The 520081-nt window shown below is 42.6% G+C and overlaps 9 protein-coding genes and 1 long non-coding RNA gene across 13 annotated transcripts; 4 read left to right on the top strand and 6 right to left on the bottom strand.

Annotated features, from left to right (window-relative positions):
* The first annotated feature begins 99881 nt into the window (after positions 1-99881).
* Positions 99882-105848, top strand: LOC106497007 (ferritin light chain-like). The gene is made up of 3 exons (XM_067295512.1): positions 99882-100055; positions 102316-102462; positions 103444-105848. Exons 1-3 carry the CDS (start codon positions 99888-99890, stop codon positions 103945-103947), a joined length of 819 nt encoding a protein of 272 aa, XP_067151613.1. The 5' UTR covers positions 99882-99887; the 3' UTR covers positions 103948-105848.
* Positions 105849-109927: 4079 nt separating this feature from the next.
* MYOD1 (myogenic differentiation 1) lies at positions 109928-112838 on the top strand. Its single transcript, XM_067295511.1, has 3 exons — positions 109928-110488; positions 111883-111961; positions 112567-112838. The coding sequence occupies exons 1-3, from the start codon at positions 109928-109930 to the stop codon at positions 112836-112838; spliced, it is 912 nt and encodes a 303-aa protein (XP_067151612.1).
* Positions 112839-122962: 10124 nt separating this feature from the next.
* Positions 122963-129282, bottom strand: LOC136991980 (uncharacterized). The gene is made up of 3 exons (XR_010884005.1): positions 129177-129282; positions 123969-124127; positions 122963-123064 (listed from the first exon to the last, which is right to left on the bottom strand). It is a non-coding gene; the product is annotated as an uncharacterized lncRNA (long non-coding RNA).
* A 635-nt stretch (positions 129283-129917) lies between these two features.
* On the top strand, positions 129918-253367 carry KCNC1 (potassium voltage-gated channel subfamily C member 1). The gene is given in 4 exon segments (XM_067296051.1): positions 129918-130487; positions 217246-218179; positions 233183-233371; positions 253333-253367. Coding segments are annotated over 4 exon segments (1728 nt in total).
* On the bottom strand, positions 244208-404069 carry SERGEF (secretion regulating guanine nucleotide exchange factor). Its single transcript, XM_067296053.1, is given in 12 exon segments — positions 244208-246819; positions 246822-246971; positions 309467-309503; positions 363169-363329; positions 393533-393691; positions 397276-397338; positions 397682-397795; positions 399206-399266; positions 401595-401689; positions 402055-402210; positions 402917-403055; positions 403997-404069. Coding segments are annotated over 12 exon segments (1278 nt in total). The 5' UTR covers positions 404021-404069; the 3' UTR covers positions 244208-246700.
* Positions 404070-406429: 2360 nt separating this feature from the next.
* TPH1 (tryptophan hydroxylase 1) lies at positions 406430-415909 on the bottom strand. Its single transcript, XM_067295510.1, has 11 exons — positions 415793-415909; positions 414184-414367; positions 413650-413652; positions 412592-412692; positions 411880-411947; positions 410233-410429; positions 409617-409752; positions 408985-409111; positions 407724-407819; positions 407015-407148; positions 406430-406708 (listed from the first exon to the last, which is right to left on the bottom strand). Exons 1-11 carry the CDS (start codon positions 415907-415909, stop codon positions 406534-406536), a joined length of 1338 nt encoding a protein of 445 aa, XP_067151611.1. The 3' UTR covers positions 406430-406533.
* Positions 415910-437146: 21237 nt separating this feature from the next.
* SAAL1 (serum amyloid A like 1) lies at positions 437147-446763 on the bottom strand. Of its 2 annotated transcripts, none has more exons than XM_067296049.1 (12): positions 446614-446763; positions 446370-446483; positions 445008-445091; positions 443474-443553; positions 442887-442946; positions 442552-442667; positions 441265-441448; positions 440899-440981; positions 440562-440750; positions 439603-439799; positions 438979-439071; positions 437147-438433 (listed from the first exon to the last, which is right to left on the bottom strand). In XM_067296049.1, the coding sequence occupies exons 1-12, from the start codon at positions 446728-446730 to the stop codon at positions 438341-438343; spliced, it is 1410 nt and encodes a 469-aa protein (XP_067152150.1). In that variant the 5' UTR covers positions 446731-446763; the 3' UTR covers positions 437147-438340. The 2 variants fall into 2 exon arrangements, with proteins under 2 accessions (XP_067152150.1, XP_067152151.1); XM_067296050.1 differs by having other exon boundaries at positions 440562-440699.
* A 192-nt stretch (positions 446764-446955) lies between these two features.
* LOC106497002 (serum amyloid A protein-like) lies at positions 446956-450251 on the bottom strand. Of its 2 annotated transcripts, XM_067296048.1 has the most exons (4): positions 449311-450251; positions 448364-449216; positions 447573-447711; positions 446956-447132 (listed from the first exon to the last, which is right to left on the bottom strand). In XM_067296048.1, exons 2-4 carry the CDS (start codon positions 448521-448523, stop codon positions 446991-446993), a joined length of 441 nt encoding a protein of 146 aa, XP_067152149.1. In that variant the 5' UTR covers positions 448524-449216; positions 449311-450251; the 3' UTR covers positions 446956-446990. The 2 variants fall into 2 exon arrangements, with proteins under 2 accessions (XP_067152149.1, XP_013813234.2); XM_013957780.2 differs by having other exon boundaries at positions 448364-450251.
* Positions 450252-451568: 1317 nt separating this feature from the next.
* Positions 451569-475026, bottom strand: HPS5 (HPS5 biogenesis of lysosomal organelles complex 2 subunit 2). Its single transcript, XM_067296047.1, has 23 exons — positions 474955-475026; positions 472989-473159; positions 472471-472581; positions 471560-471624; positions 471239-471431; positions 469270-469407; positions 468281-468492; positions 467861-467932; positions 467523-467611; positions 466338-466516; positions 465945-466103; positions 464649-464808; positions 462846-462969; positions 460936-461082; positions 460075-460149; positions 458979-459586; positions 457472-457595; positions 456979-457134; positions 456350-456469; positions 455915-456028; positions 455429-455535; positions 454431-454716; positions 451569-453690 (listed from the first exon to the last, which is right to left on the bottom strand). The coding sequence occupies exons 2-23, from the start codon at positions 473094-473096 to the stop codon at positions 453630-453632; spliced, it is 3408 nt and encodes a 1135-aa protein (XP_067152148.1). The 5' UTR covers positions 473097-473159; positions 474955-475026; the 3' UTR covers positions 451569-453629.
* Positions 475027-475497: 471 nt separating this feature from the next.
* GTF2H1 (general transcription factor IIH subunit 1) lies at positions 475498-499175 on the top strand. 2 transcript variants are annotated; one of them, XM_067296046.1, is made up of 16 exons: positions 475498-475509; positions 478794-478962; positions 480813-481005; positions 483527-483689; positions 485410-485503; positions 486215-486364; positions 487516-487595; positions 488928-489058; positions 490076-490163; positions 491327-491415; positions 492270-492387; positions 493275-493365; positions 494633-494748; positions 495690-495782; positions 496410-496513; positions 498109-499175. In XM_067296046.1, exons 2-15 carry the CDS (start codon positions 478809-478811, stop codon positions 496494-496496), a joined length of 1647 nt encoding a protein of 548 aa, XP_067152147.1. In that variant the 5' UTR covers positions 475498-475509; positions 478794-478808; the 3' UTR covers positions 496497-496513; positions 498109-499175. The 2 variants fall into 2 exon arrangements, with proteins under 2 accessions (XP_067152147.1, XP_067152145.1); XM_067296044.1 differs by having other exon boundaries at positions 496410-499175.
* The last annotated feature ends 20906 nt before the right edge of the window (positions 499176-520081 follow it).

Here is a 520081-nt window from a genome sequence, read left to right as displayed (position 1 = left end):
AATAGATCACAGAATAACTTGTTAAAAAGCTGCTTCTCTGCAGTTAATCCAAAGAAAAATGTGTTGTTAAACTCATGTGAACACTTTTGGTATTAATTTTATATACTGTACATTTCATTCTTACAATATCTAATAAAGAACAGGAAGTCTTATTTTGTTACAACTAAATTTGCTATCAGTGTTAAAGCAGCTTGCTATCAAGTGATTCAACACATAGTGTTTACTAATTTCTTTTTCAGCAGTGCATATTGTAATTTTAGGTTTTTCTGATATCAGTAGTACTAGTGATCTAATATTACATCAAAGAAGGCCTGCAGATGTGTTTTTTAAAAATATTCTCATGTGAATGGTTTCACTGTTCTGATCCCATCACAATTCACTTTCATCCTCAAAAATGCAAAATTCAGCTGTCATTTTATTAAAAATAAAAATTGGAAATCCTTTGCTTGTAGAAGTGTAACAGCATATTTCTGACACTGAGCAAAAAAATATATATATGGATCACTTCCTCAGCATTTCCTTTTCACAGCTTTTCCCTAAACTGTCACTTAGGATTGAGTGCAATGAGTAGACTGTGTTTTGAATAAGTGTAAGAATTTTGTTATAGCATAGTTGTTGTGTAATGATATTTACCTTGCAGTACTCAGGGCTGGATAAGTTATTTTAGATCTCACTATAATATGTGCTGTCTCTGTCCATTTAGAAAGAGATATTCCTTGTTCAAACTCATCTTCTAAACAGTGCAATGAAGACAGAGTTTGGGAGGAGTGCATCCTTCCCCAAACCAGGAACTGAGCAGCAGGAAAAATAAGTACTATGAGCTGAGCTAAGTCTTCAACCCAGCTGCCTAAAATTCAGGCTTTTGCTGTTGTAACTGCCTCCTGTAATACCAGCTGGCAGATGTCATCCTAGAGGGTAGCAGTTATCAAACAGAGCTTTTTCTTTTGCTCTCAAGCAAGAAGGTACTAGATGTGGAGTGCCAACCACCAAAATGAAGAAAAGAATTAAAACAGGAATTCAGTCAGTCTCTGTATTTTTCTCGAATAAGGCAATGTTTCCTCCTGTTGCCACTGAAGTTGCTGGCAAAATTCTCATTGCTTCCAGCAGCATAAGGCAGTGATTTTGGAAACCATTTGAGATCCAAAGTTTCAGCTGTTGCTTGAAGAGCAGGTTAACATTGGTCTGTCAAGGCCTGACAGTAGCAAGCAGAGTATGCTGTACCCATTAGCCATAACCAAGCACTCTGCTGCTGCTTCCACTTCAGAAGTAAAACAATAAACATTGTGTTAAGACCCTACTTCTGATTTTGTAAACACTAGGCTTATGCTGAGAAAAACTAGAGGAAAGATCCCTACTGCTTATGGCTGGGCAACAGAAGCTATTTTTACCCCTTCATCGGTGCTAAATCCCTTCACAGATGCTCAGCCTGTCTGCCTTTGGGCAGTTCAAAGCAATCCCAGCCCTTATAGTGCGTTTACCTTACTCTGTGTTTGTACAAAGCAACTCAGTTGGGAGAAAAGTCTGGCCTTATTTATACTTTCAAGTCTTTGGAAACCAAAAAGATCTCACTAGCTTTGGATTTTATCTGACCCTTTCCTACAAGAGGCACTTGGACTGTAACAAAATCTGAGTCCAAAAACAACTTTAATTTTTTTTATGCTAAGAAACTGTTTTGCTTGGTTATGTAGGTGAAATATGCAGGGTATAGAGCACTAAAAATACTCTTTAGAATTCAGATGCAAGTATGGGCCTCTTACCATCACAACGTTATGCATGGCTTTATTACTCCAGATGCATATACACACTTGGAGCTAATAAAATAATTCAAGCCTTTACATAAGTTCTCACAATGGCAAAAGTTAAATCTTTCATTCAGCATATTAAATGAGTCCCTGGAAGGAAGCATGCTTTCTTCAAGTATTGCAACAAGGACACTGTGATTTTCTATTACAGCAGAGCACCAAGCACTCTCCAAAGACAAAACCATAACTCCAGTGAGTTTCACAAAAATTTGTTGCGATGTTTTGCAGAAGAGCCATGTTTCCTAGGAATCTAAAAGAAAAAAAAAAAAGGCAAAGCTGGTTTTCAGCAGGTACGGGGTGCTGCTCTCCTGCAGGCTTTTCTGGGGCACCTCTTTCCATGGCTGCAGTGAGGGTGAAGCTGCCCCAGTCGCAGGCCGCTGCTGTGGCGGGAGGGAAGCAGCCAAGGCTTATTCTGCGTTGTGCCCCAGTGGTTCTCCAGAGAGGGCACAGGACCCCGAGAGGCAAAAAAAAAAAAAAAAAAAAAGGTGCCTGTCCAGGAAACGTTGCCTGTGCACAGCTTTCTACCGAGTGGCCTTTTGGAGATAGGCTTTGGTTGGGTGAGCACCAGGGTGGCAGCTCCAGGGACGAAGGCTGGAAGGGAGCAAGCCGCTGCAGACACGCAGGCTTCTTCCTCTTGCAAACAGCAGGATCAGACAGGAGAAAACATTTACGCGTCCATGAAGTGCTCGCTGCCTTCCAGGGAGGAGAGGTGGGGGCTCCTGGCCGTGGGGCAGGAAGGGTTAATGAAAGGCCTGGGCACCTGCGTGGCCAAAGAGCCCATTTGCAGCAGCTGAAGCCCATTTGTGTTGGGTGAAAGGGTGGAGGTGGTGGCTGTGTGGGGCAGGTGCCTGGGGAAGAGGAAGCAGGGGGAGCCTGGTGCAAGTGGTGAGTGGCTTTTCTCTTGAACTAACCTCTGTTTTAAAAGTGAGGAAAGAGCTTTCAGTGTGGGGTCTGGGGGGTGTAAACTAGGGGAGAGAATGAATTTGGCCTCAGGGCTCTGGCAGGGTTCTTTGCTTCAGCCCTATCCTGGTTTGGCTTTGAGAAAGATTTGAAAAGGTAATTTTTTATTCTATAAAAGCTGCCTTCAAGTAGTGAAAGCAACAAACCAGCAAATAAAAATGCTGCTGGTGTTGGCAGGCTTTGTGGCTTTATAACTCTGCTGTATTCTACTGGCTTGCTGCTGTGGCTGATCAGGTGCTTTACACGTGTTAAGAGGTTTAGTTGTCAGTAGGGGAACATTTCTGTTTCCTTTCTGTAAATTGAAAACTGTGAAAATGGCGATGGGAAAACCCAAAACTGCCAGCTCTGGACATCTTGTTGCCTTTCATTGGCTTTAAGGATGTCTGCAGGAATAGGCAGCCTGCTGCTGGCTTCTAGAGTCAGACTTGTCCAGATTTAGCTCAGAAATGGTGCTCAGATGCTTCCTCAAAATACATGGATGCTGTCAGTGCTTTCTTGGTAGGTGTTTCACTGCTACTGTGCTGTAGTGCTACCTGCATTGTAAAGCTGCTTATCCCAAACGCAACAAGGCAGCTCGAAGCTTTTAAAATACTCTTCAGAAGGTAGGCAATAGACTGAGTACTTCTGAACAAAAATCTGAAAGGATGCGTGTATGAGAAGCGGGCAGGAGTTTTTTCTTTTCTCCTTGGTCTTTAATGTCACAATAAAGATTTTTTTTAGTAAAAATAGATTCTGTAGGAGAGAAATCCAGCCCCTCTTGAAACTGCTGAGGCTTGTGCTATTTTCTTTGCAAGTCTCAAAATATTTCTCCAGCACTGCAAACCGAGGGCCCTCTTCTTCTACAGGCCTTTGTAGATGTGGAGTTTCTCTGCAAATATGACTTCTACTTGTAGCTATAGAAACATCCTAGGCTTGTATCGTGTTAAAATTAGGACCCACATGATCTTTGTGATGCTGAGTTGTTTTCCATCTTGGAATAACATATTTTGTGAGTGGTTTGAGTATGGAAACATTGCTTGTTCTTTATGGTACTGATTGCTCATCTCTACTTCCTTTAAAAAACACATTACTTGGATTACTTCAAGCAAGCTTACCCAGCCATGATTCATAGGGCAACGTAAGTGGTCGGACAGCTGGAACCTTAAGCATGATGGATAACTGGCCATTAAGAATAGCCTTTAAAAAGAAATATAATGATACCAACTGATATCAATTGTGCCATCTAAACTTTTGCCGTTGGGGTTATTAGCATATGATCTGGTCTCAGAGTAACAGCCTTGTTCAATAACGCTTTCCCTAATTAGTAATAGTGCTGCCTGGTGATTTGGTGAGGTGATTAAAATATTGGCATCTGTTGGTCTACAGTTTAATGTGAATTATTAGTCACAAGATGAATAACTCACCTCTCCTCAGAGGGCCTCTAAGGCATGCAGCCCGTGAAGTCAGACACATAATATCCAAAAAATTCCTTCCTCGCTCTTATCTTAGCCCCCACCAGTATCGTCCCCTCCTGTGCAAGTGGCTAGCCAGGAATAATTAAAATGAGGTAACAGCTGCTATGCAGATGGTGATTTGGGGGAAAAAAATCCCCTCTCAGTGTGATGAAGACATCCAACATTTTTAGGAGCAGTACCTGACTGTCAACTCTTCAGGTCTGTTTTCTGTATTGATTTTTTTGACCGATGCTTTGATCGTGTTGGTGATTTTAGCTGTTTAAAAGCTAGATATCTGAATGGACTCGGCCATCCAGGCTCCCTCCACGACGGAAGGGAGAGAGGTGCCGTGGGGAGCGACTCATCCTGGGCTAGCCCAGGCGTCCCAGACAGCTGTGGCGAGTTGCCCTCTGGGTGCACCAGCTCCCCTGCTCCCCACGGAGGGAGCGTGGGCAGCAAGGTCGGGCCCGGCACCTCGTTTGGGGGTTGTTAACACGAGGTAGAATGAAATTGGCCCCTCGCGGTCAAGGATGGCTCAGCAGCCAGCCTCCTACTCTGGTAGGAGGTATTGCATGTTTTATCTAACCTCCTCCTCTCAGGTGATGGATGGTAATACTTGAGTTGCATGCAGCTGAAGGGGACATAAGTTGCCTTGTGTAGTTTTTCCTGTATGTCTTAAAGCAGGCTCATTTTCTGCAATAGCTATACCTAAACTTTCCCTGTATCTCTAGAACGGAAGAAAGATATCGTCGGCCAAATCCTCAAAATGGGAAAATGCAGCTAGCTGTAGTCATTGCCTGCCCAGCTAAATCTGAGAAGACACAATGTATTTATCGCCACAACAAAGTGTTGTGTTAGCTTGAAGAGATCTCTAAGGTGAGTGAACTTTGAAGTATTTCTGTTTTATACACCTTTAATTTTTTAGGTATTGACTCGAGTCTTGAGAAGTGATCAGTGATCTTGCATTCCCAGCTTTTGGATTTCCTGGATCTTTAAAGTAATGTGATTTATCAGGAAGTTATGAAACCCACCTTCAAAATATTGAGCTCTTTAGTGTATCTGCAGCTGAGTTCTAGGTAGTGCAGAAGCTTTGCAATGCACAAGCCTTTACTGACTTTTTTTTTTTTTTTAAATATAGTTACCCAGGAGCAAATCGCAACCTCAGTTACACACTTGTAATGAGCATAGCTTCAGTGTTTGGTATTTCTCAAGGCTGATGTTAGTTCATAAACTAAATATGAGATTTGTCCAATATATGCATTGCATATTTAGAAGATGGGAAAGATGGAAATTTGCTTTAAAAAAAAAAAAAGCACCTAGGTAGGCACTTGAATAAAATTTCCCTTTGATTAATAATACAGAAGTTTGATCTTAAGCATGAAATATCAAAGGCAGACTAGCTGGAGTAATGCTTGATGTCAAGAGCGTGCCCGCTCTTGATCTCTTGCTCTTCATCCCCCAACTGTGTTTGTTGAACCATCTTCCCTGTTGAGCCACACGCTGACTTTTGATTTTGCTAAGTAGGGAGAAAAAGCAGACGAGGCCCTCCTTCCTGAGAGGCGGGTGTCGAGGTGCCTCATCGGCCTGATCTCTAGGGGCTGCGCGCGGGGTGAGGCCCTCCGGGAGCTGAACTTCCCCGAAGCTTTCCTGAGGTGCAACCCGACACCATCTCCGCGGTCTGTTCCGCTGTTTAGAAGCGCCGACCCGTTTTTAGCTCTTCAGCTGGAATTTTTGGCATTCCTTCGTGGGGAATGTCTTCTCCCGCCTCTCCTCCAAAGCAGCCGGGAAGAGCACGGGGTTGGGACTGGCTGGCCTGGAGGAGCTCTGCAGCTTCCCTCCGTGTCCCTCCAGCACTGCGCCTTCGTCCCTGCCCTTGCTTTCCTGGAGTATGTCCTGATACCGGAGCACCGAGGGGAGCAGGGATTTTGGATAGATTAACCTGCTCCCGTGGCTGTGAACCACCAGCATCGCTGGTAGCGTGCTCCCGTGTTCCCTGTGTCCAGGCAAGGGCGGCCGTGGCGCTCCGAGCCGTCCCTCGGCTGGGAAATGCCCCCCGCAAAGCAAAGGCGTCCCGGGGCAGTGAAAGGCAGCGCTCCGCCAAGGGGCGGCGAGCGCGGCGCCTGCGCCCTGTGCCCTGCCCAAGCGGCCGGAGGTCGGCGGAGCCGGAGGCGCGGTGTTTTGCACCGCATTCGCAGCGTCCCCTTCCCGGCCCGTTGCCTTTTGGAACGTGACTTTAGCCCTCGGCTGCGTTTAGTTGGCGGTCTCGCTTCCCTAGCTTTTCGGTGTGTTTTGGGGGGTCTCTGGGTTACCCGCGGTTGAGGAGGCACGAAAGGAAGCCAAGGCATTGCTACGGCTCACGCGCTGCAGATGCTGTGCTTGAGCCGGTTTCGGGAACGGGAGCCCCGCGTTTGCCGCTCCGCCCCTCGCGGGGGCGGCGGGGGGAGAGGGAGGCCATGCTTTTGGGCGCTCGCTTTGGCCGTGCTGTAGCACTCCCAAATCTTCTGTCAACGCTGGCATGGCGTTGCATTCGTTTTTAAAAAAAAAAAAAAAAAAAAAAAAAAAAGACCTTTTCGAGATCCATCTGTTATATAAATAAAAATAATGCAGCCCTATATTTTTACGGTATGCTAATCCTGCGTGGCCGTGCTGTAATTATCAAATGATTTCATGCTAGCCTGGTGGCGGGCCGTGCCCAGACCGCTCCGCACTTGCGATGGATCTCTTATTAAATCCCCCTTGCACAGTTTCATTCATAAATTTACCATGGCTTTTAAAACGAAATAGTTTGATGCTTATACAGCAATATCAAATCGGCGCAGTATGTTTCCAGGACGCAGCAACATTTTTGAGACACTCTGCTTCACGCATGGCTGAACAACGGGTGGCAAACTCCGTTTTTGCCTCTTCTGGCTCGACCTGGAGGCCGCCTGTACGGCTGGGACGGGGTGCCCTGGCTGCAGCCCAGCCGCCCCTCCGCCGCGGCAGCATCTTCGCCTGGCTACACCTGCCTCCCTTTTCCAGCTGGATCCGTTTCCCTTTGACTTAAGGCTTCCTTATTGTTCGAGTTGGGAAACTGATGCAGAATTAGGGCAAAATCCAGTCTGAATTGTTCAAGTGTGAAGTGCCTGGGCATAGGATAGGCAGGGAAACGGTGCCGGGTCTCGGGGCCGGGTTTGAGCCGGCTTCCAGGTCTCTTGCTGGGAGATGGAGGTATCTATTTCACAGCAGGCCAAACAAATGACTGTTTGAGCTGGAAACTGCAGCAGCACTGATAGCAAATCCAGACAGGCAGATGTCCGTTACAGAAAGCTACAATTTTGACAAGGAAACAATTCACACTGAAAACTTCCAAAAGCAGGGTTTTGCAAAGTTCTGGGCAGAGGAAGCTGATTTTCTGATTGCACTTGGAATACATACATACATATTTTTATTTACATACACACACACACTCATTATAACAAAAGTGTGATACCAGTTGGTAACAAATAGCATGCCGTGGTCACAGTTGTGTTCAGTTTGTACCTCTCGAATATCCCATTAAAACACCTTTCAGTTTATACATGTGTATGCTTAAATAAGCAGATAAGATCAGCTAATATTACTGTATAATACATGTAATAACACAGTTTTATATTCAAAGGACTGGTTGCTAATAAGATTTTCAGTTCCCTGACCTTATAACATCTCTGCTGTTTTTAGAGATGTTAAGAATATTTTCCAAATGGTCAAATCTCGTGTTTAAAATTCTGATGTATTTTACATAACATAAGAGGTTTTTAGCACCAGAAAAATTCCATTTTCCTCAGTCCAGTTTCAGGTTCCTAACCTGATTTTCTGGGCTTAATCCTCTTCCTGTTGAAATCAATAAGTACATTGTAATATAATGATTCACATTCAAGGTTCAACCATAGAAAATTAAGGCTACATGCTGATTTCACTGCCATTGTTGAAAGATGATCTCGTAAAATGTGTAAAAGCACAATAAACCCTTTAACTCTTCCAGCCGATTCTTTTTTTTTCTCCCCCGCCACCCCCTTAGACAGTCTAAACGCTTAAAAGGGGTCTGTGTTTTACGCCTGGCGAGATGCGGTTGGGACAGGAGCATCTTCTCGGGCTTTGGGTGCCTTGTTATCCTTGTTAAGGTGTTGCCGTGCCCCGGGTTGGGCTCCCGGCTCGCGGGGAGGCTGCGGCTGCTCCCTGCCCTTCGGTAGCGCTAGGGGAGCTCGGGCGGACGGGGGCGCCCGGCGGGTGTCGCTGCCCTCGCCCCGGGTTTGGGGACCCCGGGAGCTGGCGGGGACGCGCATGTGCATGTGCCTTGCCTGAGACGCGTTTTCCCCCCCCCCCCCCTTTTTCTTTAGCACCTGGGCTTTGGGGAAATTAGACTGGCTAATGCGTGTTTCCAGCCCTTGTGCAACCGAGGCTTTTTGTAAGCGTAGCGTTTGGAAAAGGTTATAATCCGAAAAGTCACGGTAAGGGGGCTGTGCTTGGGAGTTCCTGTTAATTTCTGTTCAAATGTAGCCCCTATAGTATAAAATGTATATATTTTCTAATTGTCGGTCCCACTACGGCAGGCCTGTCAGGTTGTCCAACCCTCCCAGCGCTGGCCTGTAACAAATCAGTCAGGATTAGATTTTTTTGAAGAAAAGATGGAGGGGGAAAAATGGCTTATCCATATTCTACTGATGACGCGCCATTGAGGAGAAAAAGGCTTAAAAAGGTGAAAGCCAGCGGAGGCCTCGGCGTGCCGCCCTGCAAGTGCTTCCTCCCAGGGTTTCCTATGATATTTGGCAAACGGGTCCCGCTTTGTTGGGTAGCAGCAGAAGGCGACTGTTTGAAGGAGCCCGTGGGGCCGCTTTGCTGCCTGAACCAGAGCAAATTGTCTTATTTTTAGGCTGGTCTTGATGTGGCTGTGCGGGGCGGTTGATACATGTTAGGAATTTCTCTTGCATAGTTTTCCCAGCAATATCTAACCCTCGACTTCTAAAAGTGTAATACAAGATACGTCCTAGATCAAAGACTCGCAGTGATAATGCTATTTGGATTCGGAGTGGAAGTTTTAAAATGTTTCTTAGAAGGATGCTACAGCGTGTACTTGCAAAAGCTTTGGGGCATTAACATGTAGTGAGATCCTTCTGGTGTTTGTTGGATAAGAAGACCTTGAAACTACATGATTATAATATATATGTAAATAGTTTGAAGTTGTTGCCACCAAAATATTGTGATTGGAAGGGTGGCATAAGAATAAAAAAATGAGATTATTTGGATCTGGGTAGTGTTTGGCTCTAGGCACAGAGACAGTGCATTGCAAGCTCACGTGGTGCCATCGAACGTGGTGGCTCCTAGTGCCTCATTGGGGCAGCTCGTGGTGCTGAAAACCATGATTAAAGGGCTTATTCTGTTGCTGAGAAGCTGTGTATCTTAGAAGAATGACTGTGCAGAGATTAATTTTCACCCTGACTGCTGGGGTCTAATTTCCAGGTTTGTGGAGGATATTGCAGGGGTTTTTTTTGTGCATCTAAAAGAAATGCGTCTCTCTGAATATATTGTGTATCTGACTCCCTGTTGGACCGAAGCGTGAGATCCTGGCTGTCTGAAAAGTCAGATTCGTACAGATACGCACACGAGGAGGGTGCCACAGATAGGAAGTTACTTCCAACTCTTGCATCTTGTAGACGCTTTGAAAAACCCTAATTTTGGCTCAAGCTGAGATGCTGACAGCCTCCCCCGAGAAGGCTCGGGGGGTGGTGGGGTGCGCGGTGCCGCCCGCGTGACGCCAGGTTGCAGGTTCGGCGCCTGCAGCCACAGGGAGAGGCAGCTGATGGCTCTGCTTAGCGAAGCACTAGCTCATTAGAGTTAATTTGAGAAAACGGGAATTGGTCACAGTGTTTTTTCTTTCTTTTTTTTTTTTAACTTGCACATTTTTTCTGAAGGTTCAGTTTTTTAAATGATATGCATTTCCAGCTTCCTAGCTGGCACCAGTTACACGTGAAGAGTTGACGTACTTATAAAATTTCCACTTGATGAGTCCCACTGGAAATTAGGTCGAAGGCACATTTTTATTTGCACAAATGTTCGCGCCACTGATATTAAGACAGAGAACTCCACGTGAGTGGTCCCATCAAGCTCCATTCCTGGTTTTTCTTCTTCATTCTTGTCTTAGCTTCATTACTTGCAGATAGCCATTTGGTAAATCAGACGTGTGTTTGCGCGTTAAATATGTGAAACTGCTGTCTACTGTGAAGCCCTAAACGGAGAGCGGGAGCTTGAGCCGGCAGGTCGACGAGCCGAGGACGAAAGGGGTCTGGAGCAGCCGGGCTGTTGCTTCTTCGTGAAGGTCCACGCGCGGCTCGGGTTTCGTGACTGTCGGACCTGCGAGCGCGGGGCGGCCCCATCGCCGTGGCTCCGTTTGGGGCAGGTTTCCGACGCGGCGGCCGCGCTCAGCCTTGCCGCTGGAGCGCTGCTGGAGCGCTGCTTCTGCGGTGGGAGGCGGAAGGCGCAGCCCCGCGGCCCGTCCCCGAGCCGCTGCCGGGCAGAAGCGCCCGGGGGCGCCCAGGCTGCCCCCGCCGCCGAGCTTCGCCGCGCTCCCGGCGCGTAGGAGGTTAACAACCCGTCCGCAGTACGGAGGGACCCCTGCCCCGGGCTACACGCTGCCCGGTGCCCAGCTAATCCCCGGAGCAGGGGGGTTAGGGCGGCTCGCGGCGCAGCTGTCCCCCGCCGGGACGCGGGCCAGGTCCCCCGCGCCGCCGTCAGCTGCCGCAGCAAATGCGCGCGGCAGATGGAAAAACAAGGCGCCGGGCCGCGTGTCGCCGGGTGCCGAGGGCTAAGCGGCGGCGGCCGCCCGGCCCCCTCGAGGGGCCGCGTCGCCTTCGGCCACGGGCCCGGTCCCGGCCCCGGTCCCGCGCGCTCCCGCCCCGGCGGCTGCCGGGAATCGGGCGTACAGATGAACCGCGAAGGCCGTCGGAGGAAAGGGATGGGGTTACAGGGCGAGGCGGCCCCGCTCGGGGCTTTGGGCGCGCTCCGCGCAGCTTTGTGGCTTCCGACGGGAGTTTTTACTCGCTGTGCCCAGCTTCGTCAACCAAAGCAAACGGGCAAAAATCGATAACAAGGGAATTAAATGAGAGTGAAAAACCCTTGCTGACTGAAATGCCCCCCCCCCCCAAAGTCCTGGCTTTCGCACCCAAAGTTGCCCCGTGGGCTCTCGCTAGAAAAAGCCATGCGAACGGGGGGCCATTTCCGTGGCCGGGGCAGGCGATGGGTCTCACTCCTGATGATCAACCCGTCCAAGCACAAGGAGACTTTGGGCACGTATTAACTGACTGCATTGCTATTATTTTTAAACTCCTCCCCACACGTCAGCCCGCCTTGCAGTGACGGGGGAAAGGCAAAGTTTTCAGCGTGATACCGGGGATTCGAGAATCATTACGGCTCGACAGCTGTACTTTGATTCTCAATTTTGCTAAGACCAGATTAATTAAATTATCCAAAAGTACCCTATACTGCCAAAATAAAGCTCTTTGGCTTTTCTTATTGTGGGTAAATTAAATTAAGGATAATACAGATTTGATTGCTGGAAAATTAATGCTTAACTAATGTTTAATATCCTTTCTTAACTTTTCGTTAATACACAACAGTCAATATCCTAAGGATTAACATCAGCGGAAGAACAAATCTGATTCTTTATACTGCACGAGTTAGGGGAGCAGCTAGAGGTGCGCTGTGCTCAGTAAAGCTGCCCCTTTCCTGTCCGATCCTGATTTACTCAAGTGATAAATGGAAAAATAACGATGCTGTAAGGCCTGTCAGCTCAGGCAGTGCTGTACCGAGGGCGCTGTCGACTCAGCCTGGTCTGCTCCAGCTTTGGGGGGATTTGTGTGTTTTTCCCCTCTGTGGGGGCCTGCACTTCCACGTTACTGGGAATAGGACGCCTACGTACCAGAAGTAAAACTGAACCGCTGTTGTGAGTCACTGGTGTTCACGCGAGATGTAGCAACGCTCTCATTCTGTATTTATGAAAGGATATATGATTTTGTTGTAATACCGTGCAGGAGCAAATACTGAGAAGTAATGGTTTTGCTTCGTAATTGAATTCCTTCTCTGTTTTCTTTCATACTGACCAGAAAGTGCAGAAGCGACCTAGTCGCTGGCGCCTCAAGCACTGTGACTCCGGGGGATGCTGGTTACGGGATCGTATCCAGCCGTCGCCTCTCGCCGGGATCTGGGTCGGGCAGTTCGGGTGTTTAACCTGCGGTGGGGACGGCAGAGCCCAGGGACTTTTTCGGCCCGGAAACGCCGGCTTAAGCTCTGCGAGGGAGGGTTATCTGCCAGGGCGTGGGGCGCCCGCCGGCTCTGCGGCCGCGACGGCTTGAGCGAGCGCAGGTTTCCTCTGGGTGGGACCCGGCGTGAGTCTCCTCTGAGGTCCCACCTCACCGCGCGGAGGTGACCTGGGATTTGTGCCGGGCTCTTCTCCTCAACAGCGGTTTCAGCCTAAGGAAGCACTAATATCCCAGGCTTTCATAGTAGTTTTTCTTGCTTCTGCTGGGAAATTGTTCCAGTTAATCAATGAAAAGCTTCATTTAAAAATGTCCAGCTAAGTTGAAACTAACTTGGGTTAGTTTCAGCTAAAACTCAAGGTTTTACACCTTTACGCGTACATGAAAGCCAGTGTTGTTGAGGTCTCTCTTCCCTTGAGACTAAAGCTGAATCTTTCCCCAGAAGTCATAACAAAATAGTGGCACCTATTAAAATCAAGGGTGTTCATTTTAGAAATCTGAGGTTTCTTTCCTTGACTGATTATGCATAAATATGCCTGTGCTCTTTTTAACCCAAAAACTAAGAAGGGGCACAGGGGCGTGTTGGCACCATATCCCGCTAACTGCTGGGCTGTGGCCTTGGCGGGTTTTCTCCCAACTTAACTAAAAGGATCCTGGGTATGAAAAGTTGTCCGTAAAAGGTTACAGTATGCAAACAGATTGGCGTGTGGGACTCCATTGCGTTCAAGAGTAAGGCTGAAGCTTTTTCAGCTTTTTTGATATTCACCTATTTGGTCTTTGCTCCCTTTATATGTGTTAGTTTGCAGGAGCTGGAATTGTGGGTCTTTGCTCTCAAATAGAAATATCAAGTTTGCGAAGGCAAGAAAGAGCTGCATGACGGCTCGTGGTCTGCAAGCCGGGTGTCTAAAATAAAAGCTGCCCGCGCATTCAGCTCTTAGGGAGCTTTCCCTGGTAAACAGTGAGAGTTTAAAAAATACTATGTGAAAAGAGGTAGCTTTTATTTGTTGACACGTGTATAGAAAGGGAAGTGCAAAAATGCTAAGTCCATTGCTATTTCTATTTGCATGTCCGTTTAGGTAATCTGTGCATGCGCTTGGGTACAGGATTTGCTATCTTTGCAGCTACTCTGAGGAGAGAACACCTTTTTAAAAAATATATATATATATATATTAAATTTTGTACTTCTCTTAGAGCTACTTTAGATGCTCTCTGGTCTGAAGTGACTCTCCTTCCAAATGTCACCTAACATGTGGCCTCCAGGACTTTGCTAAAAAATCTGTGTCAAACTATAATTTTTGGAAACGGGGGGATGGAAAAAAGCCTCCAAAGTTTGCATTAAAACTTCTAATCCTGTCTATTCATTTTGCAAATGTCTGCTAAATGCTATGGATTTTGTTCCTGTTTAAAAATAAGTAACTTCTCCATATGAAAAAAAAGCACCGGTTTTAGTTCTAGGCCGCCTTCTACCTTGTGCAAAGAATTTATACCTAGAATATTTATATACAGGTGTTGTGCTAAATTAGGGTCGTGTGAGCGCTAATTCAGAGCATAGCTATTTCTCGGCTTTTGCTTTGCTCCGGTGGAAACGGCAACGCGGAGCGACGAGAGCTGGCGTCAGCGCAGGGGAAGGGGCTGGCCCGTGCGGTTCCGGTTTCGGGAAGGCGCTTGCTGCCGGGAGGATTTGCTCGAGTTCGCGAGGCGGTCCTGGAGCGCGGGGGCGACCGCCGCGGCCGGCTGGGGGAGCCGCGTGGCCCGGCAGGCCCCGGGCGCCCCCCTGCATTCGGGGATCGCGTGGGGGCCGGGTCGCGGCAAAGCCGTGAGCCTGCTGGACCTACGGGGTGTCGTGGACCCGGCGCGAAATGCCGGCGAGAGGTGGCCGCAGCCGAGGGTTTATCTTCAGTTCACCCTGCGGGCCTGGGAAAACCTCACGGTCTCGTGTTACCCATTAGTATGCAAAAGGAACCTCATTTATTTTCGTTTCCTGTCTTTTAGAACTGTTTTTCATGATCCTTCAGACATTGTAAAGCAATATTTCGATTAATAATAAAAAAAATCCGTTAGATTTGCTTACGGCACCAGACAGTGAAATACCTAAGGTCTTTCCTGTAACGGGAAAAGGAAGGTAAGGTGCACCTGAGAGTCCTGCAGGCAGCGTACGTGTGGCGGTGGCAGTTTTGCCCCGTGGCCGCTCCCTCCGAGCGAGCGCGCGCAGCTCAGACCCTGGCAGCGCGCTCCGAAACGGCGCAAGCTGCCCTTGCGCGCGGCGTGAGGGCCGAAGCGGGGCAGTCCTCCTCGGGTCCCCCTGCGGCCTGCTCCCGGAGCTCACCTTCAGCTGGAGGGAGGGAAACAGTGAGGTTTCGTTCTCCCTCTTTTTTTTTTTTCCCCCCTAAAAACTCAGACCGACTAAGGCGATGAACTTCTTTTGTGAAAGTGATCCCAGCTAGGGACCTGGGAACTAGGCTGCTTCAGATAAATCACTGCGAGGGATGTTTCTTCAAATAGAAGCTAGTTTTTATATCTATATCTATCTATCTATCTATATTTTTTTTCCTTTGCATGAAGGAGTAGGCAAGACCGAGAGACCAGCTGACACACAACATGGCAATGACGCCTTATTTTATTTTATTTATTTTATTTTTAATTATTTTTCTCTGCAACTAGCAGCATTTGCGCGTAGGGCCGAGGTGCGGTGCCAGCCCCAGCGAAGCCCCCATGGCCATGCCCGCTGCCGGCACCACCGAGCCCTCGGCCCCTCCGCGCCGCCTCCTGCGGCTCGGGGCAGGAGGTCCGCCGTGTCCCGGCGGGCCCGAAAGCCCTCCCCGAAAATACCTCCCCCAAGCGAGAAGAGGATCGGATGGCGGCTCTTGGCAAAAACATGACGGAGTTAATTTTGCAAACGGGTGAAGCGTTATTCATCTGAATCTGGCTAATTTCTTGCTGCAGAACACCATCAAAACTTTCTTTTCCTTTTTTTTCTTTCTTTTTTTTTTTTTTTTGACCCCCTGGCAGAGAACTGACCAGCAGCAGAGAGTTTCTAAAATGTGTTTTTTCCCGACATTTCCTGGTTCCTTAGGGCTTGACCTGGTGGTGCTCACAGTAACCAGCCTCTAGAGGGTTTCGTGTTGCAGAGCTGGTGTATTAAATTATTCCTAGGTAGGATCCAGTGGCGAAAGCGTCATGAGAGGGGGCGCGAGCAGAGAGCTGGGGGCCGCCTTCGGAGAGGAGAGGGAACGGTTTAGCAACGAGCCTCTCACCGGACATCGCTAGTCGCTTCCTCCGCATTTTTGCAAACCAGAAGTTGTTAAAAAAAAAAAAAAAAAAAAAAAAAAACAACAAAAAACCCCCCTGAAGTGTGAGTGCAAAACGCAGCGCAGCCGCCGGTGGCTCCCGCGGAAGCCGGTCGCTCCCCGGAGCAGCGGGGCGCAGTGCTGGGCCGCGCTGGCCCTCGCGCCGTCGCCTCCCTGCCGCTGATGCCACCAGCACCCTTATCTATACCGTTATTCACTGCGTGGCGCGGCAAAGCGGCTCGCTCCGACGGGCACCGGATAGACGGGGCCTAGTTTTACACCCTGATGTTTCGGTGGAAAGTAACCAAAGACGACTTGCATTAGTTACGGTGTAAGCGGTTTGCGGGGGGGGGGGGGACACAAAAAACCCCCTTCTTTTCCCTGTTTCGCCACTTGTTTAAGCCCCGCGTTTCTGCGGGTCGGGTTATGGCTCCTCTCCGCGCGGAGACGCCGCGTAGCTTCGGGAGAGGCCGGCGTGCGGCCTCGCAGCTGCTCCTGCTTTTTTCAACAGGGCTCCTTCGTTCGCAGGCAAAGCGAGGGAAACGTGTCCGCGCGGCGCCGGGCGAAGCGGCCCCGCGCCCCCGCCGCAGAGTGAGGCGCAGCACCCGGGCAGCGAAACAACCGCTCACCGCTGTGCTAAACAGCCCTCTTGGGAGCTGCACAGGGCTTGGTTCGTTTTATTCGATTTTATTTTATTAGGGTTTTTTTACTTTATTTTTGGCAGTGTTTTTGCACCTGCCTTTGGCTGACACACCCCAGGGCTGCCGTGGCAAACGCCCTGGCTCCTTGCGCTAATATATTAAAAAAACAAAAAAACAAAAAACAAAAAAACAAAAAAACCCCACTCCCAGTATTTCTGCCTCTCTTTATTATATCCAGGAAGACTGCAGGGCTTAAACGGAGATATTTCGGGTCTCGGTCAGAACGACTGCGTGTACCTTCGTCTCGGCCCGTGGCCGCCTTGGGGCCGCGGGGTTACGGCAGAGCTTTGGGGACGGGACGGGGCAGGACGGGACAGGGCGGCCGGCCGGCCTGCCTGCCTGCCTGCCTCCGTGCCGCTCCTCGCCCCGTCTGAGGCGGCCGTGCGGTTTTCGGGGCTGTTCTCGCGCTCGCCGGCCGCTGCGGTGGCCCGCGGGAGGGAAACCCACCCCGATGGGATGGGATGGGATGGGATGGGACGGGATGGGACGGGACGGGCGTCCTGCTCCCCGCGCACGCGCAACTTCCCGGCCCGCCGTCGCTTCGCTTGTGTTTCGGCAGCTTAGCTCAAGTAAACGAGAAACGACGCTGTCGGGCGCGTGTTGAGGAGGTCCTCGGCCGGGCCGGCGCAGGAAGGTCGCGTCCAGCGCCGCGCGGGGGCTGCGCGCGCCGGTAACCCGCGGTGCGTGGAGCGGGGAAGGGTGACGCGAGAGCTGCCGACAGGCGCCAGGAGCCAAAAGGAGCTCCGGTGTGGCGCCCGCCGGGGCTCGGGGCGGCCGCGTCGAGGTCAGCTGCTAAGCTGCTGGGAGGCTCTCAGTAATGCTTTTTATTATTTTTTTGGGAGGAGTTCTAGGCACTTCAGCTGTGGCAGGACTGGATTTCATGCCTCTCTCGTATCAGACACTATTACTTAAAATAGCCGGGCCCGCTGGGGCCGGAACTGGTGTCTCCTGCGCTCCAGCGACGGCGGCTCGCCGGAAGAGGGAGAGGGGAGCGCGGGCACCCGGGATCGCTCCCGAGCGCGCCTCAGCGGTGCCGCCGAAACGGCACCGCGCTCGTTCGGGTAGGAGGCGCCTGCGGGTGGGAGCTGGGGTGGCTGATCAGCAGCACCAGCAGGTTGTTTCCTTGGCCTTCTTCCTTAAAGGGGGGGTCCCCAACGGCTCAAACTATTTGGTGACGTTCACCCCTCGCCCAAGCGAGTTCGCTTAGGGGAGTCCCGAGCTGGATCCTAAAGCCTCGGAGCCGAGCAGCCCCCGACATTGGATTCAAGCCCTGTGTAGGTAATTGGTAAGAAAACTGGTTTTATCCAGCTTGAAGGGGACTAAAATATCTCAAATCTCTCTTACGCAGCTTCTTGCTAAAGAAAATATTTGCCCAGACTGTGCAACTGCCACAAAATCACCTGCCTTGAAAGCGGCCGTTTCCGCTGTGTAAACGGCTGCCTACAAGCCGAAACACAGCAAAGCGCCGAAGCGCGGTCGGTAACTTTTCGGAGCGTTTGCGCGTTGGACGAAGGGGTCGGTTGCTGCTCCCTGCAGCGCAGGCGGTAGCTGGTCTGGCCCGTAACGCGTGCGAGGTGTTGCGGTAGTGATCAAGGCGGGTTCTCAAAGAGCCGGGGAGCTGCAAAAGAGCAGTAACTTGGTTCACCGGTAAAACCACAGCGCTGGCAGCGTGCAGAGGCTGGTCACGGTCACAGCCGTGAGAATTGCTCTCGCGCGGTGGTTGTAAAGGAGAGGAGGTTTCAGAGCATACCCGTATTTATAAAATTGCCTTTTGCAATCAGCCCGGCAGGCAAATGCACGTGCCGAACTCGGCGAGGCGGCTGGGCAGCATGGGAAAAGGCAAATTAAGCTGTTTGGTCTTAAAAGAAAATGAGGAGCCCCAGTCCAAGTTCACATTTGGACATGGGAATTGATGCCTTGCAGAAGGTTTTGGAACATTAGAGCATACGAAAGTGAAAAGTGTTTCTTAAGTAGGCTCAGGCCTAACTCCAAAGAGTTTATTTTTTATGAAAGTCGGATAGAGGCAGATCTGCTGCATTTGGCAAACGTTATCCATGCCCAGCATGGGACACGGCAAGCAGTTGGAAAGGATCCAACTGTTTTCTTTCCCCCCAAGACAGACCCAGCCCAGTCCTATCTTCTAGTAAAGACTGACAAGGACGGTAAGCGCGGCCTCACAGTTAATGCATTTAAGGCTTATTTCAGGAGAGCGGCCTGGGGCTGGGAGAGCATCTGGGGCCGCCGCTTGGCACGGCGTGGGCCGTACGGGTGATTCCTGGCTCCCGCCCCGGCTGCGGCGAGCGGTGATGGAAACACCTTGAGGTGCTTCAGAGGGGACAGGCCAAGCTGCCGAAGCAGAGCCCGCGGGAAAACACGAGCTTTAAAAGAAAATGCAATGCCTCTAGAAAGCTACAGTGTAAAGGAATCGCTGTAAACAGATTATACCTGATTTAATTACACATACTGTCCTGGCTGGAAAAAAGCAATTAAAAAAGATGTTAACCCAAGTAAAGTTCAGAGCCACACTACAAATACGAATACCCTGATGAATATTGCAGAAAGCCACATGATGGCTGATGGTTTATAACAACTGAGAAATTGAGGGAAAGAATGATTATTTTTTTTAAATTATTATTATTTTTTTTATTTTCCCTCGGATTTGGCTTCAAGTCTCTGCTCCATGGCAGGCTTGCTGTGTAATATCAGACATTTGTCGTAGACTTTTCTCCCAAATTTGAGGGGTTTTGCACATGTGTTCAGTAGGGTATGAGGACTCTGGGTACTGCAATAACAGGTGCTAAAGGAACTGTTTTGGGAGTACTTAAATTCTAGTAGAATTAAAATAAGGCTTCTGTGGAGAAAGGCTTTCAGCCTCTGAAACGCAGCGCGCCTTGCGTTGAGAAGACCAGCTGGGGCAGTACTTCTGTCGCACGTTTTGTGCGATGTTTCCGACCTGGTGTCAGAAATCCCTTCTCCTGGATTGATCCGTCTATGAAAATGGGAAAACAAAGCGTCGTTGTGGCGGCGGCTGTGCACAACCAAGCAGAGCAGTGTTTTCTGGCTGGCTGAACGAAGACCGTGCAGCTATAAAATCCTCAAGCAGCGTTTGCTGCTGTGGTTGGTGACATTATCAGGTTTCCCAGTGCAAATACCTTTCAGCGGAGCAAGCCTTCGGTTTTTCTTCTTAGGATCATTTAATGAGTCATTATTTACTTGTGTCACACAGCAACATAGGGGGCGATTTCTGGGAATAAAAAATAATTGTGCCAAGGTTGCTGTTGAACAGGGGTGACATAGTTCCCATAACAAAGTTTCAGCTCATCGCATGCGACGTTTCCAGATATAACTTTCATTCTGTTTTCATATTTTCCACTATATTCCTCATGGGCGGCCGCCTCCATTTGGATACAGTCTGCTTAGTCACGAGCTTAAAAAGTGCTTTTTGCCTGGAAAAGGGAAACCCATTAACAATGCAGAAGTACAAGAATAAATTAGGCAGTAAAGTCAAGAACAACTAATTTTTGGCCATGACAGCAGGACTTCGAGGGTGACGCGATACCTCACGCGGGGGTGAGCCGGGACGCTGGGGTCGCTGCCATCCCATCCCTGGCTGGGATGTGGGGCGCTGCCGGGTCAAGGTCTCATGTTTAGGTGTTTCTACGACCCCTAAAGATGAGCAGTTTCAAGATTTTTGTGTTTTCAAGTAGTTTTGAGGGTTTGCCGCTGCCCCGATGAGACTCGGGGAGAGATGGGGGAAGAAACTTGGGCTTGTCTGCTCTCCACTTTGCCGGGCTGTTGTTCCCACGCAGGGTGAGTTTTGCTCATTTGTAAGCCCAAGCACAAAGCAAATAAGCTAAGCAAGTAGTTTCTAGTCTTCATTTGAGCATAAAAATTGCTCTGGAAGGTGTCCAGCGAGATGGCAGGCTGTCGGAGAAGGTGGAGAGGAGGAGCAATGCGTTTCCCCCGGGTTAGCGACTGACTGCAGCAGCTTCGCGCAAGCAGCGGGCGGCTTTGCACGGGGCGACAGCGTGCTGCGTTCGCCTCGGATACGCGTCTCGGCCGCGAGCTGCGTTAACTGCGGGTGCGCGGACCGGCTCTTCTGATTTCTGTGCAATCAAGCGCCGGGTCCTGCTCTGCTGTAAATAGAGCCTGACTTCAGCAGAGCTGCTCTGGTTTGTGCCAACCGGGATGTGGCCCAAGACGTTGGGCTAAAACATTTATAGGAACTCAAATTTCTGTTTTCAAAGACTCTTAACAGCTCTGGATACATGTAGGGCTTTTTTTTGTTATTATTGTTACCTTCTTTTCTTTTCTTTTCTTTTCTTTTCTTTTCTTTTCTTTTCTTTTCTTTTCTTTTTCTGTCAGCTTTGGATTGCATTAGTTTAAAGCAAAGGAGATTTTGGTCTTTAACTTTGTTTTCCTTTTGAGCGTCAACTCTGGTGGAAACGTAAAGGGTTTTGGCTCAGCTCATGAGGCATGATCTGATAGTGGCCCATTCCTAGGATGACTTTCTCCTAACCAAAATCTGTAATAGACGTTTTGCAACACTAGACTACAAGAAACGTATTTCAGCTTTCTGTAAAACAGGTCCAGATAAGCGAGCAGGAGGTAGTCTTAGACATAGGTTGCGAGCCACCAGGCACCTGCAGCGTCAGCTCCCACGGGGGTTACTACGGGGGCTGCTGAAAGCGTCACATTAAAAATGTGGAAGAAGAATCTCCTTTCATAAGCACTATGAAGCCGAATATTGCTCCCCAAGAAAGGCTGCTAGAATTTGCAGGCAGAAAAGGAAAGAGAAAAGGTGAACTCGGCTTGTGGCTGTGCGTACAGGGATGCTCTGCAGCAGAAGGTCGGTCTGCGATTCACAAGCGTCACTGTGAAATCTTGACTGTTTGCCCAAATCTGATTATCATTGGGGAAGTTCGTGATGAGTAGGTTTAAGCTCTAATCATGCGACGCATGGGCAAGTATGTGAGAATACCCACCTTTCACGGCATGGCATTTGCTGGCAGCGCTGCCTTGGTTGTAGCAGGCAAGATTAAAGGATTAGGGAGTAAGCCAGATAGCAAACTGCTGCTGCTAAACTTGTAATTTGCCAGAATATTGATTACAGTAGATCTGTTTTTTTAAGCCTTCAAAACAGCATCCTGTATCCTTATTTCTCTGTTAGCTTGTAACCATATATCCGGAATAAAACGGAGACCATATTTCATAAGAAACGTCAGGTGTCCTGCTGCTGATGTGTAACCCAGTGGATTGCTTTCTGTAGCTGTCTGTGTGAATTCAGTTCATTTGTTTTTCTATAATGTATGTTGTGACAGATGAATAGTGCCTCTATTTAAACCATGGAGGAATTCAGCATTTTTTAAAAAATTAGCAATGTGAATATAAGGAATTGAATGTTAAACTCCTGACTTTGCTTTTCATGCAAGGTTACGCTCCGTAGGAAGCCTTCCCGACGGTGTCTCGGGCTAGAATTGTGGTTTTTGTTTTGTTTTACTCGAACCAAGGGAGGAAGCTGGTGCGGAAACGCCTCGGACCTGCCGAGGCAGCGCCCAGGTGGGCTGAGGGGTGCCGAGGCGGGAGGAAATCCAGGGAAACTGCTCCATCCAGTGTCGAAAGGTAAAAGCGGCACTGAAGCAAGGCACTTCGCCAGCGTCTCCGACCATCGCAGGGGAAACCTGCAAAATCGTTATCAGTATTCGCAGGGGCAGATCGCGCTCGGAGCTGTGTAGCGCTGTACGGGATTGCCTTCGTTTTAGTTTGGTGTTCGCTCTCTTAGACAACCTGCTGGAGGAATTAAACTAATGCTGCGGTGATTCTTCCAATGGGAAGTGCTTTCAGTTACATAAAAATGCATGTCTATATTCAACGCTCTTCAAGCTTATTGCAGTCTCTTGCTGAGCCTGGTTTAGGGTTTAGCTGTTTTAAGCTTAGCGGAGATGCGCAACAGCCGCTTGCAGAGCAGGTATCGCTACGCAGGGGCCAGAGCAAGGCTGACTTTCTCCAGCGGGTTTAATAAAAGCAGAGATTTTGCATGTGCGCAAATCTCATTCAGCCAAATGAATTAAAGATTTATTTGCTTTCCTTTAAAATTCCCCAATAAGAGCTGTAAGATTTGTAGGGAGAGAAAAAGAAGCAGCCATTTCACCTTGAATTTTATTATTTTAAGAGTGAATTCAAGTATTTTGTCTGGTCTATGCGTACAAGCATCCCTGGAATAATTTATATGCTTAGTCTTGCAGGCTTGGTAGCTTTCTTCCACCATGAAAATCAGAACTCTCCCGATGTGAACCAAAATTTCATTTAGGTCATTTAGGATATTTGTATTGCCCACTCTCTGGCAGAAGCTCAGCATCCTCGTGGAGCCCTCGATGCTCAAAATGAGTCAGCTCTCAAGCAGCTACTTAAATCAAGTGAAGCGGGTGTTTTTCAAATGTTCTCGTCTTCTAGTGCTTTCTGTTGAGGAAAATATGCTTAAAAGTTTCTAAAACTTTGTTTTTAAGAGAACAAAACATAAAAAAAAAAATCTTACTTGAAAAAGCCAATCAGAAAACATACTTTGTTTTTCATTGCTATGAACTGATTTTCATGAAAACACAGTGCTGCCAGTAATTGCATTAAAAAAATAGATCTCATTAGAGAAGAGCTCTTAAAAACGCTGGGGCCCCTCTTTGGCCCTCGAGCCCCCACGATACAGTGATTTCCTAGTGAAGAAGTCCCATTGGCTTCAATGCGCTTTGGATCAAGCCCTGAGCAAAACGCGCGCCCAGGTAAACGCGCTAGGATGGGCTAATTTCTGATTTTCAGCAGAAAAGCTTTTGCCTACTTCTGCTGGCCTCCTGGGACCGGTTTTGTGGGTATCTGTGTACAGATAAAGCGATGATCGTTTTCCAGCAAAACACGTAGCCTGGGTGCTATTTACCTGCCCGGGACCTCCTGCCTCCGGCGGGCGCCGCGACGGGCTCACACGCCTCCCCAGACGGCGGGGCGAGTGCGCGACTCGTGCACGGCTCGTGGGCACCCGGCGGCAGAAAGCAAGAAAAGCCAAGGAGGCTGAGTCGCGGGGCCGAGGGTGATACTGTTTTGCGTCCGAAATCCAGAAAACCCCCTTCCACTACTGCGCCGAGTGACAGGTGTAGCCGCGGGCTTGCCCCGCTCCTCCCCCAGCCCAAACTCATTTTGGTTTCTAAGCCTATGGATTGGATACAGCGCGGCAGAGCCAAATCTGATGGAAAAATATCCGTGCTAATATAGACTGTAAAATAAATGCAAGCAGAAGCTAAAGGAAAACAGCTTGAATTCACATGAAAAAATAAACCTGTTAGCTCTGATAATCAATTAAAATATTGTACAATCAGGCAATCGCAGATGTAGGAGCTTATCTTCCTTAAAGTCATTATAAATCACATCCTTTCCTAAATCTCTCTATTCCCTCTTATTGCTTATATTATAATCCCTGCCCGGGTATCATTTTCATTGCTAAACATACTGTTTGCCAGTCAGTTTATTAAGGTTTGTCTTGACAGTGCCAAAACAAATGCTCTTGTTCAAAGATAAAAGGAAGCCTAATATTAAAATAATAATTTCACTTCTTTACTGGTGAAGCCTAATTATTGAAGAAATTGGCACATAAAATCTCCGAGGTGATATGGAATCAATCTGTCAACAGGAGTCTGCTTTGAAGTTGACCTGTACTGTTCTTGGCTGTGTCAGGCGTCCCGGGTCTTTGGGGTTATAATTTGGGGGAAAGAAAACCTTGGAAAAAACCTGTTCTTTGAAACGGCCTTGCCTTTTACTATTTGCCACATGAAGAGATGGAAAGACAGTTACTGCGTTAGCTATATGGGCTTTGGTTAAAAGTAAAATGTGATTTGGACTGAATGTTCTTGAAAGTTTTTAAGCGATGTGAACTTCTCCCGTTCCTCAGTTGCATCAATTACAAAGCTGACACTGATTTCCTGGAAAGACGACTTTCAAAATGAAAAAGCAGAGCGATGCAGTTGGTAACAAGTCTCTGGGAATTTTGTCACTACTCCAGTTCTGAAGGCTGGAGGCTGAAAAGGAAATTTCTTATTCAGTAATATCATCAGTGCAAGCTGTCAAGGTCCCCCCCCCCCCCCATTTCTACCACCTTTTCTGCTTTTAATTAAAAGCTTTCGTAATAGTAGATAAGTGGTACCTAAAAAGGTAAAGGCAGACAGATGAACCCTAAACCTGAGCCTGATAAGAATAGCAAAGGGGCTTTAAGGGCCCTGGGACAACTAAAGAAAATGGGAAGCTATTTGTTGTGTTCGGTAGCTGTCTTTGGGGATGTCAGGCTTGCAGCACTACTAGCAATAAAGCGATCCTGAGTGCTCCGAGTGCGGCGGGGTTAAAGAGCGTCGGGGGATATACCGAGGAGTGTTGTAAGTCCTGGCTGCAAAAGCAAACGACTGCAGCAAGTCTGAGCTCTCACCAGTTGGCGCGAAGAGCTGTTCTGCATGAGAAGTGGCCTAAAACCGAGCCCGGGAGCAGACGAGGTGCAAATGAAAGGTGTTTATTTTCCTGTGGTTTAGCTCACTTGCCGAGGTGGCGGAGCAGCCCGGCGCCGAGGACGGGGGCCGAGGAGCTGCTGGCCGCCGGGAAGGCTCCTAGAGCCTGAACGCCCCAGTCTGAGACCCCTCTCGCATGCAGGCTTGATGAAATAGGGTCTGAATAACATGGCACCAGAATATGGGCTGCGTGCTGCGGCTGGTTGCACGGGGTCGAACTCGGGAGGGACTGTGTGGGGCCGGAGGTGCTGGAAATATTGGGAAAATCCCCCTGGGATCCAGCGGGCTGTGCTTCAGGCTTCGTGAGCGTGGAAAAGGCTGCGAACTAAAGGATGTTGTCAAAACTGAGTTTTTACTGAGAATATAAACCCAAAGAAAATCACAGTGCTGTGTCATAGTTCATAGCAGGTAAAGTAATCCGTATAAACCCATGCAGCTCTTCCCAATATGGTAGACTCATTTAGCTGCATTTTGGTAAAACAGCGTGTATATATTCTCTGCTTGGGTTAGTCTATATTATTATTATGTGTAACAATACAGATGATGGATCATTATGCTAGGAGCTGTATGGACATCAGAAATGTTGGTCTGCTCTCACACGGGCTAGGAATTACAGTGTGCAGGATAAATAGGTTGAAATGAGGTAGAATAGGTGAAATGTACATTAAAAAAAAAAAAAGTGGTCAATTAAGAGCAGTCAAGTATCCTCCTATGGGGCTGCATTTCAAAACTCTGCTCCTTCATGTTCACAGCTTCCCTTAAATATCAAGCAAGCAATAAATAATTGATTGGTTCATGGTTTTGGTCCTGGAGTTGTATAGGTGACCTCGGTGGATTCATGTCAATTTATAGCATTGGCAGGCCGGACAATAGTACGGCTCCCCATTTCTCCATGAACACCTGCGGTGCGTGAGCTCGGGGAAGGCAAACGTTGCAAGTGAAGTGAAGACTCGACTGTGGCCGCATTGCTTTGGGTTTTCCCTAATAACAGCTACAACGATTTCAGTGTAGGTCCTTCTGATTTGTGTTTCACAAATTGAATGTGTCTCGGGATTTATCGGTGGGGAACTACCTATGCAGCTGAAGGAGGGAAGTCTCTATTTTAAAATACTTTCTTTCTGTGACTGAAGATGTAACGTAAGGCTTCTCGTTAGATTCGCTTTGATTTGTGTTACTGAATTCCAAGCAGCACGTGTGATATGTGGGACACCCGCCCTCGTGTCCGAGGGCTTTTGGACCCCTTTGGGAGTGTCACCCGGAGGAGATGGCATATCCAGTGAACTCGGCATGTGGGGCTAACGTTCCTCGTCTCTCTGAATCCTCACCAGAGTCCAATAGTTGCCCTGCAGTCTAATTTAAAGAAACGCGAATGTCAGGCAGTAAGCTCTCTTTGTTTTGTTTTTGGATTAATGGTTGGAGAGCCGGGGCGGAGTTTTATTTTTCTGAGTGCTACTAAGTTGAGTCTAGTCCAGCCCTCCTCTGGGCTACAGTTGTTTGCTTCTGGTAGTTGTCTTACTAAAACCTTGGTTTTATTAAATTGCTCTTCTTTTCTTGAAAGCACTGATGATGCATTTATTTAGGTGAATTTCTAGAGCAATTAGAAATAACTTAAAATGTTAATGTTCCTTTGACCACAGAAGACAATGTGTATTAAGACTGATCAAAAGTTTGGGTTACTTTCTAAAGTGTGTTTGGACTTTGGTGAAGCTGTACTCTTTTGCACGTGCATCATGTAAAGCTTTCCATCCGTCGCCTCCCTGTAGCGGGGAAGGAGGAAGACTTCTCCCGGGGGATTGATAGCCGGGTTTCGGGGACGCTGGCGGAGCGGAGGAACTGGTCCGGGGAGGGGCCGTGCGTGCTGAACCTCGGAAATGCTGCTCTGAGCCTTTCCTGGCGTGCGTGCTCTGGGCATGAAGATATTTGGACGTGTCTAACGTAATACGAAAGCATATGGATATCCTCCTGTGAAATACAATGAACTTATGTGCTTTATGTCACTCTGCTTTGAGACAGCTGGAAGTGAAGACGGGCTATAACTATAAACACCATTAGTCCTTTTTTTCTGCCTGCGTGGAGCACAGCCATCCTTCCTCCTGCGCTTTCAGACCTAGGAAGCAAGCAGTCTACCTGCCCTGCCTGCGTGTGACAGGGGAATCGAAAGGTGCCGCACAGACTCGGACGCTGGCGGCTAGATGTTTCTGTACATAAGGCTGTGTTAATATTTTCTGGCTGTGCAAATGTTGCCTGAAACTGAATGTTAATCAACACTTACCCATAGGGTTTGTGTGTCAAGGCCACCAGAGCATTCAGGTCATTCAAAAAAGGGGAAAAAAGTAATACTTCGCTAGCGGATATTATTGCCTTACTTGTTTTGGGTGCCGTGCCTGACGCGCGTGTTCTGGGGAGGGTCCTCACCATGCCCGCGGGAGCGCCGTGGTGGGGCTGAGACAGCAGGGCAAGGGGCTCGTGGGAGAAGTCACCGGTGGCCAGAGAGGAGGCAACCGCAGTGCCGACCTCTAATGGCCACGGGGCGCTTTCTCCTCTTGGACTTGTTCTTCCGGTGGCCTTGAGAGCAACGGGAGAGCCCCGGGCACGAGGCGCCACGCGGCCACGTGCGACGGCCGGCAGGTTGCTCGCGAGCCGCGTGGCTGCCTCCCGAGAGCTGCAGCGAGAACCGACGGTGGGAGGGCGCTCGGCACGCGCGCGCCGGCTCCGGAGGAGCCCCCCTCGGCGGCTCCTTGAAAGCACTGCCCCGGGGTGCTGCGAAGGCCGGGAGGAGCTCCCGCGGCCGGGCTCCCCTCGGGGCGCGCAGCGAGAGCCTCTTTCGGCAGTTAGCGCCGTCCCTCGCTTTGCGAGCCGCTCGCGGCGTCCCGGGGCCGCGCTCCGATTTCAAAGCCGGCCCTCCGGACCAGCTGCATCTGCAGAAATCGAGCAATTTTTCTGAAGATGTAATGGCGAGCCTTTTGAAATGGAAGCTGAGGCAGGCCTAGCGGAGATTAACGTAGGAAAAATGCTGCTGGCTTGATAAGCCCCAGATGTCTGCGAGGTTTGCCGGGGCCGCTGACAGCTCGTGACGGCTCGCGGCTTGCAGCTGCCCGCGCGCGCGGCAAGGCGGCTCGCGGGAGCCGTGGGCCGGGCCTGGCTGCACACCGCTGCTCTGCGCGTGCGCGTGCGCGTGGCGTAAATTTAGCCTTCTACCCTGATCTTGGGGGAGCTGGAAAGATGACTGGTGTCAGCGGAGCTGTACCGACAGGACAGCTAGAGGTCATACTTCCGCCAGCTCTGCGCTCGTAACTAAAACCATGCAACGTCCTTTTTTTTTTTTTTTTTGGAGAAGACCTTCACTGAGCTCTCTGAGCTAGTACCAGCAAGACTAATAAATTAGCAGCAACTTGCATATCTTTTTTCCTTTTTAACTTTAAGAGCCTCCTCTCACCAAACATTGTCACGTATCTGTGCAAAGTGCGGAGGAAGGTCTCACCGGGCGGGTTAGGAAACAGTATTCCCAAACAGGCCTTGAATTCCTATTAGGAAAAGAAAAATTAAGTTTATATGTGGATCTTGGAGCATAGCTGTTCAAATACTTTTTTTTTCATTGGCCTTCTGATCTGCTGAACAAAGAAGCTGACTTCACTGTTGCAAGTTAAATAAAACTAGGGTAAAGGTATAGTTCAAGCAGATAAACTGGATTAAATAAGACTTATCACCCCATCATTTAGGATAGCAAGGTATTGTTTTTTGTGCTTTTTTGAGTGAAAACTTTTGAAAATTCTCTTTTGCCAGCTCACGTTTGTATTAGCTGTAACTTCCTAAAAATGGTGACTGTTTATATATATAAATAAAAAGAAATCCATACTTTCACGATGTTTTCAACACCTGTAGACCATGTTCTTTGGGAGCTGCTGCAAGTTAGATCATTTCTGAATAAAGTTGAGCTGTCTTCACAATATCATGGCCAAGTATTTCCCGACTCTTGGAAACAGTGTGCACGTGAAGTTATACTTTGCACGCTGTCAGTGAACTTCCTCGCAGAAATCCCATGGGTATTTCATCCTCTGTTTCGATTAAGGTTCCTCCTAGCCTGCGTTCTTGAATGCCCAGATATTTTATGTTCAGATTCATTTTAGACAAACAGTGAATATAATTAAATTTGCTGTCAGTTTTAATTTTAAAGTGATGCTTTTTTTCATCACCTTAAAATACCTTCACGCATACTAGTGTTTATGTGCAACTTTTTGGTCCCCATTTTTTTCTAAATCTAGGCTACAGTTAGGAATTGGTACAACTCCAGTGTCTACCAAGTCTCGGACAAATGCAGAAAGCTGCTTTGCAGATAGACTTTGGTTCTCTCAAGAATGTCAAAGTTTTCTATAAAATTGCTAATTTACTTACAAATGCATGTACTACTTCATATTAAAGATAAATTTGCTTTTAAATCACTATATCCATTTCAAGATAATCCGAATATACTTTCTTCTCTCATGTTTATTGCAAAGATTCAAACCTTCCCTGTCCTCTTTGCAATGCCATCGTTTTTTCCTAATGGCAATCTCTATCTCATACCCAGGCTGGCAGTTTGCCTCGTGTTTAATCAGACTTTGGTTGGAGGCAATTGATTTTTACCGTGCCCATTTTTATGGGTAAATACATTGGTAACATACATAAGTTTGGTAGAAGTAGTTGAAAATTTTCCATCAAAAGATGGGAAAACTCTTATTCCCCACACCCTTGAAAGTAGCAATCATTTTAGGGGAATTCTTAGAGAAAACACTATAAAAATTTTCAACAACATTGTCGTTTTCATTGCTTAGAATGTATTCAATGAAGAAAATCTGAAAATTGTTGTATTTCAATTTCTCCATTAGAAAAATAAGCTACAGCATTTTTGGAGGGAGGTAAGAAGGATGGAGGCTGGCAATATTGCACAAAATCAGCTTAGTCTCACAGATCTTTCCAATGTTCTGTATTCACGAGCAAAAGAAGTATTTTATATGTAGTTCTTATTTGATTCTGCTCCTTGTTCATGAGCACCTGAGAGGCTGGCATGGCAATAATAAACTAAATATGGGGCGCCATCCAGTACCCTCTTGGGCGTTATCAAAGGAAATGCTGTTATCTGCATTTACAGATGGGGAGCTGATGCACAGCTTAAGTGAGCCCCAGGTATGATTTGTTTTTTTTTTTAATTCTTATTTTTTGGTCACGTATCATCTCTGGGCCCCCAGTGCAAAGAGCCTGCGGTTCTCGCTGGGTTGGCAGCCAGCCCCCAGCCCTTGTGTGCTTACAGTTAAGCTCCTAGATGTTACTCTCTCAAAATTCTGTATCCTTTGGTGGTACGCAGAGCTCGGGTATTGCAGGACATTCGCTCCTCTGCGTAAGGCAAAAAGTTGTCTTGTCCACGAGCTTGGCTTGTCCATGGGCTTGGCTGCACGCCGCCGGTGGAGACAGCTAGGCTTCTGTTTGGTGGCTCTCGGCTGTCGTGCCAAACCAAGCTGCAGCGATGGTGTCGGGGCGTTTATGGTTTTATTGCGTGACGCCGCAGGGCTGTGCAAGGCACAGTCAAATAAGCTCTGAGGAAAAGAGCATTTAAAAAGTTAAGAGTAATTATGGGGTCGCTTTGTTTTTGACAGAAACCTGTGCTGTAGCTAAACTACAGCTTCCAAGTGGTTCTTAGTGCCATGCATCTTACATTCATGATTTTTATGGTTATATGTTATTTAAATCCATTATTTGTGGGGGGGGGGGGGCAGGGGGATGGTCTGAGGTATCTGAATAAAATTGCTTGTGGAGTTTTCTTTGTGGAAATTAAAAATATAGTACTTGCCTTATAAAACATCAGAAGTGATAGTGCTACGTGAGACCACTGCAGGACTGTTTTTTAAAAGAATAAGGCAAAATGTAATTTATGCCTAGGTAATTAGTGGTGTTTTAACACTGAAATGTACACCACTGGAAGAAATAGTCACTGGAGCCTTTCACACCTGCAAGGGGGATGAAATTCCAAACAATTAAAACAATTAATATGGCCTTCTGAAAAGAAGACGTCTATTGTAGTTAGTAAAAAGCGTATTGCAGGAGAGAGAACAAAGGTGGTAAAGCAGAATGTGAAATAAAGAGAGAATATACTGTCCAAGGAGAAGAATTTCTGACACACCTTCTCTTTCCAGAAATTAGATGTGGAATAATTTTGTGGACAACTGTCATTCACAAGGCTGAATTTACTTTAATATTCATTGTGAAAAGCTCTTGCTTCTAAAGAATGGTAATGAGGTGTTGTGTTTCTGCTTGTTAAAATAAAAGTTGGCCTCTTGGTTAAAAGCCCTATACAAGCAGTATGGGGTTAAAAGTCACCTTAAAAATGAATAACTTGTCTATACTTCTAATTATCTTCATTATCCAGAAGGAGAAATTCCACCCAAGTTTTTATATTAAATGTGCAGGTCACTTTGTCCTGCGCGTGGTGTTTAGGTGTTTGCGCCCTTATTTCTCTGAAGGGGGAAAGGACTGTTGTGAATCTGCCACTTCATTTTTGTACTTCCACAGATGTCATTAATTTCTAGTTGTTAGATTAAAAAAATAAGTTTACATTTACCTTGAGAAAATGAAAAAATAGAGAGGCCTTGTGGAAGGACATGAGAATGATTCCTGTAGAAGAGAGAGAGAGGCGTTTGACTGAAAAAACATTTGACTCTCACTAGCTTGTGTTCTCGTGGTTGCCTTTGCAAAGGGTAAAAAAGCATTCCAAAAAATGGAAACTGAAATTCTTCTTTGCATTTCGTGTGCAGAGCAGGGGCTGCGAGCCCACGCTCTGCAGCATCCAAAGGCCCCGGTGCCCTCCCTCCCCCAGGTCCTATTTTTGGAAGAAGCTGTAGAAGGTCAGTGGAAAATATCAACTGCGGTTCCTAAGGCAAAAGCAGCCTGGATTATCATTCACAAGAAACTGAAGACGGATTGCTCGTATATAGCAAATAGTAACTCCTATTTGTATTTGCTAGATGAATGCAAGCAGCTTAAATTTCAGTTGTTCAAAATTAGGTGCTGAACAAAAAAAAGTTTAGTTTTTTTTTTTCCTTGGTCAGTCATTCATTGTTTCTATCTGACATTTGAAACCTAAGCATTGTTGCTAAGAAAATATTTTAGGAGAATATCCAGACAAGGCCTTTTAATATAACTTTTTGAGAGCATAGTTATGTATCAATTTGATAAAAAGAATAAATCATATCTTTTTGTTCTGTTTTGATGTACTGTTGGTGCACTTGCACAAAGCCTAGTGTTGAGTGCAATAAATATCTATATTGATTTGATACCTTATGCATTTTATTAGAAATAGCCATTCAAAGCAAAACATGTAAGCAGGTCACAAGAGTCATTTGGAAATTTGGTGAACGTGGTCCTCTTGTTTTCCTACCCATTTCCCGGACAGTTGTCTATACGGAGACCTCTCGGCTCCCGTGTCCCTGGTCTGTGCTGGGCGTGCGGCTGGGCAGGTGGTTCCCCCCTTGGGCTTCTACCTTCAAGTTTGGGACCTGCCTTGGAGGAGATCAGACAGGGACGAGGGAAAAATGTCATTTAAAATAAAAATTTAAAAAAAGCGGGGGGGGGGGGGGGGGCTTGCCCTGGAAGGGGTGAGCATGATGTGGGGCGGGAGCATCGTCTGTATGGGTGGGCGGGAAGCTGTCTGTGCCTGTCGTCTTCGAATGACTCCCGACCAGGAGAGAGCTCTGGAGAACTTTGTGCTGGGGGGAGAGAAATTTTCTCTCCTCTGTCCTGAGATATGAGATGGGGAATTTGCCTTAGGTTTTTGGTCCTGGCAGGTCTGTGCCCCGTCCTGCTCATCAGCTCCGGCTCCCCGGAGGAGCGCGGCCCCGGGCCGTGGAGCTCGCCTTCGCAGGCTGCACCCCAGCCCCACGTCGGACCACGCGGGGCCCTGTCGGGCCAGCCCCAAATCAGCGTTTTTTCTGTAGTGGTTGGGGCTCCGGTCCCCAGTGCGTCTCTGGTCGGGGCTACACTGGGAATTGAGGCTATCTGCAGCTCTTTTAAGGAAATTTCAGTGCGTTCTCCAGTAAGAGTTGGATTTTGTTCTCTTTTAAAAATATTTAACATTGACTTAATAAAATTTTAAAGCATTTTTAAAAGTTGTATTTTAAAAATCTAGTCTTTCAAAAGGGGAGAAAACACCAATTTCATCATTCAACACAGTGCAAATTGATTTACAACTTTTTTGCCACTTGGTTATGTGGCGGAGGCAAAGGAGCAGCTGGTAATGCAACCGGTAAAAGTTAAAGCGAAGGGAAGGCTATGTATCAGAATCGAAGGGATATAATTAGCTCCTGTGCTCTGCTAGGGAAGGTTTGGGGAATGAGAGAAGCTCTTTAGGAGGCCAAGAAAATCTCCAAAAGGCGGCACTGTGTAAGGCCGTACCGTTAAAGTACGGACATGCCGGACAAAGTTTGGGGTTTGTATCCGTGCTCCTGTTCTCACGAGATGCGAAGTTAGTAACGTACAGGAAAACTGGATTCCCTCCGTCACAGCGCGCGTGGTGCAGCCCCTCTCCTAAACTTCCCGCGCTCTTTCCTAGCAGCAGCTGAATCTTTGCTCCCATTTCCCACAATGAGAGGTTTGGCTGCTCTGATGGCATAACCCTCTCGTCACGCTCCTCCTCCATCCTCCTCTTATTTGGCTGCCCGCTTCCTAACGGGAGCCGTCGACCGCGGGAACTCGGCGCGCTGACGGTGAGCGTGAGAGGCTGAAATGATCCGCTCAGATTCAAATTCCTGGAAGGAGTGAAAAGGCAAGTTTAGGGAGAGAGGAGTTTTGATCATTGGAAGATGTACATGTGGTATCAGATGAGGCCGGGTCTGGCTCGGTAGGGTTTTTGCAACCCTTCTCTGCACATTTTCCAGACTAAATTCCTCTTTGTGAAATACCAGCAGAGGTGAACCATACCCAGTATGCCAACTGAGGTATCGTTAACCCTTGCGCAGTGGCACAAGTACTTCCCTGTGTCTGCCGGGGCCGCTTTTCGTGATCCGTTCCAAGATCGTCTTCACTGTTTTTGTAAGTGCATCACATTGATGCTGATGGTGCAGGATCAGCTTGGACAAACAACTCCTTTGCGAGGGTTTGCAGCTTGATGAGCCACCAAATTGTAAGATAGACCCTTGCAATTAGTCTCATACACACACTATTACATTTTACACTATGGAAAAGTCATCCTCTTCGTATTATTTTATTTCTCAAGCTTATCCAGTTCCTTCTATACAGTAGCTGCAAATTCCCCTATGTTGGCAATGCTTTTCAACTTCGATAAATTTTGTATTTTTGTCTCAAGATGATGAATGAAAATATTTAGAAGATCTGTCCCATAGCTGTTGACAATTTCTGCTAGTAGTCTTTCTCTAGCTGGATACTTTGCCTTTCAAAAACACTCATTTCCATCTTGTCTTGGCTCAGCTTCTCATCTAACTTACAATTTCTCTGCTATTTTTAATCTTCTGAGTAATAGTTTCTTTCGTATTACCATGTCAAGTGGTTTATTAATGCCCAGATATATGAGATCTGTTAAATTAGTTTTCTTTAATACAATTTTCCTAGAAGAAGTAGTCACTTAATTGGGCATGGACAATATTTGATAAGTTTGTCTACATTGTAACCTCACTTTCCCCTTTGTCTTCAAGTTTCTGACTCTCTCCTTCAAGACTTTTCCTAAAGCATTAAATGCTTAAGTTTGTAATTGTTTGGAGTAATTTCTCTGAACTCTATTTTTAAATATTGGCACTGCATTCCTGCCCTCTGATCATCTGGGACCATCTGGGACCTGAAAGGTTCATTATAAATACTTGCCGTAGCTTCTTCTGCCCTTCTTTCATTTCTGTTTCCTCCAACCTGGATGTACTGAATTCCCTGAGGTTTTGCTTCCATCATGGTTGCGATCCTTCTGTATCCTAACTGCCATTATTTACATCATCTTCTGCCATATTGCATTTAAAGCCGTATGTAGATGGTCCTCAGTCTGTGTCCGATCTGTATTGTATAGGGAGCTTTCTGTTCACTCCTTGTTCTCTGCTTATTTGTATGCAACAAAGTCCTGTTACTGTTCTGAGATACAACTTTCACATTTGAAAAACTGCATTGGCTCAAACTGTATTCAAAATGGAACAATTCTTTTCTTATGGACAGTGTGGTTTCTTTCATGTACCTTACAGAGGCTTCTTCTCCTAAAATCGTTTTGCGTGTCTTAAAATCAAGCATATATTTGTGTCGTCTTAGAAAGTGAGGCATGTTTTATAAAAATGTTAAAAAGGAAAAGCAACAATTCCCACACTGCAGATTGAAAATTAGTTTGTCCTTAGCAAGTGAGAGGGTTTTGGCAGCAATCATGCTAAACAGGGATTTTCCAAGCTTGGCTGCTAACACGAGATTCCTTGTTTGGGATCGCATTGCTTGTAGATTACAGAATTGGCCACAGAATAGACACACTGCTCAAATGACAGATTTGTCCAACCTGTGCTGTGTTACAGGAAACGGGGCCATGTTTTGTAAACCAGAGCTAATATTTTCCATCTGTAACCAAGTACAAGACTGATGAAGGACATAAAGAATATTCTGCAATGGGGAATGACTGAAAGAGAAATCTTGAGTCTCAAGAAATTGCGTTTCATTTGTTTGTTTCTCTCACTATCACTTGTGGTGCCCTGAAAATTAATACATCATTCTTTTCTAGAAACATGCAATTTAAAACAGTCTAAAATAGCTGTGGGCAAATAGATTCTCCAGAGAGACTTTCATAACTGCTGTACTCTAAAAAAGCATTTCTAGTTAGTAGTTGACTTTGCAGCATTCCCATGAAAATGCATTGTGTATGTTATTGGGCAAAATGTCAAAGAGAGATCAGTTACGATGTGCTTCTTGCCTTGCTGCTTCCCAAGGAACTGAACAGGCTCTGCCAAATTTGATTTCTTTTCTAGTATGCCCAAATATATATATGTTTGATAAGAAATCTAAGACTCCCCCTTTGCCCAGAAATCCCCACTGAACATGACAAATCTAGAAATGAAGTGCCAGAATTCAACCATAAAATCTTCCCCTTTCTCACGGGGAGTCTGAACAAAATCAAATCTTTTAGGTGCGTCTCCCTCCACAAACACTTTGCTGTCCAGGAATAGTCAGCTTTTGATAACTGTTATTAGATATTTAGATTGAAAAAGTGATGCCGAGCGTCTCGCCACCTGTGCACGTAACACATAAATAAGCGTCCCCAAGGGAAGTGTGCTTGGCCCCATGTCATGGACAGGGATGTGAGGCGCGGGAAGCTGGTGACACGCTCCTCTGCACTGCAAGCCTATGTCTCTTTGGGCCCTAATATGTGGTGAGATCATTAGCCCTTGCGTAAAAGCCCTGCATCCCTGTACGATGTGCAGAAGAGTCCAGAAACGGACTAAAGGTAGACGACCTTGTGCCTGTGCAGAGATGCTGCATGGCATGCCATCCAGTTTTGTTCACTCCCCCCAAACAAAAAGCACATCGTGTCGGGTTGTTCAGTCTCCTGGGTTTTTTAGACCCAGCTAGAGAAGAGCTCCCTATGCGATACTGTTGCATCTTTCAAAATTCATTTCAAGTGAAGGCAGGCTTTGGCTGAGGTGGTGGCAGAGCAGTCTTCTGGGAAGAGCCCGTACCAAACTCATCGCGCATGAATGAGACATGTGCGAACAGGAGTTCGTATTTGCGAGACTGGAACCATGTTTTGGCAGATAAGGCCAGGAGGTCCCGGTGTGGATGTGTGAGCCATGCAAAGGAAACTGGAGGTTAAAAAGATTGTAATAGCCCATAACAGCTCGTAGCAGGTTGCACAAAGAGAAAGGTTTGCCAGGCTGGGCCTTCCAAGGAGCCGGGGCGATGTATCTAGCAGGTTATGCTGTTTTTGTGCTGAACAGGCGGCCACAAAAATTGCATACTTATGCAAGGGGATTTCTAAAGGGCAGAACTGGGCTTTAAGTATTTCTTCTATGTTGTGGCACCTGCAGCCGTCATGGGGCTGTGTTTTACCTGCAGTGTGAAAAATGCTCTGTGCTTAAAGTAAGCGGTCCTCTGCCCAGCTGTATTTGGTAGCAAATGTTTGCACAAAGCCAGCGAGTGGCTATTTTTGTTTTTTAGAAAGATTATCATTCATGTAAACCACTGCACGGGCTTCTACCCTAATTTGCATCTGCACAGAGTAACACCTGGCTAATCTAGGGCTGTCATGGAGTTTTATAAACATTTTAAAGTGCTTCTAAAAAGTAGTTTTTATGTTTAAAGATTAGAAAATCACTGGTGGAAAAACTCCGTTATGTGTTTCAAGAGATATAATGTAGCATAGGTGATTTTCTTTTGCTAGACAATGGATTAGTTGGCTGTAAAACTTCAGTTAGAAATCATGTATTTCCGAAACATACAGAGACAACTTACTTATTTAATTCTCTATGCTTATAAAGTGCCAAAGTTTTCAAGCAAAATATAGTATCAAATAAAATGGCTTTCTAATACTGACTAACAAACATTTCCAGTGGAAATGTTGGTAATGTACTGGACAGGAACAGTACCAGGGACTGTTACGATAAAGAAGCTGTCATCCTACCTCAGGTAATGAGTGTATTAAAATACCGCTGAAAAAAATCAGAGCTCAGTCTTGAAAAAACAAACCCAACCCCCTTGCTGGTTGACACTACGCGAGCATGTGTGTAGAGGTGGGTGTAAGAGTTTTGTTGCTGTTGCTAAAAATGAAATCTGTAGCTGTAGTCTAATCGGCTTGTACCTGCTGAATCTCCCTCTGCAGTCCCTGCGCTTGGCACCTCGTGCTTTGAGCAATAAGACTTGTAAAGGGAAGTTTGTCGGCTTGATATTTTAGCATTTTCTGAATCCTGAAAAAACGGTCAGTAAGAATGGAAATACACAAGTAAATTATTTGTATGCTGCTAGATACGGGTGTGGGTGAATCATGAAAGACCACAAGATGAAGGAGTTATGGGGACGTGGTGGCTTTGAGCCTTATTTCTGCTAGTACCCTACAACAGAGCTGGGATGAGTATGATAACCTTATTGCGAGATCCTGCTGTGACAGGAAGGATGTTTAGTACAATAGTTTGTGATTCTGAGCGTTGTGAAGTTGTGAGCGTTTTGGCAAAAATACTTCCCTTCATTTAATAGTTGTTAATAAACGTCTTTCATTATTGTCATGTGTATATTTGTCTCATATGTTGTCCTGAAGAATATGTATACAAACACCTGTATATTCAGCATATTAACTCACTAATACTCTCAGTGAAAGCTTGGGTTTTGGGGTAGTGTTGAAGTGAGATTAGGGCTGGAGAAATATTTCTGGGAAGTTCAGTTCTGAGTCTATCCTCTGAATACTACCACCCAAAATACAAAAGGCAGCAAACACTCCTACTGCTCTCAGGTCATTTCTGATTTCTCCAGGACTGAGAAAAGCCCAAAAGTATCAGTCTGTGTTCTCCCACCTTTCTGTACACCAAGGAAGCGGGGGGGTCAGGCCAGCTTCCTTCTACTTCTGGAAAGGACAAAGCTTCCCAAATGCAACCTTAAGTCTGGCCTAAGACGAGGGGTTTGATTCAGAGACCTTGTTCTGGCAAAACAAACTTGCAGCTTCGCGCTACTCTCCCGATGGCAACCTGCTGAAAACTGTGAAGGCAAATGGCCCTGCCGTTCCCAGCTCTCTGCCGGAGCAACACAAATCATTGATTGTATGGCCTCCTCCACTTTCCTCTTTTATTAACTTATCCCTAGTGCTATTCCTACCCATACCTCTCACCATAGCTTCTCCAAATAATGGAGAAAATATACAGGGGTTATTTGATAGTCCTAGTCACTTTTTGGAAGAGACCTTACGAAAAGGAGTTATTACTTTGATAAAATGTGATCCTTGATCCCCAGACTTGGCCTCATGCCAAAACCATCATTGACTCAAATGCGAGTGGTCCGATCCCAGTCTGGTAAAAGCTCTGACAAGTGAACAGGACTTTGCTGCCCTCAAACCTCACCCTCTCTCTTCTGGAAAACACAGCTTAGAAATACTTTAGGCTCACTCATCCCTCTGTTTAGCAACCCTCACATGTACTCTAGTCCTAGACCTGGTCGTACTCACCACAGCTTGTCCCTGGAGCTCATCCAAAGAAGGGATTCAGCTTTGCCAATCCTGGTTGGCTTCCTGAAAGATCTGGAAAAGAAACTTGTTATTTTAGCAAAACAAAATTTCTGGTCTCTAACCTCGTGCCAAAACCAGCACTGTCACTAACTCCGATCTCGGGGATGAAAATGAAGTTGGCAGACCCTGCCGCTGCCTGTGCCCTTCCTCCCGTCTCACCTGGAACAGGTGAATTGGCAGTAGCTGAGGCTTATCCCTTCTCTGTTTCACAGCTGTAAACTGAACTCTAACCCATGCCACATTCATCTCAGAGTTCATCCAAATACCAAGAAGGGAGTTGACTTTACAAAACATCGTCCACTTTCTGGAAGTGCAGAATTTACCAAATGCACCCCATCTGCCATCAAAAAGGATTTGAATCTGAAGCTCTAGCCCCTCACCAAAACCACTGCAGGCCCCAGCAGTCACTCTCTGACCCTAGTCTGCTGAAAACAGTGATGAGAGATTCGCCTCTGTTGCCTTCAGGCCTCACCTGCTCTCCTGGGTGCACCACAGATCAATGAGCAGGGAGGGTCATGCCTCATCCCCTCTCCCACCCAACCCTGAACCCTGCTCTGGCCCTTGGCCATCACCAAACGTTCCTCCAGAAGCCACCCCAGCCCTGAGATGCGGTCCAGCAGTGTCCCTGATTTGCTTTCCAGGGGAGAAATGCTTACTGCGCACTGCTGTTCCCTCAGCAACAGATGGTCCCTGATCCCAAACCCTTGTCTTAATTTTCATTCTCTGCTAACTCCCCAAAATGATGAAGTCACAGGCACCTTCTGACCCCAGCCTTCACCTTACCTGTCTGAGAAGAACATGAATCAGTAACAATTCAGGTTCACCTACCTCTCTATTATATGAGCCTACCCTGGCCCGAACCCAACCCTACCTGCCTTTGCCACCTGGTGTCCTTCAGCATGTGCACAAAAACTAAGCTGGGGTTCAGCTGCACCGAGCTTGGTCTGTTTTATGAAAGAGCAAGGCTTAGCAATGGCAGCTGTCATACTGGCAAAACAAGATCTCAAAACTGAAACTCCATCTCCTGCCAAAACTGGCAGTGACTCTTAACGCTAGTTGTCTGACTCTAATTTGCTGAAGAAAGGAACAAGCTATATGTGGCTTTTGTCTTCAGCCCTCACCCTCTTTCTCTTGAACAAGAATCAGTAATAGTGGAGTCTTAAACACCCCTCTCTTTCCTGAAACTAATCCTAACCTTGAACCATAACTTTCACCGCATCCATCACCACACATTGCCCATTGAAATTCAGCCAACGAATGGATTCGGCCATACCAACCTCATTCAGCTTTCCTGAAGAGTAAAATGCCACCAGTTGTTTCAACAGCTGATCACTGATTTGGAAACTTATCTTCATGCCTAACTCAACACTGGCACCCACACTAGTCATCCAACTCCTAGCTGCTAAAAAGTATGAAAAAAGCATCTGTCCCAGCTATCTTCAGCCCTCGCCCTGTCTTTCGTGGCACAATGCACATCAGTAGTAACTGAGGCTTACTCAGCCTTGCTGTGCAAGGCTAGCCCTAAATAAATCCTCCCTTGATCTGTGTTTATTACAAAGGTTCCCTGGAGTTCTCGCAAATACTAAATAGAGATTAATCTCTAAAAACCTGCTCCACTTTCTGGAAGTGCAAGGTTTGCTTCTGTATGAGTACTAGCACATATGCCCTTGCTCACATTTAGGTAGGCAGTACTTTTCTTATTCAGTAGACTTCATACAGCTGAATCAGAGCTTCTACCGATGCTGTTTTTCTTTGGTAAACAGAATATGTGTATAACTGCTGTTTAAGAGCAATTGGTAGCTATTTTTCAGTATTCTCCAGGGGGTGGTGAACAGCAAGATGCAGAGGATACAAAAGGTTTAATACCACGTTAGGTTTGGATTTGGAGACCATGGTGGACCAAGTAATTCATGCCTTTGGTACTACAGGATTTTACATAATCAGAGCTGGTGCTAGTGCCAGTGACTACATCAGGAGAATTGTAATCTCCTACTGGGGTCGCTCAAGGCTGAACACAGCCATGGTTAGGGTCCAGACTGACAGATGGAGATGTTGTGCAACCCATACGCGTACTAATCTGTGCCTGAATCAGAGCACCAAGGCGTTGGGCCCTGGGGGGCCAAGCAAATGCAGATTTTGATAGCATTTGCTGTTAGAAACTGAGAACCAGTGCTGGTGGTAATGGCCAGACTAGAAGAGATCTGTGTTAGTACCCAAGAGGTAGGATGAAGGCTGGAGGAAGCCATTCCTGTGAGCCCACTTGTGCGTACTCATCTGGGAATGGTCCATGGGGGACCGACAGCTGTCGTAGTTTTAGATTTGCTTTAGTTTTTGGTGGGTTAGCGGCAATGCTGGTGTCAGTTTGGCTGGATATGTCCTGAGATACCCTTTTCCTTGGTGGGATGCTTTGGGTGGACCGTGGCTTGTCAGAGGTTTAGGATTAGGAAACAGAGAAGTGATGGGGACCATATCAGTAGTGACAGGTGTTAGTCTGAGGGCTGGGAAAAAGGAGGGAGGCAGCTGTGCACTCTGTCCTATTCGCGAGCACTCAGCACAGAGAGGTCCACGTAATAGCTGCTAGAGGAGCCTAGGGCTGGGTATGAACCCTGGGTGTGGATTTGGAGTCTGCGTTCTCCTCAGAGGGTGCGTTTGGTGGCTGGGTGTGTTTTGTTTTTCTCCACAGACCTATTGAATAGTAAGAGCAAATAGGAACACAGGTCTGATGTTGTTTCAGTGTTTGAATTCTCAGATTGTCCTCAACAGTGGGACCGGGGCCAACATTATGAATGCAGCTAATAAGTCTTTCTCTTTTACAATTTTGTCTGTGGCTACTATGGTATAATATCTCTTAGTCCTTATGTTGTAAACCCCATATAGAATTTTAAAGTTTGTAGATGAAGAAGTGAAGACCAAAATATTTCTGATTTGCGTTACTACCATGCAGATAGCATGAGAGCTATGGCAAGAGGTGTTGGTAATGACATTTTAGCTGGTCAAGTCAGAACTGTGATGGGGATTGTGGTAGGTTGGCATTTGGGTCAGTGTTAGTGATCAGAAAGTGGTTCATCTGGAGCAATGACTATCCCCTAAGAGGGTTGCTCTTGCAGAGCGAATATCTGTGCTAGCCTTACTGAAAACTAAGATTTTGAGCAACAGTCTGGGGTACAGTGTGTCATACTTATGATTACAGTTCCAGTTAGGGTTGAGATAGAGACCTGGAGGATTCTAAATGTTAATAATTCAGTTTGGACTTAAAGAGATGGATTGAGGTGTCTAGGAATCAAGGGAGTGGTGGCTTTTTTCTGTATTTTTGCCCCGTAAGGGTAAGAAAGCTAGTTCTAAGATAAGTGTTTGAGTTTGGCTTTAGATTAGAGATTCAGATCAAAGACCTTTTGGGGCCAAAAAGTAGGTGTATTTGGTGATACTAAGTCTTCCACAATGAGTGCTGGTATTGTTGTAATTTAATACCCTCTTCACCTTATGAAACAATAATCATTGATCCTTGGTGTTGATTTTGGTAAGGTTAAGTCTGGGGTTTACGCTTTGCTTAGGTCTGATGTGTGAAACAGAGAGGTAGAGAAGCCCTGACTATTAACCGTTCATGTTAATCATAGAATGATATACCAGATGGTAACTGGGGGCACCAAAGCTGAGGAGCATTTCCTGCATTTTCAGCAAGGAGGAATTGAAAGAGCAGTGCTTTGGCTGTTGTTTTTTGGGGATTAGGTTAGGCTTGGAATTGGAGAGCTCGTTTGACCTAAATAACAGGGACACTTCAGAAAGCTAATTCTTCCACAACGAGAGCTGGTGTTGGAATAGTTAAATTCCTTCTTAGTATTTCATACGCTAGTTCGGGACAATTGGCTGTCTCTGCTGATAGGGTTTGAGTGTAGTTAGGGTTATGTTTTCCTAGACAGGTAGGATGAAAGCTGGTCGAAAGTCTGCTGCCTTATGCCAGTTTAGTTTAAGGGCAGATGTTAGCTGTCGCATGAACTGCCTGGTAGGTTGTAGTTGATTTTAAGACTAGTAGCAAAGTTGTGAAATAGGGCTGTTCCAGAAAAATAGAGGTAGCTGAGTCTACGTAAGTAGTGACTGTCTTAATGTTTGCAGCTACAGGATGAAGCTCAGCTTTGGGATGTATTTTTGTTTAGCATTCATCAGAAACGCCCAAGGCAACTGTGATGAGGTCTAACATTAAGACTGGGGCTAGGACTGAGGAATGCAGAGGATCGTTTTAAGCCTGTTCATGAAGGTCCTCCTGACTGTGGTTGAGTTTATGAGCGGAAGTAGAGGCAGGGCTATGCCTGGGCAGCATGAAGGATTTAGAGCCACATTTACTGTGGGAACACCATCCTGTGTAGATAGGATGATCGCTGGCACTTGCAGGACCCTGCTCTGCTTTGGGGTCAGTTTGCATAAGGCTGATGTTAGCAATGAGATGGAGGCTCCTTCAGGAAAGCCAAGGCTGTTGGATCCTTAACATTTGTCAAACTAGGATGAGGAAAAGGAGGATACTTTATTACTTACAGTGTTGGTCAGGGATACATCTACCCTAAAAAGTAAGAGAGCCAGGGAATGGATTAAAGCATTGAACCCCACGTTTGCTATACTGTTGAATTGTTAACTCACTCCCTGAATCTGTTTTGGACCAGCTGTCTCTCTGTGATAAGTCTGGACATAGTTTCTCCCAATGACTGTTCCCAAAAGACAGTATCAATAAGACTATCCTGGTTTTAGCTGCCTTTGCCCCAGACAGGAGCCAGCACAATCCCAGTGGATTTTGCATACTCAGATGCACCACATGTCCCCATAGCAAATGCAGGGTAAAAACCACATATCCTGAATTTCATGCTTCAGAAATACCTTTCTGGTTTGCCATGACACAAATTTCACATTATCTCAGTCATTTTTAACAAAAAAGCAAGCAAAATAATCATAATGTTTATAAAGGTACTACATGGAGCCCAGAAGAGACCCAGAGACTAGCACTGGGTAGGTGGGGGTAGGTAGCACGTTTGGTTTAGCAAGGGCTGTATTTTGGAGACTTAGGGTGAAGGCACATTTGGAAGACTTCAAAGGGAGACTGGCCACAAGGCCTGAGGTGGAGAGGTCTGCGGAACCAAGGAGTTTCTCCAGGGGTGCTCCTGAGAGGTTCTCCCAGGAAAGACATCAAAAGGAAACTCTTTCATATACCCAAGTTATCTGACTTAGGCTCTCAGACAGGCTCTACCAAATAGATGCAGCCTGAGGTATAAAGTAATCACAAAGACTGTCTTACCAGTTAGGTAAGGGAGAGACCTTTCAAATGCAACCCTACTATCAGTCGATTAAATATCATTTTCTTTGCTTTCATCATATACCTCTTTTGTAAGCATTTGTAACAGTGTTTGCTGGTTTGGATGCTTTGAAAAACTGATCTTTATTTGGATTCTTCCTTAACTTGCCTTGAGTTAGAGGTGATTTTAGGGTAACTAGATCCACAAAGCACTCCAAGGCCACCATGGGAAGTATAAACCAAAGCCTCTTAACAAGGCCCCTACCGCCTCACTACATCCTCCGCCGTTTTTAAAGGGTAATAGAGTAGGTCTCCATTTCATCTGCACAGGCCAGTCAGAGAGCTTCCTCACAGAGGTCACAGGAGGGAATATCACATAGTGACTGTTAGTAGTCAAGAAACCTCTCTGGCATGCAGTAAAAGCTACGGGTGCTCCCTTGAACCTGTGTCACAGGGAGCACAGTATATTACGCAGCCAAGTTTATTGCTGGATTGTATGAGTCCTCAGGAGATTGCCTGAGGGACAGATCTAGAAAGGTTGATGCCTCCTAGTTACTTTAAAGTGAGGTAGAGCTTGGTAAGAGTATTGGTTAGGCTTGGGTTGGGTTAGGCTCTTAAATTATGGTTAACCTTCACTTAACGTTAGGTTTGGGATAGCACAGGGTTAACACTGGAGTTCAGAAAACCAGAGACGGACACAAAGCGGGATATTATATCAGTACCTTGCGCCTTTTCAGAAAACGAAAGCTTTAAGAGGCAAGCCAATTGCTGGATCATGCTGGACTTGGAGAGAGAAGCTGATGGTTTGAGCTAGCAAAGGATTGGGCTTCCTGGTTACATTTTGGGTGGGTAGGGTCTAGCTGACAGATTAGTGTTAGGGGGAATCGAGAGACTAGGTTTTGGATGCCAGAAAGTAGAACCTGAACAGCAAGTTTATTTCTTGATCTTTCAAGTTTTGAAGAGGTAGGATAGGAATTTGTGAAGGTAGAGGAAGTGGGTTTCCGACTGTTTGCTTCAGCATTGCTAGCGAACCCTGGTTTCTGTTTATGGCAAGAGCAAAAGTTGATGAAATTAGCTGATGGACAGTCTAATTTTGTATTAAATCATTAAATTCTAGTCTAGTATAGTCAAAATTTTTATGAACAGAGCCAAGTCTTCGTGACAAAGCTAAAAGCAGTGATGGTTATGATTCAAGTTAGATTTATTGCTGGCCTTCTAGTTCCCAATACTGGGATCTCAGCAACTATAACTGGTTTGCTAGTTTTGATTCAAGAATGAATTACTGAGCAATAACTAAAGCTACAGCTAAGGATGGAGATTAGTAGTGGGACTGCAGACTCACCTCTGTTCTTTGCCGCGTCTTTCCAGTTGGGGCTGAAGGCTGGCTCTGGATGTGCAATCGTCCAGTCGTTCGTTCAAGGACAGGAGTTAAAGGTGGCATTAACAGTGGGACTAAGTAAAGTTATGGGGCCAGAAGGAATTAAACACTCTATTTGCTCAATTGTTCCCATTATTTCCCATTTGGGGAAATTTACTTTTCAGTCTGTGTCCAGCTTGCTCAGAAATTCCTTTTGTGGGTGATACATGAATCTCTGAGAGCAGCTCTGACCCTTTGCATTTCTTTTCAATGGTAAATTGTTATTTATAGTAAGGATTCTGACAGAGCCTGTGGAATTACTGGCCGTATGTTTAATAAAGCAAGCCAAATGGGGAACAAAAATAATTCAGATTCAAGTTCCTCTAAACCCAGGCTCTGCATTAGCTCTACTACTGTTCATGGGATCCCTAAAAATCCTCATTAAAGCCTTTCAGATTTGTTCAGTTCTTGCATTATCTTGCAGGAGGAGTTGGGCATTTGGTCTAATTAAACTGTGGGAAGAATAAGAATTTGGTGTAGCCAGAAATTTTGGGGAAACAAATTATAAAGCTAAACTCTACTTCTGTGAGAAAGGTTCATTGTATGTTTTGCTGGTTTCCTCTCTAGACGTAAGAGGAGGGTACGTAGGTTCCTGGGTCTAAATAGTGGAGAAGTGGGAGGTTTGGGGAAGCTAGGACCTTTCAATCCCAGAAAGTGAAAACCCTGAAGAAGTAAAATGCCTCATACAACAGAAGGGCACATGCCACTGCAGGTGTAGTTAGCAGGCGTGGAAGAAGAGAAACACTTTAAGTGCTGTCACTTGGGGACACTGGCAGGAAGAATATATGGAGCCAAAGGCAATTGCGCTGTTACCATTTGGTGGAAGCTGTTGCTTTTTGCAGTGCGTTTCTCCCGGACGGGGAATGAGCCGGGACACCCTGGAGACATACCTGGGCACCGAGTCAGAGTCATGTGCAAACTCATGCTTGGCCTCGACCGTTCGCTTCTCCGTTTGCACAGCGAACGGGTCGGTCACCACGCGGACTAGTTAATGGGTTGCCATCGTCCTGTGGCGTGAGCGTGTGAGCAGCAGGGAGCGAGAGCGCTCCTCGGGTCTTCTCTGAAGTGGCACGGGGGTGGTCAGACAGGTTGTAGCTGGAGGGGTTTGTAAGCTGCTTGGAGGACAGTAGGAAAGGACAGGGAAAAACGGTTTTAATATCTGTAAATATCATTATCATTGTCAAACTGCGTGTGGCCTGACGTTGTGAAAAGCTTTGGCAGTATTTTACAAAGGACTAAGTTAGCGATGAAAAGGGAGTGAATGAGGACCGAAAGCGACTGTGCTAGACATTTGTGCGTTTTTAGTGTTTCAAATATTCATCTGGGCCGTTTTTGGTGTTCACGCAAGGCTCGCGATGCACCTGTTGCTATTCTGGTTGTCTGCTTCCTGGGGAGTGTTTTCCCCTTCCTTCTCCAGCCTGGAGGAAGCCTCTCATAAAGTACCGGCTTCCTTCTCCTCATCACTTGTGCTAATACCCAGAAAGATGCGAGTTAAAAGTCCTGGCAAACAGGCCAGTGGAGGAGCGAAACTGTGTCCTGCTTGTCTGATACTCCCTGAGACTGTCTGAGTAGAAATGGAAGTTTTGGTGCTGCTAAAAGGTGAGAGAAATCAGTAATTGCTTTCCTTTTTTTAAAAAAGCCCAAACTTGCTCACCAGGGGTTAAATTCAGCCAGGCGCATTAGGGTGGACTATTTAATTTCCTTCTGTTGGTCCTTTGCTAGCCATTCCCTTCTCCTGTCCTTCAACGGATTTGGTCTGTGTTTATACCGGCCTGACTGCATTTATCGAACCAGAACTGACTCAGGGCCGCTTCCTTCCAACCTCCCAGCAGTGCATTTCATTCACACTTTCCTCACCACGAGGAACACCCCTAACGTCTGATATTTCATATCACCGCTTTGCCACAAACCTCCGTGACGAGGAGAAAATTTCAGTCGTTTGCCTCATTTGCTTGCAAACCTTTATAAATACCGCAACTAATAGCCCGGGTAAGTGGAAGATTAATTTCGATACCACCTGGCGGCAAGCTGTGGATTAGGCCCTTGTCCCTCTTGCGGGTTTATGTTCTCCGAGCGGAGCCCTCAAGTACCCAGACAATTGGCCTCTTGTTTAAACAATGAGCTTATAGGTCTTGTTAGCCAGCGCTCTTAAATTTTCATTTTATTCTGGTATGCAGGCTTGTGTGATGTGGAGAATTGCTTCAGCGCAGAAAGACTGTAAACCTGTTCAATTAAAGGAAATGCTCAGATCCAGCTGTTAGAGCCCCATGCATGCCAGTGGGTCTAGCAAAGTAAATAGGACAGACGCACTCTGCCCTTGGAACAGATATGAAGATTTGTGCCTTAATTCTCCTGAAAAAAGAGTGTCTTTGTTTGGAAAGGGCCGTTAGTAAAAATAGGAGGAATGCAAAGCCTGATGCATAAAATACCCAGTTAGACAAAGTCTTCTGCAGATAACAGTGAGGTCTCTATAGTAGGATTGTAGTAAAAAGGCACTGTAAATATCACGTACAGGACAAGATCCTGTTACAGTTACAGAATTTTCTTGTAAATTTTGAATGCCTTCCTCTTATGAAAAAACATATGTTGCAGATTAACTTATCCTATACTTTCACTTCCAAGAAAGAGCCTAACAACCATAGCCATGGTGTGCACACACTCGCAGCGTCTGTAAGTGCATGCCTCGCACGGTTTGCCTGGATGTTAGAAGAGCTCTTTTTGTGCCTTTTCCTCCTCTAGCTTTCCAGTTGCCTGGGTTTCGGTGACATGTTGCTCTACTAATTTGCGGGCAGACGGAGTTGTTTGGGCTATGTTTGGGCGGTCATTTGGTTATGCCAGATGTTTTTCTACAGGTCAGAATATCCATAAGGTGTTTAACAGGTTTCCCTGGTTGAGAAAGAGCTGTAGCACTTTCAACAGATGCTGAAGATGTTTCAATTTGGTTCAAGCCTAGCAGCTTACCTGAGGTCTGACTGTTTCATATGGAAGCTAAACAGCTGAGACTGTATGGGGAAAGGAAAGATGTAATGCCGGGATGGGACAAGGCGTGGGAAGAAATGATAGGCCTTGGTCCAGGCTTCCGCTTGGTGGCACAAGCCCCATGTTTGTCGCAGATTTGCAGTCTTGCTTCAGCCCTGGGCTGGTAGCAGTGATGCTCCAGGTGGGTTTTCAGTCCTTCCCCCCTTGCTGCCCTGTGGGCTCTGCAGAGGAGAGCCCGGCTGCAAACAGTTTGTGTCTGCTTGTGACTGCGGTACTGAAACACCCTGCCAGTAAGCAACCCTGCAGGGCCGTGCACGCGCTGCGGCTGGTACCAAAAAGCAGTTGCTTGTTTCTGTTGTGTACCAAGTCTGCGATTATTTGCGTTGCTTCTGCACCACAGACCCTAGCTGAGACAAGAGCTCAGGGCTGAGCAAATGCACTGGGGAAGTCAGAGCTGCCCCAGAGAGCTGGTGGTCAAAAGAGACAGGTCAGAGAAAAAAAAAACAAGGGAAGGTTGTATTTAGCAGGTGGCACTCTGGGGCATAGGAGGATGCTGTCTTTTTGAGGATGCCTGTGACTGACCAGCGAGCTGAAGCCAGGTCTCCTAAGTCAGGTGCCTTCACACACAGCCCCTGCTGCCAACTAGTCACCCTAGCTTCAGCTCTTGAGGTGGAAACAGGTCTCCAGATGACTCGGTCCCTGAGTCACCTGCTGCTGCCCCGTAGCGTGAACACTGGTGCTATTTGTCATATGGTTCAAAACAGAAAAGATTGCATTTTTATTTACTGGCTGGGTGCGGAGGCACAGAGGGTTGCAGCCATCCCAGGAAGCCCAGTACTGAACTGGAAACTGGAGCTGTGTCTCTTGTTAATCGGCTTCTCCAAGTGTCTTTTTACAGCCCAGCATATATCTAGCTTTATCAGGGGGTGTGTGTATATGTGTGTGTGTGTATATGTGTGTGTGTATATATATATATATATATATACACACACACCTGGACTCTGCGTTTCAGCTGGCAGCTAAGCAGCCGAGCCACCAGCCTCTGCGCCAGGGTTTTCCCCAAGGCCTCCCCTCTGCAGCGGCGCAGCAGCCCACATCAGCCTTGCAGCAGCAGCTTCCTTGGTGAAGCAGGAAGCACTGACAGCCCTCGGAGGGACCGAAAGGGAGGTAAGGAATCCGCTACTGCCGTTCATCTTGTTATTAAAGTGACGGGTGAATAACAGCAACATAGTTGTCTTTGGTTTTAGATTTACCGTGTGCATTTAGAAGTTGTATGTTACTAGCCGCAAGTTGGAAGGGCTGCTTCATAAATCCCAAAGTAGGTATTTTGCTAGTAGTTTTCTTTCATCTAAGTTAAAATGGAAAATATAAAGAAAATTTGCATCCCAGTTGGTAAAGCGGTATGAATCAGAGTTGTTGTACTGAGGTGAGTGGACTGAGACCACTTAATACTTCCCAAAGGTGGGAAAGAGAGCTTTTTGGTGGACCGTTATTATCAGTTTAAGAACACAATGTCAACACTGGAGCTGAAGCCTTGTAGAGTTTTTGGCTCCTGAATAGTTTAGATGTTTTCAGGACTTCTCCCTCAAACGGCTAACTTTCTATGCCCCTTTTAAAAAATATTTACAAATCCAGATTAAATTCTGTCCCTTATTCTTAAAATGTAATATTGTTATTTCTAGTTTAAATACAAATGGAGTAAGAATGACAGTTATTTGACACAGCCGGGTCCCAAAATCTTTCCTAACTGCTCTGACTGGAGAGACGTAGTCCAGCTGCGCTCCAGCGGGATGGCTCCGTCCAAATGGCACAAGCCAGATTATTACTGCAATGTTGGCCTCTGCTTCAGCTGTTGATCTCAGTTGTGTAAACTGCAAATGATGGTAGTTGTTTCAGTGCTGAAAGTCACTAGCCCCTGACCTTGTTTGAGATTTAGGCTTTGGCAGACGTGTTGCCCTACGGGCACTCTGGAAGGGACAAATCGGGCCCGAGAGCTACCTTAGCTTGGCTACGGATACCGTCCCGGGCTTCGACGTTTCCCTACGGGCCCGGCCGAGCTCCTGCAGCTCACTCCAGTTTCAGCCAAACACGGTGAGACCGACGGGCTGCATGGGAGCCGTCTGCCTCACCGTCACCTCCGTTTTGGGATCACGGTGGGCAGCACAGGTCATCCTGTAGTGAGCAAGGCGGTGATACGGCAGGGTGAGGTTCTGGCGGCACACAGAGAGCTTTTCAGAGAGCGTGTTACAGTACAGTATGATGAAGGGAAAACAAGCCCCAACCTCCCCCCGCGCTTCCAGGCTCCTAAAGAGCCACTGGGGATGTTGGCAGTCTCTGGTTGCACAGCAGTCAGACTGGCTGGCACCCCAAAAGGGGCTTCTTCATCCCCTGGACAGCTGCAGCAAGGCCGTGACGACACCGCTCACCAGGCTGGAAAGAGCTGGATGAAATCTGTCACAGCACGCCCGGCACAGCCAAATGCCAGCGCCAGGAGGCCAGCTGCTTGGGGACAGTAAACACCATTCCTGGAGTGCAGGGGTCAGGGAAGAAATAACCTTCCGGAGCAGTCCTTCTGCGGATGCATGCAGCTAAGTGCTAAAAAATCAGGTTCACAACAGTCAGAGCTAAGGAATGTTGCTGTTCTGCAATGACAAATGTGACATTGTGACAAAAAGACACTGCATCACAATGTGATGCATCGAGAAGCCTTGTGCCTTGCGCCTTTTGTGCCTTGCGCCTTTTGTGCCTTGCGCCTTTTGTGCCTTGCGCCCCTATTCATTTTCAAAGATGGGATTCAGTGCCTACCGTTCCCTGTTGTGTCCATGTAGATCCAGCTGTAGATTATAGAGTTTACTTGCTCACATACCCAATAGTATACATACCTGTGTATTCCATACATGTGTAAGAAATGTAGAGAAGACATTCAAGATTATCTACTCTTTTTTCCCCCACCATCTTTAGTCATTATCATGATTTTCAGAACTTTTTCTTAACAGCTGTAGTTCACTTCTACAGATAACAACCTTTTGCACTCTAATGTTTTTGTACAGCAAGTCACATTTGCTTCAGCCTAAACATTCAGACCAAACTGCAGTCACATTTTTTTAGTCAGCACATCGTTTTATTTGTTTAACCCACATACTTTTAGTCTGAATAAAAGCATTTCATCGTTGTTAAGGAACACTTAAACACCTTCATGTTCAGAGATCATTGCATATGAAATTTAGTACATTTTGAGTGAGTATGATATTCATAGGACTCAGCGCACTGCTTTGAAGCAACTCATCCTCTGCTTTTCCTGTTTAACAGCAGATGCTCAGCCATCAGAAATACACAAAACTTTGATATCAAACTTTACTCCTCCTTGATGTAGCCTGACTTTTTCAGCTGTGAATCCATCGTAACAGCCAGGAGCTCCAGTATTCAAGATTCTTGCTAAGAATAGCTTTGATTGAGAGTCTGCTCACATAAGACCTAACTGCTCCCTGTGGCACATGTGCATAGCAGGGGGAGGTCCTGGATGCCCAGCTTCCTTGCTTCTTAAGCTGCAACAGTGGTATCAACAACCGAAGTTTTGGGGGACACGCCTTATTTTCAGTGAGCCAGGATAGACACAATACTTGAGTTCTTGGTGCACATGCTTTTTTTTTTTTTAAATACTTTTCTTAAGGCTTGAAAAGCAAGTTTCCATTTGCCAACCCTATCACTTGAGGCTTCAATGATTACATAATCTACGAGACCAATACCAAATGATACCAGTTAAGTGCAACACAATCATTCTAGTCCATAAAAACTTACATTATTACAGCTAAGCAGTTTTCAGATGAGCTACTTATTTGGTTAGCTACACATTTAGTAGGATCCTTCATCTCATTTATTGGGGTACTCACCTTTCTTTACAAGTGCATGTCCAGTCTTGGGGGGTTTTTTCCTCCCTTGAGGCACTATGAAGTTGACTGCAGGCTTCTTCACATCTGGAGGCCTCTGGCAGCTCTGAGCTGCTCTGTTCACTTTTTGTTTTCCACCAGCAGCTGTTTACTGTGAGCTTGAGGCCACCACCACTATGCATCAGTGGAGCTACACTAAGAGATAGGTGAAGAGTTTAGTTCTTGACTTGCAGGTTAATGAAGCTGCCCACATGCACCTGCTGATAACTGGTTATGAGTATAGACTACAGGTCTCTCATGCCTGAGACTTGACCTCCAATTCTGCCACTTCAGCCCTGTTACAAATTCAGGGAATGCTAGCAGCGAAGTGGTACAAGGTAGGCTCCCACTCCCATGCTGGGTAGAAGGGCAGGGGGGAAGATACCTTTGCTAATTTGTGTTACACCTGGGGAAAAAATTATATATAGAGATATATATATTTATCAGTATTATGTTACCAAGGTTCCAGCTACTGTTTAAGAAGGGATTTTTGTTATTATCATCTACTGCGCAATAAAAACCATGTTACTGGCAGGGGAACGTGCGTCAAACAGCATTCCTTTATGCTTTCATGTTGAAATGTCATATTATCAAAATCCACAGACAGCAGAACATTCCGTGGTGACTTCTCACTTCCTAGGACTCAGGCAGACCCACTGCAACCTCTAGCCCACCACTATGGAGTCACAGAAGTAAGTAAGTAAGTGCTGCATATGTACCTTTCCCTACCAATGAGGCAAGGGCAGGGAAAAAAAAAACAAACAAAAAAACCCCACCACACACACACACACACACCCCCTCTCAAAAAATCAAAACCAGTTAGAATTACAACCCAAATGATAGATGTTGCCTTACATAGATATTTCTACAAGTGCAGGAAAGAAATTAGTACAACTATTGCAGTTAAAGTGATGAAACCTTTGCACCCTTATTCAACATTTCTTTTTCCAAGGTAGAATAGACACTACAGGGGTGGATTAGGGCACAGATGAAATGAAGTGTCCCCTCCCCTCCAGCCATTACAATACACAGGACTTGGCAAGTTGCACTCAATTTTAATTGAAATATTTACAATAAACAAGGCAAAACAGACTCCAACAAATTCTTTGCAGACACAGTACAAGTTCTCTGAAGTTCACCTTAGAGCCTTAAACTATGGTCAGACATTGCATACTAGCTCAGATCAGCCTTTGTCACAGTTACAGTACAGCAATTTTATCTTAGAGTCACACTCTGTTACCACCAAGTCAAAGTGCCTGCTGAGGTAACACCACCATACTTTAGTTTCCATAAGGTACAAACAGTTTCAATCTAAACTGCATCTAAAGTTGAGCTATTCAGTGCACTAGAAAAATTTCTGTGTTCAAATTAAAACTACATGATTATATGCATGCTAAGTAGTAGCATACCTGTCCCAATCACTTCAGTCCTATCTGCCCAGCCTCCTCTCTGTGCTAAGTATCACTTAACATTTCACATGCACAGAGCCACTAAGCTATGGAAACTGAGGGAAAAAGCATCAGATGTCAGAATCACTTCTATCCCTATGCTACATCTAGAATAAGCATACTTGAACCATGCTGGCCAGGTATGTAATGTGTTCGTGAAATCTCTGATGTGTTCTGTAGTTAACAATGCTGGAGCATCTGACTCCTAGAGGTATTTGTTATGGTGAAGTTTTGTTTTTTTTTTTCCCCCCCTCCTTTTCTCTAGGCAGCTACATTTTGTGTTTCAACCACCTCTAGTTGAGATCAGACAGGTAGTTTCTTTTGTGTTTTCCCTCATGTATCATGTTTTCTAGATGCAGTCATTGTGGCATTAACTAACTGCCACGTTCCAGAGGAAGGAACCGCCTCCTTCATCTTAGCTTAATGGCCAGGACAGTCAAGCAGCAAGTCGACTTGGAGCCAGTGTTTATCCTGTGACCTGGAAGACATCATCCAAAGCACAACATGGATGGTTTTTTTTCTTTAGCAAGACATGTTGTATGCCAATATGCAACTGCTGGAGGCAGTGTCTGTAGAAAGGCTTCCTGTTTATCAAGAGCTCCTGCTGTGCACAACGAGAACTTTTTACCTATACAAAGGTCCTGGGTACAACAGCCCTGTTATACTGATCATGCCCCAACTGTGAGTGTGCTGGGGTACAGGACTTACCTGTGAGCATCTTTAATGATGAAGCCAGACATCAGGTAAAGCCTCTTAAGGTGCACGCAGACGACAAGAATATTTACTTGTACTTGTATTTACTTGTATTTACTTACAAGTTAGTAATTAGTTATGGTTTTCTTAGAAGCCAGAAGATTTTTCTAGCGCTTGAAGTGCATGTGATATTTTGGTTGTTCACTTTTATCTACAATCTAGGCTGGTTGTCTTGCTCTAACTCTCTAGATTAGCATAGAGTCATTCTCACCTTCATCTAGCAAAGTGATCATTTGTCCTCAACCTCAAAAACTGAGAGGACCAAAAGAAATTAAGTGATTCACAGGCCCCATTGCCAGGTCAGTCACCCTCAAGCAATGACACTTGTATATCCTGGCTTACACTGCACACGTGCAGCCTGACTTCAGAGTTTAACGTGCACCTTTTAGTTTTCTAGGATTTTACCGATTCTTTGTCAACTCATGGAAGTAGCATTTACTTGGGTCCACTGTCTGGGAGACTATTTTGTAATTAAGTCCAGTACTCTGCACTGGATAGTTGTATCTAATAAAAGTAAGCTTTTTAACCTCGAAATAGCTTTGGACCAGCTGCTTTTAAAAAAATACCAGAGGGACCTATTTTGTCCTCCTCCTCCTCCCTAGTGGTGTGTGTCTGTGTGCGCGTGTGTATATTCTGGAGACTTTGAATACTTGGAACAAGAGATAGTCATTTGACTTTATGGGCTGCATCAAATGGAGGATTTAAAACAGTTGGAAGTGTACAGAGTATGGGTAGGAATGAGGAAACTTGGTTTGCTTCCTTGGTAACAGAATCTACAGCACAGCAGGAGAACAGAGCATGATAATTAGGGAATTACAGCTGTTAGTCACAGAAAATATGCTGCAGTTGCAGGTCAGGGACCTGAGGTCATGGCACAGGAAGCAAAACTGTAATTTAGAGTCTGTGAGGAACTCCCTGCATGCGTTGGACTTCTTGCTACTTATAGCATCTCTACACCTGTTTTTTCAGGGCAGAAATCAAACAGACAGAAACATGAACCAAAAAAACAAGCACAGAAGAAGTAGAGTTTGTATGGCATTCTTATGACTTAAGAGAAGCAAAGAACTACTTTTTAGAAGAACAGTTTTTATGCATATTCTATAAGCTTCTGTTTAGTCCCCCTCCTCTTCTGTAGGACACTTAGCATGAACTTTTAAGATGGAGAAGACAAAACTTGATCCACCGAGTTCTGTGAGGTAGCAGCTCCTTTAAGAAGCACCAGTTGTTAGACTAGAGATGTAGGACGCAAGTCTCACTGCAACAGGGCTTTGGTTAGAGACCTCTGCGTATGATGCCCAAGCCTTGCATTATTTCTGTGCAAGTGATAACTGTTCGTGAAGAGAATTAGAAAATATGAATGGAAATATAATTCCTCAGAGAGGAAAAACAGTACCATTTTACTTTCACAGCCTTGAGCTTAGAAGAATGGTGGCAACCCTCTAATCAAAGATACCTGACTGAACCCAAAAGCATCTGCAGCATCATTAAAGCTGCTCTAATCAGAACTTGCCCAAAAGCTGTTTAAAGGAGAGGGCCTGTTGACATTGCTTATGACTAAGGTATTTGGCAGGCTAATCTATTCAAGTCAAGGGTGCTTTACTGCAGCCTTTGATCCCACCAAGTGCTTTGTATGGTTCCTTATTGCCATTCCACTAGAGGGAGTATTTTGTTTTTTTAAGTGACTTCATGTCTCCTCCACCCTAGGTCCCACAAGGATTATGTTTGGTTTTAGCTTTCTATTTAGATAATCCAGTTCTTCATTAAGGAATTTTAGAGTGCAAGAAGGCACCAGTTTCAGGACAGATATAGAAGCAAGACCAAGTGGCTTCAGAGCCCGAGAGCTGTCTCTTATAGGTGAGAATTGGAGCATAAGAGACCTTGAGAGAAGCTAAGCTTGCTGAGGAATAGAAACACGCACCACCCCTTGAGCCTGGCAGCCTCCACTCTTCAGGCCTCTGGCCATGTACACCTGCCCAGTAGGACCGCATGCTCAGAGTCAAGTCCCAGCACCAAGAGACTTCGGGTCCCAAGGCTTGAAATAAGCTTTGAAGCCCTCCACAGGGCATAACTTGCTCATTCAAATGTTAATAACCAAAGTCATCCAGCATTTGTTTGTTTGTACCAGCTAGCACCATCACATCACACACCTAAGCCAAACTCATTCTTTCCACAAGAGAACAGATATTAATATAACTTCCTAGCACACCAGCACCTGGCACAGCAGGCAGGCTTCCCCTGTTCTCCTTGAAGGCTGACAGCATGCCATACAAGTCAACCAATTCCAACTGTCTTGGGCAGGAGGATATTTCAGCATCCTAGACCCTCAGCCTGCCCTATATCTCTATCAGCCTCCACTTCAAGAGGCTATTGCATGAATTCACTTGCTGACCCTGCCAGGTCTGCAGGGTGTCACAGCAAGAGCTCACAGGGGTGAGCAAACACCTGGGCTTTGGGGTAAAACCCACCCTGCCACATGCCACCAGTGGTCTGGCTGCCACACATTTCCAGACCTTGTGACTTCCAGGGACACATGGTGAGCACATACCCTCAACTGAAGGAGCAAGCATGCATATATATATATATATATATATATATATATATATATATATATATATTTTTCACCCTCAGAGAGCTTCTACAGTGTAGGAGCTGGGCCTCATTCCGAGTTATCTATCAATCAACTAAACAGTTTACTCAGAGCAGGGGGCAGTCACGTCAAATACTTGACTGAAACTTCCTTCCTGCTCTATTTCTAGTTATTACACTGGCAAAGGCAAATTGGCTCCTAATCGCTACCCATACACTCAGTTTTACTGAGCTATGGCAACCTATCAAGAGAAGGCACTGATGCAACTTGGGACAGATTTTTTTTTTTTTTTTAAACATTAAGAACAAATATTGGCCGAGATGCACCTCAGTCTTGTTTCCTTTTCACTAGAGCCACTTAAGCTTGATAATGACATTTGATTTTAAAGCCTTCTAGAGGAAGATAATTTGCACCTTAGAGCCTTGTGCAGCAACTTGCCCAGGGAGAATCTACACCCACTGGCTTTCTTGTTGGTACCTGTGCGGTCCTTTCGCTGGGGCAGATGAGGATTTGCCAGGTTGTAGTACAATGCAGCCAATACTTCTCAGTAAAGCTCCAAGCCAATCCTGATAGTGCCAAGTGCCTGATACTGTTTTAGCAAACAGAATAAGTAAGTATTTAAGGCTGTCTATCCTTCTCCAAATAGTTCCTAGAGGGGAACAGCAGCTGGTTCTTTGGGACCATTTTGCCAGCACTACAAGTGCTCCGTATGAAAGCAAAAAAGATGCTAGTTCTGACCAACAAGTAAGTGTGTGTCACATGACACCACTGCTATATATACACCTGGTGACTATTAGCACAATTGTTTTACATCCAGTCTGGTTTCCCTCTTTGGTACAGGCAGCTGAAGCATCTTAAATGAAACTGCCCCAAGATGCATCTTCTAGTTTAATTACTGAGCAGGGATGGGACAGGGAGCAGGGGAGACAAAACTTTTTTAGTATTTCATAGGAAACTAATGCAAAAAGAGCTGCTGGGATATTCATAATGTACTGAACTAATAAGATGCAGTCAAAGCTGTAAAGAGTCCTACAACATTACAGCAGCTGCTACTGCAAAGTAAGAGATTGTAGCATTAGCCTGTGTACTTACACCTGTAATCTGAAAGCTCTGGGCACTAATTCCAATCAAAAGACCCACCAACACAAACACATTAAAAGCAGACACAGAAAGCCCCTGTAAACCCATTAAGCACGACAGCTAGAGTTGAGACCCCCCCCCCCAAAAAAAAAAAAAGCACAAGTCTGGTTTTACTATAAACCCTATAAAAAAAGGGGGAGAGACTTCAACAGACGATACATGTGTGGTACCTGTCACACTGGGGCAGTTAAGGAAAAGCTGCAACTGCAGTAGTAGAGTAAGTAAGTAAAAGTGCTGTTATTGCCCTAGAAGCACTAACATTCTGGTCATGGACTAGGATCCTATTATGGAATAGGTAAATACATAGTATTCATACATTATGGATGTATGAATAGATGAATATGGCCTCTATCCTGGAAGACTGCAATTGAAGACAATAGATGCAAACAGGAGCAATATTATCTCCTTGGACTCCTCTGCAAGGTAAGTAAGTAGTGGCTCTAAAATGCCTAAAGCCATTGCTAGAATTAAAAATTCCAGCAAGAGCGCGCGCGCGCTCTCTCTCTCTACTCACTAAGCAGCAGCTTATGCTAGATAGCAAGATATTGGGAGAGTAGTAAATGCTATTCTGCTAAGAAAACTTTAGAGATCAGTCACGGTCTTCAAGACTTATTTATTTTCTTAAGCTTTAGTCACTGGAAGAGTTGGTGGGGGGGGGAAGGGAGGGGGGGAAAAGAGTTTGGTTACTTAACTGTTATTATGAAAATTATCTAATGGAAGAGAATTAACTTGAAGGGAACATTGCAGCCTATAGTAAAATTCCACTACACTTTTCATTAGGTGTGTCCAATTACTTCCAGCATAAGTTAACTAAACAGTTCAAAGCAGGTTTGCAGAAAATGAATTCAGCAGTATGGCCAAGTGAGAGAGGGAAGATCCGTTTCCCATGAAGCAATCAATATGATTCAGAAGCTACTTTGGGGAGTTCTCAGACCCTGCAAGACCTTTCAGGCTTCCCACGTGCTACACTGATAAGATCCAGGCCCTCAGGGATAGTGCTTGATGTTAAGTTTGTAGAACATTAAGTTTGTATTTTATTCCCAGAACCACTAGGACTGTCCTCAAAGTACACTTTGGAGCTGCACAGCAACTGCAGGTGCAGGAAGATGTCATGAGCCACCCAGTAGCCAGTGCTTTACTACCACCTCACTGCTACAAACTGTCACAAATAGAGCCAAGCAGGTAGCGTTACACACCTCCCGCAGCCTACGACAGGTTCAGTAGGGGTTAGTGTTGCAAACTAGAACAGGTCAGCTTCAGCTCCTTTAGGCCAGATGGCAGAAGTGGGAGATTGATACCACGCAGCTCTATCACTGGTAGAGATTTTTGGCTGATTTAGGTTCAGTTCAACAAAAACACCCCCCGAGTTGAGAGTTTAGGCAATCCTGTAGACTAAGCCACAAGCTTTTCCTTCTAGAAAAACCTGACAGCACAAAACTGCCAAGAAACAATCATCTATTGCACCAACATGCAGAACGTGGAGAGCCTCATCCTGTTTGCAGTACCTGATGCCAACAGGAGCAGAATATGCATCTTGTTCAAAAGGAGCGGTAACCATTTGACATGCAACAAACCTTCAAGGGCCTGTTTGCTTTACCTCCGCTTCAAGTACAGGCAGACTGGTTTATGGGATAACCTGAGGAGAGGGAGCTTGGAAAAGCCTTGCCCTTGCAGTAACCTGCAGGACTGCTTCTGCGCAGATGCCCTGAGGCATTTTGAGGTTTTGCTCTCCATGTAGAGCTGCCTTTTCCTGAGGCACTGAAACAGGAGTCCACAGCACACCTACCAGTAGTTCTTCTGTTGTTGCCTGCATCTTCCCCCTGCCTTTTTTTTTTTTTTTGGGGGGGGGGGGAAGCAGATCAGTTTGGATAAATTTAAGTATCTGGAACAGTGCAGTGAGCCCACACGTGGCCTTGCTGCAGTTGGGTGGAACTGGGCTGGGTGTACAGCATTCCTGTGCAAGCCATGAATGCCTGACAGAGATGCAAGGAGACACTGATAAACCCCCCAGGGTTTCTCAGACCATCCTGTCATTTAGTATAAGAATCAGAGAAAAATAGCTCCACCTTACCCGAGCTGTGCATTGAGAACAGAATCAGTCAAGCTCCTCAACATTTTAATTTAAGCAAAAGTTAAAGTACAGAAATAGGCCAGGTGGGTTTTTTTGTTTTGTTTTGGTTTTGTTTTTTTTAGCAGCAGCACCAGGTTTCACCAGAAATGCTAGCAAGACCAATAAAAATAAAAAAACTGAGGAGACAGTTGCATGTTTTATATACAACTAGGCTAAGCGACTCATCTAGTTTCATTTAAAGATGAATATAATGGCAAAATTCTCCTTATTCAAGGCAGACTTTCAACCACAATAAGAGGCCCCAAAGACAGAGGTTTTTGTGGCAGAAAACCTTCAAAGCAACATTTGTGGCCAGTTAGTTACAATAGTAGTTAATATCGTCTGAGCCATTACTACAGAACACTTTAATACAAAGTCAAAGGTTTTAATACCTCAAGATGCTCATAGCTCCTTTATCTGATGTAGTAGTCTGAATATATCATCAGAAACATGAATGCTTCCAAGAAGACTTGCACTAGGATACCTGCATTGAACTTCATGCAAAATGGTTGTCACTAATGCTATCCTGGATGAGCAGAAGCCAGGGCATCGTAGATAATGTTCTCCTGAACATTAAGATTTCATAGACCTTTAGAGAAAGTATTTTCCCCCGCTTGGGGAAGAGAGAGAAAAGAAACCCCTACACCCACACACACCCCCCACACACCCCCCACACACCCCCCACACACCCCCCACACACCCCCCACACACCCCCCACACACCCCCCACACCGTCACCACCAGGTGCTGCTGCAGCATACCAGCAAGCTCATCCATCCTAACTGTCAAAAGGAACAAAGTTTCTGGTGTTGCTCCTCATAACTGCCACAGTCAACACCATGGTGGGAAGCCTTATGCTCACTTTGATGCAGCAAGGACACTGGAAATGAAAATCCTTTCCCACAGGCTGCTACAGTGCATCCTCCTCATTCACGCAGCTTTGACTCAACTGGAGTTCAATCTTGTAGTTTTGAGCTGTGAACGTTTGCTTTACTAATCAAATCAGTATTACTCTAATACAATGGCCTTCATCCACAGGCATGTTTCAACATGGATCAAATGTGTAAGTTTTCCCCTGTCCTATGTCTGGACCAGCCACTGCATGACTACCAGAGTCTGATCAGAGAATGTCTTAACTGACATTCAGTTAATGATTCATGTCAGCCCAAACTTAACTGAAACAGGCGTTGAAAGCACAAGTAAAAGCCAGCAAAAACAATGTTCATGTGGAAATGGGCAGAATGACCAGGCAGGAAGAACAGTGACAAGCAGGTCACAGAAGTGATAGGTGCAGAGTCATCTCTAGTATTGGGACTTAACCTACAAACTCTGACATCAATGGGAATTTTGACCCTAGTTCATCGGATGCAGGATGTGCCCACTCTATGGACAGGTCAGACACCAGAAGCATTTACATCTATTTCATTCTAAGCACACAAGTATCAATTCTCTTCCACAGGCATGGTCCCATGGCAGGGAAATGCAGTCAGCACCACAAGACTTGCCAACTGTACAGCAGTGTCAAACAGGCCCTTCCATTTTCTCTACTGAATCCACCTGCCTGGTTTGGGGGGCGGTTTTGGTTTCCCACCAGTCAGCAGGGGACTTCCAAGCTGTCACAACAGCCCTAACCCAGTGGAAATCCTAAGCCAGCAGAGTGAAAGCTGCATGACAGATGGCATTGTGCATGGAAAGAGTTTTAGGAGTAGCAGATTTGAGCATTAGATTTACATTCACACAAGAAACATCAGCTGAGAGACAAAGGCGAGATTAAGATGAAGTTTACCATTAGATCCTCCTAGATCTGAGTCTCTTGACCATACTCGACAAAGAGGCAAAGAGCAGTCATTAGGGTCTGGAAAGAACCCTTACAGGCTTTGTGTTCTCTCCATAACCACAGATCTACCCTAACAGTGTAAAGTACTTTTAGTTTTGCACTTAAGACTTGCAGGCTACACAATTCCCAGAGTATGCACCATGAAGAGAGTTCCAGCAAAGATGAAGGGAGTACATGAAGGCAGTAAACGTTCCCAAGTTGCTGCAGAGCCAGCTGACTATATTCGGATCCTAGAAGTCCCTCACTGTGGCCATTGGCAGTTCAGTGTCCAACTCTAACCCTTGGTTTTACTATCCCATATGTTACCCCTTCCCCTTGAGCACACCTGGATGGGCATGACATGGATGGGTTCTGTGCATGACTTCAGAGCCCATGAATTTTGGAAGATTCAACAACAACAGCCACCTATAGAAGAGTAGGCAGCAGTCTACTACAACTAAATCTCAAGCACCACAGAAAAGCCAAAGGTCTCTTGGCCTTCTGAATAGGCTTCAAAATGTGTGCATACAGTCAGTCTGTGGAAGCGTACCAGACCTCCCTTCCCTATCATTCAGTGACAATTAGCAACGAGAAGCAGTTGCAAGACAGATGTGATGGGGCTCCATAAGCTTCATTTCTAAAGCCTGTCAGTGAGGTAGCTGCAGGCCTTGGGATTGTGCCTGGATTGCCAGAGTTAAGGTCAGGTTTCAGGCACAGCCCCCTATTTCCACTCCCCAATAATTTTGCTCAAAACACTGATGTTTTTACACCCTTCCTTGGGGCTGGCATGACTAGCAGTTTTTTGTAGGACCTCAATCCAACAAGAGATGGGTGTTGGTAGGGGGAAAAGCACAATTTGTGCATGAGCTCAGTACTCAGAGGAATCAATCCTCTGCTTCTGACCGAGTGCCCACCCTTGGGCAGTTGCCTGGCTGCTGGCAGCAACAGGCTCGCTGCACAATGAAACAGGTGGTCAGACAGTCACTCCCTTTCCTCGAGTCCACAGATCCTCCCAGCTAAGCAGGACTCACGCAGCAAGAATTTATCACTTATTTTCTTTCCACGTTTCTGCCAGCAAGGGAGAAGTGAGGAGACAGAGTGACTGGTTGCTCGGTATTTTTGCTCACTGCTTCCATGATGCATTACATCTCAAACAATACCAACAAAGCTCCACCAGATTTTTAGGAGTCTTAAGTCAACAGGCCTCACAACACCCCCATGTGGCTAAGAAAAGGATATTGGCTCATGCCACCCACCACTGAAACGGACACCTCTAGGCTGGAACAAAGCAGCTGCATGGCACCACACAGCAACACTTCACAGCAGTTTAGGGTAGAAAGTGATTAACCTTTGGCTGAATCCCCTTAGCTTCAACATGCGGAAAAAGGAGAGGAAAACAAAACAAAAAAAAAACAGAACAAAAAAAACCCCTAACCCTTTGCCACCCGGTACCTCCTCCCCCATCCGCACAATTCTGGTGTTCTCATTAACTCACTGCCCTTGCTGTGTCCTGGATTCTGACACTGAGACAGTAGCTCCCAAGCTAATGGAAGACAGTGTTTCTGGGCTATTTATTCAAATATTCCTTTCGGCTCTTGCCTCTAATCCAGAGTAGTGGCAGCCGGTTCAGATAAAATTGCTACGAAGGCAAGGCTGTAGCACACTGCATCTGCTCACTAGACAGTGAATGCACTAGTGTTTAGGTCTACTTGAGCTATGGTTGTATTTTAAGGCGAGTTAGGGCAAGCTCCTCTCTACACAGGTCTAACCAGAGTGAATACTTCAGGTCAAGAAAGACACCTTTCTGTTTATTGCTGCATCTTTCTAGGTTTGATTGAAGCTTGACACAATTTTGTGCTTACACAGAACCTTCATCTCTGGGTCCTGACCTAGGACAGAGTGTCCCAGGATTTAATCCCCCAGCTGCGTAGCAAAAACCTGGAACTCCCAGCAGTCAGGTGTCCCTTAAATTTTAGGCCCTGAATGAGCATCTTGGAATGACTCCAAAGTTACAAAGCAGATGAGAGAGAACCAGGAATACAATCCTGGTCTGACTCATTAGGTGGGATTTATCCCACCTCACCCCAGACATGTACTTCCAAGCTCATCTGCCTTGTAGCCAGAGAATGGGCTCATCTCAACCCAAGACTACCATCTAAAACCAGCCTGGTGAAGCCTGCCCTTGAAGGACCAGTTTCTTCTGTTTAGGCTTACTCTAGTCAGCTAGCTAGCTCAGAGACATCTGAGCTCATGTAAACTGTCCCTGTGGCCATCATTGCAGTGTGGCCATCTGCACAATCTGCTGCTCCGTGTCCTTCCCCATGGCTCTCAACTTCTGCAGACACAAATTGTCTTTTAGGACAACCCAGAAAACAGAGCAAGTCAAGCTCACAGCTGTAATGCAAGCCTTGAATTTAAAGCAGATCCCAGTCCACATCAAGGAGAGATACAACATCAAATGTCTTGAGTTCACACAAGAGTACATAAGCAGTGCCTGAAACCTAGGAAGGTGAGAGCAGGCAGCTCACCACTATAATCACTATATTGTCTTCTACACTCTTCCATAAAGCATGGTCATAAAACAAATATCATTTGTAACTGCATCATTTGCAGCAGTTAAGGAGGGCGCTTCAACACCTTTGTTTCCGTGTGCATGTATGTAGCAGCAAGCTTCCCCAGAGCATGCTCCAGAGCCCTCAAAGAGAAAAGTGACCTCAGCCTCCCCAGCCATAGCTAGCAGCAGGGTTCAGCAAGCACAAACAAGCAAAACAGCAGCTTTTGTAGTAGCTTATAAAAGCAAGGGTAAGCAAAAGCCTGCCTGATGCAGGGATGGTAGTGGAAAAAAGTATGCTTCTCAGTTTGGAGCTTTTGGAGGCAAACAGTGATCTTCCCTGTAATCCTCAAGCATAGCTCAGGCCTGCGCAGTCACAGGCTCAGCAAGCCTTTTGCCCCTCAAAGTCAGGGAGGGGAACCCACAGCAAACTCAGCCCTAGTCCAAAAGCCATTTTGCTACCTTTTGTTTCCACCACCTGTACTGAGCAAGACCTTTCACCAGTCTCTCCCTAGTTAGGGTTCCCAGCCACAGAGCTGAACCACATTAGAGATGCATAAAGCTATCTGGGCTCAACACCATCTCCTGTCGTGTCTTCAGACAGTGACTCAAGTGAGTCTGGTCACTCCCAGAACCCTTTTGCCAGAGTTCCCTCTGCCCTGGTCAGAGGCAGCGAGGGTCCCCAGGCCGCCACACATCCCCAGGGCTACGAGGCACCGCAGGCTGATCATATGCGGCAGCACATGCAACACTCATCTAGGTCAGCAGCACCACCACCACTCAACTGGGGATGGCAGGCAGCATTTAGAGGTGCTGCAACAGGGGATTCTGAGTATAACCCAACACCCTCCAACTCCTGTCATGGGTTTGGTGTCTTACTGAGACTTCACTCAGTTACATTCATCTTTTCCAATACCTGAAGTCCCTTTTGCCTTAGCTGTCTACAGAAGAAACTTCATCTGTCTCCAAAAGGAGCATTCAAACAAAGTCAGAAAACTAAAGTCAAAAGAATTAAGAGGTGAAACCAGAAGTACTACCTTCCTTTCTTAAAGGTCAGCCTTGCAAGAATGATGTAGGCAGGAAGAAATAAGCCTGCATTAGCTGATAATATGCTACTAGTGGCCTTAAGGGAGAAGGAATCCATAAAACCTCTAGACATTCCTTGAGACTGGGTACCCTAGATAGTTTTCACAGTTTAGGAAACAGTTTCATCTCAACCCCCACAAACTGACCTTGGCAGAACACGGAAAAATTTGCACATAACAGCCATGTTTCTGCTGTGAGTAATCCAGTACTCTAACTTAACGCTCCATTTTGTTGGTGGAACAAAACATCTTATGTTAATAATACATTAAAAACAAAGAACTAAAGCACATTAAAATGATATTGATGAGAACTTTCTCAGTCCATTTAATATGATCCTTCTACCCATGGAAATTCATCCTTTTGTGCATCTTCATGTCTTTCCCACATAATTGTCAATTATACACATTATCACATTTTCCAATACACCAGAAGCAAAGTATGTATTCTCAGGCTGAAATAACAACGTACTGGGGAAAGGGGGAATATTTTCATGGGAAACAACCTAGCATGGATCTTTTGCAATCACTCATGGTTCAGTAAAGAGAAAATGAGTGGCCCTACATTTACAGGCAACATATCTAGCCTTACAGTACTACCTTCCTTTCTTTTACTTAGGAAAGAGAGGGGCTCTCTTCTGTCACGCCCGCTGCATCCCCTTGGAGCAAGTCTCACAGAAATCAGTAGCTGAAGTTAGGGATTGCTGCACACCTGAACATGACAGAAAACCAGTGCTGCCCATTGGCCAGGGAGGGAAGACATCCAGTACTCCTAGTCAGTGTGCTGTTATGTACAGAAAGCACTTGTCAACTCTTTGGAAAAGACCATGCTAAAAACAGAGCCTGGAAAACAGCCAGAAATGGGAAGTACTGTTTACACACCCGCAATCTTAACTAAACAGTTTGGTTAAAGAATAGAACACTGAGTTTACAGAGGTTTGTTAGCAAAGTTGGTTATTTGTTTGACTGTCTTCCAACTCAGTTATAGCAACTCACCAGAAGCCTTAGCAAATATGGACTTAAGCAACTGAAGAGAAAGATGCAGGAGTCTCATCTCTGGCCTACAGATGCTACAAGATTGTACACCATTACTCAGCAAGGCTTTCATTCATCTCTTAGAAAAGACAGTAACTTCAGCAAGTTACCTGTGCTAGCTACATGAAAATTAGATGAGGTACCTTACCTACATTATAATCATCTTAATTATAACTAACAAATCAGTTTCTTGCAATAAGGAGGGTATCTGTCTAGAACTAATGGATTTGGCCATGTAAACCATAACTTCAGGGGAAGGGAGAGTGAAATACCTTACAAGATCAATAAAGGGCTCTAGAGTGTAGTGGAAAGAAGATGCTCACTTTTCTAATGAAATGAAATACCTGTTTCTAGCCTAGCAGGACTGGGTATTATGAATTGCAATAGTTTGCCTAATTTAAAAGCCTGTCACTGGCTCTGGATTCAGTCTTGCTTTGCCACAGCAAGATACAAGATAAAAGTGGGAACACTGAAGACAAGTTTAAGTTACAGTATGTCTTTGAAGCTCTTCAGTCACATGGTGTTAGAAGGATCCACGGACAAAAGGAGAAATACAGTGAGAAGTACGTGGTATCCAAGTTCATACAGCACATGGCTCTGCAAATTCGTACAGAATTAGCACATTCACATGCATTTAAGTGTAGGTATATAAATAGACCACATCTTCAGCTGCATTAATACTATGCTTATTAGTACTGATAGTATTCACAGGCAATCCTTTCCTCCAGTCTTTTCCAAACAAACATTGCGATTTTAATAGCATTCATTATACTAAATAGCTTATGAGTAGAAGCTTCCAACAGAATAGCTGAAGTTTTTCCCCTTCAAAAAAAAGCTCACTACACTCAGTAAGCCAGCATCCTACTCCCAGTTTCTATCACTCGGCTAGGGGAGCTGTTTGTTGTCTTACTGGATATACAGCTCCTTACAAACTGTCGCCTCAGATAACTGGACGGTATACTGGAGAATCCTTCAGTGTCAGCCTGGCTTTGAGTCAGCACACTACTGCCCTGACATTTGAGCCCATTGCCCAATGCAGCATGTACGTTGGCCAGTGTTGCTGGCCGGTTCCCATGCTCTGCTCAGTTGTAGAAGAACTCCATCCACAGCCTCAACTAATCAGGCAGTTTTGAGGAGGAGACAGACAGGAATCTCAATTAAAAAAAAAAAAAAAAAAAAAAAAAAAAAAGAGTCCTTTAGACCTACGCAGAACCACATGCAGGGAACAGAAAAAGGCAAACAAGATGCCAAGGTGCTAAGATAGCTCAGTGCACTGATTTCAGAAGCACAGGACTGCCTTGCTAAGGACTAGCACTCAACCTCCTAAATAATTTTAGAGTTAAGATGGGAACTGACATGCTGATGAGAAAGTTACAGCTGATGAATGGCTTCTCATTATCCAAAACACACCAGTTAAAGACAGATTGCCACAGTCCTTTGGCATCAGACAAGGCATAAAACTCTAGGACAGTTTATGACTGACACATATAGATGTGCAGGCTGGGCACTCAGAGGTGAGCAGTTGCATGGGACAGATTTCACCACTGGTCAAGGATGCATTTGCCAGACAGAGGTTCTGCAACTTCTAGGCTGATATCACGGACTGCAGCTTTTCAGTACAGGATGACTTCCTATGGTTATTCACTCATATCTCCATGGTCCGAGCCATCACAAGGTAAAGACGAAACATCCCCTCTCCTAGTTGGTCCTATTTAAAGGGTGAACCTAGGCATGGAGCAGGCTAGATCCACTGCTGAAAGCCAGTGGCTAAAGCAGTCTGTCAGGACTCTCTACATACCCCCAAAGATAAGCAGCTCCACAAGGTCTGATGAGCAATTAACTCTTCTGGAGCAGGAAGCAAAGGTATAACTCAGACATGCCTGGGACAGTTTTCCCAAAGACTGCTCCCAAAACAGTGAAGCTGATGCTACCCCTGCCTATGCACACACACTGAAGCCTTGAAGCAGCTTTCCCCAAGACAAGGGTGACGCCGTGCACTCCCCAGCTCCTATGCCTGTGCTCAGAGCACTCCTCATACTTCCAGCAACCACGCAGCCAGGCACACGGGCTTCCCCAGCTTGCTCGCTGCATGCTGGCATCTACAATCCTCCTGCCGTTGCAAAATGAAAGAGGAAGCAAACCAAGAATGGACACATTCAGGCTGGTGTTATTTGACAAGGCTGCAAACAAGCATCAAGAAGCTAGAGCAAGACTTGTATGTAATAACTTTGAAAGGCTCCTGGAAGATCTACAGAGTGTTCTTTCATTCCTGCCTCCTCTTACATGGGCAGGTGCAGGCAGTAAGGCAGGAGTGTAGAAAGAAACTCTTAACCCTCCAGACAGTATAGTCTCCAAAGCTGATATTGTGGTCAAATAGCACAATCAATATACCAGCCCTTTTTTGTCTGTCATCATTCTTGCCTTATTGTCCCGGGCTTTGTTTTGTTCGTTGTGAGCGGGCATGCTCCATTTCCCAGCCACATGCCAGCAAGCATGCTGGCATGCTGCCCACCTTAAGTACCGTGTAGGCAGGATGGCGCCTCCAATACTTAAAACAATATTTAATGTTTTACATCATTGTGTGCCTGCAGATTATTTTCTAAATCCATGAAGTAACAGTGGATCAGCGTGTGGTTTACTAATGCTAAACCAGGAAATAATGCATGGGGAGAGATTAGTGTGGAGCACATGAAGTAACAGCTACCATTAGCTACAGAATAACGTATAGCATGCAATAACCTGCTCATCCCAGGCTCCACAATGCACCTAAAAATGCACTTGGAAAAGAAAAAGTGCATATGGAAGCAGTAGACAGTTCTACCCTCTCAAAAGAGATCCTTGAAGAAAAGCTTTTTTGGAACTGCTTGGAGGAATTAAATTGCTAAAATATCACTAGAATCATTGTTTTCAGAAGAGAGGCACAATTATATGTTTAAAAGTCAACTACAAGTCTGCCTCTCACTCACAAGCAGAATACAACAAGATAGGCTGGAAATGATGCACTCAGGTTGATGCTGACATACGTACCACAGACCTTCCTGGCAACCTCAAGTTTGTGCCTGCAAAATATCTGCAGGCTTGATCCTCCTGTCACTAAAGTGAGAAACAACCTTAACAAGACCTGAGTCAGTATCATGGCACTGAAGCTAAAGAGGACTCTGGTACCAAAAATAAGTAAATAAATGCGTGAAAGTCCAAGAACAGTATCATAAGTGGAAAAAAAAAAGGTAGTATTTAAGAGCAGAAAGTGCCTCAAACCACATAATTTACCCTGTTGTGTGAATTAACATTGTTAACTTGATTAATCAAGTTAACAATTTTGCAAGATTAGAGTCAGAGGTTCCTTTTGGCTGCCTTGTATATTTGTTACTGGTGAAGATGGCAGCATGAACTAGAGCTGTGTTTCCAGAACAGAAGTTTGATGACTACAGAGTCTGAGATGGACAGTCAGGCCTACAAACCTCAAGGACAAGTGATAACTAAGTCTCAAAAAGTAGAATTAAAGAAATTATGCTCTGGATTATAAACGAGAGAGGTTAAGTCCTGATCTTTCATAAGCTTGCATCGCAGCTCCTCATTTGTTGCTTAAAACATGAACTAATGGACTAGACGCTGCAGGTACCTAGACTGGCTTTTCCTGGAGCGTGCTAAGACGACAGAGAAAGGTATCAGCCATTTCACCACAAGTCATGCAAGGCAACTTGAACAAGATGCTGAAGATCTAGCCCCAGTTATATGACCACAGTCATCAACCTGAAACTGCTAGGAGCCACAGACACCAAAACCATGACTTGTATAGCAGGGACCCCTTCCTTTCCTGGCATGCTGATGCCTACTGAAAAGCACCTTACACTACTGTTTCAGTAGTGAGAGAAACTTGGTCTAGGCCTCAAAGAAAGGGAATGTGCAAGCATGCTCAGACATACTTCAATTACATAGGTCAATATTTAAGTCTTATTGCATAATTAAATAAGAACTCCAGTCAAAAAACAACAACAACAACAACCACCCTTTGAACATTTGATTCAGAGTTTTGCCTATTTTCACTAAACCTTAGTGCTTTTGTTTCAAGGAACTAAAACAGTTATCTGACCTCACCTAAACTCAGATAGCTTCAGGCAAAGTTTAAATAGAAGACCCTTACTATCTTGTCTGGTGGTTGTTTTGTTTCAGCACTGCAGAAAAACTTCTGTATTTTGAAACTACATCTGTATGGGAGTTCAGGTACTGCTCATTAAAGTCATTCTTACTAGCTTTTCACTCCCACTTTCTACTTTATAGCCTTCATTTAGCAGTTAGAACTCTATTTTTGGATATTGAAACATGAATTCAGATCTGTTCTCTGTTCCATCAGGCTCACAGGGCTGGCATCAGTACCCTCCTAAAACAAATCACCCCACCAACCACATATGCAGAGGTAAACACCACCACACTCCCTTCTTCAGGCTTCTGTGAGCTGCACGGGGCTGCTGAACTTTACCCTGCAGAATCAGATTCCTTGTTTTTGTTTAGAAAGAGATAAAAATTTGAAAAAAATCCCCAAAAATGAAGCAAAGCTTTTTTTGGAATGTATTGATGCTTCCTTCAAAAGCTTGCCTGACCCAAAATTAATTTTTCCTGCCTGTTCAGGCACCAAACTGGGAAAAAAAAGTTATTCACACAGCTCTAGTTTTCAGCAGAAGCCTGTTCAAAGGAAGTTCCACCACATAGTTCTCAGTGATAATGTTTTCCTCAGTACTGCAAGAACATCCCCCAACACACTCTTTCATTTATACTTTTCTCTTTAAGACGACTGACTACCTAAGTCACCTAAAGGTGACTTATCTGTATTACAAATAAGCAGAGAAGATTTTCAAAAAACATTCTATTGCAGTATCATAGCAAGCGTTACTACCTCAAGTGCTGTGCAACTGTCTTTTTGCACTGAACTACTCTCCATTTAATGTTATTTTTATATTATCTTTGCCTGTAGAGGCTTCCAACTGTTGCTGAACGTAGAATACACGTAAAGCAACATTTGTGCTTAAAAGAGACATACTCCTACCTTACGATTCCAAGATTGTTTCCTCTAAAATTTGATAGGGAGACGTATGTTACTTTGTAGTACGATCCATTTCAACTGTGTTCCAGCAAGGTAGGTAATCCTATACTGTCCCAGTTTCATAAGAATCCAGGCAATTTGAATTAATAGCATAAAAGTATAGCACTTGCCATAAACACTGAACAGTTGCTTTATTGCACTTGTCAAGTGCATTCCTCTCTTTGGTCACAGTTATGGTCAGACAAAGAATTTAACAAAAAATTAACAAGCAATTCACAATAAAAAAGGAACTCAAGTCACAAAACCAGAGAGTTTGGAGAATGCATCACATACCCTCATATATTTGATTTCTTATGTTTTTCCAGCATGTTTTCATTCTTAGTTCAGTAAGTTTCTTATAACCCCCCAGCCCTTGTTCAACATATCTTCCACTGGGGAATTTACACCAGAGATACTCTTCCCTTCCAGTTACTCCCCTCCATTTAAATACATACAAATATTTAAGCAACCGAACAAGCACTTCTGGTTGCATTTATCAAGCTTATTTTAGCAGTTTTTCCAGCTATAGCTACACCGCCACACCAACTAGCTCTGAGGAAGTCTAGCCATCTTGTTTGCTCACTGAAACGAGCTTGTGACCCACTTGAAGGTGGGCACTGCTCCCTGGGGGGAGTTGCAGTGCTCCCCACATTCACAGCACCCCCCAGCTCCTGACATAGCCTCCAGCCATCCCATCCACCCTACAGTGGTGGGAGGGGAACTTCAGAACTATCCCCCACATGTTCCTCACAGGGTCAAGTCAGACTTGCAGGCAGTTAGGGCTCATTTTGAGCAAAGGCTGCTTACAAAGAACAGCATAGGATCCAGATAGCAGCTTGGGAAAATGGTCCCAAAATTCACATGCTCCCGAGACTGCTCCAACAGGTACCCTTTGGACAAGCCCTTCAAGGTCGAGAGGCCACACTTACCCAGCACCATCATTTCTTCAGCTCTAAGTCAGGAAAGCTTTTGCTCTCCCTCAGAGTCCTGCTGTTGTCAGGAACAGCGGGTGCTATCAGACACACTACAGAGCTTCACCCCTGTCAATCATCCACCATCACCTTCTTTATTTCTGCATTTCATGGCACCTCTTACTCACCCACAAAGTTCCCCACACACACTACAGAAACTAGTCCTCAAGAAACAGGGCAGAGAGGCTACTAAAAAACACAAACTATTACTCACAGGAGTAGAGACTGCTTAATGGCCATTTAAAGGAAGTGTAATCAAAGACAGTAACATATGTGGGATATCGAATAAAGTATTAATATAGGCCACCTTGTTTAACTGTTCTGCACCCTGACACAGAACACTACCTTCAATCAAAAAGTAGCATCACCCAGTTTCTCCAGGGCTATCTACTTTGGAGGAAAGCATCTGAGCTTTGCAGTTCATGTCGTTTGGAAGAGATGGTTACACTTACACAGCTACCTTGAAGAGCATTGGTTACAGCACTGGGGCAAAGGATTAGCAAAGGGTAGACTGGGAACAGAAACAAAGGAATTCCACTGGGGGGGGGGGGGAAAGGGAAAGGACACTACACAGAGGACAAAAGCCTGTCCTATTTGTAAAATGAAGGTAGAAAGGGGGAAGGGAGGATAAAAAAAAGCAGTAGCTATGCACAGTTAGTGACTGACAACATCATTGTCCAGGTTATTGCCCAAGATGACTTAGCATGAGTAGAACCATCTGTCCGGGGTTTAGTCTCAAGCCCCAGCTCTGCGGGACAGGCTGGGGGCTGCCGTGCCCATGCAGAGAGCAGCTGAAGTGGACAGGCCCTGCAGCATTGCCAACCCCACGCCCTCCCCAGGCTGCCAAACCTCAGTACTCGTCTGCCTCACTCTAGTCTGGCTGCAGGACAAACACCATGAAGTCAAAAAAAGTTCCATTTTTTCAGCAGCAGTAAAAGAACAAGGTGGATAGAGAGAAATATCTTTAGAGGTTTTTTTTTTTAAATGAACCTTTGATGTTTAAAAAACTACAACTGATCTGAAAGAATCTCATGTCTACTATAGTAGGCACAAACAGCCTGACAGGCCCTCTATAAAACAAACAGCTTACCATTTTTGATGTGGCAAGGTGGTAGAAAGCATAATTTTATCTGCTTTTACTGCACTGACCTCTGAACCTTAGCATTATAATTTGAGAACCAGCTGTGTATTTAGACTCCTGACACCACAGCAAGCTCCTCTGTCTGTCAGGCGAGCATGGAGTGTCATTCCTCTTGGTGATTAGCACAGCCATCAAGGAGGTTGTGGAGGTGGTGGTGGGGGGAAAATCTATTGCCCCCCTGCCTGAAACAGGTGCACACTACTGTCACATCCCCAACAGGTGTCCTTTGGGCTGCTCAAAACAGTATTATCAAGTTATTTATCAGTAAGTGCAACATTAACCTACAGGAGACTGCCACCAGTTTGATTTAACATCCTAACTGTTTCTGTCAAAGGCTTATTTTCTTCCAGAAGGATAACGGAAGGTTTTAAATAGTGCACTAGGATCAGAGTAGAAGATACTGTAGGAAGATTTTTGTTCTTAAATGGAAAATAAAATATCCTATGAAACAAAACTAGTTTGAAGTCACCAAATACAATAGAATTTCTTCCTTTAAGCTTGCCAAGGGCCTAGCCAAGAATTACTCCAGTATGCAAAGTGTAAGAGTCATAATATAGAAAAAGCTCATGAAGTTTATTAAAATGAGCAGTTTAAGTATGTTTTAAGATGTGCAATACTTGTCAGTCATGGATGTATTTTGATAATCCTGCAGGCCCAGAGGTCCATACAAAACAGCCCTGAACACTGCCTGTTACTTGAGAAAGAAAGGGAACCTCCAGCATATTAGCATTTTGGCCCTGATCCAAGAAAGCACTTAAGCACACGCTTAACTTTAAGCACATGAGTGCTCCCACCCACATAAAAGGTCCACTTATGCACTGAAAATTAAGCATCTGCAAAAATACTTTACTGTATCAGCTTCTTTGCTCAGCATCTTACAGGATCACATCCTATCAAGTGACTGTTTGGAAAAAATACCACCTAAACAGAAGTTGACTTTAGGCAGGATTGTTGGTTTCCAAAAGCCGCCTGAGCACACGTGTCACTCCCCTATGGAGGGGGAAGTCCTCCCTAGCTCCCACAACAGCTGCACAACAGCCAGGAGTCTCTTGAGGGCAGCACATGTTTAGGGCTGCCATTTCAGCTTCATTCTGCTAATCTAAAAAAACATTCAGAAACTATTTAATCCAACCAAAGGTTTGCCTGCTTCACTAAAAACTGGGATGCAAAAAAAACCCCCCACAAATCCATCACAAGGCACTACATTGCATTTTTCTTAAGGTGTTGCTCCCAGTTAACATCAAGGTGTTCACCAAGGTTTTACACCATTAAAATAGCAGCCTATTCCAGACTGGTTGCTTTGGATCAAACCCTGAAGGCCTTGCCTAGATTATATACAGAAGGGGAGTGGGGTAAGAGCAGCAACATTACTGCCTAATCCTCTGCCTGAATAGGCTAAAGGCTAGTTATGAACAGGTAGCACAAAAAGATTGAGCTATGCATCCCACACTCAGTTTTAGAAGCTCATCATAGTCACTAGTATCAACTATGGTTCATGCTTCCACAGCAGAGCAAAACTTACTATCCTCATTCCTCCAGGTATAGACACATTTGGAAAAAAGTGGAAATTGCTCCCAAACCCAATTTAGATGCCCCTAAGACAAGCACACTTCCCTGCTGTTAGCTCAGAGTACATGCTGAAACACTCTGGTGCCTTTTGAGATGAAGCCTGGTCAGGGCTTCCTGTCACATGCTGCATTTCCTTCCTTAGGAAGGACATCTGGGTGCTGGAGCAAGGATCCCAGCACAAGCTAGGGGGGAAACAAAGCCTCAAGCACTCCACAAAACACACCCATTTTACACTGCTCATTAACACCTTAAGGCTATGCCTAACCTGTATCACCACTGTTACAATGGTATAGAAATAGTTTTACTAGTAGCAGTAAACTGTTACTCTAACAAGCTACTAGTAGTAACAAGCTACTTCTATCAGTTTGATAATGGCAGAAGCTTAAAGATGTATATATTTAAGAGAAAAGTGCTGGCAGAAACGGCAAGATAGCAGCTTATAGTTTATATGGAAAGGCTAGTGGGCCTCCAAGATGAGTCTGCAGCACACTGAGCAGCCCTGCGAGGAACCAAATGCTTTGGCAGCCAGAATAAACCCCCACTTCGCGATGCGGCTCCATGGCGCTGCCAATCCATTCCCAAGTCAGAGTGCAAACGGCAGTCAACCCACTTTACAGGGAGGCAAGTCTTACTTCAGTACCGCACCAGGCCATAGGTTGCTCTCAAGCGGGAAAATTGGAGGTATTTGTAATGAAGCAGCAGCCTGGCCACCCACCACGCAGGTTTCCTACCTGCTGCTCTGTAGGCTAGCCACCTCCATGCCAACACGGCACGCCCCACGCGCTGGACACCAGCGCAGGCGCCTGTCAGCCCTGGTGATTTGTGACACATGAAAGGGCCGGCGGGAGCTGCTGTCCGCAGCCTGGTGTCGCTCCGGGCTGTGTGTGTTCCAGCTGCTGCTGTTGCGAGCGCTCTCCTTACCGACTCGGATCAAGGACTGCACCAACACAAACGCACGAGTTTCACAAGTCAATCAGCCGTGCAGTACAATGAGGGTGTACCCGAGACGCCCTTTACCAAGCCTAAGTTGTTTGACATCTTATACAATGATTAAGACTAGATTGGAATTGTAGTCTCAGTGCCAGCAGAGGATGAGGTGACTGCCAAAGTAAGACTTGATAAGTAGTTCTGAATATGCATATAGGACCAGACCATAGTTCTTATTCAGTTTTCCGCAGCAAACTGAATGCAAAACAGCTTTTATTACTAATCAGATGTACAGACTACTTCACAATCTAAATACACAAACTCATGGCACCTGACAGAGGGCTTCAAATTGTCCTGTAAAGAAAACCTTCCTGTTTCTCAACTGGACTATTTTAAAATTAAAGAAAATTATTTTTGCACAAAGATTCAACATGCAAGTCTGTTAGGCTAGAAATAGCAATGCATCATTAGAGGGATTAAAGTTGTTAACCAGACCAAAGTGAATATAACAGAAGTCCATTTCTGCACTGTTCTTTGGCTGGTGACTTCCAATTTCAAGGTTTTGCAAGGAATAAGACAGCTACTTCTCTCTGTATTTAACTATTTCAGGTTGAAAGAAATGTAACCTAGGATTAGCTGTTTTCTTTCCACTTTTATCTGCTAGAGATATATTTATCATCAAGAGAATCCCCACCACCACCACATACACCCTTAACAGCCCTGAATTTGTGTGGCCTCTCTATGCCAGTATAGTGCTTGTGCTTTTTGTAAGACCCTACTTGGAAGTATGACATGTTTACATAAGAGGCATTGATGGCTAACACAGGCTTCGGCTCAGTAGGACACGCAGGACGGTGTCACAGAGGAATGCTTTCCCCTGATTTATGGCCATGTTATAGTTATTCAGGTGGAGTGGCAAGACCTGGCAGTAAGGGCCGTCATACATACCAAAGGTGTCTTAAGTTCATAGATCAGGCTGAAGCACTGCCAACTGCCACAGCATTACTGCAGTGGAAACTTAGCACTATTTTTAAAATGAAAAGCAGTCTCTGAAGACAAGGAGCTGCCCTCTTCCATAAGCCTTACAAACCAAGAACCTGTACTGTTCTTATGAACCCCACTCTGCAATTTCATGATGGCAGGTGTGCTGATGCAAGAAGACAGAGATGCTTATGCTAGCCTACAAGTTTGACTATTACGTCATTCTTTGATACAAGAAAAGATCAATTAACTTCACTGCTCCCAGATATTTCCTTGAATTGCGTTGAAGTACTTACCTCCCCGCTCCCCTTTCATTCCATTATATTTATAATGGCAGACCCATAAAGACAAAAATCTTATCTAATTCAGCCCTCATACTGGCATACTGCATACTGCCATATCATGTACCAAGTTAAATAAGTACATGTGCATTCTTGGCTCAGAAATATAAGTCTATCCAAGAGCAAGTGTAACAAGTCTCATTTTTCAGGAATCCAGTAGTGTCTTTGAAGAGTCACTGGTTCTTCTATAATGAGCACAGGAATAAACTGTTGCAAGGAGGTGTTCGAGAAAGTTGAACTAGGCATGATTTGTATTAGAGGCAAACAACAGTCACTTTATGAGTACAAGAGGAAGCGATGTTTCTTAACAGTCATTTAACTGAAGTTTTGCTGTTGACAAAGCTTATTCATTTATCTGCTGTGCCCCTCTTATGGGGAGGAACTTTGAGTGTCATCTGCTTCCCCCACAGCCCATTCTTGGTTGGATCCTTTCTTCAAGGACAGCATTTCACCGAGAGCTGAAGGCACTAAGTAATCAAGCTCCCCTTATAGCATGAAGGGATTGGCAGCTTGTTCATATCTAAGTTTGCACCTTTTTAATGAAAGTGTTTGGCTTCATTTTCTTCCTATGCTGTTATACCTTTCTCCAATATTATTAGTTTGCCACTACAACACTAATCTTATTCTCATCCAAAAGCCTGTACTGAATTAACAAATCTTCTATGAATTAACAGGGAATAAGTCCTTCCTAGTTTGGTGACGGAAGGAGGGAAAGGGGGTGGGAGGAAGCCACAGGAAAATGAGTTCTCCCCAGCATTTCTCATGCTAAAGCACCCAGAGTCCTTTTTGTTTAACTTGAGCAAAATAATTTCAGATACTCCCTACTTTTAGGAAGTTGGGAATAAGTACAGTCACTATACCTCAAGTCTGCTTGATTATTAAGCCAGGTTTATGCTACTGTTGTCACAGAGCTAGTGAAGAAGATGCTTTGGGAAACATGATTTCAGATTAAGAGTTACTCATCTCTACAGTGAGCGCATCAGCAACATACCACACAATTCTGTCAAGACAGCAAAAGCCTCTAACATCTTCATTGGAAGTCCCAGTCTTTTTCTATTAAGGCAGAAGCCTCCCGCGCTAATGTCAATAGAGCAACTCATGATTTAGCTTAAAAACAAGAAAGCCAACCAGAGATAGCTTGCTATATCAGTCCTGTGCATAGTAGTTACAGCTCAGTAGACTGAAGCACATGACTGCAGTCATTCCACCAAGGTTTCCAGACAAGTGATTCATATTTACACAATACAGGATAATTAGCTCCTGCACAGATAGCATCCTGGCATTAGAAGGACAAACCAGCATGAGCAAAATGAGAGAGAGAGGCCAAACACTTTAACTGATCCATAAGACTAGACTCAGGAGAAGGCTCAAAGTTTTAATGCACTGAAACACATCTAACTGCTTTTCTGTAGTATCTTTAAGTATTATAAATTAGATTTTGGAAGTTATTTTTAGTTTCTCTTTCACCAGCTACAATTCCAGAAGAATAAGTCAAGACTAAAGAGTTAGTTACAGGCATTGCCAGCATATGAAAAAAAAAAAAAAAAAAAAAACCATCAAGATCTATTACCACATTTCCTTACACTCAAAGTTAAAGGCCATACTACCATTTTATCCTTGAAGAACCACCTAATACTCCTCAGTTATCATTTTAAGATAAAAGTACCTTTTAGAAGCAAACGTCCCATCCACACAAAATTCTGTAGCACCTTCAGCCATTCTCCCTCTAAAAGGCCCTCAGCATCCACTACTGCTCTTCCCAGAAGGCTACTGCACCAGCCCTGCTTCAGCACCCGCCTTTTACCTTGGCTGCAGCCATCCCAGCTGGCAGCTGCCACCTGCAGCCAGCTCTGCCAGGGGGATGCTTGGGCTGCGCTCAAGTGTGGCATTGGGGCACAGCACTGCCAACTCTTTAAGCAGCTCTGAGCTCTCTGCAAAGAGCACTGAAGCTAATTTCTGTTCCCTGATCTGTCTGTCCTCCTCTACTGTTATAATCCCAGATGGAAAATTAATTGATACATGAAACACTAAGTTTGAGGATTGCCTCAGACTCTAGTTTCCCAAGCAGGGAAAGTTCAGGTGAATCTTATTTGTGGGACATTTAGGAGAGGAGAATAAAGGGAGTCACTTGCACCTGAGCTAATTGCAAAAGACATCCCCTACCATGAGCTTTCAGAGAGAGACCATTTGTGTTTTCTTTGCTCGATGCACAATGACCATCCACAAAGAAAAAGCCTGACTAGACAAATATGAATCTGCATGAAGTTGCTCTCTTTTGAAGCAATGAGCTCAGGGCTAATGATCCTCCAGCTTTGCTATTAGTGCCCTTTGAACTCTGTCTGCATTTTCACACTAGTACCAGCCATTACAGCAGCAGTTATTATAATAAGTTAGAAAAAGGTAAATGCAGTAAAATGCAAGTTTGATGATTACCCCAAAATGTTTGACTGGAAACAAGAGATTGACTGTTTAAAGCCCAAACCCTCCTCCCCACACACAATGAAAAAGGCCAGGAGAGGCAAAAGCTAGAAATATATCAGGTTGCAGGGGCTTCCCCACACTGAAATGTGCTATGCTGGTTATCCTAGGAAGAGTGTAAGGCTTCCCTAGGCCCATTCTGATTTTTCTGTTTGTTCCCAGAGATTGAAATGCAAATGTAAAGTTGGGTTTGCATCTTTGCAATTGAAATCTTCCAAATATTACTTATGAACAGAGTAAGAGAGTTGTCAAAGATCAGAATTCAATGAGTGAAAGTCTATTTTCTTGAAGAAATACAGAATTCCAATGTTATTTTCACTCTGAAGATCTTTGACAGGGTCATGTTGGAGTTACACAGCTTTTTCTTTACAAATTTTTATAATATTTATAACAGAACCTTTGGATATTGGAGAGAGCAACGAGTTATTTTAATTAGCTAGCTTCAAAATGATTCCTAGAAAAACCCTTAAAACTTGACAAACATTTTAATTGCAGTTATGGCACTGAAAAGTTACTAAGGAAGACACTTACAAATAGTAGCTGAGATAGGCTTTAAAAATAAAAACAAAAAAACTACCTGTAGTTGCATTATTGGCTTTATTATTGTTGTTTCTTGCCAACATAAACCAAAATCTACTCTATGCCAGATAAATTGTTTATTTACAAAGCAAGCTGCATTAGAACAGTCCCTACTTACATGGAATTCAAGGCATTATGAATTACATAGGAAAAAAAAAACTCTGCAAATTGTTCCATTTCTCATTTTATTTTCAAAGTATTATCACAGAATTATAGACAAATGCTGGTTGGAAGGCACTCCAGTGGTCTCTGGTCCAGCCCTCTGGTCAGAGTACGGTCAGCAGAGACAAGGTTGCTCAGGACTTGTCAAGTTCTGAACATTGCCGAGGATGGAGATGCCACCTCCTCCCCGCTCCAAAGCACACCTCCGCTCTGGGCCTTGGCACACCCTTGGGAAAAATTCTTCCTGGCATCTAGTCAATGTTTCCCTTGGTCCAACTTTGGTCCACTGCCTCTTCTCCTGTCCTGTCCGAGTCTGACTCCATCTTCTACACACCCTCCCAGGAGGCAGTTGCAGTCAGTGACAAGACCTCCCCACTCCTTCTCTTCTCCAGGTGGAACAAGCCCAGCTTTCACGTATCATGTTCTCCAGCCCCTCGCTGCCATGGTGGCCCTTTTCAGTATGACAATGTCTTTCTTGTACTGGGGAGACCAAACCTGGACACGACACTTCAAATGCAGTCTCTCAGGTGCTGCACATAGGGGAATAATCACTCGCCTTGGCCTGCTGGCTACACTCCTGCTAATTCAGCCCAGTATGCGCTTGGCTTTCTTTGCCACAAGGGTGCACGGCTAACTCGTGTTCAACTTGTCTTGAAGCTGCTTGCCCCCAGCCCACACTGTTGCACAGGGTTCTCCATCACAGGTGCAGGAGTCTGCGTTTGCCTTTGCTGGACCTCCTTTCCCCCCCCCTCCCCCCCGCCATGTATTTCTCAAGCCTGTCAAGGTTTCTCTAAATAGAAGCCCTCCTCTCCAGTGCATCAAACACTCCCTAGTTTGGTATCCCCTGTGAACTTGAGGCGGTTGCCCTTCATCCCATGGTCCAGGTTGTCAGAAAAGACATTAAACTGGATATGCCCTAGGACTGACCCTTGTGGGTGCCACTAGTAACCAGCTGCCACTTTGACTTTGTACTGCTGAGAGAATGGCAGTCCTGCCAATTTTCCACCCACCTTTTAGTCCATCTATCCTGTTTATATCTTGCCAATTTGGCTGTTGTACTAAAGATTAGGCAACTGACTGAAAACTACTTGTATGGGGAATTCTATCTATAAAACAGCCAGAGAAAATGTCCATACAAATTACTGTGTTTGGCTATTAAGCTACATAACTGGAAAGTACAAGTGGAATATTATATGGACTTTTCAATTTATTTCCATATTGTATGTGCAAAATTAAAGGGTTTTAAAATAAAATTGTCCCTAAACTAAAGGGTTGTGCAGTCAAACACCCACCTTCCCTAATAGAAAGCATCCAGTAGTAATCATATACTAATTTTTCTTATTACCAAAAAGAATAAAATAGTCTATGTGGCATGTCAGACTAGTTATCATCAAAACAATGCCACAGTCCTTGGACCATCAGGCATTTCATTGCTCAATAATCTCAGTATATTATTCACATTTTAATTTTAGACATTTTTTCTGTAAGGAATTTAATTGCAATCTTTCTCATGCTGCTAAAACACAGCTGATAATACACACACACACACACAAATATCTAACAAAAACCATAACGCAGAATCTAGTTTGGCTGGATTTTAGAGAGGTTTAATAAAATTATCTAGACCAGAATCCACATAACCAAGGGACTGTTTTCAGGTTGAATATAGAATAACTTAGGTTGAGATGTCACTTAGTCCAGCCTCTTTCTCAAAGCATGGCTAGAGTCAAAGTTAAAACCAGGGGTTCCCACCGGAGGACCACTTTTCAAAGAGCCACAATCTTTTCAGTGTAGCTGTTTCAATTCTAGCACCATCAATTCTTTTATAGCTCATCTATAGCCAAATGAAATACCTATTTCTTTTGAGGTATAAATCAGGAGTAATGCAGTTGACATATATCAGTTCACCATGTAAAGCAACTGATTCTTTTTTTAAAAAATGACACCATCATGTAAACCACTCCTCCAAAGAGCTCATGCTTTAAGCTAGCACTGCAAGGTGCAGAGGAAAAATACATTGCTTTTAATGTTTGTGGTGACAAATCCATTCTACAGAAAAATATGTAGCAGCAGCAAAAAAGCCACCGGCATCTATTAGATGGTGTCAGCCAGAACTTTTCCCACTCCTAACATACATCACCATTTAAAAAGATCTAGAACCTAAATTATTTGGAGAGGTCTTATAAGCCCATTCCTCCCCAGTGCCACAACAGTTCTCAACATGTCCCATTTGAACTCACCACAGGGTGCTCGCAAGGTACAATGCTGGACTACGTAAACCTGGCTGGGCGATCTCATTTTTGTTGCAGGCTGTGGGAAAGGAAACAGAATCCCATTTTTTCACCAATTGAAATGCTTTTAACTCCTTTCAAATTTGTCATAACAACAATACACTTAACGTATAATCCAATGCTGGCTTAAATCTGCGTTCAATACAGACTGCTAAAAATGCCTTTCTCAATTTGATATGCTACACTGATGTATGGCACCTTTATGTATCTGTTTCATTCCCTTATGGAGGATGTAATTCAAACATATTATGCAAAGTAATAGTTAGCCCCAAGTGGGGCACCTAAACCTACAAATCTGGATGTATAATGAGTATCATGTAGTCAAAGCTAATTAATTGCTCCATGTTCATCATCGTTCTGCCATTACAGAGTTGATTCCCCTTTCTCTCAAGGGCTTTCTCCTTCTCTCTGTGCCATTTCTGATTTCCTTCCACTGGTGTCCAAAGCTCTGAAGCTCTCTGTGTGAACACAGGCTTGCTCCCCAAGCCTACTAACATCATTTCCAGGCAAGTTTGTCTGAATTTCCTGCCCCGTTTCCTTCCAAAGGTTACATACTGTGACTTTAGTCCTGAAGATCTGAATTGAACAAAACTCCTCGGTGCCATCAGGACATGGCTCTGCAGACATTTGTTGCTGGCCACCCTCCTGCTCCACTCACGGAGGCCCGTTCTGAAGTCAGCTTATACAGGCTCAAAGTGCTGTGACTACCTTCTTGCAGTATCTCCTCTTGTTTTAGTGGAACAGCAGTCAGGTAGCGAGCAGACTACGATGCGCCTAATGCACCCAGAGTCTCTTCTGCCTTTCTAAGCAGAGGCCTAGGCCCACCAGTAGAGAGGTACCACACTGACAGCTGGCACTGTCTATCTCCCAGCAACAGGACATTAATAACCATCAACGAAACGCTATAGAGTTCCAACATGATGTCAGTGGTATTAACCTCTGTCAGTCCTGTATCAGCACTGGAGAATGACTATTTTTAGTTTTTTTCTTTAAAATATACCTCTGAAATACTCCATAATGTTAAACACAACAGTGGCTACTTAGGATAGTTCTTGTTTGTCCAGTTTTGAAAATGAATTGCCAGTAATCAGTATTGACTTTATGTCAAGCAATAGCTGGATTTATCTCATTTACAACTTTTCACTGAGCTTTAAAAAAAACAAAACAAAGAAATACTTTCAGACTCTACAGACTTGTGAGCAGCTTTTGAGAGGTACTGAGGATATGCCACCTTTTAGAGGAAATAGGTGCAAGAGATTTGGGGGATTTGGGGGGACTGATAGTTCATGTGCAAATTACTCTGAACTGGTATATAGCAAATTTGCTTCTACTTTTAGGAGTATGAAATACAGGTATCTTTTTTCAGTTCAAATTAGTAACCAGAACACAAGCTATTTTTAAAAATGGTGTACCTGCAAAGCCCCTTTTACAATCTTACAGTGTCTATTATCTATGTATTGCTTCCCAGCCCAATGAAAATAGATAATGCAAAGAATATAAACAAATGAGAGAAGGTCTGCAGGGAGAGGTAATTAATATCATTTATTAGAGTAACAAAGATAACTTAAAAGAAATAGTTTTCCATGTATACAACCACTCTATATTCTTTGATCATCACAAACAGGAACACCCCTGTTGAACTTCATTGTGATGTTTCAGAGTCAGTATGCCTTAAGATGATTGAAAGGTGGCTACATTTTCATGTCTGTCCTTTTTTTACTTACAGATTGAGAAGGTCATATTTCCATTCATCATGTACTTTGTTATTTATGAGCAAAGACCAAGATGTCTAAAGAATCTAAGACGTGCCCAATTGTAATTCAGGTTCAGTACCGTCACATCTCCCCATCTCCTAGAATGCTTTAAGCTGTCAACTTTAACAGAGTGAAATCTTCAACTCTACAAAACAGAATGGGGCCGTCAGACAAATGCTTGTACGGCAAACTAGTCCATGCGTTCATGTCTAATAGCTATCGCATTTAATATGCACAGGAAGCAGAAGTGCAAAGACCAGATAGAATGGGAATGCTCTGCATCCCCATCAGTGTATCAGTCACACTGTGCAGTTGTGTTTCCTACTTGGGCTTACCCTGCTTTTCAAAAAAATAGCTTTACCCCTCTAAAAAACGAAGAAGTTGATGTGTTATAGTCCTTCAACTGAAAACTGAAAGCGAATGTAGAGGATGTGCCACCCTCCCAGCTGGTCCTAGTGGCATACAAGATGACAGTAAACCCATCTTTTCCATCTCGGTGAACAGCAAGGCGACAAGGGATACAGCCACAAAATGCAAAGTTGGGTTTGTACGAGCTCTGCACAAACCTCCACCATAAGGAGTGTTGCCAGGTGAGCTGAGACCTAGCACAGGCAGGGCAAGGCTGGGGGAGAAGATGACGGAAGGGAAAAAATGCAACATTTGCAATTCCTCAGCCCTGCTGTGGACCTCCCAGGAAAGGGTACACTTTGGGTTAAATCAGCTCTTAGGGATACACTCTAGCAGAGGGTGAACCTGCCAGCAGCACCTGAATGTGGGAGGCAAACGCCACAGCTTCTGCATCCCTGTAGAAATGGCAGAAGACTGATGTTTTTGGTCCCATGTCCTTTCTAATAAAAGGTAATAAGTGCCCCTATGGTACAGGTGCAAAATTCCTACCAACATACCAGAGCTTTATTCCTTCTTTGGCAGAGAAAAGGAGTAGACCCTACATGTCCACCCCCTCCCCAGATCATAGAAGTCAGCTGAAGCAGGGGGGAGAATGGATTTTCTGCAAAGCCTGTTCCTTTGAGGCAGCAGAAGGGCAGAGCTCAGCTTTATCACTCTTGGCCCCAACACAATTTACCATTTAGAAACTAATCCTCCTCCATCCAAGAGCACAAGGCCTGCTAAAGCTCTCATGTCCACTTCTCTGATTCTTCATTGTCCACACTGACAGAGAGAAGCTGAAGACCTAATCAGTGTGTAATTCAATCGCGGTCCAGGCTGTGTCCCAGCACAATGCTCTGCTTGTAGTGCCACGGGTTAAGTCAGCCAGCTACTGTTATGCACCACAGCAGGTGTGAAGAATGTCACTCGGTGTAACTGTATGTTACCACCCTGTCAAGGTCCATTTCTGACGCCACTTTCACTCACCACTTAATGATTGTTTTTCCTACTGGCAGCAAGCTAATATTCGGCTGTACAGTAAAGCAGCACTTTCAGTATTTTTGATCTTGAATTGGAAATCCCACACAGCATAACAAGAGCCTCAAACAAAGTAAATCCCTCTGTTCTCTAGATCCCCAAAACATGAATGGCTGCTACAAAGCTCTTTATTTCTTTAACCTCAGTGCAGTCATTAGTAAGTTATGACTTACTACAGCCAAAGTGCTTCACTCTATTGTTCCTCACCACATAGCACAGTAGACATTGCCACACACCTTTTGGTCATGTATAAAATCTGAAAAGGTCCTTGGTACCTAATTCCATTCAACCAAGTGACAGACAGGCTCTTCAAAAAATCTTACCCACATATAGGTGGTTAAAAACCTCTGGAAACCTAGATTGAATTACTGACACAATTGCTGATACAGGTCTCAGGCACCTCTGAAGACTGCATTTGACTTTTTACTTTTACTACACCAACGGAAGTAGAAAGTTGCATTTTCAGTTTTCTTGATTCATACCACAGTGCAAGGAAGCTGAGGAAGAGGAGTGCAGAGGACAAAGGCAGAGGAGCGCAGAGCAACACACTTGCCATTTCATCCCTGGTGAAGCAGCTAGAGTGCATGCGCAGCCCCCAGTCACACTACTGGCGAGATAAGGAGACAGTGGGGAACTACTGCTGATAAACCCACAGCAGAACAAATGAACTGTAAATTACTGAAAGTGGAGAAGAAAAAGGGATAGTAAATAAGAACAGACCAAAGGACACCTTCCTTTCACACAGATGTGTATCACACACTTTTACTAGTCCTAAGTGATGTTTCTTTCCCTGTGTAATAGTGACGTGACCAAGACCTGTGAGCAAAGAAATGGGAGCCAAGAACTGCTGATATCTAATGCATCTATTTCCTTAACAGCCTTGAGTATTTTATTCATACAGAGTCTCTGATGCTGCTTCTCTATTCTTTAACTGTAATGTAGAAGTAATACAAACAGGAAGAATACCTAGTGGAGGAGATACACTGGGACAGAAGTTGTAACACCCTGTAACAGAGGAGCAGTTTTAGTCCCAAAGAACTGAAAACTGAAGTCAGCTGGTTAACCTGACTAATCCAGCAGGTAGATGAACCAAAATTGAAATAATTTCACTGCCCCCACATATGTTATCTTGGATCTATATATTTTTCAGTCCAGAGTTTTTCTATGTCATTCTATATGAGAATTATAGCTACCAATCTTACCTAATCCCGTAAAGGGAAGAAATACTTCATTACAACATTTTTAAATCCTGGGAGGGCAGTGAGAGGACGAAGAAAGACCATCCAGCTTCTTAGCACTTGCTACAGAAAATGCCAAAATATTCATTATTCAAAATATGAATCAGACCATCTGTACTTAAGATGTTTAACAAGTCTTGCTTAGTGCTGAAGCCAAGCTGCTAATTTCATCCATGCTTGTCTACTGTCATCACTGACGGCTGATTTCCAAACATGGCCAGACACTGATTTACATGGCAGAGGTCATGAGACATTCTTGCATCCTGATTCAGGATTTAGCAATGCCGTGCCAAGCCTTAGAAGCATGCAGAGCATTTGCAACTGAGCACCTGCGGAAATCCCATTTCCTGACAAAGAGAGCCCTCCAATATTCGTGTTCTTCTCCTGGGCTAAGGCTATGGTGTAATGAAATATGGCCTAAATAATCCTTTTATAGCTACACAGGGAAATGTTCTTGCTCAGCATTTACCCCTCCTAATGAGGGGTTAGTGGGAACTTGGTGGAGCAGTAGACAGAGATGTACCAAGTGAAAAGCCTGGCTGATGGAATATGGCAGAAGCCGTGCACAGGGCAGGGACACAAAATGAATGCGCAGGTTATCAACTAGAGCAGCAGGAAGGACTCTGGTAACATTAGTGAAGACAGATCAGGGGACAGGAACCTAAAGAGTCGCATTAAATTTGGCATGTGTTAATGGCGACATAGGGAGGCATAGCAAAAAGAGGGAGCAGTCATGAAAAAAGGTAGAGAAAAGGTAGTAAGGGAATCTGTGAGAGAGAAAACCACATGGAAAAATGGTAAAGCTATTGGCATAGACACTCCTCAAGAGAGCAGGAGGAACACAGCATGGATGATAGGCAGAGCACTCGAACGCACACTCACAGAAAGGGAGGCCAGAGGAGGGCTGTAGCTGACACACAAGAAGTGGTTAGAGAGCGCAGGACAGCACACAGGTCTCCCCCGGGACAGCGGGAACAGCTCTGGGGGGACAAAGCAGAAGACGAGCTGCAAGAGACGATGATGGGGCTGGTTGTGAGACCAGCAATGGGAGAAACATCTCTGAATGGGGTATAGTGTAAGGCTCCCTGCTCTATGAGACATTCCCAGAGCACCTCTTGCTGTAGCTCTGGGTTGTCCTTACTCTAAGCCACCTTCTTCCCTTTGAACACCTTGATTCCTTTACTCCAAGCAATTTGCATCTTTGCCCCTCTGCTCTAACCCTAGGCAGCTGCCACCTCTCCTTTGACACGGTCTTCCTGTGCCCCACTCCTCAAACTCCAGGTATTGTACCTCAGCCTTCCTCTAAATGCCCCCAAATTTGCCTCCTCACCCTCCAGTTCCCTGCCACCATCCCCTGCTTTCATAACCCCAGCTTCATAACCCCAGACTCTCTCTGCTCTGTCGTCTTCCCTTGCTGGCTTTGGCAGCGCTAGTGTGAAGCCCATGCTATCACATCTAGCAGAGACTATTAGCCTGTACACTGTTCTGCACCTAATCTCACCTCTGCCAAGCAGCTCAGTTGAGCTTTTAAGCAACGGTTCCTAACATTGAACACTGCCAGTTCTCAAAATTTCTCATACACTACCATGTACACATGACATATCTTCAGCTGACAAGTTGGGCTTGGCAGCCTGGAGATCCATCATTTATCATGGCCCTGCTGGTCTCAGCCTCATTTTGGGAACCACCACCCTTCACCATGCTGTGCAGGCTCAGTGCATGCAGAATGACAGCCACTATTTCGCATTTCCACCAGGAGATCCTGGAGCGATTCTTCTCTGCTAAATGCTGGGTATACAAATCTGAGCTGTGTTGCACACTCCTTCTTCCCTTCTGCTGACCAGCTATTCCTATGGGTCCTGCCAGGGGACCTACCCCTCCTATTGGCCATGACAGTGTACACTCAAACAGCTGCTAGGGCTGGATGAAACACCTGCTCTGGGCAACAGCAGCTGGAGTTCATTTTGGGTCCAAAGGGCTGGGGCCAAGCAGGCTGACCGCATGTGCACTAATCCAGTATCATCACCACCTCCACCAACAACAGGTGCTCTTTGAAGAGGGAGGGGAAAACTATTTGGGGAGGAATCAGAGCTTTATAAAGGACATTATAGGCCAGGTCCTCAGCTGGTACACAGTACATGCTCAGTTAAAGCATATATTCTTGTGAAGTTATATGAATAATGCTCATACACATTAATAAAAGATTTGTCCCACTCTTAGTGCTGCTTCTCTTTTCTTTTGGATTTTCCTAAGGATTTTTCCCATCCTCTTTGCTCTGCACTGATCTTCCTTTAAAAAAGAAAGCAAGCATGCCTGTCTCTTGCTTTAGAGCAAACAGCTAAAAGTGACAAGCTGTATATACCAGACTGCCATATCCTCCTCTACACAGAAAACATGCTTTTACTGTTGCTTAATGATGTGTCCCTCAGTCCTGCTTGCCTCCCAGAGTCCAGATCACGAGCGTGCATTAATGGGAACAAGGGAGTTCTCACTCTGTAACACGTCAGAAGCAAGCACAGTCAAGGTCCCTTAAGAGAAGTTGTTCATCCTAGGCATCATAAGAATGGTTCAGGCCAGGGGTCCACATAGCCCAGTGCATTATTTCAATCTGTGGCCACTACCAAATGATCTGGGAAGAGTTCAAGAAACTGTCACAGGCCAACAGGCTTACGCCGCAGGCCTAAGCTCAGCTGGCTTCAAGGAAAATTTTCTCTCTTTTAGCTAGAAGTTGGTTTATGATCCAAAGCATACAAATCTCTTCTTTAAGTCTTTCCTAGTATACTACTGATAAATGTTTGTATTAATAAAAGCCTCTAGGGTTTTTTTCTTACTACAGGCTGCTCAATGAATTGGTCCCAGCCTTCATAACTTTGAATTCCAAAAGCTATTCTCCTGAGCTGTACATCTTTTCCTTCATGGTTTTATGAGATTTAGATTAGTTGAAGTCACTTCTCTCTTCCATTCCTCTAGCATATTTCCACTAGGTTATAAGTAGATTCAGAAAATCCCCTCTCCATTTTAGGGCAAACACAGGCAGGGTCCCCATGGATGGGGCAGGGGACTGCAGCCCCTTTCTGTGACACGGTCTGGGGTCACAGTGGCACATCCCCTATCACAGTGACGGCTCCCTCTCCCCACGCTTGCCTGCAATGCCTGGCCAGTCCCAGTTGCTAGCTGGTGCTCCTGCCACCACTCTTCTCTTGAGCTGTTTCGCAGCAAGAAGGATACGGCAAAGGAAGGCAGTGGGATAGCGCTGGAAGGCTGTTTGGTGAAGTGCAGAGGAGGAAAAGGAAGAGGAGAGTGGAGAGAAGGAGCTTCACCCTCACACTGGAAGAGTCAACCTAGTGCGAGGGCTGACCCATTATGAAAGGCCAGGGGCTTTGCATCTTGCCAGCACTGCAAAATCTCAGCCTGAAGGGTAAGGTCTGCAGGATCTGTTTCATGAGGGTTGTCATAGAGAATATTAACTACAGAAAGAGCTATGGAAACCCTGAGGCAGGGGTGGTGGGATGGCTGGAGAGGACTGACGGCTGCAACGAGAGCCCTGACTGAGTGTCCCTTAAGGCTCAGGGGAATTTGGTAGGCAGGACTGCTGGGTACTGTTCCCAGCTCTGCCCCTGCCTTCCTGGGGATCCACTGGGCAGAAGCCTCTGGCACCAAGGGTTAACACTTGCCTGAGGCAAAGAAGAGATGGTTGAACTAGGAACGCTGGTGACTAAAACAGCACAGGCAGAAAAAATAATATCCAATCCATAATAACTATTGACTGCTCATCCGCAAGTACATGCAAGTGTAAATTGTACTGTGCTGGCTTGCCCATCCAAGTAAACCCGAGATAATTTACCTTGACAAACACTGAGGTATAGGCTAGATGAAGCCGCTTCCTTATCAGCGAAGAGACATTTGCAGAACCACACAGGAGCGTCCAAGGCTAGAAAGATATTCTCAGCTGCTGCAGTCTCACGGATTCCCTTTGAGGCTTTAACCAGAATTCCAAAGTTGGAAAGTATTAAAGCATGTGCAAACATATAAAGAAAGCAGTACTGTCCAGTTAAACACCTGTTTTGTCCACATATATGCATATATGCCTAAGGCAATTAAGTAACAATCACCACTTTGCATACTTAATTATCATACAGAGCAATATAGATACCTACCTATGTGTTACAGTCCTTCAGAGCAAAAGGGAGCCGTGGGGAAAGTCTTGAGCTGCCAGGGAGCCCTGGCTCACAGTGCCTGAAGAGGCCACTCCTGAGGCACTGAAGTCAATTACTATTTAACATTTCTACTGCAATAGCATATGCAGATTGGACCCTACTATGGGAGCTACTATACAAGAATTTTTTTAAATTATATTATCTTTGCCTAGAAAAGTGCTCTTTTCACAACAGTATACTCTCTGGTGCAGTCTATGAAATGCATTGTTCAGATCTGAAAAAAATACAAATGAGTAGAAAAAACCCGTAGCATCTGACAGGCACATAGTTCATCCAAACCCTCAGAATCCTCTCTACAGCTTGCAGTCACTGCACATTTCATGCAGACCAGCTGCACAGGATTTATTTGAGCAGTTTCGGAGTATCAAAGCTAACTTTTTTTTCTCTTTGCCCTGGGCAGGCGGTTGGTAGGCAGGATTTAAACCAGAGAACAAACCATTCTGTGAAATTTGTAAATATTCAGCACAGTCTGAATTATATAAAAGACAGCAACTGCAGCTAGTGGTTTAAAACTCAAAAAGTAAAACATTTCACAGCAGGACCTAGGGTAACACCAGTGTCCTAAAGACCAGAATAGGTAACCTCTCAGCACTATCAACTAATGTTACTGGCTGCCTTAAGTGACATGGGCCAAATCCACCCTAAGTTACACCTCATAATTCCAGTGAAATCAGGTGAATGTCCAAAAAAACAGTTCCTCTGCATTAAGACATTGAGATCAAAAATGTTTTGTTCAATACCTGCAGACTCGCTTAGAAGACTTTGCCTGAGACCTACTGCCATAAACAGATTGCACTCTAACATCTATTATTATAAGATTTTTATAACGTATTTAAAGCCATTAAAATGGAAATAGCCAGAAAACGATAGGGAAAGGAATACCCTCGGGAATCACAATACCTACAGTATAAAGGCCAATATGTAGATGGTATACAAGCAATGTTTTGAGCAGAGAGCAGCCATAAAGGGCCATTTGGTGTCCAGAGGTAGAAGATGGATTTCTCATTGGAAGTTACCATAGTCTTTAAAGTATATGACGTTTGAGTGGAATTATCCACTTCTGCTTTTTCTGATTCACCTCTACTGATTCCAAATTAACACACAATTTAAAACAAACATTTAGCATGAGAATATTCATATTAAAATTCCAAAGCAAAGACCTTTAATGAGTTTTTGCTCAAAACTCAGCTTCATTTTATCTTTGAGAGGGTTCTTTTTCAAATGAAAACTGGGAAAAGGGCTCATTCGTAATTTTTTGGTGAATGGAAAAGCTAAAACATTTTGAATAATTTCATTTTCACCTGCAAATATTTTGCACACTGCTCACCACTGGGGCATCTGTGGTTTCAATTTCTTCTTTATTAAGCCAAGTAGCAAATGGTGTCAATACAACTATTTAACTCCCAGGAGAGTCTATATGTCAGAAGTGCTCTGGGTACCTGCAGGGACTCTAAGAACATTGATTATCATTAACATACAGAAGCAAGACAACAAATGGTTTATAGGCTTTTATCCCTTGACTATAGTGTAGTTCCATTAGGCCCCAAAAAACTCTGAATATGTGCAGAGTGTATCTGCTCATGCTGACCCTGAAGAGCTCTTTCAAGGGCCATAAGGAGCACAGAGTGCATCTACCAAGGCTTACACAGCCTGGAAGTCATTACTTGCAGTCACCAATTTCAGACTACATAAAAAAGGCACTGCCTTTCTCAACATGTCAAGTCTTATTTTCCTATTTGCCAGAAAACGGATAGAGATTCTTATCCTCAGCTTTGGAAAGGAAAGCAAAACATGAGGGCAAGGGATACAAACTATGAGAGATTTCAGGCAGTTTGGGATTGCACAACCCCCTCACGCAACACATTGCCTTCAGACACTCCACAGGATCCCCTTAAAAACCTGCTCCAGTGCTGAGACTCAGTGGCTTCAACATGCAATAAGGGACTGGCCTTACAATATGCCATGCAAGGATTGCAAGGATGAGCCTTAAATTTGCTGGCCTAAACTCATTTAAATTTAGCTTGAAATAACAATTGCAAATCTTAGAGGCAGAAAAACGCTGTCAATTTTTTTCTCACTTGCTCCTAAAAGCAGCCTCTTTAAAAATCAAATGGGTAGTGTCAGCCAGTAGCCACTTGAAATTAATAGTCCACTTGCAGCATAAGTGTGTTTGTAAGAGAAGAAACGGAGACTGAAAGGCCAAGTACCACACTGCTGACTATTTTGAAGTGTGCTGTTCCATCGTTGCTCAGACTGACTGCGAGCCCTCTGCAGCCACCAGGCAGGCACACAGGCAGGGTGCACAGACAGCTCGCAGCGCTCCAGCTCCCCGAGCAGCCTCTCTCCTCAAGCCTAACCGCTGGCTTCCTGAGGGCTGGCAGTGGCAGGGCTCTTAAAGACACAGATGATGAGAAAGGACTAGGCAGCACACCTAACAACTTTGTAAATGCAAGGAGAAAAGACTATGGGAGAACAACTCAGCGCAGGTGAATTGACAACATTTGGTACCGCTATTGCAAAGAGTGGTATGTGCTTAAGAGAAAATAAAGAGAGATACGCCTCCTAGACACAAGTTTGTTAGTAGTGGCTACAGTGCAGTTTTACCTGAAGCCCCAGCATTAAGAACCTACACACATGCACACAGTCACACACGCTCAAACACAGCCCTATGCAGCTTGGTTTGAGATGCAACAGATGGCTGATGGTCTCAAACACAAGACAAAAAACAGGCTGAGGAAGGACAATAGTCACAGCAAGGAGTCTGCCTGTTCACTTAGTTGAGTTGTAGTTACCTTTTTTAGGTTTGACTGAGGAACACCTCCCTCCCCAAACCTGCTGACGGGATGTAGCTGTCTCAGCAGGACCGCATAAGGAAGGGCAGGAGGGACTTCCGAGAGGACGAGCACACTGGCGCGCTGGGGGTCTGCAGTTGCGGCAGCAGCTGGAGAGAGAGGGGAGGAGGAAGGGGTGCCTGAGGGCAGGCAGGAGGGAGGGGGCAGGTGCTAGGCAGGACGCGGCCGGCCACCACACGTCACACCACAGCTCTGTGCGCCAGCCACCCCAGCCGCGGAGGCTATCCCTCTGCGCCGCACGGTACTGGGCCTCCCTGGGCCCCAGCAGGCTCCTGCTGAGAACGAGCAGAGACTGCCTCTCCTCCCCACTGTATAACCCAAAGCAAACTCTCTGCTACTAGAAGAGTCCCATGGTAAAAGTCAGCATTAATTACAGGTAATCTAATTTGAACACTACAGAGAGGAAAACAGCATGAATTAGGAAATCCTGCTGGGTCTATGACACAAGATTAAAGACAACCTTTGTTTGCATTTCAGAAACTCTTATGAGCTTGTCTTCTACATTTGTGTTTTAGACAGCACAGACATGCCAATGTGCTATGGGCATATTCTGTTTGAAGTAAAGGACAGATTTCAATAGGTTAAGTTTCAAAGATTTCTATATATAACACAATGGTTAGTATTATCCAGCATTTGGAAAGTTCCTTACATAAGAACTTCATTGCAAAAAAAGAAAGAGAAATCGGCCAACTCCTCCGTGTCTGTACTATGCAGACTTGTGTCCAAGAAGTCTATGGAACTAAACTACTGGAGATACAAGTTACATCAGTGGTGCAATGTCGTACCGTTATCAGGCTACTGATGCAAAATGGAAAATCTGAATGATGGAAAAAAGGCATTACTGTTTCCAGGACAACTGAAGAATATCCTGATACATCTCAACTAGTATTAAACACTACAGTAATGCATGTTTTCCATATTCAAAAATAGCAATGACAGAAGAAAATCTAGAACTGTCTAGAAAAGGAAAAGTGGACAATACAAAACTAAGCTTTGGAGTATTTGAGGCAAGTGCCAGGAAAAGACACTTTGTAAGTGACTTCCAGAACCGAAATAAATCCAAGTATTTTGCATATAGGATTTTATTGTGATACTTCACTTGAGTAAATGGAATGTATATGTGTGTGCAGATAGGGCAGTGTGCAGTCACACAGTCACTGACTTCAGAGGGATTAAACTCTAAATTTTACTATTGAGAATTCTTCCCTTACGTTGCTAAAACATGCTGATTTCACAGCACTACAACAAAGTGGAAATTCCCCAAACTTTTTCACATATGCTCAATGACATAGAGACAAAAAGTATTTCCTAGTAAGTCCACCTCACAGCTTAGTCACAGTGCTTTTGTCATCCCAGGGCCATCTCATGTTTTGTGGATGGTTACTTTTACTGCAACACAGTTGAAAAAAGTTATTTTTCTATGTTTACTTAAGCCGTAACCTCCCAAATTTCAGGCTGCTTTTTTTTACTTTATGAGTCATACAGTGCAAAAAGACAAACAGCTCAGAAGTCCTGCCGGCTTTTCCTCCAGGGAAAAAGGATAGCAGAAAGAGTGGGATCAGAGTAAAATAGTGAAATGATGCACCTGTTGAGAATGGCAAAGCATACGGATAAATGGTTTAAGTGACTTCAAGTCCAGTACTAGTGACTGTGAATTCATGGGTGCTCGTATCAATCACTTTCCATTTCCTGCCAGAGAGCTTAGGTTTCCCTCAATTACAAAATAAAATCATGAATGGAAAAGGAGGCTGATTTACAGGAATATGCATCATATATTTATTTATTTATTGCTTTTTCCTCACACAGCCCTCAGTTTTCATCACAGCTATTGATGGGCGCTGAATGATCACTTAAGGAAAAAGTCTGGCAGCCTTAGATATACTATTTGCAAAGCACACGAAAAATCTGCCACAGCTAGAAAGAAGCTAACAGATGGTGGCTGGACAGAAGCAACAGCCACAACTCTTGCTACCTGCGGTTGAAGGAAAGAAAAGATCAACTCCAGGTTGCAAAGAGCAGCTTAAAGAGCCCAGCTTTAAATGACAAAGAATCCAGATAGAAAATGGTCTTATTAAATTAAATGTTTGCAAAGTGGCCTTAGCAGAAAGTATGTTTTCAGATGATTGCTAAAGCCCAGTCCTCCCTGCTGAACTCTGCCAAAGAGTAAAAACAAGGTGTGTGGGTGTGGGGTGGGGTGCGTGTGTGTGTGTGTGTTTGGCTGTGCAAGAAAGGTTCTTTCACTGGGATTATAATTGCAGCTCTGTACACCATGTGTGGTTGTTTGGCTTCCTGCTCTGCTACACCACTTGAGATACTCTTTATAATGTTTTATATCAAAATCATCCTAAATAATAAAAATGAATTAAGACCCCTTTCACCAAGGCATGTGCCTAACATTATGCATTTAAATACTTCTGGATTATGGGAATGGGCAGGGCCAGTCCTGTCCCCATCCTATTTACAGCCCCTTTGCTTGCAATGAGTTCGTATGGAACTGACCACAGGGGCTTTAGGGGCTTGCGCTCAGCTTCGGCTCTTGCTTCCCTCATTCAAGAATCTGCTGCTTTCAGCCCCCTTCAGCACAACAATAGCTTTTCGTGTAGGAAATCTGTACAATACTGTCATACTCCAAGATTTAGCGAGAATAAGGATCTAATCCAGATTCACTGGCTGCATAAAAGCCATATACAGATATTGTTACCTCAAGTGGGTCATAACTTTTCCAAAGCATATTGTTTGGGAGAGACACCTAAGACTTCTCCTTCAGACGGAGGCAGGTGGGAAACAATTCATCTCTTATCTTAAAAGCCCGCCACCCCTCAGAGAGCAGCTGCACTTATTCCATGCCAAGTGGAAATGCCGTAACAAGCTAAGAAACTGAACAAAGCACCCATCTCCCAGGATACAGCACTACTTGAAAACCAAGACTTAAGATCATAAGTTTTTGGAAGAGAGCTGCAAATTATACTTTTTCAGTCCAGATACAAACAGCACATGACACCTCTTACCCTATGCAGCAAGAATCTCTAGATTATTTTGTAATGGTATTTTTCCATAAGAAATTTGATTACAGTACAAATTACTTGAATTTCTTTTAGTTCTATGATTCACAAAGCAAAACAAATTGAATGGTGTTCTCATAAAAAGACAGTTTTAAGGAATGTACTGAGATTAAGGAAATTTGGAGTCAAGTTTTCAGATCAGCCATAAACTTCATAGGTGGCCTTAAAACATGTCTCCAAGTCTCAGTTCTCCATCACTGGAAAGGGATAACTTAGATATTGATTCCTGAAGGACTCCATGTGATTGGAAGTCCATTAACACATACATGTGCATGTACGCACTAATATACTCAGAAATTACTGCAGTGAACATGAAGATGAATCTAACAAATAAAACTGAGCTGTAAACTTTTCTACAGAGACACTGGCTAACTTGCTTTCAGCTGTGATTTCACACTTCCCATTCTCTGGACTATATACCGAATGGAGGTCATTGAGTATTCCATTTATACCAGGATGACAATGACACATACGCATACACCATACTTGCTCATCTTCTTCTGAGGCACACAAAGAATCATCCTGTTGTAGCTAAACACTAATAACTATTTTACTGTCTACAATCAAGATAGTTGGAATGGAGGGAACTAAAAGATAACTGTTAGAAATGCATCTTTCCAGCAGAAGTGTCTAGTGCCGTTACTAAAAAGAACTTCAGAACAAAGTCATATGCACAGCTGAACTGTCTAGCAAATATATTACAGTTTATGAATTTAGGTACTTACTTTAGCCCTGCAAACACTTACACACATACTTAACTTTACTTGTGTGCAGTTTTATTTACGATGGTTAATTTTTTTTTAAGTGGGAACTTCACACACTGCTTCAGATTTGCTGAAACTCTTCATTTAACTTAACTACAACGTGAAGAATCAGAGGCAAGTGAAAATGGAAAATTAGACAAAGAGAGCTGAATACCATAAAAGATGAAGGCATTAAACTAGAAATATTTAACGTGAGCAATTTTCTCACATTTTATGTGACTATTCTCAGATTGTGCGTGCTTTGCTCTAAGGCAGTCAAATCCAATAACAATTAGAACGTGCAACTGAATAAAGATTAGGAATGGGTTTGTGGGGGAGTGGGGTGATTTGCTAGCAAAATATTCCATAGAACAACATGTAGCAGTAAGCGTACTGAACAGAAAGTCACTGAACAGAAAATTATCAAATTTGAAAGGTGCTGAGCTTAGTCACGCTTCCACTTCACTGGCTAGACTTTGTCAAAGGCAATGATGATGGAGCCGCAGCTACCACCGCACAGGATAAAGCGGCTGAAAAAGCCGGGAATGGGTGTTTTTCAGTCCCCGGCGCCCGCACCCGCAGGTCGCGGCCGTTAACGGCCCGGGGGCAGGCACGAAATGGCGGCGGCGCCCGCCCGTCCGCCCGCGCGCGCGGCGGGAGGGGGAACGGGGGCACGGGGGCGGCGCGGCCCTAGGCCCGCGGCAAGGTGCGTCCCAGGTGCCCGCCGCTATATGAGGCGCCGCCCGCGCCGCTCCAGCGGCCGCCGCCATGGCCGAGCCGCGCTCCAAGCGGCCCCGCGGCACGCTGCCCGCCTGCGCGGCGCACCGCCCGCTGCCCGGCAGCCGCGTGAGGCAGGGCTTCCCGCCCGCCGTGGAGGAAGGCCTCTGCGGCGTCACCGGCGCCCTGCTCGAGCTCTCCTACGGCCTCCAGGCGCTGGTAAGCGGCCGCCCGGCGCGGCGCGGCGCGGCGCTCCGGCGTTGGGGCACCTCGCGTACCCACGCGTGGGGGGGCCGGGGCGGGGGCAGGGGCTTCCCACGGCTCTGGGGCACAACGCCTGGCTGCCTGTTTCCTTCTTTTTTACCCCCGCAAGCTCTGTACATAAAATAGCCTTGTGCGGTTAACTGGTGGGAAGAGTTTGCGGGAGCGGCTTCCCGTGAACATCGCTGTTTGCTTGGGGGTTTTTGATCAGCAGGTAGGAACGTCCTGCGGATTTAAAAAGACAGTATGTAACATAATGTGAAATCTGTTGCATTTGGCTGCTTATCAAAAACTTAAGGCAGCATATATTTTAGCAAAGACATTAAAACTGAGAAGCAGGATTATTGGTGCCATCCCTTTTGCTGCTGAGCATCTGTTGAGAGGCAAGGCAAACTATATTCACGTGAATCACCCAGATGCTCTGATCAAGCTTAGTGTATGGTATTAGTCCAATAAAAACTAAGCATGCAGCGAAACCTCAACCTGTTAAGCATGTGGATTAAAATACTACTACTGACTGGTAGTTGGGCTGGATAGAAAAAATTCCACTAGAAATGGACTGTGGCTGTCTTAAAAGTAGTTAATGACTTTTATATAAGATTTACCTTAACAGTTATGCAGGTGTGGTGACTTGGGTTCTAGTAGTCCTGCAGCACACTCACACTGAGGAACTGATCACAAAACATTCAGTCTTGATTATTCTGTCAACAGAAATATGAATTAATGACTTCAGGAAAAAGATTATGCAAATATTATATTAATATTCTCAAAGGAACATTGCGGTATATATTTTTCTCTTGAATGACATGGTCACGTGTGTATGTCACAGGTTTGGGGTATCCCAGGTGGTCATCAAAACATAAGAGAAAAACATAAACACATCATGCTGTGTATACAATTTTTTCTCATTTTTTAACAGATGAGCAACATAGATAAAACACAAGTATTTTGTATTTGTTCACAATAAGTGAAAGAGGGGAGGACAGCCAGAAGTAGAAAAATTTATGAAATGCACATACTTGTTCTTTACCCCTACTGGACAGGCTACAAGCCAACCGTTTAATATGCAGTACTCCAGAGTGTGCCTAAGAGGCAAGGGCTGGGCTGTATTGCCTATGTGTGTTTAGGGAACCAGTGTATTGATATATTGTAGCTCTGTCAATTCTACTCTTGGCATATTCCCAGCTGCTGCCTCTCACTGTCTTTGATATCAAAGTTGTGCAGAGCCAATGCTGAACCTCTGTGCAACCTGGGGGCCTTCCACTGCTATCTGTCTCTCTAGTATGTTCTCTTTATTCTGTTTTCCATAGTGCAGGCAGGGAACTAGGGATCAGCCTGCCACACCATGCATAAAATTCATCCAACAGAAGAGCTGACAGATCTGTTAGCATAGTTAATCTTGCACTGATGAAAGTTGTTACTTTCCCATATAGAAAAACAGAACAAGGCCTACAGTTGGTTTAGGATTTTAATACTTCTGAAGTCTTTTTAGGCATGAGCTACATACTGCTACTGAGCTATACTGTGTACACCTTTAATGTTCTTTCTACTGGAATAGCATTATGCATAAAGAAGCTGATAAACTGATGCAAAATTGTTCTCGTTCTCCTTTGGTATTTGCTTCATCTTTCTCAAACCTTTAAAAGCCAACTTTTCACTGGAATGCTGACCTGAAGGGATAAATCCTATGTTCTCCATGCTTCTGGCTCAACTGGCAAGAAGCTGGACTATGCTTATTTAATTAAAAATAAATAACAGGATCGGGCCCTTACCAGTTCCAATGCCTAGAAGGGGATAATGTTGCAGATTTTGATGCCTTTGATTATAGTGGTGGAGGATCTGGATATGTGCCTCTATAGTTAATTTTTCTTTCCTAAATGCAAATCTCATAAGCAGTACCTTGCTAGAATATGACTGCTAATGAGAGAGAACATCAGTAATACAGTCACCTGTCCAGTCTTAAAAGGCATAAAGTGTTCTAGTAGGAGTATAGTGTTTTTTGCCTTTTTTTTTTTTTGGGGGGGGGGGAACAGGATGGGATGGGACAATAATGACTTCATTTATTGCAGAAGTTTGAAGGAATATCTTCAAAATGATTAAGCTGGTAGAACAAGTTCCATTGGAAATGTCTCCTGAGTTCTGATAAAGCTGTGTTCTGCTGCAAGTGAATCCCATCTTCAGCAAGCTTTAACACTTTGGTTGAATTTTGTTTGCCTAGGGTGAATTTTTTGATCAGTCACACGTGGCCCTACCAAATGTTTCAAAGTTCTTTCTGAATCAAGCTACAGAGGAGAGAAAAGCTGCAGAAGCTTTGATGAAGTATCAGCAAGAAAGAGGAGGCCACTACTGTTCTAAAACCATCCAGGTGTGTAGCAAACAACTTCTGGTTTCTTGCAATCAGCAGTAATTACTCTAAACTCCTGCATTATATTGTTGGTACCCTGGATCTCTGCTTTCATCCACTATTAGATTTCCAGATATAATTTCCCTATTATATTAGTATACATGCTTTTGTTCTTGATTATGATGCCTAGAAACTCTGTATCAGACATGCAGTCCTAACTCTATATGATTGCAGTTCTTGCCAAAAAGGATATTAACAATGGTCCCTTTTTCTTCCACTCAGCTGGAGACTGCTGTTTCCAGTGTGCTGTAATGGATTATGTGAGTCTTCTTAAAATTGTTTCAGTGCTAAACCAGCCAACTTGTCTGCCTTCCCACTGAAACAAAATAGAAGTCATTGGCATCTGAGAAAGGGGTAAGGAAGGAGGTGGGAGAAACATCCAGCTGGGAGCAGTAGCTCATCTGTTAGAACATAGCCAAAGACAAATTTGAATTAGAGATTTGAGTTGGGCTTGCACAGGTATGAAGGAGTAACTCAGTTATCAGCAAAAAACCTTACTTGTAGAAGATTACGGGACTGATTCTCCTCTGGCAAACTAGTATTATGTAAATAGTTGAATATGTCAGCTTGCCGTTTCTTGGCCTATCGTAGCATTTGTTGAGCTGGAAAAGTTAAAAATTAAAAATCCATCTTGGATAACTTTTTTAAATATTCAGTTTGCATCTATATGGATAGGTTTTCCTGGTTTAAGAATGTTTATCAGGCATAGCTGCTGCTATCTAAATCTTGTTTCTTGAAACAAAGATTTGTGGGTTTTGGCACTTCTGTATGTTTACAGCCATCTAACATGGCAAAAAGTAACAGACGCTCCAAACTAGAAGGAGCTGTTGCAAAATACTAGCACGTTTTGTTTAGGAGACAAGTTAAGTTACAGGAGAACAGCAATGAATATGGCAAGATGAGCTGCTGCTCTTAATAAATTATCTTTCTCTTTGTTTCTAGAAACCAAACTGTGAGTACGCAGTCAGTCTGATGAAAGCCCTGGAAGTAGCAATGCTCCAGTGGAAAACTATAACACGGTATTTTGAAGAGCTTTATGCCTTGAGCCTTGAAAATGCAGACCCTCACAGTGCAAGCACTATCAAGAAACAATTCATTGAACCCAAAATCCGGAAGATCAAGCTGATGGGAGATCTTCTGACCAATGCTCGCAGGCTTGACTGTTTCCAAGATGGCAGAAACAGTCTTGGGGATTACTTCATGGACCGGTTCCAGAAAGAGTTAAGAACAGGCGTAGATCCAGAACCTAGGCAGCGCGGTAGCCCCTGCCCACCTCTCCAGCAATGCACAGGTGCTGCAGAGGCTCTGAAGCGTCCCCAGAGAGAATCCTCCCAGCAGAGGAATGGCATAGGGCCAATATACGCAACCATATATTGCACTGCTGCAGTGCCCCAGTGCAACGACGGGACAGGAGCAAAAGCGAAGCAAGGCAGGGAGGGGCTGTAACACCACAGCTGTTAAAGCTATGGAGCAGCTCCTAAGGCACATCTTTATGGAGAGTGGCTTTGAGACCAGCACTTGGGAGACACGATGGGTTACTTCTGTATCACTCTCCCTTCTTTACACCCTGTCCCTCATCCTCTGATGAGCCACAGCTCAAAGTCTAGCCCATGCAATTGTTTAAATCATAGTGGGATTGCTAGTTACCCAGATTGTTCGCATCAATCACATTTTTTCTATGCAATTCTTACCATAAAAGATGCCTCAGTGTAGAAACCAAAAGCTTTTAGGCCTCTCTCCTGGCTTAAATGATTGTTAGTATTAGTTAATGCCAATTATTTTTAACAGTGTCTAAAACTTTTATAAAAAATGCTTTAGTACAAGGTAACTTCTATGTGGGAGAAAATCCACAGATTAAGTTTTATATTTAATATTTTGCATTAGTATGGTAACATTATGAATTTTTTAAAAGACTTGTTTTAAAACAAGATGGATTTCTTGTCTTCTTTCTATCATAGTAGCAACTTAAATGAGTTAATTCATTTAGCTATAAACAAGCTTTTTTGTATACTCCTTCAATATGAAGGATACTAACTTTTTCTCAATGTGGGAACAAGACAAAGTGCTGTTTTTTCACTGCAGTTACTTGCCTTGTTGCCTTTTCTAATCATCAAAAAGAGGATGAGATATAAATTAGGGGTTCTCATTAGATGTGCTCTTCACAGGTTCTATTTTAAGTGTCCCTAAAGGCCCTAGCTCTAGGGCTTTGTCCAGGCATAGCCTAGGACAGTTATCTTAATTACCATGCACATCCCTGTTCCAGCTAGATACGGTATGGTATTACTGTGGTACTACTGCCAGTTCTCTGTATTCCTTATCTTGGCCCCAGGTAGATGAATAACATCCTAGTGAAAGTGCAGCACACATGGCTAAAATTGCACTACAAAAAGTGGCCTCCCATTAATTTTGCATTTCAATTAGGGGGGCATTCACACTATCAAACTTACAGCTGTTGCTTTAGCCAGCTGGGTTAAAGTTCAGAGGAGTCTAAATTCCTTCCAGTCAGCCCCTGCAGGAGTGCCTCTCTCTGCACTGACTAACAAGGTCATCTAGGAAGAGCAACTGGCTAAATCAGCTGCCTGGAACTAGGTTCTTCAGTCAGGATACACCACAGCTTTTAGGCAATTGGGGTTTGCTCCATTGAAAGATTAACACATAAACTTTTATGTAATACTGTAATCAATATTCTTATTGTTAAGTTTGAAAATAAATTCAGTTCAACATAAATATAATGTAGATGCAAATTTTTTAGTTTTCCATACATGCATGCTAATATTGTTCTCCAAGAGATTTTGCATATGTATAAAACTGCACCAGTGCCTATCTGCTACCACGAAAGTTGCACAAGATAGAAATATAGACCGCAAAATGAAAATAAACATGGCAGAAAACTGCATTAAGGTAAAAACACTGCACAATGAAACACTTGAATTTAATTCTGAATTCTATACACAGCTGCATTTAAGTACCCATTTCTGTAAAACTGCATTAGCCCACCTACTTTGGTGGTTTTGTAACGCAGGACAGACAACTACAATTCAGATGCTTTCCCAATCTCTTTCTGTTAATGATTCAGCTTTATGATGGTGGGTGTGGAGGGAGGAAATGGCATCAAAACTTCCGCTATATTCTCCTAAAAAAAAATACTGCAGTGTGCCACAGGAATGGTTTGAAGCACTTCTAGCAACATACTGCATTTGCCTATGTTTGGGATGACTGCAATAGTTTAAAAGATATTTCTATCTGGGCCAGATTCCAACACCCATCCTCATGCTGACCATACCTTATTCAACAATTAGTTCCACTGACTCTAACTCAGTGTGAGTAAGAGCAATGGAATCCATCCTTCTCAGTATTAAAATATAGCTCATTAGGTATGAATGGAGCAAAAATACTTGTTGAATAATAAACTAATGCCATATAAAAATCCTTCATTTGCTACTACTGTTTCTACAACAATCCTCTACTTTGACAGTTCTTAACCTTCTGAAATGTAGGTATAGCCTCTTTCACAGTTTCCAGCACTTAGACTGTCTCTCTCTTTACCTTAACAGAAGTCCAACACAACAGAGTCCAACATTTAAACTTTACAGTGCAAGACTTACTTGTCATTTCTTTCTCCCTGAACTATTGCCATGTGTCTTTCTCGGAGACCCACTCCTCTCATCTTCATGGCAAAATGCACCAGCACATTCTCAGAATTTTAAGTTCTTTATTTCTCATGTTTCCAAAACACATTCTGGGCCCTCTGCCTGGAGAAATAATTCTGTTAATTTCAGGTAAAGAAACTCACAGCTATTTTCCCAATCTGTATCCTCTGAAAAGGAGAATTGAATCAGTTACTATAGCTAACTGAAGTTCTTCTCGTCCATATGCTGCTACTGCTGAGGGTGTGCACATGCCCATGAATATGATCTCTGAGACTTTGTTAATACCTGTATGTCATGTATAGGATGAGTGTCCCTCTATGCTCCTCAGCATATGAAGTACAATCCGCTCCCCCCTTCTCAGCTTCCTTTCAACCACACCCTGAAAAAAGGAGATGAAGGGTGAAATGTGTAATAGGTATATAGCACCATTTAACATAACTAAGAATTTGCTTCCTCTGCTGACTGCTGCTCATACACACACCCCTGCATGTGTAATTCCAAAGCAATGCCCAATCCATCCAGACCCAGAATCTGGGAGGCTTAGAAGAGCCATAGTAACATCAGTGCTGAAATACAGCATCCAATTTGAAAGATCTGGAGAGACCTAATTTCTACGAAATGATGAGTAATAGCCAGGGTGGCTTCTAGACAGACACTAACAGCGGCATATTTCTAAATGCTGCCATAAGCACTACCTAAGGTTGCAAAGAAGGTGCCATTGCTGCTGCCTAGTCTCAAAATGAGGCATTCATTAAAATATTCAGGTGAAGATGGTGCTGTCCTGCATCCTCTCCACTATGGCCACCCAAAGTTGAGAAGAACATCTGAGGATTTTGTTCTTTGCAAAGACTCTCTCAGACTCACAACACAATGCAACATTTTTCTGGACAAACCCATTTTTGAGAAGAACATTGGAAAGTGAATGTTAGTTTTGGTGGCAACAGTGGGGGATGAGTCATCCAAGGCACCTTCAGTGGGAGAACACTCCATGCAAACTTTACCATCTGGTCACGGCGCTCTCCTGACTTTTTCACCTAGGTGACAAACTGAGATACTGCTTTTACTAACTCATGTCTTGGACACGTATGTGCTGCCACAGGTTGAAAGAAGAGACTCCCTAGAGCATGCAAGCAGTAGACTGCATTGCACTGGCAATTGCTTGAAGCCTTCTTGTATCACTTGTCCAAGTCCCAGCGTTTGTTATTGCTTTGCCCAAGGTAACCACTATTTGCACAAGTCCCAGAATGCCTTTTTCTAGGGTCAAATACAACCTAGAAACACACTTAAAGTGGCAGAATATGCTACAATACTGTGTAAACATCATGTAGAATTACCTTTTCCACAAATGAAACAACTAAGCTACAGAGAGATTAAATGTCTTGAGCCAAGTAACATGGCCAGCACCAAAACAAAGCCTTGATACCCCTAATTTACACGTTTAGCTGTTATAGCACACAACTATTTCTCCTTTATACTTAATGTGCATTATTGTATTATTTTCAATACAAATTGTTTTTAACGTTGTTTTAGCTGTTCAGTGGAGATTTTTCAAAACAGAAAAGTCTGTTCATTTCTTCTGGATCAAAGAACCTCTGTAATAACAGTGGAGTATTTCCACAAGGTTACTACTTTGCCTCTCAGCAACAGCTGGGAGATGCACTTCTAAATGTGTTAGGGTGGTCAATAGCTGTTCTCCTTGGGACATATCACTTTTCAGCACTGGATACAGTGAAAGAACAAAGTTGTACACAGTCCAAAATACCTACTTTCTTTTTTAAATAAAAATTTGATCTTTTGGGGGTAATGACAGAATGTGACTAATAGTTCTTATCTTTGTCTGTATTTGAAGACATGTAAGTAAGTAGAAAATGGGGATTGCAAATTAGGAACTCTTGCAAAAACCCATTCATATAACTACCAAAGAATCCACCATTACAATAACCCATCTGAAAAGTCACAGGCACAGGAACTGAAGACTAGATCATCAACTGATATTTTACCTTTACAGATTCTCTCAATCTGCTCTTGACCCCACTGAAGACAGAGCTTTGCCTTTGATTTTAAATCAGTCTAATTTTTACCAGCATTTATAACTGCAGAGTGGAGATTAATTTTAGCCCATGGTAGATAAAAATACCTGTAAGTATTTTAATCATTAAGTTAATGAAATCACACAGCGGAATTGCTGAAGTGCTTCCATATCACAAAAAGAGCTAAATTTCTCAGCTCAAATGATATTCCAAAAACAGAGTAAATAGCAAACTTGAGAGCATTACCAAAAAAAAAAAAAAGTCCAAACCCTGCCACTGCTGGTTACCTGAAATAACAAATCCTTATTGCACAAGCAATCCAATTACAATGGCATTACAAGCTCAGCAAAACACTGCTTCATGAGGTGAGTTCAATCTCTTCCAAGGCTTCAGGATAAATGTAATCAGAGGCTTGAGTTTAAAGAGGACCCTGCAATGCAAATTTATACAGCACAGGTCACGAAAACAGAGGCACTCACTGAAGCGATAGCTGTAAGCAGCTCAGGCCTCAGCTCTCCCGGGGCACTTCGTGACTACCCCATTACCGCACTGCCCTATTTGGGGAATCAAACGCTCCCTGTAGAAACCTGGCTGGGCATCGCCGCCGCTCCACAGCTCGGCCTCCCTGCCGCACGGCTTCCTTCTGCTCCCAGGTGAGGCGGTTTCGGTGACTCTGCTCGAGTCTTCCCCAACACTCTCCTGCCTCCACGTGGGCCGCGGGCCGCAGCCAGGCCCGGGGGAGCAGGCACAACGCGGAGGCCTGAGGGAAGGCCCCCCACGCACCTCCGCTTTGACTATAGTAACGGCCCTCCTGGACGGGCAGCCTCAGGCTGTGCCCCGATGTAAGGAAAACCAGCCTCCCCCGGCCAAGCCGCACCGGCGCGCGGGCGAGCAAAACACAGCCGCGCCACGAAACCGACGGGCTCGGCGCGGGGCAGCGAGGCCGCCGGCAGCGGAGGGGCCGCAGCGCCAGCGAGCGGCTCCGTCTCCGCCCGCGGCCGCAGCCGTTGCCCCGCCGCCGTTGCCCCGCCGCGGCCCCGCGCTCCCCGCCGCGCGGGGCGCAGCGCCCCCCAGCGGCCGCCATCTTGAGCGCGCCGGTCGCCCCGGCCCGACCGCCGCCCCGCGCCCCGCGCGGCTGCTCGCCGCCGCCCGCCGCCGCAGCAGTTACCCTCTCGCCGCAGAGCGGCGCGGCCGCGCCGGGCCGCGCAGGTGCCCCCGGCGGGGACGGGCGGGGAGGGCGCAGCGCGCCCCGCGCCGCCGGCTTTGCTTGCCGAGAGAGCCGGGCGGGGGGGAGCCGCGGGGCGGGCAGCCGCGGGGCGCCTCGCGTGCCCCGGGGCACCGAGCGGGGCGAACAGAAAAGCACAGGCACACTCACACCGGGACGGCGGCAGAGCGCCGTCCCGTCCCGTCCGGCGCCGCCAACGCCCCGCGCCGCGGCACGCGCCCGACACCGCCGGGCGGGGGCGACTGGCCGCGGCCCCCTCCCCTCCCCGCCCGGCCCCGCCCCGTCGCGCCGCGCCGGGGGGCTCCGGCATAAATACGGCCCCGAGCGGCGCTCCCGGACCGGCGCGGCTGCGGAGGGGCCGGGGCAGCGGCGGCAGCAGCGCTGGTGGCCTCGCCCGGGACAGGGGGCGCGAGGGCTCCGCTCCGCGCGCGCCGCTAACGGCCGCCAACGACCGCCGACGGTCCGAGCCCGCTTTCCCGCCCGCGGCGCCGCGCGGTGCCGGTGCTCCCGCCGCCGCCCCCATGGACTTACTGGGCCACATGGAGATGACGGAAGGCTCCCTCTGCTCCTTCTCGGCCGCCGACGACTTCTACGACGACCCCTGCTTCAACACGTCGGACATGCACTTCTTTGAGGACCTGGACCCACGGCTGGTGCACGTCGGGGGCCTGCTGAAGCCCGAGGAGCACCCGCACCACCACGGGCACCACCATGCGCACCCGCACGAGGAGGAGCACGTGCGGGCGCCCAGCGGGCACCACCAGGCCGGCCGCTGCCTGCTCTGGGCCTGCAAGGCCTGCAAGAGGAAGACCACCAACGCCGACCGCCGCAAGGCAGCCACCATGAGGGAGCGGCGGCGGCTCAGCAAGGTCAACGAGGCCTTCGAGACCCTCAAGCGCTGCACCTCCACCAACCCCAACCAGCGCCTGCCCAAGGTGGAGATCCTCCGCAATGCCATCCGCTACATCGAGAGCCTGCAGGCGCTGCTGCGGGAGCAGGAGGATGCCTACTACCCGGTGCTGGAGCACTACAGTGGCGAGTCAGATGCCTCCAGCCCCCGCTCCAACTGCTCCGATGGCATGGTGAGTGCCCCCGCGAGTGGATCAAGTCCCCTCTGCGCCTCTACCTCCAGCGGCAAAGGGTGGTGGGGTCCCCCTGCGCCGGCGTCCCTGGAAGAGAAGGGAAAAGTCTCACACGCTTCTCCTGGGGATGAGAAGTTGGCATGTTTGCCCGTGTCCAGGGTGGACCGCTCTGGGAAGGGTGCCTGGGAGCGCCGAGAGGTCTGAGTCCGGCCCGTGCTCCTGGGGCATCTCATTTTCACATCCTGTGTCCTTAGCCCTGCATCCTCTAAGGACAGCCATGAGGGAGGTCCCCTCTGCCATGATAATTGCAGGGGAAAACTCACAGGGGAACCGGTAAGTCTGGGTTTGGTTTTCTGACATTAGTCCTGGTAACAGGAGCACGGTCTCAGCAACAGGAGTCCTTTTTCTTGATCTTTATGAAAAAGGCTCTCCATTTCTCCTCCCAGTTCATCTCCGCCTCAAAACACTTACCAGCAACAGAAGGGAGACCCCAGGCTTTTGCTCCTGTTTGTGCGTTACAGGGAGAGGGGAAGAAAGGGGAAGGAAAGGGGAGAAGAAGGATGAGTGCCACAGAGGGTGTCTCATCACCTCATCTCTTTGCTGGGACTAGAGTATTGGACTCTGTGGCCTGACCTGGGGATGGCGGGATGTGGTGACTGGAGTAGAGAGTAGCAGAGGTGGGAGTCACAAAAGCACTTTTAAGACTTGAGTTTGTTATATTCTCTGGTGGGGATAATCACTACTGAGTTGAATATCGGGGATTATGAGATGGCAGGTTGCAAAGATGATTTACACAACTGATCCCTCCTCAAAATATAGCCTTTTTTCCTTTCTCGGTAAGAGCTATTTCGCTGTGGGTGAAAGTACCAGAAGCAAATATACTGGTCAGAATGTTTGCTTGGGTTTTTTTTTCCTATACAAAATAGTAGTGGGAAGAGAAACCAAAGGAAATAAAAAGACACAAAGGTGGGCTAGTGGGTTTTTGAAAGGAATTCATGCTTGGAAGAGTCTTCAGAAATTATATCAAAAAAGACTTTTTTCCCCTCTTGGTCTCCCTATTGCAATTTGCAGGTGTACATGTAGGGCAATCTCTGATTAGAATGCTGGAAGACTTCATTTCATTTGTAAAAGCTACAGCATTATTACATTAGTTACAACAATGGTAATTTTCCTTTAAAATAACTATGCCACATAATACATTCTGGGGAGAATTTCTTCCTAGCAAAGTTAAGTTCTGCCTCATTCAAAGAAACTAAAACTTGATGGCATTTCAGCCAGGATGGGAGCTGTGGCACAGACTAGGGACTGACATATGAAGTTAAATGGTTACTGGGGATTTGAGAAAAATGCTGCCCCCCAACCAGTGATCTCACACAGATTTCTCTCCTTTCCAGATGGAATACAGTGGGCCTCCCTGCAACTCTCGCAGAAGAAACAGCTACGACAACAGCTACTACACAGAATCACCAAATGGTGAGTATTTGCCATTATGGCAATGTGAAACAGGGGTAGAGACAGTCCGTGCAGCAGACTTGCCTGTGCCTTCTCTGTCCCCAGTTGTTTAGCAGACTCCAGTTGGGCTTTTCAGTCAGCAAGCTGTCAATGCTAATACAAGTGTAGCATTTCCCTCTAGATGTAGTTGCAAATATGGGGATATATTATAGCTGCATTTCCTACTTTGCAAACTAGGGTCTGGATAAAAATATTTTGGAATATATTCCAATAACTTTCAGAGTTTAACTACATTTTGCATAAAGATTGTTCCAATCACTGATTGAAAATTTGGAGAAATTGCTGATTGAATTCAAATCTTCCATTCCCTTTCTATGGACTGAAGTGAAGCCCTGGATCCACCCTCCTGAAAAGTATCGAACTTCAGTTGGTTCTTTTTTCCATTCTGCAAATTACAGTCTCAGTTTTCAGATAACTGATGTCTTTCACCAATATTCTTTTCCTCAATCTTAATATACTCACAGATATGCCCTGTCAGCCACTGGTTGGGGTTCTCTAAAAAACTACATCCTACTGACATTAAATACCCACTGGATAAATTGATTGCCTTTTCTGTCTGTCTTTAGATCCAAAGCATGGGAAGAGTTCTGTTGTCTCTAGCCTTGATTGCCTCTCAAGCATTGTGGAGAGGATTTCCACAGATAACTCCACATGTCCAGTCCTGCCTCCAGTGGAAAGTGTTGCTGAAGGGAGTCCCTGTTCTCCCCCAGAAGGAGCCAGCCTGAATGAGAGTGGAGTCCAAATTCCTTCCCCCACCAACTGCACCCCACTTCCCCAGGATAACAACAACAGCGGTGGCAGCAGCAGCAGTAACAACCCTATCTACCAAGTGCTATAAAGGCAGGTCCAGCTGGACTGCAGTGAAAACAAACTGTTACATTTAGCAAAGCTCCGAGACCTGCCTCTTAAGACTGAAAAGACTACTCAAGACTTTTTTCCAATCCTAAAAATCTCTCAAAATTCCTTCAAATATATAACTTTTCAAACCTGTATTCCTTCAAAATACATCTAGTTATTTATTGGTTGTTAAACTAAAGTTATTTAATGTGTCTAGAGATAAAACTGTATACCATAAAATGGCCAATGTTTAATCTAGGCTTTTGGGGAATAGGAACCTGGCTGTTGAAAGCAGGGGAGTAAAGAAATTTGCAAGTCTCTAGAGTAATGGCATGACACATCCTTTCTATTACCCCTGTTCTGGCCAAAATAAGGTTGTGGACCACTTTTTATAAAAACTTTTTGTGTAATTGTAAATAAGAGTTGCTTTGCAAAAAAAAAAAAAAGTAAAAAAGAAAAACAAAATATTTAATGTTGCTTGGTTTGTTGTGCAAAACTTTAACTTTATATATTTATACAATGTGGTTGCTAAGAATGTTTTCAACAGTATTCTAAATAAAGACCCTTATTTATAAAATCTGTGGAGTTATCTTGACTTTCATTAGAGCTTCTAGAATTACTAGCGCATTTAGTAGTGGTGCTAAGATAGCTGCCTTGGCAGGAAGAAGATACAGGCTCTGATTCAGCAAAGAATCAAGCCCATGCTTCAGTTGTGCTACTTTCAACTACTTTGTATAAGTACCTTGCTGCAAAGGGGTCTACTTCCTTCATATTGTATTTTGGTATGCTTTCTAAACTGAACGTTAAATATTTGAGGGCATTATTACATAGATCTTCATGGTAAATAAGCAGGTTGTTCTTACCCCCCCCCCCCCAAGTTTACAATTACATTGTAAGACTTGATCTCTTAAGACTGTATAAGAATAAGAAATTATAGTAAACTAGACTCTCCAAACTCCTTGCAGCTACCATGAGTCAAAGCTATACAACACTATCTCACAAGATTGGGTACTGCACTCTTACATGTATGTTCAGCTTTTCCATTCAAGTTCTAATTTTCAAGTGGATGTACCATGTTCATGTATCCTCAGGTAACTGAAAATAGTTAAATGGGATTTTGTGCCATAAAGTCCAAGTTATAGATCTCCGTTTTCCTAAAGTTCAGGTTGGAACTTGGGCCAAAGATAGGAAGCTTTAATTTGGATTTGAACTTTCCCCATCTCTGGCACCATTACTCCAGGGATTTGCTTCTTGTTTGGAGCCTTTCTAAAAATAACTGCTAGGCTATGTTTCATTCAGTATATATATGTGAAACCTTGCAAGCTTGCCATGAAACTGAAAAATGTTAAGCCCTGAAGAGATTGTCATTGATAAGTAACCATCAGGGCATATCTATACATTTGGACAAGAGTAACCAGCAGCTACAGCCTGGTATGAAACAACCCCTTGCTTTCACACCTCTGTGATTTATGGCTTTTGTTTAAAAATCACAGTAAAAAAAAAAGATATCATCATCAGCTCTAAATACTTTGGTGACAGATCAGTCATCATATTCCCTCCTAGGTGATTATTAAAGAGGGCACTTGTGCAGCTCTTACCTCTCAAGCAGGAAAAAAAGAGGGAACAGCTAATTCTACGGGATTGTCTTCCACTCCTTCAGGCTTGGGTCAGCGCTCCCCGGAGAGGCGCGAGCGGCCTCGTGTTGGACAGAGCAACGCCGTTGCTTCTCCGCAGCCCAGCGGTAACGGCATGCCCAGAGCTTGCTGCTTTCCCCGAGGTCGGAGCGGCAGGAAGGCGGCACCCGGGGGCATTCCTCCCTCGTCGCAGGCGTTTGGGACTGCTGCTGACACCAAATCTGTGCAGAGGCGCGGGCCAGCGCCCACGCATCAGAGGGGTTTCTGGGGCAGGGGCTGCCCTGCAGCGCCTTCATCGAAGTCAGGCGCTGTAAAGAGATTCTCTTAGGGGCCTCCCGTAGATTTCACTGTGGGCAAAACACAGTCCAGACAATACAGATTGAGTTACCCCTTTAATTTTGCAGTTAAAAGTAAAAATTGAATGAACTCAAGAGTGTGCCAAATTATTCTAGCATGAATCAGGAGCATTTCTACTAAGGTCAGAAAAATGCCCCACATTACTTTGAGTCAAATTACTAACTTATAAAGACTAATTACACACCATTAGGGCCTCACGTGTCAACGCCCTCACAAATTTTCACCGACTCCAACAAAAACTCAATCAGGCCCTGACGCAAAAGATGCTTTTGTGAAATACCGTACACTTTTCTCTCTGCGTATACGCTGGCAGCACAAAGCTTGCGCCTGCCTCACTAGAGCACCCCACTTGCGCAGGACACAGCAAAGTCCCTTGCCGTAAAGCTGGCACAGCACCGTGGGCACTCGGGGCGTCTGCACTCAACAATGTACATGCAGTTCCTCGTGAAGTCATGTATATTGCATTTCACCGATTTATTTTAGCAACCCAAGTTTCCACATACTGATGTTAATGTTACAACAGAGAACAAGCATTTAGCACATCCCAAAATAGATGGATGGATAAAGAAGAAGAAAATATTCATACATTTACTATGCAGAACCCATCTTTTCCCCATTGAGGTCAGTGAGGAAAGTCCACTGGAGCAAGGCCAAAGGGCATCAGTGCCGATAAATACACGTTTAGATTACAGCTACACTTATTTTTAAACCTAAATAAGGAAAATGTGTGCCCTGCCTGTGCAATTTCTTCCTGTCTATTTCTAAGGTAATCTATTAAAAATAAATGCCTGAAGCTACTACACTCCTCTGTGCACCATGAGGACAGCATGTTACTGACAGAAGGACACCCCAGTCCGTCTGGATTGCAAACGCTTCAAAGCCAGAGACATTTGGATTCAGAGCTGCAGTTCAGACAGTACCAAGGGAGCATAGGCAGAGCTGAGGAACAGATACAAGAGCGGCCCAATGTTTACAAACTCAGCTCTTAAAACAGGCTCCTAAAGCTGTATTTAGGCATTCAGGGCTGATCCTGCGAGACAAAGAGCAGTCTAGCTTGGTCTAGCAAAACCCTCCAGCTTGCGCTCCACGCACCGACAGTTTGAAATCACCAAATCCCACCACACAGCCTCAGGTTCAATACTCAAATATTTAGCAGGATGGGGCACCTAAAGAAACACTCACTTAAAAAATCTGAATCCCACACATTGCACCGACAGGCAGAGCTCGGGCGAAGCCATGGACCACGGCAAATCAGCCCGCTCTCTGCCCCAAGGTACTGCTTAGGTAAGGCAGGAAAGAGCCTCCCACTCAATGTATGTTTGAGGCTTTTTACAAAGGATTTTAAAACTGCCTGATACTTCCTTTGGACTGTTACTTCCATACAGAAAGTCATGTAACTACGAATAATTAGAGGGAAGTAGCTGTCTTTGAACATAAAGATAAATGTGTAGCTTAGCAATGTTTGATTTGATTCGGTAATTTAAGAGAGCCACATAGAAGCTGCATGACAAAGCCAGTATTATCAATTTACCTTATCCAAACTGTTGCTACAGATAAAGTGAAACTGAATAAATCTTTATTTCATTTATATATGTTAAGTCCTTTGATTTTGAAGTTTTGTCAGGTCATTTACAAATACAAATGAGACTGAAAAGGATTTTTTTTCTATTTGCAATATTTTACAACAAATAAAAGTGCAATAAAATTGTTTTTTGAAAGTAACAAAGTTGTACACCAGCAACATTACCATTATCATTTCTGACATCATTATTGAAGCTGCTACAGAAATTTTTCACATACTGAAAATTAGATTTTAGGTAAAAGAAAAAAGCAAACTATACCTAGTATATTTTTTCTTTTTAAAATATTTTATCACCCGTGTCCAGACATATTAAAGAAATACTAACTTGGCAGCTGCTTTGTACCAGACGCTGCTCTTCTAAATTCACTTGTCATTTTAAACACAAGTTAAAGACCTTAAAAAAGCTGCTGAAGGTGGAAGCAAAAACAGAATCAGTGCTATTTCTAAAAGGAGAAAATAAGAAGCACACTGCATTTTGCAAAGAGGGTCAAATAGTGCAAATGGCAAAACTTGCTCATTTTACTCATAGAAGTGGTACTATCACCTCCAGAAGAACTACATGCACAAGTAAACAGGCAAACACTAATAACTAATGCTTCTCAGCTAGTCCTCCCCAAATCTCTCAAATGACTTAGTTTTCAATAAATCTGTTGAAAATCATGACTTTCTTTCCTAGATCTGTGCAGCACCCTCCCTTCTCGAAGGAGCACAGCTGGGAATGTCACTGAGGAGACCAGTGGGTGTCCTTCCAATGTTTGAGATTTCGGGGCTGGCGAGGGAGCGAGCAGTCCCCAGTGTAACACAGGAGAGCCTCCAGGTAGTCCTGCCTCACCCCGGTCCCACCAGGAATTAGGACTGGCTCTGGACACCTAGAAATTGCCCTACGGGGCAAGACGCAGGGGCCAGGCACCTACCTTTGCCTGCACAGACACCTCTAATAAATGTCTTAATGCTGGAACCTTGATAATGAGAACTGACCTGCCCCCTAACCACAGCATCACTCAGGGTTTTCCCAGTAACAAAGTCAGTATGGCACTTAGCTTGCATTTTCTTCCTAAAAGGTCAATAACATTTTTATTTTCTATATTGGAGCCTTAATCATATCAACAAGCGTGCTATTTTATATCAGACTCAATGAACAATCCCAGCGTTGCTGAAATACAGCATCAACAGGGAGGCAAATCCTCTGTCTGGAGTGAGGCTTGCTACTATTTATTAAAAATGTATTAAAAACTCTAGCAGTCAATAACTCACTTCATCAGAAAAATGGTGTTTCTTTTTTTTGGGGGGGAGTCCGATTCATTCATAGTCCTGGGTCTCGGCAGCCTCATCTAATGTCACAAGGGCATAGCTGTAAAACAGCTCTTCTCATTTCAAAAAGCAGGGCACTGCATCTGGAGATGCGGGATAAATGCTTGGTCCAATTGAAGTTGCGCAAAACAGATTTCACAGATTTTACACTGTCTTTTGCTGCTCCTTTGGATACTTGTTTGAGCACTTTTAGAATGATAAAACCATTGGTTAACCCAAAACCCCACAGTCTGTCCCTAAACCCCTCCTGCATGCCCCCAGCAGCACCCCGGAGAAGTGGGGGCTGTTTAAACCCCCAAAACCCGAGTCCTCCCCAGCCTCTGAGTCGACCTTGAGCAGCTTTTGGTCCAACAGCCACATCTGCTGGACAACACGGAAATTGCGTTTCTTTCTGAAATCCCTTTGGGGGAATTCAAAGTTCTGTTTTCTCACCTCGCCGTAATGGAAAATCAGTTGGTGGGGAGAGAGCAAAAATATGTCCGTGTGCCAGCCACAGGAGGAAAAAACATGCTGGAAAACCCAAGCATTTCCATCCCAAAGAGGCTTCTAAAGTAGCAGAGAGAAAAACTGAAGGGATTAGCATGTTGCTTTACTACTTCAGAAATTTGTAGCAAGTGGTTTATCTGTCTTTGGCAAAAAAAAAGACAAAAGGAGAGAGAAAAGCAAAGCGCTTTAAGATATCATGGGGCCTGAGCTGTGAGTGCTGGGGGAGAGAGGTTGCCCGCCCCACTGACACCAAGGTAGCCAAGCATGCCTGGGGACTGGAGGTGACAGCAGGTTTCCTGAGTCTGGAGCATAGGCGATCCACGTGCCTGTAATACTAAGAGATATATTTATTGCTATTTGCTGCAAAATAAGTAGAAATTGCATTATTGTAACCAACAGGCAACATGCACGATTTTTTTCAGACCACTGGAGGGCAGCATTTCTATGAAAAAGAGGATTTAGATGCACTCTCTTTAGTGCATGTATATTTTTTTTTCCCTAAACTTTTATACATCTCTCTTCATCGGTTCAGGTACGGAATATCATTTCACACCAAGACAACTGGAATTAGTGAGCCAAATTCCTGTCTAACATAACCTCATCACTCTTACTGGCAGCTGACTCAGTATTGGCACCCTTATCTGTAGGAATTATTATATCCTATATATATTATATATAGGATAAAGACGATCTTAGAGCTAAGCATTTATAAAACAACCTATAGATGGAGTCCTGTGTTTCAAATGGGGCACCTAAACACTCCTGTTACAAGTACAATGCTATAGAAATACCCCCATGTAAATGGAGGAACATTTGGCACACAGGTCACTTCATTCGCTTGAGGAAGGCAGCAGGGTATGTCTGGAGCCCAGATGCTCAAACCGCTCCAAGGCCCTCCTCTAGAGAGCTACAGCCTTGAAATAGCTTGTAGTTTAGAGCCAGCTGCACAAAATGTAGGCCCAAACACGCCTCTCAAAAGCTGCACAAATGCCAATTACATTAAACGATATGAAAAAAAGCAACAAAGTAATGTGCCTAATTAACAAAGCTAGAGATGGAGCCAGCCATTTGGTTTGAACTACTTCCAAGAGAGACGTTAAATCCAATGGCCAGGGCAACTCTGGAAGAAATAAATTAACATGCTGGGTTAATATTTCAAGCTCCATGGGAGAGAAGGGAGTGTGTGGTGAGGGGAAGCAAAGGTAAAAATAGCACACGGGTGCTATTCTGTTTGTTTGTTTGCCAAGGACACTTTAGCTTTTGCCATTTATTACTCTTCATGGCACGCTAGAAAACATGCAAGAAAGTATAAAAGTATCAGTATTGTTGTCACAGGATTATAGAGCTTTCCTAAATTTATTTTTTCCCCATCTATTAAACCTTAGCCTAAGGTCAAGAGAAACCATCATTTTGAGTGAATGAATCATGGGATAGGCACATTCATGAAAGATACATTAGCAGTTTTATCTTTAGTCCTATGAGCAAACACAGCTTAAAGAATCACCTCACCACAGGGACTTCTCTGAGGAATAAGCTCTGATAGCTTACTCCTGTCCAGGCAAAAAACCCACTCACAAGCGTTACGTGCCTCAGCCCTTGGCAGTGGGCTTTGATTTCAGCATGGGCCTGGAAGAGGGAAGCTCTGTTCTGCCGTCGGTCCTGCTTGGTACAAAATGTGGATAAATGGTGTATGAGCTCAATTCTTCATGTCTCGCTTGGTATCTTCTACTGCATGAAAGACATATGGCTTAAAAACCCCTCAAGCTCCTGCTAGTTAAATGCAACCTATTGCCTACGTGGAGGTGGAACTCAGGCCCTATGGACCCAGCAGGTCGGATCTCTCCTGTCTGCGGGCACAGAGGATCCTGTTTTTTCACTTGAAGGTGGATACATTTGTTCTACAGCTCTAAGGCTAGAGACGTACCTTCCTTTCTTACGTGGTAATTACACAGATATTGGGGAATACTCTGTACGTCTTTTGTTTTGCAAGTTTTTCACATCTAAGAGCTGACTGATAGCTGTCTGCTGCCAAATTTTAGATACCTGACACCGCGGGTGAGCTCAGGCCATCACAAACTCCCAAGTTCCCGTAAGCACCGTGGCTTCGATCCTCTCCAGGACTCATCTGTCAGCAGCTGTTGCCACCTGCCCTGCCCCGTCCCATCCCGGGGGAGCGCAGGGAGGTTGTCACGTGCCCACAGGGCTTGGAGCGAGCCACTCGAACCTGCCCTCTCGCCGCCTCTGCTCTCTGGCCGCTTCCTGCGACAAGGACTCCGAGTGCTGCCACGTATCAAAGAAGAGAAAAAGCTGTTCCTCAGATGTGGATGACAAAACGTTATTCCCTCTTTTAAGAACAAATAATTATTAAAAAGAGAGACAGAAAAGATTGATTAGATTGTTTAATCACCACACCTGCTAAGCTCGTAGTGATTTCTGCATGTACGTTTTGTAGCTGAAATGACATATCTTCTATGTGGCTTTGCTTTGTGGTGAGTGAAGGAGTCCACCCTTCAAGTAGCTCATGACTATCGCCATTAGCCATGCCTTTTTTATATTGTAATAAATCACACAATACAGAAAGAGAAGAAAAATCAAAAATAACCTCTGCTTCTGTCTCTTCTGTTTTGGACTCCAGTGGTTACATTTCCAGACATATCTAAACTTTACTGCTGAACCTGCAGCAACTTCAGCTGCCTGTGCAGGGGTCTGTGCACGTTAGGCTCTTCTATTAATTTGTCCCATTACTATGTATATATTCACTAACTTGCTGTCTGCAGGCTAATATTAGTTGGCCAGAATGATTTGAAAGGCTTTACGTTTTTAACCAAGGTAATTAGTTTTATATTTTCACCTCTGAAAGTTTTGATTCGAATTTTGATATACCATCTTAGGCTGATTTTCAATTGGACTTAAGGCATCTTTGAACTTCTTGGGCCTTCAAACAGGTGTGGCTGAAAAAGCAAGCCTTTGTGCATAAGCAGCATTTTGTCTTCCAAAGTAGCTCAAAGAACATCATTTAATACAAATCGCATTCTGCAGCTCCTACTCAGTCTTAGCTCAGGGGGGGAAAAACATCAATAAGACAAGCAATATTACATAATGTGGAAACAAAGCTGAAGAAGAATCCATTACTTTCCAAACAAAACTACAAGAGAAAGAGCTAACCAAGTGCAATTATCTGGGTTTTGACCCAGCCACAATTCTATAGATATGTGTGTGAACATATATAAAATATATATATGTATAAAAATTCACCATTTAAACTTTGGCATCTAGACAGGCAAAAGCACCTGACAAGGTCCATGTAAACATACATACATACATTTCAGAAAAGGGACAAAAAGTCTCCTGAATTGCCACATCATGTTTTCTGCGATGCACTGCTCTTTTGCTTGGACACGTCTCTGCTTGGATTATGCAGTGGCAGAAGCGGGCTAGAGAAGCACAGTACCATTGCAGTACTTCTGCATGGAGATCCAAGGACTCTTAAGGAGTTTAGTGTGATAAAGCAAATAAGAAGCTAAAATACTTCTAAATCTATGCACAGAATGCAATCTTCTCCACTTTTTAACTACAGACAACTAAAAAAATCTAGAGAAATATATTTTATTTTTAACTACTGTAAAAAAATTCCACAGATGGAAGGTCCTAATTATGGATTTGAGAACTGGGCACACCTTTCCTCTCATCCCCTCATGGAAAAGTGAATAAGCATGTCATTATGGGCTCTCTGACAGGGCAGGAATCTGTCAGGGAAGTGCAGAAGGGTGAGGTTTCAGGTGAGAGTGGAGTTAACCTGAAGGAAGATGCACTTCCAGAGCCCTGCTGACAAACTCGGGGAGTCTTGTGCCGCTGTAATCCTTCTCCCCTCGCTGGTTACCCTCAAGCCCTTCCACTTCTGCAGTACCTAGAGGCAAGGAGCACACCTACAAAAGCTGGCAGGAGCCAGAGATGAATCAGACTGAATCAGTAAATAATGACTAAATGCACGGTGTCTTAGGAACGAGCACATCGCTGTGCTTGTTAAGCCAAGCTGTTTAAATACAAACCTGCTGCAAGCCTGCACGTTAGGAGGAATCTCAGCCACAGGTGGCAGGGTCAGCACAAACCCTCTGCCCCATGACTCCTACGCAAGGCTTCCCCAGGTCGTGGAAACAGCGGGCAGAGCATCCTCCTCTTCCCTAGGGGGCACAGACAAGTACAGTAAAACCGGCACCTCCTCACAAGGCTGAGGACAAGCTAACAGCGGTGCCATCCTTTCACTATTTACCCTGATCTAGCTCTCAGCACCTCCTTTAATCGGTACAAAAGGCTGCTGTTAAGGCTGAGCCGTAGGCTAAAGCACAAGCCAAAACCAGGAAATTTGCATTCCCAGCAGCTGGCCCAAGTGCTGTGACAGAAGGTGGATTTTACTTTCCATTCACTCATATTTACAGCGTATAAATCCTGGTTATTTGCAGAAGAAAGGCAGCAGATTTCATCCTTAGTGCCAATTATTTAACTAGCATCGCTGGAACTATTATATCTCTTCATATGCAGCATACAAAGAATTACTTCAACAGGATTAAATATTGTCATATTTCATGGGACTGGCTGGGTAAATATTTACAAATCTTGAGAACAGCAAAGAAATCTCAGAGTTATTGATTTATGTCAAATACTTAGAAGCTGGGTTAATCAAGGGATTTAAGCAATGCTTTAAACATTTGTGCCAGCATTGTGGAGATTTATCTGAAATGCTCTTACCTTTCAACATCCAAAGTTTTCCATACAGCTTACAACAACAACGATTTACAGGTCGTTTTCCTGTCTGCTTGTCTGAGAACATCTCAGTCACTACTGCAACTTCAGGGTAGGCTGGTGAAGTAATAACAGTTGTGGGAAGTGAATCATTCAACAAAAACTACAGCTCTGTCTTCAGTTAAACACAACAGGGAAAGAAACGTTCTAACCATTTGGATGCATTGGAGAACTAGTCAGCTGACAGGCAAGCATACACACTGCCTAAAATGCAGCCTCTTCCATCACAAAGACAGACCCTAAATTTGTTTGTGGTTAAATGAAAAAGAAATACTTGAGGCACTGAGAGCGGCGCGCCTTGTTCAAGAAAAGACTAATGCCTCCTGTTCTGTATTCTGTATACAGGATGCGTAAACTATGTGTGTCTCTATCTATGCATCTCTGTCTAGTGATAAGTTTGTACAGCTGCAAATTGGCTGAGACTTTAAAAAAGTTACCGCAGCAATAGCAGAGTTTTGCTTTCAGTAAGTGCTGAGCAGGCCAATCTCAGGAAGTCAAGGACCTCCAAGGTCTCTCAAAAACAGACCGTCTATAAAATAAAGAACAATTAGTAGTAATTTTTGAAACTCCAGCTATAATACATGGTGGGAGCTAAATAGTTCAGTTAAATGAGCACCCCAGCTTGCTCTTTTAAAGATGTAGATTTAGAGCCTTCGGGATTACTGCACTCTGCTCCCAGTAACACATATTTAGCAGCTTCCATAAGCACATTTTTGTGACACACTGACATGAATCCTCCAATTTTAATTTTTCCTGTCACCAGGTGCTTGTTTTGCTGGATCAGGCCTGGATCAGCAAGAAGATGACAGAGACAAATCTACACCATTCCCATGATGATACTCCATAATAAAGTCAAGCATTAGCCAAGCTGTGTGCCCTATTTTGGTTACTTAAAGTAGGTTTTGCTGTAATTTAGCTACATGATTTCTCAAGGAAAAATCATTTCTGTTTTGGGGAATACCTTATCAAAGATGAATCCTGACATTTTTACTAAGGCCTTGACTACAATATCTAGAAGATCGTATAGTTTTGGACCAATCCAGCATACAGATGTGCTCCAAGAGAAGGTCGGTGCCTGGCCCGGCGCAGCCACGTGCTGGATTCAGGCAGGTGCTGGGTGCTGGAGAGAAGACAGACGAGTCATTTGCAAGGCTTAATGTCCCGCTCCCCAGTAAGAAAGGAGCAATCCTCCCCTCCCCTGCGCTCACGGTCTGGAAACGTTTGCAGCTCTTCAGCGGGAAGCAGATCACTCCCTCTGCCTTGCCTTGCTCGGAGGCACAAACCTGGTCTGCGCGTTTACCCGGTTCCAGCTCCCCAAAATCCTCAGTGAAACTGAGCCGATTCGGACGGGAGTTTCCCTGAGTTAACGGAGTGACTGAAAACCAATGAACTCACTATAGTGCCTTGTAATAAACACACATTTGCTTTTCCTTTGCTGTTTAAGCATCTTTTCCTATGACTTGTATTTGCCCAACTGAGTTATGATGACATCTAACATAATACAACATTACCTTCATTTTTTTCAGGGCAACTTTGGTTTATCTCACAGTTTGATATATAACTTTGCAACACTAACATGTCCACACCAGCACTCTTTCAAAGGCTCCTAAAGGAATCTGCAGACCCAGAAGGACCTTCCCTCACAATCAAAGGCTGCTCCCTATGAATGGACCGGGGACAAAATGCAACCCGGTAGGTCGACCATAGCACGTGCTTCTCAGCACGCAAAAAAGCCATGCACATGTTCAAGAACATGAATGAAAATGAAGTACATATTCAGTCAAAACTTCAGTAATTAAGAAGAAAAACCTAGCTAGATAAGCGTAGAGGAACTAGAATTCTGCCACAATTTCTACTCCTGTGACTATTCTTGTTAAAAACAGCAGGACTTCTTGTAATTGGGCTTTGTGCTTCACAGCTCTTCAGACACATGGCACCTCTACAGCTCCTTCAGTCAACATCAAGCACCAAACAAGGGCTTTCTCCTTCTTTCTCATTCTTGCCATAGAGGGCTTTCATCCAACTATCGACAGTCTGCAGAGGTACATCTAACCTTTCGGAAAAGTAATATCATCTATACAAGTGCAGCTTTGTTTGGTTTTAAATGAGTTTCAAGGACAGAGCGAGTACATTACATGCTGAAGTGCATTGCAGCTTTCCATTTGAAGACCTTAAACCAAATGATTTACAAGGATCAATATGAACAGACAGAGCAATTCACAGCATGATGTAATCTACAACTGATAAAGAACTGTGCTGAAATACTGTTGTGTTGTCATGAATTTAATACAAGAGAGCACAGACTGAATTATAGCACACATGCATTTGCAGAACTGGTGTTCCAGCCCTGGCTGCCTTTTGTTTTGAGATTACAACTCTTACAAATAAATCTCTCCCTCCTTCTGAACTTCCTCCAGGTCTAAAATATTTTCAACGTGCTCTCCACTCGTATTCATGGTTAGCTTGCACATAAAGTCACAGGGTTTTTTTTTCCAGTGTCTCTTTTCCCTCTTTACGTTGTTGCTGTTGTTAGAATGGGTCAAAAAGTTTTCATACCAAAGCTTTCCTTGAACATAACCTGGCTGCTGAACTTGGACTATGTAGCCTTAAAGTTAAGGAGTGGGTGCTTCGTTAGCTGTCCCCATCGTTGGTATCCTTGCTGGGTATCTCAGTGAGCGCAGAGACTAAACAGGCTTGCCGAATGAGCTAATCTTGTTCCGCTGATAAAGCACGGAGGCATAAAGCAAAGCCCCTCTGTGTGCTTTCTGTGCCTCTGCAACGCTCTTATGATTTTTGATCTATCAGTCCAGCATCTTCCATAAGTGGTAAAATGACTTCATACAAACACAAAAAGAAAAAAAAAAAGCTAGAACTTAGCTCCAAAGTTATTACTCATCAAGCTTAGGATTATTAGGGAATATATACTAAATCATCCCCCACATTGAGAGGAAAACTGACTTGGAGTTAAGAGTAGAAATCACTGAAGTTCTCAGCGAAAATATTAAACGGATAGCAGGGGGCTTAACAAACGAACAACATGCAAACCCACAAGGTAATGTTATCTTTGTAGACCAAATTCAGACTTCTCTCTGAAAGACAACTTATCTCTCATTGTATATTATTATCCTAGTGATGCTGAAGCGTAGGGCAGCAAAGGTGATCCCAGGACACCAGATACGGAGGGGAAAGACGGGCTTATTCTTCCTGCATCATCACAACAGAGGAGACATGGGCGACCTAACCCAAGTGTTATGATTAGAAAGATGACTGACTCTCTTTTCTGCTATATAGTAGTTTAAAAGCTAAAATAGATCTATGTCTTAAAACTATGCTTCTACTACCACTGTTAAAAGTGTTGATTTAGAGGAGCAGCTAATGTTGTAAGAAGTCCCAATGACTTTACCAGGACGGCTCAGCATGCATATTTACTCCTCTGGGTAGTAGCTACGTAACTCGGGCCTCCCAGCAGGCTCCCACATTGAAAAGGTTTTCTAAACCCTACAGACTGTCTTACCCACCTGCCCCAGACTTCACCTGGTCCCAGCTCAAAACAGGAGATTATCAAAATCCCTCACCAGTTGCAAGAATCAGCTCAGGGAAACAAAACGTAGCTCCAAGGCTAATGTCTTTTAACTTATTTTGAGAATTTCTGAGAGCATTACCTGCTGCTGTGCCAGAACCCTTTTCCCAGCAGCCTGCGATCTATTTGAACAACATACCAACTCTGTGCTTCCCTCAGGTGTGTCCCAGCACTCTTAAAGTTATTTTAACTCTTTCTAACAAGTAAAATTTAGGAATTACTAATTTAACTTAGTAAAAATGACAAAAACTACCACAGAAATAGTAGATAATTCTCAGACATGCACATCTACCTTCACATTAAGTGCTCCCTGACTATCTTCTCTTTCCAGTATAGTGAAGGCAACCAACAGGGAAGGATATAGTGGACTGCTCTCAGCTCACTCATGCAGGACCTAAACTTTCACTCAATCACTTCATTTGTTCTTTAACTCTACTGAAATCAGTGGAGCGATACGGTCACCAAATGCATAATCTTGTTTCTGCAAATTATTATGTTGTCTACGATGCAAGTCTGAAGGCACAGAGGAGACACACAGCTAATCTGAAATCCAAAAGACTGAATGAGGGTATGTCTGACTGCAAAAAATTCATTCATATTTTCAGCTTGTGTACACAGTGGATTAGAGAAATCCATTAGAGTCTTGAAAGTCTTTGTAGAGTAAGGGGAGATACTTAGGGATCATCGCAGCTCAAGATGGAGACTTGTAGTTTGAGACATCAGTCCAGTAAAGGTATTCTGAGGCCAGGAAGAATCTTTAGAAAGGTCTGATACAAACCAAAATAAGACACAGGTATAACATTGTTATTTTTCAGTGGAGGAGGGGACGGAAGTGCACTGTACAATTTAGGATTAACCAAACTTCTGCGGAAAACTATCATTTTTTGTCCAGAAGTTAGAAAATCCTGAAAATAATTTGGTTTGTTTTATTCCCATTTGTGTAAAATATTTTTTTTTCAGAAATGCATAATCAGTTTTATACACCGATAGAGCAGAACTTTGTTGATACACAGCACCTGCTGAACTGACTCAAAACATTTGTTGTGTGTAATCAACAGCTACCTACCTGACAGTAGCAACTATCATTACTTAAATAAGCTCAAGCCATGCCATGATCTACAGTGCAATGCAAAGTCTTTGTATCTTAGTACACAGTTATTTTGTGCCACGCTTCTTGTTTAATAAAGAACTTCACTTCTCGCCTCTCACACTTCAACGTAAGCTTCAAACGCAACAATACCTTTTACTTCCCACAGCAAAATAATGTGTAAACATGAACTTGACCATTTTTGAGTTTATATTTTTCCCGAGAGCTCCCGTTTGATCCACTCTCTTGCTCCAGATTGCAGTGCACCCTTTACCCATGCATTGCTGATTGGAAACCCTCTCGTGCCTCTTCTGAAACAGCAAACTTTTCCATAGCTACCAACCTTCCTTCATCAGTTACAGCCTGATGATCTTCAAAGAAATCTCTCAGGTCACTTAAGTGTGGCCTCCCCTGCCAGGGTACATGAAGACTATCTTTAAACAAATTACCTGTTTTTCAACATGGCTTTTCAGATTGCTGCTAAGGTCCTGTGTCACCCTCCTGCAGAAGCCCAGGCAAGAAGGAAAAATGAAGTTGCAGAAGCTGCAAAACATCCCTTTCATCCCTACAGTCACCTTGGGGCTCAGCACTGAAATTCCCAACGAGGAATCACTAATGCAGGATAAAGTAATGCTTAAACGGCAAGGACCAAAGAGCTAGGAAAGTCTACAGTAGCGGAGGCATCTCAAAGGACCAGCTGGCCTGGGATTCACAGATCCTTAAACTCCTTTCCTGGGTCACCCACCTTCCTCCAGCTCCATAACTCTTCCAGATTCTGCTCTACGTTACCTTCCTGTTGATACCTGGATCTATTATTATTAAAAGTAGTAACTTACTAGGATTATAAAATAATAATCACTTATATTATTTCTTTCAATGAGCCATCATTCCCTTTCCCTTTCTCAGTTCCAGGATTGGGTTCACAGGCCTGCCCTCTTCTCACTTCGTTCCCTCTTTCTGGCAGTGCTCCGGGATTTTAGATGGCATCTCCACGCTAAGGGTTCTCAGATGCCTCCCTCTGTCATCAACCTTTCTCCCTCTACCCAGTCCCAATGCTCAGATGACTCCCTGGCATCTCTTGCTGGAGATTTTGTCGTTGGCTTGGGCTAGCCGGAGCGCAAAGCTGCTGAGGCTCCTTCCTTGGATCGGCCTCCCTTTTCCCTCCCGTTGCCGACAGCAGTGACACACTGCCCGTCGCTGCCTCTGCCTTCGCTTTCCCCGTGCGCCCCACGCGCAAACGGCGCCCAGCTCCTGCGCCTTCCTCCTCCCCCGCGCCCCCAGATCAACCGTTCTCATTTCTGCAGACCAGCCCGCCGCCCCCGCTCGCTCCCTGCAGCCGCTCCGCTCACGACCCCGAGCCGCCGCCCCCCGAGGCTCAGCCTAACCGCCCCCCCGACCCTCCCGCCGCCCCGCGCCGCGCCGCCCCAAAGCCCCCGCGCTCCAGCAGCGCTCCTCAGCCCCGCGCCCCACCCCGTGCCACGACGCGACCCCCCGCAACCCACCCGCGGGCTCTCGGCTGCTCGGCTGCTCCCACAAGCTCGCTCCTCCTGAGCCGCTGGCAGCAACTACAGCAAGAGACAAAACACGCGTCCGTGGAAGCGGCGCCGCGAGCCGTTGGCGTCCGAGCAGCGCCCAACGGCCGCGCCGCGGGGGAGAAGGCAGCGGGCGGCGCTAGGACCGGGCGGCGCGGGCGGGCGGCGCCTGCGCGGCGGGCGGGGCGGGGCGGCGCGGGGGGAGCCGCGCGGCGGCGGCGGCGGCGGCAGGAGCAGCGGCAGCGGCGGCGCCGCCGGGTCCCGGCCGCCGGCAGCGGCAGCGCGGGGGAGCCGGAGCGCCGAGCCGAGCGGAGCCGCGCCGAGCCGAGCCGAGCGGAGCCGAGGCGGCCGCGCTGTCCCTTCAGCACCGCCGGGGCCCCCGCGGGTCCGGGCCGGCCCCGCCGCGGAGGGCAGCGCCGCGGGGCGCCGGCTCCTGGGGGCGCCGCCGCCGGAGCGCGCGGGGGCTTCCCCTTTTTTTTCAAATTTTTTTCCTTTTTTAATTTTTTTTCCCTGATTTCTTGAATTGCCTGCTCCTCGCCGCCAGCATGCCGCCCGCCACGGCGCCGTAGCGCGGGGCGGCCCCGCGGCCGGCTTCAGCCCCCGGCGCCCCCGCGCCGCCCCGGGCCCGCCCGTGGGGCCGGGCGGCCCCCGCGCCGCGCCGCCGCGCCGCCGCTCCCGCATGCAGCCGCGACATGCCCGATAAGCGACGCGATGGGCCAGGGCGACGAGAGCGACCGCATCGTGATCAACGTGGGAGGCACCCGGCACCAGACGTACCGCAGCACCCTGCGCACGCTGCCCGGCACGCGCCTCGCCTGGATCGCCGAGCCCGACGCCCACAGCCACTTCGACTACGACCCCCGCACCGACGAGTTCTTCTTCGACCGCCACCCCGGCGTCTTCGCCCACATCCTCAACTACTACCGCACGGGCAAGCTGCACTGCCCCGCGGACGTGTGCGGCCCCCTCTACGAGGAGGAGCTGGCCTTCTGGGGCATCGACGAGACCGATGTGGAGCCCTGCTGCTGGATGACCTACCGGCAGCACCGCGACGCCGAGGAGGCGCTCGACAGCTTCGGCGGGGCGCCCCTGGATAGCAGCGCCGAGGACGGAGACGTGGACGGCACCGGAGACTCCGGCGACGGCGAGGAGGAGCTGGAGATGACAAAACGCCTGGCGCTCAGCGACTCCCCGGACGGACGGTCCGGCGGCTTCTGGAGACGGTGGCAGCCCCGCATCTGGGCGCTCTTTGAGGATCCCTACTCCTCCAGATACGCAAGGGTAAGCCGTGCAGCCCCGCTTCCTCCGGCCTCGCGGCCTCGCCTCCGCGCCCGCGCTCGAGCAGGTATCCGTGTGTGCGGCCACGCAGGGCCTGGAGGGGCCCTGGAGCAGGGGGTCGCGCTCCGGAGCAGGCCCCGCGCGCTCCTACGTGGGCTTCCCGGGACCCTTCCTCTCCTAGCGGGGTGCCACGCGTGGGCTCCTAAAAACCCACGTACAGCGCAGGGCAGGGTCCCGTTCCCAGACCAGGCGCTTCCATGGCAGACGGGGACCTCCGCAGAGCGGGGAGTTCACGGAGGAAGGAGGACCACCTCCCTGTCCCTCTGAGCACCGATTTTCAGTCGGTTGCACCCTAGCGAGGAGAGCAGTTTCCCCAGCCCTCTTATGGTCTAACCGCTCTCTGCCCTTTACGAGGGGGGAAAATAATCCCTGGAGCAGGCAGTCCCTGCGGGAGCAGCATATCTGAAGAGTTTCTTTGCTGGGACTGGACGGGGAGTCTGTCCCTCTCGCTTTCCTCATACGTGCCATGTTAAACACTTATGATGGTGCTTCTCTGCGAACGGGTAATTCGGTGGCTTTCACTTACCTCCCCAGCCCTCCTTTTCGCCTGTGGGAAAGACAAGTATTAATCAGAGGAGAGGGTTCATTCATGCAGAAGGGACACCGTGTTTGACAGGCGACTTGCCTGGTTACTGAAGGACAACTCCTCCCTCCCGGCGTCTGCAGTCATTTCGGGAAGGGAACGGGCGCCGGTGCCGCTCACAGCATAGCTGTGTACCAGCACGGTCTTAAACAGGCACCGGCTCTAAGTAGGCACCTTTGATGCTATCACATATGAGGATAATTACAGCTGCTTGTGTTAATTTAGGGCCTGATTCTGCTTTTCAAGTCAAAAGTAAACATTTGCTTCAGGCGCTGCAGCAGGATTAACCCCGCGAGGTATCTGTTTTGATAAGCAGGAAAACTAGATGAAGGATAGTGCCTTCACAAAGCAATTGCTTGGGATAAGTGTTATTCCTCTCCCAGATGTACCTTTGTTAAGGCGTAATTGCTGCCAGCCCTCAGCAGGGATGAGTGGTACTCGGCTGTGGGAGGATGATCCGTGTTGCTGATGAGGATCAAAGGAGCCAGATCAGATTAAGGAGCAAATTGGACGGATGGAGGGAAGCGAAGGGGAAATGGAGGGAGCGAGGGCCGGCGGAGCGGGTCCGTGCGCGAACGGGCGGTGGACTGGTGGCACCAGGAGGCTTTCAGGCTGAGCAGAGGTCTCCAGCAGGCAGCTGCCAGGGCTGCAAGCTGAATGAATGAGGAAAGCTGGAGCAGAGCCTGGAGTCATTTCTTGGTGCATTTCTAAAGATGCGCGTTTGCCTACCCTTTGGAGATTTCCTCCTTGAACAAAGAAGTTAATATTTTAAATGAATTCCTTTAAACAGCATGGAGGATAAAGGAATAATAAAATATTTACCTTAACATGAAAGGATGATGCTGTTGAACTGCAGCTTTCAAAAGCCTGATTTCTGCCAAGGGAACATGGAAATGGAGAGGGAAGGCTGGAGGGTATCCTTCAAAAGGCTTAGTTAGCTTCCTTTAATCAAGCCCAACGTTAACAGGCGTCGATTTGAATAGCAGATCTCTCTGGTGGCCAGGAATCTGTTGGTAAAACACATCAAGTCAAAGCAGTGTGCTTGCCCAAGATTTTGTGGAAGGGTCCTAAAGCCAAATGGATAATGCTGCCCCAGTGAAAAGGATAAAAACAGACAAGAGGCTAAAACACCCTTTTTCCTGGAAGAGTCCCTGTGTTTTAGGTTGGAGGACAAAACAAATAGCCAGTAGTAAGAATCTTTGTGATGTACAAGCTGGAATTCTAGCAGGATATAAATTTAATTTTCCCCTTCTGTATGGGCATTTCCATTTAGGAATAGGCATTTTGTAAAGTGATTTGTTTATTCCGGTGTTGTTATCCAGTTTATTCACCATTATACGTGCATACCTGGTGCAATTAAACCTCTGACTTACTTCTAACTTGCTCTTTCCTTAAAGGATTGTTAAACTAGAGAAATATGAATTCTAGGCAAAGCTGAAGTGTATACTGAATATTTCATGGGTTAAAATATCATTCTTTAACTTGTATCTATGGAGACGTAGGCCATACGCATTAATATTTTGCATGAAGGAAGATGGCTTTCATCACCAACACATGCACACACACTGTCCATTAAGAAGACATTAAGACAGTTAACATTTTCTAATAAAAGCCATATGTTATGGTTATGGATGTAAAAAAGATGGGAGTTTGATTTATGTTTCTGTAACCTAATGACAGACATTGCAAAAAGACCTCAAACTCACAATAGCTAATTTGAAGCAGAATAATTGATAGCATCATTAACAAGGGGATGGTATATTAAAGCAATCATTAGGAAAGTACAGTCAGGCAACAAATGCACTGTTATCTTGTTTCTTATCATGTGCACAGCTTTCAATTACTTTCTCCATTTCAGTCATGCAAAAATTTAAATTCACATTGCTATTTGTCAAAAAAAATTACATCACAAAAATTTGTCATCCCAATTGGATCTGAGACGTCTGCTAACTGTGATTATTATATACATGTTTGGTGTTTACATATGGCACCAACATGTATGTCAAAGTAATGTCTTAGTAGAAGCACTGATTTACATAATCATTATACTGTTATACTTGGGCAAGTAAAAAAAAAACCACCCCATATATGAATATAAAGATGAAATGAAAATCTGTATAGTTAAATAAAGCAAGATTTCTCTGGACTATATCTGGTACAATAATTCAGTGAACATTTAGGAACTATCTATGGAAAGATCAGCATTTTTTCAAATCTACTCTTTTTTGGAACATTTTAACAAATACTGTTTACAAATACATGTACATTTGACTATCTTATTTCAGCAGCATCTCACTTCAAGATTTTCGTAGCTTGGGAACTGACTGTAATCCCTATGTTTTGAGAAACTCGGTATTTGTATCAACATTTGATATCAGCACCTAATCCATACTAAATTATATGTGATCTCATTGTAGATGGCCAAGGGAGAATGGGAAGACATTGATGTACTGCAGGCAAAACTCTGCAAGTTTTGCCTGTTTCTTAACTTACTTTGGTAAAGCATAAGCTCCCAGTCATTAATAGTTTGTGTTTAATATATTCAGCAGTTTCTTGCTAAAAAAAGGCGGAGTTTAATTAAATTCTGTTTTTCTAAATATCGTTTTCTTAGATCAAACATTTTAAAAAATTGCATGGTTTTCTAAATCTGTATGAAGAAAAGATAGCTTACTATGTTTGAAATCACAGATTACATTAGACACCTACCTTCGTAAGATAAATGGGTGCTGCACTTCTCCATAACTTTAGGAAGCCACGCTTGGGTAACAGAGGCAAAGCCTGGTACCTGGAGGCCTGAACAGAGTAGTAGATAAGGTGATGAAAAAGATCACATTTACAGAGATACTGTTTGCATATGTAGACAGACAGACAGATAGACAGACGTCCAGGTGGATTTTCAAAAGCATCTGATCAGGCAGTTAAATATCACCAGATATCAATGAGTATTATGCACCTAAATCAGGGAGACATTTCTCTAAAGCTTATTAGAAGTCTTTTTTTGCATCTTTAGGCAGCTTTGTAAATTTGTTTTTCATAAGTAGATGTGAAGGGAAAAGAGAGTTACACAGTTATTCAGACATACTAAAGCAGCATATCTGAGAATCGCGTTGTAATAGTTAATATGAAGCTCCTGCCTTCTGCACTCATTAGGCATCACAGGCCGTTCAAAAGACAACCATGTGAGGAAACCTTTTCTTAGCCTCCTGTCTCCTTTAGTTCTCTAACATGTCTGACCCTGCTATTCTTACCCAAGCAAAATTCCCAGCGACGTCCTGGGGTGGCCGGCCGGCAGGTACCCAACATCCTTGCCCCCCTCCTTCTCTGCCTCTCCGGTGGTGTGTGGTTTAGTTCTCTGCTGCTGGCTTGGGCAGCGATCGGGAACCTGGAGCTTTCACCCCAGATTCTGTGCGAGTGCTCCCGCTCAAACTGGACAGTTCGTCTTCATTAATGAACCCTAAAGAAAGCTTCTGCAGTCCTTCCAAATAAACATTTACTACAGCTTTTAAATAAAAGCTGGTTGGGATCCTATGGCAAGTTCTCAACAGCTTGACTTCCCGGGCTGGCAGCTGCTATCCAGCTCCGATCTGGGAGAGGAAAGGCTTGCGGCAAAGCTCACGCTCGCCCTTCCCGCCTCTTCATCCCTCTCATCCTGCCCAAGGATCTGCTTTCCACAGTGGGTGATTTTTGGAAGATAAGTTTCCTACACTAAGAAGACAGTAAAAAGAATAGCGCAAAAGACATGAGAGAGAGTTATTCTCCCATGATTTCTTCCTTTCTTTGTACATTCAAGAGCATTTCAACCTTGCTGTATTCATTTAAGCTAATTTTTCTCTATATAAACGGCATGCCATGGTTATGAAAAGGCCTATGGGATCACGGTTCCTCAATAACCACACTGTCTCAGGGCTTGGAGGCTGGGGTGACTTCTGTTCACCTTTTAGCCCGGCCCAGTACAGCTAAGCTCAAGGACCAGGGAAGGTGCAGGGGAGCGGGAATAGATGCGCGTTACCTGCACGCACAAAGCTGCTTCTGCAGGAGCGCGCCCTACCCACCAGTTTCCGAAGGCTGCCCCAGTGCGTGGCGGGCGGGCAGAGGAGGAGCGACACGAAGGGCTTCGGGAGGACAGCTGCCCCACTCTCCCCACACAGAGCCCGTTGAGGGGCCTCACTGAGCTGTTCTGCCCCCAGCCCTTTCTGCACGGCCTCCCCTGCAGAGGCATGTCTAATCCTCCCCGGAGCGTGTTGCAGCAATTCTTGCCATATACTTCGACTACACAGTCAAATTAACTATGCTGCATTACAGCTTTGGAAAAATGGGAACCCTTCCACATTAAAAGAAGTTTCCCTTGTCCTTGTAGTATAATGGAATTACAATGGAAATGGCGGCGAGGTCTTTATTAATGACCACCATTCTGTCCTTTGTTCTTCATATAGTCCCTAAAATCCCATCTTATTCCTACTTTCTCCCATCGAGGGGTATGTTACTGCAAATCTTTATATAACCCATCAGTAAGCACGTTATGGTCTCTGCATCCTGCCCAGGGTCCTTTCCAGCCACAGCTAGAAAGCTTTGGCCGCTCAGATGAAGTCCCACGTTCAGTCCCTGTTGAGCTAGCCAACACGGCACAGGCACACTCACAAATAACTCGTGGGACTTGTCCCACTGACTTCAAAACAATTAATCTGAAGAAAGCAAAACAAAACCAATCATAGCAGCCATGCAGAATCACGACTTCATTGGTATGGATAGTTCAAAAAATTATATGAAGACATGATGTCTGCCCAGAAAATCTCACAAATCTATTAAAGTCACAACCTTGCAAGGGGTTGGATGGATGGGTGTTATCCACACTGATGAATCAGTGCGGTTAGCTAGTACAGAGTCAGCAGTTCCAATTCAAGGAAGGGTTTTTTTTTTTAATCCATTTGCCTATTTCCAATTTTATTTCTATTATTCTAAAACCTTAAAAAAGAACAGCATCTGTTGCCATTTTCATATATCTTATATCTTACTTAATTTTAATGTTTCTAGGTTACAAAATTTACTTGATTTAGCCAAGGCTGTGATCGTATGGATCATGCAATCATATGCATACACATATATATGCCTTCCTATCACCACCACCTCCTACAGTGCTGAGTGGGATTTCCATATGAGGAAGGACTTCAAAATTAAGCCGTCCCAAAATACTCCTAAAAATGTAACCTTGGCGCCACTGATACCAATACGAATTTGACGACTGGTTTCAGTGTGATATTTGGTCTCTGCTCTTTTTAATCCATCCTTATGTGCCGTCAGTTATTCTCTTTGTCCTTCTCCTGACATTTGCTATTTTGGTTTTGGTTAAGGAAAAAAAAAGGCAACAAAATACTGGTATTCTGTGTTGCTGTATCATGAGACAAAGGATAAAAAGATCCATGGATCAATTATAATATTTCTATTTTAGAACTACTCACAAAAATGTGACATATTAGACTACAGCTAGGAAAATTATTTTTCCATCTTGTTTTTCCTTCCTTTGTGCAGTCTGATATTCAAGGGTGTTCATTCTTAATTTTATAAATACATTACCAAGCTGTGTATATTTATGGTACTACTTTAGTGACAAAGCCTATACAGATTGCCTTTCTTTTAGCATAAGGAGAGATGGTAGCAAATCAGCAACAGAGGGCCTTACTGTTATTGAAATTCAGTGCCAAAATTATCATCAACTTCAAGGAGAAATGAATTTTCCTGCAGAATGGCTCAGGACAACAGATTATTTGCCGTCTATTGCTTTTTGAATAGACACATTGTCTATCTCCATTCCAAAGCACTGATGTGTAATAGATCTTAGCCAGTTATTAGGAACATATTCAAATATATATTTTCATAATCACTGAAAGACATTAGAAGCTTTAGCACATCGCATCAAAACACAGAGCTCTAATACTGACAAAGCTCTTCCTGATCTTAATGGCATTTTTCACTGCAAAGGACTACAGAATACATCCCCCTTCGGGCCACGTGGCTTCCATTAATGTTCAACCAAATCATATCCAAGCGCTGCATTTCAAAAATAAAAAGGGCAAGCAGGGGCATTCAGACTGAAAAAAAGGGCCCTAATTGACAAGCGAGCAAGTAATCCTTTCTCATGCAAATACAAATGTCAAGCTGAGCCCCTCTTTTGTATAGGCTTGATTTTATGAAATTTGTGTGCATTCTTGAGGGACAGCAATAGCGGAGCAGCCATTTTGAGATCTTTGCAACTGTATGAGAATTAGCTTCTCAGTTACTGTATGCTGGATTTGTTCTGAGGGAAGAACAGTATTAGAAGGCTGACTTGGCTTTCCCTCTTGAATATTGGATTATATAAATATATGATTCACTCCAAGTGGTACCCAGGAGGCAGAGTGTTGGGATCGGATGAAATCAGAGAAATCTGTGAATCTGTGGAGAACCTCCCCCTCCCCCCCGAATATAAATTGAATGCTGTCATTTCTAGAATAATTTTTACATCTCTCATCTGTGCTCAGCAAGGACCCAGATTTTGCTGTCTTCACTCCTACTCTTGTAGTGATAGCTTACTCCAGGAATATCCCTGTTCCCATCCATCTGAGAGCAAGGTACTATCTGCCATGGGTAAAGGTGAAAGGGCCAGGTCCTAATTGATTTTCCTTTCCTTCAGATATGATTTATAAGATATAACGGGGGCTCTAATAAATCACGCTATAAAAATTAAGAATAAATCTCAGTCCAAGGCTTTTTACAGTGATGGCTTATGATGTAAGACCCTTTAATGACAGTAAGTTAAAATTGCATTGTAATGGCCCTTTGCAAATGCAATAAATCTCCGGTTTCAGTGCACTGCGGACAGGCAGCCGTGTGTGTGCTGCACCCGCTCGCCGAGCGCAGGCACACGCTTATGTAATTATGTTGATACTTCAGGAGCAGCAGTAAATCTCAGTGCCGTTAAATTTACGCTGAGAAGATGTTCAGTCAAGACCATCGTGGTATTGTGACAGCATGAAATGGTTTAAAATATCCTGCTGGACTTTTATTTGAGAAACTGGGAAAGAATGTCCCTTTTAAAAACCAGGAAGCTGGATTATGCTGAGTCTTGTCATTTGCCAGAGACAAACAGGAGTTAGACCAGGCATTTTGGTCTGTACAACCAAACAAAACACATCTTCTTTACTTAATTTCCTGGATCAGCCACTCAGCATTCGCAAAAAAACTGAAAATGCGCACAGAAATACCCCAATAGAATAACAGCTCCTTGTTTCAGCTGCAGCAGAATCTCTGTTCCTGCCCTCGATCTCCCCCACTTTTGTCCTCCAAAAACCACATTTAAAACATTACCTGCATTCCTCTATTTAAATACAGAAAGACCTGGTCAGTTCAGGTTGCTTATCATTTAACAGGCATCGGATATTCAGCTGCAGATTTTGCTTTGAAAATTAATTCCATTAACCCTATTCTATTTTTCACTTTGGATTCTTGCACTTTGTTACACCAGATCAATTGACACGCAGAGATGGTGGAGGCCAGTTTTGCGATTTACGCTTTTATAAATTAAGAGAAAAGCTTCAGTCAGAATGCTTCCGATTTGATAACAGGCTTCAGGAAAACATATAGGGACAAACCCTGAAAAACGCTGAACACCTTCAACCTCCAGTGGAGGTCATGTCTTACAGTGCAAAAGGACACGGGCAAGGGGTTAAGAGACCTTGAGTAAAATCCTACCCCACCTGAAGCCATTGCCACAACTACCACCGATTTTAATGGCATCTAGCCAGAGACCCCTGCAGACCCATTTCGGGCAAAATTTTTTCAGGACAAGGCCAATTGTGTAATTCCCACACCACTAAATGCATGCAGGCATGTCTTCACAGAGCCTCTGATCTCTGCTCTGAAAACAAAACAACAGAATATCAGCCACTTTGTGCTATTCCTGTTTCTTTTTTTAACGCGGATCTCCCCATTGCTTATAGCATGCAGTTTTGCATGAAAACTAGTGACAGTGCATCTTAGCACTTCTTGGGAATGTGTCCTGAACAGAGCAAAACAGATTTTAACTTGAGCTTTTTAGGTAAAGCACTTGTAAGGACAAACCAAGAACAGCCTAACTACGCTATGATAACTCAACCAGTACCGTACTGTTTTAATTGATGGTTTTAAAATTTTTTTTAGTAAATAACTTCTATCTGAATTTTGTTTAAGCAATATTGATATTCATTGTTCAGCTGATTAAACTTCAGTGTTTATTCCACCAAAAAGTCCCAAAGGTGCTAGTGATTTTATTAAAAGACCTAATGTAAATTTTAAACCTGTATAGATTACTTGAAATGTTAGTTATGTCTAAGCAGCAGGAAATCAATACTGCCAAAGTGCATACCCTGTTCTAGAGAAAACATCATTTGGAAAATCTGCTCCACTAAAAAGAGAAGCTCATTCTACCTGCAAGTGTCAGTGGCATGGACTAAAGCCTTCAACTCCAAAGCATAAATTCATCTTCACACATACTATCGTCAGCTAGAGCAATGCCTAAGACAGCACATTTAGTGTCCTCAGAGGATATTGTGGCTAGGACAACAGGGAAAACTTTTGTTCTTATTAGGTTTAGCATTCATGCACGACTATCCAGACATGGGGCTTTAAGGCTGTCACTTAAAACACAAATATGCGCAGGCCTACACAGTGCGAATTTCCTTGAAAGCAAAAAAAAAAAAAAAAAAAAAAAAAAAAAAAAAAAGCTGCCGTTTGGACAGATGATTGCAAGCAACTGAATTAATGCAGCTTAGCAAGTGAGCATTTATTAGCAGGTCTGACGAAAGTAATTATTTGCATGCCCTACTTGCTTGCAAATGTTAGCTCTAAAGCATCCTCTCAGTGGTTTCAGCTAGCATCTAGAGTGCACCAGCAGTACGAAGGAAGGCCCTATTAGTATAGCTCAGCAAACGAACATTTGCAGTGGGGTATAAATCCACAAATAGTATATTACATTAATTCATTAAGCCACATCATTTGGCTGTGCCTCAGCCCTTCTTATTTCTTTTGTGAATTTTACACTGTGTGGAATCATACAAGACATTTTATCTTAGTACCGCATTTTTAAAACGGGGAAATAACTTTTCTCAGTTTACTTGCTCTGCATTCTTTGGCTCTCTCTTGCTATGTGTTTGTTGCAGTAATTATCCCAATAGGGTTATAATCTGTCGAGACCTCTAGATGCTATTGGCATGAAACAGTGAGTTAGCAGTAAGCAGCTGTGGGAAGAATTTACCCTATACTTAGCTACAGTGTTTCCCAAGCCGACCTGGACTGGCGGAGGAGACCACCCAAAGCTATGCTTCTTTGAAAGGTGCAAGGCGAGCACGAGCTCTGCCCGGGAACCACCACCTCTCCATTGCTCCCCGTGGCACGGGAACTTGGCATTCAGTTCCTTAAACAAATCTCTTAAAGCCAGATTCATGAAAGTATGCAGCCATGTGAGTTCAAACTTACAATTCCCAAATGCTAACTCTGCAGATGCCATTTGAAAAATGTTTTTATGTTCTATCACTCACTAGTTCAAAGCAAGTACCTGTTGGGAAATGGTCAAATGTCCTTATCATCTGGTTGACCCCAGGGTGAGCCATGTGCAGCGATTTAGCGATCTCTGTACTGCCCCTAGGGAGAAGGAGTGTACAATACTCACAAAAAGCATCATCTTAGCGGAAGGAGAAAGACCTTTCTCATCCCTAGGACGTGAATGGTTCTGTCAGCCTGGACAGTGAGCTCCCAGGTCAGCATAAGGACACATCTCGTCATTTGTTCTGGAAGGACCTGTGTTTCCCAGGGCCAGCATCAGTCTGTCACTTTTCAGACGCACCGTGACACACATACAGGCATTCTTAAAATCTTTGAGGGCTGCCTTTCCATCAGTATTTTAATATAAACATTCTTTTCACTTAAATGGTAATTGATCACTTGCATTTTATTACTTTTTAATATTACAAACTACATTATTGCTATTAAAGGAAAGCGATCTCAGTTAAACTATTGCCAGGCTAATTTAGCTTGGAAAAGCACTAGAACAAGTCCTTGTAAAAGTAGGGCCAGTTACACCACGTATATGCTTTAGTTCAGCGTAAACAAACAACACAGAAGTGATCAATACACATTCTAGCTATTGCATTTGCTGCCTTCATGTTACACATAATACTAGTTCAAAATCTTACTTAGTGAAACTATACAGTATAGAGTATATTGTTAAATATCGCTCTACTGTAATTTACCTTCTATAGGAGCCTTGCCGGGGGCTCTAATGAAGCAGAGGCAGTTTTACCATCTGTTATCAAATCTACTCCTGCTATAACAGAAATACAACTGTATTAGAATTTAGAAGCAACAAATACTGAAAAAATGTTTTCCTTCATTGTTTAAATAGCTTTGCTGTATATTCTAAGGCAGGTAACATCTGGACAATAAATAAAACATTTTAAAGATTAATGTAATTGAAAAAACAAGATATAGCAAAAGAATAAATGTAATGATAGAGATGTTCTCCATAAATACAACACAACAAAAATGTATCAATAAGAAATCATGTTATATTCCACAGCCTTCAGATCTGGATAAAGAACAAGAGATTTTAATTCAGGGTAACGTGTCTTATTTTTATATGCTGCAAGAGGAAGAAAAAAAAACTTTGAAATATGAACATCATTAAACTTTTAGAAATGCCACTTCTATCCTGTCTAACGTAGGACCACAGGGCAGCATTGCAGAGTACTCAGGAACTCCGTACCTCTATCCCTCCTTCCACTGGGAGGCCTGAGTAAGGACCTGGAGGGTAAAAGCTCCAAAGAACACTACAGCTTAGCCTCACTTATGTGCAGTGGACTAAAAATGAATACTTAATATTTATATGAATCATTGTCAGTGTCAAGAAAGATGAAGTTTATAAAAATAGAACCAAACTGGGGAATGAGTTTTAGGACTCACTGGGTAAATGCCTCTTTACGTACGGTATTATTTATAGAACTTTTTCTAACCCGTTCTGTCATCCTGTCTCTTAAAATTATTAGAGAGGGAGAAGGAAGGAACTACGGCAAATGTAGATGCCAGAGAAATCTTGCTGAGAACTGTGGCATCTCGTTTGTAGCTCAGAGAAGGAAAGTGAGAAAAAGCCTGGGAGTTCGGAGCTGTGTTGCTAGGCCCTTTACTTATTCCCCTTATCTCTTACAAGGAAACCATTTCAGCCTATTTTAAAATTAAATATGTATTTTTTTAACTCCTCTCTCACAAGTGGAATGGTGTTTTCAAGACTCAGTGGTTGGTATCCGAAAGGCACACTACCACATCTGAGAGCACTCTGAATGCAAGCTAATCACAAGCAGCTTTAAGACATTAGGCTAGCTCCTAAGTCAGTGGTTCACTAAGCCCTTGGAGGTCTTGCAGTAGTGAAATTCCCCTTTGCTTAAATGCTGATCTCACAAAGAAGGTCACAACAGTAGTTTCAGCACCAGATCCATATTTTCATAACTCTCCTTGAAGTCAGTGACAGCTATAGATGGTGTCTTCAAGATGTCCCCAAAGGATCTTAAACTAGGGATTGAAAACTTTTGGAAATGTCAGTTTTGATAACTTTGTGCATCTATTGACTATCATCTGAGAATGAGATGGCCGCTGCTGACACCTCCCTGCATCACAAACAGCCTGTGAGTCCCAACCATTTGTGAAAGTACTTTAAAAACCATCCACAAAAAGGACAAAATATAAACAATACATTATTAGAATTTGAACTGTTATTCAATAATAAGTCCAAAATCCTCAAGACAATGAAGATAAAATTCACCTTGGCAGAAAATTCAAAGGTAGAGGGGGCAGCCCCAAAGCTTGTGCTAGGTTCTTGCAAACAGGAGACAGTAACTTTGCACATGTAAGAATTTGGGGAGATCAAAAAGCGCAGTGCTTACTTTCATCCTGCTAGGAGGTAGAGCATTTTGTCATGAGCAAATACAGGCATTTGTTCCGTTATGCAGTGACTAACATTACACAACCCGTAGCAGACGACTTCAAAACTGGGTAAAGCAGGCGTCTACTCTGTCCCCTGTGTCTACACAATTATGGAATAGTGCACAGGGGAAATATGAATCCACAGGCTTTTATTTTAATCATTTGAGCACCATTTTTTCTACTCACCAATGTGAAGTGTGTTTCATCCTTCCTTCTTTCACGGAGGATTTCCTAGCAGCTGTACGTCTGTTTAGAACAACACAACAACCAAACCTCTTAGCCACTATGAGATTACTTGCAAATACAAGCCTCTCAGCTCTCGACTTTAGCAACAGAGCAGCAAGGAATTTCATCTAATCTCTCTTTATCACAACCGTTCTAAACCCACTTTAGAAGTAAAATACAGGTGTTTGCACGTGTGAGAATTCTGATAAATTTAAGGAGAGATCCTAGACAGGCTCGTTAGGAACGACTCTTTTTTCGCTATAGGAGACGTGATCATGCTGTTCACACTAATAGCCATGGAGAGTTTTTTTATTTTAAGCTGTGTCAGTCTAGCAGATGTGCTTTCCACTTGTGGTAGCTGTGGACAGATCATGACTTCTCGGAACTGCAAAGCTACAGCAAAAATAAATCTCTTTCTGCGACATCCCTTGCTCCGGACTCTGACGACTTCCGCGGAAGAGCAAACCCGAGGCCTCCTGCGAGCCTGCAGGCTTGCCCACATTCAGCAGAACTTTGGTCTAAAGATCCCTCTGCAAGAGCCGTAACGTACGCAGCTGGCAAAGGGCCCAGGGAGACATTCAGAAAAGCAGAGTAGCCACAATTTATGTCCGACAAGATGGAAACTACGTTCTCAAGCCCTGTACCACTTTTACTCAGAGACCCAAAGCTGTGCTTTGAGGCATATCAATAAAGATTTGGATACAGACGGAAAACAGGAGCTTCTCATTCACTGCCTGCCGTGCACACAATGATAGCTCTAACGAAGAAAATTTTCAAGGTGGTGTGAAGCTACCAAGCTGTGTGATTCCTGCGAGGGCTCACCGCAAGTACTCACTGCGGTCCTGCTATTAAAATGCCCGCAGGCCACAGAGAGACGCTCTTAAGCCAACTCACTAGCTAAAATTATGAATTCTTCTAATTAACAGAACTCCCCAGTGGCTTGCAGGTTAGGGTACATGCATTCTTCTGAAAAAACACCTACCTTCAGCAAAATGTTTAAAAAAAAAAAGTCTTTTTGTATCTCCTATTATGCTGAGGCACTGATTGATTTTTAAACACACACATAGAAACAGGCAACCCAAAAGTAAAGTCTCCTGATGGGTGTCACAGGCAGTAACTTCTCACAAACCACTGGCCCCTCTTCAAAGTTTGTTCCCAAGCCTTATTTGCCCGTGAAATACAGCCCTTTGGGAGGGCTGCAGGGGAGGGAAAAGATTGATGAAATTTTGTTTTCGTGTTTTTGGAAACTTTGCAGATGATGTTTAAGGAGCCCTCTCACAATACACAGACTTTTTGGCTAAGAAACAGGTTTTGGAGTATCAGTAGTAACATTGCATGTATTCTGCTTTTTCAGATCTAGAGCTGGTCAAATACTTGTAAATATATTCTTTTTTTGGCATATTCAAAGTTTTTCCCTTTTCTCCATGAACCTCAGAAAAAAAAAACAACAATATTTTTTCAGTATTAGTTTCTTTTCTTCTCGTACTTATTTAAGAAACAAAAAATGAGAAAGTAAAATGGTACGCAAAGAACGAACAAGACAGTGAAGTCTAAGAGAAAGTAACAGAAGGATAAAAAGAATTTTCTGCACAAAATTTTACTAAAATCTTTGAAAAAGGAAAAGGCCTTGTCAGTTTGAAATCTACAGGACCAATAAGACAACATTTATTTAATGTTTTCAAGGAAAAAAGGATTCCTTTTTCCAAGTTGCTTTTATATGTTCCTCTGCGTTATTTCCAAATAACGTTACACATCTCTTGCTTCTAGTCCTTTAGCTTGCAGCTTGCTTGAGGTTTTTTTGTTTTGTTGGTTGGTTTTGATTTTTTTTTTAATGAGGTGAGAATAAAAACAAGTTTTCACGTAGATGGGGAAGATACGGCTCGCTTATGAATCTTTCTTCACACAAGTCTCAGCCTGACACTGTGTCACTGTAGCACTTTCTGGACACCAAACACCTCTTCCTCTTTGAAGGATCAGCATCTCCTTGTCCTTCAGATTGCTCCCCTTTCAGTGAGAGGCTGCGGCACTAATTTTGTGTTTTAAGCAACAACAGCCATTTCAACCGTAGTTTGAGATCTGACCTCCTCCTCACAGAGCACAGGACACTGTGCAGTGGAGGAACCGCAATCACCACCAGAAGGACGCTCTTGAAGCAGAACTAGGGAAATTAGTGATTCCACTGTAAAGAGGGAAAATGATTCCACTGTAAACAATGAGAAAGAAAACAACTGGAGCAGGATTTAGCAATAATAAATAGGAAAACGGAGAAGGCTTCAGAATTAGAAGAAGCAAATCACTGCTGGGCAAGGGAAGTTCAACACAGTGTCCACTACAGCAGAACAGGGGTGGGATCCAGGGAAGGGAATGCCTTTCCTGGGTAAATCTTCTACCGAGCAGTAGAGAAACAAGGCTGTCAAGAGCTGGAAATCTCAAACTGTGCCAGCTTAGAGCAAATCCCTCCTATTCCAGCAAGGTGAGAATGGCCTAACTGGAATAATTCAAATGAGTTAGCAATATGCCAGTATACTCTGAGTATGCTGCAAGCAGGAAAGCAGTCTTCACCAGAGCCCAGGAAGACGGAATTAGCAGTATTAGATTTTGTGGTCAAAAGGGCACATTTTGCTGTTGCAAGGTTGCTAGTGAATAAAAAAAGGGTTAGGCTCCAAAGTGAAAAGCCTCACATATTACCGCCAATGCTTGCACTGCAGAAGCTCTAAGGGCATTTGAGGATTTTGGGCAGCATGTTCTGATGCACTCAGTTTTTCCTGTGGCCTGTGAAGGTCAAACACTGATGGTTGGTACAAGAAAAAAAAGGGGGGGGGGGCAACTTCATCTCTTTAAGAGCTCTAGGACAGAAACTTCACCGTTTCAACCTAGCCAGAACTGCTTTTCTTCTCTGGAATCCTGAACAAGAATTATGGCTTTCACCACACACCAAAACTCATTTCAGCTGTGATTGAAGACTAAATGGGATATCAGGAGAAAAAGTCTGACCTAATAAATATATATAAGAAGTGAGAGGGTGCCACATGCTCTTCCTCTGCCTGATAGAGGGAAGGATGGCACAGAAATGTCAGCCTCAGTCCCCATAGGTATTATTCCAGGGGTGATTCTCATTGCATGCTAAATCCAGGGACAATTAGCACCCTTTGGCCCTTGTTTGATCATATCACTTAAAAAGGAAGTCTAGAATAAATAGGTAATCTTTGATTGAGGATATATGCTGTCTAATGAAATGATGCAGTTTGTTTGTAGTCTGTAGATTGTTAATGTATTCTGTTCACTGAGGACTCTAATAGGAATATATTTTTATGATTCCATGGCAGATATATTGATTGATCTGAAGTAACAGGGAAGAGGTAAGGTAGCAGACAGAAAGGCAGTACGATCTAACATAGGAAGCACAGGAATGCAACAATTCTTGATCTGACTTCAAATGTGACCTCTGGCAAGTCACAACCTCTTGATATCGATTTTTCAATCTGTATTATCATGATAATAGAACATTATTTATCTACCTCTTCTGGGTATTGTGGGGACTAATTAGTTAATGTTCACACTGTACTTTGGAGACAATGTTCTGTGAATTATTAAGTAAAACATTTATTTCCCGTATTGTGCTGCTTTAAGCAGGTGAAGCAAGGACATCTTTTTGACAGCAGAAAGAACTAAACTTCTGCTCAAAATCAACCAGAGGGATCAGAAGGCAATCTTATCTTTGCTTCATTCTGATTATTCAGCATTCTTCATTAAGATTGACAGGAAATGAGAAAGCAAAGCTTCATGATTCAGGTAGGTAAAACTTAGGAACATTTAAGATTTTATCAACAAAACCTTTCCAAACAATAGCTAACAGTTCAGAAGATTCTTTTTGCTCTTTTAGATGAAAAGCTAAAGCAAGACACAACCATTTCAGTAGAATGTGCATAACAGATTATTGACAGATTGACTAAATAATATTTGATTGAGTAAGGAGAGATAAAGTTAAGAAATGGAATACATATAATCCCAAGTAAAAAAGAGAGGGATATTTTACCACAAAGCATACAAAATAAAAGCACAAGCAGAGTTGCACATCCTTTACATTTAAACTGGCCCCAGTTTCCATGAACCTCATAAAGCTAGAAAATATTTTGAGTTAACCCATCATCTCCATAACCTATGCAACCTCAACAGAGATTTCAAATTTAAAGAACAAATTATAAAAAGCCCTGACACGGCACTAGAATGAGTCCTTGATTATTATCTTGGCTGCTGTCAGAAAACACGCTATCTTCCCAGGGCAGGGGAACTAAGTGCGATCTGAGAACTACATCTAGCAAAGCAGGTTTCTTCTGAGAAGACCAACACACTGCAGGTTAAGCTGCCAGCGTAGATGACCTGTATGCTGAAGCTGACATACACCGAAGCTTCCTGAGCAATCACAGAAAGGCACAGCGTCCTGGGATCAGTCACCTGTTTCTCAGCTGGGGTGGCTCTATCTCCAGGAGCATCATTATATTATGAGACTTCAGACACAACAGCACCCAACCAATATGTAAAATAAGCGTATAGCTTCCCGTGGAAACATTCAGGCAGAAGTGGCAGAGTGACTATTATAAATCAGCATGAAAGGCGAAGAAGTCAGGACAGACATAGAGGAATGACATACAGACCTCTTCTGTCACTTGCAGTGTGTAGGGGCAGGGAGTAACCTCGTTATGCCCCCTGAGACTCAAGGAGCAAGGCAGGCAGTACAAGAGTTGCCCACCTGCTTTGGAAATAAGAACATCTCACAAAATACCCTCTGACTAGGATGTGGAGCACAGAGTGCGTTGGAGGTACATGAACAGCACAAGAACCACTCGCAGGTGCCTCCTCCACCATAATAGTCTGGTAATTTTCGTCATAGGCAAGCAGAAAATGGCTAGGTGCTTTTGATAACTCTCAGACGGCACTGTGTTCCTCAAAAAAACATACTGGCTTTAAAGAATTAATTCTAACTCATATCTACCATAGTGTTATTTCCTTATGGCACACAGAGATAGCCTGAAATTGCTTGTACTCCATTCAAGGGATCAGAAGAGTCAAACACAACCTCCCCACTCTTTCCTGGACCATCTCTTGAAGGTACCAGGAATTACTCATCTCTTAAATGGAAGATGGAGGAAAAGCTGCTACAAGTTTAACAAAAAGAAAAACCTTTTCTCCTCAGTGTTCACTGATTAAAATTAATGTGAAGTTAATCAAAACTCAAAACACAACAAAAAAAAAGGTCAGATAGAAATTATATTAGAAATATGTTCCCCAGTCAATTGTGTGCTTTTCAGGCTTTTGTAATGTCATAATTTCAATACTTATGCAACCATCTTAGAATTTTCTAGGTCTGAATTTCACTTAGAAAGCACCCATAAGCAGAAGGTCCTCACTAATCAACTCCTCTGTGTTCCAGCCTAGGAACTTTTTTCTCGTAAGAAAAAAATTTAAAGGAAAAAGCTTCCTTTTAAATCTCCTTCACATTTTAAGCTGCCTCAGATGCCACCAGTGCATCACAGAAGAAACTCCCAGCCATCATCCTCCCTGCTCGCTGCAGATCAAGTCAAGGGCACTTTGAACCACCCAGGGGACACTGCCTCACAGCACACAGCCCGCAGGGAAAGAAAATCCTCCTGGGCCATCAGTTTATAGCAGACTTTGCATTGTGCTAGGTTAACAACATGTGTATCCTTGTCCTTTTAGCACCGACTGGAAAAACTGGTATTTGCTAAGGGTACATAGCCAAAAAGCATATTTTAAAAATACACACTGTAATCAAATGTCTGTTTGTAACATTTATGACTTGGCAGATTAACTTGCACATCAGGCACACGTCTTGATGGCTAATTTTGAGCCCTAATGCAGCAGAGCAATCTTCTATCTGGCTGGTGTCTATCCTTTTCAAAAGGCAAATGAGTGCATAAATTATGTTTAAAAAGAGGTAGGCATTTTCTACCCACAGTGTAGAGTCACTGTAGGTGGATTATTATCCAGGAATACTGAAGAGGTAGGAAGTCTGCGATTTAACCCATTCTTTGTAGTCTCTCCTTGCCTGCTATTGTTTTCATTGCCAACAGCCTGAAATTATCCGTATGACAGGATTTTTCAGGTAGCTCAACAGCACGGTGGCTGCATTGCAGACAGTCAGCAGCAGCTAAGCCTGAGGAAAAGATTTTATTCCCAGTAGCACCAGGTGAGCCCCGCAGGAGCAGTCACCTCTGCTGATGTTAGCAACTAAGTTGTACAGTCTACTCCTGTTAATATTTCCTTCACCAAACTCTACACTGCAATTGCCATGTATTAGTAGAACAGGATGGACTCTAAACCATTTTACAGGTATCAGCAGGATTTTGAAGCCTACTTCTTCTGCAGTATCTTTACTGCTAGGAAAACAGAAAGCAATATGTTTCACTTGACAAACATATTTTTAAGTCAGAGGTATGGGCATGCCCTGTAGCCAATACAAATAGGCACAAAGACGTTCAGCTGAACAGAGCTACCTGCATTTACTCCAGTTGAGAATTTGGTCTTCTATGCGGAGCTCAAAGAAAATATTCTGTATAAAGTGGTATTTCGAAGAAAAAAATCCAGCTTCAGGGCTGAACATCCCTAAACCCAAGTGATTTGCCTGTAAGTTGCCAACAGTGAGCATCTTCAGAAATAGGCCCTATAAGAATGGCCAAAAAGGGAGGGCTTGTAAATGTTTAAGATGACTTTTAGATTATCTTAGGTACTACTGTTCAACTTTAACTCTTAGTGCATCACAGAAAAATAATAACATTTTGCTCATCTATAGTGTCTCTTTCTCCAGAAATTCAAAATACCTCGTAAAAATGACTTAATCCTTTCAGCATCTCTAGTGAGATATGCAGGAATCCTTCAATTTTCTCACAAAACATGCAAACGGGGGCACAGAAAGATCACACCATTTCCTTGGGCAACTCCAAAGAAATCACTAGCAGAGATGAGAAAGGAGACCTACCTTCCAGTGCTTAAATAAACACAGATTGCACCAGACTGTCTGCTGTATATAGGTCTAAACGGGTCAAAAGCAGCAATACCAAATCCAAGAGCACCTGAGCAGTGTTTGATTCCCATGGAGGATGCTCCGAAACCCAAGTTGCTGCTTCTGCCTGGAAGCATCAGCAAAGGCCCAATCCGTCCCAGGCTGACCAGCGCCTGCTGCAGCACCTTGCTCCTCGTCCCTGAACGCTGGTCCTCGTCCTCTAGAAAGGAAACAGGAGGTGAAGTGGGGAAAGCCTGGTAAAACTGCTCCCGGCTGCTGAGGACATTGCAGAAAGGGGACTCACTCCCTGGCGGCTGCTGTGCTCTGAACCTCAGCTGAAATTCTGACCTGCTGAGAGCACTTGGGATTCCCAACGATCTTGTTAGGACTGAAAATCTTATTTTGCAACTATTTCCACTTTCCACCCAAGATAGAAAAAAAAAAAAAGAAAAAAAAAAGAAAGAAAAACAGATATTTAATTTTCCCAATCTTTTATAAAACAAAAATTACAGGATTGATTTTAAGATGACATATGAATTAAGGGCACCATCAGCATAAAGTTAGTTAATCTAAGTTCTCTTTCAAAACTGCCAAATGCTATTGCTCAGGAATAGATATAGATATTTCCAAAAATAATTTTTCTACCCATGAAAAATTCACACAATCTCCCCACAAAAAGAAACAAATTTAAATAGCATACTATGTCCTTTATTACTTTAGTCTCCTTAAAGTTATTTAGTATTTGCTCAGAGTAATACCAAGAGGCTCCAGTAAAGAACAAGGCCATGCTATGCTATTTCATTTAAATAGGGAGGCTGATTTAATAGGGAGGTTGTTTTCAATAGTAATTAATATGAGCAAAAGAGCCTTAATTTATATACCTAGAGAGAGAGAGAGAGAGAGAGAGAGAGAGAGGGATAAATATATCTGTTTAAACTCTGAGACACATTTCCTACTTTTTCCATAAATGTGGAATTCTTCCACCCTAACTTTACACTAGCTGGAGACTGGAAGAGACATCTTTCTAAAGAAAATAGAGCAGAGATCCTCTGCTTTCTACTATGTCCGAGCATTAACTTCTGGGACCTTAAAGTCATTTCACTTCTAAATATAGACAATTTACTGGGATTTTTAAGATGCTTTCATACTTCTCTTAAGCCCTGGAAAGATGAACTGATACTAGCAAGCTACTCGTTTTTATAGGTATATCCTTTTATTAATAATTACGTAATCCCTACACATTTTTGAGTATTTCTAAAACATTCCTGAAATATTTGTATAATATACACCACAAATGCAGAGCCATCTGAGGTAAGGCAATTGACCTCCTGTACCACAGTCCACCTATTATTCCAGTTTTCCCTTTGCATACTCCCAAGCCTGTACCCCTGCTGCCTGTTTCCAAAGGATAAGAACAGTGGGAACAGGCATTTACATGATATTCCTCCCTACCTGTAGCTATAATTTTTTTTATCACCTATATACAGTGCTTCTTTCTCAGCAGAATGTTTTTCCCATCAATGTAAGACAGAAACTAAGACGGTACTTCAATGCATATGTATCCAATTTTAAATCCAGTACTACTCTATCAAATTCAAACTAATTTTTCCAGGGAGAAGGATATTTTCCTGAAAGATGGCTATCATCTTAGTCCTTGTCAGCTTTCTGCTGTCAGATCTCTTAGCTGACCAGTTTTTACTGACACTTTGATTATTATTTTTTTAAATCATCTTTTGGTAAGGACCATCCTGAGGAAAACTAGACTGAGAAGCTACTGGTTTAAGCAACTGAAAACAGAGGGTTAGAGTGCAGCTTAGTTCTTGCTAAAGCATCTGATAAAAAGGATAAATCAAAGTGGATAGCATAATATGCTACAGTATTACTGTAAAAGAATAAGACACCACATTGCTTGTACAATACATATAGCTACTGTAAGCTTCTCAGGATCCTGACTTCACTCACCTCTAGTTTGCCTCCGCTGTTGAGGGCAAAAATGCAGAAGTGCAGCTTTGGATTTATCTGCCTGAAGCAGGGTGCGTTGGCAACGACAATATCAGGAGCTCGCAGATCCAGCGTAGCATCCTGGATGTTATCCATCTAATTTCTGTATCTAATCTCTCTAGACACTTATAATATGCCACTCACTGGGGTGCTCCATCTTAGCTGATAGTGAAATCATTTAATAGAAGTGGGTAGTGAGGTAAGTGACAGGCTGATTGATAGCATCATCTTCATTGAAAGCTGTGCACCACCACCAGGCCAAGGTCTAGAGCAGCTCAGGAGTACAGTTCTGCCTACATTTGTTGGTATCCGTGCAAGCGTGGCATATACACTCTACTAAAACATTTTCCTAAAAAGAAGTTGAGCTACCTCAAAGCCATTTCTTAAACCAAAGAGTGACGGCATCACACAGGATAATTAGCGGCGAGACTGTGGTGAGAATAGTCACTTCTCTCTGCTGACAGCGGGAATCTTCTTTCCTGCTACCTTCGGGTAACAGGAAGGAGTACTAGCCTTTCAAACTATCTGCATTTGAACTACAATCTCTGACACCTCAGCAGCAAAACTGGTGCTGTCAGCAAACAGCCACATGCGCACACCAGCACTTCTTGGTGGCTACCCTTGCTCAGGGTCAAGACTCTGTCCTCTGTGTCACACGAATGGGAATCACACAGAGCCTTTGAGGCAAACTCTGTGCCCCTCGTTTGCTAGAAGTAGATGAGGGAAGCCCCTAAGCACCAGCAGCACAAACGGGAATACCGATGGGCTCCTGCAGAGAGTGGCTCCTGCACACTAATGCTCGTGATGAGCGCCCTGGAAAGCTTTTGCTTCTGGCTCTGCCCAGTGCTCCTGCTTGGAGATCGCAGGCGGACTGGCCAGATGCTGCATGCAGCGTTGTAAAAAGTCCAGTCTCACTTGATGTGCTTTCAGTCAAAGCCCAAAGACAGGGTTTCATAAAAAGGAAAAGGGGATGTATGGAGTTAGGGAGTTGGGATGTCCTTATTCTTCTCCCCACTCTTGAGTGCCTTGAGCAAGTCGGGTTAACCTCTCTTGCCCACTTGCTTCTCCAGTCTTTAAGCACAACTGGTGCTAGGGAGAGTGATGGTAGGGAAGCCCCTGGCCACTCTTGTCTTGCCGTGGGGACACAGGCGGACTACAACCTCTGCATCCACAAATACCCTGGATTCAGTGGATTTTTAGTCCATAGACAACCTGTTACTCTGCTTTAAGTGAAAGGGTAAGGACGAATTAAGTCCTTTTCACCTCTACCAATACTCCCATGGAAACTCTGAGTCCAAACAGTTTCAAACCCTCTGTTTAGCAATGACCTGCACAAGGACAACAGCTTCTGAATGCATGTTATTTAGCTCTTGTGAAAAAAGCAGAACAAATTCTCCTTAATTCATAGAAGAATATTTGGAGGTGGCAGCTAATTCTGTCCCAATTCTTCCATGCTCCATTCAAGCTCTATATTGTGGGTCTGTTTTCAGTCCAACAGTGGCACAAAGAGGACATTTTGGTAAAACCTGCATTATCCAACATGTTCAGATGGGTATAACTAAAAGTATTTCCCTACTGAAGGCTGAATTAATGAATTCACAAGAAGACGGTGACATACCAGCATTTTACACCCTTCAAACAGTGATAAGATGGAGAGAATTTGTATGCTAGGGATTGTCTTTCTTAATGAAGGAGCTTTATCTCTCCCAGTGCCATGTGTTGTTGCTGTTTCTGTGGTAACGACTCTGGCTGCACAGAGAAAGAAGTGGGGGCATAGAAATCAGTGTAAATTGCTAGCATGTAAACAAAGGCTACCTTTGGATCTTTTTTATATACATACTTTTTTGACTCAGCTTACATTCTTTTTCTAGAAGATAATTTTTAATGTCTGCAATATTTATTACTTGCATTTTGGTAACCACTGAGTAAATGTCCTATATGACGTACTTTATATGCCATATTTTGCCAATACGTAAATGCAACTTCTAATTTAGGACAAAAATCAAACAGGTTTTACCCACATAGGGAAAATTCATTTAGTCCAACCTAGAAAAATCACAGAGAAAAGTACAGTTCGTTTACTGATTGCTTTATCTGTTGTATAAAACGTTACCTATACATATTAGCAAACCAAGACATATAGAAAATGATATGAAATGAAAGATAAGAGCTGGTAAAAAAAATGTATATGCTGTTTTCATGGAAGAAGTCAGTGTGTGTTAATCTCAGGGAGCAAACTCAGGACAGGACACCAAAGAAGTATAAGCACTTCAAGTGACTGAAACGAAGAGATGAAAAGGACCAGGCTTAATATCCTTCATTAAAAAGACAGTTCATATTCAGAGTTAAGATTTCAGTAACCATAAGCAAAACCTTTAAAATAACTCAGGAAATGCCTTCAAAAATCAAGGCTGCCATGGCCAAGAAAATGCCTTTTCTTTCGCTACCCACATTTACTCACACCCTACTTCTCTAGAAACACGTTCTCAAAATGGAAGCATCTTCTTGAGCACCAAGCCTTGTTTCTGGTTTACTGAATCCCTGCCGAGTACTGAAGTTTCATTGAGTAGAAACTAAGGCATCGAATCAATTTGTTTAGTCATGAAAATAACAGAAGAATGGAAGACAAACAAGTTGCAAGAATGGAAACTCCTGAACTAGTTTCCTACCAGCTTCTCACAGTCCACATATGTTTTATGAAATGTGTTTGTGTTGGCTAGGAGACAGGACTAGCTGCTTAAAAATGGGGCACCGTCATTCATTTCTCTCCTTAACACAGTGGTTCCAGGCTGCCATAGTCACAGCACTCTTTAAATTATTTTCTTACCTGAAGGGTAATAAGCAATACCAAACCTCCAACAGAAATATGTTCACGTCATGTACACTAACCACCTTGCAGCCCAAATCCTACTGGAGTCAACAATAGATTTGTTGCAGTAGAAACAAATTTGAGCTATTTATGGACGTGCCTTGCTGCAATGGTTACACGGCCTGAAACAAAGAGCCCCAGCACAAAACCCAGGGATTTTGTGCTTGAAAATCCCAGTTGTTCTGCTGTTAGATGTGACCACGGCCGAGTTGGCTTTGCTCGGCTGGCTGCTGCAGCGCCGGTGAGCCTGGGCACCATGATGGAGGTTTCCAGCTCCTCCTGCAGCGCTCGGGCTAAGAAGCGCTGCCGCTGCCTTTCTAGAAAGTACAGCACAGTCTTTTATATCATATTACTTCAATTTTAGAGTGGAAGTGGACCTCAGAATGCTTTCACAGGGGAGTCTTATCAGGCAGTGCTGCTCTTTGGCTTTTAGCATTTCTGTTCACAACAGGCAAGCGCTGTTGCTGTCACCTTCTGGCTGTTTGTCATTGCTCTTGGGGACGTCAGCCTGTTCCTGGCAGGGCTGCTGCAGAGCTGCAAGCACATCGCAGCCAGCGCTGCCCTGCGAGGAGCGATGTGCCCCTCGAAAGGCAACGGCTCCTCCGCTGGGGACAGCCTGCACTCAGCCAGGGCAACTCTCGCACTGTCTGAGCAGGGCCAGCGGGCTGCCCAGGGCCAGAGAGGGCAAGAATGAGGAAAAAAGCCAAGTCCCAAAGGCCACGCTTAAGATGTCCGCTATGGATCAGCTTCCTTTTAAACAATTAAAATTACACAGCTGCCATGCGTCAACAGAGTCTTCACTTCTCCTCGCTGTAGCTTCTCCTTTGTCTCTCAATACTATCATATAATTTCCATTCATTAAGGCACCTGATGGTTACTCAGTGGGATTTTCAAAACATCCTAGAAGTACCAGGTGCTTGAGTTTCCCAGATTTAAATAATAAGGAATAAATTCAAGGGATTTGGTGCCTAAACTAATTAGCAAATTCCATTATGGATTTGTCCTTTTGAGAAATGTTCCTCTGTTTAAGTTTTTTCCAACTGTAGAACAACTTCACTAGCAGACATTTTCCCAAACAAAGGAGAGAGAGGATGAATATCCATGCTTTTATGAATTGTTAATTCTAATTTTACTGAACTTAACACAACTTTTTCAAATAGAAATGTTTTGCAGGTTAACTAATTATTCGGCCAGTGTTTCACTATAGCAAGAGAAACACACTCCTGTGTTTATCCAGTTACAAGGGAAATATATATCTCATTGCTTGAGTACCTAAACCATCACCTACCCATTGGTTTACGAGCTAATTGTTTTTAACTTGTGATTGGTTAATATTTATCTTAGAATTAGCACAGTAATAATGTCTATACCATACCTCAGATTTAACAAACCAGACCATTACCCCAATGCAGGCAGAAAGGAGAAGCAAGGTATGAGTGAAAAGAAAATAATAATCAGGTGTTTCAAGATACTAATAAATATTTCAAGACACCGTGGGTTTAAACATTTCCCCAGATATGAATTACCCTACCCCATTGAGATCAGTAAGCATTTCATTATCGACTGCAGCGGGAACAGCACCTCACCTGTTTGTGTTCTCCAGACTTGACCAAGCAATTCATCTGGTATTGGCAGATGTCTGGGACAGCAGCAGACTTTTATGCTGCACTGATACTAAATACAGACATTGGCAGCACTCTGGCCAAGGGAATTTGGGCCATCAGAGATAGCATTTCTGTAACTGCTCCTGACAGGAAGAATGATTTTCTTGAGTATTTTGCCTAAGATTTTCAAGATGTGCAAGAATTTGCACGCTCCTAAGCTGAAGGACAAGTTGACTCTAATGTTTTCTTACGGTCCTGCTCAGGACCACCTAGCTTCAGAACAGCCTACCCTTTCCTTAAAACGTAGATGTTCACCACAGTTTCCTGTGATTTATGAAGACGACAACATGTCGACAGCCAAAAATCCTCAAAGTCTGTCAGGACAATGTCCCTGTCCTCACTTCTTATTATCTGAGCCCTCTAAGGAGGGAAGGTCTGCAGACCAATGGCAGCTGGGAGCAGGTTGCTGCCACAGCTACTGTAATTTGTCTGGCTGACAGCTCCTCCTTCATGTGCTCTGAAGTCGCCCTCAGGAAAGGAGGTTGCTGTCAGCCGCCCTCCTTCCTGGAGCCGGGCTAGGGCACACGGGACACCCCTGTGCTTGCCTGGGCAGGGCAGTAAGAGCAGTGATAAAAGGAAGAGCATGCAGCCTTACCTGCCACGGACAAAAGCAGTGTGCTTCACTGAGCGAACCGGGCGGCTTTGGCAATGCTTCCCCAGTGATCAGAGAGGTGCAGTACGATGCCGCATTAATGACCAGGCCCTTCACTGTCCCGTTTAGCTGTGAGGGTTCCTAGCTTGAGGCTAGGATCAAGCCTTGGATGCCAGGAGGTCTATAATAAAGAACATAGTCTTAGTGGTAGATCCAAGGACATGTGATGTAAAACAAAAACATATGAACAAGGACAACAAAAATCTAGATATACCCAGTAGAAGTTTTCTAGGACTTCATACTCAGTTGATTTATGATCAAACCAAGAAGCCTTGTCCTTCTGGGCCAAGTACTTGAGGAGATTTCCACCGCAAAGGAAGAACAATGAGTGAGAACACAAAGTACTACAAAACCATCAGTTATTTAAGGCAGAATTGATAAAAACAAACTGGAAAGTTTCCAAAGGATGCCTTTTTTGCCTTATTATTTATAATGGCAACTGCTTTGTACAAACTACCTTACACAATTGCTTTTGCCTTCACCCTGATTTATCTTACTTTCCTTGACAGATTCTGCCAGAACTGTTTAAATAATAATTTGAGGTGCTGCATGCAGATTTTCCTCCGTCTGCCCTCCTCCCTCACACACACACACAACAACCCAGCAGTCTTCCTGCAAATTGCACAGGCATCCACAGTGCCGTTTTTCTACATAAAAGATGCCACTCTGCTTTCAGACAGAAGAGGTTTGACTTTCTTGAGCGCCATCCAGACACACACTAAATTAAGGGAAAAAAAGAAGACATTACCACTATGACACTTAAAGGATGAGTGTCTCCTCAGGGATACAGCACACTCTCCATTCGTATTCTCCGCTTCATCCGCATGCAGAACTTTCCCTGACACTACAAGAAGAGCCAGAGAGGGAGAACAGACGAAGAAACACAAAGTGGCCTGGTTAACAGAGTAGAGAATTTTGCATTTTGAGCACATTGCCCAGTTGAAAAGAGAAATCAATTTATCTTGTGCAGACTCTTTAATTGATGTTTTGTGCTTTGTAGTGTCTGGTAAAAAAAAAAAAAAGTTAAAAAGCACAAGATTGAGAAGTAATACAAGGAGGTATAACCCAAACAAAATTACTAGTTCAAATTCAATCTGAAATCAAAGGTCAGTAAAGTAAACACATGGACGAGGATCCACATGACAGGAGCTGCAGGAGCTAATTGCAATTAATGATGTGGAACAGCAGAGAGTTAAGTCTGTTTTAGGACAACCGGAATGGGCATAGACACAGACCAAATTTGCTGGGCAGGTTGGAGTAAGACATGAGACAATTTGCAACCGGCAGAATATCAGAAAAGCACATAACTGAATTTGTTTATAAAGGTAATTTTCCTGCAGTTAGCAGTAATAAGAAACCATGAGCCTGCTCTTTCAAGCAGGGTGGGCACTGAAGTACATGCTGAGTTGTTACGTGCAGTTATTTCAGTTGTCTGTTCAAATCACTCGTGTGTACACCCCCAATAACTGAAGGCATTTGCTTGGACACTGTTTTGATTTGCCCACAGAATAATGTGCAGACTAGATAGGTGATTTTACATACATTTTTTTAGACACTGAATTATCATTTCCTAGGATGGAAGGAAATGAAACAGGTAGATACCAGAACTCAATATGTAAAATCAACTGCAGTTAGAGAACAGTGGTGTTTTGATATACACAACCTATTAGCTTAAATCTCTCAAACTTATGGTTAGGTTAAAACTTAGCAACTAGACTGTTAACTTCTAGGTGGGGCTGTACAACAGAAAACTAAGCCGTGACTTACCCATATCTGTTCAGTTCATTCAACCATTTTAAGTATACTTGAGACCACAGCACATTTGAGGGTCATTTTTTAATCGAATGGAAAGCAATTAATTTTTAATGGAAAAACAAGTCAATATGTCTAGGGGTTTTTTTTGACATGCCACAGCTTTATGAACTGCTGGAAGAAAATGAGGTAGCCTGCAGGGTAGCAGGAAACCTTTTATTTACTTGTGAAGAGAATCCTAAATACAGGTCTCTCTTGCATTGTGATATTTAAGGTAAAACACAGCCAAATACTAAGGCAACATTCAAGAGCACATAGCTCAAACATTTTTCTCTCACACAGCCTGTTTTCCTTCTTCCCAAATGTTTACAATGAGAGTTCATTTTCCCTCCTGCCTACCCATATCCCAAACAAAAGTAATGTTAGCCAAATACAACGCACACAACCAAAACAAAGAACAGCTAACAAATATAATATAGTTGGAACGAACCAGGCTAGTTTAATTTCATTCTGATTTAATGAGGGTGTTTTTTTTAAACAATTATGCAGCTTCCTTAGAAAAAAACGAAAAACAGAGAGAAATAGCACAAGCACTCTGCTTTTAAGAACCGATTCAATGACAGAAGTCTCCCCTGAATAACATGAGGAGGATGGAAGACTCGTCATCTCTCTGCTGCTAAGATATCCCATTCTAGGTCAGGCGGTTTCCGAGGGACCACTGATAGTCGCACGCGATACAGCCACAAACTCCTCCTGCCTTAGGGCTTGCCCTTGTGTGCGAAGTCATCAGCGCCCCCAGACGCAAAGGCTCCCCAGAAAGACCACATTTGTATCAGTTTCATTTCAGATAGCCCTGGGACTGAGGCTGGGGGACAGGGAGGGAAGGAGGGAAAGGAGAAGTCCTTAAGCACACTGGGACATCACAGCATCCATCAGGGATGTAAGGAGACACCAGCAGCTCAGGGACCGTGTAATGAAGAGATCAGCCAGGATGGTGCCCTGATCGCCCAGAGCAAGCCCTGTTCATGGTGGCCATCCCAGTCTCATGGACGAGGCTCACCACCCAACGGCTCCTGACTCACCCCAGCACAAAAACCAAGGACCCTGGTTGTATGCCATCGGCAAGGCAGAAAACTAAGAGGGCTTCTGAGCTAGTAAGAATAAAATTATTAGCTGTAACTAAAGAAAATCAGTGTTTTCCTTCCAATCCAGCTTTCCTAGCATCTGTGGCACTTTTAAAACGTCTGTCTCCACAGAACAACAATATTGCCGGGACAGGATGGAAAAACATGACACTGTATTTTCCAGCAACAGGAATAAACTGAGTCCTAAACTCAGATTAATTCTTACTAGGGTCATCTAACAAAAAATAGCAACAACAAAGCAGTATCTTAGACCGTCTGTGTGGGCTGGTGCTCCAGAAGTAAGGGAACATCTAAATCAGGGGTTGTGCAACAGCTGGGGCAAGGGCAGGTCCCCCACCTTCAGGTACTTGGCCATCAGACCACGCGGCAGTGGCAGTGGGCTCAGTGCTAACCGTTTTGCCATACAGATCACAGAGCAGATTTTTTCAGAGCTTGGTTTGTGCAGGAGTGAAATCCCCAAAATACATTAGCGATGGTACAAAAGGAGAAGAAATGAATGAGAGGGGGACTTTTCTTAGTTTGAGCCTAACAAACAGGGAGCAATGGTTTGGGGATAAAGTGGAAAGGAGTGTCACCGGCACCAGGATACCATATTTACCCTGCAGTTGTCACTCTGCAGCGCTGCATGAATCCTTTGCGTATTCTGGGCAGACGGCAAGCCAGGTAGGCAGAGAGGCACGGAGGGGTGAGCACTGACGGTGGCGGCTGGACCGCGGGGCAGGAACTACAACTGAGAAGGCAACAAAGCATTTCACAGCGTTTTGGGAATGCACTACAGTCTCGGCCTTCCCGTAGTGACTGGAATTAGGAGCTAATGGATCTGAGTATGTTCTCACACCACCATTACCACTGTCACCGCATTAATTTTAGATTATTTCCTTCCTGATTTAGAGGGAGTCCCAAGAGATCAAAACCAAACCACTGATCTCCTCGCTCCTTCCCTTCTCATATCTTACTGCCAGAGAATCCATAACAGAGCTGGCCAGATTTAGCCCTAGCATACATCTACTAATTTCAACCCGAACGCTCTCCTGTAATGTGAAATTTGGTCTTATTTACTGTACTTACAGTTCTAAAGAGATTATTCTAAGCTTAGTATAAATCACTGTGAAACAAAGCCTGCACACAAGAGTGGGGATTTACAGGTGCCTTAATGTCTTATCTGCAGTCTCCATTTCATTCTAATGAAATAACTGGAGCCCTCTGACTCTGTGAAACATCTTCAGTACCAAAGAATCATTATTAAAGATACAAAACTGAAATGTTACCAAAAAAAAAAAACAAACCCAAACCCCCACAGCATTCTGTGTCCGTTGCCCTGTGGTACTAAAACTAACTTCAATGTATTCCTTAAGCATGACAAAGTATTGAAAGCCTGCCAATGACCACAGGAAGATTAGTGCTAATTGGTGCTGATCTTTGAAGAGAAATCAGTTTGGGGATGTTAAAAGGGAAATATAAAATGGCGACTTACCACTAAGTCACAGGAAATATCTTTGCTAAGCAGTTGCGCTAATTAGAGGGGCAAAAAGAAGAAGAAAAGAAAAAGATTAGGACCCCAATCTAGCAGAGAACTCAAATAACTTAAAGCATATGAACGGGGCATCAAAGGTTTCACTCTTTAGAGTTAAACGTGTATTTCTTGCTTAGCTGGACCAGCGCCTAGAAATAGGAGACATAATGCATCTCTCCCTTGCATTTTGGAAACTGCTTTGATTATAAGTTGGTGAGCGGAGTAAGGATGAAGCCGTCCATCTCGACCCTTCTGAGAGCTGAGATAGCTTCAAGCCATCAGATCACCCCCCACCGCCCCTGGGAGCCGAGCAAGACCCAGAAGTCTTGCAGCCCCCCTGCGGCAGGAGCCCAGCTCACCTGCCCGAGGGGCGGCCGCCCTTCCTGCCCAGCACCGGGACCGTCCCTCCGCAGGGAGCGCCGCGCGCCAGGACGGTGGGTCCTGCTCTCCCAACTCTCCTCCAGACCATCTGCCTTGACAGTGTCACGGGAACCAAACCCACTGCCTGAACCTCTGCTCTTTCAAAACTAAGCTCTTCTGTAGCTGTTCTCCTCAGGTACCATAACTTTAGTTAAAGAGCCCGGGGTTGGGCCCATCTCCCCAGTGAAGAACCAGTGGTAGGTATTTAAAAGTTATCTGATTTTCTGACCCCAATAAGATAGGAAAATACTCAGCAGTTTGCAAAAAACAGTCCATTTTTAGCCAGATAAGCAGCTTGTTTCCCTAAGAGCCCTAAAAGCCAAATTATAGGGAAAGTTCCCTGAAGTGGATCCCATTCGGCACTCTTGACCTTAAAGACAGGTCTCCAGGACCCTGTGCTTCACTCTATTCCTTTGTCATTTGGCAAGAGAGGACCTGTCACACTGTCTTCATCTTATCATCTATTTCTCCCCTGTCAAAAAGCCTACAGTGAAGTCAAGGACGAACCGTCAGTGATTTGAAGGTGGACCAGAATTTCACGTCTTGTCTTGAGACTAATTTCTAAACATGCGTAAGGACCGCATGGTAGCACGGCTCCTTTCAGAGCCTAAGACAATCCAAGGCTAGAGTTAGGCCCAAAAGTCTGGCTGTGCCCTGGCCAATTTTTTTCAGACAAAATGTCTGAATGCAGATTTCATTCTCATCTTTAGCACAGAAGTACGGCAACTATGTGCTTATTCTTAGGCACGGAAATATCAGTGCTGTTGGCTGCACTTTTGAGATGATTTCAATATATTATCACACAGTAAATTTCACTCAAATGCAATAACAATGTTGCACGCTTACTGCTTTTAACCATCTATAAAAAATAAAATGTAAGCATTGCTTCCCTCTGTTGGTTTTGGGAGAATGCCAGCCCTCACTCCACAAAGTGTTATTTGCAAAACGTTCTTACCTTGCCAAACCATTAGACGTAAACCTTTTTAAACAGTGCACAGGATATCATAAACCCTAGATAGGCTCTGAATGACTGTACATCTCCATCCTTTCCCTTTGGAGCCATACCAGTGCTATTTAAGCACGATACGTGCTTTGATACACCATCATTACTTCATATCTTTGTTCAATTACTTCCCAAGCACAACCAGCATGATCCTTTTTGTTTAGCGTTAATGACCGAGACAAGGCTGTTAAGGAGGAGGCAGAGCTGCCTTAGGGAGAGCCTGAGATGTACTGGATATGCGCAGAGGAGGAACGAGGGTGAGCAAGGGGGTCTACAAGTCAAGTTATCCACTTTAAATGCACAACGTTACATGAACTGGATTAGCTCTAGCAATGTCGTTTTTTCCTTATGAATTATTTTTACTTTATCAGTTTAATCAAAAAAAGAAAGAAAGAATAGAAACTCAAATCCAAATCATTTCATTTTTAAAGAAGTTTCAAATTTATTTCCAAATTAAAATCCATAGCCAACACCAGTTTTGCTTTCAGGTTCCACACCTAAAGCTGCAAGGTCATATCTGCTTTTACTGAAGAGTCTTAAGAGATTTAGGCTTGCTTATGCAGAGCCCCAACACACACAAAATATAGCAGGCAGGATTTTAATTTCCGTCAAACTCAATTTGCAAAAGGTTCTGTCAGCCTGATCTAGCATCAGTACTGAGACCTGCTTTGAACCCAGAACATAACAGCAGCGTCTGGCAGGAAACTTGAAAACCTGCCATTCAAAAGTTAAGAAAAAAAGCCACTCTTAATTCCAAAAAGATTAGAAGAAAATATCCTACCAATAATATTTACTTGGCTTTCAGAGAGAATGCTGTTCCTACTTGAAATCCATTCACTTGGCAGACCAGGACTGCCTAGATGAAATTCTCTACTGAATAAACTTTACATTTTTAGTCTTTTTTTTAATTACTTTGATTTAGACAAAATGAAGCCACTTAAGACCTGGCAGAAAAGCAGTGAATTAATATTTCCCTTCTCATCAACTCTGAAGATTAATTACTCATTCTAATAAAGGCTTAAGGCCTTGTTTTTAACAGCTGCTGACCATTTTCATTTTAAACCAACAAAGCCTTTAAACACATGCTTAATTTGATTGCCTAAATAGTCCTTTTAGAGTAAATGGTTCTACTGATATGCATAAAAAGTCAAGCAGGTGAGAGGACCAGAACCTGGGAGCTTAGGACCTGGTAGAGAAGAACTTTTTTAAAAAAATAGAAAATTACTTAGTTAGAAAAATTTAATAAAACAGACAATAGCTCCTCTTTCTCATGGCTAAATACATTATAATACTTGCATCCCCAAGTCTAATTATCCTCTCCAGTAAAATCTCCCTATCTTTTTGTATTCCCAATCTATAAAGGAGAGAAAGGTATAGAAAAAAATGTTGGAGTAAAAAGACTGAAATATACCTGTTTGTTCTAAAGTCTCTGGAAAAAAAAAAAATTTTTTTTTTCACAGTTTTTCCGCAATGAGACATCTAGATATTGTGGATCTCATCTCACAGTCCCTTTCACAAGAAAAACTGACACTGGCACTACTGAGAATTTCACGTGATCAAATGCCCCACGTAAAGAATGAAGACATATTATTATCTTGTCCCTAAAACAAAAAACTATTTTTGAAAGTCTAGCATCTCTGCAGTTCTGAAACCAAATTACTGCCAAAGGAATTCTATATAGGAACTAGAAACTCAGGTGCAAAGAAAGTGTTTCTAAATCCCATTTAAAGTACAAATATATTTATTCTGAGTCCAGTACAAAACACAAAATCAGCAAATTAACACACTTGGTGTTGCTACTGAGTATAAAATAAAGCAGCTAGAAATTGGAATAACCACTGACCAATCAACACCAGCAAGTATATTCCCAAGGATACAAGCTTTGCAGAAAGCTTGGCTAGGTTAAAATATATGAAGTCTCCAATTATTAAACAGCAGTGGAGCTAGACTAACACAAACTTTACATTAATCTTAATGGCAGCTACTTGTCAGCCTTAAGAGCGTATAGGTGGTCTTCCTCCTGCTCTCACCAGAGGAAGCAGCATGAGCAGATCATGTTCTGCTTCTGCTCAGCCCAGCCACGGATTCAGGGATTGTATTCCAAGTCCAAAGATTAAGTAATCTTTTATACATTTTTAGCAAAGAAAAACTGATAATGCTTAAAAAAAAAAAAGAAAAAAAAAAGCCCAAAGCGAAAGAGAAAACCAAGCCCTTGGCCATTACAGTTGTCGATAGCTGTTGGTAGGTAGGGAGCAGCTGTAATCCCACCGGTGCCAGCCTTCAGCTCGCCTCAGCAGCTCACTTTGCTAAGCAGAAGGAGAAATACAGGCCACGCTTTCATTCCTCTCCTTGATTTCCCTGCTGCAAAATGGGAATAACTTCCATGTTATTAGGTAAGCTAAGGTTTTTAAGCATGTTAAAGATGAGAAGTTTTCCATAAACGTAGGCGATGACAGGGTCCGTTGAAACAGGGCTGAAACCAGCCTGGACGTCAGGATTTCGGCAGGGCAGCGCGTGGCATCCGCAGCCGCGTGCAAGGAGGTGGCTGCTGCGCAGCCCTGCGGGGAAGGCCACAGAAAGACAGGCGAGCTCTGCTCCGGGCCCTGATAACGGCACCCTCTCTTGGAAACCCCTGGGTGGTTTTAGGGAAGAAGGGAAGCAGAAGCAAGATTACTGGGCTCGTGATTTCACTGAGGGGACGGTCTCATTTACCTGCATGCTGGAAGTGATCCGAAGCTGGCTGAAGTCAGGGCAGCCCTCGAGCCGAGCTCTATCAGAGCGCTGCTGGATGTGTGCGTGTGCATTAATGGCAGCTGTTTGCCAGAACTCTGCACCTCTTTTTTGGTGACGATACCTGAACGAGGTCTGCTGGTGGAAAACATGGCCCAGTGAATGCTCGAAAAAACCCAGACTAGAATCCTCAGCTTTTATTTTTCACTTTTCATGGTGAGAAATAATTGATTATCACTTTGGGAGAAAGGTCTCAGTATGAGCACAGGATTTTTTTAATAACTGCTCATTACAAGCTCCAGTACAGCTAAGAATACCCTGATAAAAGCAGAGACAACAAAGTGACATGAAATCTTATTTCAAAACCCTGTCAATGTAATCAAATAAAACCATTATTCAAGAAATATTTTGCAGATTCTTGATTCAGCCTCACACTTTCAGTGTTTGTATAGCGTTTCTTTTTAATTAGGAAAAAATAGCTTTTCCCCCCCTCACACATTGTACTATCTCATTGAAGTTCAACATCGCATGGATTTATAAGGCTCTTAGTTTATTCCCTGGTATTTCTATTTTGTATGAAGCTGCTATGGTCAGGTCATTCCTTGCTTCTGCTGTGTTCACAGGATGCAGCCTGAATGGGAAACAGCAGGAGCCTGAGACACAATAACAGAAGTCCATGTAGGCATGGAAAGGGAAAAGTGTTCTGCACCAGCATTGTCCGGGTGCCCTTTAAGAAACCTAAAAATTTTAAGAACCAGTTTGTTTTATGCTAAGATAGTATATTGTCCACTGCACTTAGGAATAGCCAAAGATCTGTTATATTTCTTCAGGAGGGCATTGCTGGAGGTGAGCTTCTATCAGAAAGCTCAGTTCCAGTTTTGAATTTCTGAACTTCATTAGTGTTCAAAGCTGAAGTTTTAGCCTAAGACCCATGCAAAAGGCAGGCCCAGGTCACAACATCCAAATCCCCTTTTCTCAAGGATCTAAACAGAAAGAATGACAAATCAGATCTGGTGTCTTCACACCCGTCTCTAACTGCTTTGAAGAAGCTTTCACATCAATAAAATTATTCTGTCGCATGACTGGATGTGATTTAAACTACTTTCCTGGGTTACAGAAAATAAAATATGTGCAGGAAAAGAAATTCATCTGAATTCACAGCAGTGACTGTCTGAGCCTGGGCTGAGATCCAGACTCATTAAAATCAGAAAATCATGGACCAGTCCAATATGCTGGCACAGACACATGAGCAATAGCAAAGTTCCTCCCTGAAGCCTGCTTTCCTCATCTTGACATTCACGGACGCAGAGGACAAGGATGGGTGCCGGGTATCTCCCCATGTATAAACATAGTGAGAAGGACAGGAGAAATGAGCTGGCACAAGGATTTGTAATTGATGGTCAGAAAAGGTGGCTGGTAGCTCTTCTGCGCAGATCACCGTAGTGAAAAGGTGGCTTTGGCTCAACAGTTTGCTGTTCTGGAGATGTACTCTGTCTTAGCCACATACCCAAGTTCAGCCTTTTAGAAACCTAAAGTAAAATTTTTTAGTTCAGACCACCCAGAGGTAGTGGAGAACACGGACAGAGTCTGACTTTGTGGAAAACACGAGTTTCTAAGGTGCAGTTTCTTTCTTGGCTCTGCTCGGAGTGATACAGCTGCCTAGTGGTCCACACTCAGGCCTGTTGGCAAAGACTAATATAATCCCTAGATAGTAATATAGAGAACATTTTTATCCATTTATGCAGGATAATAAATGAGCTGAAAATTAATATAATGAAAAGATCAATAGCTACTTTCCCACTACAAATACCATTGATCAATGACTTTACTAATACCATTGATCTTTAAGAAAACAAGTGCTTTTCCTGTGCCCTGCACTGAAAGCTATGCTTCGTGCTGTTCTGACATCGCTGCTCCTCTCTGAGTGAAGATCCCTGTTGAATTAGAGCTAGCCATGTTATTTCTGATAGACCGATGACACGGCAGCTAGACTGGCTGTGAAGTTGCTATGGAATGTCACAGCTTCAGAGAATCTAATACAATTACTATTACTATCCTAATTCACTTTCTTATGACGCAGATTTCTAATGGAGAAGAGCTTTTGATGATTGATCCTTAACTAATGTGAAGAAAGGGGAGGGAGGGCTGATTTGTCCTTCAGGCAGCTCCTCCTTTCATCTAACATTCAGAGCCATTCTCCAGCTGGAGACAGTTCTTTAAAAAAAACATTAAAATGTCACTCTCTAGGTTTCTGATACAAGGGAAAAGATCCTTTGAAAGACAATCATTACACATGTACTCTGCGTAGAGCACTTGTCATTAATAACATCATAAACTTCAAGCTGAAATTAGGAGCAGTTTTAAAATGCAGAGAAGAATCCACAGATCAAACACCCCAAAGGGCGAGACCATACTGTAAGCTTCAAACAGCAGCAGCAGGAACTGACGGGAGAAAAGTCAGCTTGGGCTGGAAATGCCATGCAAGGAGAACAAAGATCAGGGCATGCAACTCCATCTTTTTGTTAACTAACTTGACTGAGCCGTGTTTAAGTGATTCTCTTATTTAGATACTTGAACTGCAGTTTTCCTGTCCTTTAAAGATGCTACTACTGTAAAAAGGGAGAGAGGGAGAGAAAGAGGTGGGGGGGAAGTACTGACTGTGTGAACACAATCTGGGATAATACTCAATTTATGTAAAATTATTCAGCTGAAATTCTTAAATTGTTTTCAAACATTTAAATTAGTGATTAGAGCCTATGAGACTAATAAGAGATATTAGACCAATTTCCCTAAAGGAAGCATGCTACTTGGTTGAAACTTCATGGTCGAGTAATGGTAGAGGAGAGACTAGAGAAAGAGCTTCTCTTTGGAACAGGGGAGCCAGTAAAAATTACTGGTTTGTCAATGACATTTGGCTTTAATCTTCCTTTGGGGTGGAAGAAATGTCTGAGAGCTACTGTCATTCTGCTTTTCAAACTGGCTGAGATCAGATCATTTTCTAAGTCATGCTGCAATTTTTAGCTTTAAGCTCTGGGGAAGAATATCCCCAATTCTCATTTTCTCCAGTAATGAGATGTCCCTTGTAAGAATTACAAGTGTTGGGCCTAAAAGTTCAAAAAAGTTCTTTTCGTTTTGGAGTGGAAGTTTAACCATGTTCACAAGACCCTTTTCCCCCTCTGAAATTACACAACCTGTGTGCTGTCAGGATTTGCTTTTGACTAACATGCTGCTGTTACAATCAAGAAAAGGCTTTTTATCGGTCGCAGGGTATAGTCCCATCTAGGTGCCATGTGCAAAACAAGGAGGGGGGCAAAGGCATCAAGGGAAGGTGAAGTCGGTAAGGTGAAAATACATTATACACATATCAAAGGAAAAAAAGGCACACATTTCTAGGGAAATGACATGTTTCCTATTGCTGTGAAATGGTTTGACTCCTCAATTTGTAGGGATACTTCTTCTGCAGCTTAGCTCCTTACTGTAATGCTGAAACAGCTAGATTGGAGGACAGTAACGGAGCTTCTAACCCCATAACACGCAGCTATTTCTGAGGATACTGGAAGACACCGTTACTAGGAAGCTGTGTGATATCTCACATGCTGTTGATGTTCAACTTTGGGTTTAACTGAATTTTCTTGATGCCAGCTGAGTGGGTCAAATTCATTCTCATTGCCTTGCGCAAAACACACTTTATGGTTTAAGCTGAACAGAAACAGAGCCAAACATAGCAAAGGGCAAAAAACCACACAAAGTAAATAACGGCCAACTGCAATTTGAAAGTAACATTAAAAATGCTACAGAAATAATTCTAGTGATCTTTTTAATAAAACTTACTAGCTGCCCATTTCTCTAAAGTTTTCAGCGGCACCTTTTCTCAGAACAGCTGTGCACGGTCTCCGTGTCTCCAGCTCTCTGCAGGCCGGCTGCTGGCTGCGTGCTAATGCGTGCCGACAGCCCCGTCTGCCCCGTGCCAGCAGCTGCCGCTCGCGGGCTGCCACGACCAGTCCCTCTGCTGCCGCCACCAGCGAACCTGCTGGTGCCAGGACAAGGGGCACCGTTGTACAGTAAGGTACAAAAGGGTTGTTAGGGCTGAATGAAAAGCGAGAGGAAGGAAATAACCGTTGCAGAAAAGCGCTCCTGCTCTTGGTGCTGCTTTCTGCTTCCTCCTTTCCGTCAGCATTCAGCTCTCCGCCCACTGCAAAGGGGCTCCGGGCCAAACGGCGGTAGGAACGAACGCAGCGCCACGCGAGGCAAACCAAGCAGAAAGGAGCGCGCAGGTCACGTCTGCTCCCTCCCTGCGAGGGGCAGGCAAGTCTCAGCCCTCTTCCAAAGCCCTAAGTGACGGTACACACTGAGAAACGCGGGAGAATTTGAGGCATCTTCTCCTCCTCTCCCAGCAAGCGGAGAGCAGTTGGGTACAGCTGGAACGTAGCATTTTTTTCTCTGCCCCAAATTGAGAGCGAGCACTGATATCGATTACATCAGCCCATGGCGTAGCTTGGTTCTGCATCATGGGAAATACAGCGTGAACTCTAACTAGACTGTAAAAGCAAGCGAGAGCCAAAGGAAGGCACAGGACAACCCCCACCAAGCACTGACCTTCTACCACATAAAATCAAACCACCTCCGAACTTAGCTGTTTGATTTCAGCTTGATAAAGCTGAGCCCTTTCTAATTCATTTCAAACGGATCAGAAGGGCGATACTTCAATTGCCGTCTCTCTGAGAGAAGATCAAAACACTTCAACCAAATTGAACCTTTCTCAGGGTAATAGGAAGGGGAGTAAAAATCAGATTTTCCTGAACATGCAAATTTATTTAACTGAAATCTATTTCAGTGGAAAATTCCTGAGCATTACCACCCAGTCTGCAAGGACAGCCACAAACCCTCCACCACGGCCCCTATCCAGCTCATGACAGCTAAACTTTTGTAACGCTCTGCCCTCCCCTCGCCTGGGGCTGTTCCTGAGCCTCGGAGGCAGCCAAACCTTTCTCCCCCTCACCCATGCCGTACCTCAGGACAGGGCTGCAGAACAAAAAATGAAAAGAAACAAATGGCTAACTCTCAACTGACAGGCCTGAGTAGAAGCAAATCCCTACTTCTGAGAGGGCTGATCCATACTATCCCTACAAAAAAAAATACATTGTTTTTATTCTTCCATTAGTAGGAATAATGTGAGTCAACAGCCAAGTGCATTCCTTTTCACGAAAGCCATGACGAATGTTTTAATTTCACCCTTATGTGGCAGGTTCCCACACTCTGAGAAACTGGTTTTAGTTCGTTTTAAGCTAACTAAAATGAAACATCGACATTCCCTTTAGAAACCATGCCTCACTTGCCATTACTGGAGGGGGGCAAATAGGGGTTGAGATATGTTTTTAAACTTCACAAATCACTTCTGTACCTGATGGTTAAGATATCTAGGGCTGAGGTCAATACAGCACAGTCAGGTGAAAATTCAGAGAGAACAGCTATGAAACCATGAAACCATGCCAATTTATACTGTTTAAGGATCTGACCCATTGGTTCCAACTCTTCTTTTACTCACATTAATGGAAAACCAGAGGTCTTATGAAAGCAACAAAGATGTGTACACACAACTGAAGAAATGGACTTCTAGTTTTGGTAAATACTGATCCAATCTTCTTTACGTGCATTGGTTGAAGTACTGTAAGCTGGCAGCCAGGAAATCAGTTATTTTTGCAGTTACAAATTAATAGGTTCAGTGCTGGGGATAAATTGGCCTTGATCAAACTTAAAAAAAAATTTCTTGCTAAGTGATCCCAAGACTCTCCATAAAACAGTTAAAAGGAAGATGCTGACTTGCACTCAGTGGGTTCAGAAATTTGAAAATGATTAATTTTTGTTTTAAATCATCTGGACCCATTCGTGCAACAGACAGCAAGCAGAGAAATTCTGTTCTTTTGGAGAAACTTCCTGTTTGGAAGATTAAGAGATGGAATTGACGGTACATTACAATGAAATTCTAATTATCCCAAGTTTGGCACAGGAGTAGGTTTCCCTGGGTTGCTTTGCCAGTGCACTCTGTCTTCCTGAGACTCTGCTTCACACCCAACATTGAGCTCCAGCTCATCAGCCTGGAGCTTGCTTCTCTGCAAGGAGCTCTTTTTTGGAACTGCTGAAGGAGCAGTCGTTTGCCACTGATAAAGACCACTGTAGCTTTTTTTACAGTAGTTGTGTCGGGCCTCCTGCAGTCATGGGGAAAGCGGGTTCTGCCTCGCTGATTTTGAGGGACAGTCAATCTCAGAAACGGCTCTGCAGAGCAAAGCAAGAGCTCCGGCATGCTCACACAACGCTGACAGAGGACTTCATTGCATGTAAAAAGCTTCAATGGCTCTGGGTCAGCAAAGTACTCCTTTTTCCCAGGTAAATTCCCAATGGACATTAGCACCCAGTTACCTGAGTTGTGTCCGTACTGACGCCAGATTCCTACAGGGCTAGTCACGGTCGCTTTGCCTATTTGGGAGAAAGCTCTCCCCAGGGACCTCACCCGACGTCATGCTTTACCGGTTTTGCAATTTTCCTCTCAGGTACGAGCTGGAGAGACAAAGCCAAGGGCTGCAGTAGGAGTGGGGCCGAAAAGGGACAGACCAAGGAAGGGGCAGGCTGCCAAAACAGTTGTCCCTTGAGAGGTTTTTCCTCTGGGCCGTGGCGGGGGGTCCTAGGCTCAGCCTAAGCCAAGGTTTAGGGTTAGGATTAATATGTGGGTTGAGAGAGGACAAAGCCTAGAATGGCAGTTGGAGTGGGGCTGGAAAGGGGCTGCCAACCCTGCTATTAAACTTTGGTTTGGGTTAAGATAACTTGAATGAGAGGGTAAGAAATACGTACTCCCTCTTAGGACTTCTCAGGAGGAACAAATCTGGAGAGAGGACCTTGAGAAGGTTTAATTTGGAAGGAAGGCACAGCTTTCCACACTTAGGCAGAGCTGAGGAAGTTCTTCCTGGACTGCTGGGAGTGAAGAAAAATAGCCCATTATGTTAATAAGGAAAAGCAAGTCACCGGAGGGACTGACTTACAGAATCACACCTACTCGCCTACAAGGAAGGACAATTTTACATATAAAGCAGGAACTAAATACAATTGTTGTTGACCTCCATAAGAGCTGGAAATAGAATAAGTCAAGTGGATCTGATTATAGCTTCTCAATCTATTTAAAGAGAAGCCAATTTTTTTCTGAATAACATGCTTATATTTAGGATCCTAAATCTGTATTTGGAAACCTAAGGAACTGACCTGATTTTCTGAAGTGTTGCACACCCAGTGAATGAGTGGAACCATTTTAAGAGGCTTCTGTGGGAACTGCTAGATTCAAGAGCTTTGGAGGAGGAGAGGGAAATCAAAGTTTAACCGCATTTCCTACCTTTGGACTTGCAAATCTAAGTCGAGACTTGCACTTTCGGAATTCATCATCCTAGAGTAATGTCTCAGTTCTCCCTTTAAATATTGTGCTGCTAGAATTACACAGTGTGTGTATTTTTATAAAGCTTTCAGACTCTATTGCTGCCATTAAATAAGGATATTTAACACAGCGTAAACAGACCCACTTTGCCGCAGTGCTAGTTAGAAACCTGGATAAAATAAGCCAGTCTCCGCATAGCACAGCCATATGAAAGGCAGCAGTAAATCACATTTGGGAATATCCACATTCCATAAAAGGTAAAGCTATAATATCTCAGGTAAGGGAAAAAGAAGAGTTCTGCCGATCAGGTAAATTCTGGAGGTCTCTATTTCCCCCCAAATGGCCTTACCTCAGCAGATTCTCATCTTTTTTTGGAACAGCTCTGCTCGCTGTCTCGGAAGGGCACCAATAGCCGTCTCTCTTCCTTTCAGAATCTTCCTGTTATTCTCACAAGTCCACAAGACTCTATAAACCTATTTGGGAAAAAAAGACTGTATAAACCTATGGCCTAACCAACTCATAACAAAACATACAGGTACATCATGAATTACTGCTTTACTACTTCCACTAAAGGCATGATTGTATGAAAACCTCAGAGTTCATTCCACACAACATTTGCAAATGCAAACAATTTTTAAGCGTCACTGCCTTTCTTCAGAAGTGCTGAAGCTTGGAAGAGAAAAAGGCATATTTTTATTGCATTCTTATTTTTGTTTCACAGTGAATATTTCACAAAGTTTTAGTATTAATTATAATTCAATTAATATTCAGATGGAATTGCACCATGAAAATCTAAATATAGTCCCCTCCGCAAGCCCTTCATGGAAGCATTGGGGTCTGCAAATCTCATAGACCTGCCTCATAAAGGATTTGTACATTGAATCCACTTTTTAGAAAGCAAACACTCTAAAAATCAGGCACCTTTCTGCAAAGGTAATTTTTGCAGGGTACTCTTCTTTTCATAATATGAAATACTCATATACACAGGGCACCACTATCAGCAGTCATGAAGCAAAGCTCATTAAAAAAAGACAGTATGAGTCTTACTTTTCTTAATGCAGAAATGCAGCTACCCAGAACAAAGGAAATGTCAAGACTATTATTTCTGGCGTAGAAACGCCTAGAGGCCCCAAACAACGTTGGCAGGCTGTTCTGCCAGGCACTGAGCAAACAACAGCGAGAGGTGGGCATTACCAGAAGTCCTTAAAAGTAAAGTTTGTAAATTGACAGACAAAAGACAAAAAGGGAGCAGGGAACAGAGGTGAGCCATCACATCAGACCAGTGAGGGACTAAACAGACCTCCTAAGACACCCCTCCTGCAACACCAGCACCTTTTACTGGCCCCAATTTAGCCACCAAACATAGGACTGTGTCCATTCTGTATTGTCTGAAATTGAAAAGAAAAAACGGCAAAAAAAAAAAAGCCCCTTTCTTTCAACACTAACTGTAACAAAAACAAAGAAACAAAACTCATTTTTCCACATCAAAGCCTGCTTTTGAAGTCTTATCACCTGTTTCCAAATTCCCTATTGACAGAGGACTGCCACTATACCCAAGCAACCAATTTTCCACACTCTTCGATAATTCAGTGGCATATGGGTGTGAATTAAAGTTCTCTGAAAGAAGCTTTTATATCACTCTGGGGCAGAATTTCAGGCAAGATTTTCAAAGCACTGCAAGGAATATAATCACTTGCACCATTTTCAATGGAAGGCACAGGACCCAAGGCCCCTGCAACCCCTCCAAGAGCTTAGGCCAGCGTTTCGTTCTAATCCCGGGCCAATTCTGAATTGTACAATGAGTATTTAGAATAATAACAAAATTGCCAAACCTGAGCCTATATTAGATTTACTGCTCATAAAACATGCATAAAACACAGATGACTTTCAAAAACAATTTCTTAATTAAGAATCTTCCACTTTAGCCAACATTTTCCCCTTAAAATAGCACAAGAAGAAGTACATAGTCCTGATATTTAAGGACCAGTTCGTTTATAAAATCAGTTGTTCAGTGACCATGGAGAGCTAGAACAAAAACATAGACTCTAGGGCAGATGATCTATCCAGTCACACACACTGGGCGGAGAGCACCATTCTCTTGCATTCGTCTAGCCATTCAGAGGGTGATATTTTCAGTGCTATAGCTTTCAGGCAACATAAAGCGGTGATTTAGTAGAAAAACTGGCTGTTAACAAACCCAGTGAAATAATAGCAGTCTAGGTTTTCGAGTGCCAGTGGCCCATAGTTGTCCTTCATATTACAACTCAACTGTTTCCAAATGGACTTCTGAGCTTGAGCTCATCACAAATCTCAGTACAGAAAGAGGATCAGCATGATTTATAGATAAAAAGCTATCACTTCTCCACAGCTGATGACAAGCCACAGAGCTTAACACTTTCTAGATTAGCACTAGGAAGGGGTAGTTTATGGTGCTCAAAATGATTTACTAAGTCACAGTGTTTTAGACTGAATCTGCAAATTAAAAATTTGCCCCTCTAGGCAAAACTACCAGAGGATTAAGGGCTATGCGACTGAAGTGACAGTCTTCCTTCCTTACATTGGTGGTGCAGAATTGTCAGTGTAAAAAGAACAGGAATACATGAAAAGAGTGATTTCCTCCTAAAGGTACTTCAAAACCATGAAAGAGGAGTTGAGAAATATGCAGCTGAGTTTTGTTTTCTGTCGGGGTATGTCTGCTCAGCCAGTTCTTTAGGGTGCAAATATGATTGGCAAAGTGTATGGAGAATCAGCTGACAACAAGACATTAGTCAGGGGACTGAGCAGATGTTACAAACACCTACGCTTCATTCCAAAATTAACTTTTCTATTAGCAAACATTTGACAGTCTCAGTTCTGCCTTAGAAAACATGAGCAACAGTCTGCTCATGAATGCTTATAGGGAAAAATGTTACCTATTAGTTCAGGTAATTTCATCTTAAAAGATACATGTATAGTATGTTAAATTGAACCAATAGGTAGAGGAGAAAAGAAGGTGCTATTTAACCATATACTCAGCACCTAATTACTTTCTCCCTAGTCTACTACTGCTGACTACAGTCATTTATTGTACGCTGTGATGTGTCCAGGACAGTTCAAAGGCATAACTGCGGTGAGAAAGTCGATTTTGATGAAGTTCTGAAGGCAGCTCTGCTGCCAGAGTCAGCATCCACTTATGGTCCCAGGGTCCAGGTCCTCTTATACTCATCTTCCATATGAATTGCAACGTCTTCTGGGACATTCGGTCAGACCCTCGTCTGATGTAAACGAACCTGGCAGCACTGCAGGGAAGAGAATGATTTCCATTTCCACCAGCTGAGTGTCTGGCACATACTTTCTCCTAATTAGTATTCATCTTTGGGTCTGTTGAATTTGTGGGAGGGAGTTAGCTGTCCATGGAAGTCCTAATTGTTTAGCTTGGACAATTTCCCTTGCAGCCTGTACCCCTTGCTGTGAATGCCTTAATTATTTTCAGAAATAAGACTATTATATCAGTTGTCCTCAGTAAATGGACACCATGCAAACTAACATAGATCTAAACATATCTGTGCTGCCCTTCACCCTCTCACCCCACACAATTTAACAGCTGAGCAAAAATAATTATATGCTGTAAAGGAAAGACCTTGACAACATATTCAAATGGAGGTATATTTAAGGTACCTGAACCAAAATAGCTCGAGTAGCAGAGGATCCACACATTTTTCACTCCTATTGATTTCAGGTAGAGTCATGGATCATCGGTGTTTCCTAAAAACAATGGTTATGCAAGCATCTCTCTTCAGACATCAATAATCTTAAAATGTTGGTGGTAACTATAGAACCTTCTGCCTGAATGGATCCCTTGTCATGTAGTGGTTTAAGGAAAATGTACGACAAGTTTAACTGTTGTCAGGAAGTCAAACAGAACTTTTTCAGAAGCATATTCTGAATACAAGGTTAATGGGAATAACCAAGGCCCATGGCCTTGAGAGTGCAATTACATGAATCAAATACAATGGGTCAAAACTCACATGAAAGGAAAGAGTGGAATACAAACCTCCAGGAAAATAAAAATCTAGATAGTTTATGGCTTTAGATAATCCTCTACATATACCAAGTTATGACCTACTGCTCAAAGGAGTTCCTCAAGCTAGAAGTATCACATAAAACCAAAAATTTAAAATCAAAGATCATGAATGCAGGAGAGGGAAAGAAATGGTTAAAGATATCACTGAGGTACTTCTTAATTAAGCTCTCACACTCCGGAAGTCTCAATGGAGCTAATTGCCAAGGCAGTAATTGAGTGGATAGAAAACCACTCAATGCCTGCTGCCCAGGATCATTTCTCGATGAAAACAAAAACATCCAAACAAAACATACCTTCCACATCACCAAGTCATTTCCAGATCCTAGAAAATGCCACACATATATAAAACCTTTATCTCATTTCCTTAAAGAAATTTGTGGGAAATTATGGCAATTTGGTAAACAGATAGAAAAGCAGATAGTTCTACAAAGATTTAGAACCTGTTTTCCAGAAGCATATTCAATAATGGAAGAGTCAAAGTCCAAATATCAAAAAGTGACAGACATCTAATCCCACAGACAGTCAGAGAAATATAGCCTAAGTCTTGCTGAAATTGCTCTTGGTCTCCTAAGTCACTTGGGCACATGTACTATTTCAACATTTTATACATACACACACATGCAAAATATTCCAGATTTTCAAAAATCACAGGGGAAAACATTCATGAATTGAGAAGAATTTTAGAAACACATGAATTTTATCTGCTCTGTCCCACCTCCTATCAGCATTATCATGTAGTATATTTGCTGTTCATCTAATCTACAAAAATATTTTGCATTCTTTAGACCACAGGCAACTTATTTTCTTCCCAAAGAAATACCTGTTCCAACTACTCATTTTTTAAGTCATCATTTCTTCCTGCCTTCTCTTCTTTTCCATTTTCCCCTCTTTTTCCTTTCTCTCCTTGTAGCTACTATGAAAAGAAAAAGACTTTCAAAGCTGAGGGACAAAGTCAGACCATGTATAGCACAGGTGATTTGCTAGGGATGCTAGGATACAGATGCTAGGGGCAAGCACTGAACTCAGCAATCAGTCAGAGTCAACACAGCTGGAAATGCTACTATCTTCTTGAGGCTTGGTTCTTGATTTTAGACACTCAGCTGTGAAGTGTTTAGCTTCTTTCTCTTCCCTCTGCCTTTCCCAACATTTCATCTACTGTAAAATTTAGGTGAGATCTTTAATACCTACAGTCACAATGGATTTGAAAGAGGGCCACTGAAGCAAAATATAGGATACAGATTTTAGAAGAAAGTGCCACCTACTGAGTTGCCAACACAATTTCCAGCAATATTCAAGGCACTGCTACAGATAGCACAAGGATCCTTCACATTATACAAGTGGTTTAGAAGGTGACCAGCAAACATTAGTGTATCCCGAGCTAACATAAAATTTGATTGCTAAAAGAGTTACTATCATAGTAGAGCTATATGACGACTCCAGAGATTTATTTTTGATCATTTTTCAATAGGGATGTTCCTGGTCTTTCAAAATGACAGATCCGGAGCTCGATGTGAATGAATGCGTTGGATACCACCGCAACACAGCATTTATTTGCAAACTCTTTGAACAGATTTCATTCCCTGGCGGTGGAAGAGCTCAAGACATATGCAACACAAATACCAGTCTCATGAAACATCTCAGAACTTGATGCTTCTTTAACCCAGCATACAGTAACACAGAGAGCATCAACTATAAGAGATGCTTTTAAACAAAAAGTGCACATTCGTTGTTAGCAAATAAAAAGCATGAGAGAAAAAGTTACCAGGTAGTAGCTTCCATCAGGGATTACCTTCATAAAACTAAAGCTGTTTCATACAGGAAAATTACAGTGACTTGTGTGAAATTTTCTTCTGTGAATGAGAACTCAAGTCTACTGTGTACTTTTCTGGGAGAAATAATTGCTGTACCATATAGTTTGGACTGATTTAGGGATTTTGACTCTGCAAATTTCTGAATGGAGGCCTGTGTGTTTTAAATTAGAAAATAAATAAGTGCAGTGCTTTCATGAACATAGTCCCAAGCATGGCAAAGCTCCAGACCTGGTACAGGATGGTAATTAATTGCTACTTCATTGATAATTGCCCATTTGCCTTAAATTTTACAATCAATATTTCTTTTAGTAAAAAAAAAATTTAACACTTAATTATGCTAAATGCTTAATGAATAAGAATTTCCTTTGGTCTCTCTGACCAAACTTGCACTTCGGGAGTCAGTGTGGCATAGCATATGTAGAAATGCTCAGAAAAAGGCTGCAGAGGAGGAGTGTGGAGATTTGAGTGCAAAGAAGTGATACAAAATTGTCTTTTTCTTTTTAAAGTAAATCTCTGTGCTAATCTTAGCAGCTATCTTATTTTTTGACCATCTCCAGGTCATCCTGTTTCCTCTCCCACGCATTGTCTCAATTCTTAATTTTGACTGAAACTTTTTGAGGGTGGGGATTACATCCGAATACAGCACTTGGATGGTTCCTAGCAAAACAAGGCTCCAGGCTCGAAGATACAGGGAGATTTTCCCTCGGCACAGAATGAGCTGGTCAGAGAAGGAATTCAAAGCTTCCTTGGTCAGGACCTACCAAACTGGTTTGCGTCTTTGAACACCCCAGGGACAGACTGGGGCGTTTCACTTTTTACATGAGACATTCCCCAACACAACATACACATTTCTCAGTTTCTCCAGCAAAACTAGTTAAAAGACCCATCTGAACCAGCTAGACATTTAATTCTACATGACAGCAGACTGTTTCCTCTGAATGATCTATATGTAGCCTATACTACTCCAGGGAGGAGCAAACAAGTAAGATGTTGTCAGACTAAGGGCTCCTACCATCTTCTAACCATACATGAATCCTTACAGTTCTCCAGAAAAGAGTTCATTCAAAGCACCCCATAAGAAATAGCTATGTTTGGAACCTGTTTGTTTTCCCCCACCAACACGCTTAGACGAGAACTCTTCAGCAAAAGACATATGCAATTTGTTAAATGTGCGTTTTGGATACTTGCAATTAAAGTATGAGGATATATTTTTTTCATCAAAGAAAAATTATTTTAATAGCCATAATCAACACAATCAAATATAATCAATCTGTCAAGTTAATCATAATTTAGAATCACTTACAATAATTTTGTACCTTGCAAGCTCACATCTATATGGAAAAAATCTGCAGCTCTGAAGTTTCTACCTCTATTTCAATAACTGTGCTGTGTTATGTATTTTGATTTTTGCTCCTTCTGTATCCTCATTCTCCCCTCTCCCACTCTGTTTAAATGTGTAGAGTTTTATTCTTGGCCTTTTTCTCCCCTCTCTGCACTCTCCTCTGTTCTGTGCATATCTGTACCTTTAGGCAGATGATTATGATAATCAGCGCATATTTTCCAAGAATCTTAAGCAGCATAAACCTCAGCAAAAATCAACAGAGCAAACCCATCAGGCATTTTGGAAATGCTCCCCATATCTGTGTACCAGCATTCTCCATCTATCCAGTACTACCTCTCCAGCCATGCCCGAGACAAGTATCTTGTTATGCGTTTGCTGACTTCTCCATCCCCATTTTATTCCAAATACCATATTTTATTTTCCCTCTGCTGCTCCTGCTCTGAATGTGCCCCAAGATGGATACCAGCTCGTCTCTCCTACCCTCCACCTCCTCAGTCTCCCACTAAACTCTCTTCCTCTCTGTTGCTGTCACTTCCACTGTACTCTTCAATTCTTTATTCTTATCCCTTTCTCCTTCTCCAACACACAAAAAACATCATCACCAGCAGTCCTCTCTTACTGCTTCAATCCTTTTTTCTTATCCCTTTCTCCTTCTCCAACACACAAAAAACATCATCACCAGCAGTCCTCTCTTACTGCTTCAATCCTTTTACTTCTGCCCTACTCCTTTGTTTTGCACTAGCAACTATCAGTACTAACTTCAAGCTGCTCACCTTTATGTCCAAAGCCCCTGATCCCCTGATCATGACCCTGCTCTTAAGCCTGCTCACACTCAACAGACGCTTCCCAAACTTTGGCTCAGATCTTTGCCTGTCCTCAGTTTCTCCCAAGATCCTCATCTCCCTCTTGACTTCCCCTTTTTTTCTCTAATTCTGCTTTCCTCCTCTCCTTTTCAACTAGAATATCTTCTATTTCCTTAGCCAAGAAGTACATTTTTTTCTTCAAAACTTTTCTTTAAAATCCTCTCAGGAGCCCTTCCCGAGCTTTCCTCCAGAAATCCTACCCGTTTTGAATTTAATAAAGCCACAATCTCTTTGGAAGGAGCTGATTTCCCAAGAAATCTGAGCACAGACATTTCCAAAAGATGTGTCACACTCCAGCAAATAGACTCCTTTGTGTATAAATACCAGATAGACCTCATGTCTCTCTGCAGTGGGTCATCTCAACATAAGATGTAGCTATGCACATTATTATTAATACAATTGCAGCTTTGACCTCCTGTGTTTTGAATGTTTTTTAGAGGCAAAATATTCCAAGGAGGTGCAATTTCTTACTGCCTCCTATTCATAGGGCAGGTGTCACTTTCCAGACTCAGAAAAGTTTCCATGGACAGATGGCTTTTCTAAGCAGGAAGACTGAACTCATAGCTTAAGTCAGCAGTTTGCAGGAACTCGTCGACATCAGGACAGCCTCTTGGTTGTTATTGTTCACAAAATCTACATTCATATGCCTTTCATTAATTAAATTGATAGTTTATGATTATCTTTTCAACAGTTTCCTAGCATAGCTTGTAAAATCATGATTTAATTAGGAGCAAAGGATTATCTGTGTACAATAATGGGGGGAAAAAGACTAAGACTGTACAATATGCAGGATACATTTCCCCCTCCTTGAAATCATTAGATTTACTTCAAGAAACAAATAAGGAACTTAGTCTTCAGGTCAGCAGCATTTCTGGGTGCTCAACAGCAATCATGACTGAGAACTAAAGAGAAAAAGCTACTTACCCCAGTTTAAGTTTTTATGACTCTACTGAAGAGAGAGTTAGGTTGATTTGTAACATGTGGAAAGCTGCTGTTCTCTTGTCTTTACTGCAGTCTATAGATATTCAACAAAAATTGCACCCGTTTGTCTTGTCTTCTGAAGAAAACACAACTTCTGTTTGAAACTGTATGATATAGACACATGGTAGGGCACAGTTTCACACTGAGATCACCAGCACAATAGAAAAGAGAAAGGACAGGAAGAAAGCAAGAGTCCACAAAACCTATACTGAAGAACAATGTCTCTGCTCTTCAAGAGAACAATCACCCCTTTGTGGCTGTATTTGTTGGATCTTCTTCTCAATAACATATGAATAATTTCACAGAAATAGGAGCTACACTGATGGAAAACCACAGGGGGCTGGTGGACCCATGGTATGCTGGCTTTTTTATACGGAACTCCTAGAAGCAGCACAAGAAGTATGGGCAGTTTTATGGTGATGTGTGTTATTCTTTATTATAAGAGCCTTCTTCCCTAGTCATTCCACATGCAAAAAACCCTAAGATGCTTGCAAATACTAACACATATTGATTATTATTGATTCTCCCCTACAGTGAACGGGAAGGAAGCCACACTCCAGAGAGTATCATAGAAACTGTCTGGATATAAAAGCTGATGACAGCATATTTGCAAGTCTTGGCTATGGCTCCCCTTTTGCTAGAAGGAGTGCTTGAGTTCTTTTCTTAATCCTGTTGCCAAGAGCAGACCCAAGCTTTTCTCTTCAACTGGTTTTAATTTGCTGGAACATATGTCCTAAAAGCTCAAAGCACTGAAAGCTAGAAAGGTCTGGATTGTATTTCTGAGGGCTGATGGTAACTTGGGTATCATGAAAGGATAACGAATGTAAACAACTTCGGATGTAAACAACTTCCCAGAACATAATTCACTTCCAGCTTCTGGTAGTGCAGCCTTTCCCTTGCTATTCGCCTACTTTTTCCTCCTGCACCACCAACACTGTTTATGACATGAACCTGTCCCTCCATCAATATGATAGGGAGGAATTTATTGCACTGACAATAGCATTAGCTTCAGGGTTTATTATTGACGACAGCCTCTCCTAGTTTCCTTAGATGATAGAAGCAATTATAAATACAGCAAGACCTAGTGAGATGTGGACTATACCTAGAGTTTACAGTGTGGTTAGGATTGTCAAAAGGTAAGAAAACAGGAGGTAGTATAAACCACATTTTACCAATAAGTACTGAAAGACACTGAGACACTGCCAGAAGGAAATTTGTTGCAGAGCTATGAAAAAAAGCTTTACATCATTTGATTCTTGGCCCAGTACTTTGACAGGCAAACCGTGTGTACTTACTTCATTAGAGGCTTTCAGAAGAGGAGGATCTTGAACTGAGGAGGGCTGCATGTAGGCGGACATGATGCTTCTTGAGCTCTAAGCTAAGGTAATTTATGACAGCATTATAGTACCCAGGTCAGGTTGGTTTGCAAACAGAAGTTCTCACACATGCACATCTGGTGATGTTACATCTGGTGACATTCTCCCACATCTGGGAAAATACTCAAGGAGACCCAAAGGTACACAGCTCTTTGTCATTGTCACCTTTTTGAGTCCTGCCCCAGCGCCGCAAGCCTGCAGTGCCTGGACAGGTGGCACAGGCGCTCACGAGGAGCAGAACGAGATGCCAGAGTGCGTAGCACCGCGAGCTGCCTCACCTCGTCGCTCGGGGCAGGACTGCCAGCACGATGTTGCTAAGTACATGAAAAGTGAACTAGAAAACCTTGTTTGACTGATCTGATTGCATCAGTATCTTGCACTGACAGAAAATACACTGTAAGTCAGCCTGTACTATACCCTTGCCTCCTTGTTAGCAGCTAGTCATAGACCCAAGAAGTCCTTTGAATGGGACAGTGCAGTAACAGACTGGGTTGTTTTCTTTGTAAAATACATCCTTTTCATGCATGGGAATGGATGGAGTGCTCTTTAAAAAGACAAGACAGTGATTTGGGCGTTTCCTATATCTTCAAATCCAAGATGACCTCAACACAAATACATATTCACATTGTAGAAGTATCAACAGGTGGTTGTGTTTGGAACATATCTTTATTTCTAAGGTACATAGGAGGTGTACAGACATAGATATATAAAAATCTCTACATACTTCAAGGAATCAAAATCTTGTCATTAAACCACAAGACCAGGAATCAGAGAATCTATTTTCCTTGTGCTACAGGCTTAGTGTGTGATGTAGAATGTATCAGTAAATATTTTCATAATTTACCTTTTCATAGCTAAGTATCTAATCTTACACTTAGGCAGCTCTAAACAAACAGATTCATCTTCCAGAGTGACTGAACACACCTTTAGGGCTACCATTCCTTTCAGCTCATTTACTCACTGCTGTCTTTAGACCTCCAACTTTCAAACACCAGCTTTTGAAAATGCTACCTTCCTCATGCCTCGGTTTCTTAACCTGAATAGATAAGTACTCATGAGAAGAAGGAGAAGGGATGACTTAATTCAAGTTTGTTTCCATGTTTAAAGAACTCATTTCCACCTTTGGGGGAGGTTCCTTACCAAGGTCGTTGCAGACATTCTGGAGAAAAGCAAGTCATTGTATTTGCCTCCTCAGCTTGGCAAAATGGCTTTGCATAGACAGCCTTCCAAAAACAGCTCTAGCTATACTAGCGATGACATCCATGTAGGGACAAATCTACTCTGAACTCAAAGAATTAAACCTGCCAGTTAAGTGGAAATCCAGCAATGCTTGTTCAGACCATTAAACATTCCTGTAGTATGCAACACATCTTCTAATATTTGAAGATTACATATTTACTTTCAAGCTCATTCTCTGTTGTCACCTAGGCTGCCCAAAGTAGCACTGGGCCACTAATTAGAAAGGCGTTTAAATATTGTCAGCACCAGCTTTCCATTACATGTTTGAAACGTTTAGCAGACTTAACTAGGTGTTGAAAGCCAGGTGAAATCACAGCACAACTGAACCTCGTATTAAGCAGCAGGAACAGCTTTTGCTGCAGTGCTCCCTCAAAGCAAAGGCAAGTCTGAGACGGAGCACCGCGGGAAAGCAACACTGATTAGTACACGCAGGGGACTGCCACAAAAGACCAGAGGGAACCCCAAGAAAACGTAAGGAAGAAAAGAGGATAACAAATATGGGGTAAGATATGCTGACCCTCTATATATTTAGCCTGAAAGAAAGAGCCTAAGGTTTAGAATAAAGAGGAACAGCAGGGGGAACAGTCATTACCACCCTACTCAATGGACACTGAAAAAATAGGGGAGCTTGACTGAGGATGAAATTAGACTGGAAATAAGTCTTCTTTAAATGTACTGAATCAGACCCTCAGCCAGGATAAGTCAGCCCAGTGGAGCTCTGCTCATAAAAACTAACAGACAAACAAACACACACCACCACCCCACACAACCTAGTAGCTTGGACTATGAGCTCCTCAAATCCATTTTGAAATCTTTGCTCTCCAAGCAAGTTCTCTAAGAAGGCACATTGGTGTCACCTGGAGACACCCCATGCAGTAGGTCAGTATATTAAAACTGCATATATATATATATATATATATATATATACACACACACACACACACATATGACTTGCACTGGTCTCTAATTTGCATACTGGGAATCTGAGGTGCACTGTTTCTGCTTTATTAATGGTAGAAACATTTTGGCCAGAAGCTGCAAAAGTCATCATTCATTGTGTATGCTCAGCATGACAATCTGGGGAAAGGGCCATACATATTCCTTCTGTCAGCTGGATGTCTCATCTTGCTGCATGTAAAATCCAGTGCACAGGTCTTGGTATTTCATGACTACTACTGCAGTTCTATACATGCGTTTCTACTTCATGATCATTTTACTAGAAGTGGGAGAGACTGTCATGTAACATTACTGATCAATAATATCCTTATGCTCAGCAACAACATCTTTAGAAGAGAGGAATTTAATCTATGGTGCTTAATTTTAACGTGTCTTATTGTTTTAATGCACCACAATCACGTTTACACATAAAAATAGTGTCTGTGCTTGCTCAGGAACCAAGAGTGCAAACGGATAGTTGAACATTCAATTCCTGGCATTGCTTGTGCAAATGTCGGTTTGGGGAGACCAACTGCATGTTCATACTTCCCTGCAATAGCTTTGGGCAACTGAACATGAAAATATCCTAAAATGAAATAGATCCGCTAATCACGTGACATGGGTTACTCTAAGTGTAGGAGAGAAGAAGAGTTTAAGTTCAAAATGTGTTCACTAGATAAGCAATTGCTCAGTTCTTCTGCCCTTATCAATCTGAGAAAGCATTTAATGCCCAGATGGAATATCAGAGGTAGTAAGACAGAACAGAGATAAACTTGAACTTAATTAGAAAACATGCTTCATGTTATTCATCCACTCTCTAGTAACAGCTGTTTTGAGAGATATCTATAGGGATGATCCCACTGCAATACTGGCTTTTGAAAGCTCTCCAAATCCTGCAAAATGTATTAATCTGCAACATTTATATGAATAGCACAGACAAATGAAAGCAATTACTTTCTCCTCTTTATTTGATTCATTATCTTTGTTTGATGTGGATAGCCTAAGCCAAATATCTCGGAGATGTTTCTATGCTATGGTTCGCTCAAGAATTTTTATCTATTTTTGTACTTCAGCTAATGGGAAAGTAAGGAAGAGGAAACAGTCTTACCACAAAAGGAAAAATACAGCTGGTTCCCTTCAGTACCCCTTCTGGAGCCCCCGCACTGGCGGTCTTTGTTATATTAGTTGTTGGAGTAAAAAAGAAAAAAACCTAGAGGGTGAGGAAGAAGATGGAGGGAAGGCCTTTTTTCAAAGTACTGCAGAACCTGCTACCATAGACAATCACTGCAAAAATCTGAGCAGAAGGGCAAATTACTGCGTATCATAATTAAGATAGATTTGTGGAAAGGTACAGGAGAACTGCAGCAGAGAGCTGGGCTGCAGAGCTCCCACGCCAAACCAGAGAGATTCCATTGACTTTTTTTTTTCTTATGTTGATTAAAGATAATTAAAGGCCCTTCTGTCTGTCCCCCAGACGCAACACAAACAGCAGCAGCTGCTGGATTTGGGGGACAAGGGGGAAAAGACACCACAGACTCCTGCTGCTGCTGGTGCAGCAGCCAGGCTGCAGCCGACCTCCGGGCAGCGGCTCTTGGTGCTGCTCCGGTTTGGGCTACTGGGGTGGCTGGCAACCCCCAGGAGCCCCACTGACATAAACCTCTCACCCGCCCGCAGCATTAGCCGGCTCTGCTGCCTGCCCCAGGGGTGGCTCAGTCCAGCCTGGCAGCCACAAGGACACCGAGGCCGCCCCAAATTACAGCTCTGGGCTTCGGCTTCCCATGCCAGAGCAGCAAGACCTCTCCTCGGCGGGAGGCCCTGAGCAAGGTCACCAGGCAGATTTTGAAACGACCAAAACAAGAACCGTCTCCTACTGAGCAAAAGGGCAGGGTGTTGAGAAGACAAGAGGATGGAGCTGAGCGCAGGAGGAAGACCTGCTCCCACGGAAGGACTCTCACGAGTTGCTTCCCCAAGCTCCTGCACTCGCTGCTTCTTTTCTTCATCCTTCCAGAGCAGCCACGCTGACCTGGCTGTAACTCGGAGGCTAATTTCCCCCCCCCCTTGCAACATTTGTTAAGAAAAAGGAGGAAAGGGGAGAAAGTATTTTAAAAAGCCTTCTGCCTGCATCTCCTTGAGCAAAGCCAACACGCCCGAGACTACTGCCACCACAGCTACAAGGACTCATACTACATAAAAACAAATAAATCAGTGACCCGAAGCCACACTTGCTCAGCACAGACTTCCCAGCCTTGCTGCCAGCTTTTGAAACAGAAACACTTGATCCAAACACCCGAATGGCTTTGGATCGCACCCTGGGCCTGCAGCACACATTGTGTCCCTGGCATTTCGCAACGGCGCGCCAGGCAGGGCTCCAGCTGCCCTGGCTCACAGCTCAAGCAAACGGCACAAAGGGAAGGGGCAGCCCGGGACAGGAACATCCAAGAGGTGCAAGCCAGCTAGGAGTGCTCCCCCCCCAGGCACGTCACAGGGGACGGCAAAGGAGGGGCCAGGAAGGGGAGAAGAGAGGACAGCATAAAAAAAAATATATATATATATATATATATATATATATAGTTCTGTCACATATTGCATACAGGGCTTAAAGATTAGCATGTGCTCCTGATGGTGGTTTTGTGGGAGGCTTTTTTTTTTTTTTTTTTTGGTCTAATTCCTGCATCACGTTACCCCAAGCTGACAACTCTAGTCAAGCGTTATGGCAGGCTGGCAGCCCCACCAATCGCCCTCTGCGCGTTCTGCTTGCCTGGGCACTCTGACACCTCCTTCGTGACAGCGCTGGGGACCGCGGGACACGCTCTCCCACTAATGCATATATATAACTCACAGTAATGCTGATCATCGCAGTTATCCAGGCAAATCAAGGAAGAGCTTTTTTTTTTTTTTTTTTTTCCTTCTCCTTTGGTCCACAGCAGCTATCTCATGCTGACCAGTCACTCAGTCTTTCACTACGCGCTGGAGAGGATGGCTAATGTTTTCGTGCTAGTGCTATTGCCAGCCCTGCTTACTCACAGAAGCTCCAGAAAATGACATCAAAGAAGTAGCTGTTTGTAGTCAGCCACAGAAGGCAAGTGCAGACACAAAGGAATAAAATATATGACTGGCTTTGCAGATTAGATTCCCGTCATTATTTCAAAAGACCCAAATGCACCGATTTGCATCCTGCAAAGTGACGCGCATTCAGATTTTGCAAGGAATCTTTGGCATTTGTAGGCCCCATCCCATTTCCTTGCAGGGTGCCAGGCTCCTAACCCACTTTGGTTCATTTATGAAAATCCCAGCTCCAGTAGCTAACACCCTCAAATCTGTATGTATTTCTGGGGCTGTCACCACCTGTGTAAGTTCGGACAAAGCCAGAATTTTCTGAGTGACTCATCCCTAACAACTGGGAACAACACAAAACTCGACTCCCATTTCAGCAGAAAAGTGAAAGAGTACCCCCTAGTGTTCTGGGTGCCAAACCTTGAAATTTGGCCAGGCTCTCCAACTGGAGAGACAAGTTCTCATTTTAGAATACAGCCTTTACTTACTTGGCGTCTGTCTTCTCCTTCTGGATAAGGATCCCCACTGCAGTCTGCTTATTTGAACATGCCTCCAAACAGTCCTATTACAACAGCTTAGCGTTACCCCTTGTCAGCAGAGTCATTGCTAACCACCTAATTTAAATATGCTCAAGATGGTTTATACCAATGCATCCTTCTCTGCATTTGCAATGGGTTAAGGGCACTCCCAGTCACCTAGAGGTGCTCAAATGACAAGCAAAACTCATGAGGGTATGGTAACTCAGCAGCCTGTGATGCTCGGTGGATCCCTTATGGGAGTTGTGCGTCCAAATTAATCTCTCGAGTGCTTCAATATCCATGGAGAGAAAGTACAGTATAATGCAAGGAACTGTTACAACTCTCCCTCTTTTCTGCACAAGACGCTACATTACCTCGGATTAAATGCTACTTCAGAATCACACAGACCGAGGCTGGGAGATGTCTCTGGAGATTGTCTAGCCCAACTTCCCTGCTGAAAGCAGGGTCAGCTAGAGCTGGTTGCCCAGGACCGTGGCCAGTTGGGTTTTGAGTATGTCCAAGCAAGGAGACTCCACAACCTCTCTGGGCATCCTGTTCCAGTGTTCAACCACCCTTACAGTAAAAAGTTCAATGACAACAAGTTTATAAAAATAGTATAATTTATGAACTGAATTCACCCCAGACATTAAGTTTCTCGTCCCAGAAGGTCAAGAGACCAGCAGGTTTGCTGCTAACCTCCTGCTGTGTGAACACGGCACTTCCTTTTACTTCTCTGGGCTTTTGTTTCTCTTTGAACCCACCTCTCTAGATGAGTTCTTCATGTCAGGGTTTGCCACCACGTGCACGTACTAAGTACTAGACCTTATTTTGCCAATAACAAAGGAAATCTCATGTTGATTTTAGCCACAATCATAATATACTTTGTCTTCATTTCTTCTCTGGAATACTAATAACTGGAGGGCAAGTTTAATTTAAATCCACAGAGGCACACGTGGAGTGCAGCACCAGCACCCAGCAGTACATATGTAGTCGATAACGCTTGAACAGTCTGACCAAGAGAGTACTTGCAGCAGACCATCCATTGAGACTTTATGTTCTAGCAGAAGATGTAAATTTAATGATGAAAAATAAAAGCTTAAAATGCTAGATAGCAGCAGCAGTTTATGGTGCAAAAAAAGTCATGAAAGCCTGTCACCTAAACTTCATCATACCCTGGAAAAATATCTTCCTGGAGCAAGGCAAGCAGAGACAGGTATTAATAATGCAGCAGTGCTAGCTGGGGAAAACGGCTGGCTTGTAAAAGCAATTCCACCTCTAAGGGTCCAGGGAGTGGAAACTCAACAGGATCAGCAATGCTTACAGCCTCCTGCTAAGATGACTCCTTTAGCAAGCCAGAAAATAACCTGCAAACAGTTCACGGTTTGCACTTCTGCAGCACACAATACATTTTTGAAGTGCCCAGTCTGGAGAGAGAAACAATGTAATTATAGAGAAGATATAAATTGTGCAGGCAAGGTTCCACAAAATGCCCATTATAGGGCTTTCAGAGCTTGTTCTAGATTTACAGGACATGGCATTAACACAAAGCTCAGGGTGGTTCTCACTGCAACATCATCTGCTATCGTAGGGTAACTACTGACCCTGTTGGACACACAGATTCTTCACTTTGTGATTTTTGTGATTACGGCTTTTGGGGATAAGCTTACTTTTGGAGATAGTTTGTTTTGCAGTTTTTCTGTGATTCTAGCTGGTCCAAACATGTTTTGCTATTAAGTTATCTGGTTGGCTATGCTTAGACTCCAAGTGCAGCTCTGTGGCATTTAACTAGGAACTGAAATGAAAGGCAAGGCTGTCTGAAGTAACAGAAAAAAAAGCTGGATTCAGCATCGCCCCTCACCTGTTTTGTTCCCTGCTCTTTCACACAAAGTAACAGCTCTTATCCAGCTATCTCAGAAGTAAATTGTAAGGATCAGGTTGTCAATACCAACTTAAATCCATGTAAATTGCTTTGAGCATAGGAAGCACTAAAATGCCAAGCAGCTTCTCTGCTACGGTGCCCAGTTGTACCCTTTAAATGTCTTGACAATTTACAAAGGTGCGGAAAGGATGAAAGCTCTGAAGGTTGTTTTTGCTTTTTAATGGGCTGCATAAGAACTCTTTACACCAAAGACGTAGTACACAGGCTCATGGAAAAATGAAATCTCTATCCCTAAACACCCCCAAATAAAACTAACCACTCCATACTAGCAGTGCGTTACATATATGGTTTGCTGTGGGTGCTCCCCATCACGATTAAACAAAGAAAAATGAGGAGGAAGAGAAAATTAGTCCATCCACAGCAGACCTCTCTCCCGGGCTACTGGGTGACAATTTCTTTACTGTGGATCTCTCTAGCAAGCTGTATTATTTTTTACTACCACATTATTTGCTGAGCTTACCTCCTATTTTATTTGGCTTGCTCACTGCTTTATTACAAGTGAAGGTTTTTTGTATTGCTGCACACCCTACAGCTGAGCAGCAGAGAACAGCTTTGCAGCACACGAAGCGAGCGTGCAACACGGGCCGCCAGGTGTACATACCGCAGTGCTCGGACACATACGTCACTGTTTAGAGCTGCACAGCCCTGAGGAAAACACAGTCCAGCCACTGTGATTATTTTCTTGACAGGAGCTGAACAGAGAGCAAATATGAGACTCGCAAAGGTAACGCAGTTTTTCTAGCTATAATTAAACCAACGGGATATGCCCCACCGCTTATTTACAATCCAATTCACTTGTGCACACCCAGCGCTCTGGAGTGCATTCGCAGATAGCCCACCCTCCTCTGCTGCCCCCGGCCCCGCTACCACGCACCCGGCAGTAAGTCACCGCTAAACCCTGCACTGAGCCGCTCCCTAGCTCTTTGGCGTTCCCATGCTCTGCTCTACGCTGCTAGAAATTCTGCTGAGGCTTCAAGGAAAATTAAGGAGAGGGAATCTGTGTGTCAGTCAGAGCAACGCAGCAGTTTAGCTAATGCAGAACTTCTCATGTCATTGCGCTACATCGATTTGCCATGGCAGTATCTGCAGCTGCCCGGTGTAGGGCGTCGGGAGAAGGTGGATGGTGTCAGGCAGAAGGCATTAGAAATGAGAAGATGGAGATGGGGGGCAGGTGGTTGAATGTCTGTGTTGGGGAGATGGGGTCTGGGAGGTCTGAGGGCTGTTGAGGGGTTGGAAGGACACTGCAGAACGCTCACTTTGGGGCAAAAAGTTGCAGTCGTGCTGCCCCATTTCAATGAGCCCTTCTCTCCACACCATCTCCTATTTCTATTTAACAAGGATTAACAAGGCTACAGCATGCTGGGAAAATATGGAACTTTTCCAGCTACTGGATAGGAGGGTCGACCTGCCTCAGACTTGGTGCAAGATCAGTGCTGTGTTCTTCTGATGCCTTATTAGTGAGAGATACATGAGTTCAGGCCACGTTATTAAGCTTGGATTCTTATGCTAATTTCTTGAAGTGATCATCGCACTGGCAAAGCACCAGCAATGAAGTTTCTGCCTTTTTGCTACCTGCTGTCAGATGCCCTAGTTTTGGCTAGTAAAAAACTGATGCCAGCTGTAACCTAATAAAAGAAAAGGCCTTGGACTTTGCATGCATAACCAAAACCTGTCTGAATGACACTAAAACCCTGCTGTTACAGCATTTGTTCTCCTAGGAACATACATAGTTCAGCATGAAATGAGGAGGAGAGAGGAAGATACAGACATCTTTCTTGCACAGGCCTAGAAACACCCGGAAGCCAGTATTTTGGGGCTAAAGCCAACACTGTCCACTTGCTGTATGACTTCTGAAGTAGGAGTTGGTTGGCGCGTACGGTATGCGTATCTTTGCTTTAACACAACCTCTCTCTTTCCCTGCAAAATCAACAATTGCCAAAATTCCCCAGGGAACTGGCTGCTTTCCTCAGTCACTGTGAGGATCACTGGCATTACCCAGCCCCAAGAGCACCCAGGGATTTCACTGCCTGCGTCACTGATGGTACTTCTTGGCAGTCCCCGATAAATACAGGACATCATGTTCTGCCCTCAGAAGACCCCTAGCATTTGAGTCAGGAACCTAGTTTTAAAGGACAGGTTTTCCCCTGCCATGAAGGACCAGTATTTCCAGCTGGCTCAATGAATTTGAGTGCATATTGCCTGACAAGAGAAGGCAGTGGAGAGGGCGGGGAGAAAAAAACACACAACTTATTCCATGTTCCAGTCCTCAGGCCTGATAAAAGCCACTCTTCAGCAGGGAGGGAATGGACCAAACTGCTGGGTTAGGGTAGTGGTCTAGAGGGATGCCTCTGTCCTTGCTTGCTGTCCAAACCAGGAGAATGCCAAATGGCCCATGCACTACTTCTGCGCTTGCAGGAATTTCCGTTCCAACAGCTAGGCCTGGAGTAGCCAGAGTCCCCCATCACATCTGCAAATGTGAGGCCTTTGGCTCTGTTACAGAGCATGAGTTTATTCCAAACAAATTGCCCAACTTTTTCACTCATCACCAACATGCACCCAATGCATTACACAAGGAGGTCTCTCTTCATCTCCCCCAGCAACCTTATTACCTATTTTCCGTATCACTTAAATAGCCACTACGAAATGCTGCTGATTGATCAGATAGGATAGGCAGAAAGGATACACTGTAAACTCAGTGTTGAACATGTCCACAAGAAACTGAGAATGGCAAAGCTACCAGGTGAGTTTTCATGAGTGAGCCCGGCTGCATAACGAAAGCTCACAACTATTCTAGTGACTGCAATCGTCTCCTTTGGGCAGGGCGCACAACTCTCTGCTCCGAAGACACTGCAAGGTGGGAGTCAAATTTTCCACTCACTGAGACAAGCCACAAGGTACCTACTCATTTCAGTGAGAGCGCAAGTCAGGCCTGAATGGGTGTTTGCTCTGAAAGCAGGAATACATGACCAGAATAAGAACAGAGTTGCAGCTAAAACACTAAACTCAAAGGGCTCGCACGCAGCTCCCAACTCTGCAGTAAGCTGCTTACTTCACTCAGGCAAGTGACTCCAGAGTAATGTTATCTCCCCCAAGGTGCAATTAGAAAAAAAAGTGTGTGTATACACACACACACATATATATATATACACACACATACATACACACACAGATAAACTGCAGAAGTACTGAGATACATTAGTTTCTTATTCTCCACAGTAAATATGAATCAATTGATCAGGAGAAAAAAAAGCCATCATTAAATTACCTTTGTGTGCTTCTAACCATATAGTCACATGCAGCAGACAAACTCCATAAAGCAGCCAAAAAAAAGCCATACAGAGATACGAAATGGCTTACTTCTCTTTCCAGATTTAAAAGGAAAAAAGAAACTGTAGGTGCAACGTTTTGTAAATCTAACCCTCTGGGACAAAGAAGGCTATGATGAATATCTTGATATCCAAGTTAAAATCGTGATCATCCAGTTCATAAAGTCCTACTTTAACTATTTCCATAAGACCTATTCTGCATGCCGCACATGGACAAAACTTTTAGGAATTTACCCTGAATAAAGCCAGTGAGTAGACTCACAAATGCAGTATATGCATGTACAGTTTGCCCTTGCTCTCCCACCAGTCTTACCACTCACTAATAACTACTTGGGAACTGATTTCCCATAGGGCTAATTGCCTTTAATTGTGATATTCCCATTATCTCACCAACCTCATTTGCCACCATAATTTGGTTTGATGTGGACATTGCGGAGATAAAACATACACACTGTACTTAATTTTAAGCCCATGGTTGAAAGCTATTCCTTGAATATGATCCTAAATGCAACATTAAAGTGCCTTGCTGAAAGCTCCTGGATTTAGGGTCATGATGAGGATAAAAAACAAATGAAGTTATGTCTTGCAAGCTTCATTGTTCAACTATGTTCTTTTAAATAAATTACAAGTCCACAAATGAAATTGTGAAATGAAACCCATATCTTTTAACAGCCTCCCCAGTTCTTTAAATAATGAGTCAGGGAAAAATAAGCGAGCAAGCCCTGTGCTTTCTGGAGACACGGCATCCTTAGCGGTGCCCAAGGAGGAGTGTTCTAATTCTAGTTTAAAACCAGCATGAAATGGACAGCAGACCTTTGTTTTCTGAATGGCCCTAGATTCAAATGACGTCTCATAGGCTAAAGCCACTGAAGACTGATGTTTGCATTTTCTTTTAGCGTCCCATTAAGCTGTACCATTAATGCAGCAAATGAATAGAAGCATAAGCCACAGTGCTCTGCTATTCCGAGGTTGGCTGGCTCCTGCCCTACTTAAAACTTCTATCTTAACACAATTTTCAAAGAAACAGACTTCACAAATCATGTTTAGTGATGCCTGAATGCTCACTGACATTGGAGCTTAAAAGCAATACCCTCTCTCAAGAGACTTTTTTGCCATGTCTGCCTTCCACACTAAGTCCTGGAGTTTATTTATTTATTTCCTAGAAACATGTACATTTCACTAGTGGGGCGGGAGGAAAAAATATATCTCTGTGGCTCAGACTTCCCCATCCACAAAATGGGAATTAACGCTAACCTACCCCTTTGGTAACTCATGTCTCCCATGGGAAGAACTATTTAATGCCCAGCTATTACTATTCTCACTGACTCCTGGGAAGGAAGGCGCAGAACATTGTCGTCTTCTCTCCTCCCCAGATACCTCTTGTTCTCCCCTTATATCAGCTCAAAAACCTGCAAGTAGTTAAGTGCAAAAAGTTACTAGCTGAACTGGCTTAGAGGCCAGTTCTGCAATTAGGCTCAACATTGGAAATGAGTCCCACTGGGCTGAGGTTTGTGTTAGTGGCTCTGATTGCTGAATCAGGACCTAGCTGACAGTGTACAAGAAAAGAGACAAAGTAATAGGCATCATTGAAATAATGTGCACTACTACCAAGCTTTCAGACAAAATGTTTCACGTTGAGCTTTTACTCAGGAATCCTGCCGCCTTGGTACCTTGCTCCAGGTAGAGACAACAACAGCAAGAGCGTGACCTGCAGCGCCAGCAGGACCAGGGGCCAGGAGCATCAAAGCCAGTGGTGCTGTTCCGACTACATAAGCTCTCCATTTAGCAATTGATTTTCAGAGATGATCACTGAACACCAAAACCAAGCAGTGATCTAAAAATCTTGCAGGAAAAGGAGTAGAGACATTCACTAATGTATTGTTTTCCAACCACTAAGGATTTTTCTGTAATTTTAGTGTAGTTTGCTTGCATTTGATGTTCTTTTCACACAGACACACTTTCTTCTTTTATTTAAAGCAATAAAGCCCATCATAACGGATGAAAAAAGCCAGTATTTTCTGACATCTGTTGAGCAGCCTGATACATCTGAGATTGTCCAAAGCATCGACATCAAAAAGCGCCAGGAGCGTACCTTGTGCAGTAGGTTTTTGGCAGACTCGGAATTGAAGCGTCACTTGCAGATAGTGAAGGTGTAAAACTAATCTCGCTCCCCGGTGCAAGGAGCAAGGCAAGCGACAGCGGGCACGGGGCAGGAAGGCAGAGCAGCCCCCCTCCGCAGCGGCTGGGCTGGGGCGCTCCATGGAGCGATGCAGGTGCCCTCGGGCACAGGCCTGGCCGCAGGCAGCCTGGGTAGCGCCAGGTGCATGTTCTGGACATTTGTGTGCAAGACTGGTGAAGCCTGCATTGGAGTATGGTTTCTATTTTGACACTCTCTCTTTTCGAGTGAGTTACAGCCATAATAATTAGATTTTGTTTCCCTTTCTTTTCCCAGCATCACAGAGCACCTGGTCATTTCTAGCCTGACCTTGCTGATGGTTGGAGGGAAAGTATCTGTGGCAGATTTTCCTACTTTTAGACTGTGCTGAAAATATTGCAAAGAGCTCTGTTTCACCTAGCGAGCTTCACCGGAAAAATAAATATAAAACAAGCAAACAAACCACATCAGGTAGCCAAAGACAAAAAAAGCCTATCCCACTAATGAAGTAATCTGTAACTAGATGTCTTCATCATTCTGGAAAGAAAAAAAATGCATCACGCCTTCACCTGGATCCCCTCAGCCCTTGCTCAATGCACAAGCCTTAGTATACTACAGAGCATGTGCGATTCAGAAGTTTTGTGCTGCCAAACATATAACATGCCAGGATAGGGAATAATCTCACTCATTTCAAGAGATTTCGGCTTCTTTGGTTGCCAAGCAGCAGAGCGCTGATCAGCACAACGCCGCCTTTCCTTGTTTTCACCACTTGCTGCTGTCCGCGTACATGCGCGCTGCTCCTCACCTGGGCTCTACACGCTGAAATCCCAGCACCAACACCAAGGGAAACCGCAGCAAGAAACAGCAGAACAAAAGCACACTCTTACACTCAGCCTGTCAAAATAACCCCCCTGCTTCAAAGCTCTTGCTCTTACTAGTATAATCAGCCCTTCAGCTTTGGCCGCAGATGGCACCTTGGCATCTCCAGCCCAGCAGCTGGCCGGCTGGGGCCGTGCTGCCACACTACCACCAGCAGCTAGCTGCGAGCTGCCACAGGTATTCCTTCCTGCGGGAGCCGTAGTCACTGCAGTACTGAGGAGGCTCCTGTTGAGGGCAATTTAGAGAATTTAGTATTTGTGCTGCAGTGCACACAGGAAAAAAAGGCAGTCAGCTCATCTAACAACAGCTTCTGTCAATCCATTTGCTAGAATGAAAGAGATGCCTCATTTTAAAGCCATCTACCCACTTTAAACAATTTAGGCACGCCACCTTCTCCCTGTTTTGTATTTCTTTGCTTTCTCACAACCGTAGTCTTTTTCAGACTGGGAGAGTGGAAGAAAAGGTTTTTGTCTTTCAAGACACAGACCAGCTTTGCATCAACACTCTTTTTAACCCAGCAATACACAGCCCTCTCATGGTAAGGACAATTCATTGCCTTCTCAGAAGGCACCAGCCTATTGCTACTTTTGAAATAGCAGAAGGACCTAAGAACAAATACCAAACACCCCTCTCCTTCCACATGCACACGGGCAGATGCGGAAGGGAGCCTCGACCTCAGAAACTGAGCGACTGCCCATCAAAGAGAAACCACCACCACACACACAGAGAAAGGGCAAAACAAGGCAGCCACAGCAACGTCAAGCAGTGATGGAGCATTGGAGACCAAGATCTCCTCGTCATAACAAAATGAGGCAGGTTGTTTTCCAGCTCCCACTGCCACTATTCCTCAACACTGCCAAGGGGCACAAGTTCTGCAGGTCATTTTCCACCCCAGCACTTTTGCTGAATGCTAACAAGCTACGAGAAAAGGGAGAGACTTCACCTGAATTTCTGTTTACAAGAATATGAGCTAAAGAGTCAACCGAACACCCATCTACAACTTAGAAAAAGAACCTGTTATGAAATTCATTGTGTCGGGGTGGGAGGAAACCCCAGTATTGCCTTCCCTTAGAAGGTCAGCAGTTAACTCCTCTTTTTCATAATTGCTAATCTACTGCCTTCCACTACAAGAGCTTTCTTGGAAAACACAAAGGAAGACTGGTGTTACCAACACCAGTAACACCTGCCCCAGCTCTGCTTCCCCATCTTTAACCCAAACACCTTCTATTCCGGCCCTGCCTTTAGCGATTACCTTGCTTCCAGGGTCCCTGGCCCACAGGATTAATGAAACCAGGCAACCTCCCAAACTTCTGCCAATAACAACACCAGTTGGTATTTTCAAAGCCTAGAGAGGAAAATTTAGCCATGCGTCTTCCCTTAATTCTAAATGAGGGCTGGGAAGAGAAATCCTCTAGTTAGCGTTGAAAATATTTAACCCTAGAGAGCAAGTCAGGAATTCAAGCCCACTTATCAGAGCATAACATCATAATAAATGCACTGTATGACACTTATTGCATTCACGAGCCATTGACCCAGGCTAGATATTCTTTATGTTCAGGCAACTCAAGTATCTCAGTACAGATTTGTGTCTGGCAGGAGATGGGGAGGGCTGGTAAGTACAGTGTATCTGTCACTTGCAGCAGGCAAGAACATCTTGTACTTGAGCTGCTTGTTGAGTAGGTTTGAAAGGCAGACAAACCGGCAGACTAATTAGATTTTTAAAATGTGGTATTCAGAAGTAAAATCCTTATAACATGCTATGAACTTAAACATGTTGGTGCACAATACTAAATTATCCCCATCAAAAACAACAATGATAATATTTAAGCTTCAACTCAATATCAGGGAAAGGGTTAATATTCAAATTAAAAATAGTCCAATCTAAACTGAGCTTAAAAAAATTCCAGCATTCCCTTCTTTATTTGTTAGGGAAACATGATTAAAGCCAAAAGACACCTGCAGGCTGGAATAACTGCAGCTAAGAAGACAGATTAAAACAGCTCACTACATCCATCTTTGCTAAGCAACAGAGTAAAGAGGTAGCAAAGTAGCTTGCAACAGTTTGAAGGGCATCATGACCAAGGAGGAAAAAGCTGAGTGAAACAGAGAGGCATGTAAATAGGAGTGATGGGACAAAAGAGGAAGATGAGGCTGGATACATTCCACTCTGGAGTTCTCCCTCAAAGGAAGAGAGGCCCATCCCATATATACTTCTGAAAAATCCTGGAAAGGCCTCCCAGTTGCAGCAGGATGTTTGAAAGATGTCTTCTATCATTTCTAGCTTCAAAGATTTATCAGAACGATGTCTCATCTGATATGCCAAAAACTTGAAGAAACATCTCCATTTCACTAACCAGTTTGCTCATCTTTAATACTAATGGAAGTTGTGCACGCACACGAAGAAAATAATTAATGAGAGTTTCTGAGCAAGCAGCAAGAAGAGTGACTCATGCTGACGGTCATTACACACTGAGAGGACTAACCTCACGCTCACGAGCAAGTATACGTTGCTTGGGGAAGATAAACCAGGCACTTTCAAAATCCAACGGCTGTGTTAAATCCCCATGACACCTGCTTAAATATTTGTAGGGTTTCAAAGAGAGCTTCTGAGCCTTGCCAGTCCCCCACACCTGAAAGAGCTGTATATGACACAGCCGAGATGCTGCTGAAGGTGAGGAAAGAGGCAGAGAACAAGCTGGGTTAACTTCTGTTCTCTCTCCACCTGCTGTTGAGACTTCTCTGTCCCCATTACTTATAATAGTTCCTTGCTAGTCCTTCTTCACATGGTCTGGCAGCACTGCTGATGCCACCACTCAAAGCAAACAGGTCTGAAGGACCTTGCTTTCAACTCAACTTTTCAGAAACTTAGCATCTTAGTTGGTTTCAGCCTATAAGATTATTGCATAATTATTGACACAACATGGTTATAACACAAGAAAAGATGAAGGCAGCAGGCACCATGCATGTCTGCAGAGCTGGATTCAGCTCCCCTCCCAATGATGGGCCCTCTGTATGTCCCGAATGAGTCACCCATGCAGGGGGAGGCACCTCCAAGTTAGCAGATGAGGATTCGGTGTGGCAGATCGCACTGGCTTGTGCACGTCGGCATGGCTACCCTACTCCCAGACCCTACTCCCTCCATGCACGCGCAGCTCTGATGACCGTGGACTGCCATGTCCCAGCACGTCCTCCTTGGAGCCTCGAGCAGCTCAGTCTCAGCACGGTGCTCCACTGCGAGGACATATTACCAACATGTTTTTGTTGTACAAGGGTGCCTTCTCCTTTTGCATTCAGACAGCAGCGCAGTTTGAGAGGGAGTACGGATGGGGGAGAGGAACGCAATGGCGCGTAGCCCTGGTGCAGCCCACCCTAACAGCTAGGCAGCCAGAGGCATGGGCACAGGGCAGCGCTTGGCCTTTGCTGCTCATCCACACCAGGACACAGTAGTGTGTAAACCTGTCCTATAACCACATTTAATATGTAGTTCCTCCAGCAATAAAACTGAGCCGCCTACACTAAATTATGAAATTGTTAAAGTGTTTATTAACTACCAGGTATTGCCACAAGTTATCAGGAAAAAAAAAAAAAAAACCCTACTAAGAGACGATGCTGAATAAACATGACCTGTTTTTAACCATAGGCTGCCTGTGCTTTAGGGCCAAGAAATTGCACATATTATTCCAGTAATAAAAAGTTATCGGGCTATAAATAGTAACAGATCCACTATTAGTATTAGGAAAGACAAACCAAAGAATATGCTTGTTTGCACAAGTTGTAGCTGATCTTATTTGGTAAGCCTATAAATGTCCTAATTTGGTTTTAAAAGTAAAATCAATTGTAAATTTATTTAGACCAATTTACCTGCCTGCCTGTTGTACATCACTGGGCCTGTATTGATTGTTTGAGATGGAACTCATTCCAAATTGTATTGATTTAATTCATTAGCAAATTTTTATCAAAACTTATTCTGTGGTTTCAGGCCAGAAATATGTAAGGCTCCATTTAAAGACTGCAGGACTGGAAGGGGGGTTAGAGAGCGAATGTTAGGGTTTCTTCAAGGATTAAGATCTACCACCAGTAATAATATGAATCATCTATTCCACAGAAAAGAACCATTTTCCAAACAATAAATAAGAAAAAACTATGAGTGAAAAAGCCTAGATATCTTGACAGGGGGAAAAGCACAGCTGAAGATAAGAATGTACATAAATAGCACAGTATATTGGTCATCATAATAGACAGTAAATTTCTTTTTTGGATGTATGGATTTCAGTGCCTAAAATAGCTACACAATTTATAAAATATCTTAAAATCAACAGATCATGAGTAGATTTGTCTGGCTTTACAGCAAGGCAGTTTAGCTGCATTTGTTACCTTGGTAACTGAAGGTACCTCAGTTACCATGACTACTGCTTTTTTAGACTACGGTTGGCAATTCCTCACCCCCCCCCCCCAACTTTTGTGACTGTTTTGAAAAGGGAAAAAAAAATATCCTAGTACTATGTCAATTCTTGTATTGAGACAAAAGGTCTGTAAAATGCACATTTTCTCAGCCCACAGAACCATGTTAAGAATAAGCTAATTTTTCTGCTGCAAATCCTTAACTTAGACCCTGTGCCATGAAGAGCTTGATCATTACATACCCAACACAACACTCGCAACGCTCAGTCCCTCACATCAAGAAACACCTGCACCGCTCTCTGCAAGGGACGCTGCAGAAACGCACTCACGCCACGACGCAGTTCCTCGGCGCATCACGTTGTCCTACAGTGGGGCAGCTGCTGGGTTGAGTAATAAGACATTGGAACAAAAGTCAGAAATCCCAGGTTCTTGTTTCTGGCACTAAGGAGGTGGTGACAGGGGGTGCGCTCATGTCCCCTGACTCCAGGCAATGGAGTAAGCTGCCTAAGCTGGAGCACACAGGCTTCCTACATAGTCCAGAAAGGACAGCTTTATGCAAGAGACAGTTTACTACACTCAAATCAGTGTCCTCTGAATTACCCCGATGTTAGAGGGGCATTTACATTGCAAAGTTGCAAATAATGTATTTATGGAAGTTGCTCACACCTGATGCATCAAAAAGGGAGAAGGGTTCTTCCACCTTTTTGGAAAGCTCTGTGCACCTGGATCTGAAGCACAGGGCATTCAAGGAAGATGTTTCAGTGGGAAGCTGCCTCTTCCTCCTTACTGAGATCATGTTCCAAATTAAATATAAAACTATTTCAAGTTCTGATTAAGGGACCCCCCCCCCAACTTTATTTTGCATTTGTCATCTTTTAACTACCCAACTAGCTCTATTTTTTAAATCATCTCTTAATTTTTCCTATCTGGGCAGCATATGACATTCTCTTGTACATAGTCCATGCCTAAGTAGGCCTTTGGCGGCACACAGTTTTCACAAATCACTCAAGAATTAGAAATGGAGTGGGTGAAAATAAAACTTGTGCGCTGCATGCTATTTTCCATCCTCGCTGGCTAATGGAACACTTTGCTTGAATGCAAGTCCCCGCTTTCTCCTTTCTTCTTCGACTTCATCCCTAGCTCCCCTTCCCCCAACTCTTTGTTTTCTGCAGCTGATTGAACCCACCTTACTTGGTACCCACAATTCTGTGAATTGCTTTTTTCAAGCAAATCAGCATTATAGACCATTCTTTATTTTTAAAGAGGCTATTTCTAAGTAGACATTTGTATACAACCATTTGTTCAAGTTCTTCTTTAAGCAAAGAATGGCATGCTGCATAAAGGACACGGGACAGTAGTCTTATCTTGCATTAGGGAGAAAAAAATACAAATCACCCAGATGTTCCCAGGGAGAAACTACACTCTTAGAATCATATACGCTTCAAGTGCCAGCTCGTTTTACCAGTTTTCCCAGTATTTTTAGGCAGTTTTGTGCCAGTATGTGGCAACGCATGCTAAGGAAGATTTCCAGAAGTGATTAGTGATTTCTGGTGAGTCACAGTTAATGTGTCTCCAAATTGAAATCTCTTTAAGGGCCAGATTTTCATAGGCTTGCAGTCTGATCTGGTTAAAATACCTAATAAGAAATCTCAGCATTGAGGGTTGCAAAGACTCAGACCAAAATATTAAAGTCACTAGAAAACATAGCTTATACACATTCTCTGGAAAAATTTTCACCCTTCTCTAGAGTGGCCATTTCTAGAGGCACTGATGCAGCTCAATTGCACAAACAACAAAAACAAAACTCTTAAAGCCTACACAGATCTCCAGTACTAACCCTCCACTCTTTTTACCTTCCCCTGCGTGCTATGTGTTGGGACTAACTGTACTGCAGTGTTAAAGAGAAGAATGCAACTGAAGACAGAGCTGCAATTTCATGACATGGTTGGCACTGACTCTGCAAACAAACGTCCTGGGGAAGCATATCATGGCCAACGGGTACACAGTATCCTAACAACTTCCAGGCACTCAGAATCTGATGGTCCTACCCATCCATCTGGAAATCTGGACATTAAGACATATACTTTGAAAGATAGCCCCTAAGCTTGCCCCAGACAGATACCCTGATACTGCCAGCTGTGCTGTCAAGATTAAAACAACATACTTGAGAAACATAGGCTCTAATGTCTAAGCCTCAAAATCACCTCATCTGTGGAACAGAAATATTATCTACTTGCTTTGCCTTACAAAACAATTGCAAAGATTGGTTCATTAATTAACACTTCAACAACACTTTCAAGGCATAAAGAGCTCCACAATGTTACATGCTACGTAATATTTCAGGTTCTTTATAGCTCAGGTGAACACACAACATTCAAAGAAAGCTATTTCAAATGAAGGATATTTCCTTTACCTTGGAGGATAAGATTCAGAAACTAAGTTGTTTTTTTAACCAGGGCTTACATCATACCTGCATGTGTTCTTGAATTAACCAGAGAAACACAGAGACACCAGATAATACAGCCAGAATGCTGCAAATAATGAAATATGAGAGGTCCCTATTATTCTACAAGATGCTGAGTATACTGCAGGATGCAAGCTAAACACGCTTGCATAAAATCACCAGCAAACTTCTTAAGATACCATAAATTCCTTTCATTTTATGTAGGAAGCAATTTTCCCCTTCGGTTCAGGCTATAACTTACCTATGTTTCTTTTCTAATCTTTTCAGCTACTTGATTTAACCTTGACTGCACAAGGGATTGTCTTTAGTAGAAGCCTTTTCCTTGGTGTTTATATAATAGTAATGGTAGAAGATCCCCTTCTCTCAGAAAGACTGAGCATTTTAAAGCCTCACCCAAAAAAGCCTTAGCTATAGCAGTTAATGGAAAGCACTCCTGGACAAGACAGCACCTCTCACAGTATTACCAACAAAGGATGGCTGAGAGCCCTTTTAAACTGCTCAGAGCAGGGCAGCAACAGCATGCAATTAACCCTGCAGCACCCCGGGAAAGTCTGTGTAAGAACTTCACAGGTGCTAACACTGACACTGGTTTGGGGGAGGGAGGTCACGATGCAGTATCCACAGGTGTTACATTTGCCTCAATCAATTTAGCCTTAAAAAGGTAATGACGAGGACAATGTTTTTAGCAGCTTTCCTCCACATAAGCACAGAGTTTTTGCATGTCTGCAGGCATGTAGCTAGATTAAATATATTGAATATACACAGAAGGAGAAAATTCTTACCAAGGAAAGAAAGGATGGTGCAACCCTTTCCGTTAAACCAAGATACTGCTGTCTGCAAGGGGAGTGTGGATGTGCCTTGTACTGACTGCTGTGATAGGTGCTCCTGGGACAGCAGGTTCCCTCAGTGAGCTTGGGTTGTAGCTGTCTTGTCTCTTCCTGAGGTTTTCTGATGGTCACAGCATGCCTTGTAACGACTGAAAGTCCTGGGCAGACACACGAGTTGCCACAATATTTCCAAGGTTGCAATATCTCTACAGATGAAACAAGAATGAACCAGAGCTTTCGCATCCGAGCCCAAAATGATTCTTTTTACACAGGAAAATTTAAATTCTGGAAGGTATCTTTGAAATGTAAAGTGTTGCCTAAGTTTAGAAGAGTTACTAGAACCTCCTGCGTATGTTCCCATACCAGAACACTGCTTCTGTGCAATAGCACCATGCTGTATACACCTCCAGTGCTTAAGTTTGATGCCTAGAAAATGGGAAATCTGACTCGTGTTAGGAAGCTCCACAGCAAAAGGAGTATTTTCCTTGTGCTTTGTATCTGGGGGCAATCCTTTCCTAAGGCAAAGATCTAAACAGTATTCAGAGGAACCAGCACACCAAAGCTGCAAGCAGGCACCCAGTGGCCCCCTTACGGCTCCAGTCATTTACTGCTGCCGTTTCAGAGGCCAGCCGCAGAAACGTAGGCACCCAACCTCCACTCTTACGACAGGCGGTAGGACTCGTACTGACAAAGGGGGGGTGACGAAATGCCATGTGTCACCACTGCATCCCACTTGTTCACTGGCAAAGTGGTGGCATGGTAAATATGGATCTGTAGGTAACAGGCTAGAGCAAGTATACATCTTGTACCTGGGAACAAGTGAAGCAGAACATCATAAAGGGAAAATATTGTCAGTAAAAAAGGGCAAGAATTGGCACTGCAAAGACCTTGTGTTCGGTGTGGGAAGAGGAAGCCAAGCAGGTCTCGCGCAGCTCCCTTGCACAGGAGATGAACCTGCATTCAGACAGCAGATGCCATCTCCCTCCCGCAGGGCCCATGTTACTCTACACATAAGTTGCTCTGCTCCGCAAGGCCTCTGTTTCCCCAGGCGGCCCCAGTTTTCCTCCAGTTGGCAGGTTCCTCCTGTTCAGGGGCTTCTCCTTAATCCAAGGGGCCCTCCTAGCAAGGGTAGTGAGCCTGCAAGAACGGGCCTCTCCGCCAGTTCTGTGTGCGACAGCCATGTATCCCTGCTGCCCTTGAAACAGGTATTACATACCTAATATACATACACACATTTATATTTAACAGATTTATATGTATACGTTAGCATATTATAGTGTGTGTGTATATAATAGTATAATGTTTACAGTGTATACTGTACATTCTTGTATCTACATTATAATTGTTATATAGGATATTAAATGTAATATATGTCATATAGTATTATAATACAGACTACAATGTAATTAACACACACATACACATGCTTACATATATATATATGTATGTATGTATGTACGTATGTATAAAAGATTAATTGGTTCTCTCTATTCCACCAGAGACACAAATCTTCATATATACTTAGGATTTTCTTACTGAGCAGAAACTTGCAGCCACTCTGCCATAGCAAATTAATTGTGAAACTTTCCTCCTTGATTGCTTGTGGAAGAGCGAGGGGGAAGACTCCCGTAAGCGCCGGGACTGTATGGATTACCATCCCTAGGGCAAGAGCCCCAACACTGTGAGCATCCCAACACCGTGCCGAGAACTCGCTCTCGACAAAAGGCAGCCAGCACTTACTAACAGAGTCCAGAGCCCTCAATCATTTCGGTCCAAGCCAAGGCAGAATATATGACAAAGGCTATTTTGGAAGCTGTCACCAAAAGGCTACTAACACAGTTTTCTAAGTTATTTTATCACTAATTTTGGATATCTAAAATGGCTCAAAGCCAGTCAAAAGTCAGTCTTGCCAAAGACTGTTGTCAATGGAGATTTTGTGTGAGCAAGGGCACTCCCATCTTGTGCATTAGACTCTACCTAACTGGGGAATGAAAATATTCTTCGCTTTCCAAACCTCTTGGCTTAAAAACCATGAGGAGAAAAGTCAGACGTGTTTATTAGGCTAGAGAGTTCTGTATTGAGGACAAAGCCTCACTACGCATTTCAAGTATTTCCTTGTTAAATTTTACATTCAATACTTTCCCACCCGGGAGTGTTTCGTCTTACAAAAAATAAGAGAGCAGGGTGCGCTCATCCTAACAGAGCCAGAGACCACAGGGCAGCCTCCTCCTGTCCTATACCTCTAACAATTTCATTCCTTAGGTGCTGGTGGCAGCTGAGGTTGGGGAATTAAACCGTACTCAGCCCTGAAAGGCTACAAAAGTATGTCCCCTGCCCTTGGAAAGGCATCACCCTAATAAGATGTAGGGGCGAGAGAGGCTGCACTACTTATTGTGCATGAGCGTGTGAATTTACCACCCTTGGGCAAGTCACAGATCAGAAGCCGTATTGCACCATCGTATGTCCCTGCCACGTCTCATCTTTTGCTCCAGGTTTAAACCGGGAGTGAACTGCTATAGCCCTGTTGCTGCACATTTATCGCCAGGGAGCTTAAAAGCATGAATACAGAAAACAATCCGTCAATTTATCACTCTTTTGCTCTTCACCTGCACCAAAAAGGGAAGAACAGGTGCTTGCTTCTGCACAGAGTCTCCCAGGACTCATGTAGCCTATAGCTAAACTCAAGCGGCAGGAATCCCTAAGTGAGTGACTTTAAGGGGGGAGGACATGGGTGCATGCAAGAGAGTACAACCTGTCAGCCAGTCACCTTTGCAGTTTAATGTTTCCAAAATCAAAATATGAAGCTTGGTCAGAGACGCGCGCATAGCTTCATCTGGCTGCACTTGATAAGAGCCATGAGCAAGCGTGATTTTTGTTCAGAAGCAAAAAAATAAAAATGACTTCTAAACCATAGAAAGCTTCAGGACTAAGCAAATTTTGCAAGTCTTTGGGTTATCCCAGTCAGATTCTGCCTAGCTCTAGTCAGGAATTCCCCTCTCGTGTTAGGGAAATGTGCAAGAAATGGCTTTTCTCTTCCCACAGCAAAGGACTGGCAGCAAGTCAGAAAGGGAGAAAGTGTGATTTTCTCAGGAGATAAAATAGCATCCAGCATGAAGGTGGAAAGTTGAGATCCTGAAAATCATAACTCATGACATTACCACCAATCACTGCTACATAACTCACTTGATTTAAAATAGGAAAAAGAAAAGAAAAAAAAGAGAGAGAGAGAGAGAGAGAGAAGTATGCAAGGAATGTCTGACTGGATTAGTCTATTCATTTATGGTCTGGTATCCTTCCAGAAAGAGTGGGTAATACAAGAGCACAGGGCCAAAATCGTGTAGTTCAGTGGCTTTTACCAACGGTCCATCAACTCCTGGGACTTCTGCAGAGCCCACAAAAGGTGATTAAGAAAACAATCCTATGCCTAGCAGAAAACTGAAAAAAAAATGGAGTCATGGGCAGTTATGGAAGAAGTTCCCTGGTTCTGTTCATCAGGCACTAGTTTATGTTCCAGCGTATGAGATGTTATATGGCTTTCTCAGTTTCTTTAATTCCAGAGCATTTGACAGAACTGACAGCATAACTGTGTGTAGCATCATCTGAAAATGAGATTAATAATTATATTGATTTTATGCAGCTAAAGCATGAGAATATGAGAACATTAGTCTAGGACTCATGGAACATTTCAACGTTTGATGGTTGTTAGGCTACAAAATAGGGGAAACATCTGCAAATCTCTAAATGCATAGCTATCTTTAATGGTTAGGACAAAAGTGAACAGGCTTAAAATGCAACAAGGGAAATTTAGGTTAGGCATTAGGAAAAAAAAAATACAAATAAGCACTGGAAAAAAAATACAAATAAGAACTGGAATAAATTTCCTGAAGAATCTGTAGAATATTCACCACTGGAGGTCTTTAGAAATTCCCTATATTGGCCATCTTTCAGGAATGACCAAAGACTGCGCCTTGGGACAGGGGATTGACTAGATGACCTTTGGAGATCCCTACCAAACATGTTTCTGCAATACTTCAAAGAGAAGGAAAATTTCCTTTGAACACTCACAGCTCCTTCTCCAGGGTCCCATATACCTAGCTAGGCACTTTGGTATCAGGAATCTGTAACTGTTACAATGAGATCTTCTCATTGAAGATGACAAAAAATATGAAATGTTTCTTACTTGCACCATAGCGTTTCCATAAGTTCTCACTACCAGCCAGGCTAGGGAGCTAGCAAGGAAGCTTGCAAGATAAATTCACATCCCTTCAGTGACAAGGCATGGTGTTCCTGTTAAATCACAAGATTTAATCTATCCTACCTGAAACTGGAAAACTTGCCTGTGACCTATAAAGAACCATTCCAACCTTTGCCTCGTGACCTGCCAGCTGGCCATGTGGTCACAAGCTAATACTGTATATACGCCACACTTCCAGTTCTCATGCAGTCTTGCTTATCCCAGCAACTACCTTGTCAAAGCACATTGTTTCCTGCTAGGACTAACATTTGAGCGATCTGCTTCTGATATTTATTGCTATGTCAACACCGAATAACTTAAGCATATTTTCCACAGATGACTGCACATTTTTTTAACACGCTGTTTCATGTCTGCGTGCCACTAAGCATTCCAAGATTTTTTTGCAAGCTGTCATATATTTTTTTGGCATTACATAACCATTTCATCCATTTGCTGCTCATGGACTTCTTATGTGGCTCTGGAGCAAGCTTTGTTTATCTGTAAGCCTACTTCTTTGTTTTATCTCAGCCAAGCAACACAAATTTGAACAATCTTGTGACTGAACCAGTGTGTTCACTGAAGCGAGCTGCTGTATAGATTGGCTTATTTTCATCTCATTGGAACAAGACAGACAGCCAAACTGGTCATCCCTCCCTTCATAGAAAAGGGCTTGACAGTAACATGCAATTGTGCCCTTGTATACTTGCTTCACATCTACAAAAGCGGAACTGGATTTTTCCCCTTGCAAACGATTCCGGTTTCAAAATGATCACTCCAAACTACTTACATTAAGATTCTTAATGAAATTCTGCAGAGGTTGCTTTTAGACAAAGCCCTTGCTTTTGCTCACTTTTACAGCGTTAGTCGGTTAGTATCATGTGTCTACATTTAATCATTTGATCAGTCATACAGATTCAATGTTTCTTTCAAAAATTCAGCAGAATTACTTGCACATTTGAAATGAGTCATGTGTTTGAATCAGGGTCTATATCTCTAAGAAACCCTGAAAAAAAGTCTTGATAGATAATAAAGTTGTAAAACTAAGTATTCTAAAGCAGCTTTCATTTAGCCCAAATTTTGGCTGAGATGCAGCAAAAATATTTGTTGCTATTGTTATACCTTTTGGTGATACATGTGCTAAGTTTTAAGAGAAGAGTGGTCAAAGTATAGTTTTCAGATTAAAATAAAACCCAGGTAAAGTTCAGTGAGTTAAGTCACAAATTGGCAATTTCATGCAGGTGTAATATGAATTTTCAGTTATTTGGTTATATAAATCAAAGACAAACCTGAAACAAATGAACTACTGTAAAACAGAGATGCTAAAAGTACTTGAAGAGATGCCTTGTGAATGGAAATCACAAGGTTTTACACAGGTCTAGCAAAAAGGCCCAAGTGACATTTATGTCAGTGACAGTATGATGTAAATCCCATGACCTTTTTGGTTTGAGCAGGGACAATCAAAGCACAAGGCTCCAGGTATATATGAAATATTGGTGCACAATAGAGAACTCAGACTCATGGGTTACTAGCACTGATCTGGAATTCTTCTGAGACTAGCTTGTTCCTGCAAGATATATAACGTTTACCATTCATGAGCTTACTGAAAAATTACTAGACCTAGCATTTTTATTTTGAAATTAGAGCACATTGGATCACACTAGAGTCATAACTTACCTTCTAGAAGCACCAGAGTACTAATAGCTCCATCATTTCTCCTTCAGAGGCAAAGATGTATAGTGTTTTCATCTCTCATTTCAGTCTTGGCAAGCCCTATGTTCTCCTATGGGAAAGGGAGCAAACTTCGGGCTGCCTAGAGGCCCTGCTCATACAGACTAAGACAATGCTTAGCTCCAGTGCAGTGTTGGGTCTACAGGAGAAGGAAGGTTACGATCTAGTGAAGTAAACATTTTTTGTCGTCAAAACAATAACTCACAGGAGTCCATCAGTAGAAAGAGGTGGTGCCACTTCTATAGTAAATTTCTTGATGCTTCAACAGATGTAGTTCACACAAAATACCATCTTCTTCTGCCTTTCATCCAGGGGTTCAGGGAAGGGTGGAATTTCCTGGATTTCCCTGCAAGAGGACAGGGATTAAGTATCATTTAAAAAAAATCATCTGTCGACACTAGGAAAGGGAGAGGCAAGCAAATCTCTCAGCACGATGTTTCTTTTCTCCCCTCTAGCTTGAGTCAGGATTGCTAAATGATTCTGGGCAGTATCAAAGGAGAAGAACACCCATCTGTGGCACTCAGCTTCTACTAATTCACTCCAAACATGTGATCTGGAATGAATTAAAAATGCTGTGTCGTGTAGATCGCTACTTCCTAGAAAACTAACTCTGAAGTTACTGAAACTTCCCTGGCAAAAGCCATGCTGCTTCTGCTGCTGCTGCCATCACCTCTTCTTGCCTACAGTCCAAGAGTGGTGTCTCTCTTACCATAGTCTCAGCCAAGGCTTCCCTTCCCTGGTCCCCACTCCAGACACACATCGTGCCGGGCATTGGGCACACATATACTGACAGTCTCAAGCTCCAAAGAGTTTACTATCTCAATAAACAAGGCAGACAAAGGATGGTATGGAAGATACAGGCACACCGAGGACAAGTAATATTCTTGAAGACTAAGAATGGGTCAGTGGAAGAGGCTGGAAAAGAGCCTCTGTCACCTGATTTCTGTCTCAGTGTTTAAATCAGTGATCTTCACTGGCTGTCTGCCTTAAAGCTTGGCAATTCCAGCTGCCGTGTAGAGGAATTCTAGTGAGTTACTGGATTTACTTGTTTAAAACAGAACACAAAAAGGTTTCTTACCTGCCAGAGCAGAACTATCTCAGAAGTGCGAGGTAACATACTGTTTAAAAACTCATTCCCAGAAGTAGGCAGTCACACCTGGATATTTAATACTGCACCGTCTAATCCTCAGACCTTTTCCTGAATGAGTCTAGTCTCCTAACCCTCATGTATTAGAAGGTTGATTTGTGTTTAAGGCAACTAGACTTTTGTTTTCTTTCCACAGAGTGGAAAGATACTGTGCTCATTATTCATGAGAGGATAGGTCTGATTCTCTGTTACCTTGTGCATTTCACTTGTCCTTTCAGCTATGCAAAGCTGATGTGAAACACTACTATTTTGAATTAATTGGCATTTCTCATTCACACCGCACTAGAGAAAAAGGCTAGGCTAGACACAGGGCAGTGGAGAAGCAGGCCTCTGAAAATTTTTATTTTTTTTCGATCAGAGGCAATATAAATTAGATGGTGAAACTCTCCCCTTATGGGGATGATGCATTTCAGCCTCTTTCAAAATAGCCTGATTAAAAAATATCCTTTGCCATTCTAGAGCTGCTGTTAACAGAAATTACGCAGGAGTGTAATTCTTCCTCTCTCCAGAATGAAGGCACTTTTATGTTATCTATATTTTAAGCAAAATTTCCCCTTTAAAGTCTCCTCTCTGCCTTCTGTTATGGACCCTGCAGTTTTGGATAACCTGAGTTTTTTCTTTGTTAGTGTCAGAGTCAAAAAGGAGCAATGGCAGCAGCATCTCTAGGGTAAGTAAGAATCATTCACATGTGCCTAGCATCAAAGCATATGAAAGAGTTTAGATCACTTCAGACACTTTAACTAGGTGCTTTCTTTAATTGTAGAAAATTTTAGCTGCCATTATGTAACTCAACAGCACATGACATCATTTGATAAAATCCTCACTCCTTTCCCCCAGCCCATTCAGATCCTAGGAAGAAGAGACATTCTGATGTAAAATGCAAGGAGAAAGGAAATAAGAACCACTAAATACCGTTTGCAGGGTGCTCCTGAACCTCTGCTTCCAAGCAGCTGCCGGTGACAGAATCTATCAGACATGGTGCCAGTGAACAAATTTTCAGGCCTGATTCTCATTTATTTCTGCACTTCTTGGGAACCGCCAAAGGACTCGGGAACTGTAATTAAAATTAGAAAATGTTATTAAAAAGCTGCTCTCCATTGCTAGGACCTTCCACTCCATAGAGATTTTCTTTTTAAAAAACCCAACAAGGACCTTTCAGTACTGAAATATGGAATCTATAAAGGGTACTTTTTCTTTTCAAATATAAATTTGGTTTTAGGATTAGATGGTAATTCTACAGAGAAAAACTAGATTGGGGAAAAAGGCTGGGATTCTTCCTGTCAATACCATTACTCCTACATGGTTTTACGAAATCTTGAAAGCAGACCCACACTTCCAAAGCAGTAAAGCATTCAAGAACCTGCCCTTCCCTGTGAAAGGGCTTTGCATTTTGTTAAATAAGGATAGAAAGAAGCAAATGCTTCATGTTCAGCATGTACTTCTCTTCTCTGTTGAACTGGGGACTAAATATTCTTAACTCCCCTCTGAAGCCAAGGTGTGCACACACGGAGGCTAACAGAGAGCCTGCAGGTGTGATGTTCTCTGCCGGTAACACTGCTAGCATGTACCACTGCAGAAAACTTAAATGCCCTGTCAGAACTGGTTGTTTCTTCCCTTTAATATGGCAAAACATCACTTTTCATGATACTTGCTGTGCAAGAAGGTCAGCCTGAAGGTTGTCCTAAGGAGGAAAAACTCACTCGAGAGAGATTCATATACATCAAGAAGAGAAATGGATTTTGGGTCTGCATAAAGGGGCCTTCCTCACAGATCCCTTAAAATGCAAAATGGTTTTATTCCCCTTTCTGCTTCTAACCTGTGTGCTACCTGACTTAATGAAGTGTCAGTATTTCCTTCTGCAGCTTGAATTCTCAGGGCTCCACAACTTCAAGGTAAAAATCTGCTCTACGCAGAAATTTAGCAGACATGATCTGAGGCTGCTGGGGAACATTTCCTGAGTTCTAGGTGAAAGATGCTTTTTTATTTCTTGTTTTACTCATACTCAGACAATTGTGGTATTAAATTGCATTTATACTTCTCAGTGTTAACAACATCACACATAATCTGACTCCGAGCACTTAAAAGACTTTTTTTTAGGGAGAGTGTTGATAATAACTAAAGACAATAAAATTAACATCAGAGCATATTGTACACATTTATCTAAGGTCACAAAGCGTATGACAAACACCAGTTAGTACTGTTATCTATTTTAGAGATGGAGAAACTGCTTGGAGAAATCTCTCTCGGTAACAGCAGAATCTGATAGGAAGATACTAGTGGTCTGGCTCCTCAGTTTCTCTAGCCATCATCATTCGTCTTCATTCATTCATCTTCCATACAATATTCATTCTTCCTCCATATTAGTCTTCCATACAACTATCTATATTAGACACTGATTTTAGCACATATTAACATGTACATTAGATCTGTTACATAAGACTAATAGAATAATATGATAGCCAGAAGCATTCAGGGGAAGGTACTAGGTTTTTTTTTACATCTGTGACAATGGGTAAGCTTCTCGTCTCATTGGCAGAGAAGATGGATTTGCAGTGCAGAAGAGCCTGTTTGCTTCTGCATCCTTGTACGTTTATTTGCCCCTACTGATCAAACCCTGGCACAGGCTGCCCAGAGAGGCTGTGGCAATCTCCGTTGCTGGAGATATTCAAAACTTGACCCGGCAAGGCCCTGAGCAACCTGGTCTGACTTTGAAGTTGTACTGGATGACCTCCAGAGGGCCCTTCCAACCTAAATGATTCTGTGATTTAATTTTCTGCCAATTTCTCTGGATTCTCTATTAAATGGTTGGCCTCAAAACATCACAAATACTTGCTTTTGACTTTGTTTGCTAATAGTGAAGGTCAAGCATAATTTTGTACCAGTTATACCCCGGAAAGCAGATGGGAGGAACTTCTTGATTGCAGGAAAGCATTGCTAGCTTGAAGCAGAGACTATTTTTAACTGGTCTATTCCTTTGGCAGCAATTTCTTTCAGATTATTGCACTGTATTTACTGGCGACAGACAATTAGAAGAAATCAGTTCTTTTTAACCCCTATTTTGGCTACTCTGCAGAAAAAAAGGGACAATATGGTTTCCTTGAATAATATTTTAATTAACACAGCTAATCAAAAAAAAACTAATTTTAATTAGCACAGCTGCACATGCTCATTTGGACCCTGAAATATCATATGTGACTTGTCTGGTCAAGGTGTTGTGACACACAAGACATTTAAACAGGAAGAGGACAGATCTAGGGATGAAAATGGAAAGGGGCAGTTCCATTACTGTACAGCTCTACCACACAAAGAGCCGCCTTAGGTATATACAAACTACTTGACTGAGTAATGGAGGATTGAGCAGAGAAACTACAGTTGTGACAGTTGTGAATTTTGTCTTGACTGTCTCCCTCAGTTACCCTGGAATACAACCCAGAGATCTCCTTTAGGCTGAGGGAAGTCTGAGGAAAGCAGAAGAAAGAAATATTCTTAAGACAAAAGCTCATTGATTTGGGGGGCTGCTACCACCTTCACTGTACCTCAATTAACCACAATGTAATGCAGCAACCTTAAAAAAGATTAAACTAGTTTTGGTACAAGTCTTATATTTTAATGAGAATCTCTTCAAGAAAACCTTGTCTGGTAAAATCCAACAGGTCTGTCTCCTTTTGTATCAACTGACAGGCATACCCCAAACCTCTTGATTCCCCCCCCCTCCCCTAGAAATATCTGAAAAGGGGGATTGAAATGTTTAACAGAGAAGCGGTTCACCCTAGAAGAGCTCAGCATGACTTGTGACCATTCCTCGATCTGTCCCTTGGATTTGGTAAGAAGGTCTAACAGTGCCAAACAGAGCTCTGCTCCTAGCTGCATTTACCTGCAGAGGTGCCCACTAGTATTTACTAGCGCCTCACTGAGATCTGAAATACCACAACTCTCCCTAAACAGGGAACATGAGATAGCTGTTACACTGCTGACAACGTTGTGGTAACTTTGGGCAGAGGCTGACTTTTTCATGACAGTTGTTCTAGAAGGCCTGCTAGTCTATCGTTAGCCTAAAGTGTCTAGTACCTTTTAGTATCTAAAATCTATCTTTAAGATCAGCAAGTAATAGAGGACCCAGTTCAGGAAGATGAAATTTAAGTAGGTCCTTAAGTTCCACAGAAAGCTCTGAGATTTAAATGCTTACTTAAACTTACACTGTCACTGAAGTGCTACCCATACAGGAAGGGACTGAAGCATGTGCTTACATATTCTTCTCCCTCCAAGTTTGAATATCAGGCTGTCTTTGCAGGTAAGGCTTGGTGTCTTAAGGCCACAGGAAGAGGGCTTGGCATTATCTTCGGTTTTAATAAAGCTCTTGTCTTTCCCTGAGTGTTCTGGACTCGAAGTCCCTGTCCTTAACCTACTGTTTAACATTTCTCTTGTATCTTTCTTTCCACAGTACGTGGCATTTGCCTCCCTCTTCTTCATTCTGGTCTCCATCACCACCTTCTGCCTCGAGACCCATGAGAGATTTAATCCCATTGTGAACAAGACAGAAACTGAATTCATCGGGAATGACACCCAGGTGCGGCACTACAGGGAAGCAGAGACTGAGGCCTTTCTCACCTACATCGAAGGTGTCTGTGTGGTCTGGTTTACATTTGAGTTCTTGATGAGAGTCACTTTCTGCCCGAACAAGGTGGAATTTATCAAAAACTCTTTGAACATCATTGACTTTGTGGCCATACTGCCTTTCTATCTAGAGGTTGGACTCAGTGGCCTGTCTTCCAAAGCTGCTAAGGATGTCCTGGGCTTCCTCCGCGTAGTCCGTTTCGTGCGAATCCTGCGAATTTTCAAGCTGACCCGCCACTTTGTTGGGTTGCGGGTCTTGGGACACACCCTCCGTGCCAGCACAAACGAATTCTTGCTGCTCATCATATTTTTGGCATTGGGCGTCTTAATCTTTGCCACGATGATCTATTATGCCGAGAGAATAGGTGCTAAACCAAATGACCCTAGTGCCAGTGAACACACACACTTTAAAAATATCCCCATCGGCTTCTGGTGGGCTGTTGTCACCATGACGACCCTGGGCTACGGAGACATGTATCCTCAGACTTGGTCAGGCATGCTGGTGGGGGCCCTCTGTGCTCTTGCTGGTGTGCTGACCATTGCCATGCCTGTCCCTGTCATTGTGAACAATTTCGGAATGTATTACTCCTTAGCTATGGCTAAGCAGAAGCTACCAAAGAAAAAAAAGAAGCATATCCCGAGGCCACCCCAGCTGGGATCCCCCAATTATTGTAAATCTGTCGTAAACTCTCCACACCACAGTACTCAGAGCGACACTTGCCCACTGGCCCAAGAAGAAATTTTAGAAATTAACAGAGCAGGTAGGAAACCTCTTAGAGGAATGTCCATCTGACCTTTAATCTCCATCCCGCGTAGTGATTTCAGATACAGCCAGACTGCTTTCTTAGAGCAATGGGTAGCACATTTATCCATTCTAGTCCCACCATCACACAGTGAATAATATGTGTGAAGTCTAGGTTGCAGGGACAAATGGTACAGTGGAGGCTGATCAGCAAAACTAAGGAGGAGAGCATGCTCTAGGAGCCCAAACTTTGGTCCTGGTAAGGGCATACAAGTCTCAAGATATTTTTGAAGAGTTGTTACATCTAGTGGAAGAATTGGGAGAGTTCTACAGCTATGTTGCTGGACTGTGTAATGCATCTCAGAGGCTCCTGAGATCTGAATGCTTCATAGAGCAGAGTAGGAGCCAAGTACTCAGCAATTACAGAGTTTTCTGACAAAACAGGGCTGGAATTCGAAACAGACAGATGCTTTCTCATTTGTTCCCAATTGGGACATTTCAGCTGTTTTAAGTGGCAGATATTGTACATCTCATTAAAGAAACTAGGTGTCTAGTAAGTTGAAGGGACAACTATACCATCATGCATATTCATGAGACAATCCCGTCTCTTTCTGATGATTAACCACAAAGTAGAACAACAGCTCAAATTCTTGACACTAATACAAAATGACTCACTCTGAGACAAGACTAGATGTAAGGATGTTTATTCCATGGCATGCAAACCAATCTATTCTATATTCCACTAGAATTTAGCATTTAGAGCTACAAAGAGTTTTGAACTACAATTTCTAACACATGTTCCTTTTGCAACTATGGGTTAGTGAGTTATAGCTCTTTCAACCTTCTAGCAGTAAAGGCTGACTGGAAAGGGTCTGACTGGTCATTACTGGCAGGTTCGGCCTAAACAGTGATTGCCTCATAATATGGTATTCTTATTTTTTTAATTATACTGATTCATGTCAGCAATAGGCGAAACCAGAGCAAAATTAATCATACTAATTTTACTAGGGGGGAGGGAAATACTAGTCACCATGGAATATATTATAATATCCCATGGCTAGTGGTTAATTATGGGAATATCTCAGTTTTATGAGAATCCTCATATAGCACATAAAATTACGGGGCTCCAATTTGATTATTTCCACCCCATAATCTACCTCTACCTATGGAATATCACTATTTATTCTGTGGAGTCAGTGATTTCAAAGTAGATATCCACGTTGAAAACAAAACCAACTCCGTTTCTGGCAGATGTTCCAGCCAAGTTGCATAGCAGACATTCTTCAGCCTATTCAAAATATTCCCATGTGTTGTATTAGACAGAACAGATCACCAATCAAGTGATTTAGACTGATATCTAGTCAACAAGAGGTGTTTTGAAAGAGCTAGCATATACCTATGATGGTCTTGTGTTATCATTTTTTTACTTTGAAGAAAATTCTAATTTGTTACTCACCACGAGTGAAGTATTCTCTCTTCATCTCATAGCCATGCATGTTGATGTCATTGTGAGAGGCACAAAGAAAGTGAGACTTTCTTTTGTGTGTGGCTTCACCAATGCCAGTAATAATTTCAGAGGGGAAGAACTGGTGGGATCTTCTCTCTTCTCTTCTTTACTCTTCTTTTTTCTTTTCCCTTCTGTGCAACTATGTAAAATCCATTTAGAAAGTAAAGAGCTTTCATTTTTTTGTTAAAGACTACTCCATTGCAACAGGCCAACCACAATTCACGTGACTGATAGACTGTCTGTATCTTCTGCGCATACGCGCATGGTTTTATCATCCATTCCCCTCAGGTTGCAAATGCTAATCACAAGTCATGTCCAAGCAGCAAACTTCCTCATAAGTAGATGTCTCTGTGGCATTACATATCAAGTGGGAAAGAGGGCACTAACAATACTGTGTGTTTCTTACCATGAGCAATATGCCAACTACCCAACTGTAATGTGCAAGAAATGCAAGACTCCTGAGTACTTTAGTAGTCAGCTACAGAGTGACTTTCTTCTCAGAACTCCCTTGTTTTATAGATTTCCTTCCATTGCATACCCTGGTCCTCTCAGGGAACTAGAGGACTAAGAACTCTACGAGTTCAATGCAATTCCACACTGGTATCCTGAGAATACGTATAATTTTGGTTCAATGTGGAACTGTTTTGCCACCATCAGTGCTCTAAAATCAGCTGTTACTACAATATCCATGAAGTATTGATAGTAACAGCAGCTTATCTATTTCTGCAATAATTAATTAAAAGAGAATATTTTTATATACTTATATAAGCATATATATTTTCAGAAGTAACACACACACTTGTACTTCGGCTAATGAAATGGACTCAGTACCACTGTTACTGGAGTTCTGTTTCTGATAATTATTATGCACCACTAGCAGCAAAAAATATTGCCTGTAGCTCTTAGCTTCCTAACAGGGAAAGATCTTTATGTGTGCAAGAGAAAAGTGGAAGATAATAAATAAGGTCAGGACTGAACTGTTAAAACTAGATCTTCATTGCCTTGGATGTTGAGGTTCACTTATGCAATATGAAGCACTCATAGGCACTGACTTGATCCTGAAACTATAATCTTCACATTATATGAAAACAGAGACTTGCAAGTAGTGAATGCCCTCCATACAGTAAAATATTTGGATTAGTTAACACCACCTAATTGCAGACAACCAGTTGACATTGTACTAGGAACTCAGAGTAGGTCCCTCAGACTTAATGTTTCTGAAACGATGCACAAGTTGTTCAAGGTATTTCTTGTAACTTTTAATTCTCAAGCTTCAGTTTGGTAGGTGACATAAGGTCATATGATGTACATCTAATACAAAAACAGCCTGTTTAGGCTCATGAGTAAAGAGCATCACATGAAGTTACTCATTCCATGTATTACATGGGGTGGAATGATTAAATGCCTAACGAAACAGTGACGAGTATGAAATAGTTCCACATATGCCTACCTCGCTATAGCACTGTACCCCCTTATTTACTGAATCAGCAGTTCACAGCTCTTCTAGGTCTCAGCCATGCACAGGGTCGACGGGGCTCTACAGAGAGCTCTGCACAGCCCCAGCCCAGCACCTCATCACAGGCTAAGCAGCACTTTCCTGGCACCGACACGTCAGCAGCAGAACTTTGCCCACAGGCTGCACAGCTGCTGCCAGTGATGCTGTAGTCATTTGCAGGAGAAGCAAATATGTTTTGAATTAAAGTTCTGCTAGGTTTGAATTGATTTTTTAAGTTGGCCGCAACACTCTCAGCAGCACAGTCCTGGTATAATTTGCATCTGGCAGGAGGGTATCTTTAAATAACAGCACCTGATTTTAATTTGATAAAGCACTGAGAATGTCAGAGTTTGACTCTAGCACACCTCCCCTCTCTGCAGCAACCCCTCCTGCTCTCCGCCCCATCCGCTACCATCAGTGGGTGGGTGGGAGAGTGACACAAGAGAATGAGCGGCATTCCAGAGAGAGGATGGTGAAGCTACTGCTCCAGACAGGCCCCCACCAGCATGAAGAAAGCAGAGATCTCCCCCTACACAAAAAACATTCTCTAAGGACAATTCTGGTGACCATAAATTCTCAGGATACTGCTTATACAGTGCCTGGAGGAACTGGGCCTGCAATGATGCAAAGGAGCAGATCCCACCTGACCAGTTTGACAAAAACTCCTTGACCCAGGCTATTTCACAGACTAGAAAGGGCCAGCTGTCCCCTCACTTAACCTATACACCCTAAGTCCTAGCATCACCACGTTGAACTATCAAGTTCATCATGTTGCAGTGTTGCCAGCAGGCCCCATTCAAGATAAGGGCTTCATTTTGCCATTGTCATACGAGACAACCCCTACCTTACAACCAAATATCTGACAGCCTAAGTAGACAACAAAGCAAAAATAGAAGTAACCTCCAGTATTTCCATTTGACACATGGCTTAACCTAATGATTGACCAAGATCACTTGAAAGATTAGTGGCAAAGCTATAAATTGAACATAACTAAAGAAGCACCAATCGTAACCACAGACCCCTGCATTGTAGCGTCTTTCATCTAAAGGTTTCTGAGTATTTCATCAGTATCATAACTCATCATGCTGTAAGAAAATCAAACAGAAGCAAAACAGAAAAAGTTAGTCTAAACCACTTAAACTTAACTCATTCTGCCCCAAACCACACTCTGCCCTATAAGTACAAATAATTTTATCTCAGAGCATGTGGTGACAAATTTTAAGGTGCAACCTTTTAAGGAAACCTCATAACATGCAAAACAAATCTTGAAAGCACCCAGTTTTTGGCTTTGTTATGGAAGTGTTACTCAGCTCTTTAGGCCCTGTCTTCTGTGAGCTGTGCACTTACCTCAAAATAGGTTGATTGCATGGTTACATCTTAAAGTAGCCACAGGATGAAGTAGTCAATATCATTTTCCAGTGCTGTAAAAGAAATTTAGAATAAGAATAGAATTCATAACTTCATTTGATGTCTATAGCACCCTCTGGTGCCACAGAACAATAGTCTTAAGAATGTATGCATAATATACAACATAAGAGGTAGGTTATTTTTGTTTCTTGTTAAGAGATCTACCCCAAACTTTCATTGTTTCAGCACAAATATTTACAGAACCAGGGCACACAATGTTTATATTGACTTTAATATGACCAAAATAATAATTCCTCATCTCTCTTTGATCCCCTTTCCATGCAGTTTCACTTAAGCTATTCTCCGAGGATAGAGCATCTTCATATAAATTTACTGTGCAATCAGGTTGGGCAACTTTTTCACAGTATGTTGACGGCAAAATCCTCTACTCATTGCATAGCTGGGAAATATGGAAGAAACATTATTAGATTCCAAGGGCCTAAGAGGGGAGGAAAAATATCCATGTCATTGCTAATTCCATCTTTAGCTTTGGAATAACTTCTGTGGTTGTTTCACTTTCCTGCACAAAAAAGGGTTTTTCAGTACCCACTCCTTGACAAGCCCAATGTCTGAACAGACAGAGCCACCCAAGTCTATCACTGACAGAGGGGAACTATATGGCTTTAATGACTCCAGTGTACTCTACAGTTGGATGAACTGGAGCAAGCTGTGCTATTAGCAACTTATTTCAATGCAGTTTACTGAGAGAGCGCTGATTTCTATTTTAAAATATAATGTGGAATTTCCTATTTCAGCTTTATCACTAATGCTTTCTGAAGGAGCTGATCTTTTCTCGAGACTACATTTTTCTTCCCTTCTGCCACAGTAAGCTAAATAACCTGTGTTCCTTGTGCAACACACCGTTTCTAACATCAGAAGTGTGCTGAGCACTGTAATTCCAGTGCCAGTGCTCGGTGGGAGCTGGGGACTCTTGGCAGTTCTTGTCACAAGCCTATTCTGCTGCCTGACATACAGCTCTACTGTGGGAACTTCCGTGGCTTTTATGGAGAGCAAAACAGCATTAAAGCCATCTATACGTAGTCACTGTGGTAGTCCTTTAACCCCCAGGAAAGAGAACTCTCTGATCAAATGCTTTTGAACATTAAAAAAAGAAGAAAGCTAACTTCAGTGTCACAAGAGCTTTGACCCTTTCTATAAGATGGGCGGTAGACAGTGATGCAACTGCAAAGGGTTTAGTTCTGGTTCAGCTCAGAAGACTCTGATGTTTGTATACATTGGACCTAAAATATTAAAAAGGCAGTGGAAAAGGTAACAGGGAGATGGTTTTTCTCCTCCCTATACTCAGCCTTCCTAGCCTTTAAAACTCCAGAATTCACTACTACTAATAGCAAATGTTAGCTTTTAGAGAGAAATGAGGTAAGGACTACATCCCGATGTCACTGAAGATGGAGGCTGGGGCCTCTGCATCTAATGCAGAGACTGTGAAAGTTCAAAATAAAAGGATTAAGGCTCAGTTTTTCATCTGACTTAAGATGCATTTGCCTGAGGTCCCCTTTGTATTGAAAGAAGAGTTAGGCAGTCCCAGAGAGTAATTTACTCATTTATGATCTGAACTGCCCTCCGGAGGTGGCTCTCTCCATAACTGACTGAAGGTGACTGCAGCTCTAACTTAAGGTGCTCAATTAAGTGCCTGCAGTTAAGTGGGAGGAATCTGGATCTGTTCCCCCCATGTGGCATGTCTACAATCTCATAGCTGTGGATCACACACAAAGCAGAATTTATAACTTATACAATGTAATATTTTGTTGTACAATTATTCATCTGTGATTTCCTGCAGAGATACTAATCAGTGGGTGTCACTTGTACTATGGTGCTTATTTAATTTAGAATTTGAGTATAAATAACATCCTCCATACCAAGCCATCTAAAAGCAAAAAGGAGTTAGGAGTTCAAGCACAGAGCTTTGGGTTTCCTGCTTGTTGGTCCACATCCATGCCAGGTCCACACTGGCTGAAGAGTTTTGCCACCCAGTGTCTGAAATGAAAGCGTGCGGTAGCCACAGCCAAGTCCATAATGAGGAAGATCTAGAAAAAGCCCCAGAGCAGTGCAGCAATATGGTCAAGTATTGAACAAGGAAGTAAAAAGAGCCCCTTTCAGCTCTGGACTGGCTTCTGCCTGTCTGTTAGCAGAGGAGCATGGGGAAGTTACTTTAGCATTATTGCTCTTCTTCTGTCGGTCTCACAGAAGACACCTAGACACTTCTCCCTGGCACTGTAGGGGACATCAAAAAGGATCTCCCTACACAGCTGCCTGGGGTCTGGCCACAGTCAGGGATGTCTGTATGGAGAGAGAGAGAACCATCCTGAGCTGAAAAACAATCACAGGACCAAATAATAAATCTTAGAACTTTAATAACTCAATGAGCACAAGAGGATTATAGCACTTTTAGTGATGGGAAAACACATATACTAACACATCTCCAGCCAAATAAGCCCAGCTTGTACTAATCCTCCAACACAAGACAGATGTAAATACGATAAATCCTCTTTCTCAAGCACCCCTTCGCAGGTACACACTTACCACTGCAGTTCCAGTGCTACCCAGTGCAGAACACATTCCTGGGATATAAGAGAGGTAGTCTTGGCACCCCTCCGTGTGATTCACTCCCTTCTGCTGGAGGGAGCATGACTGGTCTTTGCAGAATAGAAACAACGAAAGGCAGCTCTGTGTAAGAAGTACAGCTCTGCTGCAATCGAACTAGAAAGACAGGACAATTTACTCCTTACCACAGAAGACCAGGGACAAAAGATGGTTTTAGGATGTGAAGTCCCAGTCCTGTGCCCAGCCTACTAGCTTATATCCCTCTTACCCTGTACTTGATGGAAATTTTCTTCAAGCCTTTTGTCTATTTGCTTGTCTACTTATAAGCACAAAGCTGAAATAACCAGCAATCCACCATTCCTGCTCTCTCTGCTGTTTGTATTCATCCATGCTCCATATCTCAGACACATTTCATACTGTACAGATCATCATACCGTATTCTTCAGTCAGCTTAGTACTATAAGATAGCCTAAAACTCACCTGACTGCATTTACCTGCAACCTCTACCTGACCTGTCAGTGACCCACTGTGCTCTACAGAGTCTGATGTTAAGGAGACCCTCAGAAGTACAGGATCGGTGCACGTGAAATCCCCGAATTGTCAGGACACATCTAGGAAGGATCTTCCATAGCTCTCTGCAACGCACCACTTCCAGAAGCACCATTTCTCAGCACTGCATTAAGCACATATCCAATAATACCTGTGTACGGCAGGGTACACTGGATCTACCTACCTAGAGCTCCCGTGTCTGCTCCAGTCGTGCCAGTAGCTAGGCAGCCAACATACTGTCACCTCACTTCGAGGAGTAGTGCCTCAAAAGGGTGATATTCTCTGGGAGTGACGTCAGAATGTTGGCCAGTTGGCACTGAGAGGTGGTCCCCACGCCACCGGAGTGCCTTTCCTGGGGGACACGGCTTCCTGGAGGGACCCGGGTCAACATGGTGGTGAGTACATGTTGAAGAGGTAGGTTGGGTCGGAAGGCCTCTCCGTATTCCTGTAGCGTACTAAGCTCTGCTCTCGTTTGTGCCACTGTAAAGTCCATCAGTGTGATATCTACTCAAAAGAGCTTCATAACAGCTTTCAAAATACGCAGTAATTATGAAAATCAGGGAACTTTAATAAAGATACCTAGAACTAACGAACATTTTTATTCTAACGGCCTTAGAATATTGGGGTAACTAAAATTAACTGAGTTGTTACATAGGAATCTATTAATTCTTCTACATGTTCTTCACATTTTCTCTCTTTTTCTCTTTCTCTCTTTCACTCTGTTTGTTAACATTTACTTGTTTTTACTGTACGTTGCTTGCAGCTTGTGTATGTTACAGACTGTCATATTTTATTCTGTGAAGTTTTTCTCCAATTCCCATCAACCTGAGCTCCATATTGGGCAGCCGAGGAGATTACAATACAGTTCTTTAATGCAAAAGAACAAGGAATGTCACAGACTATAGGTAACTTCATTGAGGTTGTGACACAAAACCTGATGCAAGGTATTAATGCAAAGAGTAAGTACCTGGTATGACACAGAACTACTTAGTTAAATTACTACTACTTTTTTTTTTTTTTTCCAGAGAGCCTGCATGGGAAAAATTAATTTTCATTGCTCTCCAGCAGAAAAATTCCCAAGCCTACCAATTTAGGATTTTTTTTTCCACTACCATTTTGAAAACCAGTGATACCCATGTTGACGTATCATAACTCATTTTCAAAGGCTTAAACCCATATTCTCTACGCTGTATTTCTCTATGCTATACTTCCTTCCATACTCTCCAAGCCATAATTTCATCATTTCATCATCCTTTGTCTGTGGTTTAATACATCTTCTCCATAATTCTCCTCCTAATATAGTTATATCCCTTTCACTCTAAAGGCCTGATTTAACAACAACAAAAATGAGCCCCTGCCCATGGGATCCATGTTTCTTAATCCTGCATGAGGCTCTGGAGCCCATAAAAATTGATTTCTGTAGCCTAAGATGGTCTGGCGCAGAAGCATAATCGTTATTTTGCTGAATCAGGTCCTGATTGAGGTATTTTGTTACAATCTCCCCCAATTACCCAAACACTGCTCTGAAAGAATGATAAAAAAAAATAGCTTATAGACCTTTTTTTTGGTTAATTTTCTACAGGGACAGTATGAAGTTTATTGTTTCTAATCTTAATCACTAGTGAATTCTATGTTAATTCAGAAATCGCTACTGCCACACACAAATTCAAGAAAAGCTTATTTTTCTCAGTCTGCAGTTCCTTTACCTCCCAATTCTCTGTTATACTCTGAGCCTCCCATCACCCAGTGGAGAAGCACAGCAGAGTTCAGATGAAATCCAGTATAAAAAGATAAAGTGATTTATACTGAGGCAATTGATGACCAGCCAATGAGTTTCAATGGGCAAACACTGTCCAGGAAACCAAAACAGAAATAATGTGATAACAGGAATGAAATTTGAATTCAAGAGACTCAAAAGAATAGGGAATTGAGTTGTAAATACTGCATTTCCACATAAGATCTCGAAGAGAAATTGGGGGATATAAAGTCAATGGGGATTTTCAGATGCTGAGCAGCTTTTAACACTTCCACAGACCCACGTAAACGTCCTTGGATTCACACCTTTTACCCACGTTATGGTCATTTGCTCAGCACAGGAAGCAGCAGGCAAACGTGATGCTGCAAAAGTAGGACACAAAAGCGAACACAAAATCTTTCATTTTCCCTACAGTAAAGATGGCTAGGAAATTCTCTGTCCTCCACAAAAAACTACAGCAGCCTCAGGGCTGCTCTACCTCCCACTCTCCAGATTATAGCCTTGTAGTGGAAAAAAGCTAGAGCACAGCAGTCCTCCACCCTCATCTTGGCTGTGCCATCCCTGTCCCTGCACCATGTTATCACTAGCCTGAGACACAGGGAAAAACATCATACCAAGAGAGTTTCCTGTCCCAAGCATAGCAGGACACAGTTAATGTTTGCCATGTTAACAGGCCTTTTATATCACCAGAAAAGTGCAAAAGGTCCACAAAACAGAAGAGTTATTAACCCACTAAGTGGACAATGTAGCATTATTTCTTCAGGGATTCCAGATGGATTAAAGGTCTCTGCTGCAAGAGACCAGATCCTTCTTCAGGAGAGACTTTGGGCAGCTACTAAATGCTAGGAGACATGCAGCATGATAGGCCTGAAAATGGGCAAACATCCCCCATGCCATGAAATGAGATCCAGTGGCACTCTCCACTGTCAGGAGCAGGACTACTCACAAACTGTAATAACAGCAATCCTAGGACTGGGATTATGGCTGTAAGAGCACAGCTGTGGTCTAGTCAAGCTGTGGGTTCATCTTTAGGTGTACAAGGGCTGGTAGGGTGGAATGTAACTTTGGTCAGACAAGGCCCCCCAGTAGAAAGGTCTTCATCCTTCAAACAACTTCCTTTCTCAGTTCTGGCCCTGTTCTGCACTTGGCTGCTCCTCTTTCCTTCCTGCTCCTCAACCCCTTCCCTTGGGATGGCAGTACAAACCCTTCAAGTCTCCTGAGTCATTGTGGGATGGCAAATGGCTGCTCAGGGAAGTTGTAGGTACTCAGCCTTGAGTCCTACAGAGTCCAAGGTCAAGAGTCCTTGCCTCTTTTAATCTTTAAACAAGGGCTGCTAGGAGGGAAACAGTCTGTTTCCTCCTGGAAGAGACTGCCAGTGACCTAAGGGGATTAAAGGAATCACCCTGATGTCTCCCAGTTGCTGTGTTTCTGATCCAGGGCTGAGAAGACCCTATGCTCTTTAGCACAGTACCAAGGGATTTGGCTTTGTTCATGCAGCCAGGCACTGGGAAAGAGAACCTGCAAATCCCACAGGTAAATTTGCATGCATACCAAGCTGTGACTTACAGGTTTTCTCTCAGCCCTGTTTCAGTCAAAGTGGTTATGACCTACAAAAGTTCCTATAAGGACTGGAAAAGGCATTAGATTTCCTATCTTATAAGGACTGGAAAAGGCCCACCCTGAGTGCCTTTCTACTCATCCATTCTTTGGGGAAGTGGCCACCTTGTAGCTCTGTAGACATGTGGGAGACAAAGGAGGGGAGCAACAAGTACAAAGGGAAGCAGTGTGAGTGGGGAGCCCCCTGGCCCACACACAATTTCTGAAGACATCTAAGGTAAGAAGGGTAGGCCAAGAACATGTTTTTTGGCAGTTTTGGAGAATGGTGCTCTATGCTAAGGCAAAGATGACTGGGGTGGCTTTCCTCCTACTGCAGGAACCACCTCTGTACACGTGCCACACTTGCGAGCATAGACTGAGGTCCATGAATATATCACATACATGGAAGTCCATCAGTAGTCTGAATTTTAGATCCAGTTCAAATAGGCGGAGATTCAGTATTGATGTTTATCTGGCTCTAGCTGAAGTCAAAACCAGCAGCACTGGTAAAGTCACTATGACAGTCTGCAACAACTTGTTTCTAATTCGCGCTATGAGAAAAGAGATGAGCCACGCAGCATGGGCATGGACAGTCTCCCCTGTGCTTCTCCACAACATGCAGAGTATGTCAATACAAAATCTAGCAGTTCTCCTAAGGTTTTATCAGAATCTCTCTATTCTGAAATTCCGTTTGCTTCAAAACACCTGGGGTGTTTAATAGCACTTTTCTGGAAAAGGAGGTGGAGGAAACAGGGAGGAGGAAGAAAAAAGAATAGAAATCATGCAAATGAGGTAGTTGTGAAACAAACTACTCACCTGGGAGACCTGCTGAATACTTTTTTCAGCCTCTCAGCCAAATCTCTGCAGGTGAATGTTTAGAGCTGGTGCAGTTAACTAGGTATTCACAGATAGGATGATTATGGAGATAAGGCACCATGCTGGGAGTCAGAAGATTGTTCTTGTAAATAACCTCTTACATAGCAGTGGGCAAGTCACTTCACTGCATGGTAGTTTTACCCATCTGTAAAAGAGAGATGATAACATTGCCTTTTCTTTGCGAATCAGTTTGCCATCTAAAGAAGAAAAATGCTGCATAGGCCTGATGCAGATCCTGGTAACGGAGGGAAAAACTCCTGTGAGTTCAGTAGGCCAGAACCAAGGCTTAGAAGAGTTAAGGTCCTAGAAGAAGTAGTCAGTGCTGCTAGACTAGTAGTCATCAGAGGGTAATACTTTCAGTTGTTTTGCTTTATCTGGGGTTCTTTCAAACCCAAGGTGAATCACGGAAAAAGCAAACATGCAAATTGCAACTTAAGAAACCAACATAAATAATACCAGTTCATTCCATCTTTAGACTGCATTCCTGAAATTGTTCAACATGTACCCTTGCTAATGAAAGCAATGAAAACTTTTCACTGTTAACTGATGACACCACAGATTTTTTTTTTTTTTTAATTTCCAAAACAGACTAATCACATGTTAAATGTGATGCGATGGCTGAGTCCCATCATCACAGAATTAGGTGCTGCAGACACTGGTCTGGAGCACAACTACTCTACTTCACACTATCTCATATGCACTGCTACCAGCAATAGATGCAATCTGTTGGGCTGGTAATTTCTCTTTTTCTTAAATATTTAGCAAAACTGTCATCGCTGAACAGCGTTGCTATCCCCAGTGTGATCCCTAGGGCATAGCCCATGCATATAATATAATGCCCTACTGTTCATATCATGGAGGGTATATGCAAAGAGAAATATTCAATAGACACTGGCAGCACAGTTCAGCGATTCACCTGTAATTCCCCATCCCTAATTACTCTCTTCTGTTTCTCTGGAACAAAAATGAAATAATAAAGTTGCAGATTTCCAACAACAAGCACAGAGAAAATCAGTAGAGCTAAGGGACCCTGAGGAGGCTACCAGAGCAAGCTCCAGCTGAAATTACTAGGGACATAGAACACAATTTTAGAAATCAACTCTAAGAAGGTCAACCTTCTTGCTGTTCATGCACAGGGGAGCTCACAGGCTGCTCCCGAAAGGACTAATGGCTCTTACTAGTGAGCAATTGGACCCAGACCGCTCTGCTCAGAGGTGCTTGGAGTCCCATGGACGGACCAGGGGAGCAATGTGTTTTGCAAACCCAGGCTCAGGTGCAGCAGCAGGAGTCGCTCAGATTTCAGTGCAGAGCTGTGCTGACACAGCTGCCTTTCTCGTTTCAGGATCAGAGCCGCCAGCTTGTAGAAGCAGAAGCTTAGGAAGAAGCACAGTTCTTTGCTTATCCCTGTAAGGACAGCAGCTCTCCCTGAACACAGTTACATGATTTTGAAATCAACAGCTCAGTACCTGCAATATCATGGTTACTATGGCAGCCAGGTCAGGTTTTGTGCAAAGAGTAATATTAAAGAGCACTACATGGGTATTCTGAACAGAAAGGAATTGCAACTTACTGCAACCTCAAAACTTTAGAATCCAGTTCAAATTAGCGTCTACAAACAATAAAATGCACCTATAGCTTTTGTCAGTTTAAATGTATTGAAAGACCTAATTAGTTCATTGCTTGCAAAACAAAATATTACCACCTTCCTTTTTGGGGAAATAAATTGACTAATACTGCATAGAGAAGAAAGGAGGCAGAGGTGAGATATTTGCAGAAAAGGCTGTTTATGTAGCGACAAGCCAGTACCACCTAAATCAAAGAGGAAACAACGCACAGAGTGCAATTACTGGTGCATGAGAAGATGCGTAGTGTGTGTCATATACATCTGTGCGCGTGTGTGTGTGTGTGTGCAAAACAATTGTAATTTGAAAAGACTTCGGCCTACTATTCATTCATCACATCCATCTGAAACCAGAGGATCAGAACTATATCTCTGAACCATACCTGTTGTATTTTCTCTTTTGGGCTTGTTTTATTATTTGGCTTCAAATCTACTGACAGATGACAGCATCAGGTAGAGTTCAGAATAAGCTAGCACGTGAATCTGGAAGAGGCACTGAATTAAGTTTATCTACTGACTCTGTCTTTCCTAAAAGGCCTGTAGGATCACCCACAGATTTTTGCTTTACAGTGTCTAGGTAATAAGCATTGTGCAACCGAGGCGTAGGATGCTGCCAATACCACTCAGTTAACATATCTTAGTATTTGTGAAAATTCAGGAAGCACATTTTGACTGTTTTTTCTCCCTTCAGCCAAAATACTCATATTGAGCTGTGCCATATTTCGAGTATATTCTCAATATACTAATTTGCACTTTAAAACATTAAAATAAATAGCATTTAAGTTGTTTTATAAACGTGAAGCAAGTCACACAGAGAAAACATACTATTCTCAGTCTATCCTCATGGGAATGCGTGGAGTAAATGGGCAAATCTGACAACTTGTTTTCATTATTTACAGTCAAGAGTAAATTCTACTCTGTTCATTTTCCAAATTCATGGCCTGTTGTATTGTTTTCTATACGTAGTGTCCTGTGCTGGCATTGCAAATACTGTATGTTTCTCCAAGGAGAACATCAGAAAATGGATTTCTTGCTTTCAAATCCACGTTCTGCTGTCGTATTTCCATACATAATGTACTCTGTGTGTCTAAAATGTGTACAGCCATTCTGCACAACTGGTACCAGAAACAATATAAAGCAACCTGAGTAAATTTGGGGGAGGGGAAGAGCAGGAATTTTCCCCTCAGTAACCTCCCACAAAGATATAAATCAGCACAAATAGAATATACTCAAATACTAAACCACAACTCACAGTCAACTGCCTCTCCAAAGCTCTGAGCGACAGTAGGCTTCATGGCAAACAGGTCATTCATACCCCATCTGATGTCATGCAAAAACATGATCCGATTTCTAACCGCGGTCTTCTGCTCGCAGGACTAGGAACCAATGCACACCCGTTTCCGAAACTGCCCCTCAATGCGGAAGTACAGGCGGCTGCTGTTCCACCTAACACGATCGCGTTTTGTTTCTCCTCCCACTTAACAGCCTTTATTTTATTTTGGTGCAGTGCCCATGAACGCAGTGTCTAGGACAGATGTGCTACCTTTTGTAGAGTCGCGGTAGAGCTCGTTAGCTGTGAACCCTTAATTTGCAGCGGGAACGCTACTAAACAGTGCATAGTGTTTCAATAGCCTTCTGCTTATATGTTTGAAGATTCGAAACTGAATGGTGAGGTGGCCAAGGCGGCGCTGGCAAACGAAGACTGTCCCCACATAGACCAGGCTATTACGCCTGATGAGGGCCTGCCCTTTACCCGCTCTGGCACTCGGGAGAGATATGGACCCTGCTTCCTCTTATCAACCGGGGAATATCCCTGCCCGCCTGATGGAGGAATAAGAAAGGGTATGTAGCTGGGGTCCTCTAACCACGTAGTTAGCAACCGTTTTAAAGAAATGAGGGAAAGTCAGCTGTAGCTGTAGCACGCAATAGTGCGCTTGTTGTAGAGATGCACGTTTGGGCTGGAAACCACCACCTGATGTCTGCATTTGGAGTTTCTAACCTATTTCTTTCAGAAAGAAAAGCCTGAGGAGCTGTAACTACCCCATGCAGCTATGCTAGGCAGTTGAGTCTTCCACCCCAGCTGGTGCAGTGAGCTTCAGTGAAAAATGCTCTACAACGTCCTTAAACTAGTCTGTCCTCCAAGGAGAGGCCGATTAATATCTGATAGCAATGAAGGTTTCCCATTTGGAAAGCTCACAGATTTTTACCACACTCTGAAGAGCAGAGCTGGAGGTGGCAAACAACAAAATAAAAATGCAAAAGGGAAATATCCTCAAGAAATACAGAAGGATTATTCGGCCACCTTAACAGAGCTCTAAAACAAATTATTTGGTTATTTGTAGCTGTTTAGTTCAACAGAGGAAGAGAAGCACACGAGAACATCTGTTAGCACAGGTGTCTTACAATTGGAAAATAATCCATCTAAAATCAGTTTCCTTTCATAAATGAATCATTACTAGTTGGTTTTTCAGACTTCTGACAGCTACAGATCTGTCAGAAGCAACTGCATTTTACTTCGATAATGATCAGAATCATCTATCTTGCAAACAGAAATCAAATCAAATTAAAAAACCTTTCCCTTAAGATAGGCTAAGCTTTGTTTAAATAATTTAACACGAGAAAACCATACAAACCAAAATTAGAACTACATATATATGCATAAAAATTGATAAGGAATGGGGAAATTGGAAAAGAGATATGTATCTTCAAATCAGTGTTTATCACTGGTGCACTGTATATAGTATATGATATAGTCAATATTTTAAAACTGCAAAAATTGTATGATGTAACCATACGCTGAGTATGGAGTATAGAATTCCCATGTGCCATTGTATGATGGGCAATAGTTATAGTAAATGCCAGTTATAGATAGTGTATGTATTTATAAGTTTAAAGCTTATCATCAACAAAGATATAGTTGGACCACAACACTTTCATATGAAAGTATATCTTCTAAAATTTACCTTTGTAGCAAAGTGTTTTACTTGATTCTGTATCGGATAAGCATTGGCCACGTTCATTCAGCCCGGGCGAGTTTGGGTGGTTCCAGTGGATCAGGTGAACACTCCAAATGGCACATCCTTGGGGATGAGGAATGTATGGTTTTCACGATGCACTGCAACTGCCTCTCGTTACTGAATGAAACAGAGGCTGGTTGGCTAAAGAGTAATATACGTCAGCATATTGTTGGCCTGTTTGAAACATGTTGAGAGCATCTTAATTGTTGTTCCAACAGGATTTCATCCATAGTTTGTGCAACTCTCTGTACACTTGCTGAGCTGTTTATGTGCATGTCTGAAAAAGAAGGGGAGGGGGAGGGAAACAGTGCATGCAGTTTTGTTTTTCCTTTTTTTTTTTTTAAATGCTGAGAACAAAGGAGTAGTATCTCTATAGCAACAGAATAAATTCCATGGATGTTGCTGCCTTTTTTGTTCCTTTCTTTTTTTTCCCTCCTTCTTTTTTCTTTTTAAAGATATCAGAAACCTTAATTTTGCCTGAGGTCAAAATGCATGAAGTGACAGGGCAGAGGTATGCGTGAGTGTATGATAGAGACATGGAAAATCCCTCCCACTGACTTTTTTTTTCTAGGATACTACCATATTGCCGCCTGTAGGATCAGTTATACAGCCTGACCATCCTTGAGAAATGATAATGAATTTTTTTGTTTTAAACTTTACTTCAATGGCCTTCTGAATCATGTTGCAAGCGATACTACTCTCAGCATGTCTGTGCATGCAGATGCTATTGAACTGGCTACAATGTTGACCTCATTCTTAGTCCATTCTGTCATTGATCCAATGCTGTACTTTGCATTTTTCTTTTAAATGAAGGTTACGAAATGTCACGGAGCCTTAACAGCATAGCTGGCATAAGTGGAAAAGCGATAGGATTATCCTCAGTGTCTGCGCCCTACAGCTCTCCTAGTCCAGTGAGACGTTCTTGGTCTCCCATCCCATCTATTTTGTAGCATGGATCAGTAGCAGAGAATGGTCTAAAAAGCTTTATTTTCAATTAGCCTATGCTATGTTGCATATAATCCAGGTGACTAAGTCTGAAGATGCAATGTCTCACAGTAGCACCTACTGGGAACGGTGTTACTAATGATGCTAGGTGACAACACTCCTAAATAGCATCCAGATGACAACAGGCAGGCATTTCCATAGTACTGGTGGGCCATACGTGCTGCATGGTATCAGTACATAGGATGAAGGGTAGATGCACCAGATAGTTTCTCTCCTGGTGCATCATGCTAGTATATGCTTATGTTGGCTAATGGTGGATCTACTGGCTCTGTATGGAATGGGTTAGGCATTTAGTCAATGCTGAAACATGCCAACGATGGAAGATTTTGCTTTTCTCAGGATATTTTTGAGCCATAGGAACCCTGCAGGAGTTTGAGCAAACAAGCACAGTAGGATGAAACTTTGCATGGGCGCCTATTTTAAGCTGAAAGCAATACTCAGACACACTGTAGAGAGGTCTCAGTCTGGCTGACTGCATGGAAAAAAAAATCCTGTGAAGAAGAATATGGCTGCCTCTGCATGTAGCTATTTCACCTTTTCCTCCTTCCTTTAAAACTAAGATGCCGAGCTTGATGTGAAAAGCGCAGGGAAGAAGCTCAAGTACTGATTGTATTCTTTACATGCAGATCTTTGCAAAGAAAGTCCAGTCATTGCTAAATATATGCCAACAGAGGCAGTCAGAGTGACCTGACAAGGCGAGATGGAGATGAACATTGATGGCTAGTAAACATCTGTGTGGAACTGTGCAGGCATAGAAGACCTTCTCATTTGGACAAAGTAAACTCGCTCCATGCAGGTTTTATGGATGATTCTTCGTGGTTTTGGAGTTGTACTAGAGATGCAGGCTTTTTCTACGGCCAAAATGTAACAAAACTGTAGAAGATTTTTTTTTTAATCTATTTTTTGTTCCATAGCATGAATTGCATGAAGACAAAAATTAAAAAACAAAAAACGAAACACTGCAAATGTATGATTAACCTTAAGGAGAAAAAAAAGCAAAGTTATATATTTTCTTTCAAAGCTCTTTACTTTTACATACGCTGTTGTAGCCAAAATGTAAAACATGATAAAACTGTACATTTCTTTGCTATGGATCGCTTCTTTTTGTATACAAGATACAGAGTAATGGTTTTAAAAAAGTGCAATCAGGCAGTCATCGGTCATATTGACCACGCCTTCACAGTCCATCACACCGACATGGAAATCAAGAACTTTTAATCCAACTAGAAGTGTATAAAAATAAGAAACTTTTTCCTGTCTGTTTTTGTTGGCATGCTTGTGACACATGGGACCTTCCTTCGGACCTGACAGTAACAGCTGGTCTAGATTTAATTTTCCAGCTCTGGTTATGTTGTATTTTATTGATGTATAGATCCAACGTAAAGACCCTTCATAAATTGTTCATATTAAGTAATCAGTATGAATTTTAAACAAAAAAGTGTTATTTTAAAACTGGGACTTATAGTACAAAAATCAGGAAAATACTCAAGTATAAAATTGTCTCAAAGTAAGAAACAAGACAACAGCATTGTATGCAATTTAGTACTTCTGAGTAAAATGCATGCACAATGTTATGCAAAACAATTCTAGCATGAAATAAATTTTGTATCATGGTTTCAGTGCCTGCTGTATAGTGTAAAGAGGAATCCTCTTCTGAAGCGATCAGGGGTTTCCAGAGACTTGCTTCTAAAATCTTGAATAAATAGTGTTCTCAACAGAAATGTAGGAGAAAAGCTTGGTATTGCTGTGGTTCTACAATGCTAATTTTGGTTAGTAGATAATAAATGAAGCCTGCAAACACTTGATACAACCAATGTCTGAAGAATTCACACCATTAGTAATTTTACAAGGGAAGATAAAAAAACCTTACAATTATCTAGGTATCTTCCCTTTCCCTCCCCACAAATAATAAAAGTTTGTCTTTTTAGCTGATTAAATGAATTCAGTTTTTCTTACTTCTTTGGGCTCCGTCCTTTACGTGTTCTTCACTGAGCCACAGCAGCACACCTGATCTGAAAGCTTGAAAGAAATCCAGGTGTCTGAGTTGCATTTTATTTGCCAAACAAAACACGCAGCAGTAGGAACTGAGAAACAAAATGGCTTTGAATATCATGTTAGATCCCAGAAATGACAATTATGAACTGTGTGTCAAGAGCATTCTGGTTGCTTGAGCATTTTTGGTAAAGTACTTCTGTAAAGAAAGATACATCTTTATCCTCATGTGAGATTGTTTAATGAATTGGCAACCTTCCAGCCAGAAGCTGAGGACCGCTGAGGGGAACAGAAGTGTAAAGGAATAGTACAACTATCTCTAATGTCTGGACAAAGTAGAAATTAAAACAAAAAAACAGAAGAGACTCATGGCTCTGGTAAGTGCTAAATCATAAACAAAGAAGGACTGCAGTTGGACCTTGTCCTTGCAAACTCTACTCCAGAAGAAAAATCAAGAAAGGAAGATCTCAAGCTATGTTTACAAATAAGAGAAATGCTAATGTGAACTTGAACATTGCAAAAAAAAAAGCTCCTTTGTAGTCTTTGATCTAGCATTACGTGCTTGACTCCTATTTCCACGACTTTCCTTCCTCCTGAGAAGCATTTTCCTCCCCATTTCTATGCTGTTAGTCTCGGCTGATAAATGGGCAATTTCTTACCTCCAGAATGCAAGCTAACCCAGACTCCAAAATTGCCTAATGAACAATTTTGTCTCCTACAGTGTATTTGGAACACAGAACAGATTTATTTACCAAACTTTCTATTTAATACTATTACTCAAGGGCCTGGTGTGAAGGCTGCTCACATTCCTTATTACCATAATATAAGGAACACTAATAATTCAGCCCCATAAATCCCACGTGGGTCTTTCCCTCCTGCAGCGCTCCGCACATATATAAGCCTTCACTGTAACTAGCAGGTCAGGTACGTATGCCCTGAGGCTACTGTCATTCCACACTACTTTTCGCACTGCCACATCTACCAGCCTCACTTCTGTTTGGGTACACGTCTTGTCTTATTTTGATTTGGAGGTCACCATGTCTTTCGGGAGACTTCTCTAAAACCTTCCGAAACAGGAGCGCGCTTCCCATCCACCGCCCCAGGAGATGCTTTGAAGTTTAAGGTCCATCAGTGACCCACAGCTGCCCTTTGCACGACAGGCAGCAGCAGAGGCAGCAGGAGATGCCTGCAACATTTCAGAAGGACCCAAATCGCACTGAAGCCTGGCACTCAGCCCCAAGAGAAAGTTACCACATCATCCTGGCTTTTTTATATCAAAGAAGGTTGTGCTGTTGTGTTATTAAAACATTGATTCCGCCAAGCCTTCCCAATCCCATCACAGGAGGTTTATCTTGGTAAAAGAGTTGGAAGTATACACATGTGGCTAGATCCCAAGCTCATGCTTCCAGTAACGTCGCCAACTACTCCTGACGTCACATCATCATAAATAAGAGCAGAAACACATTCAGCAATGAACATCCATATTCCTTCCTTTGGAAATTCAGCTTTCAAAAATAGATTCCCAGCTATTGGACTCCGACGCTGGGTATTTAACCTTCACTTGAAATCCACTGGCAATTACGGTGGTTTAGTGCTTGCTATCACCAAAACCCCTCATCCATACTTTATACATGCACACAGCTCTATCCTCTGACTGCATGAAGGTATTAGTTTTTTTCTGGACCAACACGATACATGAAACCATCTCCGCAACAGCTATTTCAGACAGCAAGGACCTGAAAAGTGGTTTCTGTTCTCTCACTCCAGCAAGGAATCTAGCTAATACCACTCTGATAACATTCAAGGGCAGCAGTCATTAATCTGGATAAAGTAATTTTTCATATAAATTGCCTTCTCTCTCCTTAAAGTTTCAGGGCCAAAAAGAAAATACATCATTGAAACAAATGGCTGCTGGGAAAAATGAGCAGACTGAAATACAGAAGAGAGCAAGCCGGGCTAAGGCAAGGACCTTCAGAAAGGAACTGAGCCCAGCAACGCTTGTAAAAGATAACCTGAAGCAAAAACAAGAGCAGTTATTACCCTGCCACTTTGCGTATCTTCTTCATAATTTCAAAACAAGGCAGTCTACTGCTCTGCTTTCCATACATATCCTGGAAGCAACTTTGTCTCTGAACTCAAACACAAACCAACTTTACTTCATGAAAACGTGCATAATTTATGCAGGTTATTTTTAAGTCACTCATTTATTTGAGTTTGGGCGTAAAGTACCTGTCTGTTCAGAAGTCCCAAAGCCTCTGCATTCATCTAGGACTGTAGGAGCAACATTTCTCTCTCCCGGGAACACAAATGCTTATTCATGATCAAGTGTGAAATCTGAATTCCAAATGAGCTTCAAGTTAGAAAATACATCAGAACACTGCATCTCTCAAATTTCTTATCTGATAAAGCAAATATTTTAAAACCGAATACATTCATCCACCCACATGGAAAGATCTGTTCCTTGGTTCAGGCTGCCAAGGCCAGGTTTTCAACACTCAGCATTCACTCGAGCATTTCAAAAACTGTAATTATGCAGGTTCAAACATCTCCAGGTGCCAGATATTAAGAGCACATGCTCCAGTGTTTTCACCAGCATCGCTGCTGTCCATGGATCCCAGTTTAGGGATTCCTAAATTAGCAACAAATCAAGTCTTGCAGGTGTATTAGCATAGGCATCACCCTAAGGTACCTCTACAGCTTGAGGACCAGCACAGCTTTGGAGGGACAGCCTAGCCAGCACACAGGTGCTGACAGTGGGGGGCCCCAGTGTCTGGACACGCAGCTGGAGCTCAAGCTCAGCTGATCCGTAGATCTGCTCTGTGGTGTGCTGTCAGGGCTGGTGCGGGGCTGGAGAAGGGGTGGCAGCAGCGCAAGCAGCAGGAGATGGGCAGGAGAACATGGGATGGGCCTGGAAAGTGGCTCCTGCAAACAGGAGGCGGAAGCACGTGAGGAAAGAGCTGTCCGCATGTGTGGGGGAAGGAGAGCAAGGGCAGAGGGAAGTGAGAGCAGTGAGGCCTGGCTATAGAAAACATCAAGGACCACTGGCCTAAAAGGCAGAGCCTTGTCTGGGACCCAGGAGACCTGGAATTTTATTCTTGACTGCTTGTAGACATGCTGGGTTACACCTCGGTTGGGACATTTCCATTTTTTGTGCCTTAGCATCTGTGACATCATCCTCTTTTTAAAGTGTTCTGAGATCAAATGATGAAGAGCAGTATTTACATAGGAATAGTTATTATAAACTAACTACTCAAGGAGAGATGCTTCTCTCCATTACATAGCAGATGCCGTGTCTCCTCCTTGTCTGCAGAAGAGCCCAATGCCCCTACAGAAATCCCTTCTCTTTTGTACTTTAAAGCAGAGGATTACTATGGAGGTTGAATAGGCACCCAGACAGTTAAACTGACAGTGTGTCTTGGTTATTGATTGGCAGCTCCTCAGCTGTAGGTACCAGGACTTTGTGCATTCAAATCAGTAAAAAACAAAACAAAAGCTAAATGCATTTTTCATTTGCAGCAGAAAACTAAAATCATGACAGAACATGAAAAATCTCCTGATCCCTGGCCCCACTTTTGAAAAGAAAAAAATGCATAGCCTCACAGCAAAGTGCTCAAATGCACTTAAAAGATGATGATGATCAGGGAGTCCTGGGGTCATACAGGCCTGAAATTCTGCAGCTTTCACCGACAAAGTCAGTGAACCCAGTGACCCCAAACTTCCCCAAGATGGCATTGCATCTGAATAACAAGATGGTCCATAGCAAAGCAATCTGAAAACAGAGGAGGAGTATGAAAACAAGTCGAGAGGCTGGCTAAAACAGGAACTGAACTTAGACTTGTGTTAACCCTCTAAATGCAAAGGTTCACCTGAAAAGGAACCCAAATCTGACCTGCTCCTGGTTCTGTCCAAAAGTAAAAATGCCCATGGAAAATTTGTGAAATAAATGTCACCTCCAAATTTACTCACCCCCAAGGCCAGCTTTAGTTCAGGAATAATTACTTTGTTGCAGCTCTTGTTTCTAATCAAGCTGAAAAATATGTTCTCCTGGCACTCTATAAATTTATGCTTCCTCACTCTCCCACAACATGACACCTGGTTTCACACAGGTCACAATTCAAACATGCAGAGACCATCTCCACTGCTCGGTATTCTCAGCCGCATTTTCCCTTTCCACATTCCACAGAGGCAGTAATGGGTGAAAACTGCCTCTGCATCAAAACCAGCCAAAAGCAGAGACAAGGAGTGGATGATCTTTGAATGAAATGCACACACAACAAGAGCACGTCCCTTACTGTTCCTTCAGGTATCTGATTCTACATAGCTTATAAAACAACACGGCTTCACAGGCGCAGTTTCTCCCAATCAACTTCAAAGGTGCATACAGTAAGTTTTTTGCAACATTTATTTAACAGATGGCCATTTCCAAACAGCCCAAGCATTTTAATTCAGGGCTATTACTTCATTCTTTCCATCATGGAGTAAGGCGTCTAAGATCAGTATTTATCAGGGAATTAAAAATAGCACATAAGTTAAAAACAAGCAAAGAACATACTACTAATTTTTCAAATAAAATAAATCAAGAGATTGCTGTGTTAAATGTTCAAATCCCCAATTCTTTCTGTGTCAGCTATAGTTTTCAGCAACATTGGTGTAAGCTCCAGTTTTCTACTGTGCACATTTTTAAGTGCAATCAAAACCACACAGGATGATTATTTGCCACAGACTGCAATCCATTTTCAGTCTTTGGGAAGCAAATCTTTTGTTTTCTTAAGTATTTTTCTTCCCTTCTCAGAATTGTCAGCTGCTCTGAGCTATAAGTTGGTAGTAAACATCACAAATGCTACCCAAATGCTCACGAAAAATTCTGGAACCTTTAAAAAAAATCTAGCGAAAATAAAAAGCACACACTTGAAAAATATCAAGATCTCTAATGGAATAGAGGGGACTTTGGTAAAAACAACATAACATTGCAATTCTAGTAACAAAGATCTGCCATCATCTTGATTTCTAATACAGGGGTGAAAGAGGTGAAAATCCCCAAATGACTTAAGTCTTGCTTAAGGCAGGTAAGACCCTGATCCAGAGTGCATGGAATTTAATGGCAAGAATCATAAGGATGTGACTAAGTGTTGGATTAGGTCACAGGTCTGAGCTACAGATTTTTGAGATGGGAAGGTGAGAACAGAGACACTGCTGTCCCAACTGAAGAGAACTGGAAATTTCAACATGTCCTATGAATAAGAAAGGAAACCCAGTGCAGGTCAATTATTCATATTATTAATTTAAAAAGTCAGGTAAATGTGTGGAGGGATAAAATACAATAACATCACCCACAAAATACAATAGCTTGCCCCTCATCACACTTCTGTAGCACTGGAGGGCTGGAATGCTGCTGCCCCTTTGTGATTATCCCATCTTCAGCATCCGTATTTTCAATCTGTCTACCCCCTCTGCCCTCCTTTCTCCCTGTGTTTTAGCTCACTGACTATTCCAGGCTTTCTACTGTGACTCCTTTAAATGTTATCCCATGGTCATCTTTCTTCTGTGCATTCTGATTGATCTCCTTTGTCTGTTTTCCATTCTCATCTTTAAGTCTCATGACTCCAAAAACACAATGCAAAGAAAAAAAAGAAAAAAAAGAACACACTCTTCCTCCCACCTCCCAATTTCCCAGCGCTCAGCCATGTAGTCAAGCAAAACCTCCTGTCACTCATACAGGAAACTATCTTCATAGCAGTTGCAGATGGCAGGAACTAGAGACACCAACAGGACTGAAGATACGTAGATAGGGAAGCCAATGGCAGAGAAGAAAGAGTGAGGGGGCAAAAGGGAAGAAAGGTAGCACTGAATTTTTCTTTCAAATGACGCCACTAATTCCTTCAGATACTCTAATATAGGGTTCAGCATTCCAAGCAAAAAAGTATTAAAGCAATCAGGAATGCTACACAAATATCATTAGTAACACAAATAGTTTAAACAAATCCTCCAAGAAAGAAAAACTTCTGAAACAATACAAACATCTTCCTTCCAGCATTCCTTAAAATGGAATGGGAGGGTCTTGCAGAGGTACAGAGAGCTTGTATGACTGATAACTGCAGCTATCTTATGACTTTAAAACAACAGAAATATTACAACAGCTTCCTTCTCCCCCACCCAAGGGCCTGAAGGCTCTCTGAAGGTCAATAATCCACAACCTGGTTTCCAGAAAAGCTGTTATATTAAAGTTCATCTTTTTTCCCTCATGAATGTCACCATCTTGGCAGATTTGCCCATTTTCAGAAAATGGGCTGGGGGGTAGGAGAAGAGGCTGTATAGACACTTGCTTACCTTGTTCCAGTGTTTATATATATTACCAACCTTGTCCGTTCATTTGCATCTGAATATGGATGCGGGATGCTTACGTAAAAGGCTTGCTTTGTCTAGAGCTGAAGATCTGCATAAATAGGTCTGTCTTTGCACACACTGCTGTTCCAGAGGCATTAGCGCAGCACACTGGCTCTGCGTTTTGCCTTGCAGAGACTGACCTTTTCCATCAGGACACCAACAAGAAACAGGCCCTAAGCGCTCTGGATGTCAGCAAGGAAGGGGGTCTACTCACTTGCCTGGCAGCTTTACACTGTCTGCTCCCTTCCTTACAGGTGAAGTCTCAGGAGAAAGCCTTAGATGATTTTGTACAAGGTTTTATTCTGCAAACAAAGCATACTGACATACAAAACAGGGTATTAATTTCTGAATGAATGAGCAACAATTTGTTTTTGACATTCATCCATGTACTATCTACAATGAATTATTATTCACTCTTTGTACTACAGCAGCATCTAGAGGTCCTGACCAGCTGCAAAGCTCTCAAGACAAAAGTCTTAACTCCCCAAAGTTTTCAGGCTATATAGGCAAGGCAAAAAGAGGGGAGAAAGTGCAGTTCTCCCCCTTTCAAAAGATGAAGAACAGCTGCATTTATGAAACCTCAAAACAGGACCGGGAAAGGATAAGGAAATAAAATTTAAGGACTCCTTTACTTCCTCATCACCGCAAATAATTCTTTACATTTCCAAAAGCATTTTCATTTTATTGATCTGAAAAAGTGAACAACATTTCATACAACCAAGTCGCATTTATTTGTTACATAATTTGTTGGGTTCCTCTGAACTGCACTGCAGCAACAGCATACACAATCAAAACACGCTCAATACAGTAGCTCTTAGGTTCAAGGGGACATGTACTAGCTGTCAAAGCAAGGAACAAAATTATTTAGAGGCCAAAATTACTGAGACAGGATAACATGTTTATTCAGTACATGGATTCTGGAAGGAAAGGAAGGTAAAAGCCTCAACAAAGACAACAGCCAGAAAAGTATGCAAAATTGTTCACTGCATGTATCAGAGAGACTGCAGTATCTGGAAAGTAGCAGTGAGGAGAGTCAATAAACAGCAACCTCGTCAGGTAAGAAAAAGTGCAAGAGGTAACAGCCTGGAACAACATATTACCATGCACAGTCACAACCAACACAGGGATTAAAAAAAAAACACAATAGAAGGCTTAAATTCTGCACTTTTTGCAGAGGACCCATTTTGTTATTGTTTTCATGTTTCTTTCAATGTCTTTAACGCAGTTATAATCAGCTTCATAGTCAGCTTGAGTTTCTTTTCCATTCAACAGAAAAGAAAATGCATCTGAAAATAAGGCCACGAGCTATGACTATTGTAAAACTAAGGGGAAAAAATATCCTCACAGAGCATATTACTACCATAATTCCTCCTCCTCATGACTGAACTGATACACCATTAGAAAGTTTTCTTGTCCTACTTTCTAAGAGTCCTTCTAGCATTTTGTAAGGCTCCTTCCCTGGCAAGCTTGCTTTAAAAGTTAAACCACTATTTAGCAACAGTGGGTCTCACTAAAAGGTGCATTTAGCACACAGTAGTATTCCCTATATTTAGAGCTCTGAATACATCAAATACCACAGCAAATTTAACTATCGTGGGTGGTAAACATCCAGTTTAATGGCATCCACTGTATTTGTGTGAAAAACAGTTTTATAATTAGCTTCCAAAATTCTGCTTAGTATAAGCAGTTAGTAATATCTGAAGGTTACTTACACTTTTCCATTTCTCCCACCAAAACACATGTTAGGCCTACATCCCCTCTGCCAAGCACTCACCTGGAGCAAGTATTGTGGGCATGCTCTGAACAGTAACTCAACTGGGCTGAGAAACAGATGTGAGAACTAGCCTGAAATTACCAGGACCATTGTGAGCTGCATTAAGGCTGGAGAACTGGTAGAAACTTTCCTTTTAGACTGGGAGGTCTTCCTTTACAAAGGCAGCTAGAACCACAGGAGCTATGTTGGATCCAACTGTCCTCAACAGCTACAGCTGACTTATGCCCTTTGACAAGAAGTTTTCTATCGTTTCCAAAAACTCTTAAAGGTTTTTCTTCCCAAAGCAGTAGCTTCAAAAACTTTAGGTCTGGTTTGCAACTTAATGATAATTGTGGTGGATCTGCATCCCTGAAAACTTGTAATAAACTGATGCCTGGTACAGAAAATAATTCTTTACAATTGCTGCTCCTTTCACAATTTAATCAAGATATAGTTAGTTTCAGAAGGGCCTCACTTTATCCTTTTGCCAGCTAAGTTATACCTCCTTCATTCTTTTAAATCCTGATCTTCTGTTTAAAATATGTGTATGCACATATTTATGTTCACTGACACTTCTCTGTGATGCAAATGGGATTTTCAGAGATGCTGGGAGCTCACTACTCCGGTAGAAGTTGGCAGGTGCAACACATATTCATCATGACATAAAGATAGAAAAATAAAAGAGCAAAAGTAGCCCTGGGTGTTCACCTCCTCACACTAGTTCCTCAGACAGAATTTAGAGTCTAATGATCAGTGATAAGGCAGTCACCTCCAAAAACGTCTCAGAAGAACAAGGAAAAGTCATTCCTTCTTCACTGGTATTGCATCAGAGCAAAATGTTTGTCATTCTAGCTGTGAGTACAATTCCTGTGAAAAGAACCCATGAAATAATTAAAAAATATATATGTTGTGTATGTATGTGCATATATATGTGTATATATATATATTCAGTTTGTCTTTATGTAAATGGCTTTTTGAGCATCATTCCTTTTAGCTTTGGAACAAACTTCTTCTGCATCTTCAGACTATTGTGTCGATTATAGGTAATCCTCTCACAGCCCTCCTGCGCCACCCTTTGCAAAGACGTCCCCATCCGTGAGGCCGTGGTTCCCGGTGTGGCAAGTCTAAGGTGGAGTTTGACAGAAAGCCATGGAGTGCCCTGCCCCACACCCAACTATCATCTGCTCTGCGTAACCAAGAGCTTCGACCGTCTTTGGGACATGGACGTTGGCTTCTGTGCCGTCACCACACATCCCATGTTCGTTCCATCCCCAGGAGAAGCAGCAGCCACCTGAAAGAGAGGATGCAAAAGTCTGAATAGAGACAAGAGGGACACAGCAGTTGGGGTTAATTTTGGGTAGATGTGTTCAGTCATTTTTTAACTGGGGTCTAAGAAATTCTGCTAAGATGGGGAAAAATGTGCTGGTTCCCTCGAAAGCTTTAATGAAAGAGAATCAGTTACAAAAAATCTCCTCCATCTTGTTACATATTGTTAATAAAGTAAGAGAGAGATTAAAATAATGAAGAAACTTGAAAATCACTTAGTAAAAACACTGTTCATTATTTATACAATGCCCACAGAAATCTCTCAGCATTTTAAAGACTTTCCCCGAAACGATCTAGGATCCCTCTCTTTCAAGTTCCCTTTAGTAAGCAAAACTAACTATCATGCACCAAGCCCAGTGACTTTAACCAATTCACACAGCACAATCTGTAGGACTGGGGAACATAGAGTCGCAGAGCAGCACAACTACATTTCATTCTTGCTTTCAAGTTCACATCTCACCTTTTTTCTTTAAATACAAATAGCTGACAACTTGCCTTACTCTTATTCACTATACCTCTCCTACTTGCTTTGACATTATTTCACCGCTTTCATTATTCATGTTTTCCCTCATTATTATTTTTGTAACATCTACTCTTTTATATCCCAAATCATGATCCACGTATTATTACCCCATCGTACTCTTTCTCAAAGCACAATATGTAAATTTTGTTCTATAAATGGCTGGCACACAGAGAAAATGCATACAAAAAAATCTCTCTTACTCTGAACAACAAGAGATACTTCTTCCCCCTTTTCTTTTCTTTATTTGATTGTCACAGACTGTGGCTGTGAATTTCTGTAAAGAAAAAGAAACCCATCTGCAATATAATCATGTTTCTGATGCCATTGGTATTTTTGAGTAGCAGTAGGTATTAACAGCATGAAGCACCATTCTGAAGCCCAAATAATGAGAAGAAAAAAGCCAAAATTCAAAAAATCCAATCCCAATCATAACTCTAAAATCATGTTATTTCTCAAAATTTGGAAACAGATTATTCCAAAGTTAGCAGGACCATCCTTCTCTCATGTGACCAAAGTATGTTTCATTCTCATCTGTTTTCTTTACATATTACTATATTGAACTTTTCTTCTGTAATTAAGTGTAAACATTACTAAAATCAGATGTAATTAAACAAACTTCATGAAAATTAGTTTTCTTAAAACCTTTATGGAAATGAAGAACAACGAAATACCACCAGAAGGTCACAGTGAGCTAGATGCATCTGTTAAGAGAGCAGTTCTGCCATCCTTATCCTCTTCCAAGGCACCAGAGTTTCTCAGGGCTGTGTATATGCAATATTAACAGCCCAAGCTCTAGCGCAAGTGCACATACTTACGCTGCAGAAAAAATAACAAAACTCTTAGTAAATCTGCAATATATAACATTTAAACATAATATTTAAAGAGCACCCTTCAGAACAAATAAGAGGTTCATGGAAATTTTTCTGTAAGGTTCTGGGTACAACTATTAATGTAAATGTTAACAACCAGGAAAAAGACATTGCAAAGCAAAAGATATCATTAGAGAACAACTACTTGGGGAAAATGCAAAGACAAAAACCCCACCTGCACCTAAAAAGGCATTCTTTTGCACAGCTGTTAATATGCAGGACCCGCAGGGCGAGCAAACTTCCAAATCAAATGAAAAGGGACTATAACATGCTCTTACATTAATGAGATGACTATGGTAAGCTTTTGGTTACTAGACCATTAGCAATTAGTACAACAACTAAATGCAGCAGGCTAATTTGTTTGTATGGGGACTTGCTACTTCATCTGACCGAAGTGGATTGTTTTTTTTTTTTTAATCCCATCCCATCAGAACAAGAGGGAGGAAATCAGCAAGTTTTTGGTCACCTTGAATTAAACTGCTAAATGGAGTATTAATGGTATAATAAATATTTAAAGAAACAGAACGGTAGGATTAGCCTCTCAGACTGATAACATACCTAGTTGAGCAACTTGTGAGAAAAGATCACAGAAAAATTTACAAGCTGGGAAAACCACAGACAAGAACATCTCTCAAAGTAAGAATCACTGAGTCTTTTACAGCCTTTATTTGTCCCAGCATGTAGAAGGGCCAACAGACAGATCTTTGTATGTCACTCCAGTGAGCTCTAAGTTTCCTGAAATGGGCTGAGATGAAATCTGGCCAAAATAAATATATATATATAATAATAATAATAAAAAAACCCACTATGGTTTGTGAATGGTCTTATACAAAGGGCCACGCACACAGTTGGAGAGCCAGGCAGAAAGTGAAGGAAGGAAGGGCAGCTGAGAGATACGAAACGACAGGCCACAATACCGATCTCAGCCAGGTTAAGTCAGATGTCAGAAAAGCTAAAAGGGAGAGAATCACTGTGGCGAAAATGAAAGGCATGCAATGCCACATCTGCCTGAAGAACATTTTGAGAAAGGTTTGTACAAAGAAAAGACCAGATCCCAGATGTGTTCCGGAGAAAATAGTATTTGCAGAAAAACCATAGGGCTCCTTTTTTGTACCATCGTATTAAAGAAATTTGCAGGATGGCTGGGCAAAATGACTGCGGGGACACTGGTCAGGAGGGGGACAAGCAGATATATGAACATAAGTCCCATGAGATGATGAAGTACCTATAAAGAAAGGACACAGAAGGAAAGGAAAGGCCTTCACTAAGGTGAATTAATGGCTAGTCTCTGGACAAAGGAAGCCTTTTCATTCTGACCCCTCCCTCCCTTTTTTTTTTTTTTTTTTGCTTGTTTTCTTTTTGATTGTTCCTATTCAGGGTTTATTGCTGGTAAAAGCCTTAATACAGCCCCAACAACCCTACCTGCTTTCAGGAGAAAATTCAATTTTTATGTCTGTGCCAGACCTTCCTAGGATGAAAGGCCATTAGAATGATGTGTATTAATACAGCTACAAATTGCTTCTAATTGAATTTAAAACAAGCATTGCAGCATGCTGTGAAATCTAATGATTTGTGTATGTGGTAGGGTAGAGAAGGAAGGAGAAGTTGTTCTGTGTCATTGGGTTAAATGAAGCAACCTTTTTACAAAGGCATAACATATTGCATTCACCTTTTCCCTTTTAAAGCATAAATACCCAAATAAAACTACAGAATTAGCATGGCAACCCAGTAAAAACCCAAGGGAACTTCACTTGGCACAGTAATTTCAGTCTAGAGTAAGATTATCCAGGCTTTTTCCCAAACTCCCCCACTCCCAAAATTAAATATACAAAACAAAAACATCCCTGATGCCGAGTTCCATTAGCTTGTGTTTGAAACCTAACAAGCCTCATATGAAAAAAACCCTTTTGCGAATCTGCCTGCGTTGGCCACACAAAGCAAGAAAGGGCTGCCGCCTTCCTTCTGCCAACAGCAATTACCTAGGCTTTTCTCGAGGTGCGCTCAAATGACAACTGAAATCCACAGGTTGATGAAGCTGGAAAAAAGTACTTCTCTTTAAAGCTGTATCATAGCGCTCCCGAGGGCGGAACGCAGGGGAAACCAGAGGCTTCAGAGCCATTCCTCATTGCCGAGCACTTGCTATTCAGATGAGACAAATTAATATGAGCAACTAAGATGCTTTGGGTGGTCAAAACCAAGTCTGTCTCACTCCCCTGACTCTAGGAAGAGACCAGATGATTTTTAGATAGCTGAAGGTAGGTAGGATAAATCACATCCTTACAATCAATCTCAAGGTAGAGCAAACAAAACTCACTAACACAAGGAAGCTTCAAACATCACTGCAGCCTGGTTTCAGGCTAGAAACAGTTTGCTTCTAAGCCATCACACCCTGGGGGCTTCACACTGAAATCTTAAAAAGCTTGTCCCTTTTCCGTTTCTCTCCTCCCACTCTTTCAACCACACATACAAAACCAGAGGTTTGCTTTAAAGACAATCCAAGTTTATTGAAGCCAAACTGTTCAGCAGATAGCTTTGCATTTTAAGGATCTGTTGAAACATTTTGGCACAGCTCTGTTTTGCAGGCTCTGTGCTCTTAGCAATGCTCTCAGATACCTCAGATAATATTCTTTTAACCTTAAATTAGCTCTACTGTACAGATGGTTATGCATAAAGTTACAGCATGCAAAAGATCAGCAACTTAGAGCAAGTCAAATGACTTAAAACGGAATGAGGATAGAACGAAGAACAGAATTAAGGCATCTCAAAGATCCCTGTTTGACTGTTTGGAAGCACTTAAAACTTCACAAGGAACAATGCAGTATTGCATAGAAGGAGATTTAGACCACATCTCTTCTAAGTTGTAGTAAAACACAACTAAATAGGTTCTCCTACATTTTCAGGACAGTTGGCTTTCCAGGGTATCACATAAAACAAAAGGAAAGAAATATCCCTCCAATATTTTTGCTGGCAACTATTCTGTCATTAGTGGAAAAGATTCATGTTATTAGAACGTAAGACAGCGAATATCAATTCTTTCTGCAAAAGAGCATGGAAACATGTATTAATAGCTAACGGGGAGGTCTCAACATTCTGTAAGGTCTTATTAAAGGCAACGTTTGGTAAATGGAACATAAGGCATGATCTCAAAACATTATATACAATCTCTAGAAGTAGAAAGCAACTAAAAGACTTGCATAATACTAACTTCATTATGGAGCTATGTTTACACCCACATTTTCAAGGAACAAGTTGTCTTGCACTCTAGGCAGCCCTTCCAATTGCTGCTGAAGCAGCTCAGGTCCATCAACTCCAGAAACCTGGATCTGACTTTTCAGGGAATATAACAGTCTCTGAACTGGATAAAAAGCACAGGCATTGCAGTACTAACACACAAAATACAGATAAGGAAAACCACATGTTTTTGGATATTAAATACAAAGCCACGGTGCTAAAGATAAGCTGGTTTCAAAGTTAGCCTGCAGGCATAGCCTGTCCTTACTCCATCTTTATGTGATTAGCAACTCTCCCCATACAAGGGACCTGGAGCACTAATTTCCATCCCCCCAGCAGTGGCTTTACCCAAGTGAAAACCGGCTGACTTCAGTTCACAGGCCTGTGCTTTGTCCCGATCCCAGAGGAGAAGTGCCAATAGCTTTCAAACAGCTCCCTATAACAGAGGCATGGAGTCCGCAGAGCGTGGACTTCAACTTGGTCCTCTAACCTAAAACCTTACATGAATTGTTTTTTCACAGCAGAAGCAATGTCTTGTTGATATGACCTTCTCCCTATTTATACTTATGTAATACAGCAGAACCGACAACCTGGATCAGGGCCTCTAGGCCCACTGTCAGAAATACATAATTAATAGCTACCCTAAGAGAAAACCAACTAGAGTGTACACAATGACCAGCAAGGCCTATGAACTGGTATCTGGAGTACTGGAAAGTGAAGCAAGAAGGCTTCAAATCTACTTTCAAACTCATTTCCTTTGCAAAAGCCTAATTTCTAATTTCCCCTTCAATATCAGTATCTATCCCATGACTGCCAAACAGAAGCAAGAGCAGTACAGGGTACAGCTAATCTTTTCTATCCTTATTGTAGCATACAAATAGCTGAGCATTACAAAAGGGGAAGTAGAAAGAAGCCTTATGTTTATGGTAACAATTTCCCAGAGAACAACAAAGAGCAGCACACCACACCTGGCACGGCCTGCAAACTAAATTTGGGGATGGAGCCCAATGTACAGCAATGGAGACAGAGAAAGAAACTAACACCTGTTTGGGCGTTACTTTAGGCAAATAGGGAAAGTTACAGTAAGACTAACACTTACCAAAAAGGCATTCTGTACTCTCATACAAGGCACTAGTTTTTAAGCATCAGGCAAATTGAGCCCATTCACTAGGGGTAGTAATGTCTTTGCTAACATACAGTAACAATGGAAATTTTGTACCATTCTCACAGGGCACTTCAAGGCAGCAGCTGACTGGGTCACCGCACAAATCACCATGCATCTATTTCAAAGAATCATTCCGCATTACATCAAACAAGCCAGGCTTTAGGTTATTATTCAGGCTAGTTTCCGAGGAATTTTATTTTCCTTCTCAGTTGCACATTGCCATTTTGGAAACTGTCAAAAACATGAAGTTCACAAAACGATGTTCCAAGATTCAAAAACAACACACTTGCAACTACAGATTCCTTGGACTGCTGCACCCTTACGGCTTCTGCGGTGAAACCAAAGTCCTGGAGGAGCGAGATGTTTGCTCTGCTTTGCGTAGGTAGCAAGGAGAGAACACCTGCTCCAGGGATTACCCGTTTCATTTTGCTGTTTTCAAAAGCAAACACAAATTGCACTCTCTATGAGTAAAGCTCATGGGTGCCGCACAGGGCTCTCCTTTCAGTATGACTCAAACATTTCAACTCCTTCCCAACAGGAAAATACCTCTAACTCAACACAGAACAAACCTGAGCTCATGATTTTGTGCAAGAGAGAACGTATGGTACAGTCCTGACAGCACGTGAGGGTTATATCATACATGAAGCAACTGCACTGCAGAGAGGGTTAAGTATGAAAAAGGCTTGTTTTTTGCACCTGCAAAAGACAAGAAATGTTTAAATTTTGCTCTCTGAAGTACAGGACAAAAACACCTGACAGGAATTAGCTATTAAGAGAGATTTGTCTTAGGGCTTTCAGCGTGACACTACTGTATGCTCCATCAGAACATCGGGCATGGCAGAAAGTGACTTTCATTCACCCATCTCTCATCCCTGCCTCTCAAAATGACATGGATTCAATGTGTCAGTGCTTTCCTCTGTGTGACCAGGGCTAGACCATCACGATCTCGTCACAGAGATGGAGATAGAGCCTGCAGTCTCAGGGCCATTTCTGTAGGATATGAAACACAACATACAGAAAATACTTTTTACTAAGTGCTTAGGAGGAGGTTGTCCATGGGAAATAAAATAGCCAAAGCACATCTACAAGGGGTCTGAGTCATTGAAGTGTCTTTCCATATTCTCATGGTCATTTGCACCCATGTATTAGGTATGAAGTACCACCATGTCAGGTTTATAGACACTTAAAACTGATGTAAATGATTATACAAAGAAAAGGAGAGGAGAGGCATGATTCATTATGACCCGAAACATTACTGCCAAGGCCTAGAACTGAAGGCCATCTTCAGCACACATGCAGGAAAGGCACCAGATGATAAAAGGCTCAGTGATGAACGCAGATCAAGAATCTGGCAAACTCCTAAAACTGCACCACAGCTACCTGCGGCTTTCAGCCAGCACCATGCAAAGGGCAGAGCAGGCCAGGGTACAGGTGGCAAGAGGAGCAGCAGCAAACGAGAGCCTAGTGGCATCTCTCAGCAGTCCTCTTCTCAAGGAGGAAGAGGAAGAAAAGATTATTTTGGAAATACTTTGGCAACTAGCAGGTTTTATAAAGCGACTGTATCGTACATTGGTCTATTTATACGGACGCAGTTTTAAAGGTGAGCATGCAATCCAGGCTATATATGACTGTCAGCGCTTGGCAGCTTATAAAAAAACACTCATGATACAACAAAAGATAAAAAAAATATTCCATGTGGTCACATTTGCCTACAATTTCTTCTTATTTGAAGGCTATTCTCTTCCCCGAAGGACTGTTGCACTGAACAAAAGTGTGTTCTCTGCTTTATTCTGGTTTTGAAGATGTCCTTTTCTGGAGGAGAACATATAGTTCAGCATAACTCAGAGCTGAGAAGTGAAATGTGCAAGCTTTCCATAGGGAAAACTCCTGTAAAAGAGTTTTGGGTTTAAATGGGCTTTAGTTTGGATCGTCTCCCCTTCCTTTTCTATTATCAGTTGCAATGCTGCATTTTGGTCAAGCTTTGAGACATGTGATATGATTGCATGTGAATGTTGAGCGAAGCCTAAAAAATCTGCTTGTTGATATTAAGCAAACGAGGATGTTTCCCATGCCTAACAAAGCAGTCTCGGGTGAACTCCAGGGGTCACTAGCTAAAGAGCTGGAAATGCAAAGAGAGAAGCAGAGGAAACAAGTGCTCCCTGAGTTTCTCAGTGCTGCCCTTACCGCCCCCACCAGCAGACTTGCTCATAGCTATGCCGCTGTCGACTCAGAGCACAAAGAGCTGCGACTCGGCAGTGAGGTCATTAGGGAGCCTCGCTCCACCAAAATTTCAAGTTGCGATGTTAGCATAAGGCAAAGGATGAGATTACGGTTCCTGTGCAAGTCACAGCGCAGTTTTAACAGTGACTGCGCAATAGTAGCTGCATACCACTGACAGCTTTAAACTAGCTAGCTTGATACAAACCACAGCACAGCTGTGGTAAAAAAGTTCAGGATGAACTTACTCCAATTTTGGGCAAGATTTGCTGATTAAATTTCCTCTGCGCTGCAGCCGTTGTACTTGTGTTAGCCTACTTGTATCTGGTCCAGGTGCGCCTACACCATACTGTACTGTAGCGCAAGTACATGTCTCTAATAAACTCCTCTGGGTCACGCGCCTTGTCTGCCTCAGTTTCTGTGCCTTAAAATAAAGATCCTTGCACTCGCCACTGTGGTGGGGGCTAAACAGGATAATTCAGGATCTACTCAGGTAGAACTTTCTGGTCATTTGAGCACCTAGAGAAAGAGCAAAAAGTAAATGACAAGCTTCCCACATTAACACTGCTGCCTCCTAAAACCAGCACTGCCCTCTGTAACAGGTAACGCTGTTCTGTGAACTAACAGCATTTCTCTCAAAGGAGAAGAAAATAGGGAGTTAGTTGACGGAGCCGTGACAAAAGATGAAAGCATGTAAAAAAACTCCACAATTCAGACTTCAAACACAGATCTGAAAGAGCTTTACTTCAAGCATGTGCAAGACAAGCAAGTCCAGTTTGTTCAAAGGGGCAGATGAAACAGTGCTTTTACCCGAGACTGGCTCTACAGGGCTTTGCTCGTGTTAATGTGCAATTGCAAATGAAACTGTAGGTAACTTCTGAAGAAAAACACTTGTCAAAAAAATCAAACAAACAAAAAAAACCCACACAGTAATACCACCACAGCCTGCACAGTCTCAATCTCGTCTACACAGCTCAGCCATTTTTCTGATTGCAGGGAGCGTTTTCAGGGTCTACTGCAGGGAAGAACCCAAATGTTTTGGTCTCTTCCCATTTCTCACAGGTTACAAAAAGATTGGAGACTTTAGCCATATCATTCAGTCAAGCAGATTATGCAAAATAATGAACCAGATAAGGTTTGCCAGAGCAGACGAGCAAACTCCTCCTTTTCCCAGACAACCAATTGCCAGGTAGACCAGGAATTTAGGAATATATATATATATATTTTTTAGCTTTACTTTTGAAGTGTTATATCATATTTTAGTAAGTGTTCTTGAAAAAGTAGGCAGATGGTCAACACTAGATATAAAAGTAGTGGTGGGAGAATAAGCTATGTCAGATACAATTAAAAAAAAATAAGCATCATTCCATAAAAACTAAAAATGTTCAGGAAGAAAAATCAAAGCAGACAGCTTCAAAACGAAAGACCCAGAAGGCAGGATTGGATCTGTTTTTCCCTAACATCAGTTCAAAAATCACATATGACTTGAGTGAAGTGTAGAGGAATTGCCTGTTGATATTAAGCAAAGGAAGAGTTTGCCATTGATATCTGGTACAAGCATAAAATAACACCAATTTTGACACACTTATTTTTCTGGTGCAGAACAGAGATTTATCTTTTTATATTCTGTATGGGTAAGTTTTACTGTATTCCCATTTACTTTTATCCACTAAACTATTTAATTTCAATCCTGTAATTCCTGTTGTGAAAAGGTTGCTGAGTTTCAATACTGAGCTGGCAAAAGAGCATTTCAAGCAACACATAGGGCAGAAGAGAGCCTTGGCCTGAAGTGGAGTGGAGTAGGTCTGAGTGTGTAAACACACCTTTTCCGACTCCCAGGCTATTGGGCAGCAAGCAACTTGCAAGGACTCGAGCGGCAGCGAGGCTTCTCTCTCTGCAGCTCTCCTCAGGGCACTGCCTTCAGTCTCCTCTGCAGGTCAGAAGTCCTCAGGCTTCTCCTTCCCACCACTCCTGCCTGGCCTTCCCCAGAGGTGAGGGAGACAGGGGAAGAAACACCAGCAGAACTGGGATGCCATGTACAGGTGGTCACTCGGGCACTATTTGAGTTGATATGATTAACAAAAGGGAGCAACATCTCCTCTATGGCATTGGGAATATCTCAGTAGTTTGGCTCCATCAGTGTAAATTGCTCCTAAATTCTGAATTTCTGTGCATTTCTGAATGCACTGAGTCAGTCTTTGAAAGAAGGAAAGCACAAAAAAGTGTCATGAGATAGAAACCTCCTACAGTTAATACTAGAGAGAGGTTCTCTGAAAAGTTTCTGCTGCAGATTTTTCTGGACTCAGGCATAAGTGCCATAGTGAAACAGCATTCGTGCATCAGGTGCAGGGGCTTGAGATCAGAAAGCAAAATCTGTCTTTGGCACAGTGACAGGAAGGACAGATGATGGGCAGAGGGATTCAGAGACTCAGTGCCAGCTCCAGAAGGTCAGAGGAGCAGAAAGGAGAAGGCAAGCTGGGTCCCTGAGACGCCGCTTGGCACTGCCCCATCTGATCCTCTGCATAACCTCAGGGAGGAGAGGAAACGAGCTGGAACAGACAGGAGTATCTGGCACCCTTTTGGAAGGAGTATTTCAGCCAGAGATTTGCAATACCAAAATATTATTTAGAATAAAACGTTAACTCCTTCTACTAAGAGAACATTTGATCAAACTAATGATTCAAGAGCTTGGTTCTCCTTTCTTTGGAGGAAGCAGAGACACTGGAAATACAGAGTCTCCTCCACGTGTTGGCCCTTCTGTTCTTCCCCATGTCCATACAGAAAGGCAGGTTCTTCCTTCTTGTGTTAGAGTTAGCACAAGGCTAATAAGAGAGCAGGACCAGCTACAGATAGCAAACTAGGCAGAAGAAATTAGTTAAAATTTCAGCTTACATTCAGCACTATGACAAATATTCATCATTACTCACAAAGAAATAGTAAGAGAATGAAAGGCTTTTAAGTTAGTTAATACTACAGAGAAAATAGTGTAAAAGGCTAACATCAAATCAGCCAAAACTTCTGGTGAAACAGCAAGCTTCAGCTTGCAATAAGAAAAGCTATATATGATATACATGCATGTGCCCAGGGCTATAAATATAAACGAATCAATGAATGCTATACCAACTAGTTCTGACTAACCTGCAGTTTGAATTAGACAGAAGCTGAATTTACTCTTTAAACTGTTGGAAAACAGAACAACCAAATATGAAGATAATGAAGTTGGACAATGTTGGATGTCTCATTAAGTAACTTTAAAGGTGTTTTTCTCTTGACTCTGCAGAGTCAGAGGTCTTGTGATAACTTAAAACTTCCTGAATACCAGTAACAAAAACATTTTTTGTGCAGTAGAGCCAAGAGATCTGTACTCTTCAAGATCACTTACTAACAGATCTGTCTCTATTCATGGGGGAAACAAAATGCCACTTCTCTTGCCTTCGCAGGCTTCTTAAATCTACACAGGGATATGAAAAACAAAATACGATTTTTCAAGTGTCCAAGTGACTTAGTAGAATAGGTCTTAACAAAAGTGTCTCAAGTTCCCAAGTCATTTAAACACTAATGACACTCCAAATGTGTCCTTTTTCTTTTTTTTGGTGAATATCTGCATTTTAGAGCTCTCCAAATAAATTTGATACAAAAAGGTATCAAAACAAAAGACCACAAACTCAACTGGAAAAACAGTGCAAACAGGAGAATTAACTAAGCCAAGGCATTCTAGGACGACCATAGCTACCCATTGTCTTTATCAATTTACTGTAAAAAAAGAGTAAAAAAGTTAAGACACAACTTGTAATACTGTACTTAATATTTGTGTCATCTCTGGATTCATACCCCAAATACTTGTACATACACACACATGTATTATACAGAATATACATATATAATTACAGATATAGCATAGGTAAATAGAGGAGGCATACCTAGCACCTATGCAGGTACATGAGTGCAGCAGCCAGCAACTTGGCTGTTGCCAGGGAGAGTTAAGCTCAAATTATAAAAAACTGCTTTCAGGAGTCAAGTGAGATAACCAAGTTTGAAATGGAGATTGAAGGACATGCTGCCCATTTGCCACTGCTTCGTTACCCACTTGTCTCTCACCCCACCACTCTGGCTACCTGCTGCAGAACGCTCTGCTTGACAGACTCGAGGCTTCTGGACCTTGTATTAGTAGCAAGACATAACACAATGATTTATTTTTCTGCACACATCTCTCTGCAAATGATTGCTATTGATTCGGAGTATCTAAGTTTCTGGAAGTGGGATTCAACCTGCCTAGCTCCAAAACAACTATAGTGCATAATACATGCGCGCACGTGTACACGCAAATCCTTCACCTAGGAAGGTAAGTCATGGCGCACTCAAGAGAGAAATGGGCACTTTGAGAGTGGGATTCATCTCATCTATGGCAAATAACCTGAAGTCAGAAAAATCATTATAACACACTTTTACCCATCTCTCCATTGCCTATAGATATATGACTAGCTCAGGCATAACTGAAGTTAGAGCAGACAAATCTTATCCTAACTACCCAACCTGAGGTGCTTTACAAACTTCCGTTTTCTGAAGACACCAAGACTCCCAAAATCCAACTGTTTTACATGCAAGTTCCCAGAACGATCTTTCAAAACACCACATATACAGTCAAATAAAAACACTGTCCAATTAACCGCACCTTCTAGTACAACAACAAGTGCTATGTTAGGTGTCACTTCGCTAAACACCAGGCTTTAGGGTTCTACTGCATCTTTGGTATCTATGTGGTTCAAATATACACAATTGGAAAGGAAAAGGAGGAAAGGCTTGGTTCAAAATGCAGTAAGTTGTGTGCAATTAAATTTAAAGAAGACTCTATAATTTTATTCAACTGCCTGATGGATTGAGTTTGTTCCTGATTTGTGCATAAGCATGCCTATTAATACAGAGAAAAAGCATTACACTTCAATAGTTTCTTAGGAAACAGGAATGATTTTTTTTTTAAGCCTAAGTAGTAGTTCTTCCCTGTTTAGAACTGCCTTTAACTCATTGTGTTGAACAACGGTTCCATTAATCTCATCAGACCTGATTTTCAACACCTTTTCTCCTTGCCAGTGTGTCCTGCTGAAAGGGCTGATTGAGCTAAGCACTTACCTTCCAACAGGAAAGGCGACCTTTTCACAACTTTCACAGGAGATCCCTCTAATTAAGTACCCCACAGTTCCCACACCACTTAAATTTTTTTTTAAGGGTTTTGAGGTTTGTTTTGTTTAACGTTTTTGAAAACTTCCAATGCTCTTGCTCTCTGCAGCTGGACACTTTTGCTACCAAGAAATTTTTGGAGACTCCAGAGAACAATTAGATGACAGTGGCTTTGTATTTGTTTCCAAGCATAATTCTACTTTTGAGGCTTTCATTTGACTACCACAACACTGACCACAACTTTTCAGCCAAGCTGCAAGAATAAGTCAAGCCCAGCCTCATGTCAGCAAGCAGTGGCTAAACCCAGGTCCCAGGAGGGTGTAAAAATGAGTTAGCTGACAGTGTTATGATGTAGCCAGTCCTCCTTCAGGCTGACTGCAAAGATAGGTTCAAAGCTGCTTCTCCAAATGGTAATCAAAGGTCTTAACAGGATTTAATTTTGTAGTGAGGGCAAGCCTTAATGGAAATGGCACAGAGACCAATTGCTTCTCCTTAAAATGAGCAAAGCAGCCATGAGAAAAGGGTTTGCTGGTACTTGAGTGCAAAAACTTGACTCAGCTAATTCCTTCATTTTCAGTTATCATTTTCCTTTTCTACAGCTTTGCTCCTCTTTGCACCGTGACTCTAAATCCTCTAGTTACAGAGGGCGAATCACCCCTCAGAAAGTGCAAACATAATCCTCCTTCCTGCGCTCCAGCACAATCGCGCTCAGTCCTTCACCTCCGGAGGAACAGCACAAACCAGCACAACAGGGAGCAGAAGCAGGGAATGGGAACCGAGCGCTGCCCGCGCCGCTGGCCAAGGCAAAGCTGTGCAGATCCTGGGCCGCTCGCCTCCTCTGCCCTTGCTGCACTTCCCCACCCAGGCTCCGCTACTCCAGCTATTAATACTGGCATCTCTTTAGGCCTGGGAACGTCTCGCACTGCCTCCTGCACAACAGAGTCTGATCTCACCTTGAGCCCTTGGACATTACTCTAATGAAAACAAACAATAAAACAACCCAAAACATTTCTGTTTCATTTAACCATCCATGGGACAAGATTCATGTGGCTCTACAAGTCTGGAACTTAAGGAGACAAATGAATAAAAACCCTGCAGTGAAGGCGGTATTGGGTCCTGGAAGCTTGGCTCATCTGCATATTTAGAAGGTACTTGAAAAATGAACATTCACAGTTAAAGATGAGACATCATGCACTTACTTAGCTGTCCTTTCTCACCTGGTGACTGACATGAAATAAACCCGTCCTACTTTATTCAGTCAAAAAACCCTCACAGGAGGGAAGCACAAAGGTAAAGATGCCTTTCGTAGGGCTGCTTTACAGAGTGATTCCATCAGAAAATGCTCGTCCATGCTTTCATCTCCCCATCTATAAAACACGGCTGTTTATCCGTCCCAGGGAAGATTTAAAGTCTATGGTTTGCAACAGTAACTCACGTTAAACCCTTAGATGAATGGCCACACAGGAAAGAGAAAAGAAAATACCACCTTAGTAAAAGCAGCACTCAGTTAAGCAAGCTCAGTACAGAAAGCCACGTTAAAAACCATTTTAGGATTCCTGAGCACGTACCAGCTCTATCAAGAGCAAGCAGTAGCAAAGAGCCAAGGGTGTTTGCGGCGGCAGTGGTGCTACATGGCCCTGAGGATGGGGCTGAGCGCTGCGGCGCCCTGCGAGTGCCACCTTCCTGCCTCCCCCAGGCACGGTTTAGCAGGCTCCACTGGGCAGCCCAGTGCCTCTCTTCCTGGAGCTGAGAGATGCTGCAAACAGATACTCTCTTTAGTTCACTTTGGTGCTTATTTCTTATCTTCAGTTTCTGCAGCCAGCACCTTTTTTTCCCCACGAATTTCCTGTGGGCCCTTTCCTTTCTCCCCCTGTCATTCTGCAGTCCGCTGCAGGAAGACGGGGAGGACAATCTGCAAGGAGATCAGAGCGACCTAGGATCTGCTCTGTACCCGCACGCCGGTATTGCCTGCCGATGCCGTCCTGCCAGCGAGGCGCTGTGCAGAATTGCAGGTGGTTTACTCGCCGCAGGAGGCCGAGAGCTGCACCGGGTAACTATAGCAACAGCTCCCGAGAAAGCTCTCCGTTTTTATTGACAGTCCCCGACATGCCTCACGCACCCTCCTGGAGAAATTTATACAAATGGAGGAGCAGAAAATTAAACATTCTGAAGGCCAGAGGAAAATATTGTGGAGATATGCCTCTTTACGCACTGCTTAAATACTTCCCCCGTGGTAATTTGCTTCTCTTACAGTATAGCGGTAACATTAAAATAGCATTTTAAAATTCACAGTTTAAACAGTAATTTAAGCCTCCACAATGCCAAAACAGAAGATATGCATGCAATCAGCTCGGATGACACTAACACATTGCCGTATTTGACAGAGACTCAGCACTTGGAAACTGAAACTACACTAATGGAGAGAAAAAAATAAGGTGCACATTTCTTCATATAAAGTAATAAACATCTGCACAGTGATATACTGAATTATTCATCTCTTGGGGACAAGACAAAGACGTGCCTAAAAGATATTCGCTTCATCCGAGTTACGTCTATAACTGGAGTTTCCTCTGTCCGCAGCGGTTGAGACCTATGCAAAAACACCACTGCGATTCTCTGTCCCAGCCGCAGGTATCTACGACCTGACTGACAAGTCTGGCATTCCAAATCCAGTAAAACACAGCGTTGAGCTAGCAGTAAAATCTGAATATGCCGCAGTTTGAGATGGCCTTAAGTATGCTGGAAAACTACCAAATTGCTTGTGTTGAGCTTGAAAACACTGCTAAATGCGCTTCCAAGGCCAAGATCCAGAATATTGGAAAACTGGTCCTTGCTGACGGTCACCGTTTACAGCCTTACCCTTTACTACATTACTACAGTTCTCTCCCACATCTCTACAAACAATATAAACTAAAAGCACTTACAAAGATTTGAACTACAGTCACCAGACTGAGAACTAGTGCTGCTAAAATCTTGACCTTCCTGATGAGGTGGGCTAAGGCAGGCACAGGAACAGGCAGTTTTGCAGTTGATGAATCAGCCCAAAACACACCACCGTGGCTGTCAATGATTTCCCATTTTCAGCAGGGCTGCCATGCTTTGTGTTTCTAAAAAAGCACAGCAACCCCAGCTGCTTTTTTTATTCTCATGATCATCCAAAACAGTAATATTTCTTAGCAGGGTTTAGGGAGAGCTACTGAACTGTTAATATAGCTCTTCTGAATCTACTACCCTTGCAGTGCATGCTGCAAGCGAGGCTGCCGTGGAAGGAGGAAAACGCTGCATTGCTATGGCAACAGCAAGGCAAATGTTTGGGTTGCTCATCCCTGAAGAGCTGCCCCACCACTATCTTTAAAGCCTGCTAATAAAATTTTAATCGATGATTAGAATAAAGCGAATTTCCACCTCCTGTTTGACACCCGCATTTTGGTTTGGACTCTGTCAAGCTCTGTTAGTGCTCTCTACATCCAGCCATGCCCTGCAGCATCAAGAATGAATTTATGCACAAACAAAAACTGTCACCACGCACTAATCTAATTCGGCTACTTAATATGATTATTCCACCCAGCAATAGATATCAGCTTCCCAACTGAAAAATCTTGTGCATGTAGGAATGTGCTTTTTAGTTTAATTGATGCATTGTCCCTCAACAAAAAAACAAAAACAAAACAAAAACCAACCAAATCCACTCTTCAGTCATTATCAGCTTAAGGCCAGCAGCCCTGGACATGCCTCTTTAGGGTGTGACAGCTACCCCAGTGATGGAGTCACCAGCCACCAACTCCTCTAAACATCTGCTATTTCCATTTACCTACAGACAGATCTTCCAAAATCCTAAGGCTTTGGAAATAAAAATGCATTTCCAGGCAGCAAAAGAGAAAACAGGACAACTTATTTGCTGGTAAAACTCCACATGTTCCATCATTATAATAGCAGAGAATTTGGCCCCAAATGTGCAGCCATTCATTATGTGAACAGTTAACCATGTCAGCACATCTATTTGTTATTCTACTGGGAAATTAGTAAGCAAGACTTTAACCCTATTTACTAATCTATTAATAAACTTATTCTTTATAAATAACTAATAACATGGAGAATATCTCGTATGCTATTAAATGGTTAAAAAGTTCTGTATTCTGGATGACAAAACTGCAAAACAAAGCTGAAAGACAAGAAATCCATACTGTGAACAAGAGATACATAATGCATTTGCTGTGTAGTCATACATCATAAATGATTCTTTTTTAAATTTCAATTAGTTTCCATTAATGTATACAATATTTCTCTCTGCTTCAGTATTCCTGGCAGAAGGACTTCAGTGGCTTATTGTAGCAGGAAGAAAGCAAACTCCCATACCAATCCCCCATGAATCTTTACTGCACTCAGAAATCTTGATCCCGAACATTAGAAACACAGATATCAGAAGAGAGAGGAGTGACAACAAGAACAATGTTTCCTTTACAAGGCCATGCACTTCACTGGTTTCAGCTCCAGAGATTTGGGGTACAGCTGATTTCCCACACTTCTCTCCCAGTGTATGCCAGCATGTTCAAGAACATGGTGACCTCCCTGTCTGCTGGTATATCCGAGCTTGAAATTGTCTTGACGCTGAGCTTCTGGTCAACTGCACAAGACATTCAAGGTGCTTGCGATCTTTAAATTAAACTTGAAATGCGCTGATTTCCTCAAAGAGGAATGATATTCCCGTTTCCTTTTCCTAGCTTTGTAAGTGATACAAACATGTAATAACCGCAGGCACAGCCCTCCTCCAAATCAGGATCCCACTGTGCAGACATTGTACATACACAGTAAGAGAAGCAGCTTGCAACTGAATCCAAAGATAGCCAAGGAGATGCGGATATTTCCACTTTTTAAGAGAGCATTAAAATACTTGGGAAATCCAAAACCTTTTAGGACCAACATTTCCAAAGATAAGTAACTGCACTCTGCCTACCTAGGGAATGCTCAGCACATTCAGAAATCAGTTTTGAAGTTCTATTTTGTTTTATACCAGAACATACAGTATCAGATGAACACTGATTTAGGATGATTTATAAGTGTTATTTAACTGGGGCTTATAAAAATGTGTTCCATCAAAATTCTTTGGAAGAAACATTTGGTTCTTGATGGAATATTTTCATCCAAAAACTTAAAGGAACTAAAACTGTTTTGATTTTTTCATCCTAAATAGTGCTATTTTTGATATGTCACTAAAAAGTCAGCGTTTTCTAAAAGAGGACAAAAATGACAAAAAAGGCAAAAAAAAATCTTGATTTTTGAAAGGCTACAGTATTTTCCAATTGCTTCCATTTTCAGTGCATGTTTCTTCCCTCAAGGTACCCATCACTGTGATATTTAAAAGAATTTATTTGCTCACAGCTAAACAGATGATATTTACTCACATTACAAAACTCCTGTCATACAACACTGGCATTATTTATCCACCTTCTCTTAGGAGACATCTTGTACTGGGGACAACCGGCCAGGACAGCCACGAGCCATCTGGAAAGGCTCACACACAGCACACATGTTGCTCCTTCTTCAACCATGCAAAAAACCTGAAAGCTATCATTACCCAGTTTTATCAGCAGGGGAAAATGCAACCAAATCTTCATGCATTTTGCTAAATAAGTACAAATAATTTACCCCTTTGGCCATTTAAAACGGATTCTCGGTGTTACAGTCCCCCTTGGCTCAGAGGTTAATAGGACAGCATTTCACTTCCCTAGTTTTGGAGGACGTGGCTGTTCCCTAGACATCTGCACTGACTCCCAAACTATTTCCAAATGTCCTTTCATCCAGGCATCTCTCTCCTCAGTGTCAGTCACAGTTATGAATCATAAAATAGATGTTTCAGATGCAACAGAGCTAGCTCTAGCTTTCACCAGAAAATTTGGGAGACAAACAGCTCATTTCTTATGGAAAACAGCCAATGACATAGGGACATTTGGAGCACAGTGCCTCCTCAGGAAGGCTTCCTTTGAGTCATAATACTTCAGCTACTTCCTACTGCTTTTCCTGCCTAAAAAACCAGCCGGTGGCTTCACTGTTCTCCTTTTCTCAGTGTCTATATTTTAAATCCAAGCTTTTGTTCAGAACTTTCATGGTTCCCAGCCGGGAACATCCTCAGGACACAGAATAATTTAGGCTGGAGCTCTGGAGATCACCTGCTCCAACCCCCTCCTCTGCCCAAGTGCTTACTACTATCCCTTTGCCTTCACATTACCACACTGCCTCCCACCAGGATACACTTTGCACCAGGCACTGGATACAGAGGCAAACTCCAGGGTAAAGCTGATGAGCTGAAGCAGCTTACTGTTTGCTGGTCTCAACCAAATTTCCCATTATTCCAAACTTAGGATCTTGCTTTCCTTCCTCTAGCACCTCTCAGCAACCAGAAATCCTCTTTCTTTGCTGAGAGCCCCAGTGTGACTTTGCAAAAAAAACCAAAACCAAAAACAAAAACAAAAACAAACAAACCAAAACAACAACAACAAAAAACCCCATCCTATGCACTAGCCAGTTCCCAGACTATCATTTCCCAACACTGCTGGGTTTTCAGGGAGGTTTTAAGCACATACGAAGCTAATTTCTGCAGATAGAGTAAAATGTACTGCATGAACCAGGCAGATTAGCTTTCTCATTGGACACTGAAGGGTTGCTATGATTCAGACATTATGCTTTAATATTTAAATTCCCACAAGCTAGAGATATACTGATATAAGAACAAACGTCAGAAGGTTAATGTATTCCAAGATCCATCTCGGAAGAAGGTAGACGACCCACGTTGAAATCAGCTTCTGTTTCTGTCTATTGGAATTTGACAGATCTCAGCCACTTGAGTAAGACAAAATTGCCAAAGAGGAATCCAACTGCACAGTGCAGCTTTTCAAATGATCGTGAAGAGACACTGCACTGTCATTTCCTTTGCCCTTGGTGGAAAGTGTAAGAAACAGCAAATTCCTTCATTTATATACATTCGGCATCCTCAGCCAAGTATTGGGATTACTTGTGTCATTTTTACTTTCAAAGTTTTGTTTTTATACCCATATACATCTATTTACTGCTAGAATTTTGCAATAGTGCCATACCACCTAGTTTCACTGAGTGACTTATTCTGCTGTGTTATTCTGCCTTCCCCGATGCTGGCACAGAAGTTGGCAGACCTGGCACCCTGCGAGATTTGGCAAGTGGGCAGGAAATGAACAAAACAGAGGCTAAAGGGTCAAACTAGGCAGAAAAATACAATAAAAATCTGGTATATGCAATGAAAGAAAGCCTAGACTCTACTATAGCTCAGGGCAGAAGAACTGGGAGGCCTCAAGGTGCTTGGCTTTTGGTTTGTTGGGTTTTTTGGTTTTGGTTTTTTTTTTTCCTCCTCTCCTTTCTTTCATAAGGGAACAAACCTTCATGATGACCCTGGCCCTAGGAATTGCATTAGCTACAGCCTGAACAGTGCTACGCCCGGGAAAAATGAGATCTACAGTGTCAGCCACTTACACGTGTTCTCACGTAGTCACCATCTGCTTGGTAATCCCAGAAGTCGGCAGCTCATACTGCGAAAAGCACTGTCACATTAAACACCCTGCTGACACAGAGACCAAGGGCTGACAGACCAAGCCTGCTAGGTGCCGAGTCAGCAGGTTACAGCCTCAACATGTTATCAGCAAAAAAAATAAATTAAAAATTAAATCGTCCTTAAATTGCCCTTCCCCTGCTTCTCCCAATTGACAATGAAACTGCTGCTACTCACGTTGGCCCCATTCAGCGGGCAGAAAGATGCCATCCTGCTTGCTGACGTGGCAATGTTTTTCCTCAAGCAGCGCTCATCTATACTGGCAGTTTCAAAGGGTAGCACCAAACCCGCTCCGAAGGCTCTCCCGCCATCCTTGCAGAGCAGGCCGGCACCCTAGCTGCCAAACACACCGACTGCAGAAAAATCAGTTGCTGTCCCCAGCAGCCACTCGCCAGCCCATGCTGTGCCTGAGGCTCATCCTCTAACACAATGAACCAGTGTTCACTGTAGTGCAACGAGCCATTTCCCTGTTATGCAACAGTTTAGTGAATTTATATCCATTTTTACAAACTTGCAAGTCCCCAAATGTCTTATTACCACACGTACATGCGTTTGCAAGAGCAAGTTTATGTGGAGAGAAGGAAAACATGGGGAAACCAAAGCTACACTCCCTGTCAAAATAAGCCATTTGACCTTCAATGCTGTGATTAATTGCTAAGTCAGCCAAAAGGGACTTGGAAACCACTTTAAATGGCAGGATGGATCTTCTCTAGGACCCTCATGGAGGACTAAACCAAGCACCAAGTGCTCTGCTGTGTGGGAGGATGCAGTTTGCTCTCTCCTGCACAATTGCCCATTGTACCAGCGTGTGGGAAAGCTCCAGCTTTAGTACCCCCGGCCACCCCGAAGCATTTAAACAACACAGGGGGCCCTGTACGACCACGCTGCTCCAGCTGTGATCCCCTCTGACCCTGAGAGAAAAGCATTCTCCAGCAACCTACCCGCCAGCACATGGCCACATACTTGTGCGGTCACAGCAAAGGACCTGGGGCTGCACACGACAAATGCTGTAACAAAAATTTCTGTCATCTCAAACAGGAAAGGAACAAGCTCAAAAGACACACACACCCTACTCACTCCTCCATATGCACAGACACATAAGTATGTATAAATATTTATAGCTTTAAATAAAATTATGGATTTATCAAATCATAATTCCTTGGTGTAGCATCTTACCTTACAAGAAGCTAGAAAATCTTCACATCTGCATATCTGCGACACTTTAGGCTTTTACTTGGAAATCTTATCATGACAATTTGTTTTCCAGGAACAAGAGGGCCTGACAACCTTCAGCCTCATGCTCGGGCTCATCTTGCCAGCAGAGACGATGTAGCATTTGCATTGCATAATTCCCTTCAGCAGACAAGCACATTTCTGTTTTTACAGAAATACACCAATTATTTTTACGCTACATATACACACACCTTTTTTTCTAATGTTAGTTCTGGAGCACTTAAATCTGCTCATAAATGTAGAATGAAAGTTTTCCTAGGCATACAATTCCTCTTTCAGCAGCTCCTATTTGCCAGCTGAACTGAGAGGCCTTCCTCTTCCCCCCTCCCTTTCCAGCCTTGCAAAAAGCCCTGTGTGGCAGACTCCGCTCTTTGGGGGTTCACTGAGGATGAAGGTTTCAGTGATGAGAACTTTGATCCCCCTGCCCCAAAAAGTAGCCCATCAACTCGCAGAAGTGTTGGCATGGTGACATAAGCAGATAATCCTGGAAAAGCCTCAAAGATTTTTCTGCCAAGTTTTACATTTTGCTCACTGAGCTCTCAGTTCCTAAGCAGACCACTTCAGCAGACAGCTCTTGCAGCCTGAATTTACTGTGACCTACAGGTCATACCAGAACAGTACTAATATAATTTCTCTTGTGGTAGTGTCAAAAGGACTCCTGCCAGGAGTACTAGACACTGTCCTGCCCTGCGTTCCTAAGGCCCATCGGCAGAGCATAACTGAATAATGACAGAAAAAGAGTTGATCATTAGGAAATCAGCATCCATTTTCAAATTGATAGAGCTAGAAAACCGCTGCACTTCAGACTGACACACAGGCTGGTTTGGTAGGGTGCCCAGACCCAGCTGAGCCCATCAGGACAGGGTTGAGCTGTGTCTCTCCAGAGAACTGCTGGGTGCCACAAGGCATCCTTCAGGGCCTTGCACGCTGGGTCTACCCTCCAGGCATTGCTGCTGTTCTTCTAACTTGCCTTGCTAAGCTAAATCCTAGCCTTGATCTCAAAATTGCTTTTGTGGCTACACAGAGGGAACAAGGAAACATAATCTGAGATGGCCAAATCCAAAACAGGTAAGGCAACCCAAGCAGATGCAGACAAATATAGGCACTGAAGGATCGGGGCAGCCACAGCAGCTTCCCAATTAGACCTCCTTGGCTGGAGACAGACACACACAGCACTGACAACGAGTAAAGGGAAGTTTAACAACATAACATCGGCTAAGAGAAGCAGCAGGAGACTGCGCAGGCTTTCTTCACACTGCAGGAGATCAGAGATAATTCAGAAGCAGAGACAGATTCAATTTAATATAGAAAATCAAAGGGAAGCCAAGAGAAAAATTGGGGTCAATCCTGTATGCACATGGCATTCTCACTGATGAACAAGTAGACCACAAGAGCTTTACACTTCAGAGGTCTCCAGAAATGAGCAGCAACCAGAAGCTCAGCAGATGGCCTTGAAGAAATGGCCTGTTCACTTTGGAGCCCCAGTGGGAGCTGAACTCTTTCAAAATAACTGGAACAGTTCCTAACCATCAAGCAACATCCAGTAAAAGAGGTGAATTTGCTTTCACAGCATTTGCTCTGTTTGTTCCAAGTTTTCCCTGCTCATTTGTGTCATCAATTAAAATAACATTCTCTTTTCCTAACTGGTCTTGCAGATAGCAGCAGCAGTGGAGAAGAGTACAAACAAAAGCATTCGGTAATTCAGCCCCAGAAATGCATCTGAGGCTGCAGCTGCAGAGCTCTGACACTGCAGCACTGAAGCAGCCTGCTGCTTCCCTTGACACTCAAGGACAGCGTGGTACCTTGGTCTAAACATTTGTATTCCCAGCCATGGCAATGTCCTGGCCTTCCTCCTCGCTCCCCAAGCAGACATCTCACCTCTGGAGAGATGACCTGTGAGCAAACTGCATTGCAGGCTGCATCGGTGGGGAACTGAACCTGAAATGAGAAGTGACATGTAACAGCTCCATGAGCGACAGATATGTACAGCCCTTGGCATGTGTGGAGCTGAACTTTCCCTGCTGCAGTAAGGACTCACCAGCACATGCATAATGTTGCTGCCATCTCTGAAAACACCTTTTGTCTCTGCTGCATATGTAGTATTGAAGTGCTGGGTTCTTTTACTCTAACTGAATAATTAAGAAAGGAAAGAGGAAAAAAAGAATGTATTGGTAGCAAAATATTGCCTCCTGCAAATCTGGTATCTCTCACTGACCAGAAATACAGAAAAGAAAGTATCTGGGAGAGAGAAGATAAGGCTTTGCTAACAGTCTCATTTCCATCTGGAAGAGAAGGGAGCCCTCATTGAGAAAAAAAGGCAGGGGAGATAAAGACAAGATCAGAGATGGTAGGAAAGCATTCGTAAAGGGCAAGAGGGAAAGGGGGAGGGAGAGAAATCAGTCACAGGTACAGGTGAGATCAAACGGCAGCATAGCAGTAACAGCCGTATTTCCTCGGTTAAAGAAGCTGCAGGATGGAGAGGCAGTAGAGCACCATGCTGCGAGGAGTGCTGCTCTCCGCACCCACTGCAGAGACAGAGTTGTGCTTTCTCCATAGCAACAAGATACTTAAAAGCCGATCTGGAGCCTGAAGACCAGTTTAAAAACAAAACACAACACATGTATCGATTTATTATCTCTATTTTAAGCCTCAGCTGTGAAGTACACAGGATAGCATTTGTTTAGCTTGAGGAAGCATCATCACAGAAAGCTCCCTTCTCCCCTCGGTTATATTGTACCATCCCCGAACCAACCGCTCGTGTGAACCAAACCGCGGCGCTTGTACAAGCTCTGTAGTTTTACATAACGCCAAGCGTCCAGGGCACAAAGATGCCTTGTGGCAGCCCGAGGGGCTGACGGCTTCTGCCACTGCTAGTGCCGAAGGCCCCTGCTTGCCACCTTTGGAGCAGGACGCCAGGGAGGCGTCTGTACCTGCCAGCTCCTCCCCGGCACTTGGGGCAGGGAGGGACTCGCAGTCTTTTCCTGCCCTCCGCTCCTCTCCCTCTTTCCCATAAATCAAGACCGAAAGGGCAAAAAAATAAAAATAAATAAATAAATAAATAAAGGAGAGAGTAACTTGCAGCTCAGTAGTTACCAACTCAGGTCACTGCTTATAAGGGCTCGGGACCTTGCTCCTACCTCCTGTCCTTGACGCCTGCTTATACCTGCTTGGCAAATGCGCTGCTGGGGTCCCTGCCCGCCTTCGATAAAAAGCCAGTATGCTGGTGACAGCGGCAGAGCTCCAGAAACGCCACAGAGCCCGTCTCCTCCTCACAGGCACCACCGGAGCTGGCATGGCAAATTCCACAAGTCACCCGGATTATTTAAAAGCTCATCAAGTTTGGGGGGAATACGCCGTACGGAAAAAGCTGTAGAACAGCACGGCTTTCAGTCGTGGCCTTGGTTTAGTTAGCTGCTGAGATTAGCTTCCTCGTGCAGGGAGGAAAAGCAAAAGGGGGCACAAAAGAGGGCGCTATCAAGTCACAGTTCCTTAACCACAAATATCACAGCTATGTTTTGGTAATTATTCCCATCAACTAAAACGGCATCCTTACAGGCCAGCTCCAAACCACCACCTTAATAAACCAGTGAACCTTCTTCCTTTATCCCCTCCTGTTTTACTCCCCCAGCAGTGGGAAAGCGCTGGAGCAGCAAAGCTCCCGCAGAATAATTCCTGCCCACTGCAGGGACCTGCTCAGCAAAACCTGGAGACCAGCCGATGGGAATTTTGGCTCTTTCGGGCAGAGCACAAGCGTGTGTGGGGCAGTGCTAAAACTATCCGGGAGAAACGCAGCCTGGCTGGGCATCGCGCAGGAAGCGCTGCCAGGACTCACCGAGGAGCTTCACGAATCGCTGGACAGACCGGGGCAGCGCAGCGACCGCGCAGGCAACTCAACCGAGGCAGCCACCAGGTGCTCGGCGTCCCGCAGGGCACAACACCACGGTCCCTTGACAACAGACTGCGCAGAGACGCAGAGCGCTTACACGGCACCTAAGCAGGGACGCTTTCGTTCACTGGGAGAAGGAGGAAAAAAAATAATAATAAAAAGCTGAAGGCTCTGAAACGGGAGCTAAACCCCTTCACCGGCCCTGAGCACTGAAGATCTGTGGGAACTGGGTATGAGAAGGCAGACAGCAAACTCAGAATTGTTGATTACACGCAAACGTGCCAAAAACAAGGTACGCTGTGCCAATTGTGTTTGTTTTAAAGTTTCCCTGCCACTGTAAAACATCACATTGGTTGAATGCTTGGATAATTAGAAAAAAAAAAGCCTGCTTTAAGGTTAGCCAAAGACGCATTTCCAGTGCCGGCCATGAAAGCCATCTTTTGAAGGTTTCATATTAATATCATCGTTCTAACTTAGATTTCCCCCTCATCTTAGTGAGTCATAAGTTAAAAAAAAATGCACTGTACTCAGCAACTTTGCCATGGCTCAGCACTATTACAGACTTCATCTGTACATCTGCTAAATTGAGAACTCCAGAAAAATCTGAGCCTCGCACACTGAAAATCCATCTGTCTAACCATTTTCTAGGGCTAGTGCATTTGAATGACTATTTTGGATTTAAAATACAGAAATTTTCAATCAGTCAAGCCTTATTTACTAGCAGAAGATGCTTTATGGGTCCTGGCCTTTCATCTCCTTATGTAATGTTTTATTTAAGTACAAAATATTAAACTACTGACTAAATTTACTTTACTTTTGAAAAATACAACAATTTTATCTGACTAGAACTGATTTCTAATAGAGCTTTATAGAAAGGATGAGAATAACTTTTGTCTGCATAGATTAGGTGGAAAGAAAGAAAAGTATGAATCAGCTCGTTCTCATAAAAAGCTTTGCTAATTGAGATCTGTCTCCTATACAGTTAGTTACAAATGTAGAAATACCTCTTAATAAGCACTGTCAAAGGTTGCCAGGAGCAAACCAGTGGAACCCATCCAAAGTTGTTTCCTTTCCCTCCGCCTGGGTTATTTTACTGAACTCAAAATGGTGGCATCCAAGGGCTGGCCAGGCATTTGGGAAGCAACACAGCTAACTTGCATGGCACATGTTTTTTGGCAACTGGAATGGAAAATAATGATGTTTGCAAGTCTTTAGCTTAGAGTCCATGGCAGCTCCAGGAAAGTACCATCTTCCATTTCACCGAGACTACGGAAATTCCTCTTGGGTCAGAGATGGGCAGATGCTCACCACCACCTCCATTCCCACATTCACAGCAATCCCTGAGTGCAGCAAGGCAAAAACTTCCCATCCCAGGCAACCCCAGGGAGCCGCTCGCTGCACCCCCAAGCCCTGGGTAGATCTGGGAGCGTACTCTTAATAAAAGGGGGCTGCCTGCTCTTCAGGACGCTCACACCCGCCCGCAGCTCCCCTGCCTTGCGAGGCTTCGGCCTCAGCGCCCTGTCCTCCGCCTGTGAGCCAGGCCGGCGGCAGGGCTCGGAGCGGCTGCGGCGGCGAGCAGCCTGCCCTCTGCGCGCTCGTGGCACACGTACACGCGCACCCAGCACGCCGCACAGTCACAAGGCACAGCCTGGAAATCACAAGGGCTCGGTTGTTCCATCTTAGGAAGTTTAATTATCCCAATGATCTTCTCTTAATTAAATGGCAGTTCATCTACGTTCATATTTAAGTCTGAAATGTTAATATATTTTAAAATAATCTCTTGATGATAGCAAATCTAGTGAAGAGACAGAGGAAGGAAAGGAAAACTACCAGAGAAAGTAGTGCTAGGTGAGCTTGATAAATATAACTATTTCTAAATACAGACTGTTATATCTCAGGTGTTTCCCCATTTAGGACCATCTAGGTGAATCGTATTTCTAAAGGGGAAAATCGGGGGGGGGGGGGGAGGGACTCAAAACAAAACTTCTTCCCTTGAAAGCAGATAAGTGAATCATAAAAAGTAAAAGTGACTGCAAGAGAAAAAATATAACTAGCCAAGCCAGAGGTTAGCAGAGTCTTTGCAGAGTCCTGCTGCGTGTGTAATTATTTACATTCTTCTGGCTCACAGAAAACAGTGGTGGTCTTGTAAAAAATTCACAGCAGTCTAGCAAGGTGCCACACATACAAGTCAGCAGCCAGCTCAAGAGAATTAATGGGGAACAGCAACCTTTTCAAAGGAGGAAGGAGAATTTGGCTATCCATTTACAGAGGTGTTTATTTCTTCAAGGGCAAGAGAAATTTAACATGGACAGCCCCCAGAAAATGAAAACCAGGGATTTCCATTCCAGCTGAAACTGAAGAGAAAGGACTCCACTAAATGCGATTACCATCACCTCAGCATCGGAGCACTGAGATACTCGCTAGATACCTCCTAGTCCTGGTTCTTCCACTTTACCGGATCCCACCATCTGGGGAACAAATCAAACCTATTGGAACCTCTGGAAAAGAAAAACAGCAGGAAGAAAAGAGTGTTTTGTGTTATTGGACATCTCATTTGTTATTCCATCTTTCATCCTTGAAACCCCTGGTATATGGCATAAGATCCCACTGCGGCAGTGGGCAGGACAGCTTTCCGCCCCTGCCTCTTCATCAGGTGGCAGCTGGCGCACGGGCTCTGCCCTGGCCCCTCTGTGCTCTCCACCACACTAGACAGCGGTTCACAAGCCCGGCATGGGAGCACGCCTGGCGATGAAAGCCAGGGCTGCGCTCCAGCATCCGACGGGTACACAGCACCGCTCTGGAGACAGCACGCAATCAGAGCTGGCTGGAAAGGGGACAAAATCTGGTCACCTACCCCTACCCCAAAAGACCCTTCCGCTGCCCTCCAAGCGGCCAATGGGCAGCAGCAGGAAGGCCCAAAGCCTTCATGGATATCCCAGGGCCAGCCAGCACAGCCCGGAGCAGTAGCAATACTCCTCCCTTGCCATCCCCATTTGTTTCCTGCTTCAGCCCTTGAAAACTGAGAGATCTTTTGTCCTTTATACCTGAAGGTTTTGGCTGCAGCAATGACCAAATATCGTCACAATCTGAGATAAAATACAGACATGCTGCCCTCTTCTTAGCAGGCTGTTGCAGTAGGCAGGCACTCGGGTAGAAAGCAAACACACTGAACCCTGATTCCCCATATTCAGGCAGGTAGCTGTTCCTGGGCTCCCTTCTCTGTGCACATCTAGGCAGACCCCCATGTTCTCCCATGCCTATTGCTAATCTCTGCAGAGAGTTTTCCAAGGCAACATCCTGCACTGCAATCCAGCATTACAATCAACGGAGGAAATGCACTTACAAATTTGCAAGCAATTAAATCTACTGCCCTTGCTAACTTTGGCGATTTCTACAAGACTTGAATGTCAAGAATTTAATAATTACTGCTTTTGGCCTCTGTTCTGTGATCAGCTTGAGATATCAAGTTGCAATTTCAATCTGTGTCAGAAGCAGTTACCAAAAAAGAAATCTCTGAAAAAGATTCAATAAAAAAAAGAGATTTAATAAAAACAGCCATGCTCCTGCTTTCTTCCTTTTAGTGCTATACAGAGATCTTTGTGCTACAATAGGTCTGGCTTCTGCAACCTCCATATTCTCCGAGCTTTTTGTTAATCTTGTTTTCTGGCTTCCTTGTTTTCATTTCAGACAGGTTTGATTTTGCCTTTGGGTTTTAGAAAAAATATTTCCCTGCATACCTAGATTATTTTCAAGTGGGAAATTCATTCCTTGAGTCCAGACAATAAACATCCAGCAATATTCCACATCCTTCAGCAAAACAGTCACTGAGTAACATCTTAACTCAAAGATGCTATGAACACACAAAACTGATTAGGTCAGCAAACAGTGGAGAAGATAACAAGGAATGTGATTTTTTTTTCCTTCGATAAACTCTTTGGAATCTGAGCTAGAAAAAGTGAGACTCCACACTGAAGTGCCCCAACAAGTGCACTTAACGTTTTACAAATCCTGCAACCAAACTGGGTAGCTAAAGGGTTTGCAAACACAAATACTATTCCAAAATGAAAACCAGGGAAGGGAGACTCATATGCTGAAAAGCCACATGTTATCCATTCATTGGCCATTTAAAAATATTATCTTATCCATTAATACATGAATGAAATAAGTATATGAGACTAATAGAACCTAAAAAGAAGAAAAGGTACTGTCCTACAAGTATTTTATGTTAGTAAGCAAAGCCACATTGAGAGTGGAAACCATGCAACTTTGAAAACACAAGAACAAACATCGCTATCTTCAATGTCTTTAAAAACAGACATACCATGACTAAACAACACAGGAAAGGGAATTCAAATACAAGAGAGGCTTAATGAAAAAAGCTCTTCTCCAGGAGGAAATATGATGGTGCAGTGGTCTACGTGCGTGCACCAATATGACTTGTGTAGATCCACGTGTGCATGAAAGAGGACATAAGTAAATGCCTAATTTGAATTCAGAATTTAGATACAGCTAGAGTCAAGTCAGCATTTTCAAAATTAGCTAGCCATTCCTGGTGCACAATTTGAGACTCACTGAAGGACTACAGCTTTAGGACAGGTCTCTTCCGCCCTCTGAAATGAGGCACTTTCATTGCCCCTTAGTAGCTTGGGCATCCAAAAACTAAGGGATTCCAAAAACTGTTAGTAATTTCTGGGAATACTGACCTGATAAAACAATGAAGCAAACCAAATGCAGCTTGTAAACAGGGAGCTACTTGTAATGTTAGTGTGAATCATCATTATTATTTTGCTTTCTTGTTATTCTCATTCAGTCAAAGCCATTATCTTCAATTAAGAAGGCATATTTAGTCTTCGAGATGCAGCAACAGTTATATTAGATAAGGGCTGGAGATCTGTAAAAACCTAGGACATCTCTCTAGGAGTTTGTACTGGGTTCTTGGACAATAACCTTGCTAGATGAACAAGAAGGAAGCTACCCAAGAAAGAGCAACACAACACAAGAGAAGCAGCGAGTCCAGAAGAAATGGTGATGATCAGTATGGTGTGGCTGTCAAGCTCCAAGGAGGCCGTGTAAGAGAGTAGGAAATGCTCTAAATTTCAGATTCAAGATGGGTAGGAAAATGAAGTGATACAGTTAAAATATTTAGGTTCACATATAAAGAAAATCAATTGTGAGATTGAGCACAATTACTGAGCAGACATTATTGTTAATGCTCTGCAAGTGTTAACTTGTGAAACTGCATTATTACTGTTCCATTCTATATCTCAGATGTTGAGCTTTCATCAGTTCAAAAATACGTTGCTTATTTCAGCTGAATTGAAGGCAATTCTCTTCTCCATCCTTTCCCCGAGTAGACTTGCAGGACAGAACAGCAGGCCATGCCGTGTTAAATCTTCATCATCCATTTTTAATCACTTTTGGCAGCAACTATTCCATTTGATCAAGCTGATTGCATTAGTGGAGGGATCAGCTCCTGTTCTTAAGTGAGCTGTCTGACTGTTCCAACTCTTGAGTGGTATCAGTTACTGCTTTACCATCTGCAGATGTTGGAGCATCGTGCTCCCAGAAGAACCCGTGTTAGTACTAGCTGGTTGCTGCTAACTTACTATCCACAGCATCCTGAAGACGTCTTTGAATCTTGACAGGAGCCTTCATGAAAATTGCACAGGAACCTATCAGCTAGACATTTGAAAGCATGCTGCTGCCCCAATTTAAAAATCAGAAGTATGTGGGAGGACAGAGTTTTTACTGTTACATATTGGAGATGCCAGACAATAATGAATATCTGAAATACAAAATGAGCATAGAAAGAGCGGGCCCTCAGACCAGGGACACACTGTCTTTGAGCTATACTTAGAAGTTTGCAAGCAACTTTCCTATAGGCCTCAAACCTGTCTTTGTATAGATGTAGAGGGTCCCACAAGCGGTCAAAACAAAGACTATTAAATAGTATATTGGCTTTTCCTATGGTACACTTTACTCTCACCACCCTACAAGTTTAAAATTTAAAATTAAGATATTTTTGGTTAGCAGTCTTATCTCCTCCTTCTTCCTCCTCCCTTTGCTCCTCCTGTCACTCTGCGCAAGTTTCTGAGATAAAGCAAGCACTGCACAGGGCTTTGGGAACATGAGGTGAGAGCTCATTTTGGTTTTGTCCTGGAGGCTGTCAGCATCCCAGACTCGCCGCTGAGCAGCGTGAGCTGCCTCGCTGTAACCCAGCCCTCCTGGAGCAGTGGGCATACTGGTCGTGTGCTCTTACCTGCCTCCAGAAGGGCTACTTCCTTGTGTCAGCAGTTCTCCTGGACAGAGATCCAGTAACAACAGGACAAAGCCTGCAAGACCAGACAACGGGCAGCTTATCCAGGAACTTATCTGACTAAATGGAATATTTGAACAAAGGAACAGAAAGGGGAGTAGGAAGAGAGTTCTCTCTTCTTAAAACATCTCATTTTCAACTTTTTTTTTCTTTTCTTTTTTTTTTTTTTAAACAAAAGGGTACTAACTTATTTTGGAGGAGAAAAAAAAGGAGAGAGAGACTATAGCAGAAACCTCAATTAAAAAAATAACATGATAAATCTGGCTTACCTCCCACAGACGCCAAGCAAACTGTCATTAAGTTACCCCTCTATGCACAGGAATTGAAGTTGAGCCCAGTCTCTCTCCTTTTTTCACACAGGATTAGGTGATAAGTTAGCCAGAAACAATCCAAAGGAGCTCCAAAACTATTCCTTATATGGCAGATACATTTGAAGGCTCCATTCTGCCACTGACTTTGGCAGTTGTGAAGAGAATCTGTCCCATTTTTTCCCTACCATCTCTTTCCTCACAGTACGCCACCTTTGAGGGGGTGCAATTCTCCTGACATCATTACGCGCCCTGGAAGTTGAGGCATTATGCCAAGGCCTACATCTTTACCATTCCTGTAGTTCCCCTAGTATGACGATATTAAGAAAAAAAAGCCTCATAAGCAGCCCAAAATTACAGATGGCTCCAAATGGAATAAATATTAAAAAAGCAACTGACATCAAAAGCTACTCAGCAGGAACAAAATGTATGTATTGACATACTGCAGTTGCAGTGAAGAGGAGAAAATACTGACTTCACTCAGCTTCTGCTCTCCTTAGCGCTCACTGACCGCAGTCTGGCTGAAGGATCCGATATCCTTAAAGATGCTCAAGGCTCTAAAAATGTCTCTAAGGCATTCAAGTGCCTCACTGTGTGTGTGTGTGTGTATATATATATATACACACACACACACATATATTCCTATATATATTCATTGATATATATATCTATCTCAATTCTAGGCGAGAGAGAGAGAGAGAGAGAGAGAGAGAGGGAGCGAGCAAGCGCGAGCACACCTAGAATTGACATGAAGTCTCTGTGTTCTTGAGTCCTTAAAAAGGTGGCCCATACCCTTTGGGGGGGTCATGCAGCTATTAGGATAACAGTGGAAAATAACTGACATTAAATGGTGTTTTTTATTGCTGAAGGCAAGTGAGGTCAAATCAAGATAGAGCTGCAGAAAACAATGCATTTGTCCAACTTTCTCATCTTCTGCCTTTCCAGGACTGAAGGCCACGTTCTCCCACTAGTATCCTTCTCCTTCTCCTCAAAATAGCAATCAAATACTCCTCAGCAGACAAGCAGCCCGAGTCCTAGGTAACTGAGGCAGCGGGACAGGGGAACAGCAAGGATATCAGCCGCTTGCCAATCCTAAAGCTCATTTATAAGATGCATGAACCTTCTTTAGACTTTGTTCACATATGTGTCTGTGTTTGTAAGTCATATACATGTGTGCACACACCCACACATATGCATACATATGCTAAATATGTTCTCCAAAGCAGCTTTGACACCTTTGACATTAATCCCCTCATCCAGAACTGACCAAGTTTATTGATCTTCAAGAACAACTGCTAGACTCATCTATTTAACCAAGTTTCCACAATCTATTTGTTGGGAGGAAGATACTGGTTTGATTCAAACTCACTATGATTAGCCCTACACCAGTGAGATTGGCTCCCTGCCTTTCTCCAAATTCGTTTGCCTCTTAACATTATGGGGTGCAGGTTACTTACCAGATCGTGCACAAGTCGGCCCTGGCACTGTATTTATCAGCCAGGTTCCAACCACTTCCAGCCTTTACCTCTTTGCTACTTTTTGCCATCTAAGCATATGGTTACAAAGATAAAGCGTGTTTAATCTACCTGAAATACAGTTTATAAATACTACAAAGTATAAGTAAAGCCTTCAAAACAACGGCTTGAGAAACAAAATGATACACAGATCTTAGCATTTCTGCTGTGGGATTCATTCTTCTGCATCTGCCCAGTAAGCTCTCCACAGAGCCGCACACACAGACAGCAGTAACCATACTTCACCAGAGAGCTGCTCTGCGTTCAGCCACCACGCAGTGACTGGCAGAGGACAGCAGGGACTGTTATTCCCATTTTGCACAGCAGAGCTAAGTGAAAGTTTGACATTGCAGATACACATCAGTAGGGTGGAAAGCAGGAAAAATAAAACCATGGAAGAGGGATCTAGAGAGATGAGAAGTTACAACGGCTGCCATGGAGTGGGACCAGGACCTGCCTCCCATCGCAGCCAAGATCCAGGCTTCCTACCCCTGCTCCTGCCCACCACATCCATATGTTTACAAGAGTGTAAAAGAGTAAACTCTGTCACTTCCTTTCCTCACAATACTATTTTTTTTTCTTTTTTTCTTTTCTTTTTTTTGGGGGGTGGGGGGTATTAAATAGGCAGAGATTGTTCTTAGAGAAAACACATGAAGTCATATTAGAAGTGTAAGAGCCCACAGGCAAGAACAGATTTACCAGAATATCACAGTAGTCTCTCCTGCCACAAAGCTGCCTTAGGGATTCACCCTGCCCATCTGCTACACCATTACATAAACAGGGGTCAGCACATGCCAAAACTGAGCGGGAACGAGGGGATGACATAGTCCTCACTCTGCAGTCTTTAACAGCTCTTCCCTGTACTTGCAGGCACATGCACCCGAAGATGTGAGCTAAGAAAAGAAATGGAAGCACAAGAGAAAATTTCTCTACACTCTTTTCTCCTCTCACTTGCAGGAGTGTAAGTTCGAATACAGAAAACACGCAATAGCTATTTCCACAACATCGTGTTCACAGAGCCAGAGACAGCGCAGGGATTGCTGACCTCCCGCTAGAAGGGGCGGAGGGCCACAGCATCCCAGCTCCACGGCCGGCTGGACACGGAGCACGCCACAAGCAGCAGCTTACCTGGAGACAGCAGGAGTAGTCAGTGCTTCTACTCCAGGCCGCTTTAGGCATTAAGACCCTTGAAGAGAAGAGTGTTTGCAGATTGTACTGTTTGCAAGCTGTCCAAGAAATGAGTCTTTCCTATAAAAAAAAAAAAAGTGTCCAAACTACAGGCCAAAACGTTCAGGATCTCCATTAAATCCTTTGACTTCCTACAAACGCTATGTGTCCTTACCTCCACCGATTTGCAGATCTTGGCCTCCCATCCTACGGACACAGTTACAATGGTGTTTGAATGCCAAATGTTTCATACACAGCTGAAGTGTTTCAGCAAGTCTCTGCCTCATCATCCAATAAACACGAGGATTTCTAGTTTCACACCACTATTCTGAAAAACCTAACATGGAACATGGCATATATTTCTATAAGAAACTTTTTTGTCCAACTGATGAGCACAAGCAGACAAAACTTAGGTTCTCGCAGCCAAAGTGAATTTTTCTGCAGTTTGCAAAGCCATACTATGAAAAATACCAACATGAAAAGGGAGGGCTGAGCCTCCCTAACGTTTTCATGCATTTAATTATGGACAATAAGAACATCCCTAGGAAAAGCTCACCCAGTAATGAAATCTGTAGTGAAAAATGACCACCCAGAAGTAAAAGTAGTCATACACAATTAATGAATTCATTCAGCCAGCCAATAAATCAAAACAGCGAACCAGACTCTTAATCACACAGAGAAACATTTCTCAGTGCTTCTTATGTTATATTTTGCTTAAGGTCTACATTACCAATCGGTTATTTCTTTAATGCTTAACTAGTTACAATATAGTTTAAAAGTTATTTAAAATATAAGGGTCACTCAAGGATACTGTTTAAGAACATACTGTTCTTTTCAGGTTTCTAATTCTGAAGGAAATTAGTATCAGTAGATTTATTTTCTGGGTCAAAACCAGGAAAAGTTACTGCTGCACTTTCAGGAAAAGTTACTGCTGCACAATAACTTCAGCTTTCCAGAAAGGGTCCTAGCTCTTCCATTCATGGGGTCAACACACTGTAAACAGACTTCAGTCATTCAGAAGGCTCATCACTGCCTGAAGATCGTGCATTTTCCTTCTACCAGGGCCCCATGGGGCCTTTGGGTAGGAGATTCAAGGATAACATCTTAAAAATTTGTCAAAGGTATTTTGAAAAGTTTCTCTCACTATCAACTATTTTAATGTAACAATAAACTAAAATAAGAGAAATTGTACCTCTGAAAAAGCTCATAGCAAGAGAATATTAAGAAAAGAAACAGCAGCTTCATTCAAGACTGAAAAACAGAACCAAACTTCCCAATACTTTAAGTTACAAATGCCTTTTCCCCCCCTATAGATCATCTTGTGTTCCCCAGTGGTTCCCCCATCTTTCTCTGGTTTTCACACACACAGAAAAAAAAGACACAAAAAGACACACACCAAAAAAAAAAAAAAAAAGGAACAATGGAACATCCTGATGCTTCTTCTGTTGAACTTTGCAGCACCAGGCTTCAACGCAAGAGCTACACACGCTCCTTGTAGGAACCCAACACCAACCTCGGGTAGAAGAGGCAGGAGCCGAGGCAGTTCTCAGGTACGACCGGATTTCGGGCCATTCTCTGCGAGCGCCGAACAACACTCCCGCTCCCAGCTCTTGGAAACTAGAGGTGATGAAGGACAAAGCTGCCTGGCACTCCCTGACCTTCTGATTGCTGAACACCTTTGTGCTGAAATCACATTTATTGCTGTGCTTTTTTTTTTTTTTTCCTCCTTTGGATGTGACTTCTACACACCCATGACCTAAACTAGCACCAACTGAGCACAAAGGACTGTGCTGATACTCCAGGCTTTTTCCAACAGTTAGTGCCAATGTCTAGCGCCAGCTCAGTAATGAAAGGTCACACCAATTCCTTTCTTCCAGATTTTCATTCTCTCAAGGAGGGCAATGGGGAGAGCCCCTGCAAGGTGACTCAAGACCAAGAAACCTGCCTCCAATTACAGTTATTGCAGTTATGATTCCTGAGTGAACCTATTAATCAAAGTCTCTGCACAGCAAGATCTTTAATCTGGCATAAATCCTTTCAAGTCACCTCCAAACCTGGGAATAAAACCAATTTTCCTTCTCCCAGTTTCAACAGTAGCCAAAACCTTCCCTGCATCCAACAAAACGCACGTGCCCTCTCATTCACAATTGCTACACCATTTCCCGGGCCAAATTTTCAAAAGGCAGTCTCCACCTGCAGGCCTACATTCAAACTTTTAGTCCACACTCACCCACATTTATCAATATTGCACACCAGGCCCTACAAATCCAACCAGGAATCAGGACCGCGCCACACTAGGCGCCACATAAACACAGGAAGATAGAAGTCTGCCCTCTGCCCCTACAAGCTCACAAATTAGAAGTCAGCTAGGAAGAGGGGACATGGCTACACCTGAGCATAATACAGTCTGTGTAGCATTGGCACTTGGGGGGGGGGCGCGGATTTGAGCACCAACAGAGCAAAAAAAACCAAAGTGCAAACCCAGCACCCTGCTGCTTCTTGAAAAATCTTGCCCATGATATTACTGACATGGATTTTGCCTTGAAGACGTACTTACAGATTTTGAGACAAACTTTTTCAGGTATCTTAAAAGAGGTAAGTCCACAGACACAATGAAAACCAAAAGTTAATGACACACATTAAATAGCAGCCAGACAACTTGTCAATCACTGGACAAAGCCCTGATAGTCATCAATTAAGATGAAGAGCGGAAACAGCCTTTCCCTTTTTTAACTGCATATTCTATGGGGAGGAGGGCGAACGGCAGCCCGGAGGGCTGAGCCTGGCCGCTACCGGCTCTGCTCGGCCCTGCGGATCAGCAGACTGGAATGCAGGAAACCAGGCACATTCCCCTAAAGCACAAAACATGGCTTTTGCTGTGACATCCTCAATTTACCCCACTCTGAACCAGAACGGTAGGAATTAGAAGTGAAGAAATATAATTGGGGGGGGGGGGAGGGAGCATGGGGGACACCCCCAACAGTGACTGTTTTGCAAAAGGCTTCATTATGTTGAGCAAGCCAATAAGCCTGCTGCTGCAGCAGGACTTGCTGGGTGCGTTCGGACCCTAGCAATGATGACACAGTTGCAGGCAGGCTGCTCCCCATGTAGGAAGTGGACACAACGACCTGTCCATGTGCCCAGGAGAGCTGCTCTCCAAGTGACCTAAGTATAAGCAAATCTACCTAAACCTGCCTTGGAGCTCACCACAAAGCTTCTCAACTTAGGCACAGCAAAAAAACATCAGTTCTAAGGATCCCTTCAGGACAGCTCAACTTTGTTGCGAGGACACCGTCTGCTGCCCCTCGCAGCCACACTCCACTGCTTGTCTGTGCTCTCAGACAAGCCACTTCCTTTAGGCAATACACCTATGAGTGACACGCAACAACAGAAACTCTTAATTTGCTGGTGCTGTTTTGCCCTGAGAAGTATCAGGGCCTAGAGGAAGAACCCAACGATACATACACTTTCCAGCTCGCGTATTAATTTTGTGGGTCCTGTCATGCTACCAGCAATGCTCAGAAGCAAGCCATTGCTCATGCTGCTTTGTGGGCTACACTTCCACCCTCTTCTGATGACTCACCTCCCTGTGACCATACTACGATAGAGAGCGATGGCACGTAGGCATTTCAGAAACGCTAACAGGCGGTCACTATGTGAAAGAGCTGAAAAAGCAGCAATTAAGGGAGAGGTACAGGGATGACTTTTACCTATGTATTGGCCTGGGACTCAGAGATGCGGTTTCTATTCCTGGCATTCCCACCAACCTCCTGGGAGCATGGCAGAATTTGTCCTCTTCTCGTGCCTCAGTTTTCCCACTGATCGAATGTGTGTGCATGCCCATAAAGCAAGACAAAAAGCAGCTGAAGAATCTTAGCTTTGGAAATGGCGTGAAAATCCCACATCTTGCTTCCACCTCTGGATTACAGTCATGTTGTTCTAGTAAACTTTGGACCTACCTGTTCTGGGAAGTCTGACATGAAAGATGAGTATGAATTTTCAGGGCACTTACAAAACTCCTGTTTTATCACTCTTAGCATTTTGTCTGGAAAGACATCTAGAATACATAGAGAGCCAGGATTTTCCTTTTGAACAGCATGCAGTCAGACCAAAACAGATGGCTCCTTTTGCACATAGCCAGGCCATGGGCCAGTCCAGAAATTTCCTGTGAAAATCTTAGCTCGGAAAGTCTAGATTAAAATGATGATATTGATGAAAGGCACCCAGTCTTTCCCCCTAAAGCCTCCAAAGGACATTATGTATCATTATCTCTATTTTACAGATAAGAAACAGGAGAAACACATGATAGAGGTCACTTGCCTCATGTCATTTAACATAGCAGTGCAGCACCAGGAACAGGAACTACTGCCATATCTCAGTCTAGCATTTAAAGAAAACATTCAGTTTGAATAAAGCTACCATAACAATGGGATCCACAGTGACGAACAGTAATCCACTGTCTCTTGAACAGCAATACCGACTGTCTCTTACCTCTTGGTTGCTGGTGCCTCATAGCTTAACAGAGCTGCGGAGTTAGCCTGGTTTGCAGGCTCACACATTAGTTGCTTACAGAGATAGATCTCCTTCAAAGGCAGTCTCTTTTATATTTAGCCTTAAAAGGGCACAGAAAGCCCATTCCATGGCCAGGTTTGTCTCTTGCGTATGGAAACTTCAAGGCCAAGGAGATGATCTTCAATTTCAAACTCTACTTACACCTGTCTATATAACAGAGTGAAACTCAAATTAGGCTCATAAGGGAAGAGACCATAAGCATTATCACAAAACCACTGCCTTTCCCACCAGACCTTCTGGTGTCATACTGATGGATACTGCCATTGCTTACCCCACTCCCTGAGCCTCTGTATCCTTTTTCCCCCCCCCAACATAAACAGAAAATAAATTCCAGAGCCAGGCACTGTAACAAACTCCGCAGGAACAGAATATGGATACATACACTAAACTTGATTCCTCACTGGAGGAAGAAAGCCGTCTTCCCAGCTTATTATTTTAACACAATTGCTTTTGATTCAGTCATGCTGAGAAAACACAAGGAAGCAGAAAAACAAGAGTTCTCAAAAATTAATTAAAATAAATTAGTTCCTGACAGAAAGTGAAAGTTGAAAACATCCTCTAAACTTAAAGCCACCAAGACAGAGATGGATCCAGCCACTTTTGAGTGGAAGCTTTCCATTTTTCTTTGCTTTAAGGAATGTAACACATCACCGATACTAGACAGAGCAGTAATGTCGTGTGGGAGAGGATGGGGGAGTGCAGACTGTAATGCCATAACCTGTTAAGAACAGAGGCTGAGAGTATTAGCAGGATCCCCCCTTGCATGCCTGATGAACCAACTCATGTCACTGAGCTTACCAGAGAGTTGGCTCACACGTGTGCAGTGACTGTATCGTGACTTGTCATGAAGTCCCAGCTCCTGTGATGAGTAGAGCAGACAGACTGAATGATTGAGTTCAGAGTCAATGATATTGCTGAGTTTCCTTTCACAAAACCAGGTTAACAAGGAAAAAAAAAAATCATCTTCTGTTTCAGTACAAAAGAAAATTCAGGATAGTGCATTCTCATTTGAAGACATCCCTTAAAAGCACATTAAACTACACTGATTACAGAATGTAATCCAATGTCCCCTCAAGTTTCTTAGTGTTGCTGAGAATCCCTCTACTGTATTGATCCCTCTGGAAGTAGTGCTTTCAAAATTAATTTCAGCTATCAAGCAACACGGCTCATTATTGGTTATTTGAAGCATGCAGTGCTTATTTGCAGTACAGAAACAGGTCTTGTTAGTAGGAAAATACAGTAGTATGAAATTCAAGCTCAAACTCTTCCAGAAAGTTTCAGCCCCGCAACCACCTAAGCACCTCCAAGGGTATGTTGTTACGCAGGGCAGACACCCTGATACCGATTCAGCTGCAGCCCGGAGCAGAGGTCCCTTGTTGCCTCTTAAGCATTCTTTTCCAAGGAAAAATATGCTTAAGAACCAACACTGCCTGTCTTTCTGCTGTCTACATGGCACCAACACACACTGCTCCACGACTGGAGCTTCCTAGGGATTACTGCCATGCTGCTAATTAACCATAGGAGAGTTGATATCAACACTGATAAACTGACAAGCGGTGCTTTTCAAGTTCGCTCCAAAAATGTAATTTCAGAGAAAGAAAAGGAGCGTGGAAGGGTAACGTAACACCGAACAGAGATTCAGTGGACTGCTCCGAGTCACAAGAACTGCCAAACCGATCCTTTCAAACGGCCTCCGAAAGCCGGCAGATGCAAAGCGACAGAATAAAGCAGTGCTCCATCTTTGACACCCTGAGAGGAAGGCTTAAGCTCTTATCTGCATGAATCACTGCAGAAAACAAACCGGTACCAGACACAAGTATACGGATGCGTAAGAACAGCTAATGGAGTAGAAATAAAAAGGGAGAGAACTGTTCATCACATGTACACCACCACAACATGAGATTTCCAGCAGTGCTAAAAACACCTTTGAGCAATGATTTCACAACACCCATCTCCCCAGTCAGGTTTGCCTTCCATGAACCCCTAATCAACGTATTTTCTTATATTCTTCCTTTGCTAAAATAAAACTTAGAATTTTTTTTTATTGCGAAGCAATTGCAGGAAAAGCTCTAAGACTGATCACGTGACAGTATTTAATCTCATTTTCCCCACCTCAGAGCTGCTATACTGTAGGACGAAACAAGCCCCACGAGTGAAAGGGAAGGCTGTTCATTTATCAGTCTGCGCTACCACATCCCCTGACCTATTTTATTACTAAAAATAGTCCCTCTTAGGTCACTGCTGCAAATTGAATTCTGCTGCTTCAGTGCCCACTGCAATCTCACGAAACTGCATGCTGCCTACACACAAAACACTAAGTAGGTTAACTTATTCACTGCCAAGGATGCAGCCGGTCTCACAGGGATAAAAAATAACAAAGCATTTCGCTTAAAATCAATGAGAGATGTTTTCTGCAACACAGTTTAAGCCCAGACCCAATTATTTACACTGGGCCAAGAATATAAATTATTGCCATCACCTGAACGCTTGACATCCCATTTGCTGTATTTACAATAGGTTTTTCAATATTTTTCTTACAAAATATGTTTTCAAAGAAATTTAGTCTTAGGAGTGATGGACTGGTAGCCCTAATAACCTCTGTTCACAAAACCACCACGAGGAACAAGGCTAAGACTTTCTCAGCAAGCCCCTTCACTAAGGCAAGTCTAGGAAGACATGAGACAAGAGGGAGCAAGTCAAAATGTTCCCAGTTAAAGACAACAATTTCCTCCACAAGACCAAGGCTCTATATTGTAATCCTCAACCCAGAGCACTTCACGATCATCACACACCATCAAGTGGACTGACAAATCCTTGTCCAACAAACCCACCCCTACTTAAAAGGTAAAGGAAAACAAACACACCCAAAACCAACCACAAAGAGATCAAAGCAAACTGACCAGACAGAGTTGAGAAGGGAAAACGCAAGCACAGAAAAGTAAAATAACTCGTTCAAGAGCCAACCAGCAGCAAAAGCAGCTAAGAACATGATTCCCCATCCTGTGTCTTGACCATTAGATCCCATGTCCCATCCTCCCAAAATACGCTGGGGGCAGGTTGGCCCAGGGACTCTATTGCCTGCCAGCGCTGCTAAAGCCTGGGCAAATTCCGCTGGCAACTTCTTAGTGTGTAGCAGAAGTATCCAAACCTCCTTGACCATAGTTAATACCATACTTTTCCAAGTCAAAATTTAGTACAAATTCACAAACCAACTGAATACTTGCCAAAACAAAAATCAAAGAGATCGCATGGCTTATGAAGTTCTTAGGTCTTCCAAGACCCAGATAAGCTGTTCTTTACAGATCGTTAAGATAAAAATCAACAAAATGGATTTTAAAATGCTCTGGAAATGAATGTGCACCACTCCTACTGGATTTTGGGGGGAAAGACTGGGAAATATGTGATCTATTCTGAGCTAAAGGTCAAAGAAAACATGAAAGAAAGATTTTTCTTTTTTTTTCCCCAAAATATAATTCAGTCCAAATCCCTGCAGTTTACCATTTAGAACTTCAGACAGTTCATCATTGAGGCCGGACTCTGAACATCACTTTCCTATGACTGGGGCGTGGTCCAGAATCAGGAGGCTCTTGTGCTTCTAAAAACATTTAGGACCATTACCTTCCCTCTGTTAAGCCCACACCACTCGGAGGTACTAATCAGAAGAACTGCCATATCTTAACTTCTATTACAGTGAGGTACGAATTACAGAAATACCAGCACAAAGCCTAAAGAGGCACTTCTTGGGAGTTGAGCAAGCACCCCCATTAGGCAAGGTAGCACGGGGGTGCCCAGCTCAAGACGCCGTTTTGGCCGCCACACCCCACTCGTGTGAATGGCAGGCACCGAAGGATGCCCGCCTGGCCGCCTCCGGAAAGCCAGGCAAGGTCACTGCGGTGCTCTGCAGAATTTGACCTTCAATTCTGAGCTGCGAAGCTGGTTTTAAAACAGGGGTCAAGGCTGGAAGGAACAGAAACAAGTTGCTCCCTGTGGCCAAGAAACGGTGACACCTTTTTTTTCCAGAAAAGACAAATCCCCCCCAGCTCGAGGGCTAGGGAGCTAGCACTGCACTGTGTGTGAGGCTGTCATCTCATATTCACACGTGCTGAAAAAATAATTAGCTGGCATCTCACACTCCATTTTTGAACACCTGCAAGCAAACGCTAAGCCAGCAGTGTACCTCCTCCTGCTCCCCGTGTTTTGCCTCATGCTCTCGCTCCAGGAGCGCCACTTCAGTGAAGAGACCCCTTGGAAACCCCCACGTTCCCCAATACCTATGACAACTTGTAAAGTAGCTGCATGATACCCGTGCCAAAACCACCTCATCTGCCTGCACATATACCGATTTCCTTAGTCTTCAGCAGCTGCAAAATTAAAAATAGCTGTCATAGGCAAAACACGACTGAAGATGAGAACGCTTGTTCATTTATTTCAGGCTGATGATGGTGTCACTGTTGACATGTTTGGGCTCTGAAAAGAGCACTAATGAGGAAATGGACAAAATTATAAAGGCAGAATAAGGAACATTCTAAAATGGGAATGGGAAAATTACTCTCCTTTCAAATTTACATGGAAAATCTGACTAGCCATGACAAAATAATGTGCTTATTTGGCTCTCCAGGCTGAATTCCTTGTTAAATACAAGCAGAGCAATCATTTAAAGTAGCATTTGCAGCTCTTACAAACATTGTTTTTCACCCTGACCAAATGAGACTATTTTATCACATATCGAAATCATATGCCATCACTCCCTCTTCAGGACTTCAAAAAGACATGGTTAATAAAGAAATAGTATTGTATAATTTACTTTCCTGCTTTTAGTAACAGCCCATCAAATTCTGAAATTTGCAAGCCGCTTTGAGTTCACAGAAAAAGAGCCTTCCGCAAGGATCAAAAGTTACATTGTACCTAGAGCAAGGGCAGTATTACCCACGTACCCTGTGCATTCTTCCTGTTACGTTGTCTATAAACCCACAAGAACACAATTCTGATTTTGTGAGCCAAGCAGGGGGAGCGGGGTGTGCAAAGGCAGGAGTGCACAATCCACCAGCTTCCTTCATAAACCAGCAGTATCTGCATATGCAGCTAAATATTGCAAGGGAGCTATTTGTGAGGGGGAATGCGCTATTTTTGTTAGGTGAATCCCTGTGCATTAGTCACGTATTTGTCATAGATTTCCTCTATTACTAATTAGCCAGCTAGTCAAGCCTTGGTTAACCCCAGGCCAGCTCTGCCTCTCCAGGCTGCAAGCCAGGTTTCTCAAATCCCAGGCATAGCAAACAGACATCAGTGTAACTCGAATTCCTAGTCTTGTCTGAGCTACCATTTCCCACCACCGTACCGCAGAGGACAGATACCTCCGGAAGGGCCAGGTTCACTGCAAGGCCACCTGATGCCCACAAACAGGAAAATTGCAACTTTTGAGTCATCTGCATTCAACCGTGAAAGGCATCTCTAGAGACCTATGGATAAACATGCTCCTAAAATATACAGAGCTAAGGCAGCTAAACATAATGCAGCTATACAGAATTCAGCTAAACAGAAAAGCATCTGACAGCCATTTTAAGCCAATTTACACGTTTACAGGTACATTTAATTACCATGACAAGGTACTGCACTCCAGCCAAGGCTTGGACAGCCACAGAGGCTGGGGAGCCACCCTTCAGGTTGGAGCCCAGCCGGGTCCACGCAGGGCACAGCCAGGCATGGTTGCAGAGGGGGAAACGCTGCTCCCGCGGCCCCCGCTCGCCCGCAGTCGCCCCCAGGCTGCGCTAACCCCTGCGGCTGGGCCTTCTCCGTAGGGGCAAACCCAGCGCCCGGTTGGCGCTTGGCCTCTGCCTGAACTGACGGACATCCACAGCTTGGGCCCCCACCCAGGGCAGCAGTGTATGAGCAAACCGTAACAACATAAACAGCCCCGCACTGGGCTTGCGTGGGACCACGCTGCCTTTCGGACACCGGTACAACCCAGGGTAACACAGGAGCTGGGATTTGGACAGCAGAATAACACAGAGGATTAAATAAAAAATTGCCAGTGAAGCTGTTTTTCACAGGCACTTCTGAGAGGACATTTTCACCATTATAGCATATCTCACCTCACTGCACTTCTAAATATTTTATTTGAAGAGCAGAGACACTTCCAAACGGCAAGGTCAGAAATAAACAGGATCAATCATTGAGATTCACTGGCTTTGCATTCAGAGAGGAAAAAGAAAAAGCTTGATTTAAGATGAGAAGTTCTTTAAGGTACAAGTCTTTTTGTGTCACTGGCTTATTAGTAACATTTGTGTATGACTGCCACATAAAAATCCCACTTATAACTCTTGCTTAAGAGCTTTATGAAGAACTAAGACTTGCATATACTGTTCAAGTCCTCATGCAACTGTTTCTTGTCCCCAGAATTATAAGATGCATGCTGGAAGCCTCGCTAAGTCTCTTCAGCTCTTCATCTTGAACCTGGTAAAGAAGCATAGAGTGTCTGCCTCTTGGAAATTACATATTCCATCTCTCTACCCAAAAGAAAACTATGCATTTTCAACCCTCACATTCACACAAAGTCCATATGTGTTTCAAACACGAAGAAGGTCTACCTCCCTCTTCTCGGTCATCTTTGCGATGGCTACTTCAATGTCCTATGATAAGGAGAGAGAAGGCAGAGCAAATTTGGGAGAATGATTATCAGAGGAGAACTGCCCTCCTGGTTTATCAGGAAAGCACATTTTCTGCTTTTCATAAATCTATTTCCCCCTTTTCCTGTGTTGCTGCTGTTCTGACCCAACCCACTGATGGAGACTGAGGATTCGAACATGCTGGAGGCTGATGTCTCTTATTTATCTACAGACCGCTGCTCCTTTTATGCAACGCAGCTTGCGCTATTCTGAAGAAACATCCACTATCCGGAACAATTACCGATTCCGTCCCTCTTTCTATTTGGCCTGCCTAGCACAAGACAGCCAGTTGTTCCAGCTCGATTACTGTGAAGAGCAGCAGCACCAACACTTGACAGTGAAGCTGAGACAGCCCTTAAGATGGCTTTGTTCTGTCAAAATGATAACACAGCTAAATATTCTACATCAAACGTCTGGAAGAGAAACCACAAAAGATGCTGAAAAGCAAGAGATGCACAGCTCTGACAAGGAAACCAGGCAATACTAATTTAAACCTAAAACAGTTTTGGGAAAACACAAAAAAGGACACCAAAAGACAGACAGCAAATTCACAAAGGTCAGACCAGATGAGTTTTAAAGGACTGTCCAATTACTACTGTCATCATAAAAATATTAGAGAAGCTTTAATTGCTTAACATCCAGTGCAAAAGCTCAGCAGTGCTTTTACTGAACCATTGAAATAGGCAGTCTTATGCCCTCCATTAAAAAGCAATCATCAGCCTCAACCAGTACCTCAGACTGTGCCACAGGGCCCTGCACACAAATCTGCTCCACCTGTTAAGAGGCAACCTATCTTACTGCCACTCATTTGTCACTGAGTAGCTCCTTAAAACACTGGTAGGGACTTGACTGTCGCTTCTTTATCATTCTTACTGTCCAAATTACAGTATAATACACCTCATCTTTTCCACAGTGAATCACAACTGACACAACTTGGAAGATCATCAACTACAGTTACACACAAGACTTACCTGACCGGGGTGCAGGGATAACAACAACAAAGTGCAGGGAGGTAGAAAGTGTAATTTTGGCAGTTTCCTTGGAACACAACATCAAGAAAGGCCTTGGGAACCTCTCTTACTCTGATGACCCCTCAGGCCCTCTGACAAAATGCAACAGGGAGCAAGTCGGTGAAAAGCTATTTCACCTCCTCCTTGAAACAGCTACAAAAAAGTGGAAACTCAGAATCAGAAATACTTAAAAATGTATTCTATTATATTCTAGACTATCAGCCAGTGCTTGGCCTCTTCCTATTAAAAGGAGAATGAACATTATTTTAAGCATTAATATTTTAAATTATTGTAATATGAAGAGAGAAAAAAATATATTCTACTGCCGTTCTGAAATATGAATGAAAAAGATCAAGTAACATCCAAACGTCATTCCCTATGCATTTGTTTCATGTCTCTGTAACACACCAATACATGTGTACGTGGTCTACAGAGCTGGGTCACTACACAATGCCGATCTACAAAACGACCCAACTGCTTCCTCCAAGGGTTACTTTCTTTAGAGCACTTGGTTCTGTCATTAAAATTAACGTAAATTGTTTATAATTATGAAGTGAATGGGCCGTGAACTGATCTTAAAGCAAGCAGCAATTTGGAAACATTACCACATAATTACCCTTCAGAATATGAGCATGGTAGAAGTTTAAAGAGGAATACCCAAACCCTGCAGTCAATCGGATACACCATAAGAAAACCACCTGATTATCATCTCCTGTGATGAAATTCAGGCTGCTTTACAACACTCAAGAAGCTGGGCCTCTAAAGACAAGTGCATCCAAAAAATAAACAATAATCTAAAGATATCTCTAAAATCTTGGCTGAAAACCCTGGGATTCCATGCAAGCATCATGCGTGTAATTTCCCATGAAAGTTTACACCAAAAACATTCCAGAAAAGTAACACAACTAATACACACTATTGCTGTTTTAAAGCTGTCAGTGACAAGAGATTCACTAATTCTAAACGAAATCAACCCTTTAAATTATACTTAAGAGTTATGAATTGTTGATGGCTGCTGACTAGATTAGGAACAAGTGAACTTCATTTCAAGAGAGACTTTTATCTGGCGCAGTCCCACAGGGCTTTTCAGCTATTGTACTTGCTGGGTTCTGCCTAATAGCTCGACTCCAACTCTTCTGAGGCATGGAACTGCTTAAAAAGAAAATACAGAGACAGACAGATTATTTCACCATGCAGTCCAGGTTTAGCTTTCCTACCATGTTCTAATACAGCACATACTTTTGCACTGTTTTGTCAGCAATTTCCCTCAACAATTTCTTATATTTACAGATACAGAATGTACCCATTAAGATCTACCCCAGGCTAAGGAAAAAAAGTGATCTGATAGCAGCAATTGCTGGTTAACATTTGCTTGCTTACATTAAGGATACAAAACATTTGATTGAACTTCTGCATCTAGAAATGCTTTTCATTTTTGCACATCAGGCACAGAGTAGCAGATGGGGGCATGTTATATTACAGAAGATATTTACTTCATCAAGTTACAGCTTTACAGTGCTGCACCACTGTTAACATTTTACTATCTTGGTCCAGTATTTAACAGCCTAAAAAGTTATTCAAAGCTGACTTCAGGTTTGATTCTTCTCACTTCTCGCAGCTCAGTAGACTATTTTACACTGATATTTAACAGACTGGAAACCACCTCTTTGCCACAGGATAAAATACTTGGTTTCTGCCAGGGCAAGAAGAGACAAGACATCTCACTGGATAAAATACAGCAGCTGGACTTCACACAAGTTGCATATACAGAGATCTCACCTACATCACTCTTCCTATACCAGTCAGGAAATCAGAATAAATTTCGTAAGGAGTTCACAAAGCTTCAATTTGGAAAATCTTTTTCAGGGAGGTGAGTTTTACGAATTTAGGCTGGAGAGCAAAGCAAGCTTTCAGCCAGGCAAGGGGTCATCAAGGATCTCAAACACTGTTCCACCAGGGCGAACGAAAAAGCAATCTAATTTGTTTCCACACAAGCCTCGACAAACGTGATCAGCATGATACGGCACCCACAGCAGATGGGAGCAGGGCTCAGAGACTCAGGAAGGCCCTTGAGGTTCGGCTGCCCTGGCCCTGTCACCCAGCTCATTCAGCGCTCGCACCCGTAGAGCCTGTGGGCTCAACGGCCCAAGACGACACAGTCCTGTTGATTTCTGCTGCTCTTGCCCCACGTATCCACGTGGGCATATCTCAGCTGAACTCCAGGCACAAAGCAAGAGCAGATACTATAATTATTTGGCAGGTGACTATGCTGACATTGCTATCTCAAACTGAACTACCAGAAACAGTCCTGAAGTTCTCTGATCAAACTTTTACATGCACAGATTACCAATTGTGGACATGTGCTTCCTGGATTAGGATGAAACTCGGCACATTCATCTCTACTTGAGGCAACTGCCAAGTCTGAGCTCCAGCCCTGGAAGCTTAAACAAATGCACAAAGTCTCTATAATAATTACCACTTCACCTTTCTTAGGCTTTAACTGCTCACATTAAATTTGCAAACCAGCATGAACAATAAACAAAAGATTTTTTTTTTTTTTAATAAACAAAAAACCCCCCACCAATCCTCCAAGTTAGAAGGCAACAGCTTCACAAAGTACAAGAAAGTTCCTAAGCATAAAGAAATACATCTGAAGCAGGATACTTTAAAATGAGGTCCATCTCCCATTCCAGAGGAGTTGTAACACATCTGTGTTGCAAACTTTAATGATAGATTTCCTAAATGTCTAGAGAAAAAGTTCTTGTTCAGTCTCTGGCTTTTAATTTATTGCTGGGAAATCCCTTTGCTTAACTGGTGTTTATGCTATTTTCCTTGCAAGGAACATGCCATCACAGAGTACTGATCACAGGAATCAAGAACAAGCATGGCCTTAGTAAGTGATTTTGCCTTTCTGCTCTCCTCCCCCCCCCCCTTTTTTTTTGTGCACGCTCTTTTTCAACTGTATGTCCTTCACTGGAGGGACTGAATACTACTATGCATTAGCCTTAACCTTTTGCTGGTTATTCAGGGCACTGTGATAAGTGAGCTGTGATTCCACAAATTTGTTTTGATTTCAGTGAATGGTCTCATCCAAAAGCTGCTCTTGGAAGTCTTACCCATTTTCCACTGGCATTTTGCTTTGCCAGAATGGAGCTTCCTTTCCTTAGAGTGAGAAGGCGGCAGATGGGAGAAGGAGGAGGACCCAGTGCAGACAGAGAAGTATTACATACGACTCATGCCGAACTTGTCAACAGAACAAGATTTCTTTACTATAGTGCTTAGAAAAAAAATTAAGTGGTTTCTTCTTTATTCAATAAATGAAGCAGGGACATGCAGTAACATTTAACTCCTAGTTTAGGCTATCCAGAGTTTAGCTAGGAAAAGTCTTGCTTTGCAGTCACCTCCATCAGCAGCATACTGTCCGGACTGAAGGAATCAGTGACATCTGAGTGACAGCAAACCATCATGCCACTCCTGCTATAAGTGGCAGGCATCACAAGACCTGGATAGAAGCAGAATGCATTCGATTGCTGCCTCCCTTTATTAGTATGGGGTGAAATAAGTGGCAGGGCCAAAAAAAGCTTGCAAATGGGGTGGGAGTGGCCACAGGACAGCAAGGATATTAAATCCCTATTTCTTTAACTTTTTTTTTCCCCCTTCCCTTTGGGCCAAAAGTTCACATGAACATTAAGGTTATAACTGGCCAGATTCATCGAAAAAAGTAAGGTAAACTGGCAATCCTGATAACAACTCCACTGTGGCACAAGGATACAGGGAGGCTTGCAGCTGCTCTCTTCCTACCTGGTATTACTCATAGTGGGCACAGAAACCAGTGAGGTGCAAGTGATTTCTTCCCACACCTGCCACCTGGACAAAAATAATATAACCAAAGTGCTCATTTTTTATCCTAAATGTATACATCCACATCTAGGAAATGGCCAGAAGTACTCATTGCCTCCATCTGCATCATACAGAACGATTGAACAGTGAAAATTTGTCATCCATAATACATCACCCTGCTTGTTCAATGTAAAGCACCCATTAACATGATGAATTTATATACAACTGCAATTTTGAAACAGTCCCATCTAGAGGGGCTGGTGGTTTTGAACTATTTGATCTACTATGTATACCAGCAGGCCAGTAACAAACTATGAATTATTACTACCAGAAAAAGGGAATAAATTTCCCCAAAGTTGCAAGTAAGCATTTATTAATATCAAAAAAGTAATACATTTTGGCAAAGGTAACGGCTACCAACATTCTGTTGATACAACAAAATTAAACATGCTACGTGGCAAAACAGTCCTTACCTCCTGAGTATACATACATCTTTTACCATTGATGCATCACATACCCAGAGTCCTGTGCATTCATTTAGAAGCACAGCATGTGGAGGGCTTTAAGAGATATGCCTTTAATCTCATTCAATTTAAAAAGACCTTGAAACATTCAGAACTGAGAACAACAGTACAAGAGAAAACAGGCAGGAGGAAACTGCCCAGTTCAGGGGGAAAAAAAAAAACAAACCAATGAACAAGAAGGGAGTTTGTAAGCCAGACCAACCCAAAGCTACCTTTCAAATCAAGTGAACTCCCTACCTTATAATTCACCTACGATAGAGATTTGTGTTGCTTGTCACCTTGCCCATTGTCGGAGACGCCTCAGCTCAGCAAGATGGCAGATGGTCTCAAAGAAAATCGAAGGCATAGCGAAAATGACCTCGTCTACAGCAAAGCATCTGCTTAGTTGTTCAGTTTCTTGGCAACCAGATCTGTCACCAAGGTCGCAATGGCTTAAATATTTTAAAAATAGCAAAATGCCTAAATAAAGGGAAAGGGAGATGACAAATGATGCATCTTACTAGAAGTTTTTCCCCCATGGTTAGTTAAGTTACAGTTCAGAGCATCATCCACAATGAAAAAGGAACAAATCCAAAGTGGGAAGCCCCCCAGGTTCAAAAAATATTTGTTTCAGAATTCTTGAATTTCCTGTCACCGAGAAGAACCACCCTATTATAGAAACTGAAGCCTTCTATCTATGCATGTCCTTCCTTCATCAGCGAAGGACTGCGTCTTGCATTACAGACCATCTCATCAGCGGTGATACTCTCTGGGGGATACAGAACAGCCTGATTCTCTTTTACAAGGTGAGTAAAGGAAGATTTGAGGACAGCTCATAGATTTTTAAGTCACTAGCACTGCAGGTCACATAACATCAAAACCTTGAGAATCTGCTATATTTTGCAAAGTTCCCCAGAGGAACCCAGTCTGGAAGGCCCAAAGGGAGGGCCACAGAGCTCATCGGAGGCCACCCTCAGCTGATGCAAGCACTGGAAATTGCACTGTGGAACAGCATCACGTGAGTCAACTGAAGGTATTTCAAAAAACAACAACAACAACAGTGCACAAAGAAGCAAATATAATTCCCAGGCTCCCCGGGCGCAACCTCACACTCAAGGAGCAGCATAAGTAAAAACCAAACAGCATGTATTACCTATGTATAACAGCAGAATATAATGCTTGCTTTTGTCTCATCTTTATCAGCTGATTTCGCAGTTTTACCTCTTCCACCTATTGCCTTGGGCTAGCCTTTCCCATCATAATCACGTTATAGTAATCCAGCAATTTGTTCCAATACAGGGCTACAGAGCAGAGATAAGTAAAATGTTAAATCCGTGCTAAGGGGAAAGAGAAGCAAACGAAGTTTCACATGAACTCCTGGCATCGTATGAAGGACTTCCTAGAAAACATTTAATTTAGCAAAACAGTGCTATAACATATACAAGCAATATTTAAGCCAGAATCAATACCTTATAGATTATCTTCTCAATCTAATTGTTCCATTAGATTTGTAGAGGGAAGGAGCATCTAGGCCAGAACACTCACTAAGCTAGGGAAAAAGTCACTCTCTTCTGGAAATCTGTCAAAAAGGACTCAACACACTATCTTTTAAGTCATTACTCCCCCCCCCCCCAATAAGAACACCAACAGGTTTTAGATCGTCTGCTACCATCTTTAACAAGTTTGGATCCATCACAATCAAATCCATATGCAATACATGCATTTTGCTCCTCAGAGTGATGGGCACCAAGAACTTTACATGTAGCAGTAGTCTCTCACTTCATTCAGCTTTCTGTTAACTGCAGTTATGTTTGAAGCAGTGCTATAAACAACTCTAACACGCTTGACCTGATTCCTGTTTGATTTACTTGATTAGCATGAATATATCAACCCTTCTCATTGCTCCACAGAAATGTTAAACGTGTTGTGTTAAATGTCCCTGAAAGCCCCGTTCAGCATAGCTTTCAATCCTTCTGACTTTCTCACTGCTTATATAGTCCAACAACCTATAAATAAAACAAGGCAAACACTTCTCAGAAATAATAAAAGTCCCTCTTCAGCCTGGTTGCTCCTCAGAGACTCTGCAAAAAGCATAGGAAAGAGCAGAATAGTGAAACCAGTCTCAAAAGCATTTTTAGTTTTAATTATGGAAGGGAGGCAATGAAGTAAAGAAGTGTTTCAGTGAAACAAGCTCAAAAAACAAAGCCATGTAAAGGGTTATTTTTTACAAATAGGCCAACTTCTCATCTGTGGTTTGACCTTTCCATCTTAATCATTTTTGAGATACTTGCATCTCTAAAGCCAATGGGTTTTAATAAAAATGCTTTGTTTTTCCCTGAAAGCTTGCTCTAGGCTGGCAAGCTTGAATAGCTGCTTTATGTAAAACAATCTTGCTTGCCAGCTAATTCTGCTGGATTTTCTCTACTGTAATTTCCAGTACCTTCAAGTTCAAAGTCCTGACTCCTAAAGTATGGAAAAAAGAAGAATTTGTCCTTGCCTTGGAAGGTCAGAGGAACAATTCCCCATCCACCTCAGCTTATAAAAGCTTCAAAAAGTCTGCTCCAACATATGCTTTTGGGTCCTGTGCAATTACAGCCTCCTTGGTAAGCCATGCAAGGGATATGTGTATTGCCCCAGTAGTACCATCATCGTTCCCTGTTTCACCACCAGCTTCACATTATTTCATATGTATCCTTACAGCATCATTTCTCAGACCTATGTCACTGCTAGCATCTCAGCCTTCAGTTTTAGTTTTTAAAAGATCTTTCTGACCTTAATGATGAAAGAGAACAGGTTGAGAACATGACCAAAGAACACTGTAAAATCCTAAAATTGGGAAACAAATATCAAGGCAAAACATGCATTTGTGGAAAACCTCAAGTCACAGTTGAGCCAATCTAAAAAGTAAAATAATAAAATAAAAATCTCTATTTCTGCTGTTTTTATTCAATAAACTTAAGTCTATCTAAAGTATTTGAGATGAGTGTGGTTAACAAGCCACAAAAAAAATTTTGAAGGAAAAAAGTTTCAGATATTATTCACTTGTAGCAGAAAACTAACTGAGTCAGGGCAGGTATGTTCATTTGTGCACTGAGGATAAAATTCTTACTGCTCTGTACAGGAGCTGTGCAGCGGGTATACACCACCCAAGGCTGCCAGCAATATCTTCATTCCTGAGGGGTCACAAATCCCACAGCACAGTAAGGACCCTCCTCACTCTAGCTTTCTGAATATACTCCCCGCCTCCTGTCAACCCATGACTTAAGGTATGACATTGCTACTTAAGAATACACTTCCAAGTTGAAGCGTTGATGTTGTCACAGGTACAGAAACCAGAATTACCAGTTGAGCTTACTGATGTGTTGCCCAGCAGTACAGTACTGAAGCCTTAATTTGTGGCACTTTCAAGTGCTTTCAGCTGTCCCTGTCCTTTTACTTCACTGAGTCTCTCTCCCACATGCTCCAGGTAATGCCCTGAAGTTAGTTGTTTTTCCTTCCTTTATTCCATTTTAGAGCTAAAAAAAAACTTTTAATCTTTCTTTGGTGAGGAAGGGTATTTTTGTTACTCTTGTTTGCTTTCTTGAAAATTAAGACAAACATACCTTAGATATATTGGATGCATTTTTCTTCTACTTTAAAGTAATTGTTCCACTTAAGCCTATGTGTAAACAAACATAAAATCTAAATTGCTTTCTAAATACTCAGTATCCATCCTCTGATCCCGCTGACGGACACCGCATTGCATGCATCTGTACTGCAGCTCCTACTCTCAAGAGTCTTTAGAGCCTCCATAATTTTTTTTAAAACCCGGTGGAACATCTCCTCCTATTCACTGATACCTGCAAGAAAGAGCTCCCTACTCGCTCTGCCTCAATGAAGCTCTTGCCTGGTAGCATTTCCCAGTTGTTTCCTAGCCTCCCATGATAATTAGCTCCTCTAACTGCTATTCATAGTTGATGGTTTTAACTGCCACCAGAGGTTAATATTGTATGCTTGCCTCTTACCAATCCTTTGCAGGGTTCGTGGCACCGCAGAGTTATCCCTGGGGATGTGATGTGGTGTCTCGCAGGAATTGTAATGACAGTTAGAGCACAAGAGCTCAACTCAAGACAAACTATGAGGTTGGCAACACAGTGATACATAAAGTACAAACAAAATTTTTATACAGAAAAATACAATGGTTTCAGCGCCCAAGCAGTTCTATATCTGGTTACTACCGGATGCCACACTGCAAACAGTATGATGAGCACCACATCTCATTACAAACATTACCTGTTTATATGCTAAATTATATAAATTAAGACAGACACACACGCACCAAGTTTAATTATATTTTAAAATTGCTTCTATGAGGGGAAGGAAAATGATTGCAACTATTATCAGTTATATTGCAGTATTAAAAAAAAAAACAAAAAAACACACACACAGGTCTCATTATGCCAGGCAATGCTAAAACACAGTAAGAGGCAGCTTTTATTCCAAAGATTTCACAATCTCAATTGACAAGCCATACTTAGAAAAGAGGGAGATGAACAAAGCATCCTGCAGAATCAACTTGTCCAGGATCACACAGCAATACTGTAATGAAGCCTGGAATAGAAGTGGGCTGTAAAATCCAGGCTTCATTTCAGTCAACAGAACAATGCAGCACAGCCAGATCTTACCCTCAACTCTGGGAGTTTCTTTCTAGTGTGATCAGTATGATCCCATTCTTATCTTGAAGGTCTATTTAGCTTTTCACAGTGAAATATCCTCCCTTCCCTATATGCAGTGGCTGTATCTACTGACTTTAGACAATTTAGTTGATACAGAAATTTTTTGGCCCCAGAGGCCTTTTCCAACGCGCAGGTCAGGATTTCCGCATTTCTCTCATCTCCATACACCCACAAACTGATAAAATAGTTGGCAGCTCAGTTTTCCATAAACCCTTGGAAAAGAGGCTCAAAGAGATCAGAGGATCAGGTTTTGTGAGTGTAACTTGCTGAAAACAGAAATTGAACATTTCAAATTCATTTTGAGCTTTTATTCTACCAGGGAAACAATTAGTTTGCCTGCAGCACTGAAATATTCGATGGAAAAGTAACACGAGGTAAAAGCCATTTGAACTGTACTGTTAAGGCTCATTGAATCTAAACATGGCAGCAAAACTGTGACGTCAGATTTGCATCTAGATACGCAGAAAGTGTTCATAAGGACACAGGCAGGTGCTCAGTTAATGATATGAGAAAGGTTGCTTTTTACAATGAATATAACCAAAGCAGTTTATATATTTTGAAGAGCTATTTTAACAGTCAAAGCCACATTAAGAGCCAAGTACCATATAAATGGCTTTGCCAGGGAGCAAATTTAGAAGGCCGACATATAACCCCCGTGGAAACGACAACAGCAATGGTTACTCGAAGTCCTGCCAGGTGCCCTTTAATAAGCAGCGAATGTGATTAGCACCACAATGCAAAGAGACAGCGTGCTGTAACATGACTCCGTGCTGCTCTGCCAGGAAGCCTTTACAATAGCGACCCTGGATGCACTGGGATTTTTCATGCATAATAAATAAAGTAATGGGCTAGCAGGCTGGGGCTCTGTGCTGAACACCAGTGCCCCCCACCGCGCGCGCGGGAGAGTCCTCCCAGCGCTCCCGCAGTACGAAAAGTGGGAGAGAATTTCTGATTTTCTCTTGTCGACAGACTGCCGAGTCCCCCAGGACTGAATGTCAGACACATGACTACATCTGCCGCTTCGCAGGGCGGCCGCGAGTGCCTCAACACCACTGTCAGCACGACGCAGAGATCTGCCCGTCAGCGGCACCGTCTCTTCCCCGATCGGTGCTCACCCTGCCACAGAAATGTGCCTTTCCGAATCTGTTACAGCACCCCCTCAACCGATGCTTTTTGGAGCGATTTAGCCAGAACCATGGAACCTCACTCAGCAACCCCGACCTCCTTCATCAGGGGCAGGAGCCCCTCGGCTTCCTCCTTAGACAGCGGGGAGCCACAGTGCTCTGCACGCAGCTACCACCACCACCACTTCAGGATGTCTATCACCAGCTGCTTACGTCTGCACTGGCCATTTTGATCACCTTTATGTTCCCGCACGTAATTGCCAGGTTCTTCTAGCGTAAAAACCTAATGAGCAAGTCTTACCGGATCATGCCTTAATTACTTCTGTATTATCCCTCTGAAGTTATTGCACAGGTAACTCCAGAGAATTTGAAGCACCACTTGCCTTTTGCGTGGAGAGATGCTTTTCCTAGTTTCCTTGAAAGACTATTCTTGCATTAAATTTGCTATTACTGTTTCCTCTGCAGCTGGATGATTTGCAGCGTCAGAGGGACAGGAATGCCTGTGTCATGATATTTACAGCAGCGTTTGAATCTCACTCACAGATAAGTACACAATCTTGAAACAAATCACACGCTCCTCCTAAAATACAGCAAACCAAAAGGCTCGGGGAGACAAATCCAATCCTTCTCCAAAGGGCCCTATTATTTATTGGAAAGTCAGAAACCAATTTTAAAAGTGTTGTATGAAAACGCAGTTGCATTGAACACACTGAAATGGGGCTGAATGTGATCAGACAGGGAATTAATTCTGCATGCGCCACTTCTGCGTGCAAAAAGTGCTTCTGGTTAGGTGGCCAGGTTTGGGGCTTCCTTTTTTTTTAAATTAACATTTATTACATGGTGCCCTCTCTACTACCACGTTAGCAGAAAATCACTGGTTACACTTGGTATCAGGCATTACAATACAGCAAATACACACACTACAGGTAAGAAATAACTGTTTACAAACAAACATACAGTCAAGGGGACCCAAACTCCCCTTTGAAGACTGCTTAAAGATGGATAACAAATAAATCAATAAATAATCGCAAAGCCTTTTTGTCTTAGTACAGGTGACATCTTTTCCTCGCACTCACCAATTCAGCCCCGTAGGGTTTGACTGGCGACTCAGGAATCACCGGAAGAGCGATGGCCTTTTGCATCCGCAGCCAGAGACGGGATTCTGCAATCGCTTCACTAGCGCACATGCAATAGTGAATCCTCCGATCACGATGGCACTCGCACAGAATACCAGGCAGGAGCACGCAGGGGTCTTGCACAGTGCCTCCACAAGGTGGTCAACAGAGTCACCTTCAGCCTCCAAGGAGGCCTGAGAGACCTTCAGAGAGGCCTCAGCACCTCCACGGGCTCCACAAGGAGCCTGCGCCGCTGCTGCAGTCACGCTGAAGCACACCGCTGTGGTCGGCACCCTGCTGCTCAGCCATCGCAATACCTGGATTTAGGGCCTAACAACACAGGCTGAACAAGAACTTTTGCACCTATGTTTAAGCAGCATGTCAGGAAATTGAAGCTAATAAAGCTGTATTTTTAAAACAAGCACTTTTCCCTACAAATCCTCAAATATCTTCCCTTCTTTTAAAAGATTTTTATTAGGTTATACAGGTGAGAAAATATCAAAGGGAAGACAGAAAAGGGCATTAGGTTTTAACAGATTTGGGGGAGCCAGAATATAGAAGCGCCATCCTTATGACGACTTCATTGGTTACTACTTCAAGGAGGATAGAATAAAATTTCCGAAGAATGTCAGCACCTCTTAGTAAGATATCTGCATTTGGGACTCTTGGAGGCATTCTTCTGTCCTCTGCCCTGTGGTTACAGGGCAGTGAAGACAGCCATATATTTTATATATGATATATATTTTACAGCAGATGATTTGTATGGCTAACATTACTTGACTGAGTTGCAGCATTGTACAAGCGACATGTGGAATACGAAGTATTCTCTTAAAGGATAATTACTTTCTAAAAAAAATTTATGATTCGGTCTCATTACGTGTTTGGATCATTCAAAGATTCTCTCTTAATACCATGATTATAAAGTTCAGTGCTACAGAAAGCAGCTATCATACCGAGGTTGAAAAGCCAACTTTTTGTTGTGTTAAATAAATCCGTATACTGGTCTCAGTGCTAAAAGAGAATGTTTCGCAGATGTGAGATATTATCCAACATTTGTTAAAAAACTATCCATTGGTTTGCAATCAAAACAAGGTTGACCTTCATGATGACTAATCCTTGATTGGGGTGAAAAGTGCAAGATTTTGCTATAATAAGTAGGGGTTTTGCTTTTCAAGTAGAAGGTCAGATGAACATGAAAAAACTGAAATACTTGTAAATTTTAAAGTTAGTGTCACAAGACAACCCCCAAAAGTGTGTTTTTACTAAAAGTTAGAATTGAAGATACTTACAGTTTTTCATATACTATTTCTTTTAACTCATTAAGTTTAGAAATGTGTGTATATTTGGAGACATCCCACACCCCACACCTTTTTCCTTTATAACAGTAACCTTGTGATCAAATGAAAACTGAATTTCTTCCAGTTTATCCACACTGAAGACAACAAAATTTTGCACTGACTTCAGTAGAAACAGACTAATCCAGCAAAATTTTCGACTGAAAGCATAGTCTACATGCATATGGACCACTATAGGATGACAACCTAGAAAACACCTTATACATGCAGGGAGGGAGAAAACATCAGAATAAAGCATAAAACATTAGAAAACTGAACTATACAAATGGATGCAGACTATATAAAGTATACCATGAAAAAAATTAGCTGCTAGCAAGTCCTATAAATTGGACACTTCACATCATCAGCAAGATGACTGGAACAAACGTCTTCATTTGTGAAATGTATCATAAATATAGCTTCTATTTAAAAGACAACGCAAAAAAACACACATCTCTATATGCAACCAGAAAGAATTACTTGAATATTCTAGTGTCAAAGGCTTGCTTTTCAGTTTACCTTTCTCATCGAACTTCAGTTATTTCAATCTAAAAATCAACCACTCAAACATTTACCAATTAAATAAGAAACAGACTACATAGTTGCCTTAAATAAACACTGCTTGAATGATAAGTTATTAGAAAATTGTACAATCAAGTCGACATATTTACTGAAAGCAGTGTGATATCTTTAATGAATATAACAGTTGGCAGCCTTGAACTAAGAATGACAAGTAATCAGAAAAGTCTTTCCAGAAAATGTTCTAAGAAGGCAACCTTGTAAAAAGCACAGGTAAAAATTCAGTTCAGCAATAAAACATATCACAGGTCCTTAGGGTCAAAAAAACCAAACAAAACAGTAACATCTCATCTCTCTTGTACTTCAAAATAAAAACAAGTAGCTTTCAGCACTGATAATTTTCCCATTGAACTCAATGAGAGTAGCACAAGGCTTAGACAGGCATATACAATTCTTTACATATTCCAGGTTCTCAGTTTACTGCAACTTACAGAATTTCTCTCTCCTATTTTTCCCTGAGATTTCAGTCTAGAAGGCAGAAGCCTTAGAAGGACACAAGGAGAAAGAGAGAGAGAAGGCTTAAACTCAGTGCTTTGCTTCCATCACACTGGAGGAATCTGCTAGCAGTACACTTTTACTTTATCAATTCAGCAAGAAATGCAATGTAATTCTCCAAATTGCTCTTCAGTCGACATTCAGAAGCACCAGCCTGCCAGTAATACAGGCATGTGACACTGAACAAGCCGGGAGAGAAAGGAAAAAACTCTTCTTAGAGCCAGTCATATAAATTAAGCTGAAGTTTGACGAGTACACTACAAGGTTTAATTCTACAAGGATAATTAGAAAATCATACACAATATATACGAAAAGCACCTCCGTGGACAGGTAATGAAACTAATTAGACACTAAGGTAAAATAAATATGTCTTCAAAAGTTAGGACATGAAATGCAGGTTGCATACCAAATAGCTGGTTTCCCCAGACCTGTCATACTGCACTCAAGAAAAATGAAGGAAACCACTTAACATTTCAAAGCATCAGTCAAGGCAAATCAACAAGGCCAATGTGGACAGAGTGCTGGACTGAACGTACAACAGCTTGGTTTCATTTCCAGCTCTGCTACCAACTCATCAATTAACTTCTAACAGACAGATCCTTTCTCTGTCTCTTACCCTATCTGTTAATGGGGATAATTATGCTGGCCTCCTTTATAAAGCACCTGAAAATCTACAGTTAAAAATATTCTTAAACATGTAATTATAAGCAATAGCAATCACATATCAGCAACTTTAGCTACCAGCATGTGTCACACAAAGCTAATGGAAAGCAAGCCTCCGACTGCTCCTGGAGCAGGCACACCAACTTCAGTGCATGGGCATTAGCTTCCCACCACTTCTGCCATTACTGCAGCAGCTGCATTACACTAAAGAACCTAACTAGCATTGATGGACATTTGGAAGATTTTTTCCAAACTTCAACTAAGCAACCCAGGACTTTTTCATTGAATGTTTCCATGTAAAACAAAGACACTTTTGACCAGCTTCAGACTTAGACATTACTCTGAATCTGCAGCCTGAATTGTTGCGATGGCTCCGCTGTAAAACATGCTGTAGCACTTCCTAAACGAGTTCTGCTCTCACATCCATCAACTCCTCTACCTCTGCAGGTGCTGGTCAGCAAGGGCATTTGTTTTCATCATTATCACTTATATCACAGATTTTGGTGGTTCTTTCCTGAACACCTATATATTATATTCTTCCTTGCAGCTGCTCTTCACAACACCCTTAATCACTTGGTATGTTTATGGTGCACGTTTCCCTTTCATCTTGAGCTACTTACAAATAAAGTCATGACAGGTTTTGATACAAAAATTAAGCCACTTACCAACTACTGCCAGATTATGCTCTGAGCCACATGCAATCTGAAAAAGAAATATGAATGAATAAAAGAGAATCTGCTTGCCAGTGGGAAGATAACCACAGTTACGACAGGAAATTAAAAATTTAACCTGAAACAAACAACTACAGTTTGTAGGATATAAAAAATCAAGCTTGAAGTCCTCTCACTTTTAAAGGAAGTTTTATTAGTAGTCTCGCTTAGGAGCTTGGGCAGAGGAGGGAAGGGGAGAATAATTGTTTATTTTATCAATAAACAGGCATTTTATTTTCAAAATCCAGTCACCACTGACATTTCAATCCTTAGTAGCAAAGCAGGCAACAACTCCACAAAAATTTCACACCCTTGGCAACATCCACTGGAATCAGCAAGACCGTCCATGTGCAGAGAGTAAACCCAGGTTAAGCCTTTACCAGATCAGGGCCATACAGAGACAACTGGGAGCCAAATGGGCTGTAAAGATCTCCATTTCTTTCGTCTATCCTGTTCTTCCAGGTCATCCTTCTAGAGCTGCACTGATGTATATAGGCTCTATAGTGTGATAAACGTAAAGTGATACCACCCCTATTTAGGCTACTTGTCTAGAAGGAAGGAAGAAAACCACAGACCAGAACTCTCTTACTAGCAGCAGGTTGTTTCAGTTTATAAAAGCTGGAAAGAAAAAAGAAAGTGAATATTTTCCTCCAGCCTCATTAGTAACTTCTTAGAAGTATATGTTCAGTGATAAGATATAAAACAGAAGATTATACCTTCAAAATTATATATACTTTTGTGTGTGCATAACTTCATACCTTTTAAGGCCAGAAATGCTATTATGATCACCTCAGTGTCTGGATAACCCAGAAGTTAGAAAATCAGTCCTTGCACTCAGCTCATTGTGCTGGAGCATCTACTGGAGAAAGATACCCAAGACTGAAATGCAGACTAGCATTTAGTTATGAATAAATGCTACAATCAACACTACTCACTGTGTAACTGCACCACTACTGTGACATGAAAACATTTGGTGAATGCCATCCTAATACAATGACAAGGACGATGAAACAGTGGGGGGTGGGGGTACTCAGGCAAGAAATTAAAGCATTTGGGAAAATGGGGCAAGAACAACAATTCAAGCCACAGCACGTTCTGGAGTGGTCTCATCCTCAGAGAAATCAAGACGAAGCAGCAGAGAAAGCAATGCCTTTGCAAGAGCACTAGCGGGGCAGCAGCAAGTCATCTGCTCTGCAGTACTGCAGCCAGGCAAAGCTTTAAGTCCTGACTGATAAAATGCATAAGTCATCACCATATCCCATATCATTATCCTCATCGCACGTCAGAGCCCTACGTGGGAGCAGGGCTGCCTCCCAGTGCCTTTTCACTGGCTAATGCTCCCCACCAATGCTTCTCGAGCTTAAAGATTGATGCCATGGAAACGAGATCCACACATGGAAACACACGTGAAGGAGGGTCTTTCAGCAAAAAGCAAATTCTGCGTCTTCACCGTGTGCTGAAAATTGGTGATATGGAAGTTGCTGCTAATAAAATAAATAATAAATTTTATCTGAGGTGTGAATAATCCTATCTCAGCTACTCCCCTAGGAAACATGCTGAACACGGGCACAGCTTCAAAAGCATCAGTACAAAAGAACTGCTCAAGCCAGCTCATACAGCCAGGATCCCCTTCAGAAACACTGCTTTTAAAAAGAAGCGCTGTTCAGAATGCAAAAAACTTCTTGACAAAGAACCATTTTCTTCCTATACCTAACAGCAGCAGCTACGTAGCCTGCAAACCAGATAAAGAGCTGGTGACCACTAAGGGCTTTGTATCCAGCTCCTACAGTTGCTCCTGCTCACCATGCCCAGTCTCCCACGAGCCGGCTTTCCAGGCTGGCAGCGAGTCTGCCCCGAAGAGCACCGGGCACAGGCAGACCCCAGTCGGCTGCATTATACATACTCACTGGCTCTAGGGACTCACACCCGGACAGCCTCTCATGGCCAACACGTCGGGCAGATGCGCTGGCTGCAGCTCCGTAGCCTGACGGGGTAACCCACAGCCAACCGTAAATTATGAGAGTGCTACTTGCATCCCTTTCAGCTGGCAAAAGCCACCTCAGCAGAAATGTCAGCTTAGGCAGCAGTGACTGAAATCAGGCTAAATCTCAAGCAGCTGAAGGCAGCGCCCTGGATTCACCTTTAACAGCACAGTGCAGGGACAGTGCAAGCCACACACCAGGGGCAGTGCCGTGTTCCAAAGAGGACTTTGCCAGGATTCGCGTGGAGAGAAAATGGTGTTCACAGCTTCTGCCTTATCAGAGGATGTTCCCTCCTGACAACACAGACTGGACTTCACAGGAACATCGCCCCACTTCCCCCCCCAAAAAGCCCTAAAGGACTCTGAGGTTAGCTTTCAAAACATTGGTCTTAGTCTCCATCGATGTCCCTCACTGCAGGCTATCTGTCACAGAATCACAGAATGGTTAAGGTTGGAAGGGACCTCTGGAGATCATCTAGTCCAACCCCCCTGCTGTCCACCTCCAGGCTTTCTGCAGAGCTCAGAAGATACCACAACACAGTTTGGTCAAGGTTGCTGCTGTTTAAAGAGTGCAGTCCATTCTCCCTCTTTTTTTTTTTTTTTCTTTTTTTCTTTTCCTCCTTTAAAATGTTTTATGACCACCTGCAACAGGAAACAATCACCCAAAAATGCATAGTTTGTCAGTACAAATAGGCGCAGTCAGAGGAAGGCATTGCTGAACAGATGTTTTATGCTTATATTAGATGTAATAAGCTCTGCAGTCACTACAGGTCACTAACAGAAGCCTGGTATTTACTGCAGCAACCATAATTTTCTGGCTACTTTGCTTCTGTCCCCACCCCCACTGCGCTGCAGAGAAATTAAATTCCAGCAGACATCTGCATGCTCCTAGTGGGGAGATAAAAACATTCAAGGATACTTACAGTTACAAATACACAATAATGCTTTCTAATTGGGCAATATTTTTACATTCTATTTTAATTGAAAAAAATCACTAATCTTACGACAAATCAGAATCACTACTAGTGAGTGAAGCATTCCACAAGGCTAAGTAACACAACCCCCTACACACACAATTTATACTAACATTTCTCCTCTGTTTAGAGGGCTATTTAAGAAAAAAGTTGCGTGAGGATATTGTGCTGTCCAAATCAAAGATCTCAAAGCACTTCTCAAATGCCTGCATACAAATGCCAGGAGAAGCAAGCTTAGGGACCCTTTGACTCACAGCTTACCTCATTATCCATGCCCTCTCAACCATAAACAAACTGTTTGGTTCTTGCCTTAAATGGAGTGTTAGCAAGCTGTTTTCTACGTAGCAGTGGTTGCAGTTCAGATCTATCCATCCAGATTAACAAATGCTTTGAGAGCCAACCAAACACCTGACATTTTATTGATCATAAATAGTCAGAGCACAAGTTACATGGCTGGCAAGGAGAGACCTTAATACAGTGAAAACCAATGCTGGGCAAAATACCAACATCACTTTCTGCAGCATGTAGATATACCTGTGACCTACCCCTAACCAAAATTAAATGATGGAATGTAAAAGCAGTGGGTAATACAAAATATAGAGTAGGTATTTCATTTTTAAGACTAGAATATGTTTGTAAATATAAATATATATGCATCTTATGCATTTTCTTTATACAGAGACACACACATGTATATGATGACATATGCATATATAAAAATATGTATGTTTATTAGGAAGAGAGGGCTATCAATTCAAGGAGATGGTATCAGGGAAGAAGGTTCAGGGCAAAGTTAGGGTAAATATAGAGTTCTTTCTTCTTACATCTGGGATAGAGAGATCTCTTAAAAATATGGCCCTCCTTTTGCTCCCCCAGTCACCCCAGAATCAGAGGACCCCACAGTCTGTAAATGCATTTCTCTTCACAACAGCCCTATGAGGTAAGCAGGAATTGTTCCTGTCTCTGCATAGACAGGAAATTGAAACATTTAAGGGATAAAATTTATGTGGATGTTTAGACATACAATCTCCCATTGATCTCAACAGGTAATTAACAGTCAAAATACCTTTTGCCAACCTGTCCCTAAGGGACTTCTGAGCACTGTAAAACAAGTCTGGAGAAGGGTGTTAAACTGCAAGTTTCAGGCTAGTACCTTGACCATAGGGCTATTCTTTTTCTTTCTGTACTCCCAGGGATCAGCCTGAGGATGTGCTGTGCGACCCATCAGGAAGGAGTCAGAACTGCAGGCCAAGCCAGGCTAGGGCTGCAGAAAAGGCAAAGGAACGCTATAGTGGGTTGCAAGCAAGAAGGAGAAGGAGTTGGACCTCACAAGGGGGGCGGCAGAATGAAAATTCACAAGCATCTAAACATCATGGTACTTACCTACAAGTACAACAGGAAATCCACATCATCTGTTTTTGGTTCACTACTCTGCCACTGCAGGTTTATTCCCTACAGTTCAATTATTTCTCTGAAATATTCAGGGATATGGAGGCTTCCATCACTCCTCCTCAGAGAGGAGAGAATGACGTACGAGAAAGGTTTCTAAGGCTGAATGAAGACATGATGTTTAAGGAGCTGCGTTCACTTTCTAGTGAATTTCTACCATTCTACCATTTCTAGCTTTTAACTGCATAAAAGCATAGCTCTTTGGGGTAGGAGGGGCGCAAGAGAAGAACAACATTAAAAGGGTGTGCACATAAGTCCTTTTATCCAGGATTTTATACTTGCCTTTGGCCACAGCATTCCATGCCTTTTGATAAATTCCACAGAAAACTGTTAAGGCTAGAAGCAGGCAAATGCTTCTGGGATCGGAAGTCATAAGGGAAGGAGATGAGGTGACTGAGAGGCGGCAGATCAAAGCTTACGTAATACACTGGCATCTTTCTCTCCCCGTGCTGTTCCTTCATGCCCTTGATGAATGTATTGTAACAATGATTTGTCCTGCTTGACACACACTGCCCAGCTACATTTGTATGCAGAATTCTACTGAAGTGGAAAAAAAATAAAATAAAGTAAGAAGGAATCTAATTAGCAAAGCTGTCTTGCTTCCAATGATCCTTCACTAGGAACTCTGTGTTCCTCTTCTGGATCATTTGACTCATGATTGATAAGGAAGCAACTTGCTAACCTAGTCACATTCCTTGGCCTTGCACAAGACTAAGCGCAGTTTAATGCAACACTTTAGCAGCAAACCAGTACAACCTCACCAAGAGCAGCACATTAAATCTGTTCCTAGCTGTTAGCTGTTTCAGTGGAAAAGTGAGAGGCCCAATATCTTATAGTTCACAAGACATTTTTCATTTTCTGCCAATCTAATTTTCTATTTCTGGTTTCCCCCTCATATTTTCCACTGCAAGGAGAGAATCCACAACAGAATTTAAACCGAGGTCTGCAAGAAAACCTTCCTCTCCCAAGCACACCTGATGAAAAGCTAACTGCCACAGAAGTGGACCTCTGCAAGTGGGGAGGAAGAAGGGGAGCGTCAGTTCCTCTTCTCCCCAGCTTCGAGAGGGGCAGGATGCCGTAAGGTTTCCCAACGGAGGTTTTGACCCATAGCTCTTTACAGCCTTCAGACCTGTGCCCTCCCTGCCTAGAACTGATCACATCTCACATGCACTGAAAATGCAAAACGCTTTTCCTAGAGCAGCATTTCCATTGCTTCTCCATCCGCTGCTTGAGTCCCGCTTCCAACCATTCAGTACCTGCTCTGCCAATTGTCTCAGAGCCACCACAAAACCAGCACATCTTCCACCTGACCTTCCCCAAGGTCTTGCCTCTACATCTTCCACCCTATAAGTTACATAGGTTTAAGTCCCTGCACACATCCCCTCTCTATGACACTAAATCATATGGGAGAAACTGCTACGCTATCCACTGACTAGCTAAGCATCACACTTCAGGGAACACACCCTTGGTGGATAGTAGGTTGTGGTTGCACTTCTCCGATTTAGTCTGGATGCAGTTTGGGTCTCAAGTGCTGGCCAGAGATGCAAACAGTTGTAATTCTAAAGCAAAATAAGGCCAGCTTTCAATATCAGGTAGGAAACACTGTTTAAATTCATCAGTAAAGAGATCAGGCACAGTGGATGAAAATAAAAGGAGGAAAGAAAAAATTCTAATTATTGATAAAGCAGCCAGCATTTCCATGGCAGGTTCACATCATGCCAACTCAAGCCTACCTGCAAAGTCTACTTTCAGGGCAAGCATGATCTTCCTGAAAAACTTGGAAAGAGATGTGTTGTTTGTTTCAAACTGAGGAGGGATGAATTGAGATGTCAAGAAAAAGTAAGATCCATGTCCATCAACACAAAAATCTGATCATTTGCAGGCCTTAGGATAATACAAATGTTATTGAGTTCCCAGGATGAACACCAGCAGGATTAAGTTCAAATGGAAGGACAAGAAGGTAGCCAAGACAAGTGTGATAAAAATCTTTCCAAGTCAGCAGGGTCAGCTGGCTCTTCTCCATCCTCTGAAGATTCTCCAATTAGTCCCTTTATGAGGTTCAGAAAGCATTCACATCTTTCATTCAGGGAAAACCTCAAGCTCCTTCGCTTTCATATCCCTCAGCCTCAATAAGCTTCCTCTAGTTTGTCAAAATTTTCCCATTTTGCAATAAAGATTTGAGTGACAAATTGATATATTTTAAAATTGATGAAAGGATAAACCAAAATCAAGTCAAGGTCACTCAATCCCAACTTATTTCCTACAACAAGATCTCCATACAGTCTTCATTTCCTTGTGTAAATCAAGTCTAAAATATCACTTCTGACTGGTAAAGAAATTGTCAATCACATCAGCCTTGACTGTTAACATATCCATATTCCCAGACTTATTTCTGAGCAGCGCATATCCCCACAAGGGCACAATCCTCACTAGCATTACAGACACCTCTACCCACATCCAAATACAAACTAGGGGAATAGGGCCTTCAGCAGACACACAGCTTTACATAAGGGAATTTCTTCACCATTTTTTTCAAAATGATTTTGATTCAGATCCATTCATCCATTCAATTGCTTCCCAGCTCTTCACAGTCTCTGCACTCCTCTCTCCTAATTTAGATGAGGGAGACAGACACATTCTTTACAATCTATTTAAGCCTGCTTTGAGGCCCAAAACTACTTTGCTTCTTATTTGAAGCCTGAAAACACTACTTTAACAGAACAAATGGAAAGAAGAAGCCAAGAACACAGAAAAAAAAATTTCAGAACTTCTTTGTTCTCTTCTGGCCCAACTGCACCATTTATAAACATATCTTTACCATCAGATTATTCTGATGTTTTCAGGTCAAGAATTGTAGCTTGTGGTATGCCCCACCTCCCAAAGTAGTAAGTCTGCCTTTTCTTCCTATGCTATTACATGTAAAACATTTAAAAAAAAGTTCATTATAGCATATAAATGTCATCACTACCTATCTGAATGTGCTAATTTCTAATACTGTGAGATTAATGAAATGAATGGTTCAATTAAACAACGATTGCAGGCAAGCATTCTGTCAAAGTACACATCATTATCCAACATATTAAATGCTCAGAATCAAGTCATGACAGCAAGTGTTATTTGGCAAAAAAAAACAAAAACAAAAAACGCCCTTCTGCTTAAACATCTATTTCCAAGGTCCTCTTATGGATGTGTAACTGCAAATTTAAGCTTCTGAGAAGAATCCAGGCTTTACATCTCTTTCCTTGTGGCAAAAGTGTCTGTTATTTTTAATCTATTTGGAATATACTCTGGAATATTTCAGCAATGCTGGAGAGAATTACAGATCAATCAAATGTACATATTGTGGGCACTTTGTTTGCAGTAACACCAGTTGGGGGGAGTGCAATATCACTCCAAATCTTCTACATACTAAAAAAATGCAGAGAACTCAGCGCACAGAGCCTGCAGGTTGTACAGTACCACAAATACTTGGTGATTCCACAGAACTGAAAGGTTTTTTTTGTTTTTGTTTTTTTTTAACGTTTATACCCTCAAAGAATTGACTTGTTTGGGTATTCTACAGAACAGGCAGACACTGTCCCTAAAAGACCCTCTTAATGGAGATAAGTGCTGCTAGCACAGCTCCAGGTGGGCCATGCTTCCTCAAGACAGAAGCTGTAACTTGATTAGCCCTGTCTGACCATAGTGCCCCGACAGAACTGTCCCCATCAGTGAGAGGTCTGGATTTGTGACTGTTGTCTAGCATGTGGTTTTTGGAACCTCCTTACAGTATTTTCTTCCTTATATGTTTTTCACCTACAGTATCCTTCATTAGAAATTGCATCCAAAACACCAACCAGTATTATCAGGAGGATATTATCACAGTGTCATTAAGGAACCTTACTCAAAGTGTTGAAGTTTTTTTGCTTCTTCCAGCAGTAAATCTAAGCTTCTTAGGGAATGTTGAATGCCTCAGTTTTTCAGCACCAATGCTAGGACATGGGGGGACTAATAGCCAGGGAAATTGCTAAATGTTCAGGGAAGCTCTCCTGCACAAGTGGACTGACCTTTCCTGTGCTACTAGCCCTGTTGACCTCAGTGAGCCTTGAATAAACTGGCCATACACAAATACACTGCCACTGCAGAGAACGAAAAGAACAAAATCTCCAAAACATCTCATGTCCTTGGAAAGAAATGAGCAGGTCACTGGAAGTACAGAACCACTGATGTGCAGTTTCATTTGAAGCACACTTCACTGGACCCAGCACCTTTCAGAAACACATTTAAGACAACCATTAGATGTTCAGGAATGCAAATCTTTGCCTCATTTTCAGTACAACCCTCACCATCTCTCCTCTCTCCTTCTTTCCCCCAGAACCCCAAACACACACACACACACACACACACACACACACACTTGAAAACAATTGGAAAATGTTATCACTGGCTTAATATTAAGTCAAAAAAGCAGATCAGGAAATCTCCCTAAAATATGTCCAAATAAACATCTAGGGGGAAGACATGAAAAGTTTCACACACCAGATAACTCGAGGAGAGAATTTTCTTGGTTCATTTATGTTCCAGCAAAGCTGCAGGCATGCAGCTCCCACAAGGGTTAGCCTTATATAAGTACATCAAGCCATGAATTCTGCTGACTGTCCAGTCCTTTACCTCTCCAAATAAATGGTGCTTACGCCTTCAGGGTGTCATGTAACTGTCTGCTCTTGAATGTTGGATTCTCTGCTTCTGCAGCACTTAACAGACTAGCTCCCTGCAGCAAACTCACTGGAAATAAATAAAACGTAACCTTGCTAAGACTCCAATGCAAAGACGAATAGAAAAGCTCTTCTGGGTAAATAAGGATACTGTTTGTAATGATTCAGATAATAAAGACTGAACCTTAATGCAAGTCACAAAGGGACAATTAGGGGAAAAAAAATCTCTGAAGTGACTACACAGCTGATAGAAAGGCATATTTATTAAAAAGCTGAATTATCATAAAATCCACAAAGTTTCAACTTGAACATGTTTTTTTTTCCCTGTCTACTTTTCTCCTAAAGCTGTTTTCTCAAGCTAATGGACAACTTTCTGATAAAGTATATTCTGACTGTAGTCTTAAGCAAAACAGTCACAAACCCTTGCTGTTGCGCCACTGAAGGGAGGTCAGGACACACACGCATTTTGCAGCCCTGGAAAAAGCAGTGCAGCTGGCTGACCCCAGTCTGCCCAGGCAGCCCACCAACAGACCCCAGCTGCTCACGTTTATCGGTATCTGCTGCGTTGCTCTGTAAAAAACACACATCCATTCCACTGTTTAGTCTGATCTAGCAGCTGCTTAATTACAAGACATTTCTATATGCACTAACCACCTCTCCCGCACAATATCCACCCCTTACTCTCTCTTCCAGTCTTTGCTGTCTTCGAGGTATGATTGTTTCGCCCCTGTACTCATGCACCAGTTTCAAATGGCCATTTCTTCTCTTGTTTTCTCTGGGACCATGGCAGCTCCCTCAGCTTCAACCATTCCCAGTCCTGCCAGGCAACCAAAACACTGCTGGGGCAGAGGAAATTCAGAAGCATGTCCCACCTCACAAGCCAAAGGAGGTAGTGGCTGGTCTTTTAATTGATGTCAGTGGACAATTTTTCTTATGACCTGTTTCTAAACATAACAGTAAGACTTTGGAGGTTTGAAAGAATGGAATAAATCACTATGATACCATTCAAGGCTAATTGTGGAAAGAGGGCTTTAACAAGACCAACTACATTCATAATAGTTTATCCACAGAATTTGCTTATACATGCTGTGATCAATGCCTACAGGAAAACAAAACAAAACATTTTCTCCTCCAAACCTCATGCAATAATTCAGTCATGGAGATTACTGAGAATGGATACCATCCAATAGCCATCATCTGCAGCTGATGCCAAGGAAGGACCAAGCACTCACAGCTCAATCTTTTGATGCCTACATATGCCAAAAAACACGGCTTTATTCCTCAGGAGTAAATGCTTTCTTAAGGCAGCAGCAGATGAGATACTGTCAACAATTCAACAGCTACAAGTGGTAAAGGCTCTGACCAGGTACAGTATAAACAGACTTCAGCCTGGGAACTGTAAGAAACTGAGAACACACTTGTTCCAGGGAGCCCACTCCCGCAAGCAGGGGATTTCCACTACAGCCTAACAAACAAGGAGATAACTTATTCTTAAACTAAATTAAACAGCACACCAGCAGTCTGAGAAACACAAACCCCCAATTTCCCAAGCACTGTGTAATGATAGCAGAATTCAAAGCCAAAAGTGGCATTTTGGCAAAGTCCAAGTACGGTAAATATTTTTCTTCTTTGTGGAATGCTAACAAAATTCACAAGGCAACAAGTTCTTAAATTTTAAGCAGAGACTAAGTCCACATAAAATCCACATCTTTACATTTTTTCAGAACTAAGTGATTAATCCTATTATAGCACAACCATATGACAATGCCAGATTGGCATGAACCCTAGTAAATATATTCATCTGTGAACTCCTACTTGCCACAATCTTATTCTCATCTCTCCGTTACAGTTATGGATGGGCTGCATTGCACAGCAAAAAATTTATGCCCAAAAATTATTTCTCCCTTTAATTTCCAAATACTGCCACACAGACCTACATATTCAAGAATAAAAAAATGGCTTTTATAGGATTAATTTTAAAAAGTTTTCATTTAATACATCCACTTGCACATTGTCTGCAAATATGCAGAATTTAAAATGTGACAATCCTCATTTGTTTCTTTTTGAGGAGGGATCATACTTTCAATCTAGTGGAGTCCCTTGTAAGGTGTACAGGACATTACAGATACTACAACACAGCCTACAAAGAAAGTGGGATGGAGAGGGAAGGTTCTGCAACACAAACTCATTTAGAGAGCCTGAAATTAAGGAGTGCTGAGAGTGAATCAAAGCTCAAGAAGGACCTAATAAAATTCGACAAATGGGCAAGACCAAGACAGATAAAATTTAGTGTGGGCAGGTAGAGTATAATAGATCTTTCTGGATACTAAAAAGATCATTTAAACTGCTCACATGCACAGATAGATTCTAAATTAGCTGGAACCTCTCAGGAGAAGTATTTCATATCATTGTGAACTGCTCACTAGAGATCTCTGTTCAGTGTACAAGAGCAACTCAAAAAACATAGGATGGTTTAGAGATAAAGGTGATATGGTCATCTTCTCATACAGACCAATTACATTTTACAGCTCCATCCTGATACATCCCATCAGTGGTAAAAAGCAAAAAAGGAGAAATGACCATTAAAAGAGAGACCAGATATCTTGGCCTAGCAAAAACAATAGAAAAGTGTTACGAAGAGCCCTGACCTGCCGACGACCAGATTATTTATCCGTAGAAACAGCGGAGACATTAATAACAGCACACTAATATTTCAAAAAAAATCAAGCCTTATAGAAAGTCCTAGTTATCTAATATAAGTAAGAGGACTCTTCTTCATTCCAGGAACAAGACCTCAGTTCAGCTCACCACAACTCCACATAGCACCTAACGCTGCCAAGCCCACGTGGGTTTCACCCTGCTAGGACTGAAGAGACTGTGCTCAGCAGGAACTGCAGCGCTAGGATAGGCTACGCCAGCCCTGTTCCCAGGAGGGGAACAGCTTGGAATGGAAGAAGCAACCAATACGTTGTTACCAGTCATGACCTCCATAGCTGCGTTACACTTTTTAGTAGAGCTAAAGACATGGTAAGACAACTTCCATTGCCAAAGCAAGGACAACAGCTGGTTTGCCTTACACACTAGATGTTATTAAGGGTCTCACTACAATGCACGGGGAATGCTGATCAACTGGAAGTCTACCATAACATCATCCAGTGGAGATGAGAGTTGCAGATTTTTTGGTTTTCTAATATGAAGAAAACTTGTTCACCTAGAAAATAGACAGTTTTTATATTGGATATTTTGATTTAGCTATTTCCAGCTATTAAAAAAAAAAGACTTTAAACAACTTGTTTCAGGGGCTGATTGTCCTCATTGTAAGTATAAGCTCCCTTTATTAGTCTACTTCTCATTTAGTCCTGTTGTTCTACCTTAAAAGAACAGCCCTTCATATCTATTCCTCCATTAGTTACTTATCAATAGAAATTAAGGTAGTCCTTGTCTTTCTGAGGCTAAATGATGAGGCCTTTCATATTCCAGTGCAAGTTTTTTCCAATATTTTCATATTTTTCACAGGTTTCAAGCTATTTCTTCATGCTATTCTTGAATTGCTCTAATCAATCCCATACTGGACACAATACAACAGCAGCAAAGGCTAGTGCCCAGTACACCTCCCTTCCGAGGGCTCTTTCCTTCGGACACCCGGGAAAGGAATTAACCCTTTGGGGCCCCAGCATAGCACCACAAGCTCACACTCAGCTGATGCCCACCCCAGACGCCCCATCTTTCAGTGCTGCTCCTGCACAGCGGAGAATCCCTCCTCTGGTCATGGTGACCTGCATTCTCGCTCCTACATCTATGATCTTACATGCGCCAACATTGATCTGGCTAGTGTCTGCCCTCCTGAAGTAATCAAACAGTACAGATTAATTTACACTAGTGACTCCATGAGAATAACACGCTTTATCAAGACTTCTATTTACAGTGATATTTCAGGAACCTTTCAAAGCCATTCGGTAATAGCTTTTTAATTCTTTTAACATATGCCATCTTTATTTTGTATCTTTACAATATTTCCTAATCAAAATGTCATACACTGTCTAGTCAAATGTCTGACAAATCTAAGTATTGTAAATCAGCATTTGACATTGACACATTTATCAATCAAACTTTCATCTCATAAAACAACAGGTATCACATTAGTTTGACAAGATCTATTTTCCATAGCCACATACCGACTGCAAGCAACTACATTATCATCCCTTAAATCTTTATTGAACAAAACCCATGTCAGCTATGCCATTATTTTGGCCAAGGCAAATATCAGGCTGACAGGCCTATAATTACTTGAGTCATCTTATTCAACCTTTTAAAATACTGGCAGGGCACTGTCTTTCATCCAGTCTTCTGAAACCGCCCTGATGTTCTGAAACATCAACAACCTGGAAAGCACTTTGGCCAACTCTGATGGACATGTTCCAGCCTTGATAATTTTAAAATTCTCCCTTTAGAGGGTGAATAAGTGCTGGTACAGGGAAATGAATCATATCATTGTATGGTATTTCCACCTTTTCCCCAAATACAGAATAGGAATTATTACTAATGTAAAACTTGCCTTGCCAGGGTTTGATGTTTTGCCAGTGGATATACTCAAGATGTTTTAGTACTGACAGAATGTAGTCTTCCATATCTGTCATCAGAGCAAACTCATCCACAATATTGTGGGCCTCTGCCTATCCTTATTAGATGGAGCTGATCATTCTACAGTATGGTGGTTCATGACAGGCTGCAGTCAGCGCCTTATTTTATATTTTGGTTTAGGTTTTCCCCCTCCTCCCATTGGACACCCCTTAAGGATACAAGCCTTCTTATTTCCACCCTGTTAACTGCCAAGAAACAGGTAATGCAGTTTTTAATAATAAAATGCCCCTTCCACTCCTGTGTGTCTACTTGATTCTTCCTAAAGAAACTGTAGCCAGAGGTGCTGACACTCCAGTCACGCAACTATTCCCCCTAAGGTTTCATGCCGAAACATGTTGTTGCACTGTGGCCTAAAGAAGAGTACTTCATTCTTGGATGCACACCTCAGCCTGCAAGCGAGGCAGCTAAACACAACAAGAGGCAGGGAGGGCAGAGATACTACCGGTGACTTCTTGCATTAACTCCCATCCTACCCTTGTTGAATCACATCTTTGCTTTAGTTCTCACAGGGTCTCTCCGCAATATAGCAGCGCAGAGGAATCAAGATAGACAAGACAATCTCTCAAACAACACTTTGAGCAGTGCTATATACTCACTAAAAAAAAAAAGTCAGCACTTGAAAATGACTCCTAAAGGCAAGAACGCATTCTTTACTCAATACATCCAGAAAGCCACTGTGAAATGCACTGATCTGAAAACCCTTTACAAAATCTGTTTTCCTTTTTAATTTATGAAGTGTTCCTTAAATAATATGTGGCTTTAAAATTCCAGCATAATGTGATCCCATAGTCTATGCCACTCAATGGAATATGAAATCATAGGAACTCTGAAGTACAGAGATTTAACATCTGTTATTAAAGTAGCTGCATTTCTGCACAGATGAACACCACTGCAGGATAAATTAAAGTCAGCAGCCCTCCAGACTTCACCACTTATTACTAAACACACACACCCCTCATGCATTTGGAATCCAAAATGGTGTGGCTCTTCAGAGGGAAGTGGAGAGGCAGCGTTTCTCCCCATTTCAGTACCTTTTAGAAATCCGTTGAACTCATTTAGCTTATTACTACACAAGCAGCATAGCTAAGAGCAAGTATAACAAAAAGGAAACCTCTTTCCAGATATTCTCAGACGCAATAAAACTGAGGTGTCTCTGCACAACAGCTATAACCACCTCATCTGCCTTGAATTCTCAGGCCAGGGACATCAAGAGTGCTTCACTCTCGTAACACGGGTCATCACATGGCAAAGACTGAAAACTACCACTCAAGCAACCTGTGAACAAGGCACAGTGTCCCTATTCACACCTACACGCGTACTCTTTAAGTGTTGGCAAATACGGTGAGTGCCAGGGTTTGCCAACAGCCAAAGGGAGAGGGTTTGCCAGCCTGACTTGCGAGAGCACTCTGGTCAACGTCCCACTCCTGGACGCAGAGCACTAGCTCAAGGGCATCTTCTCCTTAACCTCCACCACGCACAAGGGCTCAAACTCCACTGTGCTGTCCAGCCTCTCTGCTATCCGCTCTACACACAAGCCATTTCTCCTTCAGAGAGGTGACATCTATATGGTGTGGCTGCCCTGCTCTTACACTTTCAAATGACACTGGGAACCGAAGCACGTCCCTCCCGATGACTGCAAATGCATGTGACCACTGTACTTAGGAAGTGAAAAAAGAACAAAACCTAATTTTCCAGCTATTTCAATATACTGGAGCAATATATTCTATGGCAGATTTCATCATAAAAATATCTGAAGTCTTTCAAAACACACAGTATCACTTCACTCCCAACTAACTGCCCAGCTGAACCCTGGGATGGCAGCTGTGAACAACCTGCCTTTTCAACCTAGTACTAAAACATTGTAGTACTTACTAGATAAGAAAGAGCTGGGTTAGTCACAGTACTTTTAGAACCGCACACCCTGAGAAAAATATCTGGATGAAACCTTATTCTTGAATGTTACATTATCCAAGAAAAGGCATTTTACCTGTGAATAAATTCCTACTACATTTTAACACATCCATTTTTATTTGCATCAAATCTGACTTCTAACACTGCACCTTTGTCATCTTTGCATACAGCATGCACATATTGTAATTATAGGAAAGCCTGAATCCCCCCCCCTTTTTTTTTTTAAGAGCTTACATCTCTTTCCAGTTTCTCAAATGAATATTTTGCAAGACTATTGCTTGAGATAGAAATAACCCCTTTTCTAGCTCGAAGGATTAAAACATTCTGTAACTTCTAAGTATCACTCATCATATATGCAGGCAGGCTCTGGACATACATTCATTACTGAATTCTTCACATTACTTGTGCCCAAAGCAACTGCAAATACCACAGAGGCAATAATCTTTAACATACTTAAGGCATATTCATACATTTTCTTCTTTTTCTGGACTACTTTTGATTTTTCCATTCATCCTTTCCTTTCACCTCTGTTCTTTCCTACTTTTTTCTTTCAGTGTGTGCCCACAGGTATTTGGACATGAAGGACAAATATACCATACCTTGGTAAGGACTGCAGGCTACAAGCAGAGGAAGCACTAAGCTAAGGTGTAATAGGGAAAAAAAGATAGGGGCAAGGAATATGTGCATATGTGTCTGAGATCACTTATAAGTGAAAGCAGGGCAGCAAAATATCCTGCAAGCTTTCCTGGCTGATATTGCTTTGTAGTCTATACGGGGGAGGAGATCCTCTATAACTGGAAAGGGTCTAGGACTGAAAAGAAAGGGGAGTGCTAAGCATCTCTCTTCCCCTCCTACTTTGAAAAACTAGGATGCCTTTTTAAAACTCTATCTATATTTTTTTTCTCTATTTTTCCCTTTGTCAATCCCTTACTAAAGGCCAACAATCTCATATGCAGGAGAAAGCAGATTACAACTGCTAACTTACCCATACAGAGGGGAATATTTATCCTATCCCTAAATTTATCATTAGGAACATACATAAGCCCATACTTAGAAGTTAAGAATCTATTCTGGAGCTTCCTGAATACAGAAGGCACTGCTAATTTTAAAGCAAATAGAAATAAGAAGAAGCACTAAATTATGCTGCACCTTTAAAAAGCATAAATTCAGTATACAACTGTCATCTATAGAGTGCACAAACTATGCTTTTTAAAATCATTTTTAAAGGAAATTTTCCACACGCTTCTCAACACAGGCTCCTTCTTGACTAAAAAGGAGGATAAGAAACAAAGGCCAAACTGTTCATAAGGCCACCTGAAGAAAAAAGGTGCTTTCAGGTCAGCAGGAAGGGCAACAACATTCACCTCAGCCTCAGCAATTAAGGAAATTGTTTCCATCTCTGCAGCCAGTCTCTTGAAAACCGAAGGAACAATGCACTCCACACAAACATGAATGAAATGTCAACCAGATTAAAAAAAACAAAAACAAACAAACAACAAAAAAAAGACTAAAAATATACTTGGATAACAAAAGATTTTCTTGGAGGGGAAAAACAGAGGAGCTAGGCAGTGCATTGAAATGATTTCCCTGGCTCCCATTCAGCTGCTGTCCAAGCACAGCTTCATTGTCTGGCACATCGCTTGCATCTCCTCACATCACCCTCGCGCCTCGCTCGGATAACCTACAGATAAAAATATACCCAGCCTTATTTGAGGCCTCAGCAGCATTAACCCACTAGCCAGCAGCAAAAGCTGGGGCCTTCTTGATTCATAAAGACTTTTTAAAGCCCTGGTGAACTCCAGAGAACTCGCATCCAACTGAGGCATACGGCTCCTTCCCGTTTGCTTACGGAGGAGGACATGTTCGTTAGCTGGCAAGAAGGGCTTACGAAACTACGTCGTCTGCAGGCCTCCACAGTAAGAGGGTGCAAAGGCGGAAAGAGTATGCGCCAAACTTGAAATTCATTTCGGCCACCTAATACATTTTCATTAGCTACAGAAAACACTTTTCCACTTTCACATCGCTTAAATTTTTTGCCACTCAGGCCTGTTCAATGCCACAACAGCGGTGCCCCCTCAGCCACCTGCTCCTAACGCCCGGCCAGCCCAGGGCACAAGCACGCACGTCACGGTTTGCTTCACGGACCAGGTGAGCAAAGACAAGATGACCTTTTCCAGGTAAAATTGCAGGAGGGGACTTGGGGCTGTCCAGCCTTCCTCCACTGCTCATCACCGCTCCCCCCGTGCCACAGCTAACGGGCAGCTCTCCCTCCGCAGAGCAGGCAGCAGGATCTGCCCTGACGTTCGCCGCCTGCCGCCCGCCCTGCATCACCGCTACAGGGACACTGCTCTGCCCCGAGACCTCGGGCTTCCCTTCTGCTTGCAGCACAGCTCCATCTTACTAAGCAAGAGGGATGCCTAAACTAGTAGCAACCGAAACACAAGAGGAAAGATGGGTTTGACAAGGCAGACCTTGTTAGCCTGGGCATCCTCAAACCTGCCAAACAGGGGGGAAGGACCTTTCGAAGGCGATGTTTGTTGCCGCTGCAGCATCTACAGGCAGCCGGGGCTAAGCGCGTACAGTGCGCGCACACACACCAGCCACCATTTCCCTAGCAACGGCATCACAGCAACATTTTTCAGTAAAGCTTCTCACTTTCTGCCAAGGTTACTTCCAGATGACGCTTCGCACAGAGAATTGCTCGGCTCAGACATCCTTTTTGGATCTGTCCTGAACGCGCCTGCGTGGAGCCATGCGCTGACCACAACGCAGGGGAGAGCAAAGACACTCCACAAGTTTACCAGGGACATTGCCTCTTAACGCATCCAGCAAAACCGCCTGACAGGAGCTGCTTGCAGGTCATCTCACAGTACAGGAAAACAGCAATATTTGTAGTGAAACGTTCTTTAATCTTTGGGTTGTTCTTGTGAAAATTGCTACCTTTAAATAAAGGCATACAGCAGGTTTCTGCTAGTCTCTTTCTCTGCAACAAGAGACTTATGTTTCTAATACCAGCTATCACCTCAAAAGAATATACCAAAAAGAAAAAAAAGATTTTTAAACAGACACTTATTCTTTGATGAACATAACTGAAAGACAGAGTATGTAGTGCATCACATGCCTTAAAGACTTTGGTTGTCAAACTATTTGGAGAATTTACAAAGTTGAACTACGTTGGTGAGTTGCTTTGCCTTATTTCATCTGGGCTCTTGAATTTTTCAGATAAAGAAACAGTCACTTCCTTTTTTTTTCCCCTGAGATGCAAGAATTTTTTTTTTCCTCTGACAAATAATAAAGTTGCAATCAATTGTTCCTCCCATAAAGAATTTTAAAAATATATAAAATAAGGACTTCTACAAAAAACAAACACCAGCCACAAAAAAATCATCATCAGTTCTTTTTACTTAAATAAGGAAGAAGTTTTAAACCTTGGCCTTTTCAAGTTTTTGGCCTGTAATCTCTTCCGACTGGAGAGCTGCAGAAGCAACTCCCTGCACAGTCATATGGCAAGACAGAACTGTTTTGCCAATTGCTAACAGGACACAGAAAAGACTAACAGAAAGATTTCAGAAGTTTTAACTTCTTCCATGTCATGAAAAGCATTTTCATGCTACAGCATCCAAAAGGGAGAAATAAACAGGCATGTTTCTAAATTTATGCCTTGCCACATTATAAAGACAAAAAAGTTTTTCAGGAACATGTAGGTACGACAAACTGTAGACAATTTCAACACCAACTGTGTAAATATAGTGTGTAAATATAACCAAGCGGTGGTCACACCACACCAGGGAGTTGCATTAGAAAAGACAGAGCTGCGGTCCTCACTAGGAGACAGTCTGGAAATTTCCTGCTACAGAGGGTTGCAGAGACTCAATTAGGCATCCAAATCTCCTTGACAGTTGCGGGGGGGGGGGGGGGGGGGGAAGTTAGCTCTGATGAGTTGTAGAAAACCTTCACATTTCTTGACCTCTGTTAATAAAGGATATTGCGAAATGGATCTTACCATCCCACCCGGAGGAGCAGTCAAGCACACGACAAGCAACTCCTGCAACAATTAAAACAAGGCTGCGCTGGATCCTCCACTGTGCAAAGCCACCGTTCGCTTTCTAAGGGAGAGGCTATCGCCTGAACAACTGTTCCTGTTACACGATTAATTTCGGTAGAGGTCTCCAGTTTGAATTAAGAAAACTGGACTAATCATATTTTTCCTGTGCCCATGAAAACACTTTACATACACAGCAGCATAACCAAATCTCAGAAGTAGCACTAGAAAAAGGACACAAAACATCAACTACTTTAAGAAACCTCTCTCCATCTAGTCTGTGGGGAAAGAATTAACTGTTTTCTTTCTTTCAAGAGATGTAAATTTGTGCTTCTCCAGCTGCCTTTCCAAGTAGGTTCTGCGAGGGATTTCCAGCCCTCAGAGCTGCATAACAAGACTACACCTCACCACTCGAGGCTCTCCTGGGATAAATCAGACTGGTATTCACATACTACAAAGATAACTTCACTTCAAGAGAGCTTCGTTCTTGGAACGCTCTAGTGAGACCAAATTCCCTCCGGCATCGAAGGAGCTGAGCTTCATGCAGCGGGGAAGGATGATCCAACAGAAAGCGCCTGGGACTGGCTGGTCAGCGAACCAGATCAGCCAGAGGCCAGACGTAGCTCAGGCAAACCATCGGAGCTGGCACCTCAGCTCCGTAGCTGTAAAATGCCAGCAGCACCGCTCCTCGGACAACTCAATCTGAGGCACTTGGCCAGTGCAAATGTGATCACCAAAGGAGAACCTATACAGATCAGGAGCAATTCACTCACTGTCCATTCAGAAGGACATAATTAATTGCTGCATAATAGCTTTTTTATTGGAAGAATGAAACATTTTAAACCTTTTCAACAACTCATTTACCAGAGAGATGGAAGTGATTAAGTGTAAGGCTCTTTCATCAGCCTTCTACAAAATAAACATAACCAAAACAAATGCCCCTTTTCAAAGCTCATCAACTGTTTTGATCAAGGCTTGCAACCGGCTTGCAGCTCCAGTCTACATCAAGGGCAGCAACCTCCCGCGTCCCCCTGTCCCAAGTACCTTCCCAAGATCCCCCACCTCCACCTACTCCTAAGCTACTCCCAGTTGATGTTCTACCTCCAAGAAAAACATAAGTTGTTTAATGCATTTCAATGAGTTATTTGCAAAAACCAAAAATTGAAAAATAGTCATCAACAACTCTTCTTTAAAAGACCTTTTCTTGTTTCCAGTTCTTTGTCCAACTGAAAGTTTTTGCACATCCTCAAAAGTGAGCTGAGTATAAAACAAAATTCAGAAAATATGAGAATAGCAAAGAGCCCCAGAAGAAACTGATGTTAAAGAAGCAAAATACAGCTAAGTATTAACTTTGTTATTGCTATTGTTTTTTAAAAAAGATCACAGATACTGACCTAGATTTTGAATTATGGTTTAGTACAGAGAAGATAAACTACCTCTTATAATGGAAGACATCTTTAATAAGACTGGAAGGAGATAAGGTAAAAATCAAATGGAGGCAGAAACTAGTTTTTGGCAGGGGTGGGAGAAGGGGAAGAAAGTAGCCTTTTATTGCTTTTACTATGTACATTTATAATGGTCTTACCACAGCAAGTTTAAGAAAAATCTAAATAAAATGTGTAAGAAAAAAAAATCTCACTTTATAATCAACACCTCTGCAGAAGAAACTCAATCTGAAAGGACGCCTGTTGTGTTTTCCAATTAGAAGAACAAGAATAGCTTTACCTTATTTCAGATACTGCAGAATATTAACAGTAAATGCAAAACTTCAAAACCATGGATTTATATGTTAAACTAACAATAGCATTTTAATCTGGGTATATTAGAAATTCTTTTCTGAGTGAAGAAAAGAAGTAGCTCCTGATTTCCTCCTCCTCCTCACTGAAATTCTGACCAAAGTTTTGGGATGTTTAGAAGTCGTTCACCTTCAGCCTATGTAAGACAGTATTCCTCATTATTCTAATACGCAGCCTAAAAGCAAAATATAAGGAAAAGAAATTACAGTTTATAACAGAAGTCTGCCACTCCTACTCATGTATTTATAGCACCAGGGCTGAGCATAAGTGTAGTAGAATTTAAAAGAGAGAATAATGACAAGGATATTAAGGAATTTGAAGTCAAGCAATCAGAAGTGGTAGCATACTGGGCACAAGGGAAAACGTAGTCTGACAATACAGAACAAATCACCTTGCAACTACCCACTACCTGCGGAAGCCATCTATGTATGAAAATAGTGTCCAAACCAAATAAAGATCAAGTACTGCCAATACAGTCTAATACAGCAGTTTTGAACAAGAGTTCCTGTCTGACATAGGAAGGAAAAAGGGATTTGTACAAAAGTCTTTCTTCGTCAGGGAGTGGATCTAGCCTGCAACGTTCACCAGCTGTCCGGACCGCACAGGACAAGCAGGCCATTCACTTCCGTGAACACACCTTCTTGAGAGGCCAAAAAGGTTCATGAAGAACCTCTCCACGGGTCTGCCTGCAGTATTGGCAAGGGACGTTTCTCCAGAGTGATGAAGAGTCAAAGTGAAACTTTTTTTTTGTTTTGAGGTCCAATTAAAACAACCCAGTTAAATAACATATCTAGGAGCTTATATAGCCTATTTTTAAGAACAATGATAAGTGGAAATTGCAAGACAAGCAGTGTTGTTAAAAATTGGCTTCCCCCACTGTCTAAAACAGTGCAAAGGAGGATGTTTTAAGCCAGAGTTTTAAAAGTCTGGGCTACTACCTGTTTCATTCCCATCCGGACTGTCGCAATGCACTGCACAAGGGCGATCGGGTTTGGGAGCCTTTCATTATAGCACCACTATTTTAAACAAAAGATCTGTTCAAAAGAGCTTGACTAAGCCAGAATTTCATAACTGATATAGCAAAATGCTTCTCTGGAGGAACTCTACTTAACGCGTGACATGACTGCAGGCCTCAGGAACAAGGTAGGACAAACAGCCAAAGTTCAGAAAGCAGGCAAAGACAACAGACTCACCTGCTCCTTTGGTTACCACGTTAGCTCTATATCTATGATTAGAATCAAAACAAAGCCAGAACTAAGAGAATAAGAGTGGATAACTTAGCAACATCTTCACTTATCATTTAAGCATAAGCAGCATGTAAGGCACTACACGATCTTGTCCAGGGCCTGTGGAACAGGCTGTACATTTTCTTCTGAAGGTGAAGTCATTTCATTTTGGAGTGGAAGCCAGGAATGCTGTCATCGCCACAGTCAGCAAGCACTTCCTTACCTCTCTGTTGTGTGTTTATGCTCACTCTGTTTCAAGGCTTGTGAGCTGGAATAGCTTCCAGCACTGTATAAATGCAGAATTGGACAGGTTAGAAAAATCCGTTTCATGCAATATGTAAAAACAGGGCAGAATGTTAACCATGAGACATTTCACCAATTCTCTGAGCATCTGATTCTGAACAGCAGCAATGATATACAACATTGCCTGTTTCAGAAATCTGCACTGGGAAGTTCACAGGATTTATCTGCAATGACCATGGTCAGGAAGGGAGTGTTTTTTTATTTAGATTACTGTGATGAATTATCACAGTAGAACTGCTCCAAGGTTTAGACATAAAACTAATGCCGCTGGAGTCCATGACTTTTTGATATATTCAGCTCCCTAAACTTGTCCATGACACTGCAGTAACTGAAGGCATCTCAGCCTGAGGCATTTATTCTCTTAACCTGCCCTTGAAATGTCATTAGTATCCTCATTCACATATACAGATTGAAAATTGAGGCATTGAGGGGTTTTTTTTGTTTGTTTGTCTTTTTAAAAAATATCCAAGTTGCTTATAAACCGAAGTCTTTTTCAAAGGTGTTTTTCAGTGGGAGATAAGTCTTCCCCATGCATCTCAAAATAAGATTACCAACTCTTCAGTGGTCTGCGCACTCCATTTAACTACCTGATTTGCTACAATCACAATGAGACAGAGTTAGTGGCAGAAAAGGGAAACAGTTGCCCAAGTTCCACACTAGCATCATAATCACTGTCCTGTCCTCATGCTGTTCTGAAGTGGCTATATTACTTCTGCATAACAATTCAAGATTTGCCAAAGTAGATCTAAGATACCTGGTCGCGATCACTGCCTTGTCAAATGACTGCCAGTTGCCATACATGTGGTCCAGTCCAGCGCTGCAGTGAGAAACCTATCCCTCTTGTTTAGTACATTCTGCTTTCACCACCACACAGCAAGAAACAGAACTAATCAATGAATCAGCAGCATTTCAGTGCTGTATTTCACTTCAGCAAGGCAACTCAAACATCAGCACCACCTTATGTTTTGACATGAGGCTCAGGTGGGAGACGCATCCTTTTCTTAGCACTCTGACATCCCGTACTTTTCACTCTTGACACTGGTGTGCTTTTCTTAGCACAGAATAGCTGTGGGTGTCCCGTCGCCCTCTTTCAACACATCTCACAGACTCAAAGTCTAGGACAAGGTGGCAAGTCACCAGCTAACTTCTTCCACTTCCTTTTTTGATTTTAACCTGGCAATTTTAATGGCAATCCTTCCACTTAAGTCAACAAGTTTTTGGATTTGCACCCTTCATCTAACGCCATTTCTGACTTCAGTGGGAGATGAGGACAAAAAAACCTTGCAGGCTTTGGCACCTGAACTCTGAAGGCCTCAAACCAATCCAGCTTCCTTTTTGCCTATTAATAATGGAGCCATACTCTGAAAGGTTCCTGAAACATTTTCCCTTTTAGGGCAGACTCTTCCCAAATGAAAAAAGGACAAATGACTCCCTTTCTGCTTTCCTTTTCACTCTTTGGTTTGGGACCAAAGCAAATCTCAATAAAACAAAATGCAAGTTTCATGTAAACCAAATACAATTTGGGTTTTTTTTCCTCACCTTTTCACATAAACCAGTTATAATGAAAATAACCATGCTTAAGGATAAAAAATGCATTTGGTTCTTCTATTAATATCCCCTGCTTTAGATCTCCACTTACGGTCAGGACACAGATAACCATATAGTACACCAAAAGACATAAGATGGACTATTCAGACCCACAGTAATTGAGTTGCACAGAAACAAAGACAGAAGGCAGAAGAAACAGAACTTTAGAAATGATCTTTTATGGTTCATTTCACCATTTCCTCTTACAACCGAGGAAAAATTCTTATAACTGCTCTTTTAGGATTTTTTTTCCTTTGGTGTTTATCATTCAATCTGTGTAGTTTTCATTTTTCACGCAGTTTTGGCAGGTCCCACTGGCTGCTTGGAGATGCTTTGTTTTTTATTGCTCCCCTTTTCTTTGTTTGTACTGTAATTTTATTCTGAATGTCACCTCCAGCAAGACAGTGTTTGCAAGCGAAGCCAGCTATACTCAGAAAGGCCTTTTTAAACAACTCCACCAAGGTGCATGGAGCAGCTTATTATATGCCATCTTCTCTCCTACATCTACATCTGAAATGCGAAAACCGTATGAAAGGCCTCAGACGCCTCAGCAACATTCAAAGCCAACACCGTCTCACATGAAACAGCAAGCACATCTCTAGCACCCTGCTTTACAGGGCAGGAAGGTTTTGACCTCAGGTGGTGAAAGAACGTTTTGTGGGCATTTTGAAAGGCAGGGAAAGCAACAAAGTAAAACTGGCACTGCTAAAATCACCTGGCAAAACAAACGTGGGCTGTGGGAGTGGACTTCAGGGGGAGAGAAGGGAGAATAAAAGCAGCAGCATCTTCCACTCCCAGACATGCCTAGCGTCTAAGCACATCCTCATCCAGTCTCCCTCTCCATGTTTTGTAAGACAGTGCCATGCCGTGGGCGCTCTGGTCCCTGCTGCCGCGCGCTGCAGTCTCTGCAGGTACAGTAGGCCTGCTCCTGACCCACTTTCCTCACCAATCTCTATTTAGCTCTACGCTAGTGATGCTCCTGGCATGACAATCAGATACTGCAGCCTGCAGTGCAGCTCGTTACAACACACTCACAAGCTCCTAGTAAATTCAGTGGAAAAGTACTGTATCAACCAAGCCTAATTAAACTGAAGTTATTTTCATAAACTTAAGTCAAATGCAACAACAACAAAAAAGTGTTCCCGGGAGATTAAAGGTGCCTTTTTTTTTAACCTAGTAAATCTGCTAGACAGAGTAAATCCAAAAGATCTTTTCTACTCAAGGTCTGCGAAAGGAAAAAGCCATCAGAGCTAGTACCTTTTCCCCAGACTACCTAATGACTCCTAGAGCCTGTGCCACTTGAAATCTGTCACAATTACTCCCACCTTCATGTATTTCTCACTAGAGAAGGGCTCCACATCTTAATGGCCAGTAAAACTGAACTTAATCTCATTACAGCTGTTAAAATTATTTTCCTACATGCACTGGGACCAAATTCCTCCCTCAGACAACCACCACCTGCCATTAACTTCAGCTTTTCCTTGCACATACAAGCACGAGGACAAAATTTGCTTCAGGACATTCACCGTTATACCAGACAGTGAAGACTCTGCTGGCTCCAAGTTTAAGATCTAATTTTTTGGATTACACTGTGACCAAGTACTCAGAGGTTGATCAGAGCCCATTTATCTGGAAGCAAACAAAAACAGCCAGTCATCTCCCTTCCTTCACAGAGGAATAATTTAACAAATGGCCATAATCTGGACCTCAGTTAAAAAAATCCAATTTCCAAGCCCATACATTTTATGCTTGTAGTGTAGCATACTACATATCTGTATCTCCTTCCTGAGCACCTCTGTTAACTGTAGATTTCTGCAGTGAAGATGGCCAACACAGGCACATCACATGCACGTCAAGTGGGCTGCGAGCATTTTTAGTATTGAAGAAACTCAAATACGACACACGTGAGGGTCTTGCTCTCTTTGGCAAGTCGTTGTTTCTAGTTAGTGGAATTTTTTTTTTTGCTTGCAAAACTCAGGTCCTTATGAAAAACAAGATCTAGGAATTGATCACAACAGTTACCAAAACATTCTATATTACTCGCCCCATGATTAGAAACACTGAATTAAACAAAAAACAAAACAAACAAAAAAAACCACACACACTAAAACCAGCACACACTTATGTTTAGCACTGATGATAATTCAAAGAAAAGAAAAAAACAGAAGTATAGCAACATCAAATGGTTGGTAACAGACAGGCACTTTGGCATGAGGAATGAATTAGAGGTACGGATCTTTTAGAGAGGATTTTACGCAAGGGAGAAAGCACAAGGAACAGTTATTCATGCAGCAATCATGGCGTACACCATGGACAACCAATCACAAATTGGTTCTTTCGCAGGAGCTTTTTTTATGCACATGTAATATGGCCAGTCTGGCTGGAGAGCAAGAAATATTACCAAAAATTTCTTGTAGCTTGGCACATGTCATGTAAACTGACAGTGGTTTTTATTTGTACTATCATAATCACTCTAATTTACTGAATCAACTAAAGATTCCCAAAAATGGACCCCAAAGTGCTTATGTAAAATCTCTGCAACAACTAGACTGATTATCCATTAAGTGAGGCAATGCCAGCCAACAGCAAGAGAAAACAAAATTAAACATCCATCAGAATGCGCAATTCAGCCAAATTTCATACCACAGGCACCTATAAATATATGAGTCATTATAATAATGTACAAGGTAATTACATTTCATCACTCATTACTTTGACCTAAGGATGACCTCATCTTCAGATGGAAGATGCAGTCCAGACCTACATTTCTACAGCTGAGGATCTCTGCAAGGAGCATAGCTTACATAAAGCATAGTCCTTAAACTAGCAGCTGCAAGAATATGGAAGAAACTCAACACTTTAAATCTGCAGTAGATTTTACCTTTTATCCTTTGGTGGCCAATGACGATGCCAATAACAACCAACCTACCTCTTACACTACAGTCCTCAACCTCAGGCTAGATAACGCACTCTTCGCTCACACCGAGTATTTCACATTTAAGCTTGACACAGGCAGACAAAATTCAAACAGGACTCTCCAGGGAGAACACAGCTAGGACAGTTGTTTGTGAAAGATCTATCGTACCTCTCAGATACCTGGCAAACAAAGAAGGTATTTAGAAGAAGTGAAATCCCAGGCTACATAGCCTCTTCGTTGCTACCTATGCACGAGCCTCAACAACAAAACCAAGAGATTATAGTGCTGCCTTGTTATTGAATAAGGAGATGGTAGGAACATGTTTGGGGCAATCCCGGTGCACAGATGGGTTGAGCTTGGCAAGGTGGAAATTCCCTAGACAGTTTTTTCCTTAGGATTAAATTTAACATCTTCTTTGACTTTAGCTTATCATGAGAAACCATGGAGCACAAAACTAGATCTGGGTCTCAGCAGGTCACTTCTCTAACTTCACCTCTTCATCTTCAAGTAAAAGAATACACAGCAAAGCCTGGGAGTACATGAGGGAATTACCATACAGCACCAGTTCATTCCAGTGACAAGTGTTTCATAAGCACATAACAAAAACCTTCACTACACAGTTACAGAATAACCTATAAAGTCTGTTTTTATGACCCAATGTTTTATGTCTGGGACCATAAAAGTTTGCATCTTTTCAGGAGATAGAGACTTTTATTTGCTTTTTCTATATGAACTTGGATATTCTCAATAGCAGCATCCAAACATTCACTGAGTCTTGCTATGTTCCGTTTTCCTCTCACAAGCATTTGTTGCTGCTGTTAAATAAATAAATAAACAAACAAAAAGCTCTCTAGGAATCCAACACACTAATCTGAATTGCTCCTGCTTGAACATCTGGCAGTAAAAGTAGAATGGATTCTGGTTTACACAGAAAACTACATAACTAATAGATACCTGGCAAATCAAGAAAGCACTTTAGGGGATGTAACGTAAGATGCATTCATTAAATTGCTTCTTAGTCCCAGAGCATGAAGTCAGAGTGAGAGAAAAACCACAAAAAGAAACATTGGTTTCAATGGTTACTTTCAATATTACTGTGTTTAGCAGGCTGACTCTATTGGTTCATTTGCAAATCCACACATGCCCCTGGGAGTGGGATCTCAGATCATTTAGCATCATGGCAAATTTCCAGTTCTTGGCAGGAGGGTTGTTTTCCTCCATGAATCAGCAGCTGTCCATCATACTACAATCTGTGAAGAGAAAAACCCACCTCATCAGCATAAAGTGCATGCATGTACGGGTGTATATATATCAGACGGAGGACTTCATGGTCTATATATACAGTCCACATGCAAGTATTGCCGTTTGCATAGACAAGCATGTACATACTTCTTAAAGTGAACACCACACAACTAAGTGACTCCTCTCATTTTCTGCACTCATACAATGCTTTGATATTGCAGTGCATTATTTGCACTGCAAGATTTTAAAAGTTATGGTAAAGAACGAAAATATCAACCCATTTGTTTACCACTTCCCCGCCAGGACACCAATGGACAACTCCCGGTACCAAACCCGCCATGGTCAACCGCAGAGCAACTGAAGGGCTGCCCACTACCGCACAGCAAGCTGCATCTGCATTTTCTGGTAACCCTCAGAGGCAAATGTGTTCTAAATCCCCACCAGCAGGGCACAGGCAAACAAGTTACATTTGAAACATCTTCCTGAAACATGCTCCAGAATGTTAACAGCTCTCTAATATGCATAACATTTCTAAACATGGTAGCAAACCAGGTGAATGCTGCCCTAGTAAAATGGACTTATTCTCAGAAATACTCTGGCAAGCAAATCATGCGCTTAGGAAATGCATTACAGAAAAGCATATACTAATAATTCCTCATTTTATTCCTTCTGTGTCCGTCTCTCTCCCTGATACACAAGAGATTGCAGTATTCTTACTGTACAGCATCACTGTGCTAATATTAAGTAACAACAGATTTGCTGACCCAAAAAATGCCACTTTTTAAAGAGACAGGGGGACAACTACTACAATCAGAAATTCACTGTTCAAATCCAGGAATCAGCCATTTCTCCCACTGATCTCAAACTGAAATTGCTAGCAAAATTATAACCTGATCCATGGGATGCACTTCAGCAGAATGCCTGACTCTTCATTGTTTCTTCCTTTCGAATTATGGCCAGGGTATTGCAAATTTACCAAAATCTTACCTCTTTTCCTAAAACTAGTCATAAAATCTACATCTCATGGATACACATTCATGGTTTGAGGCTATTCATAAATTTATTCGGTAAGCTATCCTTGCTTCTTGCAGCATTAATTTGTACAGGGACTGAAGCTCATTGAATGCATAACCGCCAAGTTATCAAACTGCAGCAATACAGTTGAAGGGGAAGCATTTTCTCTTTCTTTTTTTTTTTTTTTTAATGTAAAACGTATTTTAGTATTATTAGTTACATATGGGTGATCTATGTTTACACAGCTCAGAGCTGGATTTAAAACCAATTTTAACAGCCAACTGTTTCAACTTGCATGTAAACAAACATACTGCATTTCTTCATTAGCTGGAATTTGCTGCAGTCTGTCAGCCATCTGTACTGTCTTGCATGCTGTTCTCTATTCAGAGCACCACTATCAAATGTTGGTGATATAGTATTGCTCTCTTTGGAGACATCTTGACTATGCTATAAATAGTTTAGTGACATAAAACACTAGTTCTAACATTTGTCCTAATATCTGCATTCTCAGGATGCACTTGGTTGTTCGGTTTCTCATCCAGTTTTGGTTCTCCACAGCTTTTTGGGGGTAAGAAGAGATTCTATCTTGGCTCTCTCAGAGGTGCAGAGCAAAAACTGCAGCTCCAGCACAGCTTTATGCCACTTGTGCACCCTCCAAATCCCGGGATGCAAAGGCCAAACGCCGCAGCATAACCCTGGGAATATCTGCAATGCAGACACCGCGGTGACTGCATAGAGCACAATATCCAAGCTATCTTTAAACTAGCTAGTTTGGGTGCTAGCAGCAGCCACGCAGCAGGCTCGCACAGAGAGGTGCAGGCTGAGCCACGCTCTGGGGGGAACGGACACAGGGCAGACCCAGCCCAGAAACCCGCGCTGCATTAGTGCAGCTCTGGGCCAGCACTTGGGAGCCCTCAGAGCCCCACAGCTTCCACGCTGCACCTGGCTTGCCTCCAGCCAGCTCACCTCAGCACACCCCAGCTCAGGCAGTCTGGAGCTCGGCACGAGCTGGTTTACACTGCTTCTCGCACCCCTCCTCTCCTAGGGCCGCAACGCACGCGGGCATGCCCTGGAGCAGGCTCCGAGTCCCCTCGCTTTGTGCGCCAGAGGCCTCCCCGAGGGCAGCAGCGTTGCCCTCCGGCTCCTGAGCGAGCCGAAGGGGACTGCAGCACAGCTGGGGATACCGCCCAGTCAGCTTACCTACCATCTTGAGCAGCACGCACTAGTTTCAAACATCAGAGGACAGGTGACGGTATCTTTAGAAGAACACAGCACAAAAACCTAATAAGGGACTTTGTAGCTTGCTAAGTCGTCCTCTCTTTTAGGAAACAAAGGAAGCTGGTAGTGAGACAGGGAGGCCCACATTTAGAAACTCCACCTTTCTTTCATCTAGGGAAGGCACTAGAAGTGTTACTTGTATAACATAACATTTAGCAAGCCATGCAACACAAACCATAATGGTTACTCAATAGCCATGCTAGCTTTCAAAGACAAATGCTCCTTATTCAAACAGGACTTTTTTTTACTTCCGCCACTGGATGGTCTCAAGTTTGTCACTTTTTGGAAGGACCTTAATGCTATGACTCCAAGTTCTCCTAGATGCAAGTTATGCTTTGATTTCAAAATTGCTTCCTCAAGGAGCAGAGATATAGATGAGCCTTCCCAGCAGGGAGCAAGTTTCCTGCCACCCAGCAACACAGACTCGCAGCATATTCGTGCAACACAGACCTACCCCTGCTCAGGGGTGTCAGATTTCTGAACACTGACTTGGGATATGAAATCTCTTAAAGAGAATTCAAGGTGCCTTAATCTTAAAACTCTGTTGCCATTTCATTTCTCAATTTCTGGCTGAGGACAGCGTAGTGAAGCATGGCATCTAACCTTGTTATCCTGTCAGCCCCATACAAAGGTGGGCAGGACTTACCAGCAATCCAACCATACGAGCAAAAGTTTGCCATCTGATACTCACTGATAAAAACATACTTAACATGCAACTCAGCAGAAAAGTCTGGCAGGTTTCAAAAGAAAATCCTCTAGAGAAGGCTTTTTATAGCCATAGCTTCTAATAACACTGCCACTGGAAAACCTGCGGTTCCCTTTCTGGAACAGCAGCAACACAAAAGCCCACGTCCTTGTGCCCAGATCATTTTCCGCAGAATTTTACATGTATTAAACAAGCTGAGCTACAGACATGAAAGCAAGCTGCCAGAGAAGCTCCCAACCACCGTCTGCTTCTGCACAGCTGCAGTATTACTGTCACAACACGAGGAAAATTAACCCAGACATGCAAGCGTTTGGGGGACATGAAATGAAACAGTTCCTCCAACTATTTTTTTTTCCCTTCTGTATCTAACACTTATCAGGGAGTAGATTCAAAGAGGGGCTGGTGGTGAAAGGAGACAGTTCTACAGATCCACTCAGCTCTGTGATTGCAAGAAGGAATAAGTGCAACTCAGTTCTCAAAGTCTTCCTACTCTATCTTGGCATATCACATCTCAAAAAGCAGGCTGGCCTAGAAACTTCAAGCATGTTTAACTCAAGAGCCCTTGACAACATCTAATGCATAGGCTATTTATCATAAATTTAGGTGCTTATTTTTGGACCTCACCTTGGAAAAGGAATGAATGACTCTTTTGTCAGCACCAGAAAAGTTTATAAATCCTGCCAGTGTTATGCCTCTCAAAAGTACCTTATACACACTGCAAAGATATCCAGAGCTCTCTGCAAGCTTGTCTAGCATCACAGCACTTGTGTCAACTTTGACTCAATGTGAAATCAAGTCACAACTGCAGCCACCAAGATTTACCTTTTCTAGATGGGTAACTATCCATTTAAAAGTTTTTAAATAACTAGTGTAATTCCTAAGGTACTCCTTTTTCCTTTGCCCATCTCCACAATTCCTACACACACCTTAATTTGTTATGGATACTTTTCAATGATGTTACAGAGTGCACTAACTCTCTGGTTACAAAGTTCCCCAGAGAAGGCTGGAAAGCTTGCAAACCTGCAAGAGGCTTCCTTCTCAGTGCTAGACTTCCTCACAAATGAAAAGCTGGCAACTTTACACTTTCTCACTCCGCTGGCTTCTTGCGCAGCAATTCAAATTAATAGGTATCATGGGGAATTACAGGTCCCACAGCAAGTTGCATTCGGAAAGGTCCTTCTATAACGTCTTTGTCTTTTAAGAACCTCAAACGTTTTCAAATATTTCAAACTATCTTACTCCACTGTGGCACCCTTACACTGCCTGCCACTGAACTGATGAGATGCCTCTACAGCTACATGTGCTGCATTCCCCATGTGCTTAGCGCTGCTCCGATTTCTAACTGGCTTCAGAGCACACAACACAGTCACCATCTGCACTGCCGGCACCGAAACAACCAACAACTGGGGCATTGCATATCTGGAAGCAGTGCTGACACTGCTCCATCACTCCCCAAGTCTTCAGTAAAGCAGAGTCCTAGTCAAAACCACAGGATGGTACCTTCAGCTGGCAGCGAGCCAGCCACCTCAGTACTTTGCCACTTGCTCCCAACACACAGGAGTCAGTCCCTTCTTCTATCCACCCATCCATGTTTGAACTAAAACATTTTCTTTTCCTCTTTATAAACATCCTACATACACTTAAACATCAGAAATCTTTTCCTGAAGTTTTGCCACTATTACAATACCTACAAATGGGGGGGAGGGGAACAGCAATAACTGACACTTCAAATCAACTACAAACCATGCTAGATGACACTGCTGTAGTTTTCTTCCTGTTCTCCTGTGTCCTGCTGGCAAGCATCTCTTGTATTATACTTGGCTGTACACACCCCTGAAAAACAGTATTTTTGTTTGCATTTGTGCAGTACCTGCACGAGAAGATCCTGCATAGATCACGCAAGCCATTGTGGGAATACAAATAAATGAAGGAAGACTTATTTCAAATTGTTATAAACAGAGAACTCGGAAAATGGAATTCTTGTGTTCAGTCCCAGCGATCTGCATCGCTTATTGGACCTGGACTCCTCACACTTTATTTTGTAACCTTTCCCTGCACTGATTCTATCCCAGTCACATTTTCATCCTACCCTCTGCAGAAGATACCCAAGACCCCCGCTGTAATGCTTTACCTGCCACCAAGAACCTGCACCTAGCGCAGCTCTGCTCCTTATCCTCTTCTCCAGGTGGAAACGACAGCGGAAGCAAACACCAGGCGTACACCCTGCAATAAGGCTGCAACAACAAAGGTGACTAGCAGCAAAAGCCTGACGCCCTGGGTGGTTTGTGAAACAACTCTTCAAACGCCAAGTGATTTCATGCCAAAGACAGAACCACGCGCAACATGGCAACAGCACTGGTCTTGCAAAGAATGCAAAAGTTCCCTTGTAGCCATCTCGCAGACTTCAAAGAACAGTCAGACTCTTGGGCATATATCATGCTGTTTTTCCACAGAATTCATTGTGAGGCCTTTAATTCAAACACAAAGTAAAAAGTACAGGCATTAAGAGACTAAAAAGAAATACGTGAGAAACAAAAGCAGTACTTTTAGCACAGTTATTTCTGGATCAAGCCAACTTAATGTGTCAAAAGTAATTCAGGCAAAAAAAAATAGCTTTGAGTTTAAAGGTTCATATACATAAGTCTGAGAAAGAACAAAAATGAAGGGAACTTCTTCAGACAAGCAAGGATCCTTAAAAAGAACTGCAGACAGCATACGTGATTCTAGATGACTAATGCTGTAACTCAGAAGAAACACTCGAATAAAAATGATTCTCATGACTAAGGACAGTCTTTTCCAAGAAACACTTTAATGATGATAAAGTCATATCGGTATCACCTCTAAACAACCTGGTCTCCTCCTGGCTTTCTGACTATCCTTGCAGGAAAAAATAGGGTTGGGGGGGGGGTTGTTTGTTTGTTTTTAAAGCATTGCAGACATTGGTTTTTCAGTTTTCTGAAGAGCAGAGACTGTTTTTAGTAAACTAATTTCAGTAGCATATCGATCCGTCATGCAGACTGTGCATATATTACTCAAACGTAAACAGAGGACAGGGAGAAGAGCCTAGAACCAAAAGAATTCTTATAAATTGAGTAAATTTCAGTGTATGCCAATGTGACTTAATTTTATATGACCAAAGAGCAATTTATGCTAGAAAGTAGCATATAACTAAGAGTGAGCAGAACACAATTCAAAAGCAAATGATCATTTTAAGCATCGAGACCAAGGGCTCCGATTTTCAGTGTATGGATACTTTAACTTCAGTGTAGCTTCTCAATAGATTTTCTCCTTTGCAAACTTCAAAGCATGAAGAGAGTATGAACAAAAAAGGGGACAACTAATGTTAGTGCTTCTGGGTTAAAGCAAAATTACAACACACGGAACCACTGAACCCTAAAGCAGGTTTTTTGCAAGTTATTTCAATTATAGTCATCCCATCCACAAGCCAGTACTGCAAAGCTTCTACCTGTCACTGGCTAATACAATTACCTTATTTCAGCCAGCTAGGTACTTTGAGGCTCTGACTGCTTACGCAATTTTTCCATGCATTTTGCTGCACCAGAAACATGTATTACAGCTGACAGGGAAAAAGAGCATAGTTTCTTTAATCCCCTTTTCTCTCATTGGTTGCCTTCCTAGTAAGAAACATCCTATCTACAAACTGAACTTGACTTGAGCTAGTCCCTCACATTTTAATAAACCTGAAAGCTCTCTCCCCTGTCAATTTGCTGTATTACAGCACTGGATTGAAGCTTCATAAATTTGAATTTTGATCATCTGTGGAAAGAGTACTGAGGATAGAAACAAGATCTTACGATCATAGGATATTTCAAATTGGGTGGGACCTCAGGAGGTCTCTAGTCCAACCTCCTGCTCACAGCAGGATCAGCTATGAGATCAGGCCAGGTTGCTCAGGGCTTTCTTCAAGTGGGTCTTGAAAACCTCCAAGGACAGAGACCGCACAACTTCTCTGGGCAGCCTGGTCCACAGCTTGATTGTCCTCATCATGAGAAAGGTTCTCCTTATATCAAGTCTGAACCCTCCTTATTTCATTTTACGCCCTTTGTGTCTCACCCTCCTGCCACCAGAGAGGGTCTACCTCCATCTTCTTCATGAACCTCCTCGTAGGTACTGGCAGGCTGCAATTATGCCCCCCAAAGCCTTTTCTCCCCCAGACTGAATAAGCCCAGTAAGATATTAATCATAACATTTTAATTTATCAGTTAAATAAGTTACTGAGACAGTTACCCTGTTTAAAAAAAAAAGGAAAAAAAAAGCTTTCAGCTATTAAAACAAATACATGGTCTCCAAAGAAAACACTATACAGAACTATTATCCACATACAAGTGCACCAAATAAACATGTATTCCACATAAAGAATGAACAGTTAAAGCTGTTCATATAATATTAATCATGCACATTATGATACTGGACTGGATTCTCATTTATAGTCAGCCCTCACACACTCCTCTTAAATTATGTTTCTATCCATGCTGAGACATTTTTACATTATACAAAAAAAGAGCAAATGTGAAAGTGAATTAACCCACAAGCCTTTTTTATATGTTTGCATACTAATACTAAACACCTTCATATTAAGTTTTAAACTTTTCCAGTACCTACAATAGCAAGGCCATAACTACTATACTTTGTATAGAGGGTCAAGCAACTTAAAGGATTTTGAGGCAGCCTTAAACATAAACATAGCAAGCTTATTTTTCTGAGTCTTGCTGTAATGATCTCACATGAAAGGACTTTTTAACTCTGACTTTTAAAAGTTAAGTTCCCTTTTCTGCAAGTATTTACTCAGAACAACCCTCACCTTATGTTTCCATTCCAACATCATCAACACTACTCAATGACAGAAAGTCTCCCACAATTTGAGGATGAGAGGGTTGGTTTTGGTCACCATTTCAAAATAAGGCCAATTCAGAATGTAGGACAAGCATGGAAGTTTCCCACCTGAGTGGCAAATTACTTTACTAAATTTCAGCAGCCAAACAGAAATCTAGAATGGAAAATGTTATGCTGCCTGCACACACAGCAGCAGCTACAGCAACATTAAGATATACTTGTTAAGGTTCATAATATTGCAGTTAAAGTTCGCTTTTCTCTAATGGGCTATGTGCTATCACACCGCAAACCTTCAGAAGAATAAATTACGCTTTCCAAGCGTTAAAGACACATTAACAAGACATAGGTCATGGGAAATTCAAACTTCAAGTACTTACTGAATCCAATAGATCACAAATAATATCACAAATCAGTATTAGAACGAGGAAGGTTACATTGACTAAAATAAAGCTCTCTGAAATGATTAAATAATTTTTCAGACACTATGCTAACATATATTCTAGTGGCTTAGATATCACTGAAAGAGTCATTTGGACACAATTTCACTTTTAGTCATTTACTGGAATGCATAACCCTCTGGCACAATTCCAGAAGATTTCTCAAGTCCAGTACAGAAAATTTCACATCAGCCTGTGCGGTGACTAATAATATCCCACACCGTACCGCATGAATTGTAAGCTGCAATCAGACAGACAGCAATACAGCAGCACATTTTAAAACTGTCCCCATTCTTTTTGTGCTCTTCAATTACATCAAAAAAACCTAAGAGACTTGGCAACAAACCTTAACTCCTCTCACCAACTGTTCCGTTAAACAAGTTATTAGCCAATTCATTCACTTGTCCTTAACAAAACTAGTATGCTTATTCTTGCTCACAAGTAAATATTTAGTTTCATAAAAACATTTGCACTGAGCCAAAATCTGTTACACAATCATCTTTAGCTTTATCTTGCTTCTCAAATCAATACTAATCAGGCATACTCTGCATAGCTGAATGTAAAACTGGATGTTTGGTCAAATGACAACTAGAACACTGTATCCAAAAGCTTTTTTTTTTTTTTAAAGTGTCATCTGAAGCTACAACAGAATTTGGCTTAAAAGCCATGAAATTGTTAAGAAACAACTTAAGACTGCAATCTTGTTCTTTGACTTGGGTATTGAAACCTGAAGTTTCAGGTTTTCAAGGGTGGGGTTTTTTTATTTTTTTCTTCCTCTTCTTCCTTAGAGACATACTTTCGAGGTTTGTTGGTTTGGCTATTATTATTATTAATAGAGGCAGAGATCTCAAATATCCATAAGAATCATGGGTCTGAATATTTAATAATAAAAAAGAAAGAAAGAAAAGACTTTCAGGAAAAGCTTACCTTTGCACATGCACCAATCTCCCATAGGTGATCACTATGATTATTACCTTAAATGAATTTCAGACAGATAACTGATATCATTAGCCTGTGATATCCCTCAGAAACCAAATGATCTCCTGGCTTTACAACACGGTGCACAACTCTACTGGCTGGATATGACAGCACTCCATTGACTTGAACGTGCCTCTTTTCATCAACATTGAAGTTGACCCAGCTACTCCTGCTGCATCTCAGGTCTCCAGTTAAGAGTACTATACTTTTGCATTGCCTGCAAACAGATATTAAAGAACTCCATACACAAGGGGTTTACTACAAAGAGTTTTACTACAGATAGGGATGCTCGCTAAGGTTTTTTTTGCATCTCTCGTTCTACTCTGTCCATCAGAGATGTAAGTATTGCTCCTTGCTTGCGTTTTTACTTTTTGTTTTGTCAGTGTGGTTTTTTGTTTAAGGCACACTTTGAACTAGATTGTTGTTCCAAGACGGCTCACCCACAAAGATCGCTTGAATGCACTACCCACTGGGACATGACGCAGGGCAGGAGGCAGATGCATAACGCTTTCAGATTTTAGCGTGGCAATAAAACACGAAGAGCAGTAGGGACGACACGTTCTTTGCAGCTTCTCGAAGGCAAGATGCATTTGTGCTTACTGCAGACTTGGCTAGTGAATTGCTTTTGTATAGTCATCTAAAACTGCTGGTGCATCCCTTCTGCTCTGCGTTCACGCAGTTTACCTTGCGATGATTGGCAATATGCTCAGTATGCTGGTCTTCAGTTCTTCACACATCTTCATCCAGGAATGCCAGGCTTGAAGCGATTTACAAAGACACAACAAAAGGAGAACATTTGGAGATTTTCCTACATTCAGCAGAGCTTACTCTACGAGGAAGAGGTGATGAATGCACTTACTGACCACTTTAAGCCTTCTAATCACTTCAGTGTCTCTTGCAGCAGGATCTGCCTGTGGGGAGGAGGGGAACGGGCTGCTACATTGCCAGAGAATGGAAAAGCTTATTTAAAGATCAGGTAGCTCTACTGCAAAACTCAGCTGAAAAGTTTGACATAGATCCAGGGGAAATAAAGCCCTACTGCATCTCACCTTGAGGTGTTACCCTTAGCTGAGAAAAAGGGTGAATACAAAGGAAAAAAAAAAAGAAAAAAAGCCCTTCAAGTTTCTGCAGCATGGAAGATTCTTCTTTTCATCCCAAAAGCAGTGCAAAGGCAAGAGGATGTACAGCATATGGAAAACATGTCCTTGAGACAGTGACTGACAGGCCTGAACTCTATCCCCCCAAAAGGTCCACACAGACTGTAGGCTTTAAAGGTTGAGTGCTAAAGACACCTGCTTATAGCCACTTCAACTCTTTTCCCTGAAGTTTGAACATAGTCTTTTCTCTGAAAAATACTTAAGTATCAAAATGTTTACAACCAAGCACACTTTTTCTTTTTTTTAAGAACAGGTGACAAAGCTGTGTCCATCGCCCAGTTCTCGTGGGCACTCTGCCAAACAGGGACAGCGCGGCAGGCTGGTTTCCCTGTGCAGCGCTGACTTCCTGGCAGCCGCTCCAGATGGCTCTAAGTAGGTCCAAACAACAACAAGTCTCTTGGGCAAGAGAGAGCAAGAGAAAGAAACGGGGGAAAACCACAGAAGCAAAACACCTCCCGAGCAAGCTTCAGCTAAGGCCTGTGTAATGGTTATGGTCCTGCAGAGAGCTTCGTTACGTAAATCACAAGTGAGAGCAAATGACCGGAGCTGTTGAGAGGTGCAACTCAGACTAATATATGACAGCTATGGGGAGTCTAATACAGGTTCTCTAAAATCAAAGTACTCCCCTTCACTTATGCCTAGCTACATACAAATTGCATGCAACAAATGTAAAACACTAAAAAAATAAAATAAAAAGACAACCCACACACAAACCCCCCTCCAACCCCCCCAAAAAATGCCACACACACCCCTCCAAAAAAAAAAAAGCCACCACACACACCCCTCCAAAAAAAAAAACCACACCACACACACCCCTCCAAAAAAAAAAACCACACCACACACACCCCTCCAAAAAAACCACACCACACACACCCCTCCAAAAAAAAAAAAAACCCACACACCCAAAAAAAACTCAAAAAAACCCTCAAAAAAACTCCAAAAAAACCCCCAAAAAATCACACACTACTTTTGATCTCTCCCTTGCCACAAATTAAGAATTCCTGAGTGAACAACATTAAAATATCCTCATTAAAGAGCAAATCTAGAGTTCATATATTTATTTTTGCTAGCTCAAATAGAAAACTAATTTAGCAGCACAGTTCCAATTGTCTCAATGTTTCTGATTCGTTTTTTTCCCCTGAATATCAGCCAACATGTAGTATTGAACACAAAAAGAAAATAAACCAAGAAAGGTAGAAGGAAACCAAGCGTGAGTTATTTGGTGTATTACACATTTTACTCAGTAAACGTATAAGCACACAATAAAAGTGCATCACAGTGAATCACATTTATCTGATATAAATAAATGGATTTCAGAGTTTGGTCCTAATTTCTCAAAGAGCATCAAAATTATTGAATGTTCAGTCCAGTAACATCAAAAGAAAAAACAAAGTGTTTCTGTCTTCAGACTGAAAGGTAAAGCACACGGAGGCTTGCTGCACGGGAAGAGGTGTTTCTGACCTATGTTTCCTGTCGCCAAAATATAATAAGCAGCAATATTGCTGTAAATTCGAAATCCCTTTAGTAATAAAGGTATCTACAAGAAGTTGTCAGTAAGTAAAGGGGGAGGAAGGGAGCACAGGAAAAAAGGTGGAAAGAGCAACCTGAAATGCATGTCTGAATTCAGCAGTGGTACATCAGCAGTCCCTCAAGTACTTAGCATTACTAAATTTGAAGTCCTCAGATAAAATCATTTTATTATGATTATCTCTGGCATGGCAAGCTAAGCATGAACTCAACATAAGTGAATAAAAGCTCTTTTCTCATTGGCTTTCTGCCAATCTGGCTGCAAAATGAGGCCTAACTCATAGTCATCCCTGAAGAACCTGAACACTGTCAGTCTTAGTGCGCTTCTAACCCATATGACCACAAGACATAAATATCTCCATGAACCACACAGAAGAGTGAAAGATGATGCTACACTGCCCTCATTTGTTGGGGAGGAGAGGGGGGTGGTATGCAGATGATTTCTTAAAGACACACATTAAATCTACATCATATCTCGCTTCCAATTTCTGGACAGCTTTTCAGATACACTAAAACAATCCTCTCTTAAAATGATTAAACAGCACCACTGTAATTCATAAATACAGTCTTAATCTTTTCTGGTTTAAAAAAAAAGTGCATTTTGCTGCTGTTTTCACTCCCCTCCGAGCAGCTTGCATTTCAGGATTGCTGCAGCAAGGAAAACTGAAGACGGCAAATTAATCCTGTGAGACTTAATGCAAACTGCTGAAGCAAGAGAGTGCCTTCTATTTCACCATTTCAAGTATCCTCTCATTTTCCAAGGCTGCAGGTCTCAATATTATATTCTGCTTAGGAAGATTCCAGTCCAACATCTAAATTGCACATACAAAACTACACATAAAGTTTTACAACACTGTACGTACTGTAAATGCATTTCCGCAAGTCCCTAAATTTTTATTAGGCTCCATTCTGTGTAACGGAGGTCCCAGATACAAATGCTGCGTTAGCATCAGCAGTACAGAAGCAAAAGTCTTAGAGATGCAATGAAACTTAAAAACTGTCTTATCACAGATTTCCATTTCCTGTCTCTTTGCTTAGCATAATTTCTATTTCCACATGATACAATGATAAGCATCAATTTTGTATTATTTTAAAACAGAATAAGAATCAAATCACAACAGGTGCTATAAAAACAGTAGAAGAAAAGATTGTGGTTTTTTACTTTATGAACAGACTAAGGACATCCGCTCCCACCATAACCGACATGACTTGCATTCCCAGTGAAAACAAGATTCACTGAGAAGCAGAAAACAATTTGTTCTTAAGAAATTGGCACGTAGTTTCAAAGTAAACTTTCCAAACACCATAAAAACTGAATTTTCAGAAGACAGGTTGGTACTTACTAGCTCAAGATCAGATCAGATCACTGATAATAAGACTTATGCTCCTAAATACCCACATCACTGTTGAAAGTAGGAATTGTTTTAAAAAATCTTCTCCTTGTCCAACGATGCCTTCAAGAGCATGAAACAAAGGGTAGAATCAAATAAAGACTCCTGACCTGAACCAGCTCTTCATACCAGTATTCAAGACAGATCATTTAAGGTGAAAAGATCTCCTTGTGCCAATTTCTCTAAATATAAGGAATCCCAGAAACAGATTTGTCCCATGAATCCATGGCAGAACCCCCTGTACATGATGTATCATATTAAGCAAGACAGAGCAACTTTCTTCAGTGGCTACTGATGATACAGCATGTGAAACCAGCATATTGGTGACCAAGTTGTCAGCAACCAACATGGGAAATTACATGCTTTCCCAACTTAACATTCAATTCAGAAACACTTCTATCACTCAAATTTAGGATGTTGAAGTCTCAGCTCAAGCCCCAAAACATCACTAGCTTCAGCTGTACACTAAACCACATTTGGACCAGATTTTTAAGCAGGTTGTTCTGCAGAGCTAATATATTTGACAAAAGCAGAACAAAAGGATCCAGGTATCATCACTGTTCTCCAGGAAATGCTTTTATTTCAATTGCACTTCTCATCCACTGAATTTTCAAGGAGTTCTGATAGCAAGAAACCAACTACAGGACACTGTTCTCCAAGTCTAAACTGCTGAACTTACCATCACAGGTCCAATAGCACTAGAGCTGCTTCTGCTGAGCCCAAACTATTATTTTTCTCCTGGGAAAGGGCTATTATCAAGGCTTATAGGCTCATATAGTGCCACGAACATATTCTCAGCTTGGCTCATATGCAGCCAGATGAGCAACTCCTGTATTGTGGTAGCGATCAGCCTCGATGGTCCAATCCACTGAGCAAAACGAAAAGATGCTTCAGTGATTCTACACTGGGGGGCAAAAAGAGCCATCTACCTAGAGGGTTTTCATGGAAGGAATAGCTACATGATAATTAAAAACAGTGCAATGGTTTCCATTTCACCTCCTGTTCTTATTCACTCACATTTTGAAGAATTCTTGAAACTGCATTCCTCAGAGTCACAAAGCTTTTTTGATAATAAGCAAACTGTTTAATCATTTATAAATATATAGATATTTTCTCCAAAAGTAGTTGCTCCTTTTTGATATTAACTGCTCTATAACTGTGAGTAATGCATCTTTAAGAAAAACCAGGATGTCTTCATCTTTTATTTGTAGTGCTTAAATTTTAAAAAGGGAGCAGGGGTAGTGAAAAAGCAAGTAGAGACAAATTCACTGTTTGCTGCTTCTGGAATCTATGCTTAAAACCCTCACAAGAGTACAAAAGAACAATTCTACTTGTGTGTGTTTAAGTCAAAAACTTTTCCTGAAATTACCAAAGGAAAAGGGCTTTCCTCTACCCAGAGAGAAAAACAAAACAAAGAAAACCATGGGGAATGGAGAAGACATGAGAAAGGGATAATAGGTTTCAAGAATTAAAAATATATCCTGTGCAGGCACCTGTACAAAGAGTAAAGAATTTATAAACACAAAGACAAAATACCACATCCTGGCATACATAAAAGCAATGCCAGAATTACAGAGTTAGGTACACTCACAATGTATCTTGTCATAGCACTTAAGTGAATGTTGGACACCTCAACATCTGTCCCTGACAAAGTGACTGAAACCTGCTAGACAGACATCTACTGTCACTCCTTCCCCTTGTGTTTTCTTGTTAGGTCCAGCAGAAGTTGGCAATTTTAATAGAAATAAGCCAAGGTCTCAGATTTTCAAGGCTTTGAATGATTCCTAAAGCATGAAACCAGCTAACAGTGGAGGCTGCTGGTAAACCTTTGCAACTTAAAGCAGCTGGACAGAAGGGATTTCCACCAAAACAACTACCAGTAAGAAGAGTGGCTATTTAATACTTGTTAATTTAACACCTAAGTGCACACAAACATTAGGCCAAACAATGTTCTGGAAAAACAAGCACATCATAAGAATTCCTCACCCTCTCCCTAAACCCTTGTTACCAAAAAAGGGATCATTTATGCCAGCCATATACCTGAGAACAGGAATGGGAAAAACAAAAGGGAGCTAGAGAGAAAATGGCAAAACTTAGGAGCTGGCATTTTCAGAACCATACTTCTAAGGAAACCAACAATCCTTTTCTCCTTTATAATGAAATACTCCCCCCCCCCCCTTAGAACATTTTTATTTGCATTTTCTATGATAAATAATCCTGCAAAGCATCAGCAACAGGATCATAGGGCTTAGCTATCTTTGCCAATATCTGATTACATGTCATATACACTGAATTTAGTGAGCCCTCTGCAATCAACTGCCAGGCGACTAAGAATAAACCCTTAGGCAGGTTTTAAAATAGGAGACAGTTTAGCACTTTTATCCTTACAGGCTGAGATGCAGCATTTTTCATTTCTTTTCTCCCTCCTCCTCCTCCTTCTTTCACAAACATTTTTATTGACTGTTTGCCGGGCAAACGTTTGGAGCCAGCAGCCACAGGCTGTGGCAGACAGTGTATAAACCACACATGGAGTTCAGAGGCAGCCTCTGCCTTCGACTTCATGGCCTAGATTAGGGGCAAGACAGCCAACAGGTAAAGGAGATCAGGGACCGGGTGGGAAGACTGGCAGGTCCCTGCCATTTTAGCAGGCTACCAAGCACACTAGCCCTTGAAACTTGCTGTGTGCCAAGGTGGGGACAGGGAGTAGCAATATGCTGAAGTATCACAGCAGAAACAGAAGTTTTACTCTTTTCTGAATCTTTCTTTAAACAGAAGCTTCACACTAATTTACAGCATAAGCACAAAGGCCAGGAAGTCTGGCAGAGCTCACAGCTTAAATGACTTCATGGTGAGTGTGTTCACGGGAACACCAAAGCTGCCACCGGTGTAACAAAATGAGCACAATCCAAGTTCAAATCAAATCCAAAAGCTTTAAGCTGAAAGTGGGGAGAAACAGTCAGTGCTGGCCAAAACAGCACTGCCTGGTGAGGTTATAGCCCCATAGCGACAAGTGATTTTGGAGACACCAATGTACCTACTCCAGCAACGGAGCAGTGTTTGAATCGCTCAGGTCTGTCCACCTCAGCCATCCCTAGCGCACCACCCAGCACTCCAGCATTACTCAGACTATTCCCAGCTGCAGAAGATGCAGTATCCATTAAGGAGTAATTCTTCAAAAGGAACACTTTCTCACCATTTTTAAAAGGGCAGGGGGAAACAACAAAAAAACTAATGAAACCACTTCTATTAATGCAAAATAGTGAGCAATTAAAGACAATGTTCCATCAAATTGCTAGGAGAGTAACTTGCACAGTATTTTGACTTGACTAGTTTTTTTTAAACCATTCCCATTATAAAACCTGTCAGCAAAATTGTCAGTGCAGCAGAAGTAAAAGGAAACATCAACAGCATTTTTATACCAGTAAATTTCTTGACCTAAGGTTCTGGGGTCAGGCCGGTCAGCCAAGTAAAACAGATGATTAATCTGACCCCAAATCATCATTTTTGTATTATTTCTCCATCCATGAAAGGAGGTGTGGATGAGAGTCCTTTGCAGAGAATGCTGTAAATTGATAGCTTTGTTCCAGTGCACTACAGTTTCTTATTGATTTTCTCTCATTTTAGCCTGCATTGATTTGTTAATCCCTTCTCCATAACAGTTCTAATGACAAACTGAGAATGAAAAACTACATGCGTTAAGGCCTTTCCTCCAGCCTCTTGCTTCAAACCATAATTCCACTTAGATTAGGAACCTGTCCATACACATACCCTGGGTTAACCCTGACTCGTGCTAGGACACACTTTACAGGGAAATCTTTGTTTAGGCTCTTCATGGATCAAGGCAGCTGGGACAGTCTTAGTGAAGCAGGACAGGATTTCTGCCCTTAGAGAAGCCACCTTCCAAGACTGCTGCTCAAACAGGCTTTGTCATAATACTGAGCAGATTTTTCAAGCAATTTTACAGCACTACACATTAATAGGTATTAACTGCATCATCTATGTGAATGATGCTGGTGAACAGTGATGGCATTCGTTGGTGTAAAGAAATACTTTAAAGGAGCAATGAGCTGGGTCACAATTTGTCCGTGAGCTCAGAGCGAGTAGCAGTCGTGCTGCACTGTTATTAGAACAGTCACGCAGAAGGATGGGACCCACTCAGAGTATTTTTAGTTTAAGGTACAAGTATACACAGATCACAGAGTTATACACAAGACATCTTAGACCCGTCATTTTGGATACTGCTAATAGGCCTTAGCACAGAATGCAAAAACCTCCTTAAATATAGCTGCCAATTTGGCCTCACTCTTATGGCTATGCTACCAGCAGCTCACACGTGTCTGCACAAGCCATGGCCGCTGCAGCAAGCGGTCGTGGTCTCTTTCCATTTCCCCGATACTTTAAGAGACCTGCACATGGGTTATTAATTCGGGCTTCTAACTGCAACAGGCAATCAAATGGAAAAATGTTTATGAAGGTTGAACCCTCTCCCACACTCACATTTGTAACACCTCAGTCATCCCATGCTGGGTCTCCAACTCCTGACTTCATCCCATTTCACTCCTCTCCTATTTCATGCACCTCCTCAGCAAATCAGCCCTTCATGGTCTCCCATACACATTACACCTAGCCTGGTCCTTGGCTGCCACCTCACTGGTGCAGTATCGCCCCAGCAGAGCAGTTTCAGTCTTTTTAAACCCACTCTAGTCTGCAAAAGCAGCAACTGGAGAACCAGTCAACAACTCCAGCCTGTACACACACAGCATACACTAAATGGCCTGCAGTGGCAGTGCAGGAAATCCTCCTTTGCCATCCGCTTAGTGCTGTGAATTTTGTTTCCCTTCTCCCCTTCTGCAATGACAGCTGCAGAGAAATTGGTATGGTGCTATAAGGGGAAGCGCTGTGCTGCGAACCACTGTCTTCTCCTCTCAGCTAACCAAAAGTTACACATCTAGGCCAAGTTGGTGACCTAGGTTCTCCTTATAGACACTAGGAGCAAAGCACCCCATCCTCTCAGCTGGTGTTAAATAGCTGAGCTCGATTTCACCAATTTATTATTCCCAATACGACTGTGACCAGGTTACAAACAGTTTTCATGGAGCAGACCTTAATAGTTCCAGAGTAACTTCTGTTGCTTAACACATCTGTACTCCAAACTTTCAGAAATGACTGTTTGCTGTGTTGCTTTAAATGTCTCTCTTTCAGGCCACAAGGTATTCTTTATTAAATGGGGCCATGTCTTAATGGGATAAGAAAAGCACAGAATAAATGAGATTGCTACCTAGCCAAAAGGTTGTGTTTGAGTTGCAGCAGTTTGTTACCACTCTCACTCTCCTGACAGAAGAAAAGGAGAACCAACCAACCTACAAAGTAAATCATTTTCTTCAGTTCCTGCAATGCAGTTGTAAACCCCTCTTCTCTGTTTTGCTGTTATTGTGTTGCCAGGATTAGTGCTATTCTCCTACACGGCACTCAGCTCACGCAGCTCTCAAACGCACCTCATCTAACACGGGCCCCTTCATTTCCTGTGCAGGTAGCAGTTGCCTTCTCTTGATAAATCCTGTTGTTACCCATGGCCCATGTTAACTGTTTGCTCTTCAGCTTCATCTTTAATTGCAACTCTTCATTTGTACAAACAGTGAATTGGTCTCAGGACCCACTTCTCCAAGACCATTTTTCCTTTATCATCACTTAGGGTCAACTGACAAGCCAAGCAACTGATTTCCACTCTGGCAAGAACCCTTACATTGCCATTTTATCATTGCATATCTCACACACACACACAAAAAAAACACCATTTCACAGAAAACACACACACATACCCCCCACCAAACTCCCACCAACCAGGGAATTCAACAACAGCATTTCTCAGAAGAAATAGATCAAGACCCACCTGAGGAAATACCAGTTCATGGAGAGAGGGGGGAGAAAAAAAAAAAAGACTGCATTACCTGTTTATAACCAGAGAAACTATGCATCATTTCTACTGAAGAACTAGGATAAATTAATTAATTCTAAAGCACAGCAACAAAACCACAACCTTGCGTTTCAAATCACTGCAGCACCTCCTCTTGTTTGAATAAGCACAAAAATAAATGCTGCTGTATATTGCTCTCATTCGAAATGCCGTCTCAGAGCACAGGCTTCTCGGCATTATGGGGTTTTTACCATTTTGTTTTCTTTAGACTGAGATTGTTTAACAAATCTTTTCCTTTCTGCAACAACTCTGAACTAAACTAACAGCTCAGCAGGATTCTAGTGTTTCTCTCCAACACAGCTTTTACGCAACAGATTTTGGTTGTTTAAGGAGCTCTCATGGAGCCTAGGAAATTTAGAGGACCTGACTGGAGGATCCAGGTTCCAGACTGCTCTGTTGACGAGTTCCTTGTGAGAGACCTCAGAAAAATATCCTATAAACAATTCACAGCCCAAGGAAAGTTCTCAGAGCCCTGGGGAAGACAAGGAGTTTAAAAGACCCCACAGGGACTTTTTCTAATTCTGCTTTTTTTTGTCCTATAAGCACTGTAAAGGGTCAGCCAAGAAATGAAGTCCAAATTCGGAAAGACTTCTTTAAGAAAAGCATGACACTTTCTCTTAAATACCAAATACAGTCCAAACGTAGTATGGAGACAAAAAAGGTCATAATGCATCTGCCTTACAGGTTATTATGAGACATGTCTAAAATACTAGATGAAATGTAAAATTGGCCAAAGCTGCTAAATACATAGTAGCAGAACTGTGACTACAAGCCCTGTTTTTGCTTTCCCCCTAAATTCACACAGTCCAAGTCCAGTTTTCCTGACCTTCTCTGAGGTACAGTAGACAGAGCTATAGGATCATTGACAGGTCTCCTGAAAGCCTGCCATTGACCAGCAAGTCCAAGAATCACATTCACTCTCTGTAACAAGAAGAGCAACTTGCTGCTCCAGAGCATCAAGCATGATTGGCAGCCAAGAAGCTCCAACACTACTATAAACCATTGCTTACCAGCCTATAGTGTCAAGAGTCTATTAATTCTCTGAAGCTGCTGAAGGCAACCTCTACTTGTCCTTGCCAGAAGGACCTCACAAGCCCACCAGTCTTTGCAGAAGAACAGGCTGTTGCTTCTCATTCCATAGGGACCTCTCCTACTGAAGGATCCCCAGTTGGAGAGGTCAGGTAGCTTACGTATACATTTAGTGAAAGTCACACATAGTAACCGAAACACAACGCAGATCAGAGTAATCTGACCTACCTGGAGCATGCAGACATTGGCCAACTCTCCCTTCAGGCATATCACAAATGAGAAAGCTTAAGGAACAGAGGGCTGGAGTGGAACATGGGACCTGGGATCTTTGCTTTGCAGCTGGCTTGCTGCATCACCTGGAACCCTTTCACTTCTATTTCTGCTCCCATCTACTACTCATTTTCCTGATTGGCTACAAACATTGCAGACTAAGAACCACCTTTTACCATGAACTTTTCCAGGGCCCACCTCTGTCATTCAGCTAGGAGTTTTAAGGTGAGCTGGGAAATCAGAGGCATAAGAAACGGCTTAAGCAAAATGTTATTTTTCAAACAGCACTTTTACTGAACTATATTCTTGACTTATCTAAGAGTTATTGAGCTTGTAAGGAAAGGAAAATTAAAGAGACTTTTTTACACTTTATCTCCTTCCCGAATACCCAAAGTTTTTTAATCAGCTTAGTGACTCAGTTAACACACATATGTTCTCAAACACTGAGCAGTAAAGATCCGGTTTAGGAAAGTTAAATCTACTTTTTTTCCCTCTCCAACAGAAATACAAGTCTCTTCTGTTCTGACCATTCAAAATAAAGAACACAGCCACAGCTATTTACAATACCAAACCAATGAGCATACAAGAGCCACACACACATCACAGAGATGACATATTTAATACTGTCAGGTTATTTCTCAATAGGTTCCTTAAAATCTTCAGCTGCAGCTTTACCTACAAAGAAGGCCCTAGCAATCTCCTCTGAGAAGTCAAAGTACAAAAACAGTTGTCATTTTTTTCTAAACCAAGTTTCCATTTCTCAATATTATTACATCTTTATGTTTGGTATTTTAAGGTAAAATGATGCTTAAACAGTCATAACAGTCAACTAATTACTGTTATTAGAACAGATCTCAGATTTGTTTACCTTGTAGGTAGATGCTTAATAGTTTGCAATGCAAATGGGGGAGGGGGACAGAAAATATAGTAAAAACGCACAGATATATTTCAAAGACCTACAACTAAACAAAAGCATCACATTATGGCAACAAGGAGTGAAAAGAAAAAAAAAAGAAAGCAAAGCAGTGATAACCAACTGTGGAGGGCCATGGGAATATACGCATTCACGATGATATTCCCCAGGGCGGGAGGGAAGTCACACATGGGATGAAAGAACACACTGAAACTGTGGATCACAGCAGGATCAGGAGAAGCACAGCAGGTCCAGGCGCCCACGCTAGCCCACTATTTTCATTCCCTTGCACAGCTGGCCCCTGCACACCATAAAGATTCGAGTTGGATGACAGAGGAAGAGAGGTTGGAATTAAGCCTGAGAAACCATGTACCCAAAAATGACAGCGTAACAAAGAACAACATTATTTCATTTCTCAGCTGAAATTCCTGATCTCCCTCCTCATAAAGGTATAATCTTGCAAAGCTTTCTCTCATTAAGGATATGAAGAAGACATGGCTTCATATGAACAGGGCCACATGTCCAAATTCCATCCAATTTAGTGAGAAGAGTTCAGCCCTGCACACTGACTTCTCACTTGTTTATTGCTGCAGCAAATGTTTGCTGCAATATGAATGACATGCTGAACATACCACGAACAGTAAAGCGATAGCTATTAAAACCAAAAATATCAAACAGACCGGGAACGCATTTTGACAAGGAGGAAACATTAAACCAAGTCTTTGTAACATTTGCTAAATACAGAGGCTCATCATATTTCAGACCATTTGTGTTTAATTGTCCTTTCATCTGAAGAGCAGTGGATATGAATGCACATCAGGCAGCAGATGAGTCAGATGTTCTGGAGAGCTGCAATCAAGGACGCCCCACAACACCAGAGCCCTGCATGCATAATGTCTTGCACAACTGACTTCTGCTACAGCCTGAAGTTTCTTTTCCCTGCCTCATCCTATCCCATGACAGTCATGCACCAAAGCACTGAAAGGAAAATAATAAATAGGCCTGCAGTCTCATAATTCACAAAGTTTAAACACATGAGACTCCAGGAACCTGACGTCCGCACTCTCTCTTCAAGAGGTAAAGCTAATGCAGGAAGTCTTCTAAAGCTGCCATGGAGGCATACTCACACTGGTATAAAATAATCTAATCTTATGCTTTTGTTTTACCATTTCTTCAACAAACAAGAACAACAAACAAAAGGATATGCTTCTCAAGGTCAATGTCTCCAAATGAACGTGTGAGATGAAGTCAAACTCCGAATGGAATAGGTAACCCAAAACTTCAAAAATAGTTTTTGAGTGGTAATTACTCAGGATGTCATAGTAATTTCAACACGCAGAAGGGAGAATCCCCACCCTTTGGGGGAGAAAGCAGATAAGCCATAGGTACAGAGACAACAGGCAGCACAGGAGATTATTTTAAGGACAGCACAGTAGAATTTAACTAGATTTTAACTTCAATTCAGTGCTTTGTGCCTTTTGTACTCTGTCCTCTAATTCTTGAGATCAGTTTCTCCATTTTAGTTTTTAATAATACTAACTTAAATGCAGAGGAAATCAGCAGACCACAGCTTGGCCAAAAGTTCAGTTCGATCATTTAAAATGACACAAAGACAGGCTGAGGATAAGGATTATATTAATTTTAAGCCTTATTTGTTAAGTCGGCTCTCCGTATTAAAATACTAATCAAAGTTGTTAATCCATGGTAAATATGGAAAAGAATTCGTCCTCTCTGCATTCATTTTAATTCAGCTCTCAAATTGGACCTCTCCAAATAACAAAAGGAAAAGGGATAGTTTGTGGTAGACAAGAAACAGCTAAGACTTATACCTATTCCACATGGCCTACATATTGCAATTTAAAGGCAATTTTAAGCAAAAAATTTTGACTCTTGAATTATTTCGTAACTTTGAAGTGAAGTAATTCAGGCTCTTATTATCTGCTTTTTCCTTTTCTCATCAATACAGCTCCTCTCAGGGTACAAACGATGCTTACTCTTGATCATGCTCTTCTTAAGTCATCTCCACACTGCTAGCTCTGCAAAGAATGATGCCTGCTCCAGAGCACTGCCATTGCTAATCACTCAAATCAGGTCTCTCACAGGCCTGTAAGGAGGAACAGCACTGAGGGCAGCAGAATGAAGATGAGATTGCTTTTACTCCTCCTTTTCAAGGAATATATGCGACTGCATCCCTTTCATTCGCCTTCATGGATCACTTGTCCTGCCAAGTGCAAGTCTCTCCAGGCAAAGCTATGGCTGCCTTGGCTTTGTGCTGTACGAGGAACAACAGAACTTCATACTCGAGGCATTGCCCAAAGCACAAATAAGTAACAGCATGAAATAGATGCAACAGTGGTGTTCTTTGTTGATATTTAATGACAAAAATAGGGACACCAAACAAAAAATGGGCAAGAGCAGTTTGAGACTCACTGGAGTCAACACTTGACTGGAGGAATTATTCACTCCTGCAGCACCCTGGACTCTGAGGCTCCACTGCACATCTGTGAGTACTCACGTACACAGAACAAGGCTCACGATTGGAAAGGGCAGAGGCTGGCTCTTCTAACAAAAGACCTGTCATGAAACACTCTACCAGGGACTGAGATGCAACACACACCTCAGAGCTGAAGTGGTCAACCTGCACCCCCTTGCCTTTGACCATCAGCTTCCCTGCAGAGATGTATGCATTTTGACTGGACATCTGCCTATATAAGACCTACATATTGCCTCCCAACAGGCTGCATCTCAGCCACAAAAAAGCTTGCAGGTAGTACAAGCTATATGTTGTGCCAGACTACAGCCAACACCCTGAGCCCTTGAGTAATGTTTTCTTTCTTATCTTCTTTGTGTTTTCAGATAGGTCTCTGTCTCAAATTAGCCATATGAAAAGAAAACCCACAATACCACTCAAGGATGTTACAAGGTAAATAAATATTCATGATGTGCTTAGACAGCCGGAGATAGAAGTTGCTACATTTTTATTATTTGTCTGCTAGAGAAAGGCCACTGGTTAAACAGTTAGAGGGCTCCAGACAAAAGGAGCACAGCAGCGGGGCAGGGTCCCACCTCGTCTGCTACACTTCATGACAGTTGCACCTATTTCCTGAACACAGTATTATCTGAGAGAATTCAGCATCTTTAGTTAGCGGTAACTCTGTTTCTACCAAGGCAAAAATCAATTTCCGAATGCAAAAGCCTTTTACAAATTTGAAACAATTGCATCATGTAACTCCAGAGCTTACAGGAAAGGCAGGGAGGGCTTTTACTGCAGCATTTGGAAAAGTTCTATTAGGAAACTGCTCTGATTATCTTAACACACAAAAAACCTGGGGGGGAGGGGGGAAAGATGGTAATTTTCTTCCTTACCTGAGATGCTCCATCTAGGCAAGGCACTGGAACAGGGATGTTACATAACCGCTCCAAGTGTTGCTCAGATCCTCTGCACGCCTCCTGTCCATCGGGAGCCCCTGCACGCCTTCCAAGCTGCCCGTAGTCTGCTCTGCCCCAGGTGAATACCTTGCCAGTTTCTAAACACAAAACACATTTCAAGATTATTTATTCATCAGGGCCATGGAACATCTAGATACCAATTCAAAACTAGAACAAACCTTAATGTATTTACTTCTAGGACCATAATAAAAAAACTATTAAAACTAAAAACATTATGATATACTTCTCAGTTACTCAGACTTCAATAACTCACTTTCCAACAGAATGCCATCTTTGGGGTGGCTTGGGCTGTAAGTGAAACCATCTCAGTAAAGCTGCATAACCTATGTTTGCATACAATACATACACTTCAGTTATACAACAGACACATTTTTAGCTTAACAAAAGCACACACAGAACAGTTTATTCTGAAGCCTAAAAGATTCTTCTTGCTTCCAAATATTTGCCATAGAGACATCCATCCCGCGTCCTGTAGTTAACTATAAGGCTTGCATTTTCCTCATAGAGGATACCTTCTGTCACAACTTCTGTTAGCAGAGAAATGGCTCTCAGGACAGCAACTGGTTAGTTAGGAACATCACCACAGTTGTCATTAAGCATTGGAAATGCACTGATTTGTTTTCCCAGGAATCACACATTGGCCATGAAAAGGTTACTTTAAGTGAAGTCAGCAGTATTCAAATCATCCCTTGCTCCACATAACACACTGGGGTCAGTGCTGCAGGACCATCATGCATAAATCCATGCTCAGGTCTGGATAACATCCAAAGAGCAATTTTTTTACTTTCTGTTCTTAAGAAATGAAGAAATAAAACACTAAGTGCCAGCTTTATTTTGTTAATGAAGCAACTAGATCTCTGCAGATAAAGTCATGAAAAACTGTCCCTACTGAGCTTCCGATTCAAAGGCTGCCTAGACACAGCATAAACAGTATGTTCTCAGCTTGGTTTTAACTGGAAGCAGCAACTCACATTCCAGCCCAGAAAACCAGAAGTGACCTTGAATTATGTACATACTTAAGCTGAGCCTCAAACTCCTCTCCAGACTTGAGCTCAAGCAAGTCATCAAGTCAGTCATAAGCCAAACAATCATTTTTTCTCAATTCTATTTCAAGTCAAGCAGCTAAGCTTGAACCCACACACACGCTTCTCCCCTCGTCAGTCAGTGCAGACCTACCCCATGGACCACCCGGGAAAGACGACTGGGGTTTTATTAACATATGCCGTAACACAGACCTTTGGAAACCTAACCACCTCCCTTTCCCTTTGGTGCTGTTCAGCTGTCTTGGAAGGGGCAGGGGTGGGCATTGCTGCTCTGTGGACTTTAAGCTGATCACGTATCTTACAAATAAACTGGAAATCTCCAACTTAAACATATTTAAACATACAAAAAGTATATGCATCTTCCTTGGAAATCTGCTAACAGTGGCTATCTTTCATTCAGACCTTTACATTTCTTCAGTTTCATTCTCTCAGTTCACTGATAACGCTTCCCTGAAACAATTAAGTGATAAAATTAGTTGCCCTTTCCTTTCAAGGGCACAGAGATTTTCCTCCTTTGGAGCTTCCCAGCACTTCAGGGAAAAGAGACCAGTCACATACTACTTTTGATACAAGAGATGTCTTTCAGTACAGTAACTTCACTTTGTTAGGTTAAAATCATTAAAACAAGTTTTATTAAGCAAATTGTCAGCATACCTTAGAGAGATTAACAGTTTGCAGTTGCATTTAAAAAAAAAAGTAGCATATTTAGCTTACACTTTGCATAAACCTCTGCTAAAAAACCATCTGCAGCTGCATAAGTGTTGCAAAAAAGCTCCTACATCAGTATGTAGTAACAAATTTAAATGAAGACTTGGCCTCAGGACTTTTCTATCAGACCAGCTTACTGCACCTATTCAGAACCATATCAGTGGACTAAAAAAGGACGGCAGGCAGCTCTATTTTGCATCAACTACAGGAACAGAAGCTGAGTTTTATGGAATTTAAAGCCAGAAAGAGCATCTGTATCATCTAGTTACATCATTAATATATCACAGGCTTTCAAATTCTACCCAGGCATTGCTGTATTAATCCCAAGGACTGTAGTTTAACTAAAGCATTTCAACTTTCAGAAGCCAAAGGCATTGACTGCAACAGGCAAAAGCATCAGCTACCAAGAAGGCCTCTGGACAGGTAGGTAGTGTATTTGATGCTACAGACTCAAATCCTCATACACAACCTATAAGAGGTTCACATCAGTCTAACTTAGAGGAAAAACTCTTTCCCAAACCCCACTGAAGTGCTCCACTTGGGCCCAGACACAAGAACAGCAGCCACGCATCTAACAAAGATGGTCCTTGGCACCATCACATCAGAGCACTGCTCCATCTCATCTCATGTCTTTCCTGCTGTTGGTGTCTGTGGATTCACATGAAGGCAACCTAAAATCCCAGGATTTCCCTAACCAGGTATCGGCTAGGAAAGCGATCTTCCTGCCCTGTAGGTCACCTACAGCAGAAACCAGGCAGCAGACCTGATCACCATCCGTGCCATGACGATAAGCTGCTAGAGGGAGCTCAGCGCAAAGCAGGCAAGTCTGGAGCCTGAGCAGAGAGAAGCACAGGGGTCTGCAGCTCCCCAGGTTGCAAGATCAGGGCAAAACACCACAACCAGCTACTCTGAAGTCAAATTAAACTCCCTTATGAATTTAGGGCTAGCAAGTCCATCATTCACCCCAAGATGCTGTTTCCATATTCAACTGCTCTTAAAGAAAAAAAGACAACCACCGCCACCACACACACACACCACACTCCACATATCCCTTTCTTTTGTCAGGTTTTATTTGTCTAATTATAGTTGCCATCAACCACCTACTTAGTCTTGGTGAGCAATGACGAAAAAAGCCCCTCTCCCACTACCTACTACCTTTTCCGTGTGCTGTTTCTCTTTTTCCCATTGCATGGAATGTATTGGACTCCTTAAGGCATGCTCAGCAACTCTGTTATCAGTTTTTCAATTTTTGTAGCCCTACATTGAACTTTCAGCAGTAGCACCAAGTTGAAACATAAGCAGTAGAACTGGAAACCATATAACCTAGTGGTTTTATTCCTCCCCAAGCCTTAAACACTTTGAAGTACTCATATCTACTATTGCAAATTATTCCAATAAATACAGCAGAAATAAAGAATGTAAGCGTATTTGCAGGATTAAATACAGAGACACCAATAATGTTTAGCTACAACAAAATGCCTTCCATCCACATTGTTCTCTGACTGGACAACCACAGAACTACCTACACACCCAAAAACATGTAGAGCCTTCACGAGTGCAACCCACAAGACTACTTACAAACAGAAAGGAATTGTGACAAATTCACTTTGTTGTCATTACAAGGGGAACAAGTTTAGGGTGGCAATTGGTAGGCAAACATGGAGAACATCCATTCAAAAAACAAAAATCAAGTAAACTAATTTTTGCTTACAAGAAATTTGTTAAAGCCCAAAGATTAGATAAGCAGCCAACTTTCTCAGTTTTCAGAACAGCTACTCTAATCAGCAGGAATTCATTCCCCAGAGCCGCTCCTGTTTGGTGAGCATCCCCCCTCCCACACACAGCCTCCTGCTAGTGGTCGGCTGTTCCTTCTTTTCAGCAGGATACATCTGCCATGGGATCCTTGAGAAAACAAACAAAAAAAAACTTTTAAAAAAATTGTTTTTTCTGTGAGAGATCCTAACAGGAGATGATTTAGAAGAGTCTTCTTTATGAAACACTGATTATATTTTCAGCAATCAAACAAAATCTCAGTCTGAAGTGGAAATTTCAGGCTGAGGCAACACCAATGCATGGAAAATTCCAACCAAAAAGGTTAAAGTCTTGTCAAAATCCTAAGCAAAAGAAAGCACTGAATTATGACAGAGAGTGCTAAGCAATTGTAATGAAATGTATTGCTACCGTGCTGCTTATAATATAGATGGTATTTTAAAATGTTCTAAAAATATTTGAGAAAAAGACATTAGTCATATGGAGTAAGGAGGTTGCAGAATGAATTACTTAAGAATGAAGGGTGATATAACAAGGAGTGTTGGTCTAATATTAGAAGAGAACAGTTTTTAATTAGAAGTCAGGAAAACATACACAGTGATGAGTCAACTGGACAGAGAATACATCAACCATTGAAGTAGCAGAGGCATCAGAAAATGAGGTATTTTATTTCAGACTCTATATAGTAAAAGGGCATAAAAGGCAGGAGCTATTTCTACAACTTGTGGGAAAAAAGAAGCATACAATGTTGGAAAGTTTTTCCAGTTCTCTGAAGACACTAATGATGCTTGGTAAGACCTTGGTCTTGCCGTGTTCTGAGCATGAATGCCCCAGTTCAGAAAGGCACTTCAGCTACTGCTCAACTGAGCATCCACATTGTCCAAGCTGACTTCATTGCGACTGTTCGTTTTTCCACCAGGCAAACGCTACCCCAGATAAGGGCCACAGCGTTCACTACCGTTTGGAATCGAGGAGCAATAGATACAACTCATGCATTCTCTGCCATTACAGCGAACAACTTGAATGGAACAAACATGCAGTACAGCAGTTCAGAGAGCTAGGAGAACACGACAGAAGTCACAAGGTTAAAACAGAAAAACTTTCCAACAGCCCCCCTAAATCAATTATATCTATAGTACATAACAATACGCTACATCACTCCAGATTCTACAAAGTCACAGACCTAGCTGCAGTTTCCTCCTGCTCTCTGAACTGCAAAGAAAGCAGTCTGTGTCAGCGTACAGACAGCGGCAAATCATCTAACGCAGCATCACAGCCCTTACAGAATACGGATGAAGGTATGCACATTATTCAAGTGCTCGTGGCACTATGCTAGCCATCCACTGTCAGAAAGGCTCCTCTGCATTTTCTTCAAACCTTCATCCTGTCCTAATGCTACTACAAAGCATAGGCAGTTGAGAACGGCCTCAAAATTACAAGTTTCACAACCTTCAGAGCTGTGAACCTTCAGATTTTGTGAATCTAGCCACACTACATAAAGCACTTCCAGTTTGCTTCCTGCCTGACACTGCAGCTCTTACTGTGCTGCTTCATGCTGCTGCTGTGGATGTAGAGTATGTTATTTTTCCCTTTTAGCACTTTCTCAATCCATCTGCTCAGCCATATAAATATTTGGAGACAAATATCAATAAAATATCCATTTTGGTCTTAAAAATAGGTCTGTTTCACTGTTAAACAGCAGGAAAATAGGGACCCTGGAATTTACCTATTTTCACATAGATTCAGCTACATCTTTATATGAATTTTCCTGTTCTAAGATAATATCATGATTGCACTAGTTTTATCTCCTTGAAGCATCTATTCAGTATCCAGACATGCTTTGAACTACCCTTTCATAAATACTAGATGAAAGAGTTCACCTAGGTTATCTCAATTCATGGCTGCATTAACAATTACTTTGCAAATGAACTCTGGATAGTCACACTGAATGCTTCATCTTATTCAAATCTGAAATAGAAAGTTCTATATAGAACTCCTAATGCCTCCTTTCACATGAAAATTCACAGGTGCACACATTAAAAATTGATATTTATGAGCCGCTTCTGACTTCTCCCTGCCCAGCACAGGACAAACCAGCACCTTTCCCACTAGAACAAAGGCAACAGGACACCCTTGTAGAAGAACATCCACTCAACCTTCCCTAGTCCTTGTTGGCTGAAGACAATTTTAATCTGCTGCTGGAGACCACGCATCACTGCAACACCTACAGCCCAACACTGCTACCCAGGCATGGGTTCCTTACACAGTGGGACCAGCTGCTCTGACCGAGCTTTAAAAGGCCCCTTCATCCCTTCACACAGGAGTCCAGTGTAGCAGCGCTGCTCATGGCTCATCATCTGTACTCTTTCTATGACTTTGTTACAGACTTCTGCATATTCATATAATATGATAACATTGCTGAAATTTTTACCCTATTCATCTGTATCGCTTACAAGAAGCGTATCACCAGAACACAAACCTATGCACAGCCTTGTGGTCACGCCTCTTCACAAAGATTCAGACAAAACAGCGAGAGTACCTCAGGAAAGACAACAGTGACCCTAGAGACTGTTTCAGTTGTCACTTCCAGCCTTCTGCAGTCACAGATTACAATACACACCTAGTTCAGGAGGGTCCACACAGCATCCACTCAACATGCTGCAGCCCACTAAAGCATCCAAGCACCCCATAGTTAGGTTCAAATCTGCAACAAAAGGCCAAAAGTCACAAGAGTTACAGGAACCTTAAGGGTATCACCAATACTCCTGCAGTAGCTATGGATGTGTCAGTTGGGACTCCTACATGCTTCAAGCAGGCCAAAAATTTCTGCTATTCTGAGCTACATTGGAAGCCCACAAATCTGGTGACAAGAAGTTTATGAAAAGGACACGCCAACCAGGCGCCTAAAGGATTTCACACCACTAGTATCAGCATCTCATGCTGCAAACAACTGGCTTCCCACTGTGGCTCATCTCTATTGCTTCAAAAGACAACAAAAATAAAGGGGGGAAAAAACAAAAAGAAAAGAAAAGAAAAAAAAAACAGCCCAGGAGCCAATCACACATTGTGAGAGAAAATTTCAGCCAGCCAGAAGGAACGCTGTTGCACACCATTAATGCAAACAGATACGCTATAAGGGAATATTATCCAGTCTCCTTTCAGAAATTCCCAAAGATATAAAAATATTAGATATGTCCAAGGACTCGGATGACAATGCAATATAATGGAAAATAGTAAGACAAGTAAAGCAATTAGCATGTAGGACCCTCTCTAAGGAAGGACTTTTGGACTGTAACCGCTTTTAGCACAGATAAAATTTTTCAGGGCACAGACTGAGAACTCCTTAGGCAACAGCTCACATCAAGACAGCCTGAGAAACTTTGGGCACAACTGCTGGTTCTCACCCCTAGGCCACCCCTCTGCACTGTGCAGAAACATCTATTTATGAGGGGGAAGGTAAACCATGCTAGGGAATTGATCTGGCTGAAAAATAACCCAGGAAATGGGAGCATGGCAACAGCAAGAGGTGCAAAAGGCAGTGCTGTATTAGGTCAATTTAATATTCTATATGATAGGATAGAGATGACTTGCAGCTTCACATGACATGCTAAGTTTATCATGCATTTTTACCATTATATCCATTTCTATCAGGACTGTCAACATCATTTAACATTTAAACAGCTTTGACTTTCATTCATTAAAAAAATAGATCAGTGAAGCTTCTTCTTTTTTGCTTCCATAGTTACACCAAGTTATGCCTCAAGATGGGCAATGTTAATGGGATTATTCAAACACTTAATTGTATGCTTCACTGCTTTGAAAGATTGGGCAAAAATATCTTGGGAGTAAGACAAATTCAAAGCCTCTCCAGATATTCTGGAAGTCCTATCTACACATTTGGGTTTTAGAGTAGATGAAGGCTGATTTATGTTAGAGGACAACTGGAAATCTGAAGTGTCACATGAAGCTCTGAATAAACTGGAAGAAAATTAAAGTCCGAGATATTAAATGTTTCTACAGTTGTGTTCATACTGCTGATAACAAACAGTTATATGATCTTGGCTCAAAAAAAAAAAAAAAAAAAAAAAAAAGGATTTCTACCAGCTATTACCACATCAAGTCCACGCAATCATGAAACAAAGCTGGGAGGGAGGGGTGCTAAACCACCTATCACACTTTGTATTCATTCTGCAAGATGAGAAAATTCCTTTCTCATTTCTCTCCACTCATGATTAGAGAGTCATGACTGCCTCACCAGCTGTGCCGCTGGCTCATTTTAAATTCAAACTACGATACATATCTCACTTTTAGACTTTTAATAGCGATGTCTTAAAATGCAGATTGCTGCCTAAATTTAGTTACATGATTAAAAACAAATCTAACTCATCTCTACCCTGCAAACAGAACTGCTGCATTCAAGGTTCAATAGAGGGCTTAACTCTTCATCTAAAAACAAAGTCCTAACAAAAAAGTATCAACGGAAAAGGAAAAAATAAAAAATAAAAGAAATCAAAGCACAATTTGGCCATGCCTCTAGAAAAGCAAGGATGCATAAAACATTAACCAGCTACGGAAAACTATCTGCAAATACATCATAGTATACTATAAGGTTTTTGTTCTGTAGTTCTGCAAATAAATTCAGCACTATGTTACTACAGCAGTATGAGTCATACACTTTTACTGACATTCTATATTTATACCTCCATGCCCTTCTGCACTGTTACATGCTTCCTTCCATACAGGCCTCCCTAAGCTGGAATCTCCCTTCCTGCTGCAGTCAAGCATCTCTCCCTCTAGCATTCCCCAGAAAATTAATATTAATTGATATTTCTTTCTAAAGACTTATGGAATGATTGTTAAACACTATTTTGAAAAAGCAACATCCTTGAACTATTGTGACATAAAATGCTTTTATTTTTTCACAGCGATTTTATTGTACCTTATTTCCTACTTCTTGTCTGTAAATGGACTGCTCAAACTTATTTTCTCAGAGGCAAGATCCAGGTCTTATTTCATCAGGCTTATAGCAGCATGGTGCTACAGAAATAATCTTATTCAGAGATTATAAATTACAGAAAGTGGTGTTAAGTATAACTGTTTTCTACCTCAACTTATAAGAAGCATTACCTATGGCCCCAACCTTGCAAGCATTTGCGAATCTCCAAATGCACGCTTGCGTTCTCCAACTGCGGAGAATGCAAGTGATCCTGTTCGTCTCAATATCCCATTGCCTTCTGAGACTATCTAAGAAGGAACAGGCACCTGTCTACAAGAGATAAACAAAGTGAAGGTAATTAAGTTCCCAGAGCTAATATTTACCTTGTCAAAGGACTTGAGGGCATGCTGTAGATAGACAGACACAGAAATAGCAGAAGAAACACTCTGTAAAATGGGAATCTACAGAAGAACTGAGCTTTTTTCCTCTTGTCCACAAGATGCACTCTTAAGAGCAAACATTCAGAGACCTTTCAGACAGAGATTTCACTAGATAACAAGCCTCAGACATGCGTAATTCTGAAGAATAAGCCTCAGACATGATATCCAAAGAGAAACAGATAGCATAAAGAAAGAGAACATTAGATGTCCAGTCCTGGGACTTGCTAAGCAGCTTTAATTTTCTCAGCAGTTCCCAGAAGCAGCTAAGGGAGTTCTACATCCTATGGAATTCAACCCTAACTACAGTTCATTCTTAAAAAGTAAAGTACCAGGAAAAGGACAATATCACACAAACAAAAATAGCACCTTCAGGGCCTGGCAGGAGATTGCCTGGCTTGTTCAGATGGGGCCAGAACCATAAGGTTCAACTACATGCCACCAAGAGCGAGCTGGTCACCTCAGAGGAGCAGCCACAACTGTGGCATTCTCACTGACAGGAGGAACAAAACAGTCAAGCAGATGGGAAGGAGAACTCGCGTCCTTTGAAGCCAAGAGATGAACACTAAGCAATCATGTGATGGATTCCCTCTGGAATTACCCCATTTTTTCCCTTCCCCTGAGAGAGGCTAAGAGTTTAAGAGCATGGAAAAACCATGCAATTCCACCTCAAGCTATGTATGGGAAAGATGGTTAATATCAAGGAGACTGTGAGGAGAGAAGGGACAGGTGTAACTAGCTGCATAATGGTGGAAGTATCTAAACGCCATTTATGCCCCTAAAAATTTCCATCATCTAGTAGAACTTGTTACACAGCTACCAGTTTCCTGCCATCTTGTTCCAGCTCACCCTTCTAACCCACTGGAATTCACATATTAAGAGACTAAGTGTGAGGTATTGCCAGCACTTCAGAGCCATAATTTAGTGTGGAAGTTTAGTGATGGAAATGCTTCCGCTTTTGTAAATACTCTTGTATGAATGCAATGCAAATCCCTCCCACAGAGAAATTTGTGGCACCCTGCATGGAGGGAATTGTATTAGTGTAGTTCACTTCTGATGTTTCCCAAACAAAGCTACAGCTCTCCACAACATCCTCTGCATAGCTACAGCATTCATATTTGGTTGCAGTGCCAGCACATCTATGGTTATGGGTTACCCGAGCACGTGCATAGACAGGGTTGTCATGTATGTATAAGTGTGCCATGCTGCCTGTTCGTAAGACAGTTTTAAGTTCAAAACAGAGAGGAGAGAAATAAGAGCTTTTCCCCTTAGGAGTGAAAAAGGAACAACAAAAATGAAAAGAATAAGAACAAAAAGCTCCTGGTGCTTCATGGCCTTCTTTGCTCTGGCATTAAAAAGGATGTTGATTGAAAGAAGCGGCGCCATCAAATTCATGCTTCACAGAATACAACGGGATAGGACAGCTTGGACAGGCGTCACAAGTTTTCTCTTGCCATAAAGCAGGTGGCCAGATGGGGAAGAGTCATCTGCTTATTCTGAAGTGAAAAGCTTAGAAATCAGACACTCAATTTTACATATCAAGTTTGTGTCTACCAAGGATCAGTTCATTGTATGGTCTTGAATCTCAAGGCCATGTGGAGACCAGGTTTTGATGAACACTGCTACAACACAGCTCTAGAATCAGAGAAGCTTTTAAATAACTACTCTAGATTTTGAAATCAGGCACAGTCACCATTCATTTCAACTACTATTTTCTGCCTGTGCATGCCCACAGTGTTTTGGGGTTTTTGTTTGTGTGTGTTTGTTTTAAATCTCTAGCTAAGTGATCAAGCAAGAAGAGATGATCACAAAAGGATACAACACCTTACTTTGTCCTGGCTGACTTGTCAAGACGATTCATCAAGACAGATGGACTTCTGGCAATCCACACTGCCACCCCTACATCGTCACCATAGCTTGACCTTCTCTTCTGGCAGTTTTAACATCCATTTTCTCTTAAATAGACTGCTTCAAATCAGCTATAACTCTAGCAGGCACAAGCCTGAATGAAAAAAATTATCTACAGGGAAATTCATACAAAACACAGGATGGCTGTTATCAGGTCCAAAAATCAAAACAGAAAAGTAAAGTGAGAACTGCCAAACTAAATTTTAGTTTGCTAATTATTTGAGGTGGAAGAGATGTAGGAAAACATATTCTTAAAGGAATGAAAAAATATATATATATAAATATATAAAAACACACTATAGGAATGTGTGTGTGCATGTGCACATGTATAGAGAACAACAGCGTAGCTTTGAAAAAGTTTTAAAAAAATTCTAGAACAATAAGATTTCCTAGATTCATAATCAAAAGATCTTAACAAAAATGATAAAGCAATGTCCCTGAATAGATCAGTGTCATCTTCAAAAGTTTTGCACAATTTGTCTTTTTAATAAAAAGAGAGCACAAGTGAGAATGAGTTACTAGAGGAAACTCCTCCCAGGTTTTATTCTGCACAAATCAGATGCTAAAACTTTCTTAATACAACGGTCTTTGTCCCACAAAAGGAAAAACTTTAATTACTTTATTCTGATTACATACTGTGTTCCTTATAACATCAGACAGAGAAACAAGGTCTGAAAAAGGCAACCAGCAATGAAGTGTCTTTTCTTCTTAAAAGGGTTGCCTTTACCCTCCACACAATGGAGACCGTATTAGCAGCTGATTTAGAGGGCAAGTTGACACCAATTTTTAAAACGATACACTTAAATTTTGGAACTTGGATTTATGTGCTCAATTTTGAAAACAAAAACCTAAACTCTTTGTGAAGCAAAGTGCTCCCACACTTTGCAAGCACCTCAAATTGTAGCATACGAGTTCTGGTATTAGAAAGCATCCTGTCATTAACAACAATGGAAAATAATGAATTTAATAAGAGACAGAGTAGCATATATAAGGCTGTTTCAGGAGTATCATGGTGATAGGAATACAGCTGTTGATATCTTAAAGTTACCTTACAATAGAGAAATAGATGAATAAAATAAGAATTTCAAAAGCCTGCCATATAATTATGAGCTAGTGTACTTGTAGAAATTGAGATGTAAGTGATACTGCTATACACTACAGCAATGACGATAAACATTACGCATGGAAACGTCCCCCAAAGAGTAACTTTTCTCCATGTAGAAAGTCACACAAACCACTGACTTAGAGAAGAACAATACAGTATTTTCAGTACTACTTTCTATTCCACTCTATCTAAAGCATTTTAATTCATTTGGAAGTTCTTTTATATCACTGTTGTGCAGTCAGGCAATTTTTTCCCCCCATAGAATTGACCATGGCACCCAATTTTGGTTTAACCTCCTATTCCAAGTATCTCCTCAGCTACAAAGATTAAAGCACAACTTCATTACTGAGAACATACATCTTCCTATAGCACCCTAGGTCTCTCCCTAAATGCCACAAGAAGAGACAACTTGTGGCAGAAGCACTCAACAACCATGGAAAGGATTGTACAAAAAGCTTTGCAAAAATAAAACCATTTCCTACAGCTGACACTGAGGAGCCAAAGTCTAGACTTGAGACAAAGAAAGCAAACCTGAAGCAACTGAGCTCTTCAGTGTAGCAGAAGATCCCCAAAACCTGAAGCACATCCGAAGAGACAGGTAAATGCAGTTCCTCTTGATCTGCAGTTCTAACTCTCAGCTCTTTAGGGGCCACACACAATGTATGTACTTACTAAGAGACAGTCTTTGCACCAAAGTTTAAATAGGAACTACAGGAAGGGGAAGGAGTTACACCTGAGTTGCAGCTACCATGCCTTGTCCTGCAGCAGTCCTTATGAATCCTGCCCGGTCTCTATTGGGGCTTGGAATAGTTCCTTCTCCTCCTATACAGAAAAGGTCTTCAAAAACAACACAAGCATGCAACAGACAGCAAAGTCACCTTCAAAGGTTTTGTTAGGGTAGAAATCCATTTGTTCTCCAGTGCCATTCTGCATTGAGACTGAGCCTCACTTAGCAACGAGAGCTTGCCGCAGAACTGCTGGAGGCCAGCTCTGGGTCATTTCTCTCTTAGCAGCTACACTATTCACTATTCAAAAATATATTGCCAAAATGAAAACTGATCTGGGGATCCACACCAACATAATTCAAAGTTAAGTGCAAAACTAATATACATCCCCACTATATAGCAAAAATTCATCACCAGGTTTGGATTTCAGCAGTATTTTTAAGCAAAGAAATATTTTTTTATAGGCTATATCAAAAAAATCATTAATCTTTTATTTAAGGAAATCGAGCCACAGAGCAGCACAGAAAAAAACAGAAAACTGATTTAGCTTACAATTTTTCTTAAGGAATACACATACAGTGTTAAAGGACACCAGCTGCTAACCACACTTGCATATATTGGACTCAAGTGCTTATTTAGAGGTCAGTCATGGTATTTTCAGAGCACTCAAAATCCAGCTAAGTCAGCTGAACACATATGGATACATAAAACAAATTAAAACCCCATGTGCTGGAAGCTTGCTGTTCATACTTGCATCAAGACAAAGATACAACTTCAGGTTATAGTAGTGTGGAGTCCTTCCTAGCACCTGAACAGACATGGACAATTTAACAAGTACCTAAGCCTGACTGAAAGCTTTCCTCCTGGACTTGTGTTAGATTGTTATATGGCTCCTCACACCTCAAATCATTTGAACAAGAAAAGCCACCAGTCTAACTACCAAATAAAACAAGTACATGCACCCTCCTGGCAGGTCTCATTAAAAAGATGACAAAGCCCTTCCATAAGCCTACAAATCTGGTACTCAGTATTCACAACTGTTGACATCTCCTGTACCCAACAGCATCCTACCTCAAATGCACAATTTGGAAGTACCTGAACATAAGAACAAGCCAGTTAGGGGGTCAGTTGTTTTTTCTGTTGCAGAAAGACAGTGGTCCTGAAAGGTACTGTTTTTCAGAAGCACAAAGCTCCCACTAAGCTGCATTATGACAGTTCACCCAATATGCTCCTAAAAAACACATTATCTCTGTTCAAATAATAGGATTCATTAGTGAGCATTAAGCCTGAATAATTAATTACTGAAATAAAAATCAGAAAGTGTCATTTAAAGGTTATGGAAAAAGTATTTAATAGTCTTAAAATGCTGCTAAGATTAAACTAGATCTTTAGATCAATGCACATATGTACACATGGGCAGATCCTCTCAAAAGCCGAGTTTAGTAACAAGACCATTATGAAATGCTTTAATAAAGGATGTGATTCAGGTTTAAATTTTGTCGTCATTTGATAATGCAATAGTCATTATTCTTGTAGGCATGCCCAAAGACCACAAAAAGTAAAAGAGCACCGAGTAAATATACTTTGTATGTTTGGCAGTCACTTGTCAAATAGATTAGTTCAACTATTACATAATGGTTGGTTTCAGCTTTCAGCTTTTTATTCTATGCAAAGTGGGTGCAAAGCACTACCACCTTAGTTAAGTGGTCAAATAGTTTGTCTGGGACCTTGTTATATCCCCTTTGCACAGCTGCAAAATTTTTTTTTAAGTGCAAGTTTTCATCGTTCGCCTGTTTCACATCAATCCCTCACATTACTAAAGGCTTTGAATTGCCATCATTTCAATCCATCTCATCACTATTCAGCTCCACGCCACTGTGTCATGTGACATGACAACATTTAACACTCAGAGAAACTGTCATTTTTTTGCCCAAAAAGATCACAGTAGCAGTCAAGGTAAATAAATCACTATTTCTAGTTAAATGTGATGAGGGTTGACAAGATCCATTTGTTTGCATTAAGTAATTTATCTATCAAAATTTTCCATATACTATGAGGTTTATTTGCTCTATATTTACCACAGCCCTGAGACTTAAAACCACCTTGCCACTAGAGCTCGTATGTTGTCCAGTTTCCAGAAGCTGCTTTGACGCCTGTACTGAGCTGCGATGTTACAGCCTCTGGCAACAAAAATTCTCCCCTCACTACAGGACATGTCACTAGGATTCCCATGGTACCAGTATGCTCTGGCCCTTTTCTCTCACAGCAGCTCACTTACTCTAGATTGGTTTTTAACTAAATCATACTAACCAGTGGAAACGTCCATACGAAACTTTATTCCCACCTCTGTATGAACCTTTACATTCATTTTAGAGCTGCCTAGCTATGAACTGGTTTAAATAGAATGAAAGTAACTGGGCGGGGGGGAGAGTCAGGCTTAATCTGAACTAAACACCTACACAGCAAGGTAAAGACAAATCTTAAACAAAACCTGTACAGTTTCCTCCCCCATACCTTCCCAGAAGCAGTTTGCAAAACAGGACTACACAGGATATAGCCAGAGTGGGACAACCGGTGAAAGAAAACAGGCATGCACCGACATGGCATTAACACCAAAACAGTATTCAGTCAGACCAGGCTGCCCCATCGTACTCCCCACTTGACTTCCGCAGAGCGCGTTTATTCCAAGCGACTATTACTGGATCGCTTCCACATTTTCCCAAACGCAGACCGGGCTTGAGTAGCTGTGAGAAGCAGCAAGCAAGTCTCAAGGAAAGCCAAAGCGATCTCCATGCTGCAGCTGAGAACACAGCCCTGACAGCACTGCCCCAGGTCTCCCCGCAGGAAGGGTGTGGGGAGGAAACCCCCAAGGGCCCCTTCAGCTCGTTGCTGAACAGCAGAGCCTGATAATGAAGCGTCGCTGTGGATGGCTGCCGCCCCAGGAAACAGCTAAGGCTCAGCTGGGGACCCACAACACAGGGGAGTCCAGAAGTTGAATTACAAGCTGGGAGTCAAGAAGAAAGGGACTCAAGTTATACCGTCTCTGGCCCAGTCTGTTGGAACGACAACCAAAAATAGCAGTCTTTTGAGTTATTTATTCCATATTTGGATTTTTCTCTAGTACTACCTATGGATATGGAATTTAGAGACAAGCTATAAGGGAAAATAATAGAGCAGCAGATTCTCTTGCCCTTACGCTTGCTTCTTTTCAGCTTCAAACAGGTGAAGTGACAAAGAGGTTAGTATAACATGAATGAATCCACTTCAGTGTGATTCAAAATAAATGGTTTAACACAAAAAAGGTTTTAACAAAACAAAAATGGCTTGGAAGGTAGTTAAAATGTTTATTGTAGCAGTGACACCTGTTCCAGTTACAAGCACAGCAAAGAATTAGAAAGAAAGACATTTACAGTCAAATTCCTCCTCTTGAAAGGAAGCTTTCTATCAGCCTTGTACCTTGACCACACAATAACTGTAAGAGGGGAGCTGTTTTCAAGAGAAGTATTAACATCCACAATTTCAACAATTTAATTTCCACTAAGGAAAAAAGAATAAAAGAAAAAATCCCCCCCAAAATGGGTCACAGCCAATAAAGCTGCCCTTCTCAGCCCCCCAAACTACAACTGTTCTTGCAAATTGGCTTTAGTGGCATAGGATATTGAAAACAGCATAAACACCACATCTATAGTCGCCTGTATATAGGAAATACCACCTTATTATGGTGCTTAACACAAAGGAAGCTGCCGCTACTGAGAGTGCAGGTAAAAAACCCGCAACGGAAAGGGAACCCAGACCATCGCCAGTATGTCACAATCACAAAGAGATTTTGTTTTGTTTTGAAGTAGACCAGGTAGGGAATGCGGACAAGCAAAGTCAACTGTCACCCAACTAATTGCCTCTGTGTGATCAGTTGAGCCTGTCTTCAAGTGGCTAAGGATCACGGGATTTCCTTCTTGCTTCTGAATTCTTGCAGCAGTTCAGCTTAATCCACAGTTCCCAGCCCGTTCTTTACACTCTTCACGGCTTAGCGCAGTCCACGCACTGTCAGTGAGACCCCACTAGAACTTTCTTCCCTGTAGTCTTCTATATACTACTAACATATCTGACCTTGCTCATCGCATTTGCTAAATATATGGCTAGCCACGAACTGCAGCAATTCAACCACAGAAACCAAACAAAACAAAGGAAAAAAAAAATAATAATGGCCCCCTTATTTCATACACTAATGACCTAACAAAATATATACCACATCCACATTTTACGGGCTCATTTTTCTGAAAGCTTTTTAAAGGTCACAGGTCCTTCAAGCTAGGACAGACACTCACATCAGTTAGGTCCAAAACAGTCACTATTTCCAACAGCAGAAAAGAGGATATTGTAAGGAGAGGAAAAAATAAATAAAAAAGGAAAAAAAGAAAAAAGAAATTCAGTATAGCACGGTCCCTTTCCCACACCTGAGGTCTACGTTAGAGAAGCCCTGGAGCACAATGTTGAATGATGATCGAGTCACCTTCCAAATTCCCCCAGTCATGGAGTACTCACCAAAATACATCTGAACACAACTACGCACGCAAGGGAGGTCATGGCCAAGAAAAACTGGAGACACCAGCATTATGCACTGTGTCTTCCCCTTCTGCTGCAGTAGACACATTCTACCAGCTGCCATGCACATGTAAGACAAACAGAAGAGATCTGCAAAATTCATCACAGTTATTTTCTCCTGTTTTATACTTCTTGATAACACACACAGAATTTAGCATGAGCTAAATTCAACAAAAATCCATTTAAATCCTACTCTCCACAGACCATCTCAATTTCAACTTGTCAATATACTCACAATTGAGCTTAGAATGGAAAATTCAAATATATAGTGATAAACTTCCTTGTCCTTGATGCCAGTTACTAGCATCTCTATTTTATGACAAATAACCTTAATCAAAATTTATGTGGGGTTAGCATCTTCCTGACCCTTTCCTACTTACATACAAAAGACATTACATGGCATGCACAACAAATATTATTTACTGCATCAACTGAAAAGAACAAGGAAGGACAGATGAGGGACAGTTATCCCAGAATTAACACACATTATACAAAAGATGTTAGCAAGCTTCTGTTAAAAAAAAAAAGGCACAAAGAAGACAACCCATATGAACAACTCTGAATACATGCTACTAACCTTTTAGAACATACCTTCAGTTTAAACTGAACTGTATCAGCTCACTGGCACCTAAACCATAGAAAGAATTTCTTCAAGTTTTACCAAAGTCACATAAAAGTAACTCCCAGAGAGCAACAGCAGAAAAAGGAGCGTGTAATGACAAAACCATGTACAGAAGAACTAGCCACAGTTGTAGCACAGCAAGCAATAGAAAAAACAAATGCAGTAAGAAAACAAGATTTCCCAAAGGCCTGGGCACAAAGTTTTTTTTTAATATATAAATACATGTGTGTGTATACACACATATGCATACACATGTAATACATCCACTCCACCACCACTCACACACACACTCTAACCTTGCAAACATAAAAATAAAGGAAAGGAATGATGCCAGCCCATGAAGCCAGAGAAAATGCAAATCCCTTCTAGCTATTTACAGATGCTACAGTTATCTAGAACTCAAATCCATACAATTTTGAAAATAAAATCCAGGATGCTTTAACATTCAGTAAGCTAAAAATTCATTAACTTGGTAACAACAGCTGATACTGAAAAGCAAAAAAGAACAATATACCACACAAGCTAGAGCCAACCCACAGGTTTTGTTTATTCAGTTCTTGCTCAAGGAAGAACAAAAATAAGAAACACGTCCCTGCCATAAAACAGAAGTCCACAGGAGGGGCTGAAACGCACAAAGTGGGATGTTATGGAAGGCTCTCATTGTGCTGGTGAGCGATAATTGCTGGAAACAAAATCCACTGTGCCTCAGAGTGCAAACACAGCAGATCCCATGATTACCGAAATCTTCTGGCAGCAAAACTGCTCAGAGATTCACTGACAATGTGGCAGGATAGAAGCCCTGGCAAGATTCACCACCACCACCACCCCCCAAGACAAGTTCTTGTAGGATTTGGCTGACAAGACTCATCTGCAGAAATCTTCCATAAGCTGTCTGTAAATTTGAATTCTTCACTGATGACAGAATTCCCAAATCCCTGGGAAGAGATAACAGCATGATAAAATTCAGAAATTACTGAGGGATACAGTCTCTACAGGTCACTAACTCAAGGTTTGGGGAGTTTGGGGGGGGGGGGAGGAGGGGGTGTTCCCCTCTCCAACATATTCTATTTCATTCAATTCTTGATTTAGGCTACCAGGTTGACCAACTCCTTGATCCCATGAACAAAATAAGGTCCAAAACTAGTGAAGCAGGGAGACCTCTGGACATGAAAACACTCAGGAACTTCTCCTTCCAGAGTACAAAGGTAGTGATGATGTTTTCTCTAAGCATGGACACATGCTCAACCTCTGCCTCAACTGCTAAGGCAAAGTGAAGCACAACATTTTCTACAAGGTCGTTCCAATAAAATAAAGATGTTTAAGGAAGGCAGCCCAATACCACAAAAGTCACAGAGGAGACAAAGTATCTTACTGTACTTCGCTGAAGGCAAGAAGCGTGTACTTTGATAAATATTATGTGTGGGTAATACCCCAACACCAGAGCTGCAAACATCCAAAGCTGATCTTTGCAATACTCTTCCCTTCCCTTCCAGTGCCCTTCCTGAGGGGTGGCTGAATCAGTATACTCCAGCCCTCACAAAACTCAAAGTCAGGGCTAAAGAGATGCAGACTGCGCCATGCTTGAAGAAGGAATAGGAAAAGTGATTCCACAAAAAGGAAAACAGAGCTTCCATAAGACACTTCTGCTTTTCATTCCTGGTCACTTTTCCTAAGCACCTACAAAAGACTGACACTAAGGAATTTCCTCAGCTCAGGCAGGGTCGGGGTGGAAATCAAAGTTTGTTCCCACCAAAGAATAAAAAAAGGATTCAAAATAATTGTTCCTGTATGCAAAGCTTGATGATCAAAGGCTTGATGATCAAATAGCGACAATAGAAACCAAACTATTTTGAGCACAGTTCTGGATTTCTGGAAGAGGTAGAAGACTTTTGATAGAAGGAGCCTGGAGATCTGCCTTTGAAACTATCAAAATGACAGGATTAACCTAAAGAAGAGCTCCTGCTGGTGAGGATATTCCTCCTCAAACAGGAAAAAAGGTATCACAGGGCTGCACAAACTTTCGTGCTTGAGAAAAGAAAAAGTCTGTGTGCCAATTCATCGACTTTATTGTGTCTTCTTCCAAGTTTTTGCATTAATGGGATGATCCGTGACTGAAAAGGGACTTCTTGCCAAAAGAAAGGATTCTTTTCACATAAATTACTTTCAAAAGTGAACTTTGTATTGATTTAGTCACAGAAATAAATGGTAAGTTGTCACAAATTTCCAGAATATTGTAAAATATATTATACATATGTATTTTGCAGAGTCTAAAAAACTTGCCTTCCTGTCTCTGTAGAAGGGAGAAGATGAATCCAATTCAAGTAGTGAACTCAATGCACATAAAATAAAGGTATATTAAACATCTTGTATTGACTTAAACAGTTACTCCACATCTATAAGCCTTACACGTATCCACACAGAGTCAAGTGAAAAATGTGCATTTTTAATCTATGTATTTATCCTCCCAGACACCCTTTAATTTTCAGAGCGTTCCCTGGGTGCAAACTTGCCACAAATTTGACTTCAAATCCTTGAACAGTGAGTACCTCCTGTGTCTCAGCTGGCTGCCAGCCAGGAACAGACTTCCTGAGTAACATACTACACAGTTCCCATCAAGCCCTGCTTCAGCAACTTTCACAAACTTTAAGATAAATATCATGAAAGCTGAACAAAGTAAGATTGATTTGTGATCAAACAAGGAGCTAGATATGAAGACAATGCATAAAATATAAACCAATTCCCATAGGCACCTAAAATCTTCACTCCTGTGGCTACATATTATAAATTACCCATGGATCTCATATGAATTTCTGCAAACCTTTAATCTCTGAATTTTGGGGATATTAACTAACAATACCAAGGTCCTTACACTTAGAAGTTTAAAACACAAAATCACTAGTCCAGAGGGCCACATTTGGTAAAGCAGTTTAAGCATACACAGTCAATAACAAAGCAAACTATCTAGCTAAAGCCAAAAGACCAGAATGGGAATTTTTTTCGCAGATGGATGAAATAGTATTTGGTTAAAACTGGGGTTCATTCCTAGCTGTGTCACACAAACTCCTTATGTAACCCTGAGCAGATTATTTCATCTTACCATTTTAGTCCCCAAACTCGTGCTCATGTGCTTCTTTTTCTCTCCCCCCTTCCATGCTCTCTCCTATATACTCAAAACATGAGACCTTCAGGATAGGCCTGTATGAGAGTTTTCAGATTTCTCAGCCACAAACCTAAAATCATTTTTTTTCTTAATGTAACCAAAAATTCCATCATCAGTTGCATCATAAGATCTGTATGTTGTAAACTAACCATATCACCAATGTAAACTCAGAAAATCACAACTGAAAACACATGCAAAACACAGTAAAAACTTATTTTACAGTCTAGTTAATCTTTCTCAAGCTTCACAGTTTTCAGTATCATACTCATTTTTGAGTATATGTTGAACAGATAAACTTTTTCAGTTCAAGAGTTTCAATAATATTGAAAAGTGTTTTATGGAATTTACAAGTAGATGAAAAACAGCATCAGTTGTAGTCATAACTCTAAAATATCACAGACTTAGCAAGCAGATCAATGCAAACAATGTGCAATTGTTTTTTTAATTCTTATTAGAAATCATTTCAGACTGATGATTGCGAACAATTTCAGATCATGAGACCCAGCCAATGAAAAGCTATAACATACATCACAGAGACACATCTCTATCACATTCATTATCTTCTCTGTAACACGTGCAGAAGGTGGAGGACACTAGCAAAGAGGAAACGTGCTCTTGGGGGCAAAGAGTTTTCTATAAATTGCAACAGTTCTGCCTGCTGATTTCATGCTTCTCTGAATACTTTTCAGTAGCCAAAGTTATACTCTATTCATTCTAACATGAGTGACTGTACTTGCAATAGACCTTCCTACTTAGGTCCTGTAAGTACTCCTAAAAAGCCCTAGAGCAAACACAAAGCATCACAAGGGCTTAGTGCTAGCAACCATTTTCCTGTTAAATTCCATCCACACTCTCACCTTCACCTTGACTCTTTCACTCTGTCATTTTTCTGATTTGTCTTACAGCTGGAGTCTCAGCACTGGAACAAGCTATCAAAAGCAGAGGTGAATCTTCCACTTTCTCAAAGCATCCTAGCAGAGCTGCCAGACCGGCCTGGACCCACATCAAGAGAACAGTGGCCCATCCCTCCCAGTGAAACAGCACCCAGGCAACTACAGTGGTTCCAGCCACACTCTAATTCAATCACTGGACCTGAAACACACCATCAGAAAAAAAGAAAAAAAAAACCACCACATCCTACCTCCAGGTGAAGGTCTTTCTGGAAGTTACATTTCTGCAAAGCACAAGTTACTGGGCTTAACACTGGGGCATCTCAGCGAAATTAAACAGCATATTTTGGATCAACTAGTAGGACCTCCTCTGCAGTGGTGATTCCTGGCTTTAAAGTCTACATACATCCAACTGACATTCTTTGTCACTTTGCCTTATGGTGCACAAAAATATTTATTACGATAGCAAGGAACATAACATACTGTGGAGCATACATTCCCATTGCTTCACAATGTTGAGACGTTGTATTATGAAGAGGAGGTAAGAACAATCATTCACTAGAAGACAACAGAAAAGAAACGGAATCTACCACATTTTACTTAGAATTTACTTAGCCCAAGACAGATTGAAGACTTTTCTTCCTTAAATGCTTGCTTTGCAGGTTCTGCAAAGTTGGGGGTTCCTATCAACTTGAGGTTTTTGAATTAGCTTATTTCTAATATTTTACATGTTTTCCCAAAACCTAAACTCAGGAAATACAGCTATTTCACATTAAAAAGAATGTCGGGGGCTCCAGTTTCAGTGTTTGACTGTCACCTATTGGCACTAATATATCCTTCCAATCAGCTGCCACATTGTGCACTGAACGCACAGCTGAGAAAAAAAGGAAGGGAGTGGGAACAAGCTTTTTCAGCCATGTGAGAAAGGAGCATAAGAGGACGATGCAGATACCCAGAATGAACCACCTTCTGGAAAGGGCAAATTATGAACATTCAGCCTGATTTCAATACCTTTCTTTACTGATTTTATTGATTCATAAATGCATGAGACACACTCATAGCTGTGCATCCCAACAAGGAAAAAAAATGTTATTTAAAAGACAGAAACCCCCACACTATCAATAAGAAAGATGTCACTGAGTGCACAGTTTCCTCTCCACAGGAATAATGACAGAAACCAACGAACCATACATGAAAACTGTCGGCCACATCCTTTAGCGCAGCAGTGGAAGATGACTGTGAGAAGGATGATCATGGAACCAGGACAGATCATCCTCCCACGTTTTTCTGTATGAGGGATGTTTATATAAGGAGATGGGTTCATCTCTTTGGCACTGGAGTTTATTCAGCATCTTCTATGTCATCACAGAGAAACTTGCTACTGAAGCCCAGGAAAAAGTTGGGAGGACCCTTGTTTTATGCCTTGAGGAAGTCATCTGATCTTTATGAGGCTCTTCTGCACAACTGAAAAATGAATTTAATAGCCCTTATTAACTTTACAGTGGAGTTGCAAATTGCTCTGAGGTCTTTCTGCGAGGTAGAACATGCAAGCAACATGCAAGAATTGCAATAGCACTGGTACATTGCAAAGACAGAATTTTACTCTTTAAAAGTATCTTTGAGCTAGGAATAAAGATATCCCAAAAAGTATTTGTAAACTGCTGCAGTGCCTCACCAGAAAGATAAAGTTGTCTCTTAGCTAGAATGAATGAGTTTTGATACAAGGCAAAACATGTAAATAGAAAAGACAAAATCTCCTCACACTGAAGATGAATGCAAAATCCTTTCTACCTTCTCCCATACAGCAAATTATCACATACCCTCCTATCTGATGCAAATGAAAAAAACAACTCAGTCACAGCACCAAAACAGAACATCATAAAGTGATTAAAAGATTGCACAGCATTGCCTTACCCCACCCAGCCTACAAAAAATAGACCAGCTTGTCAATGTATTCTTCCATCATTCTACAGGAAAAAGACAGCTGACATTAACCCTCAAAACCTTTATGAATCACAAACGGGTACATACATTTCTCAAAATTGGAAATGCATCAACCCTCAGCTGTGTGGACCAGCACTCGTCTTCAACCAGTTTATTTCTTTTTTTTAGATACACAATATATACATATGCGTACATACACACATGCATAAAAATTACACACACAACATACTGGTCCTGCTCAGAAAACCAGCAGTTTCCCCTACCAGATTGTGTCCTATGGCATCCTACTGAGTTGGCAAAATTTGTATAGCAGGAAACAACCACATATTCTGCTCTCCCATATTACCAGTGCAAAATTCAGCACACGTTTATATGCAGCACATGAAACACACTTTGGCATTCAGTTTCTTCAAGCCCAATAGTAAGCTCAACAACATACACAGGAAGAATAGGTATAAGTAAAAGCAAGTGCTCCAGCAACAAGATGCTCCTTAATAGCAGCTTTTGCTTCATTAACATTAGCTACCAAAACCAGAGTAATACAAAATTCATACTGTCCCTTGGATATGATCATTTTCTAAAACATCTCCTTAAAAAAAAAAGTGTAGAGGGAAAAATAAAAGGGAATTTTTAATAGCGATAAAGGCAACATTAGGTTTTTGGCCTTTGTTTTAAATAAAGGCAGGCTCTAGAACAACAGCACTCAGTAAACCCAGATTACCTTCAACAAGATCTCTAAGCTATTCGCTATTCAAAATGTCACTTCCCAAATGCAGTTCCTTTTGCTAGATCACACTATAATGGCTAAGGAGATAAAAAGAGTCCTCATCAAGTACATGCTTCATTGGTACCATACACAAGCCACCAAAAAAAAAAAAAAAGCAGCAGCAGGATTTGCACTTCTTGGGAGCTGCTGAGAATTTCAAGACTAAGGAGGTATCGTTTGCAGCATCAGCAAGGCTGCTGACTTAATTCAAAACAAAACTGGAAAGGACCTCTAGTGGGCTGAAACTGCACTGCTCAGGTGTCAGAGCAGTGTCCTTTCACTTCACCTCCCCGCTTAAAGTACTTTCCAGCAAGGCCTGAGAGATTTACTTAGCACCTGGCATCAGAAAAAGAAGATACAAATGCAATTACAAAAGGGGAAGCTTCCTTTTCGTTTCAGCTGATTGGAAGTATTCCTTTGGTCCGCACCCAGTCTTTGGGGAGACACATTTTGATTTGCTTCAGAAAAACAAGAGATGTGTTCAATTTTATCATACAGATTACTAACATGCTGGACCACTTCCAAGTGTTTATGTGGCTTAATGTTGATGTGATGCCAAGGGATGTCCAAAGCAGCTCTGACTCAGACACACATTTGGAATGAGGACTCAATATTAAGACCCTTTCATGGGGATCTGATCATGTTTTGTTCCTCAAACTTTTTAGATGTAAGGCAGATTCGCGTAAGCAGAAACAGCATTGTAACTGCATTCTTAAGGTAACTCCTTCTGGGTGAAGGAGCTCGAAATTTTTTATCTGAGCTCAACCAAAGTATAATTCCACATGAAATTCACATGAAAAATAAATTAGTGAATGTATTCAGGAGAACGCTTAAATAATAAAACAGGTCAGATTAAGAAAGCTTATTTATTAGGCATCCCAGTTAACAAGGAAATAACTTGTTTTGAATTGAAGTTGATGATTCACCTCTAAGTCTTTAAAAGACTTCTCTCTTGCTATATTTAGGTTTGCCTTCAAGTAGCCTAACTTACATCTTCAACATTATAGGCCACGACTTGGCTCACTTAAATGATCTAAGCAATAACCTCTAGATTGATGCTCATCTTTGAGCAGTTCCACTCAAAGAGGTTTTTATCAATTGGAAAAGGCCCACAAATTAAAGTAGACATTGTTAAGCAGAGCAATGCAAAAGAGCTGCTCATTATTATTCAAAATAATATCATCTATACTGCAGTGGTGCTCCTTGTGCCATGGCATAGGGCACTGGCGTGGGAGCAAGGCACTTCACAGAGCAGTTGCCTGAAGAGAATAGTGCTTGCACTTGAAGTCTGTGGCCAGAAGGACATGTCTGATCTGTCCTTCGTATAAAGAGCAATACCAGTACTGCCTTGTCCTAATTGAAATGCATGCCTAGAAAGTCACTTGACATAAGTGCCAATACAGAAAACAATGAACAAACCAAAGACATTAACAAGTTCATATCTTATCATCAGAGACCCAATAAAAAAAAGCAACCAGACACAACAAGAGTCTTGATCCTAGTCTTTTCTGGCCAACTATCAATGAGTTGCACCACCACTGGTAGCAGAATAATACAACTTATTTTGAAGGGGTTCTAAGAGCCTAATTGTACAACTTCTGTAGGAACTGGGAATCAAGGCAGAAGAAGAAGTAGCTATCTTGAAGGGTTTTGTGAGGGGCTTTTTTTTGTTTGTTTTGTTTTTGGTTTTTTTTATAGTAAGCTTGCATAGAGTGGATAATCTAAAAATCCAGAAACAGGAATAGTCCAAAAGAGACAGCTCTACCCTTGAGAAGAATAAGGAATCAGAGTAAGGAATCAGAGCTGAAGAGAATCAGTTAAGGGTGAGCGAGGATGAACAACACAACATCCTATGAAAATGTTAACTTAAGTCAAGCAATTCACACTCAAGAATGAAATTCTTGCATCTGAACTGTTTATAATAGAAATAATAGCAAATGAAAAAAGAGGCAATCAAACTCCAAAGAAAAGTGACAGGAAACATGACTTTCAGCAGTCCCTGAATGGGGCAGAATATAATATATGACGAGAAAGATGAGTATCACACTGATTTCAGGAGCAATTAAAATCACTTGTAAGGACAGAGTAGGAAAGAAATGAGAAGAGTCATGTATTTTGCCCATAGCATAAAGGAAAAACAAAAACAAGCCTTTTAAAATAGGCCAGTTTTCATACACAGGAAAACTTGATAAAACAGAGGAAGACATCTATGCCACGTTCCTTCCCCGATAACAAAGGTATGAGGTTTAACATTTTAAGTTTGTAATGTCCTTGGGCTCACTTAACAGCATCAAATCACAGCATCCATGAAACTATCCACTGTTCCTCCAGATGGTTGCTTTTATCAACATCACTGTCCCATTTACTTTTTAGTGTTCTGTTTGATCTGTAATCAAGTACTGCTCATCTGGCAGACAAAGATCAAAATGTCACTTTGAAATAGTAGAATTTGTAAATTTATGCATGAACAGAGTGTTCAGCTTTTATCCATTCGGTTTCTTCCTATCTCTTTCCAACAAGTTTTAATTTACCGTCAAGCTAGCTGCAATTATGAATGCTTTATTATTACTACTTCAACCAGGATGAATGTTCAGAAAAAAAATTAAACAGAGCTCTAAATATTTTTAATGGCCTATTAGAATTCCTCTACCTTCAGTGAGTAACAGAACACTAGACTTCAAGTACAGTAACCTATATTTTCGCTATTAAATTTTGTATCAAGATAGACCATTAGGTTAAAAAAAAAAAAACACACACTTGTCTGATCTTTCATACAAGAAAATCCATATACTTCACAATGTTCTTCCAAAGTATGTTCCCACCTTTCACAGCAAAGGGATAGAAACATCATACTACAACCTTCCTTCTATTTTCCACTGCCCGCCCCCCCCCCCCCAAAAAAAAATAAACAAACACACACTCCAATTTGCTTCCTTTCCACTAACTGTGGAACTCTGAGTACAGAGAGCAGGAACTGTTTGTGTGACCTAAGCACCAGAAAGTGAAGCTGCATTTCCTCGCTTGCTAGAAGTGGGTACAATAATGGAAGACCTGCTACACCCAGGGAAAACTTTTCAGGAGGGGTGCATTTTCACAGTTACTTAGACAACCGCAAATTCAAGCACAGACATGGAGTGGTATTTCAGAAACAGCTAGGTGCTTAGCTCACACACTGTCTAGCAGTTAAGCAACCCTTGAAAATCCCATGAGATTCTGATTGGTATCTGCAGGCTGTCAAAGGCCATTCATGATCTTATTCTGAATGATTTAGGTTCAGGTCCACTGACTTTCAAAGAGATCTAAAATTCTAAAAGCATAAAATTCAGTTTCAGCAATAACTTATGCCACCACATCACTTGACCAGTTTCCTCATGCAGACACAAAAGTCAGCCTATCTTTATTTCAATTCATTTCAAACATTCATGAAAGAGCTTCCCTGTTAGTCACTCGACATACTTTTTTCTCTTAAAATCAGATACTAATATATTCACTTTATTCCTGTGATGGCCATGGATAAATATCAACTACACATTAAAATTTTTAACACTTTGGAGAAGTTTGACTTAAAGAATATTCATTATTAAGATACAGTGAAGTAAGGCAAATCATGTTGACAATACCCTCTCTTTAAAAATTAGGTTATCCTAACACCTTTTCTCTACCATTCCTGTTTGAATAAGAATGACATAAGCACTTTTCTCAAGAATCATACATTCTGAGACCAATTCTTTTATTCCACCTCAAAAGTTTCCAAGCAGTATGTAGCATTAATTCCTGCTCAAATTCTCAAGACAGCATCCTCTAAAAATCAGAGTTCAAACACAGCTTTTAAATAGCTAAGAGGACAGCCAGAGTGAGGCAGTTTACATGACACCTCTCACATGCTTTGATGCCAGACAATGAACGCTATGAAACAGAATGCTTAATCAATTTGTTTTTCCAGTCATGCACCATATCCCACTGATTTCTAGCACCAAGAGTTCAAAATACACCGTAATTAAAACGGATACTTTTCTCACAGAGCAAGGGCATTACTGTGCAACTGTTGCAGAATTTATAGCACCAGTTTAATAAAATACTGAAGCACATGCTGACCTTTGAGCATGCAAGAACTCCCACTTAAATCAAAATAACTGCATGCTAAAGGCTAAGCACTCCTTGAACCACTGTCATATATTATAGATCCCAATAAACAATAATGGTAACAGACCTGCAGCTCCTTTTGTAGTTTTATCTTTACAAACGGGTTATATCAGGACAGATCAATAGGCTCTTCCAATCACAACATGATTCTAGGAAAAATGTTTCCATCTGCTCTTCCTTCCCTCACCCAGCACTACGTGCAAGGGAAGAGCGATGCCGTGTGTAACACTGCCCCAGTTAATAACCCTGGCTGTTCTGTTTGTTCTACGGAAGAATTTCATCCTCTTGGTGGTCTTACTTAACTAACTCACCACAGAGTGTGCAACAGTAGCAGCAAATCGCACAGACTGTTCACACGTGAACATAACAAAACAGTTTTTAAATATCTTACCTTTTTCTCCATCTACTTTTTCCTCCTGCCTTTGCACTACCAAACAGAGCAATAGTACAAATGCATTCAAATTACCCTCACTAGATCAACCATCCTTTTACATGGAAACACCATTACCATACGACCTTCCTTTTATCTCTTCCCAGAAAAGAATCTAACCCTACAACCCTCTACGTGTGACACTGTCCTCAATAGCAAGATTCCCAGGAAAGTAAGGTTGCACAGCTTCCATACTAATCTTATTTCAGTTCATCTTGAGAGGATGCCTACCTTTTCTCAACATTTTATTCCATGGTCAAACATACAAATGCACACACACAACAAGACAGGTTATTTTAGTTTGACTTTCTTCTGAATGCACAATTTTATTTGTCCTTAAACACTTTAATAAAGAGCAGCAAAAGAACAGCACTGAAAGCTAGGCTCACTCTTGAAGTACAGGAAGGCTAATGCATCTGTGCAAAGCCATACAGTTTGTTTCACCTAGTAATGTCTTCACAAAGTAGATGGTAGCAGCAGAGGGGGATGGGCTATGTCCGTTTTTAAGATCTCAACTAAGACTCAGGCAATCTGTGAACGGTTCATACCTATGCCTCCATGCCTTTAGTACACAGACTTGCATCAGGATTATCTTCCCCCCTCTGTAATACCTGTGTCCTGGATGAAAGTTCTGCCTGTATCTTCCTGTGGAATAGAGTCACGTATCCCGGAAGCTGCAGACACATTTTCCTACCTCTCTATTCTCTGAAAGAAGTTTTCCAAACTCTCTTCTCTCCAAAGAGGCATTTATAACTCAAACAGTATGATCTTTAGAAGTTCTCATATATTCTGCAAAACTAGCACCCTGATGGTGCAGAGACGATGCATCCATCTGGTGTGTGCATGCATGTGCTACTGTATTTGTGAACATGCATGATATATAAGCACAATAATACTTGAGGGACAGAAACCAAAGAATGTCTGTCCTCATCATTTTCAAAAAACTACCACAGCCCAGGTGAAACTGTCAAACTCTCTGCATCTAACTAATAGCAGTGAGAAAAAAAAAATCAATTTAAAAGTCATTTTGCCTGTAATAAAGATAATTTACTGCGCAGGTGCCAGATCTGGCTGCTTCTTAGGTAACCTACCTGTTTGTGCCACCAAGTGTGTCCATCCACTCCAAACAGCTCCAATTTTTTCATGTGAGAAAAAATGAGTCTCTATCTTCTTGGGCTCAACAAGAAAGATCTCCTTGCTCACTAGCTGCCCATGTTTGTTGCTACCCCAGACATACAGGCATCCTTCATCTACAATAGATACAGAAATAAAATTAGTGGAAAGTGACATATACAGAATACCACCAGATGCATGCTCTGTCTCAACACAGTATGATATGCTGAAGAACGAACAATGTTTAATTCAACTTGGTTTTTCATTTTTTTTTTTTATACCATCTCTTTACCACATGCACACACATTGTACCTAGAACATCAGAAGCATCTGCAAGGGCCTTATCAACATGCCTCTTTTCTGAGGACTGCATCAGTTCCCTGAGCTTTGAGGCTGAACTGCCTAGACTTCAGTTCTACCTAGAGCTTCTCAAAGAAGAATGAAAGGCTTTCAGAACAAAAGCCAAGTTTTGTTAGAAAATTAACTACAATAATAAACTTCTCAGAGGAAAAAAGCTTAACGCATATGGATGACATAGAATAAAGATAAGGAGGGTTTATACACTACACTCTCTCCACCCACTTTGTCCCTGCAGGCCAGTTCTTACCTCTGCTCCAAGGCTTCGATTTAGTCCCTTCAATAACTTTCCAAACTGCAGCAAATAATGCAACTTCCCTGCACTACCTGGGATGTTCCGTCTCTTCAAAGCCTGTCTGGCTGCACTGCAGTCTCCCAGTCTCTCTACACAAGCTACAAGCTTCCAGCTCTGCCTGTGACTCTCCTGGCCTCTTCAGCTTGAGCAAATTCAATAACTCCGTAAACACAGGCACAGTCTCTAATGCTCCCTGCCCCATCTCGCTCAGTCACTTCCCAAAGGAATGTGACACATAGCTAAAAATGCACAACTAAAGCAGGAACCACCCACCACAAAAACTGAAGTATTCTCATACCTCAAAACACTACTAGACCACTACCGAGAGACTTTTGTATGCAATTATTTGTCTCCACCCACCTCACTGCTGCCATAAGAATTTGCACAAGTGCATGCTCCAGGATGCCACCCAGAGGAATAATTATATTTACAGAAACACCCACTTTGTTTCAGATCGCTCCCCAGCATCAGTCTGAGTTGCTCACAGCCTAACGATCAACAGACAGTAAGATGATGATTCAAGGAGTCCTTTTGCAGATATTACATACCATCAATTCAATCCTTTCAACACAAGATCATTCAGCCCAGGTTCTAGGCTTCTGGGTTTAAGAAGATACTCCACTTGAAGCACATAACAGAACACAAGCTGTGTCAGACCCCCTGAAGCTAGTCCTCTACCACCCTGCATGAGTAGCAGGCCATACAAACTAAATCATGCACACATGGAGTACATGATCGTGGGCACGGCAAGACTGGAAACCACATCATTGGCAGCATGGAGTTGTTCAGAGCATGTGTCCACAATACCCAAAGGCTTCTAGAAGTCTTAAGTCAACACTGAACTTATTACAAGCAGCATAACAAAGTAAAACTTTCAGAGGAAAACAAGCACAATTTAGGCTACAATATAATTGATGACTTCAATTTGGTAACAGTAATAGGAGAGAAAAAGAAAAAAAAAAAAGAGACAAACCAAGAGATTTCCAGTATGGTAACTTTTTTTGGGGGGGGGGGGGGGGGGAGGGGGGCAGCACATGTACACAGGGACACCTAGAGACAAGGAGAGGAAAGAAAAAAAAGCCACTAAGTGCCAAGTTATACATCCTTGACAGGAATCTGCAGGACTTCACAAATTTCTCAACTTCTCAGATAAAAGAAGTGAAAAGGAAAAACAAACCAAGCAATTATTTCATTAGAACTCTCAACTAAAATTGATAAATTTTTTCCCAGGATAAAGTAAAAACATATTTTGGAGAGAAAAAGAAGGTGACAAAGACAGCTTGTTTCAAACAATGAAAAAAATTACACTTTCCTATGGCCATATAGGACACAACACTTCCATAACTAACAATGCACTGTTTCTGCCATCTCCTTTTCCTCTCCAGAAGGCGTTTACTTTATTCTCAGAAACATGACATACTAAACCCTCATCTTATTTCTTGAGTAGGTTTTAACAAAAACCTAGACCCTAATGCTTCGTAGCATATTCATGTAAGTGGAGAGTTCAGGCTGGTTTGGATACAGATAGAGCAGCAACTCAGCTCTTTTTTTTTTTCCCTCTCTCTTAAATGAACCGCCATTCATGTTTGCCACAATCCACTTCAGCAGTTGTGTCAAAAACCGGCCTCATCACAGGTGTTTCATATTCTACCACCAGGTGGCTCATGAGACAGAGCCAAAGAAAACTGCATCCCAGAGCATGCAAGAGTCCTGAAAAAAATCCCCGCAGAGCAGAGCTCACTTATTAAATACTACACACAGCAGTGAATTGAAACAAACAAGCACCTTTAAAGGCTAATGCAGGATGAAGGGTAACAATGGCAGCATGTTATTAAAAGCTCTGGCACCTACTTCGGTAAGTTTGGTCTCCCTGTTGCCAAATAGACTGCTCTCTTAAATAAAAAGCAAAAGCATGAAAGAATAATCTGTTCACTATCTAAATAAACAGAATGTGTTAATTCGCTAAGGCACATTCTGTTTGTCCTCACAGTTCTTCTTTACTAATGGCATACAGACTTTGCATCTCAGAATTCAATAATTCACATCTTGCAGCATCTCCCCATACAACTAAACCTCTTTGTAGATCTGCATAAGCAAATACTCCAGTGCTCCATTTAATGATGACAGAGGGACCAGATGGCTACATATTTGCTAAGAAGTTGTTTCTTTAGAGTTAGGTAAGGACTTGTCTTCATAAGGTTCAATACATTTTCCACGCTTCAAAAAAGTAAGATTACAAAAAGCAGTTGTTTTTCCTTCTCCCAGTCTGCCAAAAAAAATACTTTATCAGACTTTCATTATTAATTACTGGATACTTAATAAGCAACATAGGAGCACTGCCTAGAGATCAAAGGACAAATGGTAGAAGTTATGGAAGTAAGTGATTTAAGCAATTTCTTACTGTTTTAAGTGATCTGTGTGCTCTTACCTCACCTCATGTAGATCTGCACACTGTGCAGCATGGCACTACATTAGAGCCACCTCAGGTAACCCCAGACTATCTCACATCTGTGCACAGCACAGCCCCAGGCAGAGGCATTAGCTTAGGCCGCAGAAGCGGGATAACCACAGCAGCCTTTCTTGGGGCAATCACCTAATGTAGCCTTTCTCCACGGACACAGAACCGCATGGTTAAAAAGCTAGTCCAGTCAAGAGTTACCTAACGCAGCGTCATGCTGCAACAGCAGAGACATACGCAACCACACTTGTCCAAGTCCTTTCAGAGCCTCTAACCATCAAGTCAGAGAGCCCAGACCATTACTTACTCATACCTGGCTCCATGAATAACCACACAGGATTCAGAGAATTCAAAATATGGATCCAACTCTTAAAAAAGGAAAATTTCTCAGAATCCAGCACAAAATGTCTACAAGATGCAGGAATGCAGAATGCAAAACAGTTCATATTTTTAATAAGTTTCTCTTTTGAATTAATTCTCAAATTTCAACAACTAATTGCACTAAGCCAGATCAAGTTTTAACAGTTTTAGAAACTTTTGTGAATTTTGGTAAAGTACAAAAGTCTTTTTAGGCAGAGATAAGGAATTTTACTTCTGTACCTGAGGCCTACCTGTGAGTGACACCGAGTGGTAGGAGCTCGCAGCAACTCTCTTCACCTTTACATCTTCCAGGCCTACAGAAAAATTAGTCTTATAAAATCTGTATAGCAGATATTTTATGCATAGACATAAAACACTGAGTTGCAGCAAATGAACCACCCAAGCTATATTAAATCAAGTATTTCATCATTATGATGATAATGAATTTTTTTTAACAAAAGCTTTGCTTTTGGATCATAGACACTGCAAGACGATATTTTTCCTTTTGATTATGAACTTGTATTGGAGTATCTGAAGCACAGAACGAGCTTACATGTTTTTAACACCAAGTGATTTTTTAATAAAAGGATGCTGCACATCACTCCAAATTCTCTCTCTACGCTATCACCCTTACAAAGAATCAGATTTGTGGATTACCTGTTACTCCACAAGGTTCCTTTGCTGTCAGGAACAGGGGGAGAGTTTTTCCTTGGCTCGCACGCTTTGCCCGAGATGCCATGCCAGTTCCCCACTGAAACACCAAACCACTCTCTTTCCAGAGAAAACACAGACAGAAGAGATTAAAACCCATCAGCTACCAACAAAATCACTTAACTCAGTAACTAGTTTTAAAAGCACATTCATTTCACTTTCACCAGTTGGAGTTATACTATAGCAGCCCTTTATGCCAGAAACACACTTCATACACATGGAGAACCCTGGTGAAGTCCTCAGACAACAAACAGTTGTAGCCTCATTGCACAGGTAAGAAAATGAAGAAAATACTAAACAACCTGTCTCAGCTTTCTAAGTCTTATACTAGAGAGTTATTGAGGACTCAGTAACAGGAGTTTCATAGTGTAGTACTTCAGAAACAGATATAACTTTTATTTTTCACTAAAAGCACGTTCCACAGTTAAGCTGTCAGCAAAGAAATGACCTTTCTCTGCCCTTTCCCTCTTTTTAAGCTAATTTGGTTGTGCAGTCTAGCACAGTTAGGGAGTAAAGTCACTTGTCTTCCACTCAGGAACAGACAGAGACTTGACCTAGCCCTGAATCAAGATCTCCATCAGACCAGAGCTGAGGGAAGCTTAATTCCCAATATTCGTTCAAAGACCAGAGATCCCATTCTCCTATTCAGCCAGATTCAAGCACCTGGAACCTATATTAAAGTTCCATTGAAAAAAAAAAAAACAAACAACAAAAATTGTGGTTTCTCGCTTGCATACCAACTATGCCTGGGAGGTTTTGATTTCGACAGTTATTCCACAAATTAAAGTCTATAAAAACAGCAGGAGAAATATTTAGAAGTTATGAGTCTCCCACATACATACAGCAGACAGTGGGAGAAAGTCACAGAGGACCAGATTTTCAAAGGTATGTAACTAAACAAGTATCTTCTAAAATTTTACTCCAAGTAGGTCCTTCCCCTTCCAATAAAAGGAAAATTTCATTCTTGCGATTTTTCCAGATGTCAACTTCAAATACATTGTTAAAAACATTTTATGCACAGCTCCATTTTGAAACACCTACAAAATGAAATTCATTCTTCTGTATATTAAAAAAGCTAATGAATTCAAAATAGTAAAAAGATATTTTGATTGGCAAGGAAAAATTTCCAGGAAAATAATCATTTTTGGTTTGTTTCAGAAAAGGAAAAAGAGAAATCAGTATATTTTCCATCCATCAGAAAGTTAACTTGTTAACTAACTGCCACTCTGAAATCTTGGGAACGCTTCTTCACCAGAGATTTCTGGAAAGACGTTTCTAGCCTGTTTATTGCCATGTCAGTTTGTACCAAAATCTTACAAGACTTTCAGTGGTATTTTCCCTGTGATACCTAAAATAAATTAAAAACTAAAGTAAAATTCACCCATTTTGTTTTCTAAGCCATTAAAAACTCCAAACATTAAAGTACTATCCATTTATTACTGAAGTGATAAAGCAAGATGACATATTTACCTGTAGCAGCAAGGGCATGCCTCAGTCCTGCAGCAACATCCACCACCTTCTCTTTCAGGGACTAATCACATAAAAGCAAAATACTTTAGTTGCCTTTTTTTTTTTTTGGCCTCTCAAAGCAAGATACACCAAACCAAACACAAAAGCAGAACACTATGAAAATAGTTCTGACAACTCAAGGCTGCATGTCACAGCACATATCAACATTTTATATTATAAATAAAATAAATCTGGCCAACATAAAAATTAGTGAGAACATCTTCAGAAAAATCAAGCAAAGAAACTGGTTGTACAACATTACAGCAACAAATGAAAAGCTATGGTCAAAATCATCACCTGAATAAAGGAATCCTGACAACACAAACATGTTTATTTCTTAATTTCATCTCAGTGTTCCTCAAGAATTACACCAGAAACTCCACAGCAAATACCGGTGACAAGCAGGAACAAGTCCCATCAGACTGCTCAGTTTACCAGGTGCTGTGATCACAGGCAGTACAGCTGATAGTACCACCTATACTGAAGGGTGCGCAATATGATCACACAACAGAAGACTATACCCAGGCACACGTGCATGAAATCGGTGAATTCAGTTTGCACAGAGTACCTCAATTCTGGCTTCTTCCCCACTTGAGTACTCTGAGAATTTATTACTCTTCTCACAGATGTAACACTATGTAAAATAAACAGCATCAAGGCCAAGCATTTAACAGGACACAAACCAAAAGAGAAAATATTCAGATGAATGAACAAGTCATGTGGTCAGGGAGGAAACAGATGCAAATTAGCACTGCCGATACCACCATTTCCAAGGCACCATTTTGGAACCACCTTCCCAGGAAACCTCACAGCTGTCCAAGCATCAGGTGATACAACACCCATTCATTAACAGACTACTTACTACCTGTCCTTCCTCTCAACATCACCAGATCATCACAAAATTCAAAAAAGCAACAGAGTGGTGCCTGGCACAAGCTATGGGGCTAAATTTATTGTCCAAGAACCCTTCCAGCTCTGCATTTATTGCTGTCCCTGTCTTTGTGCAGAACAAGCATGAGAGTTGATCTGGATAGGAGAGAGCTTCATTAGGGTTCTTCAAAAAGGAAACTACAGTGTAAGTTAGAGATTAATTAGAGGGAGAGAATAACATTCCTGTGAGAAATTTATTTACACTGCTAGGCTTATAGCTAACAACAAGAAAAATTTTCTGATATTACAGAAGTCTCAGTACCTACTTCTCAAAACATTTTAAAGCAATTAATTTGGGGCTATATTCTGAGCTCCCTACTCACACTCCACAGTGCCTCACCTACAAATATCGGCCAAAGACTTCCACGTTACTTAGAGGAGTAATATTAGACACCCTGTTGGAGTCCAGCCTTTAGCATTTACAGTATATGAGAGTACTGGACAAGAAAGAAAGCAGTATCTAATTTTCCAACCTATTTCCTTGGAAACTGACATTGTTTGATAAATACTGAAGCTTAAGTAAGGAGTGAATGAATGAACTTTTCAGTTCCTTTACATGAAACAGCAAAAATCATTTTAACCTCAAAGGTGATACAACTAAAGTTTATTTTTGCAGGTCTAGTTTTCCTACAGCTACATAATTTCTTACACTACTATTATTTGGGAGATGATCGAGCTTTCTTTTTCTAACTGTTCTTAAAAATCAGGAAATAAGACTACAGTCCTCATTTTAGGGAAGAAACTCCTACAGTTATAAATACACTTAAGAACAGCACCTCTCTAAAAACAGATCTGCTGCACACAAAGCACAAGAACAACAGATCAAAAGAACTGGCACAGCTAATTTTGTTGAACTCCAGCGGGAAGTCTTTTCTCCCCAGGGCAGTGGGAAGAAGGGAATTATCGTTGGCTTGTTTTGTTTTACAAGGTACCCTTAAACATGAATCTCCAACAAGCTACAGCAAAGTCATGAGAAACCTTCAAGTAGCAAAACATATCCAATATCTTACAAACTTGATGCAAAGTTTCAGTTCAAGTAAACCTGCACAGTTTTACTAGCTTTAGTATGACTTTACATCATCTGAGCATCAGACCTATTCTGCAGATGTTATCAAAATCCATTATGCTTACAAGTCCTAGTGAAACACACAACTACTTAACTTAACAAAAAAAAAAAAAAAAAGCAACTCCTTCATACAGGGTGGGGGGAGCAGCCCTAGCTTCTCATCTAGCTTCTCATTTCTGGGGCAATAACTATCTTTGGTATTTTATTTTGTAAGTTTACTTCATCAGATAGACTCCATTAACAGTAGTTGAAGACTATGACTTAAAGCCCACTAAGATCATCAGACTTCTGTAAGTTGCCAGAAGCAATATAGAAGTACAGAGCTATAAAGTACAACTCCTTTTGAATCTTTACCTCGATCTTTTGTGGAATCGAGCACGGACCTGAAATTTGAGGAACTCCTAATTGTCCAAAAGAGTTAGACCCACAGGAGAGAACTAGGCCAGTTCCTGCAAAATGAAATGTTAGAGCCCATTCAGCTTCAAGCACAACAGTGTATTTGTGAGCATGAGCAAAGCACTGTAACATTCCAGCAAAAGAACAGGCAAAATATCACAGCCAAATAGCTCAGAAAAAAACCCTAATGTCTCCCCTTCCAAAGCTCCTGAGGTCATAGGCTTCTGGTCTTACAAGCCATATTCAGTAAAGGTCTGAAGTTCACTAGGATACAGGGAACACTGAATAATTTAATCTGCAATGTGTGCATCTTAAAACCTATAAGCATCCATGCACTGCACAAGCACTAGCAATGTGGAGCCTTCAGCTGCTTCTCTACATCACAGTACTTCTCCAGGTATTAGGGAGACATATTTACCTACTAATATGATTGTAAAGTCCCAACCACAAGCAATTTGTGTCACACAAAAGCTGGACAGGGCAGTGCACAAAGTGAAATGCAGCACATCCTCCGAGTGATTCAATCCCAACTGTCCTTCTTTGTTATGGCCACATACAAAGAGCTCCCCAGCATCTGGAAGGGAAAAAAAAAAGTTCCAGTTCACAACAGACTAAAAAGAAAAAAGTATATGCCATGAGATCCTGTGATAAATAAGGACTGTGATTATACATCATTGTAGGTACTGCAATCAAGCAAAGAGAAAGAAAACACTTATTTCTAACGCACCAGAAATACATCTCCCTCCTGATTAAGCACAGCTAGGGAGAGCTGGATCGTCAAGGGAGACAATCTGTACCATAAGACAGGCACCTCTCAACAAGATCCATGATGAAGTTTTTCATCCCATTCACACCTCCCTCCATATCCTGTCTTCCCCGTAATTAACTATGATATAGAGCAGAACCATTCAAAGACCAGATGTTATTTTCTGCTCCTTATCTTAAAACTTCACATAAATGAATAACCTCCCACTTGACTCCCCTCCCCCCCCAGTACAGAAAAATAGCAGCTCTGTTTGAAAAGCTGTGGTTTGAATCAGGTTAAGAAACAGTCCTCACATAGCCATAAAATAACCACAGAAGATAAACAAAATGGATTAATTTTCCCAAAATATTCAGTTAACAGGTGGGGAAGGACCTGTTTTGCAACAAAGAATTGGTACTTGCTCAGAAACAGAAGCCACAGATAGGTGGCAGCACAAAATCAATAGAGAGACACAGCCAGAAAAAAAAAAATGCATTTATAAGTCATACACTCCTCGCAAGTGCAATATTTTTACCAGTGATAACCGCAGAGTGTCCTCCTCCTCCAGTAATGCTTTTAAAACCTTGATATTTGCAGGAAACATCTTTCAGTGACTGAGGTATCAGCACATCCTCTTTATGACCAAGACCAAGTTGTCCATAGCTGTTCGCACCCTTCAAATACACAGAGAAACGTTAAACAAAAAAAATTAATGAAAAAGAGATACACATCTGCTCCTAAAAAGGAACAAGCTTATCAGGGGCATGTCACAGGTTAACCTGCCAGCATTTGCTTCCCAAAATCCCAAAGAGGGCAATCTTCATTCTTACAGTCATCACACAAGCCCTCCATCTCACCTGTGTTCCTCCTGCCCACCTGCTCTCTTTCTCCCCCACCACCCGGTGTACCTTAAAGGGGCACATTCAGCAGTAAACACTCAGTACCTACAAAACCAGCAAGAACATGAGGCTGCTCACCTCAGCCCCACTAACAGGTGGATGCAATTGCAGGACACGAGCGCAACAGGCAGGGCAGGTGGGTGCCTGACAGACCCTGCTGACAGCAGGCAGCCCGCAGGTGCATCAGTATTTAACAGGCACATAACACTTTTCAGAAGGCTAGTCACAAGACCTCCATTTGTAAGACGCAATAAATTTTCAAGACCTCAAAAACACGCAAGCCGAGATAAGATGTGGAATGAGAACTAGAGCCTGAGGAACCGAGAGAGACGCACAGCTCTACCTTAACGCTAAAGCGTCTATCTTTATTTACTCTTCTGAGATTAGGGGTTATTACCGAGTATGGCCATTGCAGAGCAAAAGGAGGCTAGCAAAAGAGGGGAAAGGAAAAAACAAAAACAAAAAGCAAAAACCAAAGCAGGTAGGCACATACCGGCTCTCAGCCCCCCTACCCCTCAGATAACGCCCGGCTCTGAGGGGCCACAAGGCGCCTCACTCCGTTAGAGCGGCTCCAGCTTGCCCCCCCGGACACGCGCCTTCAGCGGGGCCCGGGGCTCCGCAGCGCGCCTCCCGCTCCCCCCCCCGTGGGGCGCCTGAGGGCGCCGCCGCCATCTCGCGGCGAGAGCGAGGCCGCGCCGCGGCGGGCCGCCACCTACCCAGGCAAAGAGCGCCCGCTCCATGGGGCCCGCGGCGGCCGCGGCCCCGCGCCCTTCCCGCCGCCCGGCAGGAAGAGGCGGGGCGGGGCGGGGCGGGCTCCGGCGGGGCCCCGCCCCGCCCCGAGCCCAGCCGCGGCGGCCGTTGAGCGCGCGGCGGCTGTTGTTGAGCGCGCGGCCTAACGAATTCCCCCTCGGGAGCGCCGCTACCCCCCCCCCCTTCCCGCCGCTCTTCACGACCGGTTGAGCCGTTAGAAACGAGGCAAAACACGTTCCTCCTCACAGCCACGCAATCCCCAATGGATTGCAGTCGCGTGCCGAGTACCTGAGGCGCGGCAGGAAACGCGTACACCGTTGGGCAGAAGTTTGTGTTTATTGCTACCGTGTTCAGTTAAAAGCTCTGGTGCTTCTATAACAATTACCAGCAAGTCATCAGTGTTTATTTCATTGACACTTAGAGCTTCCACAATAGTTTAAAAATACTTAAATTATTATTGCCCTACATAGCCAGAGGTTTGGATGCAATGAAGCTAAACACACATGTTGTTAATACCACAAAAATACATTTATCTGTTTTACTAGTTTCGTTCTTAAATTTTTTGTTACCAGTGCAAATAAAAATTCAATTGCTGTTTTTCCAATGGATTTGAAATTAGGTGCTAATTTAGCGGGTATAAGGTTTCCTACTTAAAACAGATACATAATTTAAACAAAGAAAGATGTACGGTAACATATCTATGCATCTTTCAACAAAAATCTCTTTTAAAAATGCAGTTTAATACTATTTTCACAGAAGCAGGCAAAATAGATCCTCCCTTATCACTTGCTTAGAAGTAGGTTCCTTCTTTAAAAAGGGAAAACTCAAAAAATCTATTTAAAAGTGAGATGTAAGCCATAAATATTGTGACTATTTCTGTATGTCCTAAACGTAAAAGCACATTCATAGAAAGAGCAATGCTGGGTTGATAAAAGTCATAGAAAAAAAGGTGAAGATTTGATTTAAACAGTGAATGCATTTTGGAGACACAGGGCCAGTGCTTGCGCATGGAGTGGGCATCACTTACACAAAGGCATATGAAACACAAACTGAACTTCAAGCACCTTCTTCAAAGTCCTTCCAACTTCTCAAAGTCTTGGACAAGGGTACCTAGTGTGTTAAGTTTTCAACCCCTTTTTCCAGTGACCTTCACAGCTGCAAACCATGGATTTTCTGATAAGCTCTGCTTACAAAGATACAGTTCCTAGCATGCTATTAAATATACCCTACCTATCAGCTATCTCCCCTTCAGACGTATTACATCCTTTCTGTGTATTCATTTCATATACGTGGCTGGCAGAAACAGCACCCAGCACAGCTTCATACACCCATACAAGACACCCAAAACCTCACAAAACTGGGAAGTTTGCTGCTACGTGATACAGACAATTGAGCAGGTCACTGCTTCCGACCATTTGTAAAGTGCTCTTTAGAAACAGACAAATATCTCATGGTGTAAGATGTATCTGTATAGCCACATTGGACCTTTCAGTTATCATTTGCTTGATAGGAACCCAGGTGTTCAGGCTCAGTAAAGAAACTAAATATCTTTGTGCAGCTTGCAAGGTCGCATTAAAGTGATGTTTGCTCTTACAGAAAGCCATCCCAGACTATGAACTTCAGCTTAGTATTATTTTAGAACTGGGCTTCACTTAGTCCTGGGAAGCTATTTTGGATATTGAATTATAATTTGGAAATGGTTTTAGGCTTGGTACTAAGTCAGTACCTGAATGCTTGCTATATTCTTGGCTGAATTCATTCAGTGAGGAAGAAGGCAAATGGTATTTCCTTGCTGTCTTCCTTCAGGTGCTATACCAGGGACAGGAGCAGCTGTCCTGACCCTCTTTAGGCTGATAGCAAATCTGTTAGACTGCATGAAATCCTCATTCTATCAGCTCTGTATTTCTGTCTTCTAACAGGAACATGCCAGTCAGTGCATTTGCCATTCCTGGGGGCAAGGATGATCCCTTTGAAAGCAAGATTTGACCCTCCCCAAATGTTATCATGATAAACTTCCAGCTATTTGTGTGCTGATGTGCCTGGGTTGTCATAATTCAAGTTTTAAACTTAGTAGCATAGACTTAAAAGCACTGATTACTGTGATGTCCATGCTATAAAGCTTTCCTGGCTACCAGAATCTGGAAAAGACATTTCCCTAGAGTGAATTCTTTCATTATTGCTTAGTAAGCCACCCTCTGAAGCATCTGATCCCATCCCTGATACTGTGGTCTGTGTAATTTCTATATCTCTTAGTAGCTTCTCATGGGCAACTCCAGGCCTTTTTTTAAATCCAAGAAAGATGAAGACGGCAGGGAGGGGGAAGAAATACATTGTGCAAGGGACTTTAAACAGAGAAACAGGATAAAGTGATTATCCTTATGAGCCATTCATTTGTCCATTTGTAAAGGTAAGAGTTCTGTATACAACACATTTCATGCCTAGAATGAAATCAATGAGCAAAAGCAAAGAGTTGACCAAGTGCACCACACTGCCACTTAGGGTGTTAAACTTCCAGTTGCTTGCCCATCTTGCTGAGGGCATCGCTGACAATGTCCAGCTCATGACGGAGCTCATTCACCACACTGGCAATGCTCTTGGTGTCTTTTAGGATCTGCACGCTTTGCGTATATGGATTGTACTTCACACCAAATGGGCGCTTGATGGTTTTTGCAAACTCTCTGTTCAAGTGAAGGAAAAAAAAGGGGGGGGGGAGGGGAGTTATAAACAAAAACCAAATGCATCCTCTGTGTGCAGTCAGTATAAATAATCACTTATCTAAACCACCTACTTTCTTAATGACAGTAATAATTATATAGTTTGTCATCTCTCCCACCCAGCACATGGGAGACCAAGCAAATATTAAGTTCATCTTTCCAACCCCACGCAAGGCAATTATAAAACTTCATGATAAGAATGAATGTGCCGCTGCTGGGAGATGCATGCAATAGAAACTGCTTTTATGAAATGGGGGGGGGGAGTAGTACCTCATCTTTTCCTTTGCTTCTTCAAAACTTTCAGAAACAAAGTAAACCTCCTGGAAAGTTGTAATGAGGCATTCTTGCTTGCAGGTAACCTTTGGATCAAAGGGCTTGACTTTGGCACTGCCAGACAGGGCGTGCTGGGTGACACAGTATTACCGTGTGTTGAGGAACATCACCACCGAAAGCATCCATGAAGAAGATGACATGAGGTAAAGAGTGAATTAAAAAAAGATGAAATGAGACTGCATTCAGTGTATCATCTCTTAAGAGCTGTATCTGCAACTGAACAGTGATTAAAGCTTAAAGAACTAGAGAACAGCAAAGGGCCATACTCCACCAACATGGATCCAAAAAGGGATTCCTTGGATATGAGGATATTCTGTGAACAAGAGCATTATTTTCAAAATCTGATTAAACCACTAGAGCTTCATTCTGAAAATAGAGTTACTCAGAATCTAATGTTAAGAAATACTGGTCATCTAATACTTCATCTGAAAGACAGGGAAGCTGCTCAGCATATATTCGAAAGCAGGCTGCCTACTGATTAGTGCCACAGTGAATTCATGTGAACAAAGTCATCCCTACAGTAAGTATCTAGGAGTTTTCAAAATAATTATTTTCAGAATTATAGTTCATAAGAAGTGGGGCAGAACAGCAGTAATAATCAGACAAGAACAAAGAAAAGAGGGAAATAAGCAGTAGATATTCTTACCTTGAGCTCACTAATTGAAGAGAGCAAGCCAGCACCATAAACTCTTAGCTGTCCCTCTTGCTTGCACAAACCAAACTCAACAGTGAAGAAATAACACTGAAACAGAGAAGGGAGTAAAATAATTCAGCCTTTGACAAAGACGCTGCAGCAAACTAGATGGGGGCATTCCTATTTGTAGGTAGTGTCAAACAGTTAATGTCAGAGTCATCACTTGCCTGTCATTAACCATATATTTAAAGAGGAGGGAGTCCAGAATGGAAGGGTGAAGAATCACAGGATTGGATGTTTCTAATAAGCAAGTCTGATATTATTATTCCACGTCTGGCTAGGCCAGAAGCTGTTAATCACAGTAGGAGCATGAAGATGTCAATCTGCCTTAGTTCTGTGAAACATCTTGTCATGACAGGACAGCCTCAACTTAACAGAAACATTTGATAGATAGGGTCTCTATGAGTGAGTGAAAACATCAGCCAGCCCCAGTTTGTTCCTCCTTTGCTTAGTGGGCTAAAAAATTTTGAAGATGTTTAGTTTTCTGGATTTGAGGATTTGGGCAGGTGTATGGGGAAGAAAGGTATTGTCACAGATAGCTTAATTCTGCTCTAGCAGAAATTTTACCATTACCTACAATGGGGAAGGAAGGAAACCCCCCGCCCCAACAAAAAACAGCAAACCAGTTCCTACGTAATTGCTATCAATTACTTCTCATGTGAATTTCATTTTCTTCATAAAATATTTTTGCCAAAGCATCCAGAAGCTGTTATCCAGAAAGTAAAGTTAATTACTTGAATTGCTTTGACTGAAAAGTATCTAATGCTAGCCACATTCAGTGACATTCAAGTCATTGCAATTTCACTCATTAAGCCTTTCCATTCATTTGACACAGTAAAGAAACAAATAACTTCTAGAATCACTGATCTACATTCTCAGAAGTAAAAAGAAGAATCTTCCTGTTTGGAAGAAACAAGCCATAGAACTTCATTCTGGAGGACGTTATCTGCACTGAGGGATTGCTCCCTTACTTGATAGCCAAGTGAAGAAAAACACCAGTCATCACACAGTCCTTAAAAAGTATTTTTTTCTAGCATGGAATCTTGTTATGCGCTCTATATTGGTAGAAGTGAGAACCAGTGAAATAGGCAGGTCTAGCAGCTGATGTGGCTAATGTTGATGTGAAGCTCCAGATTAATTGAGAAAGGTGGTATCAGCCTAGAGAAGTGCTAAGCTGTAACTCAGTGGGATCATCAGGAACTGAAACACTCACTGTTGCCAGTTTTTGGACAGCCTCATCTGATGCCCCAAGTGATGTGAGACCAATTTCCTGGGAGAACTGAGCAAAACTGGGTTCAGCCAGAAGAGGGACATGGCCTAGGAGTTCATGACAGGTATCACTGGAAAGAGAGACAAAACAAGAAATTTGATGATCTTTATTCTTGGTGGAGTGAAAAAGCAACACCACTGAACAGATAAAATGCCTTGTGTGAAATTATTTAATATTCAAAAGACAGAGAAGTATAAGTCATGTTTAGCTGAAAGCAACTGAATAGGTCATACCAGCTCTACTAAAATACATAAATTCAGATTTCCAAATGAGGTTGTCTAAAATTAAGATCCGAGCTCCACATTTAAGAGGCAAATGTATGGTAAACTAACTCTGTTCTCAGTGAAGTCAGAGCTTTCCATTAGCATGCTACACTTGAAAATCCTGTGCCTATGTAGGTGGTACATGCACATGCTAAAACATCATTACATTCAGTGTGAAGGGCAGGTAGTTCAGCATCTTTAAAAATAAGGTGTCTTGATAGTGTTCTTGAATAGCTCTTTAGTAGCTTGGCTTTGGGCAGCAAGATTCAAAAATGTTTGTGTCAACTTCTACCCCAAAATTAAATGACTTACGGCTCTGGTGTATAGAGAGGGTCCGAGCTATGTCTAACATATTGAGTGCAGTGAAAAACTCTGAATGCTAAGCCTGCCAGGAAGTCTCTCGGAGACAGGTATCCAGCAACTGGGCGAATGGTGAAACCTGTGCGCTCTGAAAAGCAATGGAGAAATCGCACATTAGTTTAATGTCGAATTGTATAACATTCTCATCTTTCCAGCTACAACTGGGGTAAATGCCACAGCACTACTTGGGCTCAAGAGCACATGGGAAAAGTGGGCATGATTTGAAAAATTAAGCCTAAGCTTGAGAGTAGGCCAGCGTTTAGTGAAACTGTCTTTGCCTCTGTGTAAGTGGCTTTTCTACCCTTTTGGGCCCACAACTGACACAATACAGCTAGATACCTCTTTGGCCAGTCCTAGCAATCTTCACAGTTAGCATTGCCCCTCAAATGTCACCATTTGTATATATACAAGATGCAATACCTTAAAACAGAGATAACCAAAAGGCCTATTAAAGGACCCAAATGAATACAAGCCAAGTGACTAAGGATGTTTGTTTGTGCCTACATACAGGCAGCGTGCTTTCCAACAGACCTCAATTTCCTTTGGTTTAAGGAAATTAGTACATTACCTTTCAGGAAGCGGGACACATCTTCCAGCTGGGGGATATTGTCTTCCCGGTACCCACAGTATTTGGTGAGCAAGGGCAAGTTTTTTAGGTACTCTCTGCAAGCATGAGTAGGGTAAAGCTTGTTAAGCTCTCGATACACAGTCCCCCAAGTCTTGATCTCCTCCTCAGTAAATTCAATCTTGGGAATTGGGTCACCACTGCAGGGAGAAGAGGAAGAAAGGATATTCCTTGGTAAATGGCTTATTATGTCTCATTTACCTACTATTATTATTTAATACTTATATGGCTGTGACACCCAGTCAGGTTTAAGACCCCACTGCATTAGGCACTGTCAAATACACAGCAAGACATGATCTATGCCCTGGAGAGCTTGAAGTCTAAGGATTTACTCTATCTTCCACCTAAGGAGTGTGAAGGCTCCAGTCCTGCAAAGAGTGTCTTAGGTGTTTAAAACTGAGAATAAAGTTTAAAATACTTGCAAAACCTTTACAGCTTCAGGAGCTGAGAACATGTTCTTTTCCCTGTAGGACTTCCCAGTCTTTATACGATTACTTTTCATTGCCTTTTGGATTTCTTTAAGGAAAAGGTAACCTCCTAAATTAACAACGCAATGAATGGAAGTAGCTAAATGTACATGTTAGGTAAAAATCACACTTCTGTGCAGATGAGACAAGCATCTGTCTGACCATACTCATTCTAGTCTATCTTTCCTAATTAGTCCTTTGGATCTTGACTAAAGTGGATTATTGCAAGGGTGTGATCTGAAGCCCACTGAAAGCAATGGAAGCATTATATCATGCTTTCACTGCAGCCCAGGTAACCAGTAAGTTAACTTCCCAGGGGAAACTCCATTAATTACACCTCAGCACTAACTGGCAGTGTGCTGTCAGGTCCAATCACCTTAATGCACAGTGCAAAGGGGCTCTAGATACCCAACATTTCTAGGTCACTCCTAGGGGAGAAGCTTGGCATCTAAATTCAAGCAGGCAACAACAGCATGAAAATCATGTTCAAAATGAAATTAAAGTACTGGATTAGGCAACTAACTGTTTTAGAGCCCACTCACCCACCCCCAGCAGCATCTCTCAACACAAAGGCCCTTCGACTTTCATTTCACAGAAAACTTCTTATCTGGGCATCACACACACTGTTTTGAACCAGGAAATAGAACTCAAGTATTTAAGTTTGCCCGGAGGATTTATATCCAGCAGTCAACAGGCTATATACCAGCATCTGCCTCTCCTCCCTTTCCACCGCAAAGAGGGCCAACCTGCTCTGGTTGAGTTACACCAGTATGTGCTGCCCACCCCCTCGCTTGTCACACACGTTTCCAGAGCAGCAGGGAGCGATCACGGTGCCCAGGTCTTCGCTGCCCCTCTAACACTGAGTGCTGCTGTGGGCACTGCAACTCCCAAGCAGCTGTGATCTGATCCTCAGACTCATCAGGGCCCAGAGAGCCGTAAGATGGCTTAGACTGATCTTTTAATCTTGTCTTACGGCTGGCTGCCTTAGATTTACCCCTTCAGATTCCCGAGCCAAGCACATCTCAGCTATACCTGAGCCCAGGGAACGTGAGCTCCTGCCAGTCTACCCTGCCTATTATTTCAAAGCACAAGGAAGACTTATTCTGGAAGAAGTCAACCTTACTGTTTGTAGTTCATAGCCAGGTCTGCAAAATACTTTCGCCTCTTGCGATAGACATTGTCTTTGAAACCCTGAGGGGAAGAAAAAAAAAAAGTTATATGCATTTGCAACCTGTAATGAATAATTAAGAACAAGATACTTTAAATTTCTTCAATGAGAAATATAAAAGCATGCTGTGCAAGAATGAAAGGACAGGAACCTGATAGCTGCAATTTGAAATGTTTGTTAACTGAACTAAGCATGTAACCCAACTTAAAGCAAATATCAGCAGTTTTATGCATGCACCTACATATTCAGAAGACAAAGAACTTTATTATAACCACTATTTACACAAATTTTGTTACCTGCTTGATTATTCTAAATAGCAAAACAAGCTGTCTACTGTCCATTTGCACTGTCTGTTTGCTCCATTTATAGTAGGGAAGAAAGAAAGAGGAGAAGTCAAGGCTGCCTCGCAGCAGCTTTCTTTTTGTATGCGACCACTCAAGGCCCAGCCCTAGAGTCCTTATGGGAACAAGCCTCACATGAAGGCAAGGGAGCTGAATTCGGCGAGGACCTTGCCTGAACTAGGAAGAGAGATGAAACCCCCGAAAGAAAGCGCTCAGAACCACAGAGGCAGCGTTGTGGAGAGGGAGGAGGAAAAGTTGCATTTTTAAAGCAAGTTTCCCAAAGTACATTTTTGCTAACGGCTGGGCGTAAGGGGAAAGATACTTACTGGATGGTCAGCATCCAGATCGGACCCGTACATCAGCACTCGGTTTGCACACTTATCCAAATCTGAGATCTTCTTAGGAAACCAGGGAACATTCTCCATGTCTAGGGAACGCATAGGAACACACAAAGTTATTAATAGCGTGAAGCTTGCCGAGGGAGGAAATGCTACTTTCAAGTATGGCTATGGCGGTTACAAGCAAAATCTATAAATTAAAGGGGTCATGAACAGGACAAGGGAGTCCACTGCCTATCTGGCACCAGCCTACAGCTCACACTTCCTCCTCTGTCACTGCCACAGTTCTGCCCACAGAGCACAGCCTGCTTCAAAACGCCATGGGGAGGAAGCAGTTAATACGCTTCCTCTGTGGCCCTTACTATTATTATTACTGATGTTAGAGTAGCATCTAGAGGATCCCACCGAGACAAGACCTCCTTGTGCCCAGTGCTGGGCAAATCTCCTAGGGTACAAAGTGTGCAAAGAGATAAGGCAACAGGCAGGAGAAGGGATTTGCCTGTGGTCCTGGGCAGCACGCGAGTAGGTTTCAGTCTCCTATACTGCTTTACTGACCCTGAGAAAGAAAGAGTGCTCTGTGGTTATGTACCCTACAAAAGCCATCAGGCTTTGCGGTCAAGAAGAAAAGGAGCCGAGTTCAGCATTGCCACCTTAAAGAGATTCATCGTTACAGTTTTATCACTGACTTTGTTTTCTTAGCCCAAGAGAGGTTTTACCTAGGTCTTGGCAGCACTGTTAATACACTGTGACAACCAAAGGATTGTTTTCTGCCCTGATGATGTTCAGTTTTCTTAAAAGGACAGAGGGAAGGTTTAGACTGAAATTCCCCTTCCATAAAGCTAGAATAAGCAATTTTCACCCAGGAGAACCAGATGTTACCTGACCCTGCCTACCATCCTGTGCCAAGCACAGTGGCTGAGAAATACCATGGCACCGACTTGCTGCTGCCCTGAACTTTGAGCATCCCTTGAACTAGGAGAAAAGGCAAACAGGGTGTGAAACAACCTAAAGTTAAAATGTGCCTCTTCCACGCTGATGTAAGTAACCTCCTATGATGAAAAGTGGTAAATAAATCAAGAGCTGCATGAGGAAATCACAAAACTCGTTTCCCTCTCTTTCTAGTTCTCAGCTTGATTTGGTATTTGCCATTATCACACCTTTCTCATCATGGTCTGCCGGCACTAGCCGAGCCATGCGTTCAGACTCTTCCCTGAATCCTTTTCTAAGGCCGGTCTGCACTGGTCTCTGCTGTGCCTGCTGCTGGCACAGTTGTATCTGTTCTGCTGTGCACAAAGGATCTCTGCCGAGAGGATGGGACGGGAGCGCAGACCAGGAAGAGGCAACTTACACCAGTCTGAAATAATAGCCTGTATTGCTACAGGAAGAGGATTGCCAGCCAGCGCAGCCCTACTCATGTCAATTAAACTACACTCACGACACAAAAGCATCTAACCTGCTAGCTACCAACGGAAAACACTATACAAATGAAGGTGTGAACACTATAAAAAGATTTCATACCAATAGAGGCATAATATCTTTTCTCTTTGCATGATTTTGCCAAAACTGCCATTCATACTTACCATTTTCCTGCACGGTGAAGTGCTCTGTCGAGTTCATAGAGACAACACTGACGTGGGATTTCAGGAGCTGGAAGATCTCATTCAGTTGTTCCCTGTTACTGTCACAGTCCACAAAGATCTCAAACTCAGAATTTCTTCTCTTGGACTTCCGTGATTCAATGTGCACCAGATTCACATGCTTCTCCTGTTTTGTAAGGAGCAGTGTTTTCAAACAGACTGACTAAATATGAGCTGTTTTGCAAACAAATATTTTGCTGCCATAGAATAGTCACCATCTTTGTGAAGTTTTTTTTTTTTAATTAATTGGATCCCCTGATAGCACTTTGCTTACCAGAAAAGAAAAAAAAAAAAAGAATGGTTTGGCTTTTAGAAAGCCAGTCATTCAGTAGAATATGAAAGAGGAGCTGTGTTCTTTCAATTTTGTTTACATTCAAGAAACGCAGAAAGACACAGTAAAGAGGATTAAATTCATAGACCTTTTTCTTTCATGCCCTCCCATAGGAAGTTGATGAGCAACTGGGTGTAGGAAAAGTCACCAAGCTGCCAATCAACTCATCATGTAATTATCTCACAGCCAAGCAAGAAATTTAAAAGAAAGGAGAAGTTTATGCCTGGAAAACTACTGCTTTTATTTGAAAAATTCTTTAATCACATGCCTTGTATGAGGAAAATACAGGACCCCCTAGGTTAGGTCACGCAGGGCCAGATGACAGAGTGCAGTAGCACTGCTCGTATTCCCCATGCAATTTCTGCCCAGCAGTTGAGGGAGGGTAGCTGTGCAATTGCAGCACAAGTACCTCTGTTGCCCTCAGGCCGGCTAGGCAGGGTAACAAGGGCGGCAAGGGTTTCCAGTGCAGTTCAGCAACCCAAGCATCTGCCTGCCACCAGTGGTAGCTTTGTAGCCTGTACCAAAAAATCTGTGTCTTCTCTACAGTTAGCTGAAACAGCCAGGCTCAAGGTAGAAAAGCTGTGCCTGCCTGTGAGCCAGGGCCACCACTATTCCCCATGCACCCAGGCCCAAGAAAGGATTCGGCTCCTCCCAGGCACTTGGCAGCAACCCCATCTATTTTGTGGAAAAGCATTAACATTAATAGACCTAAAGAAGAGCTAATCTGAAAACATGGAAAAAAGAGTTTGTATTGTCAGGCAGTTGTCACAACGAGGAACGTTCTTGCAAGGGGAAAGCAGACTGACGGGGACACGCGGGGCAGAGGCACCAGGGTCACTCCTGAGCTCACCGGCATTTGGGGCAGCTGGATTCACACCACCCAGCACTTGGGCAAAAGCTCAGGTTTGAAGTACTTGGATATGTGACTCTGTTTCAGAACCATTTCCTTCATCAATAGCAACAACGAGTGCCAGTTCTCCTCCATTAAGGCCACAGGCAAAACTCTCCCTGTCCTTAATAGGTGCAGACAGATAAGATCCTTCTGAAGAATTTTAGCCAGCATCTAATGTGAGGCATAAATTTGCCTTCATAGGTAATTATGGGAGTTATGTTTAAGAATCATATCCTTAATAAATGCATACAATTAAGTCTAGCATGTTCTGAAGTTACTCTTATGATTTAAAAATATAGAGCTGCTGTAGAAATGTGATTATCACATACCTGAAAGAGTTTTAGGGCTTTTACAAGTCCTCCAACTTCATTCTTCAAGGAAAAAATTATGGCTGTTCTACCTCTTTCAGATGAATGGTCTTTGTTCTCTTTATTATCGTCAATCATCATGTAATTAGACTTATTTAACTAAACACAAGTAAAAAACATTTTTTTTGAATGAGTAATAGTGCAAAAAGTTTACATTTCAGCTTGTCTTGGTATAATACCAAGCTTTGATTGATCAGTCACAAGAGGAAAAGTGCCAGTCAAATCACTGTACACATTAACAGGCATAAAGTTAGGTGCACATAGGATCTGTGTGGGCTGGGGATGAAATACATTTTTTTTTTTTTCCCCAGTTAGACAATTTCATAAAAGTCTTTGGTAGTTCTCTAGGATGCAGAAACTGTTTTCAAAGTGTAATATATAATTGATATTTGTACTTCTACAAGGCTTTAAAAGTCAGCAGAAATAATGAGTTGAATAAATTACTTATTAGCAAATTTGATAAACTTGGTAAAGGGACTAATCCAAAATCCACTGGGCAGAGCTGGGAAAAGAATCAGGCTTTAATAGAATCCAATGAATCAGGCTTTAATAGATTTGAAATGAAAAATCATTGCCTTTCTCTTACTACTTAATTTTAAACCATTGCTTTTTACAGAGAAAGCAGACAAAACTTAACAGCTAAAGCGTAGTACTGACCAGACTCTTGCTGACCATCAACACAGTCCTACTCTGTTCAGCCACAGCAGAGATATTCTGTCGGTTCTCCCAATTCACATGCCAAATTCTTACAATAAATCCCAAATCCCGCTCTGAAAATTCAGACAAGCAACAGTGCAAGACCACGTGGTTTTATACATTACTTGTGATTATGTTCCCGGCTGCATTGAAAGCAGCAGACAGAGACCATGTTCTTAGCTAAATCTAATCAGGCCATAAATACAAGTAATACAGAAACTGTTAAGAGTCTGGAAAATGCAAAGTAAAAGAAAAAGTACTTGAGACAGAGCCTCTGCTTCTAACTCTCCTTTGTTCAAATCTTGTGAAAATAAACCAAAAAAGGTGAGGTTTCTGAAAGAGCCAGTGAGGAAGGGCAGAGACTGAGTGAGGACTCAGTGGAACTGATTTGATATAGTTAGTAGTTAAGACACAATTATCTGGGTGACAACTTATCTGGGAACGGAAAGAACAAGAGCAACAACCATAAAAGCGCAATCAAAATGCAGCAGTTCTGTTGATTGCTTTCTATAGTCTCTCCAAATTTAAAAGCTAATAATAAAGTTAAATATTTCTTTCTATCTATGAAGATATGATCTTATGGGTGACCACTACTAGATGGCACATTACAAGTGAAATTTTTCAGCCATACTAAAAAAAAAATCTTCCTGGGATTTCATTGCGAGGTACCAAACCTAAAGCTGTGATGGGAACAAAAGTTTATTTGGCTTGCAAAGACCTGGGGGATATGGAAAAACTGCTGCACTTTGTTTATTATACTCAGTGCTCCCGTTTTCACAAAGTTAGACAGGGCGGTATCCGTAACAGTGACCAAGAGACACGTGTTGATTTTCTCTAGTCTCGTCTGACCTACTGGGCGCATTCACACTGTAACAGGAAATAATCCAGCCTGGGATTTGGGGGATGTCGCACCTCTACCTACTAAGCAACAGCGCAACAGAAGTGACCTGGGGGATACCCGAGTTTTCACCTGCTTGCATCCGAACGGTACCAAGTCGCCCAGCCTCCCCGTCCCCCCAGCAGCACGGCACCCTCGGGACGGCCGCACCAGCCCCCGCCCGGGCCGCCCCGCCGGCGCCACGGACGCGCCCGGCCTCGCCCCGCTCGCCCGGCGCCCGAGGAGCCCCTTTCTCCCCCCAGAGCAAACGCCCCGGGAGCCGCCACGGAGGGGCCAGCCGTCATCACGGGCCAGCGAAGCGGCCCAGCGCAGCCGACAGCTTCCACTTCAGAAAAGCAGCTTTTCCTGCGAGACATCATTTGCTGTCACCACGCGAAACCCGGGCCGCAGCTCCGACCCTTCCCGGCTCGGCCAAAGGGGCGCCCTAATGTGCCGCCCGGGCTCAGGCTGCAGCAGACCGTGCCCCCCTCCCCGCCTTCCTCCTCCTCCTCCTCCTCCTCCTCCTCCTCACCTGGGCGCCGTCCCGCGCGCAGGGCGCCGAGTCGCCGGAGCCGCGGCGGCGGGTCCCGTCCGCCCTCGCCGGCTGCATCGCGGCCGCCGCAGCGCGCCCGGCCCGGCCCGGCCCGGCCGCCGCGGGCCGCAGCTTTATGCAGGGGGCAGGAGCCGCCCCTAATCTCCCGCTCGGCCGGGAGGAGGAGGAGGGGGAGGAAGGGGGGCGGGGAAGGCCCGCGGGGGTACCAGCCGTCTATAGCATCTTACCCACAGGAAAAAAAAAAAACAAAAAAAAAGACAAAGGAGATGTTTTCCCTTTTGAACTCGTTCTCCCCGTCCATCTACACAAAGAAGATTAAGGCTGAGAGGATTTGGGTGCGGGGAGCAGAGGGGACTCATCCTCTCCGCGGGTTTCGCAAGGCCCGGGAATTGGTGCCTCAGGAGCCGCAGCGCTGCGAGCGAGGGGCGGCCGGGGGCAGCGACCTGCCCGCCGCTGCCACCTCATACAGCTTCCCCATAACCTGCAGCTCGTCATCAGAAATTAATGCGTGAGTAGCCCATCAGAAATGGAAAGCAGACACTGCCGAATAAATAAGAGGCTGTGAGGGCTGGAGCCGCAACTGAGGTAAATCAGCAAAGCTGCATAAAAGACTGGCTTAGCTACGCAAAGTCAGTAGCCCGGACAGAGAGTTGCCCCTGGTGTTCTGCAAAGCTGCTGTAAAAGTGAACACTGCAGGTTTCAGTCTCAAAGAGAAAAAAGCACACGGGGGCTAGATGCACAAAGCATTTGGCTAAAAATAACAGTGCATTTGTAGCTATGAAAATAAACAGCAGCACATTACTTATTCTCTTTTGGAAAGAATTCTTGTGCATACAGCAAGAATAGTTGTACATTTCAACTAACAAGAAACATTAATTCTATATATTTTACATATATATATATAGCCTGAGTCACTTTTATTTTTTTTATATATATATTTATATTTTAGAAACTATCACAGGCTTTAGACTGCAATAAGCCCAGTCCTCATATTCTTCTCTGAGGTTAGACTTGGCAACAACTTTAAGATGAGAGGATTTGTTGTGACAGAACAAGAGAAGCAGAAACGTTACCCAGGAACGTAATCTCCTGGAGGTTTCAGGGGGTGGGGGGGGGGGTTGTTTTTGTGTTGGGCATGGCACTGTCCAAAAACAAAGGGATTCTGGTCTTTTGCTAGGTTTTCTTTGAAAGGTAGGTTTTTAATTAACATCAAAAGCTAGTTTTATCCTAATTTACGCATGTGTCTGAAAAATCTCTTCAATTTTTCTTTTTCTCTTCAGTGCCTAAAACACTGAAACCTTGATTCTAGCTGGTTCTTTAAGACAGTGGTATAATGCAATTGGTAAATGATAATGACAAGCTAAAAAGCCAACATCTAACTGAGGAAGAAAAGATTTTTTTCTAATTGGTGAGGACTGATAGAAATGGTCCCACTGTTCCTAGTTTGTACGTTGTTCTAATAGCTCTGATCTGAAACAAGCAAAGAATAATAAACTCACGTTACCAGGCTGATATAGATCCAAACTGTGAGACAAAATTCCCACTGATGTCTGTCCACAGTAGGTTCACCAAGACCTGCGAGATGAGACCACTCTGAGGAGAAAGACTGCAGAAAGCTGAGGGAGGAGGAAGGGCTGGACAAGCAGAGCTTTACAAGCTCCTCAGCTGCTCAGAGCAAATTTTCCTTTGCTCACTCTCTGGCTAAGTTCACAGTGTCTCAGACGCCATCCAAAAAATATTGGGCACCCTCTCTTCTTTGGGGGAGGGGAGGGGATGCGAGATGAGTCATCAATTTTGTTAGGCTAACAGCAGGGTCAGGAAGCCAGGCTGAGATTACACATGAGCAAAAACATGATCGAAAATGCTATTTTCTAGCTGTTGGTAGAAAAAGGACACATGAGAAAATCCAGGCATGAACTTTCTGATCAGCTAAGGTGGTTTTAGCATTACTTGGGCAGAGTACACGATCCCAACCGTATGACACAAGTCACAGTTGCACTTTCCTCTCCCAGGTCCATATCTGAGCCTGAGGAACTCCCAGCTACCGGGGAAAGACAGGATGATTTTTAGCTCATCCTTTGTCCTAGAAGACACTGTACTTCAAACAATCCTGTTTCCAAGAGGACCTCTGCGGGGCTGAAGGTGACTAGCTCTGCCCTTTAAACACAGCACAGCATTGAAAGAGCATGTGTACAAGTCATGACATAGCTAGAAAAGCCACTTTATTCCTGTCTGCTAATGGGATATATTTCAATACCAGGTGTTTCAATTTTCCCTTCATAAAGAAAATGCAATATTTATTCACTATACGCAGCAGACATATCACTTCCTTCTTCCAGAATAGATCTCTCCAACAAATAAGTTGACTCAAAAAGCAAACAATTCATATTATCTTTACAAAGACTCTTTAACATACAAGATCCTGATATTAATAATGAATCTGTAAACATTGGCACAGTAAGATATTTGTGATAGAGTATGACTAACCTTTTATGTCAGTTTTCCCTAGTTCGTCATATGCAGTAATAATAATTAATATGTCACTCTGCGTATGATTTTTGGAATTACACAATAGGTAGCTCTCTAAAAGCTTTGAGAGGAATCTGATAGATCATATGATAAAAACAAAGCTTCTTCAAATGCAAATAAACATCTTTTATTTGGAAAACTCCCAGGATCAGGTTGGCATGCTAGGTCTCTAGCACTTCCTGATGACAGCCAGGTTGGAACGCCCAAGCTTTCTTTTCTATCAAAATGTTCTGCTCCGATCCTTGATAAAAACTGAAAGAAAACACAAAAAACAATTCTCTGCCAGATTTTCTCAGGCTTCGGAAGACATTTGAGTTCTGATCACTTTACATTGTGAACGAGGATTTAGTTTTCGTACTCTTTTACTCAGATCTGCTTTTCCCTCCCCTTCAAACTGACTGCAAGGCTATCACAAGATACGATGGAAAAGCCAGTTTATCCTTGGTCTATACAGATGGATTATTCTGGTGCTAAGGGAAACGAACATTCTTCACTACAGCCCAGACTTGTAGAGATGCTCAATGAAAAGTCAGTTACCCAAGCACTTTTGAAAACCTACTCTGATGCCTCTCTCCATCTGTAGCTGCCCAAACACTTTTGCATACTTCTCCTAAAGAGACAGTAGAAGTAGAGGGATGGTTAATGCCTCTAAGTATCTGAAGATATTTGCACTGAGAAAGGCAAAGAACAGTGCAAGGGGACACACTGAGAAATGAGACGGTGAAACTGAACTCAGCAGAAGCACGCAAACCTCAAGGCACGCAAGAGAAACGGAGGGGATATAACCTTTGCCTCCAGCTCTGCCAGGCTTTAAGGGCACTTCCTACCTCTTAGGCCCCAATCTGATAAACAGACAGAATAGCTGCTGCCTCCCATCCTTGCCCTGTCATTTCCAATTTGAGTGAAAACTTTCTGGGACACTGACCCTCCTTTATCCCATACCCAGCACTGTGGAGCCTGCTGTCAGCTTGGCCTCTAAGGGCTAATACAATGCAAGTGCTACAGCAGCAGCAAAAGAAATTTAAAATAATATGAAAATAATTAATGAATTACATAAAAAGATAACCTGGATGCCCAGAATTTTTTGGAACTGATTAAACCTAGTTCACTGGTTTAATAAGATGTGCTGTTCACCACAGCCAATGCCCCGTAGTCTGAAAGAGCAGAACCACAAAGCGTGAACTGACTCAATCAGGGTCTGTTTTCACTAGATGACTACTGAAGCCTCCTCTGTTGTCCTCCACTCAAGGTTTCTAGCTCCTGTGAATCTACACATGGTTAAAAGAGAACTGTTTACAAGGTTTCACCTGAAAGCTGGATCTTCACGGTGTCTGGACAAAGAGGGCACTTAGTAGGTCAGCAGTCTTGCCTGTCTCTGCAGCCAAAGGTATCTAGTTCTAGCACCAAATGACCTTTCCAGTTTTGTTCAGACACTGAAGGGAAAGTTGTGACTAAGAGAAGCTGGAGGCATCATCTTAACAAGGTGGAAGTTTGCTTTCAACTCCAGGCACTGTTATTGCTTAACCATTCTGGATTCATGTACTACTAATTAACAACATCCTTTGCTTTATGACAAGGTTTTTTAAAAAACAGCACCAGGACCTTGTCCTGATCAGAACTACTCTTTTGGGCTTTCACAGCCAGCAGGCCACCTCTGCCTTCTTCCAAAAGCCAGCAGAGTAGCGTATCATTTAAGAGCAGTAGCCTTGGCCCCTCACCACGGAGAAGGGGAACACAGCACAGCAAAGCTACTAGCAGTCAAGTATGGAGCACATTGCAAACAGCATTACAACTGGACCGGGTCCTACTCCTCTCACTCTTGGATGGGGCGGCATGCAGAGGGCTGCCCAGAAAGGGCTTGAATTGGCACAGAATTGGTCTGCAGGAACACTAAGGCAGAGAGAAGCCGAAAGATTTCAGTGGGACTTCAGAGGGCTAGAAGGACCTTGAGGTAGGAAGGCCTTGTGAATGAAGAAAATAAGACATAGGGCACAGACACTGCAGGGGAAACAACCCTCTCTCTCTCTTATTTGGGCTACAAGCACTTAAGGACAGCGACTGGCTCTAGTGGCACGTCAGGGCTCTTCAGTTCAGCTGGGTAGGGGGACAGGTAGCCACAGGGGGTGCTAAAGCAGAGCCGGGTTTTGCGGAGCGTATGTGCGGGTAGGGGTAGGGGGGGGAGTGTTGGAGGCACTTTCAGGAGCCAGGACCTGGGGTTTTTATTAGCTTGGGTCTGCAGGCAGTGCAGGCTTGCATTCCTCTAGGCTACCCAGTTATGCTGCACGGGCTGGATCTGGCCTGTCAGGCACCTCCTGAAGAGCCTCAGTGTAGGTGTGTAAGAAATTAAAGACTACATGAAGGGATAAATCAAAAACAATCAAACTGAGCGAGTCATGTACCAAAATAGAAGAATGATAATGAAAATGAAAGTCAGTTACTGGGAAAGAAAAGGGGATGAGTAAAAAGGAGGGAGGAGAAAAAACAGATATCGCCTCAAAATGCTTTGGTTTGCTCACATTACTACAGGTATTCTCCCTAGCAGTATATTTTGCAGTGTCGCAGGAGCGTGTGCTTTTTGTGGGCAGTCTCTCCCGTGCTGGCTCTGTCTCAGCGAGGCCCTCACAGAAAAAGCTGGTATGAACAGGTCAGCGATGTATAAACACTTTTCGCACTCAGAGACTATCGTCTGTGTTGCAAAAACCTGCAGCTATGATGAATGTTTTTCTTCTCCCCTGAAATCAAAGGGACTTCTCCCAAAGTGATGTGTTAAACGCCAGCATAATCTTGGAGACAAGACCAGGACTCAGTATATTTTCTGAGCAGAGACAAATTTGTTCCTTCAAATAAGCCATATAGAAAGTTATCAAATGGAAAAGAGCCACAGAGCATTAGTGATACTTACCCAGAATACACAGTTAGGAAAATATTCTACAGATATGGTGAATTTTTAAAACTCCACAGGATATTTCTCATATGTACCCTCTCTTACAGACAAAACCTTCTAGACAGATAATCAGCACCTGAGGATCGAGTACAGGACTGACCCTGCTCAAAACTGGGTCAAGCTGATCACACGTTTTGCAAGGCAGCACTCTGCCACGTGCGGCTGCTGAGAAACCTGTTGCATTGACACAGAGCAACTGTGATAACACTCACCATAAGGGCTATGAGAGCTGCTTTTCAATAACATTATCCCCTTGTAATTACTCTTGCTAAATGAATCCTTCTCTTCTCAGCAGCCTCATGCTCCAAGGGAAAGGGTGGTGTCAGACTGAGAAGTCGCGTGTCTTCTGGGTTAGGACCCCTCACCAGAGAAGACCCGGGAACGTCAAGTGCCTCCAGAAGTAGCCACAAGTCCGTTCCTGCTGCCAGGCTGCTAGTTCGGGGGTAACTCTTCTTCTTCTGTCCGGGGGGGGGCGGGTAGTTCTGTTTTTTAAAAACAATAGCTTGGCAGCAGAGCTTGAATCCGACAGTGGGTGCTGACGCTGTGCATACACATTTGTAGATAAATGCACTGGAAATTTTTAGGCTGACAAGCATTAAAAACAAACTGTCACACCTCCAGATCTTCCCTTCCCTGGAGATCCACACAGAAAAGAGACTCTCTTTTTCGCTATCTGTGAAACAGAATCAACGTAAACTTTCTGCCTTATGTCTCCTCTTTCCCCCACCTCCAGAAAACTGGCTCTCCATGAGAGACAGGTAAAATATGCAAGGACTCAGTTAACCTATCACATCTTTTCAGAGACAGCACAAGCCATGTATCCACCATTCCTGTGAAGAAGCTAGTTTGGAAAAAAAAAAAAAAAAAAAGCAGTGCAGGGGCTAAGTGCACCAAAGCTAGAGGAGAGACAGCATCGGAGGGTGATTTTGTTCAGCTGGCCACAACGGATAAAGTAAGAGCTAAAGGCGGGCAGGACAGGAGCGATCTGCAGAGTTATTAATTGTCTGTTGAAAGATAAGATTAACTACCTGAACACTGCAGGAGCGAAGGAGAGAGAATCAGTCAGCCCTAAAGTCGTCTCAACCCCATCAAGGTCCTCAGTGCCAATTACCCCTTCTCCCAGGGTGATAGGAGAAAGTGCTCTAATCTCTGAGAAAGTCATTTCACAGCGTTGCTACTGGGATATAAACTTCCTCAGCCATTCTCTGGGCTTCGCTACGCACAGCCATCCCTCTTTCCAACCAGAAGCGTTTGCCCAAGGCCAGAATGCAGCCACTTAGAGCTTTTGCAAAAAAGGTATAAAGTTAAATCCCTGAACAAAACTGGTTTAATACAATTTAATACTAAGTCTGCCTTAATCATAATTACCTTCTTCAGAATTGACTACTGCAAATCCTAATCACAGTCCTCTGCCTTTCTGTTAATTAACTGCTGCAGAAAAGTTATGTCTTTAAGAATTGTACAGCATTTAGCCAAAGACTACAGAAGTTGCAGTGAAGAGTGAAGATGAACATCGTGCAGTTCTTTAAAACTATTGAAAAGGTCTAATTTTTGCCAGTAGTAGTACTGAACAGAGACGGTTATGATGGACATCTCCAGGTCACATCCTGAAGATGACCTCAAGGTCTGCTTGTCCTTTTTTGTAGTGAAGTTGCATCCTCTGCCTTGGCATAGTGAAGAACTCACATACAGAGAGAGCGGGACCTACTAAAGGTCAAAACCCACGTCTCCTTTCCCCTTACTTTTCCCAGGTATAACCCTGTATATATCCACATCGTCTATCACAGACAGATGTATTGAGCTCAGGCTCACCTGTGAGCTAGCTGGACTTGAGCTAGCTGTGACCCAAAAGCTGTGCACAACGTTTGTAAGACACTGAGCCCATCTTAATCTTCTTACCCTCTTAAGCTCTACAAGCTACAACACTAACAAGAGTCTCCTTAGAGCTCTACAGGGAGCAGTAGTAAGAGTTCATCCCCAGTTCGGTGTGCCTGGACATGTGAAGTGGTCCTTAGTCAGGGGGTTCATGGCTGTCTTTTCCAGTTCCTGGACTGGAGAAGCTCTCCTCTCACCACAGCCATGGTTTTAGAACTGCTTCATGCACTTCCCACAGGCACTATATGCAAAGAGGATAAAACTGGAGTAAGACTCATACTCCGCCATCTTTTAGTGATAAGGAATTGATCACCATCTCCCTTTTCTCCCCTTCTGCTAGCAATGAAAGTGCTGCCCACATTTAACGCTCAGATTATTACAATTAATGATATAGCGCCCTGAAAGATTTTCTCATGTGACTGTCATTTAACCCACATTTGCTTGCCTTGATAACCTCATTTAACTCCATGCACAGCCATCTTCTTTACCATATGTCAAATCAGACAGCATAGCCATTTGTTTTCCCATATAGGTTTTACAGATCTTCCTCATATTCTGCCTACATATTATGGATTCCCTCATATATTGATGCCTAAAAACCTACTGGTCTGAAAATTCTTCTGACTGATTTTCTTCTATTTATTTTTAATATTTATAGAACATTGATCACGACAGAATCTAAACAGCAGCACTCTCTTCCATTCCCTTTCTACTCCTCTTTTTCTCATCCTAAGACTTTTCTCACTTAAAGAAGGAGATAACCTATCACTACGTTTTAGGTCATTTGCCTAAATGCTGCAAGGTAAACAGCTCAGCATCCCCAAAGTTTTTCAAAACTTCTGAAAACATACGTATCTGAAAACCCCAGCTTTCAATGGGTGAATCCTTTCATTTGCCAGCTTCTATGAACCATCATTTGTCCAACACACACTTTCCAGGGCCATTTATCCACCTTTCATCAGAGTAAGGCTAGGACACCATCCTGTGCTATACTGAGAATGATCTCTGAGACACATCTGGAAGTCCTGGTGCAATAACTTAGTTACTGGACAGGGGAGCCTGTCTCCATGAGGATTTAGCCATCAGTTAACTCTGCTGAGTTACTGGGTTGTGATCTTCTGAGTATTACTGAGAAGTTGCTGAACAATGAAAAGGTTTCATTCACAAACATGCAATAAGCAACAAGAGAAAAAGGGGAATAATATCCAGCAAACAATTTAAGTTACAGATTCATTGAAAACATTCACAAATAATTTTTTCCAATGAAAAGCGCAAGAACCAGTCAGGCAAATTACCCACTCGGAATGAGTCAGCCAGCTGCAGTATCAATAACCTTTAAGCACGCTTATTTTGAAAAGCCAGAGATGCTGTGTAAATCCACTGGAGCACATGTAGCTGACAGCCCATTCACTGTTTGTATATTTGCTTTGGACTGTTTAAAGAAATAATATTAGCCCTTTCGTTTCAGACAGGTAATATTTTTTATTTTGATAAAAGCTAAATAAAATCACAAGTGATACGAGTTAGGTGCTGCTCTGAGCAAACGGCATAGTTTTTCCTAATAACACCTTTGCAAGCTTTTTATGAAAGGTTTGTTAAGATGCTGTTGGGGCGAGAGAGAAACCTTGCTCTGATTTGTTTTCACCACTGAATATGTTATCACAAACTTAATATTAGCTACATTTCAATCAAAACTGCTATCAGATTGGGAACCAAAACCTCAAAAGAGCTCTCTGTGCTACAGTTCTTTGCTCCAGCTACTCTGGAGTTAGTGGGTATAGAAGTGCTAAGAACAAGCCTCCTTTTTTTTTTTTTAATCTGCTCAGTGTTGACCTAGTCACCTCAAGTTAAATCAAATTAGCCTTAGGCCACAGAAAGCTCCATAAATGGCTCATGAAAATGCTCATGAAATTAGATGAAACTGATGTCTTTCCAATCTGGGTGAAGATGGCAAATAAAATATGCAGTGCCTGGGGAAACTGCCCCTGACCGTGTCTTTCTTTCCAGGGAGCGCAGTGCACGACGAGCCGGCTGAGAGCGCGGGCGTCACGCCGATGAGCAGACCTCCGCGCGAGACCCCTGCCGGGGGCTTCCCGTCAAGCCGATCAGCAGTGAGGTGCTCGGGACTCAACGCCCCTTAATAGTTATGGGGCACCTCGGGAAAGCACCCCTTGGTTTACTTTCACCCAAAAGCCATCCGGTTCAGGGGCTCAAAGATGACTTTGCAATGCGAACCAGAGCACAGTGAGAGGGAACGACTGGCAGAGTCACTTCAAAATCCCACCCCAATCTGAGGTAGGATGCTAATACTCACATCCCCAGAAAACAACGTTTCAGTCTCAAAATAAAAATGGAAAACACAAGACCAGGTGAAGGGCCAGCAGACCTGCAGGAAGTGACAGAGTCGTGGTTCCATGGAAGTCAGCAAAAATCCCCCTTGTTACGACAGCAAAAAGAATTCAGTCTGGCCGCAACCGTGAATCCAGGAGTGGAAAAAGTGAGTGAAAAACTTGACAAGCTGATCTACGTAAATGCAAAATGCTAACATGAATATGAAAGGTAAAGCACCTAAAAAGAAGAGAACAGAGTGTCTGAGTGTCTTAGGCAACTTTAGTTACCAGCACTGGAAACACCTGCTCTTAGCAGTCAGGGTAACGTGGCATCCACATCCAGGGATTACTTCTGACCATTTCCCAATACTTTTCCATCCTTTAAACAAAAAGTGTAGTAGAAGTGCACCCCATTCATTGAAGAACCACCCCATTACCACTGTTTCTACTCTATTATCATTTCTACTTAATAACCTCAGGAATTATCCAGTTCTTTCACATCACAGGCAAGCACAAAGCAAAACAGTGAAACGCAAAAATAAGCCTGCTGATAAGGGAAGCCGCTGAGTGTTTGTTAACCTCAGCCTGCCGGCCTAATTAGTATAACAGCAGCATGTTTTGCATTGAAGGTGAGGCAGAAAAGGCTAACAAGGGGGAAAGCTTTGTACTTGTTAATGATATGAGTAAGCACAGCTCAGAAAGCAATTCCGCAGACTTTGATCCACTCAGAGGCGAGAAAGAGAGCTCTTCAGGCACTTCTGACAAAGCAGGCTTACCATGAACGTATGCCAGTATTCAGCCTCTACCGCATTCATATTCATTTAGGAAGTTTAGCTGACAGTAGACTTGTTTAATGTAAAAAGCAGAAAGACTGCAATCGATATATTTTGCACATCTTAAAAATAGCAAGGCCAAGAGAAATCAAGAACTGACTCTTTAAGGTCCAAACAATCACAGAAGACTTTGGGTCTGCCTATTAAAGCAGTTTTTTGCATTCGTTTCCTCTCCTTGCTATAAATAATCAGCCTTTTCGAAACAGAGGATATGGCAAGATTTTTCTTTTCTAACCAGTCTTTTATGTTGCATTAGCGTTTCAGAGTGAAATGAGCTTGGAGAACTGTTCTCAGTATGGGGACTTCAACCCTCCCTTCTTCCCAGCCCTCACTCCCCCCCCCCCAAAAAAAAAAAAAATCCTGGTATTCACACAGCAAAACAAACTATGAAGGTCAAATACCAATCTAAACACTAACATCAACCCCTGGTCAGCATGAACAAAGTAAATGAAATCACAGTTATTTTCTGTTATTAAAAAAGAAAAATAGTATGCAGTGTAAAACCATTAATTCACAACAGAGACTTTAAACACACCGGCAATTGCAAAATGTTCAACCTTAGAGCTGTAAACCACACGATCATTGCCAAGATTAGCGAAGACTGTTCATCTTGCTGTGTTCTCATGACAGCCCTTTCTTTCTGTCCGAGTCCCTTTTATCTGATTAGATTTTAGCTCCCATTACTGTTGGGACAATTTCGCAATGGGGCAAAATTAATTAGTTTGCATCAAAGAAAGGCTTCTTGAAACATAACACTAATGAGCTTCATCTGCCTGATTAGAGGGCTTTGCTTTTAGTAACACTTGGAGCAAAATTTTGTTTCTGAGAAATATTATATATTATTATAAGAATATTCAAGGCTAAAAGCATTAGCTGAACAATAACCAGGATAATGGACAAAAGATTAGGGTGGCAAACTGTGAGCAGACACATAACTGTGAATATTGACAGGAGGATGCAAGTGCAGACCAAAATAGGTTAACAAAGATGTAACGAAGATGTGTGTGCGCCAGCAGAGCTTGGTGCAACTCACAGCAGTATATTTAGTGAGCTGCCCAACACTAAACCTCGCATCTACCCACATCATCTTTTGGAATTAAATGGAAGAGGGCTGAGGAAGGACAGAGTACTAATTTTTAGAAATGAAGGATGGAATAAAGGTTCATTTTAGGTCAGTCAAACTAATTTTTAATACTTGGCAAACTACCTGGGACAAATTATTTGTTTATTTTTAAATCTGATTTTTATGGTTGAGAACCATAATCAATTTTGTTTTTAATTTGATGGAAGAACGGCTGCAGAGAACAAAGGGGATTAAATAGACATGGTATTTCTTGGCTTTACTAAGCTTTTTCACACTGTCCCCTTTCTCTCACTCTGTTAATATAAGCAAATAAGAAAATATAGTCTAGAATGAATTTGCTTTTTTTCTTGAAAGGTGCCAATCTGCCTGAAAAATCACATACTAAAAGTAATTATCAGAGATATTTGCTGATAAATTGGGCAAAGCACATCATAAATGACATCTGTATAGACATTTTCAGCATCATTTGCCCATACTTCCTGCAAATGAAAAACATATGATGTAAGTGCATGTAGCAGAGCAAGGGAAATATCTTTCCTGTGATGAAATTTTCCTCTATAAGTCTCCTCAGCACATATACAAGACTAGAAAAGAAGACACCTTGTTAGCAGAGTGAAGGCCTCATTTGCTTATTGGAATTACCTCCATTTGAGAGGAGAGAGAAAACCCAAGTTTGGGCAAAAACATGCTTTTACACAACACTCTTTTTGTGGCCACACTCAGACTTCAGGAAATTTTCTAGCCGCAAAATCCCGAGCCGAGGGCCAGCTATCGTCCTGCTAGACTGCCAGCTGAAGGGGGAGGTTGGCCGGTAAGAGTTTACGGCCTGAGAACAGCTTTCATCAGTATCACAGAAAACACTTTAATTGCGTGACTCTCAACAACACACGCTTGAATTTGGCCAGACAAATAGTTGAACAGTACATCTGAATGGGCAGTAACTTCTGGGCGGGGGGAAAAGACTTAACTCAGGTCTGCTGCTGGGCACACAGGACTGCAGAACCGCATCGCAAGGCACGGAGAGCTTAACTGGCTTATGATGGTTAAAGGCAAAGCTTTTGGAGTAGCCAAGAACTGAATTCAATTTTTTTTTTTTAATCTCTTTCTTGTGTTTTGATAAGGCCTCCACTCAATCACCACCATTTTTTGTCAAAATGATCTTGACCTCTAACAGGCAACACTGAAACCGTAACAGTTTTATCCTTTTGCCAACCTATCACAGGGATTTAAATGCAAAAAACTCATTTCAAACACCCATGTGTCCTCTGATCCTACAAACATGCTGCACCTGTGCATAATGTTTCTCTGCTAGCCTTCTGTGACAGGTCAACAAAAAAGACTATTCCTGTTGTTTATAGGCTTTTGGTTATCTCTCAGAAGAAGAAAAAGGGACCAGGGCATATGTGGGAAGGAAAAAGCTTTGTTTAATTTGTTTAATTAAGTTTACTTCTTTCAAGTCTAAATAAACTCCGGATTTGGCAGAACTACTGGTTAAGTAAATCACAAACGCAGTTCCTTTCCCTGTAAGGGCAACGACATCACACCATGTCATATGCAACGTGTTCTTCCACAGAAATTCTCTCGAACTTTACGCCGTAAATCCAAAAGAAGTCCACCACGCCAAGGATGCCGCAGTGCTCGGAGGCGATCTCCTAATGCAGAAGCTGACAGCTGTAGAGCAGCCCTAGGATTATTTTCAACACAATGACCCAGTCCGTTGCTTTCGGTGAGAATGTCAGCATTTCCACTGTGACTTGTGTTTCATTATCTGCAACCATCTTATCTTGTAGCAAATGTGTACATGGACCAGGGGGACGGTGGTGACCTACCAAAGAGCAATTGGTTCACACTGAGGTCTAACCAAAGCCCACTGAAGCTCACAGGGACGTATCAGAAAGTAGCCGGACTCGGTTATCCCTCCAGGTAAAACAAACAAGGAACCTCTTTTCACCCTCCTCCCACAAATTACACAGATCAGATAGCTGAGGGTCAGCTCCAGATCCACTGGTCAAAGTTAGGGAATAATGTTGCAATAAAAGATCTGCTTCTGACCCCTAGGTTCCTCCCTAGAGAGCACTGTTCACAAGGGAAGCAAGCTGTGCGGGCTCCAAAAGTCACCCCATACCAACGCTATCCAAACGCTGTGCCGGATGCTGTCCTTATCAACCTGCTCCAGAGTCAGCGGAGGTTGCAGAAGCTGAAAGGCTGCAAGAAATTTGCCTCTCCAGGCTACACCTGGCTGCTCTTGCTGTTTGTCCCTCATTCTCATACACATAAGCACTACACAGGAATTGACTCGTGCAACTCCAGCCCCACTCGGGTGGCAACTTCACACCAACATCTCCCACATCTATCTCCTCCCTCCCGTTAGGAGTTGTCAAATCCTCACCGACAGGAGGAAGAGGAAAAGGATGAATCTTCCCTTCATGTGTACTTGGAACTTTCCCACATAAACAGCTCGTGTTGCTCAGTGCTGATACGTCCATGGTCCCTGAAAGATTTTTGTTGGACCTACATCATTTTATACCTCACAGGCAATTTCCCATGTTTCTTTTTTTGCCCTTACTAAGTGTCCCATCTACAGAGCTCGCAAAGCTCGAGTCCTTCCTTGCTCTTCCATGTTTTCACCACTCATTTTTCCCTTTCCCACTACTCCAGTCTCTTCTACCCACTATCTCTCCTCCTTCCATTCAGCCATTCTAGTGGCCACATCCCAAATGACAAAATCGAGTCATTTAGCAATTTTGTTTATTCCCCCCTAAGTGGAAGTGTTGCTTCTTCCTTTGTATACTTTTATATCATGAAATCAAAATCTTGACTAATGAGGCTGGCATGAACTCAAAATGTCTTCTCCCAGTCCTTGTGCCCATCCTTCCTGTCTGACTGATGAGGAAACTCTCAGATTGAATATAAGAGTTTGTGCAATACAGAGAATTTTTAATGGGGAAAAAAAATCCTTTGACATCACTGGCTAATTATAATTTGCTGCACTAAAATACAACACTATGGCTATATTGTAGAGCAGGATAAAAGTGCGCGTGTATCTTCCTGTGTGCTTCAATATCCTCCTATTGACAGAAGATAGGATGACTGGGCTATGACTGGAGACCAGGAAATGATTTTTGTGATTTCATTAGAGTAATTGACAAAAGCGTTTCCTTTCTATGGAAGGTTAACAGATGGCTTGTTAATGTTGCAACTTCTTTAAATAGGGCTGTCACCAAAAATGATGTCCATGACAACAAAAAAAATATTGATACAAGCTCATTGCAAAATTAAAACAGAGCTTGCATAATCTAAAGCACAATGCTGCCATCATTGCAACACGGAAGAGTGTCAAGGTGCATTTGCTTTTCTGAGATTTCCTTGGAAATTGGATGGAGGGACATCAACTTTTGGAGCGCCAACAACGTGGGACTTCAGTTATTACATGCATAAACCTGCAGTCAGTCAGTCACCATGCCTACTCCACACTCTGTGACATGGATGTAAGAGGGTGTTATATCCCAGGCTTGGACTTTAATCCTAATAGTAACAGAATGTATTAATCATTTTTAATCTTGGGTAGATATCTTTTCATATAAAATCACTGAAGTGATTCAGAATTGCAGATTTGTAGTTGTAGGAACTGGTATTCCAGACTGAGCAAGATTTTGTTCTCATCAAATAAAAACAGACAGGCATCATGTGGGCCCCTTCCCCTGGACACCCGACTAGTTAGCAAAATGGGGAGTACATTGCATTCCACTGGGCTCATCTCAGAGCAGTGCACAACATGAGCATCAGCCCTTTATGGCTCTGCTTTCAGATCTCACCTCTGGCCAGATGCAATGCAGGGGCATGCAAAAACCTGAAATTGCCTTACCTCCGCCATGAAACAGCTCTGCTCCCTCATGCCTCTGCCAGCCATCCGAACCTGAGGAAATCAAGCCACACTAGTTCACTCACTTGCCATGGTGTTTAGACTTCACCTTAGACAGACTTGTGTCATTTCCATGTGATCAGGAAAAACTACAAAGAACATTCAGCTTTGAAAATAGAAATTCTATATGGACAAAAATTAATATTCTAACATTCTTACTGACATTTAATGTTTTTTTCCTTCAACATTACAACTACTCAGTATTTTTCTCCTTTGCCATAATTCTTCCAGGTTTTTTCCTTTTCTATTTTTTTCTGAGGTATCTCTTCTACATCTCTTTTCTTTCTCTGGTATTACTGCCTTAATTCTATAAGCTCTTCACCACATCCTACTTCCATCACCTTTTCAAGCAATTTTGTTTGCATTAATCTGTGTATAAAATTAAGCTCTCAGACTTTTCTGTTGTCCATCATTAAGACCTCCAGCTAACTAAGAGTGAGAGAGAGCGAGAAAGAGCACAACAAAGAGCAAGAGAGCAAGAGCAAGCCAGAACGAGAGAGCTCGAGAAAGAGAGCAAGAGTGAGAGCGCAAGAGAGCAAAAGAGGGCAAAAGAGCGAGCAAGAGCAAGAAAGAGAGCATGAAAGACAGAAAGTCAGTGGGTTTTCCCCACGGTTTCTTGATTTACTTCATTTTACTTTACTTCATAACAGCTCCAGAGAAAATGTTTTGTCTTATCACTATTAGCTTTTTATAATGCACAGAGCTGAAATCTAGTCTGGTAAAGAGTAGAGTTAAATCATAGAATCCATGAGGGAAATAAAATGAGGAATAACAACAGTATTTCCCATTGCAAAACCTCTGTCGACAGCGGTTTGAAGTAGCCTGGTTTATTTTACCGAACTTGTGATGTCAGGTTCACTTAGCACATGCCTTGTCAGCTGCGAACTGAGGGCACACCAGTAGTACGACTGACGCATGCGGCCCCGACGTGGGAGGGAGCACACAGCTGCTCGCTGCTCTTGTTTGCCTTCACCTGAAGGACTTTTGAAAAACTGTGTAATATTACAGCAGACTGCTCCATGCCCCACGTGTCGTGGGTTCCTCCCTTCTCACTGAGTTTGGCAGAACAGGTTGATTTTACCATCATCTAGAACAAAAAAATAAGTAAACAGTATTAAAAAGAAAAAAGGCACAATATTTACATTTTTGGGGACAGTAAAGGATATGCTGAGGAAATACTATGACTAAGACATTTTGCTCTAGACATAAACTTTTAAGTAAAAATAAAATGAAGATGCTGCTGCTTTCATAACTCTAACTCAGTAATAGCCAAAATAATCCAAGGCTAGTGGAAAAGGGCATGGATTTTCAAAAAAAAAACCCCAAAACTAGTAAGGTATCTTATCTTTTGATTCCAATGTCACAAACTATGAAGATGGTCGACTTGCAAATAAAGATTTAAAATATTGTGTGTTGTGGTTAGGGTGACTGTGGTTGTAATAGGTCAATACATATGATATGCAATCTCAGAGAAGAAGGAATCACTATAGCAGTTATAAGAAAGTATGAACTAAAAATGTAATGCAGAAAATTAAGAAAGCAGAAGTGGCCTGAATACAGAGGGGTGAGGAAGAGAACTTCCCAGCACACTAAGTTTCGTGGTTTAGTTTACCTGAAATGACAAGTCTGTGGCATAAATACTGAGCAAAGCATTAGAATAGCAACAACAAATACCTCCTCGCACTGTCAGAGGACAGATTAAGCATTCTAGTATCATTGTTTTTCCCCACATCCCAATTTTTTTGGTTTTCTGGTGCTTTGCCTCATCAGGAAAAAGCTACTACATGCAATGAAAACGCCAATCTTGCATAAACATGAATCAAAATAATGTTGTAATCATATCTTTGAATGAAATTATTATGCAGAGCTATTAAGCCTGAATTAAAAACAAGCCCTTTTGGTCCAATTTCTACCTCTAGGTAGAATTGCTGTTCCTATTCAATTAGAATTCAATTTCTATTGTATTAAATTTCTATTTCTGTTCAATTATTTCTATTCAGTTCCTATTATCTAGGTGCCACATGTCAAAATTCACATCCAGCTCTGTCCAAGTGGGACTGAGTTTGCTAGTTTAGTCCAGTGCTTTGTATCCTTGCTTTTTTTTCAGAACTCTGCACAAGGCACTAAGAAATACTTTTCTCCCCAAAGAAAGATGTTAAGGAGGTAATTAAGCTGCTCGCCCACTTGTACAGAGAGAGGCATTCTGAAACAACTAGCCCAGACAAACCTGGTTTAGCAGGCAGCCGGATAAAGTGCGGCTAGGAGATGGAAACAAAAAAATGGGTAAAATACCCTTTATAGTTTAAACAGACACACGATGTTCGTGAAGCACAAGCTAAGGGAGATCCCTGCTGGCAAGACTGAGTAACACACAGGCACCACTGCCGAATATCATGGGCTACCACGAAGAAAGTTTCTTCCACTTCTGAGGGCCCCAAACGCTCCACATTTCCCTTACGTTCAATTCAACCCCAGCCTCTTGCTGCTGAAGACAGCGCTGTCCCGCTCCTGCAGCACAGACTGCACACGAACAGCTGCTTGCTGGGGCAAAAGGGGGATTCGGCCTCCGTTCCACTGTGTTTACAAAGGATAAAAATTCTTGACATACCTGAATTATTAGTCTGCTGAAATAAGGCTGACAGACCTATTTTTACTGCTGCTTCTGTTGCAGAAAAGTGGGAAGATGGGACCGAGTTGTTTCCCCATTGATTGAAATCTGTCTTTTTTTCTGCTGCATGACAGGTGTTAGGTATCATCCAACTTAAGGCAATAAATATTTATATGTTGTATCTCACCCATTCCTTGTAATTAGTAAGACCATATTTAACAATTAATCAGCCAATACTGGATAATTGTGTATTGACAAAGAGAAGGAAGCAAATAAAACAACAGATCTTGTCTCAGCTTTTTTGTACATTACATTAAACAAGCACTGGAAACCACCAAATCTGAAGAGGTGCAAACCAGAAATAATTCTTAACTTTGGTGAATTACTATAAAGATATTTACGATGCACCCTGGGACAAGCTAAGTTCAGAAAAATTTAACAACTGTATGACAGAGACATTAACTTCCAAGTCATAAAAACCAACTAAGCAAAGAAAGCAAGAGATAGTTAAAATGAATATCCAGTAAAGGACAACACATTTTACAGGACATTTACGTTAGGAAGAGGTTCAATTTTGCTCTTACAAATGACATAGTCAAGAGACTAACAGACAATTCCAGTGGCTGAAAACATAAATTTAATTGACACTTAAAATGAAGAAAAGCATACAGTTTTTTTTAAAAGAAACTTTATTACAAATCTGTAGGTTTAAGAAAATATCCAAAAACTGTCAAAGTAGTAGGAAAATGCTGTCATCCTATTCACAGTTACCAGTTTTCTCCAATAAACGTAGCATACAAAAATTGATAGAAACCATTGCAATTCTTTTTGATGACACAAGTCAGATATTTCTAAATCTAAATCCCCTGCCAACAACTAAGAGGTCGCTGGCAGCCCAAGGGGAAGATTAATCTGAAAACTAGAAGTTTGGATGAAAAGGCTATATACATATACAGATACTGTATCTTACCACATGTACATGTAACTCAGGGCAAACAAAACATGGCCCAGCACAATATTTAAAGCCTATAAAATCCTGGATAGCAGGGGAATGTGCATGTATGTTATTAAGTTATTCTCTATGCTCTGGCTCCCATTTTCCTTTACATCTCAAACATAATAAAGACCAACTGTTTTCCACACTAATTTACAGAAACAGCTGGAGCTGCTGTATGGTTAAAGCATCTTTTTAGACACAGAAAAGAACGTTAGCTCCATTGCATGCAGGGAAGTGATATAAAAATGTCATGTAGCTAAAATGTAGTTCAAATGTAACATAGTTAATAGTGGGATTTTGAGAAGACTGTACATTGAATTCACTGACCACAAGTGAGCCAACACCTTAAGCTCCCCTGAAAATCCCAGGCTAAAATGACATTTCTAATGTCATTCACAGATAATTCTTAGAACACATGAATGAGGAAAGAATTGTCAGATACATGTTATATTCCTAAACCGAAGCACAGGCTGCTTAGACAAAGGAGAAAGTTTGCCAGTAGGCCAGGGATTAAATCTAAACCTGCCCTACAACTTTAACTCTGGGTGACTGGGTACAACAGGTGGAAGTCGAAGAACAGACCATCCATAACGATATTCTCGCACCCATTTCAACCGCACAGGCCCTAGATTCTGTGACTCAGAGTTGCAGTGCAGAAGAGGCTTTAAAACAAGAAGTGAAAAGATCTTAAAGGAGCAGGACAAAACGGTTCTGCTACAATATTTGCTCAAAGTATGGATACGACCTAAAAGAAAACACGTCTCTTCCCTGTGTAATTTAACTGTTTTTATCAGGTGTTTGAAGAAGACGATGACCTGTTAACCAGAGGACATCCGAGATTTCCCGTTGATCAATCCTCCTTCTGCCAACAGCAACTTGGAAAAGGCCAGTATCATGTTAAAACACTAAACTCAGTGCATTTCATCCATTTTGCTGTTCCAACGTAAGTTGAAAAGCACAGGATCAAGAGTTATTCAAAGAATGCTACTCTGCAGAAGAGCAACTAGAAATCAACAGTCTCTCATCACCACAGCAAACAAGATGGAAGAGGCAGAACTAAACTTACAGCAACCTCCTTCCCCATGCAGACCAGATTAACCCTACATTAATCTGGGCTACCTGGAACATATCTTAAAAGTCATCTGTTGGTAAGGACATTGCCTTATTCTTCTGCACTTACTGAAAATTTGACTTCTAAAACACTGTAAAGAAACAGTCAAAAATCTTCATTCCGAAGATGGAAAATATTTCATGTACATTCTTAGGTGTGGACCTTCAGGCTTGGGAAACGTTTTTCTAGATTGTCAGCAAGTGTCTGATCAGCTTCACGCAATACTTCAAGGAAGCTCTCCACCTGGAAATAAATTGCAAATACAGAAAACACACTTCCATGGAACTCAATTCTTATACTGAACTTAGTCTAAGGGCTTTTCCTCTCCTGTATCTTCCCACCAACAGCAGCCAGGAATGGCCGTTGTACAGAATAGTGGAAAATGCTCCATAGTAGATACTTCCCTCCTAAACCCTGTAATTTCAGTTGGCCTAAGGTCTGACACATACAAGGATTTATTGCCTGCCTTATTGTTTAAAAACACACAAGAAAAGCTCCCTAGGAAATATGATTATAATCACTCTATAAGACTGTAAGGGACAAATTGTCAGCTAGCCTAAGTTTGCACACCTTCATTTACTTCAGCACAGTTTGGCCCTTGGATCAGTCAATGATCTAGGCAAAGTTCTGGCTAAAGTAAGCTAGAAGAGGGAGTAGATAAGATTGCCTAATATTGCATGTTACCTGTTTATAAGCAATTTTGTCATATGTCTATATCTGCTTATGAAAGGCTATGCCACCAGAGTAGTATTTTTTCAGCTATGTTAAAGACTTTGTCATATACTCACTGATGTGAAATATAGAGGCAAGAGGTTCTGAAATGCACAGGAACATGTCTGTTCATTTAAATGTCCCTGGTTTAGTCCTTCTAATATATTTTCCTGAAAAATTAAAAGATGAGAAATACAACTATCATGTCATGAACAGCTGTCAAGGAACAAACTCTCAGCTGCGCACACAGTGTGTACAGTATGCACTTCGCTCTCACAAACAGGTAGAACAACCATGGAACAGAACTTAACAGTTCTATGAAAATACCGGACATAACTAATACAAAAAGGTCAAAAAGGTATGAAAACGGTGTCCTAGTCTTAATGCTCCCATAATAAAAAAGTCCAGCTAAGAAGGTGATAATATAATAGAGGGGTTGACAATCTTTCCTTAAGCATACTAACTTCCATTCAAGAGGAACTGGCGACATACACCTAGAGAAATTACCATACAGAAGCTCAGAACATCCGCCTCCCTCTCCTCTAACACATGGTGCTATGGACCTGCCCATCAATTCTCTGGTCCGTTTCCTGTATGGAACTTGCACAACGGGAAAAGATCACAGAAAAATACCCCCTTAATAGTAATGGGTTTTTTTCTTACCTACCCTGCAAGAATCCATCTTAAAATTTTATTTTTACCTTGGTCAGCTCTTGAAGCATATTAGAAAGTAATTCACAGCAGATATCCTTCAAAATTTTCAAATGGAAGTCTTCCTCATGTAGTTCTGCCTTTCCGGTTTCATCTTGTTTGGATTTCTTTGAGTCATCCACAGACCTCTTCCCACAGCCTTCCATGTATTGTAAGATACGAATCAAGCTTCCGATCAGAGGCATATCTAATATACAGTAATAAGAAACTAAGTTTAACACCGAAATTTTTTCTCCACCTGTTCTCAACAGATTAGAATTTTGAAACACAGAGGAAGGTTTTATACAAAGGATATAGGAATGTATATACTGACACTGTTGTGTTTATATCAGTCAAAGAATGTTTTAAAAAGGCAAGTGGAAGCATAACAAAAAACCCAAACCACTCTTTACTGCAAGCTAACCTGTATCTATAAAAATTACATGTCAGTGGTAAGAAATATGAGGAGAATGTCTCCGGTAGTAGCTTAGAGCAAGCACAATCCTTTCCAGAGTCCTGTGGGGCAATAACACTGACTCACATTCCCAAGACAGCCTTTTAATTCTAAAGACTGCTCAATGGATCGAACAAGTGATAAAGATGCGTTTAAGGAAATGCCATAGCTCCTTCTCTTAGAATAACCACTATCAAGACCTCATATCTTAGCAAAGATGAATTATGCAATTTTCATGCATCAAACTTTACTCAGTGCAGAGGGGACTGAACACAATCTGCAGATTCTACTATCATAATTCTTTGTGCCTGGACTTTGAACTAAATGTGATTTTTAGGGTCATTAGTAAAGAACCTTACAGTGTTCAAGCATCTCTCTGAATTTTGTGTTCTGAAATGACAGCTAGTAAAGAGTAATAAATTAACCATCTCTCACCCCATATACATAAAGTTAATTGTAAAAATAGTTTAAAAAAAGAAAGAAAAAAAAGAAAATCAAGAAAAAGGCATCACTTGCTTTTCCTCATCTTGACATATTCTTGTTCCGTCTGCGAAGCAAACATAGCAGACAATACAGACAAAATAGAGGCCAGTACAGTTTTCTGCTCCTGAACAATGATTGCTGGATCGTCTGGTTGGCAGAGTTCATGGCAAACTAGGTCATAAAGCAAACTCCAAGTCTCTTTTCCTCCATCGGGAGCCTGCACTTGAGAAGGAAAAAAAAAAAACAAACCACACACCCACACCCACACACCAAATTCAATCTAGGTACATTTTTTCCCATTAAATATCTGATGATCTAAAAGTTATTGCCATTCTTGGTCCCACCACATGTAGCAACTCAATTATCTTACCAATAGCCTGAATGCCCTCATCCACCGTGGTTAGGAGCTGCAAGATATGCATATAGACATCAAGTCCTTCTGGATTATCAGAGCTACACAGAACAGAACAAAAACCAAAGCCAAATTAAAGACCTGATTACTGAGAAGTTTATACTTTCAATTTGTTTCAGATCCTCAACAGACCACCAACAATCACTGCGGTGCTCTTTGTTTACAAGCTAGTTGGCTAATTTCAAATGATAAGTAGAGGCATATGTATTCTACCAACCTGGCAAACTACGTAGCTCCCACTGAAAAGAGATTTTCAAGACATGGGCCTTAACAAGGTTATGAGGAGTCTCCCCAGGCACAAAACTGGAAGAAAAGCACACATACCGGACTTGTTTGGCTGCTTCAAGTATACAAGGCACAATCTTAAAATCTGGAAGTTCTTCAGGGGAATCGTCTATAGATGGTCCCATGGACTGACAAGTGCCATTTTTAATCCAGTTTAACATTAGCTCTTCATCTAGATCAAAGAGTTTGTCCACCACTTCACCCACTTTTACCAGCAATTCAACTGCACAAGAAAGAATATATCAAATTCAAGAACAGAAAAAATTAAGAGCAAAAATTAGTTCACAAAATGCTAACATATAAAAGTATTCAGAGCAAATACAGGGCTGAAATATATTAGTTTCACTCATGATCTACTGACGGATACAATGCTTAATTCCTTTTTGTGGCAAAAATGAGGTGAAGAGTTTGCTAAACAGGGATTGTTGGAAAACCTACTGACACCTTCTATTTTATCATGCCATTTACAAAGTAGGAACTTCATTCTGCAAAGAGACTTTGAGCTTGAGGCTCCTGAAAAGTCATAACTTCAGCTTCTGAAATCATAACCCCCACAATTTGTACCTAAATATGCAGTTTTCTGCTAACCTTTCACCTGTCAATCAGCATATTACTTAAACAGATCTCTGATTTCAATTGGACTGAGTGTGATTTCTGTGCATTACATCTTTTAAAAAGAACAGCAAAGTTGGCATTCTTCAAATTCCAAAAGCTTAATTATCAGGATTTCTAGACAAATGATTATTGCTGTTACAATTCAATCGAACTTGCAAAATAAATGCTGTTCAAAATGTTTCCATTATTTGTTGTCTAATTAGTAGATTAGTGCTATCAAGAAAAAGAAGAGACTTAAGTACCACTGACTACACACCAAAGCTTATGTAGTATTCTGCTGACAAAGTAACTGAACCATTTTAACACTTAGCATTCCTCAAATACGGTAGTTTTAAAAATGGAAAATACATCTCTGATCCAAAAAAATTTTAAATTAAGTCTTATATCAATAGTGATATATGTATATCTCTTAATAAGGACTATGTCCTTTCCTTCACTGTGCCAAATTAAAGTTTCTCCATTACAGTTTGTTTTAATCACCCACAAAGCTTTTTTTACTCATCTATGTGTGTTTTTTTATTGAGCTTATATACATCTATAAACCCTGCAAAAGCAACCCAAGTTTATTTTGGTGTCCTTTAAATTCATGAGGTCCACTTTATTATAAATTCTGCACTCCCAATTGAAAACACGTGTCGCTGAAATTGCATACTTCAGTGATTACTTTTTCTGCAAACATCCACTAATTTACAACTTGCTATGGCAACTTACCATTTGTAGAGCTTGACATGATAAAGCAAACACAGTCATAGACAGACGGGCTTTCGCGGATTCTCTCAACCCAGACATTGGCCACCTCAGGCTGGGAGAGGCAAGTTAACAGCAACCTAGACAAGAATTGCCCGTTTAACAGATTAGAAACCAACAGATTGGTTTTAACCGTACCACTGTAAATCCAAAATATTTACATTGATGTGATGGAAACAGAAATAGAGCCCACAGTAAATCATTTCCAGAACAATGTGAAAATGACAAAGGGATAGGATGTCAATTTTCTTCATAGAACTATATTAATTAGTGATATATTAATTACTAAGAAGTCCTACCTGCTTGTTTCCAGAAGAGTTGGAGAGTCTGAATCACACAAACGTTGCAATAACACTTGGCTGTAAGCAGAAAATTCAAGATAGTTTTAATAAAAAACATCTTTGTGAAAAAAGACTGTAAAAAGATTAATTTTTACAGCTACAGCCATATTCTAAGATTAAAGCCAGCCTTTCCAGCTTGTGCACGCACCTCCAGTTTTTCAATATTGCCAGACTTAGAAATTAATAATTCAAGAGCTTCATTGGTGATGACAAAGAACTGATGGTCTGTATCCCTTCTTTTATCTTCACTGAACACTTCTCAGTCAGTTACAGTTAGCCAAAAAGGCTTGAATGAAGATGAGGCAAGGAAGCAAACTTAGTTCCTTTTATAATATATTTTGCATGACGGTCCAGCAAATAAGTAAATTTAGTTTAAATTATCTTCCTTACATTTAACAGGACAGAAGAAATCATCATATTCATTTTATCAAGTCTAATTATTAGTTTTAAGAAAAATTTAATAATTAAAATTCACCTATTCAGTCCAAAATCCGTTACTAAAACCAACGTTCACACATGCATGTATAAAGCACATACACACTTACCCAAGATTCTCATCTTTGCTAATGGACATGCATATGTCTTGGAAACAAGCCATATTTCCCAGTATTCCCACACAGATTTCCTGAAAAGTTAAAACACAGTATTATTAAACTACCGCAACATAGTTCACAATTTTGTTTCCGTGGCCACCATAAAAAGTAAGAAAGGTTCAAAAACGTTTTCCAGTTTGATTTCTGAGTTCATACAATCCATCAACTTCAAGACAGAGATGCAGATCTTCTGAAGGATGTTGTCAGACTGGCTGAAAACGTGAGAGATACTATTCACATATTTATCATAGTTAAGGTGTTCCACAGAAGAGAATATACCTTAAAACCAACTTTGCTCACATACTCTCAATCTCTCTCTCTCTCTCTCTTTTTATATATACACACACGCATACACACGCTGTTTTGAAGCTAATTTGGCACCCCTACTATTAAAGCAGTACAGAGTCCTAAGAACAAAAACATCAACATATAAATACAACATGCACAGATATTCGCTTCCTCTTAAAAGAAAGGGGTCTCAATATAAACTTCCAGCAAAGCCCATCTTCTGAGCATAGAGATTTTTAAAAAACAATGTGATGCATCCCATTAGGATATTCAACCCCAGACAATCATCAATAAAAAAAAAAGCACACTTCTACAAAGGGAACTAAGAGCTCTGAAAAACCTGCAAGTGATTGGTGCTAACACAGAACGTCCTAGGAATCTCTTGATTTCAGCAAAGGAAAGTTGGCAACCAACCCTGACCAGTCAAGGACATCATCTTTATGAACGTTTTGCTATCTCCGCTAAATTTCACCATACATTCTAGCTGCCACTACCTCAAAAAAAATAACCTGCCACTGTTACTACTATTAGCAGTAACAGCCAAATTGCATTGGTTTCCAAATTTCTGTTGTACTTTCATATAATAAAGTCCTAAACTTTCAAAACTTATGCATCTCTAACTCATCTCCTCCTGAAGAAAGCTTCTGGTAACTTCAAAGGAAGCAGGTGTTATACCAATACCGAGTACCTTTGAGAACTCTATCTTAAATTTCTAAACACTAGTGAACTGTGACATACAAGCTGCAAAACAATTATATCAAAACAAAGAGGGATAAAAAAAAGCTTTAAGTACTCACGTCTAACAGTTCCCAATACCTAAAATTATTTTCACAGATCTGATTTAACAAATTCATAATCCTTTCTATTCAGTAATCATGAAACAAGTAGTAAGAAAAAAAGAAAGTCCAATCACTACTGATTTTTATAGCAAGCCTTATTATGAGGTTTGGAACACTTAACCCTTTATCAATAGCAACATATATCAACTTCAGCGTTACTGAAATAATTATTGATTAGACCATGTTAGAGACACTGTGCAAAAAAAGCAATTTTAGTTTGGATTTTGTGTGTTTTGTTTCCTCTCCTTACTCATTCAAATATGCAATGGGAGGAGGAGGGAAATATTTTGTGAATGCATGTACAGAGCTATCTAATGTTGCTATTAATATGGGACAGCTTTATGACAGTCTGTACTTACAGTAAGGCGAGGACATTTTGACTTTGCAAAAACTCCCATGAATATATCGGGGGCATTGAACTCTTGAAGAAATAAAGCAACATCCTGTGGAAAAAGCAAATGGAGAAGTAAATTGCCTTCAATAATTTCTGAACACAGGTCAAACCTTTTCTCGCAGAACAAGGACTGGATCAAATAGATGTCAAACTCATTACAAAACATCAAGTATTTACCCACAATTAATAGCAATAATATGCTATACCACCATCCTCACTGTTCAATGAGGGAAGTCCAGCAAGCCTCTATGATTAAAGATGCTGGTAGTATGTTGTGCAACGAGACAAACCAAACAGTCACATTCAGTTTCTCTTGTTTTCCGTCTCACAGAAGGTCAGACATAGAATTCAGGAAATGCCATTTTCTTGGACCATGACATAATCCAGGCAAATCAAAAGAAACAGGGAAGGGATTACCATTGGCACTTGCTCAGAGCATACAGAGGAGGAACGTCTTAGAAATCTCCTCCTCATTTCACCTCATTAAACCACAAGATTAGTTCTCTATTTACGAGTGAAGGGCATATCTTCCACATTTATTTAAAATATCTAAACAAAGAACAAGAAAAAAATTTTCTCTTATTTGAGAAAAGAATCTTGAGAAAAAAGATCTTTCTCTTACTTTGTTCCAGTATTTGAGACTGTTCAGAAAAAATCCAAAAGATTATATTAAACTGCCATTATGAATCTGCAGCTAAAGTTTAAAAGTTGTTTATGCACAGACAACTACGTTTACTAGCATGATGCATTATGATGGCTAGAGAAAAATATGCCGTTTTAGAAACAGAGCCAATATTATCTCTGCAGTCGAACTCCTGAAGATAAAAGCTATGCACCAGAGGTAACTTCAGCCACAGCTACGGTACCGTGTCCTAATGACTCAAGGCTCCTGCTCAACTCCTGGGCATAGTACAAGCAACCAAGAGTTCTGACTGCGGTCCCGCTTAGGCCAGCTGATCCTAAGCACTAGCACTGCCCGATCCCTGAGACACCTGGAGGGAAGGTCTGGCAGACCGTGTGTGTGTGTGTGGGGGGGGGGGGTTGTTGCTGGTTGTTTTGGTTTTTTTTTTTTACATTCCCATGCAATTCTGCTTTGCAGCCCCCAACACCAGCACGGTGCCCAGCAGCCAGGGTGCAAGAGAAGGCCTTTCGCAAACGAGCGACGTAGAGAAGCGGCGGCGGCGGCGGCCAGACGAGCGGGCGGCCGGCGAGCGCGGCTCTCGGCCCCCCTCTGGCAGCGCCTGGAACGAAGCCGCCCGGCCGCGGCGCGGCGGCGGGAGCTGCCCGCAGCCCCCCGGCGCTCGCCGCCCCTCCCGGAGCCCCCTACCTCGTCCATCGACATGTCCCACACTTTGCAGATGTCGTTCTCCATCTCCTCGTCCAGCTCCGCCCGCTCGCCCTCGCGGCTCACGCCGGGCTCGCCCTGCTCGGGGCTGATGACCTGCGCGGACAGGGGCAGCCGTGAGCTGCGCCGCGGGACCCCCGCGACCGTTGCGACCGTTGCAGCGAGCGCGCGCCGGCCCCGCCCTGGGGGCGCCCCCCCCCACACACCCCCCGCCGCGCCGCCGCACCTCGATGAGGCGGGTGAGGATGCTGAAGAGCCAGTGCTTGCTGTACACCGTGCCGCCCACCGCGTCGCCCTCCTCCTCCTCCGCCTCGCTGGAGGGCGGCGAGGGGTTGCGGTCCATGGCGCCCCGCCACCAGGCCCCGCCGCCGCCGCCAACGAGGCGCCCGGAGCGGCGAGAGCGGCGCAGCGCCGCGCCGCGCAACGCAGCGCCCCCTGGCGGGGCGGTGCGGGCGGCCGCCGCGCACCCCCCCCCCCCCCCCCCCCCCGCGGCCGGTCCGAACCGGTCCGCGCCGCCCGTTAAAGCAGAGCCGCGAGCGCGAGAGGCGCGAGTGCAACGTGTCTTTATTCGGGACACACAGAGGGGCGCGCGGGGGGGCCGCGTTAGTATTTCGAGGGGAGGCCGGCGGGCCGGTAGCGGTTGGGGTCCCCGCCGCCCCTGCCCCACGCGTTGGCCTCTTGGTCAGCCCGCGTGTCTTCGGCGCCGCGGCCGCTGGTGTCCGTCTGCCAGCTTTCCCGGGCGTCGCTAGCAAGAGGGGAAAAAGGGCCACTTGAAGCAACCAGCATTTTAACGCCCTGTAGCGGTATCTCTTTGTGTTGGTTTCCTTGCTCACGTCAGCTTAGCTTTTCCGTAGGACTTCTCAGTGTGGGATGCAAACACTAAGCCCTTATCTGAGGACCCCCGTAACTGCCATGTTGGAAATGAATCAGCAAGGAAAAAGTCCCGTATCACCAGAAGCGCAGAGGTAGGACACCTGCCCACTTCAGGGAAAACGAGAAAAGCCTCATTCCCATGCGAGAGGAGAGGCACCTTTCCGTAGGGAGACAGGTTCAGACATCGAGTGCTTCCCCGCCTCCACGCTCCTAGGTCAAAAGCTGAGTACAACTCAGCAGGGCCTTCACCCTAACTGAAGTGCCCGGCTCCCCAGGAACTCGCTGGTCTCAAGCCACATATGCACCATTTACCTGATCAGTCTGGCAGCCCAAGCACCACCAGGGCCTCTTTGGGCAGCCTCGTAATTCCCACGAGCGTGGAAATATTTGTCCGCTCCTATATAGTTCGCCTCACGCATGTCTCTGTATGCTCTGAGCATATCCCATGCCCCTGAAGAAAGCAGAGAGATTATGTTAATTTTAAAGACTCTTCTTCAGCAACAAGCACCATTTCAGCCAGGGGCTCATGGATTACTGCTCGGCCAAAAAGTGTCCCCAAGGCTCCCCTGAGAAAGTTCCTTTATCAACCTTCATTTTTACTAGGGGACAATCTGCAAAGAAGAAATTGCTCTCTACAGAGAGCAACGGCCCTGTGGTTGCACACTATGCACTGGAGGAGCCACCAGCTTCATGTTGGCCTGTTGGCTGCAGAGGGTTTATGTGGCCAGTTTATCCACAAAAAGTTCCTTCCCCATGAGCACTCCCATGAGTTCCTGCAGCTCCTGTTCCTTGCCTTGGCTGCAGGGGCTCCTCCAAGCCTGAGCTTGGACCCATCTCGTGAAACCCTTTGTGCTCTGCTTGAAAAAACCCGAGGAATGCTAACACAGGGAAGCACTTCTCCACATGGGCCTTTCACAGGGGTGTGCTCACAGAAAGGCCCTGCAGGGGCTGAGCACTGGCCTCTCCCAGTAAGAGACCAGCAGGGGCCCTGAGGTGGAGGTGGGGACCTCCCTGTCCAGGGGACTGCTCCCGTGGACTGCACATAGCCTTTGCTCGGGGAGAAGTTTCCTGAGAGAAAGACTCATGGTAACAGACCAACTTACCTCCCACGGCATCCTTGATAAATTTTCCACCCCTGTATAAAGGGTTGTCAGCACTTGCGCATACAGTAATGGAGAGCAACATGAGGCAGACACAGAGCTTCATAGTTCTCTTCCCAAGGCTGTCACAGAGCTGTGAGAAAACCTGAGAGATTAGCAGCATTTGAAGCACCTTCTAGAGATTTCTGACATAAGATTCATCACGCTCCCAGCTGTTCCAGGGCAGCTGCATCAGTAGCTGGTGCCAACCCCAGCACTGATAGCTAGCCCAAGAACCCCCTTCTTCCCCTGCAAGGACTGATGCCCTCTGTGGGAGCAGAGCTAAACTCAGGACTCCTCTCAGACAGGCATGAGAAACTTGCATTTTAGCATTCCCTGCTGCTCCTTTCGACTCAGTACAAAGGAGTCCCATATGCTAAAGCATTAGTCCTGTTCCTGAATACCAGATAAAAACATTGCTTCTATCTCTCAGATGCACAAAGTCACTCACCACTGTAGAAAGGCAAAGCCACGAGGAGATGAAGTTTTGTCTTGTGTCCTCAGAGTCAGAAAGGGTATTTATAAGCAATTCAAACAGAAAAAAAGAGGAAATTGGAACGGATTCCCAAGGCTGGGAATTTCCCAACCCCACTCCAATTTCAACACAGAAAACATTACAGGAAGCCTGTTCTTGTCCTTACTGAAAGTCCATAGCTCCTGTTGCACAATTAAAACAAAAAGTATATAGCACTTCTTCAAATGTCCTCAGGCTTATTTGCTCCTCATAACAAACAGGTTGGGAAGCTGCCTTGAAGACAGAAGTGGGCTTGAAGCATTATAGTTGGCTTAAGTGTAACACTTCTTTTTGGATCTTGTCCTGGAGAGAATTCAGAGAAGTTGCCCGATCATCTGCATTTACCGTGAAACACAAGGTCAGATCTCTATCTGGAAGTAAAGATCAACTGCCTTACCAGGCCTGATGCAGGAACCTCTAAACGAAAGTCCCATGCGTGCTGAGATGACGGAGTTGATGGACAGGCGAACATGAAGCGTTGCTCTTGGGCTCCATTGCAAAACAAACTGTGTACACCTACATCCCTGCTGGTAATGCTTTAAGGTAGCGTGTCCTCAAGCCATCATGAGGAAGGCTTGTATGGGTCATCCTTCCACTGTTTGCTCTCATGGATCCCTCTCAAGGAACTTTATGCCATTCTGCTGCAATATCAGCTCAGTGGGGCTCAGATGGTCTAAAGGGATGTTTTTGATGCAATGGTATAGAAAAAACATTTTAGCAAAAGGAAATCCACACGGCTACATCTCAGAGGGATTTTAAATTAAGTGTATTAACCACCAGGCCCTTCTGGTATGGTTCATAGTTTGAGTACCCACTACTCCCTCGTTAGGAGCCAGGTCATTGAGAGATGTCTCAAAAAGTCTGCTTGGTACTTGCTTCCCTTGTGTAACAACTGCTTTCCCTGCTGAAGGCTCTGGGTTGGGCCTGGGTTTGGCAGTTTCACTTTAGGTTCGATGCATATAATGTCTCCCCGTTGTATGGTCTCATACATGATTTAACATGTTTCTTTCTAACATTCTCTGCAGAAGACATTTGTGTAATTGTCCCATTCACCACTGTCCCTTAAACAATTAGCAACTGGAGTTGAAGGGCAGCACGTGAGGTAAGAGGCATGATAGCAGAGCTAATGAAGTGCCAGCAGCTAACTTCCCCGGGGCATCCCTGGGCTTCAAACAAGAGCTTAACAGAGGAAGAGACACTTTCTAGAAACAGGCCTAGAGGGGAAAGATATATTCTCTAGTACACCACATCTCTGAAAGAAATAACTTGAGACAAGGGAAATTTGACTTGTCACCACTTGGAAAAGGAAACTGCAAAAAGCAGCAGGCCAGACATAGTTTTGTCCCCCACTACCCATGAACCTCATGCCTAATGGTGTAACAGCTCAGTTATTCTAAGGCCTGGAGTGCTTTATTTTGCTGCACTGTTCACATCTTGGTGACAACTCATGCCTTTAAGGTACACATCACTTCACGTTCCTTCTCTGTTGGCTGCAGGTGACCCTGCCTGTCTCACTTTAGTCCTAATTGAAAAAGAAAAAAAAAAAGACAGGAAAATGTTTCCTTGAGGTTGGGGTAGAGGCTCAATAACACACATGCCATTGTGCCCAGGGACCTAGAACATTGCACTGCCTGCAGAACCAACTTAAGGAACATTTCCCTGCAAGAGCTCAGACATTTTTGGACCACAGAGGATATTTCTGAGTCTTCTGATCTGATCTCATTTGTTCCACGTGGGCTCCAAACCAAAATTTTCTACAAGTAGCACAACTGCGAGCATGCAGAAGGGTTTGAATGGAATAATCCTTTCTGGTCCAGCACCAAAACACACACTGCGAGTTTACTGCAGTATTTAACACACTCAGCCAACATAGCACAATGAGGGGCCCCTCTGGGACTTTCTTCCACATGTGTACATTCTGATATATTCAAGATAAAAGATACTTGGAAAATCCACCCCTCACACAGTTTGTTCTTTAATTCTAAAGATCTATAAATGCAACCTACATTCTGCAATCTAGTTATTTTGCAATCCAAATCAATAAACCTGATTGAGAAATAGGTGGAGGTGAATTGTCAGCTCAAGCACAATTGCACATGCAATTATTCTCGATTCTGGGAAATAATACTGCCTTATCTAAGCTTACCCAAGCAACAACTGACTTCAGGGAATTCTGTCATACTGCTGTGTGGAATATTTACCAACACCATACCCCTCAGCCTCAGGCTTATAAACATTTATAGATACTTATCTTAAATAAAATTAATATCCCAGTATGTTTTGGTAATGATTCTAACAGTAAAATAATGTTTTGAGGCACACGTGGGGCATTTTTAAGAGCCACCTCTATTTAGAGTCTATCCAGACTTTGTCTCTGCTTCTTCAGGGCCCCTGCCACCAAGGGTCAGCTAGCAAAAAAACGAACGCACTCCTCTGCTTCAGCACCGGTCAGTCTAAACCATGAATGGCGTACGCCTGCGTGGCTGACGGCAGCTGGTAGGCGCTGTGTCGTCTCCAGTGCGATCCTTGAGGAGGCTTTAGGATGACGGTGCTGCCCTGTACAACTGATGTTCTAAAGATGAGATCATTTAATTTCACATATCCTTCACCTTACCAATATATGAAAATACGCGCATCAAGAATAGGAAACAACAATTTTCTTACTCTTCTTCAGTCAACTCCTCCTCTTTATTGATACCTGAGTTAGTTGAAAGTTGAAGTTATCAACACAAGCTTATTTTAGATACTGTTAGATTTTACACTTGCCATTGTTAGATGTATGCCCATTCCTATACAAAATGAAAAAGCTTTGAGCTGAAAATTAATGGTTTAACTATAAAAAAAGCCCAGCCCTCACCATAAGTTAAAGCAGCATACAAAAAAACCAAAACAAAACAGCCCACACAAGTGAGAAAGACTGCTATGTATACAAGCTTCCTAAGGAACAAAATAATGTGAAACAGTTAAGTAAAGAGAAAACCAGCTTTCTGAGAACATACCAAGCTTCACTTCCCCTAAGATGGGCACACTCGGTACTCAGCTAAAGCTGTACTCCTTCAAAGTACTGTATTAAACACAGTTAGTAATGAGCAAGACCAAGTGAGGTAGCAATATGCTCATTTGGCAGGTAAGAAAACAGGCACCACTGTCACCCCATTTGTTTGGATCTCATCACACACGATGCAGAGTAACAACTGAGGGTGCCTGGCTCCTGTTCCACCAGTCTTACTACAGGAGTGTGGTGTGTTTCTGATAGGGGGATTTGTGCTGTTTCCAAATTCCAAAATCTAAAACCATGAAAAAAAGCTTAAAATGTTTAAGTACTTACTGCTTTTCCACAAGCAGCAACATTATGCTGACATAATTTCCTCTAGTAAAGTAACCAGTCCTCTACCATAAAGTCTTTGTAGCAATTGAGGTGAAAAAGTCACACTGCACCTCAAAGTTTGAAAGCTGCATTACTATGTCATTTTTTTGATGAAAATGAAAGCATTGTTTTGCAGCAGCGTAAGCATTACAAAGCTACATAGTAAGATGCTTTCTCGATCTTTAAAAAGAAATACTTTTAAGTCATTTCATGAGAAAATTTACAAGTTTTGGGGGGAAATAAGATTTATGAGTAATGCATGTGTTAATTTTTATTTATTTATTTATTTTTAAAAAGGACCTCTGCAAAGATCAACTACTGACTGGACACCACAGCCTTGTGCTAAAAAAAGCAAGTATGACAGTGAGAAGGGCCAAAACCAGAAGCCTAAGAAACCTGCTCAAATATGTATTAAATGCATAAACAGTGCTGACATAAAGCATAGTTCTGTAAATGAAAAAATAAATCAAAGTGCTTTAATGATATTTATATTCTAACAGATATTTTAAGAGATTTTGCTTGACAGCATCCACCTAAAAATACTTCTCTAAACTTTCAGCTTTTTAAAAAGGTTATTAAAATAAGGCATGTGGTCCTCCCGCTTTCCAAAAAGGTCAAAATTCACTGGGGAATACCCCTGTCTTAACGTCCTGTTGAAATATCACAGCTGAAGTCTGCAGTCATATTTCATCAACAGATACCGGCAATTTAGAAATACCCTGCTTATATAGTTTGACATTTAGTTCACTTAAAATCTTCTATTATTGTTTTTATCCATTACTGCACTCCTGAGAAAATACTCCCCCCCTATTTTAAGACTTAGCTCATCTAATGCATTTTTGAATTGGCAAGAACAGTCCATATAATTTGAGAGAAAAAATAGATACTGTCACAAGCATTCCTACAGCTACTTGATAAAGTGAATATCATTTACAAAAAAAAAATAAATAAATATGTGCTTTGCTATTTCCCAAGAATGGCTGCTCATGTTTGCAACACAAAACCAATTTTATACACAGTAATTTAATACTTAGAGGCTCCTATTTTAACACTTAAATCATGCAGACTCAGAAAAAAAAAATCAGGATTTTTCATCTCAAGTTTTTGAGCATAATTTCAAGATAAATACTGAATTGTTTCAATTTAAGCTCTGGAGTTCAAAGATCATTTCCAAAGGAATTAGAAACTGTCAGGAATTCCTGGTCAGGTATCTCCCAGATGAAAACTGAAGACAGTGGGAATTATTAGACAGGAGTTAATTTCTTTAAGAGCCTATGAAGTTTAAGAGGCACTTTAATGTACAATAGTTACAGTAAAAAATATGTTCCTGAAGTTTTCAGAATTGTTTTCTATGCTTGCTGAGACCACAAGAACCGGTCACACCTTTCCAACATGGACTGAATCAGGGCTCTGCAATAAATGCAAAGAAAAAAAAAATTAAACAAAAAATGCAAGAGAAAGAACAATTGGGTTTGGTTTTGTTTGCTAAAGCAAAGTTTGTCAAAAGCATGATTCTATTTCAGAGGTAACATCATGACATCACCACACATGTTCTCTTTGGAAGGGAATAGGTCAGATCTGAAAGTACTTGAAGGACTAAGCAAATCAGACATCTCCTTCACAGAATCCACACTCAGATTCTCCAAGTCCCAGAGGGCCTGGGCTTGATGTGACAGAGGCTTTAAAAAGCCTTTAAATTGCCAATCTTTTCAGAATACAGTATCATCTGTTTTCATCTTCTTTTCCAGAATTAGAATAGGGTCTCTGAATAACTGTTCCTCAATTGTTTCAGTAGCAGGGCAGGTTTTACTTTTTGAACTTATTCACAGTGGTCTGTGGCAGATGTTTAAAATCCCATTCTTTAGTCAAGAAAGAAGTTATACAGATAATTGCTACAGGAGAGCAAAGTGGTCTCCCTTCTTCATCAGTTCTTTAGTTTTGAACAGATTCCAGTCAACAATGAACACAGGGGTGCCTATATTGCATAGGCATAGCTGCTAAGTAAGAGAAAAGCTTTCAACTTTAAAGTTCCAGAAACAAAGTGTGAAGTATTTTATTTTTTTGTTAACTGACAAGAAAACTCGAAGCAACAGGAAGACCCAGAATGAATAGTGTGCATTGACAGATCTTCTATTGACGTGCCATCTTACCTTTGCCTTTTCTCAGCAATTCGCAGTATCTCACACACACTAGTAAATCTCTCAGACAATTCTAGGGAGAAGCCACACTCCTGCAATAGAGGCAAGGCACGATTTGGGCCAATTGCCTTTGCCAATAAGAGAGAGATGTTTTCCACAGTGATGCAGTTTTCCCAGCTAGGGCTACCATTGCTGACAGCATTCCCATTATGTATGCTGTGATGGTGGGAAGCAGCACTGTGATTTTCTGCAAGATGCAGAAGAAACTTCCATTCTTCTGTGGTCTCTGGAATCAAACCTAGATTCAAAATGAGACCGTTACCACTTCATTTGCAAAACAAAGATTTTTCCAAGCCTACTATTTTAAATATATATGCACTTAAAAAGGAACCTAGCATTCTGTTTTTCTTTTTGAAAATTTAAGAAAACCTCAAGTGCCAGCAACAAGCAGACTGCATACAAGAAGGGCGTGCTGCCTTGACTGACTCAGTGTAAAAATCCAGCACTGAAACATTCACAAACTTTTATAATAATTCAGTGTTTAAGACTCTGGATCAAGTCAAATGCCAAAGAATTGTTTTCTTCATCTAAAGGCTACTGGGAATTTTCTTCTGAAGTTCTGCCACGTAACACACAATGCTTTGTTCACATCTTGTGGGTGTGGGTGTGTGTGTGTGGGGGGGAGGAGTCTTGAACTGGGCCATCAGGCTAGCTATTCCTCCACGTAAAACACCAGGTTTGACTTTCACTTTACCTGATAAACAGCTCAAAACTCTTGAGGCTTTACACATTTTCTGTCAAGGCTGATTTCAAGAAGCACAGTAGCAAAATACAACACCCATTTATGGGTTTCAAATATACTGCACTACATACTTAGATGAACCTCTACCAAAGCAGGTGGGGTTTTTTTGTTTGTTAAATCTCTTTCAACTTTGGGCAAACCTAATCAGTACATAATAAAGGAAGTTCCTGTATTAGAGGTATGTTTACACAGCTTAAGATTCACTAACCAGCTTCTCCATTCAACAGGCTCAAATCATCCAAATGACCAATATTAGTAAAGGCTTCTGTTCTTCTATCCAGCTCCAGACAAAGAAAAAGATATCCAGGCCAGAATCTTAAATAAGAGAGTGAAGATTTCCAGGAATCAAATACTCAGTCTAAACTAAAGCCAACAATAATTAAGTGCTTTTTTTTTTTTTTTTTTTTTAAATATACAGCAAAGACAGAAGCAACTGAATTTCTTGAACACCAGCAACGATACTGCTCATTGCAGAACAGGGACACAGGGAATACCCCCAAACCAAAAGGAACAGCAAGGTACTACATGCATTAAAACAGACTCTTAGAATTAAAAGCCATCTCCTGTTTTGAAGACTAAAAGAAACCAATTCAAGTAATGAGCAGATGAGTGGTTTTCATTTGGGTCTTTCATTTGTGTTTGTGTGCATCAGAATACCAACCAAGTATCAAAAATAATCAAGTTTTCATCTTACCCATATGATTTACAGATGTCAGCCATCTTCTCTTTTGTTACAAAGTCAGCTGGAAGTTTAATCAAAAGCAGAATTAGCTGACTGTAGCCCCAAGTAAACAAATGTGATCGTGGCCTGGGAGAAGAGAAATTAAGTTTTACAGCATTAATATTTTTCTTCAGAAATTTAACGTTTTCTCTACAGAAAAGTCAGCTATATGAAATGAGAGAAGGAAAATGAATGAAACTATGCAGTCTCAGCAGAGCAGTCTTTCTGAAAAAGATTTCAGATAAGGAAGTTATTTAATCCTTTGGTTGCTTCTGCTGAGCTCTAGAATACAAGAAATGCTCCAATGATTCGGTGACATTCAAACTGTTATATAAGACCCAAACAAAAGCCTACAGACCAGTTGAAGCTTTTTGGTTCACTCAGGAACTCAGGTGAACCCTACTTTACCTGGGATTTCCTTCTGCATCCACAGTATTTGTTCTTTGTGGTGCATCATGAGAAACTGCCAAGCACAGCCAATCTAGTCGTAATGATTCAGGCTGCAAAAGAGATCTAAGGAGACATGACCTAGGGAAAAAAAAGCACATGGAAAAGCTATCAGTTTTAAGTATACCAAATATGGAGCAGTAAAAATTGTATGTGCATGTGCACACACACAAACACAAAGTCAAAACATGGATGTAGATTAACTATCATGATGCAATGCCTGGAAAATAAAAGCAATTCTCAGCACGCAGAAAAGCGTAGACTGATTTATGTTTCCATGGACTGATGGGAACAACGGAAAACCATCAGGCTGACAGTTTTTTTTTAAAATGTTGTCTAACCTTGGCATACTGAACTGCAGGCACAGGAACACAAATAGTCAGTTCCATTTAAACTATCATATAGAAAAACCCTCTTAAAAATAGGAACTAATGTAATGGATAACCCAGGCTGAGACCAGCTGAAACTGGCAGAATGAATTAGAATCCAATGCTAAAGAGTACCAAATAGGTGTTTACATGTTTACTATTCCTGTATCTACATTATGCATAGTTCACATACAGAGGAAAAAGATTATACATTCCCTTTACCTTTTATCCTCTGGCTTGGATTTCACAAGACTATCTAAATATGCTAAAAAGTGAGCTGGGTCATTCCTGCAAAGTTGCCTGATATCTGAAGGCAAAATAGAGGGGTGGAACTTGATCAAGGGCCGAAGAGCTGTTTCCCCAAACTTTTCATAAAGCCTGAAGAGAAAGGATAAAAACTATCTTCAGTGCTAAACAGCAGCAAAATTACCATTTTACCAAGACAAAATAATTATTTCAAATTCAAGCTCTCTTGCAAGTTCAAGATACTATTGAAAGATGAACTCTTTAAAAGATTCCCTAACTAGATATACAGAAAGCTTCATGAAATGTCAAGTGAAAAGCTCAAACCCATTCCTGATAGCAAGTTAACAATATACAGTAGTTGTGAGTATGTGTGTGTGTGTATTTTTTATATATATATATATATATATATATATATATATATAAATAAAAATAAAACCCACTAAACAAAGAAACAAAGTTGGCTACAAACCTTTGAACATGCACCAGTAACAGAGGGCTATCATCCCAAGGCCCCAAATCATGCAACTGTTTCAGTATTTTCAACATATCTTCATTTTCCATTGCCAAAACTACTGGACTGTGACAAGTTAATTCTGAAATAAATTGGTGTACATGTTACAAGATAAAGGCAAGATTTTTTTTGCCTAACACACAAAGAGCTGTTGTTAAGCACAAGGAACACAAATTTCCATTACTTTCATGGAATTTTCTCTTTGGCTAACAGTGATAACAAGTGAACAGATTCTACTTGTTCATTTCATAGAAGTCAACATTACTAAGTTGTGCTTACAAGTCACAGTTAAAACGATACAGTTAAGGCATGGAATAATATTCTCAAAATATTTTCCTTTTCTTTAGACTTCAGAGGAAGCAATTTCTCATACAAACTAAGACAGCCCACTGCAGAACACACGACTTGCTGAATATAACGTAACTGCGTTAGTTTTCAACAAAATAGTTTACTTCTATTAATAAATAAAAACTTCAATTTGGTCACTGACCTCACAGGAAGCAGAATTCAACATAACCCCCAATCCTGCAAAAACTGGAAGGGGTATAGCCCACTGAGAACAAACTGGGAATGCACACATTACTTTTATTTCTAAAGCTCTCATAAGAATCTAGCTAGCAAACAGATTCCCACAACCCCAAATATCAGATACCAGCCATCAAAACAAGATTCTGTTGTTTAGCTGCTCTCTGTCAGGAGAGAATCAACATCAAGACTTTATTTCAGTCTTAAAAGAAAATGCATAAAGCAGAAGCTGAATGCACAGAACAGACCAAGTTCTGTTTTCCAATACAATCAGGAAGCTTTGTTTCAATAAGGCTAAAAGGAACAGCAAAAAGAGCAGAAAGGATTTCTATGGAAAAGGAAATCTGAAGTGATCACAAGCCATTTGTTTTCACAGAACCACTTCCTTGTTCAGTTTCATTTTGCATTAATCATGTTTCTCCAAGTTGAACCTTCCCTTTCCAGTGTAAATGCTGAAGCCCTTCCCTTAGTCTTGATACTATACTTGTTACTATATACATTTGATTTTAATTAGATGCTTCAAAACTGTTCTTTGAAGCACATACATCTGGTTTGTAAACACTACGGTGCTCAAGCAACAAACTGCATATAAAGTAAAAGGTTCAGAAGTAGTTTATGTGGAATTGCTAAACAAGGTGTGTGTGTGTGGGGGGGGGGGGGCTTTGTCTCGTAGGAACCAGCAGTTCTTTACAAAAAAAGCATCTTGGTTTAAAAAACAAAACAAAACAAAAACAACTCAGAAACAACCCACCAGAAAAACCACACCCATCAACTTCCCCCTTGCACCCAAACTACCACATTATTTCCTTCCATCTGAAGGAAAATTTGCAAACATGAACCAGTGCGCATTTTCAAGCTTTTTTCTTTTTTTTCCTCCCCAAATAAAATCTTGTTTTTACTAATTTACTAGTTTTACTCGTAATAAAATCTCATTAGTTACCTTTCAAACCTGCAATGTATGTTTCCCATACATTAGGACTGTTTGTGTAACTGGTTATAATACACTGCTTTAGTCTTTTCAAATCCAGAAGAAAGAAGTAGCTTTGTATAAACCTACAAGCCAAGGTCCATGAAGCTGCTGGCGTTGGAGTTTGATCAGAACTTTCCTCAGCATTACCATTTCCGCAACAAAACACACAGAGCTCAAAACACAGTGTTGTCAACTCAGTGAGATCTTTCTGAACATCCTGTTCTATGACACATGGAGGAGACACTTGAAAGCAGCAGTCCAAAGGTCCCATTGAATTAGCGCTATTTTCACACACAGTTTTGCCTTCACAGGTTTCAACAGTATTTTCTTTTACAGTGCAGGCTTCCAAGATACCACTCTGTTCTTTGTCTGCATGGCCTTCACCATTTGGATCCAGTTGCAGGTTTTCCTCCAGGACTTCCCGCTGTTCTTCAGCGCACACAATCTTGCTTTTCTTAACAGATGAAGCAGAACACTCCTTGCTGCCAAACTTTTCTTCCAGATAAAAAAGCCATTCCTGTAAAACCCTTCTCATATACTGTGGTTCTAACAAAACCAGTGGATCCTGGAGTTTGGCTCTGTAGCATAAAAGAGAAGCCTACTGAGTTGTTTGACAATTTTAAGAAGCCACAAGTGGTATGTATGTACTGCATAACTCAAAATATACTGTTAAACTTGAATTACTCTCCGATTTGAGTGCTTCAAAGAGAATTTAGACCACAGACTCTTTACATTTGATGTTACTATGTTTACTACATTCTGATTTCCCCAAACATTTCAAAACTGAGTTTATTTTGTTTGTTAGGGTTTTTGTTTTGTTTTAAAGTATGCTTGTAGTTAGCAAAGAGCTGCTTTAGTGTTATCCTTTAGTCCTCTATAAGCTTATAGTGAGTTCTGCTTGGTTTTAATGTGGAAAAACAACATTATCCAAATAAGCACCATACAGTTTACATTACACATTAATAGATATTTACAGCATTACTCTTATGTGATTAATAAAAAGAAAACTTATCATTTTTCTACCAAAGCCCAGTATGTCTATACATAAATAAGTTTCCCTGCTTACATAGCTTCTGCTGTCGCAGCCTTGAGATCTCTTAGATGGTCCTCTTCTGGAAGCGGGCAGCTCTGTGGTTCTGATCTGGAGCAGAACATACCGATTTCAGGCTCATCTTAAGTACTGTATTTAATCTAATAATTTAAGTGAGCCTTTTCCTCCAAATTGTGAGGAAACAACATTAATACCATTATTAAAAAAAAAATAAAGCTCTTATTTCTAAAGAAGCAGCAGAAATTATGGATGAATTGGATATGAAGAGCAACTATTAACATATGAGGGGCTTTCTGTAATGGTTTCTATTCCAACTACAGCAGATTTCAGAAAAAAATAAATAAAATCAGTATCATGCCACTATACCAAAGTTAGTCTAAAATGTTTCATATTCTTATAACTTGCTAATTTAAAAATTTAGCTCTGTATTCACTGGAAAAAAAACATTAAGAGTTCAGTGTTTTATAATCATTAAAAAAAAAAAAAAAAAAGATGTTTTGAGGGAGACAAAGTGTTTACTCTGCATTCAGTAAGGGCAGGAAATGGCCCATGCAGACTCATGCCTGTAACTGCAACGGGCATTACGGGTACATTACGTTAGAGTTTCTGAACACCCTACATTCTTGCTCCTCAGTTATTACAGCACTACACAGATTGCTTTTCCAACATCCAGAAGGGTTCATTGCCTGAAACAGCTTCTAGGTAAGGAGTCAAGGAGAACCAGTGAAACCACCAAAGTAACAAAGGTAGTTGGAAAACTTTACAAAAGCCTCATTCAGCTCCCCATTCCACTTGAAAAGGCAGATTTTCTTTAGATTGCTCTCCTCAGAACATCCAGCAAATGCAATTGTTAAGACAACGTGATTTTGCACTCACTCTTTCTTTTCCTGGGGAAATGCTGCTACATTAACAGTCACCTCCTGCAGCTGCTCGTCATCCTTTGCTTCTTGCCTCCCTCTAATATCAGGGCTCACATGAAGGGTGCCAATCTTTTCAGTAGTTTTGCGTACAAAGCTGGAAACACTAGGAGTCAAGTTAAAACATTTGAAATTGTACCAAGTTAACAAGTGAAAGAATCAAGTGCTTCCTTTCCATCCAAACTATCACTTCAAAAATGTTTATAAGCTCAAGGACTCTTGAAAAAGGATCACATCGGTGGTGACTGACAAGAACAAAAATCAGTAAGAAAAAGCTCAAAACCCATATTTCAGACAGTCTATACTTTCAGCACAGAGGATCACCAAGTATTTAAGACGGGCTTTTTGCTGCTTCAGAAACAGGATCACATATCAACATTAGTGCTCAGATTTTGATATCTGCACTTACATAACAATAAATGCAGATTGACTACATGCATTTTAGTGCTTATAAGCAGTAAGCATCACTAGGAAATTACAGCCTTCTTGGTGGCAAGAAACTGTTTTACAGTACTCCACATTGATGCTTCAGATTACAAAGCTTACAGAAACAGAAAAGAAAGCTTTTTATGTCATCAGTATCTATTCCGTAATTTACTTTACCAAGAGAAAGGCCAGTGCATATACCAAAAATCAACTCTTTCAGACACCGTGAAGAAAACCAGGACATCAGGAATTAAAGAAAAAACCCAAATTCTGCATTCTAGCTAAGAACTAGTTTAAAAGCATCAAAAACCAGAAAGCCAATCCTTTGATTCTCTCAGAGAGTCTGGTATTGTTTACTATACCGAGGTATAGTAAAAGTTAAAGGCTGCCGAAGAAGAGGGAAAGGATTCAAACATAATACAGTAACTGGACCTTGGTGTACGGGCAGGTTTAAAGGGAAACCCAAAAAAGTTAGCTGTAACATATGATAGTACTTTAATCACAAATAGAAAAATGGAATATAGCAGGCACTTGAAAATTTAGTACTGATTACTAGTAATAAATGTTTCTACTAATAAACTCCCAAATATTGCTCAGGGAGTAGAAAGAATTCAAAACAGGGCAAGTACTTCTGAAGCTTATTCTGAGAGCCTCACACTATTGACATCAGCTACAGCTTTTTGTTTCAGGATGTAAGTCATTCGTATACCTAAGTAACCGAGAGGAGAGCTAAGCAATTTTTCAGGCCATCTCTACAAACCAACAAAGTTTTAAATAAGAAACATATATAATTTTTTTCAAATTTGTAAGTTACATACTTAATAGCATCTGCTTTATAATTGTCCCCCTTTAAGTGAGTTTTAAAAAGACAATTTCAATTTTGCATGAAACAGACATTATCATACTTACTTGCACTAAGTATAAGCTACTGTTATTCCATAAACATTTAGGGAACTGATTAGATTCACTGAAAGGGGGGAAGGCGGCAGACAATGCGGTATACTTTGGTAGCATGTTTTGGCACTATCTAGCATCTTTTAAAAGTTTTAATGTTTGCCCTCAAGCAATACAGGAATTCTTCTCGCATTCCTTCTGCAATTTAAGTAGCAAAAGAGTCAAATCATAAAACAACATTCAATAAGTTTGTTCCAAGTACAAACCACAACCCCAGTTTACAGGGTAAAGTCAAACATTCTTTGTAGACATTCAAAAATTGAGGCTGAAATCTTGGCTCCACTGAAGTTAACATCAACTTTTCATATCTTCTTCAGAGCCAAGATGAAAGCTTTAAATTGCTGAACAAACTTGATTGCATTTTCTGTGTTTTATTTCATATGTTACATTCTTGCAGAACAGTGTGAACTAAACCAGACAATGCTACCAATTCAGAGGAGGGAAAAGTGGCAGGATGCAATGGATGAATGAATCTCCTGCAGGTTTTACCTTTCCTTGACAGCTTGGAGAGAGACGAGAGGAGATGGGGAACGAAATGACAAAGGAATACTGAATGGGAGAAATGTCTCATTCCGATCAGCCTCAACGGTCACAGATGCATGAGATACATTGTCTAACAAATGGAAGTGAAATAAAGAATCATGAAACAGTGGCTTGTCAAAAGTGAAACACTGAAGCAAAACACAAGTCATTAATTCATTACTGAATAACCTGCATGGGATATTTTCATGCCTTAGCTTGAAGAGGGTCCAAATGTCTACAATATGTTTTGATTAATCATTTTCTAGCACAAACACAGACACTGTATCTTTAAGTGATATGACTATGGAAAAAGGGTACTTTTAAGTAATTATGACACTGCATTTTGCAACAGTCAGAACAATCTGCATTTTTGAGAGAAAAAGATGCTGTGCTATTACAAAAATTCTATGATCAGAAACCACAATCTCTCTATGTAGATGGTGCCTAAAGGTCACAATTGATTCTAAAATTCTTGTAAATAAGGCTGCTTTTGTTCATCATATAGATCTAGCAACCTAAGAACTTATGACAACTTATATAAATAGAAACAGGGAAACCAGTTCCAATTCAGGGAAGAAAGAAAAGAAAGTTATTCCCTAAGTATATTTATCTTAAAAACCACATGAAGTACACAGGCACAGAAAAGCAATGAACTTTTCTACTTTGAAACAATCAGCCAATTTAATCACTTGTCGAGTGAAATTGAAAAGTTTTAACTCCTGACATTCAAAAATTACGATTCTTCATGTAACAGATTTTAATGTTTGAAACAATGCAATATGTGCATCAACATAAAAATAACAAGTGAGCAAGAAGAGGCAAGTGAAAAGGAATGGACTACAAACAGCATTTGCTTTAGTCAGTAGGCCAACACTACTGACAAAGGAGTAAATATGAATTCCTACACTCTCCCACTGCAGGTCCCTGGCAAAGCAACCAAACTATCTCCCTCCTCAAATGGCATATACTCTATACAAAAGCTCAAGAACGGACTTTCTAATACCTAGAATTAAACATGTTCCTCAAAGTTTCTGCATCCCCACAAACTCAAGCGGAGCAGAGAACAAGATCTATTACATTCTACTCTAGCTTTGGTCCAGAGAGAGATTCCAGGGGGAAGAGGGGAAAAAAGCAGTTCACTGGATGGTCTAAGTGTTAGTTACTAACAATTATACAATCCCTATGCTAATGTATATATGCCTAAGAGACCATCCCCTCTACAAATGAAATCCTGCAAGAAAGTTAAAAACTCTTATCCTAAATCTACTGTTTTCCATGAAGTAATATAAAGCCAGAGCCAAGATTAACAAATTCTTTCCTGGGGCTGAAATTACTGGTAGGGTACTGACAGCAAGCAAATCTCATTTGAGACACATTAACACTGCTGTAGTTAGCCAGGATACTCTCAGCATTAATGCTGAATTACACAAAGGGGAGAAAAATAATTGCATGAAACCTTGGCTCAGAAAAAACCTTCTGGACCACTCCCGCCCCCCTCCCGGGGAGGAGATGGGAGTTATTTGTTTTTCTTTTTTAACACTTGAATTTCTATGAAGCCAGCATTTCACCCTAATGTTTCAAAAAAGAATGGGACTGTTACAGATCACAGGGAGCTGCTGGAAAGTGAGGTGCCTGTATTCCATTGATCCAATTAGAAGATTTAATCATGGATAACTTGAGAGCAGAAAATGAGAGCAAAGAGCAACCCAATCAAGTTTTTTGTAGAGTAAAACTGCATCTGAAAAACATATTTTCATTAAGAACCATTACCAGGTTCCACCTGCTCATCTTCCTGGTGTACAGGAAATTCTTTAAATCTCTCATCTTCTGAAAATGTTTGACTGTGGAGAGAACATGAATCTTCATCTGACTGACTGCCTCTTCGACTAACAACACGATATATTCCAGAGTCTAAGACACTGAAGCTTTCCTGTCAAACAAGGGAGAAAAGTTGGATATTTTGCAAGTTGCACTTTGTTAAACTTCCCAGAAGGAAATGAAACAACCGTTCCCACACAAATAACCTCTGAGTAGTTTATAATTTACCACCTGGAAGAGCCCTGTATAAGGACATATTTTTGATGTACCCAGAATGCAAAAGCGCACACATGCTGTTAAGTCTGCAGCCCAATGACTTTATAAAGATGTATACGCTGCAACTGCTTTCAGGAAGGTAGCCTATGGAACAACTGTTGCACTTAGTACAAGACCATGAGACAAAAACATCTCTGCTTTAGTCGTGCATCAGACTATATACCTGGAGTCAGGCACTTCGCCCCTTTTCACCTGTGTACTCAGGAGTCTGTTGTATTTGTACGCTTTTTGCCAGTTCACAAAACCCAGTCAGCACAATTACGGACCCTTCAAAACTATTTGCTTCCAGGACATACGTACATCCTTTTGCTCATGGTCAGTCTATGTAGTTTACTTTCTCATCTATTAATAGAAAAAACTCATCTACCACATCAAGATGGAATTTACTTCACTTTTTTTTTTTAAACTTTACTTTTTAAACACTGTTAAAAACGAAAGCAGCAACTGACCTGATATTAATTATGAAATAGTTCCCCTTCCTTGAAAACCTAGCAGGAAGCCAAATCAACACCAACCAAAAGAATGCTAGAAATATGCTTTGATTGGTTTCTCAGTCTTCTGCTTAAGCTTCATTAAGTGAGACAACATTTTAAATGGAGCTAGGGTAGTTCTGAACATGTGGACATCTGGCTTTCACCAGATAATACTAGTTACAATCAAGATGACCTTTATTGAAGCACACTAGGAAACTAAATTCAGTTGCAGAGAAAGCCTTCTTTGTGTCTGTCTCTGTCCACATCTCAACCATTAGCCACAAAATAACATGGAATGAAAGCAGAGGTATAAGAGTCTAAAGAATGTAAGTACTAGTATTTCATACCTCTCTACCTCTATTAACATTAGAAAGTAGCATTATCAGCTGTAATAGACACAATGAATGTGAAAGCCTCACCTGCAGACTGAGGAACAAGATTTTAAGCCTTAAAGATAAAAAACAGAGGGTAAAATTATTGGCACTATCAATACACTTACATGAGATGAAATACTGCTCCTCCTACTGCTGCATGCAGAATCTGGAGGTTCCAACTTTGAAATCAGTTCTTCCAGTCGGGCAACAAGCTCCTGTTGGGTTGAGATATCCAGCTGGGACTTCAAGTGCTCCAGCCTGTCTAGAGGCAAATTTTTTCTTGCCTACATATAGACAGTGAAACAGAAGCGTTATTATTCTAATGCAGAGGTGAAAAGCAAAAGGCTGTTTTCAAAGATACCATATATGCAGGCTAAGTTTGATACAAAATGTGCAACGCCTAGCTTATTTTTTAAAAAGTTCAAGAATACAAACTTGAGAAATCCATGGAACTTATTGGAGAAGGGGAGCAGGAAACTAAAGTTGCATTGCACACTTATGAAGAGATATTTACTTACTCTGCAAGAAATAATCGAGTTCTGGAAGAGACAACAGACCCTGGCAGCAAGGGTCCAGAACCCTCTTCTCATCAGACGCTCTACGCAACGGTCTACCAGCAGAAGGGAGAGGTGTATGACTTTTCCATTTGTATGCAGACAGAACAGTTCGTTTTTGTAAACTGCAATATCCTGAATATCTGCAAAATCAGATGCATAAAAAAGTTTAAGAATGGAAATCACTAATCAGAATTTCTTTCTGTTCCTGAAGACAGGTGAAAACATATTTCACATCTGACTTCCAAAGAGTGCAAAAGCCTAATACTTTGTAGTACAACCGTAGTATGAGGAACAAACACCAAACAACACTAAGCTAGCATCTAAACTATAAAGCGCAATTAAAATACCAAAACTTCTAGACTTGCATTTCTAGCATTGGAAAGAAAAATGAACAAACAAAAAAACACTTAAGTTACTGGAAGTTTCTTTTTCCTCTGAAGAGGAATGAAAAACTAAATTAAGACTGATAAAGACAAGAGAGAAACATGCAATTGTTAGCTTCGAAACAGAAGGAAAACATTTACTAGCAGAAAAACACTTTGACCCTTCAGCAGTTTTCATATGAGATAGTCATTATATGCAAACACTCCATGACAAAGGCTCTGGAAATTTAACACCAAAAAAAGGAGGAAGGAGGGTTTGAGAGAGAATGACCCTAGCAGTTCTAGGACTATGGTAATAACCATACATGCATAACTATTTATGAGGCTTCACTTACATGCCAATTCTCTAAAGTACATTCCCTGGTTTTGATTTAGACTAGTGTTAAAAAGGTTTTAAGCTTTCAGCAGCCAGATTATCCTTCAGAGGATGCCTGAGAGTAAACCTGAATAAACAGAAGTGAAGAAAGGGTACTGCAGACTTGGTTATTCCCCTACCATACTTGATAAGTTTAAGATTCACTATACACTGTTTTGTTCCTCAAGCATCTGTATAGATGTTTTTAGAAGTATGGAGGGAGGGGTTGGTGGGGGGGAGAGGGCTGGTTTCTTAGTACTCAAAGATAAACCTGATAGATAAGCCAAAAGAGTTTTCTGATAAGTGTTCTGCAATCCAGCTGTAGAAACAGAGCTTGAAAAAACTGTGTTAGGCAAGGACTTCAGAAGCGACAGACAATACTGCAGAAATAAGAATCTTAAAGTTTACCTTTTACTTCGCTCCAGAGTAAGACTTGCACACTTTGGGGAACAAAGATATAAATGCCTCTTTCTGTCCAGGTCATTACACAGTGCTCACTGTAAACAAAACAGATAAGTATTCAAAAATTCATTGCACCAGCCACAGGCAGTCGCTGTAAGCCAATGTCATCCCTGCGTATGTTAAGCACAGCAAGTGAGAAATGAGACTGTTCTTTAGCACAATACTTGGAAAAGTCTTATGCAAAAAGACTAAGTTGAGAAGACAAATTAGAAGGCTACACAATTTTTTTTTTTTTTTTTTTAAATCTACTTTATCAACAGGACACCATGCTGACAAATACTTACGTCAAATATAGGAGCTTGGGGAAAGGTAAAGATTGTGCAGAACAGCTGGTACCAGTATAATGAGGATCCATCCTATAAAGCAACAGGTAAAATTATTATCTGTTACTGGGCATAACTACAATAATATATTGTTAAAAATAGTGTAATATTCTTAAACCTATAAATACAAGGCTGGCTGAAATGCGTATAGTCTTACAATAGAAACATTCATTGCAGTAGACACACATGCAGTACCAAGGCCTTATTATTTTTGATAACTCAACTACTGGCTTCAATCACTAGAGTAGAATGCATTAAGATTACAACTAGGATTAAGTTTGACTGCACTAAGAGTTCATTTCAACTTCTAGTCCGAGACAAACGGCATCAATACCAAGAAGTCACAAGCCAATTTATCACTGATAAAATTTACACTAGTACCCGAGAGTAACAACAGGGAGAGGCGGTGATGAGAGCAGCTGCTTGAACTGATGCGTGCTTTGCACTTCCCCTTCAAAGTTCACCTCCCACATCCTTGAGCCAGGCCGGGCACAATATATTAATGGCTGCTGATTCCCACTGTTCTTTCCAACCGGGAAGAAACAGGCTCCAAATTCTCCATCTCTTTCTTTGTTACCAATTTTCCAGAACTTCTCTCTGGTGGGCAAAAATGTATTTATTTAGACAGTGTTAATAAAGTATCTATTTAATTTTATGTTCTCCTGGATGAGTCAAAATGCTAAATCCTAATGCTGAACTGTTTTTGAGGGTTTTTTTGGTTTTGTTTACAAGCCTGTAATGATTATTATAAAAGACAGAGTGAAACAATATTTACAAGTGTCAACTGGAGTTGAATCTGGCAAGGGACATGAAGGGCAACAAGAAAGGCTTCTACAAGAGTATCAGCAGCAACAGGAAGACCAGGGAAAAAGTGAGGAAATAGGCATGGAGACACTGGAGTGAGTCCAGCAAAGGGCTGCAAAGAGGATTATGGGACTGGTGCATCTGACACATACCAGGAGAGGCTGAGAGCTGGGATTGCGCAGCCTCGAGGGGATCTTATCACCGTGTATAAATACTTGATGAGGGGGAGGCAAGATCACAGAACCGGACCCTTCTCAGTGGTGCCCCGTGAAAGCACAAGGGGAAAAGGGCACAAACTGACATGCAGGAAATTCCATTTCAACAGAAGAAAACTTTTTTTTACTAAGAGTGTGGCCAAATGCTGGAACAGGATGCCAAGAGAGGTTGTGGAGTCTCCACACTTGGGAGATATTCAGAACCTGACTGGACACAGTTTTGAGCAATTTGCCCTAGGTGACCCTGCTTTGAGCAGGAAAACTGGACTGGGTGATCTTCAGAGGTCCCTTCCAACTGCAGCTACTCTTTGCAATTCTGTAGAGAGCAATAATTTATAAGTAAAATAATACTTGCCTCTCAGTATCGCACAAATAAGTACGTGTAAGTGAAGATATGAGCAGTCTTCCATCCAAATAATCAAGCTGAACTACCCGAGAGTCTACGGTGGTTATAATCTGAACAGGAAACATCACAAAAGTGGCAGCAGCCTAAGGTTAAAGAGGAGAGGGGAAAAAAAAAAGAGAGAGAGAGAGAGAGAGAGAGAGAGAGAAACATATTGGGCCTCAGTTCAATGTAAAGAATATTTCATAAAGTTAAAATTGGAAAATTTAAAGTGTATACTATGATTATATGGAATAAGACAGAGCAAGACAGTGCAATTCCTTTCTTCTTGCTCCCTTACAAAACAAGGCTCTCATGCTTAGAAACTTAACACTTCAAATCCTCCTCTTCCCAAAACTATTTTTGAAGATTAAAAAAAAAAATTTCTATTCACATAGCAGCCTTATTTTTAATGAAGAATATATATTTTCTGTAACATAAAAGTTTTTTTATTGTTGCTTTTGCAAACTTCGTTCTTCTGCTGATTCTCTCAACCCTCCTCTCCCGATATTGGTACTTTCAGCCAGCAGTCTCATGGAGACAGATCTGAGGGATTACTTAATATGAAAAACTTCCCTCAGATTTAGGTGGCTTACATAAAATTTACACATTTGCTCTATCACTCTGCAGTAAATTACCCAAATGCTATTTATCATATAATTCTCTCAGTTTGCACGGGTGGCAAAAAGTCATAGAGAGACTTCTTATTCATAAGAAAAATAAAGCTACAGGGAGCTACGCTCAAATTTTCTAGCAGTCACTGTCTTTGACAACTTAAAGCTGTTTTCTTTGTTAGGAATCTGTCAATTCCTTATTTTGAACAACTGTATTACATTAGAGAATCAACAGGCCAATCCCTTTAACCGGCACAAGCAGGTACATATTTCATGAACATCGCTCTACTCTCCTCTCCTTTTCCCTCCCCTCCCACAGTTCCCCCCCCCCTTACTTTAAATGCAATATTCTTGCTATTTCTAAGTCAACTTTCCTCCAAAGTATTTCAGGAAGGCTAAAGAGGACCTGAAAGAACAGAACTAGTTCCAGGTTGTGCTGCATTTTACAGATTAAAAGGAGGAGGAAAGGACCTAGTAACAGTAAAACTTAAAGAATACTCAAGAAGGGCAAGAAATCAGACCGCCATTCATTAACTTGTGTTCCTTTTGCACAGAACAGAACGGATTTAAGCTTGAGGGCCACCTTCAACTAACTCACATCATTAAAAATAGAAGTATCTAGACAGAACCTGGGAAAGACACATTTCAGAAACTGGATAAACAAGTGGAGTTTCCCTGCTGATCCAGGAAGCCAAGAAAACGAGAGCCTGGGGTTGCCTTTTTCCAGTTGACATCTAAACTGAGGACTAAAAACAACAACTGAACCTGTAGTTGGAGTCTAAGGAGTCCAACAGGCTCAGAAACACTAAGACCCTGGGCTTGGAACTTGTAAATTCCAAGAGGGAGAAGTTGAGCCAGGTCTAACAAACATTTTTAATATTACCTTGTCCTAAACTAAAGGGAATTCTGTAAGACCAGGCTCTATCTTGATTATGGCAAACGTTTTTAAGACAACTTGTGGATTTGCTCAAATTTTTGAAGTCTGGGCAAATTTCCATCAGTACCTGAGCACACAAAGTGAATCTGAATTCAATTTCTCTTTATAGTGCCAAATCATGCATCAAAATGTTTAATTCTTAATTCTGTACATTTCAAAGTATTTTTATGTCGTGTCACCAAATTAACTAAAAGTAGGATGAAAAAAAATTCAGAAGTAAAGATTTCTCCTTAAAAGACTAGTTCTTCATCCCAGCAGTCACCAAAGCTACCAGATCTTCATCAACTGGCAAGTTTTCTTCTGTTCTACCTCACTAAAACAAACAAAGATTCCCTATCTCATCCCTTGAGAACCGATTCATCTCAAAGAAAGTACGCAACATTTTACCTTGCCTTGTTTCGATGTGTTAATCTTGATGGCTGATACTTTTCCCACATGATCTCCTACAAAAACCCGAAGGGCAGCTGTATCCCAACACAGAGCTGTGACTTTTCTGCCCTTATGCTCAGAGGAAACGTAAATCCTTTCTGGCTTCCCACGACGTTCCTGATTCAACTCCCAGACAACTACAAGACCTTGGCTGCAACAGTTAAAAGGAAATGAAACTTAAGAATAAGTCTTTTAAAATTGTTCAATATTTTATCAGTGATAAAGAAGCATATTTTATAAACTTGAAAGCTAGATAAATATTTTAAGTACATCACTCACCTGGTGGCTACAGCAACATAGTCTTCATCATGTAAACAACAGGCAACCTGGGAAATGGCACCTTCCTGAAAGCAAGGAAGGGTTTAAGTGCAGGTAAAAGTTCCTGTACTACCTTTACGAACATGCAATTTTGATCCCTATGTATGAAATAAAACGTACTAAAGTCAACAGCTGCTACCAGGTTGTTGTGGTGTTTATTTGGGTTTTATTTGCAACAGTGAATTTACTCTAAAAAGATTCAACTGACAACAACAACATGAAAGCATCAAGAAAAACAACAGCAGTTCATTCTCTGCTTTGGGAACAGTCTCTTGCCCTTGTGTTTATGGAAGTTGTTTTCCCAGAATTAAGCTAGCTGTTCCCAACCTTAAAAGGCATTCATGTTATGGTGCGAGTAGCAATGGCTCCCACAAAACAGCATCTGCTTGCAGAAACAGTACTCATAGAAACAGCATTCACTGTCCCAGTAAACGTTTCTTGTCTCCTTTCAGTAAAAGCAAGCAAGCTTATCTCTTTGTTTAATCCAAGTACTTCATAGTTTGGACACCCAAACATTGATAGTTATCTACAAGTTAGCTGCTCTGGTTTCATATTCAAGGTTTTCTTCTGACTCTTAAGTATCCAGGTGATTTTTTTGCCATTGTTAAAAGTAAGGATTTGAAGAACAGAGAGGCCTGTCCCTCTCAAATCATTTCTTTCACACCTCATGAAATCTACTGTACCACATACTCTGTGGATATACTCCACTACTACTTTTTTTTTTTTTTTTAAATAGAGAAGTCTAAAATTTCACCTTCTTTGGAGAGTTTGGCAAGCAGAAAACACCTGTTGATTCTCTTAATAAACATTAAATTAGAACAATTCCACTCCCACTTTCCCAAATGCTTTTGTGCACAGTTCTTTATCCTTACCTTATGGGTCAAAAAGAGTCTCTGCTTCCAACCTTCTTTCTGTATAAGGTTCAGTCCTCCTCCTGAAGTGCCTAGAGCCAGCCATCTCCTGGACACAGCTATGCACGTGCACTGAAGGAATAACAATCACAATATGGAACACAGCAGCTAACAAGTACTAATAATGGTATCTTTTCTCACAATAACGTTTTGTTGTTGTTAAAGTGAGCTCAGTGTTTGCATACCACTCCTGAAATACTGGCAGCACAGCTGTTGTCAAAGATATTAGAATAAAATTCTCCAAGATTGGAGCAAACAGGAGAAGCTAGGAATCCTCTAAAAAATTTTTTAACCCTATAGTTCCATTAAGAAAACACATACAGAGTAATAAGGTTTTCTGTCTTTACTTCTCTTTCCCCCATAAGCTAGCATGCACACACCCAAAGAGAACTAAATTAATTTTGTGGGTTAATCAGAATAATAAGCCAAATAACATAATTAAATGATTTTTTTTTTTTTAATAAACATCACAACCTCACCTTCAGACGACTAGAATCCAGCCTGAGTGCAGAAAGCAATGGATCCAAACATTCAAACTCTGCCAACACATGGTTGTAAGAGTCTGGAATCATTTGCACAGAGGCCATTGATGTATGAAGACTAGCAGTACTCAGTCATTGGTGCATTACTGCTTCAGCTTTTAGCTCTACCTGTCAAAAACATGGTAAGTTCTTTATTAGTTTACTTTCTTGTACTACTCCTGTTCTTCGGTAGTTAAGGAAATTATTACAAGGAAGACACAGAAACAGCATCAGATTTTACCATGCTAAAAGGGTCTTCTTTCCCTGAGGACTGCAAAATTAGAGCCCTGCTTTGTTTACTATAAGCTTTTGTTTAAGTTCATTTCAGAAAACAACCTATCAGAGACCAAATTTGGAAATATTTAAGTTGTAGGTATTAGAAGTATTTACATCTACCTGTGAAACAAGAGCTCTGTCTTCCTACAGAAAATGCATTATTTTATGTTAAAATGCATTCCTCCTCCCCCAAACACAGATGCATCCCTGATTTTAAACTATCTTGTCAAAGCTCTGTAGAGAAACATTTACCATTGGCATTTTACACTTGCATCTTCTTCCTCCTCAAAACTACAATTAGAGTATTACGGTTGTAACCTCAACTGATACCAATTTTAGATTTCCCTGTCTTTGCACATTTTTAGTATAGCTATACATATATCTGTATAAGCTACACAGTAGAACCTCCTATTCAGCATACATAATAGATAGCAACAAATGAAAAATAAGAGTTAAAGGCACAACCCCACATATGTTTCCTAAACAGCACATGCTGTAGAAAAACAAAACAAAATACAACACACTGCAAAGGATTTTTTTTTTAATTTAGACTTTTATATTGCTTAAAAAAACAGATGTTACATGTCATACTCAAGTCTTTGAACTTGTAAGTGTTTAACATGTAATACTATAAATTAAATGAAAAGCCCCCCAGAAACTCCATCCTATAAAAAAAGTAGATTGCTAGAAATATGAAAGCTGATTCTCATCAGGCAGTAGAAAAGGAAGGACACATGTTTAGCCAGAGAAACTCGAAATTATTTCTTGACTACAATTACTTATGAGAGACAGTCTGTTTAAGAGATTAAGACTAGAACACCTTTGATGATTAAAGACTGACAACTTTGTTGCTGATTACAGAATATTTGGTCCAGAAAAATATCCTAATGTCTCCCTTACACACTCTGGCAGAAGGAAGGTCACAGATAACTCCAGTAAAACAAAGCCAGGCAGAGGTTTGAAGCTCCTCCTGGGCACTCTGCTCTCAGCAATCAGCAGTTGCCTTCGCTTTAGGCGCATATTCTGTTGGCCATTCTCCGGCTTAAAGGACGATAAAACAACGCGTTTTCCCCCGAACACAGAGAGCAAACCACGAAGTACCACAAGACTCCATTAGAAAACCGCCGCTTCCCGCAGAAGCGCCTTTTCAATGAAGGCACGTAGGCAGGGAAGCGGCCCCGCTCCAGGGGCGCCGGACAACCCGAGCCTGGCCCGGCCTGGAAGGCGCCGCCCCCGCAGCACCGCACCGCGGCGTGACTGCACCGAGCGCCGAAGCGACGCTCATCTAACACCGTCCTCTACCAAGACGCGATGCAGAAGTTACACAGCGCGACCCCTCACGTAAGGCAGTTTTGGGTCTATCAGTACTCGGAAGGCGCCAGGCGCAAGAGCAAAAGCTGCGTTTGAACGGCGGATTTAACCCGGGGTTTAAGACACGGGAAGTCACAGCCCTAACTTTCAGTTTCTGCGCCAGAAATCCCCCCGCAGCGCGTCCCGCCCCCGACGCCGAGCCCGGGGGAGCGGAGCGGCGCCGGCCGAGCCAGCACCGCGCCGTGCCCCGCCCGGGGGACGCGCTCGCCCCCGCCGCGCCCTCGCCCCCCCCCCCCCCGCCCCGCTCCGCTCCGCTCCGCTCGCGGCGCCTGCTCACCCCAACCGTCGCCAACGGCCGCCGTCGCAGCTGCTGCGCGGCCCCGCCCCGCGGAAGCGGCTGAGAGAGGGGAGAGGGGGGGGCCTTTCTCTACCGCGTCGCGCCCGGCGCCGCAGGAAGCTGCGTCACGCGCCCCGCCCGCCCCGGCCGCGTGAGGCCGACGCGCGCGCCCCCTCCCCCCTCGGGCCGTTGGCGAGGGGCGGCCCCTCCCCCGCGGCGCCGCGCCGTCCTCGCAGCGGAGCCGCCGGCGGGGCGCGGAGCGGGCTGGCCGCGCCGCGGGGCTGGGGGGCGGCGGGGAGGGCGGCAGCGCCCGTTACCTCGTCGCGGCGGCAGCGGCGGGGGAAGGGGGGTTGGGGGGGGGAGGCGGCCGCGGCGGGCGGGGGGAGCGCGGGCGTCACGTGAGGCGCGGGGGACGCGCCATGGCGGCCTCGCCGTCACGTGACGCGGCTTCCGCGCCCGCCCGCCGCAGCTTGTTCCGGTCACGTGCCCCCGCCGCCCCATGGCCCCGGAGGCGGCCGGGCCCCCCTAGCACCGGCTCCGGCCCCGGCCCGCACGGTAGGACGCGCCCGCGCCGCCGGGCAGCGGCGGGGGGAAGGAGGGGGGTGCGCGCGCGCGGCTCCCCGGCGGCGCTTAACGGGTACGGCGGGAGCGGGGACGGGGACAGGCCGGGCCGCGGCTCGGCTCGGCTCTGCTCCCCGGGGCCCCTGCCCGCCCCGAAGCCGCCCCCGCCGCCGGGAGCGGGGCTGTGGGGACGGACGGGTGCTGGCTGCAGCGGCGGTTGGGGGGACCTGCTGTGTTAGGGGCCGGTGTTTCACCGTTCCTCCCTCCATCTGCTAGGGCTCCGTGGTATTTCCCAGTGTTGCGTCCATTCCCAGGAAACCGGGAGGGGAAGGATTGCCCAGAAATCAGTGGATAAGCAGGCAGGACCTTTTGTTTCGTTTTATCCCCCAACCGAAGCTTCCTGGCAGATCATGCCAATCATAAAATGCGGCTGAAATTGCCACCCCCAAGACAGATTTGATGACAAGTCATATCCCTTGGGTCAGGGCTACTGGTTTATCCAAATGCTTTTCAGAACTATTAACTGTTAGTTATTAACGATACCTTTTTCTGTCACTTTAGAAGCATTATTGTTTGGGTATTTAAAATAAACTGTTCTGCCTTCCCTATTCATGAAGACACTTAAATCAGAGAAAGCTCTTGTCTTCCTCAATTTGCAGCTGCACAACTCCAGTACTACTTCTGTTAGCAGCAGATTAAAATCATCAGGCAAAGCTGTAAAATAACAGAATTTTTCAACATGAATGTTGCAGTTCTTGCCCTTTTGAGCAGCCATGACTGTCAGCAATCCTGTCATCATCCACAGTAACGGTTCTTGAAACTTCAGGAAAGTCATGCAATATAGAGGTTATGATATTGCAGTGGGAGTGAATAGATGATTAACAACTCACCCTTTTTCATAGTAAGCCTTAAGCATCAAAAAAGGGGGGGAAACCTCTGTGCTGAGTGAGCAGCAGGCGTGACAGAGTGCAGCCTTCCCCTCTGTGGTCAGGAGACCACCTCATACTTCTCTAGCAAACAGGCTGCACTTCTGTTTTAGTTTTTTCCCCCCTCCCCCCTTGTCTTTAACTGAAGAAGCCATCTTGTTTTCATTAGCAAAAGACACTAACTTTTGTAAATCCTGATTAGTAATCTTCCCCCCCCCCCCGCCCCTTCCCTGCTGTACTGTTTTGAAGAAGACAACTCTGTTTTCCCTATTGTGGATAATGCTTATGCTGTTTGTGATTTATATCACCGTACAGCTACTGTAGATTGCTGCCTGCAAAAGGAAACAGCAATGACATAAGTAAGGGCAACAGGGAGCTAGTGCATTTGCTTTCCCAGGAGGTAGCGTGAGCCACTTGCGGGATAATTGTGCAGTCGCAGGTTGCGCGCTGCAGGGCGCTGTGCTAGCAGCACCGAGGCCGTACACAGAGAAGTTGCTAGCCACTGAATCGCTTGCTCCCTTAGCTGAAAGGCTAGTTGTAGGCGGGGGAAACAGCACAGTAGAAAAGCAAAGCAGCTTGCATCGGAACGAGCCTGGCTGTGGAAATGCTTTCCTTCTTTCCTGTTCAGTGCAGGTTTCTCTCCATTTTATTCTGTGCCTTCAGCTCTACTGTGTTTGATCACAGTGACCTAAGACTAAAGGATTTTAAATTAACAAAGGGGAGCAAAGTCAAAATCCTCAGTCTTGCACAGAAGAGCGAGCTTTCTGGTCTGTTGGAGTCTGTGGCCAGCTGCCTTCTTCCAGCCAGGATAAGGTGCTGATGGGAGACTCCAGACCTACAACAGGAAATTCTAAATAAAATGCTAGTCCAAGTGCCACTGAAAGAGTAATGCTGTTGGGGAGGCTGCAGTAGATGATGCTAGGAAGCTGGCCTGAAACTAGGCCCTGTGGTTTTCCTTGAGAGCAAGGTATTAGCAGGGCTGCTCCCAACATTGCCCAGCGCGCTCCAGCAATTGCTGCAGTGGTGCTGATGGGAAACTCCGTGTCGCTGAAGGCTTTGGCAAGGCTTTGGCTGACTGAAGTGATGAAAGAGCAAAGCTTAAGTGCAGAGCCCTTTTGCCACTAAATATCTTTCCATTTAGTATATTACTTAATGCATTTTGGTTACTGGCTTGTCAGATTTCTGCTGAAGAGAATGCTGTGTTACTTTTCAGGTTGTCAAAGTACAATATCCTATTCTGTTAGTGTAAAAAAAAGAAAAAAAAAGATACATATGTGAATTTAAATACTTAGGAATATAATTTCCTGATACCCATTAGGAGCATGCAGTGATAGCTGATACAATTTCTTTTTGAATTTTGATGAAGGCAACAACAATTATTACAGATACTCTAAAACACATGAAATGTGCATAGCAGATTTTCAAAATGTTTCTAAAACCATTTTATGTATCAATAGAAAAGTATATGATGTACAAAATACAGCAGTTGGACAGAGGAGAATATTTAGAGCAGAAAGGACTGAATGTGTAATTTTCTGATAGGTGTGTGATGTTTTGATTTCATATATATATATATGGTCACATATACACATACTGTTCTTATTTTCTTGAGAAATTTGAGGCTGTTGAGTGAATGTGTAAGGAGGAAGGATGGTGGCTGCTGGGAGGAAGGCACAGCAAGTATCAAAAGGCTTGTTGATGCGAAACTGGTGACAAAATTCCCATTGTTTTGAAGCAGGTATAACATTAATCCCTCAGTATTTGGGGGAGGGAGGTAAGACGCCAGCTAGCTGGAATCGAGCATATGAAATACTGTTCAAGCCTTGGGCAGAAGTCACTACAATAAGAACAGAACCGTAACTGGGCTAGGTTACGTTACATACAGAGGAAAACTAAAAGCTGACATGTTTTTCCTGTGCCTTGTATCCCTCCCTGAAATGTTTTAACATCTACCATTCGTGCTGAAGAAGGAAATCACTGCCAAATGCCAGAGGACATTTGGAATATAGGTTCTTGGTGAGGTTTGGTTTTCTTCTGAACTTGAGAAACCAGTAGAGGAGCATCAAAAAAGGAAAATGTGGTTATTAGTTTAAATGTAAGATTTGTGGCTCTTTTTATTGGAGCACAAGCAGTATCAGCAATATAATTAGATAAATTATTTAGGTTGGTGGCAAATTAAATAAATTTGCTGATTGCATTGACAGAGGGAAGCGCATCTGTCTGGGATGATCCAAAAATGATGATGGCATTAATATGTAAATGCAGGTTGTAATTCCTTGAAATAGGTAGAAATAGTGAGAAAGTTACAGTGAAAATAATGATAGTAATCAACTCTACCTATGTTTTTAATAGCTCCTTAGAGCCACCATGGCAACATCATCTGAAGAAGTGTTACTGATCGTAAAGAAGGTACGTCAAAAGAAGCAGGATGGGGCGCTCTACCTTATGGCTGAAAGGATAGCATGGGCACCTGAAGGCAAAGACCGATTCACAGTCAGCCATATGTATGCAGACATCAAATGTAAGTGAAGACTTTTTCTATTCCGTGTTCAGTATGCAGTATTTCAACAGATGTTTAAATACAACTCAAAGCTTACTTACCATGAAATAGTTGGGCAATTTGCAAGGGTCTAGAGCTTGTACTAGGCTATTTTATGTAGCAGTAGTGATCAAGACCAGGGTGAATGATTACCAGCGTAAGGGTGTTGAGGCAGAACTTCTGTAGTCTTCAAATATTTAAGTTATACTGCATTTACCATTAACTTTTGGTAAACTTCTGCAATAAATCAAACAGAGAAATAATCTATGCCATATGCTTGTGGAGGAAAGGGTGGGAGGAGGGTTGAGGAATAGTACAGGATTTTCAGGGTCTAAGATAGAAACTATTTGGCATGTCATCTGTTAAACTATGCATCTAAAGCTGTTTCAATTTTCATATAAAATGAACCTCACTGTTTTATTTTCATCCAACAGACCACAGCTTCAAAAGCACTGGCTTCTGTAGTTTGGCCTGACGGGTAATTTACTGAATAAATATCTGCTGTTGCAGTAGCAGGGTACTTGCAAATCGAAAGTGAACAGTAAATGTCTATAGTATGCTGCCTGTCTGGCTCCAGCTAGTGTTAATGTTCCATGCACTCTAATGCCAAAAAAGGGAGAGAGAGGAGAAGAAAAAAAAAAAAAAAGTTGTATGCATTGCTCTCTTGGAGAAGGTTCAGTACATATTGCTGTCTGAAGTCACCTACAAGTACTGCAGCATGACCAAAAGGGTGTGTGAAGATTCAAAACTAAAATACTATTTTCTTGAACGTGAATGCGATGAGTTTAGAAGGTCTGTTCACCTATTATATCCAATTTTGTAGAGGTTTTATCTAACTGTTTAGCCTCAGACTTAAGCAGTTTATATGTTAAATGTTTAAAGACAGAAGTCCAACTTAGATGTCCTTTTCTGTCATACAGAATTGAGCGAAATGGGGTAGTTATAAATTTGTAATAAACACCATGATTTAATGGTGCCATTTGGTTCCTGTCTCCTAGTCGCACTGAAGGGGGCCAAGAGTCTTAAGTTATGTTGATGCCATTTGCAGTACTTTGCCGAAGTCAATACAGAAAAACAGTCTACCAACATAGTTGTTTTAGCCTCTCTTCCCTCTGGTTATGAGAAAGGAGGCAGGAGTTAGGGTTTTCATGTTTTTTTCATGAGTCGTTAGGGTGCAATAGTGCCTTGGAGGCACTGGTGATCACCTTTGGGAGGGCCAGCGGGTGCCTGTGCTTACCCTGCCTCCTGAAACTAGCGCACCTTTTGCTGTCAACAGACATGCTGTTACTCCACCCTGCATCTGCTTTCTTACCACTTTTCTTTTGCAGGAACTGATCCAGCTTGGGGAAAAAAAGGGGGGGTACTTTTGAGTAGATCAGTTCCTTGCTTTGGCTTGCTGCACAGATGCTAACACCAGTACAGGAAAGGTGTGAGGAAGAAGCACAAAGGGAGAACAAGATTGTCACCTTTCAGCAGCAGCCTGAACTTGTACTCCGTTAAAGTATCTAGGTGATGACAGTCTAATTTGCTGTGGCTTTTTAATAGAGCATGTGGGGAATGCAAAGATGGACCCAGGCTTCTGAGCTGCAGCCGAAGGATACTGAGTAATATGCCGCTGAGGCCAGTGTCCTGTGTTTTAGAGAACAAGGTGGAGCTTTCAAATTAATTTAAGAAGACTGTATGTTCCACTTCCATGGCTGGAATTCACACACAGGGCAATGATATTTAATTGGATGATGTGGATAACCGCTTACAAGCAAATGCTCTAGGGGAGACAGTTTGTTACATAAGATTACTGTCTGTTGCTAATTAATACTCTCTGTGTAATCTAGGCCAGAAAATCAGTCCTGAAGGTAAAGCTAAAATTCAGCTTCAGCTAGTATTGCATGCAGGGGACACAACCAACTTTCACTTCTCCAATGAAAGCACAGCAGTGAAGGAACGAGATGCGGTAAAGGATCTTCTTCAACAGCTGTTGCCCAAATTCAAAAGGAAAGCTAATAAAGAACTTGAGGAGAAGAACAGGTAAAGGGGAAGCCTTCAAAAATAGATATTTTTAATTTCTTATCTAGCTGTAGTAAATTTCTGTTAACAGTTCCTGTGTTGTATTGCAACATTGTTAGTGATGTTGCATTTGTTTCCATAGTGAAGATCTCCACTCTCAGCGGAGTTCCTCAGGCCTTACATAACTGTGATGTGTGTTGAGACTGTACTTGCGTTCTCAGTAACACGTTGTCCAGGTGTAAAGGCAGCCAGCCCGGCTGCCACTCAGTCTTTGGTACCCGTGACTGTGAGATAAAAGCACCCAAGTGGCAGTCTGTCTCCTTAGTCTTCAGAAGTACATATGTATGCTGTTAGAAAAGCTGCCTGAAAGATATTTTTTCCAGAAATTCTCACCTTCCTTGATATGTGATTTCTTCCCCTCCATGGGGGGAAAAAGTTTCCATTTTCCCCTTCCCCATTTTTTTCCCCTTACTGGAATCTTCTTTCCTGATATTTGGTATCCTCTACTAAATTGCTAGGCTTTTTCATTCATCTCGCTTGAGATGCAGTAGTTGTAGCTATTTTGCATGCAGGATATTTATTTTGAGAAGCTGTTGGAGATGATGTTCAGGGCCTAAGCCCTTTTCCCTGAAGGGCTTTGAAGGTATGCTTTTCTTGCCTTAAAAAGTTTCTGTTAAACCAGTCCTTGTGGCCACAGAGAATACTTCTGTGTCTCCCCAGATGAGTTTCACTTCACTCTAGTATCTTCTGTGAATCCTGTATCTGTTGGCTCCCAGGCAATATTTTCAAAGACTGTTCCAGCTTTGAACTTAGAAGTGTTAAAGCTAGCTTTTTCAAAAGATAGGAGCATTGCTTCATTGGGCAGATGAGACTTTTTTTTTTTTTTTTTGACAAGAGGATTTCTAGGAGAAGGGACCCGTGTTACTGCAAGAGCTCTTGTGCTGGAGCTGACACATCCAAAGCTAACTGGTTCCAGTACTACAGTGACCACTGGGGTCTACAGAAGTGCGGTGCTTTGGCACTATTATCATACTGGTTTCTTTATGCTACCCGCCTTATTTCTAACAGTATCAGTACTGAATATATGGGCAGTCTTAGCTCTGAATCTTTGTACCCTTAAATGGAGTTTTAAAGTATTATGCCATGTGACATTAAGACATTTTCTAGTTTTAGAAGAGCCAGCATCTCTACACACAGTCACAGCCTGTTCTTTTGACTATTAGAAGTCAGAGTCCAGTGATGTAGTTTCATTGGCTTAATTTGCAATGGATGAGGCCAAAAAGTCTCTTTTAAAATCTATTGTGGAAGGGTACTACATGCAGAGTCTCTGTGGCACTTCCTCCATTTATTGATACATGGAGGTGAGGCACATACCAAAATCCAAGTTTTAGCGATATATTTCAAATTAACAGACTGCTTCCTGCTGCACTAATTTGTTGAAATTGCCACTAACATGTATTTGTATCAGCAAGAAAAAACAAATAAGAAAAATAACCTTGGTGGGAAAACACACTAGAGACGTCCTGCCACAGAAAGTTATCACTCATCACCTCATCCAATATCTTCCTCAGAGCAGTTAGACTTTCATTTAGACCAAGTTGCAATTTCAGTGTTCTTCCCTAGACCACTTACTATGTTCTGTATATTCATAAGACTCCTGTTTGTTTGTAAACAATCAAGTCCGAGTCACATGCTTAAAATTGTTGAGGTTGTTGGCTGATTCTCCACACACGTGCAGCTTTTCCAGAAAACAACTAGTAGGTGTCAAATTGTGCATACAGCTGTATGAAAAGCAGCTTAAACTAAGGACGTGAACTAAGTAAAGTTTCAAGTGCATACATTTTTTGCATTTTGGATACCTGTAAGGGTAATAACTGTTAATTGGATGATAACCTTCATAGACATTATTCCCTGGTGGAAGCCTAGAAACTGACTGCATCTGCAGCAGGTGTGCTGCATGTGATAGTTAAGGGATCCTACCTGGACAGTCCTACAGTGGGCTGTCACTGAGAGGAAGGTAAAAGAACGAACAACTCAAGGTAATGTGTGTTTCAAAGAGTCTTAATCCGTGCACATCCCAGTCTATCCCCTTGTATTAGGACGGAGTCCTGTAACTACTGAGTTTTAAGATCTAAAAAAGAACTGGATAGCACTGAAATCCCCTCCTGCCCGTTAGACCTTTGTTACAGAAGTTCAAGAAAATTCGTTGTGCTTTTGCAGTTCAAAAGACTCAGTCTTCAGCATGCAAAGACATGAGAGCATCACAGAATATTTAAGGGCAAGACATTAATCCCACATTAACTTCATCCTAAGAGTTACTATCTTCTAGCATTTAATGCTATTCCTCAAAAATTTTTAGTCCTTTCTTTGTTCTTTTGAGACAAATACAGCTATTGAGGTTGGTCATTTACACAGTTTCAAGAAACACACAGCATTTTGAAAGAAAACTAGTTTGTTCCTTTTGTGAACCCATGTTAGTTATAGAAATCCTAGTGATTTATTCTGCAGCATATCAATTATATTCAATACATTCTTTTACCAGAATGCTGCAAGAAGATCCTGTTTTGTTTCAGCTTTATAAAGACCTTGTTGTGAGCCAAGTAATCAGTGCTGAAGAATTCTGGGCCAACCGTTTGAGCCTGAATGCAGCAGATAATTCTGCAGCACCTAGTAAGCAGGATGTGGGCATCTCTGCAGCGTTTCTGGTATGTTGAGCCTCTAATGTAAAGGATTTTGGAGCAAACAACTTGGGGAAGGGGAGAGTTCTGGCACTTGTTTACTTTATTCCTGTATACTTCAAGGTTCTTCCTTCCTGGTTTCTTAACTAACACTTCTTCATGTGTTAAACTATTGCAAAGGTGGGGGAGGAAAACAAGTAAAGGTTTTATCTGACACTCCAACCTCAAAATTCTGACAATTTAAGATGCTGAACTTGAACTTACTTTAAAGTGGCAATGGGCAGATACTGCTGCTCTGCCTTCCACAGGACAAGAATAATGGTGAACTTACAACTAGACAACCCAGTATTAATGCAATAAATTAAAAGGGTATCTGTTGCAGCATCCATGTGCATAAAGGAAGCTGCAAAGACTTCCCATGCAAAAGATTTTTACTCCCTCCCAATTTTTTTAAGCAGTACATGCTTTCAGCTACTTGAGAAACTGTGTATCTGAAAGCTTGTTTTATCTCCCTCTTTCCCCAGGTCTGTTATGTTACCCATTTGTAGAAACCATGCCTCAGTAGTCTAAATGTAATCTAGACATAATCTAGGTACAATCTTCAGATTCTTCCCATAGAGACATGTTTTTACTCCTGCAACAGAATTCGCAGAGCTTAGACAGTCTAGCTGGAATCCATTTCCACCTCCGTAATGACTGCATGACTGCATCAAGGGCTTGGGAAGGGAAGAGGAAGTGGGTGGTTTTTGTCTTCTAACTTAACTGCTGCAGAAACACTTGCTTTTCTGCCTAGAAATACCTGAATCTGTTATCAAAGGAACTTAATTCCTCTCATTTCCCTTCTCCCACTATTCTTGCAAATGTACAAGTATATACAATTTTAGTTCTTAGACATTAACAAAAAAACCCAACAAAACTGAAATTTTGTTAAAATAACCAGTTGTTTGTATACTCTCCATTTGTAAAAAAAAAAAACAAACAAAGAAAACTTCAGATACTTGTGTATCCCAGTTCAAGTTAGAGCATCTATATGACTACGCTGGGAATGAGTGCTTCTCTAGAAATAATGTGGTACAAAAACTAAAATGTAGGTGTACAGGTAAAAAGAGATGAAAAGAAGGCAGCACATGCAATCACCTACTTCCCCCTATTACTGAGAATTGGACTGAGTACTTGCTCCAGAACTTCCCAAAGGGATCACTGGATTCTAACTTGCAAGTTCTGCCTAAGGCTTACCCTCAATTTTTTAATTCCAAGTTACTTACCAGTTATACTGAGATGGTCTTAATATGTAAAGAAATGAGGCATAAGAGCCGTAGGTTCCTTTTGTCACATCATTATCATCATTGATTATTCAGTAACTGAATTGTTGAATGAACAACACAAGATTAGGCATATACAGTAAACATGCCTATTTTTACTTTAAAACAAGTATATATTAAACTCAGTATATCTTCTTTTGACTGATTGGTCTTTATTTTCCATCTCATCTTTAAAAGCTATTTCACAGACACAGTCTACTTTCCAAATCATCCCTTACGTGACAAATATAATAGTGTAATTAATGCATGCTTTTTTATTTCTCCTAAAAATACTTGCTTGTGATCAAATATGCTATGGATTATTGGAGGAAGATGATTATTTTATCTGTAGCAGCGTTTGAGTGCAAGACGCCTGGCCTTTCCTCCTTTATTTACAGAAGGAATTCAGACTTAACTGTTTTCTCTGCCTGTATGCTTTTTTTTAGGCTGATGTGCGGCCTCAAACAGATGGCTGCAATGGTCTGAGGTACAATTTAACTTCAGATATCATTGAATCCATATTTCGAACATATCCTGCAGGTAAGAATAGTGCTTTGCATAACAAATACATTAAGATTTGTTTATTACAGTCTTATTGCAGGAAGGCTAGAATATTAGTTCGAGTCTGGAAATATAAAGGACTTTCTTCCCTGTCTTTCAGATGACTTTCCCTCCCTTTCTGTAACTTGAGGAGAGATGGGAAGAAGTATGTTTTAAGACACTTTTGAAATAAAAACTTGTTTTACGCTTGTTTAATTTTTAACTATTTAAAATTATAAGTAGATATTTGGCTCCTGTGATCCTCTTGTATTAAAGGTTTTAATTATTTGTTACTTTTTCAAGAAATCATGTTTACGATGAAAAGTTGTTCATTTCCATCCCTCCCCTTGTGCTATATTGCTGACACTGATTCATTTTGGCCCCACATTAAAGAGATTAGGTCTATCTTGAGAATAGTGTGCAAGGCTTCCTAAAAGAAATAGAACTCTGGCAAATAACATTTTTTTGTGTGCAAATAAAATAGAGTATTCAGACTTCTGTAATGTGCTTTTTTTTTTTTTAACCAAAGCTTTAGGAGATTGCAGGGGATAAAACAGCACCTGTTTGCTGGTGCTAAACTACTGCATTCTCATTATATCCTCTTAATTGGCATGAATGAAGATAGCGTTAGACAAAGTAAGGAATGGTTAACATAAAACATAGTATTAAGATTTGCAGAACACTTTGTAATAATCAGTTGTTTGTTTGCAGTAAAAATGAAATACGCAGAAAACGTTCCACATAACATGACAGAGAGGGAATTCTGGACACGATTTTTTCAGTCTCATTACTTCCATCGGGACAGGCTTAATACAGGCTCAAAAGACCTCTTTGCGGAGTGTGCCAAACTGGATGAAAAAGGTAAGAATTTTGATTCTGTTTCTGCAGTAGGCTATTATAATCTTAGCTGTATTATAGAGCTTAGAAGTTCATCTAGTAAACCTAACAAAGCCGAAGTCAGAGTTTTCTGATGTCTGTTTATTGAAAATCTCATTCATCAAACTGCGACGAGAGAGCTACAAGTAGTTACTGAAAGTTGGCTATGGCTTCGCTATTCTTAGTGCGTCTGATAGAGAAGAATTATTAGATCCGATACATTCCTTGAAACAAATTAGCCTTTGGAAAGTGCTAGCACTAGAAAATACCCTTTTCCCAACTCATGCAATAATAACTCAGTGACAAATTCCCCTAATATCTTATCATGCTACTTTGATTATGCTCCACAATCTGTTACTAGGGAATAATTTTGTTAATGCAAGCCTTCGTTTTGTGGTATGTCTAAGACTTACTGCAGGTGTAGCTTTTGTACTTGATCAGTTTTTAGCGATAGACAAATGTAAATCCTATTTAAATGTGGATTCTATTTGCAGGAGTCGTCACCATCCCTGTTCTCTGTTGGCCTTTACTAGAAAGACTTAAGTTAGATGACATTTTAAGATTTCACATTTAAACTTTTTTTGAGGTAGGTTTGTGATCATACAGAAATGTGGAGAGACAACATCACTTAACACCCTTCCTTATTATGCGTGTGTTCTGCCTAACAAGAGTATTATATTAGGAATCCCACACCACTTCACAAGCAAAAACCATCATCAGATGTAAATAGGGAGATAGATTACATAACCAATCTACACAAGACAGTATCAAAAGAGTGGCAAAATTACAAGAAACACAAAGTTAAGGTCTCCAGTTTCCACTATAACTAATACTGTACTTAAGTATGAAATATGCATTTTCATTTTTTTTCCTCGGAACAGTATTCATCGATTTGTAGAAGCTGACAGAGTTTCTGTAATTAGTAAGATGATCTTTTACAATAGCTTTTCAAGCTTCTTATTTTAAAGGAGACTTTGAAAAGGGTTGAAAGTTACTAGTCATACTGATACATGGACACCTGCAGAACCACTGGCTTCTCCTTTTAAAGGTTAAATGTAACCTAATAATCTCACAATTATTTATATTTGTTTAGATATAGCTTTTCATGGTCTTTTCTTTCTACTCCTTTCATACAGGTTTAAAAACAATGGTGTCTCAAGGAGTAAAAAACCCTCTGATAGATTTAACAGCTTTAGAAGATAAAACATTAGATGAAGTAAGTGCTTGGCAAAAAAAAAAAAAGCTTTAGTTTCATTTAAGGAGGACGTGGGTCCTTCTTCAGGTTAAGTACCACAGATACTTCTAAAATGCATCACTTACTCTGCTGCTGCAATTTTATAGAGTACTCATAATTTACAGAGTTGTACATGTGTAAAGAATAGGAGCCTGTGCCCAGTGGACCTGTATTGCCTTGGATGCCTGCCTTAGCATCCCAGGTATAAAGCATGACTTCCCAGTTTTGAAAAGGAATTATTTCATCTCTATTTTTTTTGTTTGTTTGTTTTTAATCTAAAGTAGGTTCTCTGGTTTCTTCCTGCCTTTTAGAAACTGTGACAATGTACAGAAGAGTAGCACAAGACAGGAAAAGTTTTTGCGTTTATTCTCACTTTGGACACTGCTAGTGTTTGATTCAGCTTAATTAGGGACACTATATAGTTTCTTTACTTACCTTTAAATATCAGTGTTTGTGCCAAGAATATGCATAACATTATTATTTGCCTCCAAGTATAAAATAAAACAATGGTCCAAAATGGTGTACCAAAATGAGAAATAACTCTCACATGCACTTTTCCATAACTGACTTAACTGAAACTTCAGGAGTTGTAATTAATAATGATGCTGCATTTTTAATTTTTTTTGTAAGTGTTATGTAAAGCTACTGGTCTGAAGCTGAACTAGAAGTTGAGGATAGGTATGTCTGACGTGCTATGCAAACAGCCCTGGTTTGCTTTTGAGCCTGGTTAACGGCAAGTATAAGACTGAGCATAGGGATAGTGTGAGTTGCTTCAGCCACCTGGTAACGGGGAAACACTGCCAGCATTAAGGCTTGAGGGTTTTTTGATTCCCAGTGCTAGCACGTCCTCCTGACAGGTGTTATTTTGCCTGTGGGCTGCTGGTGTTTCCCAAGATGTTAGAGTAGTCAGTAAAACAATTGATAGCTCTTATTTGCCATCACTGCCTGCCTGTTCAACACAGTGTCAGAGATCCTTAAAAAAAACAAGGTTAGCTTAAAAAAAAAAAAAAATTACTTAACAGATCATGATCTTTTAAAACTCAGTCTTCAAGAAATTTTCTTTCTCTCCTCTCTCAAACACCTCTAGACTGTCAAGTGATAGCAGAAGAAAAATGAAGGTTTTTTTCAAATCACATAGATGATGGGGGTGGGGGAGCATTAGGAAGGCACTACTTTAGATGATGTTACAACATCACTCAGTAATGTTCAGATGTTCAGATATTAAGGCATGCAGGTTTCCTGACTCAGTGGAAAACAGAAAATGGTCCTTCTGATTTTTGGGGCAGGTGGTAACTAATGTTCTTTTCCTTATAGGGCTATGGTGTTGCTTCTGTAGCCTCTACATCAAATGCCTCAAAATCTGCTAGAGAAAGTAGCAATGCTGCCATTATAAAACGCTTTAATCATCATAGTGCCATGGTCCTTGCAGCTGGCCTCAGAAAACAGTAAGTTTCAGTGTATTTTAAAAGCTTTTTTTGTAACTAATTTTAAGGAATTTCCAAAAGGAAAATACATCCGCAGTTACTTGACCAACTTTTTCTTTTAATGTATATTAATGAGAGTATTAAGATCTAGAAGTGAAAATAACTGTAGGTTCCATTTTACTTTTATACAATCTCTTTGGAACTGTATGAGATGACAAATACTATTTTTAGTTGAGTTTTTAATCCTATAAACTGTATGTAAAAAAGGAGAGGCTGTTCCTGCCTTAGTGCTGTAGCCCAGGTGAAGGCTGCGCAAGGGCCTTTGTGCAGAGGAGGCGGCACTGTGCTTGCTGCGCAGAGGCAGCATATCAGCCTGTTACATATATTTACAGTAACTCCACAAGTGAAACTTCCCAAAAGAGGTAAAAGAGGAACAAAAGAGGCTTGTCTTGAGGTCTGTTGTACAACTAGCTTATGGACATCCACCAAAGGATTATTTCTGTACCCAAATCCTACAGCCCTTACCCATGAGAGGTCTTATTTAAATACTTTTCTCTGTGTAGCTGTGTTCCCTCATGTTGTATTTCTGTCTTGCATGAACCTTAAGTAATCTCCCGTGGGTAGGATGTGTTTCTATTCCCCAGTTCAGAGCGAGAGCAAACAGTAGCTGTCATTCTAATAGTCTCCTCAGCGCTCTGAGTACCTCTGTTAATGCTTGGTTGGAGTAAGTGTGCATGCAAAGTGTTCCTAACTTAGGCATGTCTTTGCTGCGTTCCACTTGCATTGTGGGCCTGCTGGTATTTCTGCTCGGAGGAAGCACCACCCTCCCCTGCTGCTCAATTTCCCCCTTGACAAACAGGTATTGGTGCCTTCTGTCTAGGTCAGTTTCTGCAAATGAAGATGTAAGGGGGAAAAATAGATATATAATATGTCAACATGAATATAAAATTTGAAACAGATGTATTTACGTTGTCTCTAGTTTGTATCTTAAGTTTCCTGTGAGATGAATTCTTCTTAATGCTGTTTCTCTATTTTAAGAGAAGCACAAAATGACCATTACAGCGAGACCAGCAGTACGGATGGAAACTCCAGGGATTCAGATTTCTTTCAACCACCAATGAAAAAGGTACACAGTTAGCTGATGCAACTCTAGTTGAAAGGAATCAGAAGCTCTGTCTTAAGGGATTGGTGAAGATTCATTACTTGATTTATGAAACAGCTAAAGTGACAGTTACCTTTTTTTAGAAGTATAAAGAACAACCACCTGAGAGCCAGTAAAGAAGCTTTGTGTCTAGAATACATCTGTTACTAAATACAAATAAATTATACTTTGAAGGTCACGTTGATCTCTTCGGTAGAATCAATATTAATCTATGGAGTGAATTGTTTGTAGAGGGGATGATTAAACTGGCACATATCAGCCTTCATCTTAAGATCAGAAGCTGAAGTAAGGTTAAACTGAAAGTGTAATGATTCCTGGTGCCCTGAAATAGGGCAAGCCTGTTTTAGACTAACTGTAACAGCTCAGAGTAGGGAAGGAAATACTGTTATTGCTGCAAAACTGAACTGAATACTCTTTGCTGTAGTTGACAGCTAGAAGAGAAAATGTCAAGGTGACTGAAAAGCTCTGTATACTGTGAGAAAAGGCTCTAGAATATGCACGTTGTTGAATGTTGATATAGTCAGCAGCTTTGACTTTCCTGAAAGCTGCAGTTTTTATTGGGGACCAAACAATAGAGCAGGACTGGAATTTATCTGACAAAAGGAGGAACGAGAAAGTAGCTTGAGAGTGGGCAACTTCCGAGGTAGTTTTCTCATTGTAGGAAGTCTCATCACTGTGCCGTCATCACTCACCACTAATGCTCCAGCTGTACTGCTCCCTAATAGCTTGGGTAACTATTGTAGTTTTAGTCTTATGCTCTTGTACTCCAGCCATTAATTCATTACTACTTCTGTTAATCTGGTGACAGATGTACGTAAATAAGGAGCTCACAGAATGATCTATACATATTTATCAGAATACTTCATGGAAGTGTCAGGGACTGTAAATTTTGGTCAGAATCTACAGGAAAAGTGGTAGTGTCAAGACTTCCAAATTGCACTCTTTAAGCAGTAATGGGCACTGCTCCCTCAGGAGTGTAGACGTGAGCCATTCCAGCTATTTTCATTTTCTTTAAGGTTTTAGTAACCCTTTTATTCAAACTCGGTGAATCAGGGGAAAAAAAAAGCACTAGTTGCATCAAGTTATGTCCTCATTGGTAATGTGTTTAATTCATTGACTTATTTCAGGTGAAACTGCAGGAGTCCATTGAATATGAAGATTTAGCAAAGAATAATAGCATTAAAACTATTGCACTAAACTTAAAGAAATCTGATCGGTAAGTTAATAAAATATGCATGGATATTTCAGCATGTTCCATCTAGCAGGTCTCTTCACAACCCACACAGAATCAGCTGATTCAGTTTGCACTGTGCCATATTCAGGTGTGTTTAGGTTAAGTTTAGAAACATAATATGAACTCCTGCATAAACCAGCTTGCAAGTAATTGCTATTTAAATTTGTATTTTGATTTTTATCTCGCTTTTCAGCTAATTAGAAGTTTTTATAAACCTAATCAAAGGGCTTTGACACTTTGCCATCACTTTGTTGCAGCTCATAGTGTAAAATGTATGTGCTGCATATGGAAATACGCAATCCCAAGCAAAATCCACTCCTAGGCAAAAAAGTACAACTGAGACATCTGAGACTGTATTGGTCTAGTATTTTTCTGGTAGTTGTAATCTTGTTTTATAGACTTTTGAATTTGAGAGCCACAGATGTTACTTTAGCAAAGAATAGGAGTGATACTACAGGAAAGAGGACACTTCCAAATGTGCGTGTAACTACATTTAGCTGAGGTTCAAAAAAAATAGCTTGGATTTTGCTATTCTAATGGTATTCCCAGAGCTGAGCAAAATAGGCAGCACAGATAGCTTTTCATAGCAAGATGAGACTTGCAGCTTCCACAATAGAAACAAGGACTTTCTTATTTTGCTGCCATACCATCTGTAACCCAGCCTCTTTCCATTTGGCAGGCTGTTTTCTTTTTATGTCAGTAATAAGGTTTAAATGATAGTGTCAAAAGTTGCAAAGCATCTAAAATGAGAAAAATTTGAACAACTGTCCACTTAGTTTGGTTTCCATTTTACCAACACTCTTATTACTATATTTTTTTCTCTACTTATCTCACAGGTATTATCATGGTCCAACTCCAATTCAATCACAGCAATATGCAACCAGTCAGGATATAATTAATTCTTTTCATAGTATTAGGCAAGAAATGGAAGCATATGTACCCAAACTAACTCAGGTATGGAAGAATATTGAAATAAGTTCTCTTCTTGATGTTAGCATATTGCTTTCTGTATAATTGTCTGTCTCTTGGCTACTGGAACTTTAATTTTTCAGATAAAACTTAGTAATTATCTCCGGTAGTTTTGTGCTATTAAATCCATTTTACAACTTTTGCTGATACCTTTTCAGTTATTGTGTTTAAGAAACTTAAACTACCGAAAAATACTTGGTACACTGCTGCTATTCAGAGTTAAACCCTACTGTTACCATGTTCTTACGAGGAAATGGAAGTATATAAAGTTATCAAAGCTGTAAAGCAGGAAAATCATGCAACAGGAAGTGGAGGCCAATATTGGGCCCCACCCTCTGAAACTTAGCATGTAATGGTCTTAGGAGGTTATAATAAGCAGGTTTGTAACTGAATGGGTCTCTTGACCAAATATATGATACAGTAGGATGTAGATCTTCCTACACTCTGTGCTGCAGAGCAGCTCTGTCCTGGCAACTTGATGGCAGTAAACCATGTAGTCAGTCTCCACAGCCGGTTTCTGAATTTCCCCTCTTAGTACATCTAGGTTTTAGCCATAAAGCAGTCACAACTCTGAGCATGCTGCATCTCTGTAATGTAATGATGATCTTTGTCTCATTTCAAAATAGCCGCGTAGCTAGTTCACATATTATAGAAAGAGTTGTTTGTCCATAATTAACTGGAGAGCTTTCACCAAACACATCAGTTGCGCTTAGAGGAACTGTGCCTAATTCTGCTGTACAGCAGGACAAAGTCTTCTGCAAGCTTGTAATCAGAGCTTTTGTTGTATCTGCCCAACTGTATCTTTGCCAGAGTTCAAATATGACCTATTTTAAAAGAGGTGGTTAGAAAAGTTCTTCCCTCTCTCCCTTCAGGTTCTTTCAAGTGGTGATGCTACTAGCACTATTGCAGTCCTGTCACCTGGAGGAGCACTTATGCAGGGTGGAACACAGCAAGCCATAAACCGTAAGGATTTAGCATTTATAAAACTTGAGTAATGTTCCGACATTATACAGCAGTACCTGTCTTGCTGTTTTATCTCCCTCTTAGAACATGTTATAGTGATAAAGGAAATTATGGAAACATGTATCTGGAGTAAGAGTGGGTTAGGGCAACAAAAGAAAAGCAACAATGCAGCCTTGCCATGAGGGTGGTGGCATTGGCTACCTGTGCTGAGGCGAGTGAAAGAGAACTTTACAGAGCAAGTGCTGAAGGGTGCATCCAATACTAAGTTCTCTTGCAGATGATGGTTTTTGCTTGTTCAGCTAAAGAAAAAGCTTCTTTTCATGCACCCTGCGTGCTCTCTGTTTTTTGTTCCTTGGCAGCAGCTAGCCTGCTCTGTTCCCTACCACTTCTGTAATACTATTGGTTGTGCTTTTCATATCTCTACCTGCTTGCTGTGTTCTCTGTGACTTTACCTCTTCCTCGCCTGACTGCGCAGACAGTAAGGAACAAGCAAGAGAGTATCCTTACACCAATGACACATGAAAACTTTGAACCCTGTGCTAAACGTGCCAGAACTGAGCCCTGTGAACTTTGCCAATGTTTCCAATCCAGAATTTCTATTTCCTGATTTCTTTCTGATTCTTAGAAAATAAGGCTCTGCTTTGGGAGAACTCTAGGGAAGCAAGCTCTAGGTAATTGTTTAGAACTAGGTGGGTTGGGTTTTGTTTGTTTGGTTTTTGGTTTTTGCAGCTTGAATTTAGGGTCCGCAGTTTTCTGTGAAAAAAGAACAACTTTCTTGTGGACAGCAAAGGCAAAACAGACAGCTCATCCTTCTTACATCTCCATGCAATCACTCCTTTCCCTAGTGCCCCATTCATGCTAGCACAGAGTTCCTTTTCCCTTTGGCCTCTTAGCTAGGCGAGACAACAAAGCAGCGGTCCCAAAAGCAGTACTGCCACACTGTTAGCTTTGGCACAGAATACAAATATGCTGTTTCTAATCATGGAGTAAGCAGGGTGTCCGTTCTTTACCTGGCATAGATCTGCCTTTATAATACACAAGCTTCCAAGTATATAGCAATAATTCGTGGCTGACCTGATCTAATGCTGCCGATAGTCCTACCTTAAGTGCAAGGCTGAGGTAGATTGCCTCCAGAGTTCCCTTTCAGCCAGCTTTTCTCTGATTCTATTAGAGCACTGTACATTGCTAAACTCTTTCATTAGCCTTACTTTCTCATTTTACATATGGTTGTTTTGAGTGATATGACAGAGCCTTTTTCCTGTTGCAGAGATGGTGCCAAATGATGTTCAGTCTGAACTAAAACACTTGTATGTGGCAGTAGGGGAACTGCTACGACACTTCTGGTCCTGCTTTCCTGTTAACACGCCATTCCTAGAAGAAAAGGTAAGGTGGAACTTCCTAGGGCAGCCCTGGTTATGATGTGGCTGGATTATGTTTTAAAAACAAACAAAAACCAAAAAAACCCCCACACCTTTCTTTAACTTGAAGTACAGAACTAAGACGCATGTTTTAAATAAATGCAGCACTTACTCTTTCTTAGGATTGAAAGTCACAAAACTACACAAAACATTACTTTTTCTAGCAGTTCTATAGGTGCTATTGGCTAAAAACATCCTTATCCCTGCATGCCTGTTAGTGCCCTTCAGCAGCAGTTGCTGTAAGCTAATTTCAGACAAAATGGTCGGGGTATATTCCAGCTACAGATTTCTTATTCCCAGTTTACAAACAACCCAAAGTCCCTCTTCCCCAACTCTAAAACATAACCTGTGCAGTGAGAGTTACAAGAAATTTTTCTGCATCATCCTTCTGTCTACTGTAAAATCAGTCATAGCTTCAAAACACGTACTGCTTTTTAGAACAAAGTCGCCTTAAGGAGAGATGCTGCCTGATACCAGGAATATGATTTTTACCATTTTGATGTTGCTGTTCTCCTCTTTTACCTTACATGGATCCTGAGAATTAAAATTTGCTTTCAGACATCTTGGTTTTCTGCTGCAAAACGTGGCCTGAAAAATCTATAGTACAGTCTTTGCTTGAAGCAAGAAAGATGTATTTTATAAATACTGAATCTAGAGTGTTGCTAACACTTACTAATCGCATTGCCACCCTACATTTCCAGGCATGTTACACTCACCATGACAATAAGCAGGCACTCAACAACTGAGCTAGAGACTGATAGTTTAGCAACTCTTCTTCCTTGAGCTATACATATTTAAAATAGCCCCCCAAATTAGTTACCAAGTGTTTTGTTGGGGAACTATTTGTCAAAGAAAATAAACCTTTTGTGCAAATGATTAGTATATTGGTTCCTGTCTCTCTTTCAGGTTGTGAAAATGAGGAGTAACCTGGAAAGATTTCAGGTTACAAAGCTCTGCCCATTCCAAGAAAAGATTCGGAGACAGTATTTAAGCACAAACGTAAGGGGAAATACCCTTTAAGTATTAATATGCACCCACATAGTTAAAATTTGAATCATGTTTATCCCAAGATGGTAGGTTTATTTCCTCTTACCTAGGGGACTAAGTTTTTTCTTAGAACTAGGAAATTGTGAGTTGGGAATGAGGTACACAATTATGTATGCCTTTTCTGCCCCATCTCTCCCTATAAACCTTGCTGAACAGTAACAAAAACCTGTCTAGAACTATGATTTGAAATTACCCAAACTAGACAACAGAAATGGGAAGTCGTGTTTCATTTTTCTCTTCCACCATGAAGTAGAACTTTTGCCACTTCAAATCTGATTTGGTGGGAAACAGTTTTGAAGCTGTCCCAGACTAAATACTGGAACGGAGGTTTTGCATAATCAAGTATCACTTCCCTGTGACCTTGTCACCTTGGTAGCTCTCTTAACTGCTACCCCTGCGGATATTTTATGAGAGCCATAAAGTCTTCCCTCTCTGTCTGGCATGCCTCCTTGATTTAGTGAGATTACTCTTTCAGTGAGCAAAAAGTAAAGTCCAACCGAGTATCTGTTTGATCAAAGGGAGGGGAGGGGATCTACTTTCCAGCAGTTGGGACAATTTTTTTCCCCTTTAATCTTTCAGTTGATAAGTCATATAGAAGAGATGCTGCAGACAGCCTACAACAAGTTCCATACATGGCAGTCCCGGCGTATGCTGAAGAAGACGTGAAAGTGCATGCTGTACAGGTTTGAGAGCAAAATCTGCAATAGGTATAGGAATACAACCTAGCACATGTGCAGATCTTATAGTTGTTGCAGGAAGACCTGCAAGCTGTGGACTTCTGGAAGTGATGCTAACTGAACTTGCACATTTTTTGAAAAAGAACAGAGTTTAAACTTGAAAACTAGGGAGAAAAACAAGGAGAACCAAAACAGAAGAGCTGAGGCGCAAAAATATTTAAAAGACACTGTTTACTGCAGTTACTCAGGAACTGCTTTTGATTTGCATAAAGAGCTGCTTTCAGAAATAAAAACTTTAAAGAGGGTGTATTAATAAAATCTGTTTTTCTGTCTAATTTTTTTTTTTTAAGAAGTGTATGGCACAGGGTAGAATTCAAAAGTTTTTCTTCACTGGATTCTGACATTTTGTTGAATTCTGTTTGTACTTCCTGCAACAGTTTAACAAGGATATTTTAAAATATAGCTGAGATTGTTTTTGCTTCAAACATCTGGAGAGTCTAGCTGTCAGAAGACAAGCTTCTGCCATATGTTTCCCCACCAATTGGAAGCAAGAGACATTGCACTGAAAGCTGTTTATGGTCTGGGGTCCCTAGAGGCACATGGGGGCAAACTTTTGCCTGAAGGCTTGGATTTTTATGCAGAATTTTTTTCAGCCATCAGTTTTGCATGTTTTCCTTTGAGTGCAAGTGTGTGCTACTGCAGTTTTTTTTAAGGTGGCATTTGTTCTGAGGAAAGAATGCATTTTTAAAAATGAAGTTTAAAAATAAAGTTTCTTACAAAAGAAGTAAAAAGTCACTTATTTTCACTTAGACATTTTTTTATTTCTTCTCCTAAATCTGTTTTTCTTCACTTTCCCTTTTGACTGTTATACTATTTTTGGCGAATTGATAATCATTGCAAAGAGTGAAAAATGTGTTATTTACACAATGTCCATAGATATTGGGAATCTGTGCCATACGTTGTTCCAAATAGAATCAGTTCACTGTTTCTGATCAACTTGTCTTGTATTAAATGTGACTTACTTAAATGCAAAGTAAACCTGTTTTCTATTATATATGCAGTTTAATGACATCCTTGTATTTTGTCGTCATCTTGACCAGTACTAAAGCCCCATGCGGGTTACTAAACTTTTTTACTTCTGACTAAACGTGACTGTTAAAGATGCATTTACTACAAAGACGAATCAGAATGACAATATGTATTCAAAGCAAGCACAGCAGCATTCAGTAGGGAGGAAGAAATTCCCATTAGCCTGCATGATGGCTTTATGCTAGATTTTGCCACCATTGGTACGATGTTAAAACCTTACAGTAGGATGGTGGTTGGAGAACTCTTGCAAATTCCTACAGAGGAAAAGATGTATTTGTACAGCCAAGTCTGTGCTTGTTCTGTGCTGCTGTTCCATTTATGCAAGAGGGGTTTTTCTTTAACTGATGCGTGGAAGTCAGCAGCTTCTTTATAGCTGGTGTTTTGGGATTTTTGTATTATGCTAATATTTTGGTAAAAGCTGAGTTTCAGTGAAATGTAACTGTCTGCACCAAAATTCTGTTTGGAAATTTATGCATTATTGTTAAGCCTAGTTTCCCTGTCTGCTTTTGCAGATAGATGCATGATACCTGCTCTGTAATGCTAATGCGGTTCTGCTAGAAGAAATGACTGGGCTCAACAAGAGGGACACCGCTTACTTTTGACAGGGTGAAAGCATCACTAGGAACAAACAGATGTACGTACAGCATGTGGAGAAAGAGGTGCACATCTTGTCAAAAGTTACCTCTTGTGATAAGTAAACTGTTTCTTTGAAATTTAAGCTTAGGGTATGGCTTTATTAAGCCTAATCCTCTCTAAGTGCAGGCAGCTCCAAGAAAAGGTAGTTTTGTCTCCCCCATTCCAAAGCATTGGATCTAGCAATTGTGTGGCCAAATTCCAACTATTTTGTGAAAGCTCTTACAGGTTTCATTATATCAGAGGGCTAGGTTCATGAAAATATTTGATTATATTCTAATTGTGCCTGAAGCTATGACAACACACTCAAGTATTAGACTGCACTGAGACTTAGCAATAATCATTTCATTTTAAAATCACAGACAGAAATTTTGAACATGGAACTAATTCACATTTGATTTGATTCAGTATTTAGCATTCCTGGAAATGTCTGGCAAAACACTTAGTACAGCAGAAAAATTTCAGTGCATTATATGAACATTTTACTGTCCAAAGGACTGTTGTGTTGCAATCATTGTGGGGGATGATGTTGCTATAGCTTTAAGTTATTGTAGTGATATCAGGCTATCAAAATGTATCTTAATTTACAGAACTGGGGGGAGAGGAGGTGGATACTAAATTCAATAGTTTTGCCTAGAGACTGTACAGGCAAGGCTGCTATGCACTTCATGTTGCTTTTTCAGGTATCATGGCAATAAGGCACAGGCCCCTCCTAAAGTAATGGAGGTAAACTAAATATTTCTTTCTTCTACATTGTATTCCCCTTTTCTGTAGCATGGTCCAAAACACAGATTCATTCCTTAAGTTTTGAAACTGAATCATCATGCATTATATTACTATTGGAATCTTTATACTGACTTGTATTTTTAATGAGAATTCATACAACTTGTATCATTGGCATCGATCTAAGATTTGTAGAATAAACCCTACTGAATCCTGAAGTGAAGTCTTCTCTAGTGCTTAGGCTGTGTATTTTCTGATGGTCAATTAAATCCAAAACAGGCTCCATTCACATCTCAATTGAAAGAGCTGTGTATAGCCCTGCCTCAGCTGTCCCTTCATGCTCCTGGAGCACACAGCAGGAGCTAAACAGTTACTGTTAAAATAAACTATTATTTCATTCTTAGGGATTAAAAAGTTGGGGGGGGGGTCTGCTACATAGAGAGTCTACACCATTTCAGGTAGTGCTGTACCTTCCTACCGATCATACAAAAGCCAGTTTAAGCCTCCAAGGATTAGCGCTCTGCTTGTTACGTATATCCGTCCAGCAGCTGTCGTTCCAGGGGAGCTGTACAGGCGGCTTTGTCAGCCTTTCAAATCCGCGCTTTGCTGGTAACGAAGAGAGGCTAATGTAAAGCACATATTAAAACACATCTGTCTGAACTTATTTATAGCCTGTGAATTTCAGTAGATTAAAGTACACTTAGATTGTAGAAAAGGGTGGGCTGTTCCTGTCTCAGAGGAGCTCTACGACAGTCAGGGAAAGGAAACGACATTTTTCCACTGCAGCCACCCCTCGAAGTAGTTGCCTGCACGCTCACAAGCAGGGCAGCTCTCCAGGCTGTGATCTCCAGCTTCTCAATGTGACAAAGCAGCACCGCGCAGGCCCTGTGCTTCCCCAAGCCTGTGGCTTTCACCACGCACGTGTTTAAGATTCTTGTTTGTTTGTTTTTAAAACAGCCACAAATATTTTCCCATATTTATACCAAACTAAATCCTTGCAGCTTCTGTCATGAGGCCTTCTCATTAGCTAGAAAGCTCACCTTATCCTGGACCAGAAGTCCTATCAAAGAGGTGCTTTATCGAGAGAGTCACTGGTGTAAGCAGGGGATGTGAGGGCAAGAAACCTTAAGATTGTTTTCCATTCTCCAACCTGCTTCCCTCTCTGAAGAGAGGAACATACCCGAGCATCCCTGCGGTCTGCACCCAGGGCTTTGGAGCCTACGTGTTGCAACACGACTTCAGTGTGCGCCACCATATTCTGAACCTGTTTCCAAGCTCTCGCTCACCCCACAGGAAGAGCTGGAGCTCGATCCAAACAGAACACAGTAACTTCAATTTGAATAGCAATCGGACCTCACCAGTGATCTAGCATTGCTCCTCCATCAACTCCGGCAACTAATGGCAAATGTACTCCTGCAGGAGAGTTTAAGGCCTGTGGAGCCACTGAACTACCTACCCAAACCTCCCCTCTCTTTTTCAGGGCACTGCATTTGCCTCAGCTGCCTCTGAACACGTTATCTCCCCAAAAGGTATCCAGTCCTCGTCTGAAATACTGATTGCTTTCCTTAGTAACACCATAAATAGAGAATCACGTACGAAATCCCGATGGGCTCCTGCGTCTGCTGTGGAAGGGAAGACCCAAAGGCAGGAAGATGCAGCCAGAGAGGCTGGTTAGACTGAAGGTGCAGTATGGCACAGAAACGCAGCAGTGCCCGCTAGAGGGCCCGGATCGGATCGGAGCCGGACAGCCTCCGTGCGAGCGGTGCGGTGCGGTGCGGAGGCAGCAGAGCTGGCAGGCCTCGCAGGCAGCGAGCGGCCGCCCGCAGTCACAGCGCGCTCCGGGCGGCTGCTGCAGCGGCACCCCGCTTCCCCCGGCGACCCGGCGCCGGCTCGCCTTCACCCAGCCCTCGAGCCGGGTTTAGGATCGCTGCCGGGCTGCGGAGCGCCGCAGCGGTTTCGACAGCGACGTGAAAGATGACTCAGAGAGCGTAGGCGAGGCTGGGGCTCTTGGCTAGCCTCTTCCCCGTCTGCATGCCCTCAGCTGCTGCGTTTCCCACACAGTGAACACCCCCGTCCTCGCCAAAACCCTGGCAGCCCGCCGGTCGTCCTCTCGCCCGCCCTGGCAATGCACTGCTGCGTTACCCCCCTTCCATGCACTGCCCTCCTTGAACACACTCCCGTCCTTCCCCCTGCGCTCACCCACACGGCTGCCCACCGCCACTTCACCAGACCTTGACGCTGTGCCCAAGTCTTCACTCATGCCCGAGTGCCTCGTAGCCTGGGAAGCCCAGCTCCCTTCTGTACGACTCGGCTGCCAACACAGTCCACAGGCACCCGCAGCCACGTGTCGCAGGCCCTAACCCTGGGGAGGGGAGGGGAGGGTGCTGTCCTGCTCTTGGCAGCGCTCACGTCCTGCCTTTTCTGCCCTACAGCTGCCAGCCCGCATCAGCTCAGCGGCACCCTGACTGCAAGTTTCAGAAAAAAGAAAGAAGAATTTGAGCGTACCCAAGCTTAAGCTTCTATTAAGAAGACAGGACCCAAACACACTTTTTTTACTTTGGGAATTGGCCAGAGATCACCAGACTTTCAGGGGCAGGAGCTGCCCCTTGCACACAGCACAGCAGGCGCTGACCTCAGGTGGGACGCCTAGCCTTACTGTAGCATGAATCACAACAGCGTGTTCATGTCCTCCCCACCTAACCTGCAGCCTCTCCACCTCCAGCTGACTGGCAGATCCAATAAAAGAGCGTTGACAATAATAACTTTATTTGACTTACAGTGTGTCCCATGATCAGAGTTGACAGCTCTGATGCAACAGCCCGTAGCACCCACTTCCCTGTGAGCACCCCCCCCACTTCTACCTTCTACTTCTGCAGATATAATATGTCACGGAAGTGAGTGATCAGTTGTAAAATCACGTGCTTCCTAACTGATAACCCCCGAGCCTGAGCACAGTCGAGCTGTGGTTCCCTGCCTGCCGGCTGTGCAGGCAGCACGTGCACCAGCTCCCCTCCCAGCCACGAGCTGATCATCACAGAAACAGCAGCAGCAAGGGACCAGGAGGGACGCCAAGATCAGGCCGCTTGTTTTCTCCAGGCATGCAGATATCCCAGCTCGCAGGCACCAAGCATTCTGCTTTGCAAGAATAAGCCACACAAACCACGTCACTACGAAAATACTCCGCAGCAGTGCGGCACAGGCAGCTGGGCGCTCTCAACGTGCTCTGTATGGTGATGTTATGTCACCCCACACTGAATGCTTCCTTCTGCCCTGCAGCCCTGATGAGCTCAGGAAATCACATTCTTAAAGGCTTTCTGCCTTCCTAGCCCTTCAGGGGAACAAATCGTTCTGTTAAACCAGACTCATACTTATGTACACCCTGGCACAATGCCAAAAACAAGAATTTCAGGAACGTGGTTGTTGATGCTGTTAAGATGAGCACAGTACCAAACACACCAAGCGTTAGTATCATAGCTGGGATAACAAGGAGCCAGATGACTGCTTAAAGATGGTGCAATTAAGACTACAGAGATCTCATTAAATAACTTGAAGAATAATGGCAAAGGCCAACTGCCAAACTAAAAGAGTGCCTGATAAAGACCATTCGTAGGGAATGATTTCTCTCAGTCTTCCAAGGCTTATCTGTCTGGCACTTCTTCCACCTAAAGAGAAAGAGGAGATTGCTGGGTTTTGCATGCCAGGTGGCTGGGCATGGCTGTAACTCTCCCACTGCTGAACATGGGAGGGATGTGGAGAGTAAGGGGGCAGTTATGGAGAAAAGAGCCATCCCTCAAGAAGAGGATGGGAAGGAAAGAGCTCAGCTGGACTCCAAATGCAATTTCAGTAGGGGTCCTGCCTTAATCTAGAATTGATCTTCATCAAAGTCACACTGGGAACTATTGAAAACTCAGGAGAGATCAGTATTCTCCTCTCCAAATCTCTGGTTAACACTAATTCACTGAAATGCCACTTTCCCTATGCCAAATTCTACCACTAGGTCTCAAACTGGCCGGTGCTGTTTTGAGCAGACAGTGGAGCAGTGCAGACAGTTCAGGGACCTCAGCCTCGGAAGGGGATCCTGGGTGCTGCAGAAACGGATCAGCAGTCTCTGTGGCTTGCCACTCCCTTGAGTGCAGCTCCTCAGCATCTCAATGCAAGCAAATGTATATACAGCAGTCCAAAGATGACCAAAGAAGTTACTGCTAGATTTTGGGATGACTGTGCTCAGCTGATAACCCGTACTTTAGACTGAGTAAGCTCTAAGAGGCTAACGTGATAAAATGGAGCAAGAACAAGCTGTCGGAGAGCTGGGATCCTTAGATGAGGTCCTGTTCAGCTAAAGCAATAGAGATCTTTATCTGATGCCTTAAGGCCTGCTTTTCCCCAGTTCCGCCCCACCAGGCACTTAATGTCATTCAAACTTATTGGTTACAATTTCTAGATTTCATCACAGAAGACAGACAGCCCCCATTCAGCTCTACAAAGGAGGATGATCCCAGATCACAGCCAGCTGGACTGCTTCCAGCCTGGAGAGCCAACAGAGATTGCTGGCAGCTTCCTTGGTGCTGACCTCTCCCTCATGGGAAGGGACTCCTCCAACAGCAGGTCCAAACCTCGCTCCCCAGCCACACCAAGCACACCACAGACAGCCTGGCTCACTGCCAAGCACCCTTCATACTACAGCACATGGAAAAAACAGTGCCCATTCCCCTACCAGCTCCAACTTCACTGGGGCTGGTGATCCCCAGCCCCAGCTCGGAGGAGTACCATAACAGTGAACTCAGTAGCATGGTTCTTGCTTTGCTCCACCAGAAGATGAAGGAGAAGAGCTGCTCTGTCACCTCTCTGCTCCTCCAGTTTTCCTGAAGGAGCGATTGCCTTTTGTGGGACTGAGATGGGAACGCAGCCTCAGGGCTGCCAGCTCTGGAGGAAGCGTGAGATGAGACGTGTCTCAGCAGCCTGGCCAGCAGAGCCCACCCTTGATCCCTACAGCCCGCTAAGCGCGTACAGCCTGGCTCCCAAGGCCACTTCTCCCCACAGCCTTGCAAGGTGCACCCACTCCCTGGGAGCTCCCTGCGGTGCCCAGGCAGGGCGAGAGCCAGGACACAGCGCTGCTGGCCCCCAGGCCCCACATCTTGGACTCTTTCAATGCATAAAACGTGGGGGAAAGGCACAGAGGAGGCAGCTAATTCCCCTGCCACCTGGGATGGAAGCGAAGGTGACCTCAAGGCACGGTCCGGCCACAATGGGGCTCCGTAATTGTATTTGGCTGTGCCTGGAGGCCGGCCAGAAAAACCTCTCTTGCTGCACAGCACTATTTCTCAGCAAATTTACCACATCATGCCACCTGGGAGCAAAACCGGGCCCGCCGCCCTGCAGCTGTTTGCTGTACTCAAGCAAAGGACGAGACGTGCTTACAAAGCACTGGCCTACATTTCAGGAAGAGCGTATTCCTAGGGGGGCAGGCAGGCAGGCAAGCAGGAAGGGCGAGCGACGCTGCCCTGACACGCGGTCCCCTGCCAGCATCCCCGCAGGCGCTGCGCCGTGCAGCAGCAGCTCGGCAACGTGGGTGCTCACGCACGCAGCCCCCACTTCTGGGGTGTCTGCAGCACACGTGGGCAGCGGGACACCACAGCACGCGTCAGCACCTCTCACTGCCTCCTGCCAGCCTGAATTTGGCTCTGGCAAAGGTGGCTTTGGAGGCCTGGTGCTCTCCTGAGGACGCAGGCTGCAGGCAGAACCAGATCCCTGCCAGCAGGCGGGAGGGCTCCACCTTGCCCCATTGCTTAAGGAAACCTTTGCCCACACGAGCATTCGAAGTGACAGTCGCAATAGCAGAAACCTGGCTAGACAGGGAAGCTTCCACTGGAACAAGTGCTTGATAGAAAAGCTCTTCGTTACAATACAGTGGCTAATTTCCTAACGATTGTTTCGCTCCACAGTTAAACTGAGGGGCAGAAAGAGCATCATGCTTCAGACCTCTAAGTAGGACTACCTAATGCTTTCCTGACCACAAGAAAGCTCATGGAAACAAGCAAAGAAGGCTCACAGAAACGAGCAAAACCCACCACCCAGTCTTGTTTCCATCCTAGTCAGACTGCTATTTAATTCCAAAGGACACAGCGCTGCCGTGCCCAGAGGTGCCACATTAAAACGCCGGCTTTTTGTGCTCTGCCCCGGCGAGAACGTCTCTCCCCTGCAGCCCCGGCTGAGCCGTCTCCTCCCGTTATGCAGCGTTGCTCCACTTCCCGCGGGCCAGCGACCGCTCCGCGCGGGGAGAGCCGCCAGCCGCCGCGTCAGGGTGCAGGCTACGCAGCTCGCTGGAAAGGCAGTTTTGCTTCTTCAGCAGTCACACTACCGCCTAACCTGCAGTTAAAGTATTTCGCTATTTCTCTCCCCCAAGCATACCTCCCTCTGAAATACCAAATATCAGTCTGTTTGAGAGCAGAATCCGATACTGCAATTAGACATCTCGAAAGCACTCGTCTCTGTGCTACACAACACGGCTCTGAGCTCCTGGGTACCGGGCGAACCTCCATTAGGATTTTATTCCCCCCAGGAACACACTTTTGGAGCAAATCTCCCAGCTGCTTGTGGTTCCTGAGCTTTGGTTCACATCATGAGGCAGTCTCAGAGCACGCAAACAGATTCCCCTAATCTGAACCTAAACCAGCAATGATCTTCAGTCACTGGTGGGTGTCAGTCCACAGGACTGGACTAGAGCTAGACAAAAGTCAAACCTCCAGCACACATACAGTGCTGTTGTCAGGTCCCCAGCATCTACTGCTTTCCTCTACAGATCTGCCCCCTATTCGCCACGCAAGGTTTGCCAATACGGACGCAGCCGGTCACCGCCCTGTACAACTCTGAATGCCAGGCAACACTGCCAAAACAGGACACATCTTTGATTCATTGAAGAGATCAGCTCAAAACAAAGCCAGGATCTAAACGGCAAGGCTTCACTGCTCAGGCCCACTTCTGCTTTCTGTTCCCAGCAGCAATGGGGCAAGTTCCTGCCTGAATTTGTTCCTCCAGCAGCACCGGGTGGTATCGGAGTTGCTGCAGTAACTCATTCTTTCACATGAATAGACTGGGCAAATATTTCATATTACTCTCATTTTCAGATCTTCCAGCTCATTAGTGTAACAACAGCTCCTTCCTTCAGGAAAGGCCACACGTTAGGAAACGCCACGCTAAGGCAACACGTGCTTTGTGCGAGGCCTGCAGACGCAGGTAGCTACAAAAGCCCTGTGACACGTCCAGATGGCTGTGCTGGTGCGCGAGCTGGAGTCGCAGGCCGTGTGCAGCTCCCCACCTATCCAGCCAGGTTTATAGCCAAGTATTTGTGCATCTCACTCCCACAGGACTTAAAAGGATTAAAATACTTATTAGTTTTTAAAAATTCGACCCCAGGGCCATCCTGCTATTGACTTCCCTTGGCAAGAGCTGAGGCCTAAGTGGGCAGCACAGGTCCAAACCTTGCTAGCTGAACACCCAGTTTGTACAATTGCTTTGGAATGCAAAAACAATGGCATGAAGAAAAAAAAAACAAAAAAAAACCAGGGTCAACATTTTAGATATGCTATTTCCCATCAACTGATCACTATCAATCGTTAAGAATATTTATGCAATCAAAAGATAGTATCAGTGGTCAAAGAGAGCCCTTCAGCTGCCCTTAGTCAGCATCAACCTTTTTAAAGAAAAGGGAGGATTACCTAATTCAACCCAAATTTGAGAGCACTCTCCCAAACACAAGCTTTCTGCCTTACCTGCAAGATGTGATCTAAATAATTCAAAACTTCCTGGATCAAGGCTAGTGACAGAGGTTATTTTTTTCTGTAAGAGGCCCCAGAAGGATTGACTATTTTTTTAAAAAGCAGTTACTGACTTCAGACCTCTACCTAAGCCTACTTAAGGCTCCCTAGTAGGGGATGGAGTGGAAGAGATGAAAGGTCAGAGAAATGTTCGCAGAGGCTAACTCCAGCTTGTCGAGGCTGGGCTCCTTTCCAGCCTCATGGAAGATGGCTCCTTTGAAGCCATAGTTTTGTATCTGTGACCCCTGAAGTTCCACAGGTTACTCCCAAGAGATTCATGAGAAATCTCCAGAAAAATCAAGCCCATCTTCCATTTGCAATGCAAGTGTCCACACATACACAGGGGGATCTCCAAGGGCCTCCAAAACCAAAATGGCTGAAAATCCAGCCAAGGCGACAAGAGATTGGTTTCAGCTCCTCAGTGTGTGATTCAGTGCAACAGCCTCTCTTGGTTAACGGTGGAAGGAGCCCTAGCGGAACTGCCTTCACTAGATGGAAGGTAACCTGTGCGAGTATCTCCCAAAGCAGCCCGAATGTTTGTTAGATTTATACAGTTTATAGAAGAAATCCAAAGGGAAATCTTTTTTAACCTTGAAATATTGGTTGTATGTTTACAACCACTCCATCAAGCAGCACAGAGTCCAATGACTGCTCTTACTGCAGGGTATGGGTTCTTCCCTTCCCTCCCCCCCCCCCATTTATTTGCCTGCAATAATAACAAGTTACACACAGGCAGGAAATGGCATCAGCACAAAGTTCAAACTAATTTCCCTATCAGACTCGTTTCCCTGTTAAAGGTCTTGTGCAATAGTTCATATGGCAGGCTTTTAATGACATCTTTAGTCCAGCTACAGGGCTATGGTTACAGGCACTTTCAGGTAGTTTTGACAGAACACTGATACCTTCTGGGAAACAAATTTTCTTTCCGCTACTTCTTTACCAATGGAGATATCAGTGATTAATCTCGTCTCACAGGAACTAGACAGTGTTATAGCCTCAAAAGGATAAAAATCATACCAAAGGCAGTTTCTCTTCATCTGGCACACAACTCAAAGAATTTCCCAAAGCTACTTTCTCAAAGGCAAGTCACTTGCATCCTAGGTGCTAAAAATGCACCAAACCATTTCACGTATCAGCCAACACTAAGCATCCACCAGCTCTGTCACACACCTACATTCAGGATCCCATATGGAACGGGGAGCTTCCTGCTCTGCGCAAGGTTTCCAAAAAGGGTAAGGCAAACGGGGGATACTAAGTTCCATGGAAACAACACAAATCACCTTAAAAAGGCTATATTTAGAGGAAGTACAGGCTGTCTAGACATGGAATATCCAACTTGCAAGAACCTGATCTCTGTAAGATACCTCAAACTGGACATTAAGAACTGAGATGTTAATATCATGAGTTACAGTTTAAATCCCACTCTTTTGTCCTTCACTCCCTAAATTCTACACCATATGTTCAGCAGAACAGTATAGGAAAGAAAGCATGAGAGATTTTATATTAGAGTTATCCTATTTACATTAGTCAAGATGCTCCAGCCCAATGGATTTGCACAGAACTATGTGGGCCAGATTCATCCCACTTTGTCATCACCTATCCTAAAGATTTATTTAGAGCCCTGACTTTAACAAGTGTTTTGTACCAGTACTTTCTGCAGAATTAGACCTTCAACATATTAGATGCCTGATGTCTCATATGGTTAAAAACATAACTGTTCTTTGTTCAGAGGTCAGTCCAGCCACTGACACGATCAAATTAAACCTATTTCTGAACAAGCAAGAACCCATAAGAAATACCGAGTAACTTCTTCCGCATAACCCTACTGGAGGTGCAAACCATGCGCTCCATACAGTTATCACTGCAATTAATACTGATAAAAAGTGTTAGTCAGCACCTGTGTGATATGTCTATCACATTCCACTTTTATTTTTTCCAAGAGTCAGATATTGTCAAGATTCTTCACACCTAAACTTCCCGTTTCTTTCTCACCTAAAAGTAAAACAGGAGAGCCAAATTCTGAACCTATTTTGAGTATTGATTTTTCATGTGAATGCTGGGCTTTTTTGGGGGTGGTAGTGTTCATGATTTAACGACATATGGTGCTTGCATGCTTCTCCCACTGGTCTGGTAATCACCGCATGCGATTTGAGCTGTGTATTTGTAATATGCAACTCCCTGGGACACGCAAGCAGCCATGCCCACTGGCTAGGGCACGGAGGCAAACAACGGAGCCGCTGTTACAGCCTTTCCTCCCACCCAGCCTCTCAGCTTCCCTTCAGGGCTACCAGACCTGAGCAACTGCTGTGGCTTTCCTTAACGCTCCACCTTCTGGAGCCCTGGGATTTTGTAAAAAACACACCACACATCTAAAAAGGAAAAAAAAAAAAAAAAAAATCCTGGCCTGGCTTTGTACCCTGCAGTATGAGAGGTGCAGAAAAAGCCTCCTGTAAACAGCTCAGGAGACCTGCTCTGCAGGGCAGACCACAGCAGAAAACAGGAGGTGTGCCTGGCTCGCGCTGGTGCCCATCCCGCGAGCTGGACGCAGCCTCCCCGGCATTCGGGCAAGCCTCCGGGCTGCCACATGGCGCCCAGCTCTCCTCCTCCCGAGGGCACCGTGCCCTTCTCCTGCACAAACCCTGCGGCGGGAGCAGGCTAAGCCTGCAGCGACGGGGCCGCCGACCATCTGCTCCCGAGGCTGCTCCCACGCGCAGAGTGCACCTAGCGCTGGCGCAAAGCCTCCCCTGCACAGCTCGCCTCCCCACGTGCATGCAGCCCACTGTCGCTCTTGCTCGGGGATGCCGCGATCGCCACCTCCCACCTACTGCAGTTAAACCAAATGGCAGCTCTGCAGAGCAGCTTGGCCCTCCTGCTCTCACTATTGCAAAGCGGGAGCGCAGGCAGGAGGCCCAAGCACAGCAAGCCCTCTGCAACGTCCAGCGCTGGCCAGCATCCCGCAGCGACGAGCAGCCCAGCCCTGGCAGGGCACTGTCCCACAGCACCGGCGAGTTCTGGACACGTGCCATGAGCACAGCCTTGCCAGCAAGCTCTGCCCAGCGGGAGCGGGGCGCCCGAGATCCCCATGCAGCTTGTAGGCGCCTGCGAGGCCTGGCTCTACTGCAGCTGGGGCTCGCTCCACCTCACTTTTTCTACAGCCTGTCATGCTCGGGAGCTGCTGTGCCAGCTGCCGGGTAGTTCACTTCCTGCATGCATGTGGGAACAGGAGCTTGCGGCCATCCAGTTAGTGCTGCTGTGCACCGAGGAGCATGTCAAATCATGCTGTGGCTCCAGGATTTAACAGCTCAGGTCTGCATCTGCCAGTGCTTATGCTTCTGGAAGAAGAATGTCTTAGCATTTGCCTGGCTTTGAGCTACAAAAATGTTTCTGAACCACACTGTTAGCAAAGAGGGGTGCTAAAAATCTCTTCTAATGCATACATGGGTCTCGATGGAAAAACACACGATGAGATCTGAGCAAAGCTGCTGCCACACAGGACTGAATCAGGCAAGGCTTGTGTGGCTTGGCACTTCCTGGCAAAACTGAAATGCAGGCGTAGGCCGATGTTCAATTGATCCTCAGCCAGGATCAGTCTTAGAGAAGCAAAGTTAGGTGTAAACTCCACGAGCTTCATGATGTGATCTAGCAAGGTTTGGTTTTGAGCTTTTGGATAAATGTAACCTCAAAATACAGAATGCAGATGCAGACCTGCAGATCTACACCCTTCTGAAGTACTCAGCAGTCTCCCAAAACCCAAGTCACTGCACCCAGTTCTCCCATCAACACATACCCTCTGCTATTAGGGTCCCCCAGACCCAGACCTTGGAGCACACAAGGCTTCACATTTCAGGAAGCATTTCAGCTGCAAATTTGGAGTCTAGAAACTGGCCCCAGAAGAGCTTTGCACTTCAGTCTCCCCACTTGGTATTGTCCATTATAATCGGAGACAAAAGCATTTCCAAAGCGTGCATCTGTATGAAGAACCCCCAACTCTCAGCACTCTCAGAGCTGAAGTCTAGGATCACCAGACCTAAAGCAAACTTGGATTCACCAGCACAACCTGGCACAAAAGCACAGCAGGTCATTGATGCTGGCAGCATGTGTGCTGGCTCCCTGTTCCTCATAGCTACACTTCACTCTGTCGGGTCCATCTGTGCTGTACTTCTGTGGCTTGCAGCCATGCATCCAAGAGGACGAGTGCGGCAAGAATTAAAGGCTGCATCACTGTGCTAACGCATGTGGCACACACGGTTTCTCTCTTCCCTCCCCTCAAATTAATCACAGCACTTCAGGCAGACGTTAGGCAGAGCTCCTTCGTGGGCATCAGTTACCTCCTGCTATGGACTCCTAGCTGAAACATGCTGTCGAGTGAGCATTTGGGGAGGAAGCTGTTGGTCACAGAGACCACCAGTGCCTCCAGTCTGACCCAGACAGACAAGATCCCTTCTCTGCGCATAGCTTGGGAGGCAAGATCATGCATGCCAGCGAGTGTGACAGGCCACAGAGACATCATGCAGCCTAAGGATCCCACAGTGATTACAGGAACCCTGCCAAAGGGCAGCTCTCATCTCTGGAGCATCCTCGACCCACTTTTGCTTTCAGCATGCCTTTCTCCTCCTTCCTTTCCTCCATTTCTATCAACACTGCATTCTGCTTACTCCCCGGGTGAAATAGGGCAAACATAACCTGATTAACCAAGGGGATTTGGGCAGGAGGAGGTGGAGGGGGGGGAGGGGAGATTAATATGCAAGAAAACACAGAGCCATTCTTTCTTGCATGAGCTCTTGCCTATTCAATATTTAAAGTGTTCTGCGGTGGCTCTGACTTGGGGATTTGCTGTAAAAGCTTCTCGTAAACTCTGTCTCAGCACGTGGATATCAAGAGAGAGAGAACATTCAGTCAGACAAGCTGAAATTCCTTCCTGACTCCAGGGTCATTCAGAAGCTTAAAGTCACTTGGATGTGAGCCTACGACTCCATTTTAAAACATAAGGGCCCCTCTTGCTGTTCTTCATCTATTTACAGTTTGAATCCAGCCTTTATTTGGCTAGGCTCAGTTTAAAGTGTGCTTTAGAAGTTAACACCGGCTCTCTCCATTTCACGTATGGAAAAATCTCCAAGGCAGACAGCAGTTTAGAAAGGTTCATATGAATAAGGAACACGTTACACAGGCTCTAGCTGCCCTCCAAGTCCATTTGGGTAGCCTCTTTTCTTTCTAGCCATGCTTCCTTGCTTGCTTTCTTGCTTACCATAAAACATATAGATGTTTCGGGTCAGAAATGCAAAGCTATCCACATGCGGAAAAGGTGCCTTCTCTGACCTTCCAAGGGGCTATTTTTGGCTGCTCTTATGTGCCTAAGATCTCTTACAGGAGTCAAGCACTGAATTAACTGACCCTCAGTAACCTTTGCCCAAGAGACCCGAAATGTTATAAAAAAATTCTTTTTAATGATTTTCATTCTGATTAACACACCACCTTTCTGACTCCAAAACTCCAGATGCCTTTGGTGCAAGGGAACATGTTTTAAAAAGGGGGTGCAAAACTGAGATTATTATCTACGGCAGGTACATTGAACATTATGGCTAGATATACACAGACAAACACCACATATCTTTCACAAAGTACTGTTACAGCTGAAAAGACAGAAAAGGAACAAGAATAAAGAACATATCCTTTATCTAGGACTTTCCGAAAGCTATTGAGTACACTCAGCTTTCAACACCCTTCACTTCCAAGACCAAACCTGGAGATGCAAACACTGTTTAGTTCTACAAGCTTCAAATAGATTTATTTTCCTTATTGTCACTCGGGACACGAACATTTGATGAGATTAAAAAAGAAACAACACTGGGCTCGGAGCAGCCAAACACACAAAGAATGATGTTCCATAAGAGAAAGCAACAGACATAGCCCCCTCTCTCTGAACACGTAAATGCACCATGTCACATCCTAGAGACCTGGGCTCTGATCTGTCCCACACCTGGCAAATTTCAGTGTCAATATTCTCCTGCCAGGCTGGCACTGCCCTGTCCCTGCCTGAGCATGAGGAGATGGATGAGCCCCGTTGCCCCAGCTACCAGTCTGAAGGCTTGTCACATGGCAGGGAACTAACACAGACCAAGGGGGCTGCACATCCCAGCTGCCACTCAAAAAGTTTTTCACCCCCAAATAGTGAGCAGAAGGTAAAACATGCTAGTATCTTCTGACATTAGCATTAAATATCAAAGGCCTTCCACAAATGCACAATGAACCACAGAATTTACAAAACAGAAGTGACATACAGCTAGCAGAACTGTTCAAGAGACCCAACCTCCAGAAACCCAGAAACTGCAAAACTCAGTTAGACTGCATCTCCCCATAGACCTTTACATTTTCTTTTTCATCATATTGGCATCTTTTAAAAGGGCACCTGCACTGAGATATTGCCCCTTGAGGCCAGCTGCATTGGGCCTAAGAATACAACAGAACCTGGATAAAATGACAAGAACAACAACATGAGGTTGAACATTGCTGGTGGGAATTGGTGTGCCCTGCATTTACCACCCAGGACACAGGCATGCTGCTCCTCTTGGGATTAGGCCCAAGCTAAAGAAACAACAAATCCTGCAAGTATCAGGATTCCCCCTGTGGGATCCCAAAGCCAGGTGCTTGTTCCCTTTGGTAACAGCCACCTCCTTGAGCAAGATTCACCATAGCTTGCAAAACAACAGGGCTACGCCTTACTGTTTGCTATACATTTGTGCAGTTTCATCAAACACAGGAACAAGTGTCCAAAACCCAGCAACTCCAGGCTTAGCATAGTACTGTGAAAACAACTCGTTGGCAGTCCATAGGCAAGCAGCAAACTTTCATTTTCTATTATTTAAAATCTGAGGATAAATAAAAAGACTGGATGACTTGAGAGAAAGAGAAGAGCCTGCTGGTATTTGGCGATAACTTCGCATTTCTGTGTTTCTGCTTCCTGTTTTGTCTTTTTAGTCAGCGAGCCCTTCACCAAGGGGAACGACTGTGTGCCTGTACGATGCCTATAAAGTGAAGCTGTGCCCCCAGCAGAGATGTTCAGCTTGGTACCTACCGCAGTATGTTAATGATTTCACCAGGGCTGCATAATGAAGCAGAGACAAAAGACTATTACATATGTTAGCAATGCAGGCTGCACCTCTCTCTGCCCAGCCTCAGACCTTCTGTACTGAGTCACAGTGTAGAGACTTCTGTATCTTATTTCAATTAAGGAACATGCGTTTTTAAAATAAAAAAAGGAATCAAAGAAAATTAACACTAGCAAAAACACTTTCTGAGGCAAACCAGAAGTCAACTCCATCCTCCTGCCAAACCATGCTGTGAACCTACAGCTGAACTCAGGGCTCATGTCTAGCTTCGCTGTGAGTAGAACGAGGCCTCCAGCACCAACATGATGTCCCTGGAAAAAGGGCAGGCTGCTGCATGCCCCAGGTAGCCAACTAACATAAAGCTACAGCACATCTAGGCGATGGTGTAAAATGCATCCCTAACAGATAGCACAAGCCAGGAGAACTTGGTCATTAAGGAAATTGCTTGTGTTTTCTTTCCCTTAGCCACTTTTTGCTTTTAAAAATAAAATTAAACAAAATAAAAAGCCCAGGGAGCAGAACTTTTGAAAAGACAAGGCAACAACTTTTCCCTGTGAGATAGCTCAGTTTCCGCTCCAGGAGTTCATTCTCCTGGCAGCACATACACTATAGCTAGCATACAAGAACCATGACTGGTAACACCTCAGGACACTACCAGCCTTTCACAGTCCCCACCACAGGGCTCTGCGTTCACACACAGAGCAAACCACCACAGAAACAAAGATCGAAGAGAGTACCTTGTGCAGAGACCATCAAGTTATTTCTCCCATCCAAGGACAGCAGAAGAGTTCAACTCTGTAACACAAGCCGAAGCCACCCGCAGGATTGCTATCTTAGGGCTGAGCCAGCCCAGCTGCAGCTCTTTTAAAGAGCCTCAGGTGTGGCACAAGTGTGTGGATTGAAATGAAAGTGACTCTGGTACCTACTTCCATTCTGTTGCTGAACTTGTTAAGCTACAAGTTCAGCTTCATCTTCCTTCCCCCATGGCCTTCCCTAAGGAAAAGATAAGCCTTTATTATTCAAAGCCCTCCACAGACATATACATTATCTATACACATTGGGAGTTTTACTAGGATGAAAATGTGGGAACACCAACATGTGGGAAAGACTGCGAGGCTGATGGAGAATCCAGGCCCTGGAAAGGAGACTGCAAACACAGACAGCGATCACTTCTTGATCTCTGGCCTTCCCACTCCACTCCAGATACAGAATTGGGTTCCATTTTCCAAGACCCATGCAGACCTAGAAGAACTAACCCAAAAGTTACATCAAGCTCCAGAATATGTCAGAAGCTGTAAAAACTGTTCTTTACAGCACTGATGTCTTCAGTGAAAGTTTTGAGGAGAAGTATCCTGCATGCTGAAGTGCCCTTGATGAAAACCCAGACCACACTATTTTCACTGGCTAGGACTTCTTTGACCCCACAACTTTGTATTGCCAAACTAAGAGCTTCCTCTTGCAGAGCCCTAAACTGTCTCCTAAACCTCTTAAAGAGACAAGGGGATGGGTTCAGGTCTTGCTTGTGCACCACTTCCTGTAGAGTGGGCAGGGTAGGAGATTCCTCTGCCAAGCCTGTGCGTAATGCTGAGATACGCTTTCAGCTTTCTACAGGGGATGCATGGCCTGGTAGCTTTTCAGTCACAGGATGCTGAGTTTCCAACAGGTATCCCTGGGGAAACATGGCTGTTTTCTGATGGGAGAGAATATGTGACCTGCTTTGATTTTGAATACGCTGATGCTCAACCAGATATGCAAGGTCTGAGATGCTTTGAGAAAGAGAATGCTTTGGTCAGATAATATGTTTGGTACAATCGTTCTAGTGTCCTGAGTAACACATCTCCCTTTTATTATTTGGAATATACTAAGTCTGCCCAACATGCAAGTGTGCTTCCTCATTCCTTGATGGGTCCAATACCATCTTTGTTGTCTCCTCTCTTACAGGGGGGTTTCCAGTTGACTTACATTTTTCACTGTAAGGGAGACAATACTGTGCTATTAAATGCACTGTCTCCCAAATGGACTGAATCAGTAACAACTTACTTTGCAGGACTCTGCGTAGCACTTTACCCTGAGCTAACCAACTTGACATGTGAAGTTCCCAGGAGGGATCCTGGAAAAATCAAAACTGACAGCTGCAGAATGATTATGAATATTAAAATAAGAGCAAGGGGGTCTCTGCTCCAGTTGGACTACAGGGATGTGCCTCTGACCTTTCGCTGCTGAACCTGCCTGCCCTCTTGAATTGGCAAGTAGCAGCGGCAGCGGTCCGAAGCCCTCCTCTCATATCCCTTCAGCCTCCTTACTGTAATTTATAGAAAGTCTCCACTTATGCAACCTGCCAGGCACTCAAGAACATGTCAGATAAGAGTAATAGTCGGTTCTGCTGCTGCCAGCGTAGAACTCGGCAAGAGGACACAATATTGACTACACTCCCCTGACAGTCAATGGGAGACAGGTGCTGAACCGGCTGAGCTCTGTCTGCCACTTTGTTAGGCAAAGACTCAGTAGCAGCTCTTGTCTGCCAGGCTGCCTTTCCATCTTTCTCTGACCTTGTTTTTTATCAGAGAATCCCATTTCCTGCATTTCCTAAGCAAACAAGTAAATACTCAGAGCAGCATAAAAGGAATGGGTTTGGCTTGAAGAATCCTGCACAATGACTCATGCTTCCATGAGTAAACTCCTTCCCTCAGTGAAGCGAGACAATGTCACGCATTCTGCTTAGCCCTGTTCGTAGCATGTTAAACTGCAGCTATCTACCGTGGTCATTTAGAAAGCTATTACAAGAAATACAGTTTTCTTTAGCTTTATACTGAATGCATAATCCATTGCTGTCATACCTGGAAACATGCACAAGCTTTTAAGGGAAAAAGGAAAACTGCTGTAAACCTGGAAGTCCTGAAGACTGAAACATGTCAGCTAGAAAATAGTTTGCAATCAAAAAATACATCTAACAAAAAGGAATGGGTGAAGTATGGGATCTTCAGAAATTGTTGATTATTTACACAGGTCTCCATTTATATTGCCCCAGTGCACATTTATAAATAGGCGGTAAAAATACATATGTAGAAATATCCGGAAATGACAATTGCATCAGTTAGCCCTCCCCCCTCTTTGCCACAATGACAGTGCAAAGCAAAAAGACGGTGCAAAGCAGCAAAAGCACTAGATCTTTGTAATACCAGTGTCCCTGCCATAACATGCATGCGTAGGAGCAGCCAAGGACAGGGGCCCTGAAGTGTACTGATCATGACTAATTAGTTATGTGCAGAACTACCTGCTGGTATAAGCTAAGAAGAAACTCATTTTTTAGCTTTTAGTTTTCTCAGGAGATCCACTCAAATGGCAGTATGTGGCTATACTGTGGAAATTTGAAGAACACAAAATAAGGATTTTATGGAGTGTAAACCAACCTCATGTATGTTACTCTGAGAAGTATTTAAAATTTGCAAGAATTTTAGCTCTGGGAGCTTCACTGATGTTGACAATTTAGCAGAGTAGCAACCTTTCTATCCCAAGCTACCCCATTTTTGGACTTTACCTCCAACTTCTCTGATTGAGGTAAAGAATCTCCATCATTTTCATTTTGCTTTACAAAGCTGAAGTATTTCACAGTTAACTAATCTGTACAGTACCACCATGAGGTTTGTAGATAAAGACCCTTCCCATTTCACAAGGAGTAATGAAGCCAGAAAACTGGAGGAAGCTGTTCAGGCCAGAGACTAAATCAAAGGGGAAGACAGGACCAGAACATGAGATAGCTATGTCCTGTGCCTGGTCTTTCCTTCACACACTGATGAAAGCAAAGCCTTTGAAGGCTTGAGAGCAAAGCCAGGACTGATTGTGCTGGGAGAAACAATGATGATTTTTAGGAGCAAGTTAGACCTCGAATCTCAGGTAGAGCAGAGAGATTCCAGTGACCTTTCCAGGGCTGGTCAGCACCAAGGGTGGCTTAGGGTTACTGCTAACCTCCCAGCTGGGCTGTAGGTCATACAGCAAATACATGCGCGTCGTGGTTTGGTGTCATTATTCATTGCAGCAGCAATCAACATCAGCTTTGACTTAGTCTTTCAGGAGCAAGGACCTTAGCAAGTGGCAAGAAGTGCAGAAGTTTCACATTGCCACATAAAACCTCTTGCATATTAGCAAAATGGAGAGAAATTTACTAACACCTCAGGAAGGTTTTATCAAAAGCAGCGAGAGGCTCACATTGAACTCACCTGCTGTAAATATCTCTGAAGTTTATGTTTAAGATAAACATTTAATCAGTAGCTCATAGTTAAAAAAGAAAAAAAGGTTTAATGAGAATGTGGCATATATAGCATCATTTCCTTCTCTTATTGACCAAAGCCCGAGCAAATGCCATCTGAGGTCAGTGAGGAGCTCTGATTGTCACTCCTAGAATAAACTTCTATTGGATTATTTTTTGTGTCTAATCTGTGAAACCTAACATGCAAAAAGTGCAAGCAGGCTAAGGACAGGCTAAGCTTCCCTGGAGAGACCTTGTCACATTTCAAACATTTCCATCATGCTATCTACAGTGCCTCCTGCTACTGCAGTGGGAGGCAGCAGTGGAAAAGGAATATGAAGAATAATCCCCACTATGTGTACTAGTGAGCAAGATTGGCCCAATCCCTGCAATCAAAGTCAGCCACGTAAAATAAATCGAAACAGACTTGGCCTCCGAATTTCCGCGTGCAAGAACAATGCACTCCATTTTCTCACCCCACTCTCTCTGTGTTGTCATGAGCCTTCTCTGTTTGAAGCTCTCTGAGACAGAAAATCAAGGTCAATCACGCCAGATGACTGCTTTCCTTCTGAGCATCTATTGCTGTTATTAAGATCACAAAGGACACATAAAAGGAAACATTTGGCATTTGCAGCCAAATTCTTCTCAATATTGTAACTCAGGTGAATTAACACTGGCATGTTAAAAGTGTACACTCTTTCCTAACAAAACAAGGCTTCTGATCTGCTTGCCATCATCAAGGACATGTTGGAACCAGGATGGCTATGAAACATCCTGGCTACCTTGCTTTAGCCTGCTCTACTAAAGGCAGGATCTGTGGTATCTGAATAGGCACCGGAGAGCTGAGGTGAACCTGATCCTGCAAGTAACCTGATGCTGTAAGTAATGGAGACTTGAAGTAAAGAACAATACCAGAGAGACATGTGAAGATCTTACTGCAACTTATATCCTGAAAACCATGTCCAATTTTATTTTGTCCAAGCCATAGGATAAGAACAATCTTATAAACACCTATACTTCTCTCTTAGAAGCCTTGGTGTCACCATGATAGTACTAAAATGCCACGTACTCTGCATCAGTTACGCATTCAAAAAACGACCATTAGTCTATCCAGCCAGTTTTGCCTTAGAAGCCTCTTGCCTTACACTTAACCTCCTCAGAACGACAACTTTATATAGGGAGAAACTACTTCTTCTTGACTTTGTTCCTGTCAAACACTCATTTTCTATCCTGCAAGATGAAGGTTGATGCAACCCAAGCTCTGGATGAGCTGTTTAGCCCAAGCTACTATACATTGAGACTTCTAGGACACAGAACTAAACTTCCTAATCTGTCCTTGAGATTTCTGATAGAACAAGATGCTCAGTGAACCCATCATAACACAAAATGCCAGCACTACATTATATGGCTTCCTTTTTTTCCACATTCATGCTACATTAGGCCTACTCAGCACCTATCAGCACTTTCCCTTCTATAACTATATCACAGCTACCACAGTCCTCCCCCACAAAACACCTCACAAGTATCATTCATTCCTCAAGCAGCAGCAAAGTATATCTAGTTTTGCAACTGGTAGGTCACTGCATTTAACCTCCTTTGGTAGAAGTACTGGTCTCTATAATAAGAACCAGAACTTACATTTTTCCAGCTTGAGTTTCATAAACCTGTGGGCACATCTCTCCTTATTCTGTTTCAAGTGCTTTTAGATGTTTTCCTACCTGTGTTTGTTGTTTTATTTTGCCAATGGACTCTTCGAAAAAAAAGAAAGATGAGGCTTTGGGCTACAGTTCCCATCAGATCATCATGGCAAGAGGGAATTGCCACTGGGACAGTCTGTGAGAAGGTGTTAGTGCACCTTGAACAGCGGCAGGAAATTCCTCCACTTGTAAAGCAAGGCTTGGTTGAAGGGTATGAGTCTTACCTGAGACAACACACACCTGCGTTCACAGAATCTGTCCCATCT

Source organism: Apteryx mantelli, chromosome 4 (genome assembly GCF_036417845.1).
Source record: "Apteryx mantelli isolate bAptMan1 chromosome 4, bAptMan1.hap1, whole genome shotgun sequence".
NCBI classification, from domain to species: domain Eukaryota; kingdom Metazoa; phylum Chordata; class Aves; order Apterygiformes; family Apterygidae; genus Apteryx; species Apteryx mantelli.
This window is presented reverse-complemented; position numbering and strand designations above follow the sequence as displayed.

Excerpts from the sequence above, each read along its gene's own strand:
- GTF2H1 (XM_067296046.1), top strand. The coding sequence starts at position 478,809 with ATGGCAACATCATCTGAAGAAGTGTTACTGATCGTAAAGAAGGTACGT. Across the intron at positions 490,164-491,326 it reads TTCAACCACCAATGAAAAAG|GTGAAACTGCAGGAGTCCAT; the intron begins GTACACAGTTAG and ends GACTTATTTCAG. Across the intron at positions 493,366-494,632 it reads AACACAGCAAGCCATAAACC|AGATGGTGCCAAATGATGTT; the intron begins GTAAGGATTTAG and ends TTCCTGTTGCAG.
- LOC106497002 (XM_013957780.2), bottom strand. The coding sequence starts at position 448,523 with ATGCTGCTAATCTCTCAGGTTTTCTCACAGCTCTGTGACAGCCTTGGG. Across the intron at positions 447,712-448,363 it reads TATCAAGGATGCCGTGGGAG|GGGCATGGGATATGCTCAGA; the intron begins GTAAGTTGGTCT and ends TGCTTTCTTCAG. Across the intron at positions 447,133-447,572 it reads TGGGCTGCCAGACTGATCAG|CGACGCCCGGGAAAGCTGGC; the intron begins GTAAATGGTGCA and ends CCCTCTTGCTAG.
- TPH1 (XM_067295510.1), bottom strand. The coding sequence starts at position 415,909 with ATGATTGACGATAATAAAGAGAACAAAGACCATTCATCTGAAAGAGGT. Across the intron at positions 410,430-411,879 it reads CTGGCTATGAACTACAAACA|TGGTGACCCAATTCCCAAGA; the intron begins GTAAGGTTGACT and ends TTCTCCCTGCAG. Across the intron at positions 409,112-409,616 it reads CCTCTCTATACACCAGAGCC|TGATACCTGTCATGAACTCC; the intron begins GTAAGTCATTTA and ends CTCTCTTTCCAG.
- LOC106497007 (XM_067295512.1), top strand. The coding sequence starts at position 99,888 with ATGGCCGAGCCGCGCTCCAAGCGGCCCCGCGGCACGCTGCCCGCCTGC. Across the intron at positions 100,056-102,315 it reads CCTACGGCCTCCAGGCGCTG|GGTGAATTTTTTGATCAGTC; the intron begins GTAAGCGGCCGC and ends TTGTTTGCCTAG. Across the intron at positions 102,463-103,443 it reads ACTGTTCTAAAACCATCCAG|AAACCAAACTGTGAGTACGC; the intron begins GTGTGTAGCAAA and ends CTTTGTTTCTAG.
- HPS5 (XM_067296047.1), bottom strand. The coding sequence starts at position 473,096 with ATGGCCTCTGTGCAAATGATTCCAGACTCTTACAACCATGTGTTGGCA. Across the intron at positions 472,582-472,988 it reads TGGATTCTAGTCGTCTGAAG|TGCACGTGCATAGCTGTGTC; the intron begins GTGAGGTTGTGA and ends TTATTCCTTCAG. Across the intron at positions 455,536-455,914 it reads GACATCTGTAAATCATATGG|ATTCTGGCCTGGATATCTTT; the intron begins GTAAGATGAAAA and ends CTCTTATTTAAG.
- MYOD1 (XM_067295511.1), top strand. The coding sequence starts at position 109,928 with ATGGACTTACTGGGCCACATGGAGATGACGGAAGGCTCCCTCTGCTCC. Across the intron at positions 110,489-111,882 it reads CCAACTGCTCCGATGGCATG|ATGGAATACAGTGGGCCTCC; the intron begins GTGAGTGCCCCC and ends TCTCCTTTCCAG. Across the intron at positions 111,962-112,566 it reads CTACACAGAATCACCAAATG|ATCCAAAGCATGGGAAGAGT; the intron begins GTGAGTATTTGC and ends GTCTGTCTTTAG.
- SAAL1 (XM_067296049.1), bottom strand. The coding sequence starts at position 446,730 with ATGGACCGCAACCCCTCGCCGCCCTCCAGCGAGGCGGAGGAGGAGGAG. Across the intron at positions 441,449-442,551 it reads CATGTCAAGCTCTACAAATG|TTGAATTGCTGGTAAAAGTG; the intron begins GTAAGTTGCCAT and ends TTTCTTGTGCAG. Across the intron at positions 439,072-439,602 it reads TGCTTCAAGAGCTGACCAAG|GAAAATATATTAGAAGGACT; the intron begins GTAAAAATAAAA and ends TTAATTTTTCAG.